The sequence below is a fragment of the Geotrypetes seraphini genome, chromosome 6 (assembly GCF_902459505.1).
Source record: "Geotrypetes seraphini chromosome 6, aGeoSer1.1, whole genome shotgun sequence".
Taxonomy (NCBI): Eukaryota; Metazoa; Chordata; class Amphibia; order Gymnophiona; family Dermophiidae; genus Geotrypetes; species Geotrypetes seraphini.
In genome coordinates this window covers 160,603,962-161,180,677 of record NC_047089.1, presented here as the reverse complement: position 1 = coordinate 161,180,677, position 576,716 = coordinate 160,603,962, and the positions used below count along the sequence as shown (strand labels likewise).

Genomic DNA, 576,716 nt, shown 5'->3' with positions numbered 1-576,716 from the left:
CAAAAAGGTGCCTGTCATGGAAGTGCATGTCCCAAAAAAACAGAAATGTCAATTGTAGCTGACGCAGAGCCAGACATGTTTTTAAAAACCCTATGTTACAAATTCTGTACAGATAGTATTTTAAAGGTGATGTTATAAGTGTGTGTGCTGGCTTCAGAAACTATTTAATCAGTGCTGGATAGTAACTATTTACAGCAACACTAGCTACTGTAATTAGTTACAGTTTAGGTAACTAATGATGTAACTACACTTCCCCCTCCGTATTCGTGGAGGTTCGGGGCAGAGCAGGCCCGCGAATATGAAAAAACTGTGAATAATATTCGGGCCGGTTCTGCCCCTAACCCCCGCTTCCCCCGGCTATTTTAAGCACTGAAAGCCACCCCCCACCCCCTTAAGCCTTACCTGGTGGTCTAGCAGGTTTTCAGGCAGGAGTGATCTTCCCATGCTCCTGCCCTGTGCAGATCGCTCACAGGAAATGGCTGCCTTGAGCTTCTGTAGTGTCTTGAGCCATTTCCTGTGAGCGATCTGCACAGGGCAAGAGCGTGGGAGGTCTCTTCTGCCCCGAAAACCCACTAGACCACCAGGTAAGGTTTAAGGGGGGGGGACCTACAGGGCTTAAAATAGCCCGAAAAATGAAAGTGATTTTTTTTGTTTAAAACCGCGACACGGAATTCATGAATATGGAGGGAGAAGTATAGTTACTTTTTGATAAGATCAACTAAATTAAGTAACTAGTTGCTTTATTTTAGCAACTACTAACAAAATTTACAAGTTACATTTGCGTTACTGTTTACATTGTATACAGAACAATTGACGACAAATTTTCATTCATGCTTTGCCTCGCTACAGTGCATAACAGTAACTACCCATGTACCGGCTATATGTGGTGACAGACAGCCAAACAGGCTCTACTGAACAGAAAGAATTGCTTCATAAAGGGCTGGTTCTGTTTTTGCATACTTAAAGGGACTAATTTACAAATTAATTTGCATGTATTGTTATTAGTAATAAAAAGGGTTTCTGAAGTGGCTAAGAGGTCCTAAACACTGGGGGGAGAACCCTGAAAGAGGAGGGGGAGTCTCCCCCTTCCAAAAGGAAGCCTACAAGATGGACTACTGTGAACATAAGACATTCTCATCCTAAGATAAAAAGGAGGCAGTGACAAAGATCTGTGGACTGGAAAAGCAACTTTTCAGATTCCTGGGAAACTGGGACTCTCTGGATGTCCCTTGAGGGGATGAATGCTAACTGCAGCCTAATCCTCAGTAAGCCCACAATGGAGAAAGTGATAATCACAATCACAGAAAGCTCATTTGAGCGTTCACTCAATTTTTTATGCTAGTAGGTTCAGACAGCAGAAATATCCATGTACATTGCAAACTTTGTCCACCAGCTTCTAAGCAGACCTACAGCTGTGCAACCAATACTACAGCAAATCTTTAAGAAGCACCTGCAAAATGTCTACTTGGCTGTGCATGATAAACTGCCTTCGTTGAAGAGATCAGCAATCTGTTCTTCATCAGATGCATCTGAATCCCTACCAAAGAAACAGCAAACTTTGGCTGCTTCATGGAGCAGAAAAAGGTCAATGATCTCATCACGAATTTTGTTATTGGGGACATGCAAGACTTCTCAGTGGTAGAATCACCAGAATTCATTCAGTTGGTTACTGGTCTTCAACCTTGAATTGCAAAGCTCTTACTGGACACACTGAGGACCAGTATCAGATGATCTTCAGAAAAGCTGTTACTTGTGACTAAAGGTGAAGAAACTGATTACTATGGCACTGGACACACTGCAGGCTGAAGACCAGTGTTTCATGGGAGTTCTGTCAATGATTTCTTCACTGCGTGCACATCTTACCTCTATCAGACCTTCGCTCAAATTTGCCAAACCGCTTGTTGATGCTCTAATGAATGGAATCATTAAACGCTTTGGTCCACTTGAAGCTAAGGATAATTTGATAGTAGCAAGTGTTTCACATCCACAATTCAAGCTGCACAGGATCCAATCAGATGCTGCCAGAACTCATGCCAAATACCTGCTGATGCATGCAATGCAGGCTCAGGCTGATGCTGCAAACACAACTCCTAATGCAGCACTCTCTTCCAGTGAATACAACAGCTTCTTCTGCTTCTATGAATCAACAAAAGGGACATCACTGTGCAGTCGGAATTAGACCTCTTCTTGAATGATGCTGCACGTGATATATCTAATCTCCAGCACTATCCAATTGTGAAGGAAATATTTATTCTGAAGAATATGAGCCTTCCATCAAGCGCACCAGTAGAGAGACTCTTCAGCATTGGCAGACAGATTCTTACACCATGCAGTAACAGTTTAATCAACGAGCATTATGAAATGCTTTTAATGCTCAGAGCCAATAAGAAACTCATTTGAAAATACAGTACTCGTTGTAATGTTCATATAGTCATATAGTTCATATAGTTATAATTAATAAAGTAACTATTAACTACCTAGTTATTTTTTTTAGTAACTAGTAAAGTAACTATTTATGTAGTTAACCATGATATCTTGATTCAAATATTCTCAGATATAGCAGGGGTAGGGAACTCCGGTCCTCGAGAGCCGTATTCCAGTCGGGTTTTCAGGATTTCCCCAATGAATATGCATGAGATCTATTTTCATGCACTGCTTTCAATGCATATTCATTGGGGAAATCCTGAAAACCCGACTGGAATACGGCTCTCGAGGACCAGAGTTCCCTACCCCTGAGATATAGGATTAGAAGAAAAAGTTCTAAAATACATTATGCTCATACGTGGTAAACTTTGAAGGCAACACATCTTCTGCATGGATACCAGACTGTGGTGTCCCACAGGACACTCCGTTGCCTCCGATTCTTTTTAATATTTATATGACTACATTAAAAAATTATAAATGAAGTCCTATCTGCTATGTTTGATTGAGCTTTCCTATCTGAATGGAATTTTTTTATTACTATATTATATTATTTTGTACACCGCTTTGTTCTTGTTTATTGTTTAAGTGGTATAGCAAGAATTTTAATAAACATAAACAAACTTATGCTGACAATGTCTTTATCCTGTTAGAAGTTGATTCAAATCTGAGTAACTTCACAGCCAATATAAATTCTTGCATTTCTAAATTACGATCTTGTTCATTTCAGGTTCAAATGAAGCTCAACGCAATAATTACTATGGTTTGGCCCGGATATTGGAAACTTGTCATCTACAGTCGCACTTAATTCCGGTGATATCCTGTATATTGAAACATTTTCCAGAGTACTGGGAGTCGTTTTAGATTCATCTCTCTCTCCTTTCAATGTCTAATAAATCATCTCATCAAAAAAATGTTTTTTTAGTCTTCGCATGTTAAGAAAAGTTTGTCAACTGTTTCATCAGTATCGTTTCGCAGTACTGGTTCAATCTATCATTTTGGCACAACTGGATTATTGTAACTCTATCTACAGTATGTGGGATTAAGTAAGGGAAATCAGAAATGGCTGCAGTTGATTCAAAACACTGCAGCCAGATTGATCTTTGGAAAAAAAAAAAAGTTTGATCATGTGTCACCTTTACTGAGGAAGCCACACTGGCTTCCTTTTTAAATGTTCCTGCATTGTTTAAAAAATCTTACATTGACTCTTTGTTCCTTTGATTTCTCTATCTCTAAACACCATGAGATCTTCAGGCACAAAAACAATTCATATATTTAAGCTCTCTTTTCCATCTTTAAAAGGAATATAGTTTGCTAGCAAAGTCTCCCATTCCTTCTCTTAATTAACTGTGATATGGAATGAATTACCTTTTCATATAAGATCTTGTCTATCCCTCCAGATCTTTTGCAAAATCTTTGAAAACTACTATGTTTCATTGCTTTTTAGGTGTTAATGGATTCTTTATTTGTAATCTAATTATGTAAACCGAATCGAGTTCTTAATCTTAGGAGATGATTCGGTATATAAATCTAAGATTTAGATTAGATTAGAACTATTTACATTTAGGGATCCTTTTATTAAGGTGCGCTAACTGATTTAGCGTTCACTAAAGATTAGCGCATGCTAAATGCTAAGATGCCCATAGGATATATAATGGATGCCTTAGCATTTAGCATGCGCTAATCTTTAGTGTGCGATACATTGGTTAGTACACCTTAATTAAAGAACCCCATAGTGAAGAGTAACTGAAATCAGTAGCTAGTTACTTTTTATCCCATATAACTAGTAATGGTAACTAGTTACTTTTTACAGTAACTAGCACAGCACTGTATTTAACAGTGATGTTATTTGTATGATGGAGAGGCTATAAACCGCACTGAATCCCTCTACTCTTCATTCATTGTACATGTCCTGTTTTTAAATTTTGTTCTAAACCACACTGAAGCCTAGCTGAAAACTTGCAATATAGAATAAAAATGTATGGTATGGTGGAGTATGGATGTGAGGAGAATGTGGTGCAGTGATTAGAGCTACAGCCTCAGCACCCTGGGGTTGTGGGTTCAAACCCATGCTGTTCCTTGTGACCTTGAGCAAGTCGCTTAATCCCGCCATTGCCCCAGGTACATTAGATAGATTGTGAGCCCACTGAGACAGACAGGGGAAAATGCTTGAGTACCTGAATAGATTCATGTAAACTGTTCTGAGCTCTCCTGGTAGAACAGTACAGAAAAATGTATAACGCCTTGATTTTAGCCCTTTCCTTATGATATACATGCTTAAACTTCTGGCAGAAAGTTTATACAATACTCCAAATTATCTTGCAATAGGCGCAAATGTTTTTTGCTTCATTCCCTTCCTCGGTGAACTGTCAATAAATGGGATTTGCTACATAGATACCCACCAATCCTTTTCAGAAACCTGTGATGTCATTAGTTGGGAGGGATGGAACACGTGTCCAAAATGAGGGGAGAAATTCACCATATAATACCAGGAGCCTGGCCAGGACTTAGTGATCATACTGGCTTCAGTTACATGACACTTCTAAACTACATTGTACCACTGTGATGTTTATTTTTTAAAGGCTGATAGTTTAACATATCCCCTGCTTGTGATCTCTTTTATAAAAGCATTCTATAAAGAGGCACCTATTAGGAGTCCATTTTGTAAAGAACAAAGGCACCCTCTGGAATGCATAAAAAGATTTGAAGTGGTCCAGAGGAAGGCAATGAAAATGGTAGGAGGTTAGCGCCAGAAGACGTATGAGGAGAGACTGGAAGCCCTGAATATGTATACCCTAGAGCAGGGGTGTCAAAGTTGGTCCTCAAGGGCCGCAATCTAGTCAGGTTTTCAGGGTTTCCCCAATGAATATGCATGACATCTATTGGCATATAATGAAAGCAGTGCATGCAAATAGATCTCATGCATATTCATTGAGGAAATCCTGAAAACCCGACTGGATTGCGGCCCTCGAGGAGGGACTTTGACACCCCTGCCCTAGAGGAAAGGAGGGACAGGGGAGATATGGTTCAGATGTTCAAATACTTGAATGGTATAAACGTAGAACAAAATCTATTCCAGAGAAAGGAAAATGGTAAAACCAGAGGGCATAATTTGAGGTTGAGGGGTGGTAGATTCAAGAGTAATGTTAGGAAATTCTTCTTTACAAAGAGGGTGGTTCATGCGTTGAATGTGCACCCGAATTCACCAAGAGCAACATCTATCACGAACTTGCAATGCTAAAAATAAACAATGCCATGGGGCCGGATAATCTACACCCCAGAGTACTTCGGGAATGATCAATGATGAACAATAGAAAGGAAAGAATCAATAGATATCAAGATATAGTGATCAAATAAGCATTTTATCAATTATTTGTAAAGTATTTCTTAAACAAGTATGTTTTCAGGGTTTTTCTAAAACAAGTCAATGAGGCAAGAGTTCTAATGTCTGGAGAAATGTCATTCCAGATCTTCACCATTGTAAAAGCAAAAGAATTCCCCCCTTGCAGAGATGCACTGCCACAACAACCATCACCTTGGTAAAGGTTCATGATACAGTTGCTAGGCCAAAGAGAAGAGTAGAGAATTGGAAATGCTTGTCCAGAATATAGAACCTCAAGAACTTTCTATGAGCCGGAAAGTTGGGAATATGCAAGTATACCTCTGCTAGATCCAGAAAGGCAAGGTATTCCCCTGGTGCCACCAAGGCAATGACCGACCACACTATTTCCATGCAGAAAAAGGGAGTGAAGTGCATTTTATAACCTGTGCCACTAGCAAATCTACTTTAGGTGTAGCAAACCACTGCTGAAACTCGGCATCCATTGGGAAGAGCTTAGCAATGGACTTACCTACCTCTAAGGGTCCCTCAGGAACATTCCAGTGATCTGTTAACATCTTAGTAATCTCTGGATGTGAGGGAAAACAGTCATTCTGTTCTTTGGTTCTGCTCATGAGCAAGTGCTTAGCTGTGGAGGCTTGAGGCAGCTCCAACTTTAACTTCTGGAGTGCCTCCACAATCAAAACTTGTAGGCCGGAGGGTTTGAATAACCTTTGCACCCTCAGATCCTCTCCAAGATCCAGTGCTGCCACCTGATTATGGTCATACCCTTCCAGTTAAGATGCTGAATCTCCCGGAGCTGAGAACCCTGAATGAGAAATTAAAGGCATGGACTCAGAACCTTCGTTCTCCAGAGTTTAGGTCCCCATAAAATCTGCATGGCTTCCTGGGGTAGACCCCGCATCTCTCACAAAAAATCTAAATCTAAACCTTGATCTATATACCGGATCATTCCCCCAAGGGACTCGAACCGGTTAACAAAAACATAATTCCTAAAGATCAATGATGAACAATAGAAAGGAAAGAATCAATAGATAGCAAGATATAGTGATCAAATAAGCATTTTATCAGTTATTTGTAAAGTATTTCTTAAACAAGTATGTTTTCAGGTTTTTTTTTAAACAAGTCAATGAGGCAAGAGTTCTAATGTCTGGAGGAATGTCATTCCAGATCTCCACCATTGTAAAAGCTAAAGAATGTGAAAGTCTACCTTAAGTTTGAATCCTGACGCTACCTCCGCCAAGACCCCCATGGGGTTAGGTCAGCTTTTGAAACCTAAAAAGACTTCATACATCAAATGTTTGAATTTGGAAACGGACCACTGTCCAGGTTGCCCAGATGGTCCTGTCAGGCTCTCCTGCACTGGCTTCTGGTGTTTGTCTATCAGCATGCAACTGTGCTTCATCAAGGATGCCAAGTCCGCTTTCTCTGGCTCTTACTGGAATTTCTGTCCAGAAAACACGCCCTCTGAGCACCTAAGCCACCAGAAACAGAAGGGGAGGTGAAGCCCAAAGCTCCCATCCCCTTCAAGTGTTGTGTTGTGCAATGGCCGCCTTCAGATAAGCATCTGACATGAATTCAAAGTATTTCCACCCGAGGAGTCCATTTGTACTGTTTTCTGTTGAAAATAAAGGGTATTAAGACAGATGGAGGCTTTTTAAAATAAAATTGGGAAATCCAAGATGGCTGTCACCTAAAATGGCCTGTGAAGCAAAGATACAAACACAAAAAATGCACGGAAGAGGTTTTGGGAAAAGGGGAACCTGATCCTTAACCTCATAGCCTTTCAAAAACAAATTTTACGGTCTTCCTCCTCCTCCTTCTCTCCCTCCCCCCCCCCCCCCTGATTTTCCCCATAGGCTGCAACAGCTTACTCACTGTGCCATGCTGCTATGCTGGAGCTGCATAGAGAAACCTCTGATCAGAGGTGAGAAAAGATTTCTGTCTGAGACAAGCCTGGAGTCCAACAGATGGCTTGCTTCTTCGGACTGTCGTCCAGTCCCTGTTGTGGGACTGTACCTCAAACCCCCACTAGAGCCACGCAGTGTCAGGGGGGGATAAACGCAGTCAGCCACGATCCTGGATAAACGGCTATGGGACCCACTCAGTCTGTGCACAGGTCCACTGTGGACAAAACCTTGGGCAATCCACTCAAGGCCACCTTGAGCTCTGAGAAATACTTATGCAGACTGGCCACACAGGAATCATGTGAGGCATGCGCCTGTGGGCTATAGACCTCAGCCCTGAGAGTCTATATCTTATCGCAGTCAATGATGCCCTGGGGTGATTAGGATGCTCTGCAGTACCAAAAGCCTCCAAATGGATAATAAAAATAATAATAATAATAATAATAAAGATTAAACGAGCAGAACAAACAGACTCCCTACTCCTTGCTCATAGAGAGTAAGTCTGAGTGGGTGGAGGTCATCCCAGAGTGTTGGGAGGTGGAGCATGAAAACAAACAGTGGGCTCTCTACAACCCTCACAGCTAATGGGGGTTTAACACGATGGTCAAGACTATCAGTCCTGTTGCACAAGAATTTCATTTCTGCAAATTGGCACTTAACAAAATAAGATACTCTTTTCAGCTACAGTGGCAAAATAACACTCAGAATTTAGGAAGTTGGTTGATTGTGCCGAGAACTTTTCAGCACCCCCTCGTAGAGTGAAGAGACATGAAAGGGAAAGAGTACCGGCATGGCAGTATCCCTTTTCCTTGGCAACCTGTTCTTCCACACAGGTGGCAGATCCCAAAAGCTAACAGCTGATATGCTTAACCTACATCCTGCACCAATTTTCTAAGAGATCAAATGTGCATTTGTACCTTCCTTTCATACAGGTATCTTTTTCACAGAAAATAATGGGATTGATTTTCAAAGGCACTTAGCCATTTAGCAGATGCTAGTAATCCAATTGGTGCCAGTAATAGGAATATTTAGCAAAAAAGATTTCCTAACTTTAACCAATTAGCTGTCTGATTAGTGGTCTGAATATGATTGCTAACCAGATAGCACTTTCAGGTGGGCATTGAAACTGGATATTCAGAAATAGCTAGTGGCCAGGTATTGGTGCTGATTATCGAATTTCATTTTAACTATAGTAGCTGGTGTTTTTCTCAAACACTGACCAACTTGGTTAAATATTGGGTAGAAAGTGCAATCAACACACGTCTGAATTTTGAACTCTAGGAGTGTAGTTCTGTCCCAGCACCATTAGATGACATCAGCCGCTTGTGTGCCTTTCATTCCTGCTGTCTGCAGAAAACATCTCTTACAGGTGAGCAATATTGCTGTATCCTCTATAATAAAATTCTGAGCGCGCATGCGTGTTCCCTGACAGCATGCTGTATCCCTCCTTGCCGAATTCCATTTTCAAATACGGAGGCAGGGAACACACCGGCGACTCCCCCCTCCCACCCTCACTCACTGTAAGGTCCACTGAGAGAGCGTGTGGGCCTCCCTGCTCTCCAGCTGCTCCAGGCATCGTTTTCCACCGAAGCGGCAGACCTCTCCACAGAAACCATGGAGCACTGTAAGGCTTGCTGCCGCCGCTGCTGCTTTTCTGTCTGCCCTCCTCTTCAAAGCAGCCTGCTGAGGATTGCGTCCGGCTGTAGTGAACCTCGCAGGCCGCTCTGCACCTCAGTAGGACGTTCCCTCTGTTGCACGGGATGCATCAGAGGGAGCGTGTTACCAACGTGCAGAGCAGCCTGCGAGGTTCGCTACAGCCGGCCGTGATCTTCAGCAGGTTGCATTGAAGAGGAGGGCAGACGCAAACGACCAGGAAGTTGGATACTGGACAGGGTGAGCAGGTAAGGGGTGCTGCTGGACAGGGGGAGCAGGGAAGAGGTGCTGCTAGAGAAGAGGGGGAGGTAAAAGGAAGGGAAAAGGCCTACTGATGGACAGGGGGAGAAGGGAAGAGGTGCTGTTAGACAGGGGGGATGTAAAAGGAAGGGAGATGGCCTACTGCTGGACAGGGGGAGCATGGAAGAGGTGCTGTTAGATGGGGGAGGTAAAACGAAGGGAGAAAGACTGCTACTGAAAAGGGGGGAGCAGTGAAGGGGTGCTGCTGGACAGGGGGAGACATAAAATGAAGGGAGAAGGGCTGCTGCTACATAGGGGGAGCAGGGAAGGGGTGCTGCTGGACACTGGGGAGTGAAAAGGAAGGGAAAAGGACTACTGCTGGACAGGGGGAGCAGGCAAGGGGTGGTGGTGGACAGCCGAGGAAAGAGAGAGACAGAAAGAAAGACAGACAGACAGAAAGCAGCCAAGGAGAGAGAAAGAAAGACACACACACATCTATTCTAGTACCCGTTAATGTAACGTGCTTAAAGACTAGTACATACATAAAATGCTGCTTATAAAATTGCCCTCGCACGTCCAAGTATGTGCTATAACTAGGGTTACCAAACGTACAGGTTTTGAAAAGCTTATTGCTCAGGTTGGGGGCAGAAGGGAATCTGTGCATGCACGGATGCAGCTCAGTGATATGGCAGGGAAGAAAGATGGACAGATGCTGGCGTAGAAGGGTGAAGAGAAGGAGAAACTGGAAATGGTGGAAACTATATGGGATAGGCCAAGGAGGAGGGAATGGGGGCAAATAAATGAATGATAGTGATTACAGGAAGGCTGGGGAAAGTATGAGATGGGGAATGGGAGAACTAGTGGGTGAAAGAAGATGATGGAAACGTAATAGGTATCCAAAAAGTAAGAAGGAATAGGGTTAGAAAAAGAATGAAATTTGAGTGGACAAAGAGGAAGAAAAAAAAAAAGGAGAGCACTAAACTGGAGAGATCAATATATTAGAGGCAGGTGCAGTAAGGAAATGGAGCAGGAGAGAAGAAAATGCAAATGGGCAGCAGCCACTTAAAAGAGAATTAGCAGAAGACAAACAGGAAAGCAGAAAAGTGAAAATGGAACCATCATGATGGAAAAATAAAATGTCCAGATAACAAAAGTAGAAAAAAACATTTTATTTTGAATGTTTTAAATGGAATATGTTAGCTATGGGAAATGTGCTTAGCGAATGTCCTTTGTTCACTAGAAAAGGAAATGCATATCTGGTTTTATTTCTCCAGTGTTGCAGTGCATGCCGGGGTCCCCAATTCAGTTTTTGTCTATATATTTTTTATATCTAAATGTGTGATCCCTGCAATTGGTGAAGGTTTGTCATTGTGATCTTTGCATCTGGTGAGGGTTTGTCATTGTGATTTTAATAGCAGGTGGGGAGATTGGGAGGGAGGAGAGGGAATTGGAGGGGGAGGGGCAGGGATCTTCTTTATATTCTGCCTAGGGCCCCAGCATGGCTAACACCAACCTTGACCCTTGTTGTAACAGGTGGTAATCCCCAAAACTTGCCTGCTGAGGACCTCTTTTGAAGGTGGCCAGAGCAGACAAAGGCAACATCTTTGAGCCACCAATAACTAAGCATGCATGAGGTGCCAGCATTGGTGGCCCAAGGAGTTGCTGCTGTCTTTCAAGCTTGGTAAAAGGGAGTTCTGGCCATTTTTGGAGGAAGTCTTCAACTAATTGAGCTTGGGGATCCTCATCAGCTAAAATATTTATATTTTGAGTTAGGAGGTGCTAGGGGAGAAGCAGGACAGAGAGCAAAGTTTGGGCTCAGGCCCACCCAAAATTGTCTGTCTGGCTATGCCACTGCATTAGATCACCAGGGCTCTTTAAGGAGCATCATTAGTGAGGAAGAAATTCTCCAGCAGTCTTTTTTTTTTTTTTTTGTAAGAAAATCCTTTTCAGGTAAAAATGGCAAAATATTTAATTCATACAACCTGCTGAGGTCTACATTTATTTGTATCCCCAAATAGCACAATTGATTTCCTGCCCAGTTGAGCATGGGGGAAATTTGGGGAAGAAAATTAAAACTGTGAGAATGGTAAGGGGATGAGGATGGAGAATGCAGGGATGGGATTACGAGGTACGCTTCGCTGTGGGGATGGGTAGAAACAGGAAAAAAAATATTTTGTGGCGGGGAGGGAATGGGGATGAATCTTTGTCCCCACTTCACTTTCCACTGCTGACACTATCACAGCACTGGCACAAGCTACTGTCTTAATAATTGCAGGAAACACAACAGTATGTGTAGGATCACTAGCTTTCCTAAATTTAATATATAAAATCAGCATTTTGGAAATAGAAATATCTGCACTTTTATGAGTGGGTGTAAAGCTAATTGCTGGATAGCATTGAATACTCCAGATTTAATCATACTATTTATGCATTCAGGGGCTGATTCTATAAACGGCAGCTAAATTGGCCAGCGCCTAAAAAATGGTGCCAGCTGTGCGTCAATGACACTTAAGTACCATTTACAGAATCACAGCTAGCGGCACTTTTTTAAAAAAACTTAGGCACCTGAAATGTAGGTGAGGGTTTTAAAAGCCTATATTTCAGGTGCCTACGTTTTTGGAAAATCACGCTTAGTGGTACCTGTCACACTCTGCCCATAGAAATGCCCACTTAGGCATTAGGCAGTACTAAGCGCCATTCAATAGGTGCCTATCTTTTATAGAATCATCCAATTTTTAAAAAATTTTTTTTACCAATTATTGAGCCTATTAAGGATATTTTGCCAATTAAGTTACAACTACTACTATTTATTATTTCTATAGCAATGAAAGGCGTACACAGAACTGTACATTTAACATACAATAGGCAGTCCCTGCTCAGAAGAGCTTACCATCTAATTTGTTAAACACCTAACTTTAGAGAATCTGGCCCTCAATTTTAACTAGCAAGACATTATCAATTAAAATCTGTATCTTATCAGCAGTTGATTTAATCTACTGCACCAACTTTTTGCTGCTTTTTGGAATTTTGGGTGATATCAGTCAATTGATTTTTCAAATGTTCCAAGTTCGTATTTTGAAGTTTTGTGACAGGGTCCACATGATGTTTTGTATAATCCCATTTCCATACACTCCATTTTTTTGCCTGAATTCCACTCCCCATTCATTCTTCCTATCAAATATATTCCAAAGATAACATCACCAGTTTCAAAGTACTTGAAAATGTTTCCAAGTCACACATGTGATAACCTGCTGTCAGGCTTGGCATATCAGTCTCGACTGAATGATCAGGCAACCATTCCTTCTAGAAGGTAAAGCTTTTTTTTTTTTTTAATGAACACCAAATTGTTCATCAGCAGCTTTGCATGTTAACATTTTTAATGGTAACACTTCCAAACTGAATGACACTTTTGTCACAAATAACAGTGATTATCCTTTGAACAAAGTGAAACTGATGTTACTTACTGTATGACCTGAAAGTTGAAAAAGAATTGTGTGGGCTGAGCATTGCTTTTTCTGATTTTCTTCAGCCAGGGCTGGAGAAGTGGAGTGATGTGACTGGCCATCCCTATGCAGCACTGCAAAATGCAGTGTTCATACAAGCATGCATGTACCTTAAAGGGAACTATGCATTCAAAGATTACAAAATATATACGTATATGTATGTTTCAGCCACATACATTTACATCAGTTTCTGATCTGGTACAAATGTATGCAGTCACATTTTAGTTGCAATGTTGGCGGTTTGTGTGTGCTGGTATTTTATAATGACATGTGGAGGGCATTTTTGAAAGAACATCCAAGTCAGAATAGAAATATCCAGTTCATTAGATCCAAAATGGGCATCAATCTCGCATGCATTTTCCAACAGGAAATATGTCATGATTTCCTGTTCAAAAATATGTGAGACGGCTGTCCGTGTGCTGAGGATGGAGGAGCCATTTTACAAATTGGAACATCCAACATATGAATGGCCAAAAAATCAGGGGCAAGGACGTCCGTCTGGCAGCGTTCTTAGAAGAATGGCCACACAGACCTCCCTGAAGAGCAGAGTGGCAGCCTAGTGGTTAGTACACTGGACTTTAAACCAAGACACCTAGGTTCAAATCCCACTTTAACTTTTTTATTTTGTAATTGTGACTAGAGAGTGATGCGGGAACAAAACTTCACCCCTGTCCCCTCACTGTCCCAATATTTTCACCCCATCCCCTCACTATACCTGCAGTGAACTGCATTTTTCATCCTCATCCCCACAGTTTTCATCCCCTCCCCATCCCCGCAGTCTTAATTTCCTTCCCTGTGTCTCCCCGCTCAAAGCAGAAACATGGTCTTATGTAATTTTGTGAGCCTAGGGCATTGCAAATAAAATTTTAAGCCTATATATTTAAACACTTGCAGGGTAGTTAGAAAGAATGCCATAGCATGCTTTACCTACTTATTCACATATGGTTTATAGCTATTCTAAATAAAATTCAGATACTGGATGTTTAGTGCAGCTTAAAAAGAATACCGTCCACCCTACCCCTACCCCCCTTATGAGTACTACTCTTTAAAAAAATGGGACAGTACTTCTGTTAATGATTGTTTTATGCATACAGTATGCACTCCAGGGCATTATGTAAATCAATTCAAAAAATAATCACCTTATTTCCACATAAATAAACAACCAAATACTTTTATGGCCACAGAGTGATTCTAGATTTCTAAGTGAATGCTCAGACCCATAACCAAACTCTAGTGAAAAGTCACGGAGTCAGTTATAATAGAGACCATCACAGCAAGTTCACTATCTCTGCCACCTGCTAATAACATACAAGGAAAAGATAGATAACTTATCTGAATGCAGGATGGCACTGCTGTTGCTCTTTCACTGCTCCGGGTACATATTTAAAGTACTAACACATTAGCAGGTGGCAGAGACAGTGAACTTGCTGTGATGGTCTCTATTATAACTGACTCCGTGACTTTTCACTAGAGTTTGGTTATGGGTCTGAGCATTCACTTAGAAATCTAGAGTCACTGTGTGGCCATAAAAGTATTTGGTTGTTTATTTATGTGGAAATAAGGTGATTATTTTTTGAATCATTATATGGTTATCACCTTTGAAGAAACAAAGTCCCTTATATTTTATGTATAAAAAAATCAAAACAATGTGCAGAAAAACAACATATTGAACAGAATAATATTTGCAATATCCTAGAAATATATGGGGATATTTAATATTTAGCTCTGTATAATGAGCTCCCTACAAGATGTCTGGCAACCAAAATAAGCCACTAGTCAAGGAGTAGAGCAGGATTGTACAAGAAATGACCATTAAAACAAGCCAGATCATATTTTGAACAAAATATCTCATTGCTCCTTTCATATTAACTCCAAGACTGAGACTAACAGTCTCAGCATAAGTTCACTTTCCATACAGGGCACCTCTACAGTTTGAAAATAGATGATCATGGAAGAAGCTGTTGGAGAACCACTAATAATGCTTTTTATAGCAGAGCTATCTCAGCTGTCTTTAAAATCTTTTTAAATGATCCAACAGTAAGGAAAATACTGCAGTATATATCATATACCTTATGGTAAAAAAAATTCTCTGCGTAGAAGAGAGAATCATTTGGAGGTGAAGGGGTTTTATTTTTTTTTTAATTCTGCATGTAGACAATGCACAGAAGGCGAATGAAATAACAGCATCCCTTTTGAAACATATAATGAAACCTTAGAAAAAGATCACTGCCTTTTCTCATTGTTGTCCTATTCTAAATACCAACGCTTTCTTTCACTGCTAAACTACATTGCATAGTCCTAAATTATTGTGCTTGTGGATGCTTCATATAATCCAAAGCAAAAAAACGGCATTAAAAATTTTTTAAAAACTTATCATAAATACAATTTTTATAGTTAATATGAAGTTTTCAGATCATGCCAACCACCAGCCAATTTATTCTTAGGCTTATTTCTCTTGTTGGCTTAAATCTCATCATCAGACATAAATTATAATTTTATAAAGTGCTCCGTGCAATTCATGTGCATAATTCATTTGTGAGAATCAATTCCAAAATTTAAATTAGTAAGTTAAAAACTTTGTACTTAGCTTTTAGTCATAGTTTTATCAGCTAAGGGGCTCATAAAACATCCAATTCGGCACTTGGACGAACATTTCTCAAAAACATCCAAGCGCCAATACTAAAAATGGGTTTTGGACGTATTTAAAAACGACCTAGGCCTTCATAGTGCCGCTCAACGTCCAAAACTAAATGGGGCGTTTTGGGAGGCGTGTCAAGAGCGGGAGTTGGGCGGAACGTGGGCCGGCTTAGACTTAGTCGTACAGCATGTATAACCAAAAGTTATACAGCCCACGATCGACGGAACTTGGAGGTTGTGACTTAGACCATGTAAAACATGGTCTAAGTCACAAAAAACACCTAAACTCACCAGATAAGCACTGTAAACACATAACACAGACCCCCCCCACACACTACCCCAGTGATCACCAACCCCCCCCCACCCCATAATAATTTTATTCACAACTTTAAATTTCAGCCTCCAGACCATCATCACCTGGCCGTCTGGAATAGGAAAGCCTAGTCGTCCAGCCCAGAGGCAGCTTAAGTCATCTTGTGGGTGAGTTAGGGACCCATAGAGAGGAGGACCCATGCCCATAAGCCCCTGTAATCACTGAATTGATACTTAAACATGTGCACTCCTCTATACACCCCCAAAACCCTTTTTTACTGGCATATAAGTGGCTCCTGCAGCCATAAGGGCTATTGGGGTGGTAGATAAGTGGGTCCAGGGGATTCTGGAGATGATTTGGGGGGCTCACCATCACCTATAAGGGAGCTGTAGTGAGGAGAAGCCATGGCAGCATTTTTGTGAAGTTCACAACAGTGCCCTGTAAGGAACCCCACTATTTAGGTGGCATGTCTGGGTGTGCAGTCCATCACTTTGCAAACCCCTCCCACATCCAACAGGGCTTGATCTAGGCGTTTTGGACTTGGACGGAAAGTTGGACGGAAATGTGGTATAAAGATGGACGATTTAGCGGCTTGGACGATCAGATCGGAAGGACGTATAATTAGACGATTTTCAAAAGTAAAAAAAAGTTTGAAGTATCTTTCGAAAATGTGTCTTAGGCTCTTTTTAACTTTGGACGACTTGCGAGATGGACGTAAACTGACTTAGACGTCCTTTTCGATTATGCCCCTCCACATCTTTAAACATTGGGTAGGACCTATGGGTTCAACATGTTTCGCCCGAAGGCTTTGTCAAGAACAAGTCCCCTATGAACAAAAAGCAAAGTGGTAAATGTCTCCATATATCTGCAAGATCATATTTTAAAACATTCATAACTGATCTTGACATAAAATTACCCCTTTCGTTTTGCTCCACAGCATCCCAACAAAGTATCTTCTATCTAAAGATGGCCGCGGCGTTCTTTGCTCTCGTTTAAATACATGAGTCACCAAGTGTGTATGCTTCATGGCACATCAATGACTGAGGCAATTAAAGCGTAGATGGGATCAACAAAAATTGTAAAAAGCATATTTATGAATTAATTTTCATTATAGCAAATAGGTAAAACCTGTGAAAAAGTTTTGGTTTTAGAGTTTTTTGTTAAATAGAGAATGCAATGTGTCTTTAATTCAGTGTTACATTTGACTTTTGCACCTGCTTATGGATGGCCCCCAAAAGTTAGGGTTATCATATGGCTCCATAAAAAAAGAGAGGATGGATTAAGATATCCAGGATTTACTTCCATTGGAAGTAAAACCTGGATATCTCAATCTGACCTCTTTTTTCTGGAGCCATATGGTAACCCTAACAGTGGTGATATTTGTTAAAATCATTTGTTTGAATGTTATCTTTAAATAGTGCAAAATGTGGAAATAGGTGTTAAAAAAAAAAGAAAATGTGGGGGTGATACATTTTCTTGGACTCGGGACTAGTACTTCCAGTAGGTGAACTCTTAGGCTAGCTAAGTGCTAATATTCAGTGGGAGATAGCTGGCTGTCTTAAGAACATAAGAATTGCCACTGCTGGGTCAGACCAGTGGTCCATCGTGCCCAGCAGACAATTCCAGTGGAGGCCTTACCTGCGTACGTTCTGGTTCAGCAGGAACTTGTCTAACTTTGTCTTGAATCCCTAGAGGGTGTTTTCCCCTATAACAGCCTCTGGAAGAGCGTTCCAGTTTTCCACCACTCTCTGGGTGAAGAAGAACTTCCTCACATTTGTACAGAATCTATCCCCTTTTAACTTTAGAGACTGCCTTCTCATTCTCCCTACCTTGGAGAGGGTGAACAACCTGACTTTATCTACTAAATCTATTCCCTTCAGTATCTTGAATGTTTCTATCATGTCCCCTCTCAATCTTCTCTTTTCAAGGGAGAAGAGGCCCAGTTTCTCTTATTTTTCACTGTACAGCAGCTCCTCCAGCCCCCTAACCATTTTAGTCACTCTTCTCTGGACCCTTTCGAGTACTACTATGTCCTTCTTCATGTATGGCGACCAGTATTAGACGCAGTATTCCAGGTGAGGGCGTTCCATGGCCCGGTACAGTGGCATGATAAACTTCTCTGTTCTGTTTGTGAACCCCTTCTTAATCATTCCTAGCATTCTGTTCACTGAATATTAGTGGTTAGTGGTTAAAATCTAGCCGGCTTTATAACGCGACATCTGCCAATTGTAAGCGCTGACATGCCAAGTGTAGTGGAAAAATCGAGCCACACAAATAGCTGGTCTATCTTTCACTGCTATAATTTAACTAGCCAGTGCTTAAAATCAACTTATCGGGCTAAGTATGAGTTGGCCAAACATAGATCAGAAACAGCCTGGCATTAAATATCCAGGCTCAGTGCTGACCACGGAAGTTAGCTGGCCTCCCTCCCATGGTCCCCTAGAGTTCCAAGATTCTGGAGGTGGCAAAAAGGTAGATATTATAAAGTTCCCTCCCTTCCCATATGCCCAGGGCCGGATTAAAGGGTAGGCAAGTGTCTCGGGCCCAAAAACATCAGGGGGACCCACCAGCATTAGGGGAAGGCAAAGAGGGCAGCTGTCCGGGCATCTCTTCCCCTTCCCCTCACCTTCATGGCAACCAGAGGGGCATTCACTAGTTGCATGCGAGCGGCTGCCACAAAGATTCTCCTCTGATGTGATCTTGCAATAACCGGAAGTTGCATCAAAGGAAGAGCTTCAGGGGAGCTGCATGCGTACAAATAATTTTAAAGGTGCTTTTCTTGAGTGACTGGAGATGTTCGTGAAAGACGGCGTGTAAATACAATGCGGGCAGCAGCGCAGTAGCTGCTCTTCCAGTGCAGCCTGTATTTCCCGGTGGGATAGTTCCTGTTCGGAATCTCATTCAAAGAGAGGAGGGACAGGTTTGCTGGAGTGTTGTCCGGGACTTTAGTTTCCGCCACGATGATGGCCGTGAGGGGGGGGGGTAGGGGGATTGCATGGGGTTCGGTCCAGCAGCCGCTTGATTCTTCTTGCTAGCAATTATGCCCACTAGGTGGGCAGAGCTTGCTGATGCCAGGAGGAGAGAGATGGAGTGTGCCAGGGATATTCGAGATCTAGTTACGACCTCTGCCCCATGCTCTCCACCATTACTCCACTACTTATGATAATGGCTTCCCCGAACTTCGTTTATAGAAAGCATCCGCGAAGGTGAGGGGAAAGGAGGGAGATGGCCCAATAACAGGAAGAGGTGCTTTAGGTGGAAGAGGTGGAAGGGGGGAGGTGAGAGAGGGGCACAGACACTGAATGAGGGGAGAAGTGAGAGAGGGGCACAGACGCTGAATGGAAGGGGGATGTGAGAGAGGGGCACAGCGCTGAATGGAAGTGTGGGGGTGAGAGGGGCACAGACGCTGAATGGAAGGGGGAAGGCATTGAATGGAATGTGGGATGAGAGAGGGGAACAGATGCTGGAAGGAGGTGAGGATGAGAAAGAAAAAAGGCACTTGCTGGATTGGGGGAAGAGGATAGAGTTAGATACTGGAAGAGGTGAGAGAAAGAGGTCGCAAACTATAGATAGGCACAATGAAAGAGGGAAATTGAGGACTCAATAGTAAGAAAGAATTTAGACAGAGGCAGAAAAATTGAGAAGGAAGACCAGGGAAGAAAAGGAGGAAGAGAGAGGAGAGAGAGATGCAAGAGCATGGGGGTACCAGATCTGAGGGGAAGAAAGATATATATATATATACATATATATATATATATATATATGCTAAAATCTGCTGGGAGGGATGGATGGAAGGGAAGAACACAGATGCCATATGTGACACGTATGTGAAACGTATGGTATGAAAGAATTATTAATATTGAGTGACACTGCCTAGGATCCATGATAGCTGTTACAGGGAAACACAAGTATTATGAGAACGAGCAAGGACTTTTCAGCACCTATTGAGCAAGTCATTGTCAGCTCAGGCAGGCTAATACATAACATTCCACAAGCATTCAGTTAACTCAATCCACAAGCATTCAGTTAGCACAATCCACAAGGAAGGGGATGGGAAATTAGCTCATGAGGCAAACACATACTAATTGATAAACATCCTCCCGACATTGGGATGGGAAATTAGTTCACGAGGCAGGCTAGGAGTATATTGATTGGTAAACATCCTCCCGGCATTCACTTAACTCAATCCACAAGGATAGGGGGATAAATACTGTTTCCCCTAGAAAGAAAAGCAGAGAGGACATTTCCACTACTGACAAGCTGTGTGATGATATTTTGTGAGTAAGCCTCCTGAACGTGGTCCTTCGACAGAATAATGATATAATAACCGGTAACGTATTAATTCAAACTCTGTACTTAATCAATGATTATGGCTAGAAATATTGTATATATGTAATATTATGGCTAGAAATATTGTATATATGTAATAAAACTTAATATGTATACTATTTTGATTTCCTGGCATTCTGTCCAGTGCGGAAAGTGACTGAAGGTATTTGGTAAGCCTTTTTAAATAGTAATACATTAATTGGCGTAGTCGGCAGGATTTCTCTAAAGAAAACCTGAGCGCTCTTGTGATACAGGAATGTTCAGGAAGAGAGAGAAATCCTCAAAAGAACCTACAGAGGTGCCCGGCTGGACCGAGGCACCGTATAATTTAATATCACAAGAACTAGCCAATAATCATGGATTAGCAGAGTCATGGGAAAAGGTTCTGGGAAGTGCAGAACTAATTGATCTTGTACAAGTTTAGAAAAATGCCCCGATAAATCGGGTGATGTCGTTTAGAAAAAAAAAAAAATGCCCCGATAATCGGGTGATGTAGTGGCTTTGGCTCAAAGGAGCCGGGTATTAACTTCTGCATACCGAATAGTGCACATTCGGTTATGCAAACAGCAGTTCAGGAACAAATTAAAGCAGAACGGGCGCAGGTGGAAATAGAGAGGCGTTGTCTTATGCTGGAATGTAGTGGTAAACTTTGAAGAGATAAGTTAGATCACTATCAAAAGATAGCTGAGGAATCTGCAGTTCATATTGCTGCCATAAAATATAAGAAAAGGCACGGAAAAGGCGCGGTCGAGTAAATAGGATGTTGGAGTAAAAGTTCCTTTGTTTGAAAGAGTAAACTGCAAAGGGAGGGATTTTCACCCCCACCTTTTTCCTCCTTCAATGCTAACACGTGAAAGTTCCTTTGTTTGAAAGAGTAAACTGCAAAGGGAGGGATTTTCACCCCCACCTTTTTCCTCCTTCAATGCTAACATGTGAATACTAGGCAGAGGGGAGGGGGAAGTGGGAGGAAAGAAAAAATAAAAAAATAAAATAAAGAGAGAGACAGCATGGGGTCTGTCTGCAATTCTACGAATGTTGCAAAAACAGGGATCGATATTTAAAATATGCTTAAATATTAACAAATTATGGATTTAAATGTAGGAATTTGTAATGAAATTAATAATGTAAGCAAGGAACCAAAGGGTTTATGGATAAAACTTTACCAGCCTTATGTTATTTAGAGTTCCGATCAGCCAATATAAGGTACTTGAAGTTAATTGAAAGTTGTTTTGCTGTTCAGGAAACAAAGAAAGTTTATTTAAGTTTGAAAGAGTTTCTGCAAGGTAGATCTATGCTGTTAAGAACAATGGAGGTAATTAAGGAACTGTTTGCCTGATATAGTCTGAATTTTTTTTCTTCAGCACTGTTAGCAGGCTAGCCGCGGACTTTTCAGCAGTCCGAAATAAGTTTTTAAGAACGATAAAAGAATATTGGAAATGTTATAAAATGTTAATGTATATTCCTGTAAGTAGGTTTCAGGTTTGTTTGGGGAACGTACCGAAACAAAATAAAAACCTGTGGACTCAATTTTGGAGATGCAGGATAAGGGAAAGAAGTCAGACTCTAAATTCAGCTTGAGGTACAGATAGAGCAAGATAGTAAATTACATGAGTTTGACATATTGACATACAAACTAAGAAAGGGCAGTTGGATTTATTAATTGAATAAATCCAACAAAAATACAAGGACCGGCAATGTCGGTAAAATTTTTAGGAATTCAGTGGAATAGAGGATATTAGGGAAATCACAGAGAAAGCAAAACGAAAAATATTAGATTTTCCCACTCCAAAGAATATACAAGGTAACTAGTAAAAAATATGAGTTTATGTGGGGAGAAGAACAGCAGGTTGCTTTTGAAAATGCTAAACAAGCCATACAGACCACTGTAGATTTGTGGCCCATGAGAGAGGGGGAAGTGGAATTACATATATATATTCCCTTCGAAAAACAACTTTTAGCATGTTATTGGGCGTTGGCTGAGACCGAACAGATTACTATTGCGGCCACAAATTCCAATTATGCAATGGGTAATGTCTGATCCCAAGTCAAATAGAGTAGGATATGCTCAGGAACAAAGTATTATTAAATGGAAATGGTACATTTCTCAAAGAGCTAAAATAGGTGAGCATGGGGTAGCTACTTTGCACGAAAAAAAAAAAAAATAGCTAATATTCCTAACGAAGAGCTGGAAATCATAAAGCCAGTATATGCTCATGAATCCCCAGTGAAATGGGGAGTGGAATATCTTTTTACTGACTCCTGGTCGGTCGCTAATGGTCTTGCTACATGGTTAATAGGGTGGAAGTCCCATAATTGGTTAACTGTGGGGTAAAGAATTGTGGCAAGACATAGAAAAAATTGTACAGGAGACAATAGTGTCAGTATTTCATGTAGATGCACATATGCCTGTTGATTCAATGGAACGATTGTTTAATTCCCAAGCAGATGCTGCAGCTACCATTTCTGTAATAACTACTAATGAAATTCCTAAGGTGGAAGAATGGTTGGAAGGTACAGCCATTTGGACACATCAGAAAAGTGGACATCTTGGAGAAAAAGCTACTTACAGGTGGGCTCAGGAATGAGAGATTCCTTTGACGATAGATGTGATCAAACATGTGATCGGAAAATGTCCGGTGTGTCAACATATCAAGAACGGGAAGTACCACATAAGGTAATGGGGCACATGGGCAGGGGGCGATTTGCCAGCCCAGATTTGGCAAATGGATTTCATAGGACCGTTACCCGAAAGTCGTAAATGTAAATATATGTGTACTGCTGTAGATTATTATTAGCATTCCCTTGTGCTTCTGCGTCACAATGGAGCACTCTAAGGACTTTAGACATGATTATTCAGTATTATGGTATGCCCTTACAAGTACAAACTGATAATGGATGGGAGGGCAGATAAAAGAATATGCTAAGGAAAATAATATTGAATGGGTATATCACATGCCCTATTATCCCCAGGCAGCGGGATTAATTGAAGATGAATGGACTTTTGAAAGAGGCCCTTAAAAAACTAACTACAGATGACAAATATGGGCAGTGGAGGGATAATGTAACCCCCAATTTGACGATTGGGAAACTGTCCATAGCCAAAATCTGGATTAGCAATCCTAAAGGACCTCCGGAACCAGCGGAGGTGATTGCAATCGGGAAAGATAAGGCACTCCTTGTAATGAAACAGGGAGTGGAAAAATGCCTCAGGAAAAATGTTATTTGAGAGAGTAATAATGTTTTCTGAAACTTACAGATATGCGTGTGCCTTGGAATCCTTGGAATATGGTATGGGGTAAGAGGCGCTGCCCCCGGGCGACGTATTACAATTAAAGAAGGGGTCGTTACGTCATGGAGATGGAAGCATTCTTCAATGAATCGGAAGCAAGATAACTTCACTTACAGCGCTAACTCCAGATGTATCATTGCAAATGTGACAACAAGAGACAGATTAAAAGCAATGAACACACTAGAAATGAGCAGATATGGAGGACCGTGTTTAATACAATGTAATGATACTCATGTGTAAATATGTAGTGTTACCCCTCATACTAGGGGAACCTCAGAAGCAATTTTTCTGGGCACCTAAATTTAATTTTAACATTTTGTGACTCCACATTGCAAGGGCGAATTTGTAAATTACAATCAATAATATATGATGTGTGTGAATGGACTATATTATTGAAATAGCACCACGCGTAATATGTGTGGTGACTAATGAGCCAATAATATAGTACCCTTTGCAGGATGCTTACACAATATGTCAACACTTTTTTGGCAGAATCAAACTTATGTTTGAACACCTGATATAGGATTTAGAACAAATGTATTCTGGGAGAACAACTTTTCCGTTCCAAATTGGGATTTAAAGTTGGGAAAGTTAAAAGCTATAATACTAGGATAAATCAGTCCATAAGGAATTTGAACGAAAGCATCACTAGATTAGTAATTATACTAACCATAATAATACTTGTTCTGTCCTTGTGGAATTGTTATGTGGTTTATGGACTATGCTGTAAACCAACTCGGACCACGATGGTATCCTATGGCAGTATCACTCAATAAGGACCGAATGTGACACGTATGTGAAACGTATGGTATGAAAGAATTATTAATATTGAGTGACACTGCCTAGGATCCATGATAGCTGTTACAGGGAAACACAAGTATTATGAGAACGAGCAAGGACTTTTCAGCACCTATTGAGCAAGTCATTGTCAGCTCAGGCAGGCTAATACATAACATTCCACAAGCATTCAGTTAACTCAATCCACAAGCATTCAGTTAGCACAATCCACAAGGAAGGGGATGGGAAATTAGCTCATGAGGCAAACACATACTAATTGATAAACATCCTCCCGACATTGGGATGGGAAATTAGTTCACGAGGCAGGCTAGGAGTATATTGATTGGTAAACATCCTCCCGGCATTCACTTAACTCAATCCACAAGGATAGGGGGATAAATACTGTTTCCCCTAGAAAGAAAAGCAGAGAGGACATTTCCACTACTGACAAGCTGTGTGATGATATTTTGTGAGTAAGCCTCCTGAACGTGGTCCTTCGACAGAATAATGATATAATAACCGGTAACGTATTAATTCAAACTCTGTACTTAATCAATGATTATGGCTAGAAATATTGTATATATGTAATATTATGGCTAGAAATATTGTATATATGTAATAAAACTTAATATGTATACTATTTTGATTTCCTGGCATTCTGTCCAGTGCGGAAAGTGACTGAAGGTATTTGGTAAGCCTTTTTAAATAGTAATACACCATACCATTGGGGAAGCGGAGAGAAGTAGATGGATACCAGACCGATGTGAGGTGGGGGGAGGGGGAGATGGAAGGGAGAAGCAGATAGTTTCTGGAAGAGGCATAGAAAGAGAGCAGATGCCATGTGGAAGAGGCAGAAAGAGGGCAGACAGGAAAGCAGAAACCAGACAACAAAGGTAGAAAAAAAATCTATTTGTTTTATTTCATCATTTATTAATAGAAAATGGAAATAAGGTGATCCTTTTTATTGGCCTAATTTTAATACTTTTTTTTTTTTTTTTTACTAATTCAGAGACCAAAACTCCCTTCCTTAGGTCAGGACAGGGATACTGTAACAACAGTATAGTTTACTGACCTGAAGAAAGAGGTTTTAACCTCTGAAAGCTAATTGAGAAATGTATTAGTCAAATAAAATGGCGGGCACTAAATTTTCTTCCTGCCATACCTCATGCCTCCTACCCAAATTCAAAATATAAATTGGTGGGCTTCCCAAAGCCCTGCCAGCTGAAGATCCCTTCCTCTAGGAAGGGGGGATTTGTTTAGAGATGTTTGGAGGCTGCATAGAAGAAAAACTGTACACTAGCACTGGCTTGCTAATCTTTGTTTTGAATTTTAAAAGAAAAGAAAAGAGAAATCAAGTGGAAATAAAGAAGTAAAAAAGAAGGGTAAATAAATGGGGACAGGGAGGGATGGGGAAGGGGGTTGGGTGGGGTAGGTGGGGCAAGGGGCCCAGTGGACTTGTGTGCCTAGGGGCCCTCGACGAATTAATCCTGCCCTGCATATGTCCATACTCATACTCCAGGCCTCTCAACTGCCTTGGTCACGGTCGGGTTTGTCCCAGCGTATCTGCTGCTAATATGGTTTTAAGCTCATAATCACTGGAGGTTCCTGAAGAAGGAGGTTTATCCGAAACTGAAGCTCAGTTGAACCATTTTTCCTTTGGTGTTTCTTTCCAAGCAGCGCAGTTTTATCTACCTTGGGCTTTTTGCCCAGAAGCGTCTCTGGGCATCCTGGTGCCCTCTGGATTTCTCATTGAGATAAGAAGTCCTGATTTTATCTGCTACAGGGCTGTGCAGTACCTCTGTCTCACAAAATGTGGAAACACAGCACTGTGAATATATACGTTTGTTATTATTTTGAGTGTTATTGCACGTACTTTTTCACTGGATTTGTATCACACATAAGAAGACTCTATGATGGTGTGGTGTACTGAGCGGTAGCCCGTACACGGGTTGAAGTACTGAACGTTAATTCGTTTGCTTGACTAATCAGTCCACACTGAGGTCTTTTTACACATAAAAATTTTAATTAAGATTTAATTCACTTTATTTCATGTTCCAGTGGCTGCGCTTCATATTTTGTCAGACACAGATATTATAGAACTTTTTTTTCTAGTAATTCAAGTGGTTGTTCTATTATAACGCAGGTTTTGTTAACTACGATAGACCATAATCATACTCCAGCACTTCTCTTCACATCTTAGGCCCTGTGGTCAGCAAAAAGAACAGTTTAATAGCTTCAGTTTCTTCTGCTATATGGGTCCAATCTCACAGTATGAGCCACAAGATTATGGGATCTTATTACTCATACTATGTGGCTGGCCAGGGCATGAATAAAAACTATTTGGGTTACAAGCTCGGATAGTTAAACAAAATCTGCAAAATTGTGGGGGTCATTAACTATTTGTAGGCCAGCTTGGGGTGGGATGTTAGTAGAAAATTGCGGATGTTAGTAAAGAATTGATGGTTATTCTGCCTTCTGGCACATCCAAATATATTTTTTCGAGTTGTACCAAATAGGAGTTTGACATCCCCAAATATCTCCCCAAACATTTTAATGATATTTTCTTTCCTGGAAACCTTACTAAAATGACTCCTGCCTCAACAACCGTCGACTATATTGTTTACAATTAAGTGAATTTTATATTGAAATGGAAATCCTTGACAAAAACACACGATGCCAATATTGACAGCTTTACTTAGTAATGGAAAAGAGAATAACTAGATATGTTTGTGTCCAGGATTTAGTTCACTTGATCCACCACTTGATCCATCTCTGCTACTCGTTTTCACACCTTGTCTCCTTCCTCCTTCTCTCCCTTCCTGTATAGACCTTTATTCTCCACTCATTTCCTCCTGCTGCTCCTATCTTCACTCATCTTATAGCTCTTGAAATGGGAGAAATTGTTGAGATCTAACTTGAACTTAGTGGAGTACAGGCAGGACCAAGTTAACTAGTGTACATGGGGCGGGACCGCGGCGCAGGAAGCAGCGCCCAAGCAGCTCAGGGATAGCTGACCTCGCAATCCTGCTGCTTGCTGCTTCACAGGTGGTGCAGGAAGGTCAGTGGGGCGAGCGGTCCTTCGGGGGTGTGGGGGGACTGAACGGCAAGGCCGGGAGCACCCCTTCAGGGCTGGTACCCGGGGCGGACCGCCCCTCCCGCCCCCCCCCCCTTGGTACGCCACTGCTTTCTCCTCTCCCTGCTCTTCCTTTACCACATCTTCAAGTTTCTCCTTATACTTAGGGGTCCTTTTATCAAGCTGCGGTAGGGGTTTAACGTGTGTTAAACAGCCTGCCGCGCTAGCCGCTAACGCCTGCATTGAGCAGGTGTTAGTTTTTTAGCCGGCAGCGGGGGTTAGCGCATGATGAAATGTCCAATGCGCTAACCCCGCTAGCGTAGCTTGATAAAAGAACCCCTTAATCTTATTCACATCCAAGACCCTCCCAAGGCCTTTCTTTCTCCTCTAATCCTTGCTCTTGATTTCTGGTGATTTTGGCTGTGACTGATAACCTGAGTTTGGCCCAGGAAGGGTCAAGCTTTCCAGGGATACCATTACCCTCACTGGTTTCTAGTGTCACTGAAAGTTGGCAGTGAGAGATTATGGACTGATCATTCAGTTCACCCTGAAGAAGCTAAAAGTGGAACATAGGCCTCTGTTAGTATAATCAAATTGATTGTATTTTTACAGATAAGTCACTTAATTTTTACAGATAAGTCACTACAGATAAGTCACTTAATTTTGATATGATTTAAATTGCATTGCACAGAGCTTGAATAGAAGTTGAGGAGGTTTTTTTTTTATATACTAATGAGGTGTTTGCTTATAATTCCTCTCATCACATATTATTTCAGTGAAAGTGAGGCTCTGAAGCTTTTTCCTCCTCTTCTGCTGCTATACTCTAGGCATTATATGAGATTTATTTTTTGCTTTGTTTTGGGTTTTTGGGGGTGGGGTCGCTATTCTTTAACAAGTCTGTACCTTAAATTTTGACATTCTGTATAATAGAAGAGTCTGTTTAAAAGAAAGTTTAAATGTCTCTATCACATCTACCCTCTCACACCTTTCTTCCAAAGTATATACTGTACATTGAGATCTTTAATCTGTTCCATAAACTTTATCATTTTTTTAATATTTATTTATAACAAATGCTTGATATGCAACTATTAAGTGCCAAAGGTGTAGCAAAGAGGTTTACAGGACATAAAATAGAGGGAGGGAGAGATTCTGAAGACAAAGGAAGGAAGAAGGGGAATGAAACAGAGATGATGGGTAAAAGAAAGGTGTAGAAAAGAAAGAAAGTTGAGGAGAAAAGGGAGAGAAAGAGAAAAAAAAGAGAGGACCACTGAAAACATGAGCCAGGTTTTATTTGAAAACATGGCTGCTTTTTTGAATTTTGGTAAAGAGGGTTCTAAGAGAATGTGGGGAAGAAAAAGGTTCCAGACAAGTGGATCTAAATAAGAGAATGTAGAGTCTCTATATTTATCTTGATGAAGACAAGAAGGTGGTGAAAGAAAAAGCAGGAAAGCCTAGAACAGGGGTAGGGAACTCCGGTCCTCAAGAGCCGTATTCCAGTTGGTTTTCAGGATTTCCCCAATGAATATGCATTGAAAGCAGTGCATGCAAATAGATCTCATGCATAATCATTGGGGAAATCCTGAAAACCCAACTGGAATACGGCTCTCGAGGACCGGAGTTCCCTACCCCTGGCCTAGAAGGATCAGAGAACATGGAGAATAAAGCAATAAGAGAATTTCTAAATCATGGTGTTTGTAAAATGAGCAGATCCAGGCAAAGCAACAGAAGAACCAGTGTTCCACCAACAAAGTCGAGAAACGAAAGCACAAAGTGGAGCACAAGTTTCCAGATGTCCAAGAAATATTATTTATTTATTTATCAAATAAAAACAAGTCAAAGCAGCCTCAGGATTTATATAAATACACACAGTGTCATTGATAGTACAACCTCACAAAAGTGAGATCCAGACCCAACACTGTCCGTATTTCGGCAAATACAGTGCCTTCATCAGGGGTCCTAAATCAATGGGCACAATTGGTATGGTACCTAAAACCTTAGAACAACTGTAGAGACATCTCAACAGTTGTTCTAAGGTTTTGGGTACCATACCAATTGTGTCCACCAATTTAAGACTTCTGATGAAGGCTGGCTGAGCTATTAAACCTGGTGCTGTGGCAGGAAGGCACCCAGAAGTGCACGGACATCAATGTGATGACATCACGTGCATGTGTGATGTCATCATGTTGACGTCCGTGCATGCACGGAGGCCTTCCGACTGGACCCTGAACCTGTCCCTTTGCCGTTGGGGGAGAAGAGGAGAGGTGCCAGCGAAGAGAAGAGTCGTCAGTGGCAGCTGACAGCCTACAGCCTACAGGACTTGTCTCTCACCATGTGTATCCGTGGCACACAGTTTGTGCTACACTGCACTAGAGGGTTTCAACATATCAATGAGTGCACCTATGTCGTTTTCCTGGGTTGTGTCTCCTAGTATGGATCCTTGCATCACGTAGCTATTGTTTGGGCTCCTCTTTCCTACATGCATCATGTTGCACTTGCTCACATTAAATATCAACTGCCATTTGGATGCTCAGTCTCTCAGTCTTGTAAGGTCCTCTTGCAATTGTTCACAATCTTCTTGTGATTTAACAACTTTGAATGACTATTTAATTGGCAAAATAATTACCTCGTTAGTTATTCCCATCTCTAGATGATTAATAAATATGTATAATAGCAGCAGCCCTAGCACAGACCCCTGAGGAATCCCACTATTTACCCTTTTCCATTGAGAATACTGACCATTTAATCTAACAAAATGATGTATATTTGCTTGATACACATAAGCATTCTTGGATGAGTTTTTTGGTTATAACTAGGGTAGAGTTGTGATGTATTCACATATTTTATAAATGCAATAGTACATGCTCGGAGTGCTCAGAGCAGATGCTAATTTATGCATGAATTTTTGATTAGTATTGGGGATAGATCTGGATGAATATTAAATAACGGCAAAATGGGAGTCTCTTCGGACTTTCTACCTAGACACCCTTTTCCTAAGGGCAATAAACAAGAGAGCATTTGAAAATAGAGGGCATAAGAAGGGGAAGAGTTAAGTTAGTTGTCAACCCAATTAGTGGTTACCTCATAGTTGGTCTGTTTTTTTGGGATATCCCCAATGAATATGCATGAAATACAAGGGGCCACTGAGAAGTTCTCCGCCCAACCAACAAAGTTGGGGGTAGACTTCATTGAGATACACTAGTCCAGCAATTTTCCACTTTTTTCATTCCGTATTTTTTCCAACAGAACAAAAAATGTACAAAATCGCTGGACTAAACGTATAGCCCTCGATGGAGAATACCAGGACTTTGTTGATTGGGCTGAGAACTTTTCAGCGGCCCCTCGTATATCTGCAGCGATTTGGATGAAAACTATCGAGTTAGATAATAAATCCCAATCATTAAGATAACCCTTCACCTACACATTTTTCATTGGATTTTATGACATAATAATTCTTTGCTACCTCAACGAACAGATCACACCTTGTAGATCATATTCTCTTTCACAGACATCATCGTGTGAAATAACAACCTTTCTATAATCAGCTGGTTATGGTGCAGCCTTTTATTACATAAAGAGAAAAACAAAAGATACTAAAGTTATCAGTTCTAAACAAATAGTTTAAATGATATCACGCAACCCAAATCTATTGCTTGCCGCTTTAATTTATGCTTGAAATACATCTCACAGAAAATTACACAAATACGAATTGATTAGTGCAGACAGCAAATGATGTTTGGCATATTTGAGGCCTGCTACATGCAGATAAGGTTTCAAGAGAGCAGATTGTCTATCAATTTCTCCAGGAACCACACCACTTTAATTACACAAAATGCTCACCAAAAATTCTTTTTAAGACTATGAATGATATTGGCTTCCCTTCTAGTTTACTGATGACTTTGTAACACCTCTTTATTCACATTATACCTTCACTCAGCTGGAAAATTTTAAAGCAGGGATTTAGGAAGAACATGGCTAACATATGCCTAACAAGGCTGATCTTATGATGGGGTTAATTCCCCTGTAGTTCAAGCAGAAGAATGCTATTTGGGGTTGTATTTTCCAAGACCTAGTTGACTAGTAGCAGGTTCTAAAACAGCAACCATCATGAGCATAAATTCAGAGCATTTCTGCTGTTCCAGGGCCAATTGAAGGGGTCCTATTGAACTTTAGCCTGGTTCCCTCCCCCCCCCCTCAATTAACACTAGCCCCAATCTGAGATTTTGATTGTTAAATGTCAAAAATCATGATTCTCCCCATACCCATCCCATAATGATCTTGTGAAAATGTATAATTGGACATCTTAAGATTTAAATATCAATCTGTGGGTCATCTTTAGATAGATCTATAGATATAGATTTAGTTTTAGTTTTTTGCCTTGAAAATTTAAAAATCTCACTATTTTTCAATCTAGGCGAGTTCCAAATAAAATGAACATAAATATAAAATACAAACTAAACCCATAATATCTATACATAAAGGGCTCCTTTTACTAAGGTGTGCTAGCGTTTTTAGCGCATGCAGGATATTACGGTGCGCTACCCGGCTAGAACTAAAGCCAGCTCAATGCTGGCGTTAGCGTCTAGCACACACGGCAATGTAGGGCGCGCTATTCCACGCATTAATGCCCTAATGCAGCTTCGTAAAAGGAGCCCAAAGTCTAACTCATATATTATATAACAAAAATAAAAGCAAATAACCCCTTTTGTACAAAACCGTAGCGCAGTTATTAGCGCCGGCCACATCAATAACAGCTCTGACACTCATAGGAATACTTTGAGCATTGGAGCTGTTACCACCGAGGCCAGCACCGGAAACCATGCTACAGTTTTGTAAAGGGGGGAGGGGGGATAAGTGCACTACTTAATAGTTCATCTACTTAATTTTCCAATACGTGGAAGGCCATTTTTAAACAGAATAATAAGTCTGATTTGAACGTTTCCAGCAAAATGTCCAATGTCAAGGGCTAAAAAATGGCTATCACGGCTTTAAACATCCAAATTCATATCCCCCCTCCCCTAGCTTTTACGAAAGTCACATTAGGCTTTTTTATCACTAGCCATGGCAGTATTACCTTCAACGCTTATAGTATTCCTACATTTGTTGCAGTTAAAACTACCGCAAGCCAGCGATAAAAAAGTCTAACGCAGCTTTGTAAAAGGGAGGGTATATTTTTTTAAAATCGTCTACGTAGATGTCTTGGCTGCCAGAACGTCTATATCTCCAGGATGTCTTTTTTTTTTTTTAATTCTTTATTGATTTTCCATACTTCAATAGTGCAACATTCAGATAAATTACATATAATTAGCTAACAAAAGCACATTCAAATTACAAATATACATAACCAAACCATTTTCACCCACCCAGTGATTATTCAAAGCAACACAGAAACATAAATTTTTCCAATATCCTTACCCTACCATTGTCTAAGTCCCACCCCAAAGTAGGCATTGTAAATTAGTGTATCTCAGATGTTTATACCTACTGTAATGCAACTATACTATTCTTTCCTATTACATCTTGTTTGTATTATCGCGACCATTTTGTGTATGTACTCTTGTAACCCCGTTCTGGGCTTTTTAGGAAGGATGGGCTAAATAAGTAAATTACTTAATCCCACCAGTGGTCATTTGCTCAGTTTGGGTACCTTTTTGGCACTTAGATGCTTTTAAACCAGGTCTAGCAGTCCAGGACATCTTGCAAAAGATTTGATTATAGCCACAAGACAGGCAAGTCTAAACCACCCCAAAACACACCAATAACATGCTCCTTTACTAGTTATTCATTCTACAGGGAAAATATCCCACAAAACATCTAACTTTTTTTTAAAGTGTGGTAGATTTTGCACGCAACGTACTTTAACACGAGAAGTTCAAAATTTATTTATTTAAAAAATTTCTATATTATTTTCTATCAAAACTGTTTACAAAATGGTTACATACATAAAATGTTAAAACAAATCAGGACAAGTAGAAACAGACAGAATTAGTTCTAACAACAGTCAATACTCAGAAAAATGCATCAGTTGCTGTGTTAAAATGCCCGTTATCATGTATTATATAGGTAAAGTTAGCACAGAGGCTCTTGGCGGGAGGGGGGGAAGAATTCTATAAATGGCACCCAAAACTCTGCACCGGAAAAAAATTGGCAGAAGCACTATTATATTCAAGTTTCAAGTTTATTATAAAATTTGATTAATCGCCTATTCCAAATTCTAAGCGATGTACAAATCGATAAAAATTACAGAGTTAGGGGAAACAAATACAACTAACAAAGGGACTAAATCTACTAAACATAATAAAAACCAACTTATACAAACATAATAAAACATAAGGAAAGGCAAGGAAAGAAATACACTCTAATTAATAAGAGAAAAAACAATTAAGGTTAAAAACAATAGGAAAGGGAAGGAAAAAACTCTCAAAAACTATAAAGATAAAAAAGAGAGCCATAAGCAATTCATTTAGTTATTGAATGCATCTTTAAAAAGAAAGCTCTTAAGTTTGTTCTTAAATTTTTCCAAATTCTTTTCCTCTCTTAATTAAATTGGAAGTGAATTCCATGTTTGAGGAGCTGTGATGGAAAAGATAGATTGCCGCCGTGTGTTAATAATTTTGAGAGAGGGAATGACCAATAAATGTTGGTCATTCGACCTCAGTAATCTGGATGAAGTATAAGGTATCAAGGCTTTATAAATAAAAGCTGGGGTTTTAAATATAAGAGATTTAAAGGTAAGCAAGCTTAATTTATACAATATACGATGTGCGACTGGAAGCCAATGTGCTATGTTAAGTTTAATAAGTTAAGTTTAATTGAAGCATTCTGGATGATCTGCAGATGCCTAATTTCCTTTTGAGCCATTCCCTTAAATAGGACATTGCAGTAGTCAATTTTTGAAATAACCATAGAATGAATTAGTATTAGGGTCCTCTGGGATGAATACCATTATAGATTAGAGCTTCAAGCTGATTCCCATGCCAAAAGTTGATGGCTGATATTTATGGCAGCTGAAACCTGGTGTAAATGCCAGTGCCCAAATCATCCACACTTGGCAATAAAGTTTCTACGATAATACACTGTTATCTCCAATATCTTTTCATAGGGTTATTGGCTTCAAGCTTGCTAATTTCCTTCTACTGTTTCATGAATAGGCTTCAGTGTTGACAGTGCTCAAAATTCTGTCATTGCACCGAGATTTAAACACCCACCTCCTCATTAGTCTTCATAGTTCTTTTTGCATATAAGCTCATAGCAAACAACGCTTTCAAAACCACTTAGATAAGTTATCAAGTTTAAATTCAACTTATCTCAATATGTCCATCGGCCAGGGGACAGTATCCAACATGTTTTGCCATATTGCTGGCTTTATCAAGGACTTCTCCTACGGATCAAAACAACGTTATTCTTGCTAATTTATCCTCTTTACACCATCATAATAATTCCATACATACTCTCACCTCTTCCGGTCACTTGCCACTTACTGCCCCAGCATTTCTGGACATAAAATGGCACCGGCAGCCTCCAGAAACTTACGTGAGATTTACTGACATCATTCCCCCAGAGAGCCTATCACAGACATTCTCAGTTAAAACAGTGATGTCCATTCGATCTCTAAATTGAGACCGAATGGGGTCACTTTATTAAGCATAAAGATCCAGTACTGTTCTCTAAAGTTAAGCAATTTCTCAAAATTATCACCCTCCCTCCCTACCCACTCCCTCCCTACTACATTGATAATTCTCCACCTTATATCCTCCACACAGTGGTTCGTATCCTTCCAATGTTATGTTAATGGGGCTTTTGCTATCTCACCCATTATCCGTGATTTATGTTCATTCAGTCTCAACTTGATCTGCCAGCTTGTGCGTCCCTTGTGCTGAGGGATGTCTCGGGGAGGGGGGAGTGTAGCGGCAGGAGGGAGTGGGCATCCCTCCTGCAGAGGGATATCTCAGTAGCGGCAGGAGGAATTGGGCAGTCAGGGGGGGGGGAGCTTGGGGGGCTCCGGCAGGAGAGAGTAGGCATCCCTCCTGCTGGCCAACTTTGTGGGGGGGGGGGACGGGTTCCCTGCCAGGGCCGCCAAACTGATTACAGCAGGGAAATTCCTTTGCCACAATCAACTTAGCAGCCGTATCTATTTGAAATGTAGATCAGCATTTTGCAGGCCTATATTTCAGGCAGCTATCACGGCTCTAGGGCTGCCTAAGCTCACCTAAGGCCACTTCTGGGTGAAACCACACCCATGCCTAGCCTTGGGCGTGCTTAGGCAGCTTTACATGTCTCTCTGGGCTCAAAAAAATGCCTACAATGTAGGCTACCTGCCTTGGGGCGTTATTTTTTTTTAAACATGCGTCCCAATTGGCTGGTTAGACAGTAGTAGGACGCTTACCACTGCCTAAAATCGGGATGCCATTTATAGAAATTTGCCCTTAAAACATGAAAATAGCCTAAATATTGCATAGAACGTGGTAGTGCGCTAGCAGTTACTATGCATTAAACTGTATGTTAAGTGCTTAAAACCCTTTACTAAAAGGGCCCCTGGGTCTCGTTGCATAAAAGGGGACTCGTGCTCAAATAACACGAGTTAGTAATAAAATAATATATCTTAATAATAGCCTGTGTTGATAACTATAAGTGGATAAAGCAGCAAGGGTATCATGTTAGTCAACTTTAAAGATAATAAATAGAAATAAAACAAAAGAAAAAATAATGCTGATGCTGATACCTTTTTTATTGGACTAAATACATTTTTGACAAGCTTATTAACTCAACTTTCTTTTACATCAATTATTTTCCTTTCCTTTTTTTTTTTTTGGGGGGGGGTTCTATTTATTACCTAAAAGTAGAAAAATGCTGGAAGCTAGTTTACTTGCCTAATTTTCAGATAGGGCTCCTTTTACTAAGGTGCGCTAGGGCTTAAACGGGAGGAATAGCACGCGCAACATTGCCGCGCACGCTAGACCTTAACGCCAGCATTGAGCTGGCATTAGTTCTAGCCGCGTAGCGTGCGGTAATATCCTGTGTGCGCTAAAAACACTAGCAACCTTAGTAAAAGGAGCCCATAGTCTTTCTATTGCTGATATAGTTTTAATTTCCTGTCATTTGAAGACATCAAATGAAACCTACAAAAACAGTAGTACAAGACAGACAAAAAAGAACCTGCGCGAAAAGCACTCTTTGGCTTTAACCTGATCCTTAAATGCACCCTTTAGAATCTTTTTATCCCACCAACACAGGAAAGAGCTTGCTTTGTCTTGTTGCCTTGTGTATGCATTTTAAATAGTAGGCCACGCCAGCTCGGTTCTCAACTTCCACTGCCAGACAGAAAGACGAAATTTCCCAGCCAGCACACAGAAAGTATTTCTGTTTTAACAAGTGATTCATACAAGTCACTGGGCACCTCAGGTAGCACAGTGCTGTGTTTTGTCTTGATTTCTTCACTGGGAAATCCAGATTATATGATAAATCTCTTGTTTTTCAGTGCCTCCCAGAGACACAGGGAGATAAAGTAACCTGCCGAGGGACATACATATCATCAGTAGCAAAGAGAGGTCTTGAAAGCATGTTTCAGAAACATGTGATGCTGTAGGATATTCCCTTCTGCCGATTCCTGCATCCCATTCCTCCAACCGACCAACGCAAGGAGACTGAGAGGGGACATGATCGAAACATTCAAAATACTGAAGGGAATAGACTTAGCAGATAAAGACAGATTGTTCACCCTCTCCAAGGTAGGGAGAACGAGAGGGCACTCTCTAAAGTTGAAAGGGGATAGATTCCGTACAAATGTAAGGAAGTTCTTCTTCACCCAGAGAGTGGTGGAAAACTGGAATGTTCTTCCGGAGGCTGTTATAGGGGAAAACACCCTCCTGGGATTCAAGACAAAGTTGGGCAAGTTCCTGCTAAACTGGAATGTACGCAGGTGAGGCTGGACTCATTTAGAGCACTGGTCTTTGACCTGGGGGCCACCGCGTGAGCGGACTGCTGGACACGATGGACCACTGGTCTGACCCAGCAGCGGCAATTCTTATGCTCTTATACCTCTTAAGGGTTTCCATGGTCTTTATAGACTATGGAGCAAATATTCATCTGATGAAGGTGTGCATGCTTTGTTTTTTGCTAGTGTTATACCCTGATATTCAATCCCAGGCCAAGTCCAGGTACCAGCATTGAATAACTGGGTATTTGCAGCTGGCTATCCCTTTTCAAGTTAAGCACAATATTTAGTTAATTTAATTAAATAAGTTAAATAGAAGATAGGTCTTGTTTGTCCAGTTAACTTATGCTGTTAAGTGCTAATTCCACCCCTAGACTGTCCTCAAAAATTGCCATCTTCAACTTTCATGGGCATTGCTGATATTCAGTTGTGTTATCTGGTTAAGTGCTGATGAATATCAAAGGAAAATACCATACAATTGATATAACCAGGCAGGAACTTCTCCTACCCAGTTAAATCACATTAAATATCAATTCTCCATCGTGGTATTGTTTCCCTGAAAATAAGGCAGTGTCTAATATTAATTTTGGGCCCAGAAAACACACAAGGTCTTATTTTCGGGGTAGGTCTTATTTTTTTCATGTACAATGATCATCTCTCCCTTCCTCTTCTTCTCCCCAATTCTTCCTCTTTCCTTTCTCTCCCCCACATGTGCAGCATCTTTCCTCTCCTCTCACCCATCCCCTTGTGCCTTCCCCCTGCAGCATTTTTCTATCCCTCCCTCCATCCCTCCCATCCCCCTGTGCAGCAGAATCCTTGCACTGTGCACAGCATCTTTCTATCCCTTCCTTCCATCCCCCTGTGCAACAGAACCCTTGCACTGTGCAAATAATATTTCTATCCCTCCCTCCCTCCCTCCCTTCCATCCCCTCATGCAGCAGAACCCTTGCCCAGCTTCTGTCCCTCCCTTCCGTGCAGCTGCAGCAGAACTCTTGAGCAGCCCCCTTGCCATGCAGCCGAACCCCCGCTGACTATTCCATCTTTCCATCTCTCCTTCCCATCCAAACCTCACCGACTGCAAGACATACATTCCTCCCTCCACAGAGCAGCGTGGGCAGCACTATAAACAGGCTGCTTCGCAGCCTTATCCCTCTAGGGCCTTCCGTGCACCGCGTTGCTGATGACATCATCTGTGATTCAGCAGAGGGAATGTCCCATTAGGAGAAGGCCACAAAGCAGCCTGTTTAGAGTGCTGTCAACGCTGCTCTGTAGAGGGAGGTAGTAGGTCTCTCGATTGGAGGATCGGCAGGGTTCGGACGGGAGGGAGAGATGAAAGAGTCAGCGGGGATTTGGCTGCACAGTGGAAGTGGAGGTGGGGGAGGGGGGAAGCGCTGCTACCAGCAAATCCAGGGACTAGGGTTTATTTTTGGGGTAGGACTTATATTAAGACCTACCCTGAAAATCATGCTAGGGGTCCTTTTACTAAGGCGTGCTAACCGATTTAGCGGGCGCTAAATGCTAAGGCGCCCATAGAATATAATGTGCATCTTAGCATTTAGCACACGCTAATCTATGGCACACACTAAATCGATTAGCGCACCTTAGTAAAATGACCCCATAATTATTTACAAAATTTGTACTCTGCCCTATCTTTTCCATTCTAGACAGATCACACTCAAACATACATAGTCCATTTCACATAAAATACATGTGAGCCAGCTGATATTGTGATACTAGTCTTTAAGCCCGTTACATTAACATGTGCTAGAATAAGAGTTTTTACCTCATGCAAAATTGGCAGTTCTTTAATAAGACATTAACTTTTTTCTGCAGCCCTCCAAGTACTATATTTCTTTTCTGCAGCCCTCACAGTTAAAGTTTAACATCGTTCTTTTCTCAAAACTGACACATTTCAATCACTGTATGGAAAATAAAATCATTTTCCCTACCTTTGTTGTCTGGTGACTTTATTTTTCTGTGCATTTAACTATGTTTCCAGGGCCTCCTGCATGCTTCTCCTTTGGTCCTCCTTCCCTCCCCCAACCAACATCTATCTCTCCCTCTCTCCATGAGTCCAACTTTTCACTCTCTGCCCTCTCCCCCTTCCCCAGAGTAATATTTCTCCTTCCCTCCTTTCTGCCCTCCCCATCCATCTCACCCTCTCCACGTCCAACACTTTCTGCCTCCTGCATACTTTCTCTCTCTCTCATTGCCTCTTCCCTCAGTGGCATCCCTCTTTCCCACCCACCCCAACCCAACATGCTCTCTCCCCATGTACCATCTCACCCTCACCTCGTGTGTAGAACCTTTCCCTCCCTTTCTGCCGGGTCCAGCAGCACCTCTTCTCCCTTCCTTTTACCTCCCCTGTCCAGTAGTACCCCTTCTCCCCTGTCCAGCAACACCTCTTCTCCCTTCCTTTTACCTCCCATGTCCAGCAGTACCCCTTCCCTGCTCCCCCTGTCTAGCAGTACCCCTTCTCCCATCCCTGCTCCCCCTATCCTGCATCCCCTAGCTTTAGTTTAGCTTTAGCCGCGGTTTCAGCAGGCAGCCTCAGGGCTTTTGCTAGGCCGACCCACCTCGCATCATCGAAGTGGGCCGGCCTAGCAAAGGCCCCCTGGCTGCTTGATGAAACCATAGCTAAAGCTAAACTAAAGCTAGCTGCTGCTGCTGGTCTGGGGGTGAAAAGAAGGGGAGTCCCAGGAGAAGGCAGGAAGTCAGCTGGCGTCGGCGATCGGGGTAGAAGGCAGGAAATCATCTGACGCCAGCACGGGTGATCAATGGCAGAAGGCGAGATTATTAAACCACCACATGAAACCGCAGTATGTGCATGCTCCTTCTACTACGCATGCGGCTGCATGGTAGCACAAAACACGGACGCACGGCGTTTCAAGTGTGCATGCGCGCTAAGGGCTTTATTATGATAGATTGTTGACATTGTGCATTGGATTTTCAAAAGACATTTGACAAAGTACCTCATGAAAGACTTCTGAGGAAATTAGAAAGTCATGGTATAGGAGGCAGTGTCCTTTTATAGATTAAGAACTGGTTGAAAGACAGAAAACAGTTTAAATGATCAATATTCTCAATGGGGAAGGGTAAATAGTGGGGTTCACCACGAAAATATACAGGAATAGTGGGGTTCCCCAGGGGTCTGTGCTAGGACTGCTGCTTTTTAATATATTTATCAATGATCTAGAGGTGGGAATAACTAGTGAGAATTCAATTTGCTTATGATACAAAGTTGTTCAAAGTTGTTAAATCGCAAGAGGATTGTGAAAAACTGCAAGAGGAACTTGAACTATAGCTACGTGATACAGGGTTCCAAGTTAGGAGTCACTGCTCAGGAAAAGGATCTAGGTTCCATCTTTGAGGATATGTTGAAGCCCTCAGCTCAATGTGTGGCGGTGGCTAAGAAAGAAAATAGATTATTAAGAACTAGTGTTTAAGCCCGTTACATTAACGAGTGCTAGTAAAGCCTCCTTCTCTCACATGTCCCCTATTTTCAGTCCCAGCTCCAAATCAATTTTACCCCCCCCAGCCCCCTTCTCCCCCGCCCAGTAGCACCTCTTCCCTGCTCCCCCTGTCCCTCTACCCTGCTCCCCGTCCCTCTTCCTTGCTCTCCCAGCCCAGTAGCACCTCTTCCCTGCTCCAGCAGCACCCCTTACCTGTTTCGTCGGTCCAGTATGCAGTGTTGTGAGCATTGCGGCTGGCTTTTGCAAACCTCATAGGCCGCTCTGCCCCTCAGAAGTACGTTCCCTCTGATGCGATCGCGTATGTCAGAGGAAACATTCTACTGAGGTGCTGTGCAGCCTGCGAAGTTTAGTAGAGCCGGCCACGATCCTCACTGGAGCAGCGCCTGACCCTCAGCAGCTCGAAGCCCTCCTCCCAGCAGCCACCACCAGCACTGCTGCACAAAGCCCTCCTCCCAGCAGCCGCCGCTGCACGAAGCCCTCCTCCCGGCAGCCGCCGCCAGCACCGCTCTACACCGCCTCCTCAGGCCGCCGAATATGGCCGGCTTCCTCCAGCGGTTGGTGAGTAAAGGCGGGAGGAGGGGAGTGGCCAGAATGTTCTAAAATGGAACATGGCCACGGATCACACACCACAGCGGCAGGGATCACGCTGTTTTCAAAGCACATGTGCCGGTAAGCTTATAAATGGAAAACAAAGATTTTATTTATTTAGTTAAAACATTTATAATCCACTTTAAACCAAAGCAGTTCACAATCAACATACATAACTTTGAGTACAAATAGGTTTAAAAAATCCACATAAAAAACAGAAAGGTAGTGATCAGAATTTGGACACCATATCTAACAGAAGAATGCTTATACAGAGATAGGATTTTAACAGTTTTCTAAACTGTAGCAAGTTTCCACAGAATCTTAGGGCTCCTTTTACTAAGGTGCTCTAACCACGCGCTAAACAAAAAATACTAATGCAAGCTCTATGGAGGCGTTAGTGTTTAGCACGCGTGGCATTGTAGTGCACGCTAAAACCGTTAGCGCACCTTAGTAAAAGGAGCCGTTAGAGTGCCTGAAAATGTTATAATGTGCGCAATTCTGGTTGCCATATTTCAAAAAAGATATAGCGGAATTAGAAAAGGTAGAGAGAAGGGTGACAAAAGTGATATAGGGGATGTAACGACTTCCTAATGAGGAAAGGCTGAAGCGGCATAGGCTCTTCAGCTTGAAGAAGAGATGGTTCAGGAGTGATATGATAGAGGTCTATAAAATACTGAGTGGAGTGGAAAGAATAGACATGAATCACTTCTTTACTCTTTCCAAAAATACTAGGACTAGCCATACTGGGACAGCTGTATTTTCTCCAGTTTGTTTTAAATCTGCTATTTCATAGTTTCATCGATGAAGCTACAAAATAGTAGATTTAAAACAAACTGGAGAAAATATTTCTTCACTCAATGTGTAATTAAACTCAGGAATTTGTTGCCAGAGAATGTGGTGAAATCAGTTAGCTTAGCAGGGTTTTAAAAAGGTTTGGATAATTTTCTAAAAGAAAAATTCATAGGCCATTATTGAAATGCTTGAGGAAATCCATTGTTTATTCTCAGGATAAACAGCATAAAATCTGTTTTACTACTTGGGATTTTGCTAGGTATTTGGGTCCTGGGTTTACCTCTGTTGGAAACAGGATACTGGGCTTGGTAGACCTTCAGTCTGTCCAAGTATGGCAATTGTTATGTTCTTAAAACCTATGCACATTTGAATATGTATTTCAGGACTATCCATGTTTGTTAAATGTGTTTGGATATTTAATAAAATTCAATAAGTGTGAAAACAGTCTTATTTGCATGTCGATTTATGAGGTTATAAATCTGCTTGAGGTGGCTTTTTATTGAATACCTTTTTTAGCTGTATGATCTGCTTTTTTTTCCTCTCTTTTTTAATCCAGCTTTTATGATGTTTTAAATTTGTTGTTTCTATGTGTTTTTTCTAGCTCTTGTTACACAGATTTTGTATTTTTTTGTGTTTTTGTCTTGTTTTGGCTTTTTTATTATGTATGGAATTTTGGAACCCACTTAGCATTGTTGGATTGGCAGGATATAAATATTTTTAATTAATTAATTAATTTAATTAACTACTTTTTTAAAAAAAAGTATTTGGAGCTATGTGTGAATACATATTCACAATATTTTTTCTCCTCTGCTCCATTTAAAATTTTTTTTCAAGAGTATACTGTTTCTCTTCAAAGTTTCCTCAGCACCAGAAAGCATGGATGGGCATTTTTTTTTTAGTTCAAAAATTTTATTGATTTTAATATACAAGAAGTACAAAAAGAGAAATGTTAACAAGGCAAGATACAGACAAGTTGTACAAAGGAAAAAGGAACATACAATAATATCCATGTAATACAACAAGCTGTTCCAAGCCTATTTAGAAGAAGAATATGGAGGGGCATTTTTGATAGGACGTCTTAAGTGTGACTTAAAATATCCAATGTTAGACATTCAAAATATCAAGTCATATTTGAAAAAATGTTAAGGAGGACAGAACAATTTGAAAATGAACTAAGTACATGCTTACAAAATCACAGTGTAAAATTTGTTCTCCTAGATGTCCAAGAGTATCAATTATATCACCCCCTAAAACGTATAAATTAGACATTCCATAAGTTTTGATTATATGACCTGCAAGATATCCAAAGTAGAAGTTCCTTTAAAATGTCCCTGATGATGTCATAAAGATACCGTGATAATGGGATGTTTCCGACATCCTGTAAGCTTATATATAGTCCTACATGTTGAATGACGATTCTTTAAGGGTGTAGTGAGGAGTTGTGTTGAGGATGGTGAGGTGGTTAGATAGTGAAAAAGAGACTGAGAGAGTATGAGAGTGGCAGCTAGAGAGACTATGAGAGAAAGAGAGAGTTAGAGACAGATGGCGAGAAAGGGTATGACAGAGTGTGTGAGTGAGAGAGTATGTGAGCAAGTGACTGTGTGAGTGAAAGAGGGAGTGATCGGGGAAATGCAGGAACTGAATTATTCCCCATGGGAGATGGAGACTCTTGTGGAACTTATCCTCCATTATAGAAGGCACCTTTTTGAGTAACATGACTGCAGCCCCCCGCAGTGTCTCCCTGAGGGCCTGGCGCTTGATCAGGAGCACACTCCAGAGGTGAGTGTCAGCCAGTGGCCTCCACTATCTAAGTCCTACACATAGGCATCCTATGTTCCTTAGGGCCATAGGAACTGTGAGGTGGCTTACATAATATCTATGGTCTCCTAGTATGAGAGATCTGAATGATGTCAACCCCCAATAGACCCTTCCCACAACTCTCCCTGCAAGCAGCCTGTCGCTATTTGTCGAAGTCAACACCAAAACAAAAAATAGGAACTTTGACTATTTCAGCCTTTGTACCAAAGCGGTGCTATTTGTCTAAGGCCATGTGTCTAAGGCTATTTGTCTAAGGCATATTACAAGTAACAATCATGTTTGTGAAGTCAAGAAGGTCCATCACCTGACCCCATTCTCCATCAACTTGTGTTTTGCAGGTGTTTCAGGATCCACGAGGATCTTGAGTCCATGAGGCACCTGTATAAGTGCGTGCAGAGGGAGAACCCGGGCCTGAACCAGTGTCTGAGATGGTGCATCAGCGCTCAACTTAACTACTCCCAACACAGTAACTTTACAACCTCCCTGGTACCCCATCATGTCCTAGATGTGATGTGTCTACCTCTTCTCTGCACCTACAACCCCCAGGACCTCAATGAGATGACATGGGAAGGATCAGAGGAGGGAGAAAAGCATAAATCCACCAATGCCCATCATTTTCAAAGGATACATTCTCCCCCACACTCATATATAGTTCAAGATGCAGCTGGGGGGAAAAAATAAAGACAGTCACCACCAACCCTGGGTATCAAACCCACAAACCTTGCCACTGCAACACCTCAGCCCAAACCACTATGCTACATAATCAGCTGACAGAAGGGAAAGGGATGAAGGGCAGGACAATGACAGAGGGCACTCACTATATCCCTGGCCCGTCAAATTGATAACCCCTGAAACCACACTCATTGCATACACCACAGTAAGCTCCACAGGTTGGAGGGCTGCCTTGCAAAACATATCTGAAAGTCCAAAACCAACAGCCCAGTACATATTCACAGCACAGGGCTTCCCCTAAAACCATTCTCTCTTTCCCTCCCTCTACCACAAAGAACCCCACATATATCCATATAGAAACATAGAAATAGACGGCAGATAAGGGCCACGGCCCATCTAGTCTGCCCACCCCAATGACCCTCCCCTACCTTTCTCTATGAATAGATCCCACGTGTCTATCCCATTTGGTCTTAAAATCAGGCACGCTGCTGGCCTCAATAACCTAATGTGGAAGACTATTCCAGCGATCAACCACCCTTTCAGTGAAAAAGAATTTCCTGGTGTCCCTGTGCAGTTTCCCGCTCCTGATTTTCCATGGATGCCTCCTTGTTGCCGCGGGACCCTTGAAAAAGAAGATATCTTCTTCCACCTCGATGCGGCCCATGAGATACTTGAATGTCTCGATCATGTCACCCCTCTCTCTGCGTTCCTCGAGTTAGTACAGCTGCAACTTATTCAGCTGTTCCTCGTACGGGAGATCCTTGAATCCCGAGACCATCCTGGTGGCCATTCTCTGGACCGACTCCAGTCTCAGCACATCCTTATGGTAATGCGGCCTCCAGAATTGCACACAGTATTCCAGGTGGGGCCTCACCATGGATCTATACAATAGCATAATGACTTCAGGCTTACGGCTGACGAAACTCCTGCATATGCAACCTATGATTTGCCTTGCCTTGGATGAAGCTTGCTCCACTTGATTGGCAGTCTTCATGTTCTCACTGACGATCACCCCTAAGTCTCGTTCTGCTTCAGTTCTTGTTAGGATCTCGCCATTAAGGGTGTAAGTCTTGCATGGATTTTGGCTGCCCAGGTGCATGACTTTGCATTTTTTGGCATTGAAGCTGAGTTGCCAGGACCTAGACCAGCACTCCAGTAGGAGTAGGTCGTGCATCATGTTGTCAGACACTGAATTTATGTCTGTTGTGCTTTTGCCCACTACATTGCTTAGTTTGGCGTAATCGGCGAATAATGTTATTTTACCTCGCAGCCCTTCTGCCAAGTCTCTTATAAAGATGTTGAATAGGATCAGGCCCAGGACCGAGCCCTGCGGCACTCCACTGATTACTTCCGTCATTTCGGAGGGGGTGCCATTCACCACTACCCTCTGAAGCCTACCTCCAAGCCAGTTCCCAACCCATTTCGTCAATATATCGCCCAATCCTATAGAACTCATCTTGCTCAGCAACCTGCAGTGTGGTACACTTTCGAATGCTTTACTGAAGTCCAGGTATACGATGTCCAGGGACTCCCCAACATCCAGCTTCCTCGTCACCCAGTCAAAAAAGCTGATCAGGTTGGATTGGCAGGATCTCCCCTTAGTAAATCCATGTTGACGGGGATCCTGTAGATTCTCTTCGTTCAGGATCGTATCCATTTGGCTTTTGATTAGAGTTTCCATTAGTTTGCACACTATTGATGTGAAACTCACCGGTCTGTATGTGTTCTTCCCCTCCTCATGTATCCCCAAAGGGCCTGCATTGTCAACCCAAACATTCTCAGCTGGCCAACAGCATGACTCCCATATATAGACTGGTAACCAAAGATCACATTCCCTACCCTCATACCACAACCATGACATTTAGGGCAACACTCAGGCAGTACCACAAGCTCCCCTGATTCGCTTCAGGCAGCATCAGAATATATATGATTCCTAGCATGCCTGCTCCCATAGCCCTGTCCACATAAAATGGTCCCATTTGTGCATCCGTGCATCACTGCTGAACCACTCTACTCTCTGTCACACACTACCAGGCCACCCATCAGGGTTCTATGCTGTGTCATCTCATTGGTGCCACCCCTTAGACCTGACTCCCAGGTGTCTGAAAACCCCCACACACCTGTGCCATTCCCTGCCTCCTGACCCTTAACAGCACTACTATGCAACCTATGTATGATGTGGTCACCCTAACTCTATGGTTCTATCACACACACAGGCCAAAGTCAGTAGGCTGACGAAGAGGGCCAGGAGGCTGAGGAGAGCCAGGAGGTGGGCAAGAAGCAAGAGGTGGTAGTTGACCAGAGGGCCTTGGAGGTGCCACACCAGGGCACAGTGGCACAGGAGGACCCATGGGCAGACATGCCACCCCTGGAAGGTAAAGAGGAGGAGGAGGAGAATGAGTTGGAGGAGCCTCAGAAGCTGCCTGCCCAGCCCCAAGGTCCTGTTGATGTACCAGGAGTCGCAAAGACACAGTCTGGTTCTAGACCAGATACTGATGGTCCTGAAGCAGCTGCTGCAGCTATTTCAGCAACCTAATTAAGAGACTGGCCAGAGGAGCACAACAGTGGGCAGACTGGACAGGTCAAGAGTCCATCGAGGTCCAGATCCTGTTTACAACTGTGGCCAATCCAGCCCACATGTAGCTAGTAACATACACATGACTAAAAAGGGCTGTGGCTCACTGGTTGAGCTGTTGCCTCTGCACCCAAAGATTGTGAGATCAAATCCCAGTGGTGCTTCTTGTGACCCTGGGCAAGTCACTTAATCCTCCAGTGCCCACTACTTTCAACGTCTGCTTTGAAATGCCAAAGCAACAAAAAGGCAGAATACAAGTCCCCATTCCTTTTCCTATCCTTCCCATATTCTGTAGACTTTACCAAGTGCATTTCATCAGGACATATGGATATATGTAGTGGGCATGCCAGAAGGAAGAGGTGGAAGTTGATCAGAGGGCCTTGGAGGTGCCACACCAGGGCACAGTGGCACAGGAGGACCCATGGGCAGACATGCCACCCCTGGAAGGTGAAGAGGAGGAGGAGAAGAATGAGTTGGAGGAGCCTTAGAAGCTGCCTGCCCAGCCCCAAGGCCCTGTTGATGTACCAGGAGTTGCAAGGACACGATCTGGTTCTAGACCAGATACTGATGGTCCTGAAGCAGCTGCTGCAGCTATTTCAGCAACTGATTAAAGACTGGTTAGAGGAGTACAACAGTGGGCAGACTGGACAGGTCAAGAGTCCAAGAGTTTAAGGTTACTGTGGTTTGCAATTGTTTGGGGAAAACATGTGTGTCCCGATCCTGTGACTACAGTAGAGAGATATAGATTTGCTGAACCTATGTTCCCCACAAAGGAAGGGTACCCTCCCTAAGTTATTAAATAGTGCTACATAGTACTGTAGCCTATCAGCAGGTCTGAAATCTCCCAGAAATAATAAAGGCAATTTGGTACCTCATGAAATGGAATGTGCTGAGGACTGAATAATTACTGACACATTGAGAAAATGCTCAATGAATAATGCCAGGCTAAAAGAGATAAACTATTTTTTAAGATCAGAAAGGAAATTATTCTTTGAACAGATTGGACACTGTTAAACACATTGTTTTAATTGGGCAGACCTGTGTGGATTTGATATCATTTTAGCTTTATGAAGCAATTTTTTTTCTATGCCTATTCTTGTATTACTCTTGTTAACAAGTATTCTAGCATGTCTATATTAATTTGTATTTCCTCAAAATGTGGAAGCATTATTATTATTATTTGAAAAGAGTAAAATATGAAAAAAGTAAAAAAAAAAATATTATTAATAAAAACTTGGAGTTTCAAAATTATTGACAGGGAGAAGTGCTCCTATATCCATTTTTATCCATTCATGTGTTTTTTAGTGACCTGGAACTGAGATTACAGAGCAGATCACTGAAACAGCATAGTGACCAAAGAGGAAGAGCAGTAACCATCGAGGACCATGGCCATGCAGCCAGCAGAATCATACATGAGGCCTTAGAAAATGTGCAAACAGCTATTTTCTAGATTTATGTAAAAAGGAGTACCTAAATGGGTCGCCACGTGTGCAGATCGCCGGACTAGATGGATCTCGGTCTGATCCGGTGAGGGCGTTTCTTATGTTCTTATGTGACAGAAAAGGCATGTTAAGAATGTTTATTAATCCAGACATGACAAGGTTATGTTGTGAAAAACAGGTTATCAACAGCACTTGTCAGGAGATATACATTACAACTGTTTCCAAGAATACAGAGAGCTGTGACTACTTTGACAGCACATGACATAACATGTGAAAGGTAGTACAAGCAGATACCACTTTCAATGAAATCAGTGGTCTCAAACTCACAGCCCACGGGCCGCATGCAGCCTGCCAGGTACTATTTTGAGGCCCTTGGTATTATAAATAATTCTGTATGGAAAACTTGTGCCTTAAGTGTCCAGCGGTCACTGTAACCTTACACAAGTGCTTTCCTGCGTATGTAAGTGATTGAGAGGTAGAGTCCAATCGCGTGGAGACGCAGGAAAGCGCTTGCGTGAGGTTATAGCAGTAAGAACATAAGCAGTGCCTCCGCCGGGTCAGACCATAGGTCCATCCTGCCCGGCAGTCCGCTCCCGCGGCGGCCCAAACAGGTCACGACCTGTCTGAATCACCAGAAGGGGCTCCCTTGCCACCTTGGTTTCTCATTGAAGTCCTATCTTCCCATCGAAGTCCTAACCCTCCGGTCTTGCACATGCACGACCTGTTGGGTTTCTATACTTATTACCTGGTTAGCTTTCTATACTTGTGTTACATCCCAGCTCCTCCCTCAGTATCCCACGATCCCTTTATCCCTCAGGAATCCGTCCAATCCCTGTTTGAATCCCTGTACCGTACTCTGCCTGATCACTTCCTCCGGTAGCGCATTCCAAGTGTCCACGACCCTTTGGGTGAAAAAAAACTTCCTTGCATTTGTTTTGAACCTATCTCCCTTCAGTTTCTCCGAATGCCCCCTCGTACTTGTTGTCCCCTTCAGTCTGAAGAATCTGTCCCTATCCACCCTCTCTATGCCCCTCATGATCTTGAAGGTCTCTATCATATCTCCCCTGAGCCTCCTTTTTTCCAGAGAGAAGAGCCCCAGCCTATCCAACCTCTCAGCGTATGGGCAGTGTTCCAGCCCTTTTACCAGTTTCGTTGCTCTCCTTTGGACTCTCTCAAGTACCGCCATGTCCTTCTTGAGGTACGGCAACCAATACTGAACGCAGTATTCCAGATGTGGACGCACCATCGCTCGATACAATGGCATGATGACTTCCTGCGTCCTGGTTGTTATGCCCCTCTTTATGATGCCCAGCATCCTGTTGGCTTTTTTCGAGGCTGCTGCGCACTGTGCAGATGGCTTCAGTGATGCATCCACCAGCACACCCAAGTCTCTCTCAAGTCTGCTGTCTCCCAACAATGCCCCCCCCCAATTTGTAGTTGAACAACGGGTTCTTTTTCCCTATATGCATGACCTTGCATTTTTCCACGTTAAAGCACATTTGCCATTTGTTTGCCCAGTCTTCCAGCTTGTCCAGGTCCCTTTGCAGGTCCTCACACTCCTCCCTGGACCTAACTCTGCCGCACAGTTTGGTATCGTCTGCAAATTTTATAACCTCGCACTTTGCCTCCTTTTCCAGGTCATTGATAAATATGTTGAAGAGTAACGGCCCCAGCACCGATCCCTGTGGCACACCGCTTGTGACTCCCCGCCAGTCAGAATATTGGCCCTTCACTCCGACCCTCTGCAGTCTACCCGACAACCAGTGCTTGATCCATCTGTGCACATCCCCTCCCACCCCGTGGTTCCACAGCTTCCTAAGCAGCCTTTCATGTGGCACCTTGTCGAAAGCCTTTTGAAAATCGAGGTAAATGATGTCTATGGGTTCCCCATTGTCCACCCGACTGCTTATTCCCTCAAAGAAGTACAGAAGGTTCGTTAGGCACGACCTTCCCTTACAGAATCCGTGCTGGCTTGTTCTCAGTAGGCCATTCCTCTCGATGTGCTCGCAAATGCTGTCCTTGATCATAGCTTCCACCATCTTCCCTATAATTGAAGTCAGGCTCACCGGCCTGTAGTTCCCGGGGTCACCCCTCGATCCCTTCTTGAAGATAGGTGTGACATTCGCCAATTTCCAGTCCTCTGGTACCTCACCAGTTTTCAAGGATAGGTTGCAAACATGCTGGATTGTGCCCACTATTTCTTATCTTAATTCCTTCAGAACCCTTGGGTGGATCCCGTCCGGGCCCGGTGATTTACCGCATTTTAACCTGTCTATCTGTTTGAGGACATCCTCCTTACTTACCTCTATGTGCTCCAATTTTTCGGCCTGTTCCCCACTCATGAGCTCCTCTGAGTCCGGTATATTAGATGTGTCTTCGCTCGTGAAAACCGATGAGAAGAACGTGTTGAACCTCTCAGCTACCTCATTATCCTCCTTAATCACTCCCTTCCTATCCCCATCGTCCAACGGCCCCACCTCCTCTCTCGCTGGTCGCTTCCCCTTTACGTAACTGAAGAATGCCTTGAAGTTTTTCGCCTCCCTGGCCAGCCCCTCTTCGTATTCCCCTTTCGCTTTTCTAACCTCTCGGTGGCATTCCTTTTTGGCATTTCCTGTGCGCCTGGTGATTTTCCTCCGTTGGGTCCTTTTTCCATCTCCGGAAGGATACTTTTTTGTCATTTATTGCCTTCTTTACTTCAGTTGACATCCAAACCGGATCCTTTGATCGCTTGTTCTTGCAACCTTTCCTGAAACTGGGGACGTACATTCTTTGTGCTTCCTGCAGGGTGTCCCTGAATAGGGTCCAGGTGCTTCCCATAGTCTCCATCCTAAAGATGTTTCTGAGCTTCCTCACCACCATTTCCCTCATAGCAACATAGTTCCCTTTCTTGAAGTTGAGCGCAGTTGTTGCGGTCCTCCTTACTATGGGTGTCCCCCTTTCTAATGTGAATCTGATCGCGTTGTGATCACTGTTGCCTAGTGGTCCTCCCACTTCTACCCCTCTTGCAGGCCCCCCTAATCCGTTTAGGATGAGGTCAAGAGTAGCACCCCCTCGCGTCAGTTCTTTGACTAGTTGCTCCATGAAGCAGTCCCTCACAGCTTCTACAAATCCTGTTTCCCTAGTGCAGTTGGAGTGACCCGGACTTCAGTCTATTCCCGGGTAGTTGAAGTCCCCCATCACTGTTACACTTCCAGTCCTGCATTCCTGTCTCAGTTCCGCTTCCAAGTCGTGTCCAACTCCTTCTGGCGTACCAGGTGGGCGATAGTACAGCCCCAGTTTTATGCCTGCACCCTTGTTTCCCGGCAATTTGACCCATAGCGATTCCAGCCCCTCTGCCTTCGTTGCCATATCCATCCCGACCGAATGGATAGAGTCCTTTATATATAGTGCTATGCATCCCCCTTCTTGTGGGTCCTGTCCCTCCTGTAGAGCTTGTACCCCGGCAGCGCCACATCCCATTGATTTTCCTCTGTCCACCAGGTTTCTGCAATTCCAATTATATCTAGGTCCTCCCCCTTGGCCACGACTTCTAGTTCACCCATCTTGGCCATGAGGCTTCTTGCATTTGCGTATAAGCACCGCAGGTCCCGTAGGTCCCGTCGTTTTTCCTCCACCTCTGCATTTACCTGGGCCGCCTGCCCTTGGATTTCGGGCAGTTCTCCCGTTCCCTGTGCTTCTGCTTTGCCCTCAGCCTTTACCCTCTTAGCTTTCAGCTTCCCCACATTCCCGCCACCCCACTTCCCCGCTTTTCCTCTGGGTTTTCTAGCCCTACCGGCCCCCTCCTGGGCTATCATCCCTTGAGCCTCTGTTTGATCCCCCTCGCCTTGTGGTACCTCTATATTGCCCTCAGCTTTCGCCCTCGTGCCACCCAGTCCCCCTGTGTCTCCATGCCCCTTAGTCTTCTCCCAGCAAGCTCCCTTTACCTGATGTTTCCCTCGCTGTCTGATCATAAGATCCTCCGGCAGGCAACGTTCCAGAACGAAGGTAACCATTGGAGGCAGTGCAGCTTGTGCCTGTGTCCGGTGCTGGAGGAGGTGAGAGCTGAAGGTGGTTGTGGATGCGACCACCGGACACTTAAGGCACAAGTTTTCCATAAAGAATCATTTTATAATACCGAGGGCCTCAAAATAGTTGGTCCAAAATCTTGTCTCTTGCAGTTGATACTTTGATAGTTTTTCACTTTCTGCATGTTGCACTGCTTTCAGCTCTGTATAGCTGAAATTATCAGAAGCAATTAGGGAAAGATTTATAAACTATATTACAACAATATGACTTATAGTTATAAGATTTATAAACTATATTACAACTATATCACAACTTCGCATGAGGTAAAACTCGTTATAGTTACTCATGCAAAGCTGTCATTTCTTTAATAGGACATTAACTATTTTTTCTGCAGTCCTCCAAGTACCTACAAATCCAAAATGTGGCCCTGCAAAGGGTTTGAGCTTGAGAGGAGACCTCTGAATTAAGTAATACAAACATGACCTGCTAGTCATCCAATTTTTTTAATAATCTCTCACTTAGATATCTTGACCTGTTCACCCAACCAAAGGACCTCTAACTTTTGAAGGCATTTTCAATCACAAAAACGTTCAAGTTCAAAACGTCCAAACTTAAACCATTTAGATGTGGGAGGGGCCAGCATTGTAACGGACAGGCCACACAGATATGCCAACAGAGCAGTATGGTATCATAGTGTCAAATGTTCATCTGCCCAAAAAACCACTATACCCACCTGTTTACAAATTCCATTAGCCCTTATTCCTCCAGGTGCCACATATGGCATTATAGTAGGGTTTTGGTGGGTTCACACTTTCCACTATAAATGTAGTGAATAGAGTGGGATATAGGCCTGGCTTCCCCTCTCTATGGTTCCCTATACCACTCACCAAATAACTCCACATACCTGCATGCTGCTCTACTAGGCTTCCCTATACCAGATGCTGCTGTTCTAGAGACCTCCCTGCTCTCCAGCTCCTCCAGGCATCGAGCGGCAGTCCTCCATCCAGTCCACCGATGCGGCTCTTCTGTCTGCTCTCCTCTTCAAAAAAACCTACTTAGGATAGAAACCAGGCAGTAGTGAACCTCAGCAGGCCGCTCTGCACCTTAGTAGCACGTTCCCTCTGACGCACCGGATCACGTCAGAGGGAACGTACTACTGAGGTGCTTAGTGCCTGTGAGGTTAGCTACAGCCGGCTGTGATCCTCAGCAGGCTTTTTTGAAGAGGAGGGCAGACATGAATGCACAGGAAAAGCAGGTAAGGGGTGCTGCTGGACAGGGGGAGCAGGGAAGAGGTACTGATGGACAGGGGGGAGGTAACAGGAAGGGAGGCCTACTGCTAGACAAGGGGAGCAGGAAAGAGGTGCTGGTGGACAGGGGGGGGAGTAAAAGGAAGGGATAAGGCCTATTGCTGGACAGAAGGAACAGGGAAGAAGTGCTGTTAGACAGGGGGGAGGAGGTAAAAGGAATGGAGAAGGCCTAATGCTGGACAGGGGGAGCAGGCAAGGGGTGGTGGTGGACAGCCAGGGAAAGAGAGAGACAGAAAGAAAGACAGACACACACGTCTATTCTAGCACCTGTTAATGTAACGGGCTTAAATACTAGAATGTAATATTTTCAAGCTAAAGACAGCACAACCTGTTGATTTCTCACAACATACACTTACAAATTGCATTTTAGAGCAAATTCTGTCTCCTAATTATAGGATAAAATGCATATCACATGGCATTACTTTAATATAGAGAAACAGAAATAAACTACTCGCCATACAGTATACAGGGATGTAGAAATAGTATAGAACACAGTGGCAGAAAAGAACAATAAGACCCATCTAGTCTGCCCACCTTCAGTCTTGCCGCAATATCATAGACTTCAGTTGATCGTTTACTTTCCCTTCATTTCTTAATAACCAGTGCTTATCCCATGCTTCTTGAATGCTGACACTGTTTCTGTCTCCACTACCTCCCCCAAGAGGCCACAGGGTTTTTTGGAAGGCTTTTTTTTTTTTTCTTTTTGCAAATTAACTTGTCTGATCCATCCCCAGCTACAGTATTAGTTCTTTCCTTTCTGCATTACCATTCTTTTGTTAGTGGCCAAACCCTGTCAATTATCAGTAAGCCTATCCACTATGAACAGAAGCAGGAGCTGTGATCATGTTCGGCTAAGATCAAGGATTAGTAAATCAGCATGGCACCAGATTGCAGACACCATTTAAACCCCAGATGCCTACAAGCTAACGAAGCTACAGTATATCTTGGCTAGGTATGGAGAACAGAATCCAATAGTCAGAGAGAGGCTTACGTTTATCGTTCTTGTTGTAGTCAATTACAAGTCTACTTAAATGGGAACTGATTTTATCAAAGTTGACCTGATCAAATACCAGCTCGTCAACATCAGCGTTCTACCTCCATTAATATCTTAACAAGTTCTTTCCATCACATTGCACTTATTTTATTACACCATGCTAAATTATAGAGGACAGGATTTCTTTTTATACAAGCAAACCAACTATTGGGTTTGGCTTCCAAGATCTAATGTAATAGCCAGACAGAATGTAATTGTATCTATTGGTTCACCTTTACACGGGTTACTTTACAGACTGTATGGTTTGCAGGAACTGCATGATTTGAACACAACAGGGCATATCAACTACATTGTATTTTTGTTTTGTCTATTTTTAAATCTATTAAAAAAAAAAGAGTATGTGAATGGTTTACAGTAATTTACAAAATGAATTTGTGATTTGCCTGGACTGCCCAAGAACCATTGTCCCTTTTCTTCATGTTACATAGGCAGGAGTGGGTTTCTTTCATCCCAGATCAAGTGACAATGGGGGAAGCTGGGTAGTTTGTGCCAGGTATAATACAGTCACAAAGGTCCTTGGGGACCTCGTTTCTCAGCTCGAGTGCCAGACTGAAAACAAATAGTATTATCAGAAAATGATCACAGAAAGCAAGCTTTACTCAAATAAAAACAGCCTTTATTAACCTTTCTTTGAAATGTTCTGAAAGCAAAGTCAAAGAATGATACCTACAGGTAAAATGTGCCTCTTTAAATGTCTTCAGTTAGAACAAAGAGCACAGCGTTCAAATGATAAACACTTTGTGAATGCAATGCTCCCTAGCATGCTAAATGTAAACCGAAAAATCTCAAAATTCCAGTGTTAGAAATTTTGAAAAACCATATTCATCCTTATACAGTATATGCATATGTGCCCTTAATTTTGTTTCTGTCTGTATGATTTTCAGATGAAAGATTTCACTGAATTTGTTTCTTTAAATTACAAGGCTAGGTCAAGTTAGAGCCATCCTATAAGGTCATCCCAGAGATGCTGAAAGGTAACTTTTCTATCTTTTCTGTAAGTGTTGTTCCATGAGTAGTATAGATGTCACTTCTGATAGATACTGGACTTTTGGCACATTGGAAGCAATTCTTTAATATAAGTGTAAGCATTTACACAATCATTATGCTTGTAAATGTTTTAGAATAAACATGTAAGTGTGACTGTGTAATGGGATCTGTTTATACCTTCTCAGTGCTATGCTTTACATGTATATACGAGAGGTGCTTGGGATTTAAAATTAGCTTTATTTAGCTCAAATCAATAGTAACACAGATCAGCAATCTTAATTAAGATCAGATTAAAGAAATATATATACATTTATAATCATTGTGTCTCAGTAAGATGGTATGTTTGATGTTTCCACACTGTCAACACTACGTATTTACTCAAGCCTATCCCTTGTTTAGTGAATGGGCTTGAACTTTGCTAGTTGCTGTCAGGCTAGCACTGCTCTAAAAACAGTCTGTTTTAAACACAATTTCACTTTAGCAGCATTTCTCACCTCTGCCCTGGAAGAGATTGTCATTCTCCCCCTTCCTGACAAAACATCCTTCTTCATGGCACATCTTTCTAGTCCCTCAGCTCTTTCTCACAGTCTCATTCTCCTTCTTCTCCTCCTCCTTCTCATTCTCCTTCTTCTTCTGTTTCTCCTTCTTCTCTTCTTCTTATGTCCAGGCGATTTCGAGGATAGGCTACGCTGCCGTGTGAAGACTGAAAGTTCATACCAGATAATCTTGCAGGGAAACCTGTAGCAGCAAGTATAAGATTAAGCTGAAGGAACAACTTCTTCCTAGCTTGAGGGGCCTAGGTTTCACCTTCTGACCACAAAAAGAAACTTCATTAAATTTAAAGTCATTTTTCAAAAGCAATGATTTTTCACTCTCAGATTTCAAAGAAGCAGCCAGAGTGGCTCTATTAACTATTAGGAATGGGCAGCCAAAAATATGAGGGGGTGCTGAAAAGTTCTCAGCCCAACCAAGAAGAGAACGACATGGATATGGTTCAATTAATGATCTAGAACAAAAACACTGTGGAGAGGATGATGTTCAAGATGCAGGCTTTTATTTAAAAATACAATCCAATAATCCACATGAAGAAATATCTAGGACCCAGAACATTGGGAACTATAGACCCAACACAGTCCGTGTTTCGATAAAACTGTCTTCTTTAGGGGTCCCTAAATTTGTGGATCAGAGGCTAAAAACAATCATAGGTGAAACTGTTAGGGCTCTAAGTGAATGGAATCAAACTGAGTAGGCGTCTTTAAAAAGAAATGTTTTTAGTTTACATTTGAATTTTTCAAGAGATCTTTCTTGTCTAAGATCTGATGGAAGGGTGTTCCATAACGTGGATGCATTTATGAAAATGTCTAACCTTGGAGTTAACGCAAAGGAGTGGAAAAGTACAAAGAAGACTGGTGAACTCAATGTATCTCACGAACACCCTTTATTTCTTCAATAAAACATTCAACAACTCGACATGTACATGTTTCGGCCCGAGGGGGCCTGCCTCAGGAGTCTCGTAAGTCTGTGTTGGAATAAAAGAGTTCACATCAGATAATCCATTCAATCTTGCATTGATAACGCTGTAAGAAAAATAAAACGCCACCATTCACAAATGCATTATATCAAAAATGTCCCTCTAGATGTGCAACTTTTTTTTTTTAAGGGAGCATATCAGAAGTGGAGAATGAGCATAGATGCACTAGACAGCTAGTACACTCCAACATACTGTTCTCTAACTGGTTGGTGCATTCATAAATTAATGCCTCCTAAATAATAGCTGGTCAATGCTCCCCCATCAATTTTTTTTTCAGTTTACATGCATTAACGCCGGCATTAGTGCAGAACCTGAAAGAGAAATGCTGGAAATTTCTTGAGTGTACTAGAAATGGATGTAGCATGCAAGAAAGTCCCACATTAGAATGTGCTAATCCCAGTCACTAGCACACTTTAATAGACATGCCTCCAAAGTTCTGATAATAATAATAATAATAATCATTTTATTTCTTATATACCGCCAAAGCCATAGTAGTTCGAGGCGGTTTACAACGAAGAAGGGCTGGGCAATCAGCGAAAATGGTACAATGTTACAATCAGATAAAATTAGGTGGTAGAGGAAAAAATGGTACAAACAGAAAGAAAGATGGGTACAATTATGGCAATGAAATGGTACAGTGAAGAAGGTCAAGACAATCTGCGTAAAGGACATAGAGAGATAGAGGGCCAGGGTGGGCATAGGGTCTTAGGGTATGAATCGGGTGAAAAGATTAGTTTTTAGTAGTTTCCTGAAGTTTAAGTAGGATGAAGAGCGTGAGATGATGTGGGCCAGCCAGTTATTGTGATGACCTGCTTGGAAGGCAATGATACAGTTAGACTATGAACTTTTGCTTTCCGAGCTGCATTTCTTTCTCTGCATCTCATCTTTTATACTTATTCTTTTTTTTTCATGAACAGAACCACCACCTCTTCTACTCTCCATTGTATGACTTCAATTATTATGCAATACCTGTGAGCTTTTGTTCTCTCAGGACAGAATATTCTGTTTATATTCCTCTACATTGTTAATGCCAAACTTAGAACTGCACAAAACTTTTACCACAACCTACCTGATCTCCCCAATCCATCTAGTGTTTGAAATGACCTTCGGTTCATTACTAGTTCACAGTGGCCATCTAATGGTGGTTGTATCTCCTGCTTACCCATGCCCTTCTGCCACTGTGCCTTGATAGACCTAGTTACATTAAAATGTTTCCTGGAACCTGTCAATAGGCCTTAATATGCTTCTCCGATGGCTTCAATAAATATGTTTGTTTTCACTTGGAGCCCTATCAGAATGGACATGCAATACACTACCAAGTTATACTCTTTAATTAATGGGTGTTATGACCCGAGAAAGAAAACATAGCATTCAAAATCTAGTGAAGAAATGAATTGAGCTAATTCAATATAGAGGTGTCACCTTATATATTTTATATGTCTCTTAGCCTTTGTTGCCATAGAGTTACAGCTATTAAGTCTGCTCTCTGTACCAGCTTCTAGTATAACAGCCAACCAGGAAGTAAAGCTGTATAGCTTGCACTGAGCTGCCCTTTCTTTGACCCATTAACTTGATAATACCTTAAACTCAACAAACAGAAACATAGTCTGTACTGTATTTTTACTGAAATTTGTTTAAAAAATAACCACTATCTAAAATATTGATTCTTCTTATTTTTGCATATATCATTTTGCCTTCCTGCCATTACAGTTTGGTCTATATTTTAGAAGCCTTCCCACATTTAAATAGCAGCAAATACATGAATAGATTAGACTACATATGTAATTCCATGTAATGTTATTTCAGAATGGGATCATTTACATGTGGTGATGCTCACCACATTTACCTTGGCAGGAGGCATGGGGTAGGGAGATGAATGATTTGGGGTATGCCTAACACATCTTACAAGGGGAATCCACCTCAATGTGAAAAACTAAAAAAATAAATAAATCTGAATTTATACCTGCCCAAAGGCATGCATTAGTATCTCTTTGAAGGACAGATGCAAAGGGTGAGCTCTGGCCTCCCAACCCCACAGCATCATCCCCAAGGCATTTTACCTCCAAACTCCACCAAAGGAACTGATCTCCCCTAAGCATCTGATCTCCCCATTCACAACCACTGAAGCATCTGATTCCCTCTTCCCGGCAAGAAGACCCTCCTAACCAACTTAGCATGATGACACCCTCATATGGTACGCCACTGGGGCAAGAAAAATACCCCATCCACTCTCACAAGATCTCCCACTATGTATACCTCTGGCAGGCCCCCTTCTAATGTATATCCCTCAATCTCTCTTCCTGACCTTGTTGGGAACTTTTTTTGGCAGTCTGAACCCTATTGATAATACTGCCAAAGTGGGTATTGCTCCTTCTTCCATTAGACCCCCAGTAATGCAAGGGAAAAGATCAGGGGTGGTGGAGATCAGGGTGGGGTGTCTTGGGTATTCCTCTTGCTCCAAGAGTGGCCAGGTGGGGATTGGGTTGGAGAAGAATCTTCTTGCTGAGATCAGATGCTTCAGGGTTTGTAAAGAGGGGGAGGGTTGGATGCTTTAGATGGGGGTTCATAGACAACGGCGCGAAAGACAAAAGCGTGTGCCGACAATTGAGCACAGTGCGGAGGTGCACGCCGCCAAAATTACAGTTTTTAGGGGCTCCGACGGGGGGTTTTGTTGGGGAACCCCCCCAGTTTACTTAATAGACATCGCGCCGGCGTTATGGGGGGTTTGGGGGGTTGTAACCCTCCACATTTTACTGTAAACTGAACTTTTTCCCTAAAAACAGGGAAAAAGTTAAGTTTTCAGTAAAATGGGGGGGGGGTTACAACCCCCCACACCTCCCACAACGTGGTGCGATGTCTATTAAGTAAAGTGGGGTTTTCCCCCCCACGCCCCCCCGTCGGAGCCCTAAAAACAGTAATTTAGAGCGGCGCACGCCTCCGCGCTGCGCTCAATTGTCTGGACGCGCCTTTGTCCCGGCACACTTTTGACCTGACACCTTAGATGGGTCTTTTCCCTTGAATAGGATTGTGGTAAAGGGGGTGTTTAGGGGAGAACTGGTACTGTTGGCTAGGGTTATATGGGAGCAGCAATTTTGAAAGGTTTCTCCCATTTATTTGTGGGGGAAATTTTTATGGGGTTTTCTCCCATGTGCAGCTTTTCAAAATCACTATTTGTGCAACACATGGAGAAGCCTACATATACAGTCCTGCACCTATTTTACAAGAGACTCTATGTATAACAGAGCCTCTTGTAAAATTCTATAAGAATGTTCCCTATCCTGGCCTGGATGTGTGAATTCCCCTCTCCTTATGCTTTCTAAAATCTGCCCTACACACACACACCCCACAACGGAACAGGATATACTAATTTCCCAAGGTAGAAAGGCAAGAGAAACAGCAAAGGCAACCTGAGGTGCTCAATTTCTTTATTATATCAATTAAGACTCGACACGTATAAGTTTCGGCCACAATGTAATTATAGTTTTGAAACCATTTTCTCATATATTTTGGGACTCTTTGTGGATTCCTTTCTGACTGCTGTTTTTTCTTGTATGTTCAAATAGCAAAACAAAGGGAAAAAAAACTGCAGATACGATGTACAAGGTGTAAAACTAATCTTTATTAAGAAACATTCAATACAGCACTTTCGTTTTCGCTGTCCGCAACCACTTCGTGCTGTTGCTGGATTAGAGGATTCACGCGCCTTTAAAGGCTTCATTTAGTTTGTCAGGTTCTCTGGATAGTCGCATCATAATCCGGACCCATGAGGAAGGAGTGTTTTCCGAAACACGGACCATGTAGGGTCCTGTGGACTCACACCTAAGAACCATTTTTATATATTTTAATTTATTTTTGAATGCTACATTGAATAATTCTTAATAAAGATTAGTTTTACACCGTGTATACCATATCTGCAGTTTTTTTCCTTTGTTTTGGTCTTTCGACTTGTAGCTGCAGTTAGTTTGGATATTGCTTTTTTGTTTATGCTCTGCATCACCAAATATGACATTCTAGTGTAATGTGTCTAGTAGTCCTGAACGCTAAGGTTATGCATCTGAACCCGCAAGTTGCTTGCAGAATGATATCATTCATATTTCAACTTCATCTCCTTCCCGGTGGGCTTGCTCCTGCTCCCTAATATATATAGTTTCAAGTTTCAGGTTTATTTAATTTTTTATATACTGTCTATCAGAAACGTCCAAACAGTTTACAATAAAATTGGATATCTAAAGAAACAAAAACATTAAGGACTTCTTTTACAAAGGTGCCTTAGGGCCTTAACGCGCAGAATAGCGCATGCTAAAATGCTGTGCGCGCTAGCCGCTACCGCCTCCTCTTGAGCAGGTGGTAGTTTTTCGGGTAGCGCATGCTATAGCACGTGCTAATCCAGTGCGTGCGCTAAAAAAACGCTAGCGCACCTTTGTAAAAGGAGCCCTAAGAGTTACAGGGAAGGTAATATTCAACCAACACGATACAGGAGGGCTAAAGGGAAAGAAATACAACGTAATATGTATATATATTTAGTTTCCTTTGGTCTCTTGGTTGGTTTCTAATTATAGGGAAAAAGTAAGTCTGTGATAGTCAAGAGGGCCAGTGAGAAGCTTGGAAGTAGGAGATATAATCAGTGGAGATTTTCTTTAGTCAGGAACAGCTGGAGATTTGATGAGAGTAATGCATAGTAGTATAAATGTAATGTGAGTCAAGGGATGAGTGGGTTGAGAGGCAGGGTCAGAGGGCCTAGGCTGGAGCAGGAATTACTTGTGAAGACTATCTTTTGAGGAGTTTGTCCTGGCATATAGCAGGCCTTTCATGCTTTAGAGCTCGGGGACAGAGAGCATCTCTGGCCTCTCACTCAGATATGGCAAGATTATTTAAAGGGGCTCTCAGGTTGCACCCTCCAGTGCATCTACCATTCCCTTCCTGGAACCTTAATACAGTTTTGCAAGATTGTCATATAGTTTGAAAGATCTCAGCCCTCTTAGGAGGCTTCCCTCTTAGATTTGACGGTCAAGACAGTGTTTTTGGTGGCGATTATGTCAGCGAGATGAATCTCGGAAATATAAGTTCTCTCTTGCAGGGAGCTGTTTCTTAAGATTATGGAAGCAGAGCTTTCCCTTGCAACATGGCTCTCTTCTTTCTACCAAAAGTAGTCTCTGCTTTTCATGTCAATCAGGAAATCCATTTGCCCACCTTTTGGCCTATGGGGTCGAAGGAAAAGGATAAAATATTGCATTTGCTAGAAGTCAGGAGAATGCTTCTTCGCTACCTCAAAATTACCAATGTATTTTGAGTTTCTGATCATCTTTTTGTTCTGACCAATCATTCTAAGAAAGGCAGGTCTGCATCCAAGGCCTCAATCTCCAGATTAAGATGGCAATTTCCTCCATGTATGTGGGATGTGGTAAGCAGCTGCCAATCGCATTGAACACTCCACCAGAGGCTACCTCATGGGCAGAAGCTTGGGCAGTCTCCCCCGTGGAGATTTGTACATGGTCTACTCTTCATACCTTTACCAGGTTCCAGTGGCGTACCTAGGGTACGTGGCACCCGGGGCCCATCATTTTTTGACACCCCCCCCCCCCCATCTATATGAAAAATATGATTTTTAGTACCAATCTACATATCGCACCACAAGAGTGTACCTAGGAAAAGGCTGCATCTTAAACATTGCAGTGAGCACTAGAACACCAACACATACATTGTAAAACTAAACAAGCCAGATCCCGCACAGTCAATTGGTCCTGTAGTCAATGCCAACTGAAAACTATGTCTTTTTCAGAACACACAGAACAGAGATACACCCTCGCCCAAAATGGAATAATCACAAACTAAAAATAGAAATATGTAGACAAAAGTTAAACTGATCCGCCAAGAAACCAGACCCTGGATACAATGCAACACCACAAAAAACAGTAACACATGTCCTCTAATACAGTGCAAAATATAAAGACAGTAGATGTAAATTTGAAAAAACTGATACATAACAATCACCACTTTATAAATTAACAAATAAAAATAAAACAAATAATGAGAAATAAAAAAATACCATTTTATTGGACTAATCCCCGTAAGCTCGGTCCCCATCCCCGCAAACCACCTGATTCCATCCACACAAGCCTTGAATTGTTTATATTAAAGTATAAAAAGAAACAATATTCTGTACAATTGTCAATTTATAAATCAGTGTCTTCTCCCCACTCTCTTCCCCATTTCCCTTCAGCATCCTCAGCCCACTCTCTCTCCACTTTCCTTCAGCGCACGCACATAAAAACAAGCAAGTAATTTTATATCATTTTCATTCTATTCATTCATAGAAATTAAAGTCTAGATAATGCCAGTCACATAACAAAACATGATTTTACAAAAATAATTCCCTGCAGTCAAGCCTGCAAGGATTACTAGATGTCTTTCAGCAGTTCCCCTCCCTCCCTCCCCCTTACCTTTGTGGCCAAGTCAAAATGATCTACCAACAATAAAATTTTAAAAACACAAAGCACGCTGTACGCAGAGAAAATGTTAATTATAATTTATATTCCGCGGGTTTTCAAAGAGGTCAAGGCAGATGACTTTATGCAATGTCACCTCAGTAACAACTATACAAAAATAGACAAATATTCCCCCTCCCTTTTTACTAAAATGCGATAGCGGTTTTTAGCATAGGGAGCTGCGCTGAATGCCCCATGCTGCTCTCGACGCTCATAGGCTCCCTGCGCTAAAAAACTCTATTGCGGTTTAGTAAAAGGGGGCCATAGTGCAAAATATAGACAGCAGATATAAATTTTCAAAACGGACACATTTTGATCACTAAGTTGAAAATAAAATCATTTTTCCTACTTTTTTGTCTGGTGATTTCATGAGTCTCTGGTCCTTCTTCTGGTCCTTCTTCTTTCTCTCTCCCCCTGGCTCCCCTCTTTATTTCTGCCTTTCTTTCTCTCTCCTCCTGGCCCCCCTCTTTCTTTCTGCCTTTCTTTCTCTCCCCTTGGTCCCCCTCTTTCTTTCTGCCTTTCTTTCTCTCTCCCCCTGGCCCTCCTCTTTCTTTCTGCCTTTCTTTCTCTCGCCCTTGACCCCCTCTTTATTTCTGCCTTTCTTTCTCTCCCCTTGGTCCCCCTCTTTCTTTCTGCCTTTCTTTCTCTCTCCCCCTGACCCCTCTTTATTTCTGCCTTTCTTTCTCTCTCCCCCTGCCCCCCTCTTTATTTTTTCCTTTCTTTCTCTCTCCCCCTAGCCCGCACAAAGCCATCGTGCCGATTTATCCACTTCCACGATTCTTTCCCTACCCTCACCCCCAAGCCAGCAGCCGATTTCTCCCTGCTCCTTCCCCGATGTCCTGAACTTCATCGGGCAGCAGCAGCATTCACAATTCACTGCTGTTGCCCGCTTCAGGCCTTCCTCTCTGTCGGGTCCTGTCTTCATGAAAACTGGAAGTAGGCAGGACCAGGCAGAGAACAAGGCCTGAAGCCGGCAACAGCAGCGAATTGTAAACGCTGCTGCTGCCCGAAAAAGGTAATGGAGCACCGAGGCAGTCCGCTTCCCCCCCCTCCCAGCCGAACCCCCGCTGACCCTCCTATCTCCCCCCCCCCCGTGAACCTTTCCGACCTTCCCAGCGAGAGCAGCAAACCTCCTTCGCGGCTTTCTCCTCCCTCTGCCGCGTTACTGATGACGTCATCAGTGATGCGGCAGAGGGAGGATAAAGCCGACGCTACTGGAGGGAGGTTTGCTGCTTTCGCTGGGAGGGTCGGAAAGGTTCACTTGGGGGGGGAGAGATAGGATGGTCAGCGGGGTTTCGGCTGGGAGGGGGGAGAAGCGGTCTGCCTTGGTGCTCCAAGGCCTGGCGCCATTACCTTTTTCGATAATGGCGCCGATGCTGCTTTCGCTGGGAGGGTAGGAGCGCGATAGGGACCGGGCCAGCTGTGCACCTCCCCCCCTAAGGCGGCACCCGGGATGGACCTCCCCCTCGCCCCCCTTGGTACGCTACTGCCCTGGGGAAACAGCCTGCAACAAGATCGCGCGATGCCAGAGATCTTTGCCTGCTTCGGCTGTTTCCTCCGCCGCGGTCCCGCCCCTCCTCTGACATCAGAGGAGGGGCAGGACCGTGGCGGAGGAAACAGTCGAAGCAGGCAAAGATCTCTGGCATCGCGATCTTGCTGCAGGCTGTTTCCAGACGCGACACCCGGCGCAGGGGGGGGAACTGGACCGGACCGGGAGCACCCCCTCAGGGCTTGGTACCCGGGGCGGACCTCCCCCCCCGCACCCCCCTTGGTACGCCACTGCCAGGTTCTATAGAGTAGATATGGCAGCCAGGTACATGCCACTTTTGGGCACTCAGTAGTAAAAGCAGACTCAGAAGTCTTGCCCTGGACTCAGGGGACTGCCTTGGTACATCTGTAGGGTTCAGGACTACTAGACACATTGCACTAGAAAAAAAAGGTTCTTACTTCAATAATCTTCTTTCATGTAGATGTGTCTAATAGTCCAGAAGCCCCGCCCTGTAAGGGGGTTTCACCTGCCTTTGGTCTCAATTTCAATCTGTGTCTGACTGTGAAGAATTTTTCTGTCTCTCAACTAAGCAGAAGCAAAAAAAGAAATATCAAGGCTAAGTTTCTTTGACTCACACATCCTGCTTCTTAGCAGGATGTGTAAGTAACTACAAGCCTCATAAATGTTACTGCCAGTTGCACACAGTTTTGTATAATTTTCATAATGTTATACTTGTTTCAAAGCAGAACAGAAGTATAGTGATGGAGAGTTGTCCCCATTGCCCTCCTTCTGGTGATATCTTCCATTACAGTGGTTCTTAATTGCTTTTGTACAAACTGATGGGGCAGGAACAAGCCTTCTGGGAAGGAGGTGGAGTTGAAAGATGAGTGATTCCATTCTGCAAGCAACTTGCGGGTTCAGATGTATAACTCTAGAATGCAGGACTACCGTATTTTCACGTAGATAACGCGCACCCGTGTAAAATGCGCACATGGGTATAGCGCGCGAAAAACACAAATTTATGTACTGAAATTTTTATATACCGCGCACACCCATATACCGCGCATGCTGCCCGACTCTCCTTTCGCTCGCCCCAACTCTTCTCTGGCCACCCCGACTCTCCTTTCTCCCGCCCCGACTCTCCTCTCCCCCTTGAAATCCTGTCCCCACCCTGAAAGCCTGATGCCCCCCCCCGACGTCCGATTCACCCCCCCTCCCCCCGCAGGACACGATCGGGGCAAGAGGGAGCTCAAGCCCTCTTGCCCCAGCCAACCGCGGCACCCCCGACACGATCGGGGCAAGAGGGAGCTCAAGCCCTCTTGCACCCCCGACTCCCCGACACGATCGGGGCAAAAGGGAGCCCAAGCCCTCTTGCCCCGCCGACTCCCCAACTCCCCGACAATATCGGGCCAGGAGGGAGCCCAAGTCCTCCTGGCCCTGGTGACCCCCCCCCCCCGCTAGTTGTTCGGGCCAGGAGGGAGCCCAAGTCCTCCTGGCCCTGGCGACCCCCCCCGCTAGTTGTTCGGGCTAGGAGGGAGCCCAAACCCTCCTGGCCACGGCGACCCCCTACCCCCACCCCGCACTACATTACGGGCAGGAGGGATCCCAGGCCCTCCTGCCCTCGACGCAAATCCCCCTCCCCCCAATGACCCCCCCCAAGAACCTCCGACCACCCCCCCAGCCGACCCGCGACCCCCCTGGCCGACCCCCACGACACCACCATCCCCCCTTCCCTGTACCTTAGTGTAGTTGGCTGGACAGACGGGAGCCAAACTCGCCTGTCCGGCAGGCAGCCAACGACGGAATGAGGCCGGATTGGCCCATCCGTCCCAAAGCTCCGCCTAATGGTGGGGCCTAAGGCGCCTGGGCCAATCAGAATAGGCCCGGGAGCCTTAGGTCCCTCCTGGGGGCGGGGCCTTGGGCACATGGTCGGGTTGGGTCCATGTGCCTCAGGCCCCGCCCCCAGGTGGGACCTAGGCTCCCGGGCCTATTCTGATTGGCCCAGGCGCCTTAGGCCCCACCATTAGGCGGAGCTTTGGGACGGATGGGCCAATCCGGCCTCATTCCGTCGTTGGCTGCCTGCCGGACAGGCGAGTTTGGCTCCCGTCTGTCCGGCCAACTACACTAAGGTACGGGGAAGGGGGGTGGGGGTGTCGTGGGGGTCGGCCAGGGGGTCGCGGGTCGGCTGGGGGGGTGGTCAGAGGTTCTTGGGGGGGGGCGGTCATTGGGGGGAGGGGGGTTTGCGTCGAGGGCAGGAGGGCCTGGGATCCCTCCTGCCCGTAATGTAGTGCGGGGTGGGGGTAGGGGGTTGCCGTGGCCAGGAGGGTTTGGGCTCCCTCCTGGCCCGAACAACTAGCGGGGGGGGTCGCCAGGGCCAGGAGGACTTGGGCTCCCTCCTGGCCCGATATTGTCGGGGAGTTGGGGAGTCGGGGGGGCAAGAGAGCTTGAGCTCCATCTTGCCCCGATCGTGTCAGGGGTGCCGCGGTTGGCTGGGGCAAGAGGGCTTGAGCTCCCTCTTGCCCCGATCGTGTCCTGCGGGGGGGAGGGGGGGTGAATCAGACGTCGGGGGGGGAACTATGTAAAAAAAATTTTGTACAACGCGCTCACGCGTATAACACGCAAGGGTATGCGCGGTACGTAAAAACCACGTATAACGCGCGCGTTATATGCGAGAAAATACGGTACTCGACACCTCTACAAGAAAGAAGATTATCGAGTTAAGAACCTAATCTTTCTTTTTAACAGGCTTTATTATAACAAAGAAAATTGATCAGAAATTTGAATAGAACTGATGTAATTTTTACTCTCACATTTTTGTGCCATGAGATCTGAAGTCCAAACTTCAGTGTATTCTTCATTCTCAATCTTGTCTTCCAAACGAAACCTGAGTGATTAAGGGCAGATTGTCTTTTTTTTCTCCTCTAGGAACAATACATGAATATTATCACAGCAAGCTGATAATTCAGGTATACAATACCTACTTCCCCCGCCCCCCCCTCCCAATACAAAAATGAACCTGTTATGTACCATGTGCCACAGCAGGAAGCAAATATTAATACAGAACAGAAATAGCCTCAGTGATCGTCCTACTGTCTCAATATTGAATTGCATATAGAGCTCTTTCTTGTAATATATTTTCTGCTCATTAAAGGTAGTTTTCTTTCTAAGAAAAGGGTCTAGGAATGTATTGAAAATCAATCCCTAAATACAAAGCTATGAGTCAAAGTTCTTTTTGCTTAACAAATTAGAAAATAAAAGCCCATTTATATATATTTTTTCTATTATTGATTTCAAGCAGATTGTCTATTCTCTAGGTATACATTTTTGTTCACAATAAGCTGGAATATTTATATTTTGCCAACTTCATTGTCACAAAATGCCATACTAATATTGTCTAAATTTCTATTTATTTGTGATATGCAACATTTCTACAGTGGGAATCCAATAAACATGTATAATCTTGTTGTGACAATGAGTAGGCACTTGCTAGCAACAAATAATCATTTTTAAGTAGTTCTTTAAAAATTTTGCAAAGATGTCAGTTTCCAAAATGGCTAAACAGTTACAAGAGCTACAAGGGTCAACTGAAAAGTTTCCAGCCTGACCAAGAAAGAGCAAGATTAGCATCACAATGATATAGCTGTCTGGCAGATAGCACTGACAAACATCTACGGCTAGATTTTCAAATTAGTCTGATGTCTAGTTTTGTTGTGTCAGCCTTTTAAAATTAACAACTGCTCCACTTGATAAAAAATGGACAAAACTGAGTATTGCGTCATGATAGAATTCCTTCATTTGAAGGGAAAATTGCCTACCAAAATTAAATCTGAGTTAGATGCAGTGTATGGTGATGCATCTCCTTTATTTTCAGCACTGAAATCACGGGCTGCATAGTTTAAACATGGCTGGCAAGCATTATTGATGAAGAACACTCCAGACATCCAAAAAACAACAATAACCCATGAAATAGTTGATGAAGTTCACCAAATGTGATGGAAGATCACCGATTGACCCTAAATGAGATAGCAGAGGCTGCTGGCATTTCATCAGAATGTGTACATACCATCCTACACGAATATTTAGGCATCAGGATGTTGAGTGTGCAATTGGTGCTGCATTTGTTAACCATGGACTAAAAATGAGTTTGATTGGACATTTCAAAAACATGTCTTGAGCGTTTTATACACAATGAGAATGATTTTTTGTGGTGTTTTGTGACTATGAATGAGACTAGGGTTCATAACTATACTCCTGAGACAAAACAATAATCCAAAAAATTGACTACAAGAGATGAACTGACTCTGACGAAAGTGAAAACGGCTCCATTGGCTGAGAAGGTGATGGCCAACATCTTTTGAGATTTCCATGGGATAATTTTTATTGACTATCTGGAAAAAGGAAAAAAAACCCATTAATGGTGAATACTATGGGGTCCTTTTATCAAGCCGTGCTAGCAGGGTTAGCGCATCGGACATTTCATCACGCACTAACCCCCGCAGCCGGCTAAAAAACTAACGCCTGCTCAATGAAGGCAGCTTGTGCGGCGGGCAGTTTAACGCGCGGTATTACGCGCATTAAACCCCCCCCTACCGCGGCTTGATAAAAGGACCCCTTTGTTGGCTTATTACAATGTCTAAGCACCAAAATCAAGATGAAACATCCTCATTTGGCCAAGAAGAAAGTTCTCTTCCACCAGGACAATACATTGGCTTATACATCAACAATCTCAATGGTGAAATTTCATGAATTGCAGTTCAAATTAATTCCCCATCCACCATCCACCGGATTTGGCCCTGTGCAACTTCTTTCTATTTCCAAGCCTGAAAAAATGGGTCTGGGAAGAAATTTTCTTTGGCTTCTGTAGTCATAGATACTGTAAATAGCTATTTTTCCAGTACAGACGTTTTATATTTTCATGAAAGCATGAAAGTCTAGAAAAACTATGGAGCAAATGTATTGAGTTAAAAGAAGACCACGTTGAAAATAAATTTCATCCCCCCCACCCAAAAAAATTGTTTTCTTGATTATGCCAGAAACTTTTCAATTTACCCTTTTATATGAAAATTGCCAACCCTATGTGCATTTGAAAGTATGTGCCTTGCTTCATTTATCATTTATTTAAACTTGATATACCACCTTAGTTGCAGCACAATTCAAAGCTGCCTTGTTTTCCTGCCTTAACTATCCTTTCTTTAGTTCTATGCTTCAGGCTGCATGTAGTACTTTTTACAAAGTGTACACGGAAACACTTTAGGATGAACTGTAGAACATAGGCCTCAATATGAGGCAGAAAACAGAGAAGAGTTTGTGTCCCCTAGTTTAATTCTAAAGGCCTTGGTTGCTAAAAATAAAAATAAAATAAAGGATTACTTCACTGGTAATTGTAGTATTGATTTTAAGATTTTACAATTCCATTTCGCCTCCCCATCATACATAACTAATGAGCTAGAACATGTTTAACAAGCTTAGTTCCAATATGGCCAAAGAAAGATTTGAAAACCAATGCCCACTGTCTATAAGAGGATTAAAGGCCACTTTGGACAGTTTGAACAAGGAGTCCTCTATCAGACAAATGTAACCATAAACCTGTCGGAATCCTCCCTACTAGAATGCATATACTGAAGCAAAAAAAAAAAAAACCCAAACATTTTTATTTAATAAATCTCTGATAAATAATGAGGGGAAATAAATATATACTATAATACTTTTTTTCATGTTCTTTATTTCCATTGGCACTTTAGCTTAGAATGTGAGCCCATTCAGGACAGAGAGGGAAGTTTCTAAGGAGATCATGATCAAAACGGAAATACGTCTAAAAACCGGCCTAAATTAGCACTTGGACGATCAGTAAAGCAAGTTGTCCAAGTGCCGATAATCAAACCAGGTTTTAGATGTATTTAGAAATGACTTAGGCCTCTTCAGTGCTGCTGTATGCCCAGAGCTAAAAGGGGTGTTTTAGGAGGAGTGGTGAGGGCGGGATTTGGGCGGGACATGGGCCGACTAAGACTTAGTCACACTGCAAGTATAACCGAAAGTTTAACGAGGCTGCCTAGACAGAACTTAAACGTAGCAACTTAGGCAAACGAAAACCAGGTCTAAGTGCCCAGAAGGTACCCAAAGTAAACAGATAACCATTGTATAGACAAAGTACAGAACCCCACACACTACCCCAGTAATCACTGACACCCCCTACACCGCCATAAAAATTGGAATAAAAACTGTACATATCTGCCTCCAGAATATTAGTACCTGGTATAGGAAAGCCTAGTAGAGCTGCACACAGGTGTCTTAAATAGCCTGGGGGGTGGGCCAGTGAACCATAGAGAGGATGGCCAGTCCCATAAGCCACTCTAACCCCTGCATTCATGGTGAAGCATATGCACCCCTCAAAACCCTACTGTACTGACATATAGGTGATACCTGCAGCCTTAAGGGCTATTGGGGTAGTAGACAGGTGGGTCTAGAAGGTTTTGGGAGTGATTTGGGGCGCTCACCATGACCTAAAAGGGAGTTGTGGTGAGAAGTTTATGTGGCACCTTTTGATGAAGTTCGCAGCACTGCCCTGTAAGTGCCCCACTACTGTGTTGCCATGTCTAGGTGTCCAGTGCATCATTTTGCTGGCCCCTCCCATGTCCAAAAGGTCTTTTTCTAGGTGTTTTGACTTGGACAAATTTTTGGATGAGAATGGGGTATAGGTGACTTAGCGGTCTGGGCGATCAAATGGCTGGATGTATAGTTAGATGATTCCCGGGGAAAAAAATATTTTGGACGTATTTTTGTAGAATAATAATAATAACAACTTTATTTTTATATAACGCAATACCACAAACAGTTTGGACGACTAGCGACTTAGGCCCAAAATGGACTTAGATGTTTCTTTTGATTATGCCCCTCCATGTGTCTTAACACAATGTAATTTATGTAAATTGTAATCCGCTTAGGTTTAAGCAGAATCGAAATTTTAAAAACAAATAAATAAATACTGTAGATAAATAGATAGCCACAGCACATTTTTAAATACGTTTTCATAAACCACCTTGTCATAACAACGGCATTCGCACCACTCCTTGCATGGCACTCTCCCAAACTTCAACTATGTCCATAAGTTAAATAAAACTCAATTACCATTTACGTGAGGCAACAATTTTGGTTGCAGCTTTATTTAATTAATTAGACATGCAACAATCCAACAACGAACCAACTCCCTTTCCCCTTCAATGGAAATAATTTGAGCCAATCTAGCCCCTCAGTATGTTTTGCAATTATAACCAGCCCATCCCCCATCATGTGGCTCGCAGTATCACAGAGCCCTGCACCTACCCATGGTGGTGACGTACACAAACAGTAAGAATTAATTTCCCCATTTTTCCCCATCTGCAATCCTCTTCTAACCAATACCAGTGTACTGACTTCTTCTTCCACATCACAAGCTGCGGCCAAATCATTCCCCACCCATACAACCCAGTCTCCCAATTCCCCCTCACCCTATAACAACCCCCAAATACTCCACAAAATCCACCTCTGACCTGATCTGGAAGGAAGGACCAGAAAAATCTCAGTTTCTCCATATGCCCTTCCTCTCTTTCCCGGCTGCCTAACCTACCTACAATGCCCACAGCCCGCCAGATCTTTTTTACCTCCCTCCCAACCATCATCCAATCCACTTGCCCTCAGACTACTCTGTCAATCATCTCCTTCCACCACCCTGTTACAATCCTCCTCTAACCAGTCTCCAATCCTACCGTCTTCCCTCTCAACCTCACTCCCCATTTCTAAACAAGCTGCCTCAGCCACTGTTATCTGTCCTCAGACTAGTGTTGAGAGTACCCTTAATTTTACAGGAATTTTTTTTACCAAAGAATGTGGTGAAATCAGTTAGCTCAGCCGGGTTTAAAAAGATTTGGATAATTTCCTAAAAGAGAAGTCCATAGGCCATTAATGAGATGGCAGTATTGAAGAAGCTCCTTCATTGGATCCAGGGAGGGATAATTTGTATTCTGTTTAGCACTTTCAATCATTCTGAAATGTTAGTAGCTATGGTGTGTGCATAGGTTTTGGTTTAATTGCTTGATATAGTACCTTTAAAATGAATGACAAGTTAGTTTGAAAATAATGAAAAACATTAAAGTATAACACAACTCCAAAAGAAAACAATACAAAAACTCATTGAGCTAAATTACGTACAATGCTCCAAGAAAAGCAGGGATGACAATAGCTTACTTATTAACAAATAACAGAAAATATTGCAAATATGGCAAATATATACCCCCATTAATAAAAACAGTAGTGCGGTTTTTTAGTTCTGGCCACGGTAGTAGCTCCGATGCTCATAGGAATTCTATGAGCGTCAGAGCTGTTATCACTGGGACTAGTGCAAAAAATCACACTACAGTTTTGTAAAAGGAGAGATAATTACAAATACCATAGATAGATAGATAGACACAAACATTTTCCTTCGTGCTATACATATAACAGTTTTGGTTTTTTTTTCAAATACCTATGGTCCATATACTATATGAGTAGTATTATACCATAAACATAAATACACTAAGGGGTTGATTCCATAATGGGGTCCCACGACAACAAGAGGGCATCCGTTGAAAATCAGGGGCGGGAAACTACGAGGTGACACCAGGAAATTCTTTTTCACTGAAAGAGTGGTTGATCGCTGGAATAGTCTTCCACTACAGGTGATTGAGGCCAGCAGCGTGCCTGATTTTAAGGCCAAATGGGATCGGCACATGGGATCTATTCACAGGGCAAAGGTAGGGGAGGGACATTAAGGTGGGCAGACTAGATGGGCCGTGGGCCCTTATCTGCCGTCTATTTCTATGTTTCTATGTTTCTATGTAATTTTAGGTGATAAGAAAATACTTTTTTGGAGTCTAATATATACAGTATAATGTATTGTGATTTTTGCGTACATAGATAAAAGGATAGATATATACTCATCTACACTAAAGGGCAAATTCTATAAAGTCCAGCTAAAGTTAGGCGTCTCCATCAGCTTGTCTAAGTGATGTAGGCACCTAACTTGATTAATAGTCTTAATCAGCGCCACTAATTGACACATAACACTTCAGAATTGACTAGAACTGACAGGCGCCTAACTTGGTGGTTCTATAAAAGTTAGTGCTTTGTCCAAAGTGCCTAACTATAAATGGGCGTGGTTAGGGGGAGGATTCTAGGGGTTTCTTTGAGTTATGCGCACGATTATACAATATGGTCTGATGTGCGCCCGACTTAGGCGCAGACATTTAGGCCAAGAAAACCCTGACATAAACACAGTGCGCCTAAAAATGAGGATGCCTAGTGACACATAACACTGCTTAGGCATCACTAAGGGCTCCTTTTATCAAGGCGCGCTACGGGGGGGTTAGCGCATCAGACATTTCATCACGCGCTAACCCCCGCGACAGCCTAAAATCCTAACGCCTCGTCAATGGAAGCGTTAGGTACTAGCGCGGCAGGCGGTTCAACGCGCGGTATTCCACGCGTTAAACCGCTACCACGCCTTTGTGAAAGGACCCCCAAGTGTGATTCTGTACAGCGTGCTCAGTTTTTATAGAATCGCACTTAATTTTACATTAGTTGGCCCTGATTTTTTAGGCAGTGTATATATAGAATAGAATATATAGCCCCTAAATTCACAATAACGAATACCTATTAGCAACCTGTACAGTTACTAAACAAGCCATGACCCTAGCACCTGGTAATTAAAATTGCTAATCACCAGCAATTATCTAGCAAATCTTTATAGCCAAGTGAAACAGTTTGACCCTTTGCCCGCTGAAAGAAGAATGTTTGCTGTCTATTGATAAGCACTTAGGCAAAGCTGTGTTCAGCTCTGATCCATTAAGTGGCTCCTAATAGGACAGACACAAAAGGGATTTGGCATCTGCGGTGGGTGCTCATCCACGAGAACAGGTCTGATTGCACAGGTGTTTGCAACCAAATAATGCAGCAAAGTTTGCAAGCAAAAAAAAAAGGTCCTTTTCTTTCATAGTGGACATCCAGTCGTTTTTAATGATCTAAAATTCCAAGTTTAGTTTCTCCCTTTTGTGTAAGTATTTAAATTGATATTGGAGGTAGATTGTATTTTCTTACAAAATGATTTTGATGCTTAAGGTGTTACAGAATATCTAATTCACACCGTGCAATATTCAATGTTTGTCTTTCACAAATATCGAATAACATCCACGAATCTAAAGTTCAAGTTCAAGTTCACTTTATTTTTGATGAATCGCCTATTTAAAACATTCTAAGCGATGTACAATTAAAAAAACAGATTATAAGAGAACATACAATCATATTAGTAATACATTAATAACAGCAAAATAAATATTTGTTAAATAATTACATAAAACAGAAAAGATCTCTATACATAATGTTAAAAACAAACATGAAAAGAGGGAAAGGGGGGAAACAAACATGAAAAGAGGGAAAGGGGGGAAAAAGTTACAAGTTTTTCTCTTAATGGAGGAAAAAACATATATTAGGGAAAAAAAACAAAGGAAGGGGAAAAAGGAAAAAAAAATAGTAAAAAAAAAAAAAAAGGTATCCTATCAATTTGATTTTTATTATTTAACATGGAGGGGCATTTTCAGTATGACATCTAAATAAAACCGTCACAAAATCTAGTAGAGAAAATGATCATTTTCAAGCCAGAATATTATCTTTTTTTTTTCTTTCAAAAATGACCATTTTCTAGATGTGATTGCCTTCAGTGCATCTATCTTTTTGAACCATTTAAAAAAAAAAAAAAAAGATCAAAATGATAAATGCATCCTTTATTACTTCAACATAGTTGTCTTTGTTTAAATTTTTTGTTTATTTTTATACATATCCGGGACGGGGTGGGGGGATATCTTCCTGGTTCATTTCTTGATTAAATTGTTGGATGGGAGGGGATGGATATTTATCTTCTGCATTGTTATTAATGGAATTTAAGTGCTTATTTTGTTATTAATGTCTGTATAATTTATGGCACTTTGTATTAGCTTTGAAAATGAATAAAGATTTAAAAAAAAAAGAAAAATGCACACAAAACCAATGAGACGTAAGAGGGGGAAGCATTCTTAGCAGATAGGTCACACAGACATCCCAGCAGAGCAGTGGGGCACCCTGGGGAGCACTGGAGTGAACTTCACATAAAAGGTCTCAGGTACACATCTCACCATAACCCCTTACATTGTATGGTGAGCTCTCCAAAACTCACCCAAAGTCTACTGAATCCAATTGTACTGTATATATCCCTAGTAGCCCTTATGCCTTAAGGTGTCACTTATATTTCAGTACATTTGGGGTTTGGTGAACTCACACTAGTACACCACAAGTGTACTAGTTAGAGCGGGATATGGGCCTGGGTCTCCTTCTCTGCAGACATAAGAACATAAGAATAGCCTTACTGGGTCAGACCAATGGTCCATCAAGCCCAGTAGCCCGTTCTCACGGTGGCCAATCCAGATCCCTAGTACCTGGCTAAAACCCAAAGAGTAGCAACATTCCAGCATCTCAAAGAATAGCAAGATTCCAGAACACCAATGAGAGCAACATTCTAGAGCTGAGATTGTGATGTCATAATGTCTCAGTCCACAGTGCCTCAGAGCCATCCTCATCAGTGATGTTACAATGCCTTCATTGTCCTATACTTTGCTTACATAAGAACATAAGAATAGCCTTACTGGGTCAGACCAATGGTCCATCAAGCCCAGTAGTCCGTTCTCCCGGTGGCCAATCCAGGTCACTAGCACCTGGCCAAAACCTAAGGTGTAGCAATATTCCGTGCTACCAATACAGGGCAAGCAGTGGCTTCCCCCATGTCTTTCTGACCACCACACTACTCCAGAGATCTGCTCGCTGCTTTAATAGGACTGGCCATAACATCTGAAGCTGTTATACAGGCTGGTATGTACTAAGAACATAAGAATTGCCATAATGGAACAGACTGAAGGTCCATCAAGCCCCGTATCCTGTTTCCAACAGTGCAACTCACATCCCAAGTACCTAGCTAAATCCCAAGTAATAAAATAGAATTTATGATGCTTATTCTAGAAATAAGCAGTGGATTTCCCCAAGCCATCTTAATAATGGCCTTTAGAAAATTATCCAAACTTTTTTTAAATCCTGCTAAGTTAACTGATTTCACCACATTCTCCGGCAATGAATTTTAGAGTTTAATTATATGTTGTGTGAAGAAATATTTTCTCTGGTCTGTTTTAAATCTACAACTTAGTAGATTCATTGCATGCCCCCTAGCCCTAGTATTTTTGGAAAGAGTAAAACAAGCAATTCACATCTACCCTTTCCACTCCACTCAGTGTTTTATAGACCTCTATCATATCACCCCTGAGCCATCTCTTCTCCAAGCTGTAGAGCCCTGGCCACTTTAGCCTCTTCTCATAGGGAAGTCATCCCATCCCTTTTATCATTTTTGTCACCCATCTCTGTACCTTTTCTAATTCCACTATATCTCTTTTGAGATATGGCAACCAGAACTGCACACAGTATTCAAGGTACAGCTGTACCATAGAGCGATACAAGAACATTATGACATTTTCATCTTTGTTTTCCATTCCTTTCCTGATAATTCCTAATATTCCTATTTTGATACACAGTCTCACAAGGTCGTCTTGCAATTTTTCACAATCCTCTTGTGATTTATCAACTTTGAACAACTTTGTGTCATCAGCAAATTTAATTATCTCACCAGTTATTCCCATCTCTAGATCATTGATAAATATGTTATAAAGTAACAGTTCAAGCAAAGAGCCCTGGGGGAACCCCACTATTTATCCTTCTCCATTGAGAATATTGACCATTTAAACCTACCCTCTGTTTTCTGTCTTTTAATCAGTTATCAATAATAATAATAATAATAATTTTATTCTTGTATACCGCCATACCCATAAAGTTCTAGGCGGTTCACATCCATTAATTAAGGTCCGTGATGACACACGGATTTACAAAATTTTGACAAAGTTACAGGCAATGAAGCGGGGGGGGTGGGGTGGGAACTCTTTGAAGAGATTAAGCAGAGGTAACGGTAATCCAGAAGGAAGGGTTGTAAGGTATGAGATAGCAAGAGAGAGATAAAGTCGGGGGAGGGGAGGAAGAGGGAGAGCTGAAGGAACGGGGTAGTGTGGGAAAGGGGAGAAAATAGGGGGCAAGGGGGATTAAAAGGCCTATTCGTGGAGAAGATGCATTTTAGGAAAGAGGAGAAGCAGGGGCAAGGGGGGATTATAAAACCTGTTCGCGGAAGAGGTGTGTTTTGAGAAGTTTTCTGAAACTAAGGTAAGAGGGGGGCCTCGAGTATCATTTATTAATCCATAACAGCACCTTACTTCCTATCCCATAACTTTCTAATTTCTTCAGAAGTCATTCATGAAGTACTTTGTCAAATTCCTTTTGAAAATCCAAATACACAATATCAGCTGGCTCACCTTTATCCACATGTTTATACAACTCTTCAAAGAAATATAGTAGATTGGTGAGGCGAGATTTCCCTTGACTAAATCCATGTTGGCTTTCTCTCATTAATCCATGTTTATGTATATATTCTATCATTTTGTTCTTTATAATAGTCTCTATCATTTTGCCTGGCACCGATGTCAGACTTATTGGTCTATTATTTCCCCAATCACCTCTGGAACCCTTTTTAAAAAATCGTTGTTATGTTGGCCACCCTCCAGTTTTCTAGTACTATGCTGGATTTTAATGAAAAATTACAAATTACTAACAAAAGCTCTGCAGGTTCATTTTTCAATTCTATCAGCACTCTGGGATGTATACCATCAGGCCCAGTGTGATTTGCTACTGTTCAGTTTGGCAAATTGACCCATTACATCATTCAGTGTTACAGAAATTCGTATGAGTTTCTCTGATTCATCAGAATTGAATACCATTTCATGTACCGGTAACTCCCCCACCTCTTTCTCAGTGAAGACCGAAACAAAGAATTCATTTAATCTCTCTGCTATGGCCTTGTCTTATCTGAGAGCCCCTTTTATCCCTGGTCATCTGGTGGTCCATATAATTCTCTTCTCGCTTTTAATATATATATATATAAAAAGTTTTTACTGTGTCTTTGCTTTTAGCGCAATCTTCTTTTCTTTTCTTTTTTTATTTATTTATTTATAAGTTTTAAATTTATACTATCAAGATAAACTTGTACAGAAAGATGATTCTAGAAAATAAAATTATCAAAAGAAAATTACACAAGCAATTAAAATAAGCTAAACATAAATCTTCTCAAGTCCTCAGATGGATCCAGGATGTAAATCAAATGCGAGTGCATCAAAAAGAAACAATCATTATAGAATCATAAGCTATCAGAGAGTAAAGGACCTCTAATCTATTTAGCACTCTCCTTCTCCAGTCGGGACAAGGACAGGAAGGTTGTCAGTTGGTGAGGATCAAAAAAGACATACTTCTGAGTTTTATAATGAACTAGCTGATGCCCCGGCGTTGCACGGGTATTTAATTATAGCAATAACACTGTAAATGGATTCAAATAAAGATACTTTATAGTGGTGAATGAAATTATTTTTTTACAGCTTAATAAAAAGTACAATATTCAAATTATAATGTGAAATATTTGACAAAATGAATACAATACAACTAACGCAAAACGTGATTATAAACAACATTTTTAGTTTCACCTCCAGGAGCAAGAACATATAAATTGTTGGGTGAACCCATCCTTGAGCAAGCAACATAGAGTTGTGGGCCGAGAGACCCCCAGAAAATATCACCCCAGGTAGTGAGGGAACTGCATACCAAGTTTCGTTCAAATCGGTCAAGCCGTTTTTGAATTACAGTGAGAATGGCAGCTTTTTACATTTTTTCCATTGACATGAATGGGTGAAATCTGATTTTCTGTTTGTAGCTCCTCCCACGTGTGCAGGTGGGCCGCGAGACCCCCAGAACATATCACCCCAGGTAGTGAGGGATCTGCATACCAAGTTTCGTTCAAATCGGTCAAGCCGTTTTTGAATTACTGTGAGAATGGCAGCTTTTTACATTTTTTCCATTGACATGAATGGGTGAAATCTGATTTTATGTTTGTAGCTCCGCCCACGTGTGCAGGCGGGCCGCGAGACCCCCAGAACATATCATCCCAGGTAGTGAGGGATCTACATACCAAGTTTCGTTCAAATCGGTCAAGTTGTTTTTGAATTACTGTGAGAATGGCAGCTTTTTACATTTTTTCCATTGACATGAATGGGTGAAATATGATGTTTTGTTTGTAGCTCCGCCCACGTGTGCAGGTGGGCCGCGAGACCCCCAGAACATATCACCCCAGGTAGTGAGGGATCTGCATACCAAGCTTCGTTCAAATCGGTCAAGCCGTTTTTGAATTACTGTGAGAATGGCAGCTTTTTACATTTTTTCCATTGACATGAATGGGTGATATCTGATTTTATGTTTGTAGCTCCGCCCACGTGTGCAGGTGGGCCGCGAGACCCCCAGAACATATCAGCCTAGGTAGTGAGGGATCTGCATACAAAGTTTCTTTCAAATCGGTCAAGCCGTTTTTGAATTACAGTGAGAATGGCAGCTTTTTACATTTTTTCCATTGACATGAATGGGTGAAATCTGATTTTCTGTTTGTAGCTCTGCCCACGTGTGCAGGTGGGCTGCGAGACCCCCAGAACATATCACCCCAGGTAGTGAGGGATCTGCATACCAAGTTTCGTTCAAATCGGTCAAGCCGTTTTTGAATTACTGTGAGAATGGCAGCTTTTTACGTTTTTTCCATTGACATGAATGGGTGAAATCTGATTTTCTGTTTGTAGCTCCATCCACGTGTGCAGGTGGGCCGCGAGACCCCCAGAACATATCACCCCAGGTAGTGAGGGATCTGCATACCAAGTTTCGTTCAAATCGGTCAAGCCGTTTTTGAATTACTGTGAGAATGGCAGCTTTTTACATTTTTTCCATTGACATGAATGGGTGAAATCTGATTTTATGTTTGTAGCTCCGCCCACGTGTGCAGGCGGGCCGCGAGACCCCCAGAACATATCATCCCAGGTAGTGAGGGATCTACATACCAAGTTTCGTTCAAATCGGTCAAGTTGTTTTTGAATTACTGTGAGAATGGCAGCTTTTTACATTTTTTCCATTGACATGAATGGGTGAAATATGATGTTTTGTTTGTAGCTCCGCCCACGTGTGCAGGTGGGCCGCGAGACCCCCAGAACATATCACCCCAGGTAGTGAGGGATCTGCATACCAAGCTTCGTTCAAATCGGTCAAGCCGTTTTTGAATTACTGTGAGAATGGCAGCTTTTTACATTTTTTCCATTGACATGAATGGGTGATATCTGATTTTATGTTTGTAGCTCCGCCCACGTGTGCAGGTGGGCCGCGAGACCCCCAGAACATATCAGCCTAGGTAGTGAGGGATCTGCATACAAAGTTTCTTTCAAATCGGTCAAGCCGTTTTTGAATTACAGTGAGAATGGCAGCTTTTTACATTTTTTCCATTGACATGAATGGGTGAAATCTGATTTTCTGTTTGTAGCTCTGCCCACGTGTGCAGGTGGGCCGCGAGACCCCCAGAACATATCACCCCAGGTAGTGAGGGATCTGCATACCAAGTTTCGTTCAAATCGGTCAAGCCGTTTTTGAATTACTGTGAGAATGGCAGCTTTTTACGTTTTTTCCATTGACATGAATGGGTGAAATCTGATTTTCTGTTTGTAGCTCCATCCACGTGTGCAGGTGGGCCGCGAGACCCCCAGAACATATCATCCCAGGTAGTGAGGGATCTGCATACCAAGTTTCGTTCAAATCGGTCAAGCCATTTTTGCGTGATCGCAGCACATACACACACACATACACACATACATACCTCCGATTTTATATATATAGATAGATTACGCATTTACAAGGATGTCTAAGGAAAAAAGTTGCCCCTAGGGCCAGAACACCAGGTTTTAACAAAAGAAATTCTCTTCTACGCTTTTGAGTCTCCCTTGCCAAATCTGGAAACATTTGTATCTTATAACCAAGAAATTCTTTTTGTCTATGTTTATAGAACATTCTCATTAACCAACTCTTGTCAGGGGTAAGTGCAAGCGTTAAAAGTAAAGTAGATGAAACAGACATTTCTCTATCAGATAATTCTAGTACAGCTGAGATGTTTATAGGGTCTTGATTTATTACTTGTTTGGCATCTCGAGTCTTAGTCATTAAATAATACACTTGCGTAATAGGTGGTAATGCAGACTCAGGTATTTCCAATATTTCTTGAAGATATCATTTCAACATATCTTTAGGAGTTACTGTAGAAACGTTTGGAAAGTTAATCAATCTTAAGTTATTATTCATAGAAAAGTTCTCCAAAGATTCAATTTTCCTTCTTAAATTTATATTATCTTTAATCAAAGTCTCTTGAAGTTTCTTTGATAATCCTATATCTTCTTGAAGATTATTCATTAAAGATTTAGAAACTTCTAAATCTTTTTTCAAGTTCCCTATTTCAGTATCATAATTCTTGATTTTCCCTTCTAATTGTTGGAATTGAGAATTAAAGGTCTTTCCCAAATTAGACATCAAATCCCAAAGGGATTCTAATGTAATTCCAGGGGGTTTTGAGGTAAGAAAGCTTGCAAATTTATTCCAAATTGCTCACCAAATGCAGTCTCTCCCTGTCGTTGTTCCGTCTGGACTGTTCTTGCTTCACCAGATGTTAAATCCTCACTTTCTAGGTTCAGGCTCCCATGAGAAAACTGAGAGCCTAAACTTCTGCTCTCCAGATCGAGTTCTCTGGCCTCAGAGGTAGAATGTCCTCCGTCTCCTGGCAACACTCCCTCCCTCGGAGAGCTAGTAATGTGGGGTTGTAGGGGTGGTGCTCTGGCGTCGGGGCTGAGCATTGTATCAAGCCCCAAAGAGGCCGCCTGCATCTCGCCTCGTTGCTGCGCCTCCAGCGGGGAATCTGCCGCCGACGCCGTGATGTCCTGCATCCGCCGCAGGAATTCGTCGATAGTGCCGACAGCTACTGGTCCGGAGCGCCGTGAGGCCCCAGCCGCGCTCCTGCCTCTTCGCTTCGGCATACTAAAAGGTAATATTTCTCATTGAAAAAAGTAGCAAGATAATTTATCGGCGAACTTCCTGGCATCCTCTCATCAAGCTCATGGAAGCGCCATCTTGGATCCTCTCAGCGCAATCTTCTTTTCAAAGTCTCTCTTTGCCTTCCTTATTAGCCCCTTGCATTTGACTTGACATTTCTCTTGCTGTTAACAATTATTTTCAGTTGGATCCTTCTTTCACTTTCTGAAGGATTCTCTTTTAGCTGTAATAGCTTCCTTCACCTCACTTGTTAACCATGCCGGCTGCCATTTGGTCTTCCTTCCTCCTTTTTTAATACAGGGAATATATCTATTCTGGGCTTTCAGGATGGTATTTTTTAATAACATCCACTCCCAATGTAAATTTTTGACCTTTGAAGCTGCTCCTCTTTTTCTACCATTCTCCTCATGTTTTCATAGTCTCCTTTTTTATAAGTTAAATGCTGTTGTATTGGATTTCCTGTGTGAATTTATTTCAGGGATTATATCAAATCAGATTATGTTATGATCACTGTTATCAAGCAGCCCCAGCACAATTACTTCCCACATCATGTGCTTCACTAAGAAATAGGTCTAGAATCGCTTCGTCTCTTGTTGGTTCCTGAACCAGCTGCTCCATAAAAAGTCCTTGATTTCATCAAGGAATTTTATCTCCCTAGCATTTCTTGATGTTACATTTCCCCAGTTAGTACTGGGTTAAAAATCACACATTATTATTGTGTTACCCAGTTTGTTGCCTCCTTAATTTCTGATAACATTTCAACATCTGTCTATTTATCCTGGTCAGGCAGATGGTAGTACATGCCTATCACTATCCTTTCTCCCTTCACACATGGAATTTCTACCTCTAGGGATTTCAAGGTGTGTTTCTGATCCTGTAGAATTTTCATTCCATTTGATTCAAGGCCCTCTTTAACATATAACACTAAGGGGCTCATAATCAAAAGAGAAAAACGTCCAAATACTAGCCTAAGTCGGCATTTGGACGAACATTTCCCAAATACGTCCAAGTGCCAATAATAAAAAATGGGTTTTGGATGTATTTCTAAATGACCTAGGTCTTCATAGTGCCGCTGAACGACCAAAGCTAAATGGGGTGTTTCGGGAGAAGTGTCGAAGGTGGGAGTTGGGCGGGACGTGGGCCGGCATAGACTTAGTCGTACAGCATGTATAACCGAAAGTTATATAGCTCACGATCGACGGAACTTGGACGTTGTGACTTAGACCATGTAAAACATGGTCTAAGTCACAAAAACCCACCTAAAGTCACCAGATAAGCACTGAAAACAATAACACAGACCCCCACACACTACCCCAGTGATCACCGACCCCCCCCACCCCCATAAAATATTAATCACATCTTTAAAATTCAGTCTCCAGACCATTATCACCTGGCCGCCTGGCATAGGAAAGCCTAGTCCAGCAAAGAGGCAGCTTAAGTCATCTTGGGGGTGGGTTAGGGACCCATTAGAGAGGAGGACCCATGCCCATAAGCCCATGTAATCACTGCATTGATATTGAAACATGTGCACTGCCCTATACACCCCCACAACCCTTTTTTACTGGCATGTAAGTGGCTCCTGCAGCTATTGGGGTGGTAGATAAGTGGGTCTAGGGGATTCTGGAGGTGGTTTTGGGGGCTCACTGTGACCTATAAGGGAGCTGTAGTGAGGAAAAGCTATGGCACTCTTTTTGTGAAGTTCACAGCAGTGCCCTGTAAGGTACCCCACTATTTAGATGGCATGTCTGGGTGTTCAGTCCATCACTTTGCAGACCCCTCCCATGTCCAACAGGGCTTGTACTAGGCATTTTTGACTTGGACAAAAAGTTGAATGGAAATGTGGTATAAAGATGGATGATTTAGCGGCTTGGATGATCAGATCGGCAGGACGTATAATTAGACGATTTTCGAAACCCAAAAAAATTTTGGACGTATTTTTCAAAAATGTGTCCTAGGCTGTTTTTTACTTTGGATGACTTGCGGCTTAGACGCAAATGGACTTAGACGTCCCTTTTGATTATGCCCCTCCACGCCTTCACCAATTAAAAACACCCTATCTCTGCGATATAGTTTGTACCCAGGGATGACAGTGTCCCATTGGTTATCTTCCTTCCAACAGGTGTCAGAGATGTCTATTATATCTATCTTTTCATTTAGTGCAATATATTCTAAATCTCCCATCTTGTTTCTTAGGCTTCTGACATTTGCATACAGACATTTCAAACAATGTTTGTCATATCTGTTTACAATTTTCTCAGCAGTTGGCATGGATAATTTGCAATCTTTCAAATCTGTATTTAAGGAAACCTGGTCTACTGGGGCCTGTATTGCAATCTCATTATCAGACTGTTCTGTCTTCCCTTTTATGATGACATATTTTAAAGATGCCTTGTTCTGAACCATGCTCTTTTGAGCAACTGTTGGTCTTCCCTCAGTTTCTAATTTAAAAGCTGCTCTATCTTCTTTTAAATGTTGATGCCAGCAGCCTGGTTCCACCCTAGTTAAGGTGGAGCCCTTTCCCAGTATGTCACCCAGTTCCTAACAAATCTAAAACCCTCCTCCCTGCACCATCATCTCATCCACGCATTGAGACTCTGGAGTTCTGCCTGACTCTTGGGTCCTTCGCATAAAACAGGGAGCACTTCTGAAAATGCTACCCAATAGGATCTGGATTTTAACTTCTTACCTAAGAGCCTAAATATGGCTTCCAGAACCTCCCTACCACATTTCCCTATGTCATTGGTACCCACATGTACCAAGACAGCAGACTCTTCCCTACCACTGTCTAAAATCTTATCTAGGTGACACATGAGGTTCACTACCTTTGCACAAGGCAGGCAAGTAACCAAGCAATCCTCACATCCACCAGTCACCCAACTATCTACATGCCTAATAATCGAATCTCCCACTATAACAGCCATCCTAACCCTTTCCTCCTGGGTGAGAGGACATTGCATCTCCTAGTGGGCAGGTGCTGGCTATAGGATCGCCTCCTACTTCACCAGGGTGACGCTATTATTTAAGAAGACCTTCCTCCGCCAAGGCAGCACAGAGGCTGCCACACTGGAAGTGGAACTTCTGTACAACATCCCTATAGGTCTTCTCTATGTACCTCCCTGTCTCTCTCAGCTCCTCTAAGTCTGCTACTCTAGCCTCAAGAGATTAGATCCGTTCCCTGAGTGCTTGGAACTCTTTGTACAGAGCACACACATAAGACTTCTCCACTAGGAGATAATCAAACATGTGACACTCAGTGCAAAAACCTGGATAGCCCCCATCTTGCTTGCTGGACTGCTGCCTGCTTCTTAATATAAGTGATTTCTTTGTTAAGTTGCTATGGGAGTTGGAATATGGGATATGATGCGGTATACAAACCTAAGGATTAGATTAGATTAGATTAGATATGTACACTAAGGTCCCCTAAGATTGCTAGTTATATGTTAGGCTATGATAATGTTTAATTTTTATTATTATTTTGTAATGTTGTAATTAGTAGGTTACCCTTCAAGGATTTCTTACACTATTTCTATCTAATTACTAGCTAATAGAGATTAGCTAATTACATTTTTAGCCATCTAAATGGTTCAAGGATCTATATATCAGGGATGGGGGTGAGCTAGGGAGAGTGGACGGGAATTAAACACTAAACAAAGACTTTCCTCAACTGCTTTCTGTGTCCTAATCTGATCTTATGTTCTGAAATGCAACCTAAAATACTAATCTAGACTAAGGGCTCCTTTTACGAAGCTGCGTTAGGGCATTAACGTGCAGAATAGCGCACGCCACATTGCCCCGCGCGCTAGACGCTAACGCCAGTATTGAGCTGGCGTTAGTTCTAGCCACGTAGCGAGCGGTAATATCCTGCATGTGCTAAAAACGGTAGCGCACCTTAGTAAAAGGAGCCCTAAATCTCATTCCATGGCTTTCAGTATCACCTCTGTTGACATCTCGCAGATCTCTCTCTGTACATCTGAAATCTCGACAGACATTCAATCATGGGTTTCAACCTGCTTGTCTGACACTGCTACTTGTTTGTTTGTTTTTTATTTTATTTATTGAATTTATAACATTTTTTACAAGAAAAAACTTCTTGCTAATGAAACACAGTAAAAGTAACATTTAGGGGTATAACCATTAGATAGAAAATAATGAAATCCTTCCTTAGACCATAACATTAGCATTCACACTTCATCATCTCCAGTCAATCTCTAATACCTTTACTATAATAAATCACAGACACTGCTTAACTGGAATAAATGTTTGGCCGCAGCTTTATTTATTTATAACTTCCAACTTTAAACATTTCAACAATTAATTTTTATATTGGTAACATTTCATCACAATAAAATCAGCTGGACCAGAAACCCCTCATTTCCCCACCCCACCCCCCATGAGCCATTCAGTGACAAAACTAGCTCATCCCCTCAGGCAACTCCTTGCCACTTCACCCCATAGCATGACTCATGGTATTGTCAGGTCACACCCCCCAACTCATGGTGGTCACACCCATGGGTAATTCCTTTATATCCCCCATCACATGTATTTAATTACCATTCCAGCCACATCAAACAATATCCCCCATTTTTTTTGCACACTTCTCTTTTCCCAGCAGCGACCACTCCACCCCCCACCACATTACCCCCCCTTTACTCTATCCCAAAAAAATGAGCCAACCCAGACCACCACAGGGAGGGAAACACTCTTTCCACCCCTCCTCTCTCACATCCACCCTCTCCCACACCAAAACCCAAAATGAATTAAACCGCCAAAACTTTTCCCTCAACATTCCACCATCTGCCCCCATTAACCAATCCCTATACTTCATCCAACTATCTCCCTTTCCTAACAACTATTTCCACCAATCCCGCACCTCTTCTATCTTTACTATCAATTCACCCTCCTCACCACCCCCACCCCCTCCTACCCATAACCTTTCCTTCTGCTCCTCGGTTCAGCTAATGTTATGACCCTGCCAGATGAATCCGGCAGGGCACTCCTAATATTACTTGGAGGAGGCCAAACAAAAAATATGAGGAAATTAAACTTTTCAATAAAGGGAAAAGAAAAAATACAATGCAATACTATCTTCTTTCATTGTCAGTTGCAACTTAAGCAATTTTCTTAAAGTCCAGAAAGGCCCTGGGGTGAAAAAGACATATTTAACTATGCATTTGCCCCCAAGGATCTTGTTTCCTGTCTCATTAAGAGAAAAAGTCTCCTTCTTTCCTAGGTTGAACGTGTCACATCTTGGTAGACCCAGATCCTTATGCCATAGAATAAATCTTTAGTATGCCGGAAATAAAGTTTCATTATAGCATTTAGATCCTGTTTAAAAATAAAGAGAGTCATTCTCCAAAGAACATGCATGCAAATGAGGTTGGCAGAGAGTAATTTGTAATTTGTAATTTATTTCTTATATACCGCTATATCCGTTAGGTTCTAAGCGGTTTACAGAAAATATACATTAAGATTAGAAATAAGAAAGGTACTTGAAAAATTCCCTTACTGTCCCGAAGGCTCACAATCTAACTAAAGTACCTGGAGGGTAATAGAGAAGTGAAAAGTAGAGTTAGAGGAAAAATAAAAATAAAAATAAAATAAACATAAAATAAAATAAAATAAAAGAGTAGCGAAAGTTCACTAAATTTGCATGTGCTCGTCCATGTTGGCACTAATGATACTGCTAGGTACCCCTGCAAACATATCAAAAGTGACTTTGTGGCTCTGGGAGAGAAGATGAAGCAGTCAGATGTGCAGGTGGTATTCTCGTCCATCCTCCCCATCGAGGGAAAGGGCCAGGTCAGAGAAACACGCATTCTGAAGATGAATGCATGGTAACGTGGATTGTGTCGTCAAGAGCGTTTTGGCTTCCAGGACCATGGGATGGTTTTCCAAGGGCTACTGAGCAGGGATAGCATACATCTATCAGTGGCAGGCTGGCTAATCTACTGAAGAGGGCTTTAAACTAGAAGTGATGGGGCAGGGTGAACAAAGCCCCCAGGTGAGTATAAGCCCTCAGGTAAGTAAATCACTGAATACCACTACATGAATGGGAAAAAGGGGCAATGTCTGGAAAGCAGTATGCTTGAAGTATGGGAAACAAGATTCTGAATCTTAGAAGCTGTAATGGAAGAAGATGAGTTGGATATGGTGGCAATCACAGAGACGTGGTTCATGGAGAACCATGACTGGGATGTAGTTATACCAGGCTATAATCTGTTCAGGAAAGACAGGGTAGGAAGAAAAGAAGGAGGGAGAAGTGTTATGTTAAAGATAAAATTAAAGTACACAATTGCAGGATCTGCAGGGCAAGGAAGAGGCACTGTGGATCAATTTGGAAAGAGGGGATGGTAAATATATTTACATTGGTGTGATATATAGGCCACCTTCACAGACAGAAGAAGTGGATAGAGATTTAATAGTAGACATTCAGAATACATTTTTAAAAGGGGACATTTTACTAATAGGTGATTTTAATGTCAGATGTATCCCTTTTGTGGGGTCTTCTAGAAGTAGGGATATCCTGGATACTCTACAAGAACTGTTCCAGGAGTTGGTAATGGAACCCAAGCAAGATGGGGTCATACTGGATTTAGTGCTTACAAACAGGGAAAGTGTTTCCGATGTTACAGAGGGTGATCAACTGGCATCCAGTGATCACCACATAGTATGGTTTAATAGTAAGACAGGTATAGAGAGGGCTCATTCAAAAGTAAAGGTTCTAAAGCAGCATCAGATAATAATAGTCATCAGGCTTAATGAGTCTTGGCAATCTCTCCTTAACGTCTTGGATTTTGGCACCAGGCAAACAACATATCTCCCAGGACATCATGTCTGGTCTGCAGAAGGATGCTTCTGTACTCCTCAGAAGGGAATTGCCAACCACCACTACCTTATGCCTTCTAGTGGTCATGGATCCAGCAATTTTTGAGATTTCAAGCTTTGGTCCTTCCTCTCCCTGGGATACTCTCATCTCCTTCATTTCCAGGTCAGCATACTGGTTCTTCAGTTCAAGAATAGGTGGAGTCACAGTAACAATCTTAGGGTTCCTTAATCTGAGTTTGTCTGTCTTCCCTCTTCTTCCCCACTGCTGGAAATATTTGATGCCTCATGAACCATTTAATTGATATACCTCTCATTCTCACAGATGCTTCTCAGTCTTACCACTCCTTCTTTCAGTTTCTTTACTTCCTTCATGAGGGATTCAAGCTGAAGACAGCTTGCACATGGAACCACTCCATCTGCCTGGGTAACATTTTCTGCACAGAGACAGAAGCTGTAACCTAAGCAGCAGCTTTGGTGACACAATATTTCCCACAATAAAGTAATGGTTAGAGAGGCTCTAAAGTCTCTTAACCCACTGACCTCAGAAATGCCTAGGGGTATGTTCATAAATCTTCAAAGAACATACAGACCAATAGCTGCACCCATAGTCGTCATAGGTCACTATATTCTTAGTTATTTTTATTTATTCAGTAGTTTATATAAATATTTATTTAATTATTTAAAGTATCAAAACAGTACTCATCTTTTGCTTTGTTTTCATCTACGCGGAGTGCCTACCCCCACCCGCGTAGATGAAAACAAAGCAAAAGATGAGTACTGTTTTGATACTTTAAATAATTAAATAAATATTTATATAAACTACTGAATAAATAAAAATAACTAAGAATATAGTGACCTATGACGACTATGGGTGCCGCTATTGGTCCGTATGTTCTTTGAAGATTTATGAACATACCCCTAGGCATTTCTGAGGTCAGTGGGTTAAGAGACTTTAGAGCCTCTCTAACCATTACTTTATTGTTTGAACTCTTAGAGGGGTGTCAAATATAAGAGCCTGATATAACAGATTTGTATTGACAATATTTCCCAGCCATACTGTGGGAAAATCCTACCAAAACAATGCCCTGCTCCTAGTTGGCTAAAGAGCCAAAAAAGCTCTACCTTGGGATAGGCAGCAGGGCATTAATCTCAAGGTTCACCTTTGGAGTCTAATCTATAAGACACTTCTCAGAATTCAGTCTCAGACTCAGAGGCTGAAACCAGCCAGAGGTCTCTCTTTAAGGAAAGCTTTTCAGTTAGGGTGAGAAAGCTTTTTAGTTAGGGTAACCCGCCAAAACGGTGACCAAAAAAAAAGGTCACTTTGAGATTGGGGACAAGGCCATTCACCGCCCCGTGGAGCAGTGAATGGTTAGCACGCACGGTGAATGAGCGTTCGATCCGTCAGCCCCCTCTCTCCCGTCGGCCTTTTCCTTCTCTTGTTGAAACTGGCGATTTCTATAAGGCTATGTGCTGTATTACAGCCGGAGCGTTGAAGTTGCATCACGTTGCCTGCTGGAAAAGTCTTCTCTGACGCAACTTCCCGTTTCCGGTTGCATCGGAGGAGACTTTTCTAGCAGGCAACCCCACGTGACTTCAAGGCTCCGGCTGTAATACAGCTGTAATATGTCACCCAACAATACTCCCTCCAAGGACCAGCTGGGTGCGTGCAACATTTTTTTTGTTGTTTGAACAATAAGTTCTATAAAAAGATTTTTTGTGTGATCAACTAGTTCTTAAAAAAAACCCAGATTTCCAAGTATTTTTGGGAGTGATGCTCCTAGAATATATGAATAATTGCTCATGCGCTCTGTTAGAAGAAATATAGCCGCCCAATATTCAGTGCTATTTGGCCAGCCAGGAGCTGTTCCTGGCTGACCAACTAGCACATAGCCCATTCCTCAAGCCTGATTATGTCATATTGCAGAACTTCGCAATCCCCCTGCGTCTTCACTATTCTGAATAACTTCATATCGTCTGCAAATTTAATCACCTCGCTCGTCGTACCTATGTCCAAATCATTTATAAAGATGTTGAAGGGCATGGGTCCAAGCACCGAGCCCTGCGGCACCCCACTGGTGATGCTCTTCCAGTCCGAGTATTGTCCATTTACCCCCACTCTCTGTTTCCTATGCTCCAGCCAGTTTTTAATCCACGTGAGTATTTCACCCTTGATTCCATGGTTCGCAATTTTCCGAAGTAGTCGTTCATACGGAACCTTGTCGAATACCTTCTGGAAGTCCAGATATACAATGTCGACCGGGTCGCCCTTGTCTATCTGCCTGTTCACTCCCTTGAAGAAGTGCAGCAAGTTTGTCAAACAAGATCTGCCTTTGTTGAAACCATGCTGGCTGGTCCTCATTAGATCGTGTCCGTCAAGGTGATCAATGATGCGGCCCTTTATCAGCGCCTCTACCATCTTGCTCTTGTTAAGTCTCATGATGGTTCTGTTGTGAAGTAGATGAAAGTTTTCACTTATAGATGATGGACTTTTTAAATGTATGAAGTCAGTAGATTTTGCCCATCTTTGCATTTTGAGTTGAGCACTTAGCAGTTGTTACTGATGTACCATAACAATATTCAACAGTTAGCTGTTTTTTCAATTTACACTGGCCAGGAAGTGAAGTCAGAGGAAGAGCTGATGCTGACGCGAGCAACAGGTTAGGGTTGCTGCTCACACTGAGAATGTTAAAGAGGTACTTGGGAAGGGGCATACACACGGTAATGGAGGGGTGGGGAAGGAGCGGGGGGATGAAGAGGAGGAAGGGTGCCGGCAGACCATCCCTCCCCCCTTTACTACGCCACTGCTCAGGGACACTGCTTCCTTAAACCTGAGCAGGAATACTCCAACTTCATTGCTGCCAGTGAGAGCTGGTGCTTCAATATTGTGTTTTCAATCACTAGGGACAGGCAGCATCCTACAAAGTTTGCTTGTCCCTCAGTATTGAAAATGTGGTAGTGAAAGAAGGAACAGTGCTCAGGGTTGCCTCTCAATCCCTATTCAAGGCAACATGTATATGAGGGGCCACTGAGAAGTTCTCAGCCCAACCAAAAACATTGGGGGAGTCTCCATCGAGAGCCATACTCAGTCCAACGAATGCTTAACTTCTTTCATTTGGTCGGAAAAATATGGAACGAAAAAAGTGGAAAATCACTGGGACAGTGGAGACTGTCCCAACTATGTTGGTTGGACTGAGAACTTTTCAGCAGCCCCTCATATGGCAAACTGAACATGAGTTTTATTCATAGTGAAATTAAGATGATAAATTGTTGGACTGTTTATACGGGCATCAAGCAGGGTAGTCTAAAACAACTACAGTTAAAACAAAACACGGCAGCTAAACTCATTTTCGGGAAAAGAAAGTACAACCATGTCTCTCCTTTGTTGAGAAAGCCTCATTGGCTCCCAGTTTGTTTTGGGATCCAGTTTGTGTGCATGTGTTATCTTTAAGTTTCTCTATGGAATATTTGACCCTTTAGTCCCCTTATATTGGAATACTTCTAGATCTTGCCACTCGAGGATTCCACAGAAATATAAACTATTGTTCCCCTCTTTTAGGGGAATTAAATCTGTCAGGAAGCTTAGCCATTCTTTTGCGTTCAAACTGGTAGAAACTTGGAACAGACTCCCTGACTCTGTTAGATTGATAGCTACAACAATTTTGTAAAGCCCTAAAAACTCTGTTGTTTACACAACAATGGCTTACCTACTAAACTGATGAATTGATAGCACGTTAACATTCTCTTATTCATGTTCGCATCTTTTTATGTATTCTGGTCTTAATTATTTGTTAGGAGATGACCCGGTACATAAACCGAAGACTAGACTAGGCTAGACTATTTTCATTTTATTTCTTCTTTAGGTAAATCTCATTGATTAATATATACTGTATATTGTTACCATGCATCAACAGGCCAGGCCGGGCCGGGCCCAAGGGAGAATAGCCGAGAGAGCCCAGAGCACACGGCACTGACCGAGCGAATTATCAGTTCTTAGCTGGAGTTGGTGGATCAAGTAAAATAAACACCCAGTTTGCTTCCAACTCAAAATACTTTATTCCACCACTAGCTGATGCCCCGGCATTGCACCGGTATTTAATTATAGCAATAACACTGTAAATGGATTCAAATAAAGATACTTTATAGTGGTGAATGAAATTATTTTTTTACAGCTTAATAAAAAGTACAATATTCAAATTATAATGTGAAATATTTGACAAAATGAATACAATACAACTAACGCAAAACGTGATTATAAACAACAATTTTAGTTTCACCTCCTGGAGCAAGAACATATAAATTCTTGGGTGAACCCACCCTTGAGCAAGCAACATAGAGTTGTGGGCCGCGAGACCCCCAGAACATATCACCCCAGGTAGTGAGGGATTTGCATACCAAGTTTCGTTCAAATCGGTCAAGCCGTTTTTGAATTATAGTGAAAATGGCAGCTTTTTACATTTTTTCCATTGACATGAATGGGTGAAATCTGATTTTCTGTTTGTAGCTCCGCCCATGTGTGCAGGTGGGCCGCGAGACCCCCAGAACATATCACCCCAGGTAGTGAGGAATCTGCATACCAAGTTTTGTTCAAATCGGTCAAGCCGTTTTTGAATTACTGTGAGAATGGCAGCTTTTTACATATTTTCCATTGACATGAATGGGTGAAATCTGATTTTCTGTTTGTAGCTCCGCCCACGTGTGCAGGTGGGCCGCGAGACCCCCAGAACATATCACCCCAGGTAGTGAGGGATCTGCATACCAAGTTTCGTTCAAATCGGTCAAGCCGTTTTTGCGTGATCGCGGCACATACACACACACATACATACCTCCGATTTTATATATATAGATAGATTGAGAGCATGCTTCAATAGTATCTTTAACATTACATGGGGTACACATAGGCAAAAAGGGAGCATATGACAGCACAGAGCCTTTTTCTATATGATGTATTCAGAGACATTCCTGAAAGTGGAAAAAAACAGAGCAGGGGCAAGAGTGGCTCTTACGTATGTGTTATATAAAACCTGCGCCTATATGCCTATTCTTACCGGCAGAGTCATGCACATAATTACACCTACCTCAGAGCATGTGTAAATACGTATGCCCACATTTCCCATGGCACAGAGTGGGGAGAGTGTGGTGCAGTGGTTAAAGCTATAGCCTCAGCACCCTGTTCTTGTGGGTTCAAACCCATGTTGCAAGTCACTTAATCCCCCATTGCCCCAGGCAGATAGATAGATTGTGAGCCTGCCATGATAGATAGGGAAAAATGTTTGAGTACCTTAATAAATTCATGTAAACCATTCTGAGCTCCCTTGGGAGAACAGTATAGAAAATTGAATAAATAAATAAATTATATAAAAACCTACAAAAGCATATGTAAAAATAGAAACCCCTATAAATAAAACTTTATTGAATGAAAAAAAAAATAGACACTCCTGAATTCTATAAAAAGCACTAGGGGCTCCTTTTATCAAGGTGAGCTACGGGGGTTAGCGCGTCGGACATTTCATCACACGCTAACCCCCGCGGCACGCCAAAAAACTAACACCTCATCAATGGAGGTGTTAGCAACTAGCGCAGCAGGCGGTTGAACGCGCGGTATTCCGCGCGTTAACCGCCTACTGCACCTCGATAAAAGGAGCCCTAAAATTTTGTATTGGTGCTAACTAGAATTAATTAAAATTTACGCCACTGCTCCCTCTGAGTGGGAGTCCTCCACTTACAGTCCTGCCAGTAGGGGGTGCTGTTTCATTGCTACATATTCAGTATTGATGCATAGGCAAGCTTTGCAGGACACCAAGAAACCTGCCTGACCCTAACTATATTAAACACAATACTGAAGCAGCACCCCTCACTGGCAGAAATGCAGTTGGAGGACTCCCACTCAGCTGAGAGAATAGTGATCCACGCCTAATGTAAGCATGAGGATTTAACATAAGGTCATAAGAATAGCCTTACTGGGTCAGACCAATAGTCCATCAAGCCCAGTAGCCCATTTCCACAGTGGCCAATCCAGGTCACTAGAACCTGGCCAAAACCCAAGGAGTAGCAGCATTCCATGCCACTGATCCGGGCAAGCAGTGGCTTCACCCATGTCTTTCTCAATAACAGACTATGGACTTTTCCTCCATTTCCGTTGGTATACTGTATAAGGCATAAGCATGGCTCCCAGCACTAAACACTGTTCTATAAATGGCACCTAACTCTGAATGCCATTCATAGAATTGCACTTAGTGCTACTTTTTTGGCACCAATGTTTTAGGCACTATTTATAGAATCTAGTCCTTTACATTCCTTGACATATTAGAAAATTACACTCTACATCTATATATAACTATTCATTTATCGTTCCCTTTCTCTTCCCCCCTCCCCCCCCCTTTTATGATGCCGCAATAGCATTTTTTTATCACCGGTCACAGTGGTAAAAGTTCCAACGCTCATAGGAATTCTATAAGCGTCAGAGCTTTTGCCGCCGCGGCTGGCGATAAAAATGCTAACACGGCTTCATTAAAAGGGGGGGGTTTATTTCTATTCCGCACTATTCAAAGTTCTAGTTCTTTCTCTGTATATCTCTAGATATAGATAGATAGGCACACATACACACTGATTCAGTAAACAGCCCTGCCAAAGTACCAATGATGTCTCTGTTGAAAGACCTTGTTTAATTAGCCATGTAATAAAGCAGCACTCAAAGAGCCTATTCCTACAAACTACAGCACAGCATCACTCCACCCCCACTTCTCAAAGAAGCCATGAATAGGAAGTCAGCCTCGGCAGTGCAAAGTGCAGCCACTTAGCTTTATACTTGGGTATATATAGTTATATACTGTATATGGAAAAAGATTAACAAAGAAATCTTTGGAAGATTAAAAAGATTTGTTTAAACAGAAGAACAACTTATCACAATAAGAATAGCAGTAGCTGTGCTTTTTTTGTCAATCTGTATCTTATTGAATGTACCACCATTGTAGAAGCTAATGTAAACCCCTCTAAATTGACTAAACAGTCATTAGTAGCGGTATAGAAGCTTTCAATGAACAATAAGACATGCTTCATGTTTGAAAACACACAAAAAAAATTATTCATGGCGTTTTAAAATAGTTGCAGCTTCTAAAATGATCTCAGGTGGCCAAAAGTCCAATAACTTCCCATAACAACAAACTTCTCTTTATCATGACAGGAGTTGCCATACAACTTATTTTGAAGAACTGGAAAAATTGGGACCGGTTAAATTATAATTTCTGGTGGAAATCTTTATGTCACATTTTTAAACTGGAACGTATGATTGCCATACAACTGGGACTTTATGGGAAATTTAAGGATGTTTGAGAACCATTGACAAAATTCTGTAAGGAGTGATTATTGATTTTGCCCTTCGATTATACACATGCTGACCCCACCCTCGTCTGCTACTACTGCTTGCCACCCGCCACTGCCACTCACTGCCCGCCCACCCATAAGCCTTCCCCTGATATCAATTCTGCTTGGCTGGCACAGACCTTCTCTCCGACGTCGGAGGGAAGGCTTGTGGGCCGGTGGCATGCAAGCGTTGCACGGGCCTGACCCTTCCCGGAGTTGCGGCAGCAGCGGGAGGTAATTAAATGGAGCGGGTGGGTGGTGGGTAGCAGCGGTGGACCAGGGGGAGGAGGAATCAGCAGCAGGTCAGCTTGGGGGCAGGAAGGCTTTGGCGTGGCTTTGGGGGAGGGAGGGAGGGGTGGGACAAAGGCTGGAAGGCAGTGAGGGGGACATATGAAGGAGGGAGGAGGCACTAACTTGGGACATAGGAAGGAGGGAGGGGGCACTAACATAGGACATAGGGAGGGAGGGAGCACTAATAGGACATAGGAAGGAGGGAGGAAGGGAATAGAAAGGGATAATTGTTGGGCCTGAGTATGTGAGTGAGAGGGAAAGAGATGATGCACATGGGGAAAGGAAGAGGAAAATTGGGCATAGAGAGGAGTGAGGTAGAGATGCATGGGGAATAGAAGGATGAGAGAGATGTTGGTTAAGGAATGGAATGAGGTCTGGAGAGAGAGAGAGAGAGAGAGAGAAACAAAGAAACAAAGATGCAACCAGAGACTTATGAAATCACCAGACAACAAAGGTAGGAGAAATGATCTTATTTTCAATTTCGTAATCATAATGATGCCCACTCCCTCCTGCCACCAAACCCCAACCCCCTCCCCACCCCCACTGTCTGCATTAGAAGGGATGCCCACTCCCTCCTACCATAAACCCTGAAACAATCCTCAGCAGGAGGGATGCCCAATCCCTCCTGCCAGCACTGCCCTAACATCCCTGACAGGAGGGATGCCCATGCCCTCCTGACGGCACCTCCCCCCACTCCCCCTAAAACCCTGATCCCCCACCCCCAAAAGTCCATCCAGCCCCCCATACCTTATTAAGCAATGCCGGCCAGTGGGATGTCTTCTCCCTCTGGCCAGCAGGCCTCCCTCTTCAGAATGGCAGGCCTTCCCTTTCCCAGTGCATCCTGGAATGCACTGGAGAGGTTCCTAAGGCCCTGATAGGCCCAGGCATCTAGGCCAACCAGAGTCTTAGGTCTACTTCCCAGTGTATTATGGGACACACTGGAAGTGGCCTGACTTGATTGGTCAGATACCTAAAGCCACTCCCATGGAGGGGTGGGGGTGGGGGTTTCATGCGGTGCTGGCAGGAGGGCATGGGCATCCATCCTGCCGGGGATGTTGCAGGGGGTGCCGGCAGGAGAGAGTGGGCATCCTTCCTTTCAGGGATTGGTTTTGTGTTTGTGGCAGGAGGGAATGGGCATCCCTCCTGCCATGGATAGCATAGGGGATTTGGGAGTGACAGTAACTTGCAGTGGGGTTCGGGGATTCTCTGCCATGGCTGCCGAGCTGATCATGGCAGGGAGATTTCCTTGCTGCAATCAGTTTAGCGGTCATGTCTATTTGAAATGTAGGCCAGCATTTTGCTGACCTTCATTTCAGGTGCCCATCTCTAGGGAGATACCTAGGTCCACTTAAGCTCACCTAAGGCCACTTCCAGATGAAACCACGCCCACGCCCATCCGTGGGCAAGCTTAAGAATCCCTAGGCACCTCCCTGAACCCCCAACAGACACCTACCGTGTAGGCGGCCTGCCTCTGGGTTGTTTGTTTTTTGTTAAAAAACGTGTATCCCGATTAGCTGCTTAGACAGCGATAGGACACCTACTGCCACCTACAATCGGGATGCCATTTATAGAATTTGGCCCTTAGATCTTGTTGTATTCCTGTGAATGTGCTGTTGATAGACTGGGAGACAGATGGTAAACTCTGATAATGAGTTGAGGTTGGGGAGGAAATGAAACTGGTGGGACTTGCAGTGCTAACCGTTACATTTCTTTTACCCATATGTCTTACCTGTATGTGCACCATCTGAGATTCTTTTCTTTTCTTTTTTTTAATCTTTATTGATTTTCAAACTTCAATAGCGCAATACAAATGGTAAATCAGAAAAACTGCACAAAACACACTATTCACTATACAATTATTACATTAAACAATCATTTTCTCCCATCCTCATCTTCATTCTTAATATAATAATACATATGATGTAATTACAAATTATAAATAAATAATTTAACTATTCAAAATACATTTCCCTCCCCTCACCCCCCCCCCCCCACCCTCCCTGGATGTGTAAGGAAATATAATGATAAAGAAAGAAATATGACCCATATTATAATGCAATAAAATTAGTCAATGGACTCCATACATCATTAAAGAACATAAGCAATGCCTCCGCTGGGTCAGACCTGAGGTCCATCGTGCCCAGCAGTCCGCTCACGCGGCGGCCCAACAGGTCCAGGACCTGTGCAGTAATCCTCTATCTATACCCCTCTATCCCCTTTTCCAGCAGGAAATTGTCCAATCCTTTCTTGAACCCCAGTACCTATTACATCCTCTGGAAGCACATTCCAGGTGTCCACCACACATTGGGTAAAGAAGAACTTCCTAGCATTTGTTTTGACTCTGTCCCCTTTCAACTTTTCTGAATGCCCTTTTGTTCTTTTATTTTTTGAAAGTTTGAAGAATCTGTCTCTCTGTACTCTTTCTATGCCCTTCATGATCTTGTAAGTCTCTATCATATCCCCTTTAAGTCTCCTCTTCTCCAGGGAAAAGAGATCCAGTTTCTCAAATCTCTCAGGGTATGAAAGGTTTTCCATCCCTTTTATCAGATGTGTCGCTCTCCTCTGAACCCTCTCGAGTAACGCCATCATCCTTTCATACTTATATGTGGTATGCACATCTACCCACCAAAAAGTTAAATTGATCCTATCATGATTTTTCCAATTCTGTGTAATCAATTGAACAGCTATTCCCGTCCTAATCATTTAAACACAGCCTCACCAGTTGTATTCACAACCTACCATGCTTTAATTTCTTTTATGAGGAAGTGCTGAAGAGTTCTCAGCCCAACCAAGAAGAGAATGACATGGATATGGTTCAATCAGTGATCTGAAACATTGTCAAAAAACTGATAATTTTGTTTCTGCAAACTGGCACTTAATGAAATAAGATAACACTCTTTTCAGCTACAGTAGCAAAATAACCCTCTTGTATATAGACTTGGCAATTTGTGCAGAGTTGAGCACGCCCAATCATTTTGAAAAGTTGGCTCCTATGATTGATATGCCATCTTTCTGTGATAACAAAGTGGTTCATGTATTGTTATATAAAGCTCAAAGCTTTCCGAAAAGAAATCAAAACCCTACTATTCAAAAAATTCACCCAGATGACCTAACCCCCCTTCCATTCCCCCATGCTATTCTCCCCTCTCCCTCTCCCTACCTGTAATATCCCCCTAAGACTCAGCAATGTAACCAGCATCCACTCTGCAACCTTCTCATATATTTCCAACTCCTTCTGACGCTCCCCTCATTTTTCCACTTTGTAACCTCACCTCAAAATTGAATTAGCTATCAGAGCCATTAATTGTAATCTTCTTCCTGGAAATGTCCAGTTATCTTTTGATGTAATCCGCTTAGAACTGCAAGGTACAGGCGGAATAGAAGTCAGTAATGTAATATAATGTAATTTATTTTGTACCTGGAATAATGGAGGGTTAAATAACTTGCACAGAGTTACAAGGAGCGACAGTGGGAATCAAACCCACTTTCATTGGTTTTCAGACCTCCGCACTAACCACTTGGATCCAAATTTTTGTAAACTAATTTTCTACAAAAACTACAAAATTTGCATGCAACTCAACTTTCACTGTGCATAGTAAAATGCAAATATATTATATCCAGCGAATTTCATATTAAATAACAACCATTAATCGAACTAATTCATCAGTCTTGCAATTAAACACTGCAATTTGAAACTCTTCCAAACTCCACTTCAAATCATTTGCCAACTATGTTTAGGAAAATCTGTGTTACATTTTGCTCCAATACAACATGTTTAAAAGGTAAAATGTTTGCAAATTTATTATGCAAGCCATCTGTATGAGATTATAGTTCTACTGTTGAATATTTACCATCAGTTTGCTTTATAACTTTTTGGCATACTTAGTGTTAGATTAAATCTTTTGATGATATTCCATTCCAGGAAAAATACCAGAGAATGCTATTTTAGATAGATTGTTTTATCCCATTTTGGTTATATTAATTGGGCAGCCCTTCAATCTTATTCTTATGATTTGGCTTGCATGCTGGGTTAAGTGAAAGTTTCACCAAATTCAGACTGTCGGAATGTACCCTCCCTCCTCCCCAGGTTTTAATGAAAAAAATATGAGTCTTATCTAATACCTTTTCTCTCTGCTATTTAAAAGGTATCCAACAAAAAATATACTTATTTATTTATTCCATTTTATATACTATCCTTCCAGAGGAGTTCAGAACAGTTTACATGAACTTATTCAGGTACTCAAGCATTTTTCCCTCTCTGTCCTGGTGGGCTCACTGTCTAATGTACCTGGAGCAAAGGAGGAAGGGATTAAGTGACTTACCCGGGGTCACAAGGTGCAGCATGGGTTTTAACCCACAACCTCAGGGTGCTGAGGCTATAGCCTTAACCACTGCGCCACACTCTCAATATCTCACAAAATGACCACAAACTGCTAAATACACGCAACAAGCAGAAAATAATATTAAATATTGAACTAAAGCCAGTACTGGGCAGACTTGCCCGGTCTGTGTCTGTGTATGGCCGTTTGGTGTGGGATGGGCTGGGGAGGACTTCAGTGGCTGGGAGGGTGTAGATGGGCTGGAGTAAGTCTTAACAGAGATTTCGGCAGTTGGAACCCAAGCACAGTACCGGGTAGAGCTTTGGATTCTTGCCCAGAAATAGCTAAGAAAAAAATAAAAAAATGTAAATTGAATCAGGTTGGGCAGACTGGATGGACCATTCGGGTCTTTATCTGCTGTCATCTACTATGTTACTATTTATCAGAGAAGCACCTCACACTTTTTGCCCTCTGGTTCAGGTTGGTTTTAAATGGGGTTTATCAGCTGCATTTGATTTTCTAATATCCACACCATTACAGAGAGGAATGGGGTGGCAGCCATGTTAGTCCACTCTTAAAGATAATGAGCTCCTTTTACAATGGCGCGCTAGTGGTTTTCATGCATGCTTAGTGCACGCTAAAATGCCACGCATTTCAGCTAGCGCGCGCTTTTCTTGTGCGTGCGCTAAAAACGCTAGCTGACCTTAGTAAAAAGAGCCCAATATGTAGAAATGAAACAAAACAAAAAGAATCCAAATGATACTTTTTTTTATTGAACTAACTACCAGAGCATAGTTAGATCTGAAGTAGAGAATGACACAGTGACAAAATTCATCACCGTTCCCGTCCCCGCGGATAACCGTGGGAAATAATCCCATGTCATCTTCTAGTGTCTATTTCAACCTCAGTCCTTCTACACCAGCATTCTTCAAAGCAAAGCATGCGGGTCAGTGGTTGTGGCCATTCATACTCTGATTCTTATGTGAGCCAAGGATAATGAAGCCATTGTGGCATCACTGATGTGATTGGCTCTTAGGCACTGGTGGAATGAGGCATTATGACATCACAATATCTGCTCTGGATACCAGAGACTGTCATTCTGTAGTGTCTGTTTCAACCTCGGTCCTTCTACACCAGCATTCTTCAAAGCAAAGCTTGTGGGTCAGTAGTTGTGGCCATTCATACTCTGATTCTTATGTGAGCCAAGGATAATGAAGCCATTGTGGCATCACTGATGTGATTGGCTCTTAGGCACTGGTGGAATGAGGCATTATGACATCACAATATCTGCTCTGGATACCAGAGACTGTCATTCTGTAGTGTCTGTTTCAACCTCGGTCCTTCTACACCAGCATTCTTCAAAGCAAAGCTTGTGGGTCAGTAGTTGTGGCCATTCATACTCTGATTCTTATGTGAGCCAAGGATAATGAAGCCATTGTGGCATCACTGATGTGATTGGCTCTTAGGCACTGGTGGAATGAGGCATTATGACATCACAATATCTGCTCTGGATACCAGAGACTGGCATTCTGTAGTGTCTGTTTCAACCTCGGTCCTTCTACACCAGCATTATTCAAAGCAAAGCTTGCGGGTCAGTTGTTGTGGCCATTCATACTCTGATTCTTCCCTCTCTCTTTAAAGAATGACATGAAGATGGTTTCCAGTGGTTATCCGCGGGGACGGGAATGGTGATGAATTTTGTCACCGTGTCATTCTCTAATCTGAAGGATTACCTTGAAAGCTAATCTATCCATGCTGTAGTTAGTCCAATAGAAAAGGTAACACTCGGATTCTTTTATTTCTTTTTATTTCTGTATGCCAGTAAACAAATCTGTCAAAAGTTCAAAACTCATTTTGTCAGAAATGATTGTGTATTAGTAGCTTCAAGCCAATGGACAGAATTACTTTTGAAAGGCTTTCAATGAGTGATGATTTCATTATCAAAATGTTACATAAATCACAAAAATGCAACATTAACCTTTCTGTTAGGGTTGCCAACATCATGCAAAACTAAATAACCTTTCTTATACTCTGCCTCATGATATACTTAACCTTCTTTCATAGAGAAGGCTATTAGTGATCAGTACAAAAGTATGAGAGTTAGATAACTCGCAATTTAAAAAAAAAAACCAATTTAAGTCAGTTACTGCTGAAACGATTTTTTATATATATATAAAACTAATTGAATATATTTGTAACTTTCTTAAAGAGCTCTAAAAATGATGATCAATAAGCAAGAAAAATAACAATTAGGATAAAAATAATAAGAGTTTTCCAAGCAGGATTGTCCATCTATTAAGGATTTTAACGTAAAGGAAAATGTGTTTCCTTGAAACTGGCCTCTCTCCTCCGAGACTTTCTCTCACCAAGGCATGGGGCACAGCGCCCTCCGCAGGCCAAGCCACCACATTTCATCAATCAGACACCAAGAACGAAAAAAATCACTTTGAACACTGAGGCGGGGGAGCTGGAGGCAATTACTTGTGTACGATAGCAGTAAATATGAAACCGCGTGTACCTCCTCTATGAAGCATGGAATCAGAGGTATATTGTTAGTGAGGGAGATGAATGGAACAGGAGATAACCTTGGCAAATTAGGCATATGTTTAGTATTAAGCTTTGTCAGTTACCAGGCTATAAATTACTGCCATATTGTTAACTCCCAAAAACTCATCTAATGAATTGAATGACAATGGTGGTTTAATGCAGGGTGCAACAGTTTAACCCTTTAAGACTTTAATTGCTGTGGCATATATTTTTTATATACAATGTACGAGCTTTCTAAAATAAAAATAAAAAAAGTTTCTTTAGAACAATGCATCTGTGTCTATTTCAACAAGTGAAAAGACCTTTCAGGCATTTTAATAATATGTAAATAATTCACAATCTCTTAACACAACTGAAAATATACTTTCCATAATATATATTGTTTCACCATGTTCTTTCTTTTAGTTATCCTGTGTTGTGATTAGCAAAAAGTTAGCCACAATATTGTTAAACATATGCATTATTCAGTGAAGGGAGGGATAATGAAATTCGTAATTGTTCTACTGAGTTTGGCATCAATCTTGGATTTCTGTTAAATAAGTTCTCCCTATAAAACACAATGAACAGAAATCCAAGATTGATGCCAAACTCAGTAAAAATAATAATTTTAAAATGGTAGTGGGGTTCTTAGAATCAGAAAATAATATTAAATATTGAACTAAGGCCAGTATTGGGCAGACTTGCACGGTCTGTGTCTGTATAGGGCCTTTTGGTGGAGGATGGGCTGGAGAGGGATTCAATGGCTGGGAGGGTGTAGATGGGCTGGAGTAGGTTTTGACGGAGATTTCGGCAGTTGGAACCCAAGCACAGTACCGGGTAGAGCTTTGAAAACTAACAGTTCTAAAAACACAGCATTCTGCTGTCATTTCAAAGCTGTGTGCGCTTTTGGGAAGCTAAAAAACATGTTTTCCTTTCTCTGCTTCTGTTGTGTTGCGTAGCAATTGTCCAATAGTTCAACGTTTTAAAAGAACAAATCACATATTTACTGAGCTTTAGGACCGATTTAAAAAAAAAATCCTATCAATCCTCTTAGATCTGGTTGTTTTGAGCGTTTGTGATCAGATACCAAGAAACATCTGAGGAATTCTGATCTTGAATCCCAAACCCGAGGCAAAATTATTTCCAGTCCGCAATAAACTCCTGACCTTGTCTGATTGTTCTTGTGGCACTTTCTGGCTCCACACGAGTCTGAGCATGGCCTTTCCTATTTCCCCTGCCATTTCGGAGGAGCTCCGAAAGGGGAAAGTTGCACTAGGCAAGCACTCTGTGTGCTTAGCCCAGGAAGGAAAATGAAGCTTGGCAAATAAAACAAAAAACAAAACCCACAGTTAAAAAGAAAATGGGGACAGAAGCAGACATAAAATAGGTAAGAGATGGAGTTTGGGATCAGGGAAGTCAGTCTCACACATATAGGGATCTAGTGATTGCACAATGATTTTTTATTTTTATATTTTTTACTTATTTTGCATTAAGAATTACTGCATAAAAATCCTGCGATAGAAATACTTTTTACTGCAGAGATATTCTTTACAAGAGAAAAAGAATTGCAACCATGAAAGTAGGAATGTAAATTAAATTTTAGCCTTAATTTTTGTAAACTAATGAGGCAGAATAATGTGCAAAATGTAAACAATATGCTCGTGTTCACAGATCATTAAATTTAGCACACAGAGTCTACGCATCAAATTGTTACCCCTCAAAAAAAATTTAAAAAAAGAAACATCATTATTTTTTATTATTGTCTGCTGTAGACTGTTAAAATCTGAATAAGGTGCCCTCCAATGCACACAGGTAAAATATTTTTTTTTAGGCCACCATGGAACCTTTTGGACCACAGGGGCAGTATTTCTGTGTATTCAGAGCAACTACTGAGGGACAAATTCAGAGAGAGAATTTTAGAGAATGTGGGAGACAGTGATAAAAAGTGAGAGCAGAGACCGACAGAGATGAGAGCAGGATCTGCAGACCTGGAGGAATTTCAATCTCTGTGACTTATCATAAGTCCTTTCAAACCAGTATGTTACAATGGTTATCTTACAAGAGGTGCAGAAACTGCAGATATGGATGGGGGGGGTCCTTTTACTAAACTGCGCTGAAATTTTCAGTTACCATGGCTTAATGGATGACTTTAGCGTTTGGAAGCTGCAAATTTAACATGGCAGCTATCTGGGGTGGTCCCACCATTTTCCGTTCCAGGTCATGCATTAACATTCACATTAATGTATGGTATTTACTCCTGGGTAATGCAGCAGCACTTACCCCCAGATTATGTAAAGGGTGCTCAAATATCTGCGTTCAAATTTGGGGGTGATTCAGAAAAGCACGCACAACCTGATTAATGAGCCAATCAACTTTTTTTTTTTTTTCAAATCTTTATTGATTTTCAAACGTTAACAGTGCAATATAATTAATTTAAACATAAACACTACACAGAACCCACTTTAAATTTACAAATAATTCAGAAAACAATCATTTTCTCCCCCTCTTCCCCCATAACTAATACAAGAAGAAGTACATATTTAATTTCAATAATATAGATAATTTAGTATAGCAAACCTGAATACATTCTCCTCCCCCCACACACCCAACCTGGATGTGTAAGGAAATCTAATAAAAGGAAAAGTACATGACATTTATTGTGATTCAATAAATGCAGTCAATGGACTCCACACCATTTTAAATGCGTTACTACATCCCAAACATTCCGCGTTCATTATTTCATACTTGTAACTGGAACACAAGTTTGCCCACCAGAAAGTGTAATTCAGTCGATCATAACTTTTCCAGTTACTTGTAATCATCTGGATGGCTATTCCTGTCATTATCAAGAAAAGCCGGCTTTTATGTCTATCCAAAGAAGGTTTAATATGTAATAGAGTACCACAAATTATGGCTTCATATGTCATTGGTATCAATGACTCAAGTACAACATTGATTTATCCCCATATTGACTTTCAAAAATTAAGTATCAGTGGACAATAATACAATAGATGGTCCAAAGTCCCTATATCAATATGACAATGCCAGCATCTATTAGACTTAGAACTGTCTATCTTTTGTAAATGAACTGGGGTCCAAAAAATCCTATGTAACAAGAAAAAACAAGTTTGTCTCATAGATGCTGATGCTATACATTTTAACCTCCAAGTCCAAATTCGTGGCCATCGAGATGCAGAAATATACTGTTTTATCTCGATACTCCAAATGACTCTAAGACTATTTTTTGTTTTTTTTATTCAAAATTTCCAAAATTAATGTATACCACCGGGCGACCTGATTAACATTAATAATTGGACACTAACAAATTATTGACATTAATTGCCACCGATTAGAGGTTACACACTATGCTTTAAGCCTGGGCACACAAATCACTAGCACAGAACTCAAAAGGCAGCATGTCCTTGGGGGGAGGGGGGTGCAATGGACAGGTCAGGGACCTTCTGAAAAGATGACGTTTTATGTGAGCAAGTGCCAAGTGATGCATGTGGGAAAGAGGAACCCGAACTACAGCTACGTGATGCTGGGTTCTATGGGCTAGATTCACAAAGCAAACCAATCGGTTTGCGACCAGATTTCCCTCGGGCCCCATTCACTAACCTCTCCTGCGATCCACTTCGAATCCGTGCATGCAAATGAGGTGAAACGCATGCAAAGTAGGCAGGGACGCGATTCACAACACAAAATTGCACATCCGACTGGGCTGGCCGATCAACTGAAGAACCGATTGCTGGGGACCAGTCGAAAACGTCTTTCCAACTCTGGAAGCCCTGCTCTCTGCTCTGCTCGCCGCCCTCTCTTGCCTGCTCTCCCTGAATCTTTCCTTTTGGCTAAGTCTTAATAATAATACAGTGGTGCCTCGCATAACGAACGCCTCGCACAGCGAACGCTGCACACAACGAACTTCATGTCTTGATTCATACAACGAACTTCGTTTCACACAACGAAGTCGCCCGAGCTGCGTTACTCACTGCGCTTAACTGCCCTCTCTCACAGCCCTTCGCCTGGCTCCCTGTGCAGTGGCGGACCGTCGGCTCGCCTCCTTTTATGGAGGGGCCCGGCGCCTACTGCTGATGCGTTGGGGGGGGCGGAGCTACTCTCGCCGCTTCCCCGATGCTAGAAAAAAAAAAAAAAAGAAAAGTTAAGTCCCAGTTTTTGCCGCTGAGACTCTGCCCTCTCTCACTGTATACAGTTGTCCTTTTAAGATAAACTCAATATTTTTTATATATCATGGCTTCTAAAAAAAGCAGGAAGGTGATTTCTGTTGAAATGAAACGGGAAATAATTAGAAGGAGTGAATGTGGGGTAAAACAGTGTGACCTCGTCAAAGAGTTTGGCCTCAGCAAGACCACCATTTTCACCATTTTGACAAATTTATCTTTTTTTATGTCATCTTAGCATATTTTATGCTACAGAACGAATTATTTTTTTTAACATGTATTGTTATGGGAAAACGCGTTTCACATAACGAACTTTTCGCATAACAAACTTGCTCCTGGAACGAATTAAGTTCGTTGTGTGAGGCACCACTGTATTGTCATTTATAGCTAAAGAGACATATGATCAAAAAACTATTTTATTTTACTTTTGTTGATTACGATAAACATACCGAGGGCCTCAAAACAGTACGTGGCGGGCTGTGAGTTTAAGACCACTGTTGTTGAGGATACATTGAAACCCTCAGCTCAGTGTGTGGCAGTGGCTAAGAAAGCAAATAGCATGTTAGGAATTATCAGAAAAGGAATGGAAAACAAAGATGAAAATGCTCTTATATCGCTCTATGGTTCTCCAAGGGAAGCTCAGAACAATTTACATGAATTTATTCAGCATTTTTCCTTGACTGTCCCAGTGGGCTCACAATCTATATAATGTACCTGGGGCAATGGGGGGAGTAAGTGACTTGCCAGGGTCACAAGGAGCAGCATGGGTTTGAACCCACAACCCCAGGGTGCTGAGGCTGTAGCTTTAACCACTGCACCACACTCTCCCCTATTTGGTTGATTCCTTCATCCAGTGCAATTTTTGTACCACACCAGCTGAAGAGCGGCCAGTACAACAGTTCAAAGGCTTAGGTATAATGGGATATATGTTCTGAATTAAATATCTCTAGAGGGTAATTCTATAAAGGACTTTTCATTTGTAAATGCTCTCAAATCATACCTCTTTGATAAATTTCTCTAACCCCTTCCCTCCCGGCCAAACTACCAAACTCTAATCATCTCCCCTCCTTTTCCTGTCCCTCATTGTAATTGAAAACTAGTTACCAATACACTTGACAGTTACTCTTTGTATCTTCGCTGTATATGTACAGTCTCTTCCTCTGTAAACCGCTTTGAACTTTTTGTGGTATAGCGGTATACAAAAATAAAGTTATTATTATTATTATTATTATTAAAATGAATATTGCAGTATGGGATACATGCATACAAGTTTGCACTATGTCAAGAAGGCGTGCAGAATAGGAGTCAACACCACGAATCAAGCTCAGGCAAACAAACAGTGGAGATGTCCAAAGAAAACAGGTGTGCTGATATGTTAAACGACTCTGCTTTATTCACTCAATGACTCGACATGTACGTGTTTTGGCCCAATTGGCCTGCATCAGGAGTCTTGTGCTTAGCAGAAACACTGATGAAATTTATTGAAGCAACATCTAGGCCCATTTCATATGACAAAAGTGTGTGAGCTCATAAGGCTCTCTGGCACGATTAGAAGAGTTAGCATTCACAGCTTGAGTACCTGAATAAATTCATGTAAACCAGGGATCTCAAAGTTCCTCCTTGAGGGCCGCAATCCAGTTGGGTTTTCAGGATTTCCCCAATGAATATGCATTGAAAGCAGTGCATGCACATAGATCTCATGCATATTCATTGGGGAAATCCTGAAAACCCGACTGGATTGCGGCCCTCAAGGAGGGACTTTGAGACCCCTGATGTAAACCGTTCTAAGCTCCCTTGGGAGAACAATACAGAAAATTGAATTAAAAAAAATAATAATAATAAAGTTCTGTCCAGGATGTCTTAGAAAAGGTTTGATTATTGCCGCAAGATGTCCATGTTAAGCCTTCCCCCCACCAAAAAAAAACATGCCCATAACATACCTCCCAGCACACCCCCTGGAACTCTGGATGCACAGAGAAACATCTCGCTAGATGTCCGAGAAAAATATTTTAATTATCGGCACTTGGATGTCTCAGCAATTAGGACGTCCAAGTGCCGATTTAGGCAGTTTTTTTGGACATTTTAGTTTTTTGATTATGAGCCCCATAGGTTTTTGTTTGTTTGTTTATTTATCTCCCACCCTTATCCAGGACGAGTAACACTTTTACATACAAAATAATACATTACATTTAACATACAGATCACATCAACACAACCATCACTCTTATCAAAATACACACATACATACAAAATTTAAAAATGCAAGTAACATACAAATTGCTTCAACAGCAAGCATCGGTATACATCAGAATATAAAAATGCTTATGATATACAAGTTACTCAGAATGTTTACTCATCTGTCTCCTCCTTCATCTCTGGTCTCTAGGCCTCTATGGATGTTTTCCATTTTCCAGTGATGGGAAATTAAGAAATTTGGAGTTAGGGGGCCTCCTCTACCTTGCAATAGGAGGAATTTTAATTAAACTAAAAGAAATGAGCTAGGCTGTGACAACTTTCTTATTCTATTATGTTTATTTGTAGTGTTCCCTCGGTCGTTCGCGGTTGGCGGTTCGCGGTCCCGGTCATTTGCGGTATTTTCTGACTGCAAAAGGCCAACAAGGAGAGGACAGCTGGAGAGGCAGGAGAGAGCAGCTGGAGCGCCGGCGAGTGCAGGAAATCACTCGCTGTATGCTCCGACCGCCTCTTCCTGCACTAAGTCGGGCCTCACCAATCAGGAGCTGCTTTGACACGCAGCTCCTGATTGGTAAGGCCCGACAGTGCAGGAAGAGACGGTCGGAGCATACAGCAAGTGATTTCCTGCACTCGCCGGCGCTCCCGCTGCCCTCTGCAGTCTCCCCCATGAAAAACCGTATTCACGGTTTTTCAAGATTTGCAGGGGTTCCTGGAACAGAACCCCCGCGAATATTGGGGGAGTACTGTATATGTATTATTGATGATTACATCTAAGGACTCCTTTTACTAAGCTGCGATAGGGGTTTTAGCATGCGCTAGACGCTAACGCCAGCATTGAGCTGGCGTTAGTTATAGCCGCATAGCGCGGGCAATTCTACACGCGCTAAAAAACGCTATCGCAGCTTAGTATAAGGAGCCCTAAGCTTTCTGTTTTTGCTGTTATTTACTCAACACCATGTAACAATAAAGTTTGAAAAAATACAGTTTTTATATTATAAATGATCACCAGAAGATAGGCGGCTGTAGGCACCATACTGCTGCCTAACTTAATTGGTTTAATTGCCTTTAAGCATCAGAGTGAGCTCTGACTTCTTTCAAATTTCAACTGAACTGGCCTGTTTTCCTATATTATAAATGATCACCAGAAGATAGGCGTGGAACTATCATTATGGAATACCAGTGCAAGTCGACAGTTTTGTGTGCCTAACCTTAGGCACATGCCTTTACGCCATGTCAAAGGCTGGTATAAGGGCTCCTGCCTAAACTTTGGCAGTCAGGCGCATAAGCTCCGATTCTGAAAGCGGCACCAGAAGATAGGCGGCTGTAGGCACCCTACGGCTGCCTAACTTAATTGGTTTAATTGCCTTTACGTGACATGGTATTTGATCATATCATATAAAAGCAATTAAAATCACATTAGAAATAAAAAGTGCCTGCCAGCACCTCCATTTCAGGTGTCAGAATCTCATCTACGGAGATGCCTACCGGCGCCTAAAGTTTGTCTTGATATGCAGATACTGTATTTTATTTTCTTCTGTAGGTTTTGTAGGTTTATTATTTTTAGTAAGTCTTACCCCTCCCCCTCCCTTTTACAAAACATAGCACGTTTTTTAGCGCCTGCCACAGCGTTATCAGCTCCAACGCTCATAGGAATTCTGTGAGCATCGGAGCTGTTACTGCCGCGGCCAGTGCTAAAAACCGCACTATGGTTTTGTAAAAAGAGGTGGGGAAGGGTTCAATTTGTGATGTAACTTTATTAGTGTTTTAATGTTTGTGTATTCATGTACAGCTTCTGTGTGTTTTTTTGCAGCCTGCATAGATTTTTGGATATGTAAGATATAAATCTTTTTAATTAAATAAATAAATGTAGGCGGTCAAAACTCCTGGCTACATTTCTGCCGCCTATATTTGATCTGGCTGAGATTCTGCAGCCGACGCCACTGCTTGATTGACATGCAACTGGCACAGGTTTTGGAAGCACCAGCTATTACTGGTGCCAGTTGCAGAATGCAGCCCATAATGCCTTGAATTCTGTAACTTACGCACCAATCTCTTAGGCGTTTCCCTAAGGGGTAGGGAACTCCGATCCTCGAAAGCCGTATTCCAGTCGGGTTTTCATGATTTCCCCAAAGAATATGCATTGAAAGCAGTGCATGCAAATAGATCTCATGCATATTCATTGGGGAAATCCTGAAAACCCGACTGGAATACGGCTCTCGAGGACCGGAGTTCCCTACCCCTGGTCTACGGCATCCTAGAAGCTGCATACAATGCAATGGCCTGCATGGAATGGAATAATTTGTGCACACATATTTGTGCACAAGACATACATTTGGGCCACATGTTTATAGAATCTAATGGCACTGTATGAGGAAAGTGCCGGAGCGGTCGGTGAAGACTTTTAGCAGCATTAAAAACCCCAGGTATGAGCCCAGTGAGATATCTAAAGCAGTGGTTCCCAACCCTGTCCTGGAGGAACACCAGGCCAATTGGGTTTTCAGGCTAGCCCTAATGAATATGCATGAAGCAAATTTGCATGCCTATCACTTCCATCATATGCAAATCTCTCTCATGCATATTCATTAGGGCTAGCCTGAAAACCCGATTGGCCTGGTGTTCCTCCAGGACAGGGTTGGGAATCACTGATCTAGAGCATCGAGATTAAACAGTATATTTCTGGATCTCGTTGGCCATGAATTTGGTCTTGGAGGTTGAAATGTACAGCGTCAGCATCTATGAGGCAAACATGGTTATTTTTATTACATAGGATTTTTTGGACCCCAGTTCATTTGCAAAAATTAGATTGTTCCAAATCTAATAGATGCTGGCACTGTCATGCTTTTATAGGGACTTTAGATCATCTGTTATTTTTTTGTCCACTGATATTTAGTTTCTGGAAGTCAATTTGGGGACAAATAAATATTGTTTTAGAATTGGATATTCCCTTAACATACGAAGCCATAATTTGTGGCATTATGATAAATTTAAAAGCCGAATTTTCTTAATTTTAACTGGAATAGCTGTACAATTGATCATGAAAAATTGGAAAAGCTGTGATAGATTAAACTATACATTCTGGTGGACAAATGTATGTAATACATACAAATATGAGAGAATGAACGCAGAATGTCTGGGGTCCAGTGTTTTATTTAACAAAATATGGAGTCCATTGGCTCTATTTGCTGCTTCACATTAAGGGTTTATGTATTATTCTCTGAGTTTTTTCATTACACATCCGGGATGGGGGAAGAGGGGGAAGGGAGGGAGAAGTAGTGGAAAAATGGAAATTAAATTCATATCAACGTAATAAAGATGTTTTCTATTATTATTAATAAATGATAGAAAGGTGGGAGGGTAAAGTTATGGTTCTATATACTTATTGTAGGAAATGGTGTATTCTCTGTGATATTCTTCTATATTCAATTACACTGTTGTAATTTTAAAAATAATAAAATTTTTACACACACAAAAAAAATCATTTATCCAAGTTGGAGTCACTCCTTTCCCAATAATTGCTGCTGGATATCGAGAGCCATTTTTTAAATATTGGATGATAAGAAGGTGCTGTGATGTTTTAAACATAGTAATGTTTTATGTTTTAGGATACCTGTGTTCTATGTGAACCTCTCTGAAATGTAATGAAGTTGGTGCTATATGAAATAGAAACACTTTAAATATATAAATAAAAAAGAAACACATTACAACACATATAAAACAACCTAGTTTTGTGTTTCGTGGCTAATCTGGGCACCACAAACTACAGACCGTAAATTGGATCAGAGAAATTGGAAAAATCAGTCGTCGAGGGTTTCAGAAATAAGTAATAATATTTTCTATCTAAGCTGGAAGCTTTCAGGCAACAAGTAGAGGGGTCTCAAGCATCAACATGACATGGAGGTGGTCCCAGGAAATGAGCACAAGTTCCAATAATGGCTCTAACAGCAGAATTTCAGGGGAGCTTCAATATGATCTTGGCCCCCATGAAGCTAAGAGCCATCGTAATGAGTGCTGATCATGGTTAAGGCATGAAAGTGTGTTTCAGCATCAGCATGAGAGAAGAGTGCTTGCGAAATGGGATATTTTTCTAGAATGGGAGAAAGTAGATGTCACAGTAGTATGGTATGCTTTTTCTCAAAGCTTAAATTCAAGTCCATAGACATGCCAAGCACTCGTATAAAGTTTGCAAAATTCTCTATTCCGCACTGTTCTGATAAGGGCTGGTTTTTATTCTTTTTGATAAGTGAATTTAATTTTAAGAAAAATGGAATATGCGCCGTCCTTTCAAATGTTTCCCCATTCTGTATCAAGGAAGGAAATGGAAAAAGACCAGGTAAAGCAGATAAACTCGCTTAAGAAATAATCGTAAAAGCAGAGCATGCATGCCAGATATGGGGCCTGCCTTACAAATGAACTGCAAGAAATTTCCCACACAGCTAAAATTGAGAATGCCAGGCATCCTTAAGTAAAAGAAAGGTGGCATGCAAGGGAAAAGCTAGCAAGAAATTGTGAACTGATAATGGAGATATTTTTTGGAAAGTACAGCTAGTTAATGTGAACTTAATTCCAATATGAAACTGCACAGAGATGTCAATTCCAAAATATTATACATAAGAAGCGGAACCCTGCTTTTTTTGGGTGGGGGGCCCAGGAGCTGTGCCCTAGCACACGACCTCTCAGCAGCTCCTGAGTCCCCCACCCACCTCCTCCCAGCGCTATAGTTTTAAATCTTCAGCAGCCGCCATGCAGCATCTACGAGCACATCTACCCCCAGAACTACGGTAGAATGAAGCATTCCAGGGTAAGCCTGCTGTTTGATGCTAAATGCCAGCTCCCCAAAAATTTAAAACCATAACACCGGGAGATGGTAGGGAGGGCGGGCAACAACTGGCAACTGAAAATTTGGGGGGGAAGTCATGGCCCCTGTGGCCTCCCCCCATTCCGACGCCTATGTTATAGATCAGATGCAAAATAAGGCTAGTTTGTGTGTGAGAATCCACTATTAGACACCGAGGGCCCGATTCTATATAGGCTGCTTAAAAAATCGGCACTGACTAGAGTGGCACTAAGAGTGATTCTATAAAAATTAGGTACACTATAGAGAATCACACTTAGCGTTGCCTAAGAGACGTTTGATGTCGCTAGGCATCCTAACTTTAAGCGCACCGTATTTATGCCAGGGTTTTCTTCATTTAAATACCTGCACCTAAGTTATACTCCTAATTCAAAAAGAGGCGCCGATCTTGAAAACACGCCCATGATCTTCCCCTGACCACTCCCACTTTTAGGTGGGCACTTTTGGGGAAAGTCTAAGGGCTCCTTATACAAAGGTGCGCTAGCTGCTACCGCCTCCTTTTAAGCAGGCGGTAGTTTTTCGGCTAGCGTGCGTGTGCCAAAAACACTAGCGCACTTTCGTAAAAGGAGCCCTAAAACCGATGCCTAAACTTAGGCCCTTTATGCCATTCCCCAACACCAATGGCCGAATGCCTTGGCCCGCGGCAAAGAAATTCTGATGGTATGGGGCAGGAACAATGTCCTCACTGCTGATGGGTGTATCAGCATCTTCCTCCAGCTCCACTGCTTCCATCGGGAATTCTATGAGTGTTGGAGCATTTACCTTGCCAGCCCGTGGTAAAAACCTCTACCACAGCTTCATAAAAACCAGCGTATATTTGTTTCCCTTCAATTTGTATGTTTGACAATAAATGTTGATATTCCATTTTTGCCTCATTTAGGAAACAAACTTACATAAGAACATAAGAAGTTGCCTCCACTGGGTTAGACCAGAGGTCCATCGCGCCCAGCGGTCCGCTCCCACGGCAGTCCATCAGGTCTATGACCTGTAAAGTGGTTCCTGACCATTTCTATAACCTATCTCTGTTTCTATCTGTACCCCTCAATCCCCTTATCCTTTAGGAACCTATCTAAACCTTCCTTGAACCCCTGTACTGTGCTCTGGCCTATCACAACCTCTGGAAGCGTGTTCCATGTGTCCACCACCCTCTGGGTAAAAAAGAACTTCCTAGCGTTTGTTCTAAACCTGTCCCCTTTCAATTTCTCCGAGTGACCCCTAGTACTTGTGGTTCCCCACAGTCTGAAAAATCTGTCCCTGTCTACCTTCTCTATGCCCTTCAGAATTTTGAAGGTTTCTATCATGTCTCCTCTTCTCTAGGGAGAACAGCCCCAGCATTATCAACCTGTCAGCGTATGAAAAGTTTTCCATACCTTTTATCAGTTTAGTCGCTCTTCTCTGGACCCCCTCAAGTACTGCCATGTCCTTCTTGAGGTACGGCGACCAGTACTGGACACAGTACTCCAGGTGCGGGCGCACCATTGCACGATACAGCGGTATGATGACTTCCTTCATCCTGGTTGTGATACCCTTTTTAATGATACCCAACATTCTGTTCGCTTTCTTTGAGGCTATCGCACACTGTGCCGATGCTTTCAATGTTGTGTCCACCATCACTCCCCAGGTCTCTTTCAAGGTTGCTCACCCCTAGCAATGATCCCCCCCATTTTGTAGCTGAACATTGGGTTCTTTTTCCCTACATGCATAACCTTGCATTTCTCTATGTTAAAACTCATTTGCCACTTTTTTGCCCACTCTTCCAGTCTCGTTAGGTCCCTTTGTAGGTCTTCGCAGTCTTCCATGGTTCTAACCCTGCCGCAGAGTTTGGTGTCATCAGCAAATTTAATAACCTCACATTTTGTCCCCGTCTCCAGGTCGTTAATAAATATATTGAACAGGAGCAATTCCAGCACTGATCCCTGCGGAACTCCGCTCATGACCCATTGCCAGTCTGAGTAATGGCCCTTTACTCCAACCCTCTGTTTCCTGCCTGCCAGCCAGTGTTTGATCCATCGGTGGACATCCCCTTGCACCCCGTGCTTTAAAAAGGAAAAAAAAGCAAATATAAGAGGATTTGCAGGTATGTATCAAGTTGATTTCTGAAAAAAAATTTTTACAATTTAAACTACTATGGTTCTTTAGTTATTATAATTTTCAGTCTGTGTAATAATTCATTTCAAACCTATTTACTTTTCACTGGGAACCTCTCTCCAGTGAATGAACACAAGAATATCAGAACTTCATCTTATGTTGGCACAGATATTCTTTTCTATTCCACTTAAAAGACAAAAGAGAAGAAAAGGAAAATTATACAGAATATGGAGAGGCCAGAAGAAAAAGAGAAGCTCAAAGAGCCAAGAGCAGTAAGTCACAAACAGCTCAGTAAATAACAGTGCAATTTTCCCAGCTAATACAATGGGTTTTTTTAACACCTGAATTCTTTCACATGCCTGATTAAACACTAACAACATAAGCCGTAAAGAAAGATTATAAGTTGTAATATGTCTTTCGGAGTAACAGCATATTAACCACTGTTTGCATACTTCTCAAACTGTATTCCTTTAATTCTTTTCATTTAGAAAACATAAATGTCTGTTTTAAAACAGCTGATTACGTGCATTTCACTAAATTATGGGTCTGGAAGTTTGTTTTGATAATTGAACTAAACTGATTTTTATTTCAATTCAACTTTGTAATCATTCCCACCACCACAAAGAAGAGCCTTATGAACCCAATAACCTGCAGAAATATCCCATCATTTCAAGTATCCATAATAAGCATTCAAGCGTCAGTTAACGGATTACCCATTATTGTCCCTGTATAACTGCTTAGAAACTGGATTGTTCTATGCATTTGGGCATTGAAAATGAGGTTCTGTAAATAGACAAGGAGAATCATCCAAGTTTCAAGTCCAATCACCCCCACCTCGTTTAGAAAATAGGTTTATGAAAAGTTGAGGGAAAAGAACAGTAACTCTTTCCTTTTGATTTTGGCTTAGAAACCACATGAGAATTATAGGCAGTGCCAGAAAATACGAATTACTTGGCAACAGAAATTCCATTTTTCAACTCAGGTTGTTTAAAGAGCAATCTACTTTAAGTAAAAGGGCTAGCTATGGATTTTTCCAAATAGTCACTCCTCTTGTTTCATGATAGGGGTGTACATTATGTTTGTTTTTTTACTTTATAAAAAAATGTATAAGTTTATTCATTTGTACCCCACCTACGACCAAGCAACTTACAGTCACATACATACATAATACACAATGTAAAAATTCATAATAATACAATATTCACATAGTACATCACAACACATTAGAGGCTCCTTTTACGAAGCCGCACTAGCGGGTTTAACGCGTGCGACTTTTCATCACGCGCTACCCCTACACTGGCCGCAAAACTACCGCCTGCTCAAGAGGAGGCGGTAGCGGCTAGCACATCCGGCGGTTTAGCGCGCGCTATTACGCACGTTAAACCGCTAATGCGCCTTCGTAAAAGGAGCCCTAGAGCTTCTGTTGGTTAAGTCATTTTTTTCATTTTAGGGTATGCTATCCACCAGTGTGCCTATTGATAAAAAGGATACACTGTTAAGGTTAGGATGAACTACTGAGCAGTAAGGTATACTGCTTGAGTAATTTGGGCCAGATACAGTAAATGATGCCAAAATTTAGGTGCCATTATGATACATATTAAAATAGAATTCTGTAAAGGGTGCTCCGACAGAGGCCAAGATTCTTTATAAGGCTCCGATATAGGCGGCACGTATCAGTTATGTGATGGTGCCGTAAAGAGAATCGCGCCTTCGGGAAAGATAGGTGCCAGAAATATAGGCCAGGATTGTCTAGGCCTAAATTTCTGGCGCCTATCTTTGCTGTGAATCGCACCTATGTAGGTGCTTTATGGTATTAGCCACGCCTACAGTGGTGTTAGGTGACCTAAAGCACGTATGGAGGTATCTATTTTTTAGGTGCCTTGAAACTAAGTTAAAAACATGTTTACACAGCTAATTTTACTGAGCTTGGGTGATACCAGTGCCTAAAAAAAATGAGTGCTGGTTAGAGAATCCAGGCCAGAGTGCCCTCTACAAAATAGTAGCTTGGCAGGCTTCCCATGCTGAATTTTGCAAATGAGCACATACACCTTCCAAAAGGTTGTGTAAATGCTTGTGCCCAACTGATGCCAATTGGGTGTGCAAATCCACATATTCAGAAACAAAAAGGCTTGTGGAGAGTTGATGTCCGAGATGAAGGCTTTATTAAAACAAATAGATAATCCACATAAAAATGCCTAGGGCCTGAACCACTGGAAACATATGGACCCAACATGGTCTGTGTTTCGACACTACAGTAGACCCTCACGAATTCACAGTTCTCGGTATTTTCTGACCGCCTCTTCTGGTCAGAAAATACCACAAATGGCTGACCAATAGAAAAACAACTTTCCCCCTTCTTTGCCTGGTAAAGAAAAGAACAACTAGCCCTCTCCCGCTCTTCCATTTTGACCTCTTTTGTTGCAACTGATATCTGGTGTCCTGCGTACAGGCTGCCTTTTCAACAACAAAGCGAGGTGGGGGAGGATTTGTGCAGAGACGATGGAGTGTAAGGAAGCTCGCTTCTGCTAGCGTTCAAGTCTGCGCTCAGCTCTCCTTCAGACTAGGCAAACTCTCTGCAGTCCACCTTAAGAGCAGCTCCTGGACCGGAACCCCCGTGAATTTCGGGGGAGTACTGTATTGTCTTCCTCAGGGATCCCTGTAGGTCCTATAAGCAGGCTTGTGGATTAAATAATAAAATTGATAATTCCTGCACCTTTCACTAAACTGCTGAAGAGCTTTTTATGGCGGGCCGGCAAGGTAAATGTTCTAACGCTCATTCAGTTCTTAAGGAGAAAAAGATCTCAGTCAAAAATGGCTCGAGTCTGACAGATTGCTGTCCTGTGTGAGCTTACTTCTATCATTGATCAGGAAAAGCTCTACTGTTTTGGGGTTTTGGTGCAATAATTACCATATTTTTCGCTCCATAAGATGCACTTTTTTTCCCCAAAAACGTGGGTGGAAATAAGGGTGCATCTTATGGAGCAAATATAACAACACCCCCTCACCATATAAAATGCCTGCCCCTCTTGACAGGATTGGGTTACCGCCGTTGTCCACCGCAGTTCTCCAAGTGCTGTTCGGCTCCACTTTTACTTTCGCTGCTCAGCTCCGCCTCCCCCCGGCTGCTCTGGCACTGAGCTGCTGGTGAACTGCAGCCACCGGCGACTGAGCCGCGTCCCCGCCAATCTCCCTGGCTAGGCAGCATATGTGTAAGTGCTGCAAAAGCCTTCTCTCGTCTCCCTGTCACTAGGGTAAGTTGCAAGGGGAGAAGAAAAACTTATGGGGCTCCTTTTACTAAGCTGCGATAGTGGTTTTAGCATGCGCTTAGCGCACGCAGAATTGCTGCACACGCTAGACACTAATGCCAGCATTGAGCTGGCATTAATTTTTCTGCGTAGCACGGGGGTTTGCACGTGCTAATATTCTGTGCGCGCTAAAAATGCTAGCGCACCTTAGTAAAAAGAGCCCATGGTGCCTCTCTCCCCCCACTCCTCAGTTACTTGAATGATGCTCCATGCTGCATTTCACTTTACTTTGACAACATGCATATTGTTTATTAACTTTTGCCTTTGTCCGCTTTAGTTTTGATTTGTAGAGTGAGTTTGTGTTGTAAATATGCTTTTCTTTTTCTGGGCTATGATCGGTGCTCCTACAGAAATATCGAACTTAAGATTATCGGATGCTTCCTTTTTGCTTTAAGACACCAAAGTGAAAGGCTTTGGTGATGGGGAGAGAAGAGGTGTTGCTGTAAAGAGCACAAGTGATCTGTCTGAGATACAGTAGGTTATCACATTTTTCAGTACATCTTAATACTTAATTACCCTGTACTCTAAATTATGCAAAGTTTTCTAGAAGAAAGTTAGAACAGGCTTTAAACACCTGCACTGCTAAATGGTTGATTTTTTTTTTTAATATAATGAATGTAGGACATTATCCAACAGTTTTACAATACTCAGTTCTATTGGAGGGGCCCTTTCTGCCTGCCCTGTGCCCTGTCCCAGCCTACCACTAGACCACCAGAGGGGGGACAAGGTACATGGCAGGGCGGTGGGACAGGGTACACCATTTGGTTCAGAATTTTTTTTCATGGTTTTTCCTCCTCTACAGGTAGGTGCATCTTATGGTCAGGTGTGTCTTATAGAGCGAAAAATATAGTAATTCAAATTCCAAGCTTCCACATTGAGCCTTAATATAACAAATAATAAAAATTGTACAACCAAGTGTCCATATCAACTCCTGGGATTCACTATGCTTCCAAGCTACTACAAAAATGCAAATAAGCACTTATAAGTTATATAGGGCCCCTTTTACAAAGTGGCGGTGGTGAGTCCCAGTGCAGCAAATGCGACACAGCCTACTCAATTCCTATGGGCTTGGTCGCATTTGCTGCACTGAGAATTACTACCGCGACTTTGTAAAAGGTGCCCATAATTTGATGACTTGTGTTGTTTTAATGTTGTATTTTAAAGTTGCATTTAATGAGGGGGGGGGGGTTTGCTGTTTAATTCCAATGTACTGTATTTTTGAATAAACCAAATGTAGGAGAGGACCAGTGAAATTCCAGCCAGAGTGTATATAAAAACTCTTTTATTCAAAAGACTCCAAGAGTTGAGAAAACCCAGCATGGACCATGTTTTGGTGGAACGATGCCTACCTCAGGAGTCGCATTAGTACTGGCCAATGCTGATAATGAGAAAAATATTTTCGTGCAAAAAATCACTTCTGGCAACAAGGCACTGTAAAGAATGAATGGCAACTGACGTTTTGGTTGTTTTTCCTGCATTTTATTTTTAATCCCAGTTAATATGAAGCCCATCTTTTCAGAATAGGCTCTTCCTTCCCCAAAACTAAATTCATCTTTCCTGCACCATTGTCTTGTCCATGCATTGAGATTCTAGGGCTCTGCCTGCCTCTTGGGTCTTGCACATGGAACAGTGATAGATCTTTAATTATTTAAAGTATCTAGGGGAGTAGAGATACCTAAACATAAATAAAAGGCCTTAAGATTATTTGGTGTATTCTATGCTTATATTTTGAGTTTGCTTCTTACTGAATTTCAAATTGCTTAGGATAAATCACTTGCTGATGAACATACCCTGTGGTAACAAATTTCCCTCTTGTCTTCTTAATTGGGATAGTTGATTAAAAATTAAGAGATGTGCCTTTAAAAAAAAAAACTTTAGTTTTTTTTTTTTTTAAGTTCAGTATGTTTTATTGAAAATTTTGCATAACACAAAATAAAACCATACTAATACACAACAAGAGATTTTTAGTTTTTAATACCCACAAAAAGTGCAATACAATTTACATACAAATATTAATAATCAAATAAGCACTTATAAACAATCAGAATCTATACAAAAGATAAAAATTCCCTCCCCCATCCATCATTACCATCAGGAATAATACAAAAACAAAAGATATACCCCCCCTCCGGCTTCCACCCCCCCTGGATGTGTGGGTGCAATACAATGGAAAATAAAGATAAAGAGATGTGCCTTGAGAGGGTAGGAAAGAAGATTAAACTAAGGCCAAAGAAATGTAGACCTGACAAGCTATCTAATATCTTCTTTGTACTGTTCTAAGGTTAGAATAGTTGAAATTAAACTAAGGCCAAAGAAATTTAAACCTGATAAGCAGTACATTTTCCTTGTATGACAGAATTTAAGTGTTCCACCTCACCTCAGTCGCAGAATTTAAGTGTTCACTTACTCACTATCCATTAACTTTATCCACTTAAATAGACCACATAAACAGCTGGCCTTTTATGGAACTGCTGTTAATTCAGCCCTACTCTCCCTAGTTACAGCTTGAGTATCTACCTACCGTGTTATAGTGAGCTACACTATTGTGGCCTATGCATAAGTAAATGCTTGTATCTTACATAGAGGATGCATAGTAGTCCTAATGATTCCCAGCTGCTCCCACAAATGAGACTATTTGGCTCCCCATCTAGAAGTGCCCTAGTCATTTCTTATGCTTGCTGCTGATTCATTGTGGCCTCTTGCTCCCTGTTCTAGCCAAAACGAGTTGCATTCCTTAATTCTGTCCTAATTCCTGGCTCTTGTTCATGTGTATCATGCTTCTGTTCCTGAATCCTGCTTTTATAGCTGGGTCTCGGTCTTGTTCCGGACTACCAGTTGAAGATCACCAAAGTCTTATTGGTCACCTGATCTCAAGGGTTCAACCTGTAAGGCACAATGGCTGCTGACATTAGAAGAATCTCTGCTTGTAACTTGGCTTCTGGCAGCTTTCTGTATTCTCACCTTTACCTATAAAAAGATTCTATGTACTATAACCTGCTAGTTAACCATCACACTCCTAACATGACCATATACTGTATCTTATCCATCTAAATAATGGACTGCATATTCAGTAGTCTGACTTAAATAGATGATTTGGTTGAAAACGTGCTGAACGATGACCAGATTAAGTCATCCAGATATCTTTAGGCAGATTAAAATGCTGAATATAGAAACAGAGAAAAAGATGGCAGATAAAGACCAAATGGCCTATCCAGTTGGTCCATCTATACTGCTGGCCCTTATCTTTTTAAGGTTGCTTTTATATCTTAAACTTAATAGCCTTATGATTCAAACCGTGTTTTCTGTAATAAATACATTTCCTGATATCTCTTGTCTTGTTTGTGCCCTAACTGTAAGCTTCCCTGAGAAGGGCCGCTCTCTCTCTCTCTCTTATGTGCATTAATACAGTACATAATGTGTACTGTATATTTTAGTAGTACTATAGAAAGAATAATAAGCAATAACTGATTGTTCTAGGTTAGCAATGAAAATTAACATACCCTAAGGGAGGAATCACTGTCTGTATTAGAACATTAAGTAAGACTTGGTAAGAGGGCTGAAGCAAACACAATACCTTTGTTGATTCAGGTAGATTGCTCAGTACAATTTCAATTAATTAGGCTCTAACTGGGGTATTCTATAAATGGTGCCCTATTTAAGCACAGCTAAGCACCCTAATTACGACCATCTAGTGACAGCTACGTTTGGGATCTGCAATAATCTTAATTTTTTTAATTGGCTTAATCAGCGTGGTTTTCAGCCAATCCCCCCCCAAAAAAAAAAAAAAATTAAGCAAATTAAGAGTTTGGTGTAAAACTCTTAGGACACCTAAGTAGAGGTGTCATCCGATGCCTAGGGATGCCTAATGATGCCTATTCTACAAAATAGGTGTGGTTATGGATGGAGAATAGGTTTGGTTGACTTAGGCATCGTTAGGCATCTGACATAGGCACTGCCAAATTAGGCAAGTAAAAAGCTGGCCTAATGGAGCACTGCTTATGTCTATGACACCTAGCAATGCCTAAGTCCATTTAGGTACCGCTAGGTGTGATTTTATAAATGGTGCTGATTTTTTTGATTGACAGTCACACCAAGCAGCGCCATTTATAGAATCTGGCCCTGAAAGGATTTCTCTATCAGAAACCTGAGAATAACTTTAACAAAAGTCACCAAGGGAAAGGAAAACTTGACATAGTTAAAGGAATACAAAAAAAACATGTTTGTGACTCCCAGAAAAAAATTCAGTGACCGACAGAATAAGAAATGCTGATTGGGCTGGATTCTCTAAACAGTGCCATTATCGGCGGCCACTTAGAAAAGCAACACCAATTGCAGGTCAATCATACTACAGCACCGTTTGGTGCATCGCAGCCACATTGAAAGTAGGCACTAGAAATGTAGGCCAGGGTTTTAAAGGCCTACTTTTTCGGCGCCTACTTTCAATGGGAATCCCAACCATAGAGGCGCCTACTGGTGCCTATGTCCACTTCCAGGGTAAACCACCCCTACTTTGCCTCTATGGACAAGAGTTGGACGCTGTCGTTTGTAGGCGCTTGCAAGTGCCTACATTTTTTAAAATTAGATTTTAATTGGTTTTCAATGATGAGATCAATTATTGCACCATTTATCACCAATTAAAACAATTCAGTTAGGCGGCAGTAGAGCACCTACCGCCACCTAACTTTCGGCACAGTTTTTTTGTTTTGTTTTTTTAGTTCAAATGTTTTATTGATTTTAGACAAAAGGTAAAAACAGAGAAATATACAAATGGTAACTAAGACATGATACAGTCTAGTCGTGTAATCTATATATATAAAATCGGAGGTATGTATGTGTGTATGTATGTGTGTGTGTATGTGCCGCGATCACGCAAAAACGGCTTGACCGATTTGAACGAAACTTGGTATGCAGATCCCTCACTACCTGGGGTGATATGTTCTGGGGGTCTCGCGGCCCACCTGGGCGGAGCTACAAACATAAAATCAGATTTCACCCATTCATGTCAATGGAAAAAATGTAAAAAGCTGCCATTCTCACAGTAATTCAAAAACGGCTTGACCGATTTGAACAAAATTTGGTATGCAGATCCCTCACTACCTGGGGTGATATGTTCTGGGGGTCTCGCGGCCCACCTGCACACGTGGGCGGAGCTACAAACAGAAAATCGGATTTCACCCATTCATGTCAATGGAAAAAATGTAAAAAGCTGCCATTCTCACTGTAATTCAAAAACGGCTTGACCGATTTGAACGAAACTTGGTATGCAGATCCCTCACTACCTGGGGTGATATGTTCTGGGGGTCTCGCGGCCCACCTGCACACGTGGGCGGAGCTACAAACAGAAAATCAGATTTCACCCATTCATGTCAATGGAAAAAATGTAAAAAGCTGCCATTCTCACAGTAATTCAAAAACGGCTTGACCGATTTGAACGAAACTTGGTATGCAGATCCCTCACTACCTGAGGTGATATGTTCTGGGGGTCTCGCGGCCCACAACTCTATGTTGCTTGCTCAAGGGTGGGTTCACCCAAGAATTTATATGTTCTTGCTCCAGGAGGTGAAACTAAAATTGTTGTTTATAATCACGTTTTGCGTTAGTTGTATTGTATTCATTTTGTCAAATATTTCACATTATAATTTGAATATTGTACTTTTTATTAAGCTGTAAAAAAATAATTTCATTCACCACTATAAAGTATCTTTATTTGAATCCATTTACAGTGTTATTGCTTTAATTAAATACCCGTGCAATGCCGGGGCATCAGCTAGTCAATAATAATACACATGTATAGAACAATAATCCTGACACAATACAACCGATTGAACCATGTCAAACTTGTGTTACAAAACCAGCACAAAATTTTGCTGCAATATGTATGCAAGGTACATGAGAAAGAGAGAGAGGAAGGTCCCAATGAGCACCACAAAAGGGCATCAACTATGTACAATCATGTAAGATACATCAGTATATATTTTACATTGTTGGAAAGACCTATCCAAGATAGAATACATTGTATGGTGGAGTACAGTCTGTACCACTACCAAATTTGAAAGTGTTATCGCTGAGAAACGTAACTCTACATAAGAACATAAGAATTGCCGCTGCTGGGTCAGACCAGTGGTCCATCGCGCCCAGCAGTCCGCTTCCGCGGCGGCCCCCAGGTCAAAGACCAGTGCCCTAACTGAGACCAGCCCTACCTGCGTACATTCCGTATCAGAAGGAACTTGTCTAACTTTGTCTTGAATCCCTGGAGGGTGTTTTCCCCTATAACAGCCTCCGGAAGAGCGTTTCAGTTTTCCACCACTCTGGGTGAAGAAGAACTTCCTTACATTTGTACAGAATCTATCTCCTTTTAACTTTAGAGTGCCCTCTCATTCTCTCTACCTTGGAGAGGGTGAACAACCTGTCTTTATCTACTAAGTCTAATCCCTTCAGTATCTTAAATATTTCTATCATGTCCCCTCTCAGTCTCCTTTTTTCAAGGGAAAAGAGGCCCAGTTTCTCTAATCTCTCGTTGTATGGCATCTCCTCTAAAGTATGGAGATCTGTCAAACATTCGGCACAGTTTTGAGAATTTGGCCCATTGTGTATAAGGCTCCTCTTTATATGCATCTTCTCCTTCCTATCATGTATTTTCTTTCTTTTAATGGCTATGTATGTTTTTCTTCCCCTTGTAGCCAGGCATCGCTGTATCTTTTCCATTCAGCCATGAGAAACAAAACTCTTACTTTGATGAGATTTTCCTGATCAACAATGACTTATATTAAAAGAGAGTGTGACACAGTGGCTAAAGCTACAACCTCAGCATCCTGAGGTTGTGGGTTCAAACTCACGCTGCTCCTTGTGACCCTGGGCAAGTCACTTAATTCCCCCATTGCCCCAGGTACATTAGATAAATTGTGAGTCCACCAGAACATACAGGGAAAATGATTGAGTACCTGAATAAATTCATATAAACCGTTCTGAGCTCCCTTGGGAGAACGGTAAAGAAAATTGAATAAATAAATAAATATGACTGAAGGTGTTCATTCAGATTAGTAAAAGCAAAGGTTTTATTAAGCAAAAAAAATTGTAATACACAAAATAGCAAACAGTCCATTTTGTTTAAAACCTTTGGAATAGCTTCAACTTATCTTTCTTGGCTTGAACTATATTTTCAATTTAAACATCCCACAGGATGTACAACTTTTTTGTGTAAAGCCATATAATAGATTCATCAGATGAAAAGGATGACAGGCTTTTGGATCTTCCCTTCCTGTTGATGATTAATGAGATGTTTTAGAGGGATTATCTGTTTTATTTTGTGTTTTTTTATACTTATTTTACAATATTGTTCTAAAGATTTTATGATTGTTTTCTTTTATTTAGGCTGTACGGATGTGTGTGTGGTCTTGGATGAGTGGGCTTTCCTATTATTTTTAGTTCTTTCCTATCTACAGTTTTGTTTTTGGGTTTTTTATTTTAGAATTTTCAATAAATGTTTACAAAAGAAACATAACAGAAAAGGACCTAGGTGTACTGATAGATAGGACCCTGAAGGCATCGGCACAATGCTCTGCAGTGGCAAAGAAAGCAAATAGAATGTTAGGCATGATAAAGAAAGGAATCACGAGTAGATCGGAGAAAGTTATAATGCCGCTTTATAGATCAATGGTCAGACCACACTTGGAATACTGTGTCCAATATTGATCTCCCAACCTAAAGAAGGATATAAAACTGCTGGAGAGGGTGCAGAGACGAGCAACGAAGCTAATAAAAGATATGGAGAACTTGGAATACGAGGAACAACTTAAGAGACTGGGATTGTTCTCCCTTGAAAACAGGAGACTGCGAGGGGATATGATCGAGACTTTCAAAATACTGAAAGGAATCGACAAAATAGAGCAGGGAAAAAAATTATTTGCAATGGCCAATGTGACACGGACAAGAGGACATGGACTGAAGCTAAGGGGGGACAAGTCCAGGACAAATATAAGGAAGTTCTGCTTCACGCAACGAGTGATGGACAACTGGAATGCCCTCCCAGAGGAGGTTATTGCGGAATCCACCATTCTAGGATTTAAAAGCAAACTAGATGCACATCTCCTTACGAGAGGCATAGAGAGATATGGGTGACTAAAATTACGCCAGGTGTACACCTGGCTGGGCCTCCACCTGTGCGGATCGCCAGATTTGATGGACCGAAGGTCTGATCCGGAGATGGCAGTACTTATGTTCTTATATGAAAATCACAAAAGACAAAACATTTTTTTTACATAGAATCATCAATCTAAGAAATTCCATCTAGCCCTCAATAACTGGAGAGGAGTACATTTATACAGGTAAAAGAAAAGACATGAAAAACAAAAGGAAAGAAAAGAAATTCTTTCCTAAACTCTATATGCATCTATTCAATTATTACTCCTCAATAGAAATCAGCTATCTCAATCCAAAAAAAATGAAAACCCCTACTTTTGATCAAGAAATTGTGTTAACTGGATAGGATCCCAAAAGATTTGATTTTAATTTGGAAAACACTACATTCTTGGATAAAGTTAAGCAGAATAGCAAACTTAGGCCCTTTTTTATTAAGCCATGATTTCTAGCACTTCAACGCTGCTCCGAAGCTCATAGGAATTTTTATAAGCATTGGAGCAACATCAGAGCATTTAGCATTTTAGGCCACGGTATAAACCTTTACCTTGGCTTAGTAAAATGGGAGGATGGGGGAGTAATACATAATAATAGTCTCATGGCCTATTTTTTAAATCTTTCCTGAAAGAAAACATGTTTTCCTACCTCGTTAGTTAGCCCTGGGGCATGGATTTCTCTCTACTGCTGCTTCAAAATATGAAATTCTGCTGAGATTATTGTTTGCTTATCATTAATTTTCGTATCCTTTGCTTTAGCCTTAAGATCTACTTACCATTTTTCTTCTCTTCCTTTTTATTTTTGCTAGCGTTTGGCTCTCTACTTTTAGATCCTGGGACTTGACTTTAGAGGAAGAGGGGTGTTTCCCCAGGAATCGCAAGATTGTATTTTCTGCAGCGTGATTGGGGACAGATGAATGCTATATAAATGTAGCAATAATAATAAGCCAGCCTAAGTCGGTGTCATGGCAGTTAGAAATGCAGAAAATAACATGAAATTAGACCTTTTTGAGACATGGCATGAAATTTGCATTTTCACAATGAAATTTGCCTTTTTACCATGAGTCATGGGAATTAGCATGTAATTTTCTTTCTCTAGCTATACCAGGATCCTGGAACAAAACATATCTCCTGGCGTATTTCTTCCTAAAGTACACTTTCATTCTTGACCTGCAAGATTTCCTGTGGTTCTTCCCATTCTAGATAAAATAAAACATACCAAACAAAGGACCAGATGTAGTAAGCATTTTCCCTCAGGCACAAAATCCACCCGAAAACCCCACCATAGATGCTACTTCAGTGTATCCAATTTGAATATTTTAGGCCTGTCCTGGATTTCTGACAATCCTATTATTATTACATTATTACATTATTTTTATTTTTTATTTCGTTCAAAAATGAGTTGCATTTGGGTACAGTAGGTATTTCCCTGTCCCCAGCAGGTCTGCAACCCAACTTTGTACCTCAGACAAAGGGGCGTTAAGTAATTTGCCCAAGACCACGAAGATTGTCAGTGAGATTCAGACCCGCTACGCTAAACACTAGGTTATTCCTTCACTCCATATGATGGGACTGCAGCACTGATTTCAGTGGGTGGAATGCCAAACCTCACTGCACTGAGGATGTGAACTGAAAACCAGGACTGACCTTTAAATAGGGTTACCAGATTTTCCATTCGGAAAATCCAGACCCCTTAGAGCTAGTCCCTAGGCCTACCCAGTTTCACCCATCCCCACCCCATCACACCCCCGCCCCCAAAAAATAAATAAAAGTTCCACATTGGCTTTCACACCTGTTCAATGGTCAGCTTCATTACTCAATTGCTGACATTTACACATGAATGTTTGTAATATGACAAACCTCTGTTGAAACTTATATGAAAAGGCTGATTGCTTCCTTAGAAATCTGGTCAATAAAGTTAGAATTGTTTCTAAGGTATTTGGCTGTTTGTCTTTCAAATCCAACATCTAGTTTAATTGAGTGTTCATAATGTTTGGAAAGCACTTCTTTTTTGTTTTTTCATAAGACCTCAGAACCACCATCCTCCGTTCCACCAAAGTGTATATACGGGGAGTTACAAATGGTGAAATCCTCACCGGTCTCTTCAAAGTTTTAAATAACATGCATTTCTTAGTGTATTACTACTTAACTTAGTAATGGTGAAATCTTGTTTTTCATGCGGACTGAACGGTAAGACCCTACATGTTTCACTTTTTTTTAATCTCGGGGAAAGTTCAGTATTATATTAGAACTTCTTGCAGTTTTTTCAACAGATTCTAATTTCAATCGTATCCCATTCAGAGCTCTCATTACAGATTATATTATTTTTACTTGGTCATTGTTTGATTGAAAGCTGTAGTTTTGCTGGATTAAGTTTTAAGATCCATTAATTCAGTTTCACAGTTCCCAAATATGTCTGCCAAAGTATTCACTTGTTTTGGCAAAATTTGAACTGTATGGAGTATTGTTTTTGCCAAATCAAAAATAACAAACCAGGTAGTATCTAATGACATATTACCGTATTTTCGCGGATATAACGCGCGCGTTATACGCGTTTTTACCTACCGCGCATACCCCTCGCGCGTTATATGCCTGAGCGCGGTATACAAAAGTTTTTAAACATAGTTCCCACCCCGCCCGACGCCCGATTCACCCCCCCAGCAGGACCGCTCGCACCCCCACCCCGAACGACCGCTCGCACGCGCTCCCACCCGCACCCGCATCCACGATCGGAGCAAGAGGGAGCCCAAGCCCTCTTGCCCGGCCGACTCCCCGACGTCCGATACATCCCCCCCCGGCAGGACCACTCGCACCCCCACCCCGAAGGACCGCCGACTTCCCGACAATATCGGGCCAGAAGGGAGCCCAAACCCTCCTGGCCACGGCGACCCCCTAACCCCACCCCGCACTACATTACGGGCAGGAGGGATCCCAGGCCCTCCTGCCCTCGACGCAAACCCCCCTCCCCCCCAACGACCGCCCCCCCCAAGAACCTCCGACCGCCCCCCCAGCCGACCCGCGACCCCCACGACCCCCCCACCCCCCTTCCCCGTACCTTTGGTAGTTGGCCGGACAGACGGGAGCCAAACCCGCCTGTCCGGCAGGCAGCCAACGAAGGAATGAGGCCGGATTGGCCCATCCGTCCTAAAGCTCCGCCTACTGGTGGGGCCTAAGGCGCGTGGGCCAATCAGAATAGGCCCTGGAGCCTTAGGTCCCACCTGGGGGCGCGGCTTGAGGCACATGGGCCCAACCCGACCATGTGCCTCAGGCCGCGCCCCCAGGTGGGACCTAAGGCTCCAGGGCCTATTCTGATTGGCCCACGCGCCTTAGGCCCCACCAGTAGGCGGAGCTTTAGGACGGATGGGCCAATCCGGCCTCATTCCTTCGTTGACTGCCTGCCGGACAGGCGGGTTTGGCTCCCGTCTGTCCGGCCAACTACCAAAGGTACGGGGAAGGGGGGTGGGGGGGTCGTGGGGGTCGCGGGTCGGCTGGGGGGGCGGTCGGAGGTTCTTGGGGGGGGCGGTCGTTGGGGGGGGAGGGGGGTTTGCGTCGACGGCAGGAGGGCCTGGGATCCCTCCTGCCCGTAATGTAGTGCGGGGTGGGGTTAGGGGGTCGCCGTGGCCAGGAGGGTTTGGGCTCCCTCCTGGCCCGATATTGTTGGGGAGTCGGCGGTCCTTCGGGGTGGGGGTGCGAGTGGTCCTGCCGGGGGAGGGGATGTATCGGACGTCGGGGGGGGCATCAGGCTTTCAGGATGGGGACAGACCTTCAAGGGGGGACAGGACTTCAAGGGGGGACAGTGCACGGAAAGTCAGGGGGGGTGAACGGAGAGTCGGGACAGCGCACGGAAAGTCAGGGCAGTGCACGGAAGTCAGGGGGGTGAACGGAGAGTCGGGACAGCGCACGGAAAGTCAGGGCAGTGCACGGAAGTCAGGGGGGGTGAACGGAGAGTCGGGACAGCGCACGGAAAGTCAGGGCGGGCGAAAGGAGCGTCGGGCATCATGCGCGGTATACCCGTGAGCGCGGTATACAAAAGTTTTTGTACATATCATCGTGATTTCTGCGCGCTATACCCGTGTGCGCGTTTTACACGGGTGCGCGTTATATCCGTGAAAATACGGTAGTATGCTTATTAACAAAAGATATTGGAAGAGCAGCAGGAAGGTCCTCTCTTGAAATCCTTCCCACCACCTTCACTTCTTTGGTGTCAACAGAGTCTCAGGTAGCACCCCTCTCAACTGGCTGTTGATTCTCCTCAGCTACTAGCTGTTCTGGGTAGATACTCAACTCTGAGGGAAACTGACTCAGTAGTTCTCAATCTGTGTGTCTCTCGGGAAGAAGCCTGCAATCTCGGGCATGAGAGTCCGCTAGTGAGCTAGGCGCACATGGCTGGGTTTAATGATGGTTCATTCCCTGGGAATCCAAACTCCTCTCCATCTCAAGCAATTCCCAACGGAACATCTCCTTACAGATTCAAACTTTCAGGCTCTCCTCAGATCACAAAACTATTAATTGGCCCGGTAACAGTCACCTGAACCTGTCAGTTTGTTTGCTTGCCTTTCTGGTTCCCCGTCTCAACAGAGACAGGTAGGAACTGTGTCTGCCTAACAGCTATTTGCGACAGCCATCTTGGACCCCTAGTGAGTCTCAATGCACCTGATATTCGGCTGGCAGCAGGCAGCGCTTGTGCTGTCCACCACCAGCATTAAACCTACCATAGATATTTAATACCAGGTCATTTCCAGTGACCTGCATTGAATATCTGGGATTTTCTTTTTAACCTATAAAAAAGTTAACTGGTTATGCCAATATTCAGATCTAACCACTTAACATTTTAGTGATTACAGATAGATCAGTTATTTGTGCGGTCCTACTTGACCTCTATACTTATCCAGGTAGGCGCTGAATATCGGCACCTAAATGAATAAGTCACACAATATACATTAGGGGATATTCAGCAGATTACCAGTTATCACCCACTGAATATCTGTAGTTAGGCAGTAAAACCCTATTTTACCAGCCAGGAGATGGTGCATAGCGGAAACTCTGTAATTCCATATCTTGTGTTTGCAAATTTGGGTTCTCAACATTTTAGTATTAAGGGGGTAAGTGTTTAATAACCTTTAATAGAAGGGCCCCTTAAGCATTCTTTGAAAACTAAAATATTTGCCCAACCATTTTGAGGGGTTTTTTTTTGTTGCTGCTGTTTACATTTAACTTTTATTTATTTATTTTGCTAGTCTTGGGGGCCCTTATGCTAAACTATATTACAATTTTCTGTTACCAAGGCTTAATGCTTCAAATATAATGGGGCATTCCCAGTATTTTCTGTTAAAGGTCATACATTAGCAACCAGATTAATTTGCAGTGCCTGCTCCTAGTTAATGGCAGAAACACTTAGGGGCTGATTCTATAAACTGACGTTCCAAATGTAGGCAGCGGTAGGCATCCTAGCACTGTCTAGCAGCCAACTGGGATGCACATATGTTTTTTATACCCTGAGGCAGGATGCCTTCACTGTAGATGTTTGTCACCGTTGAGGGAGACATGTCAGAATAGTTAAGCTTGCCCAAGGCTGGGCATGGGCATGGGCATGGTTTCACCCGGAAGTGGCCTTGGGCAAGAGATGCCTGAAATGTAGGCCAGCAAAATACTGGCCTACATTTCAAACGCAGCCGCTGAGCTGATCACAACAAGGGAATCCCCCTGCTGAGATCAGCTCAGTGGCTGTAGCAGGGAACCCCTCCCCCCATGAAGTCCCCAGGTAGGAGGGACATCCATTCCCTCCTGCTGGGGGACTTTGTTGGGGGTCAGCAGTTCCAGCAGAAGGGATGCCCACTCCCTCCTAGTGCTGCCTGATTCAGGAAAAAAAATTTTGGTTTGATTTGATTCAGCCTATTGAATTGATTTTTCGATTCGATTTTCCTGCCCAATTGGGTGGTTTTTTTTAAACATCCTGAAGGGTTTATTTTATAGCCTCTTCACCCCTTTTATAGCCTCTTTACCCCCTTTGCCCTCTCCTACCCACACTGGTCCTGTGGTGTAAACAAAATAAACAAACAAAAAATACTTTTCCTCTCTCTTTTAAATCCTAGCTCACGTTCGCGGTCTAACACCAGCTCTGGAAGGATACACATTTCAAATCTGACATATTGTAATCACAAAACAGAAAATAAAATTATTTTTCCTACTTTTGTTGTCTGGTCATTTTTCAAATCATGTTGGTCCCAGGCTCTGGTTGTCTTCTGATCAGGCTCTCCTTCTTTCTTCTTTCTCCATGCTAAACATCCATCTTCCATCTCTGTCCTCCCCTTCTGTTTCCTTTTCCTCCCCCGGAAGTCTGGCATCTTTCCTTTTTTTCATCTCCATCCCCCCAACATCCACAGAGCCATCATCTCTCCTTTTCTCAACTACCCTTTCATCCAGCATCTCTCTTCTGTGTCCCTGTCCCTATTCTCCTCTCCAGTAGTGTCTCCCTTGTGTCCCTGTTCCTATGCTCTCTCCATGCCCAGCATCTTATCTCTGTTTCATGTCTCTCTCCATATCCAGCTTCTTCTTTCTCTCTTCCTTATCTCCTGTATCCCCTTCCCCAAGTACAGGCTTTCAACCACTATCTCTCCTGCCATCCTGCACCCTGCCCACCTACTTTGGAGCAATATCAGTCCCTCTTGTACCCTCCCCCTTGTGGTACATAAGAACATAAGAATTGCCGCTGCTGGGTCAGACCAGTGGTCCCTCGTGCCCAGCAGTCCGCTCACGCGGCGGCCCTCTGGTCAAAGACCAGCGCCCTAACTGAGATTAGCCCTACCTGTATACGTTCTGGCTCAGCAAGAACTTGTCTAACTTTGTCTTGAATCCCTAGAGGGTGTTTTCCCCTATGGCAGACTCTGGAAGAATATTCCAATTTTCTACCACTCTCTGGGTGAAAAAGAACTTCTTTACGTTCGTACGGAATCTATCCCCTTTCAAATTTAGAGTGCATTTCTCTCTCCCTCTCTCCATTAGTCCAGCAACTCTCCTCTGCTTTCCTCCCCCTCTTTTTGGTTTGGTCTCTCTCTTCCCTTCACTTCACCCCAGGTCTGGCTTCTCCCCTCCCCTCTCTTACTCCTTCCTCTTCCTCCCTCCGCAAAGGCACTCTTCCTCTTCCTCCCTTTGCACAGGCCTGCCTCCCCGCTGTGAAAGCCTGCTCCCCCCGTGAAGGCACTCTTCCTCCTCCTCCCTCTACACAGGCTTGCCTCCCTGCCGCAAAGGCCTGCTCTCCCCTTGAAGGCCTGCTCCCCCCCCCCCCGCCGCGAAGGTCTGCTTCCCCCGCAAGCCTGCATGTTCCCCCAGCTTCCCCACTTTTACCTTAAGCTAATACGGCATCCTGCAGGATCACTAGTGTTATAGCGATCCCTGCAGCTGCCTTCATCCTCAGTGGCACATTCTCGCTGCCATGATCCTGACTCTGACGTCAGAGAAGGGGTGGGACTGTAGCAGAGATAACATGCTGCTGAGGATGACGGCAGCTGCAGTGATTGCTATAGCAGCAGCGATCCTGCAGTCTGCCGTTTTAGCTTAAGGTAAGAGAAGGGAAGCAGGGGGAACATGCAGGCCTTTCCGACTGACCCTCCCCCCTCAAGCAGGAGCGGCAGTGGACGGCCAGCAAGAGGCAGTGCTACTGCTCCTACTTTAGGAAGGCACGGGGTGAAGGTCGGTCATCAAATTGGGAGGCCAATTATTTTTTTTTTAATTGAATCGATTCGAATCGATTCACCTGATTTGAATTGTGAATTGGGCAGTACTACTCCCTCCTGCCAGAACCCCCCCCCCCCCCGTGAAGTCCCCTTGCAGGAGGGATGCCCACTTTCTTTTGCCAGAGCAGCCAACACCCCCCAATTGGTGACAGCCCCCTCCAAAATCCCCCAGATCCTCACACAAAGCTCCAAACCTTTGGGCCCCCGACTCCCTACCCCCATAACTGTGGTATAAAGTCCAGTCAGAGTGATGTTTACAACTTCTGGCCAGCAGGCCCACCACTCCAAAATGATGGCCTTCCTGTTCCCATTGCATTCTGGGATGCACCAGGGAGAGGGCCTAAGGCCTTGATTGGCTCAGATGCCTAAGGCCTTTCCAGAGGTTCCAGGAGGGAGTGGGTATCTCTCCTGATGGAGGACTTTGGGGGGGGGAGTTCCCTGCCATAGCCACTCAGCAAGGGTATCTTCCCCCAATCAAGTGAGCTGGCAGGACTCCCCAAATCTGTAGCTCCCATAGTGTTGAACGTCTCCCCTCTCTCTGACCCTTCTCTTCTGTATCCCTATCTCGCCCTCCCCTCCCCCTAGACCAGCAGCTCTCCCTCTCTCTTACCAGCATTTGCTTCCCCAGCAGATGCTGACTGGATCGGAGCGCAGCCTTTAGTATCTGCGCATGATCTAAGGCTTGCCATCGCCTGTCCTCTCTCAGACTCTCAGAGAGGGCAGGAGATGGCAAGCTTTTGAGCATGCGCAGATGCTCGAGGCCCAAGTCTGATCCAATTAGCATATAACTTTGTCAGCATATGCAGGGGAAGTGAAGAGCTGATTATTGGATGATCAGGGGTGGGGGAGGCAATAAATGTTGACTGCTGTGGCAGTGGCGTCAGCATGGAGAGGAGGTTCAGAAAGCTAAGTGGGCATAGTGAGAACTACTTTTCATACAGTCCTATGTGGTCACTTAGCTAAGTGGGCACTGGCTGTGAATATTGCTGGCACCCACATAACTGACAGCTCTTCCCCAATTCCTCCCCTGTAATGTCCTCTCCTGCCCAGTTTTAGGTTGGTTGTTTAGTGCCAATGTTCAGACAAGCAAAAGAAGAACACCTCGCTTTGGCAACAGACAGAGCAACAGAAAGCAAGGGAGATGTCCTTTCAACCAATGACAAAGTCTTTATTCGAAAATATGGTCCCAACAAGGATAACTTTTCCATATGTGGACAATGCCTCAGGGGACACATAACAATGCAAGCAAATGGTCACAGACTGTGAGCAAGGTAAAAACTCTGTGTGCAGCAAAGAAAAACTCATGAGAATGCTCTGAGTTTTTCTTTGCCGCACATAGAGTTTTTACCTCGCACACAGTCTTTGTGACCATTTGCTTGCATTGTTATGTGTCCCCTGAGGCATTGTCCACATATGGAAAAGTTATCCTTGTTGGGACCATATTTTCGAATAAAGACTTAGTCATTGGTTGAAAGGACGCCCTTTCCCTGAGGAAGGCGTCCATACGCCGAAACAGGGATCCTTGTTGGGAGCATAGTTTTGAATAAAGACTTTGTCATTGGTTGACAGGACATCTTCCATGCCTTCAGTTGTAGTGCCTAAGTTCAGCAGTCCAGTTAAGTGCCACTGAATATCAGCCAATAGCTGGTTGAGTGTGATTTAAGCAGACGGGAGGCTCTTCTGCCCATTTAAATCACTTCATTGACCTCTCAATATATATTTATTTATTTTTAAATTTTGTAGACCACTTACATCTAAGCGGTTTCCATAAAAGCAACCATAATATTCAAACAGGCATCACATATCATAGATTATGACCATTATGGCAAAAATTAACATTTCACTATACAAAGCTAGTAATATATCACCATCATAAATTCAGGCCCTTCCCTTCCTTGTCTTTCACACAATCAAGTCTAATCTAATAATTCATTTCTATACCGCATAACCAAAAAGTTCAATATGGTTTACATAAATGGCTCTTACTATAAGCATAACAGTAGAACAGTGCATGTCACAATAGCATAATATTGTAAAAATACAATATCAGAGACAGTTCTCATTTTCTTCCCATTTCACATGATCTTATTCTTCCCAACTTCATGAAATGAGGTCAATTTCCTGCCATCATGTATTACATAAAGGCATCCACAAATGATTGTGTTTTTCAACATTTTCTTAAAGTTGAAGCAATCCATACAAAGCTTCAAAGTTTCAGGGAGGGAATTCTAAAGCATTACTCCAGCTATAGAAAGCATAGATGCTCTTGATCTTGCATAATGGATTATATCATCCTTCTCAGGAATCAACTTCATCCTTCCCTCAGAGGTTAGGAGGACAAAGTAGGAAAACGAGAAGGGGAAGAAGTAGATACAGGTGTACTATCTTATCCGAATTTCTCAAAAACCAAAATGCTTCAAAAACAGACCTTTTTTTCCCAAGGAGGTCATTTGTATAAAAAAGATCACATTGCCCCAAAAAACATTAGGTTCCCTTGTGCGTAACAGTGAGAAGCAGAAAATGAACAATATTTGACCACAAAATGGTCACAAAATGAACCCTATATTGTAGTTCCTTCCTATTTCTCCTACTGTAAACCACGTCGAGCTCTACGAACGTGGAGATGATGTGGTATACAAACCTAAGGATTAGATTAGATTAGATTTGTCAATTAGTATTGATAATTTGTACAATACTTTCACTATGCTCCTGATTCCTAATCTTCCAAAATTTGGAAAGTTCCAAAATTCAAAATATGACTGACCAAGGATTTTGGACAAGAGATTGTGTACCTGCAATAAATATAGGGCAGATAAATGGAACAAAAAAGCTTAGGATATTCTAAAAACCAATTAGCTGAGGGGTCATGAGAACAAATTTAGAGTCTACTGTCCTATAGCTAATTCAACCCAGGGCTTAAAAATTGTTAAAGACATTTGTGTTCTGTAGCATGGGGGTTTAAATTTTTTTCTTATTTAAATCATTACCTTTCATGTTTGCTGAGTTGCATGTTGACAGCTGGCAACTCCTGTGCATGCCTGAGATTCAGACAGATGAGAGAAAGGACCCCTACGATCCATATACAGGAAGTTAGACTTACATTGTGCTCCTTTCATCCTTCATGCCTGGGCTTTTCTATCCCCTTTTGTACTTGCCCTAAACATTATTTCCAAAGACGTGCTATAGCGGAACCTCCTGCTACTCATAATCATATTCTACAGTAGAATAAGTACAAGTGATCCGCTCCAGCTAGTTCCAGCCCATCTTGAACTCTGGCCAAAAAGTTAACAGTGGAACAATTTTGCATAGTAACGTATTGTACCTACATAATGTACTGCAACTGATAATTATGTGTACAAGTCTCAGTATGCAAAGATCCCTCATTTGCATAGATCAGACAGCAAGTGGGAGTTGGAAGGGAGCATTTCAAGCTTGCATACATAAAACTATTTTTTTTTTAATTGAATACTTAACACAGAGTGAAAAATTCAAAGGAAAATAACAAAACTAATCATATGCAAATGTTTAAAAGTGCTATCTTGGAGAGAAGCATGGAATTTGTTTAGACAGTTTTTCTTCTATCTCAGAGTGCCCAAATGTCTAGCAGATCTTTTATATATGTGCACTGAAATTGCATCTCAGTACGTGAATTTTGCACTCCTAAACATCATGGTAGGTTCATGCTGTATCATCTGTTTTCTGGGACTAACAGGACGAACATGTGAAAACAGGAATGAGACAAATTACCTTTGTAGCAATAAGGAAAGCATTAGGCCCATCAACTATAGCTGGATTATACAGATGAAAGTAAAATCTGTTACATTTTACTACTAGCATGCTGACTAGGGATGGACTGTCATGTATAATGAAATGTTGTTCACTGATAAAAGTATGCACTTTTCTTAAAGAGTACATTCTATATCAGTGCCTCGCAAACTTTGTGAAGCCATGGCACACTAAACGTGGTGACCGTGGCTCGAGAGCATCTGGAAGTGCATGGACGTCGACATTATGATGTCATGCGCATGCATGACATCATCGCATCGGCATCCATGCAGGTGCAAAGGCCCTCCAGATGGGGCCTTGAGCTGCCAGTGGAGGGGGGGGTGCTGGAAGGGAAGAGGCACAGAAAGAAGGACAGGCGCTGGCATCAGTTGACTCCCTACAGAATGCGCTTCTCGCTGCAAGAGGCACGATCTGTAAGTCTCCTCCTCCCCGGCGCCTCACGGCACACCTGGAACCTTGGAAGCTGATTACCTGGAAGTCGGGGACCCCCTGCCCTGTTTGTTCCCTTCTTCTCCTGTCATTTATTCAATTACCAATCATCAATCTGGTAGGCACGTACTTTCTTCATAAATATTGCTTTTCATCAATCAAACTTTTATTCAGTCTATTTAGATCTAACTGCACTTCATTTACCCCACTCCTTTTTATGAAACAATGTTAGCATTTTTTGTATTGTTGGCCGCGGCGGTAAAAGTTCCAACGCTCATAGGATTTCTATGAGAGTCGGAGCTTTTACCACCACTGCCAGCGATAAAAAAATGCTAAAGCGGCTTCATAAAAGGGGGGAGGGGATCAGTCTTTTTAAACATGACTTCTTTTGTAAATATGCAGTACTGTGAATAACAACACTTATCTTAATCATCCCTACGGAGCACCCCCTTTTCACTTTGCGGCTTTTACAGGAGAATAAAGAGGCGCTGCATTTATCATTGTATTTGTACAGAATTGCAAAAAACGAATGTCCCCCTGTAAACTTATTTAGTCATTCCCAACAGAAAGAAAATTAAACTTTTGTCAATTAGTCACCAGTCTAATCTGAGATTGGAGCACTCATGTTTAGATTTTACAAACAATTTCTGGATCCAGCCTGGTCCAACTTTAATGTAAAAAAAAAAAAAAAGGGATTTTTCCACTGGTCCATCACTGAATAAAATCTCAAGATAGATTCTACAAGCTGATCTGAAGGAATCCAAAGGTGAATCTACAGCAATCCCCCCCCCCAAAAAAAAAAAAAACCAAAGAAAATCTGAAATGGATACAAAATAATCTAATGCAATCTGAATTGTATTTTCCAAACAACTGGAGCATATTTCTAAGATTATACACAAAAAGGGCATATGCAGGCACTAATTTAAGGAAAAGGGGCATTTAAGTGTATGAATAAGATCACAAATTGGTATTTATGTGCCTATATGCTTGGTGCTGGTCTATAAAATTGACACACTAGTCGCATGGCATGCAGCAGCAAATGGGCTATACCAATGAGCAGAACATAGGTATATCTTGGGTGTTGTGCCTAAGAATGTGTATACCTTATAGAATAGTATCAGATGTGTGCCTGTCTTATAGCATAGTACCCGTTTATGCCTGATGTAAGCTGTTGTGCCTAAGTTTTGGCACACTAAACCAGTGTTGCACTACTATTCATTAAGGGTTAAGGGTGCTTTAAAGCTGTTGCGGAATTGGCACCAAGCGCACTTTTATGCTGCACCTGCATTTTGAGGGCCATTTATGATAGGGCATCTAATTCTGACTTTGGACATTTCCCACAAAATGTCCAAAGTCAGAGGTGGAGAAATAGTCATTTTTGAACGGAACGTCCAAATAACTTTTTCCACAAAATCCCCAAATTGGACGTCTTGGCCGCCAAAACATATAGGCCGCCAGGATGTCTAACTTTATTAGACGTTTTCAACCAAATAAAAGTCCAAATAGGCAACAGATGTGGGAGGGGCCAGCATTGTAATGGACTGGCCACATAGACATCCCAATAGAGCCTTAGAGGGCACTGCTGTGAACTTCACATAACCCCCTTCTAGTGTGATCCCTCCCAAACTCCTCAAAAACCTACTATACCCACCTGTCTCCTACCCCAATAGCTATTATGGCTGCAGGTGGCACTTATGACAGTATAGTATGATTTTGGTGGACTCATACCCCCTCCCCCCAAAAAAAAAGAATAGAAAAGTACATACCTATCTGTAGAACAGCAGCATCTGGTATGGGAAAGGTTAGTAGAGCATCACCCAAGTGTCTTAAGTAGCTTGGTGGAGGACCCAGGTCCATAAGACACTTTAACAACTAAATTTATAATGGAAAATGTAAATCCACTAAAACTCATCAAAATCCTACTATACTGCCATATAAGTGCCACCTATAGCTGTAAAGGCTATTGGGGTGGGAGACAGGTGCATATAGTAGGTTGGGTTTTTTTTGGGGGGGTGGAGGGATCACCATAAATAATAAGGGGGTTATGGTGAAATGTATATCTGGCACCGGTTCACAGGCCCCCCCTTCCCCCGTTCTATTGGGATATCTATGTGGCCAGTCCATTGCAATGCTGGCCTATCCCATGCCCAAATGATCTAGATTTGGATGTTTTCAACTTGAATGTTTCTGTGGCCTCACACTTTCCACCATGAATGTAGTGTTTAGAGTGTCATATGGGCCTGAGTCCTCCTCTCTATGGCTCATTAGCCTACCCAGCAAGAGCTCATGTATTGTAGCACCGTAACTGGAGCTCTGAAGCTCATGTACTATAACATCATTATAGAAGCTCATGCATAGAAACACTATTGTAGAAGCTGATGTAAACCACTCTGAATTGACTAACCAGTCATTAGTAATGGTATAGAAGATTTCAATAAACAGTAAACTTAGATGCTTCTAAAACAGGTCTAGCTTGGAACATCTAAGTTCTATCCAGGATGTCCAGCAAAAGGTTTGATTATTGCCACAAAATGTCCAAGTCTATCCTGGCCCACAGCCCACCCAAATCTTGCCTAAAACTTGCCTCTGGGCATGTGGACACCTATATCAAAGTGGTAGGTGCCTACCAGCTAAATAATTTTTTATCATTTTTAATTGGATTTTCATGGCACTTTCAATTATCAGCACCAATTAATACAATTAAAAAATTAAGTTAGGCACATTGTTTATAGAATCAGGGCCTGTGTTCATACAGTAATTGTCTTTAATGGCCATGTGCTAATTGCAACATTAGTGCATGGCCAGTAATACAAAAAATGGAAAACTGACCATTTACTGCTTCAATAAAAATAGTCTTAGCACGTAGGAAAGACTCATATAAGTGCTTACTAAGGCCACTTTTCTACCACTGCTTAGTAAAAGGACCCTTTTATGATTAACTCTTATTTCAAAAGTGTTTGCTCTATTTGCAAAAAGGTTGTACGCTTTCAGGAAGAGTATGTTCTTGTTCAAAATAGGGTGCACTCTTCAACAGAGAGTGCACTATTATCAGCGATTTAAAAAAAAACAAACCAAAAACAACCCATACACATTCTCTTTTCTCTGCTTTTTTTCAGGTTTTAATGACCTGCAACAACATGGGATACTCATATCTCATTTACACGAATACAGGATGTCCGATGCAGTACTTGGAGGAGCCCCCCAGGAAAGAGACTTGGGAGTACTGGTCAAAAAGTCAATGAAGCCGTGTGTGCAATGCGCAGCTGCGGCAAAAAGGGCGAACAGAATGCAAGGAATGATTAAGAAGGGGATCACGAACAGATCAGAGAAGGTTATCATGCCGCTGCACCGGGCCATGGTACGCCCTCACCTGGAATACTGCATCCAGCACTGATCGCCGTACATGAAGAAGGACACGGTACTACTTGAGAGGGTCCAGAGAAGAGCAACTAAAATGGTTAAGGGACTGGAGGAGTTGCCATACAGTGAGAGATTAGAGAACTGGGCCTCTTGTCCCTTGAAAAGAGGAGACTGAGAGGGGACATAATCGAAACATTCAAGATAACGAAGGGAATAGACTTAGTAGATAAAGACAGGTTGTTCACCCTCTCCAAGGTACAGAGAACGAGAGGGCACTCTAAAGTTAAAAGGGGATAGATTCCGTACAAACATATGGAAGTTCTTCTTCACCCAGAGAGTGGTAGAAAACTGAAACGCTCTTCTGGAGTCTGTCATAGGGGAAAACACCCTCCAGGGATTCAAGACAAGTTCCTGTTGAAACAGAACGTACGCAGATAAGGTTAGACTGTGAGCGGACTGCAGGGCACGATGGACCACTGTCTGACCCAGCAGCGGCAATTCTTATGTTCTTATGTACATTTCCAGTGTTGTTGCAAGCAACGGCTCATTCCTAAAAAAAACACTATAGACCAGCACTGCAAATACTAAGCATCTGTTTGGCATCCTTTGCATCCAAGCCATTTCCCAGAATCAATGTGGACTCTTTTGTGATTATTATATCCTTCCTTGTACCTGTAGCAACCCCTCCAAAATGGACCATTGCATCTCACTTTCAGATAGATATTCCTTACAGTTTAAAGTCTTAAAAATATCTCCTTCTGCAAAAGACAGTTTACTGCTAGGCAGCTGTGGACTTCAAGGACTTGGAAAACTTTTTTAAAAATTATTTAAAAGATATCTTTTTTTGTAAGATGAAGTGTGGGACTTGAATTTTAGGTTTATGATTGAGTGCTGGTTCGTTTATTCGCTTCTTACCGCATGTGATTGCTGTGTTGTGATTGTATTGTTATGATTATAATTATGTATGTGTTTGTTGTGACCTGCTTTGTACAAAGCGGGATACAAATAAATACATTTTAAACTATTTGATCATAAAGGAGATTTGCAGAGGACTGAACTCTTCCCTTTCTGAGAAAACACGGAACGTTCCCACTCCCAAAAATGGTTAAAGAAATACAGCATTCAGCTTACTGTCCGCTGAAAAAAGTGAGAAGCTGGAGAACCTCTTCAGAGAGTAGGTTACACCTCTTCCCTGAAGGCTGCTTCAACTCCACCTATAGATCGAGTCTTATAACTCTAGAAAACTCCTCTCATAAGGATGAATTATGCAAATGAACTTTGCACACGATTAGTAAGGGCATAGAGGCCCTTATCTACACCTAACAAGCTATAAAAGGAAGAGAGAATATAATCTATGCTAGTTAGAAGTAGTGTTCTCACTATTTAACTATGGCAAACCTGTGAAAGGATTAATAGGATTTGCTATCAAAATTTTGCTGTGCAGTATTGACATTTTAAAAAATTCTTATTAATCAGCCTGATCTTTTTGTAATCTTGCATATTTTCCTTGTTGTGTATTAAAGATTGTTAATGTCAGAAATGCTGGGGTGTTCAATTAGCTCAATACAGGTAGGCTACTGAATCCTGATACATTTGGCCCAATATCTGCGGCAAAAATAAATTTTGCTGGCTGAGTTGCATGATAGGATTGAGTCCAAGAGCAGGCCTGTTTCCCAAAAGACCGAGGTCTAGCGGGAGCCAAAAAATGACAATGAAAATGTGGTGGTGAGAGATGGTTGCAGTGATCTGTCATTTAGAAATGTGAAAAGCACACTTAATCACTGTAATTATAGGTCAGTTCAAACAGGATTCGTGCCACTGCAAACATATTATTCTGTTGATTTGAGTGTACAACAGGATTTTCTGATATGGCAAATTGAGTTACAGGGAGAAAAATTATCAAAGCGTTTTTAATGGGTGAACAGTTTTTTACCTGTATAAAAATGCCCTTGAAAATTGCCCATCCCCTTCTGTGGGGTACAAGTTCCACACCAGTCATAACATGGGAAATTTTACACACCAACAAAAAGCTGAAACATTGGGGGAGGTGAGAAATCAGGATTGTTCATTTTGTGAGCCCCATGCTTATTTCAATTCATATATTTGCACCTGCTTCAAAGCATGATTAGTTGTATGTGGCCAAACATGAGTCTGATTCTTAAAAGATGAATGCAAAGGAAGTTCCATGTGGTTTTACATTTAGCAATGGACTAGCTTGCCACCAGGAATAATATCGCCATAGGCCTACAAATCCATTAATAACATAAACCATTACTCTGTTAAAGGAAAAGTATAGAAATATAGAAAAATGAAGGCAGATAAAGACCATACGGCCTATCTAGTCTGCCTAAACATGCCATCTGTTATCTCTTCCTCTCCCTTAGAGATCCAACGTACTTGTCCCAATCTTTCTTGAATTCAGATACACTTTCTGGGGGAAATTCTATAAATAGCATCTAGGTTAGACACCGCTAGGCAGGACCAGCACTAGGTGGGGGGTGGGGGGACAAACAGGGCAGCTGCCCTGGGTCCCACAGTTCCAGAGGGCCCTGTGACCTGTCACCTTTTCCCCAGCACATCTGACATACAATAGGTGGGCTATAGCTTTCCTCTCACTCACTAAATTTACCTCAATCGCTGCCGGCAGAGATACGGCAGCAATTGAAAGAAGCTGCCTTGGGGCCTCAGTCTTCCTCCTGATGCGTCCTACCATCTCAGATGCAACTTCCTATTCCACATAGGCGGGACGCATCAGGGGGAAGACTGAGACTCCAGGGTAGTCCTTTCAGTCGCTGCAGGCCCCAGCATCTCTAAAACTGGCCCTGCCGCTAGGTGCTCTAAACGGAGACACCTAGCATCACCTAACTGAATTCTGAGCAAAACTTCAGTTGGTTTAATTGGCATGGTAATTGATCACACTATTAAAAACCAATTTTTTATTTTTTTTTAATCTTTATTGATTTTTAAACTTTGAAGTGCAATACAATTAGTTAATCATGAACATTGTATGAAATGCACTATTAACTATACAATTAATACATTAAATAGACATTTTCATCCAGTCTCGACGTAATTATTAATGCAGTACTACCAATGATGCAATTACAATATTGTGATTAAATTATTAAACTTCTCAAAGTACATTTCCCTCCCTCCCTGGATGTGTAAGGATATCTCATATAAAAGAAAAAAGAAAGTAACCAATTTTTAGGGATTCCTAAGTCAAGATACCTACTTGAAAAGTAAGCAAGGTTAGGGGCAGAGAATAGGCATGACTGACGTATGTGTTGCTAAGTGTCTCTGTTAAGTGCCAGTAAATTAAGCCCAGAAAACCCTGGCCTAATGTAACAGCACTTACCACTATGACACCATTTATAGAATCAAGTCCTTTGTCTCCACCACCTCCACAAGAAGGCCACTCCACACATTCACCACCTTTCCATGAAAAAGTATTTTCTGCGGTTAATTCTGGAAATCTTTTATGCCTCATGAAGTATTTCATCAATGTACCTCTCATTCTCATGGATTCTTTTCAGCCTTGCTACCTCCTCTCTCAGTTCCTTCACTTCTTTCATGAGGGATTCAAGCTGAAGACAACTTTTGCACATTGAACCAGCCCCTCCTCATGGATAACATTTTCTGTCTGCACAGAGGCAGAAGCTGTAATTATGGCAACAGCTCTGGTGACACAATTTTTTCCTGCCATACTTGGTTGCAGAAGTGCTCACACCTAAAGAAAGAAAAGAGAACAGAAAAAACCCTACTAAAACAATATCTTCTTCCTAATTAGCTGAAGAGCCTGTAAATCAAAAGATAAGCCTTGAGCTGGGTAGGAGCTGGGTTGAGTGGGAGGGAATTAATCACTAGACAGACTTTCCTCAACTGCTATCTGTTCTCTAAACTGATATTATCTTATGCTCTAAAAATGCAACCTAAAATATTAATCTAGATGTTAAAACATTTTTTCATATAAAACCCTAAAAATTGATATTTAAGCTGCATATACTCGCTCCATAATTCTATAAAAAGCACCAAAAATTGTGTGTACAATGTAATTGAATAACAATCTAATTAGTCCTGATAACTGTCATATTAACAAGCAATTATTGGTGTTAATTAGAATCAATTAAGGGTTGCATGAGTAAATTTTACATGTGAATCAATAAAGAGCCACGAAAATAAGCAGGGAATGGGCAGATTGAGAGTGTTCCTTTAAATTGCATGTGTAATTACAAAATTAGGGCTTGTGCATATAAATTTAATTGTATTTCCCAGATGTAAGTGCTAGTCTATAAATTGTGCCTAACTTTAAAAGCGATTCAACAGTCCTGATACCTTTGACATCAACTTCCTGTTTTGGAGGGATTAGGACCAGCAGAACTGGCAGCTGAATTCATAGAGATTTCTGCCCCTTGTCTGCTTTCTTGTTATAGACACTGCTGATCTCAGGAAGCAGCAGTAGATGGAGGGGGTGAACATAAGATGCTAGAAATAGATAGAGGAGGGTAAAGAAGAGACCTTGGATAAAAGGGGAAGATTGGAGATAGAGAAAAAATGTTGGATGGAATAGGGGAGAGAGAAGTGAGATGCTGGACAAAAAGGAGAGAGAAATAGATGTTGGATGAAAGAAAGAAGAGGGAGAGAGAGGAGCTGCTGGATTTAATGGGAGAGAGAAGAGGAGATGATTGAAAGAAAGAGAGTGTGAGTGAGGAGATAGTGGATCAAAGAGAAGTGAGAGTAGAAATGCAAGATGAAGGAGAGAATAAAAAGAAAGAAGAAATAGAAGAGGCTGGAGAAAGAGTAGGGCGATGCTGGATGGAAGAGGGGAGAAAGGTGAGAAAAATAATATATCTACTGTACCTGAATGTACATCATTTGCAGGCAGTACATAGGAAATAAAATTTTAAAAAATAAATATAAAAAATATTATAGATGGAGGGGAGAGAGGGGAGATGGATGAAAGAGGAGAGAGGGGGAGAGATGAAAGAGGAGACAGGGGAAGTGCTGGATGGAAGAGGGAGGAAGAAGTGAGATACTAGATAGAAGAGGGAGAGAGAGGAGAGTTAATGAAAGATTAAGGAATGAAGAGGAAAGGAAAGGGGCAGGGTGAGGAAATGAGATGGAAATCAGTAAAGAATGACACAGGGACAGAACCTCAGGAAACCATCCCCGTGTCATTCTTTAAGGAGAGAAGAATCAGAGTATGAAAGCACAGCCACTGACCCTCAAGCCTTGTATTGAAGAATGCTGGTGTAGAACAACTGAGGTTGAGACAGACACTAAAGAATGGCATGGGATGGTTTCCCGCGGTTATTTGCTAGACACTAAAAGAGAAAAGTTGAAAACTGAAACATAAGAATGAATGAAATTGGACATAGAGGCAGAAAAATAAATGGAAGAAAGCTGAAAGGAAAAGATCAATGTTAGAGATGTAGTGAAGAAGAAAAGAGGAGACGAAAAATGACTAATTGACAGGAAATCCTGATAAAAGGATTAAGGGAAGACAGAGGAAAGCAGAAACTGGGACTAACACAATTAGAAAACATAACTGGCCAAATAACACAGGTAGAAATTTTTTTTTAAAATCAAATTAGGATAGCCGTGTTGTTATCTAAAGATTAATAAATAAAAATAAAACAAAAAATGGGGGTTGGGAAGGTGGTACTTTTCTATTAGACTAATAACATTTTTTATTAACTTCTGGTTGCAAAACCTCCTTTCTCATTTTAGGGGAGTACTGTATACCATAACAGTTGTATACTGTCCTGACCTGAAAAAGGAGGTTGTTACTTATTCTATACTTGGTGAGGGTTTATCTGTGTTCTACTACATGTGAGAAAGAGTCTAGGTATTCTGTTAGCACTAAGGACGTAATTCTATAACTTGGCTCCTCAAATTAGGTAGAACAATGGGGTGCAATGAGTACAAATTCTATGACACTGGGGGCTCCTTTTACTAAGCTGCATTAGGACATTAACGCGCAGAATATCCCTGCGCGCTAGACGTTAACACCAGCTTTGAGCTGGCGTTAGTTCTAGCCATATAGCGCGGGTTTAGCGTGCGCTAAAAAAGCTATCACAGCTTAGTAAAAGGAGCCCTTAGGTGCACCTAAGACTTTCCAGAATACTAGCATAAACCTGCTTCGGTGTGCCAGATTTTAGGGGCAATTACTTATACTAAATCAATGACTGGTGTGAGGGGATGCCTGAGCCCACCATGCTATGTAAACAAAGCTTTAGCCATCATTTGGTGCCATGCCCCCCTTACAATTACATTCCGTAGCACTTACAATATATGCTTCTTTATTAGAATAGATCAGAGAGCATTTTGGCGTGTATCTGTCAATTAGGGTGGTACTTACTGCGTGTGTTCATTTATAGACTTGCCTTCAAAATGGCTGTGTAGGATTGATCTGTACTAATTCCCCATGTTTAGTTTTCCAAAAGTTGTATTGATAAGCTGCAGTGATTGCATTGCCAGATATCACATATGCACTTAGGGCCTGTTTTACGAAGCCACGCTAGCAGCTGCAGCGCGGTAATGGCCCCAGAGACCATAGAGATTTAAAGGGATTCGGGGCTGTTGCCGTGCGGCTTTGTGAAACAGGCCCTAACTGTGCTACCTGCCAATGCACGTGCCAGGTGATAAGTGTCTGTCCTGTCCGATACAATGCAGGACAGATCTTGGTTGCGATTTCAACACATTCTACCCAGGTTTTGCACTTACCACAAATTAGGTGGTTACACCTAATACATGGTAAATGCAAAAACGTATAGAACTTTAGGAAAGAGGCTCTTAGGTGTCTTACCTATTTAAAAATTCCCTCAATATTACTTGGTTTTGTTTTTTCCTTTTTTTTTTTTTTATCCCAATGAGCAGGATGATTATTATTTTACACTTTCAATGAATGCTGATGTTTTAAAACTACAAGAGTGGTTCTTTTTATTATGATCTGTATCCGAATATACTGTCCCCTGTGTCTATTTTTATTGTACTGTGATGCAATGCTTTGAACAGTTTTAATAGAAAGGTAATTGATAAATATCTGAATGAAATCAAAATCAATAAGTAGGGGGCGGCCTAAGAAAAAGAAGCTGAAATATTCAAATTACTTACCAAAGGAAAATATTTCAGGTTTAAAAGCTGAGAAAGAGAAGAAACTCTTCTCCTGGAAACTGTATAGAGAGAATATTTTAGCTCACGTAGAGGAGAGGGAAATCTTGATTACGGTAGTTCACTGAGCAATTTCAGTCTGCACAATATTAGTTAAACCCAGGATGAACTGAACCAAAAATTGCTCATCACTCTACACTCTTTAGCTCACCTAAGGCAAACAATGGTTTCCTTTTCCATCTTGTGCTTCTCCTCTTCTATCGGCTTAATTAAGAAGCTTTTCAATGGAAATAAATTGTAAATGCAAGCTCTGTTGCTTTTCTGTTTTCTCAGGCTATAATTGTTCTTGGTTTCTATAAAAGACAAGACTAGCGTAGAAAATCACTTTCTTCTACTAAAAGAAAAGTTATTTACAAATATTTCGAGCAGTAGAATGGAATCGGGCTGGGAAATGAGGTAGTCACTTTCGGAGCATTATGTGCAAAGATAGATATTTGACTGCTGTTGGAACACCAAGGTCAATAATTTTTTCTTACATTGGATCATGAGATTTTATTCGGATCAGTGATAAGAAAATGTGAGCCCAAAATTTAATAAAGAAATATCATTGCACAATATGCATGAAAATAACTCTATATGCATGAGAGAAGAGACCGTGGGATGTGTGCTGGCGTCCTGCAGTAAATTTGCCATGTTAAAAAAATATATTTTTTATTATCCTTGAAGGGGGCATGTAAGGGTGGAGAGTGGACTTGACAGCACTAATCAGTTAGTGCCTGAGGCATAGCCATGTGCTAATTGATTAGCATGGAAGTCCTTAGGGCCAGATTCTATAAACAGGGCCAAGCTCGGCACGGTTCTTAATAAAAAAAAAAACCCAGCATCATTTATAGAAACACACCTAGCAGTGCCTAAATGGACTAAGGCATCGCTAGTCATCCTAGACATAGGCATAGTTTTTTACTCACCTAATTTGTCAGTGCCTATGTCAGATGCCTAATTATGCCTGTCAACCACGCCTATTCTCCGCCCATAACCACATTTATTTTTTAACATAGGTGTCGTTCTGCATCCTTACGCATGGGAGGACACCTCCACTTAGGTGTTGCTAGGCATCCTAAGAGTTCGGTGCTGAACTCTTACATTTTTTAATTAACGGGGATTTTTGATTGGCTGAAAACTGGCGTGGTCAGTTACCACACCGATTAAGCCAATTAAAAAATAACAATTAGGCGTGGATCCCGAACTTAGACATCACTAGGCGGCTGCAGTCAGAGCACCTAGTGGCAACTAAAAAGGGCACCATTTATAGAATATGGCCGTTACTGCATACAAAGTAGATGGTAGTAGGGGCTCATGCAGTAAGTTTTTAGAACGCTTCCGTAAAGAAATTAGGCGCCTGCAACTTATCCAAAATCCCTCTATCAGACTCATATAGAAAGCAAAGAAATTTGACCATGTTTCACCACTTCACAAAAAATCTCATTGGCTTCCGGTGGCACATCGAATAACCTACGAGATATGTCTACTAAGCCATATATCGATATTTTATAAATCTCCTTCCTTTATTGACAGAGTCTTAATACCCTATGCCCCCACCCGATCACTTTGATCTAATGATCAACATTTGCTGGTTGTTCTCTCTCTCAAATCCATTAACACACGTAGACAATATATTTTTTCAGTTGTCGCTCTACAATTGTGGAACTCCCTCCCAATACACATAAGGAAAGAACATCTCATCGATAGTTTTAAAAGCAAGTTAAAATGCTTTCTTTTTAAAGATGCTTTTGAGTGTTAGCTTTTTATAGTTAGGTCACACTTAACTCCAGTCTTTGATCTTTTTTTTTTTTTAATCCCTCCATATTGTTATATCCTTTACTCATCACATTTATTATCATACATTGTATTTCTTCCTCCACTTCCCTTTCGGTCCTTTTTATGCTATGTGTTTGTCTATGTTATTTGTACTGACTCCTTGTATATGTTGATGTATTATTTTATTTTTTTTAGACTTGTTCATCGCTTTGTATTAAGATTAAGCGATTCATCAAAGTTTAAATAAAATTTGAAAACTTGAATACAGAAAATGGAAAATGTGCCACTTTCTGGCTGCAGCACAAGTGAGCTTAGCGTGTTGAAAAAAACTCTGTAAGGGATGTGCTAAGGCCACCTTTGCCGAGGGTATCGTAAAAGGGCCCCTAATGTTTCTTGCTTTTTCTATTATATGGTCCAACTATATCAGCAACTTTGCAAGCATTATTTATTGAAGAAATGTTCCTTGTATGATTGGTGAAATTGCACACTACTTTTCTTTCAAAGTCTGATCTTTGACAAACATGCTAAACAAATACTTCTCTGTGTTCATGGAAGAAAAAACTTGAGTAGGACTGATATTGTCTGGCAAAGCTACACAGGAAAATGGAGTAGATTCTGCGTCGTTCAAGGAGGAAAGTGTTTATGAACAACTTGAAAAACTGAAGGTGGACAAATTGATGGGACTGGATGGGATCCATCCCAGGATGCTGAGGGAGCTCTGAGAGGTTCTGGTGGGTCCTATTAAAGATTTGTCCAACAAATCTCTGGAGAAAGGAGTGGTTCCTGGTGACTGGAGAAGAGCGGATGTGGTCCCTATTCACAAAAGTGGTCACAGGGATGAAGCGGGAAACTACAGGCCGGTAAGCCTCACTTCGGTTATTGGAAAAATAATGGAAGTGTTGCTGAAAGAAAGGATAGTGAACTTCCTAGAATCTAATGGGTTACAGGATCCGAGGCAACATGACTTTACTAAAGGGAAATCTTGTCAAAAAAACCTGATTGAATTTTTTGATTGGTTGATCAGAGAGCTGGATCGAGGACATATGCTAGATGTAATTTACTTAGATTTCAGCAAAGCCTTTGACATGGTTCCTCATAGGAGGTTCTTGAACGAATTTGAAGGGCTGAAGTTAGGAACCAAAGTGGAGAACTGGATTAGAAACTGGTTGACAGACAGAAGCCAGAGGGTGGTAGTTAATGGAAGTCGCTCAGAGGAAAGAAAGGTGAGTAGTGGAGTCCCTCAGGGTTCGATGCCCCGATGGCAGCAGGCTCACTTGTTGACGCTACCCAAAGATTTAAAATGAGAGCAGCAATTTGGGGGGGGGCCTTAGCACCTGTGGCCACCTCCGTTCCGATGCTGCACTAGAGATTTTTAGCGCTCGGCGGGTGGTAAATGCTCCAATGCTCATATAATTCCTATGAGTTTTAGAGCATTTACCTCACTGGTCCATGCTAAAAATCTCTAGCACAGCTGGATAAAAGGGCAGATAAGTTAGGCGTGCTGATTTAGGCACCTAACTTCAGGTGCCATTTATAGAATCTGGGCTATCATGTTAAAACAGGTCCATGTGGGGCATCTGTGACTTCCCTAAATTATTCATTACTCTATTGGGACTTATAATAAATCTTCAAATCCAATGAACTTCTGGGTCATATGTCATCCCTTCCTTTGGTTGCTACCCTTCACTCTTTTTCTTTCTGCTCCCTGTGGTGAATTTTCCTCCTGTTTATTCATTGGGTTTGAAAAGGAGCCTGGTTCACCCTCTCCAAGGTAGGGAGAACGAAAGGGCACTCTCTAAAATTGAAAGGGGATAGATTCCGTAAGAACGTAAGGAAATTCTTCTTCACCCAGAGAGTGGTAGAAAACTGGAACGCTCTTCCAGAGTCTGTCATAGGGGAAAACACCCTCCAGGGATTCAAGACAAAGTTGGACAAGTTCCTGGTGAACAAGACCGTACGCTGGTAGAAACATAGAAACATAGAAAGATGACGGCAGAAAAGGGCTACAGCCCATCAAGTCTGCCCACTCTACTGACCCACCCCATTAAGTCTGAGTGCTGATGACTTAGTTCCTTAGCTCGACCTTCGTAGGGATCACACGTGGATGTCCCATTTATTCTTAAAGTCGAGCACGCTGGTGGCCTTGATCACCTGCACCGGAAGTTTGTTCCAATGATCCACCACCCTTTCCGTGAAGAAGTACTGCCTGGTATCACCAATAAATTTCCCTCCTCTGAGTTTAAGCGGGTGCCCCCTTGTGACCGAGGGTCCCTTGGGAACGAATATGTCGTCTTCCAGCTCGACACGACCTGTGACGTATTTAAATGTCTCAATCATATCACCCCTTTCCCTGCGTTCCTCTAGAGTATAGAGCTGCAATTTGCCCAGTCTTTCTTCGTATGAGAGACCCTTGAGTCCGGAGACAATTCTAGTGGCCATCCGCTGGACCGACTCGGCTCGAAGCACATCTTTACGGTAATGTGGCCTCCAGAATTGCACACAGTATTCCAGATGAGGTTTCACCATGGCTCTGTAAAGTGGCATTATGACTTCAGGTTTGCGGCTGACGAAGCTTCTCTTGATACATCCCATCATTTGCCTTGCCTTGGATGAGGCCTTCTCTACTTGTTTGGCAGCCTTCATGTCTGCACTGATGATTACTCCCAAGTCCCATTCTTCTGAAGTCCTAGCTAGTGTTTCTCCATTCAAGGTGTATGTTCTGCATGAATTTCTGCTGCCGAGATGCATGACCTTACACTTCTTAGCGTTGAAGCCCAGCTGCCATGTCGAGGACCAGTTTTCCAAAGTGATCAGATCCTGCTTCATACTATCCTTGAGATTGCTTTCACTTACTGTATTACACAGTTTGGCGTCGTCGGCGAACAGTGCTACTTTACCCTGAAGCCCCCGGGTCAAGTCCCTTATGAATATATTGAAAAGGGATGGTTCCAGGACTGATCCCTGCAGCACTCCGCTAGTCACCTCCGATGTCTCAGAGAGGGTGCCGTTGACCACCACCCTCTGAAGTCTTCCACTCAGCCAATCATTGACCCATCCAGTTAGTTTCTCACCCAACCCCATCGATTTCATCTTGTTTAATAGTCTACGGTGCGGGACACTGTCAAAAGCTTTACTGAAATCCAAGTACACTATGTCCAGAGACTCTCCCGAGTCTAGCTTTCCTGTCACCCAGTCAAAGAAGCTGATGAGATTGGATTGGCATGACCTGCCCCTAGTGAATCCATGTTGACAGGGATCCCTCAGATTTCCCTCATCCAATATCGTGTCTAATTTTCCTTTAAGTAGAGTTTCCATGAGTTTACACACTATTGATGTGAGACTCACTGGCCTGTAATTCGCAGCCTCTGTTCTGCAACCCTTTTTGTGCAGAGGAACAACGTTGGCTGTTTTCCAGTCCAGGGGGACTCTCCCTGTACTTAGGGAGAGATTGAAGAGCACGGCTAACGGTTGCGCCAGAACATCGCATAGCTCTCTGAGCACTCTTGGATGCAAATTGTCTGGTCCCATGGCTTTGTTCACCTTGAGTCTTGACAGTTCTCTGTAAACATCAGCTGGTGTGAACTCAAAGTTCTGAAATGGGTCTTCCATGCTTTGCTTTGCTTCCAGCCGTGGCCCGTGCCCTGGTGCCTCGCAGGTGAAGACTGAACAGAAGTAATCATTCAGCAGTTTGGCCTTATCGGAATCTGTTTCCACATAGTTCCCTTCTGGCATTCTAAGGCGTACTATCCCGTTTGCATTCTTTTTCCTGTCGCTAATGTACCTGAAGAAGGATTTGTCCCCTTTCTTAATGTTCTTCGCTAGAGTTTCTTCCATTCGAAGTTTGGCCTCCCTGACTGCTGTTTTGACCGCTGCAGACTTTGTCCTGTATTCAATGTTTGCTTCTTGTTCCCCCGTGCATTTGTATACGAGAAATGCTCTTTTCTTCTCTTTGACGAAGTACGAGACCTCATCAGTGAACCATTGGGGTTTCTTTTTTCTTTGCTGTTTGGTTACCGATTTTATGTAGCGTTTAGTTGCCTCATGAAGGGTCAATTTCAAGGTTGACCACATAGTTTCCACATTATCAGTTACTTCTTGAACCTGCAGCGTCTGATGGATGAAATCGCCCATGCGTGCAAAGTCAGTGCCTCAGAAATTGAGTACTCTTGTTTTTGTTTGTGACCTAGGGAAGCCTTTCTTAAGGTTAAACCATATCATGTTATGGTCACTGGTGGCTAGCTTTTCTCCCACCGAGACCTCCGAGACACTTTCCCCGTTCGTAAGTACCAGGTCCAGGATGGCCTGGGCCCTAGTGGGCTCTAGTACCATTTGTTTGAGCCTTACTCCCTTCATGGACGTTAATATCCTCCTGCTATCACAAGTTGTCGCTGAGAGTGTGTTCCAGTTTACATCAGGCATGTTGAAGTCTCCCAACAGAACGACGTCCCCCCATAAGGTGATATTCTCAATGTCTTCAATTAATTCTGCGTCCTTGTCCTCCGATTGCCTTGTAGGTCTGTATACCACACCAAGGTACAAGCTTTTTTCTCTGCCTCTGGCCAGGTTTACCCAGATGGATTCCCCAGTATACTTGACATCTGTGATCCTGGTTGTCTTGATGTTCTCTTTGATGTAAAGTGCTACCCCTCCTCCTAACTTACCTTCTCTGTCTTGTCGAAGCAGGTTGTATCCTGGTATAGTTATATCCCACCCATGAGAGTCTGTGAACCATGTTTCGGATACTGCTACTACATCCAGGTCTGCATTAACTATTTCTGTTTCTAGTTCTAGAAATTTATTCCCTAGGCTATGTGCGTTAACATACATAGCTCTCCACTCTTTCTGTTTACTAGGCTCCTGTAGTGAGCCATCCATTTGAATTAAAGTGTCACCTAGTGATTGTTTTGCAATAAGGGTACTTCCTTAGACTTAGAAGCGGAGTTTTGGTTCGCCCCATCAGGATTGTTACTTACTGCTCCGGTGTAAAAGTGGGTACCCACCCCCGACTTACCTAGTTTAAAGCCCTTCGAAGTAGGCGGGCTAGCCTGTGTCCGAAGACATTCTTACCTCTGTTGGTCAGGTGGAGTCCGTCTGGTCCCTGTAGTCCCTGTAGTGCCTCTCCGTGATTCAGGAATCCGAAGTTCATTTCCCGGCACCATCGTTGTAGCCACTCATTCGTCTTCAGGATACGTTCGTCCCTGTCCCTTCCTCTGCCCCTAACAGGAAGAATTGGTAGGGCTAGTCCCAGTTAGGGCGCTGGTCTTTGACCAGAGGGCCGCTGTGTGTGCGGACTGCTGGGCATGATGGACCACTGGTCTGATCCAGCAGCGGCAATTCTTATGTTCTTATGTTCTCTAATTTCATTGAATATTGAATCTATTCCATAGGCTTCACAGTCTCTGGTTTGAACTAACTAGGTTTGAACAAAGTCAAGTGTGTATCTTCCATTATGAGATTAGCGAGAATATATTCCACAATACGGTAAATTGAGATGCAATTGCAAAGTGTGCAGATCGTGCGCGCTAATTAGGAAAAGCCTGCTAGACCCATACGCACAAGGATTCTGCAGTAAGGATGGCTTCACTGTGCGCATGTTCAGAGAAAATGATAGTGCCAGAACACATCTGCACATGAACTAGAATGTTGTTCTGGGCATAAATATTGGCCTCACAAAAATTTCTTGCACATAAAATTTTTGTGAGATTTGCATTTATGAACAGAACAACACGAGCAGATGTGTGTTGGTAATTTTGTTTTCTTTCAGACACGCACAGTAATGCCACCGTTTCCTAGTTTGCACAGCTGCTACTTCTGTCTTTTAAAGTTGCAGGTATAGATGGGCTTAAAAAAAAAAATAAAAACAGGCAGTAAATCTCCAAAACTGACATTAAGGGCTCCTTTTACAAAGCCGCAGTAGCGGTTTTATCGCATGCAGCTTTTTAGCATGCGCTAACCCCCGCGCTAGCCGAAAAACTACTGCCTGCTCAAGAGGAGGCGGTAGCAGCTCGCGCAGCTTGAAAAAATAGCGCACGCTATTACGCGTGTTAAACTGTTAACGCGGCTTTGTAAAAGGAGCCCTAAATCTTCTCAACTAACACCCCCTTTTACAAAACCATAGCGTGGTTTTTAGAGCCCGTCATGGCAGTAACAGCTCTGACGCTCATAGGAATTCTAGGAGCGTCTGAGCTGTTACCAGCGCGGCCAGCGCTCAAAACCCCACTACGGTTTTTAGAAAGGGGGCGGGGAGGGTAAGTCTTCTGCTCTGTACAGATCCGATGGTGAATTTCTTACATTGTATACTTACAAGGGGCCACTGAAAAGTTCTCAGCCCAACCAACAAAGTTGCAGCACTCCGTAAAGGGCTATACATTTAGCCCGGTGATTTTCCACTTTTCTCATTCCATATTTTTCCGACAGAACGGAAAAAAGTGGAAATTCGCTGGACTAAGTGTAGAGCCCTTGATGGAGACTGCCCCAACTTTGTTGGATGGGCCGAGAACTTTTCAGCAGCCCCTTGTATTAAAATCTCCTGCTTACTTCTGTGCATTGTGCAGGAATACTTAATGGCCCCCATTATCATGTATTTTAATGTACTGTGCACCCATGTTTGCCAAGCAAGTTAACTGCTTTGGTGAACCTCTTTCTGCATCGTGTGGCCAGAAAAGTGCACACGTCTCTTGTTAACCACATAGTTCTGCCTGCAGTAGCTTTCTGCATCAGTTCCAAGGCGTTCCAAGCAAGATTTGAAATCTCCACCCCACAATTCTTGCAGTTCTAAGAGTCACCCCCCCCCCCCCCAAAAAAAAAAAAAAAAAAGGAAAACCTTCTATGCAGGCTTTTTATTTAAACATCATGTTGTGAACAGCACTAAGCAAGAGGGCTTCCTTATTGACTGCAAAACTCTATTCAGGATAATCTCCCTACCGTCAGTCAAAAAAAAGCTATTAATTTTCCTTCGCTTGCTTTTCCCCGATTATATGTACATGTAACTGTGTACTTAACATCTGCTTAAATCAGCAACTTAAAGGCTCCTACAGAGATTAATGAGGAATTCACAAACTTTAAATGATGCACAGTGAAGGTTTTCAGAATAAAAAGTTCTGAGTCTTAATTGGTTATTACAGTCTGCCAAAAATTGCGTTTCCCTCTCTCGCAGTTCCCCAAACTCTTGTTTATTCTGTCACCCCTAACTGTGCAGCTTTCCTCTCTGCTTATCATATGAGCAAAGGGGCTCAGCGGCAGAAGGAGTGAGATCTACCAAATTTCAGGCAAGAACTCCAAATGGGGCTACCTCAACAACCAAAGACCATGAGTATGAAAAGATGCTTTGTGGCCTGCAAGTGGAGATATTGAGACACTTGGTTTAGAAATTTGTTTTGGAAAAAAAATTAAAGCAGAAAAAGAAAAGGAATGTTTTGTTTGGGTTTTATGGTTTGTTTTTTTTGCTGGGTTTTGATTATAGCATGTATCATTTGCAAATAACATATACTGAAAGAAAATAAAAAAAGAATTACAATTTAAAAATAGAACCCCCCCCCCCTGAATGCAGGAACCAAGATGACATCAGACTGATTCAGAATACAGCTGTTCGCCTCATTTTTGGATTTAAAAAAATGGGAGCACATTACTCCTTATTATCAAAAACTTCATTGGTTACCGGTAGAGTCCAGAGTTCTGTTTAAATTCTTTAGTATCTGTTACAAAGCAGTTTTCGGTATGTTACCAGACTATCTTGCTCCTCATTTTCTCTTGAATCATTCTAACAAGAGTACATGTAGGATTAACATGTTTAACTATCCCTCTATTAAATCCTATCAATACAAGAAGTTTCTTGAGAGAACTTTCGCTTTCCAGGCCGCTAAGGGCTCCTTTTATCAAGGCACGCTTCGAGGGCTAGCGCGTCGGACATTTCATCACGCGCTAACCCCCGTGGCAGCCTACAATCCTAACGCCTCGTCAATGGAGGCGTTAGGTACTAGCACGGCAGGTGGTTTAACGCACAGTGTTCCGCGCATTAAATCGCTAACGCGCCTTTGTAAAAGGACCCCTAAATTGAATACGGGGCTTGGAAAAACTATGTTAGAGGCTACTTCTTAGTTTGATTTCAGAAAACTGCTAAAGACCCATCTGTTTGATAAGTTGACACCTGAATACGTTCCGTGTTTTTATATAAAATCTTCTGTTTTAACTGATCTACTCCAATTTTATTTGCTTATTTTATCTCTTATGTTTATTCCTATTCAAATTGTATGTATTAATTGTCCTTGTTGTAAACTGCTTCAAACTTTTTGGTATAGCGGTATATAAAAAATAAATTATTATTATTATCTTAGTAGGACATGCAGACAGATGCTCCTTACCTCTTGTTTTCTGCCCTCTCTTCAGTTTCTTTTACATATTGAGCAATGGGCAAGCAAAGTAGATGGGCAAGCTCACCCCAAAGCAAGACACTCCCCTTCAACAAGGCAGGGTGTCATTACTTTCTATGGACAGCCTCTGTCCATGGATTATTTTATTTTTTCAGATTATACTTTGCTGTTAAGTTTATCTTTTGTTTTAATGTTAATATTAGTATGTTCTGTGTATACCATTGACCATTCCTTACTGCTTAAAAGATTGCAATCCAAAGGTATTGCTGGAACATCTCTGCAATGGTTTACTTCCTACTTTCAAAATTGGAATTACAAAGCCGGGTCAATAATGTCACTTCTTTGACCATAACTCGAACCTACAGAGTCCCACAGGGTTCCATTCTTTCTCCCCTCCTTTTCAGTATCTTCATGAGTCCACTACTCACCTTGGCACAATCCATAGGCTTTACTATTTTCACGTATGCTGATGTTATTCAATTGCTTCACCCCCTAAACTCTAATGCACTTGAAGAAACAGTAGAAATCAACAATAAAATTAATAAAATTAGCTTTTGTCTTCCACAAAACAAACTTTTCCTGAACATTTCTAAATACCAAGGGCGTATTTTTCTCTACCTTTCCAAAAGTAACTCTGAACCAGCCGATCAGTATTGATTCAGCCTGCAAGAGACAGCGCTGCTGATCCTGCTTTGGGGGCGAGAGGGGAGGGTCAGACAATGAATCGGGAGGCCGATTTTTTTTGTTTTTGAATCGATTCGAATTGATTCACCTGAATTAGTGAATCAATTTGAATTGTGAATCGGGCAGCACTAGTACAAACTTCTATCATGGCTTAGTAAAAAAGGGGGGGGGGTTAGGGAACATGGCTGGCACGAGTGTAGGCTTATTGCATATTCATTCAGGATGATATATTCCAAAGTTTATTGAAATTGGTTGTTTAGACAGAATTATGCAGAAAGAAACGCTTTGTGTGGTTTGTTTGTGGTTTTTAACTAAAGTATAGATAAGAGGAGAAGTATCGAGGTGAGCTACTATTAGTGTAACTTCTGTGGGTTAAAAATATTTTTCATGTCCGAGGCCTTTGCTACGTATGAGACCTGGTGTCTGTGGAGGGAGTGCCTCGTTCTTTCCAGGACCTGCAGGCGGCGGGTTCCTTGGAGGATAGAGATTGTTTAAATTTGTTTAAATGTTATTTTAAACCTTGTTCAACGCTTTGTAGTTTCGAAAAAGCGTTTAATCAAAAATCTGAATAAACAATAAACAATTGGCTCTTTTACTGCCAGGTATCTCACTAACTTCAATCTTTAGACGCTGCTACTTTGTACAAAGACATGCGGATGTGGTATGCGAGACCTTGACTCAGGTCAGTTTATCTTTCCATCGAGTTAGTTTGGGTAGCTTCAATATACCTTGGGACTATGAGGTGGTGGCAGCAGTATGGAACCAGGATCTCTCCCCTTCTGAACAGGTTACGGGGGATGGAGCTTGTCTTCTTATGAAGCATCTTCCTCGGCTGACTCGTACCATTGTGCTGCAGGAGCAGCAGTTCAAGTTTCTTTTACGGCTGCATGTGTCTCCTTACTGGGCCTTTGTCTCTGGATATGCCTCTCATGCCCGGTGTCCTAAGTGCCAGTCCACCCCCTGCCGGATTGCTTCACATATTTTGGTCTTGTGACCGCATTCAAACATTTTGGTCTTTTGTAGCACTGTACTTGCAGTCTGTTTTACGCAAGCAGATTCCTTTGAGGGCTCTTTTCTCAGGCTGTTCATCTGGGTTTGTCTAGAGGGGGAAATTTGTTACTGCAAAAAGCCTCCTTACTGGCTAGGAAATGTATTCTTTTCTGGTGGCATCAAGTTGAGATGCCCACCATTACTCAGTAGAGAAATGAAACGTTCACTTGGTTAAAATTTGAATATTTGGATGTCCAACGGGGTGGTCCTGATCCATGGAGGAAATTTAGGAGAATCTGGGCTTCCGTTTGGGAAGGACTGTCCCATAGAGCTAGAAGTTCGCTTTTGAACTTTTGACACTGGAGTGCAGGGGTGGGGGGTGGAGTAAGGGGTTCGAGGGGGGGTACTTGGTGAGGGGTTTGGATCTTTTAGGTCTTCGTGAATGATTAACATGAAAGACCTTACTGGTTCTGCTATTTTCTTCTTGTTTGCTGTTGTTGTGTTGTATGTATTTCCAGAAAATTTAATAAATTTTTTTTTTTTCCTGAGGCTGAGAGGGATCTGGTCTCATGAGGACATTAATTGCTGTAGAATTGTGAGAGGCATATTAGCACAGAAATGCATGTGTCTGCTGGTTGCCCTGGTAACCAGGATAAACATTCTGGTGACTGCTGTTGCTTTTCTTTGTCAGTTAGGTGGGATAGTTTCTGCTGGGTAGCTATGTAGTTTTCTTGTTCCTGAGGGAGAATATTTTACTGGTAACAAATTTTACTGATAACTTTTGTGAAATGAAAAGTGTGCGACTGAAAACAGTTTAATAATTGGAGTTTGCAAGGTGTTTAGCTCCTAGTGAGTGTTTGAAACCAGGGTGTTTGTTTGTTTTCAAGCTGACCTTTAAATAGAGTGCTTGGCTGATTTAAAAAAAAATAGTAAGATTGTTGGCTATAGTACTACTAAGGTATATACTTTAACTAATTGGCTTTAAAAAAAAAGAAAAGGTAACTCAGTCTGAAGCCAATTTGTGAAATTCACTTTAAAAAGTGAATGAAGATTTCTGAGTGGAAACATCTGAATCTTTTTGGAAACTCTAGTTACATCAGTACTTGAAAGATAACAGATGGTATTTAACCTCTATAATCCTAAATTCTTTTTTTTTAACATGTTTATTAGGACAATAGGCAACCAAACAGCATGTACAGAGGGCAATGCATCATAACAATCCTGAAAACAAATACTTTTGCAAGAAGTAACAGCCACCCTCTTTATCATTATGACTGGGATAGCCATGCAAATGATTACCAAGAACTGGAAAAATTGGGACAGACTTAATTTTTCCTTTTGGTGGGAAACTTTATGTTTCTGTTATAAATATGAAAAAATGAATTCAGAAATATCGTGTCATAATAAACTATTTAAATTAACATGGGGGTCCATTGATGAATTTTGTTAACTCTGATTAGTTGGATTATGCCTTTATTTCCTATTTGATTTGCACATCCAGGGAGGGGAGTAATATATTTTGTTGTATTCATTGATCGATTGTAAGTGCTGTCTATAACGTTAATTGTATGTATATATTTAATGCACTGTTCTCGAATTGAAAATTAATAAAGATTTATTAAAAAAAAAAAGTAACAGCCACAAGCAAAAAGGCAGCACATAAGCAAAATGGCAAATTCAAAAGAATACTTTTTAATTATTTAAAATAATAAAGAATTTAAGTTTATATATATATAAGTAGTAAGAAGTTAAAATAGTTGGTAATAATCCAGTTAGTAGATATACTGAAGTACCAACATAGTACATTTTTTGAACTCCTACAAGAATAGGAAATTCAAAAGAATGACAAAATAGCAGAGATAATAAACTTATGAAGACAAGCTTTCTAGCAGCCCCTGTTCAATTTTTGATAGTAGGACAGTTAGAATCCCCAAACGATTTGGCACAGTCATCCATCCCTAGCACACAATGCACACTGGCCACACAACACATACATTCACATATACACACACACACACACTCTCCGCCGAGGGACACCACCCTCTCCGAGTAGGTGAGCTTGAAACTCAAAACTGTGCAAACAACATCAACAAAGAGAACACTAGACCAGCAGTGAAGGGAGAGAAATCCAACAAGGATTCCAAGATCAGTGATATAGGGGGGAGGGCCTTCATGACAAAGCATAGGGCCATAATGTGGGGGGGGGGGGCAGGTAGCAAGGGTTGGAGTGGCAAGGTCAGTGCAAGGTAGTCAGTATGCTAGACCCAAAAATACAAACAGTAAAATACGAACAATGATAATCAAGCATTATTGTCCAAGAACTGCTACCATAAAGCACAATAAGATTTCCACGTGTCCTGTGGATGAGACGAGTAAGTGTCCAACTCATATCGTGCTTGCTGTTTCATCAGGGCAATCCACATAAATAAGGTGGAGCCTCCTCAGAGACCCAGTATTTCAAAATGAGTTTTTTCCCCAAGAGGATAGCATGCAGAACAAATTTCTGTGAAGGCAGGACCAAACCATGTTGTGTCAGGTCCTGGAGATCCCCCAACAATAAAGCAGGGCCATTCCAGGGCACAGCCTCCTGCAGCAACCCAGCCAAGCAGCTTTGTACAGAGTCCCAGAGAGTCAAGTGTGAACAGTCAAAAAAGGAGTGTAGAAAAGTACCCCTCTGGTTTTTACATTTGGTACACGTGTCAGTAGGCCACAGCCCCACAATGTGCCCGCGAGCGCAGGTAAGATATGTTCTATGCAGAATTTTGTATTGTGTCTCTTGCAGGGTCACCGCTTTCACATGGAGGTAGAGTGTTTGAAAGAGGAGATGTAAATCATGTATGGAAACCTCCCACCCCAGTTCAGTGGACCACTCCCACATCAAAGAGAACAAACACCCCTCCCCGGAACAGTCTCTGCCCTTCCCATACCGTGTAGAAATCTTGTTAGCCAGAATGGGGGTGGAAAGAAAAATCAGATCCAGTTTGCCATAGGCCCACTATTTCCCGTGTTCGCGTTCTAGGGAGTGGTAGTAGTGATGAATTTGAAGATAGGTGGAAGTTTGAGTGGAAGGTAAATGCGAGGCAGCCTGCACTTGTGCGAAAGAAAGGAACTGTCCCCCACCTAGAGTCAAGGCAGCTCCCAAAGTCGTGTCGCGTCCCATGCACCCCAACAGTCCCGCTAGCCCCCCCACACCCGGAACAAAATCCGGGTTGCGAAGGAGGGAGAGAAAAGGGGATACAAAGGGTAGCTTTCCTTGTCTCAGCCGCCACCAGTGCCAGGCTCTACAAAATGGGACAAGGAACAAAAATGCAGGAATGCGGGGTCCCTCACTCCCCCACCCCCCGGACTTATGGATAACATATGAAAAGAACCAGGGTCATCAAGCAAAGCTAGAGGGGAGTAATGACTGGAAGATACCAGTGGTTCATGTATCCAGCGTAGGAGTACTGCAACATTGTAAATGCGGAGGGCAGCTAGGCCAAGACCACCTCTAGCCCTACTCTGGGTCAGTTTAAGAGCACTAATATGGGCCACTTTGCCCACCCAAATGAAAGAGCAAATAATAGAGTGATAAGAGTGCTCATCACTGCGCGTTATCCAAACTGGGATGGTTTGCAGTGGCTAGAGCAGTTTCGGAAACAGCACCATTTTCATTAATGCTACCCGACCCATCAAGGAGAGGGGGAGCGAGCGCCATTTAAGGCATAAGGTTTTAATTTTCCCTATAGTGGCAGTAATGTTTGCTGCATATAGTTTTCTTGGGTCCCGGTAAAGCATGTTGCCTAAATATTTTAACTTCCCAGGTGCTATGCTAATACCCAACCCCGCACCCAGGTTTCAGGTTTATTTAAAAATTTGATATATCGCCTTATTAAAAATTCAAAGCGGTTTTACATAATATAAAAACAAAGTATAATAAGAACGTACATTAAAAACAAATTACAAACAATGCTACAAACAATCAAACGCACTGACAAACATTAACTTACCGATAAAAGATGGAGAAGGGCAGAAATACAATTTGTATAAAGAGAAAGAGAGGGGAAGAGGGAACAAGACAAAAGGAAGGGACTCTGCGGTAAGGGGGGCCAACCAAAAGAGTCTCCATCTTGTCAAAGTTAATTCTGAGACCCCAAAAATTTGACCTAGAACCTAATATGAGACATTAATGTTGGAACGATCCGATCAGTATGCTTAACATATAAGAGCATGTCGTTGGTGAACATACTGATGCCAAACTCCTGGCTACTTGTTCCGCCACTTATTTCTGTCAAATGGGATGATCAGTGACACTCAGAAAAGCACACAGACAATATAAAGCATAAACAATAACACTTTATTATACATATATAAGAATTAAATAGCATCACCGTATCTCAGGCAAACACTCTTCCTTCACAATTGGGAATCCCTCAATAGATAGGTGAGTAGACATGGGAGACTGCCCCTTTAGACATCTTTTAATCCTGTTCCTGGAGACGTCTTGGATTCTGATGTTAGGAGCAGAATCCCGTCCTTATAAGCTGCTCAGTTCAAAAGCATAAACAGCTGGTCCTGCTATTAGTAAAACAGCTGGTCCTGCTCTTTTGTTCTCTGTTTTGACAACACCTAGGTCAAGGAGGTGTTAAATCAGTTTCCCATCTGGCGTTACTATTCTTTTGATGTTATCAAGGAGGTGTTTGCAGAGACTGGGTTCCCATGAGACTGGTTTCACTGTCCCTTTGATGCTGTTTGGGCAACTCCTAGGTCGAAAAGGTCAAGAAAACAGATACTTGTTGTGGAAACCTTTGATGTTGTCTTGGCAACACCCAGGTCAAGGAGGTCAAGATAGCAGATACTTGTTGAAACCGCAGGTGCTGGTCTTTTGTTCTGTGTTTTGACAACACCCAGGTCAGGATGTCAGAAGGAGGTGTTGCAGAAAACCGGCTTCTCATCTGGTTTCACTCTCCCTTTGATGTTGTTTGGGCAACACTTAGGTCAAAGAGGTCAGATAAGCAGACTTGAGGAGACATATCACGTAATTTCAGTTACCCCCCTTGCCATAGGCATAACACTACCCATGCGTAGCCTCACCAACGCTGGGTCCTGAGGAATATGTATGGCCAGAGGCTCCAGGGAGAGAAGACAGAGAAGCAGTGAAAGGGGGCAACCCTGTCTCGTGCCTCTCCCCAGAGGGAAGGAGTCAGACACCCCTCCATTTACCAAGAGCTGAGAGTGGGGGTTATGATATAGGGCAGACAGCCAATCAATGAAATCACCCCAGATGCCGAAACGCTACAAAGTTCCAAAAATATGGGTCCAAGAGACCATATCGAAAGCTTTCTCAACATCCAGGCTAGTGATAAGCACCCGGTCGGCTGTGACATGAGGGGACTGCAACACCGCAAGGACCTTCAGAAGATTCATTGAGACGTGTCTGCCCGGTACAAATCCCACTTGATCCTCATGTATGAGGTAGGGGAGGAAGCCATTAAGACGTGATGCAAGGATGCTGGCCAAGAGCTTGATATCTTGATTGAGAAGGGATAAGGGCCTGTAAGACCCGAGGGCATCGAGTGGTTGGCCCAGTTTGGGAAGGATGATGATGTGAGCCCTATTATGGGTGTCCCCCCGGGGGAGTAGCAGTGTGCAGTCCCATAAAATAAGCCTGCAGGGATAGTAAGGCCAAGGGGTCCAGAAATTTGTAGAACTCAAGGCCCAGCCCATCAGGGCCCAGTGTCTTAGCCAGTTTAAGTTTTTTGATGACCAGCTGTAGTTCCTCGCCTGTGATGGGACCATTAAGAAGTGCTTGTTGTTCTTCGGATAGCCAAGGTAGAGCAATATGATGGAAAAACTCCTCACTAGCAGCAGTTTCAAAAGGTTGGGCGGAATATAATTCTGTATAGAAATTCACAAACTGCTGTGTGATAGCCTGGTGAGTAGAATGCGTCGCACCCTGTTTATCCTTAGTGTCGAGCTTTGTGTGGGCGCACTAAATTGGCTAGCAGGCGGCCCCATTTTATCGCCCCAGTAATGAAGATTATATTTATAGCAGTATATATTATGACTCGCCCTCTGATCTAAGAGGATGTTAATTTTTAGACTTGAGAATACTCATAGCCTGTTTGGTGGCAGCATCGAGATGGGAAATATGAAGGTTCCGTAATGTGGCTAGGTCCCGAGACAGGGAAAGTAATTTTCCATCGCAATGTTTTTCAGGGATGCAGAATAAGCAAAGATATGCCCCCGCATGACCATCTTTGCAGCTTCCCAATATATAACAGGACCCACATCCTCCACTGAATTGGTTTGCACAAAGTCATCCCATTTCTTTCTAAAATAATCGTGAAAATTGGCATCCTTATTTAGATGGGGGGACATGCACCAAATCCTATCCCCTGTCTGGGAGCTGAACCGTAAACTAAGGTCCAAGAGAGCATGATCGTAAACTAGGGGTGCGGTGATATGAGCGCCAGTCATGTAGGGGAAAAGAGAAGCAGAGATCAGAATATAGTCAATGTGGGAGTAAGTTGAGTGAGGATGGGAGTAAAATGAAAAATCAAGCTCGGCCGGGTGCATAGTTTACCAGGAATCTAAGAGGCCCAGTTCCTTTAAAAGAAAATTCACCCCTCTAGTGAAATGACCCCTTGTCACGGGTTTAGCAGGCTTGTTGTCCCATTGAGGGTGGGCTACCAGATTGAAATCCCCACCTAAGATTAGTAGATGAGGGGAAAGCGAAGCCAGATGAGGAGGAAAGGAAAGCATGAGAGTAAGTATTGGGGGCATAGATATTGCAAAAGACCAAGGGTTTACCCCCAAAGTTCCCCAATCAGAACTATGAACCGCCCATTAGAATCCGCTATTTGTCTATGAATGTGTAAGGGTATGTTTTGTGGATAAGTATGGCCACCCCCACATTTTCTTGTTGTAAAAGAGGTGTAACCCACCTGGCCCACCCACTCCCTGCGAAGTTTAGTATGTTCTAGGGGCATCAAGTGGGTCTCCTATAAGAATGTTATGTCAGTGCGTTCCCTTTTAAGATAGGGTAACAGTTTTGAACGCTTAATGGGGGAGTGTATCCGATCTACGTTGAGAGATTTTATATTCAATTGAGTCATAGCATGTGAACAGTACCAAGAAATGGAAGCCAGACATATACTGAATAACAAGGCAAGGATGGGGCGTCCCAGCCACATTCCACCCACAGCAATACACTCAGATAAAGGAAAATAAGAAGATAAAAAAGAAGATAAAGGAAAAAGATAGGCCACAGCTCGTGGCATCCCCCCCGGCAGAGAGAAACAAACAGACATATCCAGCACATCACACCACACACACCAAGTGTACCGTTCTCCCCCCCGCCCCCCACCCCTCACCCATTCAAACCTTATTTCCTGTTGCAGCATGGGAAAGTCCCTGCTAAACCCAACCCCAAAACAGTGCAAACAGGCAGCTCAGGGCCAGGCCATAGCAGGTAGGAACCTAACCCTGCAAATGCAAAGCCCAAAAGATCTGCAGCCCCTGGCAATTAAAGCCAGGGTCAGGCCATTCAGCCATAGAAACATAGAAATAGATGGCAGATAAGGGCCAAGGCCCATCCAGTCTACCCACCCTAATGACCCTCCCCTACCTTTACCTTGTGAACAGATCCCACGTGTCGATCCCATTTGGCCTTAAAATCAGGCATGCAGCTGGCCTCAATCACCTGAAGTGGAAGACTATTCCAGCGATCAACTACCCTTTCAGTAAAAAAGAACTTCCTGGTGTCACCTCGCAGTTTCCCGCCCCTGATTTTCTACGGATGCCGAGGGACCCTTGAAAAAGAAGACTTCTTCCTCTGCCTCGATGCGGCCCGTGAGATATTTGAACATCTCGATCATGTCTCCCCTTTCTCTGCGCTCCTCGAGCAAGTATAGCTGTAATTTTTCTAACCGTTCCTTGTACGGGAGATCCTTGAGTCCCGAGACCATCTGGGTGGCCATTCTCTGGACCGACTCCATCCTCAGCACATCCTTGCGATAATGCGGCCTTCAGAATTGCACACAGTATTCCAGGTGGAGCCTCACCATGGATCTATACAATGGCATAATGACCTCCGGCTTACGGCTGACGAAACCCCTGCGTATGCAACCCATGATTTGTCTTGCCTTGGATGAAGCTTTCTCCACTTGATTGGCAGCCTTCATGTCCTCACTGACGATCACCCCTAAATCTCGCTCTGCTACCGTTCTTGTTAGGATCTCACCATTAAGGGTATAAGTCCTGCATGGATTTTGGCTACCCAGGTGCATAACTTTGCATTTTTTGGCATTGAAACTGAGTTGCCAGGTCCTAGACCAGCGCTCCAGTAGGAGTAGATCGTGCATCATGTTGTCGGGCATTGAGTTTTTGTCCGTTGTGCTTTTGCCCACTACATTGCTTAGCTTGGCGTCATCGGCGAATAATGTTATTTTACCTCGGAGCCCCTCTGCCAAGTCACTTATGAAGATGTTGAATAGGATCAGGCCCAAGACCGAGCCTTGGGGTACTCCACTGATCACCTCCGTCATTTCAGAGGGGGTGCCATTCACCATTACCCTTTGAAGCCTACCTCCAAGCCAGTTCCCAACCCATTTTGTCAATGTCTCGCCCAATCCTATAGAACTCATCTTGCTTAGCAATCTGCGGTGTGGTACGCTATCGAATGCTTTGCTAAAGTCCAGGTATACGATGTCCAGGGACTCCCCAACATCTAGCTTCCTCGTCACCCAGTCAAAGAAGCTGATCAGGTTGGATTGGCAGGATCTCCCCTTAGTAAATCCTTGTTGACGGGGATCCCGTAGATTCTCCTCATTAAGGATCGTGTCTAATTGGTGTTTGATTAGGGTTTCCATTAGTTTGCTCACTATTGATGTGAGACTCACCGGTCTGTAGTTTGCTGCCTCTATTTTTGAGCCTTTCTTGTGGAGTGGAATGACATTAGCCGTCCTCCAGTCCAATGGGACGCTGCCTGTACTAAGGGAGAAGTTGAAGAGCGCGGGCAGTGGTTCCGCCAAGACATCACTCAACTCCCTGAGCACCCTGGGGTGTAGGTTGTCAGGCCCCATAGCCTTGTTAACCTTGAGCCTTGACAGTTCACCGTAGACACTGCTGGGTGTAAACTTGAAATTACTAAATGGGTCAGCCGAGTTAACCCTTGTCTGTAGCTGAGGGCCTTGCCCCGGCGCTTCTCGGGTGAAGACTGAACAGAAATATTCATTTAAAAGTTGTGCCTTTTCTGAGTCCTTTTCCACATATTCTCTGTCTGGTTTCCTAAGACGTACTATCCCTGCCGAGTTTTTACTTCTGTCACTGATGTACCTGAAGAATGATTTATCTCCCTTCTGGATGTTCTTTGCTAGAGACTCCTCTATGTGGAAATTAGCCTCCCTGACTGCAGTTTTGATGGCTTTTGACTTGGTCAGGTATTCTGCTCTAGAGTCTTGTTTCCCTGATTGTTTGTAAGAGATTAATGCTTTTTTCTTCTCCTTGATGAGGTCTGAGATCTCCACAGTGAACCACTGCGGCTTATTGTTCCTACGCCGTTTACTTACTAATTTAACATAGCGGTTTGTCGCTTCCTGTATGGTGGCTTTCAGAGTCGACCACATTTCTTCTATGCTATCGGTTTCTGCTTGGCTTTGTAGCACCTGGTGAACAAATTCGCTCATGTTTTGGAAGTTTGTGTCCTTGAATTTGAGGACCTTGGTCAGTGTGGTGGATTTAGTGAAGCCTTTCCTAAGATTGAACCATATCATGTTGTGGTCGCTGAAGGCCAGTGTGTCTCCCACCGAGACTTCTGTGACACTTTCCCCATTGGTAAGTAATAGGTCCAGTATTGCCTGATCCCTTGTTGGGTCCAACACCAGTTGCCTCAGATGTGCTCCCCTCAAAGAGTTCAATAGCCTCCTACTGCTGCCGGAAGCAGCGGTAAGTGTGTCCCAATCCACATCAGGCATGTTGAAGTCACCTAACAATACTGTGTCCCCACGCAAGGTGATATTCTCTATATCTCTGATTAAATCCATATCTAGGTCATCCTGTTGTCTTGGGGGTCTGTAAATTACACCAAGATACAGGCATTTGTCCTTCCCTCTGGCCAAATTAACCCAAAGAGATTCCCCAGTGTACTGGACGTCTGTGATTCTTGTGACCTTAATGTCATCTTTTGTATATAATGCTACACCTCCTCCCATTCTGCCCTCCCTGTCCCGGCAAAGAAAGTTATAACCCGGTATGACCATGTCCCACCCATGGGAGTCCATGAGCCAGGTCTCAGATATAGCCACCACATCCAAGTCGGCATTCCTTATTTCTGTTTCCAGTTCCAGGATCTTGTTACCCAAACTGTGTGCATTAACGTACATAGCCCTCCATGTGTTTTTATTATGTCTCGTTTGAGCTACTTGGACACTATTAGCATTATGCTCATATTTTGTATTCTCCCTAGACTCAGAACTATATCGTGTACCTAAACCGGACTCCCCAGATCCAGAACTACAGTGTGTACCTATCCCAAATATGGAAGGGTGTGTATCTTGTGGGGGTGTTCCCGCGTGGGCTACTTGAACTCCTTTGGTACAATATGCAATGTGTGTACCCCCTCTGGACTCAGGATTACAATGTGTACTGCCCATAGTCCCGGAATTACAATGTGGCCCAGAATTATAATGTAAACCTACCCCAGCCTCGAAAGTGTGTATACTCTCCCCTGACCTAGAATTTCGGTGACCATTTACCTCAGCCTCAAACAGAATTGGCAATTTAGCTCATCAGGTTGCTTGTTTGTGCCCGTACCCTCCCCCGACTTACCTAGTTTAAAGCCCTGTGAAGTAGGCAGTGTTCAAGGACGCAGAATGGAATAAGAATGTATAACACGCAGCACAACATAGTGAGGAGCAGGCCTCGAGTTGTCCCAGAAACAAAAAGACAGTGGAACAATTAGTCAAGGCAGGTTACCAACGACCCACCAAGGGGTGGGGGAGAACAGGAACAAGGACTAACAGGCCTGTGAAACTCAGTAGGGCAAGTCCCCATAGGCCCCGCACATCAGGGGCACATGGCATGCCAAGCAGGGTGCGGCTTGAAAAGACCATCCAAAGTCCAGATAGCAGAAGACTTGAAAATAGGAACCCATGGCACTTCTAGTTCAGCGGACCTGTAGGGCAGCAAAGCCAAAAGGAGAGGCTATGGTGCAACAAAAGAGTGGCAACTCCTGCAAGGCAGCTGTGGGTAAGGAGATGCCCCGATGCACAAACAAGTTTGAGCAGAAAGTAAAGGTGAAAAACATCAGAGTGTGCCACACATGTCTCCAAAAGCGGGCCTTCTGTGGTCCACCGACAAAGGAGCCGGAAAGTGGTAGAATCTCTCCCAACATCATCATAAGATCCAGTAAAGTCAGAGAGGAGAGAACCAGCTCACCTGAGGCCTGGTGCAGGGCAGAATCAAGAAGCACGGTGATCCTCAGGTACCGAAGCTGGGAGAGTTTTAATGAACCCCTCCAATTCAGCAGGGGTGTTGTAGAAGGCAGTGGTGTTGTTGTAGGTCACACGGGCCCGAGCGGGATACAGTAGAGAGAAGCGGATGTTGCGCTTCAACAATTCATTGCAGTGGGGTGCCATGGCTCTACGCCGGAAGCAGACCTGGGGTGAGAAGTCCTGGAAAATCAGCACCTTATTGCCCTTCAATTGTAGATTGAGGTCTTTCCCCCGGCGATAGTGGGCCAGTATGCGTTCTTTAAGGGCATAGTTGAGGAATCTGTCTATGATCAGCCTAGGCCACAGGTCCTTATCAGGCTGAGTTCCCAAGCGTTCAATGGAAAAAGGCGCCAAAGGTTCAGGAAGTACGATGGCCTTAGGCAGCCAAACCTCCAGCCACTGGCGAAGGTCAACATCCCTGATGGTGCTGGGGATCCCCACAAGCTGCAGGTTGTTGCACCGGCCCCTGTTCTCATGATCCTCAAGGCGCTCTGCCATAGATTTTTTAGTAGACTCCAAGGTGCAGAAACGTTCTTCAAAATTGGCCGCGGTATCTTCTTGATGGGCTATCCAATCCTCAGCACGCTGAAGCCGGCCAGTCCAAGCTCTCTTTAATACGTTCCATGAAGGTATGGATGGTGGCCAGTTTATCCTCCATTACCAGCGTGAGGGATCAGGTGAGTTCTTGGACTGCGGCCGCTTCCAGCATAAAGACAGGTGCCTCGTGCGTTTCTGCCATTTTGCCGTCCTGCGCCCACTGTTTGTCCTTCTCAGTTCAAGCCAAATTTGCTGCCATCTACACGCTCGCGTTCAGAAGAGAAGTTATGCTCTGTGTTCAGAAAAGTGAGGGCTACAGAGTCCACGTTTGCTGGTGCAGCGCCAATGGGTTGTTAGCAGGTTAATTAAGCAAGATGTGTCGGCGAGGCCCAGAGCTGCTCAGAGGCACGTCTGTTCAGCTTCCCTGCATCATGTGCCCCCTGAATTCTTTTTAAGTCTGGAAGAACCTGTGTTCATGAATGTGATGGGCTAGTTTAGGGCTCTCTAATTAACTGGGGGGGGGCAGGAGGTTAGCTAGAAAGAAAAGTAAATCACACTATCTATTAAGAACCTGTTTGGTTAAATATCTAGGGTTTGCTTTATTGATTTGGTACAGATAGGGTAGTAGGTACATATATATCCTGAGAGAGCTACAATCAAGAGTGTTGGTATCTTATGAAAAAGAAGTGAAAACAGAAGATTCAAGAGAGTTAACCAACATACTTACCTGCTTACTTGACTGATGAAATGGTCAACTCCTCGATATCTGTAAGAAAAGATATTTAAGAAAAGAATCAAACTTAAATGTTACAAAAACAATTTTAATTTTTTAACTAAACTAATATATAGAGTAACAAAATCATATACTTATCTGATTTTATATTTCATAAAAAGTGACTTCTCTCAGTTGTGACTACTGTATAAGGGAACAACAAACTGACTTTGTTTAATAACATATGGCCCAGTGTGAGAGCTAGGTCACATTAAGATGCATTACTTTACCACCGGTTGTGCTATTTTTGCATAGGGTTCCGTTGTATGCAATGAGACAATGTGGCAAGATAACCTGTCTTAACAGTGGCCCATGTTGATAAGTTCTTCCCTAAATAAAATTTTTTTTAAATTAAATCACCTAAAAAAATAGACAGTTTTTTGCCTACCAATTCCTAATTCTCACTAGCTGCTAAATTATAGAGTTCAAGTATTTGTCACTGTGAAATATAACTATGACCCTGAGGGCCTGATTCTATAGATGGGGTCTTGGTTAGGCATCACTAGGTGCCCTAAGCATGGACACCTAACTAAAATCTGTGTGCAACTTGTTTTTTAATGGATTAAATGGTGGGGTAATTGATCATGCCATTACAAACACATTAACAAACAATTTTCTAAATTGTCAATTTAGGTTGCATGCAGATATAAGCTCGGTGCCTAGTGATGCCTGTTGAGGTGCCTTTTGGCGGCTAACAATGCCTAACTGAAAAGTAAGCATAGTTGGGGGAGGAGAATAGGCATGGTTGCCTTAGAGGTCACTAGGCGCCAGAGTTAGGCACTGGTAAATTAGGCCTTGTAAAACCTGGCTTAATCTACTAGCACCTAGCTATAGGATGCCTAGCAATGCCTAAGCATGCCTAGGTGCTGCTAGGTGTGATTCTATTAATGGCGCCTAGTGGTTGACAAGATAGGTGCAGCTAGGCACCATTTATAGAATCAGGCCCTAAGGCCCAAATTCTGTAACCGACGCCTAATGTTAGGCACCTATTTTGGAAGCGCAGGGCTCGGTGCTTGGACCTGTGCTCTTCAACATCTTCATAAATGATCTGGACATAGGTACGACGAGCGAGGTAATAAAATATGCAGACAAAACAAAGTTATTCAGAGTAGTGAAGATGCAGGGGGATTGCGAAGATCTACAACATGACATAATCAAGCTCGAGAAATGGGCTGCGACATGGCAGATGAGGTTCAACGTGGACAAGTGTAAAGTGATGCATGTTGGTAACAAAAATCTCATGCACAAATACAGGATGTCCAGGGTAGTACTTGGAGAGACCTCCCAGGAAAGAGACTTGGGAGTTCTGATCGACAAGTCAATGAAGCCATCTGCGCAATGTACAGCGACAGCGAAAAGGGCGAACAGAATGCTAGGAATGATAAAAAAGGAGATCACAAAAAGATTGGAGAAGGTTATCATGCCGATGTACTGGGCCATGGTGAGCCCTCACCTGGAGTACTGCGTACAGCACTGGTCGCCGTACATGAAGAAGGACACGGTACTACTCGAAAGAGTCCAGAGAAGAGCGACCAAGATGGTTAAGGGGTTGGAGGAGTTGCCGTACAGCGAAAGATTAAAAAAACTGGGCCTCTTCTCCCTCGAACAAAGGAGATTGAGAGGGGATATGATCGAAACATTCAAGGTACTGAAGGGGATAGACTTAGTAACATAACATAGTAACATAGTAGATGATGGCAGATAAAGACCCGAATGGTCCATCTAGTCTGCCCAACCTGTAGATAAGGACAGGCTGTTCACCCTCTCCAAGGTAGGGAGAACGAGAGGGCACTCTCTAAAGTTGAAAGGGGATAGATTCCGTACAAACGTAAGGAATTTCTTCTTCACCCAGAGACTGATAGAAAACTGGAACGCTCTTCCGGAGTCTGTCACAGGGGAAAACACCCTCCAGGGTTTCAAGACAAAGTTGGACAAGTTACTGCTGAACAAGGACGTACGCTGGTAGGGCTAGTGTCAGTTAGGGCGCTGGTCTTTGACCAGAGGGTCGCCATGTGAGCGGACTGCTGGGCATGATGGAATTCTTATGTTCTTATGTTATCTAAATTGAATAACAAGCTCAATTGAGTTTTTTAATCAGCAATAATTTAAACTTAGGCACCTATCAAGAAAGAGCAATTCTGTAACAAGGCACATCTAAAACTTTAGGCGGCCCTCAAAAAAATAGGCACTATGCATGTTAGTCGTGAGCATGGCTTCGTGGTAGGCGCTTTGTAACAGAATCACTGCTCGTAAGTGTGCATAAGCACTCGCAAGGCCGCCTAACTTTTAGTTGTGCCTAGAGCTGGCCTATTTATTGGGCACCTCCAAAATAGGTGCCGCTCAGAATGATTCACTAAACAGCACCCAATTTTACTTGAATCGCGCTGAACGGTGCCTATTTCGGCACCTAACTTTTGGGCGTTTCTTATAGACTTTGCCCCTAAGTCTTTTTCAGAAGACTTTTATTAGTACCTAAGAAGGAATGAGGGTTGATATTTGTACATTATGGTTTGTTTTAATTTGCCAAAAGTATTTTGTCACCATTTTACTCTAATTTTTACTGCTTGGTTTTGATATGTACCTGTCGTTTGTTTATTAATTTGTTTGTGTGTACATCGTCATCCGTATAGATTGACGTGATATGCGGGATAAAAGTTTTTTAAATAAATAAATAAAATAAGTCAACAAGTCTACATGCATGTGGAAAGAGCAGTTTGAGCTTGTGAGGTAAGAGTCAATGGATACAAAAAGAGATTGAAAGGGAGTAGAAACTTACGGCCTATTTTTACAAAGCCACGCTAGCGGCTGCTCTGCGCTAATGGTCCTGAAGCCCTTTAGAGAATTAAAGGGCTTCGGGGCTGTTTCCGCGCAGCTTTGTAAAAGAGGCCATTAGACTGAGATTTTTAAAAACATCATATTTTAGATAATATTCCTTCTACTTCAGATATGAAAAGCAGACAACTTTTGTAAATTTTTTACAATAAGGGAAGGCTACTTTTCAGGCATTGCATGAGAAAGTACTAGAAGCAAGATTACTATGATTAGCATTCCTATTTTTCTAGAAACATTAAACATGTTTGTAAAGTAAACAAAGGAAATATCTAGGTCAAACGTGCTTGAACCTAGAGCAGGGATAAATACATTTGAGTCTGAATGTTTCAAGAGGGGACCAAAGAAACAAATGTATTTGTGTGAAATACAAGGGAGGGGGTGCTGAAAAGTTCTCAGCCTAACAAAGAAGAGAATGATGTGGATATGGTTCAATCAATGATCTGAAACAATGTCAAAAAAGAGAATTTCGTTTCTGCAGATTGGCACTTCATTAAATAAGATAACACTCTTTTCAGCTACAGTGGCAAAGTAATGCTCAGAATTTAGGAAGTTGGTTGGTTGGGCTCAGAACTTCTCAGCACCCTTTTCTAGTGTTCTTGAAAAGCATGAAGGGCATTCATGAGGCCATTATGGTTCCTCTTCTTGTATATCCCAAATATCTTTTTATTTTTTTGACATACATCTCTTACAATATCAGTTATTTGGCAAACCACCTTTGTGGGAATGGAGAGGGATACAAGATCTCTATACATTATAATATAATGAATATATCTCACTATTTGCCATATTGAAACCAAAATGCATTAGAATTAGTTATGCCCGTTATGTTTTCAGGTAAGAAATAATATAAGCCAAAATTAAGTTGGATTGGGTATGTCACAAAGATGCCAGATACATAGCTATTTTTGCAAAGGAGTCGTTTGCATAGTTGCATGCAAAGCAAAGGCATTATCATCCTGTTTTGCAGCGTTGCCCTGAAGATGTTCAATTGACAGCTCCACAGCACATGGACTGGCACAGATGAGGGAAGATAAAAGAATCTGATTAAACTTTATTAAAACAACCTGTTTGTATAGTAAACATTGCAGGTCAGTCTATTCCTTGCTGACTCCCCAACTGTTCAAGCACAAAACCTGTTCAGGTTAGTGCCTTACATTTCATCCTCCCCTGCTGGTACTCTCCAAATCCAGAACTCTTGGTTCCCATGGAAACTGCCTCCTACTGTCCTTGGCTGTCCTCACCCACAAGTTATAGAAGACCAGCCCCGCTTTTTTCCTGAATGCATTTATGAAGACTTACTTTCTCCCACCACCGTGCAGTTGATAATTCAGGTCTTGTTCTGAAAGTAATAATTTCCATTGCCACCTGAAAAACTAATTTCTTTTTTCTTCAGCCCCACTCCAAAAAGGTTAAAACTGTTATATATCTCATGACATTATTGTCTGCATAAATTAATGAAAGTCAGTGCTGAAAATATGATGAACATTTTAGCTATGAGCTTTTTATTTTGTTATGAAAACTGACATAGTTCAATTTCATAGAAACGTTTAAAACCAACATAGGATTCTCAAGGTTCAGAAGCTATGTGAATCTCAAGAAAAATCTGAGTTCTTAAGGCAAGGACACACTGAAGTGTTCTCTTCAATTAATGTCACACATATGAGTGCCTTGTAAAATTCATCATACTCTTGTACATTTTTTCATATTCTGCTGTCTAAAAATACAGCTCACAATGCATCAAAGTAGAATATTCTTTCACTGATCATCATAATATGCTCTTTCAAGATGAAAGAAAAATTATAGAAATTCAAACAGCAATTAAAAATAAGCAACCAAAAAATGTCTTGATTGTATGTCTTTGCACCCTTTTTGCTAGCAAACCTAAATTAGCTCCATTGCCAAAAATTGCCTTAAAAAGTCCCATAATAAGTTAAATTGAGCCCACCTGTGTCCAATCACAGTAGCTGAACTCATTCAAATACTCCTAGAGGAAGGATCAAGCTGTTTCTATTGTATGACGTAAATTTGAAGCAAAGGTATAATATGCCAAATGTGGAACTGTTGAAAGATCTCTGGAATAAAGCTATTTAGAGGTGCAGATAGAGAGAAGGCTATAAAAAAGGTGATTGGAGACAATTCTGTAAAAGGCACCCAATGGGGCACTATGAAAGAAGTGCTAAACTCCATGTTACTGATTAGTATTTTATAAGGGTATATAGGTGGTTATATGCCATTATAGAATAAAAGGAGGTATGTTGAGGATGAAGGATCTTCAGATTGCTAATTGGGTAACATAACTCAAACTGGCTGCAAATCTCAGTGATCCAACTAAAAATATCTTTTCATATCTTTCTTAGGGCTCCTTTTATCAAGCCCCGCTAGCGGGGTTAACGCGTGCGACTTTTCATCACTGTTAACCCCTGCGAAGGCCAAAAACTACCACCTGCTCAAGAGGAAGCGGTAGCAGCTGGCACAGCCAGCGGTTTAGCACGCGCTATTACACGTGTTAAACCGCTATTTTTAATTTTTAATTTAACTTTTCATTTTATCTTTTTGGGATATGGTATAAGAAAGTATTAAACTTATCTTGCGCCACCTCTTCCGATGTGAGCCCCGTTTCAGTACCTTCATCAGGGAATGAGGTGTGATTACATGCTTATGCTAACCATAAGGTTTCCTATCAGCTATACTTTTTTAAATTTCAAACTTCCAGCCTAGTCAAATGGACATCCCCATAAGGCTCACATATGCCAATTTGTCTAGATCTCATTGGATGTATGAAATTTTGACAATTAAGGGCGCCTTTCACAAAGCCACAGTAGCGATTCCCCTGCAGCAAATGCGCCAAAGCCTATTCAATTCCTATGAACTTCAATGCATTTGCTAAGGGAGAATCGCTACTATGGCTTTGTAAAAGGGGCCCTAAATTACTAAGATGTACATTTATTAAAACTTATTTTTTTATTTATTTATTTATTTATCATATTTTAACATTATCATTTGTACAAATAATAATGAAGAAAGGAAATTTACAGAAAAAGAACAGAAAAGATAATTTATAAACTCCAAAGATTATATCACTGATTCCTCAAGTTCACATAATGAGAGAGAACATCCAGGTATTAGCTAAACATAACATTCAAAATAATCATGATCATAAAGATCAAACATTATGGTGCTTTATACATCAAAACTCCAAATATTAATTCACGTGGTGGCTAACTAGCTTCATATTGTTGTAAAAATTGTTCCAACTGAATAGAGTCCCAATAAACATAGTCATTATCTTTAAATTTGATTAAGCATTTACAAGGAAACTTCAAATAAAATGTAGCCCCTAAAGCCAACACCCTTGATTTCAAAGCTAAAAATGATTTCCTTCTCAATTGTGTTGCTTGGGCCACATCTGGAAATATCAATACATTATCTCCACAAAATTTTGTTTGCTTATTCTGAAAATAAGCTTTCATAATTAAAGATTTATCTATCTCTCTTGTACACGTTATTAAGAGTGTAGATCTAGTTTGAATTATATCTTGTGAATCCTCTAGGAAACCAGTTAAATCAAAATCAATTTGTTCTAACTGATCTACACCCAATTCTGCAGGAACTTTTTTCCTCTGAGGGATATAATATAGATTTGCAAGAGGTAAATTCTCTATGTCAGCCATCCCCAATACTTCTTTAAAATATTTCTTAACCAATATTTCTGGAGACAACAATTTAGTTTTTGGGAAATTAACTAAACGTAAATTTTTTGCCCTCTGTAAATTTTCCATTTTCTCGAATTTCATATGAGTGATATGAGAATCTTTAACAGCTATTGAAGATACTGCTTGCAATGTGACCACATGAGACTCTGTTGCTCTAATAGATTTTTCCATAATCCTCAGATCTGAATCAACATTTTCAAACTTATCAATCATTTTATCTTTGGGACATTGCTGTGAACAAGGCTGCCCTGTGAACTTCTAAAAGCTAAGTTACTCAGCATTTCATATTCTGCTCCTTTCACTGGTTTTCAGCATTATATCTGCTTAATTTCTCTTCTCCTCCCTGTTTCTTACTAAAAAAAAATATTTAAAAAAAACACAAAAAAATAAACCCTTCTCTTTCCTCTGTTAAATCTTATTTCCTCTTCCTCTTCATAGGAAAAAGGGTAAGACTTTGTTAACTCTAATTAAATCCTGGTGCCTGTGGCTCAGGGTGACTAAAGTAGGGAAAATCCTGTTATAAATCCTGTGTTTTAGGGTAGCACTGATAGAACCTGCATTTTTGTTTAAAATACTGTGTTTTAGGTGGTATAGAGCCTATATTTCTGTCTTACTAGTATTCAGCCATTGTTTTCTGCTGATTAGGTGGAGAAGGGAGGGGCTGTGTTTTACTTCTAAGGTTAATTGCATTATCTTTGGGACATTGCTGTGAACAAGGCTGACCTGTGAACTTCTAAAAGCTAAGTTACTTAGCATTTCATATTCTGCTCTTTTCACTGATTTTCAGCATTATATCTGCTTAATTTCTCTTCTCCTCCCTGTTTCTTACTAAAAAAATATAAAAAAAATACAAAAAAATAAACCCTTCTCTTTCCTCTGTTAAATCTTATTTCCTCTTTCCCTTTCCCTTCATAGGAATAAGGGTAAGACTTATAGTCCCACCAACCCCAGGGACCACTATTCATATATAGAGACCCATATAATCAGGACTACTCAAATCAAGTCACTTCACAACCAATCAAGATGACCTTTATTCTATGCAATCACTGTGGTGCTTTAATTCCAAGACATACTATTTGGAGGCTTAAGGCTTGCCCCGTCTGTCTTCAACTTGCCAGTTGAGCTCTGCAAACTTAAACAGGAATTGAATACAATTAAAGCAGCTTCCATCACTCCACAAAATCATACCAACTTACCACCTCTACCTCAAAGAATAAAACAGCCCAGGAATAAATGGGTCACAGTAGGCTCAGGAAGACTGTGACATGTAACACAGAAACATCCACCTTCACTAACATTACCTCTACAGAATTCCTTCGCTCCACTAGTGCACTGCAATACTCAGGAAAACAGAAGGGAGGTGGGACTGGAACCAATGAAGGTAACTCAAGAGAACAAGCGCACCCTAAGTACAAATAAAAAAGCCAAAAACAGAAAACTATTACTGTTGGGGGATTCCATCATCAGAGGCATTAACCTTGGAACACAGGGCGAGGAGACCAAAATAGTGAAATGTCTTCCAGGATCCTCAGCTACCAGGAGTTCAGGGCAAATACTGACTATAATTAAGGAAGAAACTAAGGATTTTAACACTGATGTTGTATCCATCTGGGAACAAATGACCTGGCCAACAGCTCCACACTTGCAGCACAGAAAGCTTTTCGGGAGCTTGGTGAGGGCGTGAAACCTTTTGTAAAGACTTTAGCTTTTTCTGAAATACTGCCTGCATATGAAAAGGGAGAGCAAAGATCGAAAAACACAGAGGACTTTAATAGATGGCTCAGAGCCTGGTGTCATCAAGAAGGCTTCAGGTACATAGGAGGATGGGGAAATACATGGAAGGACAAGAAGCTGTATTGCACTGATGGGCTACATATTACTACAGCAGGAAAAAGAAAGCTTGCAGAGAAATTTAGACAATATTTTTCTAGGCATATAAACTAGAAGGTGGGGGTGGTGTATGTACGAAGGACAATTATAGAGACCACCCCAGGCAAAAGAAAAGATGTGATAGTAGTAAAGGCTGCAACATAAGCAATATCAGCAACTCATTTCTTAGTATTGCAACGGAAAGTGAAACGATACAAAAATCCATACGAAAAAGGAGATTATCGCTGAAAAATAGCTGGAAAGCGATGACCACAAATGCTCGCAGTCTAAGCAACAAAGTTCATGATCTGCAAGCCCTGATATTAAAGGCAGATCTAGATATTGTTGCTATCACAGAGACATGGTTCAGTGAATCACATGGATGGGATGCAAACATACCGGGATATAATCTTTTTAGGAAGGACAGAGATGGTCATAAAGGTGGAGGAGTAGCTCTCTATGTAAAGATCAATATCCAAGTGACCGAAATGCAAGGGACCTGGGGAGAGGAAGAAGTGATATGGATTGCTCTGAAAAGAGAAGATGGAACTTCTATCTACGTGGGTGTAGTCTACAGACCTCCGACTCAATCGCAGCAAATTGATAAGGATCTGATTGTGGATATCCAAAAGTTTGGAAGGAAAGAGGAGGTTCTGCTGTTGGGAGATTTCAACCTGCCGGATGCGGACTGGAATGTTCCGTCTGCGGAATCGGAAAGAAGTAGGGAGATTGTGGATGCCTTTCAAGAGGCTCTGCTCAGACAAATGGTGACGGAACCCACAAGGGAAAAAGCGATATTGGATCTGGTCCTCACAAATGGAGAGAGTATCTCTAATTTTCGAGTGGGTGCTCACCTGGGTAGTAGCGATCATCAAACGGTTTGGTTTGATATAACGGCTAAAGTGGAAAGCGGCCGCACGATACTTAAAGTCCTAGATTTCAAACGTACGGACTTTAATGCAATGGGAAAGTACCTGAAGAAAGAGCTGATAGGATGGAAGGACATAAGAGAAGTGGAAAGACAGTGGTCTAAGCTGAAAGGAGCGATAAAAATGGCTACGGACCTTTATGTGAAGAAAATCAATAAAAACAAGAGAAAAAGGAAGCCGATATGGTTCTCCAACCTAGTGGCTGAGAAAATAAAGGCGAAAAAGTTGGCGTTCATGAAATATAAAAAAACCCAAGAAGAGGAGAGCAGAAAGGACTACAGGGTGAAACTGAAAGAAGCCAAGAGAGAGATACGTTTGGCGAAGGCACAGGCGGAAGAACAAATGGCTAAAAATGTAAAAAAGGGAGATAAAAATTTTTTCAGATATATTAGTGAAAGGAGGAAGATAAAAAATGGAATTGCTAGGCTAAAAGATGCTGGGAACAAATATGTGGAGAGTGATGAGGAGAAAGCAAATGTGGTAAACAAATACTTCTGTTCTGTGTTCACAGAAGAAAATCCTGGAGAAGAACCGAGATTGTCTGGCAAAGTTACACGAGAAAATGGAGTAGATTCTGCGCCGTTCACGGAGGAGGGTGTTTATGAGCAACTTGAAAAACTGAAGGTGGACAAAGCGATGGGACCAGACGGGATCCATCCCAGGATACTAAGGGAGCTCAGAGAGGTTCTGGCGAGTCCTATTAAAGACTTGTTCAACAAATCTCTGGAGACGGGAGTGATTCCTGGGGATTGGAGGAGAGCGGATGTGGTCCTTATTCATAAAAGTGGTCACAGGGATGAAGCAGGAAACTACAGGCTGGTGAGCCTCACTTCAGTTGTTGGAAAAATAATGGAAGTGTTGCTGAAAGAAAGAATAGTGTACTTCCTTGAATCTAATGGGTTACAGGATCAGAGGCAACATGGCTTTACAAAAGGTAAATCGTGCCAAACGAACCTGATTGAATTTTTTGATTGGGTGACCAGAGAGCTGGATCGAGGACATATGCTAGATGTAATTTACTTGGATTTCAGCAAAGCCTTTGATACAGTTCCTCATAGGAAGCTGTTGAACAAACTTGAAGGGCTGAAGTTAGGACACAAAGTGGTGAACTGGGTCAGAAACTGGCTGTCGGACAGACGCCAGAGGGTGGTGGTTAATGGAAGTCGCTCGAAGGAAGGAAAGGTGACTAGTGGAGTCCCTCAGGGTTCGGTGCTGGGGCCAATCCTGTTCAATATGTATGTGAGTGACATTGCTGAAGGGTTAGAAGGAAAAGTGTGCCTTTTTGCAGATGATACCAAGATTTGTAACAGAGTAGACACCGAAGAGGGAGTGGAAAATATGAAAAAGGATCTGCAAAAGTTAGAGGAATGGTCTAATGCCTGGCAACTAAAATTCAATGCAAAGAAATGCAGAGTAATGCATTTGGGGATTAATAATAGGAAGGAACCGTATATGCTGGGAGGAGAGAAGCTGATATGCACGGACGGGGAGAGGGACCTTGGGGTGATAGTGTCCGAAGATCTAAAGGCGAAAAAACAGTGTGACAAGGCAGTGGCTGCTGCCAGAAGGATGCTGGGCTGTATAAAGAGAGGCGTAGTCAGTAGAAGGAAGAAGGTGTTGATGCCCCTGTACAGGTCATTGGTGAGGCCCCACTTGGAGTATTGTGTTCAGTTTTGGAGACCGCATCTGGCGAAAGACATAAGAAGACTTGAGGCGGTCCAGAGGAGGGCGACGAAAATGATAGGAGGCTTGCGCCAGAAGACGTATGAGGAGAGACTGGAAGCTCTGAATATGTATACCCTAGAGGAAAGGAGAGACAGGGGAGATATGATTCAGACGTTCAAATACTTGAAGGGTATTAACGTAGAACAAAATATTTTCCAGAGAAAGGAAAATGGTAAAACCAGAGGACATAATTTGAGGTTGAGGGGTGGTAGATTCAGGGGCAATGTTAGGAAATTCTACTTTATGGAGAGGGTAGTGGATGCCTGGAATGCGCTCCCGAGAGAGGTGGTGGAGAGTAAAACTGTGACTGAGTTCAAAGAAGCGTGGGATGAACACAGAAGATTTAGAATCAGAAAATAATATTAAATATTGAACTAGGCCAGTTACTGGGCAGATTTGCACGGTCTGTGTCTATGTATGGCCGTTTGGTGGAGGATGGGCAGGGGAGGGCTTCAATGGCTGGGAGGGTATAGATGGGCTGGAGTAAGTCTTAACAGAGATTTTGGCAGTTGGAACCAAAGCACAGTACCGGGTAAAGCTTTGGATTCTTGCCCAGAAATAGCTAAGAAGAAAAAAAAAAAAAAAAAAATTTAAATTAAATCAGGTTGGGCAGACTGGATGGACCATTCGGGTCTTTATCTGCCGTCATCTACTATGTTACTATGTTACTATGTTACTTCCTGTGAAAATTTAACATTCTGTGTCACCACTGACTTTAACAACCCCTCCATTCTAATATTGATTTGCCATAAATCTTTTAAGGTAACTTCATGAGGTTCTACCTGGGAGTCTCTTGCAAGTAAAGCCTCATCTTGAAAAGATAAGGCTTTTGGTATCACCCCATATACTAATGAGGACGGTACCTGTTGCTCTGAGACTCCCTCCAGTTGAAAACTGGAGCCAATCTTGGGCTCCAGTACAACAGAAATATTGGGTGGAGGCGATGGAGTTCCCCTGGAGGACTAAGAGACGCCCCTGAAAGCGAATCTGCTCCCTGGCTGTGGCCTAAGACACAGATAGAAACCAGGTGTCTATCTATGGGGCCTGGCAATATGGGCATAGATACTTTAGCTTTCCCTTTTCTTTTCCCCATAGTATCAAATATTTAATACATACAGTTTCCTCCCATGTCTCCCAGTGCCTCCAAGGGGCTCCCAAGGGGCAGGGAAAGCCCCTTAGGGCACACCCCTTTGGCCACGCCCCTTTGGCCATGCCCTGCGGCTATGTGCCGCAGTCGCGGCATCCCTTTCACTCGCGGGAAGAGGACCCGCATGACGTCAGGGCATCTGTCTCTATGGATGCCCGCAGAGATTCGGCTCCCAACGCTCCAGCTCAAGTTGGTAGAGAGCGCTGCAGTCATGGGCAGTAACAGGTCCTCACAAGGTAACACCTCTATTTCCTGTGTCTCTCTGGGGTTCTGCAGTCGCGGCGTCCCTTTCACTCGCAGGAAGAGGACCCGCATGACATCATGGCATCTGTCTCTATGGATACCCGCAGAGATTCGGCTCCCAATGCTCCAGCTCAAGTTGGTAGAGAGCGCTGCAGTCCTGGGCAATAACAGGTCCTCACAAGGTAACACCTCTATTTCCTGTGTCTCTCTGGGGTTCTGCAGTCACGGCGTCCCTTTCACTCGTGGGAAGAGGACCCGCGTGACGTCAGGGCGTCTGTCTCTATGGATGCCCGCGGAGATTCGGCTCCCAACGCTCCAGCTCAAGTTGGTAGAGAGCGCTGCAGTCCTGGGCAGTAACAGGTCCTCACATGGTAACACCTCTATTTCCTGTGTCTCTCTGGGGTTCTGCAGTCGCGGCGTCCCTTTCACTCGTGGGAAGAGGACCCGCATGACGTCAGGGCGTCTATCTCTATGGATGCCCTCAGAGATTCGGCTCCCAACGCTCCAGCTCAAGTTGGTAGAGAGCGCTGCAGTCCTGGGCAGTAACAGATCCTCACAAGGTAACACCTCTATTTCCTGTGTCTCTCTGGTTCTGCAGTCGCGGCGTCCCTTTCACTCGCAGGAAGAGGACCCGCGTGACATCAGGGCGTCTGTCTCTATGGATGCCTGCAGAGATTCGGCTCCCAACGCTCCAGCTCAAGTTGGTAGAGAGTGCTGCAGTCCTGAGCAGTAACAGGTCCTCACAAGATAACACCTCTATTTCCTGTGTCTCTCTGGGATTCTGCAGTCGCGGCGTCCCTTTCATTCGCGGGAAGAGGACCCGCGTGACGTCAGGGCGTCTGTCTCTATGGATGCCCGCAGAGATTCGGCTCCCAACGCTCCAGCTCAAGTTGGTAGAGAGCACTGCAGTCCTGGGCAGTAACAGGTCCTCACAATGTAACACCTCTATTTCCTGTGTCTCTCCCTAAAACTTCTAATTTTTTAAATCCATTTAACATAAAATGCAGGTATGAATCTCATAATGAATAAGTTGGAGCAATTTAGAGTATTAACTCATACATCAGAAAGTCTATTCACAACTTTACCAGTTTCTAATTTACAATAAAATGTCCAATAAAGAGGAGGCAGATAGAAATGTGAGGAACAGATATCACAGAAAATTCAAACTGACAAGGCAAACAAAGTCAGCTCCAAGCCTGGCAAACAGAACCTGAAAATTCAGGTGGAATGTCTTTCTTCCTGAAAGAACTATCAATCAGCCAAGCTTCATGAAATATTTTTTTACTGATGTTTGGTATCTGGCAAATCAGTCATAGGCCACTCCCAGTGCATCCCAGGAGGCACCAGGAAGGAGGCCTAAGGTCCTGACTGGCCCAGGTGCCTAAGGCCCCTCCTATGGATTGGCCACCGTGGGAACAAGCTACTGGGCTTGATGGACCATTGGTCTGACCCAGTGAGGCTATTCTTATGTTCTTATCTGGGCCAATCAGGGCTTTAGGCCCCCTCCCCTATGTATCTCAGGATGCACCATGAAGGGGAAGGTCTGCCCTTTTGAAAGAGGTGGGCCTGCTGGCAGGAGGGACTGGGCATCCCTCTTGCTGGTCTTCTTCAAAAGGTATAGGGAGGTTCGGGGGTGGTGTCGGGGGGCAGTGAGGTGTTGGGAATATCAGGGTGGGGTAGTGGGGGTTCAAGAGTGTTGGGGTGGGGAATTTGGTGTGTCAGGAGTATTTGGGGTATCAGAGGTTTGGGGTGGGGTGCCAGGGGATTGAAGGGGCCCAGTGACAGGAAGGAATGGGCATCCTTCCTGCCAATTGGAAGTGGGGAGGGTGGGGTGTTAGGCAGGAGGGAGTGGGCATCCTTCCTGCCGATTGAATGTGAGGAGGGTGGGGATGTTAGGCAGGTGGGAGTGGGCAACCTTCCTGCCGAAGGGATGTAAGGGGGTGGGGGTGTCAGGGGTGTTAGGCAGGAGGTATTGGACATCCCTCCTGTCAATTGTATCTGGGGGATTGTGTCGGGGGATTGAGGAGTACTAGACAGGAGGGAGTGGGCTTCCCTCCTGATGATTGCTGATGTTCTGGGAGATCCTCTGTCACACCCAGCTCAGCTCAGCTGATTGTGGCAGGGGTATTTTCCCCCTGATCAGCTGAGCCAGCAGGATGCCCTGAAGCCACAGTTTTGGGAAGTCCTGCTGGGTCAGCTGATCATGGATTTCTGTGCCACGATCAGCTGATGGTAGGGGATCCCTCGGCAAAGATAGGCAGCTGAGCCACCTATCTTTGTGATCAAGTAGGCTTGATTCTCTAACGACGCCAGTTGACCTGGGCATCGGTTAAAGAATTGGGGGGGGGGGGAGTACAGCGTCTGTTCTTTCAGGTAGATGCAATTCTGTATAGAATGCCATTACGTGATTCTCAGCTGCTTCATAGGCAGCCGCCTAGACTGGTGTCCTATATAGAATCAGGCCAATAGTTTTCATCCTGGTATAGAGCCAATGCATTGTTCAAGGTTATTTAAATTTGTTCTTATTTCTCATTTTCATGGTATAAACAGCTTTTCATGGCCAAATCATTGCTACTGCTAGGTCATTCTCTTCAGTTTACACATACAGTATACATACATGGTTATGTAAAGCATTTCATAGTTTGTTTTATGCAATCTGTTCCATATAATTTTTGGTATATTGCCTCAGCGTGTGTCCAGCATTTTATATATCGGGCTCTACTGCTATTCTCCAGTTTTACATTTTTATCTTAATTGACATATTTATTTGGTCGGTCATCTCATTTTACTGCTTCCTTTCACTGGTCATTTATTAATTAGATTCTCTTTTCAGTTATTGAGATGCATAATTTTTAAATGTAACTTATTTTTATTATATTCCATTCACTTTTATTATATTCCGTTTGGTATTGGTTTTAGGACCACATATACATTCTATAATTCATCACAGATATTTCAGTTCAGTTATTTTTATTGATTATTACCAAAGGTCTATATAAAATTATGTGATGCTTACTTTAGCTTGCCTCATGTTAAATATAAGTTTAATATTGATGACAATTTTCATTATAAAAATATGTACATGTAGCAATCTGTATTAATTTTGTTTGGTTCAATTTTAAATGTATTTTCTCTAGTTTGACCATTCATCGTCATTTTATTACTATTTCATTATCTTTATTTGTTTGTTTTTAATGTATGGGGGTTTTTTAATGCATGTGTTTTGTGGTATGATTATACAGTAAATGGATTTTACTTAAATGCTTTAGACTCCTGATGCAGGCCTAGGGGTTGAAACATGTGTCGAGTTGATTCTATGCCAATAAACCTTTTCATTGAACGCCAATAAGACAACGTGTGCCTTTGTCTCCTCCGCTGTGCTTTGGTTGCCTTTTTCTGTGGTGGACTTATCTTCTGTTTTGCTTCTTCTTAGATTCCGGACATAGATATCCCATTTCTCACCTTGACATCCTATGCAAAATCTGCTTCACATAAACCAATCAGATCCTATTCCATATGATTGGCGATACTACTCTGAACATGGTGCTCACCGGGAATTCTGAAGAGCCACATGAAGAATTTAAAATACAGCGCAGTAAAATACTAAATAAAAAAAAAATGTTACTATTTGCTCTGTTCTTTCGCATTGTATACAGACAGAGCAGTTTTCTTTTACAAAATGTAAAGATAAATCATAAGTGTGACCTTATTTTGCAATTAAAAAGCATTTCAAGCCAATATACATATTAATGAATAGAGAATAATAGGACTCATCAATTTGTTCTCGGTTCTCTTTCCAAAAGATGACATTTTCTAAAGTCGCACTAAAATAATAATTGATGCTTTAAGCAAACTGAACAGTAGACGCAAAGTGAATCTTTTGTACGATACAAAAAGTAATTATGATACACAGAGCTGCTAACAAAAGATCAACCTTGTGTGCGTCCAGACACCTTGGCAGCCCAAAGAAGTACATCATAATTACCATATAACCATCTTTGTAATTGCATAAAATGTGTTTATGTTATTGCAGTAGGCAAACACCTTAATACTCTATAATTAAGGACTATTTTTCGGCAAAAACATTTTTTTTCACTATGCTATGATGGTACACCTGAATGAAACAGTGTCCCTTCATTAATTAAGAAGGATGGGCTTGGACAGCCCCATAACCAATGCTTTCACTAATAAAGGAGACAGGGAAGTAGGGGGGACAACCTGCCGGCTGTGGAAGCAGTGTCATACATTGAAATATAAGGAGACCTGGATCTGATTCTCAGATCTAAGGAATGGGAATGCTGTGAAGTTTCAACAGCTCTCCTGCCACAAGGGGAGAAGGCAACCAAAGACATAGCGTGCTCTTAGAATTACAGGGTTCGAAGTGACAATTTTCAATATTTTTAACTCCGATGACTTCCGGGTTCTATCTGGCATGTAGATGTTACAACACTCACAAGGATTTATTGCAACTTAACCATTCCTTCATTTCAGAAGAAATGACATGGTTCTATGTACAGAAATTAGTCTATACATGGGATTACAAGGTTCTAACTGCGAGCCAACAGCATTGCGATGTTTTGTACAGTTAGAACCATGTAATTCTAAGGTCACGAGTAACAGAGAGAGTCATGATCTATGGTTTCCTACTGAGGAATGTCACTTTAATGACTGGTCACGAAATGAAGATACTGAGGAATACATATTGGGTGAAATCTCTGAATAGTTAAGTGTGAAAGCTCATATGACCATATTTCTAGCAAGAGAAAACTACTAGGACAAACATTTTTCCCCCCCTAGAGAAGATTAATATCCATTCAACTTAGGATCTGCTTTGTTTCTATGGAAATATATTAAGGTGGTTATTTAGCAATGGCATTTATTTTTCTTTGCTTAGCAACATGATTACATGTAAAAATGCAAAGTACGGTATATGAAGCGTGAAATACTGTAGGGTCATGAAATGGTTAACTGTTGTTTAAAATATTGCTCTGGTCTACATAGCTGAAGAAAGTGTACAATCTATTGACTTCATCTGCTTAAAATGTATGTCCCTACCTTACCACATTGTAAGCTGAATAGATAAGAGTTTGAGCCATGATGTACCCTGCCCTTCTGTACATTTAACTGTAAGAGTTAGATAAGTGTCCTGCTAGTGACCTGCTAGTGTGAGCTTAGAACCAATGAGTGTTAAGAAAAGTAACATGTGAAAAGCTTTTTCTAGAATTCAGTTGTATAGCCAGAAAAATGAATAAATATCTCTGTAACTTCCTGGTTTCGGCACTTCTGAGCCAGCTTGGAGCTCAGGGGTCCAGCATGCATGCTGTGAATAAACTCTTGTACTTTCTTCACGCCTCTGACTTTGTGTGTCCAAGTGACCTTTCATTTGGCTTCCGAACAGGGACTTGAAGGTCTCTTGACCACTGGTTACTCGATTGGTCACTTGTTTCTGGTCCTACGGCTTATGTGTCTGCTTAGCCGGCTGCCTTCCTTTTGGGAGGTTGGCAGACCTCAGGACGTTGGACCGCTTCAACTGACTTATCTAGTCTCAGTTTAAAGTACAAGAATCTGTATCTGTATCTGTACCTTAAGTGGCCACTATCTGGTAAGTGGGGATTGATCATCCCTATCCTGTCTCTCGTCTCCTGCCTAGTAAGCCACGTGATCTGTCGCTGAAAAGTTGTGGGGGAAGGATTCTAGGAACTGTTATTTTCTGGTTGAGTAACTGAACTGAAATCTGTTGTGTTTTGTGTGTTTGAGAGTGTCTGAGACGTCCTTGAGGACGAAGCGAATGTGGACCTGTTAGTACTGCGTTTCCCTAGTCCAGAGATGGGCAGGGCCAGGAATTCAGGGAACTGTTTTTGTCCTCCATTGCACACCTACCTGTGGGGATCCTTTGATATGTTAGCTAATTTTAATAAGGGATTTGTCTCTGATTACACTTAACAAATCAACCCTTATTTGTCTGTGCCAGTTAGAATGGCCGATATTTGGTGTGGGCTGGCCCCCTCTGGCTCCCTGGAAGAGGACATAACCCGTCAGGTTTTTATGCATTCTTTTGCTGTCAGTTCCTCTTCCAGTCAGCCAATTTTTGCATTCCAATGGGAAAACCCTTCCACTGGACAAACCTCCTAAGTAACCTGGACTCGTCTACCCCAGGGCTTTAAAAATAGCCCCACTCTATTCAGCACCACCCTTGCTTCAGATCTTGCCAAATTCTTCCCTTCATCTGATTCCCAAGTCCTGCAGTATCCCGGGTTTTTTTTATGAGTTCTGCTGTCCAAATGTATTAGTGAAGTTTAAACTGTCAGTTGTTTAAAGCAGGAGAGGGGAATACCCCTCCTCCTCCTTTTGTGATAAGGGCCATGAAGTGTTTAGCACTTCAAATGCAGTTTCTCCTGAAACAGATAAGTGGTTTTGCATTTGAAGTTTTTGGCTATGTTATAAAATGTTTATATATATATATTTAGAAATGTATGTAAACGAAAAATATGATTTCTGGAACTTATATTCCATGCTAAAAAGAAGTTCTTTGTCTAAATTTAGAAGTTATTTGTCTAAATTAAAAAATTCTGAAAAGGACTACATCTGTAATTTGATCTCTTTGATCTTTAAGCAACTCTCTCTCCTTTGTGAAATTCTGTAGGAAGGGGGAGTAAGTCTCTACTGAGACCCATGTTGATTGTAAAAACAAAAAAAGAAAAAAAAAATGAACAATGTTTAAACTTGTGAGTACAGTAAAACTTTGGTTTGGGAGCATAATTTGTTCTAGAAGCATGCTTGTAGTCCAGGGCACTCGTGTACAAACATATACATACTTGTATTGCAAGCCCTTGCTCGTTTGGAACAGTCACTGCATTTCTGCAGCGTCATATAGAGAGGAACCATTGGCTCAGTTGTGAAAATGTGATGCTTCTATACTGTATGTATGTGTATTGCAAGACGTTGCTGGTATAGCAAGTTAAAATTTAATCATTGCTTGTCTTATAGAACACTTGCAAACCAAGTTATTTGCAATCCAAAGTTTTACTGTATATTCCAATCTTTATTTTGTATTTCTGTTTATAAAAATGTAAGTTTAGGTATAACAATGTAATTTTTAGGAATGCTTTTGTATTGAAGTAAATATTTTTGCCAGTCAGCTGATAGTGAAGGGACTGCTGCTTTAGAGAGCGCTTGTGTCAGACTACCCTGCTTAGTGGGTGGATCCAGAACTGCATTTAGATTAATTTTATAAGTCAGCTCTTTGGGGTAGGAACCTGATATAGAAAAGGGATTGAGAACAATTCTTATGTGTTAGTAGACATCTTAAGTTCAATTATTTTGTACCTTCTCTAATCTTTTGTAAACCACATAGCACTTCACGGTATTGCGGTATATAAACTGTTATTATTATTATTTATCTTAGTCTTTCAGATAGTGGGTCTGCCTTTTAAATTTTCCTGTGGCCATATTTACATTGATTTCAAATATGCCTTCCTTGTGTCACCTACCTTGGCTTTCAAATCTCCCAGGGTACCAGGTCCCTTCCTACACCCGTGTCCAGGCTTCTGTAGTCTCCCTGTCCCTGATAACTGCAAGGCTCTGAGCACCTTTCTCAGTATTGCAGGATACTGTCCCATCTGGATCCCTGATTTCTCTCCTATTGCCCACCCTCTGTATGATGCCTCCAAAACTTCTGACTCAGGCCCCTGCCTTCTGGCCCTTCTGCCCAAGAAACTGAGCTGTATGCCCTCACTTCTGCCCTGCGCCACTCTGCCTCTCAGTCTTGCAACATCTACACTGACTCCAAATATACTTTCTTTAACTTGCATTCCCATAGGGCCATCTGGAAATATCGAGGTTTCATTACAGCCTCTGGCCGCCTGATCCATCATGCTCCCCTCATTCTTGACCTTCTTGAGGCCGTACAAATACCCTCACATGTTTCTGTTATGCACTGCCATGCTTACAGACGCGTGACGGACCTTGTCTCTCGTGGCAATGCCCTTGCCGACCACACAGTCCGAGCTGCCAGTCTCTGCCCCCTCTTTCGGCTCCTCTGTACACCATCATTCTTTTTCTGGATTCCCTTACACCCCAGTACACTTCTCAGGAACAGACTTGGGCATGCACTATTTTGGGCCAGTCTGTCCTGAAAGGGGGGTGGATACAAAATGCGCCAATTCAAGTGCCAATCCAGACCCACACACTGATACTTCAAACACAAGCACATCACCCTCATAGTTATTCCTCAACACCTGGCCCTCACGATTGTCAAAAGATACTATGATCTAGCACTCTGGAGAACCAGCTATGAAAATGACTCTCAAGAGACATTTCTTTATCAATCACCTTGATCAGCTAGTCCAGAATATGGTCCAACAGTGTGTTGTCGGTTCTAGAATAAAATTCCCAATCAGATGACTGCCACCTCTTGGATACCAACCTATTGGAACATATCCAATGCAGGTTCTGTCTGTAGACTTTACCCACATGCCCATTTCCCGTTCCCTCAGTCACTTCCTAGTCTTCACAGACACCCTGACAAGATGGGTCAAAGCCTTCCTTACTTGCACTGAACGCGCCAGAGACGTAACCAAACACCTCCTGAATAATTCCGTGCTTTGATCTCCCTGTTTCTATAGGCAGTTACAACGGCCCTGCTTTCATTGCCGATGTTGTCCAACAAATTGCTCAGGCCCTCCAAATTGAATAGAAATTATATGCTGCTTACTATCCTGAGAGCTCTGGTCAGGTCGAAAGAATAAACAGAACTCTTAAGACCCTTCTCATGAAACGAATTGAAGAAACTAATCTGCCCTGGCCTGTCCTGTTGCCTTCTGTTCTTTTCAGATCAGGTGTACCTTGTCTGGACTGTCCCCGTTTCAGCTCATATTTGGCCACCACCCATTATGAATCCAGACCCTGGTTCCTTTGCTACTCTGGGATCAGATATCCTCCAGAGTCAGGTCCAATCTTTAGCTAAAGCCCTTCAAGAGCTCCATAAATGGATCCTGGAAAGGGCCCCATTACCGATAGCTACACAAGTCCATGGGTATGTCCCTGGAAATACAGTATGGCTAAAACTTGGAAGTCAGACCCCCTGAAACCTAGGTGGATAGGTCCTTTTACTGTCCTAATTTCTTCTCTTACAGTTGTCAAGGTGTCCGGACATGAAACTTGGTTCCACTACAATACGGATCTTCAGCTGAAGCTTTCTAAGACCTCAAAAGTTCTGAATATTTACCACTGTACTTAGCAGGTGTTCTGAATATAATTCTTTATAAGTGTTTGAGTTTAATTGACTGCCTGTGGTTCACCACTGCCTTTAGCAAGTGTCTTGAGTATAACTGTTTGAAGTTTTCTAAGTTGTGCCTGAAAGAAAAATGAGCTTCCTATGTTAGTATATATATATCTGATATTTGTGTTGCCCTTACTTATGCTTCTTTCTTCTGTATTTCTTTCCTATTGTACTTAACAAGTGCAGCCCCTTTTGCCTGATGTTTGTTTGCATGAAGGAGTTAAGTATAGAAAGTGTCAAACATCAGAGAGTATTTTCTGTTTCCAACCTACTGGTGATGAAGTTTAAAAGTGGACGGAAATCTGCATTTATAATGTTGAGGGTCCACTTATCAATTAGACTCTTATTGTAGACCCAACTCGCCTGGTGTCTTTGTATTGTGATACATGTGTGTTATTTGATGTTTCTCAAGGTCATGGTACTACCCCTAATACAGTTTTGTGTGGCTCCCTAGATTAACTGTGTTATTATACCAAATGTGCTAAGTATATATGTCTGTATAACCTGATGCCTTTAAGAACTGCCCCTATGAGGAAACCTTCACTAATGGTGGAGCCTGTCCTTTATGAGAAAGTGTCTTGTGGGCCACCTACAATAACCCACACAAATATCCCCCTAATACCCCGTCTGCCTCCCTTACTTTAGATCCTAGCTCCGGCCCCTTGTGTACTACTGGCTACTGTAATCCCATGGTTTTCACTCTCACTGACCCATATAACTGAAATGCCAATGTCCAAGTCCAGAGACTGCATGGCATTGTATATTGATGGTAAAAGGTGAGACCCAGGTACTGTTGTATATGTCCAAATTGTATCCCACTCATGTGCTTCTGTCCATCACTCTGTGGTGTTTCCCCAGTTTTATGAAATTATGAAAGTAGATACTAATATCCTGTAATCACTAGAAATCTGTTTATACAGTTTGCTGAAACTATAGGTCAGACTCTTAATGTTAGCAATTATTTTGCATGAGGAGGGACTGGTATGGGAGAACAGTGGCTATGGGAGGCAATGCAGCTGGACATGTTAAACCTGACTTCACAGACCCTCACTTTTACGTCAGGTCCACGACCTTCACGATGGGCCTTGCGAACCTCCATTGTTGCTTCCCACTGTCTTCAGCGTCCTTCAGACACTGCTTAATGGAACTTCCTATGAATGATGGTCAGCTCCTGATAGTTGATACTGGCTCTGTGATCTGTTTGCCTACTCTTGGTTGCCTGCTAACTGGACTGGTACATGTGTACTTTGCATGATCCATCCCAGCTTCTTCCTGTTACCGCTAGCCGATGGTGCACACCTGGGAGCCCCTGTATTCAACACCAGGGGTCGCCAAAAGTGGTCTACTTCCTCCAATTCCCTTAAAATAGGTGAATGGGGTGATGACTGTCCTGCAGAATAGATCATTGCTGCTTATGGACCTGCCACATGGACCGAGGATGACATCTGGGGCTATCGGACCCCAATCTATATGCTGAACTGCATTATTCGTCTACAAGCTGTATTCAAACTGATAACTAATGAGACCACCTGAGCTCTGAGTATCATTGTCAGAGCGAATGCTAAAATGCACTGCTATTTCTCAGAACTGCCTAGCTCTAGACAAAAGGTGGTGTCTGTGGTAAATTCAACCTCTTCAACTGCTACCTTGAACTTGAGTAAAATGATTGCGGACGATGTGGATCGTATCACCAAACTGGCTCATGTTCCTGACCAGACCTGGCGTGACCTTACTGCAGACTGGATCTCTGGTACCTTCAGCTCCTGGTTGCCCTCTGGTTCAGCACTGAATATCATCTTGCTGGTTGCCGCCCTGTCTTCTCTGCTCCTTTGCTGCCTGCCCTGTGTGGTCCCCATAGCCATAAAGCTGCTCCACTGAACTATGGACTCTGCTGTCAACCGTTCCACTGCTGCATTGGCCCTTGCCCTCTCCCAGTATCTTCCCTTACCCACTGGGAACCCCGACTTTCCTGACCCCTAACTTTATTTTGTCAGGCTTGGCTCCTTAGGTATGCCAGCCTGAAAGGGGGGAATGTAGGGTCATGAAATGGTTAACTGTTGTTTAAAATATTGCTCTGGTCTACATAGCTGAAGAAAGTGTACAATCTATTGACTTCATCTGCTTAAAATGTATGTCCCTACCTTACCACATTGTAAGCTGAATAGATAAGAGTTTGAGCCATGCCCTTCTGTACATTTAACTGTAAGAGTTAGATAAGTGTCCTGCTAGTGTGAGCTTAGAACCAATGAGTTTTAAGAAAAGTAACATGTGAAAAGCTTTTTCTAGAATTCAGTTGTATAGCCAGAAAAATGAATAAATATCTCTGTAACTTCCTGGTTTTGGCACTTCTGAGCCAGCTTGGAGCTCAGGGGTCCAGCATGCATGCTGTGAATAAACTCTTGTACTTTCTTCACGCCTCTGACTTTGTGTGTCCAAGTGACCTTTCAATACGAAGGGCTGTTGAAATGTTCTCAGCCCAACCAAGAGAATGATGTGGAGCCATGAAACTTACGAGTTATTTCACACTTTTCTTGACACTTTTTGTTTCAATGATACGAAATGAAACGAAAGTGTCATGAAAAGTGTGGAATAACTTGTAAGTTTCATAGCTCCACATCGTTTTCATCTTGGTTGGGCTGAGAACTTTTCAGCGGCCCCTCGGTACGTTTTTCATTCCCTGCAACTTTAGAGATTTCATGTCATCTTATCTTGACTTTCTCAGCACCTTCCACTGTACTTGATACTGTAGCATAATTTTTCCAAATGTAAGACTCCTTTAAAAGCATAGCCTTACCAGCAGGTCTTTAAAGTAGGTAGCTAGAACGAAGAGATATGTTAGCATGCCCATAGGCTTGTTGATGGGCTTTTCTCTGTCATTGAGTTTGTTGTGTTTAATTCTACATTTTAAATTCCTTTTTGTAAATTGCCTCGATGGGCTTTGTACTCAAAGTATGGTCAAGCAAGTTTTTATAAATAATATAAATAAATATCACAGAGAGGGGTTTCAAATGTGGTAGATACCATTCAATGCAATCCATAGAGCAATCATCCATGTAACCACAGACATTGACAAGTCAATGATAGCAAACTATTCTAAATATATTCCTATGCATTGAGCAGATGAGTTTATAGGAAAAGTCATTGGTTTATTCTAGCTACTGGAATAAACTTTGTTTTCGATAGATGCAAGTGTATTGAGGTTTGGGTGATCTTTAGAACATAATTTTTTTTGCTTCCTTGGAGCACATTATTGATGATTTGTTGTCTGTGGTCCATTAGAAATCAAACAAGAAAATTTCACCAAATGAGTTCACAGTAGAACGGAGACAACCAAAAACAAAGCAAAACCATGGAGGTGATAATCTTGACAAGCAGTTTATTGTGAAAAGTATTCACAGATAAAAGCGATGCATATACTTTTTTTTTTTTTCTGATGGTTCGCATGTCTTTATTTTGCTTTACAGACTCATTCAAACCCAGTATCTACAGTGTTTCATTATTTATTAACAAAGTTCTCTAATACTTCATAGCATTAAAAAAATTATCTGTTTCATTGTAACATAGTAAATGACAGCAGATAAACACGACACAGTCCATTTAGTCTGCCCAGAAAAGCAGCGAGAGTTCTAACTGTGATTCCATGCGGATTACTCTCCCTTTTTCCTTTTTTTTAATCTTTATTAATTTTCCATTCGAAATTACAGTGCAATAAAATATATATACAATTGACTTCAAGACAGCACTTACAATCGATCAAAGATGTAACATAGTAACATACATAGTAACATAGTAGATGACGGCAGATAAAGACCCGAATGGTCCATCCAATCTGCCCAACCTGATTCAATTTAAATTTTTTTTTTTTTTTCTTCTTAGCTATTTCTGGGCAAGAATCCAAAGCTTTACCCGGTACTGTGCTTGGGTTCCAACTGCTGAAATCTCTGTTAAGACTTACTCCAGCCCATCTACACCCTCCCAGCCATTGAAGCCCTCCCCTGCCCATCCTCCACCAAACGGCCATACACAGACACAGACCGTGAAAGTCTGCCCAGTAACTGGCCTAGTTCAATATTTAATACTATTTTCTGATTCTAAATCTTCTGTGTTCATCCCACGCTTCTTTGAACTCAGTCACAGTTTTACTCTCCACCACCTCTCTCGGGAGTGCATTTCAGGCATCCACCACCCTCTCCGTAAAGTAGAATTTCCTAACATTGCCCCTGAATCTACCACCCCTCAACCTCAAATTATGTCCTCTGGTTTTACCATTTTCCTTTCTCTGGAAAAGATTTTGTTCTACGTTAATACCCTTTAAGTATTTGAACGTCTGAATCATATCTCCCCTGTCTCTCCTTTCCTCTAGGGTATACATATTCAGGGCTTCCAGTCTCTCCTCATATGTCTTCTGGCGCAAGCCTCCTATCATTTTTGTCACCCTCCTCTGGACCGCCTCAAGTCTTCTTACGTCTTTCGCCAGATACGGTCTCCAAAACTGAACACAATAGTCCAAGTGGGGACTCACCAATGATCTGTACAGGGGCATCAACACCTTCTTCCTTCTACTGACTACGCCTCTCTTTATACAGCCCAGAATCCTTCTGGCAGCAGCCACTGCCTTGTCACACTGTTTTTTCGCCTTTAGATCTTCGAACACTATCACCCCAAGGTCCCTCTCCCCGTCTGTGCATATCAGCTTCTCTCCTCCCAGCATATACGGTTCCTTCCTATTATTAATCCCCAAATGCATTACTCTGCATTTCTTTGCATTGAATTTTAGTTGCCAGGCATTAGACCATTCCTCTAACTTTTGCAGATCCTTTTTCATATTCTCCACTCCCTCTTCGGTGTCTACTCTGTTACAAATCTTGGTATCATCTGCAAAAAGGCACACTTTTCCTTCTAACCCTTCAGCAATGTCACTTACATACATATTGAACAGGATTGGCCCCAGCACCGAACCCTGAGGGACTCCACTAGTCACCTTTCCTTCCTTCGAGCGACTTCCATTAACCACCACCCTCTGGCGTCTGTCCGACAGCCAGTTTCTGACCCAGTTCACCACTTTGTGTCCTAACTTCAGCCCTTCAAGTTTGTTCAACAGCCTCCTATGAGGAACTGTATCAAAGGCTTTGCTGAAATCCAAGTAAATTACATCTAGCATATGTCCTCGATCCAGCTCTCTGATCACCCAATCAAAAAATTCAATCAGGTTCGTTTGGCACGATTTACCTTTTGTAAAGCCATGTTGCCTCGGATCCTGTAACCCATTAGATTCAAGGAAATACACTATCCTTTCTTTCAGCAACACTTCCATTATTTTTCCAACAACTGAAGTGAGGCTCACCGGCCTGTAGTTTCCTGCTTCATCCCTGTGACCACTTTTATGAATAGGGACCACATCCGCTCTCCTCCAATCCCCAGGAATCACTCCCGTCTCCAGAGATTTGTTGAACAAGTCTTTAATAGGACTCGCCAGAACCTCTCTGAGCTCCCTTAGTATCCTGGGATGGATCCCGTCTGGTCCCATCGCTTTGTCCACCTTCAGTTTTTCAAGTTGCTCATAAACACCCTCCTCCGTGAACGGCGCAGAATCTACTCCATTTTCTCGTGTAACTTTGCCAGACAATCTCGGTCCTTCTCCAGGATTTTCTTCTGTGAACACAGAACAGAAGTATTTGTTTAGCACATTTGCTTTCTCCTCATCACTCTCCACATATTTGTTTCCAGCATCTTTTAGCCTAGCAATTCCATTTTTTATCTTCCTCCTTTCACTAATATATCTGAAAAAATTTTTATCTCCCTTTTTACATTTTTAGCCATTTGTTCTTCCGCCTGTGCCTTCGCCAAACGTATCTCTCTCTTGGCTTCTTTCAGTTTCACCCTGTAGTCCTTTCTGCTCTCCTCTTCTTGGGTTTTTTATATTTCATGAACGCCAACTCTTTCGCCTTTATTTTCTCAGCCACTAGGTTGGAGAACCATATCGGCTTCCTTTTTCTCTTGTTTTTATTGATTTTCTTCACATAAAGGTCCGTAGCCATTTTTATCGCTCCTTTCAGCTTAGACCACTGTCTTTCCACTTCTCTTATGTCCTCCCATCCTAACAGCTCTTTCTTCAGGTACTTTCCCATTGCATTAAAGTCCGTACGTTTGAAATCTAGGACTTTAAGTATCGTGCGACCGCTCTCCACTTTAGCCGTTATATCAAACCAAACCGTTTGATGATCGCTACTACCCAGGTGAGCACCCACTCGAATATTAGAGATACTCTCTCCATTTGTGAGGACCAGATCCAATATCGCTTTTTCCCTTGTGGGTTCCGTCACCATTTGTCTGAGCAGAGCCTCTTGAAAGGCATCCACAATCTCCCTACTTCTTTCCGATTCCGCAGACGGAACATTCCAGTCTGCATCCGGCAGATTGAAATCTCCCAACAGCAGAACCTCCTCCCTTAAAATAGGTGAATGGGGTGATGATTGTCCTGCAGAATAGATCATTGCTGCTTATGGACTGCCACATGGACCGAGGATGACATCTGGGGCTATCGGACCCCAATCTATATGCTGAACTGCATTATTCGTCTACAAGCTGTATTCAAACTGATACAAAACATTCCCCCCACCCTAATTCAAAAACAAAAACAAAGTGCATTATTACATACATACAATTAAATCATAAACAGCACTTTCCTGTGATCAATTAATACAACAAAATATAATACCCCCTCCCTCCCTCCCACCCACCCACCCTCTCTGGATGTGCAAATCAAATATGAAATAATGGGATATCCAGCTAATCAGTGTTAACAAAATTTGTCAATGGACTCCACATTAATTTAAATAGCTTATTATTATACAATATTTCTGCATTCATTTATTCATATTTATAGCATAAACATAAAGAATCCCACCAAAAGGAGAAATTAAGTCTATTCCAATTTTTCCAGTTCTTGGTAACCATTTGCATAGCTATCCCAGTCATTATGGCAAATAGGCTGCTTTTATATCTAGCTTAGGTGACAGCAATGTACCACAGATAACCACCTCATAAGATAACGAAATCGAAGACTCCAGATGAATCAAATTGATTTGTCTCCATATTTATTTCCAAAAGTTGAGTATCAAAGGACAATAGAACAACAAATGATCCAGTGTCCCTATTTCAAGATGACAGTGCCAGCATCTATTCGATGCATATACTTGACAAATCCAATAGTCCACAGTATCATATCTGTGGTATGGACCTGACACGGTCTGTGTTTTGGTATGAAACAACCTTGTTCTGGGGGTCCTATGAAAATATGTATGTAAGTATATGAATGTACTGTGTGATATGTGAAATAAAGGTGTGGTGCTCTGGTGAGACACGAAAACAAATGGTGGGATCTGAAAAATAAGTTATAAGTGAATGTGTATGCAAAACAAATGGCCAATCAGGGACTTCCTTAGGCTCCTTCCTAAAGAAGTCCCTGATTGGCTCAGGGACTTCCTTAGGCTCCTTCCTAAGGAAGTCTCTGATTGACTCAGGCATCTCAAGCCCCTCCCAAAGGAGGAACATGAGGTGTCTGAGCCAATCAGAGCTCTGATGTACTGGGGAGGAGCCTAAGGCCCAGTGGCATAGCTGGCTGGGCAGAGGAGCAGGAGCAAGAGGTGTTTGCAGTACCTCCTGCTCTTAACAGAAGGTAAGGACAGTGGAGGGGATGGGGCACTACAGTGGCAGGAGTGAATGGGCATCCCTCCTGTCATTTTTTTGGGGGGAGCGGGTGGGCAGGCAGGAGACTTCTTGGCAGGAGTGAGTGTGCATCCCTTCTGCCGGTTTTTTCAGGGGAGCGGGTGGGCCGGCTGGAGTCTTCGTGGCAAGAGGAAGTGGGCATCCCTTCTGCTATTCATTCCAGGTAAATCCTGATAGACATTTTTCTGATATCATTTCTATATTTATCTCTGTCCTTCATACAGCACTCTGTACTCTGGTGTCTGGGGTGGTGTCTGGGGTGGTGGCCCCCCCTCGCCGCCTTCTTCTTCCCCCAGCTCCGCTCCTTTTCTGCCCTCATCTGCCATGTGCACACACCCCTTCCCTTCCCCTGCACCTGTTTAGCTTCCATGGTGCGAGCAGCATCTCCAACTTGCTACCCACGCCGGCATTGACTCTCCCTCTAACGTTGTTCCGGAAATAACATCAGAGGGGAGCTTTGAGGCTGGTGCAAGCAGCAGGTTGGAGCTGCTATTCACACCAGCAAACAGCTTGAGGTACGGTGAGGGGGAAGTGAAGGCGTACGAATGGTGAGGGAGGAGTGGGAAAGTGCAGGGGGAGGCGGAAGAGAGGAGAGGTTCTGGCACCCCCACTATAGTGGCACCCTGGGTGGTCCACCCCCCACCCTCCTCTTAATACACCACTGATTCAGTAATCACTATTTTGGAAAACTTTTCTTAAATGTGTGCAAGACTTGATTTTTTAACCATAGATATTGAATCCTTGTATATTAAAATCCCAAAGGATGCTGCCATACCGAAAGGAGGCAATTCTATAACTGGGCATCAAAGTTAAGCACCTAGATGCAGCATGTTGAGTGCAAATTCTATAATGGTGCCCAGATTATGTTAGAGAATACTAGTATACATCAACATCTTGTACCTACATTTAGGTGTGCCCACTCATGGGCGCCGGAACGAAGGAGGCCACAGGGGCCATGGCTTTCCCAAAGATTGGCGGTCACTGGTTGGTTATGGCTCCCACCCACCCAACCCCTCCTGGCGCTGTTCTTTTAAATCTCTGGGTAGCCACCACCCAGCACCAATGAGCAGGCCTGCCCCGGAACCCTTCATTCTACTTCTGGGGGCAGGCCTGCTCATTGACGCTGTGCGATGGCTGCTCAAAGATTTAAAAGCATAGCGCCGGGAGGAGACGGGTGAGGGAGTCAGGAGCTGGTGAGAGGCTGTGCCACAGGATTCTGCTGGCTAGGGCAGACCTTTTGGGCCCCTCCAAACAAAACAGAGTTCTGCCTATTCTCTCTTTAGAACATAACTTCTGTGTAAGATGGAGCCACACCCTTGCTTTGCCCCCAGTGTACACTAGCTTACATTTACATATTAAGAGTTCCTTTTACAAAGCCACACTAGCAATTCCAGCACAGGAAATGCAATTAAGCCATAGGAATCGAATGGGCTTTGTCACATTTGCCATGTCAGAATCACTACCGTAGCTTTGCAAAAGGAAGCTGAAGCGAGTTGCATTCATCAGTTGTAGAAAACTGAGTGGCACTCAACTAGCACTTACATGCAAACATGTAGCATTCATGTGCTTAAGAGATATTATTCTGCAATGTTACCGCATAAATGACATTTATACTGTATTTGGGCGCTATTAGTTATAGGATTAGGGAGATAGTGTGTAAAACATAAAATCTTCAGGAGGCTCCACCAAGAATTCTTACTGTTTTTCTGTGTGATTTGGCTTCACTGGCCTTGAAAAATGTTCATCTCATTTGATGTGAATTATTGTCTGTAAATTCCAGAGCTATGATGGAGGCCATTGCAGCAGAGCAGCCCTGGAATGGTGGTGTAATAGATGATACTTAATTTTTGACATGTTTCATTTCATATCATTGAAATGAAAAGTGTGGAATAACTTGTAAGTTTCATGGCTCCACATCATTCTCTTCTTGGCTGGGCTGAGAACTTTTCAGCGGCCCCTCGTATTGTTGTGATGTCATAATCCATCAATGCCTAAGAGCCAACTTCAACAGTGATGTCACAATAGCTTGGTTTCCCTATACATTTGCCCATTTACTAGATGCATGTGCCACACTGAAACAAAAAAGTGACAGGAAAAGTGTACATTTCATGGCTCCACATCATTCTCTTCTTGGCTGGACTGAGAACTTTTCAGCAGCCCCTCGTATATGCATACTTATTTGTTTTATTATTTTCTCTGGCTAGCAGCCTCTCACTGGTTTTGCCACACATGTACCCACAAGAAGATTGTCTCTCTTAATTTTTCCTATGTTAGTTGGCAATGCTTTGTGACTACCAACTATTGGGACACTACTTTAAGGTTCAATAGTACCTGTGGAATTACATGCACAGTAATCTCACTTACATTGGAAAAACCACTCATGCAAATAATACAAAAGTAAAATCTTGACAGCAGAAAAGACAGTACTAAAATAAACTTATCTTAGTAACTCACTCATGAAGCTCTGGACTAACCATTAAGCAAAATAATCATATGCTTAGGGCACCACAGAGTTTTCCCCCCCTAACTATTGAGACTAACTTTTTCACTGCCATCTACCTCACCCATTATCCAAACAAAAATGAGAAAATTATGACTTTGTATTGCTCCATGGTGTGACCGCAATTCAAATACTATATGTAATTCTGCACAGCAGAATAAGAAAAGGTACAGAGAAGGGCACCTGAAATGATAAAGGGGATGAGATGACTTCCCTATGAAGAAATATTAAAGAGGCTAGGGCTCTTCAGCTTGGAGAAGAGATGGTTGAAGTCTATAAAATACTGAGTGAAATGGAACAAGTAGATGTGAATTACCTGTTTATTCTTTCCAAATATACAAGAACTAGGGGCACACAGTTAAGCTACTAAGTAGACATTTAAAACAAATTGGAGAAAATATTTCTTCATGCAACATGTAATTAAACTCTGGAATTTGTTGCCAGAGAATGTAGTAAAAGCAGTTAGCTTAGCTGGCTTTAAAAAAGGCTTGGATAAACTTAAAAGAGTAAAAATGGAAGGTGGGGTTAAATTCCCTAGCTTTTATGACTACCACACAGCGATGATTTTGCGTCAAAGCTCACAATGGATATTAAGTTTAAGTTCTGCTGATGATCCTTCCTGGATGTCATTGGAATGCACATCTGATGTTTCCCAAGGAACTTTTTATTCCACCTTTACAGAACCTACCGGTATCCCGATCAGCGAACATAAGAACATAACATAAGAACATAAGAAGCGCCATCTCCGGATCAGACCTTCGGTCCATCAAGTCCGGCGATCCGCACACGCGGAGGCCCCGCCAGGTATACACCTGGTTTATTTATAGCCACCATATCTTTATATGCCTTTCTCAAGGAGATATGCATCTAGTTTGCTTTTGAAGCCTGGGACTGTCGATTCCGCAATAATCTCCCCTGGGAGAGTATTCCAGATGTCCACCACTCTCTGTGTGAAGCAGAACTTCCTGACATTAGTCCTGAACTTGTCCCCCCTTAGCTTCATTTCATGTCCTCTTGTCCGTGTCAAATTGGACAATGTAAATAATCTTCTCTGCTCTATTTTGTCGATTCCTTTCAGTATTTTAAAGGTCTCGATCATATCCCCCCGCAGTCTCCTTTTCTCAAGGGAGAACAATCCCAGTGTTTTAAGTCGATCCTCATATACCAGTTTCTCCATACCCTTCACTAGTTTAGTTGCTCGTCTCTGCACCCTCTCCAGCAGTTTTATATCCTTCTTTAGGTAGGGAGACCAATGTTGGACACAGTATTCCAAGTGAGGTCTGACCATTGCCCTATAAAGCGGCATTATTACTTTCTCCGATCTACTCGAGATTCCTTTCTTTATCATGCCCAACATTCTATTTGCCTTCTTTGCCGCTGCCGCGCATTGTGCCGACGGCTTCAGGGTCCTATCTATCAGTACACCCAGGTCTCTTTCTTGTTCACTTTTTCCCAGAGTTGCACCTGTCATTTTGTACTCGTATTCCTTATTCTTACTGCCTAAATGCATTACCTTGCATTTCTCCACGTTGAACCTCATTTGCCATTTCTCCGCCCATTTTTCTAACCGACACAAATCGCTCTGGAGTTCCTCACTATCCTCCTGCGATCTGATTGCCCGGCAGAGTTTTGTGTCGTCTGCAAACTTGATGATCTCACTGGATGTTCCGTTTTCCAAGTCATTGATATAAATATTAAAAAGGATCGGCCCAAGTACCGAGCCCTGGGGTACACCACTAGTCACTTTCTCCCAGTCAGAGAACTTCCCATTTATGCCCACTCTCTGCTTTCGGTTTTCCAGCCATTTGCCTATCCATCTTTGTATATCTCCCTCTATGCCATGGCTTTGTAGTTTCCTGAGAAGTCTTTCGTGTGGAACTTTGTCGAACGCTTTCTGGAAATCCAAGTATATTATGTCCACCGGCTTTCCACTATCAATTTGCTCGTTCACGGTCTCAAAGAATTGGAGTAAATTCGTCAAACACGATTTCCCTTTCCTGAATCCATGTTGACTGGGTTTCATCAAGTCGTGTGTGTCCAAGTGCTGAACTATGCTATCCTTGATCAGTGATTCAATCATCTTGCCGGGGACAGACGTAAGACTCACAGGTCTATAGTTGCCCGGTTCTCCTCTCGATCCTTTTTTGAAAATTGGTGTGACGTTTGCTTTCTTCCAGTCGTCTGGTATCTGTCCAGTTCTGATTGACAGGTTTGCAAGTTTTTGCAATAACTCTCCGATTTCAACCTTCAATTCCTTCAAGACTCTCGGGTGAATTTCATCCGGTCCAGGGGATTTGTCACTTTTAAGTTTGTCGATCTGGTAGTATATCTGATCCAAGTTCACTTCAACCGGTTCGGTCTTCCAAACAAGCTATCAGATTACTAGATAAGTTGATGGAAGTGAAGTGGTCTGACACCTCCTATGTCTACATATGGAATAACTCTAAAATTAAAATTCAAGGCAAAGTCGTCAATTGGCCTTCTTGGAAAAGGGCTGGCATAGCCTTTTTAGCTCACTTGTACTCCGATACTTCTTGGATTCCTTTTGAGAAAATATGTAATGATTATAATATTCCTTCTTCACATCATTATAGATGGTTACAGCTTTGCCATGCCATCAAAGCAGGATATAATCTGAAAGATATTAAAGACGCTAAACCTTCTATTTTGGGGCTTCTTGAGCAAATAACAATTAAACCCAAAGGTCAAAATGCTGCATGGTACTCTTTACTTCTAAAAATCCGATATGATACGTCCTTAGGTATCTGGGATGTATGGTCGATCGACTCCGGTGTAACACTACCTCATAATTTGCGCCCCAAAATATGGAAAGAAGTGAATACTGCTTTACATTCATCTTCTATTCTTCAATCAATGTACTTTTTCTTGCATAGAGCGTTTTGGACCCCATATAAGTTGTCCAAACTACCCAACTCAGAGACGAAAAGCTGCTGGTCATGTAATAAAGATCGAGGAACCCTTGATCACATGATATTTACTTGCCCACCTATTAAAACGTTCTGGTCTCAAATATGGGTAACAATATCCAAGATTGTAGGCATAAGTGAACCAATTACTTTAGCTATACTACTCTACGGTAGATATGGATTACAAATACCTTTGGATGATTCTCTCGCCAAACTATTCAGATGTTTAACTCTGATTGCCATTAAGCTCATAATTACTAATTGGAAACAGGCTGATAATCTGTCTTATGCTTTGTGGTGGAATACAGTCTGTTTGTACATGAGATACGAGAGAATATTCGCTGAAAAACATGGTTCAATTGTTTCACATGATACTGTCTGGCTTCCCTTAACATTGTATTGTAAGGTACCGACTACCGATGTTTAAACTGACATCATTGATATATTATACTGTGTTTTCCATTCGCCTGTATTGGATTCTTGACTGACATATGTTTGTTTACCACGATTGTTTTGACAATTCTCTTCTCACTGACTTATTATTGTGCATTATGACTTAGCTATGTATTCTTCTTTTGTTTACTTTGTACTTTAAAACAATAAATATATTGAACTTAAAAAAAAAAAAAGGCTTGGATATTTTCCTAAAATAAAACTAATAAGCTATTACTTAGTAAGATGGACTTGGGGGAAAAAAAATAACTGTTTATTGCTAGGATGAGCAGCATAAAATCTGTTTTACTTTTTGGGATCTTGTTGTTAGAACAGATCTTGCCCCAAACATCCAAAGTGTATCCTGGACGTTTTCTAAAAGGTTTGATGACTGCTGAACATCCAAATCATAAGTCTGCCCTAGTCCCAGTGGCATAGCTAGGAAGGTTGATGCCCAGCATTCCTGCACCATGCGCCCCCACCCCCTTTCTTCCCTGCTGTTTGAGTGCCCCATGTACCTCTTGTCACAATCCAGTTTTCGAGTACTTTGTTAATTGATATAGAAACATAGAAATGTAGAAACGTGATGGCTGATAAAGACCAAATGACCCATCCAGTCTGCACATCCGCAGTAACCATTATCTCTTCCTCTCTCTAAGAGATCCTATGTGCCTAACCCAGGCTTTCTTGAAATCAGAAACAGTCTTTATCTCCACCACCTCTTCCAGGAGACTCTTCCACGCTTCTACCACCCTTTCTGTAAAAAAGTATTTCCTTAGATTACTCCGGAGTCTATCGCCTCTTAACTTCATCCTATGCCCTCTCATTCCAGAGCTTTCTTTCAAATGAAAGAGACTCAGCTCATGCGCATTTACATCATATAGGTATTTAAACATTTTGACTATATCTCCCCTCTCCCGCCTTTCCTCCAAAGTATACAGATTGAGATCTTTCCATACGCCTTATGATGAAGACCATGCACCAAATTAGTATAAGAATAAAACAAAACAATAAGCTGCAGATACCAAAATATACATAATAATATGCAAAATATAGTGTAGTTAATATACAAAGTAAAGTTAATTGGGATTTACATAAGTCCTTATATATTTATCAAGAGGGGGGTCCAAATTTTTATGAATCTGGCTATGTTATTTTGTTTGAATGTTATTATTTCCTCATACTTTCTGATGACACAAAGATGATTCCACCATTCATAAAAAATTAAGCCTAGAATTGTCTTTCCAATTGGAAATATATGATGGTTAGCTAAGCCAATCATGAAATCAAATATTTTTTATATAACGGTGGTATTGATATATATGGATTAGAGGAATGCAATATGATTGATTTATATGACATGGGCAACTCATTAATATTCATGTTTAAAATTGAGCAGATTTTGGTCCAAATGTCTGACCAGTAAACTTGTAAGTTAGGGCATTCATATAAGAGGTGTATTAGAGTCCCAGGTTGCTGTTGGCATGATCAACAGAGCTCTGAATTTGCATGTAACACTTTAGCAGGGGTCCAGTAAGCTTTATGCATAATGAAAAATGTAGACTGGCATATGGATGTTGACATAGTAGGTCTAGCTAAGAATGCCCAGAAGGATTTCCAATCTATTACTCTTGGATTTTCATTTAGATTTGTTGCCTGCATATTATCGAAGAAAATATCTTATTCTCCGTCACACTCTCTTAAGATTTTATATAGTTTTGATGCTCTTTTGTTTCCTGATAATAAAGGGCCTATAGGCTTTGAGAAATTAGTTAGACCAGAGTCCTTATACTTAGGCAATAAAGACTTAAGTGGATCCAAGATTCTCTGCCATAAATTGGTATCTATATTGTGATAATCTAGAATATGTTCAAGTTCACCTATAGAAATTAGTCCCCCCATTGCTGGTAAGATGTGAGAGAGTCCAAATATCTTTTGATTGACATATTTTTCTTAATTCGGCCGGAATTTTGATATCAGTAGAACTGTTGAACCATAGAGGAACATGCTTCCTCTCAAATAGTTCTTCATTAATAGCTCTATGAAATGTAGAAATGCCAATGGCAGTAGCTTTAAGTAATCTTAAAGTGGCCTTAAAAGGATATTTGTCCATAAATGGTAGCAAACATAGAGGGATTAGAGATACAGCTTATTCCTTCCTTATAAATCGAAGTTCTGGCTGCTGAACTGGAGAAAGAGATGTTCAGCTGGAAGGGCTTTGTTTATAAATTTTTATCAACACAACTAATATACTACTTTATCCTGAAGCAAAAAAAAAAAAATAGAATTTTTTTTCCTACCTTTGTTGCCTGGTTTCCGCTTTCCTCATGTTCTCATTCAATTCCTTCCATCCTCTCTCTCTTCTCTCTGCGTCTTCCATTTGCTCTGTTACTGTGCCTCTCCCTTTCCCCCCATTCCAAATTGGTCTGGCACCCATCTTCTTCCCTCTGCTTCCCCCGTAGTCTGGCATCTCTGTCTTCTTCCCTGCCAGCGTCTTCTCCCCACTCTCTCTTCCCCATTTCCCTTCAGCATCTTCTCCCCACTCTCTCCTCTCCATTTCCCTTCAGTGTCCTTCTTCCCCCATCTTCCCCATGTCCTGTCAGCGTCCTTCTCCCCCCTCTGTCTTCCCCATGTACAGCGTCCTTCTCCCCCCTCTGTCTTCCCTCTATCCTTTCAGCGTCCTTCTCCCCCTCTGTCTTCCCCATATGTTTCAGCGTCCTTCTCCCCCCTCTATCTTCCCCATGTGCTTTCAGTGTCCTTCTCCCCTCTCTGTTTTACCCATTTCCCTTAAGCGTCTTTTCCTCTCCACACTACCTTTCCTCCCTTTCTCCCTCCCTGCCCCTTACCTTCGTGGCGCTTCCCCCCCAACCAGTCGATCGACCGACAACAGACCCGGTCCAACAAACCTCCCTGCCCTATGGCCGCGAGTCTAAATTACCTTCTTACAGCAACCGGAGCATTGTAGTTGCATATGGCTGCCGTAAAGGTCGTCTCTGATGCAACTTCCGGTATTCAAATAACCGGCACTCTCAACCAACCGGCAAAAAAATTGTCTCCCACACTCCTAAGACAATGGCCAAAGTGGTGCTCCTGACCTAATAACCTCCCCTCCCTCCCTCCAGCCTCAGAGGTATCAACAGCTACCACAAATAGCCCTCCCGCTCTCCAGCTCCCGAAGCATCACGGCAGCCACAAATCTCCCTCGGAAGTGATAAGGCAGAGGAAAGGCCCTGCTGGGGCTGTCCAGAAGCTGTCTATTTACCAGCGCTTCTTCTGCTCGCCGGCTGCCGCTACTGCATCTGGTGAATGACTGAGGGAGGGAGGGGGTTGTCAGGACTGGCTGTGCTGCTTCGGGAATGAAGTTAGGGAGGGAGGGGGCTGTCAGGACTAGCTTTACTGCTTTGGCAACAGAGGGAGGGAAGGGGTTGTCAGGAATGGCTCTGCTGCTTCAGGTAAGGGAGAGAGGGAGTGGGGGGAGAAAATGGAAGAGAAAGAAGGGAAGATGCTGGACCTACAAGTGGGGATATGAGGATGACAGAGTGAGGTGGGAAGGGAGACACAACTATTTTTACATTAACTCTCAAATAACCAGAAACTACAGTTATCTGACATCCACCAATCTCCATGGGTGCTGGATAACTGAGATTCTACTGTATATAGAATGCACTGAACAGCTTCTCCCTTGATGACAGTTCCTATTTGGCATTCTAAATATTTCCTGCTTATTTGACCTCAAGAAGCCAAAATGAAGATGGGTGATTAAGACCATAATAAAGAGGTTGATGGAAGATACTAGAGAAGCACTGTGAGGAGAACTGTAATATTACTGGAAAAGTGAAATGAGTCTTTCTGTTCTGATAAATGGTTGTTCCTCCCCAGTGCCATCTCTATGTAAGGTAATATTGTTTAATCAAACACAAGAGAGTGATACTTCATCTGTGTTGATTTGGTAAATTGTATTGACATAGCAAGCTTTTGTAACCTTCCTTCTGCTCTAAAGCACTTGATATCTATTATTTCATTGGGTTTTGTTCACATAAATGCATTTTGAGTGCACAGATGAAAGAGCAAATATTTTCCTTTGATTATGGTAATTTGTTTGCTTTCTTAGACTACTAACATATTTCCAGTATTGGGTATACAGTAATATTATATTTCTCTAGATCATATTCCATACATCATAATATCAAAATATACTAGTCAAAAAGGATAGTGCAGATGTGCAAATTCAGAGAACTTAAGAACATAAGCATTGCCATAATGGGACAAACCAAAGGTCCATCAAACCCAGTCTCCTCTTTCCAACATTGGCCAATTCAGGTCACAAGTACCTGGCAAAATCCCAAACAAGTAAAAAGATCCCAAAAGAGAGCTGAACTGAAACACTGGTTAATATACTACATGATTGCATTTAACATTATCCAGATGAATCTTGAAAACATAAGATGAACCATGCCAAATCATACCAAGATCCACTGAGCTCAGTGGTCTGTCTCTGACAATGGCCAATCCAGTTCATTAGTACCTAGCAGATCCCTCCCCCCACAAAAAAAAAAATTAGATCAGATTTCTCATAGCTCATTTCCAGAGATGAGTAATGGCTTTCCCAAATTTACTTGGCTAAAATGTTTTTATGGATTTTTCCTCCAGGAAATTCTACAAACCTCTTTTGAGCCTTGTTTCTTGCTCACCTTGAAAAAGATTTGACAGCTTAATTAGTGTTGCATTGAGAAAATACAGTGACGGGACATAAGAGCGCGAGACAAACACGCGCCGACATTTCAGAGCGGACAATTGAGCGCAAGACTTTAGCGTGCCGCTCTAAAATCTTATTTTAAAGGACTCCGATGGGGGGTGGGGTGGAACTCCCCCACATTATACAGAACTTTACTTAATACTGTTCACGCTGCCATGTTGGGGGTGTAACCCCCTACATTATACAGAACTTTTTACATTTTTGCAGGGAAAAGTTGTTTTCTGTATAATGGGGGGGGGGAGGGGTTTACAACCCCTAATTTTACTAATAAATTATGCCCTATTGGAAACCATAGAAAGGCCAACCTAGACACTACCAGGTCTACCCTCCTATGATTTCCAATAGGGCATAATTTATTAGTAAAATTAGGAGTTTTGTATGTCTTTCCTGAGATTTTTTTGGGGGGTTACAACCCCCCAAAACTACCCCCAAATGCAGCACCAATACTATTAAGTAAAGTGTGGGGGTTCCCCCACACCCCGTTAGAGCCCTTTAAAATAAGCTTTTAGAGCAGAGCGCTGAAGTCTTGCGCTCAATTGTCCGCTCTCAAATGTCAGCGCACGTTTGTCTCACGCGCTTATGACTGTGAACCCATAGCAGTAGACCAGTGGGAGGTACATTGCAGTAATCCAGACTTGGATGAGGGTCTTGGCAGCATGCTCAGAAAGGAAAAGATGGATTTTAGCAATATTATAAAGAAAAAAATCACAAGTTTTGGCAGTCTGCTGGATATGAGAGGAGGAGAGCGATGAGTCAAAGATGACCCTGAGGTTGTGAGTCAACAAGACAGAGAGGATGAGGGTGTATTCCAATGCTATAGAGAATGGGGGAAGGGGAGAGGTAGGTTTAGGAGGAAAGATAAGGAGTTCATTCTTGGCCATGTTTAATGTTAGATGGTGGTGAGACATTCAGGTAGCAATGTCAGAGAGGCGGGCCTGGATTCCCGTAGATCTTTCAGGTGTGGAGAAGTAGATTTGTGAGTCATCAGCATAGATGTGGTACTGGAACCTGTGGGATGAAATTAGAGCACCGAGAGAAGTGTAGATGAAGAAAAGAGGTCCCAGGACAGATCCCCGAGGTACACCGACTGATAACAGGAAGAATCTCCAGAGCTTATGCTAAAGGTGCGACAGAAAAGATAGGAAGAAAACCATGAAATAACAGAGCCCTGAAACCCAAGTGAGGAGTGTTTATATGAGTAGGAGTTATCTATGGTGTCAAATATTACAGATAGATCAAGGAGTATGAGGATGGAGTAAAGCCCTTTGGATTTGGCCAGGAGCAGGTCATTGGAGACTAGCAAGGGTGGTTTCCGCAGATTGAAGGGGGCAGAAGCCTGATTAAAGGGGGTCAAGGATAGCTCAAGACGAAAGGAAGTCAAGGGAACGGCGGTGGACAGCTCATTCTAGTAGTATGGATAAGAAGGGGAGAAGTGAGATAGGGCAATAATTGGAGGAGCATGTAGCAAGTGATGGCTTTTTCAGAAGCGATGTAACTAGACTTATAACTACATTTTGTACTCCTGGCAGAATTTTGTGCAACTGCGCAGCGCAGAATTCCTCACACTGAGTAGATAGAAACAGGGAAATATGAAGGGGGGAAAAGAAGCCTGAAGAGAGAGCAGGGACTTGGGTAGACTAGGAGGGAGGCTACGTAGATATCCAAGGTCTGATAAGTGGTTACAGTTGCCCCGATTGTTCTTCAACACATGCCATTCTACTCATACTGTCCAAAGGCATTCCTGAGAGTCTATAGAAGGAAATAATGCACAGGAAAATGGCAGCCTTACGTATTTTGCTTTACTTCCAAAGGCAAAGATACCCTCAGAAAAAGCAAATGCAAATTTCTGTGAATACCATTTTTACAGGACAAAAGTCAAACAAAAACATATGCTTAGGTTTGCTTATATTACTGGTGTGAATCCTGGGTGTATAATTTACCTACAGAGTTTGTACCAATGTGGGCAGTTTGATCATTATTATTAATTATCACATTTACAAGTTTTCAGCTCCTTTCTGTACCTCTGGCACACCTAGTGCTTGGATACCATAGACCTTTATTTGTAATGCCTAGGGTTCATTATTATCCTCAGCTTAGTCATCATGGTGACAAACCTCATCTAAGAGGCACAGTCAGATCGTGATTTCCATCAACGTTCAGTACAAGCGTGCTCTAAAACCAACAAGTAGGCATTATTCGCAGTAACTCTCTCTTAGGGTCTATGAGTGTTGCCTCAGTTATACTGTATTCCTGGTCCCAGCAGTTCTGAGGAGCAGAATCTAATCCTGGAATTCAAGTTTGTAAGAAACCATTGATTAGTTACTTATTTATTCTGGATTTTGCTCCCACCTTTCCAGTAGTTCAACGTGACTTACATTCAAGTACAATCAGAGCCTTGCAGAAAATCAGAAGCCCAGGTCAGGAGTACAAATTAAAACACTCCTGAGTCCTAGAACTCCTAATTTAAGAACCCCCCCCCAAAAAAAAAAACCTCACATATAAAAGCAGTGGAGGCAGATTTTTAGAATTAAGGAAAAATCCAGTAGCTGAAGTACTTTGGTATTCAGTTTTGTTAAAAAAATATTAAACATTTTTTTCTACTTAAGGGGTGGGGGAGCTATGGATGGAAAAATCAAGGTTAAGTTCTTGTTTTAGGATAATTTTTTAAAAAGTAGAGGATGCTGCATGCTGCACTATTGTGTCATGAATGACCTGCACTGATGGCAAATTTGTACACGGTTACTTGAATAACTCCTCTAGGAAAAGTTTTTAAAAACACATTTTGTTTCCAAATGTGGGGCAAACGGCCCAGCTATCGTCCCCCACCCCAATAGATATTTCCCTATCTCCAGACGGCTCAAGAGTTTATTAATAATAATAATAATTTTATTTCTTAAATACCTTGAAACTGCAAGGGAACTCACTTATCCAAGGTGATAACTATTATCAAACTCTTTCACTAATCACCTTATTCCTTTATATGAAACAATGTTAACTTAAATCAACTAACAGCTGATGTTGTTTAGTGAACACTCAGACCCACAGCTAAGGTCCCAGTGAAAAAATCACAGAGCAGCTGTATAAGAGACCATCATAGTTGTTCACAGTCTCACCCACCATACAAAGACTAAATAACATGAAATCAAATAAAACAACAAACCAACTCAGCTTTGAATGATGTGGGTAGTTAACATAACTGCTCCGGGCTCCTCCTTTATTCATATTACTGCATGCACATACACTGCCGACCCCCCAACCTAGGTTTCACCCGCTGGCTTCTTCAGGAGGGGTGCTAGAAATACAAAATAACTAGAATCAACACTAGACACATCAGCTTACTCTACCTTCTAAATATACTATTAAACTCTTCAAATACTCATTACAAACATTCACTCTACGACTTACCGGGACAGACACTCCATACTGCACACAGACACGCTACTGACAACGGATTGCACACCAGCAGGCCACGCCTTATATACACACCCCCTTCAAAATCGTAACAACCAACGTCAAGACAGGGAGGCACTCCCCCTACAGTTGGAACCACTCAATTTCGTTGTTTAACCCTACAGGGGCCAAGGTATACCACTGAAAAATAATGTAATGTAATTTATTTTGTAATGTAATTTATTTCTTATATACCGCTACATCCGTTAAGTTCTAAGCGGTTTACAGAAAATATACATTAAAATTATAAGTAAGAAAGGTACTTAGAAATTCCCTTACTGTCCCGAAGGCTCACAATCTAACTAAAGTACCTAGAGAGTAATAAAGAAGTGAAAAGTAGAGATAGAGGAAAAATAAGAAAATAAACATTCTAACAAGACTGTATTGAACTAAGTACTTTGGAAGGTAGAAGAGAGGAGAGAAAGGAATATATGCAGAAGGAGGAACCGTTGAACAAAAGAATTCTGGAAAAATTTAAATGATAGAAATAGAACAAAACAAAAACAAGTGGCAAAACAATGAATAAGATTAAAAATAATTCATAAACTGGAAAAAAAGAAAAATAAAACATTGTCTTCAATCCACGGTTTCAGCTTCGGTGATGAAGTGGAGCAAGTAAGTTTTGGAGGAATGATGACGTTCCCAGAGAAAAGACTTCTTCAGGGAAGAGGTTTGGTTGATAGTCCCAGGATGCCCACATCTCCTCCTCTGCGATGGTCTCCTCCATGCAATCCTCCCCACGACACACTGCCCGTGCTCCAGCCGCTACCCTGAACGGCTGCTCCAAGGAGACTGCCCTAGATGAGGCCTGTGGTGACTGTTAGAGTTCCTCTTCTGCGGAAAAGCTGCCCGGTGCTGATTTTGGTGTGTGTTGGTGCCGCAGGAGCTGGGGCTGACAGGGAACCCCCTGCTTTGCTGTTGCTGCGTTCCCCACAGCGCACGGACTGTGCGACACCGGCAAGAAACTTTGGAGAACTTTGGAGACGCTGGGATTTCGGGGCAGAAGCCCTCAGACTCCGGGCCGGGCAAGCGCCAAACATACCAACATGTTTCACTATGAATAGCTTTATCAAGGATAACCTCTGCATCTTCTGCCAGCCTGACAACAATTTCCATTACAGTCAGGAAATCTTCCTCATTATTGCTGAAATCCCGCAGAACATCCAGAAGACCCCGGGCAATAATCTGCCTATTGAATATATTATCACTAAATGCATATTTTTCCAGTCGAGCAAGTGGCATCAGATTATCTTGTCCAGGAATGTCCAGGAATGCTGTTATCCTCATGGTTTCACAATCTGGTTCATAGTCTTCAAACCCAAAGTCATCCAGGTCATCTTGCAAATCGACGAAATAGAGAGGGATGTCACCCGCCATCTTGGAGGTGACCTCCAATAAACTTCTGCTTCAAATACAGCAGATATTGAGTAACATTTCCTGTTTCTCTGTGGGCACGCACTAATACAGTGTACTTCAAATCCTCTATCAAGTGCTGCTGCTCGAGCCAATGGCTCACCAGAGGAGCCGATACCCGTTTACATCTGATATTACTCAAATGCTCGGCGATGCGGATTTTGACTGCCCGCCGAGTGTGCCCTATGTAATATAGCCCACAGGGGCATATAATACAGTACACTACTGCTGGAGATAAATAATTAGTGCCGGTTCTTAAATAAAATTTCCTACCTCCTGATTGAGGAATTAACACTTGGTCAGTGTTGAGGACATGAGAGCAATATACACATTGATGGCAACATACATGAGGACCCCCTCTAATCTGCTGGGAGGGATCACGGTGTTTAAGAATTTGACCCAAATTGCGACCCCGAGTGTAAGCAAACAAGGGAATTTCCTTCATGCTCTCATGTACCTGCAACACTGACCAATGCTTTAGAATGATTTGTCTAATCTGTTGACTCCGACTGGAGTAAGGAAGTACGCATACCAAGGCCCCACTTTTCTCTTTTTCTTGAGGATGGAATAACCACTCCTGCCGACAATTGCGGGCTCTTTTCCATGCCAATCTTACTATCCTGGAAGGATAGCCCCGCTCTATGAACTTTCTGTATAATAGCGTGGCCTGCTGGTGGAAATCCCGTTCGTCAGAGCAGATCCTCGTGATCATATGGATTATACACGTGGATACGTATATCCATGGATGAACAAGAAAGTTAACATTCGGAAAAGCCGGCAAACAGGAAAGAAGATGCTGTTCAAGTTATCTACAGTGGGTCCTCTTCTGATACAGAGGACAATTTAATTTCTAAAGGAAAAAGTGCAGCTAAGTCAGTAGAATCTCAGCCTTTATTATCGGATTCTTTTTTACAGTTACCAATTCAATTACCAGCGGAGGCGACGGAAATAGTGGATCTGGTGGTGAGACCCAAGGTCAATCGGTCCAAGAAATCAACTCGCAAATGAACACAGGAGTGTTCAATCTATCTTCGCGAGTACTCACCAGGGCTGAGGAGGATCTACTGGCCAAAGGACTTTCATTTGTACCCTTTAATAAATATGACGCCTTTCAAACTCGAGCGTCTTTATATAGGTTCTTTCGGGTACTACGGTTAAAAACTTTTTTTGCTGATAAGTCACCTGCATTAGATCCTTTAGAATCATTGAGAGGAATGAAGTCAAAGTCTAAGTGGATTCCTCCTGGAGCACCAGACAGCTCCGTGGCAGCTTTTGAAAAAGCAGTATTACGGGATGTTGAATTTTCTGAGATTTTACATTTAAAATGTGGCTCCAATTTATCTTTGCAGCAGTTTAGCATGTTACGGTCATTGCATCAGGATCCTACTATCATTATCCAGCGCGCTGATAAAGGCGGCGGGATAGTGATACAGGATCATGATCAATACTGTGCAGAAGCTTTAAGGCAGTTGTTAGATGTGAGTTTTTATAGGGAGATTGATACTGATCCCACTAAAGATATCAAGAACGCAATTGATGCTGTATCACATACAGCTTGTCAAGCTGAAGTCATCAAATGTTTGAATGTGGAATTCCCCGAAACTCCCTATATATACTTCATCCCCAAAATCCATAAGTCCCTCACGCACCCCCGGGCCGTCCGATTGTGGCGGGCATTGGTTCTGTGTTGGAGCCGCTTTCTCGGCTCATTGACAGTTTTATTTGTGAACATGTGTGTACTTCTCAGTCTTATGTACGTGATTCCTCTCACTTTCTCCAAAGTTTACAGGAGAGTGAAGGTCAAGACTGTAGATTGTTAGTTACTGCAGATGTTTCTGCATTGTACACCAATGTGCCACAATCGGCGGCTCTGACAATCATTAGGCAGGTAGTGAATAAATCCAGTGTTTCAGTACAAAAGAAGGCGTGGCCTGCTGGTGTGCAATCCGTTGTCAGTAGCGTTTCTGTGTGCAGTATGGAGTGTCTGTCCTGGTAAGTCGTAGAGTGAATGTTTGTAATGAGTATTTGAAGAGTTTAATAGTATATTTAGAAGGTAGAGTAAGCTGATGTGTCTAGTGTTGATTCTAGTTATTTTGTATTTCTAGCACCCCTCCTGAAGAAGCCAGCGGGTGAAACCTAGGTTGGGGGGTCAGCAGTGTATGTGCATGTGCATGCAGTAATATGAATAAAGGAGGAGCCCGGAGCAGTTATGTTAACTACCCACATCATTCAAAGCTAAGTTGGTTTGTTGTTTTATTTGATTTCAAGTTATTTAGTCTTTGTATGGTGGGTGAGACTGTGAACAACTATGATGGTCTCTTATACAGCTGCTCCGTGATTTTTTCACTGGGACCTTAGCTGTGGGTCTGAGTGTTCACTAAAGAACATCAGCTGTTAGTTGATTTAAGTTAACATTGTTTCATATAAAGGAATAAGGTGATTAGTGAAAGAATTTCTTAAATATCGCCAAAGCCATGGAAGTTCTAGGCAGTTTACAGTAAGAAGAGCTGGACAATCAGCGATTTAGTTACAATGAAGAATCAATGAATACAAGTACAAAGAATGCAAATACAATAAGAAAAAGCTGGACAATCAGCGACAAGGTTACAATGTAGAAGCAATGAATATCAGTGTACAGAATAGGAGAGATGGTGAACGGACAAAATTCTTAGGTAACAAATCAGTTGAACAGTTTCGTTTTTACTAATTTTCTAAAACTAAAATAGGATGAGGAGTGGGTGATGTTTCCCAGCCAATCGTTCAGTTTGCCTGCCTGGAAAGCTAGAGTTCTGTCCAGGAATCTTTTGTAACGGCAGGCCTTTATTGTTGGGTGGGTAAATATGTGGATTCTGTGTGTGGGCCTGGTAATATAACCCAGATTACAGTGGGAAACCAGGTATGAAGGGGCCAAACCAAAGATTGATTTGAAGCAGAGACAAGAAAATTTAAACAAAACTCTTGCTTCGAGGGGCAGCCAGTGGAGTTTTTGATAATTGTGACTTATGTGTTCCCATTTTTTTTAACCAAAAATCAGGCATACTGCCGAATTTTGAATAATTCGGAGTCTGTGAAGGGTTTTCTTGAAAGTTCCCAAATAGATGTTGCAATAGTCCAGTATGCATAGAATATAAGATTGCACCAGTAAACGGAATGATGCTGCATCAAAGTATTTTCTGATGGTTCTTAGTTTCCATAATGTCGAGAAGCATTTTTTAATCAATAAATCCGTGTGAGTGTCCACTGTACCCATTGCATTAACCATTTTGGTCAGTGCTTCTCTGTCCTCTCCTGGAGAGACACCTAACCGGTTGGGTTTTCAAGTTTTCAGGGGATTAGCACAATGAATATGCATGCAAACTTATAGTATCCAAATCTACTTCATTTACACATCAGACATTATAGTTTTCCCAACTGTGTACCATTTCTGGTTTTGGAAGCATTTCATGCAGCAATTATTTATGTGAATAGTGCAGTTTACCTGCAATAAGTGTGATTTTTCTGGCCATTTTCAATGTAAGCCTCCATATCTCAATACTTGGACCTTTTTGAAGGTGTGCACTTGTATACCACATTTTCTTGGTACTGATACATATGCAATTACATGCAGTCTCATATTAAAGCAGGTTTATAAATCATCACAATGTCAGCCTTAGTTACAACATATGGATCCCACATTTTCTTTATTAGCTTGGTTAGTACCCTTGGACTTGTTTTGAAGGTGCAGCATTGTACACCATGTTCTCACAGGAAAAAGAGATGCCTTAGAGTTAGTCAAGGTCTGAACCAACATCCAAATCCTCGTCAAACAAGACACCCGAAAAGGAAATTTTGTAACATTAGCCTTAGATGCCGTGTCCACCAACCAAGCCCGGAGCCACAGGGCGGACGAGCGGCCACACCGAGAGCCATGGACTTGGCCGAAGTTTGCAACAGATCATACATGGCATCCGAGAGATAAGAAGCCCCATCTCAATCTTAGCCACCTCCTGATCCACCAAGGACCAGTCATTAGATTCCAGGTCAAGGACATGCTCGGAACACAGAAAACAAGCCCAAGCCACCAGACCACCACACATTGCCACTTGGACTACCATCCACATCAAAACTCTGCTTAAGAAGAGACTCTAACCTATGCTCCTCAGAGTCCCACAAAGCCAACCTAACCCTCTACTGGCACTGTATGCCAATGCGCAATAGCCGAAACCACTGCATCCACCACCGGCGACTTCAAGGTATCCCTATCCCCCTCCAGTATGGGATACAGGTGGGCCATAGACCACGCAAAATGAAAAGGGATTTTCAGCACCTTCCATTGCGCAAGCACAATATCCAGAATATCTTGATGCATAGGAAAAGAGCAGGAGGCCAAGCAGATTCCCTGAAGCAGGAGGATCCACCACACCCGGGGGCTCCTTTGCGTCCTCCTCAAAATGCAAAACAGAGAATAAGCTCCTGGAGCTCTTCCTGCTGAAAAATGTGCACCACAGACGCATCCTCACCAGCTAGCGGTTCTGAAAAACAGCAGCCAGTGGCAACCATCCCCTGAAAGGACCCTGAAAGTCCACCAAGGGGTCCAAGTTCTCATCAAGCAAAAACATCTCCCCAAACAAAAAAAATCATCGTCCCAAGAAACCCTTGGCCACTTGGACGAAACTGGGGGGGTGGACTGGGTCGAAACCAGTGCTGAGGGGGGCTGTCCAGGGGTGGACGCAGAACGTGAAATTCCCCCCCCCTTGAAAAACCCGAGATCCCCGGGGAGGAAGCAGAACCCATGGCCACCTGAAGATAAGCCTTGCACAAGGCTAAAACAAAATCAGGGTGGCCAGCGCACTGCGAATACAGGCTGGCCACATCAATTTCGTGACTGGAGCACAATGAGCACTTTTGCCCTTTAAAAGTGCTCATTGCATAATATGTGACCAAGCTAAAAAAAAAGCATTGGTTAGCAATCAAAAGACAATTAAAGTCAATTGAAGGCTTCCCTTCAGACTGGCACTGCCTCAGGATTTTTTTTTAAACTTTATTTAAACAGACTCCACGGCTATCTAAGCCATATGCCTTGCTGGTATTGGTGGCAAGGCTTACAGCTGAGGCACCTCTACAGAAAAATTTTAGGGAGGTGGGGGAAATGGGGGGGAAGGACTCAACCCATGAAGTGTGATACCTCTGAGGTTGGATGGACCCCTGAAAGGGTCCCCCCAAGCTCAGTCCGGCACCAGAGATGAGGACCAGAAGGCTACTATACAAATTCCAATAGCCCTACTCTAAACCAAGGAAGACTGCACAAGCTTACCACCTCCACCTGCTGGAGACTGAGAGCAGACTTAGTGTACTTTGGACTGCACAGCCCACTTATACTACAGCCAAAAATTTATGTCTCAGTCTCCACCTGCTGGTCATGGTGAGCTATTACCCATCAGTGAGCTGTGCCGGTCTGGAGAGACACTTAAGAATATGCCTTCTGCCAGTGCTAAAACCATGCTACTCATCATGCCTTGCTTGTCATATTCAAATGCCTTGGTTTTGTCAGTGGACCTGCATTGCATCCCCCCTAAATCTGTGTGAAGAGGAACAATGCCAGCTGGATGATCTTTTTTCCTCAAGCCTGTTAACATCTTCATTCTGGTCCAGCAACTCTGAGCCACCAAGGTCTGACAATGAGCTCTCCATCCAGAAAGGTTCACAACCCATGCCTGCATCCAGATGGCATATATCTAGCCACTATCACAGCTCAATCTGAGATGGAAGCTGCTTCTAGAAGTTCTTTTGAATCCCAAACAGATGATGTATCATCCTTTGCCTTCTTAACCTCAAGGCACTGAGACAATTGTCTTCAGGCAAAGATGATGATCCTGTTTTAACTGCAAGGCTCACATTTTCTTATCTCCTCTGCAAGTGAATGCCACAAAGATGTCTGAAATATAAATTCAAGGGCAAAACCATGGTGAATATCTAATAGACTGTGAGCCCACTAGGCACAGAGAAAGTAACCTGCATATAATAAACATAAACTGCTTTGATTGTACCTCAGAAAGGCAGCATATCAAATTCATTACCCTTTAATATCCCCTGGCCCCTGGCCTCAGAAGTTCTGGGCCCATTCTTGGAAGAACCAACTCAGGCACCCTTAAGGAATGAACCAGCCACACTTCATTACAAAGCCTGAGCGCCACTGGAAGATCTAGAATCCCCATCTCTTGCCTTCCTGAAGCCCCCAACAAGCTGGAAACACCCTTTCTGCCTGTTCCCCTGAAGGGCATTTTGTCTCCCATTCTTTTCCTTCCAAGACTTCTTGAAGCAAGGGTATGCTGTGCCCACTCTGATCACAACCTATGGCTTGTCCACTGGTAAGCACCAAGGCTTCCTCTTCAAGGTCGACTTGCTTTTCCAGTTCCTTCTCAAAGAAGATATTTCTGTTGAACTGCACCTAACAAGGTTCTTGGAGGACAGATTAGTTGAAAACACAATAAAAAAGAAACCTTAGTGTTGCACTTGAAAATGGGAAAACCACAGCAAGTGCATGAAAAAGGGGGGTTAATAGTAGCTACCAAGTTTATTATAAACATCAAACATAAAACATAAAGGCAATAAAAACAAATGTTACAAATAATATTGATTAAAAATCATAAAATCCAAATAGTCTCTGATAAGTAGAGGTTCATAAGGCAAATAATCATGGCTGGTGTTTAGGATGTGACCAACAGGTAGCAAAACATTGCTGGTCTGAAAGGTGATAGTGCCTGTGTTTGCTAAATGGTTCTGGGGTGCAGAAAGCTAAATGCAAAAGTGCTCTGGGGTGGTATAAGGCACAGATATAGGTGAGACTCTACAAGGACTGTGTTTTGGCATATGAGAAAGCCTTCATCAGGGGTCCATAGTGAGGTCAGAAACATACGCAGAACACCTTTAGTTGGTAAAATGCCATGGAAATCTAGTAAAGGCCTTTAGTGCTTATCACTTAGGCACAGTATATCAGAGCACTGCAAATTAAACACTTGCCGTCCGACGCTGAAAGTTTGTCGAAGGACACCAAAACTAAGCCAGGAGCTGAGTAGACCAATGTCTAAGCCACAGCAACCTTTAAGCTGTGACCATGGTCACTTTGGAGCTATGACAATAGTCACAACATTTCTGGATAAAATGCAGATAACGTTGTACAATGCATCAGCCACAAAGGCAGCCCCTGCTTCCAACTGGGCTGCATTGGAACACTGGGAACTGCTAAATCCAATGTGTAAGAGCCCAAGCCACATGATGAGACATGGATAAGGAACTAAATATGTGCTTCAGAGCATCCACTTTCTGGCTTGCAGGTCCTGGAGTATTGCTCTTCCATTGGAATCATTGTACACCGTGTATAGCTGCCATCACCAAAGCACCCACCTGGGTAACAGAGGCACCCAGAGAATCTTTATATACTGGGAAACCCTACCTTGGAGCTTTACACGTTGCCAAGTTCATCTGCCATATTGTCTGAAGTGGAAAAGCCCTGGAAGTTTATTCAACCTTTGCAAAATCGAGTCATCCATTCCTTCTTCATGATCTGCAACAGTTCTATGACCTGGACAAAATAACAGAGCAGGTTCTTTTTCTAGAAGATGCTCAAGTTATCTTCATCTGTTGGAGAGAGCTCCTCTTTCTCCCCATTCTCTTTACTCATGGCATTTAGCTCTTCTCGTAGTGAATTCCTAGGGGACCTTGAGTTGAACAGAGGGCCTTCAAACTACAGGAATTCCCTGGTCAGCCTGGCTGTCTCTGGAGTCATCATCCCCAGGACCTCCTACTTCAAGAGAGGAGGAGGGGAACTGGAATTGGAAGAGAGACCTCCCCTTCACTTCAACAAAAACAGGCAGCCTGAAATAAGGAAAAGCACCACCCAGACCTTTGCTAGGACCCCCAGACCCAAGATCTGATCTCAAGGAATGACCCTGACCCATAGGAGATTCCCCCAATTCCAAAAGGCACAGAAGAGGAAGGTAAATAGCCTGGAAGTACAACAGATTAAACATATGAACCCTGCAAAATTGCTACTTCTGCCCCATGCTTTGTTCCTGGTTAACAAAAAAACAGCAGCCTCAGATTCTGTTGACACTTTCTCTAAAGCTCTGTAAGGGTTGAACTAGCCAAACTGGCTAACTCTTCTGATGCTCCCATTAGAGAAAGGAAAGAGCAAGCTTGAATCTGAGCACCCCCAACAGAACTGCTCCTCTCTTGCGGATCTAACATGCCTCTAGGAGATTTCCCCCACTGCCACAGCTAGATCAACCATTACATTAGTGACTTTTATTCCACCATTACCTTGCGGTTCAAGGCGAATGACATAAGAGGTTATCTGGCCAATTCTACTTCAGAGATCCTTCCACACCAAGGCCTTAGCTTTTTTTATCTTTAATCTTTATTCACTTCTAATAGCTTCCGAGTAGGTCATTTCCACTCAGCAAAGAGATGAGTGGACGGGCAAAGAAGGCAGGGAACCCAGTCCCAGGACAAAAGGCTGACACAGCTTCAAAAAGAAGAGTTCCATATCCTGTTCTGCCCACTTTTCACTAGGGAGAAATCAGTCCACCAAACATTACCCTGGAATCAGAGGAATCCAGTTACACTAGTCCAACACATGTTCACCTTCTTCTGGAGAAAGAAAATAATGGAAAGGATACACCTACACCACTTGTTTTACTAGGAGTAGGTACTGAGAAAGGGTTGCAGTTCTTCGTCTCCATTTGCTGGCAAGAAAGCATAAAACCCATGTCTGGTCTAGTCTAGCTGGATGACAAGGAATTTAATTTTTTTTTTTTTTGGAAAGAGTAGGACTTGCAAGAAAGACTTTCTTCCCTGAAGAATGCACCCCCCATGCCACCTTATGTAGCCTTCTCACTTTGCTAGATCACCCTCCAGATACAACCTTCTCTTCCCATCCCCACCCTCATAACGCCCTCTCCCTCCTTCAGTTTCCCTTTGATTCATCTCTCATCACTGGATCAGATGACCTCTTGCTTCTAATCTATTGATTAATAACAGGGAAAGAGAAAAGGGAAAGGATCTGATATACAGAACTGCCTTTCTGTGCTACAAAGCAATTTGCATATAACTTATTTTGGGGCAATTGAGGGTTAAGTGACTTACTCAGAGTCACAAGGAGCTACAATGAGAATCAAACCCAGTTCCCCTGGCTCTCAAGCCACTGCACTAACCATTAGGCTACTCTTCCTGGACTATAATTAATTATAGGGGGATATGCATGTATTTAGTTTGCTTGGTAATTATTTTTGAGCCTCAGTGGGATTTCAACTGGGATTCTCAGTTTCTTAGCCTAATGCTCTATTAAGGTTCGCTATTAAGGTATGCTAATGGTATGTTCCCCAAACATGGATCAACTACTCCACTTCCTGTTAGCAGTAGCAGAAGTGCACCTTTGCAGTCTCTCAGCAAGAGGTTTCTCCCTCCCTTCTTGCTCCACAGCTCAGGCATCTGCCTGAGATAAGTAAGCAAGCCTATTTTTCAAACTTGAATATAAAAATAGAAGTTAAGGGAACCTCAGGTGGTTGAAAACAAAGAAAGCTCAAAGAAATAGTAGAAAAGTGCTAGTCAAAAAGAAAATAAATTCTAATTTTAAATGATCTAAAAATCAGACTCATTTCTAATCATGAATTCCAAAGGTTAGGATGTGTAGTCTAGTGCTGCCAGATTCAGGAAAAAATATTTCAATTTGATTCAGCCTATTGAATCGATTTTTCAATTCGATTTTCCTGCACAATTGGGTGTTTATTTCCAAACATCCAGGTGAGTTTATTTTATAGCCTCTTCACCCTCTCCTTGTGCTGTGGTGTAAACAAAATAAACAAAAAAGACTTTTCCTCTCTTTGTTAAATCCTAGCTCAGCTCTGACAGGATACAAATTTCAAATCTGACACATTATAATCACAAGACAGAATTTTTTTTTTGTTGTTGTTGTCTGGTCATTTTTCAAATCATGTTGGTCCCAGGCTCTGCAACAAACGTCTTCTGATAACTTGCTTGCCAGGGTCTCTTGCCCAGATCCACCATCTCTCCTTTTCTCTCAACTACCCTGTCATCCAGCATCTCTCCCTCCTTCCCCACCAGCTCTCCCTTTCTCTTTCTAACTACCCTCCTATCCAGTATCTCTATCCCCCCCCCACCATCTCTTGTGTCCAACTTCTCTTCCTTTCTGTTCCTTCCCTCCCTAAATCCCATTGTCCACCATCTCTCTCCCTCTCCTGTTTTTACATCCTTATTTCTTCTATCCTTCCCCCCATCTCCCCTCTCCATGATCTCCCCCAAGTCCATCTCCCCCCTCCACCAAGTTCATTTTTCCCATCTATCTTCTCCCCATCTCTCCTCCAGTCCACCAACTCCCCATCTCCCCTCCCCCTCCATCTACTTTTTTTTATGGTACACAAAATATTTATTGTGGTGTAGCACAAGCACAATTATTAAAGATTTTAGACAGAAAAGAAAAAGGCTTTACACTATCTCTCTAAGGCACATAAATGTGAGACCCATCGGAGTGGCTGGGACAAAGACATTTTCTTGTTAGAGTTAGCCAGTGTGCCACTCTCTTGCCGCCACCCCACTGGAACTTCCCAATCCCACCCAACCTGTGACACCCCCTCTCCAGATCCCCCTACATCAGTAGACCTCCCCAAACCTGTAGACCCCCTGGCACTCCTAAGTCCCCACCACCACCACACCTTTCCCAAGAGTCTGGCAGGGTTGCATCTGGGAAGAGGTCTGCTAGTGGCGGTAGCGATCCACTCCTGCCACCACTCCTTGCGTATTCTCTCCACTGCGGCCAGCCCTCAGTGAAAACTTCCTGTTTCCACTTGGGTGGCCGAATGGAGAGAAGACGCCCGGAGTAGCGGCAGGGTAGTGAATTGAATTCGCTACTGCTGCTTTTGCTTGGCCAGGGAGGAGAGGAGAAATACTTGCGGCTGGGAAGGAGAGAGTCTTGCTGCCACCGATCAGCACCAGAGACCCGTTCGGGCTTTCCCTCTGCCACCAGAGTCCTTGCTTTGATGTAACATCCGGTTTTGCAAAACCGGAAGTTACACCAGAAGCAAGGACTCCGATTCAAATCGATTCACCTAAAGTGAATTGGAGAATTGATTCGAATCGCGAATTGGGCAGCACTAGTGTAGACAGACACATGCAACAGTATTTTTTCCCTCCCCTTGGACAGCAGGCAGATATTCTCACATAGGGGTTTGATGTCATCCACAGAGCTCGGCACAGACAGTATGAAAAGTAAATTGTCACCTTAAGTTTTAAGAAACTTTGCGACTGCTCGCACCATGCATACGCGACTGCCTTCCTGCCTGCTGAGGCTCGCGGCACCTCAGTTACCTTAGCAAACTAAGAAGCCAACCAGGGGGAGGTGGGAGGGTTGTGAGAATATCTGTCTGCTGTCCCCGGATAACACCTGTTATGGTAAGTAACCGTGCTTTATCTTAAGACAAGCAGGCAACATATTCTCACATATGGGACTCCCTAGCTTACTACAGAGGGATGGAGGGAGAGCTGGCGTTTAAGAAAATAAATTTTGTAAAACTGCTTGGCCGAAGCACCTGTCTCATCTGGAATATAATTACAGACAGTAGTGAGACGTGAACGTGTGAACTGAGGACCAAGTAGCTGCTTTGCAGATTTCATCAATGGACATGGAACGCAAGAATGCAACTGAAGCTGTCATAGCTCGGACTTTATGTGCTGTTACATGACCTCCGAGCTGCAGCCCAGCGTGAACATAGCAGAAGGAAATACAGACCGCAAGACATGTGAAAATAGTTCTCTTAGTTACTGGGCAGCCCAATCTGTTGGGATCAAAGGAGATGAACAGTTGAGGAGATATCCTGTGAGACGGAGTCCTTTGTAAGTAATAAGCTAATGCTCATTTGCAGTTCAAGGTATGAGGACCTGTTCCTCCAGGGTGAGAAAACTGGAAAGTACAATCAATTGATTTAAATGAAATTCCATAACCACTTTCGGCAAGAATTTTGGATGGGTGTGGAGAAGAACCTTATCATGGTGAAACACTGTAAAAGTTGGTCCGCTATTAATACTTGAAGCTTACTCACTCAACATGTAGAAGTGATAGTGATTAGAAATATCACTTTTCAAGTGAGATATTTAAGATGAGGAGAAGAAATTGGTTCAAATGGAGGTTTCATCAATCTGGAGAGAACCACATTAAGATCCCAAACCACTGGAGGCAGTTTAAGAGGAGGTTTGATGTTAAAAAGACCTTTCATAAATCTGGAAACCAGAGGATGAACTGCAAGTGATTTATTGTTGACTTGAACATGAAAAGCACTGATAGCACTAAGGTGAACTCTGACTGAAATGGTTTTAAGACCTGAGTTGGATAAGTGTAAAAGGCATTCCAACACTAAAGCAATGGAGGAGGAAGAAGCATCTTGATGATGAAGATCACACCACGCTGAAAATCGTGTCCATTTTTGTTGGTAACACTGCTGTATAGAAGGTTTTCTGGATGCTTCTAACATGAGCATGACTAAATCGGAGAGATCAGCTTCTGGGGAAGTCAGACAGAGATATCAACCTGTCAGGTGCAAGGACTGCAGATTGGGATGTAAAAGAGATCCTTGACTTTGAGTTAGAAGAGATGGAAAGATCTGTAGGGTTATCAGATCTTTGACCTTGAGCTGAAATAGAAGGGAGTACTATGATTGTCTGGGCCACCGAAGGGCAATTAGGATCATTGTAGCTGATTCTTGCTTGAGCTTGACCAGTGTTTTGAGAATGAGATGAATCAGAGGGAAAGCATAAAGGAACTTGCCTGTCCAATCCAGGAGGTAGGCAACTGCCTCCAGATGATGAGAAATTAAGGCAGTTTGTGATTGCTGGGGGATGCAAATAGGTCTATCTGAGGAGACCCTCAAAGAGAAAATATATGATGCAAGACTTTGGAGTGAAGCATCCACTCATGCGGTCGAAGATTATCTGCTGAGTTTGTAGTCAAGTGTATTTTGTGCTCCTTGAACATAGACAGCGTTGAGATATATATTTCGAGCAATTGCCCAAATCCAAATCTTCTCGGCTTCCTGGCAGAGAGTCCAGGAACCCGTCCCTCCTTGCTTATTTATGTAATACATTGTGACTTGATTGTCCATAAGGACAAGGATGATGTGATTAGATATAGTATGTTGAAAAGTCTTCAGAGCATTGCAAATCACTCTGAGTTCCAAGAGGTTTATGTGGATCTTCTATTCTTGTGCAGACCAGTGACCTTGCATTCAAAGACTGTCCAGGCCAGCTCCTTAAGCATACATGGATGAGTCTGTGGTCAGGACTTTCTGATGTGCAGGTGTTTAAAACAGCAGCCCTTTGGAAAGATTTGACAAATTCATCCACCACTGAAGAGATTGACGAAGCAATGATGTGATTGTAATGCTCTGTGAGAATGGATCGAAAGCTTGAGATCATTGAGACACCAGAGACCACTGAGCTGTTCTGAGATGAAGTCTTGCAAAGGGGGTAACGTGGACCATAGATACCATATAGCCTAATAGTCTCATCATTTGTCTGGCTGAGATGGACGGAAGATGGTATGCTTGACTGCACAACTGAATTAGGTTGTCCTGTCTTGGTTGAGATAGGAATGCCCTGTGTTGAACAGTATCAAGTAGGGCTCCGATGAACTGTAGAGTTTGCGAGGGTTGAAATTAAGATTTTGGAAAGTTGACTTTGAACCCTAATTGTTAAATAAACAGGATTGTTGACTGTGTTGCTGAAAGCACCCCCTGAGGAGAGGTGTCTTTTATGAGCCAGTCATCGCGATAAGGATCCCTTAAAGCTGCTGCCACTACTACAAGGCATATGGTGAGCACTCTTGGAGAGAAGGCCAAGCTGAATGGCAGAACTTTGTATTGAAAGTGTTGAAGGGCAATTAAAAATTTCAGAAACTTTCTGTAAGTCGGATGAATTGGTACATGGGTGTAAGCTTCTTTTAGATCTAGAGAGCATAGCCAATTGTTTTGATCCAATAATGGGTATACAGTTCCTAGGGATAATATTCAAAACTTTTCTTTGACTAGGAACTTGTTTAGGTCTCGAAGCTCAAGAATTGGATGTAGACCTCCCATCTTCTTTGAGATGAGAAAATACCTGGAGTAGAACCCCTGATTTCTCTGAAAGGGGGGTGGGGTCAACCTCTATGTCACTTAGGTAAAGCAGAGCCTCTGTTTCCTGAAAAAGAAACAAATTCTGCTGTGGGTTGAAAGAGGTCTCTCTTAGAGGATGATCTGGAGGAACGGGTGAGAACATGACGAGAGTAACCCTCCTTGATTACTTTAAGAACCTACAAATCAGTTGTTATCAGAGTCCAACTTTAATGGTAGATTTGTAGACAACCTCTGATTGGATGAGAGAGAGGCCGAGTTAGGGGAATAGCAGCTACTCTTGATAAGTGCGTCAAAAAGACTGAGTAGGCTTTTGAGGAGCTGCTGCCTGAGCTTTCTGAGACCACTGTTGCTTTTGTTTCTTTTGTGGTTGCAGTCTAGGAACAAAAGGTTTAGTAGTATAACGCCTTTGAAAGGAATAAGAAGGTTTTGTTGACTGTCTTGAAATCGAAGGCTTAGGCTTTGTTCTAACCAAAGAATTCAAACTCGTTTCATGCAGTTAATTTTTGTATAGCTGCCTCGATGGAATCACCAAAAAGCTCATCTCCTAACCATGGAATACTGACTAACCAGTCCTGGAGAGTGATATCCCTATCAGAAACTCTTAGCCAAGCTAGACATCTCATAGCCACTGACATAACTGATGCTCTAGATCAATGGTTCCCAACCCTGTCCTGGAGGACCACCTGGCCAATCAGGTTTTCAGGCTAGCCCTAATGAATATGCATGAGAGAGATTTCCATATAACGGAAGTGACAGGCATGTAAATCTGCTCCATGCATATTCATTAGGGTTAGCCCGAAAACCCGACTGGCCTGGTGGTCCTCCAGGACAGGGTTGGGAACCACTGCTCTAGATGACATCTCAAAAACATCTTAGGCTGACCTTGCTATACACTGTTTAGACTTTGAGAGAGTTTGCACAATCTGTTGATATTGTGCAAGGTGCTGTGAAGGAATATACTGGTCAAAGTTAGGCAGTTGTCTTACCAGTTGCTTTAAATAGGTATCGCCCAAATATGTCCATCGTATGGCCCTCACATCATGGAGGTGTCAAGGCATAAACTTTTGCATTGGAAGATTTTTTAAGGGTTGATTCCACCAGTAATGATTGATGTTGTAGCTGTGGCTTATTAAACCCTGGACAAGAAATGATTCTGTATAAGGAATCAAGTTTTCTTGGAGCCACTGTAATTGTTAAATAATAATAATAACTTTATTCTTCTATAACGCCATAGTCAGATGACTTCTAGGCAGTTCACATTGAAGAGGGCTGGACAATCAGCAAATTACAGAATGCAAATAGTGAAGGTACAATATATTACATAAGAAATAGACAGAAGGAAAATATAAATTTAGTATGGCTTCTGTTTAGGAGATGAATCTGTCAAACAGTACAGTTTTAATTACTTTCCAAAAGGTGCCGTAGGTCAACGTGCTTGAAACATGAAAGACCTGACCAGGTTTTGAAAAGTGTTTCTTTAAGAATGTCATGTAATGGTAACTTGAGGAGTTCTTAGGGAGGTTCAACATAGTCTAAGGCCTCCAAGTTAAGACCTCCAGGTACTCCGCAGTGTGACCATTGTCAGCTTCCAATTTGACAGATAGAGCTTTGCTTAGCTGTCTAATGTATCTAGTAAAATAAAGTCTCTGAAGGAGATTTTCCTCTAGGAGGCATTTTCTGTGGCAACTGTTCCAAAGGAATGCCATAAGACTCAGGTGCAGATAAAGTAGGTGAACAGTCTGAGTCAAAACATAAGTCTGAATCACATAGAAGGCTTGGAGATACTATATGATGAAGAAAATGATGTCTACGAGAAGATTTTCAATGTCTTTAGTACCAATATCATGAAGATGAGGAAGAAGACCGATGAGTGTCCCTCTTACGTTTCAAAGCATGAGATTCATGTGATGAGGAGCAATGGTATTCTGATCCTGAAAAAGAGTGTTGGTGCTTCAAAGTAGAGAAGCGATACTTCGAAGAGGAGCATTGGTGAGACAAGCAAGAGCATTGATGTGAATGATGGTGTCTCACAGGAGATTCCCGAGGAGTTCAATGCTCCAATGGATAGCTGACAGCAGTACCTTGAGGCCTTATAATGCTATTCTCAAGCTGGTCTGGTACCAGGAAGTCGAAGCTAGCACCGGCATACAGTGCAATTTGAATATATTACCGAGCTCCCTCTGTAAGAACTCATCAAGTTTCTCCCTGAAAGAAGGCACTTGTACCGATGGCTCAATAGCTAGTACCATTGGTGCAGCAGGTTGTCTCAGAATAGGTGACCTCGATGAGGATGCACACCATTTAGGAAAGACAACCTGCGAAGCTGGAGAGTGGTAGCATCGTTGTTTGGTCTGCGATGATTGTTTGGAAGTGGGTGGCTTCTTAGCTGGCTTCCCCGATGCTGGAATTTCTTGTGATGTCGATGCTGGAGTTTTGGATGTCAATGCTTGTAAAGATTTGGCAATATCCATGGTTGCGCCAAATAACTGCTATGACGAGTTTTAAGAGAGTAGGACTTTAAAGTTGAACAGCAAGAACAAGTTTCAATTTTGTATTCAGAACACCATTTATGAGGGTCTGTAGCCGAAACAGACCACTGATACTTACCACACCTTTTAAAACCAACAAAAATCTCAACATAGATGGAAAAAAGACTTCAGCAATATTAAATGTAATTGTCACTGAAATGTATGAGGAAAACAAGAAAAAACATGCAAAAGTGGGAAGGCAAACAGACTGAACAGAGTTCAGCCAAATAGTACTTCTTCGCTCTGCAGAAAACGAAGAACTAAGGTGCTGCGAGCCTCAGCGGGCAGAAAGGCAGTCAGACATGCGTGGTGCGGGCCATTGCGAAGTTTCTTAAAACTTAAGGTGACAGTTTACTTTTTATACTGTCCATGCCGGGCTCCATGGATAATGTCACCCCCATATGTGAGAATATGCTGCCTGCTTGTCCTAGGATAATGATTTTTAAAATGCTGCAGAATATATGGGACAAGAAAATATTTTGAAAGATAATTATATTTTTATTTATCAAAGCTCTTTACTTGTAACATAACAAATAGCATACTTAAATGTCTTGATATCATCCCTTTACAAAAAAAAAAAAAAGAGCAAAAAAAATTTACTCTAAATATCTTGAAGTAAATATTTATTTACAATGGAAAAATAGACAAAAGAAATTAAATAAACAGTCTTCATTATTCAAAACAACTCTATCCCAAAGCATCAGAATTCTGAACACAACATACTTTACTTTTATCTGTATTTACATATGTTTTAATTTGAGTTTGGATATTTTAACTTCCATTTTATCTATGCTATAAATAGGTTTACATTTTTTTGTACAATAGTTCTAGGATAAGTGACCACATAGAAAAATAGCTAGTATGTAAACATTTAAGCAATAAAAATGAAATAAAAATTTACATAAAGTTAACAAGATATAAAGATTTTAACGTAAATGCATCAACACCATTGAAAATCATTGATAAAATGCTTCTGTATAGAGCTGAAGGACATATAGCTTGGATTGAGATGGACAAATATGATTTTTCTTTTGGTGTGTGTGTGTGTGGGGAGGGGCAGAAAACAAATCATTTCTTATCAAAACCAGCTTCAGGTCTAGGTGTTTGGTTGGTTTTTTTTGTAAGTTACTACAAATTTAAGATTGGAGAATGTAGTAGAATTCCAAAGAAAGATGTAAAATAAAGGTATTTTAAATCAAAATCCAGCACAACAAAATTTAATTTGGATGTTTTAAAAGTATAGCCAGAGTCTGATGTATAAGAAAAATCTGATCTTCTATTCAGCAGAAGAGACATAGGTTGATGTATCAAGCAATTGTCTATAGAAATGGTAATTGCAGTCCAGCATACCACGTCGTTTTAGCATTTAGCAACTTACTGCCTCAACCAACAATGAATTTAAATTTCAAAGATTCACATATGGGAGCTACGTCTTCCTCTAGTGCCTAAGGACACACGAAGCCTTGGCTCTCTTGCTTTGTAGTGCTCATTAAAGTCCAACCTAAAGCTAAGGAATCGAAGGCTTTCATCAGAACTGGTCGTCAACAAGATCAGAAATTGTTGTACAATACCCTAGATGGTAAAAAACAAAACACATTGTTATCTAATACAGATTCTGACTGAAGACAAGATTGTAAGTTCTAGTACAGCTATGTCTTAAGAGTGTGACTCTCAGTCTTCAAAACTATATGCCCTGTAAAAGAAAAAGCAAAGATGGATCCATGGAGACAACACAGTAAGCTAGAAGAGAGATTTAAAAAAAGAAAAAAAGAAAATATGCAAGTTGAAAAGCTCCCGCATGTAAGGAGTAAATTGCAATTAAAACTACCAAGAATTATATTTCCTTTTATCTCTGATCTTTACCTTTCTTTTTTGTATAAGTCTTTTTGACACCACAGAAGTCCCTTCTTCAAATATTTACTTTAAAGCAGTAATAGAACATATATGCTGAATATGGAAACAAAGGCAGTGCCTGGATGAATATACTGAGACTTAGGGGGTCTTTTACTAGGGCGCACTAGCCATTTTAGCGTGCGCTAAATGTTTATGTTTATTAAAAACTTTATATACCGCATAACGGCCTAAAAGGATCCAAGCGGTTTGCAATGCATATATCACATTCATCAGGAAAAGAACTCCATTAAAAATAGAAAAGGAAAACATTAAGAACAAAAGTTAAAAAATATATATTATTTTTTTCTTCATAAATATTATAACAAACCACAGCTCAATAAGAACCATTCTAACGGCAAAACAATAAAACACTCAAATCTCAATGAACCATAATTTATACATACAGCTCAAAATTCTCCATTGCATAATCAATCATTACATAAACCACAGATCACAGTCCCAAACTCTATTCTAAGTTTAAAAAGCCAATTTTAAAAAATGTGCTTTTAAATGTCTTTTAAAATTTATATAGGATTCTTCTTTTCTCAAGTCTATGGGCAGGTTATTCCATAACCGCAGAACTAAATAAAATAATGCACAATCTCTAGTTGACACAAGATGTGCCTTCGAAATGTGAGGAACGACTACCCTATTATAATTCAGAGATCATAAAAGACACTTTGGGGCGTAGAATAACACCAGGTTAGAAAGATATGAATGAAGGCTGTAGCTGAAATAATGCTCTATGTGCCAACATTAGGATTTTAAATTTGATCTTAAATTTCATTGGTAACCAATGGAATTTTAAATACAAGGTGTCACGTGATCACGAATATATGCCTGGCCTAATAATCTAATTGCAGTATTCTGCACTGTTTGTAAGCGCTTAAACTGTCCTGACCCAATGCCTGCATATACTAAATTACCATAATCTAACTTTGATAATTTAAAGGCATGAATTAATGTGTGCAGTGATTTCTCATCCAAGAAATCTTGAATGGCTTTAAGCTGTCTTAATCCCCCAAAACCTTTAGCAACCACGGTTGAAACCTGCTCCTGAAAATTTAGAAGACAGTCGATTATAATCCCCAAATACCTGAAACTATTTACTAGTTTTATACTACAATTATTTAAAGAAAGATCTAGATGAGGTGTTGCTTTATCTCCTGAGATACAACACGCTATTGTCTTAAACATATTTAGAACCAATTTATGTTCACTCAGCCATTCTTCTATTCTGTTTAAGCCAGCTATATTCTATGGATGCGTTAGCATTTAGCACACGCTAAATTGGCTAGCGTGCCTTAGTAAAATGACCCCTTAATACTTTGTCCAGATGGGTGAAGCAGTGGTGCCTGGAAGGGAAATAGCAAGGACTTCCCACCTATGCATATCATATTAATGAATGCCTCCAGAAAGAAGTCAGCCAGCAATCTACATGCGACAGTCAAATCAGTTTAATTTTTACTATTTTGCTGCTCCAAATTCAAATGAATTCCCCCTTGTGTTAAAATGGGAATTCCGAAGGAAAGACTGAAAAACATTTCTGAATTATTGTATAGTGATCCAATAAAATCTAGCACAAACTGAAAAGAATCCAGTTGAAAATGCAACCATTTGTGAACAAATATTATTACAGATTATCACCTGATAGAAATGAGTGAGTATTCTCAGCTGAGAACATGTTTTTGGTATGGATTCTTGAAACTCCCGAATCCTTTTGTTTTCCTCCTCTTCTTCTGCTGTTGTAACACCCCACTGCCCCTGCAGAAAACAACCAATTATCCACGCCTATAATTACAATTGTACCCTTTTCATGTAATAAAAGACAAAAACCTGAACTTATCATGACAATTCCCTGCTTATTAATTACTTTCTTCTGTTTCTATCTCCATTACAGAAGTGATAAAACCCCCCCACTCACATTCAGATACATAAAATGCTGCTTTGTCTTACCAGCAGTTCAGTCAGTGCAATGCGCCTATTATATGCCTCCTACAGAGGAAACAAGACACCCATCAAGCACCCATGCCCCAAATATGCCTCCCTTTAATATGAAGGAAACTACTGTTCCAATTACATATGGTACAAGACCTACAATTGCATCCCTTTTTCTATCACATCTAATTGTCTTGTTACTAGTATTACATGCCCATCAAACATGACAGGAATATTATGTGAAAAGCTCTAACCACTGCAGGCAAGTAAGGTTTTTTTTGTTTGCTTCACTCAACAAAACACAACACAAACATTTGTTCATATTATCTATAAAAACATTTTAAAGGAATAAGCATGAATAAACGCTGCTGAATACATTTTCTCAACTAATAAGCAAATCAAATGTCTGCAATCTGTCACTTGGCTCAAGTAACTGCAACCTGTCATGTATTGCAAATTATACCTCCAATTCTCTCTGTTTCTTTCTTTCTTCAAACTCCAACCTCAACTGTAGTTCTTCCAGTGCAGTTCTATACATGGTGTCCTGTGCATTTTGAAACTCAATGATTTGATCAAAAACAGCACGGAGTTGGTTTAACATTGCCTAAATAAATAAACAAGAGTAAACTACATCTATTGGTTTCTACTTTTTCAACATTTAACAGCAATGCAGTTCAGGGAGCAATACCATCAAGTTAATTTTACAAACACTTTCATATATTGCTAAGAAACAAAAGTGCTACTTCTTTAAACATAAATGCTTCACAAAATCATTTCCTTAGATAATATTTTCAAAAGAAAACCACTGGACCAAATGCTAATTTGGTTTGGTCTTAGAAAGCATATACCATAATATACCATACAAAGCATATATCATATTTAAGGCTCCTTTTTACTAAGGTGCGCTAGTGTTTTTAGCGCACACAGGATATTACTGCGTGCTACGCAGCTAGAACTAATGCCAGCTCAATGCTGGCGTTAGCGTCTAGCGTGCACGGCAATGTAGTGCGCTTTATTCCGCGCATTAATGCCCTAACGCAGCTTCGTAAAAGGAGTCCTTAATGTTTCTACTGACTGAACATTTTGGCAGCAGGGCCAGACTTAGCAATTGCAGGGCCCTATGCAGACCAGTTCAATGAGGGCCCCCTTCCTACCTTGCCCCATCTTCTTCCCAGCCCTAACCTCCCCTAGTCACCTGTTGACAAGTTTTAGGTTTTTTTTTTTTTTTGTTCAATAGTTTTTTTTGAAGATTTTACAAACAAACACAACGCGTTAAGAAAACCAGAAAATACATGAATATCATCAGCTTGCAGGAATAATAAGCAGGTGAAAAAGTACATGGCATGTTGCATAACAATATAACATATATGACATGTTGCATAATAAAAGAAACAGGAAAAACCAGGCTCAATGGTAAGACAATATTTTAGACCATACTTTATGGAAAGATGAAAAAGTGCTCATCCTTTCTGCTTCTGCTTTTTCGTATTTAGCAAACAAACAGACAGTATTCCACCATTCATTATAGTTCAGGGAGAAGTCTTTACAGTGGGACAATATAGTTTTAAAAGCAATCAGTAAAAAGGCCTTAAGTAGTCGCACACTGTATTTATCCAGTATTGCACTTGAAGCTATTCCCCCGAACATTATCAGAGAATAGAAGAGGTTGTCAGTAATGGGAAGTATGTTACCTATCGTGTACCAGATATCCGACCAGTAATGTTGAAGGAGTTTACAACGGAACAGCATATGATCAAGTGTACCTATATTTTCATTACAAGACCAACATAAATTGGAAGTAGATGAAGAGACCTTAGAAAGTTTGTATAGAGTCCAATAAGCTCTATGGTAAAGAAACAGAGTCAATTGTTTAGTTGTCGCGGATTGTAGTGAGCTAGCAGAGCTGAGCCAGAGGTCCCTCCATTCAGTTGCATTAAGGTCAAAGGATGTGTCTCTAGACCAGATGTCATAACATGCATAAGGAGGTGCATATTTTGATTTCTTGAGGAGCTTATACCAGACCGAGGCTTTGCCCTTGTTCGAGCTGAAGAGCGCACACCATTGAAGTATTGAAGGAGTAGCTGCAGATAAGGAGACTCTAGTCATAAGGGATTGAAGGCAATGGTGTAACTGGTGCCATTGGAAGAATTGGGTAGAGGGGAGATGAAATTTGGTTATAAGTGAAGCAAAGTCTGTTAATTTATTGTCTTGTAGTAAATGAGTAAGAGACCAAATACTAGCCTTAATCCATGTTTTCCATTCTATGTGCTGCCCCTGTATCTTCACCTGAGGATTATGCCATATCGGCATCAGATAAGTAGAATTCCATTTACTTTCTGAAACGCTGTCTATTTCTAGTAAGGCGGATCTAGTCGAGTGTATGATAACATTGTCAACTTTAATGCTGGTGGTAGGCAAAAAAGTTGAATAATATAATCGATCCTTCTCTACCAATTTGTGTTCCAATTTTAGCCAGGTGGGATAGGTCTGACGATTGGGTTCCTAAAGCCACCGAGAGCCTTGTTTAGCCAAGAAGGCTATGTGATAATCGTACATACTAGGAAAGTTTACACCTCCATTTTCTCTTGAACATTTCAATTTCTTCAGTGCTAATCAGGGGACTTTATTATTTCATAGAAACTGTGATAGTTTAGATTCAATCTTGGTGTACGTTGTAGAGGGAAGTAAAAAAGGAAGCAAGGATAGGAGATAAGTTATCTTCGGCAATATCACCATTTTAATTGAGTCCAGATGACCCCACCAAGAAAGTTTCAGCGGGGACCCATTGCTTAGTTAAAACTTTGATTATTTGGAATATTCGGTCAATGTTATAATTCTGTATTTCTTCAATATCAGTGCCAAAAAAACCTCCTAAGTATCTCAGTTTAGTTGGAGTATATTTGAAATTGTACTGAGTGAGAATGTCACTACAGGGAAAGTTGTTAAGCAGCATAACCTCAGTTTTTGAGATATTGAGTTTGTAATCAGAGATCTGAGCATATTGTTTGATTGTTTGTAAGATGTATGGAATAGAGTTAAGTGAAGCATATATTAAAACATCATCTGTGTGTGCAGAGAGTTTGAACAACAGTTCATCTAACTGGAGATCATAGATGTTCGGGTTGTGTCTTATGGCAATCAACAAAGGTTCCAATGCCAAATTAAACAGTAAAGGTGATAATGGACATCCTTGTCTGGTACCCCTTGATGGCCTTAAGGGGGCAGAGAATACATCATTAATTCGGAGTTTAGAAGATGGATTTGAATAAAGTACTCCCACCATTTTGATAAACACTTCAGGGATGCCAAACCATTTCATTGCTTTGAAAAGAAAGGCCCATTCAACACGGTCGAACGCCTTTTCCGCATCAAGAGCCATTGCGACCATAGGCTCCTGGCAGTGCTGAGCTTGAAGGATAACATGAGTAAAAAGTCTTGTGTTGTCATTTGGTACTCTACCTATCATGAAACCGTTTTGATCCGTATTAATAATATTGGAGAGAACAGAATTCAGTCTCATTGCAAGGAGTTTAGCATAGATTTTGGTGTCCACATTTATTAAGGAGAGCGGTCTGTAGTTGTGCACTTGCAGGGAATCTTTATCAGGTTTAAGCAGTATGATGGTTAAGGCTTCAGTGAAAGAACCAGATGCTGTTCCAGAGATGGACAGATGGGAAAAATAGTCCGTTAGGAAAGGGAGGATGGCATCCCGAAAAGTGACATAGAATTCCATTGTAAGACCATCAAAACTAGGTGATTTCTGCTTGGCCATAGCAAGAAGAGCTTCTTCTACTTGAGATAGTGAGATTGGTACAGATAAAATCCAAATTTCCTCCTCGTTAAGCACTGGATGAGGTAAGTCCTGGAGAAATGAATTGAAGAGTTCTGCATTAGGAGTTTCAGAGATGTATAAGTCTTTGTAGAAAGCGTGGAAATGTGAGCAAATGTCCTTTGTGTTTAGTAACAACTTTCTAGAAGCGTCCTTGATCGTTGGTATCGTGGTCTTTTCAGAACATAGTTTTAAGTAAGTAGCTAGGTGATGACCACATTTGTTCATCGATGAGTAATAATAAGCAGATTTCAGAAAGAGTTCTTTTGAGGCTGTAGAGCTAAGAAGGTTATATTCATATCTCAATTTATGCAGTTTAGTTCAAATACTCAGATTATTCAAGTCCGCTAGGTGTAAACGTTCATTTTTCTCGATTTTTTGCTCTAAGAGGCGAAGAGACAATTTATCAGTTTTGTTTTTAGTCGATACATAGGCAATGATAGTACCCCTTATGTATGACTTGAATGCATCCCATGTACATTGCCATGAGGTGTCTTCAACTTTGTTATTGATGAAAAATTCTTTGATATTTTTATTGGTATACTCAATAAATGTTGAATCGAACAGAAAAGTTGAATCTCCATAGCCTCTGAGTGCATGATGAGCCCATCCTTTTAAAGGTGATCAATATCGCAGCATGATCAGAAATTGTAATAGGATTGATTTCTGCAGACTCAACCTGTGCAGATAGAGAGTAACTAGTCAAAAAATAGTCAATTCTGGAGTATGAGGCATGTGGGGGTGAATAGAAGGTAAACATGGTTTCTTTTTGATGTAGAAGTCTCCATGCATCAATGAGTTTCATTTGGCACATTAGGTCTTGAATATACTCTGCCAGGATTTAGTCTTGCGGTATTTAACTTGTGACTTTCTGTCTATATTCGGATCTAATATCTGATTAAAGTCCCCATCTAAAACACAGGGAGTATTGCCGAGGAAGGATATCAGGTCAGTTATAGCAACAAAAAAACTTGGGTCATCTACGTTTGGAGCGTAGATATTGATCACAGTGAGAAGTGAGGATTCAATTGATAAATCTACTTTAATCCACCTGCCCATGGTGTCTGTAGAATGAGACAATATCTTAATATCTGATATACGTCTGATGAGAGTAAGGACACCATTCTTCTTTGCTATCGCTGGTGAAAAAAGGGGCGGGTAAGCCCATTTGGGAGATATTTTGAGAGATTCAGTTGCAGTTAGATGTGTTTCTTGATAGAAAACAACAACAGGACAGCACTGGTCTGTGTATTTTAGAATTTTGCTTCGTTTGATGGGGTTGTTGAACCCTTTTACATTCATAGAAAAACATGTTACAGACATATCAACAAGCACAATAGATATAACATTTGAAATAGCATATCAGCTGTATGTAAGAGAGAGGTAGGCTTAATGCAGTATACCCACTTGGTGCAGAAAGGCAGATCACCAATAAAGCATCCAGCAGAAGAGACATAGTGAGGTGATAGTAGCACAAGATGAACAGGTGATAAGAAACTCACACATGAATTGCAGGAATGCGCTGATATGGTCTAAGGGCTAACAGCTGATATAACCAGGTCAGCAACAAAAAACCTTGTAGATGAGCTTTGGTAAGCAAGGACAGATATTGTGATTTATAATGCCACCTAACATGTATTACCTGCAGCAGCATGTTAAAACCAACATATGTGATTAAGAATATGAATTGTAGATAAGGAGAAGACCTTATTATATAAGTTCAAGCATATAACATATGATTGCAATAATACAGATGCAACCTGGTCAAAATATAGTAAGATAGAACCAGAAATATCACTTATGTTCAGCATTGAAAGCCCCCAGGAGCACAGTGGGAGGAGAAAAATAATAAAAGAAAAAATAAAAAGATAAAAGGAACATGCCAGAAATAGACAAGTGTTCCTGCAAGCAACGAAAAAACATTAGGAAGAAAAACCAACAACACCCTAAGGGTTAGTAAGCAGAGGAGAAGAACGCAATGAGAGCAGGGCAACCAGCTAACAAATGATTATTTAAAAATAACACCTTCAGATAAGGTAAATACAGTGTAAACACTAATGAAAGGTATTTAGTGGAAAACAATATGCTCTTTTCAGGAATTAACCTAGCAACAGATTAGAAGTGAAACGCAGTTGTAACAGAGCATTATTACCACCCAATGCAGCGTAATTCAGTTCAGGTCTTATCAATGGCTGTAGGGATCACAGATTCTATGAAATCAGCCAGGTCAGCAGGATTGAAGTAGTCCTTAGTGGTATTGTGCGTGACCCATATGCGTGCAGGGTATAGCATGCCAAATTTAGTGCCCATGGCTAACAGTTTGGGCCTGTAGGAAAGGAGTTGTTTTCTTTTCTTTGCAGATTCCTTGGAGAGGTCTGGGACGAATAAAAGTTTGTTTCCTTCATAGAGAATTGGGGAATGAAGTTTCGCCCTTTGCATTATTAGTTGTACTTGTTGTTGATGCAGTAACATGATGACAATAGGCCTTGGATATTTATTGTGCCTCACCACGTGTTGCGGAACCCTAAACACTGTATCGAAATCCACCTTTGTATCTACCGGTAGTTTAAGGATTTGTGGAAGTAGTACCGCCAGAAAATCTGAGATATCATAAGCTTCACAACCCTCAGGGAGGACAAGGAGGCAGAAGCTTTTACGTTTTGCGCGGTTGATCAAATCCTCAAGCGCGTGTTCAAGATGGGAGATGTGCAGCGTTTGTTTGTGGAGAAGCTTTAATGAGTCTTCCGATGACTGCATTCTGGTTTCCAGAGTATCTGTGCGTTGTTTCACATCGAGGAGTTCCTCTTTAAAGTTGGTAAGATAGTCTCTCATCTCGGAAATTTCTTGCTTGGTGTCAATTAACAGTTCCCGAATTGAGCATAGTTCCTCCATTATGGAGGCCGATGATGTTTCGTCGATCTTGCCATCCGAAGTCTTTAGTGGAGAAGAGGGTTCGGCGCTCTTCCATTTGTTAGGTTTAGCAGAAGACATTTTGCAGAGCAATACAGAGTAAGATATTACACAAGTTGTTTGATTTTACCGGTGCCAATGTTTGAGATTTGTTATAAAGTTGCTGGAGCTCGTTCCTCACGCGCCCATACCTGACGATGCTCACTAGCGTCCCTGACAAGTTTTTTTTAAGTATTAAAAAATTATTTATGAAATTTCAAATAGAAACAATCAAGAAAAACTTGTACAAATAAACTGATTCAAACAAGCATAATGTTATAATAGAAAACCTAGTATTATGAAAATAGCCTGAAATTATGCAGTTTAAGTCCTCTATAATTAGGAGTTCCAATTTTCATAACAAAAGATGATAAAAGACAAAATATGAATTAATTAAGAAAAGATTCAGTATGTAGACAGAGTACTTTAAAATTTCTCTATTACTGTAACCCACCAGTCTGGAGAGGCAACACCAGAGAAACCTTAGTAGCCAAAAAAGATGTCAACTACATAGGTTTCCAAGAGACATATTTCACAACATATTTACAGATAGCAAAATTTTCCCTACATCAGCTGGAGCAAGCCAAAGAGTATCTAGAGAAACCTCAGCAAGTCTGGTAGAGAGTAATATCCCTGAAAAATTGCAGATAGACTATCTTAAACCTAGTCCTACTGTCATTCACTCCTTGGTCAGGAGAACTCAAGGCCTCAGGCAGGGTCAAGGCTCAATGTTATCTCTGACCCATCTGACTATTCCAATGTTTATGTCTCAAATAGCAAGTGGACCATAGTTCTTTGGGATTTGGCGTAGAGAACGATTCAGGGAAAAGATTTGTCCCCATCCCCATGAGCTCTGTCCCCAGCAGCATCCATGCATGCCTCAAACAGGTATGATTTTGTATACTTGTCTATTTATTAACGTATAAGAGGGAACAACATTCTTAACAGCTGTGAAGCACCCAACCCCTCTACTCAGCTGTTCTTTTGACCTTCACTCCCTCTAACCAAAGCTGACAGCGGACCATCTTTTGTGACCTATCATACCTTTGATCCCATGACCTGTGGTGCATTTTTCCAGTTCCAGATGCAATGTCAGCAGACAAGGTTATAATTGACAAATACATGCCTCTTGCTAATTAGCACTGCATTGTTAACTGTCAGACTAGTTATAATTGTGACAGCAATGGTGCAAGTTCTCTTCTTGTTTTATTTTTATTATTATATTTTATGATTACTGTATGCAATTTTCATTCATTCATAAATGGCAGAAAGACATTCATTGCAATTGTAATGGGTTGGACGACAGCAATAACAAAGACTATTACGTGTACTGTCTGCCTGCGCTAGTCACTGTTCCAAAATCATTTGATCAGCTTATATTTGTACCCCTCAAACATGATTGAAGTAGCCTCAACAGTTTCAGGATACACACTACTGTGTTGTGACATAATTATGTGTTGAGCATTGAATGCGCTGAAGTGTCTCTCACATTCAGTTGAAGACACTGGAATTACTAGAGTCATCTAGTGATGTCCGATAACAACAGAATGTCTTGCAACAGAGACCCCACCACTTCAGCAGGTTAAAGTGAGGTCGAAGTGGGTACCCTTCTCTCTCAATCTCTCATTTCCTCGTCAACTCTCTGTTCCAGTGTGAGCCTGGATACTTGGCTCGTGTTACTGACACTATATATATACAATAAACACAAGATGCATATGTAAGCATATGTAAGTCTATATGATGTGCATTTATCTGCTATTTTTTCTCTAGTCCTTGCAAATCAAAACAAAAGTGACTGAAAATGATTATGGTACCTTGTTTATGAACTTCATCATCATGTGAATGGATCAACCTTTAGCTTCTTACATAAAGGTTCCAGTGCCGAACTCAAATTGACATCTGTAACATATTCTGCAGAAGCTGAGCCTGCTTCAGTAACATCATTGGCAATTGAGTTGGTGGATTAAATGGCTAGCATGTGAAGGGAACATAAGAACATAAGAATAGTCCTACTGGGTCAGACCAATGGTCCATCAAGCCCAGCAGCCCGTTCTCAAGGTGGCCAATCCAGATCATCAGTACCTGGTCAAAACCCAAGGTGCAGCAACATTTCACAAGGCAAGCAGTGGCCTCCCCCATGTCTCTCAAATAACAGACTATGGACTTTTCCTCCAGGAACTTGTCCAAACCTTTCTTAAAACCAGCTATGCTATCCGCTCTTACCACATCCTCTGGCAACACGTTCCAGAGCTTAACTATTCTCTGAGTGAAAAAAAAAATAAAGTATTTCCCTGTAACTTTGAGTGTCCCTTTGTAATTGATCCACTTGTATCCATTCTAATCCATTCAGGATTTTGTAGAATTAAATCATATCTCCCCTCAGCCGTCTCTTTTTCAAGCTGAAGAGCCCTAAGCATTTTAGTCTTTCCTCATACGAGAGAAGTTGCATCCTCTTTACCATCTTGGTCGCTCTTCACTTGTTCTAAGAATCCTTGGCAATCCTTTAGGTCTTTCACAAAACTAAATCCTCTCAAAGTTGGATTAAGATGTGTTGCCAAAAAGTGCAGCATGGTCAAACTGTTCCAGTATTTCTCTGTTAATGCTGCTAGAAATTCTTTAATCACATCGCTGTTGGAACAATGTGGTTGCCAAGCTGTGGCAATGAATTTTGCAAAATGAGAATATTGGCATATTCAAGAATATCGAATAATGGAGGAAAATGTCCATGAAGGACACCATGTCCTTTAAAAGGTCGCTATCAATTTGGGAAATCAAGTGCTCCTTTTTTTCTGTCTCTTAGCAGCGGAATCAGTGCATCATGACTCTCCAAAATTTATGAAAACATTACGAAAGCCACGCTATGGCCTTGTTTCTCCCCCCATGTTTAAGGCTTTTTGGCAAGTTGGACTGCTTGTCTGATGCCAGGTTTGCATATTTGACCAATTCATGGGAATAGTTGTCCAGCTGGCATACGTTGGGGCTCATGGACATGACTTTCTTCCAGGCTGTGACAATGAAAGTATTTAGCCGGTGACATGAGCAATCTACATGAGCTCTTGCAGCAGTTGCAACTATAACATTTGATCTTTGTCGGTCGTGCATAGCGTATTATCCAAATTCAATCCAAGTTCTGCAAGAGTAATGTCAGTTAAAGTTCTTTGCTGTGTGTTTCTCTGGAAAATACTCACATTGAACCAGTGAATTTTGAAGCTAAGTTTTACTATCTTAAGCCATAAATATAAGATGTTAAGCTTATAGCCCGTTTGGCTATTATAAACTCAATGGTGACTATTGCTATCATTCTGACACTGTATTGAACAATGCGATAATTGGGTGGTGAGGCGGCACATTCGCCTTCATGTCTCTGAGCATAAGCTTCAATAACAGTCAAATAAGATTTGTTGAAATTTTTCTGTAAAGGTACATAGAGTGAATATTCAATAATAGTTGACACTCTTTGGCCATGGCTGGACCAGAGTATCTAGATCCGCACTTCCGGGCCTGGACCTTAGACTGAAGAAAATGGCTTGGAGATTGTCTATTTCCACTATATGTGCTGCTGAAAGAGTCTGAAGATGAAACTCCACCAACCTGAACAGTAAGCAAGCTTTCAGACTCAGCTGCACACTCTTGGTGCCTCCATAGTGACTGACATACACTACCACTGTAGCATTAGCTGAGAAGACTCAAACTGCTTGTCTCTCCAGACTCTTCACAAATGTAATTAAACTCTGGAATTCATTGCTGGAGAATGTGGTGAAATCAGTTAGTTTTGCAGGATTTAAAAAAGGTGTGGATAATTTCCTATAAGAGACGTCCATAGGCCATTATTGAGATGGCCATTATTGAGTTGGCTCGGGGAAATCCATTACTTATTTCGAGGATGATTAGCAGCATAAAATCTGTTTTTCTACTTGGGATCTAGCTTGGTACTTGGGACCTGGGTTGGCCACTGTTGGAAACAGAATGCAGGACTTGATGGACCTTCAGTCTGTCCCAGTACAGTAATTCTTATGTTCTTATGAAACAGAGCTCTCATTATCCCAGTCCTTCTTCAACTAAACCTCCCCGTCCTGCGCATGGCACCGTTGCTAGGGAATTGCGTTCTTAGGGGGGAAATCCCCTGCAATCAGCATGGTCACGATCCCAGAGGGTTCTATGCAGCCCTTATTAATCATGTAAGCTTCACTAAACTAAACCTTGAATTTATAGACCGTGTCATCTTTATAAAAATAAAGCTCGACTCGGTTTACAGTATGAGATGTTAAAGGGAGAGAACAATAAAGCGGGAAAATTTACAATTTGGTATAATAACCAAGTTTTTAAATGTTTATGAAAGATTTGAAGGGAGCCAAGTTCTTTCAGGTACATAGGGATATTATTCCATAATTCAGTTAGTTTAAAGGAAAGAGACTTCCCCAGTTTACTAGTAGAAACTGTGCCTTTCAAAGATGGAAAAGATAATTTTAGTTTTTGCATAGTTCTAAGCAGTCCATATTTTTTTGGAGTTTCAAGACAGAGGAATTAAAAAAGGACAAATGCCGAATAAGATTTTAAAAAAGAGACATGCACATTTAGAATGCATTCTGGGGAATATTGGAAGCCAGTGTAGTTTAGTGAGGAGAGGCGATACATGCTCAAATTTACCTTTACCAAAAATCAGCCTAGCTGCAGTATTTTGGATTCAAACATCATACTGAGGAATTTCAGGGGGAACCCCTGTCCAGGATATCCAGATGGCCCCCTGCGGAAACTCCCAAGCTCCTTTTTGGGGTTTTGCAGCAGCAGCATGGCTGCGCTTCACTGGGGTCGAACTTGCAGCTTCCTGGCTCAGTCCTGGACTTTTTTCCTGGTCCTTCAACCACCCAGGCACTAACACCCACTGAGGGACTAAGGGAGGCTAAGCCAGTGGCTCATGGCACATGGGACAATGATGATCCTCAGAAGGCCATCCAGTGTAAATCTGGCATGAATCCAAAGTATAATGGCCTGAGGCGTCCATACGCTTGTTTTTGAGTAAAGTTGAGGTGTTTTGAGACAGATAGAGGCTTTTAGTTTCAAATTGGAAAATCCAAAATGGCTGCTGTGGCAGCAAATTTAGCATCAAAAACAACCTGGGGAGCTAAGCTAGGGTTCAAAAACCAGTGATTTGGGGATTTTAGAGGTGGGGGACCCTGGCTCTAACCCCAGAACCCCAAAAATTCTACTTTTAAAGACCCACCATACCCCAATTTTATATAAGAGGCTGTCAGCCTGTTACTCAATGTGCCATGCTGTCTGTTGTTTGTAGTGAAGCTGCAGACAGCTTACAGGGAGAACACTCTGCCTCAAACAAGCCTGGGATCTGGACTGCATGTCTTTTCAGACTGCCTCTCGGAGTCTTCAACCCCCCCACTGGAATCTCATACGCGAAGTTGAGGGTAGGAAAACAATTGGCACCTATCCTGGAAAAACCACCACAGAGTCACTCAGCCTGCGCTCAAGTTCACTGTGTACAGAACCTGGGGCGAACCTTGCTCCCAAGGGACCAGTCCCTGAGTTCCCAGATTGTTAGTGCAGGCTGTACAAGTAGGTGCACTGTAGAGCAGTCTGCCCCTTAGATGCAGACCTCCAACCTGAGAGTCAATGCTCTCCTGCAGTTAGAGATGTCCCACAACAGGGATCCTTCTGCAGCACTGAAAAGCCAAATTTAAACAAAAAATAAACATGAGCAGAAAAGACTGCCCACCTACCATCTTGCTTGTAGAGAGATAACTAAGGAATTGGAGGATAGCCTAGAGGGATGGGAGATAGAACAAAGGATTATTAGAGGCTCCCTACAAGAATTCTCACGAGAAGGGGTTGACTAACTGAAGATTCAGGAATAAAGTGTCTGTCGCACTAAAAAATAAGATTAACAATGGTATTCCCAAGTGTAGGAAATGTCTTGCATTAACAGTGCTATAGAAATAAGGCACTAGGTGATTATTGATATAGCACTGGTTGAAAAAAAAGAACAAAAAGGGGATATGATGGGAAGAACAGAGATTATTAAACTACTAGTCTGCCCGTTACATTAACGGGTGCTAGAGTAGATGTCTGTCTGTCTGGTTTTTTTTTTCTTTGTCTCTCTCTCCTTGGATGCTGCCTGTCTGTCTGTCATTTTTTCTGTCTGTGTCTCTCCCTATGCCCTTAGTGCCCTCAGTGCCTCCTTCCCATGTCCTTAGTGCCCCCAGTGCCTCCGCACTGTGTCCTTAGTGCCCCAGTGCCTCCGTACTGTGTCCTTAGTGCCCCCAGTGCCTCCTTTCTATATCATTAGTGCCCCTAGTGCCTCCTTCCCGTGTCCCCATCACTATCTTCCAGACTTTGTCCCCCCCCCCCCAGCCTGTCTGCCTGCCTCCCATCCCTCGGAGGAGCATATTTCCATTAAAAAAACCCCACCCCCCTAAAGCCAGCCTGCCTGCCTCCTTCCCATCCCTCTGAGCATATTTCCATTTAAACCCCCCTACACCCCCCCCCCGAAGCCAGCCTGCCTGCCTCCTTCCCATCAGAGCAGCATGTTTAAATTTACCCCCCCCCACGAAGCCAGCCTGCCTGCCTCCTTCCCATGTTTCCATTTAACACCCCCCCTCCCCGAAACCCCTGTTGACTCTCCCACCGCTAAACGGCCGACAAACCTCCCGGCTCCAGCAGCATCCGAGGCACAGTAAACACACTGCTTCGGGCCTTCTACTGCCCTAATTTCCTCTGCCGCGTCTCTGATGATGTCATCAGGGACGCTGCAGAGGTAATCAGGCCAGTAGAAGGACGCGAAGCAGCATGTTTACTGTGCCTGGACGCTGCTGGAGCCGAGAGGTTTGTTCGTTTGGCGGTGGGAGTTGCGGATGGGAGGGTCAACGGGGGTTTCGGGTGTGCTGGTAGGGTTGGCACCGGGGGGGGGGGGGGGGAGTCGCGGCGTGTTACCTGCTGTGAGTTAGGCCGGAGTCGGGAAGCCCGCTGCAAGAGAAAGAGAGAGATACATGGTAAGCGCGCATGCGCACTCTTGTAGCCACAGCCCGATAGATCAGGACTCAGGGAACACGGGCTAAGAGTGCGCATGCGCGCTTAGCATTTTATTATTATAGATAGATTCAACTACTCTATAATCAGTAGGGGGCTTAAGGTTTAGGGGGGTAAAGCTCCGAGATCTCCAGGAGGAGTTCTAAGAGTTTCCAACTCCCCTTTCTGTTGGTTCTAGAGTAGGGGGTTTATACTTTGGGGAATTTCGAGAGGAGGGGGGGGTTGTGGAGGGTTAGGTAAGAGGAGCTGGGATGGGAGAGATCATTTTCTGTGCCTTGTTTCCTGACCTAGCTTGTAAAATTCTGTTTATGATTATTCAGACCGTGATGAAATCGATGTACAATCAAACCTCGGTTTGCAAGTAACCCGGTTTGCGAGTGTTTTGCAAGACGAGCAAAACATTCTCGCAAATCTTGTCTCGGGGGGTAAGTTTGAAGTTGTTCACCGGGGGGGCCTGTGTGAGCGGGGGGGGGGAGCGATGCCGGTTCTCAGGGGGGGGGAACATATCAAGCGAGTTTCCCTTAGTTCCTATGGGGAAACTCGCTTTGATATACGAGTATTTCGGTTTATGAGCATGCTTCTGGAACTAATTATGCTCGTAAACCAAGGTTCCACTGTATAGTGATTATCATACATCTTTGTGCTGTCAAGACTAAAAACAAGCTCCCACGTACGTTTACCTCGACCTTGAAGAAAAGTTTCCTTGTTGAAACATGCATGTCGGGAGGGGTGAAAAAAGAACTGATCACTACTAAGCTAAGTGAAGGTCTTCTATTAACAACATTAGAGAGAAAGACTCATAAATTTAAAAAGTCTAAAAGATAAAAATGAAAAAAATATATAAATACAAATACTTCCTTTAGTAGCTTTACTTTTTATAAACTTCAATAAAGATTGGACTCACGAAGAGTTTAGCAACCGGCAGTCTTATGCCTGGATGCAGTCCGAAAGTCCATACAATCAAAGAATGAATACTGCTTAGAGATTGAGTATACACAATGTGATATGTGCTGCAGGTGAAGAAGTCACTATAGAGTTACATTAAAGACCCAATTTTATATATTTATGTCATTATTGTGGGACATGACCCTGTTATGCTGTTGTATTTTCTTTGTCAGAATGGTTTGCTGTGGATATTATTGCTCGAATGTAACGCTTCTTACAATAGATTTGATCATGAAGGGAGAAATGAAAAGGTTGGGTAGGAGTTAAAAACAGCATCAGCAGTTGATCGTATAGTATGATGGAAATATCGGACCACTGTACTCTTGTAACTCTGGATGTGTATTGCATTTTGTTTCCAATAAAAACAGATTAATCATAAACTACTCTACTGCTCTATTGATTAATTTAACAAAAAATGCACACACAACCTTTATAACTTGATTTTCACTCAGCTATTGCTCCCTTTCCAGGACTACTAATTTATTGCTTCCTTTAAAGAATATAGGGCTTCCATAAATAAGAAAACAGGAGATAAAATGTGACTTATGGATACTGAGTTGTGCTAAGACAACAAAACTGATGAGTTATGCTAGAATAAATGCAAACGGCTTACTCTGGAATCATTATCCAATAGACAGCGTGAGATAATAGTATCCAAGAACACTTCATGAGCTGCAATGATATGATCTAGATCTTGTGCCTGCTGTACCTTGTTCCAAAGCTCATCCCATGAGCATTCAAGCACCTAGAAGAAACAAGAAGTCAGAATTATTTCTGGTGTATGATTCAAAAATGAGGGCTCTTTTACTTCAGAATTTAGCCGGTTTTACTTTCCTTTTTTAATCAAGGATTGTATCTGCTCTTTAAGTGTATAAATTATTCGATTAATACATACCTCAAATGTGATATAATACTGCATCTGGTGAATGAAATGAACCATTTCTGAAGCCAGGACATGACACTGATGAAGCACCCCAGAGAGTTCTGGAAAAAAATTGAAAAATTAAACATAAAAGATCTGAATAGAAAACCTGACACAATAAGTTTCTAAGAAATAAAAAATTTTAAACCCTCCCTATGACAATTCTGGTTTCAATAAGAATTTATTGCCTGCAAACATATCACAAAAGACCTTACTTTAAAGATTTTATGTGCAATGTAAACAGAGCACTTAATCAACTAGTGTTACATGATCAGCAAAACATAGGAGTCCCAAGAATGTGAGATAAAAGTGAAGCTCAGAGACTTGAATGCAATATTTAGATATGAAAATCTTACACCTTGATAGCTTCATGTCTTCAACACTGGCTCTCTGTTCAGAGAGGTGTCTCAATTACTCTGTCTACTGAGCATGAAACATTTACCGACCCCAGCTATTTGAAGACAAAAGTGACATTTCTTTAAAGAGCTGCAAACTGACCTTGCAACTGAAGAGAAATAGGAACCTTTGAACTCTTCCTTACCCTACTTCAGAGTATGCCTTTTCTACTTCATGAGATTTAAAAAAAAAACCCAAAACAAAAAAAAAAAAAAACTTTCAAAAGGTGTGAAGGTCTACCTATAAGTAGCTGTTGTTCTTTGCCCATTATTTCTGCTCAATCAATGTATCGCAAACTGTGTGCCTAAGATTTCAGGTGTGCCACGAGACGCTGGGGAGGAGAAGTGTCGGTGCCAGCTGACTGTCTAAGTGCCTCTCGCAACGAGAGGCACATCCTATAGGCAATCAGCTGGCGCCAGCACAACTCCTTCTCTCAGTGCATCTTCCCTGTCGGTAGCTCCAAGTCCGTCAGTAGCTCCAAGTCTGTCTGGAGAGCCTACGTGCATATGTGGACATCGACGCGATGACATCACGCATGCGTGTGATGCCATCACATTGATGTCCGCACACTTTCAGATGCCTCGAGCCACGGCCACTATGTTTAGTGTACTGCGGCTCGAAAAAGTTTGCAAGACACAGTACTAAAAAAATACAGCATGTTCTTAATACACCTCATGGGTCAATACAAGATTATTATTAAAATGAATGATTAGTTCAAAAGCTTTTTAAAACTCATATTTGACACTCTTTTACAATATTGATAAGAAAAAAAGTGTGATATGTATTTGAGTAGCCCAACACATTTACCTTTTTTATCTGATCTGTTTTGGAATGTAAAATTCTTTTACTAGAATGAGTATTTTAAGGAATTATAAAGATGCATTTTTTTGTTTGCAAGTTATAATATATCATAAACTCATAGGCCTAGTTATCTGCTGTTCATTGTGCATATATACAGATACATAAGCAAATTCTTTATAACAGTTGGGAATGTTTCTATTAAATTTCTTTTTAAAAGTTTTTTGTGTGTTAAGAGGATTTAATTTTACTCCATGTCTAAATGTGAACTTAATTTCTAGAAGTACATGACACAAACTTCTCAGTAGCAGAGGCTGTGAAGAGATAGCCAAAGAGACCCATGTACACTGTTATTGGATACCCTAAAAAGTACAATCACACAAAAAACCTCACACTCAACAGAGAGGAGGGGATGGGGGAATCAAAGAAAACTCACTGAAAAAAAGAAATTGGCAGCATAATCTAGTAGGAAAAACAATCCAGTATCCAGATGAACAGAAGAAAGTTTATTATCATAATATCTATTGTGGTATCTAAAGCAGTCAATCAATACAAAGTCATTCAATATAGTTAGTAATATAGCAAATCATCCAATGTAGTCGATAGTAGACAAATAGGGAGGACCTAGCACGATCCATGTTTTGGCAACCTGCCTTGTCAAGAGACAGTAGAAAGCAAATGTACCAATGGAATCATGTGCAAAGTGTGAACTGGCCATCTAGGCAAGAGCATATTCAAGTACTATATTATTAGTGGATCTACTACATTAATACAGGTAAATATAAATTCAAAATATGGCCAAAACATTAATCCTGTATAAAAGAGGAAAACTTCAAATAATTGACTATTACCTGGTAAAAACTTCACTAAATCTCAACTACTGGGTGGGGAGGAGGGGGAAACCTTGTTTTTCAAGTAACTCCATAGGTTCTGGTTCTCGGAGCAATGACAAAAACAAGTTATATTAGAAATGACGCACATGCCACCCAGTAAACTACAAATAATATTAATGGCTCATGCAAAAACTCTTAAAAAAATCATTTTTTAAAAGTATGAAGGTGAAAACCAATCATTCATAAAGGTAGAAGCAACAATACAGAGAACTTAGAAAACAATAGTTGCTCAGAAGTGAAACATAAAACTATATTTTGACTAACTGTTATGTCACCCTAAATTTATTTTGCTAATATGGCTGCTTTACTCATGGCATTCAAATCTAATTTAGTCTCGAAAGGAAAAAAGAACCCTCTGGTTACTCTTGATAGCATCGATTATACATAAAAGAAACCTAATCTTGAAACTGTATGACTGTTTGCAATTCTCTGCTGCCCTCCAAAGGCAATTTGGGAAAATTTCAGCTACTAAGAACAAGCTAACCAGAGAGACAATGCAGAAAGCGTTACACTAGAGCCCTGTACTAAAGCTCAGTGCAGATTTTCCAAAGGCACGTGTAAAAAATATAATTTGCACCCGATGCTGTAAGCAAATAGTATGCAAAACATATACACTAATAAGAACTGCCATCTCCGGATCAGACCTTAGGTCCATCAAGTCCGGCGATCTGCTCACGCGGAGGCCCAGCCAGGTGTAACCTGGCAAAAACTTAGTCACCCGTATCCTTCTATGCATCTTTCGAGGCGATGTGCATTTAACTTGCCCTTAAATCCTAGAACGGTAGGTTCCACAGAAACCTCCACCGGGAGAGCGTTCCAGATGTCCACCACCCGCTGCGTGAAGCAGAACTTCCTGGCATTTGTCCTGGGCTTGTCCCTCCTCAGCTTCAGTCCATGACCTCTTGTTCTGGTCACATTTGACATCGTAAATAACTTTTTATCCTGTTCTATCTTATCGATTCCTTTTATTATTTTAAAAGTCTCAATCAGATCCCCTCGCAGTCTCCTCTTCTCAAGGGAGAATAGTCCCAATTTTTTAAGTCGTTCTTTGTAGTTCAAGTTCTCCATACCTTTATCTAGCTTCGTTGCTCGCCTCTGCACCCTCTCCAGCAGTTTTATATCCTTCTTTAGGTAGGGAGACCAGTGTTGGACACAGTACTCCAAATGTGGTCTGACCATTGCTCTATAAAGCTGCATTATGACCCTCTCCGATCTACTTGTGATTCCCTTCTTTATCACGTCCAACATTCTATTTGCTCTCTTTGCCGCTGCCGCGCATTGTGCCGACGGTTTCAGGGTCCTATCTATCAGTACCCCCAGGTCCTTTTCTTGTTCGCTCTTACCCAGAGTTGCACCTGACATTCTATACTCGTGCTCCTTGTTCTTTCTATAGGAGAGCACAGAAAAGGTATGCTTACATGGATCTGCACTACGTAGTGACAGCTGAACCTAAGCTCAAAAAAATTGAACTGGCATCTGGAATTGCTTGAGAATTCATCTATACATGTAGGAAATGAAATGCTGTGCATAATTTTTTTTTTTTTACAAAAACAATATTTATATGTGGAACAGCTTTCCAGCATATGCATAGCTATATGTGCATGAGATTCTGAGTCCTAATACAATTTTTAAAATAGTCTGGTTTTCTTCCTGTCCATTATCTTAACAAAATTAAAGTAATTATAATTTAACAGTTTATGAACCATCACCCTATACCAATGGAAGGCAAACTCATTAGTCAAAAGAGCCAAAATCAGCAGTACAACGATTAAGATTTTTTTTGAGAGCCATACCCCGTATGCGCTACGAAGGCTACGTCAACCCGACTGACACCCTGCTTGCCCGCACATAATCGAATTCGATTCGTGGCAGAGCCTAGAAAATGTCATGGGGAAAAAAATTTGTCTCCGTCAGCTCGGTCCCCGTCCCCGCAAACCATTTGATCACATCCACACAAGCCTCAAATAGTTTTATACTGAACTTATTATATTAAAGTATACAAAGAAACAATATTCTGTACAATTGTCAATTTATAAATCAGTGTCTTCTCCCCACTCTCTCTTCCCCATTTCACTTCAGCGTCCTCAGCCCACTCTCTCCCCACTTCCCTTCAGCGCACGCAAATTTATATCATTTTCATTCTATTCATTCATAGAAATTAAAGTCTAAATAATGCCAGTCACATAACAAAACATGATTTTACAAAAATAATACCCTGCACAGTCAAGCCTGCAAGGATTACTAGATGTCTTTCAGCAGATCCCCTCCCTCCCTCCCCCTTATTACCTTCGTGGCCAAGTTAAAATGATCTACCACAATAAAATTTTTTTAAAAAACACAAAGCACACTGTACGCAGAGAAAATGTTAATTATCATTTATACTCCACGGGTTTTCAAAGAGGTCAAGGCAGATGACTTTATGCAATGTCACCTCAGTAACAACTATACAAAAATAGACAAATATATCCCCTCCCTTTTATACTAAACCGCGATAATGGTTTTTAGTGCAGGGAGCTGCGCTAACTGTCCTGCACTGCTCTTGATGCTCATAGGCTCCATGCGCTAAAAAACGCTATTACGGTTTAGTAAAAGGGGGCCATAGTGCAAAATATAGACAGCAGATATAAATTCTCAAAATGGACACATTTTGATCACTAAATTGAAAATAAAATAATTTTTCCTACCTTTGTTGTCTGGTGATTTCATGAGTCTCTGGTTGCACTTTCTTCTTCTAACTGTGCATCCAATATTTCTTCCCTTCTTTCAGCCTCCTGTATGCTTCCTCTCCTCCAGACCTCATTCCCTCCCCAAACTTTTTCTTTCTTTCACCCTGCCCCCTTCTTTCTTTCTCTCTCCATGCCCCCTTTCTTTCTGTATGTCTGTCTTTCTTTCTCTCTGTGCCCCATTTCTTTCTTTCTCCATGCCCCCTTTCTTTCTGTCTGTCTCCCTTCTTTCTTTCTTTCTGTCTGTCTCCTTTCTTTCTGTCTCCCTATCTCCCCCTTTCTTTCTTTCTCCCTCCCTGTCCTCCCCCAAGCCACCGCTGCCGGGGAATAGGCTGCCACTGCCGCCATCTATTAAAGACATCATTGTCCCCATTCTTCAGACTGTGTCGTTTGTTTGTATGGAAGGGAAGCAGCCATGATATAATAGGTGGTAAGAGGTGGATGGCCAGTGATACAGGTGAGGGCTAATGAATCAGCAATAAGGATGCATAGTTTCTGACATAGGGAAGTGAAATGAATTCACATAGTGGTTAAGAGGGTTCAGTTTAAGACCCAAGCCACCCACTACTCATAATAACCTTGGACAAGTCATTTAGAGGCTTAAAGACTCTCTTTTCTATAGGAAAAATGCTAAGTAAAGGCCTCAGAATAGAATAGACTGTACACTCACTTGGGCAAGGAAATAACCTGTCATTAAAACAGCTCACCTTTAGCTTGGCTGTGACTGTCAGGTCTACAAAACAGACTTTCTCAATGGCACATGCATAGTGTTGCATGTCTAATTGAAAAGGTGAATCCAAAACTGAAGTCCTTTTTTTTTTAATCCGTCAGTAAAAGTAGTCTGTTTATAAAAATCTCTCCCTGCTTCCCTGCTGAAGCGCAGGGCCGTCCAACTCTCGCCACCCGACGTCAATTCTAATGTCGGAGAGGAAGTTCCGGGCCAGCCAGGCAGCGATTGGTTGGCCCAGAATTTCCTCTACGTCAGAATTGACGTTGGGTGGCGAGAGTTGGTCGGCCTTGCGCTTCAGCTGGGAAGCAGGGAGAACTCGGCGGCGGTCTTTTCCCAGATGGCAGCAGTGGCAGCCTGTTCCCCAATGGCGGTGGCTTTGGGGAGGGCAGTGAGGAAGGGAAGCAGGTTGGGCACAAGTCGTGAGCCGCACTCAAGTGGCTAAAGAGCCGCATGCAGCTCGCGAGCCACAGTTTGCCGACCATTGCCCTATACAAAACTTAGGCTCCACCCTGCATATGGACACTGTGTGCCTGATTCTGTATAGGACACTGGTCTCAGTGGTAGCCTAAGACACAGCTGAGAATCGCGTGTCAATCATGCATCAGCATCTCATAGAGAATCGCGTCTACCTTAAGGTACAGATGCCTTACCCTGTGATTCTCTCACTAGCACCGTTAAGAGAATTACGCCTGCCTGATCGCAAAGATAGGCAAGCTCAGCCGCCTATGCTTGCCGAGGTATGCATTGTCATCAGCTGATCACAGCATGGGAATCCCCAATCAGCTGAGCTAGGAGGGGGAAATTCCCCTGCTGCGATCAGCTGTGGACCCCCAAAACCCCTCTGAGATCGGCAGGAGAGATACCCACTCCCTCTTGCCTGACACCCAACACCCCCCCAGAGATCAGCTGAGCTGGGAGGAGGGGGAATTCCCCTGCTATGAACAGATCAGCGGGCCCCCAACACCCCCCCCTGAGATCGGCAGGAGAGATACCTACTCCCTCTTGCCTGACACTCCCCCACATTCCCTTCCTGAAATCGGCAGGAGAGATGCCCACTACCTCCTGCCTGACAACCCCTCCCCCCCAAAAAAAAAAACCTCCCTGAGATCAGCAGGAGGGATGCTCACTTCCTCCTGCCACTGAGCCCCCTCAAACCCCCGACATACCTGAACCCAAAGCATCCCACCCTGACACACTCCAGATGATCAGTTGCCTTAGGATATAGGAATACAGCTGAACCTCATTCCTACCAGAATTCAAAAATTATGACCAACAGACTTTCCAGACAAAATTCCAAATTGTGACCAACAGACCTCAATTTCCAGCATACTTTGAAGAAAGCCACAGCACAATGGCTGAAACATCAGTTCCATTTATTTAGACACAACAAAACTTGGACAGCTGCAACAATCATGATCTATTGCATATTTTTAAATCAAGTCTTACGTCATGTGCAAGTAGCTAAGAAATAATACTTTGAAAAACTCATTAACAAAGAGCCCAGCCAAAAAGTTATTTCATATAGTTTTGCATTTGACTTCCTCAGACTCTAATGCAGTCCTCACTGCAATGTCTTCAGTTACTTTCTTGGCTATTTTTCTATTAAAATCAGCCAACTTAGGGACATGTTTTCATCAGATGATACTACAGCAGCAGTAGATTCTGATTATCAAGAACCTTCATCTGTTATATCTCCATCTACTTTACTGGTATCTAAATGGCACTCATTCTCACTACCTGACCTTACTACAATCAACCTCTATTCAATCTATGAGAAACACAACTTCTTTAGATCCAGTTCCATTATCTTGGTTTATTCTTCAACCCATGATTTACCGTCTCCTTATTCTTTAGATGATTCTTTAGATGGGAAGCGACTGCAGGGACGACTACCGGAATACCGAAGCTGCCATCACAAGTTAACTTGGGGTGAGTGAGAATAGCAACTTAACACTAACTAGAAATCTAACTACTAAGGCCCTCAAAAGTACCAACAAACCCTACAACAACCACTCTCTACCACTCACACAATGGATACAAGTACACCCAAACTCATCTTCGCCCTACTACTGCTTTCCCTCTTCACAGATAAATGGAAAACAGCAGGATACCACACACAGTCAATCCCAATCATCACAGTACCACACAAACCCTTCCTACAAACCAGGAAACTCCAAACCCCAAGAACCTTAATCCTCTGTTCATCATTCAGCCATACAAGCATACCCTCAATCTGGGGAAAAAGACATACAACAAATGCCAAGACAAGCTCACAAAGACTACAGACATCACAAAAAATACTCACAAATATAGCTCCTACCCCTATCCCTCTCACAAAAATCACATCAATAGCATGCTCATACCTAAATATAAGATCGGTAAGCCCAAAGACAGAACTAATCAAAGACTGGCTAATTAAAGACGACCTAGGATGTCTCTTCCTTGCTGAAACCTGGCTCACAGCAGACACAGACCCTCACATTATTGAAATTTGTCCAAACGGATACAAAATTGAATTAGTATGCCGAGACAACAGAAGAGGAGGGCTAGCAATCATAGTAAAAAACAACTTCAACATCAAAGTCCTAGCCAAGCACTCCACACCTCACTTAGACCTACTAGCCTGCCAACTTTCAGATAACACACTTACAGGAAATCTAAACTGCCTTCTATGCTACATCACCCCAGGAAAATGGAACACCACTAAACAAGAACTAGAAGAGTTCATCCTCCAGAACTCTCTTTCCTCTACAAATAATCTGATCCTCGGAGATTTAAACCTCCACCTAGAAGACCACACCTCCAAACAAGTAGTAGAAATTCTATCATACCTCAATACCCTATCGTACCAGATCCTCAACCCAGAACCAACACACGAAAAAGGTCATCAACTCGATATTGCAGCATACTCATCCCCTAATCTCAACACACAACATATCAAAATCACCAACGGCGCCTGGCAGCCCACCCTATGGTCGGACCACTATAAATATAACTTCACCATCAACTGGGAGCATAATAAAAATAAACCCACTCCTCCCAAAACAAGCATTATGTTCAGACAGAAAATCGATCCCACCACATTCTGGAGAGCAGTGGATCCTGCAATAGATTCCAGCAACCCTAGTGAATTCATAAATACCTGGCGGTCTCTCAGCGAATCGACCTTGAACAAACTAGCACCACTAAAATCAAAAAATAAAATATGTAGACAATCAGACAAATGGTTTGACACAGAACTCCTACATCTAAAAAGGAAATGTAGACAACTAGAAAGGGCATGGAAAAAACAGAAACAAGATAACACCAAAACAGAATGGAAAATCCAAATCAAGCAATACAAAATCAAACTGAAGGAAAAACGAAAAGACTATTACTCCAATCTCATTGGCACCGACAAACCAGACACAAAAAAACTTTTCAACCTAGTAAGAAACCTCACCGATACCAAACCATGCCTAGCCACCCAGGGAAACCTAACACCAACAGCCTCTCAACTAGCAGATCACTTCAAAAATAAAATCATCACAATCAGAACAACATTCAATAACTCACAAAACAACATAGAAGATATTCTAATAAAACCCACAACAGATGAAGCCATCTCAGCAGACAGGTCCTGGACCAACTTCCCTACAACCCAGTGGTCAGAACTGGACAGGCTCTATAAAAAATACTGCAAGTCCTCATGCGACCTGAACAACTGCCCATCATACCTACTAGCAACAGCTTCCACCAACTTCAAAGCTAGCTACACGTTGTGGTTGCAAACCACACTCAGGGAAGGCCAGTTCCCACCAGACCTTGGAGAAATCATAATAACCCCTATACTGAAAGACCCCAAAGGTCTAATAAATAACCCGTCAAATTACAGGCCAATCGCTTCTATCCCTACATACGTCAAAATAATAGAAGGTCTAGTGGCACAACAACTATCCATGTACCTAGAAGCCCACAACATCCTACATCCATCCCAATCTGGATTCAGAACTAACCACAGTACAGAAACTCTTCTGGTATCTTTACTAGATATAGCCCGAAGACACCTCAGCCAAGGAAACAGATTGCTAATCATCCAACTTGATCTCTCAGCGGCTTTCGATCTAGTGGACCATTCCATACTTCTCCAGATTCTAGACGCAATAGGAATCTCAGGTAAAGTGCACAACTGGTTCCAAGGCTTCCTTAAAACAAGAACATATAGAGTCAAGTCAAAAGAAATTCTATCAGAACCTTGGTCTAACCCCTGCGGAGTGCCACAAGGCTCTCCCCTCTCTCCCACACTTTTCAACCTATTCATTGCTTCCCTAGGCAGCACCCTAGATGCCCTAAACATAACTCATTCAGCTATGCGGACGACATAACCATCCTCCTTCCATTCGACATCCACGACCCCATCTCCACAGGACGCCTGAAAACTACAATGGAAACAGTAGAAAAATGGATGACAAATCATAAGTTGAAGCTGAACATGGACAAAACTAAATTCCTACTACTAGAGAAGGACAAAAAACCATCCCTAACAGAACTGGAAGTAAACTCAATCAAGTACCCAATACAGAGTTCCCTCAAAATCCTGGGAATACAACTAGACAGATGCTGCACTATGCAAACACAAATCCATAAAATCATCCAAAAAGCATTCTTCACAATGCGAAATCTGAGAAAAATAAGAAAATTCTTTAATAAAGACCAATTCAGTATCATTGTCCAATCCCTCGTGCTAAGTATGGTAGACTACTGCAACAGCCTTTACCTACCTTGCCCAATCAACACAATAAAAAAACTACAGACCGTCCAGAACACAGCCCTCAGACTCATATACTCACTCAGCAAATACAACCACATTACCAAAGCATACTTAGAATCTCACTGGCTACCAATAAAAGCAAGAACACAATTCAAACTCTACTGTCTCCTATTCAAAGTAACCCACGGCGCGGCACCCAGCTACCTAAACAACCGTTTTCACTACTATCTCTTATCCAGAAGAAGGAGAACACAGAACATTTTCACCTACCCTCCTCTCAATGGTACTCGACGTAAGAAACTTTATGACAACCTACTAGGGACACAGGCAGCTAATATTGACTCCGACATCTCAAAATTATTGATCGAAATTACAGACATAAAAGAGTTCCGAAAAGAAATAAAAACACTACTGTTCAAAAAATATCTCCCATCAATCTAAACCGCCATCTAATGAGTTCCCAATCAATTCCTTTGGGAATAGAATCTCTTTATCCAACCCAAACTAAATACCCCTACTGTCCATATCATCAACATTAATTAACCAACATCATGCAATCATCAAAACAATAAATACACCTCCGCTTATAGGCATATGATGCTATTCTCCACCCGAAGAAACTTGATTCAGCTCATGTAACATCTTTTGTAATCTAGAATATATTGTAATTCTTTATTCTCCACCAGTTGTAAATTGACTCAGTTGCTATGTTACATCTTCTGTAATATTGAATGTATTGTAACTCTTCACTGTTACTTGTAATCTACTCTTCTCCTGTAATGTAATTCTACTGGAAATGCCCAGATATCATCTTTATTGTAATCCGCCTAGAACCGCAAGGCACTGGCGGAATAGAAATCCTTAATATAATGTAATGATTACACAAAGTCTAGCAAGTATACATTTTCTAACTGATTGGAAAAAGGATACAACTTGACCCATTCTTAAGAAGTCCTCTTTTGATCCATCCTTATTAGCTAGTTATCTGTCAGTTTCTAATATTTGTTTTTTATCAAAAGTACTAGAAAAAATAGTTTTCAATCAATTCCTTTCTCATGTCAATCAGGTTTTCGTTCTGATTATAGTACAGAAACCACTATCACATGATTTTGTAGCAAAATTTGTTCTGTTAAGACAGTGGGGACAGTGTTCCTGTAGTTTCTCTTGATCTTTTCTGCTGTCTTTGCTTTAGTTGATTAAGGAGATTAAGGACAGTTCTAGTCAGCCCAATTGGTTTTCTTCATATCTAAAACAGGTCTTTTATTGTGCATACTCCTACTCAAACATCAGTGTTCTATCATTTGTCATGGTGTTCCACAAGGATCCATCCTTTCCCCAATGCTTTTTAATATTTTCCTTAGATCATTAGCAACACTAGTTCAGGATTTTAAACATTAAAGCTCATTATTACACTGATGATGTTCTACTGATTTTTCATACTTTGCTGCTATCTCCAAACCACTGGTATATATTTTTTCCCTTGCATGTTTTTTGGCTATCTCCAAACCCTACATCCAAATTTATCCAAATCAGCTTCTTGGCTCAGTTCTCATAAGTTTGTGCTTAATCAAGAGAAAAATAATTCTTTCTGGTTTATCTGTTTCTTCCCCCTCTCCCCCCCTCAATCTCTTATTCCTTTATTAATTTGGCATTCCCATTCATTCAACAGACTCTTTTTGTCAGACAAATCTGATTAATTTCTTTGACAGATGACCAGAGAGGTGAATCAAGGGAGAGTGCTAAATGCGGAGCATTTAGATTTTAGCAAAGTCATTGACACAGTTTCACAGACACCTAATAAACTGAGTGCTCTTGGTATGGGCCCTAAAGTGACTAACTGGGCTAGAAACTGGTTGAATAGAAAACAACAGAGAATAGTAGTAGATGGAGCTTACTCTGAGGAAAAGGATGTCACAAGTGGTGTGCTGCAAGGTTTGGTTTCCTGGGCTGCTTCTTTTAACATTTTTGTAAGTGATATTGCTGAAGCATTGTCAGGTAAGGTTTGCCTGTTTGAGGACGATACCAAAAATCTACGATAGGGCAGATATCCTTCATGTTATGGATAATATGAAGGACTTAGCAAAGCATGGGAAATGGTCCAGAATTTGGCAGTTAAGATTTAATGCTAAAAAAGGTAGGATAATGTAAAAACTCAAAGGAACACTACAGTTTAGGGGGTGAAGAACTTTTCTGCACAAAGAGCGGGGTTTGGGTGTGATTGTATGTGATGATTTTAAGGTGGCCAAACAGATAGAAAAGGTGATGGCAAAAGTGGGTGCACAGGAAGAGGAACAGCCAATAGGAGATGATGTTGCCCCTGTATAAGAATCTCATGAAACTTCATTTAATATATGGAGTATAATTTTGTACACCGTACTGTCAAAAAAAATATAAACAGAATGAAGGAGAGGGGGTGCAGATGTTTAAATAGCTAACACAAAAAACAGGAACCACATAAAAATATGTGCAATCAAACATGGAGAGAAAAAGTTTAACTATGAGCTGACTTCTACCTATTTCGGATATATTTACACATTTGAATGAAAGTTTTCACTGTGAGATCTAGTAAGATTTTGTACAATTCAGTGCCCAGGCCATCTAGTCCATGTGTCTTAGTCAATTTTAATCATATTATAACCATTTGGACTTCACATCCAGTGGCTCTAGTTGGCCTTGAGATGAGGGAATCTCCAGTGAGCTAAAAAATTCATAACAGAACTCTGCAGAAAAAGAACCCCTGTCATACAAGTACTCATAGAAATGCAGAAATTGGTCTTGAATATCAGATGCTGAGGTGTACATTACACCAGCAGCCACTTTAATCTTTTCAATAAAGCTTTTGGCTGATCTTTGTTTTACCAATGATGTCAGCAGCTTATTGTTTTTTGCTTATTGTTACCCAACTGGAGTAAATTATACTTTTATAGTTTTATACTGTAAAAGGCCCTTTGATCTAGTAAGGTCAGCAACTGTTTTTTTAATGACAAAGTAGTCCGTGTGAGTTTGTTCTAAAGGGGTCTGAATTCAATTTCAAGCCTGTTTTGAGTTTGGATAATAACTCTATTGTGCCTTTATCTTTTTTCTTGTTGAGCTCTATGGTAAAGGTGATGATTTTACCTCTTATTACCACTTTAGCTGTCTCCCAAAATAGGTCCCACATCCTTCATATTGTTTTCATTTAAATAATCAAGCCAGGCCTGGTGGAGATAAATATGAAAATCTCCACTTTGATAGAGAGATGGGTTCATGCATATTGTGGGAGAGAGTGGGCATCCATCTTGCCAAGGATCTTCAGCAGAGGGAGTGAGGATTGGGGCTGTAATGTTCATGTGGGGGGGAGGGTGTCGGTCAGGATTGTTATGCCTACACAGATGACATTCTAATAGTCCAGTACTATGCAGTAGCACATCTATCGCATGATTTTTCCAATCTGCAGGCATGTCTTAAATCTATGTGCCTTTGGTTCACTAAGCACAACCTGATCCTTAACCAAGGTAAAACCATAGCCTGATGGCTGACTGGCTGCTCCATCCATCCCATAGCAGTACCAGTATTATATGAGTCAATAGTCAAAGTAGTGGAATCCTTCAAATATCTTGGTATTGTCCTCGATAGAATCCTCTCTTTTCACAATCATATTTCTAAGTCTCTCCAGCTTGGTTTCCTAGCATTACATTGTCAACGCCATCTGAAAAACTACTCAGTTCATCAGCATTGCATACTTTGGTTCATGCATTTATCATCTCACATTTGGATTATTGTAATGTCATATATACAAGTTTATCCCAAACAGAATTAAAACACTAACCCTATATAACATTGCTTATCGGTTGCTTTGCAACACAGGTCAATTTGACCACTGCACTCCCATTCTCAAATCACTTCACTGGTTACCAGTTGACTTTTGATCCCAAAATAAGACAGTATGTCTCACTCACAAAGTGCTTCATCAAGGTCTTCCTCCTATAACTCTCAAACCTAATCTCTGCATATACTCCAGCTCATACTTACCGCTTTCTGGGTGTCAACAGATTGATCCTTCCCCTTTCATCCTGAGTGTACTATGAATCAACCAGACACTCAACATTCTTTTTCCTTAGTCCCAAATTATGGAATGATTTATGACATTCAATCAGGAGTCTTACTATATTCCCAGCCTTTAAAAAGGCCTTTAAATCATACATTTTTGAATTGGCTCTCTCTTGAGCTTCCTCAAGGACTACTGCGTGGAACTCTGCAGATCGAGAAATTGGTTATTTGTTTTGTTCTGTGTGTGAGAGCGAGCACGACTGTTGAGTGATGTCTTATTCTGTCCTATTTTGAAAATTAGCGTTCCTTTCTGCCTCTTTGATTTTTAGATTGTACACTGCCTTGAACTTTGGAAATGCAGTTTAGGAAGTTTCTTTTATAAATAAAAATAAATAAATAAATTATCAACATTCACACCAAGATCATTTCCTTAGTAGTGACTCTTAAAATGAAACCCAGCAATGTGTATCTATAGTTTGAAATTTTCTTCTTTGTATGCATTACTTTATATTTGTCCATGTGCAATTTCATCAGTTAGATAATTTATCCCCCAGCCTCAAAAGTTGTGTAATTTCTCACAATCCACTAGCAATTTAACATTTTTGAATAATTGTCACCTGAAAATCTGATCTCCTCATGCTTCATTCCTTTTTCCAGAATAGATCCCATAGGCATTCCACTATTTATGTTCCTTGATTTAGAAAACTGACCATTTAGCCATACTTTCTTATTTTAACCAGCTTCTAATCCATAATAAGACATTGCCTCCTGCCCTATAGCCTGTTTAATTTCCTGAGAAGTTATCTCATGAAGGCCTCCATTAAACACCTTCTGAAAACCTAGATACACTATGAGGCTCATAAACAAAACTTGAATATACAATGTATTTAAAAACCTGCTCAGGTCGGCACTTGGACGACCTAAAAGATAGGCCATCCAAGTGCCGATAATCAAACCTATTTTTTGGATGTATCCAGGGATTTTTTAGACCTTTGAATGCTGCTAAAAGGAGTGTATCTGGAGGAGTGGTTAGGGTGGGATGTGGGCGGGATGGGAGCCGGCCTATACTCAGTCATCCTGCAGGGATAATCGAAGGTTTGACGAGACTTCCTGTATGGAACTTATATGTTGTGACTTAGACAATGTAAAAACAGGTATAAGTGCCCAAAAGATATCCAAAGTTACCAAATAACCACTGCAGAGACAAAGTAAAAACCCACACACACTTCCCCAATGTTCACTGACCCCCTCACATTCCCACAAACATCAGCATAAAAACGTACATACCCGTCTCCAGAACATCAGCACCTAGTATAGGAAAGCCTAGTAGAGCTGCACACATGTCTCTTCTTAAATAGCCTGGGAGGTGGGCTAGTGAACCATATAGAGAAAGACCCAGGCCCATTCCACCAACCTCTCCCCCAAAAAATAAACCCTACTGTACTGCCATATAGGTGGCACCTGAAGCACAAGGGCTATTGGGGTTCTAAACAAGTGGGTATAGTATGTTTTGGGGGTGCTCACTATATCATATAAGGGTGTCCTGGTGAGATATTTATGTGGCACCCTTTTTGTGAAGTTCACAGCAGTGCCCTGTAAGGTGTCCCACTGCTCTGTTGCCATGTCTGGGTGGCCAGTCCATTACAATGCTGGCCCCTCCTAAATCCAAATGTTCTTGTTCTGGGCGTTTGGAACTTAAGACAAATTTTTGGTCATAAATGTGGTAATAAAGGTAGATGTACTGGCAATATGGACGATCAATGGCCTGGACATCCAGATAGACAATTTCGAAAAAAAATAAAATTATATATATATATATATATATTCATTCTAGATTTATTTTTTGAGAAAGGCCATTTTATTACTGCCAACTTTGGGCATCTAGCGCCATATGTCCAAATTGGACTTAGACGTTTCTTTTGATTATGCCCCTCTATGTCAGCTTGCACAAGCTTAGATACATGTTAGATCCCTTCCAAAAACTTCTGACAGATTGGTAAGGCAAGACTCCCCTCTGTAAATCCACATTTGGTCTACCCCAGTGGTTCCCAAACCTGTCCTGGGGGACCCCCAGCTAGTCAGGTTTTCAAGATATCCCTAATGAATATGCATGAGAGAGATATGCATACCTGTCACTTCCATTATATGCAAATCTCTCTCATGCATATTCATTAGGGATATCTTGAAAACCTGACTGGCTGGGGGTCCCCCAGGACAGGTTTGGGAACCACTGGTCTACCCCATCGTTGTGTCTATCTAAATGCTCAGTCTGGTCAGCACTGACATCAGGCTCTCTGATCTATAATTTCATGTATCCCTTTGTAAGAATTGGCTGTATAATGGCCATTTTCTAAATCTCACATACCATAGATAATTTTAATGATAAGGTATAGATTCCTGCAGGCCTGCAATTTCATTTTTGAGTTATTTCAGAACCCTACAATATAGACCTCCAAACCCAGGTTTTTGGCAACACTTAACGTCATTTGCTCTATTGAAGCTTCCAGATTCAATGATTCACTTCAATTTCTTCAAATCATCATCATCAAAGACTGTTTTTAGCACTGGTATCTTCCCAACATATTCCACAGTAAAGACAAAAACAAAGAATTAATTTAGTGTCCCCACTATGGACTTATTGTTCCTGATCCCTCCTTTAAACTCTTGGCTAAGAAATGGTTCAAGTGACTCCACAGGTTTCATTGTACTTGAAAAGGTTTTCATTTGAGCACTCACCTCTAGGGCAAGATTTTTTTCAAATTCGGTTTTGGTCTACCATATTGGAAGATTATGTTCTTACTTGATAATCTTTCCAATAGAGCACAGAGTCCTGAATCTGTGAGTAGTGCATCTTCACCCATAAGAAATACAGAAGGCATCATTTACATTTTCAACTCTGCCTCACTGCATCACCAGACACTGCCCTTTCTCCTCAGTTTGTCCCAAAGCAGAGATAACCTCTGAAAGAGAAATAACAAGGAGGGGCACCACAGGACATTCAGCAATAAGGCAGAGAGTCCAGGCAGCAATGATGCAGGTGAACTGGTATTATACCAATGGTACAGAACCTTAACTGAGTTCTCCTGTAAATCTGACTCCATGGAAGTAGTATATACTGTAGCCCCCAAGTGCCGAAACCAGTCCTTCAATAAATACATAGACTTCAGACAAGTCCTGCAAAAAGATTGGATCCCGCAATACCAAATCCTTAATACTCTTATTAATTAAATAACACTTTAACTAAATGAAGGCATAATGATGTTGCTGAGGTAGGGAATGTGAGACAAACAATCACAATACATCAGATCGTCATCCTCACAGAACTGCTCCAAATGCACCAAGCCCTGTAACAATGATAAGGATCTGGAAGCAACCCCAGAGTATTATATTTATTTATTTTTACATTCCCTCCTCCCCAAAGAGCTTAGAAAGGGTTACAGTTTACATTCATAGTCCTGCAAGATAGGGTTTATGGTATAGTGTGTTGCAATATATCATATAGGGAGATGGGTTCATGCACATCTTGGGATATTGGATTACTTACTGATGCTGGTGAAGGGTTGAGGAAATGTCTAGGCAAAAAGATAGGTTTTTACACCTTTCCTAAAGTTAAGAAGTATTTAAAGGGCTCTGATGAGGCGGTAGACTGTTCCAGAGATTTGGTAAGAAATGGGAATAGGATCGTTTCCAGGCAGTCTGGAGTTGGAGGGAGTGTCCTGATGATGTATGTAGGCGTATTTCAGCTTGGAAGCTTAACATTCTCTTTGGGGTGTAGAGAGGAAGTTTGTCTGAGAAGTATATGGGTGTCATGTTGTAGAGAGGCCAACACTAGGCCTTTGAAAATGCAGCATTTGGTTATGGGCAGCCAGTGGGCTGATATCAGTGATGGAGAAACTGGGTTATGGGCTTGTAGGTTTTTCAGCAGTCTTATTGCTGCATTTTAAAAACTCACTTTTCTTGTTTGGTGTTTTTTTGCTGTAAGACTGTTGAATAAAGCATTGCAGTAATCCAGGCGTGTAAGGACAAAGGCCTAGAGTAGTTGGGTGAAGTCTTGTTCCATGAAGTACTGTATTTTTCGTTCAATAAGATACACTTTTTCCACCCCCAAAAAGTGTGTAAAAATGTAGGTGCATCTTATGGAGTCAATATACCTTTTTTTTATTCCAGCGGTCCAGCGCTGTTATCGGTATCGACAGGAGCTTTCCGTCCTCCTACTCCTCTCTCGCTGGACAGCTGCCTCCGAGTTCTTATCTCTTGGCAGAGCGGCGCACAAGACAGGCACGAGTTTTTCGTGCAGCTGCCTGGCCCTGTGCTACTCCGTGAATGGCTGCCGTCAGTTCTGCCCCCACCGATGACAGCCCTCCCTGATGAACCCCGATGAATGTGGCACCAGGAATACCCCCCACAGTAATGAAAATTGGCAAGAAAGATGCCCATTCCCCTCCTGCCATGCCACCCCCTTCTCGCGTGAGAACAAAATGGCAGTAAGGATACCCACTCCCTCTTGCCATGCCAACCACCCCCTGTGACAGTGAAACAGCTGCCACTGAAGACCCACCCCCGCACTAGGAGCCCCCTAAACACCTACCCTCCCCCCCCAAAAAAAAGACAGGTGTGATGCCCACTCCCACCTGTCACCAGAGGTTCCCCAAAACTCCCCCGTACCTTTTAAGGAAGTTGGGAGCAGAAAGGATGCTCAGTCCCTCCTACTCAGAGGCCCACCAGTCCAAAATGCTGGGCCTTTCCTCCTCAGTACATCATGATTCATGGGGAGGGGCCTAAGGCCCTGATTGGCTCAGGCGCCTCCCAAGGGGAGGGGCCTTAGGCATCAGAGCCAATCATGGCCTTAGGCTCCTCCTAAATCACCCCTAGAATCCTTTTTCTTAAGCTGGTTTGCATTAGCCACCTTCCAAACTTCAGGTGCTGTAGACAATAACCATAAACTCATACAACTCTTAATGCCAGCAAGAAGAGTGGTACATGGTTTATATATTAACTAGAAACACACTTGTTTTCTGTTACAGGCAATTACTATCACTATGACCCACACAATACTTTTCTAAGAATACATTCCAGATACTGTATGCAGATTCAAAAAGCCAAAAGAGTGTGCCTTATTCAATCAAGTTTATCTTTCAATGGGAACAAAATGTAGAATGTTCCTTTCAATAAGGCCTGATAGATTTATTATTTATTTACTACTGAGACAATTTATGTGAATTAGTATAATAATTCATGATTAGCTCTTGTACATGAGACTCTCTTAGGATGTTTTACATAAGACATAAAATAAGCAGTGATTCGGAGGAGCTTACCCAAGATGGCGGCCTGAGGCTTCAGCGGAGACGCCATCGTGCTATTGATGAAAAATTTTTCCTTGACAGATGGTAAAAAGAAAGTCCAAAGTTCGGGTTTTCCTGGACGGATCTGTTCTGCCAATGGGCCCGATGGATGCCTTCGTGGACTGCGGCACAAGAACGCTACAATCGGAGGTTTCCCTGGCTAGAGAGAACACCCTTCCTTCGAGGGTGTTACTCTGTCCTCCGAAGAGCAAAATCTGCCTAGCTGTCCTGGTGCATCAGAGGAATTGTTTTTGGATGTCCCGGGCCGGGGTACCCTCTTGCTGGCCTCTCGGAGCGGGAGGACCGGCTCTGAAAGAGGGCAGGAGGAGCAACTATTATCTGAGTAGTCAGCGGCAAGAAGACTACAGCAAACTCATCTAGATTTCTTCATAGCTGAAGCGGCTCAGATGCATTGGGAGCTGCAGGGAACTCTTGTACAGGGATTGTTCCCTTACAGAGGCCCAAGGTCTTCACAAATGAATCGATTTGGGATGCTATTTTGAATATGCAAACTTCTCTTGGTAATCAAATTCAGCAGCTGTCTACTCGGTGTACCACTGTGCTTTCAGAGAACCTGGAACTCAAAACCAAGGAAACGAGTTTGGAGAATAAATCGAGTGACTTTGATATTAGGATAAAAACTTTGGAAGTACAAGCTCTTACTTGGGCCAAGAAGGACAGTGCTAGCTTGCACTTTAAACAAGAAATGATGGAAAACTCTATTAGGAGATGTAATTTTCCTAAAGTCCAACCTATATATGCCTTGGCAATGTTTAAAAGATATTTGACTGAAATTCTGAAAGTTTCAGAAACCTCATACTCACCTCTATCTAAAATATATTACCTTCCAATGAAAACTAAATTGCAAAATTCCAACCAGCAGATAGTTTGGACTTGACTAATTTCTTGGAGAGGTCGGTTACTGAGGTTCGAGTCTCAGCAACATTAATTGTTCAGTTTGCTATTGATTCTGATAGGGAATGGATGCTTAAGATGTTTTTTTTAAATATAAAGATGTTCCCTTTTTGACTAATATTACACAAATGTATCCAGATGTCTCTCATTCTACCCAGAAGAGAAGGACACAATTTCTCATTTTGAGACCCCAGGCAGTTCAATTAGGGGCAACTTTTGTACTCAGATATCACTGCAAGTACGTTTGGACATATAAAGATAATAGATATGTTTTCTTTGAACCGCAGCAGTTGTCTAAGTTTATTTCAGATAGAGAGCAATTAGTACCTTCTATATGAGTTTTGCTGTTTTCAACAGCTCAGTAAGGATTAGTTCATGTGCACCCAGGTCCCCATTTTAGTTCTTCTTGATATATTTCCTAGGTTTATTTCAGTTTATCTTCAGCTACCTCCTCGAGAGACTAACTATATTCTGTAATAAGGTGATACTTCTTAAACAATTTGTAGTTCTATTTTCATTTTACACTGTATTTTTTCTTTTTTGACTTGTAAAGATTGTCAAAGTTGAAACTTATAAATACAGAATTAAAAAATAAGCTGCTAAACCGTAAATTAAATGTATTTCTTATACAAACTATATCTTTCAGATAAATGAATATATATCAATTCAGAAAAATATATGAGCTGTAAATAAAACAAAGATACTTATTTGTAGCAAGTGCTCTCCAAGGACAGCAGGCATATGTTGTGGGTGACGTCATCCATGAAACTTAGTAAGGATACTACCAACTGCAATGTCATTTTAAATCTTTAGGCAGTACCCATACCACATGCGTGCTGGTGCCTTCCCGCCTGACAATCAGTTCATGAGACCATCAGTTCAGTAACAAAGTTAAGAAGCCAACTAGGGAAGGTGAGCGGTTTGTGAGAATATATGTCTGCTGTCCTTGGAGAATACCTGCTACAGGTAACTATCTTTGCTTTCTCCAAGGACAAGCAGGCATACCATTTTCACATGTGGGACTCCCCAAGCTGCCAGGATTAGGACTCTGGTTGAGGATAATGGATATCTAAATTTGAGCCTGGTGAAACCCAAGAGTTGGAGGGAAAGTTGGTGCTCAGGAAGTAAAAGGATTCTGCAGAACTGCTTGTCCAAACTGACTGTCTTTCCTTGAGTTTTGTTCTAAACAGTAGTGAGAAGTAAAGGTATGAATAGAGGGCCAAATAGCTGCCTTGCAGATGGCCTCAATAGATGCACTACAGAAATGAGCTACCACAGCAGCCATAGCTTGGACATTGTAGACTGTTACGTGGACCTGAAGTGTCTGCCCAGCCTGAGCATACATGAAGGAGATATAGCCACTAGACAAGTGGAGATGGTTCTCTTGGTAATAGGAACTCCAAGTCTGTTGGGATCAAAAGCCACTAAATGTTGGGAGGATCCTGAGGTTTAGTCTGGGCCAGATAGTATGCCAGAGCACGTTTGCAGTCCAAGGAAAGTGTGGAAATGGGAAAGTGTGGCGTAATTTGTGGGTTCAAACTCATGCTGCTCCTTGTGACCTTGGCAAGCTACTTAATCCCCCCATTGCCCCAGGTGCATTAGACAGATTGTGAGCCTGCAAGGGACAGACAGGGAAAACTGTTTGAGTACCTGAATAAATTCATGTTCTGAGCTCCCCTGGGAGAACGGTATAGAAAATTGAATGAATAAACAAATAAATAAAGGTGTGAAAAGATGCTTCCCAGAATGGAATGTAGCTATGGAAAGAAAACAGGCAGAACTATGGATTGGTTGAGGTGGAATTCAGAGACAACTCTGGGCAGGAATTTTGGATTATTTCAAAGCACTACTCTGTTGTTATAGAATCTTGTATAGGGAAGATCTGAAACAAGAGCTTGAAGTCCACTCACAATGTGTGCAGAGGTGAGGGCAATGAGGAAAACAACATTCCATGTGAGAAGTTTGAGAAAGCAAGATGCAAGCAGCTCAAAGGGAGACTTCATAAGAGCACATAGTTCTATGTGAGGCTTGATAGGTGGTTTCATGTGGAATAGGTTTTTGGCATCCAGAAGTTTTGCCCCCCAACTTTTTGCTCCTGTAATTTTCACATACATATTTTGCTCCTGGATCTTTCGCTCCCAACATTCACTGCTGTACTAAATTGTAATATCATAATCATTACTGACCCAGCATTGACCTCTCATTTTATGAATGAATGTTCATCTGAACATGCCATTTTGACCAATTCATAATAAGGCCACGATAAAATTTTATTTTTCATCAAAAAGTAAAAAATACATAGTAAACACAAAACAATCAAGTAAAAAAGCGCAAACAGCACAATAATTAAAATGAGCCAGTACTAAAAAAAAATCACAGAAGTGCAAATTAAGTAAAATATATAGTTTACTAAACAGTCAAAAATATAGATTACTAAACAGTGACAGCTGGCGCAAGCTTGGCAAAACGCCTTACCAGAGTTACAGATAAGTCTATATCTAATTTATTATTAATTGAAAAATTTTCATGCTAAACAATTTTGAAGTTATAGAGAAGGTACTATGTTATACCTCTATTTATATCATCATGGATTGTTTTGACTTTGAAGATTGAATGACTGGTCTATTGCTATATTGAAATTGAGTTATATCAACAAAACCTGCCTAAATTAAGTACACCAGTTTAGCATATTGAACCTCTTTATATAGCATTTCATGTGATCAAAAACTTGCAAAATGAGAAGTCAATGCTGGGTCAGTAAACACAGGTTACAATGACATATTCAAATGAACAAACACTTTCAAATGGGAGGTAGATGCTGGGTCAGGTGAACAGCCTCCCATTTGAAATTGAATGTTCATTTGAATATGCCAGAGTAACCTGTGCACAAAGATTTATGATTTTTCAGTGCTGGCTCATTTTGACTTTTTACCTGAATCTCTTGTTATTTTGACTTTTTACCTGAACTGATGGCATGCTGAGCTGTTTGCGATGATGAAGCCTTGGATCAACCAGTCATCTAGGTAAGGAAATATATAAAAGCACCCCATGCCAACACTATCACTAGACATTTTCTGAAGACATGAGGGGCCGAATTCAGTCCAAAGGGCAACACTTTATATTGGAAATATTGAGATCCACTGCGAAAATGAAGATACTTTCAGTGATCAGGTAGAATGGATAAATGAGAGTAGGCCTCTTTGAGATCTAGAGAACAAAGCTAATTGCCTTTTTCCAGCAGGGGTATTAGGGTTCCCAGAGAGTCCATGTGAAACTTCTCCTTCAGCAAGTATTTGTTTAGGCCCCAGAGGTCTAGAATAGGCTGAAGGCCTCCGGTCTTTTTTTGATATTAAGAAATACTTCAAGTAGAACCCCTGGCCCCTTTCCTGCAGAGGAATAGGTTCTTTTTTTGTAATAATTTTTATTAAGGTATCACAGGAGAACAGTAATGTTTAATATGATGTCTGGAAGCAAAAGGAGCATAAGAGTAATAATAATAATAAAGGCTAATACAGACAAAACTGCTGTCCTAGAGTCAAAAGTTTCAAATGAATAAAAATATCGAGGTTCACAACACAGTCTGGTCACATTAACAAGCACTAAGCAGGATATCTGTGGTATGTCTATAATCAGGAACCTAGTATCCCTAGTATCCTTCCAAAATGTAACAAGCTAAGCAGTGCAATTACAACAGTCCAATAAACAACAGAGTGCAATTCTCTCTTCAAGAAGGTAGAGTCTCCATTGCATTCTCCCTGAAACCTTATTTTCCATAAACCCTTAACTGTCCCCCATGCCCTGCATGCACCTCCACTAGGGGAAGTGTACCTCATTCACCAAGTCTCACACACATCCAACCATCCACACATGCATCCATACTCCCCTGTACCCTCCCCCCTTTCCCCCTCAACCTCAATTAATGGGAAACCAATGAAAGTTGTAAACATGTGTTCCAAAGAGCAATATAGCACAAGATGTCAGGGATTGTAGTGTGCTTGTACTAGCTAATTTCAAAGCAAACCTCCTCTTGCATCCTAAGGTCCCAGCTGGAGGGTGGTACCTCCCCCTCATGGATCCAGTATTGCAATATGGTCTTCCAGACCAGGAAAAATGCCATATAGATAAACCTTCTCTGAGGCAAGGAAAGGCCCTGATCCTCCAGAAGGGTCTGTTCTCCTAGTAATTAAGTTCTTATAGTCCAGTGGTCTCAAACTCAAACCCTTTGCAGGGCCACATTTTGGATTTGTCGGTGCTTGGAGGGCCTCAGAAAAAAATAGTTAATGTTTTATTAAAGAAATGACAATTCTGCATGAGGTAAAACTCTTTATAGTTTATAAATCTTTCCTTTTGGCTAAGTCTTAATAATAATATTGTCATTTATAGCTAAAGAGACATATGATAAAGAAACTGTTTTATTGTACTTTTGTGATTATGATAAACATACTGAGGGCCTCAAAATAGTACCTGGCGGGCCGCATGTGGCCCCCGGGCCGCAAGTTTGAGACCACTGTTATAGTCCTATTCTATGGATCTTGTAAGGTGAGTTCAATACAAAGAAAGCAGTGATTCCACACTTTCAATTTGGGGCATTCTAGAAAGGTATGAAGGAAAGTGCCAGCTGCTTGTTTGCATTTAAAACAGGTATTCTCCCCCCACAAGTGCATCTTCGTGCCCCCTGCTCTAATGATGCAGGCCCTATATAAGATTTTAAACTGGGTCTTCTGTAGTGCCACCAGACGTGACAAAGTCGTACAAAGTCCAGAAAAGGCCTAAGTAGGTGTCAGCAGTATAACTCGCATTCAGCTCATTGTTCCATTTATCTCTAAGAGACTTAATATCTGTCCGGGACACTGAGGACTATAGGATACCATACCACATGGAGAAAGAGTTCAAAGAAGTTGGCAGCATATGTAAGTATGTGTCCAGAAGTCCGCAATAGTACTGCCCGATTCAGGAAAAAAAAAATTTTGATTCGATTCAGCCTATTGAATTGATTTTTCGATTTGATTCGATTTTCCTGCACAATTGGATGTTTTTTTCAAAAATCCTGGTGGGCATATTTTATAGTCTCTTCACCCTCTTTGCCCTCTCCTACCCACACTGGCACTGTGGTGTAAACAAAATAAACAAACAAAAAAGACTTTTCCTCTCTCTGTTAAATCCTAGCTCACATTTGCAGTCTAACACCAGCTCTGACAGGATACACATTTCAAATCTGACATATTGTAATCACAAAACAGAAAATACACTTATTTTTTCTACCTTTTGTTGTCTGATTCTTATTCAAATCATGTTGGTTCCAGGCTCTGGTTTCTGTTTGTCTTCTGATAACTCACTTGCCAGGGTCTCCTGCCCATTTGTCATTTTTTTTTTCTCTATGCTAACCATCCATCTTTGTCCTCCCCTTCCCTCCCCCAAAGGTCTGACATCTTTCCTTTTTTTCGTCTCCATCCCTGCAGCTGCAGGGATAGACCCCACCATCCCCAGATCCACCATCTCTCCTTTTCTTAACCACCCTTCCATCCAGCATCTCTCCCTCCTTCCCCACCATCCCAGGGGTCCACCATCTCTCCCTTTCTCTTTCCAAATACCCTCCTATCCAGTATCTCTATCCCCCCTTTACACCATCCCTTGTGTCCAACTTCTCTCCCTTTCTATTCCTTCCCAACCTCCCTCTTCTGTTTTTAGATCCATTATTGCTTCCCTCCCTCTCTCCCCCCCAGTCCGGTATATGCACGTCTCTTTGAACCCTCTCTTCCCTCCCTCCGTGTACTTCTACACCAGGGCCCCCCTCCCCCCGAAGGCCTGCATGTTCCCCTAAAGGCCTGGTGTCCCCTCAGAGGCCTGGTTCCCCCCCCCCAGCCTTCCGCTCTTACCCATTCAGATACCGGTAATTACAGCAGCCTGCAGAGATGATCGCTGGTGCTGTATGAATCCTTGCAGGCTGCTGTCATCCTAAGGATCACATTCAATCTGGCACGGTCCCACCCCTCCTCTGAAGTCAGGGGCTGGATCATGGCAAATTGAACATGCTCCTGAGGATGATGGCAGCCTGCAAGGATTGCTATAGTGCCGGCGATCCTCTCTGCAGGCTGCCGTAATTACCAGTATCTGAGCGGCTAAGAGCAGGAGGTAAGGGCAGAGGGAGGGGCTGCAGCACTTCCCAACTGACCCTCCCTCCTTGCCCCCTAAAGCAGGAGTGGCAGCGGCAGTGGACAGCCAGCAAATGGTAGCATTGCCACTCCTGCTTTAGGGGGCGAGGGGGGAGAGTTGGTAACCGAATCGGCGAGGCCAATATTTTTTTAAAAATCAAATCGATTTGAATCGATTCACCCAATTTGAATCGGAAATCAGGCAGCACTAGTCCGAAGTGCCACGATTCTCCATATTTTTCTTGTAAAGTGGAATAGTAGTGCCTGGCCTGCATATATGCTAAGAAATGTTTGTTGGGAACTGCCTATGCTTCTTTAAAATAAGAGAAAGTGTGAAAGGCGTAGGTGTCTGGCATTACCATATTGTGAAGTGCAATCAACCCATTCCAGGGAGAAATCTGGATTTCCCACCAGTTGTAAAAACGGGGGAGGCCAAATGCATTTTACCCTGTGCCTTTCGCCACCATTTCCATAAGGGGCAGCGGAAGATCTTTCCATACTACACACAAACTTCTGATTTTCTCAATTTGGTCCAAAATATTGCATTGATACATAACCCTAGGATTAACATGAAGATATATCCCAGGTACCTCATGGGCTTCCATGCTGGAGGAATAGGCAGAGTAGCATACCAGGGTTCCACCTTCCCATCAACCAAGAGTAACAACTCAGATTTCTCGCAATTTACCCAAAGGCCCAAAATAGTATCAAAATCTTGAACTAACTGCAGGTAAATCGGAGCCTTGTCCAAAAAAGCAAAATATCATCAGCGAAGAGAGTAAGCCGCATTCAGCAGCCCCAATTCTTATCCCTCTTAGGTCCTTGCTGCACAGGATCTTAATAGCCAGAGGTTCTATAGCCAGCAAGAAGAGGAATGGAGACAGAGGGCACCCCTGTCTCATACTCCTGCATAGGTCGAATTAATCTGTTAGCCTGCCATTGATCAGAAGTGTAGGGGTGATTCCTTCCTCACACTTAAGGTTAGGCCTCTTTCACTAATGTCAAGAAGCATGAACTATCTTCTGCAAGAAAAATCATCTTTGCTGCCTGCCAGATGCATTCTGGGTATGTTACAAGAACTATGTGTCTAGCCAAGGACATCTGACTATGGATACATGCTTCGCTCCTGAGAAATCTGGAGGAGCTAGGAGCTGCTATGATCTATATGTTTCTGTTTTTATCTACTGATGTGCCTCTCAAGGCTTCGGGACAGAAAAGGCTATTGATTCATGTTCTGCTGCTGGATTGGTTCTGGAGGGGTCATCTGACGAAAACTAAGGAGAAGGTGTCTAATTAAGAATTAGTCTATGCTGGGATGTAAGGGAGCTTGGATCTTAGCATAGGTTTCTCTACACACCGCGATATAATAAAAACTGATGAAATTACCTCTTGTGACCGGTTCTCAGTGGAGAGTGAAGAACAAAGAACTGCCTCTTCAAACAGATCTTGTTTTCCATCACATAAGGAACTTTAGCAGATATATCTTATAGCTCGCTCCAGTGACAAACTGCCTTATCTGACTCTAAGGAATTTTCTCATCTGCTACACTAAAGAAAACAGACAAATTCCAACTCCCTGTTCTGAAGAAGCCTAACTGGAAGGGTGAGAAAGGAATTATTTACTTTATCAGCTGGGCTAGATAAGATTCTATTGGTTTTGGGAGAGGAAAGTTAAGTTCTCGTGGTGATAAGTTATTTTTAGATTGTTGCTACAATCAGGACTTATTATTATAAGGAATTATACCTAGTGCGTAAGAATTAATTATATTTACTCATTTATTTAGGGATTATTGTGTAATAATTATGTACTGAGATATATGTATGTATTCAGATATATTGTGAACAAATAATTAGTGATTATTTACTGCTGGCTTGTGAATTATATTTTTCTATTTCTATAATAAAATATTTCATATAGCTTTGGTCTGGCAAAATACAGAATCCTTGGATGTATTTATGGTGTATCCTAGATACGAGGTATGCGAATGACTGGTTTATGTAGCACTCATTAGTTATACCCATAAATCTACCTACAGATGTCTAGCCTGGGGTCATGAATAGAGACCAGAGATCCAGTGAATAAAATTCCCGTGGAGCCCGTACTCCGACAAGACCCAGAACAGGTATTGCCATGATATATTATCAAAGGCTTTTTCAATATCTAGTCCAGCAATAACTGATGTTTCTCCCTTGCCTTTGTTTTCATGAATGGAAACCATGGCTTTAATAAGATTTATGGAGGAATATCTATTTGGGACAAACCCCACTTAGTCAGATCCAATGATCGAGGGCAGGAATTGATTCAATCGGGAAGCCATAACGGCAAACAATAATTTGGCATCCTGGTTCAGAAGGATATTAGTCTATATGATCCTAACTGAAAAGGATCCTTCCCCGGTTTGGGAAGTAGCATATGTGTCAGGTTATGTCATGTCAAAGAGGTGTGGTGCCCAATGACAGGGTCTGAAAAAAAGTACTCAATATGCCAGCAATGAGGTCAGCCATGATCCTATAGTATTCTGGCCCGAACCCATAGGGCCCCAGGGACTTAGCAAATTTTAATTTCTTTATTCCCTGCCGGATTTCCATCAGTAGAATTGGAGCATTTACGGCATCGATTTGAACAGAGGTGAATTTTGGTAGAGATAATCCCTGAAAAAATTTGTCCCTAACTGAAAGGCAGAACTGCCGGCAGGCATATATATTTTTATAGTATTTTACAAACTGCTCCCGGATCTTGAACTTCTTGGTGGTTATTTTTAATGAGCCTGATAACCTGTTTTTTTTCGATATGGCAAAACTAAATTGGTCAACAGTTTGCCTGCCTTGCCACCCCATTGATATCATTTAAATTTCTGAAAATAGATGTCTTGCCACACCCTCTGGTCTAAGATACTAGGGACCTGGATTGGCCACCATGAGAACAGGCTACTGGGCTTGATAGACCATTGGTGTGACCCAGTAAGGCTATTTTTATGATTTGTTGTATAGTATAATCATTCAAATGAGATCTATGTGTACCCTGCAGGGACTTCAGTTGAGTGGAAAGATCTATACGTGCTGCACTCTGTTGCCTATATTTGCTAGCTACAAATTTAATAATATGCCCTCTCAAGACCGCCTTGGAAGCTTCCCAAAACACATCAGGCCCAACATCCGGAGTATCATTATGTTGAACCAATGGGTGTGAATATATTTATGAAATTCTATATCATAATACATGCGGGGGGTGGAGGGGGTGGGGGGGGGAACATCCAAGCCTTCTCCTTGGCATCCGCAGTGATCCCCAGAACTAGGGTCACTACTGAATGATCTAATAATGGGGGTTCCTCTATTATCGTCTCCTCTACTTGGGGAAATAAAGACATCAGGAGATATCTAAGTGGGTATATGTTTTATGTGAGTTAGAGTAGAAGATGTATTCTTTTTCAAATGGATGACGGGTTCTCCATATGTCCACTACCTCTACATGCTGACACAAAAAGTTCACTCCTTTTTGTAAGTGATCCCTAGGGACTGGCTTGGCGGGAAAACAGTCCAAACTTGGGTCCGCTGTGATGTTAAAATCTTCCCCTAGAATGAGTTGATACGAGGGGTACTGAGTGATAATGCTCAGTAAACTAGAGTAAAATTTGTGGTTATAAATATTGGGTGCATATGCATTACATAGCATTATGCTAAACTAAACTAAACCTTAAGTTTATATACCGCATCATCTCCACGGATGTGGAGCTCGGCACGATTTACAAGAACTTAAAATATAGGAAGAGAAGGGATAAAAAGGTTTACATGAACTTATATATAGAAGAGAAGAGTAAGGGGGGATAGAATTACATTTTAGTGAAAAGCCAGGTTTTCAGTTGCTTGTGGAATAATTGGAGGGAGCCCAGGTTCCGCAGCGGGGTAGTAAGGTCGTTCCGAAGACCTGTGATTCTGAAGAGAAGGGATTTTCCCAGTTTGCCTGCATAGCGAATACCGTGTAGAGAGGGGAAGGATAGTTTTTACCTTTGGGCGGGTCTGGTAGAGTCAGGACTCGAGGAGTTATAAGATAGTGGGATTAAGGGAGGAAGGATGCAGTGAATGATCTTAAAAGCCAGGCAGGAGCATTTGAATGGATTCTGGAAATCACTGGGAGCCAGTGAAGTCTGGCTAGGAGTGGGGAGACATGGTCAGACTTGCGTTTTGCAAAGATCAACTTGGCTGCAGTATTCTGGATTAGCTGGAGTCTTTGAAGACTTTTTTGATAGGCTTAAGTAGATGGTATTACAGTAGTCTAGTTTGGAGAGGATGATGGATTGGACAAGGACGGCGAAATGTTGTTGGTGAAAATAGGATCTTACTTTCCTCAGCATGTGGAGGCTGAAAAAGCATGATTTAGTCAAGGAGTTGAGGTTGTCATTGAGGGAGAGAGAAGAATCGATAATGATGCCAAGGACCTTGCTTGAGAACTCAAGCTGCAGTGCAGCGCCTGAGGGTAGTGCGAAGAGGATAGGCAGGTGTTCTAATTTTGGGCCGAGCCAGAGTAATTTTGTTTTTGATTCATTCAATTTCATCTGTACTGAGAAGGACCAGGAATGGAGTCTCATTATGCAAGCTGTAATGTTCTCGTGGAGGTTGGTGAGGTTCTGGTCTGTCTCAAGGAGGACAAGGATGTCATTAGCGTATGTGTAGATTGTTTCAAGGGGGGATAATTGGAGGAGTTTCAGGGAAGGCATATAGATGTTAAAGAGAATAGGGGATGGGGTGATCCCTGAGGGACACCGCAAGATGGTGTCCATTTGTGTTGACAGTGTAGGAGCGAGAGCATAGGAAGTTTGAGAACCACTTTAGGACAGTAGAGTCAATTCCTATCTCGGAAAGTTGATAAAGTAGTATGTCGTGGTGGACAACAACGAAAGCTGCAGAGAGATCGAATTGTAATAAACCCCCAGAGTTCACCCAGCATGAGGGCATAACATTCTTCTTTATCCTGAATTAGCTTGTGAAGACAGAAGCGCAATTGTTTATGCACTAGAATGGCAACCCCTCTTTGCAGCCCATTGTATGCAGAGTAGCCCAGGTCACCTATCCATTCCCTGCATAATTTCTCATGTTCGGTGGAATTTAAGTGGATTTCCTGCAGATATGAAACATCTATTTGTTGCTTCTTGAGCCACATGAGAATTTTCTTACGTTTAATCGGGGAATGGATACATCTATGTTGAAGGTGGCCACATTCAATTTAACCTTAAAACTTAGTGAGGAATGAACCATATGGTGATAAAGCGTAGTAAAGGAAAAATATCTACAAGGCGACAAACCCCCAAATAGGTCTGTCCGTCCCTCCACTACCAGCACATTCAGCTTTCCAATCTTGGGTCTCCCATATAGTCCCTGTCTATAGAACCACCCCATCTCCCATCCCTAACCAAGCATACCAAACCACACATACACCAATACACCTCCCTGCCCTACCCCCCCCTCCTCCCCAATTCTCCCCACCTTCTACTTCTCCGGTCCTTCCATGCACCACCCCATTTCTCCCATCTTTCAAGCCTATCAGTGTTCCCCCCCTCCCCTCAGCCATAGTACAAATATGGTCCAGAACATGAAAGGTGCCCCATGGAAGAGGGGAATAGAGAAATAGAGATCATAGCTGCAAATCAGTATAGAACTAAAGATAGAAACATGATAGCAGATAAAGTCCAAATGGCCCATCTAGTGTGCCCATCCGCAGTAACTATTATCTCTTTCTCTCTCCAAGAGATCACACGTGCCTATCCCAGGACCTTTTGAATTCAGACACAGTCTCTGTCTCCACCATCTCTTCTGAGAGACTGTTCTATGCATCTACCACCCTTTCTGTAAAAAAGTATTTCCTTAAATTACTCCAGAGCCTATCACCTCTTAACTTCATCCTATGCCCTCTCATTACAGAGCTTCCTTTCAAATTAAAGAGACTCAACTCATGCACATTTACATTACTTAGGTATTTAAACGTCTTTTTATCATATCTCCCCTCTCCTGCCTTTCCTCCAAAGTATACAGATTGAGATCTAAGTCTGTCCCCATATGCCTTATGATGAAGACCACATACCATTTTAGTAGCCTTCCTCTGGATCAACTCCATCCTTTTTATATCTTTTTGAAGGTGGAGCCTCCAGAATTGAACACAATATTCTAAATGAGGTCTCACCAAAGTCTTATACAGGGGCATCAATACCTCCTTTTTCCTACTGGCCATACTTATCCCTAAGCAACCTAGCATCCTTTTAGCTTTTACTGTCACCTTTTCAACCTGTTTGGCCACCCTAAGATCATCACATACAATCACACCCAAGTTCCACTCTTCACCCCCTAATCTGTACTGTTCCCTCGGGTTTTTGCAGCCCAAATGTATGACCTTGCATTTTTTAGCATTAAATTTTAGCTGCCAAATATCAGACCATTCTTCAAGCTTTGCCAGGTCTTTCTTCATGTTATTCACACCATCCGGCGTGTCTACTCCACTGCAGATTTTGGTATCATATGCAAAGAGGCAAATCTTACCCGACAACCCTTCAGCAATATCATTTATAAAAATATTAAAAAGAACAGGCCCAAGAACAGAACCTTGAGGCACACAACTGGGAACATCCCTTTCCTCAGAGCGATCTCCATTGATCACTACCCTCTGTCGCCTTCCACTCAACCAGTTCTTGATCCAGCTCTTGATCCACTTTGGGACTCATCCCGAGGGCACTCAGTTTATTTATTAGAAATCTGTGTGGAACACTGTCAAAGGTTTTGCTAAAATCTAAACACACCACATCTAACGCACATCCTCTATCCAATTCTCTGGTTACCCAGTCAAAGACATTGATCAGATTTGTCTGACAAGACCTACCTCTAGTGAATCCATGTTGCCTCCGGTCCTGTAATCCACATTCCAGAAACTTGACAATTTTCTGTTTTAAAAGTGTTTCCATTAATTTGCTTAGCACAGAAGTCAGACTTAATGACCTGTATTTCCTTACTTCTTCCTTACTTCCACTTTTGTGGAGAGTGACCACATCCTACCTTCGCCAGTCCTCTGGTACCACTCCTGACTCTAGAGACTCATTGAAAAGGTCAGTCAGTGGAGCTACCAGAACTTCCCTAAGTTCTTTCAGCACCCTAGGATGTACACCATCCAGCCCATCGCTTTATCTACCTTTATTTTAGCTAGCTCTTCACAAACCCAACCCTCTGAAAATCAATCAGGGTTTATTACTCTTCCATCCCTAATCACATTTGTCTTCTGTGGTCCTGCTCCCAGCGCTTCAGCCGTGAACACAGAACAGAAATATCTGTTAAGAAATTCGGCCTTTTCTTTATCAGCTTCTATATATTCCTCCCCTTCACCTTTGAGTCTCACAATGCCTCTTTTGCATTTCTTTCTATCACTAATATAGCTTACCGTGTCAGCTAAAGTCTGACCACATTTGTTCTGAAGCAGCCCTTCCTCTACTGAAAGTAACAGATGATGAAAACAAGTCTTATACCAAGCTCTCAACTTTGCTGACTCCCATTCCCTGATCATGAAAATATCACTAGGGCACCAACAAGTCCAGTGCCCCGGAGTCACCCCTGAGCCGGTACAGCAATATTCTCAGGCTGTACTGTGGCCCTCCTGGGGTCTGCTGAACCAGCTGCTATGGTGGGGTATCTAGCAGACAGATCATGCAGGCTATCTGCACGCTGTGGCCCCCCCAATCTCAAAACTCAAAAGCAGGAGACATCAGAGTACTCCACGAACCTGGGCCAGCTCGGGGTAAGGGAGTTGGTAAAATAGGTCCTCATGTTGCGTTCCCACAGCAGTTGCTCTGCCGATTGCAGGAAGGGAGGAAGGGCAGCAAAAACTCAAGTCCCGAGTTCTCAGTGACAGTAGAAAGAGATACAAAGATTTGGCAAATAAATGTAGGCAGTGGCGTACCAAGGGGGGGCGGGGGGGGGGATGCGCCCCAGGTGCCAGCCCTGAGGGGGTGCTCCCGGCCTTGCCGTTCAGTCCCTCTCACCCCCGAAGGACCGCTCGCTCCACACCACCTGTGAAGCAGGATCGCGACGTCAGCGATCCCTGAGCTGCTTGGGCGCTGCTTCCTGCGCCGCGGTCCTGCCCCTCCTCTGACGTCAGAGGAGGGACGGGACCGTGGCGCAGGAAGCAGCACCTAAGCAGCGCAGAGATTGCTGACGTCGCGATCCTGCTGCGGCTGATTCATAGGTGGTGCGGGGAGGCCAGGGGGGCAAGCGGTCCTTCGGGGTGGGTCGGGCCATCAGGCCTTCAGGGTGGGGCGGGCGGGCAGGCAGGCTTTCAAGGGTGAGGGGGGACAGGCAGGCAGGCAGGCCTTCAAGGGGGGGGACAGGACTTCGGGGGGGGGGTGTGCAGACCTTCAAGGGGTGCAGGCCTTCAAGGGGGAGGGACAGGCCTTCAAGGGGGGGGGCAGGCAGGCCTTCAAGGGGGGACAGGCCTTCAAGGGGGGTGCAGGTCTTCGGGGGGGTGCAGGCCTTCAAGGGGGGGACAGGCCTTCAAGGGGGGGACAGGCAGGCAGGCCTTCAAGGGGGGACAGGCCTTCAAGGGGGTGACAGGCCTTCAAGGGGGGGACAGGCCTTCGGGGGGGTGCAGGCCTTCGGGGGGGTGCAGACCTTCAAGGGGGGGACAGGCCTTCGAGGGGGGTGCAGACCTTCAAGGGGGTGCAGGCCTTCAAGGGGGGGACAGGCCTACAAGGGGGTGGGACAGGCCTTCAAGGGGGGTGCAGGCCTTCAAGGGGGGACAGGCAGACCTTTAAGGGGGGACAGGCCTTTGGGGGGGACCCTGGTTTAGAAGTACATGGAGGGAAGGGGGTGTTCAAAGAGACGTGCATATGCCAAACTTTGGGGGGGGGGGGGAAGAAATAATGGGTCTGAAAATAGAGGAGAGGGAGAGAGATGATGGACCATGGGATTTAGGGAGGGAAGGAACAGAAAGGGAGAGAAATTGGACACAAGGGATGGTGTGGAGGAGGAATAGAGATACTGGATAGGAGGGTAATTAGAAAAAGAAAGGGAGAGATGGTGGACTCTGTGGTGGTGGGGAAGGAGGGAGAGATGCCGGATGAAAGGGTAGTTAAGAAAAGGTGGATCTGTGGAGGGAGATGAAAAAAAGGAAAGATACCAGACTTCCTGGGAAGGGAAGGGAAATGGAAAGGGAGGACAGAGTTGGCAGATGGATGGTTAGCATGCAGAAAGAAGGAGACCCTGGCAAGCAAGTTATCAGAAGAAAACCAGAGCCTTGGACCAACAAGATTTGAAATATAACCAGACAACAAAAGATAGAAAAATTAATTTTATTTTCTGTTTTGTGATTATAATATGTCAGATTTGAAATGTGTATTCTGCCAGAGCTGGTGTTGGACTGCAAACATGAGCTAGGATTTAACAGAGAGAGGAAAAGTCCTTTTTGTTTCTTTATTTTATTTACACCACAGCGCCAGTGTGGTTAGGAGAAGCCAAAGGGGGTGAAAAAGCTATAAAACCCACCAGGAGTTTTGAAAAAAAATCACCCAACTGGGCAGGAAAATCGAATTGAAAAACCAATTCAATAGGCTGAATCGAATCAAAATTTTTTTTCCTGAATCTGGCAGCATTAGTTTGCGCTACTGTCTTAGACTTTAGGACCTGGGATTGGGGAGAGATGGCATCCTCAGTACTTTATAATGCAAGTGAAACGAGGATTTGGTCAGACTTTTGAAGGGTCTGCAGAAAAAAAATATTGTATAGGCCGGGGACATGAGACAGCAGGAAATGGGAATTTTTCTTCCTTCTATTTTTGTGAATGGAAAGGCTGAAGATGTCAGAGAGTTCAGTTAAAATATGTGCTTTATAAGAAAATATAATAATGTAATTTATAAAGTTTATAGCATAGCTGGCCTACCCAGTGAGGTGTTCCTAGTGGTGATGGTGGCAGCGTGTCAATGTGTTGAGAGGAAGAGGTGGTCTGGGAAATTCTGCTGAGCAAACTCCGGGCCCATTTCCACCCCCCAGTTAGTCCACTCCACTCAACTGGTTCACACACTGAGTGGGTCTTTGGGTGTTGTTTTGGGATCTCTTCCAGTGGTTTATCAATATCTCCTTCTGGTCCAAGGAAGGAAACTTTGTTATCCTTAGCATTGACCTACAGAATATGTTTGTAACAGCGCTGCTTGTGTGGCATTAGGCTATGTAGTGATCGAAAGAAAAAACAGACCTTTGCACATTTTTGCACTATATGGTGGGTGTATGAGGAGATTCACATTTCCTACACAGCTAAGTCCATGTGAAGTTACCTTGTGCTGTATTTGACATCTAGCAAGGTCTCTGTTTGAAAGGAAAGATCTAAACTTAAAAATGAAGTGGCCAGAAGTTATGGTAAAAGCAGATAGTGTAGCTGGTTTTAAGAAAGATTTGGACAAATTCCTGGAGGAAAAGTCCATAATCTGTTATTAAGACATGGGGGAAGAGTCTGCTTGCCCTGGATCGGTAGCATGGAATGTTGCTACTCTTTGGGTTTTGACCAGGTATTAGTGTCCTGGATTGGCTACCATGAGAATGGGCTACTGGGCATGATGGACCATTGGTCTGACCCAGTTAGGCTATTCTTATGTTATGTTCTCATCTGTAGGGGCCTTTGTTTTCACTTCTTATTTTAATGCATTTTTTTTCTGGGAACTTATCAGTGTTTTTTATAATAGGAACAAAAATGGAAGAGAATTAATGTGTGTGGGATGAGGGGGTAACTAATTTCTTCAGCTAAATAATTCAATCCACTTCAAACAGACATAGGAGAACTCACGCACCATTCACACACCCTCCAACCAAAAACGTCAAAAGAAAAAAACTGTTCGACAACCTCTTAGCCATTCGAGCTGCAACATTCGACCCCCAACTCTACAACCAATTGACATCGACCACAGACTGCAAAACCTTCAAAAAGAAATAAAAAATCCTTCTATTCAAAAAACACATAAAACCGAACTAACACAATCAACTGTCCCAAGCATCACCTGCAACTTCTGATGTCATGACAATTCAGACATAATTTATGTTATGTTATGTTTGGAATATAAGAAAATTTTCACTGCCTGTTTCTATTCTGACCATTTATTCCGTTTCATGGTCATTACAAAAAATATTTTTTTACATTGGGGGGGGGGGTGTCAAAAAATGATGGGCCCCGGGTGCCACATACCCTAGGTACGCCACTGAATGTAGGCCTCACATCTCCCAACCGGTCCTCCACTAGGGATCACTGAAGTCTAGCCAAGAAGTCCTTGAGCTCGTCTGGCATCTTGAAAAACAACATGCGATTCTCATGGGAGATCTTGTACTTTCTCTGGGTATTGTAAAGGAAACTTGACCTTCTTTTGAAACAGCTGTGTGCAATACGAGGCCCAGGCTCTCCATTGCTCCGAGATCTTTGCAGAGTACTCCTGGAACAGGAGAACCTGGTGGCCATTATGCAGGAGGTCTCTCTTGTTTTTATAAAGATTCAAAAGTTTGTGCTTATCTGCACAATTCAGGATCCCAGCCATCACCGGTCTTGGATGATACTCTTCCGCCTTGAAGACGCCCATGCGGTGAACTCACTCCACTCGCAGGGGTAGTTCAGCCTTGTCCACTCCCAGTTCTGCTGGCAGACATGTGGAGACTAAATCCCAAAACTCTTTCTCTTGCAGGGTTTCAGGAAGCCCAATCAAGCAAATATTATTTCTGCAGCTCCTGTTCTCCTGATCTGGCTTCGAGTCTCCTGCACTTCTCTTCCATCACTCTCAACATGGCTTCTAGGCCTCCCGTCCGGTCTTTGTGGGTCAAGATACGTTCCTCTACATGCTGTATTCAGGAAGCCTGCCATGCCAGCATGTCTTTAATCTAATCTGATCTTCCATTTGTGAGTCGCACAAACTTATACAAGATCAAGGCGACAATGCCATCCACCGATGATTGGAACTTGGTCAGCCAGTCTAGTAAGGCTGCAAGATGCTTTTTAAGCTCAAGAATGGCTTCTTCTTGTATTGTGATCACAGGGACACATCGGAGAGGCAGGTGTGTTTGGTGACACCATCTTGGGAAGCATAGTGTAGCTGCCAGCAGCTGGGTCTGATCGCTGTTACTTCCCCCTACAAATTAAAGTAATCTGGCATGATGTGGCAATGCAAAATCAGGTAAAAATGGTGGTTAAATTAAGCTGGAGTGGGAGAGACAAGGAAGCACGTCTGGTCAGCCTCAGTGCATCACATGACCCCAGAGGAACAAGTTATATTGTGTTTAGCCATAGAAGGGCTGAGAATTATTGGTGAAGGAGGGTCTTCTGGAGGGAACTGAAAGGAGACTCTTTTGGTGGGTGGATTGGAGATGTTCTGATCAAGAGTAAGGTATAGCCCCGAGTAAAAGCTTGAAGCACTCACTAATCTGTTGATGGAAGTAGAATAATTTGCCTCCGATGAAGAAATTGGGAGGAAGAAGCAGGGAATTGCCGGCAACACTTTCTAAAAAAAGTCAAAAGGAGGACTGATGTTTTGCATTGAGTCATTGTTGTCTTGCATAGGGTCATTGAGCAGGAGGCCTAGATGATGATAAAGATGGCAAATAGTAATGCCATTTGATGTTATAGTAATATGAACATCCGGATAAGGCAGAATATCTTCTAGACGATGAAGAAGATTGAGAGGTGTGTGGTTTAGATAAAATGGTTATAGTGTCTGTGTGCTTTTTGATTTTATCTGCCACTTCCTTAATTTTGTCCCCAAACAGGTCATCACCCTTACATTGGAAAGGCATTCTTGAACTGAAATTTCTAGATCAGAGATTCTAAAGACAGACCAATTACCACTGCAGATGTTCGGGAAGAAAAATCACATGCATCAAAAGTTTCTCTCGACATATACATATCTCAAGTTCTTAGATAATTATTGAAACTGTTTTAGTTTATCTGGAGGGAGGAATTCCTCAAACTCTGATAGTTGTGTAAGTAAGGATTTAAAATAAATGGACATATAGAATTAGTAGCCGTTATTCTATTGATGAGCACAGATAATTGGAAAATGTGTTTGCCAAAAGAATCCAATGTCCTGGCGTCTCTGCCTGGAGATGTATAGTGCTGCGTATATCTATCAGAGCTATATAAATGTTGAAAAGCAGGAGGAGGAGTAGCAGAAGCATGTGAGCTGTATGATCATTTGAGGGCACATTCACAACTAATGAATGATATTGAAGTTGAGTTCTGTCAAAGCCTGGACACTTTTGAACTCTATACATTGTGTCTTTCTTTTTAAATGCTACCAGAACTGACAGGGGATTCTCTCAGTTCTTGAGTAAAGTTTCTTTCATGACCCTATGCAAAGGTACCTTAATGCAGAGGTTCTCAACATGTGGTACGTTTACCCCAGGGGATATGCGCACCATTGTCAGGGGCTATGTGGCGCCGGTGCTGTATGTCTCCCAACTTCCTTCTGTTGTCACGTATCTCCCACCTTCCACCCCCCTTCCCCGACCAGCAGCGGCAGCGCACTGTGTGCTTTTAAGCTGCCACTAGCGTTAGTTTAGCCGGCAATTCCATCAGGCAGCCTTGGCCCGCCTCCGATGAAAGAGGAAGTTGCATCTTCGGAGGTGGGCCAGCCTAGCAAAGGTCCCAAGGCTGCCTGATGGAACCATGGCTAAACTAACGCTAACAGCAGCTGCGTGGGCAAGTTAAAAGCATACAGTGAGCTGTCATTAGGGAGAGGAGAAATACTGCTGAGCCGGCGATTCCATCAGGCAGCCTTGGGCCATTGCTAGGCCGGCCCACCTCCGATGATGCAATTCCTTTTTTCCGTCAGAGGTGGACCAGTCTAGCAAAGGCCCGAGGCTGCCTGATGGAATTGTTGGCTCAAAAGTACCTCTCCCTAGTGGCAGCTCACTGTGTGTTTTTAACTTCCCCACACAGCTGCCACTAGCGTTAGTTTAGCCGCGGTTCCATCAGGCAGCCTCAGGACCTTTGCTAGGTCGTCTCACCTCTGACAAAAGAGCATGTTGCATCATCGGAGGTGGGTCAACCTAGCAAAGGCCCCGAGGTTGCCTGATGGAATCGCAGCTAAACTAACGCTAGCAGCTGTGTGAGAAAGTTAAAAGCACACAATAAGCTGCTGCTAGAAAGAGGAAAGGTACTGCTGGACAGGCAGAAGAGGTACTGCTGGATATGGGGAAGGGAAAAGAGGTACTGCTGGACATGGGGAGAAGGAGAGATGCTGCTGGACAAGGGGGAGAAAAAGGAAAGGGAGAAGAGGTGTTGCTGGAACTGGCAGAAGAGGAGGGGAAGGGAAAGGTGCTGCTGGACTTGAAGGAGAAGGGGAGGGAAAGGAAAGGTGCTGCATGCTGAAGGGGAGGGTGAGATGGTGCATGGGGAGAGAGCATATTAGTTATGAGTTGGGTGTGGGGAGGGAAGGAAGGAAAATTGTTGCAGGATGAGTGAGAGTGATGAGCGAGGGAGAAATAGTGCATGGGGAAAGAGCATATTGTGGGTGGGGTTGGGGAGAGATGTACTGGGTGTGGGAAGGAGAGATGTCACACTTGAGGGAAGGGGCAAGGAGAAAGATAGTACAGGAGGCAGATAGTGTTGGAGACAGAGATATGGATGGGGAGGGCAGAGAGGAGGGAAGGAGAAATGTCACACTCAGAGGAAGGGGAGAGGGCAGAGAGAAAAAGTTGGACTCATGGAGAGAGAGAGAGAGAGATGTTGGTTGGGGGAGGGAAGGCAGAGAGAAAGAAATGTTGGATTGGTGGAAAGGAGGGAGACATGATGGATGTGGCAGTAGAGGGAGTGGGAGAGATGCACCCTGGATCTCTTTCCCCACTCCCTTTGCAGCGAAGGAGGGAATGAGAAAAGGACAGTGAGAGAGAGGGAGACATGATGCCAATGGGAGTGGAGGAGAGAGGAAGAAAAGTTGGCCTCATGGAGGGACAGAGAGAGAGATGTTGGTTAGGGAAGGGAATGAGGTTCAGAGGAGAAGCGTGCAGGAGGCAGAAAGAAAGAAATATTGGATGCACAGTCAGAAGGAAGTCCAACCAAAGACTCATGAAATCACCAGACAACAAAGGTAGGAAAAATGATTTTATTTTCAATTTAGTGATCAAAATAAGTCAGTATTGAGAATATATATATGCTGTCTATATTTTAAACTATATTTGTCCATTTTTCTTTAGTTGTTACTGAGGCAACATTGAACATAAGAATTGCTGCTGCTGGGTCAGACCAATGGTCCATCGTGCCCAGCAGTCTGCTCCCGCGGCGGCCCTTAGGTCAAAGACCAGTGCCCTTACTGAGTCTAGCCTTATCTGCGTACGATCTGGTTCAGCAGGAACTTGTCTTGCATATTTTAAGGTCATCTACCTTGACCTCTTTGAAAAAAAAAAATGAATATAAACGATAGTTTAACATTGTCTCTGCGTACAGTGTGCTTTGTGTTAATTTTGTGGTTAACATATGTATTAATAAGATTATATTGTGTGTATATGAAAAATGGACGGAAGAAATTGCATTACAATTAGTACTATCATTAAGGGGTGGGGATACTCAAATTATAATTGTTAGACTTAGGGGGTACTTGGCTTGAAGAAGTTTAGAAACTCTGCCTTAATGCATTCAATTTTGAGGCATGCCTATTAGGAGACATCAGCTGGATGGAATGAGAGCATTCCTTGATGCATCGATGCTGTCTGTGTTTGGGAGGACATAGTGCCATAACTAAAAGGGGAAGAATGTTTGTGCTTCTTAGCTTTCTTACACGCCGCATCCCTTGATGTGCGAAGCACAGATGAAGAGGAAGTAGAGTCCTGTCCCTTTAAAAAGTCCAATGCTCTGGATGCGGTGTCAATGCACTTGTTTGTTTATTCATATATATTCCGCCCTTCACCAGGACGGGTTACAAACTTTTATACAAAAACTATAACATTATATCAAACATTACATACACCATCAACAATACATACTCCCACAACACAAAAAACTCCCACTTGGTGTCAAGTCATAGGAAACTGGGTATTGGGTTCTGAGTCCCCTCCCATACTTAATGTCAATGCTGGCGCAGTACCAAAAAGTTTTTCAAACTGACGTTTTTGGGCTTTCGGTGACCTCTTTTCCATACAGAGACAGGGATCACAGTGAATGCCCCAATGTTCAGGACCAGACACTAGACACGCCAATTGTATGGGTCAGAGCCTGAAGTGGTCCGAAGGAATCGAAAACATTTCTTAAAGCCATTCAGTATCCTCTTTGACATGGAAGGGAGAATGGCTGATGGTAACTCAAAGGGCTCAATGGCTCAGTGAAGTTAAGTAATTAGGATGCCAAAAATAGTGATGAAAATAGTGCTTGGAGTGGCCTGAATGCCCAAAACAATAAAAATTTACAAAAATGAAACAAAGTTGGGTAAAATATTAGAATACTAGTCTTTAAGCCCGTTACATTAACAGGTGCTAGAATGTGTGTCTGTCTTTCTTTCTTTCTTTCTTTCTCTCTCCTTGACCGCTTTCTGTCTGTCTGTCTTTCTTTCTGTCTCTCTCTCTCTCCTTGGCCACTGTCTGTCTGTCTTTCTTTCTCTCTCTCTCTCCTTGTCTGCTGTCTGTTTTTTCTTTCTTTCAATCTCTCTCCCTGGCCCCCTGTCCTTCTGTGTATGTCTTTCACTCCCACCTACCTGTCTTTCAGTGTGTCAGTCTGTCAATGTCCTATCTGTTTTTTTCTTTCAATCTCTCTCCCTGTCAATTATCGTGCCCAATCCTACCGTTTTTTTAAATCATGCGTTGTGTTGGGAAGGGCAACCGGCACAGAGTAACCGCTGCTGGATTAGGTTAAACCGCCACTTGAAGCAAATCGTCATGAACGCATGCTCCGCACGCTTTAGAATTTCTCTACCGGCCACGGATCCATGAAAATAGAAGTGCGCATGCGTGCTAAGGGTATTATTATATAGGACAATAAAAACAATATGAGGAAAATATTGAAAAATAAGTATGGGATTTAAGCACAAAAAAAGAAGACAAAAGTTTGACGCACAGAAAAGGAAACTGAAGACACAGCTTCTCAGCTTCACAGAAAAAAGAACTGATGGTCTCGCGAGCCAACACTGGATGGGAAGGCACAGGCACACGTGCAGTATGGGCATTGCCTAAAGACTTAAGATGATAGTACGCTTGGTATTGTTTATACTAGGTTCCATGGCTAACTTCATCTACATGTAAGAATATTATGCTTGCCTGTCCTTCAAAAATATAAAGTTTTTGGAGAAAAATACATTTCACTTTATTTCTTACCTGGCATACTTTTAAGTAGTTTTGAGTTACACATATGCCCTTTCCATATATCAGTAAGGATATATTCCATGCGTTTCGCCCGCCACAAGAAGTTAAATACCCTGAGGTAATGGCTCATGCATTCTCTAGTAAATACCTATAAAATACAATTAAATATAGTCAAAATGACAAAAGTAATTTTAAATAATTGCTCTTCTCATACATCATTTCTTATTCAAAAAGTGTTTTTCCCCCCTTTATGTACAGATATATAAGATTATTTATTGAATAAGGCCTTTAGGATTAATTACATTAATTTTTTTTCCTATGTACACTTAGGCCAGGATTCTGTATTGGGCCTACATCCGCCCAAACTAAACCCGATTCTGTAACCGACGTCCATGTTGCAGACGTCAGTTACAGAATCGGGTTACTTTAGACGCGGCCACTATATTTAATCGCGGCAAGGGAACTCCCTGCCACGATTAGTACAGCGGCCACAGCTACAGCCGCCAGTCTGCCCTCTCTCCCCCCCCGACCATCGCAGGAGGGTGCTCGACCCCTTCTGCCCACAGAACGCCACGATCGCCGGCATGAAGGTGCTCAACCTATCCTGCTGCCAGACCCCCCCCAATGACCCCCCCAATCAAAATACTCCAAAAGCCCCTTCCCAGACCCCCCCCAATGAAACCCTCCACCCCAGAACCCCCACCCTCAGGCTTACCCGCAAGTTGGCCAGACGGGTCCTCGCACCGTCCGGTCAGCAAGCCTGCCTCTGTCCAAAATGAGGCGAGCTCGCCCCTCCCCTGCCCAACCCATAGGATCCTAGGGCCTGATTGGCCCAGGCGTCTAAGGTCCCTTCTATGGTAAATTGAGCACCTTCCTGGCTGGCAATCGTGGGTTCTGTGGTCAGGAGGGGTTGGGCACCCTTCTGCCGCAATCATCGGGGGTGGGGTCTACCGGCAGGCAGGGTTGAGCACCTGCCTGCCGGCAATCGTGGGTTCTGTGGGCAGGAGGGGTTGGGCACCCTCCTGCCGCAATCATCGGCCTATATTGTAAGCATCTCCCGCTCTACTAGGGAGATGTGTAGGGCCGCCTAGGTTCACCTAAGGCTACTGCCTAGCCTTAGGCGAGCTTAGGTGGGCTTGCGGGCCTCCCTAGATTCCCAAAGACGCCTTCAATATAGGTGGCCTGCCTGGGGAGCATTTTTTTTAAGAAAACGTACCTCCCAATTGGCTGATAAGACAGCTGTAGGATGCCTACAGCTGCCTACAATCAGGACGCACTTTACAGAATTGAGGCCAAAGAGGGCAATTCTACAAGTAAGCACTTCCATTTAGCTGCCTTCATTCTGCCCAGAGAGAGTCTATTCTATAATGGCACCCAGATTCCATTACAGAATACCAGTGTAACCTGGTACCGGCATGCCATACATTTACACACCTGCAGTTACACCAGCCATAGACCTGGCATAAATACAGTTATATAAATGCAGAAGGGATACGCTTTTCTTACAGTAATCTGTAAGTATTGCACAGCAGTCTCAGCCATTTTCCTGCCCATTCTCCATCCAATTGTACAGGTATACCTTCTTGCAAAAATGCACTATACCACTTACATATACATTACAGAATAGTGCTTATAGTGTTCTGCTGGCACTTTCATGGGTAAATGTACACTTAAGGCAAGAAAAAGCAGGAATCACCTCCACAAGTGAATAGCAAACAAACAAACAGTGGATATGTCTAAAAACACAAGTGTGCTTATTTATTTTAAAACTCTGCTTTATTTGTGTGATGACTCGACACGTATGTTTCGACCCCAATGGCCTTTCTCAGGAGTCTACAAATTATTGGCACACAAAATATTAAAAGCAAGTTAAAAAATATTTAAATGACAATTTACATACATATCTATAAAAACATACCAATAAAAACACAACCATATTCATATTCTATATCTAAAATATTCTATAAATAAAAATGAAAACCTGGACTAACAAAAGACGGAAAATGATGTGTATACACATTGATAGAAACATCCTTCATATTGACAGGAAACAAACAAAGTAGTATACAGATAGGCAAGTAAACGACTAAGTATGGACAGTATTTTGAGTATACATTCATTTTGATATATTTATAATACACATAGATGACACAATAAACCATAAGGGGTATATCAAAATAGACTAAAAAGTTGTATAAATCAAATTAAAAGAGAAAATAAATGATCAAACTGATCATGACCTTAAAAAGATAAAACATGTAGAGCATTGATTTGTTAGTATCAGAACACATTTGGAACGTAGTGCTATGTGATACAGACATCAGATGCTCCAGCTACAGAGACACTAAGCTTTTATTGGATAACACAGTTGGAGCACAATATCATGTGTAACTGACATCAGACACACAAGCTACACAGACTCTATAAGTTCAATAGAGAGGTAGCTGCCGTGCTTTCACTTTCTAGAAATTGCAGAGTTCACAAACTCAAATTAACTCCAAACAGGTATGTGTGTTTTTATTTCTTGACACCAAGAGGTATAAGCAGTGCTAATCCTAAGCGTTCCACATTTTTGTATTTACGATAGTTGAAAAGGATTGTGATCATTCATGCTTTTCTATTTCAAAGTACAATTTAGTAAAATATGATCATGGGAATTATATACTGCCTCGGGTAATGAGTTTTAAAAATGCATTTTCAGGTGCCGTTGCTAATTAACAATAACCTTATTGTTTATGGTTGTTTAATTGATGTGTCTTTCACAATACATCAATGTTTATTTTACCACTGCACCTGTGCTTGTTTCACCCTGAGTCCGTGGGATCCGGTCAGGCTCTCAATTATGTGATATTTCACGCACTGCTCTTTCATGCACTTTTTCAGCGCTTTTCATGTTTGGTAGCATAGCATTTGTAAATCTCTTCTATCATAGATCAGTTATGTTTGTATATTTCTTTTTATCATTGATTGACTGTCAGATTGTGGTTTAAAAATGATACACTAGATGACATTTTTATCCAAGTGATCCAATAGTTGTTATAATGCTTTTGGGCACAGCCAGTATTGAGGTGGTCCAAGTGATTGGAAGTAATTATGTGATTGAAAATGAAATACAGTCATGTGGAAAAATTAGGACACCCCGTGAAATTTTCAGTTCTTTCTTAAGAAATGTTCAAATATTGATGTCAAATCTCTTTTTTTTAATTTTATTTCTCTGGAAAAGAAAGTGATGTGATTTCAGGTAAACAACAAAATTTTTCTTGATTTACTCATGAAACAAAAGATATTCACAAAAATGTGTTTTCTGAGGAATAAATTAGGACACCCCCATATATCCTCCCACTTAAAGTGGCTCAAATCACACACAGGTGTATCACATCAGGTGCACATGCTTAGAGCTTCGTTACTCAGCATTTTAAAGGAGGTTTGCTCTACTTAAAACCTCAGACATTTAGTTTGGTGTGCTCATGACTGCTGAGAGTGAACACCATGGTGAGATCAAAAGAGCTGTCTGAGGCCTTCAGAAATAAGACTGTAGGATTGCCAACATGCCCAGGTCTGGCCATCCAAGTAAACTGACCCCCAGAGCAGACCGCAAGATACAAAATTAAGTCTCCAAAACCCCTAAAATGTCATCATGGGACCTACAGCAGGCACTTGTTATTGTTGTTGTGACAGTGCATGCCTTTACAATCAGAAAGAGACTGCACAAATTTAACTTGCATGGGAGGTGTGCAAGGAGGAAACCTTTGCTCTCTAAGAGAAACATCAAAGCCAGACTGAAGTTTGCCATAGAGAACGTAGACAAACACCAGGACTTCTGGAATAGTATGGACAGATGAGTCTAAAATTGAATTATTTGGACACCAGAAAAGAGGACATGTTTGGCATACACCAAATACAGCATTCCAGGAAAAGAACCTCATACCAACTGTGAAACATGGAGGTGGAAGTGTCATGGTTTGAGTATGCTTTGCTACAGCAGGACCTGGCCAGCTCACTATCATAGACTCCACCATGAATTCTACTGTGTATCAGAGGGTGCTTGAGGAATATGTGAGACCATCTGTAAGAAAATTAAAGCTGAAGCGGAACTGGACCCTGCAACATGATAATGACCCAAAACATACCAGTAAATCCACCACGGACTGGCTGAAAACAACAAAATGGAGAGTCCTGGAGTGGTCGAATCAAAGTCCTAGTCCTGATCTTAATCCCATTGAGATGCTGTGGGGTGATTTGAAATGGGCTCTACATGCAAGAAACCCCTCAAACATCTGACACCTGAAAGAATTTTGCACTGAGAAGTGGGCCAAACTTTCCTAAGACCGATGTCAGAGATTGGTAGATGGCTTCAAGAAGCATCTCACTGCAGTTATTTCAGTCAAAGCTATTAGAATGTAGGGTGTCTTAATTTATTCCTCAGTTAGAACACACATTTTTGTGGATATCTTTTGTTTCATGAGTAAATCAAGGAAACTTTTTGCTGTTTACCTGCAATTACATCACTTTCTTTTCCAGAGATAAATTTTTTTAAAAATTGTCATCAATATGTGAACATTTCTTAAGAAAGAACTGAATATTTCATGGGGTGTCCTAATTTTTTCACACGACTGTATATGGATCATATTTGTTCTTCTTGATGTTTACAGTGCCTTTTGTGATGATGTTCTAATCTGTGATACATTTCACTCTGCAAAATACATTGTGTTAACAATAAGGTATGTTTCTGATACAACTAAGTATGGACAGTATGTTGAGAATACAGTCATATTGATAAGAAATATATCTATCTATATGTATACACACTAGTATTTTAGCCCGTTACATTAACGGGTGCTAGAATATATGTCTGTCTGTCTTTATTTCTGTCTCTCTCTCCCGCTGTCTTTCTGTCTGTCTCTCTCCCTGGCCCCCTTTATCTGTCTGTCTTTCTGTGTCTTTCTTCTTTTATTTCTGTCTCCCTTCCTCCCACTTTCTGTTTTTCTTTCTATCTATCTGTCTATCCACAGCAGCAGCATTCCCTCCCCCTCCATTTCCCTCCCCCCACACTACTTCCCTATGCAGCAGCAGCGTTTCCCCTACCACCCCTTTCCCTTCCCTTGGTCTGGCCGGCTCCCTTAGTCCCTTACCGCGCCCCCCCCCCTCCCTTCCCGCGGTCCCGACAAACCTGCCGATTCCAGCACCGTCTGCAGCACTCTACACACACTGCTTCGGGGCCTTCTGCCCTGATTTACTCTGCCACGTCCCTGATGACATCATCAGAGACGCTGCAGAGCAAATCAGTGCATGTATATATATATATATATATATATATATATATATATATATATATATATATATATATATATATATATATACACACACACACACTCACACATAGGTGACATAATATATATATAGGTGACACTATAGTGTCACCTATATATAATATATATATATATATATATATATATAGGTGACACTAACAAATGCTCTACATGTTTTCTCTTTTTAATGTCATGATCGGTTTGATCATTTATTTTCTCTTTTAATTTGATTTATACACATGATTTTAGTCGATTTTGATATATCCGTTATGGTTTATTGTGTCACCTATATATATATTATGTCACCTATGTGTGAGTGTGTGTGTGTGTGTATATATATATATATATATATATATATATATATATATATACATGCACTGATTTGCTCTGCAGCGTCTCTGATGATGTCATCAGGGACGTGGCAGAGTAAATCAGGGCAGAAGGCCCCGAAGCAGTGTGTGTAGAGTGCTGCAGACGGTGCTGGAATCGGCAGGTTTGTCGGGACCGCGGGAAGGGAGGGGGGGGGGCGCGGTAAGGGACTAAGGGAGCCGGCCAGACCAAGGGAAGGGAAAGGGGTGGTAGGGGAAACGCTGCTGCTGCATAGGGAAGTAGTGTGGGGGGAGGGAAATGGAGGGGGAGGGAATGCTGCTGCTGTGGATAGACAGATAGATAGAAAGAAAAACAGAAAGTGGGAGGAAGGGAGACAGAAATAAAAGAAGAAAGACACAGAAAGACAGACAGATAAAGGGGGCCAGGGAGAGAGACAGACAGAAAGACAGCGGGAGAGAGAGACAGAAATAAAGACAGACAGACATATATTCTAGCACCCGTTAATGTAACGGGCTAAAATACTAGTGTGTATACATATAGATAGATATATTTCTTATCAATATGACTGTATTCTCAACATACTGTCCATACTTAGTTGTATACTTGCCTATCTATATACAACTTTGTTTAAGTTTCCTGTCAATATGAAGGATGTTTCTATCAATATGTATACAAATAGTTTTCCATCTTTTGTTGGTCTAGGTTTTCATTTTTATATATAGAATATTTTTATGGTTGTGGTTTTATTGATGTTTTTTATTGATATGTATGTAAATTATTATTTATATATTTTTTAACATGTTTTTATTATTTTGTGTGTCAATAATTTGTAGAATCCTGAGGCAGGCCATTTGGGCCAAAACACCTGCATGTCGAGTCATCGCACAAATAAAGCAGAGTTTTTAAATAAACAAGCACACTTGTGTTTTTGGACATCTCCACTGTTTGCTCATTTGTTTTTTAAATGTATACTTATGAATAAGTGCTGATATTCTAAACATTTACACCAATGTTTCCTTAAGGAATGGCCTAGTGCATGCAAATTTTTTTTCAAGTGAGCAACAATTTAACCCCCCCCCCCAACAATATTTGATCCCAGTATTAGCAATGTATTTCTGCATATAGCACAAAAAAACAGCACACATATGGTAACTGATTTAGTTTAATTAATTTTTTATAATTTATTTTGTTTGAAAGTTGGATTGTATTTTTGTGAGCAACTATGTAAAAATGTATAAGTGATCTCTCATATGCTCTGCTTATAGGAAATATAAATTTACACATGTAATGGGTGCGTTAAGCATGAGTGTTAAGTTATAGAATTTCTCTTTGCATGGGGAAAATAGTTAAAAGCACCATTTTAATAATAATAATATTGATTATAAAGTGCCTCCCATACTAAATGTTTCCAAAACAACTCAAAATGTAATATTTATTTTAAAAAATGCAGACACTTGTTAGATAAAATGTGTGGTACCAATTTTGTTGCCAGATCCTTAAGACCAATTGTAAAGAATAGTAATGAGAAGGGAAAAGACTATTATTATTTATTTATAAATTTTTATATCATTCATGCAACAGACAATCAAAATGGATTACAACCTTCAAATACTACTTTCAAATTATTACTCAGTTATAATTCAGTAAACTGAGGCTCTGAAAGATTAAGGGGGAAGGTGGTCATTTACTAACAGCTTATGCAAATACTGCAATAGGCCCTGCCATAGACAATGAGTATTACTAGCACTAGCTCATGGTGTCAAATGACTTTCCAGGTTCAGTCAGATTCAGTAGGAATAGAAGCCTCAAAAATCTTCTGGCTAAAAGGGAAGATTAGGTTCTTACTTCGATAATCTTTCCAGTATAAAGGAACATGAGTCTTGGGTTATTCACCATTACCTGTGAGTTGTGCAGAAGGAATCAACCACAGCTTTTCAACTCTGCCTCCTTGAAGTCAGTGGGCAGTGCCCCATTCCTCAGTTCATACCAAAACAGGTGATCATCCCTAAAAGAGGAGAAATAACAATGAGAGCATGGGGAGCTCCCCAAAAAATCAAGACAATGAATTACACTCCAAGAACTTTAATGAAAATAAGGTGGAACCATCAATAACATTTATACAGCTGTTATATTCTCTCCGATGAACTTTGCCACAGCGAGCTATTGCATCAGTTATTGTACTTGCTTGACAGATGAATAAACCTCATCTTTATGCTCTCTTGGCTACTCCAAGGCAAGCATTTAGAGAAACATATACATATCTGAAGCAGTAAGCAGGCTAAACTGATATCCAATCCAATCCAATATCTTATATACCGGGACATTCCCAAAGGGGACTCAAACCGGTTAACAAAATTTAGCTCAAAAGAACATAGGAAAACAATAATTGGACAGGAAGATCGTCTATTACAATCCATTATTTGTCAGCTAAAAATTCATTAAACAGATACGTCTTCAAAGTTTTTCCTAAAACATGTCAAAGAGGAGAGGAGTCTAATTTCTAAAGGGAGGTCATTCCAGATTTTTACCAAAGCAAATGCCATAGAGCAGGGCTGCCCAAGTCCGGTCCTCAAGAAATACGGGCAGGCCAGGTTTTCAAGATATCCATAATGAATATGTATGAGAGAGATTTGCCTGCACTGCCTTCTTGGTATACAAATCTCTCATATGCATGTTCATTGTGGATATCCTGAAAACCAGTAGATCAGACCGGACTTGGGCAGTCCTGCCATAGAGTATGAAAGCCTACCTAAAGTTTGAATACCTCTAATAGAAGGGAATATTAATTTAAATTTATGTATTCCTCTAGTAGAAGGAGGTTGAGAATTAAAAGAAAGGGTAAGTAATGGGGAAAAGATCCCATATAGACTTTTAAAAACAGCATTAGCACTTTTGAACTGAATCCTCCAATATACCGGGAGCCAATGCAGTGCCCTCGGTAATAGAGTAACATGATCGTATCTACTCTTACTGAAAATCAATTTGGCAGATGGATAAGCTGTAACCTCTTTAAGTTACACTTACTTAAACTGATGTAAAGAAAATTTTCATAGTCCAAGACAGGCATCATGTTCCTTTATCTTGGAAAGATTATTGAGGTAAGAACTAGAGAATGGCATGGGGAAAAATTTGTCCTCGTTCCCGCAGGAACTCAATTTCCCCGTCCCCGCAAGTTTTTTTGCTGTCCCGGTAAGCTCTGCCTTAACCAGCACAAACCTCAAACACTTATGATATTAAAGTGTTTGAGGCTTGTGCAGATGAGGATGGAGCTTGCAGGAATGGGGCAGGGACAGGAAAAGAACTCGCGAGGATGGGATGGGAATATGAGTCCCCGCAGGGACGGGGAAAAATTTGACCTTGTGTCATTCTCTAATCTTCCCTTCCAGTGCAAAAGGAAAATGAGTCTTGACCAGTGGGATGTACCAAAGCTGTCCCCCAAGTCTAGGGCAGGGCAGGGCAGATGAGCCTGCTGCTAGCACCAAGTACCAAAACGTGGTGCCCATTTGTGTTGTCACATCCACTCTGTAAAGCTATGTGAAAAAATGGAGAGTGGATCATATAGCTGCCCTACAAATTTCCTCAGGTGGGATTCTGCCTATGAAGCAACCACACTTCTAGTGGAATGTGCCTTCAAGGATATTAGTGGTTTTACCACAGTTAATGTATGCAAATGAAATAGCCATGCAGATCCATTTGGGAATAGAAACCTCAGATGCTGGCTTTTCCCATCTTTCAGGACTGGTGAGCACAAAAAGATGCTCTAAAATATGAAAATTATTTATCACCTCAAGAAAACAGAGAACTCTCCTCATGTCTAATAACTCCAAATCTTTATCCCTTTTCTTTACACCTACAGTCTGGAATGCAGGCAGTTGGACTTATGCGCCACACTGCTTGTTTCAAGCCATTTTTGTTTTTCTGCTCAAAGACATGTACATTACTTTTAGTTCATACTTTTATCTGTGTACCCTACATCATCTAGACCCCTGAGGAAGGTGGTTTCACCGAAACACAGACCGTGTAGGGTCCAGTAGGACAATCACACATGTATTACAAACTCAGACTTTTATTTGTATTTTTAAGTTTTTATTGTGAATAGCGAATAATAAATCATCTTTCAGAACATCCACATCCACATGTTTTTATCATTGGACTTACACCTTTGGCATTCGTAAATCTGAGGAACGGCTCTCTGCATGACAGAGTATAAACTCTTAAACCTTTCTTGCTGAGGCTACTACTACCAGGAAGACTGACTTGGTCAAATCCATCAGCGATGCCTCTTCTAAGGGCTTCTATGGGGCTTTACTGAGGGCCCATAGCATAATGGTAAGATGCAACCTCTCCCTTTAGAAACCTGGACACAACCGAAGAGAAGTCAAAGACTCTTTTTCCACTTGAGCACTAAAGCATGAGAGGTTTGCTACCTGTACCTTGAGGGAGCAAACTGCTAAGGCCTTTTTGAGACCATCCTGAAGAAAACAACAGGACTGCAGAAATTGGAGTCCTAAAAGGCTCAACTTTCTGATCTGCACACCAGCGTTGAAGTCTTCCAAACCTTAGTAGAGGCTGTGACTGTAGCTAGCTGCTTAGATCACAGGAAGGTAGCTATTAATCCCTTGAAATATCCTCTCTTTAGAGTTGTGTGCTCAAGAGCCATGCCGGAAGCACAAATTGTTCTGGATTCTCCAGGGTAACTGGACTCTGAGGTAGCAATGCTAGGTGAATATGCAGTCTGAGGAATTTGTCCTGCTGTAGCCGAATCAGAACTACATACCATGGATGATGCGGCTAATTCAGTGCCCGAGACACTTAAAGTTCAGTTCTTGAGCCACCCCAAAATCTCCCATAGACAGTAATAGACTGTACTCACAAAAATGTTTGGTGTTGTGTCTGCAACAGCTCGTACTGCAGCAGGACAACAGGAGAAGATTTCTGCCTCAGCAAGAATATATCATCCTCCAGCTACTTGTCTCTTCGATTTGTCTTTTAGACAAGCTTGGAAATCCTGAAACAATCGACCCCCCATCATGCTTCTTCAGACGGGGAACACAGCCGGCACCCACTACAGCCCTCTGGAATAACACAGGGCCACTCAGCCAGCGCTAAAGCATCTGATGAATCTGGGGTGAGCTGAGCTTCCAGGAGAACATGCTTCGAGCTATCCTCAATTTTAGTGCAGGCTGGCTAGGTAGGTTTACTGCGAAAGGGTTGTACCCTCAGCTACATCCTCTGAATCAGAGACTGTTTATCTTCTCCCAGGCAGAGCTGTCCCAGGAATCCTGGGAACCTCTGGAGCACTGTGAAGCCTCGAACTTCAGATTAAAACCCGAACATAATAAATCCACTGAAGAGCAGAAGAAAAAATCCTTCTCAACTCGCCTTGCAGAAGGGAAAACTGAGGAGATGGGGCACTGCCTACTGACACAAGGAGGCAGAGCTGAAAAGCTGTGGATGATTCCTTCTGCAAAACTCACGGGTAAAGGTGAATAACCTGCTGGTCAAGACTTATGTTCCTTTTACATTGGAATCAATATTGTTAAATAAAAGGAAATCTTGTACACATAAAATTAGATGGTCCCTAACGATAAAATACACTGTCAGAAATACTGCAACTCAAGCACACATGAGTGTTCTGCAAACAAGAATACTTCAGATGATCACCATCTCAGCTGCAGGCATTTTGTGTAACAGAAAATGAAGTGCTTTAAAAAATATATTGATCTGAGTCACTCAGTCATATCTAAGGTTGAACCTGGGAAAACCTACTTTCAATGAAAACATCTATTGCCTGTTTACAAGCAGATAAGTGATAACACTGAATTGATTTCTCTTTGCCATATCTTTAACACTCAAATACATTTATAAATACACACAACTGCAACAGGTAGTCATCAAAATAAAAGTACTGTGCTTAATGTGCCATGCTTTTTTAAGGCAGTCTGATAAATTAATTTAGATTCAAAATGTACAGTAACAGAAAATGAAAATTGTTTTCAATAAAATCTTTGTCATTTTTAATAAGTAGAAAGATTAAGTTAGTGTGGCTAAATTGTTGATGCATGAGCTGGGCATCATAAGAGATGAAAGCCAGATTAGAAACCAATAAATTAAATTAAAGTACATATTGAAAATTATCAAAGCCCAAAAGAATGAATTATATAATGCACACTATATCTATTTGTAGAAGAAGCAGTCTTTTTTCTGTTCAAACTTTGACTATTTAATATCTTCGTAAGGACACACCACTATCCTTTACTTGTGGTAAAAGCATTTTGAATAATAGTGCTATTATTTTCTCATCAGTTCTAATGAACTCTACATATCATTTTTTTTAAACAGTACAAAACTACTATTGACCTGAAATACATTTTACAGTTCCTTGCAAATTATCCCAAATTAGTTGCTACCATCTATGAATAAAGGAATATAATGAACAAGCCATTTAATAAGTAAATGCTTGAATCTCCAAAGGAACAGAGGAATTATTTTTAATAAAGAACCAGACCATTTTAGCACTCATTAATAATTTACAGAAATTGAGAATTTGACTGAAGTGCTAATATAGGGGTCCTTTTATTAAGGCGCGCCAGCCATTTTAGCGTGCAAGCTAAACGCTAATGCATCCGTTTGCCTGGAATAGGCTGCCTGAATCAATACGTCATGCTCCATCCCTGGCAGTATTCAAATCCAAGCTAAAAGCCCACTTTTTTGAAACTGTTTTCAACTCTTAATTCCCACTCAGATACCTATACCCACTGTATCATTTCCTCTACCATAATCTCCCCAACCCTGTAATTTCCTGTCTAAATTAGATTGTTAGCTGTTCTGAGCAGGGACTGTCTATTGCAGGGGTGCCCAATACGTCGATCGCGATCGACAGGTCGCTCACTCAGGCGACCCCAGTCGATCGCAGAGCGGGTTCCCTTTCCTTCTCTTTTTTTCCCCTCCTGACTAGCCCACTCCTGAATTCTGCTGCTGCCGCCATTACTCAACATTTAAAAAAAAACCGGCTTGAAGAACTTATGCTCTGGGGGCTAACGTGTGCATGTACCGGCTTCCCTTCTCTTCCCTCTGAAACCGGAAGTTATGGCGGGGGGGGGGGGGGGGGAGAGAGAAGGGAAGCGGACACGCACATGTTAGAGCCCCGTTCGCGGGCTAAAGCGGGAGACAGGTCAGTTAAGCTTGCGATTTGCTCTTATTGCTGCCAGGTCCTGCCTACTTTCTGTTTCCTCAAAGGCAGGACCCGGCAGCATTTTTTTCCAATAGGTCGATCTTGGGCCATCAGCCTTCCTCTCCCCGACGTCAATTCTGCTGTCGGAGAGGAAGTTCTGGCCAACAGAACTTCCTCTCCGACAGCAGAATTAACGTCGGGGAGAGGAATGCTGGTGGGCCCGAAGCAGAGAGAGCTTGGCTGGCGGCCTGTTATCCGATGGCAGTGGCAGTGGCTTGGGGGAGGGCAGGGAGGGAGAAAGAGGGCAGGCAGGGAGACAGAAGGAAAGAAAAGAAACAGAAAAAAAGAAAGGGGCCATGAAGAGAGAAAGAAAGAGAGGGCAGGGAGAGAGGAAGAAAATGTTGTTGGGGGGGGGGGGAATGAGGTCAGGAGGAGAGGAAGCATACAGGCTAAAAGAAGGGAAGAAAGATTGGATGCACAGTCAGAAGAAGAAAGTGCAACCAGAGACTCATGAAATCACCAGACAAGGTAGGAAAAATGATTTTATTTTAAATTTAGTGATCAAAATGTATCTGAATTTATATCTGCTGTCTATGTTTTACACTGTGGTCCCCTTTTACTAAACCGCAATAGAGGTTTTTAGCGCAGGGAGCCTATGAGCGTCGAGAGCAGCACTGGGCATTCAGCGCAGCTCCCTGCGCTAAAAACTGCTATCGTGGTTTAGTAAAAATGGAGGTGGGTATTTGTCTGTTTTTGTATGGTTGTTAGTGAGGTGACAGTGCATAGAGTCATCTGCTTTGACCTCTTTGAAAAACCCTGGAATAGGAATGATGATTAACATTTTCTATGCGTATAGTGTGCTTTGTGGTTTTTTTTTAATTTTATTGTTGGTAGATCATTTTGACTTGATCATTTTAAAAGTAGCTCGCAAGCCCAAAAAGTGTGGGCACCCCTGGTCTATTGTATGTTAAAATGTATAGCACTGCGTACATCTTTTCAACGCTATAGAAATAATAAATAGTAGCACACGCTAAAATGGCTGGTGCACCTTGGTAAAAGGACCCCACAGTAAACACATCCTCAATGCCAAGTGATCTTTTCAATCAAAGTCCTTAGGCTAAAGGGGGATCATTAGAAATTGCTAATATATTTTGTCGCAATGTAATAAAATTATCTGCAGTAGCATACAGTATGCTACATGACCTTACCGTTGCAATTGGTCCATCAACATGATAGTCAAGACTAAAGACATCCCATCCAGTGTCTCCCGGTGATACCTAGGTAAGAAGAGCACTGTACTTATCCACAATCATAAACATAAAACAACAGTAATAGTCAAACACATGATTTTTGTAGCATAAATCCACATACTATTAAAAAAAAAAAACTTTCAGAAAATTTTCTATGAAAAAATTATCAATCACAGGAACGACAACCTCCTTGCCACTATCATTCAAACATGCTCCAAAGGTTTTTAGCTTTCTCTGCAAAAATATACATATACTAGTTTACTTAAATGTGCTCTTTCATACTGTGTGTGCAGGTTTATAAAACTCTAAGACCCAAAATAAAGAATATATATTTTAATTAATGGTGTATAATCTTGCATTTTATATTAGACATAGGGAAGAGGAAGGCTGACGTACGGAGAGGTGGATTTTTTTTTTTTGCTTGTACATACTTCAGTTGTAAGTGGTATAAAAAATAGTATTCACTCACCTATCTGAATCATAAATCTGAGACTTTCCTATTGGAATGTACAGGTAAGAATCTTCTAAATCTACAGAATACAAAAAAAGATCACCTGCCTAAGAGCTTATGCTATTATCAGTAAAGATTGTATCTTAAAATTCTTTTTCAATTTAGCAGTTTCTAGCACAATAGAAACTGGTCTCTTTTTTGGCCATCGTGTAATTATCTTTCATTTGAAAATGCCAATTTTTCTATAGGGTTTTTTTTTTGTTAAGCTTGCAACTGAACCCAGCCATCATGGATAAAGAAGTGAGGCAGCAAATACATTCCATAGTTTGCAGCATGACAGGAAATACTTCAGTTAAATATCTACTTTCACACTATTCTGTTTGCTACATAATCTCTGGATCAGCTTTATATAACAATAATCATTCATTGTTCTGCTCAAATAGGCTCTATTTCTGCCTAAAAATGATCCCAAAATCATTTAGCTCACATAAGGATATTTGGCAATTCAGTTGACTATGGTCTAAAGTGCTTGAATAATCCTAGATATGTGCTACTTCTTACCTGATAGACTTCATTACTTAAGAGATGAGTTATTGAATGGTGTCATTAAGTGGCAAGATCTTAGCCTAGTGATTTCCAAACTGAGTTAAATTAGATTGTAGAATCTGTTTGTATATATGTTTGCATAAATTGAAGGTTTCTCAGCATATGAAGAAATATTTTAGGGATTTTGCTATCACTGTCCAAACCTATCCTCCCCCCCCCCCGCCCCTCACATTTGAGAAACAGAACAGAAACTGTATTGATGAAGCAAACCACAAATCTCCCAAATCTTTACATCTATACTATTTCAATTGTTGACTAATTTATCATACATGGGTTCAAACCAATCTGTAGAAACTTTTATATCAAAGGCTAAAAAAAAGTAATCACAGAGAAGATTATTTAACTTCTGACAAAGTGGACTATTTTTCCATGAAAGTTCATGCCTCAACAAATTGGTTAGTCTGTAAGATGTCATCAACCTCTTTTATCAACTTGTTACCCTATAAACAGATTTAGTACTCAGGAGATGAACCTTTACTCCAAAAACTCTAGAAAAATATGCTCACTGTACTTACTCTTCTCTAATTTACTGCCCTTTATTTTTAACTATTACAGAACCCTTGGCAGTAGGGGAGGCTATGGTTAGAAAGTCTGCCACCTTACAATAAGGAATAGGCCAATTACTACCGTGTTTTCCCCAAAATAAGACTTACCCCGAAAATAAACCCTAGCATGATTTTCAGGGTAGGTCTTAATATAAGCCCTGCCCCCGAAATAAGCCCTAGTCGCCAGCAGCTGCACTTTCCACCCTCCCGCTCCCGACCCTTCCATCTCTCCCTCCCATCTGAACCCCGATCGCGAGACCAAAATACCTAGTAACAAGCGGCAGCATCGGCAGCACAGGCTGCATCGTGGCCTTCTCATGCCCAGGTGTTCCTCTGCCACATCACTAATAATGTCATCAGCAACGCGGCACGGAATGTCTAGGCAGGTATTTTGGTCTTGTGGGCGGGGTTCGGATGGGAGGGAGAGATGAAAGGGTCAGCGGGGTGTGTGTGCAGCAGCAGGGGGATGGGAGAGGTAGAAACATGCTGCATGGGGGGATGGGAGGAAGGGAGGGATAGAAGCTGCAAGGGTTCTGTTGCACAAGGGTAGGGATAGAAGCTGCAAGGGTTCTGCTGCATAGGGGGTTGGGAGGGAGGGATAGAAAGATACTGCACAAGGGGATGGGTGAGAGGGAGGAAAAATGCTGCACATGTGGGGGAGAGAAAGGAAATAAGAAGAATTGGGGTGGAGGAGAGGAAGGGAGAGATGATCATTGTACATGAAAAAAATAAGACCTTCCCAAAAATAAGACCTAGTACCATATTTGGGCCCAAAATTAATATAAAACAGTGTCTTATTTGGGTATAATCTCTCAATATAAGTCAAAGTCACTGCTGTACATTGCTACAAAATAAGATACAAGATCTGTACAGTCCATACAGTCTGCCCAATAAAGAGGCCAGAGCTGAATCTAGTACTCTCCACAGGTTCCATTGCTTCATGATTTAACACTTGTATACTTAATCTCTGTCTCTATCAATTTTAGTTATGAAATCACTGGGGTAATAATAGTTAGAAACTAGTGGAAGTCAGAAAATGCTAGAATCCAGAAAAATCAAACTGACCTCACATTCAAGTTAGTAACCTAACCATAGGATTGTAACCACAAATTTCAAAGTCACTCAGAGATATGAAACTCTTCAAGGGGGGACCGCACCCCCCTAGTGGTGAACCAGAGTTTACTTTCCAGTCATTGCAACAGTTTCAATGCTGGTTACGCTCCAAGGTTGATTAAACAAAAAAATAAATAAATAAAGATTGTTACAGTCTTTCATCTATCAATTTTAGAGCAGACTGTAGACTGTAGAAGTCTGTCTGTCTGTAGAAGTCTGTCTGTCTTTTTTTTTTTTTAATCTTTATTCATTTTTAAACTTATAATAGGTATGATAACATATCCATACAAATAATCATAAATATATCACTTAATAATCAACAATGATACATATAATATTCTCTTATATATTTAGTTATGCAGATGATTTTACGATCATCATCCCATTCGTTAATTCTATCTCTGAAACTATTCCTAAAGATTCAGAAGCCATAAACGTGATGGAGCACTGGATGACAACCTTTAGGCTCAAACTTAATTCAGAAAAGACAACTTTCTTCGTTGTTTCGCCGCTTGACACCAAATCACCACTATGTATCAATAATCTTAATTACCCTATCCAACCTACCATAAAGATACTAGGTGTAACTTTGGTCAGTGCCTAACCATGAGAGACCAGGTGGACTCCTTGATCAGAAAGGGATTTTTCACTCTCTGAAAACTCAGATCCATTAAAGCTTTATTTCGATACAGCGGCATTCAGAACCCTAGTCCAATCCCTTGTACTGAGTCTACTTGACTACTGTAACATCGCCTATTCAGCGTTTACAATTGATGCAAAATGCAGCGGTCAAACTGATCTTTGGGCTGAGGAAGTTTGACCACGTGACACCCTACTACTGGCAGCTGCATTGGCTGCCAATGGAGGCTCGCGTAAAGTTTAAATTTGCCTGCTTCTGCTTCAAAGCACTACACGGACTTGCCCCTTAATATATAACTGACCTTTTCGTCTTCTCAGCCAACAGACACAAGAGAAGCTCACATTCCAACTTCGTTTCCCCCCAGTGAGAGGTTGTAAACTGAAAAAAACACCATGAACATCTTCTCTCGCACCAAGCAGCATCATGGGGTAAAGACCTAGAACAATTGCTTTCACCCACTACTTATGAGGAATTTAGGAAACGTCTGAAAACACACCTGTTCCTAAAGTATCTAGACAACTGATCCTCTCTTCTCTCTCCCCTCTATAGCGATTAACTTGTTCTATTGATCACTCTCTCCTCAAAAATGGATTTCCTGTCCTATTAACCCTCTTTCTTCCTCCCCTCTTAAAGTCAATCAATTTGTACCTTTGCTTAATCTTTGTAAACCACATAGAACTTCACGGTATTGCGGTATATAAGCTGTTATTATTATTATTATTATCTCCTCCCCCTCCCCACCCTTATCTATCATATAATCAATACTTATAAAACATATAACAATAAAAATACCCTCCCTCCCACCCCATAATTGAACTTGCTGTCAAAGTCCAATCTAACCTTGATCCTGATCTATTTTTGCCATTTACGGGACCCAGACTATAGAAGTCTGACCAGCATTGGTCATACTTCCCAACTTCTGAAATTGTCATCAAAATTCACGCCATAAAGTTATTTATTTTTTGCATTAATTTAATTCCATCCTTTTTCCATAAAAGCAAAAATTAAAATAACCTCATAGCTGGAGTGAGGTTTGATGGCAGATTCAGAGGTTGGGAAGTATGACCAATGCCGGGCAGACTTCTACAATATGGATCCTGTAAATGGGCAATAAGGCTGCAGTGGACTTCATAGAAACATGACAGCAGATAAAGGCCAAATGGCCCATCCAGTCTGCCCATCCACAGTAACCATTATCTCTTTCTCTCTCTGAGAGATCCCATGTGCCTATCCTACGCCCTCTTGAATTCAGACACAGTCTCTGTTTCCACCACCATTTCCAGGAGACTGTTCCACGCATCTACCACCCATTTAGTAAAAAAAGATTTCCTCAGATTACTCTGGAGCCTTTTACCTCTTAACTTCATCCTATGCCTTCTCATTGCTGAGTTTCCTTTCAAATGAAAGAAGACTCGACTCATGCACATTTATATTACGTAGGCATTTAAACGTCTCTATCATATCTCCCCTCTCTCGCCTTTCCTCCAAAGTATACAGATTGAGATCTTTAAGTCTGTCCCCATATGTCTTATCACGAAGACCACACACCATTTTAGTAGCCTTCCTCTGGACCTTCGATGGAGTTTTGTTTCTTTATTCACTACAGTTTATAAAATAGGCATTTTGTAGTTGAAAGTCTGTCCTATACTAAAAGACACCCAACTCTAACCAATACTTCTAATAAATAAATTAGAGAAGTTCTTTCATGTCTCTGGAGACATATCTGTATCAATTCACTATGACACAGTTGTACAGGAGCAAAAATTTCTACACTCTCCCTTCATATTTAAGTTCTGGAGAGCACAGAAGTGAAAGTTTGTTAACTTACATCTATAGCTGCACTACCATCATCCCAAACACAATCCTATTGGATGACATGAAACTGCATTACTTACTTAGATTATTTTTACCAATGGAGATTCCTAGCACAAACAGCTGCTCCGCTCACAGTCCTAATGCAATAATGGATGCAACACACTTGGGTCACAACTACCAAACATAATTTTGCAACGGACAGCAACCCAATAGCCATAGAGTATGCATATAAAAACTAAAGTTCTTACAGCAGCCTTTCTGTTGACTTTAGTAGTCAACTATCAGCTGAACATAGAAGTGCTTTGAGAGGGAAGAATAACCCAAATCATAAATACCAGAAGTTGGGGTCCACCTTAGGGGTCAGTGCCCAAGAAAAAGATCTAGGTGCCCCATGTGCGGCAGCGGCCAAAAAAAGCAAACAAGATGCCAGGAATTAGGGATGGTAAATAGTGTCTTTGTATCGCTCTATGGTGCGACCTCACCTTGAGTACTGTATTCACTTCTGGTCACCATATCTTAAAAAAAGATAAAGTGGAGTTAGAAAAAGTTCAAAGAAGAGCGACTAAAAATGATAAAGGGGATGGAACTCCTCTTGTATGAGGAAAGACTAAAGAAGTTAAAGCTCTTCATCTTGGAAAAGAGATTGCTGAAGGGAGATATGATTGACGTTTGCAAAATCCTGAGAGGTATAGAACAGTTACAAGTGGATTTATTTTTTTACTCCATCAAAAATTACAAAGACTGGGGTGGGGGTGGGGGGGGACATTCAAAAGTTACAGGGGAATACTTTTAAAACCAACAGGAGGAAATATTTTTTTCAGAGAATAGTTAAGCTCTGGAACACGTTGCCAGAGGATGTGGTAACAGTGGTTAACATAGCTGGTTTTAAAAAAGGTTTGGACAAGTTCTTGGAGGAAAAGTCCATAGTCTGCTATTAAGAAAGACATAGGGGAAACAACTGCTTGCTCTGGGATCGGTAGCATGAAATGTTGTTACTATATGTGTGTTTTGCAAGGTACTTATGTCCTGGCTTGGCCACTGTAGAAACAGGATACTAGGCTAGATGGACCATTGGTCTGATCCAATATGGCTATTCTTTTGTTTTTCTTAAAAACTTTCAAAACAAACAAGCCCAAATGCCAAACTGTGGTAAGCCTAAGATGGAAGATCCCAGAAACACATCCTGTAAGAGGGCACAAAGCAATAGGAGCTAAAAGGAAACAGCAGAGCAAGACCATGTGGCAAGGAGAAAAAAATGAGGATGGTCATAAACCTTACAAAGTCACTGCTGTTTTATCCTTTCTCGTTCTCTTTTCTTGACTTCATTGTAGTTCACACCCTTCTCCCTTTTGTATCTCGTTTGACTATTTTGTCTTTGTAATTAAGTTACTTTTGTTGATTATTTTATAACATGTAATCCCCTTTTATTTTTATTACTTGAAACTTGTCTTTTCATTTACTATAGTTTATAAGATAAGCAGAACGAAATATTGCAAGACCAAATATTTAATCCTGTAGTACCAGGTTACATCCTAGAAATCTAGATTGGGGTGAAGGGGTAGGGTGGAAGGACATAAGAACAAGATCCAAATAAAAGTGTACTGAAAAATTAAGTGCAACATTCACAATATCGTAAACATTCAACATCTTTTAAAAATGTATTATCAAATTTTCAAATTCAAAACCATTGTAAATCAAGGTATTCCCAAACCTGTCCTGGGGAAGCATACAGCTAGTCATGTTTTCTCAAAATCCACATGAATATGCATGAGATTAATTTGCATTCACTGGAAACCCACTGGAAACTAATTTGTTAATGTAACAACATTTAATTTTCTCAAAAGCAACTACGATAAAATGAGGAAAATGGTTAAAAAGAAGCTAAAAGGATCTGTGGCAAAGCTCAGAAGTATAAACCAGGCATGGATGTTGTTTAAAAATACCATCGTGGCAGCCCAGACCAGATGTATTCCATGTATTAAAAAAGGTGGAAAGATGAGAAAATGAGACCCGGCATGGTTAAAATGTGAAGTGAAAGAGACTATTACAGCCAAGAAAGCATCTTTTAAAGATGGCAAGTTAGATGCAAAACATTGATGATGAAAGCTAAACAAGAATATGAAGAACTTGCTAAAGAGGCAAAAACTCATAGTAACAATTTTTTAAGGTATATCAAAAGCAGAAAACTTGTGAGGGAATCCGTGAGACTGTTGGATAATCAAGGAGAAAAGGTGCGCTCAGGGAGGATAAGGCTGTAGCGGAGAGACTAAATTAATTTTTTGCTTTGGTCTTTACAGAAGATGCAATAAATCATCCAGAACCAGAAATGGTTTTCAAGGGTGATGAGGTAGAGGAATTGAAAGAAATCTTGGTGAACCTGGAAGACATACTAAGACAAATTGAAAGGTTAAAGAGTGCAAAATCACCTGGACCGGGTGTTGAAAGAACTCAAACATGAAATTGCTGATCTGTTGTTAGTGATCTGTAACCTGTCGCTAAAATTGTCTATAGTACCTGAAGACTGGAATTGGCCAATGTTAAGCCAATTTTTTAAAAGGGTTTCAGGGGAGATCCAAGGAATTACAGACTGGTAAGCCTAACCATAGAGCAGGGCAAAATAGTGGAAACAATTCTAAAAAATAAAATTGTGAAACATGAAGACAACCATGATTTAATGAGACAGAGTCAGCATGGGTTCAGCTGAGGGAGGTCTTGCCTCACCAATTTGCTTGACATCTTTGAAGGTGTGAATAAACATGTGGATAAAGGCGAGCTGGTTGATGAAGTGTATCTAGATTTCCAGAAAGCTTTTTATAAAGTTCCTCATGAGAGGCTCCTGAGAAAACTAAAGAATCATGGGATAAGAGGCAATGTTCAATTGTGGATTAAGAATTGGTTATCAGACAGAAAACAAAAAGTAGGGTTAAATGGCCATTTTTCTCAATGAAGGAAGATAAATAGTGGTATGCCGCAGGGATCTGTGCTGGGACCAGTGCTATTTAACTTATTTATAAATGATCTGGAGATTGGAACTACGAGTGAGGTGATTTGCAGATGACACTAAACTGTTCAAAGTTGTTAAAACACATGCAGACTGTAAAAAGCTGCAGGAATACCTTAGGAAATTGGAAGACTGGGCGTCCAAATGGCAGATGAAATTTAATGTGGATAAATGCGAAGTAGTGCACATTGGTAAGAATAACACAAATCACTATCAGATGCTCGGGGTCCACCTTGGGCATCAGCGCTCCAGAAAAAGATCTGGGTGTCATTGTGGACAATACGCTGAAACCTTCCGCCCAATATGCAGCAGCGGCCAAGAAAGCAAACAAGATGCTAGGAATTATTTTAAAAAGGGATGGTAGACAAAACTAAGAATGTTATAATGCCTTTGTATCACTCAACAGTGCAACCTCACTTTGAGTATTGCATTCAGTTTTGGTCTCCTTATCTCAAAAAAGATAGCGGCAGTAAAAAAGGTTCAAATAAGAGTGACCAAAATGATAAAGAGGATTGAACTCCTCTCATATGAGAAAAGACTAAAGAGGTTAGGGCTCTTCAGCTTGGAAAAGAGAGCTAAGGGGAGCTATGATTGAAGTCTACAAAATCCTGAGTGGTGTAGAGCAGGTACAAGTGGATCGATTTTTTACTACATCGAGATTTACAAATATTAGAGGACATTTGGTGAAGTTACAGAGTAATACTTTAAAATCAATAGGAGGAAATATTTTTTCACTCAGAGAAAAGTTAAGGTCTGGAATGCGTTCCCAGAGGATCTGGTAAGAGTGGTTAATGTAGCTGGTTTTTAAAAAGGTTTGGATAAGTTCCTGGAGGAAAAGTCAATAAACTGCTGTTGAGACAGACATGGGAGAAGCCACCACTTGCCCTGGATCAGTGGCAAGGAATGCTGCTACTATTTGAGTTTTTGCAAGGTACTTGTGACTTGGATTGGCCTCTGTGAAGACAAGAAACTGGGCTAGATGGACCATTGGTATGATCCAGTAAGGCTATTTTATGTTCTTATATCAAACAAATTCATTATAGATAACCAGAAAGCTTAACTGGCTAAAGAGCTCCAAGTTCAGGTATGAAAGTCCCATTTTAAGTAATATAGAACGGGTATACAATTAGGAATTACATGACCCAAATACCCCACTTAGTTGCACAAACCTTTTTATGCAAAATAAATTTCTTTACATATTACACATCACTGTTGAAACCTTACAATAGATTATATCAAGAGACCTGCAAAGAAACTTTGGATTTTAACCATGAACACACCTCGATGATTTAGTAAACTGGTGTTAGAACTTTCCTTTGAAAATCTTTAAATTGCATCCTATTCTAGAAGAATACACCTGTGATTAATATACTAAAAAATAAAATGAAGGAATATATTTCTGTTTACAAATAAGTTGCTTTTTACACATATTTATGGAAATGTATTTATTCCATTATAGGTAACAACACCAAATAATCTTTTTTTTAAAAAGATGTTATTAGATCATTTTAAGTTTCATTTTATTATTTAATTCTATCATATTAATAATGGAGAAATATCACTCTACTACATCTTTGATCTAAGGTCCACCATGTGAGCGGACTGCTGGGCACAATGGACCACTGGTCTGACCCAGCAGTGGCAATTCTTATGTTCTTATAATGCACGCTGGCATAAAAATGTAAAACTGTTATATTACTTAATTATGTACAAACAATTTAGATGGTAAACATGGTTTCCTTAGACTACATAGATTTGTATTTCAAAGGTTTCTCAACCTGATCCATTTAAAACAGTCGCACACAGATTTAAATTCTAACGGGTTTTTCAACTTTGTCTACTGTTACCTGGTTTGTGTTTTTGCGTACCAGTTATATGTATACAAAAACTACCTCTATTGAACTTTCTGTATTCTTTTTGAAAAACTGTTATCACTTAATAATAGATATTATATTAACACTAGTATTTAAGCCCGTTACATTAACGGGTGCTAGAATATATGGCTGGCTGTCTTTCTTTATTTATGTCTCTCTCCCTGCTCCTGTCTCTTTCTTCCTTTCTTTCTGTCTCTCTCCCTCCTGCAATTTTTCTCTCTCTCTCCCTGGCACCCTTTGTCTGTCTGTCTGTCTCTCTTTGGTCCCCTGTCTGTCTTTCTTTCTGTCTGTCTCTCTCCCTAGCCTCCTTTGTCTGTCTGTATTTCTTTCTGTGTCTCCCCCCCCCCGCCCACCCCACTTTCCTTTGCAGAAGCAGCAGCGGTATTTCCCTTCCCCTCCAGATCCCTGTGAAGTAGTAGCAGCATTTCCCCCCCACCCACCCCCCATTCCCTTCTCTTCCCCCACCACCACTTTCCTTTGCATAAGCAGCAGCGGTATTTCCCTTCCCCTCCAGGTCCCTGCTGAGTAGTAGAAGTATTTTCCCCCACCCCCCATTCCCTTCTCTTACCGTGAGCTGCCCTGCTCCGTTCAGCCCCTCCCCCTTCCCTTCCCGCGTGCTGGCCTGCTGCTGCTGAAGGTTTTTTTCGGCGACTCCTCCTGTTAAAATTCTAATCCTGTTAAAACTCCCCCCCCCTTCCCACAACCGCTCCTGTTCAAAGCGGCCTGCTGAGGTTCGCGGCCGGCTGTAACGAACCTCGCAGGCCGCTCTCCAACTCGGTAGCATGTTCCCTCTGACGCAATCGCGTCAGAGGGAACGTGCTACCATGTGGAGAGCAGCCTGAGAGGTTCGCTACAGCCGGCCGCGAACCTCAGCAGGCCGCTTTGAACAGGAGCGGTAGCGGCTGTTGCGGGAGGATGGGGGGGGAGTCGTTGGTCCTACAGGCCGCTGTGAACAGGAGCGGCGGCAGGACCATGAGGCGGGAGTGAGCTGTTCGGCTTCCCCTATCTGGGGAAACTGCCGTGCCGAGGAGAGCCGGGAGTGAGTTTTTCGACTTCCCCTATTTGGGGAAACCGCCGTGCCGAACTCAGCTGCACGTCGGGAGTGAGTTGTTCGACTTCCCCTATCTGGGGAAACCGCCGTGCCGAACTCAGCTGCACGTGGGGCCGTAGTAAGCGCGGGGCATGCTGCACTCTTGGCGGCCACGGACATACGGATCATGGAAGCACGCCGATAAGAATGCGCATGCGCCGCCTACGGTTTTATTATATAGATATGCTCAGTACTGTGTAGCCCCACTAAGGATCAAAATACTTTATAGCAAGACCCACCACCCAATCATTGCATATGTGTTAGAAATATGCTAATTTGTGTTTTCAACCACCAAAATGTCTAAATGATGACTAATAAATACTTATCGCTATTGCTTGAGTCAATGCATTCATAGGTCTAATCTAATCTAATCCTTAGGTTTGTATACCGCATCTTCTCCACGTTCGTAGAGCTCGGCACGGTTTACACGAGATGAAATAGGAAGGAACTACAATAACGGGTTAGGGGTCGAAGCATGAAGAATAATTAGAGGATTTGGGATGCCAGATAAGAAGAGTTTATGAGGACTTGGGATACCAAAGTTGGAGAGAGACTTACATTTTTGAGAAAAGCCAGGTTTTCAGATGTTTGCGGAAAACTTGGAGAGAGCTCAAGTTCTGAAGAGGGGAGGTAAGGTTGTTCCAGAGCTCAGTGATTTTGAAGGGGAGGGAGGTCCCTAGCTTTCCTGTATGGGAAATGCCTTTTAGCGAGGGGAAGGATAGTTTTAATTTGTAGGAGGGTCTGGTGGTATTAGGGTTTGAAGAATTCCAAGAAAGAGGGATAAAGGGAGGGATGATACCATGTAGGATCTTGAAAGCTAGACAGGCGCATTTAAAGTGGACCCCGGCGATTATCGGAAGCCAATGAAGTTTGGACAGGAGCGAAGAGACATGATCAAATTTACTTTTAGCGAAGATGAGCTTGGCTGCGGCATTCTGAATCCGCTGAAATCTCTGAAAGTTTTTCTTAGTTAGGCTTAAGTAGATACAGTTGCAGTAGTCTAATCTGGAAAGGATGATGGATTGGACAAGGAGGGTAAAATGGTTTTGATGGAAGCAGGATCTAACTTTCCTCAGCATATGAAGGCTGAAAAAGCATTTTTTTACCAAGGATTGGAGGTGGTCGTTGAAGGACAATGTGGAATCAATGATGACGCCCAGAACATTGCTCGAGAACTCAAGCTGCAGAGTGGAGCCAGAGTCCCGATACGGACAACATTTCAGAATCTTTTTCAAGGAACCGAAAAAAGCAGGTTAAGTGTGTGTACTATATGCGTATTTCTTGTGCTATGCATGAAAAGATAGTAAAGTTATTTCAGTTCTTTCACTGGGTCTGCTGCAAATAGAGACAAAATTTGTATGAGTCGATCAAAACTAAACGAACAGAACTCTTAAACTCTTAACTGGCAGTATACAGTAGGTATCTGTCATTTAGGCTTCAGACTATGTATCTTCTTACCACTCAACAAGCTTTAACTGGCGAAAAAAGCCATCAAGGCATTTTAAAAGCTGAAATACATAACGGCGTAAACAATGTGATGAGGTATAGAATGATGACAGCTGCCAATGATGAGCTGCCAAAATCTGTGATCACAAAAACGCTAGCCATTCAATCTCATTATTCAATCTCCCGGAGCAAGGGTATACCATAAGATTCTGCTGCTGGACATATCTGAATTAAACTAGTGAAAATATTCCCTTTTAGGTGAATTAGGGAGTGAACATCGAGAAGAGCACCAACTATGTGGTGAGCTATAGGTCGATAATCTAACCCAGGAGAGAGTTCCTCTGCTGATGGCGACACATGCACTGAATGGGTCCATGCTGACCCTGATGCTCAACATCAAGGAGTGCGTGTCCTTGTCCTCAATCGACACCTCAGTGTATCATCAGGCTGGGCTGAGGAAGGCATAGATGCCTTTAAAGTCTGTGTAGCCCCAAAAGCTCTTGTTGGAGCATAGTCTGGATCTCCTCCTGGAGAGTTGGCATCTGCACCATAAGAGACATTGTTATGGAAACAGTCTGCGGTGATTGCTGTATGAGCACTGGAGACCTTGATGTCAAGGCATGCTTGGGAGGAGTCATGATCTGCAGTGATGGAGAGTGGTCCACAGTGTGTCAATGCTTACTATGCATTGAGGAGGACTTCTGGGATGACACTATGCCAGGCGTAGAAGGGAAGGAATATTTATGCTTCTTAACTTTCTTACATGATGTCTCCCCAAATGAATGAGACATGGAGGAAGATGATGTTGAGCCCTATCTCTGAAGGCAGATGGTCAATGCTATCTACTTGGTGTTGGTACAAGCAGTGTCAATACCGATGTCGGTTCTGGTGTAGCCTGTGTGTCAGGTCTCAAATCTCCTACCATGCTCAATAATGGCCTTCCAAAAAGCAGTGAAGACCTTCCTCTTCAACTGAGCTGCCACCAACAATCAGACTCCTCCATATTCCCTTCTTCCAATGATCACCTTGTTTTGCAACCAGCCTTTTCTTAATTTACTGTGACTTCCTTTAATCTACTGTGAATATCATTCTGCAATCATCTATGTGCCTATGACCTCGAAATGTCTTTGAAATGTATTGTGAGTGTCCTGTTCTGAACTCCCGGGAGAACAGGATAGAAATCGAAGTAAATAAATAAATGTCAAACAAAACATTTTTTTACACTGGAATTGTCAGATTTTCATTGTTCTCTTTTGCATATGGAGACAGAGGGCACAGCGAATATCCCAACGATCAGGACCTACTACTATTTATCACTTATATAGCGTTAAAAGGCATACTCAGCGCTGTACATACTGACTTTTAATGGATGGTCCCTGCTGAGAAGAGCTTACAGTGTAACTTGGACAGACAGACATGACAAATAGGGTTATAGCCATAGAAGCTGGCTTCCCTCTGCAGGCAAGACCTGCCAAGACAAACAGATGGTCAGAGAAGCGAAACTCGTTGGTGACCTCCAGATATTGAAATAAACTTCTGCGCACATCCAAGGACCGCAAAATCCAGTTCTGTTCCCACGAACCAGAGGAAGCAAAAGCAGGAAGCCGGACTTCTTGATTCACATGGAAAGTGGAAACTACTTTCGGAAGAAAGGAAGGAATAGTATGCAGCATCACCACGGAATACGGAATCCGCAGAAAAGGAACCCTGCAGGAGAGGGCCTGCAGCTCCGAAACCCTGCGGGCTGAGAAAACAGCCACCAGGAAGACTGTCTTTAGCATGAGATCCATCAGAGGCACCTGCCCTAGAGGCACATACTGAGGGTAAGCAAGAGAACGAAGAACCAGATTAAGGTTCCAATTTGGACAGGGAGAGTGCAAGAGAGGCCTGAGCTGCAAGGCTCCCCATAGAAAACGAACCACATCTGGATTGACTGCTATTGAGCCCACAAAAGCTGTTGAAGATTTCCTGAAATTTACAGGTGTGATAAGTGTCACAGATGATATGAAAACTGAGTTTGTGAATAAATTAAAACTAAGTGATTATATATTAAAATTTGGGAACTCAGATGAGAGATCCAGTGAAAAAGTCTGAGGCATTGTAATCACAGATTGAAAAGTTTAAATTGCTGTATTTGCACTTTAGTTGTGCTAAGGAAGTTCAGAAGTTGACTTTGTGACTTTTAAGACATAGGCAAATTTATGTACCATTGTTCATAAGGTTCTCAGAGGAACAGGAAACTTGGGGGTTTTACAGAAAGAATCTGTTCCTTATAGATTAGAACATACAATGCTAATTGGGAGGTCATACAGAAGTTAGGATGTATGTGTCTGCAGGATGCAGGCCTTTTACTGACATGATTGGTGTCTTAAAAGGTCAGAGATCAAAAGTGATTTAGAAGTTGTATGGAGAAAAAGTGAAACACTGCCACCTGCTGGATTTAAAAACTTAGCATTAGAATGGAATTAACATTAAATTAAGGATTTAAATGTAAAATTGACGTAAGGGGTTCTTGTAAGGAAGTCATGTGATCAACTGTGCCATTGTATTCTTAAGCATGATAATTACTATAAATGATGTCACATAGGGTATAAATCTGTTTGTCCTTGCTTTCTTCCCTTTGGAGAGCACTGAAATTGTGATAGCATGTATTGGCTCTCCCCAATACATAGGAGAACTATTAATAAAATAGGAGAACTATTAATAAAACCTATTTGCTTATTATGGCTTTTCTCATATCTGTTATTTGAATTCACAGAACGGAGTCTCTAGCCCAATCATGTAGGAGAGAGAATCAATTCTGGCAATTCTTTTGGCCCGCTATTCAAGTCTTGCAGCCTGGCTTGAACAAAGCCCAGCAATGTATACCTAGAGCAAAGCTACTACTAGATCTTTCTTCAGGCCATCTTGCAGAAACTGCAGGATCCTAGGAATCAATGGAAAAGAAGGGTCCACCGGCCTAAGAGTGCACCAGACCAGGTTAACACTTCCAAGCCTTCGTATAGGCCGCCACTGTGAATGTCCACTTGCTGTGAAGCAATGTGGCAGTCACCACTGAAGAATAGACCCGACTAGTCAAAGCCGCGCGCTCAAGAGCCATGCCATAAGACCAAAGCAGTCCAGATCTTGCATCGCAATTGGACCTGCTGGTTCCAAACCATGTCGGCATACTATGACTGCTTTGGCTAATCGGGTGCCACTAGAATCACCAGACCCTCGTGGGCCGCTGTGCACCTCAACAGATGCCCTATCATGGGCCACAGAGGGAAGACATAAAGAAGCCCTCCTGGGGCCAGGGCTGAACCAGAGCGTCCAGGATTTTGCTTCCGGCCTCTCGTTGACGACTGAAGAAATGATAGGCTTTCTTGTTGGCTGCTGTCACCATGAGGTTGAAAGTGGGACACCCCCAATGATCCACTATGCAAACGAATGCTCTTCAAGAGAGTGACCACTCTCCAGGGTCCAGTGTCTGACAACTGAGAAAGTATGCTTGGAGGTTGTCCACTCCTGCCACGTGTGACACAGACAGCGCCATGAGATGTCTCTCCGCCCACCAAAAGAGCAGCTGAGCCTCCAAGATTAACGTAAGCCACAAACGATGACGGAGACGATTCTCGGAGAAGGACCAGCTGAATTGCTCGCAGTTCCAGGCAATTGATTGGCCACTTGCGCTGTGAGGGCGCCCACCGACCCTGAACAGGGACAGACATGCACACTGCTCCCCATCTTTGAGACTTGCATCTGTCAATAAGATCACCCAGTTCGAGACCTGGAGCAAAAGACCCTGGCAGAAAGGACGCTAGACTGTTACGCACCACCATCATCCAGGGCAGTGTCAGGATCAAGACGCAGCTTGGAGTGGCATGCCCGAGCTACGAAAAAGGAGACCATCTCTGCTTTGACCGCAGCTGCGGCCGAATCAAACAGACACTTAAGGATAAAATCCACGCCTTGGTCCTGGACATCCTTCAGGACCACACACCCCCAATTGTTAGAAAGAGATATACATCACCGAAGAATCCACCTTTGGAGAAGTAAAGCTCTTGCTAAAGCCATCCACTATGGGATAAAGCCATGCTATGGCTTGAGCACATTTCAAGGGACCCTCAGAAGTCTCCCAGATATCTGAAAAATCCAGACAACATCAGGATGATCAGGAAAAGAGGCATATTGTGGCCTCTGGTCACTCATAAGGGAACATTCAGCAAAGACTGGCTGTTCCATCTGTAGCTTCAATTCCTGCAGGGAATCAGAGATTAAATCCACAAGGTATGCGAGTTTGAAGAACCTGCGCACAGTGGGGTCCTCCCTCAAATCACAGGCTCCGTACCGGCCTGGATCCTGGAGATCTACCAAATTCGCCATGTCCATGGCTGAAACAGCTGCTCATGAAAGCAGAGGAATGGAAAAAGTATCTAGCACAACTGTGGGCTGGTACACTCACAAGATAAGAAAAAAAAGATCCTGGTCCCTTGGAGCAGGGGTCCCTGTAACCAGCACAGAAGCCGGTAGAAGAGATACAAGCAGAAACTTTTTTAACTAAGTATGCCTGATAAAGCATGTGCACAAATTCTGGGGGAAAACTATCCTTTGCGACGAGTGCCAACTTCTGCACCTCAGATTTGAGGTTTTTCGCTTACGGTTCACCAAAATGCTGCCAGCGCATTACCCAGGGCCCCCTGACACTAATTTTGCGGGAGTCGGGGCATAAAGAGCTTGAAGATCTTCCCAGGAGGTCAAATGTACCGCATTTGAGCAAATCCCACCCCCCTCGCGGGCCGAAGTGCACATTGAACATGGCTATGCACCTGACAGCCATTCACCACAAATAAGGCATGAATCCATTCAATCTTGCCCTGGGAAGGTCAACTATGTGGTTTTCTTTCAAAAATGAAGCTGGCAAGTATGAAAAATAACTTTGAAATCAAATCTGGAAAACTCCAAAATGGCCACTGAGGCCCTGTTTGATTAAAAAATGGCCCCGGAAAACCACAGAGAATCCTCAAAAAACAAAGATTTTAGGATTTTAGGGGTGGGGGGGGGGGCATATGACATGTAGGGAAACCACCTAATAAAACCCTTTTTTAAAGACACCGCCCCCCCACCCCAAAATCTCTGATTCAAGCTGTTAGCTTGCTCTCACATAACCATGTGCTCACAGGAGAAACTGAAATCTTTTACTCACTGTGCTGAATGAGAGAAACTCTATGCAGCTGAACAGCTTGCAGGGAAATCCTTTGCCTCAGTGAATTGGAAATCTGAATTTCAAATCTTCTGACTGCCCCACCAGCCTGATCACCACAGCCGGAGACCTCCGCCACCCATGGACCTGCCGCGCAAACGCCTGGCAGAGGGATGCAATCTGGCTCAGATTCCAGTCGCGCCTCCATGGAACAGTCTCAGCCTGCGCTACGCCCACCAGCGAACGAACCTGGAGTGAGCTAGCTCCCAAGGGAAAGGTCCTGGAGCCCCGGGCAGGCTGTCCAGGGGGGCTTACTGCTGAGCAGGGAACCCCCCCCCCCAGAAGCAGATGTTCTTCAACAGTCTGCAATCTCCCGTAGTCAAGGATGTTCCCGCAGAGAAACCTCCACATCACGAGGGGGAAAACCATGAACAAATACTGAAAGATCACAAAATAAAACATGAGCAGAAAAGATGAGCTCCTACAGCCTGGCTTTGTAGGAAGAAAAGACTGGTGAGCATGCTCAAACAGGAGGTATGTAAGGGGGGGGGAAGCCTCTGAAGTTCTGAGGCTTCCTACAGACCCTGGCGGGTGGAGGGAAATAACCCACTGGTCCCGGAATAAAGTAGGATTATACAAGAAGCTGTGAATATTTCAGAATATAACTTTTAGAGATATATTGAATAATCTAAAAGAAACAAACTTTCCATGAAATTCTTTAAGTCAAGTCACTTCTGAAGTGACTTGCTGAACAAAGACAATATTGCTAATTTAAGCTGCAATAAAAGAAACTCGTGTCCAAAAACTGGAATAGTTCAGATACCTCTAGAAGTCTGACATCCAGTCGTTTGAGGATCTCAGGATTGTCAAACTGTGCATTGGTCGCTCTCACAGCTGTTTCAAGGATTCCAGTTAGATTATGCTGATACAATGTGGTAGCTGGTCGAACAAGCTCTGGCCTGGAAGACAAGAATTAAACTCTTTTTTGGCAATATCTCTACAATGTAAAACTTACATCCATGAAATCTGTTTGATTATATAACATATCAAAGAATTGCCAAAATATATATGATATACACTTGATATTGAGTTGTTGATGGACATATTAATCCACCTCTAAGACTTTTACAAAGGCGCGCTAGGGCCTTAACGCGCGGAATAGCATGTGCCACTACCGCCTCCCTTTGAGCATTTTTGGCTAATCCGGTGCGTGCGGTAAAACCCATAGCGCACCTTCGTAAAAGAGCCCTTAGAGTGGATTTCATTTTATATTTAAATATCAAAAAAGGCCATTTGCAATAATATGTGTATGAAACATTTTAAAGCCATTTACCTGGTAAATATGCCCAGCAATAAACTATTCTGCCCATCTAAAAAGTCGGCTCCACTTTCCATAGCATTCATTGACGGGAGCTACGATACATCAGGGAGGCATAAGGTCTAGAAACAAACAGCCATCAATTTTTGCCCAAATTCTAGGTAGAAACTCTGCAAGTACTTTTGACCTGTATACTTGTCAGAATTTTTCTTTTTTTATTCCAATATTTTTAATAGTTATTTTGAAAAATAAATTAATCACATAGTTCCCTTTTGAACATTTGCTCAAAGGTTCACTGGTAAAAAAATATCCATATTCTTTGCAACTGCAAAGGCTAATCTAAACTGCCATCTGAATGTTATTAGTTATGAACAGAAAAAAACAATAAAAAGGTAATGTAGCTCCATAACACACGATTACGGTAAATATGTTAATGCTCTATAATACTTTTGATAGATATAAGATGTACTGTTTTTTTAAAGTTTTGCATGTTGACCGTAAACTGCTTAGTTTTCTAAGCAGTATATAATTTTTTTTAAAATTCTTTATTAATTTTCACATCACATTCAAAAGTGAATTAAATTATACACAACAAATTATCATAGACAGCACTTATATTTAATCAATATCAATACAAAACATATTTCCCCCTCCTTTTCATTATATCCAATCAACAAGAATACCCAATATATTCCCCCCTCCCTCCCTCCCTGGATGTGTGTGCAAATAAGGAAACAATAAAAACAATACACAACTACTCGGAGTTAACAAAATTAGTTAATGGGCCCCATACTAATTTTAAAAAATTATAATGACCTAATATAACTGAAGTGATACAGTTAGTTCACCCTTTATACCTTGTATCCAGGCTCATTAATCCCTTGCTAACCACCAACCACCAGTTAAGCTAAGTATTCAATTTATACAAAATATTCTTTAAAACTATTTATTGTTTTAAAAAAAACAACAAAACAAATTAGAAATTGATACACACCATATATTGACCCAATGACGATTAGGTGCGTAAAGCCAGAAGATATGATAATGTGATCTTCTGGTGGCGTCTCTGAGGGTTTAAAGACTGACATTGAAACCTTTTTTGGATACAAGGTATAAAGGGTGAACTAACTGTATCACCTTGGATAAATCAGTGGTATTCTCTTCCTTGTAAAAAACTTTTTCTTGTTATATATCAGCCAGATACATCAATCTAATATAACTGAATTCATTTTTTCAAATTTATAACATAAACATAAAGACTCCCACCAAAAGGAAAAGTTAAGCCTGCACCGGAAGCCTTCTCTCTGACGTCGCAACGTCAGAGGGAATGCTTCTAGATGAGGTGTGGGATGCGCGAGGAGCCACTGCACGTGGCTCAGTGCACACTATGGCTGAGAGGGGGAGGGAACCAGCCACAAGGTAACACTGGGGGCATCAGACCGTGAGCCGTATAAAACGACCAGGTGGGTCGGATGTGGCCTGCAGGCCTTGAGTTTGACACCTGTGGTCTAGAAGGAAAGTAGTTGAATAATAGCTCATTAAAAACTTGGGAATCAAAATATATACATTTGACCCAAGTAAAATAAGGAACGGAGAAATGAGCCATGATAGATGTGGTTCCTAGCATAACTGTCACATCAAACACGAGTACCTAAGAAGGTGACAGGAAAACCAAAGTAGCAAATCCATGTCATTGAATGTCTGTACACTCTTACATTCATTACCCCAAGAAATCGAATAAATTACTCCTGAGCCAGTGGCATCAACTGAAGATAAGGGGATACTATAGAGTTGAGAGACCCAACTAAACGAAAAGAGGCAATTTGCCTGCAGAGTTAAGGTGCTGAATAGAATCTTCTTAAGAAGCACTAGAAATACTTCTAGAAAAGTGGTCACCCCTGGTAAAAAAAAAAATCTCGCAACCGAGTACCCACCAGAACCAAGGGAGGCGCCGGCAAAGAGTCAGTGGGTGGGCCAGACGGCCGAGGGATTGGCAGAGGAATCATGCCCCTCCCAATAAAAAGTACTGCATGCGCTGAAAACAATGACCCAAGGAAGACCAAGAGGGTGGGAAGGAAGCAGCTCCTCAACCAGAGCGATATCTGCGGAACTCATGCAGACGCCCCCGAGAGTGCCACCCAAAGCAGCCGGACGAGCATGGTCTTCAAGCAGATGGGGCACTTTAGAGTCCATCAAGGTCTGAACCAACTTGTCCAAATCCTCTCCAAACAAAAAGGACCCCCGAAAGGGAAATTTTGTTTGTTTAGTCTTAGATATCGCATCAGCCGCCCAAGCACGAATCCACAAGGTACAACGCATGGACACTCTTGAGAGACATGAATTTGGCACATGTCCGCAACAAGTCATACAAGGCATCCGAAAGATAAGAGGCAGCCATCTCATTGTTCACCACCTCCTGATCCACCAAGGACCAATCATCAGACTCACAATCAAGGACACGTTCAGCCCACCGAAACACAGCCCGAGCCACAAGACCCCTACAAATGACCACCTGGACCCCTAAGGCAGAAACATAAAAATTCTGCTAAAGAAGGGCCTCCAACTTACGCTCCTCAGAGTCCTGTAAGGCAGAACCGTCCTCTAGGGGTACAGTATGCCGCTTAGCAATAGCTGAGACAGCACAGTTACTTACCGTAACAGGTGTTATCCAGGGACAGCAGACAGATATTCTTACATGTGGGTGACGTCATCCACGGAGCCCGGATACGGACAGCTTCACGAGCAGACTTGCTTGTAGAACCATAGAAAGTTTACGACTGCCGCACAGCGCATGCACGAGTGCCTTCCCACCCAGTGCAGGGCGCACCTCTCCTCAGTTCAGATAGCTAGCAGAGAAGCCAACCAGGGGAGGTGAGTGGGTTGTGAGTGACCTCCAAGCTAACCAAAAAGGGATGGTAGGAGTATTGGCAATTCAGGAGAATAAATTTTGTAAAACTGCCTGGCTGAAATGGCCATCCCGTCTGGAAAAAGTATCCAGACAATAATGAGAAGTGAATGTATAAACTGAGGACCAAATGGCAGCTTTGCAGATTTCCTCAATCTGAGAAAAGCCATTGATGCCGCCATGGCTCTGACTTTGTGGGCTGTGACTCGACTCTGTAGATGCAGTCCAGCCTGAGCATAGCAGAAAGAGATGCAAGCAGCTAACCAGTTGGAGATGGTGCGCTTGGAAATCAGATGTCCCAACTTGTTTGGATTGAAAGAGACAAAAAGTTGAGGTGCAGATCTATGTGGTTGAGCGCGTTACAAGTAGAAAGTCAAAGCACGCTTACAGTCCAGAATATGAAGAGCTGATTCTCCAGGGTGAGAATGAGGCTTTGGGAAAAACACTGGAAGTACAATGGATTGATTGAGATGAAATTCTGAAACCACTTTAGGTAAGAATTTAGGATGAGTACAGAGGACCACCTTGTCATGATGGAATACTGTGAAAGGTGGGTCTGCAACTACAGCTTGTAGCTCACTGACCCTGTAAGCAGACGTGAGAGCAATGGGAAAAAACACTTTCCAAGTGAGATATTTAAGATGAACCAAATCCATTGGTTCGAAAGGAGGTTTCATCAATTGAGCAAGAACAGCATTGAGATCCCAAACCACTTGAGGCGGTTTGAGAGGTGGTTTAAGCAGAGGGTCCACCACACGCGGGGTCTCCTGCGTCTCCTCCTCAAAACTTAACACCGAGGAGACTTGAAGATTCAGCTCTGGGAGCTTGTCCCACCGAAAAATGCGCACCACGGACGCATCCTCACCAGAAGATGGAGCCGCAGAGAGCCCACTACCAGAATCCGTCTCCCCGAGAGATCCTGGAGGTCTCTCCAAGGGTCCAGGTCTTCATCCATTGAAAACTGTTCCTCAGAAAAAAAAATCTTCATCCCAAGCCACCCGAGGCCGCTTGGACGAGGAAGGAGGGACGTGACTGGTGCTGAGGGGGACTAAACCGGAGTGGACACAGAAGGACACCCCCCCCCCAGATCCCCAGGGCGGATGCAGGACCCGCAGCCACTTGAAAGTAAGCCTTGCATAAGGCAAAAATAAAATCAAGGGAATAACCCCCTGGTGACCCAATGGGACCCACTGGCAAAGCAGAGGGCCCACTAGAAACCTGCCCCTGTCTTTCCAACACAGGGGGAAGGTCACCTGAGGCTGCAGACAAAATGGAGGTACTTCCCGCCAAAAATGGATAGGTTCCCGCAGTAAACAACTCCTCCGAGGCCTGTAGCAGCTGGGAAGCCGGAACTGTACCAGCCGCTAAAGCAGGCAAGCTGGCAGCAGCAAAAAGGGAACCTCCAGCAACATCGGCGGTAAGGGAATCATTTTTACCCTGACCAGCGGCGGCTGGGGAAATCCTTCCGTGGATGGCGAAGGAATCCCAGGCATCCCCGCTGTCAACTGCCGGTTCGCGAAGCACTCGTGAAGGAGAAGCCTAGAGGCCGGCACCAATTGCCGATGAGGCTTCCCCTTTGCGGCGGCCTGCACAGCGCTTACACAGGTCAGCCACGAGTGCTTTGTATCTGGAGCACAGTGAGCATTTTCTACTGGTGAATGTACTCATTGCGCAATACGTGACCTAGACTGTAGAACAAAAAGTACAATTACTCAGCACTGAAGAGATTCTTCAGACCGGCACTGCCTCAGGATTTTTTTTTTTTTTTAACAAAACAGACTCCACTGGCTCTCAAAGCTGTATGCCTTGCCTGTATTGGTGGCAAGGCTTACAGATGAGGCACCTCTACAAAATTTTGGGGAGGTGGAGGAAGGATGGGGAGGTGAGGGTCCCAGCACTAGACCCAACGGGTGTGACATAGAGAGTTGCACGGGGATAGAAATCCCACCCATCCCCGCCAGGATCCTCTCCGTCCCCACCCGTCTCCGCAAGGAATTACCTCCATCCCTGCCCGTCCCCATAAAAAGCAGCAATTACTTCTGACAAGATCATCAATTCCACAGTTTCTTTTGTGTTTGCACTGTTGTTTTCCTTGTGGAATCTCTTTGGTGGAACCCTTTTTTTGTTTTCTGTTCAAGTAATTAACTTATAAACCCCCTCTTTTACTACGGCTGACGTGTCCATTATATTATATGGAAGAACCCTGCTTCCAAAGCTTTCCATTCCCCGTGGGAGTCCCATTGGCTAGAGGGGGGTCCCCATGGGAGTCCCGTGGGCCAGACGGTAGTCCCTGTGGGAGTCCCGTGGATTAGGGGGGATTCCCGTGGGACCCGCCGGATTCCCGCGACCCCATTCCCGTGCAGACCTTTAGTGTGACACCCCCAAGGTCAGACGGACCCCCAAACAGGGCCCTTCCAAGCTCAGTCCGGCACCAGAACAGAGACCAGGAGCCATAAACAAATTCCAACAGCCCTAACAAGGGGAAACGGGTACAGCTCCCCATAATCCACCTGCTTGGAGACTGAAAAGACTGTTAGATAGAGGGAGGGACAGCTATTAAGTACTATAACCAAAAGTCTGGTCTTAGTGTCCACCTGCTGGTCATGATGAGCTATTACCCATCAGTAAAACTGTACCGGTCTAGAGAGTATTGACAAAGAACTAATGTATAGAGTGAAGACAGAAGTTTTGGTAAAAATGAAAGAATACAAATTGAACATTTTGTTTTTGCATAGATTTTTTTTTTTATTGTAATTTTCAAAATTATACATTATACAAAAGTACAAGAATGGAATTTATAAACAGAAAAAAGAAAGGAAATAAACTACTATTGTAGTAATACTAAAAACAACCAATAATTTCCATCAAGCCCACATTAAGGGAGATTACTTACCGGTAATTTAAACAGAAAAATTTACAAACATAATAAGAAAAATTTTGTAGTAATATACTTCAAGTAAATATTATTTGCAAAAAATCAAAATTCTCTCCTATAGATTATAAGACAATGGGACTGTTTTACAAAGTTGCACTAGCGGCTGCTGAGCGGTAACGGCCTCGAAGCCCATAGAGATTTAAAGGGCTTCTGGGTTGTTGCCACGCAGCTTTGTGAAACAGGTCCAATAGGAAGAAAAAATATTTCTCAGGCAATAAATATTTAAACTCAAAAATAATTTGCTGATAAGTTATGTTTGCAAGGACTAAAATCTTTACGGGTAAAATTGGAAAGCACCAAAACACTGGGAATCTAAGGTGATCAAATATACATGGAGAAAAAAATCCCTATCAAATAGGGTGATAAGAGTAGCATTATAGTGTAAAATAAAGATTTGCACATTAATCACGATTAATGCCACAATTAAAACATTATAAGTCACAATAAAAAAATTAAATCATGACTAATAATTAATTGTGTTGCATAGTGTTTCTCTCTTTTCTCCCTCTCACTTTTCCCTATGCACAGTCCAGCATTTCTCCCTTCCCTGACCAAAGTTCCATAAGCTCTCTCAAATCCCCCTTGGGTGTATCTTAAAACCAAGTCTTTGACTTAGTGGTGTTAGTGGCAGGGATGCTCATACACTAACTGTGGCCTTCAGCAGGGCTTTTCCTTTGACTGATCCTGCCCTTTCTGACTCAATTTCCTGTTTTCTCTAGGGTATGACAGGTCAGAGGGAAAGCCCCAAGGCAGGCCGAATGCAACCTATATCGCTGTTGCTGCTGGGCTGAGGACTTGATTTTAAGATATACTGGAAGGGGGGAATGGGTGGGGGAGGGAATTGAGAGAGCTTATGGAACCATGGTCAGGACAGGGACGCAAAGGAGAGATGCCGGACCATGCACACCTATGCTATGACCAGAGCAGGTATTTTTTTACCTGCGAAGGGGAAATGGATAATTTGCAGGTAAATAGCTGTCAATCTGAGTATAAAGCTTTGAAAATTGTGAGGGCAATATTTAAAGCTATTTTTGTACATAAAACAACGCTTTATGTGCAGAGATGGGCACAAGCCACTTACACATCCTGTAATTAGACTCACACTATATATAGTCTCCTAAAAGCAGTGCAGTGAGCACTAACAGAGACTGGTACGCACTCATTTGCAAAGGTACCAGTTTCTAGTCGTCTTAATCAAAGAGCTTAAGCAGACCTCCAAACTTGCAGCCACAATTTCTTTTATGTATAAAATTTACTAAAGTTATAGTTTACTGGATTTTTGAGTATTATTTATTCCTTGAAAGGATGAAAACACGAAGTGGGAGAAATTTTAAGCATGAAGATTTTGAATGCTAACTACTAAAGTTAGCTGGCAAATATTTTAAATTTCTACCCCTGTCTTCCCCCCTTCCACGGACTTCTGCTTATACCCCTGCTTTTAATTATCTGATTAATCATGCCATTAATCACAATGAAAATTTTTGATCAAAAAATGCAGTCCTGGGAAAATAGTAACAAACCAATTTCTAAAGCTGCTTTTCCCCTCAACAAGGTACCCTCAGATATTTGAAAAAAAGTTAGCATACTTGAAATTTTCCCAATTCCAATAACTAAGAGGTCCTTTTACTAAGGTGCGCTACCAAATAAATATGCATTAAGTGATAGGCAGTCCAAAGGTAAACAATAGGCTGTGCAGCATTCAGAGTGCACTAAATCCATTTGCGTACCTTATTAAAATGGCCCCTAAAGTAAGTTTTCAAGCATATTAACAGCTCTAAAATGTGGATTCCTATGAAGACCAAATTTTGCATGTGTATTCATAATTATAGTCAAAGTTCTCTTACTTAAGCAAGTCCATCAAGTGCCGTATAAAATCTCCTTGACCCAGAAGTAAGTAGCGTCTCATAGCATGCATGTGCTCTAGTAAATTGTAATTCTTATTGAGAATATTCAGTAGGTATTTGCTGGTTTCAAAATAAGCAGAGTCAATTTTTCCTTGAAAGGCATTTTCTAAATCTGTGAACAAGTCTGCAACTGAAAGATAAAGAGGGAAAATATATTTAGAAAAAGCCAGGATGTAGACAAGCATAGATATATTAATGTAGATACTCATCTAAACGCTTTGCAGAAGAAAATCATGTAATTAATCAATCAGGCTAACACACTTAGGGCTCCTTTTACGAAGGTGCGCTAGTGTTTTCAGTGCATGCTAGCCGAAAAACTACTGCCTGCTCAAGAGGAGGCGGTAGCGGCTAGCACGTGCGGCATTTTAGTGCGCGCTATTCCGCGCGTTAATGCCCTAACGTGCCTTCGTAAAAGGAGCCCTTAGTCCAAGAGTGGTGATTATCATAACACAAACTGAAAACAAAATACATTAGGTTCGCTGGTAGGATCTTTCTGTCCACTTCAATCAATTCACTATAAACAGATTTTTTTTCTCTGGCAGCAAGAGGACTAAGGGCTAGATTCTCAAAACTTCACATTAAAAACCGATGGGCCACTGTCACAGCCGTTATTGTAATGATTTCAAAAAGACAAATCATTCTCCAAAAAAATGTATATGTAAATGAGGATGGCGGTGAGTAACGAAGGTTCGCTAAATTTGCATGTGCACATCATTAATGAAAGAATAAATGCACATGCTGAGGGGAGATCCCCTGTGCTGCTGTCTCTGTCACACTGAAAGCAGGTGCTGAGGACCTGTAGCAGTTCAAATAGGCATTCCACACAAGACTCACAAAATACAGGGGGAGGAAGCCTTGTACTGGGGGTCTCGAGGACACCAGCAGGAACCCCCTGCCAGTCATCCTGGGCTCTGCGGCCACCACAATCTGCGTTGGCCAATGCATCTTCGGAAACCTTATACTGTTGTTTGTAACTTCCTGGAAATGTCCAGCTATCTTACACTGTAATCCGCTTAGAACTGCGAGGTACAGGTACATTACATAGTAATGTAATGTAATGGAAGGTGCCTCTTAAATTACCCCAGACTTGTAGGACTCAGACAAAGGCTGAGACAAAGGCTCCCACCCCTTCCCCATACATGGGACATGAATGTTCCTTGGCTGGCCATCCAGCACAAACCTGGCATAATATAGGAGTAGGAAGGCCTGAGGGGTCCACCCCTTTCAATTTTAAGTAAAATCAAGGGATTTTGAGGCAGATGGAGACTTTCGAAAAAAAAGGTTGTTTAAAATCCAAGATGGCCAGAGCCAGTAAAAAGGCCCATGTGGACATCCCAGAAATTAAAAAAATGTAAGGAAAGGGGCTTCAGAGGTGGGAGATCTAGGCTCTGGCTCAGAAATCTATAAAATTTACTTCTGGTGACCCCCACTTCATAGGCTTAATCACTGTGCCATGTGCCTGCCTGCTTCTGCTCAGGAATGCAGTTGGGATAAATGGAAAAGAACTCTGCCTCACAGGTTCGCCAGACAAACTTGGTCTTTGGGCTGCCAGTCGAACCGAAGTCAAACTGAGCCTCAACTCCCATAAAACCTTGTGCCTTGATAGGGAAGATGACCACGCAGCCAGCCCACTATTAATCCTGTTCAAAGCCAGGAAGAACTAAACAAAGTAGGGTAAATATATTCAATTACTGATATTCAATTCATTAAAATGCTATTCCAAGAATACCATAACATAAAAATTAAATATTTAATTTATTGATTTCTTTAATTCAATTCATATCCTAAAAACTAACAAAATTTATTTCATCTACATTTAAAAGTGTAAAGTGCTACTAATAACAAAATCATAGGCTGGGAAAAGCTACATGTACTATCTAAAACTTTAAAGTAGAGTCCATCAATCAATCTTCAAGGTTCTTAATGATGTTAAATTTTGAAGCCATTCAGGCCCAATGAAGCTTACTTAACTTGATGAGTCAATTAAAGTCCCAATATCTCCTTGAGTAGTAATCTGTAGGCTTCACCAGGCCAGTTGTTCCTTATATTAATGATCCAATTAGAAATGCTTAATCAGTTCTGAGGTTCTCTCTTCTTAATCCTTAAAGTTTTCCAGTTTTAATTACTATATTGTTCAATCAGCATAAGCCTCCAACTCCAACTGAGTTTCAGTTGAGTCCATCATCAGGGAGGTTGAAGATATATAAGTACTGAAATTACTTCTGATACAGATCTCCGGCTGAGCGTTCCTGCATTGGCTTTTTTAATGCCGTAGATAGACTGTAGACTTCCCTGTTCAAGTGGATTGTTCATTATTGAATGTTTATCAACTATTTAGACCACTTGGTAGACTATATTTATAGATCTAAAAGATATCATCATAAAAGGGAAGACAGAGCATCCCAATAGCAAGATTGCAATACAGGCCACAGTAGACCAGGTTTCCTTAAATACAGAGCAGGCTGATTTGAAAGATTGCAAATTATCCATGCCAACTGCTGAGCAAATTGTAAATTGATATGGCACACCAAAACCCAAAACAAGGAAAATGTGAAAGAGATATTCCTTATGTAGGTGTTTATTCAATTCAAACAAGTAGATAAAAAAATACATAAAAATATACTTCAATCATAGAAACATAGAAGATGACAGCAGAAAAGGGCCATAGCCCATCAAGTCTGCCCACTCAAACGACCCCACCCCCTTGAATTTACCCCCCTAGAGATACCACATGTCTACCCCCTTTCTATTTTTACCCCCTAGAGATCCCACATGTGTATCCCATTTCTTTTTAAAATCATGCACGCTGCTGGCCTGAATCACCTGAATTGGAAGTTCATTCCAACGATCGACCACCCTTTCGATGAAGAAGAACTTCCTGGTGTCGCCATGAAATTTCCCACCTCTGATTTTCAGCAGATGCCCCCTTGTGGCCGAGGGACCCTTAAGAAAGAAGATATCACCTCCACCTCAATACGGCCCGTGATATATTTAAACGTCTCTATCATGTCTCCTCTCTCTCTACGTTCCTCGAGTGAGTATAGCTGCAACTTATTCAGCCGACTCAACTCTCAGCACATCTTTTTGGTAATGTGGTCTCCAGAATTGTACACAATACTCCAGATGAGGCCTCACCATGGATCTGTACAACGGCATTATAACTTTGGGCTTTCGGCTGATAAAACTTCTACGGATACAACCCATCATTTGTCTTGCCTTTGATGAAGCCTTCTCCACTTGATTGGCAGCCTTCATGTCTTCGCTAATGATCACCCCCAAATCACGTTCCGCCTTGGTCCTAACTAAGGTCTCACCATTAATGATCCAATTAGAAATGCTTAATCAGTTCTGAGGTTCTCTCTTCTTAATCCTTAAAGTTTTCCAGTTTTAATTACATAGTTTTAAAACATAGAAACAAGATGGCAAATAAAGGCCAAATGGCCTATCCAGTCTGCCCATCCGCAGTAACCATTATCTCTTCCTCTCTCTAAGAGATCCCACATGTCTATCCTATACTTTCTTGAATTCAGACACAGTCTCTATCTTCACCACCTTCTCCGGGAGACCATTCCACGCATTCATCACCCTTTCTGTAAAAAAGTGTTTCCTTAAATTACTCCTGAGCCTACCATCTCTCGACTTCATCCTATAACCTCTAATTCCAGATCTTTCTTTGAAATGAAAGAGACTCAACTAATGTGCATTTACGCCATGTAGGTATCTAAACGTTTCTATCATATCTCCTCTTTCCCGCCTTTCCTCCAAAGTATACATATTGAGATCTTTAAGTCTGTCCCCATACTCCTTTTGACGAAGACTACACACCATTTAGTAGTCTTCTTCTGGACCGATTCCATTTTTTTAAATATGTTTTTAAAGGTGTGGCCTCCAGAATGGTACACAATAATCTAAATGAGGTCTCACCAAACCTCATTACAAGGGCATTTACAAGGGCATCAGTACTTCCTTTTCCCTACTGGCCAAACCTCTTCTTATGCACCATAACATCCGTCTAGCTTTTGCTATCACCTTTTCAACCTGTCTGGCCACCATAAGATCATCACATACAATCACACCCAAGCCCCACTCTTCTGTCATGCACATAAGTTCTTCATTCCCTAAACTGTACTGTTCCTTCAGGTTTTTGCAGTCAAAATGCATGACCGTGCATTTATTAGCATTAAATTTTAGCTGCCACATTTCAGACCATTCTTCAAGCTTTGCTAGGTCTTTCTTCATGTTATTCACACTATCCGGGGTGTCTACTCTATTGCAGATTTTAGTATCATCTGCAAAGAGACAAATCTTACCTGCAAGCCCTTCAGCAATATCACTTATAAAAATATTAAAAAGAACAGGCTCAAGAACAGAACCTTGAGACACACCACTGGTAACATCCCTTTCCTCAGAGCAATCTCCATTGACCACTATTAGACGTCTGTGTGGAACACTGTTGAAGCCATTGCTAAAATCTAAATACACCACATCTAGTGCACTCCCTCTATCCAATTCTCTAGTCACCTAGTCAAAGAAATTGATCAGATTTGTCTGACAAGACCTACCTCTAGTGAATCCACATTACCTCTGGTTCTGTAATCCACCAGATTCCAGAAACTTTACCATTCTCTGTTTTAAAAGCATTTCTATTAATTTGCTTACTTCTTCCTTACTTCCACTTTTGTGGAGAGGGATCATATCTGCCCTTCTCCAGTCCTCCGGTACCACTCCCATCTAGAGAAGCAATGAAAAGGTCAGTCAGCAGAGCCACCAGAACTTTCCTAAGTTCCTTCAGCACCCTTGGATGTACACCATCTGGCCCCATCGCTTTGTCTTCCTTTAATTTAGCTAACTCCTCACGAACACAATCCTCTGAAAATTATCAGGGTCTACCACTATTCCATCCCTATTCTTATTTGTCTTCTGCACTCCCGCTCCCAGTGCTTCAGCCGTGAACACAGAACAGAAATATTTGTTAAACAATTTAGCCTTTTCTTTATCAGTTTCTACATATTTCTCCCCTTCACTGTTGAGTCTCACAACGCCACTTTTGCACTTCTTCCTATCACTGATATATCTAAAAAATGTTTTGTCTCCCCGCTTTACCGTGCCAGCTTTGTTTTTTCTTCCGTTTGCATCTTTGCTTTCCTGACTACATGACCAACCTCTCTTAACTTTCTAGATATTTTGGGCTGTCTTCCTCTTTCTGCGATTTTTTTTGTAGTTTATGAAAGCTAAACTTTTTTCCTTTCCTTCTCAGCTACTACTTTGAGAACCAAAGCAACCTTCTTTTCCTCACTTGCCTCACAAAAAGGTCTGCCACCTTTAACTCCTTTCAGTTTTGCCCACTGCATTTCTATTCCTTCTAGATGTTCCCATCCAGACAATTCCTTGACATAATCCCCCATCCATACAAAGTTCATTTTTTTAGAAGTCTAGAACCTTAACTTTTGAATAAGACCTCTCTATACCCGTCTCAATATTAAACCGCTGCTCCTCAAATTCATCACCCTTTTCATGAAGTAATATTTCTTAGGTTACTCCTGTGTTTGTTCCCTTTCACTTCGTACCATGCTCCCTCAATCCTGAACTTCCTTTCAACTGAGAAAGACTCGCCCCTCTGTGCATTTATGGCATGGAGATATTTAAATGTCTCTCAAGAATACAAGTTGCAATAACAAAATATAAATTCAATCAACAATCAAACTGTTATTAGCCAAGTGGTGGGGATACTCCATGAAAAAACATTTATACTCAGTGGAGAAAAAGCCTCAACTATCAACAATGTACGGACGGCAACCCGGTGAGTTTTTAAGCCAGTCCTGCTCTGAATCATAAGCAAAAAACTCCACTACTTTTCAAATGTAGTTTTTCAAAACAGGAACAAAACCACCACTGTGCACAGAGAACCAAGAAAAATAATAAAAAACAGTTCACTTATCTTCATAGATGTCACTAGGAATGTAACATGTTCCTTACAGCGAGTAGATCTAACAAGGCTCTTGTTTCGCCAATCAATGACTGCGTCAGGGACATTCACATTCTCTCCTGCTCCATGAATTTCCCTGACGCAGCCATTGATTGGCAAAACAAGAGCCTTGTTAGATCTACTCACAGTAAGGAACATGATACGTTCCTGGTGACATTTACGAAGATAAGTGAACTGTTTTTTGTTCTTTTTTTTGGTTCCCTGTGCACAGTGGTGGTTTTGTTCCCATTTTGAAAAACTACGTTTGAAAAGTTGTGGAGTTTTTTTGCTTATGATACAGATCAGGACTGGCTTAAAAACTCATCGAGTTGCCGTCCGTACATTGTTGATAGTTGAGGCTTTTTCTCCACTGAGTATAAATGGTTTTTCATGGGGCATCCCCACCACTTGGCTAATAACAGTTTGATTGTTGATTGAATTTAAATGTCTCTATCATATCTCTAAGTATGCATATTGAGATCTTTAAGTCTCTTACCATATGCTTTAAATGACTACTGACCATTTCAGTAGCCACTCTCTGTATTGACTCCACCCTGTTTATATATTTTTGAAGGTACAGTCTTCAGAACTGTACATAGTACTCTAAATGAGGTCTTACCAAAGAATTATACAGCGTCATTATCATCTCCTTTTTCTTGCTAACCACTCCTCTTCCTATGTACTCAAGCATCCTTCTGATTTTCATCATCACCTTTTCTACCTATTTGGCTACCTTAAGAGCCTCATGTACAATCACACCTAAGTCCCGCTCCTCTTTTCTGTGCAAAAGTACTTCACCCCCTGAACTGTACTGCTCCCTGGATACAAGCTATAGGAAATAGCTGGGCACTGTTTGAGACAAGATGCTGGGCTCAACAGACTGTGGCCTGATTCAGCATGGCTCTTATGTTCAATTAGCCAACAGCAAGGTTTTGTTTTCCTTTAACCCATGTGGCATTTCTAGATTACATCCCCTACACTCAATAATGAGATGTATGATCTTATGAAACTAATACCTGTCAGCGAACTTATTGTTCAGATTTAGAAAATCTTCAAAATAGTCTTTTGTAAATAATTGGCTAGTTTAAACAATATACTGAATTTAAAGAAAAATAACATGAACAGAAAAGACAAGCTTCTACTGTCTAACTTGCAGAAAAACAACTGAGGATTTGGAAGACAGGCCAGAGGTAAGAGAGGAGGAGCAAAAGTATGCAAATGAAGCTTCCTACAAAAGTTCTCACAAGAAGGGATTGACAACCTGAAGGTTCAGGAATAGATACAAACGTGCAGTCTCCATATTTTCTAAAGCAAACACAACTAAAAAATACAGATAAAGTACACACATGGTTTCAAGGATTCCTACAATCCAGAACTTACAGAGTAAAGTTGAACAAAGAAAATTCAGAACCATGGTCCAACCCCTGCGGCGTACCCCAAGGATCTTCACTTTCCAACTCTCTTCAATCTCTACATTGCATCCCTCGGAACCTGCCTGGACAATTTAGGCTTAACCTCCTATAGCTATTTAGACGACATCACCATTCTCCTTCATTTTGACCAACCAACGTCCTCCATGACAGACATGCTACACAGGACAATTGAAGCAGTAGCAACATGGATGAAAAATCACAAACTGAAACTGATCCCAGACAAGACAAAATTCATTCTCCTCGAAAATAATAAAACCCCACCCACAACAAATCTAGTAATAAACTCAATCACATACCCCATACAACTTCTAGTTATGACGAAAGACAGATGCTGTACTACTATGCAACCACAAATCAACAAAATAATACAAAAATCATTCGCGGTCATGAGAAACTTGAAGCAAGTTCAAAAATTATTCGACAGAACACAATTCCAGCTCTTGGTCCAGTCCCAAGTCCTAGGTCTTCTAGACCAGTGTTTTTCAACCTTTTTACACACGTGGACCGGCAGAAATAAAATAATTATTTTGTGGACCGGCAAACTACTAGGACTAAAATTTTAAAACCCCGTTTCTGCCCCATCGGTCACCTCAGTAACTATAGAAAAATAGACAAATATAGTGCAAAATATAGACAGCAGATATAAATTCTCAAAACTGACATGTTTTGATCACTAAATTGAAAATAAAATCATTTTCCCTACCTTTGCTGTCTGGTGATTTCATGAGTCTCCGGTTGCGTTTCTTTCTGTCTGTGTATCCTTTCTTTCATTTCTTTCTTTCTGCAATCAGGCCCAAGAATTGTCCCTTTCTATTCCCTCCCTCTTTCCTTCCTATGTCCTTAGTGCCCCCCGGTGCCTCCTACCCATGTCCTTAGTGCCCCCAGTGCCTCATTCTCATGTCCTTAGTGCCCCCAGAGCTTCCTTCCCATGTCTTTAGTGCCCACAGTGCCTCCTTCCCATGTCCTTAGTGCTCCCAGTGCCTCATTCCCATGTCCTTAGTGCCCCCAGTGCTTCCTTCCCATGTCTTTAGTGCCCACAGTGCCTCCTTCCCATGTCCTTATTGCCCCTTCCTATGTCTTTAGTGCCCCCAGTGCCTCCTTCCCATGTCTTTAGTGCCCCCAGTGCCTCCTTCCCATGTCCTTAGTGCCCCTTCCTATGGCTTTAGTGCCCCCAGTGCCTCCTTCCCATGTTTTTAGTGCCCCCAGTGCCTCCTTCCCATGTCCTTAGTGCCCCTTCCTATGGCTTTAGTGCCCCCAGTGCCTCCTTCCCATGTCTTTAGTGCCCCAGTGCCTCCTTCCCATGTCCTTAGTGCCCCTTCCTGTCTTTAGTGCCCCCAGTGCCTCCTTCCCATGTCTTTAGTGCCCCTTCCTGTCTTTAGTGCCCCCAGTGCCTCCTTCCCATGTCCTTAGTGCCCCTTCCTGTCTTTAGTGCCCCCAGTGCCTCCTTCCCATGTCCTTAGTGCCCCCAGTGCCTTCCACACTTTGTCCCACCCCCACCCCAGAAGCCAGCCTGCCTGCCTGTATCCCTCCCTCCCTGGCCAAAGCCAACCTGCTTGCCTGCCTACCTCCTTCCCTCCCTGCCGTGCAAAAAAAAAACAACAACAACAAAAAAACCTCCCTCCTTCCTTTCCCCGGGTCGGCTGCTATCTTACCACCCTGCTGCTGCTACTGCTAAAGCCGACAGGAAGTATTCTTTCTAACGTCAATTCTGATGTCGGAGAGGACATTCTGGGCCAGCCAGGCAGCAATTGGCTGGCCCAGAACGTCCTCTCCAACGTCAGAATTGACGTTTGAAAGACGACTTCCTGTCGGCTTTAGCAGCAGCAGCAATCTTGCCGGCCCTGTGCAGACCAGCAGAAATTTCCTGCGGACTGGCACTGGTCTGCAGACCGGCGGTTGAAGAACAGTGTTCTAGACTACTGCAACATGCTCTATCTCCCCTGCCCTGCAATCATGATAAAACAACTACAAACAGTTCAAAACACAGCGCTAAGACTTATCTATTCACTGAGGAAACAAGACCATATCACGGCAGCATACCTCAACTCACACTGGCTCCCAATACAAGCAAGAGTACAATTCAAATTCTACTGCCTACTATTTAAAACCTTAAATGGAGGCAGCCCAACCTACCTAAACTACCGCCTTATCTAAACTACCTCAACCAGACATAGGAGATCCCACAAACTGTTCCCAATCAGAGACGTCAAACGAAAAAAACTGTACAATGGCCTTCCAGCCATACAAGCAGCAAAACTGGACTACCAACTCTCCAATTTCCTGCTAACGACTCCAGACTACAAAGCGTTCAGAAAAGAAATAAAAACCATGCTATTCAAGAAATCCTTGAAGACAAACTAACACCACAAGACTCATCCCAATTTCTCTGAAGCAACCACCTCTTCTCTTCAATTCCTCTGGAAATGGCCAGATAACTTCTTTTATAATCCGCCTTGAACTGCAAGGTATTGGCGGAATAGAAATCAGTAATGTAATGTAAAACAAGTAAAGCTTATCTAGACCCATCCTCCCCTTCCAGCTCTCGTCCTATAGCAAATATTTCTCTCCTGACCAAAATGCTCGAGACTATTATATCGACTCAGCTCTCATCTTACTTAATAATAATAATAATAATGTTTTTTTATATACCGCAGGACCGTGAAGTTCTATGCGGTTTACAAAGATTAAAAGATGGTACAAATTGAATGAACTTAACAGAGGTGAAAGATAGTGGTTAACAGTTCAAGGGAAGGGTCAGCTGTCTAGATACTTCAGGAACAGATATGTTTTTGGCGTTTCCTAAATTCCCCATAAGTGGAAGGCGTAGAGAGATTCGCCATTCTATTACCTTGCCAATATGGCTTCAGACCCAATTTCAGCACTGAATCCCTGCTGGCCTCTTTAATCTCAAAGATTCAACAACTTCAATTTTGTTTTAAGTTTGCTATCCTACTACAATTCGTTCTATCTGCGGCCTTTGATGTTGTCCACCATGATATCCTAATTTACCAACTTTCTGAGATAGGCATTGATTCCACAGTCTTATACTAGTTCTCGAAATTTTTACAATCCCGCTCTTACACTGTTAACATGAATGGAACCATGTCTTCTCCTTGGAGACCGCTATGTGGTGTTCCCCAGGAATCACCCCTGTCCCTTCTTCTTTTCAACATTTATATGTCTTCTTTGAAATTCTTCCATCTATCTCCCTTTGAAACTCTATTTACATATGCAGATGACATCTTTGTCCTTCTTGAGATAGATTCGAACCTCACTGAAAATATAACAGCTTGCATAACGAAACTCCAATCCTGGGCCCTCTCTGAATGAGTCCAAAACAAAACTACTCTGGCTTGGTCCAAAATTAGATCAGTTACCCACGCTCATTCCACTACTTTCTGGTCCCACATTGCAGATCGAATTCTCAAGCAAAGTTTTGGGCATCATTATTGACTCTATACTTTCATTTAATGATCATCTCAACTCTCTGGTAAAAAAATGTTTTTTAATCTTCAAATGTTGAGGAAAGTGAGATCCTGCTTCTGCCAACAATATTTTGCTATCCTTGTACAATCAATCATTCTTTCCAGACTGGACTATTGTAATTCCATCTAAGTCTAACCAAGAAAAATCTTCAAAGACTTCAGCGGATCCAGAACACTGCGGCTAGGTTGATCTTCGCAAAAAGCAAATTCGATCATGTTTCCCCGTTTCTGTCAAACTTCACTGGCTTCCGGTGATTTCTCGGATTCACTTTAAATGTACCTGACTAATTTTCAAGATCCTACATGGAATTCTTCCTCCCCTAATCCCACTATCCTGGAATTCTTCGAGACTTGACACTACCAGATCCGCCCACATACTCAAACTATCTTTCCCCTCATTAAAAGGTGTCATGTATGCAAGTAAATTAGGGAAATCCCTTTTCTTCAAATTCACTGAGCTTTGGAATAACCTCCCTGCCCCTCTGCAGAACCTAGGCTCATTCCAATTATTCCGAAAGCATCTGAAAACCTGGCTTTTCTCCAAAACGTAAAGCTGTCTATTTAAAATGTAAAGCTAGCTATCCTCTTCTTAACCTCTAATTTCTTATTATGTCCTTCCCTCATTTATTGAATTACCTGTAAACCGTGTCGAGCTCTATCTTTATGGAGATGATGCAGTATACAAGCTTAAGGTTTAGTTTAGTTTAGTTTAGAACAAAACACACAAGTTCCTGAGTAGTAAGTAGCTTTTATTCTGATATAACTTACCATCCTTTGGCGATTCAGCAGACTTGGTCACAGCTATCATTTTAGCAGTGGGAGTTTGGTCATGGCAAACCTGATGTAAGAAGTTTATAGATTTTCCAATTAGAAGGACCTAAGGAAATATCAGATCATCAAGACATGCTGTTACACTTATAAATGGCAACTATGCACAACTCCCAAAATAACTACAGTTCTCTCAAAAAGATTAGGACCCAAATGCACAAAAATAATTGTTAAAACCATGTGAGTCACTGTGGGGACGATTAATTGTCCAATATGAAAACGGCGATCGATGTTCAAACCACTTTGCATGCAAATTAGTTTTGCAGAGGTCTGCCGTAATTCCACCCCATCAGTCATTGGAAAAGTGACTGACACATGCGCAGAGCTGACAGGAGAAGTCCGAACAGCTGAGCAGCAGGGAAAGCCCTGAGGCAGCCTCCTGCTGCTAAGCTGTTTAGAGCTTCTTTCTTTTGGTTTTTTTTTTTTAAATGGGCACAGATGTGTATGTGTTACACAGGCACAATATCTATCCCCCCCCCAAAAAAAAGTTGTGCCATCCCCCCTGACAATGCTGCCCCCCCCCCAGAAAAAAAGAGAGGCAGGAAGGATGCCCTCTCCCTCCTGCCTTGGCCAGGTCAAATTGGTTTAGCGGCAATCATTAGATACATGGTGACTTTAGTGCATCCAGGCCTAGGTATCTATCAACAGACATTCAATAGGAAATGTACTAGAAGATGTTTTTTTCACAGAAATGCAACCTACTGAAATGTTAAGTAATTCTCCACCCTCAGTATATTACCCAGATAATGAAGCCACTTATTTCTACATACAAGACAGATCTGCTGCATTTTAAATTTATATTTAGAGGCCCTTTTCCTAAAGCTTGCTGCTTTTTGACGCCAAAAGCTGACACCGCTCTTTGAAAATGCCTTGGCGATTTTTAAGAATCCACCGGAGGGCTCATTTCAATGTTAGAGAGCACATTTGCATGCCCTTGTCGGAGACTGCTATAAACCTCGCTAAAGACAGAGATAATCCGTTGCTAAAATGCATGCAGGTTAAACCACCGGAAAACAGTTTAGCAATGGCGTTACAGTTTTGAGAATCTCGCCCTCAGTAATTAGTGTGCACTAAGCTTTTTTAAAAGGGCCCCTTTGTGTTTTTAAAGTAATCAGCAATAACCAGCATAAAATTTAGCCCTTGTAATGTACCTTCCTGGACTGATCCATGGTAATAAAAGAAGGGATCATTGATTTCCTCAGAGTATATTTGTCATGCCACAGTCTGTCCGTCTTCACTGTAGGATCAGAAGCTACAAAAAACTGGAGAGAAAATATAGCTTTGAAAATCTGAAAATTTGGTGTCCAGATGTATTTATATTCAAAATAATAAAATGTCTTTCACTCCATCCAAGGGCCTTAGTTTTCCTCTTTTCTTTAGATTTTTCTTACCACAATCTTTCTTCCTAACAAAGAAAACCTCTTATATAAAATCTCCTTATCAAAGAGTGAAAAAAAAAGCATTCACAAATCTGTTTCAGTCTTAGAAACATGATGGCAGATAAAGGCCAAATGGCCCATCCAGTCGGCCCATCTGCTGTAATTACTATCTCTTCTTCTCTCTAAGAGATCCCACATGCCAACCCCATGCTTTCTTGAACTGATACAGTCTCTGTCTCCACCACCTCTTCTGGGAGAAAGTTTCACGCATCTAACACCCTTTCAATAAAAAAGTATTTCCTTGGATTACTCCTGAGCCTATCACCTATTAACTTTCATCCTATGCCCTCTCGTTCCAGAGTTTCCAGAGCTGTTGTACTGCTATAAACACACTAAGCTGGAACTCCAATTAGAATAATAATAGATAAGCAAGCCAAGGTTCAAAGCATATTATGTATTCACCAGCAGATGCAAACACACAACTTGCCATTACACTTCTCCCTCCGGATTAGCGGAGGATAGGGGCAGAGCCGGACTGCGAATGGTGAAATACCGCAAATATCTTCTGGTCCGGCTCTAACCCACTCCCGCCTCCCTCCTCCCCGGCATCTCGGCCTTACCTGGTGGTCTAGCGGGCTTTCGGGGCAGGAGTGATCTTCCTACGTTCCTGCCCCGTGCAGATCGCCAATAGGAAATAGCTGCCATGAGTTCCCGTAGTCTCTCGAGACTACGACGGGAACTCCCCACAGCCATTTCCTATTGGCAATCTACACGGGGCAGGAGTGTAGGAAGATCGCTCCTGCCCCGAAAGCCCGCTAGACCACCAGGTAAGGCCGGGACGCCGGGGGGAAGGCTAAACTGTGGGGTTTTTTTCTTTTTTCCCCCTCCCCAAAAAATCGCGAATATGCGAAATCGCGATTGCCGAAACCGCAAATGGGGAGGGGGAAGTGTACAGATATTCTTAGGTTATACAACCCCATTACCCACATAATCCACTAAACAGCCAGATATCCATTTTAAAAAGAACCAGGTTAAAAAAAGAGCAGAGGTAACACCAGACATAAGCGTCAGAAAGGTTGGGGGGGGGGGGCATGCCCCTCCTCCAGAGCAGGGGTGGTCCTACCTTCATTTGTAGCCTAAAGGACATCGTTGGTAGCAACCAGTCGCATATGCTGCCCTGTTGTCAGCACCAGCGTCTTCTCAATACTGTGGCCTAACTTCTCTGATGTAACCTCCATTTCATCAGAGGCGGACCTGCAGTAGAGAAGAAACACCAATGGCAGCGGCAGGGTAGTATATGTGATTGGCTGTCATTGCCGACATCCTTTGGGCCACAAATGAAGGTAGATGGTGAATCAGGGTAGAGAAAAGTCAGGGCAGAGAGAGCATAAGGACACAGAGAAGGAGAGATTGACTGGGGGGGAGGGACGGAAGTGAAGAGAGCGAGAGAAAGAAACTGTGCAGAAGGCATTAAGTGTTGGACTCAAGAAGAGAGGAGAGATGTTAGATGGGGAGGGCAGAAAGAAGGAGAAATGTCACAATCAGTAGAAGGGGGAGAGTACAGAGAATGAAAGGGAGAGATGTTGGTTGGGAATGAAGACTGGAGGAGGGAATGAAGACTGGAGGAGAGGAAGCATGCAGAAGACAGAGAGAAAAAAATGTTGGACTGGTAGAAGGAGAAATGTTGGATTGAGAGGAGGCCAGAAAGGAGGAAGGGAGGGGAGAAGTGGGGGGAATTTGTATGCTTGATCCCTCTTTACTGTTGACCTCTGACACAGTCCAGAGTAGGCAAAACATGGCCAAGTCAGGTATTTGCTAATAAAAAGATTCAAGATTTTCATGGTGTGATCTACACATTTTTGTGTGTATCATCTGTGCTTTTGCTGTGTGTTGCTGTCCAAAAAAAGTATTCATACTTTATCTAACCCAGCTCTGAAAGTACATTAGTGAAAGATAATATGAATGAAAACCAAGAAGAAATTAGGTTCTTACCTGCTTAATTTCTTTCTTTTAGACTCTCCAGACCAGCACTGTTCACTGATGGGTAATAGCTCACCATGACCAGCAGGTAGAGACTGAGACAAAACTTTTGGCTGTAATACAAGTAGATATGCTTCCCCCATATATTGAGTCTGCCAAATAGCCAAGCAGAACTAAGAAGTAACAACACTCCCAACAGGAGTAACAACTAAAATAGAACAAGACTGTTGGAAATTGAATAGAAAAAAGCCCCTTCAGCAAAACGTCCCCATAGCTCGACAGCTTCGCCATAGCTGCTGTTCTTGTTTAATCTCCCCGATCGTAGAAAAATACTAGAACCCGGAGAAAAAAAAAATCACTCTTCACATGAAACTCATAAGAACAAGACAGACAGACAGGGTGGGGACTGTACCAGTCTGGAGAGTCTAAAAAAAAGAAAATTAACAGGTAAGAACCTAATTTCTTCTTCTTTAGCACCTCTCCAGACCAGCACAGTTCACTGATGGGACGTACTAAAACAGTACCCATCATGGGTGGGACCCCTGGAGGGCTGCCACCAGAACATAGAAACATAGAAGATGACGGCAGATAAGGGCCATAGCCCATCAGGTCTGCCCACTCTACTGACCCACCCCCAAGTCTACTATCCTAGGGATCCCACTCCTGGTGACAGGTTCCCTTGGCTTAACCCTCTAAGGGATCCCACATGGGCATCCCATTTGCTCTTAAATTCTTGCACGCTGTTTGCCTCGATCACCTGCACCGGGAGCTCGTTCCAAGGATCAACCACTCTCTCGGTGAAGAAATATTTCCTGATGTCGCCATGAAATTTCCCGCCCCTGAGTTTGAGCGGATGCCCTCTTGTGGCTGAGGGTCCTTTGAGAAAGAGAATCTCTTCTTCCATCTCGATACGGCCGGTAATATACTTAAACGTCTCGATCATGTCTCCTCTCTCCCTACGTTCCTCGAGTGAGTACAGCTGCAAATTTTTCAGCCTTTCCTCGTACGATAGGTCCTTGAGCCCCGAGACCATCCTGGTGGCCATCCGTTGCACCGACTCTACTCTCAGCACATCTTTTCGGTAGTGTGGCCTCCAGATTTGCACACAGTATTCCAAATGAGTTCACCATGGTTCTGTATAATGGCATTATGACTTCAGGCTTCCGGCTGACGAAACTCCTGCGGATGCAACCTAACAACTGTTTTGCCTTAGATGAAGCCTTCTCCACATGATCAGTAGTTTTCATGTCTGCGCTGATGATCACTCCCAAGTCTCGTTCTGTTGAAGTTCTAGCTAAGGACTCACCATTCAAGGTGTAAGTTCTGCACGGATTTCTGCTGCCGAGGTGCATGATCTTGCATTTCTTAGCATTGAAGTCTAACTGCCAGGTCGAGGACCAAAGCTCCAACAAATGTAGGTTCTGTGTCATACTATCGGGTGAATTGCCGTCTCTCACTATATTGCATAGTTTGGCGTCGTCAGCGAATAACGTTACCTTACCTTGAAGCCCCTGAGTTAGGTCCCATATGAATATGTTGAAAAGGAGCGGGCCCAAGACTGAGCCCTGCGGTACTCCACTGGTCACCTCCGATGTTTTAGAGAGGGTACCGTTAACTACCACCCTCTGCCGGGAAATGAACTTCGGATTCCTGAACCATGGAGAGGCGTTGCAAGGACTTCAGTGACCAGACAGACTCCATCTGACCAGCAGGGGTAAACGTCTTTTGACACCGACTAGCTCGCCTGCTTCATAGGGCTTTACACTAGGTAAGTCAGGGGAGGGTACCCACTCAGATACAAGTGCAGTAAGGAACAATCCTGACGAGGTGAGTCGAAACTCCGATTCTAAGTCCAAAGTAAGTGCCCCCATTGCAAACAATTCTCTAGGAGTCACACTACCCCAGGTGGGAAACTCCCCACAGGGACTTAGCAATCACGGGGTATGGAGGGCTATGTATGTTAATGCACACAGTTTAGGCAATAAAATTCTAGAATTAGAGACCGAAATAATGAATGCCGACCTTGACATGGTGGCAATATCTGAAACTTGGTTCACAGACTCTCATGGGTGGGATATGGCTATACCGGGATACAACTTATTTCGTCAGGACAGAGAGGGAAAGTCAGGGGGAGGGGTGGCACTATACATTAAGGAAGACATCAAAACTACCAGAATCACAGATGTCAAGTACACCGGGGAATCTCTCTGGGTGAACCTGGCCAGAGGCAGGGAAAAATGCCTGTATCCTGGCGTAGTATATTGACCTCCAAGACAACTGGAAGACAAAGACTCCGAATTAATTGAAGACATAGAGAATATCACTCTACGGGGAGACGCTGTTCTGATAGGGGACTTCAACATGCCTGACACAGATTGGAACTCATATTTAGCAACAACCAGCGGCAGCAGGAGACTGTTAACATCCATAAAGGGAGCACGACTCAAACAAATGGTATTGGAACCCACTAGGGCCCAGGCGATCCTGGACCTGGTACTCACCAACGGGGATAGCGTCTCGAAGGTCTTGGTAGGAGATACGCTAGCCTCCAGCGACCACAACATGGTGTGGTTCTACCTCAGGAAAGGTTTCCCTAGATCAAACACGAAAACAAAAGTACTCAACTTCCGAGGCACTGACTTCGAACGCATGGGAGATTTCATCCACTGGACACTGCAGAACCAAGCTACGACCGATGATGTGGAAGCTATGTGGTCATCCCTGAAATCTACCATACATGAAGCGACAAGCCTCTACATTAAATCAGTACACAAACGGCGGAGAAACAACAAACCCCAATGGTACTCCGCAGAAATCTCGCATCTCGTCAAGGAGAAGAAAAAAGCATTTATTTCCTACAAACGAACGGAGACTAGGGAAGCTAAACTAGAACATAGGGTGAGGTCTGCAGAAGTCAAAACGGCAGTCAGGGAGGCCAAACTTCGAGTGGAAGAGACTCTGGCAAAGAACATGAAGAAAGGGGACAAATCCTTCTTCAGGTATATTAGTGATAGGAAAAAGAACACAGACGGGATAGTACGCCTTAGAAAACCAGATGGGAACTGCGCAGAATCAGATTCTGATAAAGCAGAACTACTGAATGAATACTTCTGCTCGGTCTTCACCTGCGAGGCACCGGGGCACGGTCCGTAGTTGCAGACAAGGCCCAGCGTGGAAGACCCATTTCAGAATTTCGAGTTCACACCTGGCGATGTCTACTACGAACTGGCAAAACTCAAGGTGAACAAAGCCATGGGACCGGACAATCTACACCCCAGGGTGCTCAGTGAGCTGCGTGTTGTCCTGGCAAAACCGCTATCAGGACTCTTCAATCTCGCTCTAAGTTCGGGGAGAATCCCCATAGACTGGAAAACAGCTAACATCGTTCCACTGCACAAAATGGGTTGCAGGGCAGAGGCTGCAAACTACAGACCGGTGAGTCTCACATCAATAGTATGCAAACTCATGGAAACACTAATCAAACGTAAATTAGACGCAATCTTGGATGAGTAGAATCTACAGGATCCCAGTCAACACGGATTCACCAAGGGTAGGTCCTGCCAATCCAATCTCATCAGCTTCTTTGACTGGGTAACAAAAGTTAGACTTGGGAGAATCCGTGGACGTCGTATACAAACACGCTCAGCGAATACCGCGTCCCAACGCACCTGAACGACCACATGGTAGTGTCACACAAATAAATGCAGAGAAGTCCAAACTGCAGCTTTACAGATATCCACTGGAGGCACAAGCAAAGACTCAGCCCAAGAAGCTGCCTGACCCTGAGTGGAATGAGCCTTGAGAAATTCCGGAACAGGCTTCTTCTGAAGAAGGTATGGGGAAGCGATAGTCTCCTTGATCCAGCACGCAATGGTAGCCTTGGAAGCGCCGTCCCCCTTACAAGGACCCGCTAAGAGGACAAAAAGATGATCCAACTTCTGGAACTCCTGGGTCCACTGAACATAAGAGCGGAGGACCTGACAGACATCCAGCTTACGAACCATCTCTGCTCCAAATAGCACTCTCAACCTCCCAAGACCGGGAGGACCACAGACTGATTGACATTAAGTAGAAAATAAGGAACAGGCAGCAGCACAATCCGCTCCCTAGAAAACTCCAGGAAGGGAGGCCTACAAGAGAAAGCCTGCAGCTCAGAAACATGTCTCGCAGAAGTAATGGCCACCAGGAAAACCAAGTTGAGAATAAGGTCCTTCAACGAGTAGGAATCCAGGGAAGGGGGCACAAGCATGGACAGAACCAGATTGAGATCCCAAGCAGGAACCGAAGGTCGTACTGGAGGCCAAAGCAATTTGGCCACCCTCAAAAAGCGGACCACGTCCGGATAAGAAGTTAAACGCTTAACCTGCAGCAAAACGCAGACAAAACCGCAAGTTGAAGCCAGAGAGAAGACCAAACCAGACCATCCTGCAAGAACTCCAAGATATGAGGCAAAGAGGCGCGAAAGAAAGTCAATTCATGCGCAGCACTCCACACCTCAAAAATACGTCAAACATGCACATAAGCTCGAGAAGTGGAAAACCTCCGGGACCCCAAGATAGTGAAGATCACTTTATCTAAATAACCTTTCTTACCTAGGCGTTCCCTCTCAAGAGCCAAGCCGTAAGACAAAAGGGATCTGGATCAAACGTTGGAATGGGGCCCTGAGTCTGAAGATCGGGTGAGAAGGGCAGCGGAAGAGGATCTGCCATGAGATGATGAATCAGATCTGTACCTGGGTCAGTCCATGGGCGCCTGAGCCCCATTCCATTTCTATAAAGTTGTCATGGTATCGTGATTTTTTATTTTATGTACAGCTTCCTCAATTGTTTCCCCATCATGGGCACCTGGGCAAGTCTGGAGCCACCAGGATCACATGGCCGGGGTGCCGAGCAATGTGAAGAACTCTGCCCACCATCGGCCATGGAGAAAACACATACAGGAGGCCTCTGCCAGCCAAGACTGTACCAGAGCATCCAGCCCCTCGATTTGAACATCCCGGCGCCGACTGAAGAACCAGGACGCTTTGGCGTTGACACTCATGGCCATCAGGTTTAGGACCAGGTGACCCCAAGTCTGCATAATCAACTTGAAGGATGAGGGACTGAGACACCATTCTCCAGGATCTAACATAGAAACATAGAGTATGACGGCAGAAAAGGTCCATAGCCCATCAAGTCTGCCCACTCCAATGATCCACCCCCCTGACTTTACTCCCCTAGAGATCCCACGTGAATATCCCATTTTCTCTTAAAATCTAACACGCTATTGGCCTCAATCACCTGCAGAGGTAGACTGTTCCAATGATCGACCATGAAACTTCCCTCCCCTGATTTTCAGCAGATGCCCTCTGGTGGTCGAGGGTCCTATAGGACAGAAGATATCATCTTCCACCTCGATATGGCCCGTAACATACTTAAACGTCTCAATCATGTCTCCCCTCTCTCTTTGTTCCTCAAGTGAGTACAGCTGCAATTTATTTAGCTTTTCTTCATACGTGAGATCCCTGAGCCCCGAGACCATCTTGGTGGCCATTCGCTGAACCGACTCAATTCGCAGCACATCTTTCCGGTAGTGTGGTCTCCAGAATTGAACACAATACTCCAAATGAGATCTCACCATGGATCTGTACAGCGGCATTATCACTTCAGGTCTTCTGATGACAAAACCCCTGCGGATACAACCCATCATTTGCCTTGCCTTGGAGGAAGCCTTCTCCACTTGATTGGCAGCCTTCATGTCATCACTAATGATCACCCCTAAATCACGTTCCGCCGTAGTCCTAGCCAAGGTCTCGCCATTTAGTGTGTAAGTTCTGCATGGATTTCTTTTACTCAGGTGCATTACTTTACACTTTTTAGCATTGAAACTGAGCTGCCAAGTCGATGACCACTGTTCCAGTAGCAGTAGGTCCTGTGTCATATTATCAGGCAAAATGCTTTTGCCTACTATGTTGCATAGTTTGGCATAGTTTGCCTACTATGTTGAATAGTCGGCAAACAAAGATACTTTTCCTCTAAGACCTTGGGTCATATCTCCTATGAATAAATTAAATAGAATCGGGCCCAAGACCGAGCCCTGTGGCACTCCACTGGTCACGTCTGACGTTTTGGAGGGGGTACCGTTTACCACTACCTTTTGAAGTCTACCGCTTAGCCAATCCCTAACCCATGCAGTTAGTGTGTCCCCTAATCCCAGTGATTTCAGCTTGTTCAATAACCTGCAGTATGGGACGCTATCAAAAGCTTTGCTGAAGTCCAAATATATTACGTCCAGAGACTCCCCGGCATCCAGTTGTCTAGTTACCCAGTCAAAGAAGCCAATCAGATTAGATTGGCAGGACCTGCCCTTGGTAAATCCGTGTTGGTGGGGATCACATAGGTTTTCTTCGTCCAGGAATGTGTCAAGTTTCTGTTTGATCAGTGTTTCCATGAGCTTGTTCACTATGGATGTGAGACTCACTGGTCTGTAATTTGCCGTCTCTGTCCTGCAGCCTTTTTTGTGAAGTGGAATAACGTTAGCTGTTTTCCAGTCCAAGGGGACTCTTCCGGTGCGTAGGGAAAGATTGAAGAGTACAGCTAAAGGTTCCGCCAGGACTTCGCTCAACTCTCTGAGCACCCTGGGGTGTAGGTTATCTGGTCACATGGTTTTGTTTACTTGGAGTCTTGAAAGTTCGCAGTAGACGCTGCTGGGCGTAAACTCGAAATCTTGAAACGGGTCATTCTGGTTGTCTCTTGTCCGTAACTGTGGACCGGCTCCCGGCGCTTCACAGGTGAAGACTGAGCAGACGTATTCGTTTAGTAGTTCTGCCTTGGTAGAATCTGATTCTGCATAGTTTCCGTCCGATTGCCTAAGGCGTTCTATCCCATCTTTGTTTCTTTTCCTTTCACTAATATACCTGAAGAAGGATTAATCCCCTTTCTTAATGTTCCGTGCTAGATCTTCTTCCGTTCGGAGTTTGGCCTCTCTGATTGCCTTTTTGACTGCTCTAGATCTGACCAGATAGCCTTCTTTCGCCTCCTGCTTCCCGAAATGTTTGTAGGCAATAAATGCTTCTTTTTTCTTTTTAATGAGGTTCGAAATTTTGGTGCTGAACCACTGGGGTCTTTTGTTTCTCCGGCGCTTGCTAACTGTTTTTATGTAGCGGTTTGTAGCTTCGTGCAGGGTGGATTTCAGAATTGACCACATAGTCTCCACATTGTCAGTTTCTGCTTGGTTGTGCAGCTCCCGATGGACAAAATCTCCCATGCGGTCAAAGTCTGTGCCTCTAAAGTTGAGGATCCTCGTCGCTGTGTTTGATCTAAAGAAACCTTTCTTGAGGTTGAGCCATACCATGTTATGGTCACTGGAGGCCAGCGTATCTCCTACTGAAACCTCCGAGACGCTGTCTCCGTTGGTGAGTATCAGGTCCAGAATTGCCTGGTCCCTGGTGGGCTCTAATACCATTTGTTTGAATCGTGCACCCTTTATGAAGGTTAATATTCTTCTGCTGCCACATGTAGTTGCAGAGAGTGTGTTCCAATCTGCATCGGGCATGTTGAAGTCCCCTAGCACGTGAAGACTGACGAAGTCCACCTTGACATTCTCCACTCCTGCTACGTGGGAAGCCGAGATGTCCAGAAGATGAGTCTCTGCCCAAACTATGAGCACAGCTGCTTCCTGCACCACCAGATGACTCCTGGTTCCCCCTAACGATTGACATAGGCCACTGCCGTGGCATTGTCTGAGAGAACCCTAACAGACTTGCCCGTCAACAGTGGCTGGAACACTATCAAAGCTAATCGGATGGCTCTGGTCTCCAGAACATTGATCAATCAAGATGCCTGCTCCGGCACCAGCTGCCCTGAGCCAAGCGACTGAGACACTAAGTTCCCTAGCTGAGGAGATTGGCGTCCATGAGAAGCAAGTTCCACTGAGGCTGATCCAGACTCACTCCCTGCACCAGACTGGAAGAAAGGAGCCACCAACAGAGACAGCAACGAACTAACCCCTGCAGAGGAACAGGAGAGTCCATATCGTGCAACTGGGGTGACCACCGCTGCAGCCGAGCATACTGAAGCAGGCGTATGTGAACCCAGGCCCTCCGAACCACATCCAGGGAAGCCGCCATCGATCCCAAAACCTGGAGAAAATCCTGTGCCCGAGGACACCAGGAAGCCATCAGAATCTGAATCTGCAATACAACTTGACCACTCGGGCCTCTGGCAGGAAGACCTTCCCCAAGCTGGTGTCAGAGAGAGCCCCGAAGTACCCTAGGTGCTGAGACGGAACCAACTGGCTCTTGGACAGGTTGACTACTCACCCCAGTGACTGCCAGCACTCCACAACCCGAGCCGTAACTCAGAGCTCTCCTGAAAGGACTTTGCTCGGATCAACTAGTCGTCCAGATAGGGATGAACCAGAATGCCCTCTTTGCACAAGGCCGCCGCCATGACCACCATAATCTTGGTGAACGTCCATGGAGCCGTAGCCAGGCCAAAAGGAAGTGCACAAAACTGATAGTGCCGTCCCAAGATCACAAAGCGAAGGAACCGCTGATAGGAAACGCAAATTGGAACATGCAATAAGCCTCAAGCAGATCGAGAGGTCATAAATTCTCCCAGCAGAACTGCTAGAATGACAGATCTCATGGTCTCCATGCAAAAGGATGGAAATCGGAGAGACCTGTTAGAAACATAGAAACATAGAAAATGACGGCAGAAAAGGGCCACGGCCTGTCCAGTCTGCCCACACTAGTGACCCACCCCCTAACTTCCTCCATGAAGAGATCCCACATGCCAATCACATATTTTCTTAAAATCTGGCACGCTGCTGGCCTCAATTACCTGTAGTGGAAGATTATTCCAGCGATCAACCACCCTTTCGGTGAAGAAATATTTTCTGGTGTCGCCATGAAATTTCCCACCCCTGATTTTCAGTGGATGCCCTCTTGTTGCCGTGGGTCCTTTAAGAAAGAAGATATTTTCTTCCACTTCGATATGACCCGTGATATATTTGAACGTCTCAATCATGTCTCCCCTTTCTCTGCGTTCCTCGAGTGAGTAAAGCTGCAACTTACCCAGCCATTCCTCATACGGGAGATCCTTGAGTCCTGAGATCATCCTGGTGGCCATTCGCTGAACCGACTCAATTCTCTGCACATCCTTTTGGTAATGTGGTCTCCAGAATTGTATACAGTATTCCAGATGGGGTCTCACCATGGATCTGTACAACGTCATCATGACCTCAGGCCTACGGCTGATGAAACTTCTAGGATACAATCCATGATTTGTCTAGCCTTGGATGAAGCCTTCTCCACTTGATTGGCAGTCTTCATGTCTTCGCTAATGATCACTCCCAAGTCTCGTTCTGCTACAGTCCATGCTAGGATCTCATCATTTAGGGTGTAAATCCTGCATGGATGTTTGCTGCCTAGGTGCATGACCTTGCATTTTTTGGCATTGAAACTTAGTTGCCAAGTCTTTGACCAATGTTTGACCAGTGTTTGACCAGTAGGAATAGGTCTTGCTTCATACTATCGGGCATTCCAGTCCAACGGGACTCTTCCTGTACTTAGGGAAAGATTGAAGAGCGCGGATAACGGTTCCGCCAGGACGTCACTCAACTCTCTGAGCACCCTTGGATGTAGTTTGTCTGGTCCCATAGTTTTGTTCACCTTAAGTCTCGATAGCTCATAATAGACGCTGCTGGGTGTAAACTCGAAATTTTGAAACGGGTCTTCCGAGTTCTCCCTTGTCTGCAGCTGAGGGCCGTATCACGGCGCCTTGCAAGTGAAGACTGTTGACCTCTTTCAGATCCAAGATGGGCCAAAAAGTCCCCTCCTTCTTGGGCACCTTGAAGTAAATAGAATACCGACTGGTGGAACACTCCTGAGGAGGCACTGGAACTACAGCTTTGAGATCGAGCAGCCTTTGAAGCATCTGGCATAAGGCTCGCTTCTTCCATGTCACCTGGCAAGGAAAAGCGAGAAAGTGATCTGGCAATGCGTGGGAAAACTCCAAAGCATAATTGTCCTGAATCACCTCCAGGACACACTGATCTGTTGTGATCTTGGCCCACCCCCTGTAAAAACCTCATAACGAGGCGCCCACGGCAACAGGGGAGGCGCCTGCAAGGAGTCATTGGGTGGGGTGGACGGTGGGAGAACTGGCGGAGGGATTATGCCCCCCTACCCCCCAAAGGACTGCATGCACTGAAAGAAACGGAGGCAAGAAAAGAAGCTGCCCCTTGACCAGGATGATATCTGCGGAAATCACACAAATGCCCCCGAACAACGCCACCCCATGCAGGCGGACGGGCATGGTCTTCAGGACGATGGGGCACCTTAGAGAATAAGCTCTTCCTACTGAAAGATGTGCATCACCAAAGCATCCTTGCCAGCAGGCAGAACCAAAAAAACCTCCGCCAGCGGCATTCGTCCCACTGATAGGATCCTGGAGATCCACCAAGGGGTCCAGGTCCTCAGGCGAGAAATGCTCCCCATCTATAAAATCATCGTCCCAAGAGACCCTCGGCCACTTGGATGAAAGAGGAGGAGACGAGGGGAGTGCTGTAGTGGACACAGAGAGAATAAAATCCCCCGAAACCCCTGGGGCGGAAGCAGGACCTCCGGCCACCTGACGATAAGCCTTGCACAAGCCTAAAGCAAAATCAGGGGGAAAAAACCCTGGCGGACCAATGGTACTCACTACCAAAGCAGTGGACCCAGCAGAAACCTGACCCTGTATCTCCAATACAGGGGGAAGGTTACCGGAGGCTGCAGACAAAATGGAAGTGCTTCCCATCAAAATCAGAGCAAAGCCCACTGAGAAAAAAGCCCCCGAGGCCTGTAGCGACTGAGAAACCTGAACCGCCACAGCCTCTAAAGTAGGTAAGCTGGCAGCAGCAGTAAGGGAGTCCCCAGCAGCTTCGGCGGTAAGGGAAACCTTATTTCCCTGACCATCGATGGCTGAGGAAATCACTGTGGGGCGGCGGGGGAAGTCTGGGCTTCCCCACTGTCAGCTGCCAGCATGCGAAGTACTCACGAAGGGGAACCCTGCTTGCCAGCACCAAAGCAGACGAGGATTCCCCTTTGCGGCGGCCTGCACACCATGAGCACAGGCTGGCCGAAGCTACCTTGCGCCTAGAGCACAATAAACACTTTTTCCCTTTAAAAGTGCTCATTGCGCAATACAAAACCTAGCTGAAAGAAAGGTGCCGGTTAAGAATAAAAACACAAGTAGAGGGAATAGAGGGCTCCCTTCAGACCAGCACTGCCTCAAGATTTTTTTTTTTTCAGAACAAATTCCACTGGTTCTCTAATCCATATGCCTTGCTGGTATCGTTGGCAAGGCTTACAGTTGAGTTACAGTTGAGTTGGGGAGTGGAGGAAATGGGGGGAAGGACTCAACTTGTGACCCGTAGAGTGTGACACCCTTGAAGTCGGATGGACCCCTGAAAGGCTCCCCCAAGCTCATTCTGGCACCAAATGGAGACAAGAACTGAGGAATAGTGGCTCGTGGCCAGTGGGGGGGGCGATGTCTATGGGACAGTAATGGAATGGACGTCAAGACATGATAGTGCAGTATTTTTGTGGAGTTTTTCTACAAAAGCGCCTGCTTTTCGTATGATTCTGGATAACTCTAGTTAGATACAAGCATATGTGTTAGTTAAGGCCACACCCAATAGAAGCGTACGAAAAGTTGGTGAATAAAAATCTGAATATGGATGTAGCCAGGCCAGAAAAACATACTACAGATTAATATTAAGGAAAAGCATAATAATATTCTTTTTATGTACTTTGCTATTAAGCTAGATCATAGAGGAAATCAGGATATACATGAACTCCATCTCTGTTTTTCTATGTCTTCTGCTTGGCTTTACTCCATTTTGTGTTCAGCCTATATCCCTAGACTTTGTTTAGGTTTTTCCCACTTTTAGTCTCGTGGTTCTAATTGATACCAGATGTGCCTTAGGCTGGTTAGGAAGAGCATATTAGATTACGTATCCCAAACTGAGATATAACCTGCGTTAAATATGAATGAAATACATGGTATGGATGGATGTATGGAAGGGGCCCCGACCGAACGGACGAATGAATGGATTTATGAAAGATATATATGAAAGAATTTGTACTTAAAGTGAAATGTTTTATATAAGGAACACTAATGAAAAATCCTAAGGTAACATCTGGAAATAATTAGAGTCAGAAACTGCTGTACCAGTTTCCAGCATAGGAAAGGGGGCATTGGTAGCCCACACTTAGGACTGTGTAGGTGTAACATGAAACTGTCAGTTGTTCAAAACAGAAGGAGGGAGTACCCCTCCTCCAGGATAAGGCTGAGAACATTTCAGCAGCTTACCTGATACATAGACAAACTGTCTGAAATAAGTTTTAAGAAGGACAAAAAAGAATATTGAATATGTTATAAAATGTTTATGTATATTCAGAAATGAATGTAAACAAAAAATTATGATTTCTGGAACTTTATTCCATGTTAAAAAGAAGGTCTTTGTCTAAATTTAAGTACAACCTCTCTTAGTGGATTGGCTGACAGCCAATGATGTCAAACTGGACTGAAGGTATATATTGGGGAGCTTCTAAGTATTGGGTTGAGATCATTATCAGAAGGCCAGCATTTTGGCAACTATAACGACCTCCCGCTAACGCAACTAGCCTTTTGAGTTCCATGATGGAAAAATAAAAGCAATAATTATTTTGGTAAACCTTGCATTATGCGTCATTTACATGTTTTTGTTATTTTGCACACCTTGAGTGAAAGCTAGCAGTTTAATTGGCAACTGCAGCTTTATGAGTGCGCTGGTGTCTAATTACCCATGCTCGGAACATAAGTAGTGCCTCTCCTGGGTCAGACCTAGGGTCCATCGTGCCCAGCAGTCCGCTCACGCAGCGGCCCAACAGGTCCAGGACCTGTGTAGAAATCCTTTATCTATACCCCTCTATCCCCCTTTCCTTCAGAAAATTATCCAATCCCTTCTTGAACCCCAGTACCTATCCTATCATGCCCTCTTGAAGCGCATTCCAGGTGTCCACCACCCATTGGGTGAAAACGAACTTCCTAGCATTGGTCTTGAATCTGTCCCCTTTCAATTTTTCCAAATGCCCTCTCGTTTTTGAAGTTTTCAAGAGTTTGAAGAATCTGTCCCTCTCCACTTTCTCTGTGCCCTTCATGATCTTATAGGTCTCAAATCATATCCCCTCTAAGTCTCCTCTTCTCCAATGAAAAGAGCCCCAGTTTCTCCAATCTTTCAGTGTATGAAAAGTTTTCCATACCTTTTATCAAACGTGTCGCTCTCTTCTAGGAAGCTGTGGAACCACGGGGTGGAAGGGGACGTACACAGATGGGTCAAACACTGGTTGGCAGGCAGAAGGCAGAGGGTCGGAGTAAAGGGTCACTACTCGGGCTGGAGGAGGGTCACGAGCGGCGTTTCACAGTGGTCGGTACTCGGACCGCTGCCGTTCAATGTATTTATTAATGACCTGGAAACGGGGACGAAGTGTGAAGTTATAAAATTTGCGGATGATACTAAACTCTGTAGCAGGGTTAGAACTGCGGAAGAGTGTGAGGACCTACAAAGGGACCTAAACAAACTGGAGGAGTGGGCGAATAAATGGCAGATGAACTTCAATGTGGGGAAATGCAAGGTCATGCATTTAGGGAAAAAGAACCCGATGTTCACTACCAAATGGGGGGGTTAGTATTAGAGGGAAGTAACCTTGAAAGAGATTTGGGTGTGCTGGTGGACACAACATTGAAGCCATCGGCACAATGCGCAGCAGCCTCGAAGAAGGCAAACAGAATGTTGGGTATTATTAAGAAGGGTATTACAACCAGAACGAAAGAAGTCATCCTGCCGTTGTATCGGGCAATGGTGCGCCCGCACCTGGAGTATTGTGTCCAGTATTGGTCACCGTACCTTAAGAAGATTATGACAATACTTGAGAGGGTCCAGAGGAGAGCGACACGAATGATTAAGGGCATGGCAATCCTTTCGTACACTGAAAGATTGGAGAGACTGGGGCTCTTCTCCCTGAAAAAGCAGACTCAGAGGAGACATGATAGAGAACTACAAGATCATGAAGGGCATAGAGAGAGTAGAGAGGGACAGATTCTTCAAACTTTCAGAACATAAAAGAATAAGAGGGCATTCGGAAAAGTTGAAAAGGGACAGATTCAAAATGAACGCTAGGAAGTTTTTCTTTACCCAGCGTGTGGTGGACACCAGGAATGCGCTTCCAGAGGGCGTAATAGGGCAGAGCAAAGTACTGGGATTCAAGAAAGGATTGGACAATTTCCTGCTGGAAAAAGGGATAGAGGGGTATAGATAGAGGATTACTGCACAGGTCCTGGACCTGTTGGGCCGCCGCGTGAGCAGACTGCTGGGCACGATGGATCTCAGGTCTGACCCAGCAGAGGCATTGCTTATGTTCTTATGTTCTGGACCCTCTCGAGTATCGTCATATCCTTTTTAAGGTACAGTGACCAATATTGGACGCAGTACTCCAAATGCGGACGCACCATTGCCCGATACAACGGCAGGATAACTTCTTTCGTTCTGGTTGTAATACCTTTCTTGATTATACCTAGCATTTTATTTGCCTTCTTAGCAGCCGCTGCACAATGTGCTGACAGCTTCATTTTCTCATCCACCATTACCCCCAAGTCCCTTTCTTGGGTACTCTCACCCAATAATAGCCCTCCCATCGTATAGCTGTGCTTCGGGTTTCTGTTTCCTACATGCAAGACTTTACATTTCTCTATATTAAACTTCATCTGCCATCTCATCGCCCACTTTTCTAGTTTGTTCAAGTCCCTTTGTAAATCTTCGCAGTCCTCTTTAGTCCTAGCCCCACTAAATAGTTTGGTGTCGTCTGCGAATGTTATTATTTCGCACTTCGTCCCCGTTTCTAGATCATTTATAAATACATTGAATACCAGTGGTCCGAGAACCGATCCCTGCGAAACACTACTCGTGACCCTCCTCCAGTCCGAGTAACAGCCCTTCACTCCTACCCTCTGCTTCCTACCCGCCTACCAATTCCTGATCCATCTATGTACGTCTCCTTCCACCCCATGGTTCTTCAGTTTACGAAGTAGGCGTTCATGGGGTACCTTGTCAAAGGCTTTCTGGAAATCTAAGTATATGATGTCTATGGGGTCCCCTTTGTCCATCCGCTTGTTAATTCCTTTGAAGAAGTGCAATAAGTTCGTTAGGCACGATCTTCTCTTGCAGAAGCATGTCTTCCCAGCAATTTTCCCTCTTAGTATTTTCGCTGGATACCTTCTTCCGAATCATCGACACTTGGTCAACTGTGGGCTTTCCCCTTCTTCTTAGTTTAAAGTCTGTTCTATTCCTTTCTTGACATTGTTTGCTAGAAGACTAGTTCCCTCCGTGCTCAGGTGCAGTCCGTCTCTCCTGAAGAGCTTGCTCTTGCCCCAAAACGTTGTCCAGTTCCTCACAAAGTGGAGCTCCTCTTCCTCACACTATCTCCTCATCCATGCATTTATTGATTGTAGTTCCGTCTGTCTCTTCACATCTACCCTCGGTACTGGTAGGATCTCTGAAAAAGCTATCTTCTGAGTCCTCACATCTTCAACTTCCTTCCCAGAATCTTGAACTGTTCTATCAATGTACTTCTTCTGTAGTCTCTCCTGCTGACATCATTTGTCCCGATATGGATCATTACTGTAGTCTCTTCCGTCTGCTCCTTCCAGGATCTTTCCAATTTTGTCTACGATGTCCTTTGTTCTCGCTTCTGGGAGACAGGTCACTAGTCGATCCTCTCTCCCACCTGCTATGTGGCTGTCTACTTGCCTTAGGATTGAGTCTCCCACTAGGATCACAGACATTCCTTTCTTCAGTTTTCGTTCCGGTTGCAGGTCTATGTCCTCGGAGTGCTTCGCTGCTTCTTCTTCTGGGCATCGCCTAGCCCTTTCCTCCTCCTCCTGCGGGATTCCTCTGTGGGTTTCTTTCCTGGAGCCATCTTTCTCTTGTTCTGCCTTCCACATTGGTGTAACCTCATCTTTCCTCTGATGTTCGTGTTCTTCCACCCTCAGATTTTCGGGATCTTCCACCCTCCTCCTGTAGGCCTCCTCAATGAATTCCTCGAGTTCACTGACTTCTTCCTCAATGTCTCTCTCTCATGCAGTCCTCAGCTGTCTTGATTGGGTCTTCTATGATGTAAAGTCCTTCCAATTTCTGTATCTTGTCCTTCAGTTGCCTGACTTCCTTCTTCAAGCTTTTCAGCTCCTGACACCGACCGCATACATAGGACTGCCTTCCTGAGGGGAGGTAGTCATATATATGACAGACTGTGCAGAACACTGGAAAGCTCATCTTCTGGATTCCCTCTGCTTCCATAGCTCTTCGCCTTGTTGGAGTACTCTTCTTTTATTTCACTGGTTCTTTTTATTTGTGCGAGTGTGTGCATTCTTCTGTGCCTGCTGCTTGCTACTTCCTTGTTCTCTAGTTATATGTTTTGCCCTGTATCCACTTCTAATGTGTCGCATTTGTCTAGTGCTGAGTAGTGGTGTTCTGTGCTGGCTGGTATTTCTAACTTTAAGTTAGCAGTTTGCGTGTGTCCTGCTGTTGTTACATATGTAAGTGCCCTCTGTGTCTGCTTTTATGCACTTATTGAGTTTTTTTTTTGCTGTGCTGATTGTTGGCTTCCTTACCTTGTTGCCCTTCCTTGGTGTAGTGACTCTGCTCTTCTTGAGGCCCTTCGCAAAGGCGCTCTCGCTGTGTGCCGAACGGCTGCGTGCCGTTGGCTCCTCCCCTTTCATGGGGGAGTTTGGCTGCGGTGTGCTGGTGATGTCGGAGGGGTGGGCAGAGTTATCTCTCGCCTCTGCCTCTCTCCATGTCCTGGCTGCTTCCCTCTCTGCTTTATCTGCTCTCCGTTCCTCTCACCATGTGCTACAGACTCCGCTCAGCCACCTCCTGACTCCCTTCGGCTGTCTCCGGTGCTGTTTCCAGGTCACTAAACGATTTCCAACAGCCCTACACTAACCAAGGGAAGACTGGCAACAGTTTACCATAATGCTGGAGACTGAGAACAGAATGAATACGAGGGATGTTCAAAAAGTATCAGACCTTTATTCATAAAAAAAAATACTCATATTCAGATACAACAATCTTATACTAATCTCCTTCAAAGTAGTCCCCTTAGGTTTCCACACTTCTTCCAATGGTTCTGCCACTGTCGGAAGCAGTGCTGGAACGCCTCTTTTGAGATTGCTTGCAACAGCTCCATTGCATTCTGCATGATGTCTTCTCTTGACTGAAATCTGGTCCTTTTCAGGGGCATTTTCAGCTTGGGGAAAAGCCAGAAGTCACACGAAGCCACGTTGGGAGAGTAAGGAGCCTGAGGAATCACAGGTGTGTTGTGTTTGGCCAGGAAACTCCATATCAAATGTGAAGAATGGGCAGATGCATAATCGTGATGAAGCTGCCAAATGCCTGCTGCCCGCAGGTCCGGCCGTTTGCGTCTCACAGCGTTATGAAGGCGACGCAGAACCTCCTGGTAATACCACTTGGTGATTCGACGATCCTGCATCACCAGGGTCCTCATTTGGTCAATGCCGATCTCATTTCTGGATGTTGAGGGCCTAAGATCATAAGAACATAAGCAGTGCCTCCGCCGGGTCAGACCATAGGTCCATCCTGCCCGGCAGTCCGCTCCCGCGGCGGCCCAAACAGGTCACGACCTGTCTGAATCACCAGAAGGGGCTCCCTTGCCACCTTGGTTTCTCATTGAAGTCCTATCTTCCCATCGAAGTCCTAACCCTCTGGTCTTGCGCATGCACGACCTGGTTGGGTTTCTATACTTATTACCTGGTTAGCTTTCTATACTTGTGTTACATCCCAGCTCCTCCCTCAGTATCCCACGATCCCTTTATCCCTCAGGAATTCGTCCAATCCCTGTTTGAATCCCTGTACCGTACTCTGCCTGATCACTTCCTCCGGTAGCGCATTCCAAGTGTCCACGACCCTTTGCGTGAAAAAAAACTTCCTTGCATTTGTTTTGAACCTATCTCCCTTCAGTTTCTCCGAATGCCCCCTCGTACCTGTTGTCCCCTTCAGCCTGAAGAATCTGTCCCTATCCACCCTCTCTATGCCCCTCATGATCTTGAAGGTCTCTATCATATCTCCCCTGAGCCTCCTTTTTTCCAGAGAGAAGAGCCCCAGCCTATCCAACCTCTCAGCGTATGGGCAGTGTTCCAGCCCTCTTACCAGTTTCGTTGCTCTCCTTTGGACTCTCTCAAGTACTGCCATGTCCTTCTTGAGGTACGGCGACCAATATTGAACGCAGTATTCCAGATGTGGACGCACCATCGCTCGATACAATGGCATGATGACTTCCCGTGTCCTGGTTGTTATGCCCCTCTTTATGATGCCCAGCATCCTGTTGGCTTTCTTCGAGGCTGCTGCGCACTGTGCAGATGGCTTCAATGATTCATCCACCATCACACCCAAGTCTCTCTCAAGACTGCTGTCTCCCAACAATGCCCCCCCCAATTTGTAGTTGAACAATGGGTTCTTTTTCCCTATATGCATGACCTTGCATTTTTCCACGTTAAAGCGCATTTGCCATTTGTTTGCCCAGTCTTCCAGTTTGTCCAGGTCCCTTTGTAGGTCCTCACACTCCTCCATGGACCTAACTCTGCCGCACAGTTTAGTATCGTCTGCAAATTTTATAACCTCGCACTTTGCCTCCTTTTCCAGGTCATTGATAAATATGTTGAAGAGTAACGGCCCCAGCACCGATCCCTGTGGCACACCGCTCGTGACTCCCCGCCAGTCAGAATATTGTCCCTTTACTCCGACCCTCTGCAGTCTACCCGACAACCAGTGCTCGATCCATCTGTGCACATCCCCTCCCACCCCGTGGTTCCACAGCTTCCTAAGCAGCCTTTCATGTGGCACCTTGTCGAAAGCCTTTTGAAAATCGAGGTAAATGATGTCTATAGGTTCCCCATTGTCCACCCGACTGCTTATTCCCTCAAAGAAGTACAGAAGGTTCGTTAAGCATGCTTCCATGTGCAGCCATCTCTGAAGCAGTTGTACCATTTCTTTATCTGTTGAATCTTGCGGATCGTCAAGCTTGGGAGTCGCCAAGATTTACACAAAATGTAATGCAGTAGCGTTGTTCAACTTTTTCTGTAATTTTGTCAAAAATGAAAATTGGACAGCGCTCACTTACACTTCCTCACTCATCAGCGGTCTGTAGACAGGAAAAAATTCAAGCATGCGCATTAGGGTCACCTACATACATGCACCAAACCACGCCTCCCTAGCTTTATTTGTTTACGCAAGAAAAATTAAGGTCTGATAATTTTTGAACAGCCCTCGTATATTAGGGAGTAGCATAGCTATTTGTATTACAGCCAAAAGTTTTGTCTCAGTCTCGACCTGCTGGTCATGGTGAGCTATTACTCATCAGTGAACTGTGCTGGTCTGGAGAGGTGCTAAAGAAGCATTTTTAAACCTATGCTCATCAGGCCTCTGGAATGTACTGACCCCCCAAAAGCCTAAATTTTTCCTGGTTCCTCCCAGACATTTGAGTGGGAGAGAAAAGGTGCTCCTTCACCCCTTCCTACTCCCGGTTCTCTTATTTCCATATGGTTGAGAAAAGACAATATTTTTTGTGTACAGATGAATAAAGCAAAGAAAAAAAGCTTAAATAACTACTCATAAAAAATTATATATTTATATTATAAAGTGATTAAACAGTATGTTAATCTGAGCTCTCATTCAATGGTTGCCATAAAATTTGTACTGAAATCTGCCCAGAAAATCTAGATTTTATCAAATTATACATCACACATTTCAGCTCATTTGCTATGCTCTTGTGATTGCAAGTAATGAAAAATTAGTCAACCACTCACTTCATGGTATACATCCTCTAGTTCTCCATCATAAATCCAGCGGTAAAGGAAATTCAGGATTGGATGTGACACAAGGCCAAGAATATGTTGTACCAGGGATCTCATGTAAGGATCTCCTGTTTTAGTATAAGCATGAACTGCAGATGCTAGCTCTCCACCCTTTCTGCCTACAAAACACATAAGATAATATTTATGGAACATATCTCTAAAGTCCTCAAATATCAATCTCATCATTTTTTGCTCAAAAGTTACTAAGGTACTCACTTGTCTGGCTATCTCTTCAATTATTGTTACTAATATCAAGCTTTTCCATGCTTTTACTTAAAAAAAGGCAATTTGAGCCTATGGAAACATCTATAAAATGAAAATAAAAGCATACTAATGAATCTTTCTATTCTGTTATGCTCAGGAGAAAAAACAACACAAAAGAATATTCCTCTTTAAAAACACTCTGAAGATGTCATAAAATCACCTTAACAAAAACTGTGGATACAGATGTTCTGGAGATAATTTATTAAACACTGGCATATAAAACCATGAAAATTCAATTTAAAAAGTACAATGATAAAAAATACTGCGATAAAAATCCAACTGGACCCTACATGGTCCGTGTTTCGGCGAACACGCCTTCTTCAGGGGTCCAGTGGTTTGCAAACTCACATATAAAGAATTGGACTGAAAACAGTCTATTGTCTTTAAACATGTGAGCAAAGAGCACAAAAATGCATTACAACAAATGCATTTTTTTGCTATTTCAGCTTGTCTGCGGTGTTCTTTGCTCATATGTTTAAAAACAATAGACTGTTTTTAATCCAATTCTTTATATGTGAGTTTGCAAACCATTGGACCCCTGAGGAAGGCGTGTTCGCCGAAACACGGACCATGTAGGGTCCGGTTGGATTTTTATCACAGTATTTTTTATCATTGTACTTTTTAAATTGAATTTTCATGGTTTTATATGCCAGTGTTTAATAAATTATCTCCAGAACATCTGTATCCACAGTTTTTGTTTTCATCGATGGATTGTTTTCACTATGGATCATTGGATCTCCCCATTTTTCTTTGCTGTGCTGCATAAAATCACCTTACAAACAAAAATAAACTTGAAAAAATTGATGTTTTATTACAACAAATATTTTTAGTAAATCTAGGTATTTCTTTATTTTGTTTTAAATCAAAAGATGGCATTCTTAATCTACCAGCTTGGTTTATGTTTCCAGTTTTTAAGTACCTATCCCAATTCAGGCTCCAGATGGCATATAAAATCAAAATAAATAATGCAAAGTCAATCAGAGGATTTAGTCACACAGAATACATTGGCAAGGGACCATTCATACTGTAATGAAGTAAGAGAATGAAACTGAGTTTCTGAAACTCAGTGACCATAAATTAATGATGGCAATGAGATGAAATATGATGGCAAACATATATAAATGATTGTTGTTCTAATGGAAGATTAGGTTTATACCTTCGATAATCTTCTTTCTGTTAGTCCTTGCAGGATTCCATATGCTAGGTGTTCAATCCTAACCAACAATCACATCTTTTCTGAACACATGCTGCACTCCCTCTAGTGTTAGAATCAGTTCAGTCCCAAAGCCAAGTACAGTGGTGCCTCACACAACGAACTTAATTGGTTCCAGGAGCAAGTTTGTTATGCGAAAAGTTCGTTATGTGAAACGCGTTTTCCCATAACAATACATGTTAAAAAAAATAATTCGTTCTGTAGCATAAAATATGCTAAGATGACATAAAAAAAGATAAATTTTTTGTTATTATTTTTATTTAGATACATCTAAAAACATACCGTATTTGCCGGCGTATAAGACGACTTTTCAGTACCTTAAAATCCTCCCCAAAGTCGGGGGTCGTCTTATACGCCGGGTACTGTTTACATGCCCTTACTTTACATGCCCTAACATCTCCTTCTTTACCTCCTTACGGTGCTTACGGTAAGTCCTCCTGGCCCTGGCGACCCCCCCCCCCCCTAGTTGTTCGGGCCAGGAGGGAGCCTAAATCCTCCTGGCCACGGCGACCCCCTAACCCCACCCCGCACTACATTACGGGCAGGAGGGATCCCAGGCCCTCCTGCCCTCGACGCAAACCCCCCTCCCCCCAACGACCGCCCCCCCCAAGAACCTCCGACCGCCCCCCCAGCCGACCCGCGACCCCCCTGGCCGACCCCCACGACACCCCCACCCCCCTTCCCCGTACCTTTCTGTAGTTGGCCGGACAGACGGGAGCCAAACCCGCCTGTCCGGCAGGCAGCCAACGACGGAATGAGGTCGGATTGGCCCATCCGTCCCAAAGCTCCGCCTACTGGTGGGGCCTAAGGCGCCTGGGCCAATCAGAATAGGCCCGGGAGCCTTAGGTCCCTCCTGGGGGCAGGGCCTGAGGCACATGGTCGGGTTGGGCCCATGTGCCTCAGGCCCCGCCCCCAGGAGGGACCTAAGGCTCCCGGGCCTATTCTGATTGGCCCAGGCGCCTTAGGCCCCACCAGTAGGCGGAGCTTTGGGACGGATGGGCCAATCCGGCCTCATTCCGTCGTTGGCTGCCTGCCGGACAGGCGGGTTTGGCTCCCGTCTGTCCGGCCAACTACAGAAAGGTACGGGGAAGGGGGGTGGGGGTCGGCCAGGGGGGTCGCGGGTCGGCTGGGGGGGCGGGCGGAGGTTCTTGGGGGGGGCGGTCGTTGGGGGGAGGGGGGTTTGCGTCGAGGGCAGGAGGGCCTGGGATCCCTCCTGCCCGTAATGTAGTGCAGGGTGGGGTTAGGGAGTCGCCGTGGCCAGGAGGACTTGGGCTCCCTCCTGGCCCGATATTTTGTGGGGAGTTGGGGAATCGGCGGGGCAAGAGGGCTTGGGCTCCTTTTTGCCCCGATCGTGTCGGGGAGTCGGGGGGGCAAGAGGGAGCCAGGCGGAGAGAGGGCAGTTAAGCGCAGTGCCTGCGCGGAAGGATGCAGCTCGGGCGACTTCGTTGTGTGAAACGAAGTTCGTTGTACGGATCAAGACATAAAGTTCGTTGTGCGCAGCGTTCGCTGTGCGAGGCGTCCGTTATGCGAGGCACCACTGTATATAACTGCAAACTCCAGGACAAGGGAGTACAGAATCAGTTCAGTCCCAAAGCCAAGTACATAACTGCAAACTCCAGGACAAAGGAGTACTCCCCATCAACATAAGTAACTCATGAACTGGTTTGATTTACAAAATATTAACAAGTAATAGACAGGCACATAGGCAACTCAGAAAAAACATTGAGGAACAATGTATCACTAACCTGATGTGTGCAGCGAGCACCCCAAGAAAGGCTTTTGGTAATGTGTATACTCACAGAAACTCACCACAGGATCTGGCAACTGGCTAGACAATCTTCAAGCCTGCAATAAGAGTAACCGAGGCAGAAAGGAGCAGGCTACTCCAAACAACTGAGTGAATACAGAGAAGATGGGTCATATGGAATCCTCCAGGGACTAACAGAAAGATTATCGAAGATATAGAACTAATCTTCCATTCTTTTACATCCCTTCCAGTTTCCATACGCTAGGTGATGTAACAAAGCCACAGTAGCTAGGGAGGGACAGAAGAGCCTACCCACAAAACTGAGGTCTCGAAAAAACGGCATCAGAATGTGCCGCCACATCCATTCGGTAAAACCAGGTAAAAGTATGAAGAGAGGACCAACTAGCCACCCTGCAAATTTCATCAGTAAGAATCATGCGAGATACTGCCCACGACACAGCCACATTTCTTGTCAAAGAGTGCTGTAACCAAAATCGACAGCTGCGTGCCATGGGTGATGTAAGTCGCAGAAATGGTCCTTCAAATCTATCGAGCGATCAAGGACTTGGACACCGGCCTACCATGCTGAAGTGTAGCAGTGAGAACAAAAAAGTGATCAGACAGCTCAGAACACAATTCATCCTTTCCAAATAAAGGAACAAGATCTAATTTGCGGAAGATCTGATCTTTGCACTCCGAACCTGTCGTATAAAATGCGGGCAACCTAACCTCCTGATTGACTCGGAAAGCCAAGAGCACTGTACACAAGAAGGAAGGTACAGTACAGAGGAAACACACGCATCTGTAATATGGAAAACAGGCTCTCTGCACGAACTATCAGAAACTCCAAAATACACCATGCTGAGACAACGGTGACCAGAAAAAACGTCGTGAACATCCAGTCCAGAAGAAATACATCCTATAGTGTTTCAAAGGAAGCCTCATCAAAGCCCTGAAAATAATGTCAAGAGTCCAAGAAAGGAAAGGAAGAGGCAAGGCAGGACACGGACAAAGTGTCCCCCTCATACACTTGATCAGATCTGAAAGAGTAGTAAGTGAACTAGCTCCTCTACACGCTCGAAAACACGTAAAGCCTGCAACCTAAACTTTCAGGGAGGCCACTGCCAGACTTCTCACTAAACCCTCCTGAAGGAAAACCAGGATTACCTAACTGCTTTGGCTCTACCTAATTCCTAACAACCCCCCCCCCCCTGAGAAAATCCTACCAGGCTTTGTCAGAAGAAGCCAAAGTAGATGGTACTTTGAGCACAAAAGAGTCGAGATAACTACCTCCAAATAACTGCTCATCATCAAGGCTGACTGCTCAAGAGTCATGCTGTAAGACCAAACACCAAGGGTTCTCCATGGACACCGGTCCCTGATGGAGAAGATATTGATGAAAAAGGAACCGGAGCTTCACGTCCTGCTAAAGATATATGAGAACCGCATACCATGGGCAGTGAGGCCAATCTGGAGCCACTATAGAAACATAGAAACAAGCAGCAGAAAAGGGCTATAGCCCACCAAGTCTGCCCATTCCAAGTATCCCCTCCCCTGAATTTACTCCCTTAAAGATCCCACGTGAGTATCCCATTTTCTCTTAAAATCCGTCACGCTGCTGGCCTTTATCACCTGGAGTGGGAGTCTGTTCCAATGATCCACTACTCTTTCGGTGAAGAAGTACTTCCTGGAGTCGCCATGAAACTTCCCTCCCCTGATCTTCAGCGGATGCCCTCTGGTGGTCGAGGGTCCCATGAGCCAGAAGATATCATCTTCTGACTCGATGCGTCCCGTGATGTACTTATATGTTTCAATCATATCTCCCCGTTCTCTTCTTTCCTCAAGTGAGTACAGCCGCAATTTTTTAAATCTTTCTTCATACATGAGATCCTTGAGCCCCAAGACCATCCTGGTGGCCGTTCACTGAACCGACTCGATCCTCAGCACATCCTCAGCACATCCTCAGTGTGGTCTCCAAAACTGAACACAGTACTCCAAGTGAGGCCTCACCATGGCTCTGTACAACGGCATCATAACTTCAGGTCTCCTGCTGACAAAACCTCTGCGGATACACCCCATCATTTGTCTTGCCCTGGAGGAAGCCTTCTTCACTTGATTGGCAACCTTCATGTCCTCACTAATGATCACCCCTAGGTCGCGTTCCGCCGTGGTCCTAACCAAGGTCTCACCATTTAGTACATAAGTTCTACGTGGGTTGTCACTTACCCAGGTGCATTATCTTGCATTTTTTAGCATTGAAGCCTAGCTGCCAAGTAGTTGACCATTGTTCCAGCAACAGTAGGCATCAATCCGGGATGTCGCTACCCGACGGATGACTCGACCAACCAGAGGCCTTGGAGGAACCCGTGAGCCAGCCAGGACCAAACCAAGGCAACCAGCCCAAGCATCCGTGCTGTTTGTCAACCGAAAAGTGCCTGGCCTTCAAGAACTGCCGAAGCCAAGAAGATCCACCAGGTCTAATCCCAGCTCTTCTAAGAGCAGATGGAACAACTCCAGTGAGAGGAACATGCTCCTGAGATCAGGAACTGTTGGCCGAGGAAGACTGCCAGAACATTGTCAATTCCAGCCCCATGGGACACCGAGAAAGACAGAAGAAATTCTTCCGCCCAGTGGGTCGTCAATCTTTCTGGCCCAAGAGAGAGTGCACTAGAACTCTCTCGTGAAGTACATACGCCACTGCTATGGCTTCAAATAAAACTATTGACGAAGGTTCTAAAGTATTGTGTACAGTATTCAAATTTCTAGTAATGTTATCAATTAGTAGTTGACTATTAACAATATATTGAATGAGTAGAAATTTGCAACACAGAGGTGTCAATATTGTATGCTATGATTGGTTTTGAAAAAAAATTTTTGTATTATGCAGAGCTCCTTTATGAACCCTTGAAAAAGCCCTTTTGGGCAAAACGGGTCCCATCGGGGCATGCTCGAGACACTGCATTAAAAGGATAAGTAAAAAAGAAACATGTACTGTTGTTTAGTCTTTATTTTTGAATAATAATAGAAAGAAATACAACAGTAAGCAAACAAGCTACATTTAATGAGGTGGCAATTAGATGAGCCAAAGCGGGACATTCACAAATATTCTGTGTACTTATGGCTTTGAAGGCTCTCTTGCCATCCTGTAATTGAACCTGAACCAGTGAGGTGTGTGATTGCTGTGGGTGTTTCCAGTTTGCCTCACTCTTTCATCTTCTGCATCCTTTTAGTGTTTACTAAGAAACACACGACCCCATCTGGAGACGAAGAGAAGCTCTAGAAAAATCAGGGACTGGGAGGACGCTCTGTGTCTCTTCCTGAACTTCCCCATGCCTGCAGCAGAGACACTACCATCCCCACCATGCCTCCGTACACCCAACAAGATGGAGCCCGGAGCACCGGCTGTCCCAGGAAGGGTAGACATGGACCCCCTATTGGCGGAAAACCACCTCAACTACAATCACTTTGAAGAAAGTGTAGGAGCCATCATGAGGCCAAGAGGCAGAGCTGCGAACTGGAAATGCTGTTGCAGAATATGGAAACGCAGAAACCTGCGATGCTCTGGGCAAAATGAAATATAGAGGTAAACTTCTGGGAGATCCAGGAACCTCAGAATACCTGGAATCAGAACCATGGTAACCGAGGCGTAGCTCTGGGAATGTCTCTAGGAGGAAAAATCTGAACATCCCTGACACCTGCAGGAGGAATGAAGAGAACTACGATCCCCTCCCAAAGGCCAGTTAAACTGGTTCACAAGAAGCAACATAGGGCAGCGTCAACCACACCTGAGAAGAGGTTAACATGACCTATACCGACATGAATCCGGCCCTTGAAAGGACAGCCGCTGAAGGATATCTTCAAAGCAGCGTCCTCATCCAAAAACAGATCCAAAGAGTTCGGTGCTCAGACTCTGCACCAGCAGAATATGTACTAAGACTCGAATGAGATCATAAAGGTTGCCCGGCACTGCAGCCACACCAACTCACAACACCAGAGGATGAAGTGTGCAGGCCAGAATGACAGGCACGCACCATAAATGAAGTGGCCACCACCATTCGGCTACCTGTAGATGCTAGAAAAGAATATTTTGTATCATAACAACCTGAGAACCCTGAACTTCATCCCCCATCACTAGGGAGGACTGCTGCTGGAAAACCTGTGCCATGGCAGAATCCATCTCAGGCTGTTCAGACCAGCCAAAAAGCAGGATTCAGGAAATAAAGCATAGACATAGCTTTAGCAGATCAAAAAAGCTATCTGGGGATCGCATTGTTCTGAAATCAGACCCCGGACCTGTGGCCGGAATGGAAAAGACACAGGAGAATGGACCAGGGCCAAAGCCTGGAAAGTGGAAAATGCAAATGGAGCACTTTCAGAACATCATAAAGAGGCGAACAGAAACCCATTGAAAATGCAAAGAAGGAACCGCACCTCCAAATCTGGACACTCAGGGAGGTCAAGGAGACCAGTCTCAGCAAAGACATCAGCTGGATCCAAATTAAAAACAGTGCCAGGAGACAGGTCTCAGCAAAGGCATCAGCTGGATCCAAATTAAATTCAGTGCCAGGAGTTAGAAGAAACAGAAAATCTGCATGGCAACTATTACAATCGAAATCTGGCACAGCCAGACAAGTGAGCTCCAAAAGAGAAGCTTCGACATAGATGCCATAAACTGGAAAAAAAACTCACCCCAATGCGCCTACTAGCTGCGTCACACGAGCGGGGTCTGAGGATACGTTGTTCAGAGAAACCAACTAAAATCCGGTGAAAAGGCTCACTCTGCAACCATGTTGAGGTACATGTGGCGCATCAAAAGAGTCCCCAGACTCGGAACGCAGGCGATGCACCAGACTCCAGAATAGCCCCTGGGTGACTTTCTTTGCAAGGCACCAACCCAGGCCTGCTCCCCAGCCCAAGAGGTAATGGAGGAGGTCAAGTCAGAAACTCCCTCACTCTCCCCCGGCGCATTGTAGCATGAGTTTCAAAATCGCCCATCCGGTGCAATCAATGTCCACAGTCAATAGACTAGGGGCTGGGGAGTCTATCCCAATCAATGCTGAGTCAAATTGAGAGTTTTTTGAGGCAGAATTTAAAGTTAGAAAAATATGTCGATTTTAAAATCCAAGATGGCCGCCATCATGAATTTGCACCAAAAACGGCAAAATAAATAAATTCCAAAAATAAAAAAATAGTGATTTGGGGGTCTGGGGAGGTGGGTGACCTGAATCCTACCCTCAGAAACTGTGAAAAATGGAGTTTAAAGCAAATTACAAGCCACCCTTGAAGTTCCCAAAGGAAATAATGGAGGTACTCACAGTCTCTGCAGTGCCTTTACCTGTCAATGTTTTTAAAGCAGCTCAGTGGAGAAAAGGACTTTCTGCCCCAGAAACAGCTCCAAATCCACTGGAATTGAAGATTTTCAGACTGCCAGATGGCCAGAGACCAACTACACCCTCCGCCCCCATGGATCCTCTGCCATGCAGTTGGGGGTGGGAAAAGCAGCCTATACCGGATGGGTTTCTCTCCAGAAGCACACAGCCTTTGCTAGTGACCAGCAAACTCCATAGGAAGGGATCCTAGGTACTTCCAGAAGGTAGCACACAGCAGGCTGGATCCACAGATCCACAGATTTTCTCCGACAGCGGACCACCGTGGAGAGTTCTCAAGGCACCGAAGCCACCACGATACAAAGTTTAAGCAAACTTTTAAGTAAAAAAATAAGAAACAGAAACAGAGACTTTTGCTTGGACCGCTTGCAGAAACTGAATCGATTCTAACACTAGGGGAAGTGCAGCATGTGTTCAGAATAGAGAGCTGCACGGGAGCGGGAACGACGGGAATCCTGCGGGACTCGCAGGTTCCCCCTTTAGGTTGCGGGGATCCCGTGGGGATGCCCCCTCGGGTTGTGGGGATCTCGTGTGGACGCCCCCTCGGGTCGCAAGGATCCCGTTGGGACCCCCTTCGTCTCGCCGCGAGATTCGTCTTCATTTTTTTTACCTGACGTCGGAGGGAGGGCTTAAGCAAAACCCTCCCTCCCTCCGACGTCAGCAAAGACATCGGGGAAGATTTCCGGTCGGCTATGTGTGCTGCTGCAGGGCAGGCAGGAAACAGAAGACGAGCCTCGCGGTGCCAGTTATCTCTCAAAGCTCCATTTGGATGAGAAAGTTGCTGATAAGGTTGTGACAGATGAGGGCTGGACACAAACGTAGGAGGCAAACGCAGGACACAGAAGGGGTCGAATGTGGGAGGCAAATGCGGGACAGAAGGTCGAACATGGGAGGCAAACGCGGAATATAAAAAGGGGGGAGGGAGTGCGTTTTTGGACACAAGGCATGAACTTGGGAGAGAGGATGGAGGAAGGGAGGGAAAGAGATGCTGAGGTGGGGAGAGAATGCTTTTTTGGACACAGAAAGCATGAACTTGGGAGAGAGGAAGGGAGGGAAAGATATGCTGAGGTGGGGGAGGGAATGCGTTTTTGGACACAAGGCATGAACTTGGGAGAGAGTAAGGGAAGGAAAGAGATGCTGAGGTGGGGGAGGGATTGTGTTTTTGGACACAGAAGGCATGAACTTGGCAGAGAGGAAGGGAAGGAAAGAGATGCTGAGGTGGGGGAGGGAATGCGTTTTTGGACCCAGAAGGCATGAACTTGGGAGAGAGGAATGGAGGGAAAGAGATGCTGAGGTGGGGGAGGGAATGCGTTTTTGGACACAGAAGGCATGAACTTGGGAGAGAGGAAGGGAGGGAAAGAGATGGTTGTGTATACAGGAAATGGAAGAAAGGAGAATTTTTGGTCATAGGGAGGGAGTGAGGTACAAATGAGAGGGAGAAATATTGTGGTGGAAAGGGAACAGTGGGACAGATTGAAATGGATGCAAGAGGGAGGAATGTTGGACATAGTGGTGAAGGGAATGGAGGGAGAGATTTGGCATGGTGCTGGAGAGGGGTGATAGAAGGAGAAATGTTGGGCATGGGGCTGATGGGCAGGGGCGAAAGATGAGAAAGGGATAAATGCTAGACCATGGTAGGAGGAACCAATGGACAGCAACAGAAGAATTTACAGAAGATGGGAAAGCAGAAAAAAGAAACTGGGACCAACTTTATGGAAAAATAAGTCTCCAGACAACAAAGGTAAAAAAACGGAATTTATTGACTAAAATATGTTAGCTTTGAGAAATGTATATAGCAGATGTCTTTTTATTGTGTTCAAAAGAAAAGGAAATGCATTTCTGATTTTATTTCTACAGTGTTGAAGTACTTGCTGACCCTTGCTGTGATTGGTGGGGATTCCCAAGCACCGCCAGCAGAGGACCTCCTCTAGAGATGGCCAGAACTCCCCTCCACCAAGCACAGCAGTCGCTGGCAACATCCATGAGCCACTGAGGTGCCAGCATCTGTGACTCAGGGACGCTATTGCTACCTGCCAAGCTTGGCAAAAGGGACCTCTGGCCAACTGCAAAGGAAGTCCTCAGCTGACAGCTTGGGGGTTCTCATCAGCTGAATATTTATATTTTATATTTACATTAGAGGCTCTGGTAGAAACCGTTTACAGATTATGTATTCTTCCCAATTAATATTTCCAAATTAATAAAGTGTCTTTGTTTATTTGTAAATGGGTCTCTAACAGAGCCTTTAATTCAGTAGCATAATTAAATGAAATAACTATTTCTGAAGTTTCTAGGGATGGGCAGGGACGGAGGGGATTCCTCGCGGGGAAGGGTTGGGACGGATGGGATTTCTGTCCCAACGCAACTCTCTAGTTCAGAAAAGATGTAGATTTCTGCAACACCCGGACTGCAGTTTGGGATTGAACACCTAGTGAATACTGCTACATTATTATTCCTAGAAGACTACAATCTCTCATCTAAATAACATCTGACCTTTCTTAAAACTTGTGTCTGAGACCTATTCAGCAGTTATTCAATACGATATTGTACTACAAACCTTGACAGTGGTCAACAAGAGCTGCAAGTGTCTTCAGTCTAATTTTAGGATCATATGTCCATACTAGGAGACGACGCAGTGTCAAACTGCTCTCAAGACCCAAATTTACACCTTGGTCATCTTCAAGCTGTAACTGATCATATTTAAAAACATGAAAAATTTGATTGCATTTTCAAAATAGACATTAACGTTTAATTGCTTACTTATAGCAGATATTCTCCAAGGACAGCAGGATATTATCACTCATACCTAAACAAAGTTCTCAAAGCTGTCAGAACTTTCTTGAGTGGTGAATTGCACATGTGTGGGGCTTATCGCATCTGTATTACTCTATGAGGTCGCCTCAATTTTTCTTTATTTTACGTTTATGGTTAGTTTATTTATAATCCGCCTTTTACAAGGCGAAATATAACAACACACACATAATAGAACTTCACAAACATTTCAAACATCTTACAAAAAAATTAAAATATACATAACATTCAACATAAAATAAAAATAAAATACCAGCCTGACAAATAATAACAGCACCAATCGCTTGCCATATACCAAAAATCTATCTCAAGCAACCTAATATAACTCAGGTTTTCAACAGAAAACATCTCATACTGTATATTTCATACAACAAAACAGATGTCTTTTAAACAATTTCTTAAAGGCATCCAAATTTTTTTGATGTTTAATGTAAGACGGGAGCCTATGCCATTCTTCTGGACCACAACATGAAAATGCCACTCTCACAGCCTGCAGGCTCAACTCTTCTTTTTTTTTTAGTTCAAGCAATTTTTATTAAACATTTTACCATACAAGGCAGCAATTCAAACAAACAAATGACATCATGGTACAAGAGATGAGCAGATGCAATGCACAAAATGAACAGACTTGTTATAAAATAGTAACACCATGAGGAACACAAGTACAATATCTCTGGGCGCAGTTAATGGAGTACCCTGGCAAATGGCTGAAATAGTAGAAACTCGTTTTTTCCTCAAGTAAGTAGATATAGTACTCATCCTGCTCTATTTTTCCCTTCAAAATACATAGCACAAACTTTATATAAGAGGACTCCAGTTCATTCGGCCAAAATGGTATTGAACTGATATTTTAATTTATGCAATTTAGTTAGCGCCTCCCTATCTGGATAAAGAATATAAATATCTTCTAATAGTTTGATTTGGCACTCTATATCCAATAACTGCTGTCTACGCAATTTATTCTTCCTTGCTGAGAAACAAATGATTTCCCCACACAAATGCGTTTTGAAGGCATCCCACACTATATGAAATTATACCTGGCCATCATCATTTATAGCAAAATAATCATGACACCATTTGGAGATGCTAGCTGTAAATTCAGGATCTGCCCAAGAGAGAAGAATTTAATCTCTACGAGTTATTGGCGTTAGTGGACTGCTGACACAGAAAGGTGATAGAAACTGCGGAATGATCAGAAATGTGTAGGGGTTCTATAGTACCAACCGTAACTGATTGTAGTAACAGTGAAGAAACAAAAATATAGTCCAAGCGCATGTAAGAGTTATAAGGGTGGGAATGAAATGTGTAATCAAGCGTAGAGGGATACTGCAAACACAATACATCATGAAGACCTAAAGCTTTAGCAGAATTGCACCAGTCAGTGAGAGCGAGATTGTCTATATGCTGCTAAGGAATTCCTATCTAAAACAATATCCTATTGTTTTTTTCCCTTACAGGTCTTCTGTACTATTTTTAAACTTGTATTTCTTTTCCTATTCCCTTCCTCTTGTATCATTTGTTTTGTCTTGTTAGTTATATTTATATTGTCTGTTTCCCTTTGATTATTGTAACTCATGATTTTAATGTTTTCTACATCGCTTAGAATTTGGAATAAGTGATTAATCAAATAATTAATAAACTTGGAAACTTGATATTAAAATCTCCTCCTACAATTAAATGATCAGATTTAGTCTGTGCAATTTTGGAGGACAGGTCAGTTAAAAATTTAGGTTCATCTACATTGGGACAGTAGACATTCAAGAAAGTATACTTCTGTGAAGCAATTAACAACGTCACTTGAACCCATCTGCCATTGGAGTCAGCAGAATGTGAAACTACTGAATATTGAAAGTGTTTAGAGAGTAAAACTGTAACTCCACGCTTTTTCCCAACTGATTGTGAAAAAAACAATCTTTGACCCAATCCCTGTAAAGTTTCATTGCCTCTTTACTAGTAAGATGAGTAAGAGGAATACAACAGCAGCTTTGAGATGAATATAACAACAACTTTTTCCGCTTAATGGAACTGCTGATGCCTTGCACATTTAGAGAGACTAATATATTGTGGCCGGGCCGGGCCCCAGGTGAGTGGGCAAACCCGGCTCGGACCACAGGTAAGATTTATTTGTGCGCCTTTTATATGGTGGGTGGAAGGAAAACCCAGACACTGGATTTCTTAACCAAAACTTAACCGGGTTTATTAAGGCAAAAGAAAAAAGTCCCAAAATAAACAATTGCTTCTCCTGGGCATTGATTATGCAGTTCCTTCTCACTTAAGTCCGGTGCACTTTCTCTGTGCCTCAGTCCAGGGACTGGACAGTCCTTGTCCACAAAAAGGATAAATCAAAATCAAATATGCTTTTCAGTCCCTTCAATGTCCAATATTCTCCCTTCTCAGGGTAGCTGGCTTCTATTAACCACAGTTCTTGACAGCACGGTTGAGTACTGCAGGTTTCAGCCTTCCTTTCAAATATCTTTCCAGTCAGAGAGAAAAAGAAAAGTCTTCTCTCCCACTATTTCCCCCTTTAGCACTTTGTCCCCTTTTAGGACGCTCACAGCCCTGCCTTTCAGGCTGTGTGGAGCAAGCCTCCCTTTACCAAGGCCTCCAGACCCACCCAATATGCCCCTGACGTCCTTCAGCTTTAGTTCTTTGGGGACGGGGTGCAATGAGGTTTAAAGGAACACTGTTTTAATTAGGCACTGCTGCTTTATTCTCCTGTAGCCTCACTCTAGCTCAGGTTTCTTTGGCAGAGAATTGTCTCATTACTGGGAGGAAGAAAACAACCACACACTGCTCAATTATATGTCCATGTCTTCCTCCAGCACACTTTCTCCTGGGTCAGCGTCACTGTACATGTCCCATTCTGTATCCCTGGGACTGGAGGTTTCCATTAAGACCTCCACTTCCTGCTTTACCTCCCATCCCCCTCTCTGAGTGCTGGGGAGCTTTTCTGAACAGTTTTCTTCATCATCATCATAAACTTCCAGCCCTTCACCCCCCAAGGCTTAGTTGGAAAGTTACTGTACCTCCCTGGAGTTTGACTTTCTTTCCTTGCTGCCTGGCCTCATGAAAACCCTCTTTCCTGGTGGAGAGGAGAGGTTTGGCAACTGCTCTCCCAGTGTGGTGCTCTGTTTTCACAATTGGGATCAGCTGTGTCCCCCTGATCTCTCTCCAGTCTTGCTACTTGAGGCTTACGAGCCTGCAGACCACGGTGGCTGACTCCACCCCCTTCTGGGTTGGTTTCACATTTCTCCCTAGCTCTGGGAAAGGAGTAACAGGGGATAGGCTCTGTTTTCTGTACCCTCCCTGCCTGAATTCCTGGCTGTGACATCACCTATCTTTTCTCCCATCTCTCTGGCTGTACTGAACTAGTGCTTTTAGCAGGGTGTACAGGCTTCATTTTAGGGATTGCAGGTTTAAGGGCAGTACTTTTGACTGGGCTAGCAGTCTTTTTAACAGTGACAGGAGCTTCCCTGTCACAATACAATCACTCATGAGGGTAGACATGCAGTATAATAAAACAGAAAGAAAATAAGGAGCAAATTAAGATGTGCTCCAAAAAGCTACACTGAGACAGACAAGCCCATTCATATCAGCCACATTCATACCAGAACAAAAAAACTCCCAACCCCAACCCATCCCCATACAAACTCTCTAAACCTTCCGGCCAAATAAAGGACCGTGAGAACCCTGAAAGATTTGAATCCCCCCAAACCAGTATCATGCTGCTAAACAAAAAACTGATATATGAAACTGACTCCCCACATAACTGTGACTGAAGAACCAACACTAAACAGTAGTAAATATGCTGACTATCACAAAGGCTAAACTATATTATCAGCAAAACATGGAAAGTCCTGGAAAGATAGCTCTTCGCTAGACATTCGAAGCAAACTTTCTTGTTCTTCAATGAAATGTAATAGGATCTTAGGATCCGTATATGTCTTGGTTTGGTTTTGAAAGGTGATCTTCATCCATGCTGGAGCAAGAAGGCCATAGCGTGCCTCCATGGCCTTCAGCCTCGGTCTCAGGGCCAAAACGTCCCGGTGCTTTTGAGCCGTTTCTTTAGCGAAATCCGGCACAATATAGACATAAAATCTTGTGCAAGTCCTTCATTTTAGACAAAATAGAGGCCACCTGTAGATAACGAAGAACTTTTAACACCAGAGCACGTGGACGTTGCGATGAGAAAGAAGCGTGAGCAAGCACTCGATGAGCTCGCTTGAGCTCAAAAGGTCTGTCGAAGGTAAGATTTTTAGGCAGCCAAGCTTCCAAGAACACGACAGGATCTTTCCCTTCTGCTGTTTCAGGAAGCCCCATGATTCGAAGGTTGTTTTGTCGACTTCTATTCCCGCTATCTTCCAGCACTGCCTCTAAGGGCTAGATTCACTAAGCATGTACTGATCATGTACCGATTAGTTTGTGAACCCTTTGCGACCCGCTTTTCCTCTGACCCGATTCACTAACCTCATGGCTGATCCAATTCCAATCCACGCATGCAAATGAGAGGAAACGGCATGCAAAGTAGATAGAACGCGATTCACTAACAAAATTCAAGCACACCGACTGGACTGGCCGATCCAAGCAGAAGCGACTGCTGAGGACCAGTTGGTGACGTCCTTGCCGACTGTCCTGCTCTCTGCCACCCTGAAATCCCAGCCCTGCAGCCCTGAAATTCCAGTAGAAAAAATAAAATAAAAAACATCAAAAGTGCCCTGCCCTCTGCCACCTCTGCTCTCTGCTACTATCCATATGACCGCTCCTTCCTCAGATACAAGCTTAAATTCTCAGAAGACAAGAAAAGATCTACATGAAGGTAACTCACGTTTGAGATAGGTGAAAGGCATGAACTAATCCAGCAACATAAATTGCTGCACACAAGATCTTCGCTACTCTGCCAGCATAAACTATTCTAGTCATTAGACTTCCTTTCCTCTAAATCTTCCTTGCATCAATAATGATACAAAAATTGGACAGGCTAAATTAGTTTTACAGTTGTTATGTTTCTAGGCTTAGCACACATTCTCCTTTAAATAATACAGTGTTAAAACAGGTTTAACAAAATTAGATGCTTCAACCATCAAGAGGAAAAAAAGCAAGCCCCAGGGTTCATGGTTTTCCCCTGCAAAAAGCACAGCACAATGCAAAACTCATTCTAGGCTCACACCCTTGCAAAGAACCCAAAGCTAACTGCCAGCTAGTGTTCCCAAAATGATCCGTGCACAGGATTAGAACAGTACCAGAGGCAAGAAGGGGAAGGAAGGCAGAAAGGTACATGGAGGAGTCGGGGTGAGTAAAAAAAAAAAAAAAGAAAACAAAAAAAAAACGGACAGCAAACACATGCGCAGACCATCTACAGGCAAAGTAGATGGTCTGCACATGCGTCGGGATTCCTACACAGCAATCCATGTCGTCGGATGGGACGTGCCTCCGATCGCCCCCATTTGCATGAAGATAGTTGGTAAATCGGTCAGCCTGCCTCCAATCGGACACGGATCGGAAGGTTAGTAAATCTAGCCCTAAGAGTAGTAGGACTCTATAGTCCATTTTCTGCTGCATGGCAACATCGTCTACCAGGTGACCCTTATGCTCCAAAGCTTGAAGACAAGTAATTGACCCTCCACCTCTGCCATATCATCCACCGGTAGTTTCCTGCCATCATCCTTAACTGGAGGAAGATTGGGTTTCAGTCTTTTCGCATCCAAAGTCGCCACAAAAGCTGTCTCCATCTTGCCCGGCTTCAGTTGAGGCTTGGCTATAGCAGATGTAACTACGAGCAGAGCGATATATAGTCAGTTAATATCAGATATTACTGTCTGGTCTGGGGAGCTAACGATTCAAACCTCCATCTTACTTAGGCTCTCTAGTTCCCTTCCCCCCTCAACTCTTTTCTTGATGGAATCGCTAGGTCATATTGTGTTGCAGAGCACAGCTTTTGCAACCCAAGTAAGGAAATACACTGTCCATCAGATATCACGGTGCACACCCTTGTATGCTCAGGTAAACCAGTGGTAATAGTTTATACTTAATTCTGAACTCAATTTTAAGCCAATAAAGCCTAATAATCTTTTTGTTACATGTTCATTTTTCTGGTGCCGGAATAACACCCTGATAACGGAATTTTGTGCTATCTGTAAAGCTTTTAACACTACCCCCAGAACACCTAACAGAAGCACATTATAATAATCAAATACAGACAACACTAGCATCTGGAGTATACTTTTGAAATCCCCCATGACACATAATGGTACAGCTTACTTACTAAGTGCATTTCGTAGTACACCCTTTTGATCAAACTTGACACATGCTGCCTAAATGTTAGATGTGAATCCAGAACAACGCCAAGATAATGAAATTCTGAGGACAACTGAACAACAGTGTCCAGTATCCTCAAAGAGAGGTGATCTCACTGCAGATGTTCTTGCCAAATGTATCACCTTAGTCTTTTGCACATTTAACATTAGCTTATTCTCACACATCCAAGTACTTTACCTTAACTAAAACAGAATCCAACTTCTGTTGAGTTAAGGCCAACAACCCTTCCATAGGAAGAAAAAGCAGCAAATCATCTGCATATATCCTGTACAATACATCCAAATCACGCAATAGCGTGCATAATGGTACAAGATATATGTTGAATAATATTGCCGATAATGAAGAGCCTTGGGGAACTCCTGTCTGAATTATCTTTTGCACAGATCTTTGCCCATTAACATATATTTCCTGTCTTCGGTCAGTTAGAAAGGATTGAAATCACAAATAAACCACCCCCTGCACCCCACAGGAACTTAGTCACTGCACTAGGACACTGTGATCTTAAGTGTCGAAGGCCACCGAAATGTCTAAAGACACCATGATATATCTCTTATCAAATTCCTATCGTATCTCATCAATCAACTACACTAACAGAGTTTCCGTACTATGGACAGGATTCATTAAATCTCCAAACCGTGCATGATCCGTTTCCGTTTGCATGCTGGCCGACAAATCCCCTGATAAATCACCCTAAACTTCAAATTTTTTACCAATATCAACATTAATCCCCCTCCCCCATGATCCCCAACATTGCCAGTACCACTCATACTCCCCAGGAATGCACTCATTCGCAATCACAACATGCTTCTCTTCTAACCAAGACTCTGTCACCCCTAAGAGGTCCATCTCATGTTCATCAATCATATTCCTAATCAATAAAGACTTTGTTTTTACTGACCACACATTGACTAAGCCAACCCTCATCACCTCCTCCTTTCCATAACATTTGTCTGAATATTTTGAAGCCAACATACCCTATCAGTATTACGCCTAACCCCCCCTACCCCCCCACACACAAATTGCCATACCTCCCTCGAACCATTACTAATGGGATTGTTGTAATTTTAATTAGTTGCAGAACCTTAACCAGAAGTTCACAACAATGCCCCAAACAAAGGAGCAAACTAAGGAGATCCTTAGTCACGCTCCTTTGTCGACGAGACTGTGTCAATGCGCCCCCTCCGGAGCGCAGCGCCTCTGGCGTTGTCACTCCACTTTTAACCCACGCACTCCCGATGATGTCACTGCTGGGCAGGGCCAGCACTTGTTTAGCAGGCAGCATTTGTAAGGAGCAAACGGGCAACGTAAAGCACAATTCAGGTCTTTCTTTGGAAAATGACTCCTCTCTCACAGGTGCCTCTTTCAGAGAGTCAGTCTAGTTGCATGTCACAATTGTCACTCCACTTTTAACCCATGCGCTCCCGATGACGTCACCAGTGGGCAAGGCCAGCACTTGTTCAGCAGGCAGCGTTAGTAAGGAGAAAATAAGCAAAGGTAAAGCACATTTCAGGTCTTTCTCTGGAATATGACTCCTCTCTCACAGGTGCCTCTCTCACTGAATCAGTCAAGTTGCTCATCACAGTTATCACTCCACTTCTGATTACATTTAAGAACATAAGATCTGCCGCTGCTGAGTCAGACCAGTGGTCAATCGTGCCCAGCAGTCTAAACTTACTTGTGTATGTTCTGTTCCAGTAGGAACTTATCCAACCTTGTCTTGAATCCCTGAAACGTGCTTTCCCCTAGAATGGCTTCTGGAAGAGCGTTCCAGGTTTCTACCACTCTCTGAGTGAAGAAGAACTTCCTTAAATTTGTACGGAATCTTTTCCCTTCTAACTTTAGCGAGTGTGCTCTCATTCTCTTCACCTTGGAGAGGGTGAACAATCTCTCTTGCTCTACTAAGTCAATTCCCTTCAATATCTTGAATGTTTCGATCATGTCCCCTCTCAGTCTTCTCTTTTCATGGGAGAAGAGGCCCAGTTTCTCTAGCCTCTCATTGTATAGCAACTCCCCTGTCCCTTAACCATTTTTGTCGCTCTTCGCTGGACCCTTTCGAGTAGTACTATGTCCTTTTTCATGTACGGCGACCAGTGTTGGACGCAGTATTCCAGGTGGGAGCATACCATGGCCCGGAATAACAGCATGATAACCTTTTCAGATCTGATTGTGATCCCCTTCTTAATCATTCCTAGCATTCTGTTCACCCTTTTCGCCGCCATCACACATTGCGTGGACGGTTTCAGTGTCTTGTCTACAAATACTCCCCAAGTCTCTTTCCTGGGGGCTTTTACCAAGTATAGCACCAGACATCCAGTATTCATGCATATGATTTTTGTTACCGACATGCATCACCTTGCACTTATCCACGTTAAATCTCATTTTCTATTTCACGGCCTCGAGCGTATTTATGTCTCTTTGTAGGTCTTCACAATCTTTCTGTGTCCTCACTACTCTGAATAACTTTGTATTGTCCACAAATTTAATAACCTCACTCGTCGTGCCAATTTCTAAGTTGTTTATAAATATGTTGATGAGCACAGGCCCAAGCACCAGACCCTGCGGCACTCCACTTGTGATGCTTTTCAAGTCCGAGTATTGTCCATTCACCCCCCACTCTCTGTTTCCTATCCGCAAACCAATTTTAATCCATGTGAGTATATCACCTTTGATTCCATGACTCTCAATTTTTTGAAGTAGAAGTTCATGCGGAACCTTGTCAAACGCCTTCTGAAAATCTAAATAGACGATGTCGACCAGGTCACCCTTGTCTATCTGCCCATTTACTCCTTCGAAGAAGTGCAGTAAGTTTGTCAAGCAAGATCTTCCTTTGCTAAAGCTGTGCTGGCTGGTCCTCATCAGTTTGTGTCCGTCAAGGTGATCAATGATGCAGTCCTTTATCAGCGTCTCTACCATCTTTCCCGGTACTGAAGTCAGACTCACCAGTATGTAGTTTCCCAGATCTCCCTTTGAACCTTTCTTGAAGATCGGCGTAACATTCACTCCTTTTCAGTCTTCCGGAATCTTTCCTGATTTGATCGACAGATTTGCTATTAGTTGGAGCAGTTCAGCTATAACCCCTTTCAGTTCCTTGATTACCCTCGGGTGGATGCCGTCCGGTTCCAGGGATTTATCATGTTTAAGCCTATCAATCAGTCTCCTCTAGACTGACCGTCGTCCCTGTCAGTTTCCTGTTTTCATTTCCTGTGTATAGCCTGTCAGCTTTCGGTATATTGGATATATCCTCTTCGGTAAATACGATGCAAAAAAAACACATTCAGTTTGTCAGCGATGGCTTTGTCCTACTTTAGAACTCCCTTTATTCTCTGGTCATCTAACGGCCCCACCACTTCCTTTGCGAGTTGTTTCCCTTTAATGCAGTGGTTCCCAAACCTGTCCTGGGGGACTCCCAGCCAGTCAGGTTTTCAAGATATCCCTAATGAATATGCATGAGAGAGATTTGCATATAATGGAAGTGACAGGTATGCAAATCTCTCTCGTGCATATTCATTAGGGATATCTTGAAAACCTGACTGGCTGGGGGTCCCCCAGGACAGGTTTGGGAACCACTGCTTTAATGTATCGAAAGAACGGCTTAAAGTTTTTGGCTTCCTTGGCTATTTTTTCTTCGTAGTCTCTTTTGGCCACTCTTAACACCTTATGGCACTTGCTTTGATGTTGTTTGTGCTTTTTCCAGTTTTCTTCCGTTTTTGTCCTTTTCCATTCCTTAAACGAAGTCTTCTTGTCTCTGATTGCTTCTTCACTGCTACAGTGAGCCACGCCAGTTCCTTATGCTTCTTCCTCTTGGAACCCTTGTTGATAAGCGGTATATATAAATTTTGAATCTCTGTGACTGTGTCCTTAGAAAGGGACCATGCTTGCTCTAGCGTATTTACAGTGCTTATCCTCTTCTTAATCTTCTTCCTCACCGTGACTCTCATCCCTCCGTAGTTCCCTTTACGGAAGTTCAGTGCCATGGCCGTTGTTCTGGACCGATTTTTTGTTCCTGTGTCTAGGTTTAAGCGGAACATGTTGTGATCACTGTTTCCCAGCGTCCCTTCTACTTCTATACCCTGTGCCGGTCCCCATAGTCCATTTAGAACTAAGTCTAGAATTTCATTTCCTCTCGTATTTTCCATGACAAGTTGTTCCAGGAAGTAATCGCCTACAGCATCCAGGAACTTGGTCTCTCTACTGCAGCTGGAGTTGCCTAGGTTCCAATCTATCCCCAGATAATTGAAGTCGCCCATGATAACTGCGTTGCCTCTCTTGCACTCGTGTTTAATCTTGTCCGTCATTTCTTCATCAGTCTCTTCGGTCTGCCCTGGGGGTCGGTAGTAGATGCCGATCTTCATATCCATTCCATTTGTTCCCGGTATTTCGGCCCATAGAGACTCTACCTTATTGTTCGATTCTGATGTGTTCTCTCTGGTAGACTCAATTCCCTTCTTTTATGTATAGTGCAATACACCAACCTTTCTGTCCTACTCTGTCTCTGCGGTATAGGTCCCAAATATGTCTCAAAGCAAGATAAAATCAAAATTCACTATACTGAAGATGGCCAACAGAACAGGATATTGTGCAGAGCTCTCAAGATGATCATTGAGCAGGTTTATGGGTTCAGCACAGTTACGTGAAAAAGAAAAGATGCACAAGCATTACGTCCCAGTTCAACAGAGATGACTCCCCAACCTGGAAGAGCTGGTAGTTGTGAGAGAAATTAGGAGCTGCTGAAGGGGCTGCCCTGGATGAAAGGGCAGCTGGAGCTGGAATGGAAGATTAGGTTTATACCTTCGATAATCTGCTTTATTAGTCCTTGTAGGATTCTATACGCTAGGTGTTCAATCCCAACCCATAATCTAGGAGTTGCAGAAATCCACAAACTTTCCTGAGCTCCAACCCCCTTAGACTAAGAATTAGCAAACATATCTAGTTAAGTCTCAAAGCCAAGCAACATACCTGAACAAATTCATGACAAGGGAATACGGGGGAGGATCCACAGCAACATAGGACGCATAGTGGATAGAACAACCACCTAAGCACCCTGAGGTTGTGGGTTCAAATCCTGCACTGCTCCTTGTGGCCCTGGGTAAGTCACTCAATCCTCCACTGCCCCAGGTACATTACATAGATTGTGAGCCCACCAGGACAGATAGGGAAAATGCTTGAGTACCTGATTGTAAACAACTTAGATAACTTTGATAAGCGGTATATAAACACCTACATCCATAATTCCTGAACTGGTTTGCTCTGAAAAATATTAAGAATCAATAAACATGCACAAAGGCAACTCAGAAAAAACATTGAGGAACAATATAGAACTATCCTGCTGTGTGCAACAGGCACCCCAAGAAAGGCCTTCAGTAATGCATATACTCACAGAAAACACTCCCGACAGGATCTGTCAATGGCTGGTAAGCATTCAAGACTGTAAGGAGAATCATCAAGGCAGAAAGAAGCAAGCTATTCTAAACAACTGAGTGTACACAGAGAGGGCGGGTCATATGGAATCCTACAGGGTTTAACAGAAAGAAGATTATCGAAGGTATAAACCTAATCTTACATTCTGTTATGTCCCTTCTGGATTCCATATGCTAGGTGACATACCAAAGCAATGGTAACATCTAAGGAGGGACAGATGAGCCTGCCCTCAACACAGAGGTCCCCAAAAACACGACATCAGATTGAGCCGCCACATTCACTAGGTAAAAAATGGGTAAAAGTATGAAGAGTGAACCAAGTAGCTGCCCTGCAAAGTTCATCAGGATGAATGGCGTGATACTCTGCCCATGGTGCAGCCACACTTCCAGTCAAGAGAAAGGGCGGGATCGCCGGAAGAGGAAGCAGCGCAGACGCAGGGATCACAGAAGGGCCGGGACCGCAGGAAGAGGAAGCATTTCAGAGCAGGGCTCACAGAAGGCCCAGGACCGCCGGCAGAGGAAGCAGCAGGAGAACGGTAGGAGCTTCTCCATGATGATGGGGGGGGTGGGGAGGCTGTGGGGGTGCGAGCGGTCCTTCGGGGTGGGGGTGCAAGCGGTCCTGCGGGGGAGGGGGTGATTCGGACATCGGGGGGGGGGGTGCGAGCGGTCCTGCAGGGTGAATAGGACATCCGGGGGGGTGGTGCGAGTGGTCCTGCGGGGTGAATCGGACGTCGGGGGGGGGGCATCAGGCTTTCAGGGTGGGAACAGGACTTCAAGGGGGAGAGGAGAGTCGGGGCGGGCGAAAGGAGAGTCGGGGCGGGCCAGAGGAGAGTCGGGAGGCAACGGGAGAGTCGGGGGGGGGGGGGCATGCGCGGTATACGGGTGTGCGCGGTATATAAAAATTTATTTACATAAATTACAGTTTCCTGCGCGCTATACCCGTGTGCACATTTTACACGGGTGCGCGGTATATGAGTGAAAATACGGTAATAGATAAAGACAGGTTGTTCACCCTCTCCAAGGTAGGAAGAACAAGAGGGCACTCTCTAAAGTTAAAAGGGGATAGATTCTGTACAAACTTAAGGAAGTTCTTCTTTACCCAGAGAATGGTGGAAAACTGGAACGCTCTTCCGGAAGTTGTTTTAGGGGAAAACACCCTCCAGGGATTCAAGACAAGGTTGGACAAGTTCCTGCTGAACTGGAACGTACGCAGGTAGGGTTGATCTCAGTTAGGGCTCTGGTCTTTGACCTGGGGGCCGCTGTGGGAGCAGAATGCTGGGCGTGATGGACCACTGGTCTGACCCAGCAGTGGCAATTCTTATGTTCTTATGCACGAACGAGTCTGAAGCACCGAAAAACGCCATCACGAGACAACGGCGACCAGAAAAACAGTCTGCTAAACCTGTTTTGAGGCCCGCCTGAAGAAAAAGCAGGACCACTGAAAAGGGAGCCTTCTCAGGTTCTATATAATTCTTAGCACACCACTGCTGGAAAACCTTCCAGGCTTTGGCATAAGATGCCATAGTAGAGGGTTTCATCAAGCGCAAAAAAGTTGAGAGAACTACATAAGAAAAACTGCACTTCATCAAAGCTGAGTGCTCAAGAGCCATGATGTAAGACTAAAATACCATGGGTTGTCTACAGGCATTGGCCCTTGACTGAGAAGATATCGAGGAAAAGAGGGCCGGAGACTCTCGCCGCACGAAAGACAGTTGAGATCCACATACCATGGGCAATGAGGCCAGTCTGAAGCTACTAGAATCAACAGGCCGGGATGCATTGCTATCCGGCGGAGAACCCGACCAAAAGAGGTCACAGAAGGAACATCATACAGGAGCTCTTGAGCCAGCAAGAGCCAAACCAAAGCATCCAGCCCTAGCTTCCTCGCTGTTCATCAACCGAAAAAGTGCCCGGCCTTTGGGTTCTTTGTTGAAGCCAACAAGTCCCTCTGAGGCTGACCCCAGCACTGTACAATCAAATGGAACGCCTCCTGCAAGAGGGACCATGCTCCTGGGTCCAGGATCTGTCAGCTGAGGCAGTCTTCCTGAACATTGTCAACACCGACCACATGGGCAACCGAGAAAGACACTGGGTGCTTCCACCCAGTGGAATGAATATGATCCCTCTGGCCCAAGAGAGAGAGCATTTGAGCCCCCTCGTAATGTACTTATGCCACCATTGTACATATGCCACCACTGTGCAATGTGGAGAAACTTGCACCGCTGGTCCTTTCAGAAAGGGCTGGAGAGCAAGTAGTGCCAGTCGAATTGCCCGAAGCTCCAGATGAGTGATCAACGTTTCAGACCAGGAGTCCACTGCCCCTAAATGGAGAGTGAGCCCGCAACCCAACAGGCTGGCATCCATCATACGAGCTATCCACTTTGAAATCCAAAGAAGCCAGCCCTGGCAGAGAGCCTCCCCTGAAGCCACCAGCTCAAGTTGCTGCTAGCTGGCACCGCCCAGGGGAGCGGCATCTGAAGGGAAGAACTCTGCAGAGACCACTGAGATCCCATAACCTGCAGATAAAGCCAAGCTGAAGAAGAGAATAGCAACTAAAATGGTTAAGGGGCTGGAGGAGTTACCATACAGTGAGAGATTAGAGAAACTGGGCCTGTTCTCCCTTGAAAAGAAGAGACTGAGAGGGGACATGATAGAAACATTCAAGATAATGAAGGAAATAGACTTAGTAGATAAAGACAGGTTGTTCACCCTCTCCAAGGTATAGAGAATGGGAGGGCACTCTCTAAAGTTAAAAGGGGATAGATTCTGTACAAACGTAAGGAAGTTCTTCTTCACCCAGAGGGTGGTAGAAAACTGGAACGCTCTTCCGGAGGTTGTTATAGGTGAAAACACCCTCCAAGGATTCAAGACAAAGTTAGACAAGTTCCTGCTGAACCAGAAAGTACACAGGTAAGGCTAGACTCAGTAATGACACTGGTCTTTGACCTAAGGGCCGCCTCAGGAGCGGACTGCTGGGCACAATGGACCTCTGGTCTGACCCGGCAGCGGCAATTCTTATCTGCTTATGTTCTTATGCTAGTGCTTACTACAGCTTTGGGCCCACATAACTAAATTTGAAGAGTCCAGACTGAACTAACTTTTTTATGACCATTCTTACAAGATTTGCTCACATATTTGTCCAGGTTACTGTGACAGATTTATATTTTCTCCAGTCTAGGCTCCATTGGATGATATCATCCACTTATGAGGACTAAATATCCAAAAGTAAATTTGCTGCTAATGCTTAAAATCTTTTAGTAATAAATACATAATTGCATCCCAGCTTAACTAAGGCAAAAGGAAGATACCTTGTATGTCAAAACAAAATAAATATGCTTTTTAAAGTTTAATGTTACAAAAGCCAAACATTCGGGTCTTTATCTGCCGTCATCTACTATGTTATGTTACTATGTATGTTAAAAGGGAAGAAACACTTACCTGAGAGTGCAAAACAGAGAGAAGCCGATAATACTCTTTGAGTTCTTGGTGTAGGGCAGCACAAAAGCTCTAGAGAGAAAATAAAACAATGTATTAGTATAATCCAAGTACAATAACAGCTATCTTATAATTAAAAAAAGGGGCTTTATAACAAACCAAAAACTCAAAATCTAAACATTTCAAAGTCAGTGGAACCTCGGTTTGCGAGTAACACGGTTTGTGAGTGTTTTGCAGAACGAGCAAAATACTCAGCAAACTTTTGTCTCGCAAACCGAGCACTGCCCCGATAAACGAGCACTTACAGCTGCAGGAAGTGCCGCTTCAGGGGGATTTCTCTTCCGTCGGCCGGCCAGCCTTCCACTACGGGTGCCTTCCGCATGTTGGAGAGCATCTATCTGAGCCCATGCAGCCGAATGCCGTCTCACCTACACGTTCCATATGATCACGCACAACGTCAATCATCAACGTTGTGCGTGATCATACGGAACGTGCAGGTAGGACGGCACTCGGCTGCGTGAGCTCAGATAGAGGCTCTCCAACATGCGGAAGGCACCTGGAGTGGAAGGCTGAACAGCAGATGGAAGAGGAATCCCCCTGTAGTGGCGCTGTGTGGGCTCAGGGGTTCTTTAGCAGCTGGCACACAGACGGGGCATCCCCCCGAAGCGGCACTGTGGGGTTCTTCAGTGGCTGGCGGACGAAGGAGGCGTTACTAGAGACCCGGCACCCGACAGGTACAGACCCTTGGGCCACTCCTCGCCACTTCCTCGGCACCTTTTGGGTTCTGGAACGAATTGTCAGCGTTGCCATCATGCCTATGGGGAAAGTTGTTTTGATATACGAGTACTTTGGATTGAGAGCATACTTCTGGAACGAATTATGCTCGTAAACCAAGGTACCACTGTACTTATTTTGTGCAGGACTAGGGATATTTTGGGGCTCATTTTCAAAACACTTAAGAAACACAAAGAACCATAGACACCTATTATACTTTGTGCATCTAAGTGCTTTGAAAATGAGCCCTTTTATTTTTTTTTTTTAAGTCAAATCATTTTATTGAAAAATATAAAACAACAGAAGAACAAACAAAAGAACAAACAAACAAACAAAAAAAAAGCAAAGGCAGTAGCAGAGCAAAGCATCCAGGGGGTGATACAGATCATAACAGTACAGAGAAGTGTAATACATATGTAATTATACAGTTCAAGTAGTGCAGTCACAGTATTTCTGCAATGGAGACCATATACCATGAAAAGACCCTTGGGAGCCTCTACACTCTGCCAATCGTAATTCATACTTATAGCACAAAAGTACCATATTCCACCATTGATTCGTAGGTACTGAGGCTTTGTGTTTCCAATGGAGGAGCACAGTCTTTATAGCCAACCCCAGGAGAATGTCATAGAGAACAGAATATGATTGAGAGAGTGGAGATAAAGAGAGGATCTGACCTACTATATCTCCCACTTCAGTCCAGAATGTTGAAACAAAAGGACAATCGAAAAGCATATGCTGGAAAGTTCCCAGATGGGTCTCGCATCGCCAGCAGCTATTGGATGATGTCGGGGAGACTCGTTGATGTTTAATAGGAGTCCACAACGATTTATGAAGAACAAAAAACAATGATTGTCTGAGAGACGCTGAATGCAGGGGTCTGTTGCAATGGCTCCACACCTGAGTCCATTGTTGCTCTGAGACAGGACATTGAAGATCGTGGGCCCACTGCCGTTGGACTGGTAGAAGATCGTCAGGGTCAGCACCTTGTATAACATCATAAATCCTAGACATCAGATGAGGTTTAGTACTCCAGGAGGACAGCAGAGTAGACATAAGAAAAGAGCCCCTTTGCAAACGCTCTAGAGTAGGGCCAAAAGCCGCATGCATACTGTGACACAGTTGAAGATATCTATAGGCCTGATGAGAAGGTAGGTTATATTTGAGTTGCAACTGAGTAAAAGACATCAAAGCATGGTTGGTCAGAATGTCCCGTATATACCATATACCAACATTGATCCATGATGGCCAATGCACCATATGTGAGCTAATAGTGATGTTAGGGTTACCCCACAGTGAGGAATGGACAGTGGTAAATATCTGATGTTTTAGGGTACGACCCAATTCAAGAATCGCCTGTTGGGTGGTATGTAGTACCTCCCAATTGTTGAAGCAGGGAACTGTTTTGGAATAACAGGCTTCAAGTAATTTGAATGGCATTGCTAGTGCCCTTTTCAACATGCCCCAATAAGGCATAGTAGCACAGGTAGGAGGCAAAAACCATATACTGGCACCCCTCAGAATCGCTGCTATAGCATATCGTTTATACTGAGGAAAGTTTACCACTCCTTGAGACCATGGTTTCTTAAGGGTAGACAACGCAATGCGGGATGGCTTTCCAGACCATAAGAATTGAGTCATGATCCGGTCTATCTGTTTAAACAAGGTGGGAGGTAGAGGCAAGGGCAACATTTGAAGCACATAAAGTATTTGGGGGGTCAACATCATTCGAATGGTCTCCAGCCTACCCCACCAGGTTAAATGCAGAGGGGACCACTGGTGACATAGTGTTTGAAGTTTGGAGAGCAGGAGTTTAACGTTATGAGCCACCGTATCTTGCCAGGTATTACAAAACTAAATTCCTAAGTATTTAATGGTTGTGAAACACCAGGTGAGGCCATATAGTGCAATCATATCCTGTGTACAATAAACATTCAAAGGCAGCACTTCAGTCTTATCCCAATTAATGATATAGCCGGAAAAGCGCCCAAATCTGGAAAGAAGACCAAGAATTGCCGGGAGGGAATCAACTGGGTTGGATACATATAAGAGCACATCATCATCGAAAGCCGACAGACGTACCTCAGTAGGACCCACCAGTATACCTGTGATGGCAGGATCAGAATCAAGTCTACGCAGCAAAGGTTCCAGGGCCAGATTGAATAGGAGAGGGGACAATGGACATCCCTGCCTAGTTCCCCTAAATAGGGAAAAATAAGGAGATAAATATCCTTCCACATTCAATCTGGCCCTAGGATTAGCATAAAGTATATGAATCATATCTGTGAAGTCCTGTCCCAACTGGAACCACCTTAAAGTATAGAATAAGTATTTCCACTCCACATAGTCGAAGACTTTTTCTGCGTCTAGTGACATCACGCATGTCGGAGTGGAAACATTACGGGCCGCCTGCAGGACATGACAGAAAACTCTAGAATTATCCGCTGTCAGTCGACCTTTTACAAAACCACATTGAGTAGGATGGATAAGTAAAGGGAGAACTTTAGCAAGTCTGTCTGCAAGAAGTTTCGCATAGATTTTACAATCATAATTGAGTAATGATATGGGTCTATAATTTTTCGGGAGCATGGGTCACGTCCAGGTTTGGGAAATACTACTATATCTGCTTCAATAAAAGTGCCTCCACTAGTAGCATTAGCCAAGAAATCTGAATATAATGCAAATAATTTGGGGAGAATAATCTTCCAAAAGACCTTGTAAAAACCCAGGGATAGTCCATCTCCCCCCGGCGCCTTACCTGATTTCAAACCATCAATGGCCTCACCTATCTCTAGTTCAGTGATTGGAGTATTAAGGTTATCCAGCAACGTAGATGGCAATATAGGAGGGGTCATACCTTTGAAGAAATCATCAAAGTCAGCTTCAGTGGGATCCGGTCCCCGAGGTGTATGTGCTCATAAAAGGATTTGAAATGATTGGCTATTTCATTAGGATCTGTGATGATAGATCCAGCTGGTTTAAGAGCTTTAATGTGCCCAGCTCTCTTTTTCTGTTTGAGGTAATTAGCCAGCAACGTCCCCGCTTTATTACGATGCTCATAATAAAGAGCCCCTTCATGTACCAGTAAGACCCCAGCTCGTTTGGAAAGGATGGAGTTATACTGAAATTTAAGCTTGCGTAACCGAATCAAAACTGGAGTGGATGGAGATAAATGATACTCTGTCTCTAGCAATTTTATTTGAGTTTCTAAGTCAGTAAGCTCACGTTTTCTTTTTTTATTTAGATGTGCCGAGTAAGCTATGATTCTCCCTCTCAGATAAGCTTTATACGCATCCCAAACAGTTTGAAATGCCAACTCCTGGGTATCATTATGTGTGAAGTATTCTGCCGTCCATTCTTCAACCTGATGTATAAATTCTTTATCCGCTAGTAGAGCAGTATTCAGATGCCAGGTAGGCGTAGGTGACGGAGGAGCAGACAGAGAAAAAGAGACAAAAACCGCTGAGTGATCAGTGAGAGGGCAAGAGATAATAGAAGTGGAACGTACAGATGACAAGAGAGATTAAGACAGAAGGAAGTAATCCAACCTCATGGCAGAAGCATGAGGTGCGGACCAAAAAGTATATTCAAGACCTTTCGGGTGGTAGAGACGCCAGACATCAATCAGTCCATATGAGTGGATAAGGTGTGTTAATATCGGTAACGTAGGAGGAGGACGATAAGATGATTGGGATCTACGATCAACATGAGCGTCAAGAACTATATTCCAATCTCCCCCCATGATAAAGTAATCAGTGGATATAACGGCCAATTCTTTAGCTAAAGTTCTAAAAAAGTCAGTATTAGGGATGTTTGGGCCATAAACTGTAAAGAAGGTATATCGGAGAGCATTAATTTCCAGTGTAACTGTGATCCATCGACCCTGCGAGTCATGGGAAGAGTGCACAATAGAATAATTAAGATGTTTGGATAATAATATAGCCACCCCTTCCTTAGATTTCACTGCGGGAGAGAAGAAGCACTGAGAGACCCAGTCACGTTTTAATTTAGCTGACTCAATCGAATTCAATTTAGTTTCTTGCAGAAAGACTACCTGAGCTAAATGATGTTTACAATACATAAGTGCCCTTTTTCTCTTGATAGGGTGATTTAGACCTCTAATGTTCAGAGATAACACATTACAGAAAGCCATCAGGAACTGTTAGGGAAACAATGACAAAAGGAAAAATGAAACTGCGCGAGTGTACATGACACCCTGTACTGTACAAATAATACCAGATCATAACTGCCTTGCTCTGTAAACAAAAGAAACAAACCCCACACACACACTCATGCATACACCCCCCCCCACCCTCCCTACAATCATCCAAACTCCCCCCATCCCGCAAGACAGGAGCCTTGCAATCAGCCCGCTCAACCGGCGCCCCAAGGGCCTGCGGAGGGGGAGAGGCACCACAACATGGAGGCCTCGAGCCAACTCCCTCCCCCACCAACCCCGCATAAAGAACATGGTTGAAACACAAAACCTGTGACGGAGAAAACATATCACTCATATTCAACATTAATGCATAGTAGTATTAGTAACCCCTAAAGAGGAGCGAACAGAGGAATATAGTCACGTTTCCATGCGAAGTAATGCTTCTTGCTCCTTGAGAAAATGCTCCACATCATCCGGCACGGTATAAGTTTTAGTTTTGTTTTGAAATGTAATTTTGAAGCGGGCCGGCGATAGGAGACCAAATCGGGCTTCCAAAGCCCTGAGACGAGGACGTAAAGCAAGAAATCTTCGCCGCTTGTCGGCTGTAGCTTTTGTAAAATCCGCCGATATGTAGATGGTCTGGCCTTGCCACTCAATCTTATGAAGCGATCGCATTTTTTCCAGGATCGCCGCCACGTGGGGAAAGCGAAGCAGCTTCATCACTATCGGTCTCGCTCTCTGAGAACCGTTTTGTGACTTCATTGGCACCCTATGAGCTCTCTCCACCTCCAAAGGCCTGGTAAACGTAAGGGAAAGCACTTTGGGAAGCCATTCTTCGAGAAACTTGCAGGCATCTGAGCCCTCAATACCCTCATTCAAGCCACTGATACGCAGGTTCTGACGACGCCCACGATTGCCCAGATCTTCCATTTGGGCTTCCAGGGCATGTATGGCTTTCCGATCTGTTTTTTGATTCGTGGTGACTTCATCTATTAATTGAGTTTTTCGTTCCAGCGCAATCATTTTAGAGTCCATTGCCAAAATCTTTTCGGTAAGATTCATAATCTCATATTTAATATCTTTAATGTCATCCTTACTTTCTGACATCATATTGGAGATCTGCCGCAATTGATCTGAAATTGTTTGCTCTGGATCAACATGTGGCCTGCTCGACTCGTTTTTCGTGGGCGTCGGGGGATCCTGTTTTTGTCGTTTGGCTCCCGAAGTGCCGGCAAAGGCAGCCTCAATCTTACCCTGCTTGGGGAGAGGCATCGCAGACGCGCAAAGAATCGGCAGTTTGTGCTGATGTAAAGAGTGATATGTTTATAATAGCGGAGTTAGTGGCGGGAGCTCGTGACTCAAGCCTCCATCTTGATCGGGCTCTCTAGCGCCCCTCATGAGCCCTTTTATTATACAATTGTATTAATTCATTAATTTTCTACTTTAAAAAAAAATCTAATTTCTACTAGGTGCAAAACAAACTTCAATAAAAATAGAACACCTTTCATTGAAAAGTTAGCTCTGCAAACTCCCAACTAGCATATTTAGCTTTCCTACAATGAAGCAAGAATATTTTTTTAAGATGGGTCTAGTTGGGAAGCTATACAAAAGTAATGTAAGCAGATGAAGGAATCTTCAAAGGCTAGACAGTCAAACCTATATACAATATTTTAAATTAACCCCCCCCCTCTTCTACAAAGCCATGCTAGCGGCTGCCGCATAGTAACGGCCCCGAAGCCTATAGAGATTTAAAGGGCTTTGGGGTTATTGCCGCACGGCTTTGTAGAAGTGGGGTAAGTTTTGCTAATAGGTGATTTTAACATGCCGGATATTAATCGGGGTATCCCTATTAAGGGTCTTCTAGAAGTAAGGAGGTTCAGGATTCTCTACAAGGAGAACTGTTCCAGTAGTTGGTAAAAGAACCCACGGGGAATGGGATCATACCAGACTTAGTGCTTACAAACAAGGAAAGTGTTTCTGATGTTATAGTGGGTGATCATCTTGCAAACAGTAATCACTGCATGGTATGGTTTAATATTAAAATGGGTATAGAAAGGGCTCATTCAAAAGCAAAGGTTCTAGACTTTCTAAAACTAACTATGTTCGGATGGGGGTTTACGTCAAGGAATTGTTGTCTGGATGGGAACTTCTGGAAGGAGTGGAAATGCGGTGGGCAAAACTGAAAGGAGCTATTGTAAAGTCTAAAATTCTTCTTGTGAGGAAAAGAAGTCCGTTTTGGTTCTCATAAGTAGTAGCTGAGAAGGTAAGGAATAAGAGGTTAGCTTTCATAAACTACAAAAGATCGCAGAAAGAGGAAGACAGCCAAAAATATCTGGAAAAGTTAAGAGAGGATGGTCGTGAAGTCAGGAAAGCAAAGATGCAAATGGAAGAAAAATAGATGACACAGTAAAACGGGCAGACAAGACATTTTTTAGATTTATTAGTGATATGAAGAAGTGCAAAAGTGGCATTGTGAGACTCAAAGGTGAAGGGGAGGAATATGTAGAAGCTGATAAAGAAAAGGCCGAATTGCTTAATAAATATTTCTGTTCTGTGTTCACAGTTGAAGCTCCGGGAGCGGGACTGAAGAAGACAAACATGAATAGTGATGGAGGACTAATAGACCCTGATCGATTTTCAGAGGATTGTGTTCGTGAGGACCAAGCCAAAATAAAGGTAGACAAAGCGATGGGGCCAGATGGTGTACATCCGAGAGTACAGAAAGAACTTAGGGAAGTTCTGGTAGCTCCGCTGACTGACCTTTTCAACAAGTCTCTAGAGTTGGGAGTGGTAAAGGAGGACTGGAGAAGGGCAGATGTGGTCCCTCTCCACAAAAATGGAAGTAAGGAAGAAGTAGGGAATTACAGGCCGGTAAGTCTGACTTCTGTGGTAAGCAAATTAATGGAAATGCTTTTAAAACAAAGAATGGTCTAGTTACTGGAATCCTGTGGCTTACAGGCCCAGAGGCAACATAGATTCACTAGAGGTAGGTCTTGTCTGACAAATCTGATCAATTTCTTTGACTGGGTGACCAGAGAATTGAATAGAGGATGTGCGCTACATGTGGTGTATTTAGATTTTAGCAAAGCCTTTGTCAGTGTTCCACACAGATGTCCAATAAATAAACTGAGTGCCCTTGGGATGGGTCCCAAAGTGATGGGCTGGGTCAAGAACTGGTTGAGTGGAAGGCAACAGAGGATAGTGATCAATGGAGATCGCTCTGAGGAAAGGTATGTTACCAGTGGTGTGCCTCAAGGTTCTATTCTTGGGTCCAAAAGGAAACCAAAAGGAGCACAAAGAACACCAAAGGGAGTGTCACCGTGTGGTTAGGAAAGCTAAAAGAGAATATGAGGAGAGACTGGCGGGGGAAGCAACAAACTTCAAATCGTTCTTCAGATATGTGAAGGGGAAGCAACCGGCAAGGGAGGAAGTGGGGCCATTGGATGATGGAGACAAAAAAGGAGTGGTAAAGGAGGAAAAAGAGATAGCTGACAAGTTAATTAAGTTCTTCATGTCAGTCTTCACAAGGGAGGACACATCCAATATTCCGGAACCGGAGGACATCGTAAATGGGGATCGGGATGAAAAGCTGGTCCAAATAGAGGTAAGCCAAGAGGATGTACTCAGGCAGATAGACAGACTAAAGAGCGACAAATCGCCAGGTCCGGACGACATTCACCCAAGGGTACTCAAGGAACTAAGGAACAAAATAGCAGAGCCACTTCACCAAATATGTAACTTATCCTTAAAAACTGGAGAGATCCCGGAGGACTGGAAAATAGCAAATGTCACGCCCATCTTCAAGAAGGGTTCAAGGGGGGACCCGGGAAACTACAGGCCGGTGAGCTTGACCTCGGTCCCGGGAAAGATGATGGAAGCAATGATTAAGGACAGCATCTGTGAACACATAGAAAACAATGGACAGCTAAAGTCGAGTCAGCACGGCTTCTGCAAGGGTAGGTCATGCCTCACAAACTTATTGTACTTCTTTGAGGGGGTAAACAGCCAGGTGGATAAAGGGGAATCCATTGACATCATTTACCTTGACTTTCAAAAAGCCTTCGACAAGGTAGAAACATAGAAACATAGAAGGTGACGGCAGATAAGGGCCAAGGCCCATCAAGTCTGCCCACATCAATGACCCTCCCCTACCTCCCTTTGCGAAGAGATCCCACCTTTCGATCCCATTTAGCTTTAAAATCAGGCACACTGCTGGCCTCAATCACTTGCCTCGGAAGACCATTCCATCGATCCACCACCCTCTCGGTGAAGAAGAATTTCCTGATGTCGCCATGTAATGTCCCTCCCCTGATTTTCCAAGGATGCCCTCGTGTTGACGTGGGTTCCTTGAAGAAGAAGATATCCTCCCCCACCTCGATACGGCGCGTGAGGTACTTGAATGTCTCGATCATGTCCCCCCTCTCCCTGCGTTCCTCAAGGGAGTAGAGCTGCAGTTTATTCAGCCGTTCCTCATATGGGAGATCCCTGAGCCCCGTGACCATCCGTGTGGCCATTCGCTGGACCGACTCAAGTCTCAGCACATCTTTGCGGTAATGTGGTCTCCAGAATTGTACACAGTATTCCAGATGGGGTCTCACCATGGACCTATATAATGGCATTATGACTTCGGGCTTACGGCTAACGAAACTCCTTCGTATGCAACCCATGATTTGTCTGGCTTTAGATGAAGCTTTCTCCACCTGAGTTGCAGTCTTCATGTCCTCGCTGATGATTACCCCTAAGTCTCGTTCCGCTACAGTTCTCTCTAGGATCTCACCATTAAGAGTGTAAGTCTTACATGGATTTTTGTTGCCAAGGTGCATGACCTTGCATTTTTTGGCATTGAAGTTTAGTTGCCAGGTCCTGGACCAATTCTCCAGTAGGAGGAGGTCGTGTGCCATACTATCGGTCTTGGATTTGTTGTCAGGTCCTGTTGTGTTCTTGTCCACTATATTGCATAATTTGGCATCATCGGCGAATAACGTTAATTTACCCTGAAGCCCTTCAGCCAAGTCCCTTATGAAGATGTTGAACAAGATTGGGCCCAAGACCGAGCCCTGCGGCACTCCACTTAACACCTCTGTCGTTTCGGAGGGGGAGCCATTCACCACCACCCTCTGAAGTCTACCTCCTAGCCAGTCCCCCACCCATGTAGTCAAGGTATCTCCCAAACCTATAGAGCTCATCTTGCTCAACAACCTGCGGTGTGGTACGCTATCGAATGCTTTGCTGAAATCTAAGTACACGACGTCCAGGGACTCCCCAATATCCAGCTTCCTCGTCACCCAGTCAAAGAAGCTGATCAGGTTGGATTGACAGGACCTCCCCTTTGTAAACCCATGTTGACGGGGATCTCGCAGATTCCCCTCGTTAAGGACCGCATCCAATTGGTGTTTGATTAGAGTTTCCATTAGTTTGCTTACTATTGATGTGAGACTCACTGGTCTGTAGTTCGTAGCTTCCATCCTACTTCCTTTTTTGTGGAGTGGAATGACATTAGCCGTTTTCCAGTCTAGCGGGACTTTTCCTTTGCTAAGGGAGAGATTGAAGAGTGTTGATAGTGGTTTCGCCAAGGTGTCTTTTAACTCTCTGAGTACTCTGGGGTGTATGTTGTCTGGCCCCATGGCTTTGTGAACCTTGAGTTTGGATAGTTCACTGTAGACACTATTGGGCGTTATCTCGAAGCTGCAAAAAGGGTCTATCGAGCTATCCCCTGTTGGTAGTTGAGGGCCGGATCCCTGTGCCTCACGGGTGAAAACTGAGCAAAAGTATTCATTTAACAGTTTAGCCTTCTCGGAGTCCGATTCTACATAGTTCCCGTCCGGTTTCCTAAGGCGTACTATCCCTCCTGTGTTCCTGTTTCTATCACTAATATACCTAAAGAATGCTTTATCGCCCTTTTTGATATTCTTTGCTAGATTCTCCTCCACCTGCAATTTGGCCTCTCTGACTGCTGTTTTGACGGTTCTTGACTTGGCCAGATAGTCTTCTCTGGAGCCCTGCTTCCCTGAATGTTTGAAGGAGATGAATGCTCTCTTCTTCTCTTTTATGAGGTTGGAGACCTCCGTAGAGAACCACTGCGGTTTGTTTTTTCTTCGTCGTTTACTTACAGATTTAATAAATCTGTTTGTTGCTTCGTGTATGGTAGTTTTCAGCGTTGACCACAATTCCTCTACATTATCAGTCTCTGCTTGGTTTTGCAGCGACTGATGGATGAATTCCCCCATGTCCTCGAAGTTGGTGTCCTTGAAGCTGAGGACCTTAGTTAATGTGTTGGGTTTGGTGAAACCTTTTCTGAGGTTAAACCATACCATGTTGTGGTCGCTGGATGACAGCGTGTCTCCCACAGAGACATCTGTGACACTTTCTCCGTTGGTAAGTATCAGGTCCAGAATCGCCTGATCCCTAGTTGGCTCCAAAACCATTTGCTTGAGTCTTGCTCCCTTTATAGAGTTTAATAGCCTTTTGCTGCTGCCGGTCGCAGAGGAAAGTGTGTTCCAATTCACGTCAGGCATATTGAAGTCCCCCATCAACACCGTGTCCCCACGCAAGGTGATATTCTCTATGTCCTCGATTAATTCCATATCAAGGTCTTCCTGTTGCCTTGGAGGTCTGTATACTATGCCAAGGTACAGGCATTTGTCCTTTCCCCTGGCCATATTTACCCAAAGGGATTCCCCTGTGTACCTAACATCTGTGATTCTGGTAACTTTGATGTCATCTCTGGCATATAGTGCTACCCCTCCTCCCATTTTGCCCTCCCTGTCTTGGCGGAACAAATTGTAACCCGGTATGACCATGTCCCACCTGTGGGAGTCCGTAAGCCAGGTTTCGGATATTGCCACCACATCTAGGTCGGCGCCCCTCATTTCCGTCTCCAATTCCAGAATCTTCTTGCCCAAACTGTGGGCATTGACGTACATAGCCTTCCAAATCCTAGGTTTGTTATGGCTATCTAGTGATCTTCCCGCACGAAAGACTGCTTAAAAAGCTGTGGAAACACGGGGTGCAAGGGGAGGTCCACCGATGGATCAAAAACTGGCTGGCAGGCAGGAAACAGAGGATTGGAGTATAGGGCCATTACTCAGATTGGCAATGGGTTACGAGCGGAGTTCCGCAGGGGTCGGTGCTGGGACCGCTCCTGTTCAATATATTTATTAATGACCTGGAGGCGGGAACAAATTGCGAAGTTATTAAATTTGCAGATGACACCAAACTCTACCGCAGGGTTGAAACCATGGAAGACTGCGAAGATCTGCAAAGAGACCTAACGACGCTAGAAGAATGGGCCAAAAAGTGGCAAATGAGCTTTAACTTAGGGAAATGCAAGGTCATGCATGTAGGGAAAAAGAACCCGATGTTCAGCTACAAAATGGGGGGATCACTGCTAGGGGTAAGTAACCTTGAAAGAGACCTGGGAGTGATGGTAGACACAACTTTGAAGGCGTCGGCACAGTGCGCCACAGCCTCAAGAAAAGCAAACAAAATGTTGGGTATCATTAAGAAGGGTATCACGACCAGGACGAAGGAGGTCATCCTGCCACTGTATCATGCAATGGTGTGCCCGCATCTGGAGTACTGTGTCCAGTACTGGTCGCCGTACCTCAGAAAGGACATGGCGGTACTTGAGGGAGTCCAGAGAAGAGCAACTAAACTGATAAGGGGTATGGAAAACCTCTCGTATACTGACAAAGCTGGGGCTGTTCTCCCTGGAAAAGCGGAGACTTAGAGGAGACATGATAGAAACCTTCAAGATCCTGAAGGGTATAGAAAAGGTAGACAGGGACAGATTTTTCAAATTATGGGGAACCACAAGTACAAGGGGGCACTCGGAGAAATTAAAAGGGGACAGGTTTAGAACAAATGCCAGAAAGTTCTTTTTCACCCAGAGGGTGGTGGATACATGGAACGCGCTTCCGGAGGCTGTGATAGGCCGGAGCACGTTACAAGGCTTCAAAGAAGGTTTGGATAGGTTCCTAGAGGATAAAGGAATTGAGGGGTACAGATAGGAATAGAGGTAGGTCATAGGGATAGTCTGGGACCACTGCTCAGGCAATGGGCCTGATGGGCCGCCACGGGAGCGGACCGCTAGGAGAGATGGACCTCTGGTCTGCCTCAGCGGAGGCAACTTCTTATGTTCTTATGTCTGTTCTTTTTAACGTTTTTATAAGCGATATTGCTTTAGGGTTGTCGGGTAAGATTTGCCTTTTTGCGGATGATACCAAAATCTGCAATAGAGTAGACACGCCAGATGGTGTGAATAACATGAAGAAAGACCTAGCGAAGCTTGAAGAATGGTCTGAAATTTGGCAGCTAAAATTTAATGTTAAGAAATGTAAGGTCATGCATTTGGGCTGCAAAAACCAGAGGGAGTGGTACAGTTTAGGGGGTGAAAAACTTATGTGCACAACAGAAGAGCGGGACTTGGGTTTGATTGTATGTGATGATCTTATGGTGGCCAAACAGGTTGAAAAGGTGATGGCGAAAGCTAGAAGAATGCTAGGTTACATAGGGAGAGGTATGAAAAAGGAGGTATTGATGCCCCTGTATAAGACTTTGGTGAGACCTCATTTAGAATACTGTGCACAATTCTGGAGGCCACACCTTCAAAAAGATATAACAAGGATGGAGTCAGTCCGGAGGAAGGCTACTAAAATGGTGTGTGGTCTTCGTGATAAGGCGTATGGGGACAGACTTAAAGATCTCAATCTGCATACTTTGTAGGAAAGGCAGGAGAGGGGAGATATGATAGAGATATTTAAATACCTAAGAAATGTAAATGCACATGAGTCGAGTTTTTTCATTTGAAAGGAAACTGCAATGAGAGGGCTTAGGATGAAGTTAATAAATATCCCGTCAAACCTGTTTCAGTTCAAGACGGTGTACAGTAAGGTAGAGATACAGAGACAAAATAGAGATACCCTGTGGTTATTGCGGGTAGTGATAGAGGTGGGGAGAGTAGTGGTGTAGCAGAGGGTATTGGGGGCAGCGGGGAGACAGGGATTGGCTCTGGAGTAATCTAAGGAAATACTTTTTTTTACAGAAAGGGTGGTAGATGCATGGAACAGTCTCCCAGAAAAGGTCATGGAGTCAGAGACTGTGTCTGAATTCAAAAGGGCCTGAGATAGGCACGTAGGATCTCTCAGAGAGAGAAAGAGATAATGGTTACTGCAGATGGGCAGACTAAATTGGCCATTTGGCCTTTATCTGCTATCATGTTTCTATTTTTCTAAGTAAATATGGAAATCATTAAGAATGTGAGACTAATATTTATCCATTAGAAACAAGGAAAAAACTAGGAAGAGAAAGGTGATAGAGTAGACCTCAACTGCAAGAATATGCACAGTGATATATAAAGTGGCAAATAGCATGGGTGCCATGCACTAAGCATCTGCCCCGTGCGGTAAATGCAAGGTAGCTGTTGGACAGGCCTTTTGACCAACACTGCAGCCTTTCTGGTTGGGAAATGAACTAGTATAGTAGATCTACAATAACAAAGATATTTATATTCTAGAATTACCTTCTAGGTTCAATGTGGATTACAGCAAGGGAACCAGTAAAAATTAAGCTGGGAAGCTACAAAGTAAAATTTCATCAAAATTCTGTTCCTTGGGGGAGCTAGGGAGCCCAAACAAGATGGAGGTCTGAGACATGAGCTCCCATCCTCAGTCACTGAGCCGTACTGAATGGGAGTGCACTTTGGTGCTGCTGCTCTCAGTTGAGCGGCTTCCTGAATGGCTCCTGCAAATGAACCATTCAGGAAGCCACTTAGTGCTGACTAGCAGCGCTACAGCATGCTCCCACTCGGTACCGCTCAGCAGCTAAAGCCGGAACTCGTGGCAGCAACCGACTAGGTTAGCAGTGGGGCAGGAGAGCAGAAAGCTCGCTCCTGCCCACTACACCTCTGGACAGCCAGGGATTCCAGCGGCAGAAGATGTACGATGGATAGGGCAGTGAGGAGGGGACAGGGTGGAGAATCTGGGAGGGAGGGAGGGAAAAGGGCTGTGTGCAGTGCCTGACAGAGGAAGGTGGTAAGGAGGCTGTGTGCAGTGCCTTGGAGGGAGGGGGCTGGGTGCAGAGCCTGACAAGAGATGGGAGGGAAGGGGGCTGGGTGCAGGGTGCAAATCCGCCTGACTTATATTCCAGTCAACCATCTTTTCTTTTTTAGGGGGAAAATTGAGTGTCTCAACTTATATTTGAGTAATTTAGCTCACAGGCTGGGCACTTTGTAATGGCAGTATAAGGAAATACATGAGATAACCTCCAATCAGAAACTGGATCGCAGGGCCCTCCAAGGGCTTGAAATGCAACTCGAAGACTTTGGCAACTGGTGCTGCAGAAATAACATTCGAATACTTAGTCTCTAAGAAAGTATGTAAGGGAGCAATCCATGCACAAATTTGAATTCTGGCTCCCCAGTGCTCTAACCTTGTCTTTTGAATGACCCTTAGAAGTGGAACTTGTGCACTGAGTCCCAGCAGAAGCAGCTCCCAGCAATACCAAACCTCAACCAATTGTTTTGAAAATATTAAGATATTTTCAAGTGGCTGCTAAACTGAAAAGAATGAAATCCATCTAGAAAATCTGCTGCTAAGGTCAGAATACAGTACTCCCCTGATTTTCGCGGGGGTTCCGTTCCAGGAACCCCCCGCGAATCTTGAAAAACCGCAAATATAGTTTTTAGTGGGGGAGACAGAAGAGAGCAGCCGGAGCGGCCACATCAGCTGTTTACAGTGCAGGAATTCTGCAGATCTGAGGCCCTATCAGTCGACATAGAATAAAGCACTGCATTAACGTCGCACCGGCAAGGAGCGGAGCCAGGCCGCTGCCAGCAAGGCTGGGATCCCCTTTTGCCCCCCTGCACTTCGAGCGCCCTTCGGCAAGCAAATAGTGACGTACCCCAAACCACCAGTGCTGTGACCTTCAGTTTCATGAGCCTGGCAGACGCGGGGATAGGCAGCGACATAGTCCTCTTCAGCCCGAAATCCAGTAGTTGAATAGGTGTTTTTAGTGGGGGAGACAGGAGAGGGCAGCTGGAGCGCCGGCGAGGGTAGGAAATCAATCGCAGTATGCTCCAACTGCCTCTTCCTGCACTAAAATCGGGCCCCACCAATCAGGAGCTGCGTGTCAAATCATGGTATTCAGTTGTCTAGCTAAGCACACTCTTTGTATTTATATTTCTTACCTAAAAGATTTGATCAGATAGTTTCAAATAGATGGTGCTCATTGTATTTATTTTACTTTAGATCTTATTATATAGGCTGATGGGGATGCGAGTTCTTTCTCCTCTATCTTAAGGCAGTGATATTACCCCCTGGAAGCCAGATGTACAATAATGCAATAGTCCAGAGTACTCAGGACAAAGGACTGAACTAATAATCTGAATGATTTGTCGTCAAAATATGATCTGATCACTCAGTTACCAAAGCATGAAGAAACATTTTTTCACCAATACATCAACTTGATTAATCATAGATAGATTCATATCCAAATGAACCTTAATATTTTGATGATAGATACAATACATAGTAACATAGTAGATGACGGCAGATAAAGATCCGAATGGTCCATCCAATCTGCCCAACCTGATTCAATTTAAATTTTTTATTTTTTCTTCTTAGCTATTTCTGGGCAAGAATCCAAAGCTCTACCCAGTACTGTGCTTGGGTTTCAACTGCCGAAATTTCTGTCAAAACCTATTCCAGGCCATCTACACCCTCCCAACCATTGAAGCCCTCTCTAGCCCATCCTCCACCATACACAGACACAGACTGTGCAAGTCTGCCCAGTAACTGGCCTAGTTCAATATTTAATATTATTTTCTGATTCTAAATCTTCTGTGTTCATCCCACGCTTCTTTGAACTCAGTCACAGTTTTACTCTCCACCACCTCTCTCGGGAGCGCATTCCAGGCATCCACTACCCTCTCCGTAAAGTAGAATTTCCTAACATTGCCCCTGAATCTACCACCCCTCAACCTCAAATTATGTCCTCTGGTTTTACCATTTTCCTTTCTCTGGAAAAGATTTTGTACTACGTTAATACCCTTCAAGTATTTGAACGTCCGAATCATATCTCCCCTGTCTCTCCTTTCCTCTAGGGTATACATATTCAGGGCTTCCAGTCTCTCCTCATACGTCTTCTGGCGCAAGCCTCCTATCATTTTTGTCGCCCTCCTCAAGTCTTCTTACGTCTTTCGCCAGATACGGTCTCCAAAACTGAATACAATACTCCAAGTGGGGCCTCACCAATGACCTGTACAGGGGCATCAACACCTTCTTCCTTCTACTGACTACGCCTCTCTTTATAGTCTGTAATTTGATGTAAGAGTAACAGATTCTTTTTTATTTTTAATTATTGGAGTAAGAATTCTATACCCTTTATCTGTGGGAAATTCTCCATTGCTGAGCATGTGACTCAGCTATTCAAACAATTAAGATAATGGTGATGTTTTTTAAGACAGTTGGGGTCATGTAACCTGCTTGTGTCTGTTCTGCAAAAACCCTCAACCCATTTCCATACATTCCCTTCCAATACCATCCAGCAAGCCTAAAAGTGACATAGTTTACCAAATCATATGATGCTGATAGATCCAGTTGCATTGGCAACACCCCAACATTCCTATCAAGATAACCCCAAATATAAACAAAACTGCCAGAAGGGAACAAAATCCTGATTAATAAGGATCTAATAAATAAAAATAACAACATAAGAATTGCCATACTGGGACAGACCGAAGGGTTATCAAGCCCAGTAACCTGTTTCCAACAGTGGCCAACTCAGGTCCCAAGTACCTAGCTAGATCCCAAGTAGTAAAACAGATTGTATGCTGCTTTTCCCAAAAATAAGCAGTGGATTTCCCAAAACCATATCAATAATGGCCTATGGACATCTCTTTTAGGAAATTACCAAGCCTTTCTTAAACCCTGGTAAACTAGCTGATTTCACCATATTCTCCAGTAACAAATGCCAGAATTTAATTACACGTTGTGTGAAGAAACATTTTCTTTGCTTTGTTTTAAATATACTACTTAGTAGCTTCATTGCATGCCCCCTAGTCCTTGTATTTCTGAAAAGAGTGAACAAGTGATTCACATCTATCCTTTTCACTCCACTGAGTAATTTATAGAACTCCTGAGCCGTCTTCTCTAAACTGAAGAACCCTAGCTGTTTTAGCCTCTCCTCATAGGGAAGTTGTCCCAACCCTTTTATCATTTTTGTCGCCCTTCTCTGTACCTTTTCTAATTTTGCTATATCTTGTTTGAAATACAGCGACCCAAACTGCACATGGTATTCAAGTTGCAGAGCAATACAAGGGCATTATTACTATTTCATCTTTGTTTTCCATTCCATTCCTGATAATTCCTAACATTCTATTTGCTTTCTTAGCTGCCGCTACACACTAAGCTGAGGGTTTCAACATATCCTCAAGAATGACACATAGATCCTTTTCCTGGGCAGTGACTCCTAACATAGAACCCAGCATTACGTAGCTATAGTTTGGGTTCCTCTTTCCCACATGCCTCACTTTGCACTTGCTCACATTAAACATCATCTGCCATTTTGACACCCAGTCTTCCAGTCTCACAAGGTCCTCTTGCAATTTTTCACAATCCTCTTGTGATTTAACAATTTTTAACAACTTAGGGCACCTTTAACTAAGGTGCGCTAAAACGCATAGCGCACCTTAGTGAAACAGGGGGTTAGTGTCATCAGCAAATTTAATTATCTCACTAATTATTCCCATCTCTAGATCATTGATAAATATGTTAAAAAGCAGCGATCCCAGAACAGACCTCTGGGAACCCCACTATTTAAAAATAAACAAAATTTTCCACAGCAAAAAAAGTAATCAAACACAATAACCAAAAATAGCTGTGAATAATAAATCTAAAGCCAAATGACCCAATGCATCAACAAAGAAGGAAAAGCCTCAGAACCCCACTGGGGAGAAAAATCTTCCTCAGACTAGAAAGGGCAAAATCGCTACATCTGCATATAAACCTCCATTATGTGCACATACAGTTAATACCATACTCATTTTGCACTCTATTTCAAATTTTATACGTTTAAATTACGTGTAATTTAAAAGTATTTAATTTGAAATAGAGTGCAAAATGAGTGCAGAATTAACTGTTTGTGCACACAATGGAGGTTTTTATGCTGATGATGTGATTTTGCCCTTTCTAGTCTGAGGAAGGTTTTTGAACCCTACAATTTACCATTCTCCATTGATATTATTGACCATTTAAACCTACTCTGTTTTCTGTCTTTTTTATCAGTCCTTAATCCATAGTAGGACATTACCTCCAATCTCATGACTTTCTAATTTCTTCAGATGTCTTTCATGATGTACTTTGTCAAGTGCCTTTTGAAAATCCAAATATACAATATCAACCAGTTCACCTTTATCCACATGTTCATTCTCCCCCTTCAAAGAAATGCAGTAGATTGTTGAGGAAAGATTTCCCTTGACTAAATCCATGTTGGCTTTCTCTCATTAATCCATTCAAACATATACCGTATTTTCTGTCATTTTATTCTTTATACTAGTCTCCTACCATTTTACTCAGCACTGACGTCAGACTCACTGGTCTATAATTTCCTGGATCACCTCTAGAACCCTTTATAAAAATTGGCATCATGTTGTCCACCCTCCAGTCTTTTGGTACTACGCTGGATTTTAAAGAAAAATTACAAATTACTAATAGCTTTGCAAATTCATTTTTCAATTCTATCAGCATTCTGGAATGCATACCATCTGATCCAGGCAATTTGCTACTGTTCAATTTGTCAAATTGACCCATTACATCATCCACTGTTACAGAGATTTTTATGAGTTTCTCTGATTCATCAGAACTGAATACCATTTTCTGGCACCAGCAACTCCCCCTCATCTTCCTCAGTGAAGAATGAAGCAAAGAATTCATTTAATCTCTCTGCTATGGCCTTGCCTTCTCTGCAGGTTCCTTTTATCCCTCGGTCATCTAGCAGTCCAACCGATTCTTTTCCCAGCTTCTTGTTTTTAATACAGCTAAAAAGTTTTTACTGTGTGATTTTGCTTCCAGCACAATCTTTTTCAAGGTCTCTCTTCACCTTCCTTATTAGCACCTTGCGTTTGACTTGACATTCCTTGCGCTGTTCAATTATTTTCGGTCAGATCCTTCTTCCACTTTCTGCAGGATTCTCTTTTAGCTCCAATAGTTTCCTTCATTTCACTTGCTAACCAAGCTGGCTGCCATTTGGTCTTCCTTCCTCCTTTTTTAATAAATGAAATATATCTAGTTTGGGTTCTAGCATGGTATTTTTAAATAACATCCACGTCTGATGTATATTTTTGACCTCTGCAGCTGCACCTCTATGTTTCTTTTTTATCATTCTCTTCACGTTATCATAGTCTCCTTTCTTAAATTTATGTGCTACTGTATTAGATTTTCTGTTTAAACTTATTTCAGGGATTATATCAAATTTGACCATGTTATGATCACTATTATCAAGTGGCCCCAGGTTCATGGGCCAGTCTGAAGCCTGGTTGTATGCAGACTTCTTTCCCTGGAATTTTTTTGTTTTTGGGGGGAGGGGGGATTGTTTTGCAATTTTAACATGGACAATGTACATGTTTTAGCCTGAAGGCTGGACTGTGCGCTTGCTTACTGTACTTTGCCTTGAAAGGTTTACCCTTATGCTCACTCCTAAAGGAGCTTGTGCCCTTGGAGTGGTTTTGGTTTTTTCCCCCATGGTTGGAAGTGTTTTTCCTTTGGACTGTGTAAGCTGAAATAGTTTTCTTTTGAATGAGCTTAACTGTATGTACAATGCCAGGCTGTTTTGTTTCTACCCTGGACTCTCATCTGTTACTGTGCAACTGTGTTTTGGGTACTTTTTTTTTTAGGACTGCACCGTATTTAAAATACTGTTTGAGGTTTGAAGTGTAAAGTTGTCAGCTGTCCTCTGTTGTTCCTGAAATGTTGAAAGATTAAAGCTGTTTCTTCTGAAATCCTGCTGAGCTACTCAATCTGAAGAGGCCTGCTCTGTCTATTGCCTGAGGTTTCTGTTCTGCTGCTTCTCTGATGTCAGATCTTGGCAACCCGCCTTCTGGTGCAGCACCCTGGGTGTGAGTGTGTGCATGGCCTGCATTAACAAGATTAGTCTATCACAGTAGAGCAGGGGTGCCCACACTTTTTTGGCTTGTGAGTTACTTTTAAAATGACCAAGTCAAAATGATCTGCCAACAATAAAATTTCAAACAACACAAAGAACACTGTACGCAGAGAAAAGGTTAATTAACATTTATATTCGGGTTTTTTTCAAAGAGGTCAAGGTAGATGACTTTAAAATATGCAATGTCATCTCAGTAACAACTATACAAAAATAGACAAATATACCCCCCTCCCCTTTAACTAAACTGCGATAGTGGTTTTTAGCGCAGGGAGCTGTGCTGAATACCCTGTGCTGCTCCCAATGCTTATAGGCTCCCTGCGCTAAAAACCACTATTGTGGTTTAGTAAAAGGGGGTCATAGTGCAAAATATAGACAGCAGATATAAATTCGGACACATTTTGGTCACTAAATTTAAAATAAAATTATTTTTCCTACCTTAGCTGTTTGGTGATTTCATGAGTCTCTAGTTGCACTTCCTTCTGACTGTAAATCCAATCTTTCTTTATGCCTCCTGCATGCTTCCTCTCCTCCAGATCTCATTCCATTCCCCAACCAACATCTCTCTCTGTCCCTCCATGAGTCCAACTTTTTCTCTCTCCCTGCCCCCCTTTTCTTTCTTTCTCTCTCCCTGCCCCCCTTTTCTTTCTTTCTCTCTCCCTGCCCCCTTTCTTTTTTTCTTTCTCTCTCTCTGCCCCCATTCTTTCTCTTTCTCTCTCTCTTCCTGCCCTCTTTCTTTTATTCTTTGTCTTTCTTTCTCTCTCCCTAGCCCCACTTTCTTTTTTTCTCTCTCTCTCCCTGCCCCCCCAAGCCACCGCCGCCAATTTCTCCCTGCTTCCCTGACGCTAGGTCAGGCGCGTACAAGTGCCGGGCCCATAGCCTTCCGCCCCCTCCCCCCCGACATCAATTCTGACATCGGAGAGGAAGTTCCGGGCTAGCCAGGCAGCAATTGGCTGGCCCAGAACTTCTTCTCTCTGATGTGAGAATTGATGTCGGGGGGGGGGGGGGGGTGAAGGCTGTGGGCCCGGCGCTTGTATACGCCTGGCCTGGCGTCAGGGAAGCAGGGAGAACAGAACGCAAAGGTAACACAAGTCTATCGCGGAACCCAGGATGGGCTCCGCGATCGACTCGCGTTGCCTTTGTGATCTACTGGTCGATCGCGATTGACCTTTTGGGCACCCCTGCAGTAGAGAATGACATGGGGTCAAATTTTTCCCTATCCCCGCAGAAACTCATTTTCCCGTCCCTTCGAGTTCTTTTCCTGTCCCTGCCCCATTCCTGCAAGCTCCATCCTCATCTGCACAAGCCTCAAACACTTTTAAATCATAAGTGTTCGAGGCTTATATGGTTAAGGCAGAGCTTGCAGAAATGGGGCAGGGGTAGCGATAAAACTCAATGGGACGGGATGAGGAAATTGAGTTCCTGCGGGGTCGGGGACAAATTTGTCCCCGTGTCATTCTCTATCTGTTAAATTAAGTGTTTTATGCTTGAAAAGGTTGTAAAACTGCTGTAGAACAAAGAACCAATGAGATTTTCTGTGTTTTTATTTTGTAATCTTCCCACAGTTTTTTTTAGAGGGCAATCCTACTCAGACAAGCATGTTAAAAAAAAAAATAAATCACAAGTAGCCTTACCTGCCCAACAAGTCCAAATGCATGATCCAGGCTTCGCTGATCTGTATACTTCCTTATCTTATTATGTAGCCAGCCAAGTTCAGCTAATCTACTTGTAGTATCTTTCAAAGATTTTGACATGGCAATCTGAAAGGAAAGCAAAAACCTATGTACTGTGCATTAAATCATTTGCTACTGCGCAATTTTTGAAGTCAAATAACCCATGAGTTTAGGGATAAGATTAACTATAACACAGATGGCACAACACCTATGCTAAACCAGCCAAAGCACTAACATATGTAAATTGTTCTAGTAGATTGCAAAGTGCTGAATCTTAAAATATAGAAAACATGATAGACAAAAATAAACTTTAAATAAACTCTGTTTTCCCTGGTTAAATTTAAGAAAATGGGAAGCCTGATGAGCATAAGTTAAATTTATACAGGCATATCAGCTTAGCCTATTATGGGTCTAATTAGTTTGGGGGTTTTTAATAGACACATGTCGAAGTCCAAAGAGGTGCCTTTTAAAGCCTATTTTACAAAGAATTCATAGGCACCTATGTCAGTTTTTATACAACAGAAAATCAATACCAACCCTAATAGTGTGCAAATGCTGACATCTGCTCTGAAGCTAGTATAAGTGTGTGGGTGTTCTTGTGCATTTTATAAAATACATGCACACATTTCAGATGCTTCCCAAAGATACATTAAGGCCCTGATTCTGTATAGGACGCCCAGGAGAGGTGTCCTATACAGAATCGGTCCTACACTAAACCCCGATTCTGTAACCGACGTACAAATGCCGGTTAGAGAATCGGGTTAAATTAGACACAGTCGCTACACTTATCGCTGCAAGGGATCTCTCCCTGCTGCAATAAGTATAGCGGCCGAGGCCATCTGTCCCATCGCCGGCAGGAGGATGCCCAACTCCTCCTGTCGGAACCCCGAACCCCCCTCCCCCCCAAACTGGTAATCGCTGACAGGAGGATGCCCAACTCCTCCTGTCGGAACCCCGAACCCTGGACCCCTCCTCCCCCCCAAACTGGTTATCACCGACAGGAGGATGCCCAACTCCTCCTGTCGGAACCCTGAACCCCTCCTCCCCCCCAAACTGGTTATCACCGACAGGAGGATGCCCAACTCCTCCTGTCGGAACTCCGAACCCCGGACCCCCCTCTTCCCCAAACTGGTAATCGCCGGTAGGAGGATGCCCAACTCCTCCTGCTGGAAAGCCCGACAACCCCCCCCCCCCACCCCCAACTAATCTCCCTCCCCCAACTAACCTTTAAATGTTGGTCGGCTGGACGGGTCTTGCTGCCGTCCAGCCGACAGGCCCGCCTCTTGGAAATGAGACGGGCCCGCCCCTTCCCGGCCCATCCCCGCTAAATCTAAGGCCTGATTGCCCCAGGCTCTAGAAGCCTGGACCAATCAGGCCTTAGGCATAACAGGTCCGCCCATCCCCACTAATCCTAAGGCCTGATTGGCCCAGATGCCTAGCCTGGCTCCCTTGCCCAGTTGATCGTTCCGTTCAAAGCCGCGGGTGATGGCTCCTCGCGAGATCCACGCTTGCGTCAGAAGCCTCTCTGATGTTGTGATGTCAGAGAGGCTTCCGATGCAGGAGTGGATAGCACGAGGAGCTGCCACCTATGGCTTTGAACAGAACGATCGACTGAGCAAGGGAGCCAGCCAGACACGCTGCTGCTCCACAAGGAAGGGAAGGGGGAAGAGAAATGCTGGTGTGGATGGCGCGAGGAGCTGCCGCCGGCCGCAGCTTTGACCGGAATAATCAACTGCAGCAAGGGAGCAGTTGATCATCGCTTCCAGACCACGGGCTGCAAAATAGCACCTGGAGGGCCGCATGCGGCCCACGAGTTTGAGACCGCTGATCTAAACTAAGGGCTCCTTTTACTAAGGTGCACTAGAGTTTTTAGCGTGCACTGCGCACAAACCACGTGTTAAACAAAAAAATACTAACACAAGCTCTAGCGTCTAGCATGCGCAGCATTGTAGCATGCGCTAAAACCGCTAGTGCACCTTAGTAAAGGAGCCCAAAATGTAAAAATCCCTATGTTTTATACGGGATCCGGAAGGTTCGCCCCCCACATTTCGCCCCCCACATTTCGCCCCCCACATTTCGCCCCCCGACACATTTCGCCCCCACACATTTCGCCCCCACACATTTCGCCCCCCGGATGTTTCGCCCCCACACATTTCGCCCCCACACATTTCGCCCCCACATTTCGCCCCCACACATTTCGCCCCCGACTCGGAGCGCAAATCCTTACCTCGGAGCGCAAATCAGTCCAGCTACTGTTGTGAGTGCGAGAGAAGACAGCGTCCCGCGTCCCGCGAGAGCTGTGCGCGAGCGAAGCCAAGGGGGGGAGGGAGTTGTGTGGGGGCGTAGGGACTCCCGCGAGACAGCGGAAAGGGATGAAGGGGCATCGGGGCTTGGGCCGAAAGGGAACATGAGCTGAGCGAAGCCAAGGGGGGGTGCGAAGCCAAGGGGGGGAGGGAGTTGTGAGCGCGAGAGAAGCCAAGGGGTATCGAAGCCTGGTGATGAAGGGGGATCGGGCCCAAGCTCAGAGGGAGACAGCGGAAAGGGATGAAGGGGGATCGGGGATTGGGAGAGACAGCGGAAAGAGATGAAGGGGGATCGAGGGGGGGTAGGGAGTCGAAGCCTGGGGATGAAGGGGGATCGGGCCCAAGGCCAGAGCGAGACAGCGGAAAGGGATGAAGGGGGATCGGGGCTTGGGCCGAAAGGGAACATGAGCTGAGCGAGGCCAAGGGGGGGTAGGGAGTCGAAGCCTGGGGATGAAGGGGGATCGGGCCCAAGGCCAGATCGAGACAGCGGAAAGGGATGAAGGGGGATCGGGGCTTGGGCCGAAAGGGAACATGAGCTGAGCGAAGCCAAGGGGGGGTAGGGAGTCGAAGCCTGGGGATGAAGGGGGATCGGGCCCAAGGCCAGAGCGAGACAGCGTCCCGCGAGCGTACGCCGCCTCCGACGAGCCGCAGGTCTGCCGAAAGGGAACATGATATTATCCCGCTGGAGCGCGCTGATAAGTGCAGCAAGGCCTGAAGTAGGGGAAAACGCTCAGGGGCGAAAGGTGCGTGGGCGAAATGTATGTATAGTCGCCAGTGCTAAATTCGGCCAATCTGGCGCCAATGACTTTGCAAAATTCACCAGAGCTTCTATAAATATGACATGTTCTTGCCTCTTGGTCATTTAGTCCTTTCGATTTCCTGATTAACTGATCTGTGTAGTGATTTATTTTGTTATGGAATCAGTTCTTTCAAAGCGTGGCAAGAAGAAGCTAGTTTACGAAAATCATATTTATGTATTCTCTAAACGAACAGCAGATGACAGACATGCTATTTGGGTATGCGAAAAGCGGTCAAGGTGTAAAGGACGCGTTTGGACTGAAGGAATTGATGGCGAAGTTGTGAAAATCGTAAATATACATAATCATGCAGCACAGGCAGCAAGGCCTGAAGTAGTTCGATTAATCAATGAAGTTACTTCCAGGGCAAGGTCGACACAGGAGACGCCACAGCAGATTCTTAGTGAGGTCATTTCAGGCAGCCATGCAAACGTTGGAGCGCTTCTGCCTAGAAAAGATTCGCTAAAGAGATCAATTCGATCGTCAAGACAAGTCAAGGGTATGCCGCGGCTGCCTCAAACCGTTGATCAACTCGTCATCCCGCCAGAATTTCAGGAGATCATTATGAATGGCGTCCAACAGCAATTTCTTTTGTGGGACTCGGGTAAACTTTTCTTTTCAAGCTATTAGCATTATGTACTCGTACATGTAGGCGTTATTTGCTCGCATTTTATATCACTTTGTGGCACATAAAATGGCCCAAAATTTCTTAATTTATTAGAATTGATCAAACAAGTATGTCTTAGTTTTCTAAGCCGTTTTAAGCGTTATCTTGAATTATTGTTGCTATATAATCTTCCACATGTAATTTTACTAAATTACTTGGTACAATTTTAGTAGAATTTGTGAAACATTCCATTAACGTAATAGCTCAAAAAAATGAAGGAAAAAATTTTTTTTTGTATTTTGGAATTTTTTGATGCCAGCGAATAGAGCTCGTCGAAAAATGTTGTTTTTTCTGCACCCCTGACTATTTCTGACCCTTTTTTGGACTTTGAAAAGCCCATGTATGTACCGTCCCAACTGAGGGGTTTCCTCCATCCACCGCCTAAATTTATGCCTAAATTATTTTTATTTTTATTCAGGGACTGGAACCAGCCGAATATTGATATTTGGAACGAGGGATAATCTCCACTCGTTGGCACAGAGCAGTGAATGGTTCGCTGATGGCACGTTTTCTACTGCACCAGCTTTGTTCGAGCAGCTTTATACGATCCATGCAGTTCACGGTGGTGTCATCATTCCAGCATTGTACGCGCTGTTGCCGAACAAGACCCGAACAACCTATCGACAGATGCTGCAGCAGCTTAAGAATATGCAGCCAGGTCTCCAACCGAAGCAGTTGATGACCGATTTTGAACAAGCTGCAATTCAAGCGTTTGAAATCGAGTTTCCTAACATGGAGAAAACAGGCTGCTTCTTCCACTTGTCGCAGTCAATATGGCGAAGAGTTCAGAATGAAGGATTGAAAGTGCGCTACCAAAATGACCACGAATTTGCACAGTGGATCCGCATGATACCAGCTCTTGCTTTTCTGCCTCCGGCCAGTGTTGTGCAATCATTTGAAGAGCTGCTGGAAGATCCCAAATTTCCAGAAGAAGCACTACCCATTGCCAACTATTTCGAGGACACCTACATTGGTCGAATGAACCGAAGAGGACGCCAGAATCCATTGTTTCCAGTTGTGTTTTGGAATGTTCATCAACGAACGTTGAAAGGCCAACATCGGACGAATAATGACGTCGAGGGCTGGCATCGCAGCTTTCAAGAAACCTGCGGCTCACTTTTCCCCAATATATACCGCTTCATCAACTGCTTGAAAAGACAGCAAGGACTTCACAATTTTGAAATCACGCAGATTATAGCAGGCAATCCTGTCAATGCGCGAAACAAGAAATACGCGGCTATTTCTGCAAGAATTCTGCGTATTGTGGAGGACTTGGACAATCGAAATTTGATCGACTATCTCAGAGGAATAGCATACAATTTTGAATTTTGATTGACGTTCACTGTATTTCATTTTACTTGTTATTTGACTGTGTTGTGTTTGGACTGTTATTTCATTTGACAGGTTAGTTTTTGTTCACTTTATCACTGTATTTCATTTTACTTGTTATTTGAATGTTATTTGACTGTTTTGTTTAGCACAGTAAAAAATTAAAAAAATAAATCCTATTTTAGCCCAGCCTCTTGTTTCCAATGTGTTTCCAACAGTGGCCAATCCAGGTCATGCCCAATATATTCTCTCTGCAAATGGTGTGCACTCTTCACAGGGAGCGCATATTCTTCATGGTGCATAAAAGATTACCCAGCCTGCAGAGAGGATCACCGGTGCTGTAGCGTTCCTTGCAGGTTGCCATCAGCCTCCGCAGCACGTTTTCTCTGCTGCGGTCCCACCCCTCCTTTGACATCAGGGGCGGGAACGTACTAGTACAGACTGCGGCCTCAAAATAGTACCTGGTGGGCCGCATGTGGCCTCCAAGCCGTGAGTTTGAGACCACTGGGTTAGAGCCTTCAAGAAAGCAGTCCGCAGTTTCCCGTGATAGATGCTAATCCTGAAGGATTGGCTCTTATCAGACTGTTGCTCTTTAGTTTCTGGTGGTGGGTTGTGGGTGTGATATGGCTACTTACTACTGCTGAACTTGTTAGCTAGTCACATCCCTTACTGATAAGCAGACTAGATAGACTTTATCTGCCTTCATTTTTTTTGTTTCTATGTTGTAACCAAATAATTTACACTTTCCAAGCTTTTAATGGCGCACTCCAGATATTAAGCGTAGAAGTACAGCTCTACAGTTGTGGATATGATGCGGTATACAAACTTAAGGTTTGGTTTAGTTTAGTTTAGGATATAGAAATAGGTGTGTTCCCTATTCCCACATTATCTGTTGCTTAAGAATTGTTCAAAAATATTTTGACCTGCCAGTGTTAATTTACTTGTTCAGTCTTTAGTGTTATCACAGCTAGACTGTTGTAATCCAGTTTATGTAATCATTGGTTCCTTGAAATTTTTGAAACACAGGCTGCAGTTAGTACAGAATGCAGCTGTCAAACTGATTTATTTTATATTTAAACATGATAACCACTTTTTAGAGCTTTGCTGGCTTTCTGTTTTATGATAAGAGTTTATTTTGAAGGATCTTCATTTGAGCTCACAAGGCATTGCAGGGTAATTTACCAGAATATATGCAAATTTATTTTCAGTGATTAACTGGAAACATTATGCATGGTCTTGGAAACCAGGTATTATTAACTTTTCCATCAGCTAGACATTTGTAGTCTAGGAAGCAGTTTAATTTGTCTAGTTCTTCTTTTGTTACCCACATTGAACTGTATGGGCATATATGGGCTAGAAGATTTGGATGTAATGTACTAGAGAGCTGAATGAGGTGGGAAATCAATTGGTAGGGTGATAACCCAACAAAAAAATCAATAAGGGAAATGGAGGAGCATGAACAGCTTGGCCCTCCAAAGCAAACCTACCCCCCCTTGGCTTCGCTCAGCTCATGTTCCCTTTCAGCCCAAGCCCCGATGCCCCTTCATCCCTTTCCGCTGTCTCGCGGGAGTCCCTACGCCCCCACACAACTCCCTCCCCCCCTTGGCTTCGCTCGCGCACAGCTCTCGCGGGACGCGGGACGCTGTCTCGCTTTGGCCAAGCCTCGATCTTGGCCAAGCCTCGATCCCCCTTGGCTTCTCTCGCACTCACAACAGTAGCTGGACTGATTTGCGCTCCGAGGTAAGGATTTGCGCTCCGAGATGGGGGCGAAATGTGGGGGGGCGAAATGTGGGGGCGAAATGTGGGGGGGGCGAAATGTGTGGGGGCGAAACATCCGGGGGGCGAAATGTGTGGGGGCGAAATGTGTGGGGGCGAAACATCCGGGGGGCGAAATGTGCGGGGGCGAAATGTGGGGGGCGAAATGTGGGGGGCGAAATGTGGGGGGCGAAACTTCCGTGAACCGTTTTATACAGGGCAGAAAGCAGAGTGTTTTTGGTGGAAATTTCAGACATCTGAATCCCTAAACTTGTAGGGGTATCTGTAAATTTTTATGATACATAAATAAAAAATTAAAAGAAAGAGATTTATGCTAAGATGTTGGCAAGTTCTAATAAAATGAAAACACTTTTGTCTATATCAGCAAGTTCTAATACTAATATGGATGAAACTTTTTTACCATTGGCTGAAAGCTTTGTGTCTTGATACTCTTCAAAACTCATTAACTACTGATACCTCTTTGTTAAACATAGATTCTTTTGAGATTACCGTATTTTCACGTAGATAACGCGCACCCGTGTAAAACGCGCACACGGGTATAGCGCGCAAAAAACACAAATCTATGTACAGAAATTTTTATATACCGCGCATGCTGCCCGACTCTCCCGTCGCCGCCCGACTCTCCTTTCGCCCGCCCCGACTCTCCTCTGGCCACCCCGACTCTCCTTTCGCCCGCCCCGACTCTCCTCTCCCCCTTGAAGTCCTGTCCCCACCCTGAAAGCCTGATGCCCCCCCCCGACGTCCGATTCACCCCCCCCGCAGGACCGCTCGCACCCCCACCGCGAAGGACCGCTCGCAGGCACCCGCACCCCGAAGGACCGCTTTCACGCACTCCCACCCGCACCCGCACCCCCACCCTGAAGGACCGCTCGCACCCCCACAGGCTCCCGACCCCCCCCCCCCATCATGTAGAAGCTCCTACCGGTGTCCTGCTGCTTCCTCTTGGCGGTCCCGACTCCCCGACACGATCGGGGCAAGAGGGAGCTCAATCCCTCTTGCCCCAGCCAACCGCGGCACCCCCGACACGATCTGGGCAAGAGGGAGCTCAAGCCCTCTTTCCCCCCCGACTCCCCAACACGATCGGGGCAAGAGGGAGCTCAAGCCTTCTTGCCCCAGCCAACCGCGGCACCCCCGACACGATCGGGGCAAGAGGGAGCTCAAGCCCTCTTGCCCCCCCGACTCCCCGACAAGATCGGGGCAAAAGGGAGCCCAAGCCCTCTTGCCCCGCCGACTCCCCAACTTCCCGACAATATAGGGCCAGGAGGGAGCCCAAGTCCTCCTGGCCCTGGCGACCCCCCCCCCCCCCCCGCTAGTTGTTCGGGCCAGGAGGGAGCCCAAACCCTCCTGGCCACGCGACCCCCTACCCCCACCCCGCACTACATTACGGGCAGGAGGGATCCCAGGCCCTCCTGCCCTCGACGCAAACCCCCCTCCCAACGATCGCCCCCCCAAGAACCTCCGACCGCCCCCCCAGCCGACCCACGACCCCCCTGGCCGACCCCCACGACCCCCCACCCCCCTTCCCCGTACCTTTGTGTAGTTGGCCGGACAGACGGGAGCCAAACCCGCCTGTCCGGCAGGCAGCCAACGACGGAATGAGACCGGATTGGCCCATCCGTCCCAAAGCTCCGCCTACTGGTGGGGCCTAAGGCGCCTGGGCCAATCAGAATAGGCCCGGGAGCCTTAGGTCCCTCCTGGAGGCGGGGCCTTGGACACATGGTCGGGTTGGGCCCATGTGCCTCAGGCCCCGCCCCCAGGTGGGACCTAAGACTCCCAGGCCTATTCTGATTGGCCCAGGCGCCTTAGGCCCCACCAGTAGGCGGAGCTTTGGGACGGATGGGCCAATCCGGCCTCATTCCGTTGTTGGCTGCCTGCCGGACAGGCGAGTTTGACTCCCGTCTGTCCGGCCAACTACACAAAGGTACGGGGAAGGGGGGTGGGGGGGTCGTGGGGGTCGGCCAGGGGGGTCGCGGGTCGGCTGGGGAGGGCGGTCAGAGGTTCTTGGGGGGGCCGTCGTTGGGGGGAGGGGGGTTTGCATCGAGGGCAGGAGGGCCTGGGATCCCTCCTGCCCGTAATGTAGTGCAGGGTGGGGGTAGGGGGTCGCCGTGGCCAGGAGGGTTTGGGCTCCCTCCTGGCCCGAACAACTAGCGGGGGGGGGGGGGTCGCCAGAGCCAGGAGAACTTGGGCTCCCTCCTGGCCCGATATTGTTGGTGAGTTGGGGAGTCGGCAGGGCAAGAGGGCTTGGGCTCCCTTTTGCCCCGATCGTGTCGGGGGTGCCGCGGTTGGCTGGGGCAAGAGGGCTTGAGCTCCCTCTTGCCCCGATCGTGTCGGGTGTGCCGCGGTTGGCCGAGGCAAGAGGGCTTGAGCTCCCTCTTGCCCCGATCGTGTCGGGTGTCGGGACTGCCAAGAGGAAGCAGCAGGGCACCGGTAGGAGCTTCTACATGATGGGGGGGGGGGGGCGGGAGGCTGTGGGGGTGCGGGTGTGGGTGGGAGTGCGTGCGAGCGGTCCTTCGGGGTGGGGGTGCGTGCGAGCGGTCCTTCGGGGTGGGGGTGCGAGCGGTCCTGCGGGAGGTGAATCGGACGTCGGGGGGGAACTATGTAAAAAAAAATTTTTACAACGCGCTCACGTGTATAACGTGCGAGGTTATGCGCGGTACGTAAAAACCATGTATAACGCGCACGTTATATGCGAGAAAATACGGTAGTTCTAATTTAGGGATAGCAATATGGTCTTCCTTTACCATTTCCTCTTTAACATAGTTTTTCAAAATTATTTCGCAATTATATCTTACAACATCACTTTCAGACTCACCTCCTTCTAGCTGGCTGAGGTTTGATAGACATGGTTTAATGCCCGCTGTGTGTCTGTCTTTCTTTCTTTCTGTCTCTCCCCCCTGTCCAGCAGCACCCCTTCCCTGCTCTCCCTGTCCAGCAGTAGCCCTTCTCCCTTCCTTTTACCTCCCCCCTGACCAGCATCACCCCTTCCCTGCTCCCCCTGTCCAGCAGTAGCCCTTCTCTCTTCCTTTTACCTCCCCCCTGTCCAGTAGCACCCCTTCCTGCTCACCCCTTAGCTTTTCATTGGGTATTGCTCCTTCTTCTTGGAAAACTGCCAACGAGTCTCCAATTCCTAAAAATTCTTCTAGCAATGGATACCTTCCTGAAAATTTTCATCCAATAATCTAATCTTAGTATTATCTCAAAAAATTACAGAAAAGATTGTTTTTGATCAACTTTTTAATTTTATTGATAAAAAATTAGTTTTGTAACCTGACAAACTGGTTTTAGAACACATCACTGTAGAGAAACTACTGTTATAGCTTTAAATAGCGAATTGCATTAATGCCTTGATGCTGGTAAAATTGTTTTGTTATCTGCCTTGATTTTTCAGATGCATTTGATTTGGTTTATCATTCATTATTTATTTCTCAGTTAACATCTATAGGTATTTCTGGAGCAGCATTAACTTGGTTTAAATTGTTTCTCACAGACAAAGGTTAGAAGGGAAGAAGACAGAGATGCCAGACTATGGGGGAAGCGGAGGGAAGAAGATGGATGCTAGACCAATGGGTGGAGGAGGAGGTGGAGGGAGAGATGGAAGGGAGAGGCACAGTAACAGACAGGGCCGGATTTAGATGAAAAGAGGCCCTAGACTATTCCACTTATGAGGCCCTTTCACCTCCCATTTTTAAGTTTGTAAATTACATGAGAGATAATAAAATACATCATTACTGTGATATATGAGAGGAGCAGATTCATAACGAATGCAAGGAAGTTCTTCTTCACTCAGCGGGTGGTAGACACCTGGAACGCGCTTCCCGGAGAGGTGATAAGCCAGAGTACAATTCTGGGGTTCAAAAAGGGACTGGATGACTTCCTGGAAGCGAAGGGAATAACAGGGTACAGATAGAGGTTTACCTTACAGGACACTGAGCAAATAGGGTATGGACATTTTAGGTTAGGTAGGGAACACTTTCAGGTCATGGAGCTGGAAGGCCGCCGTGGGAGCGGACTGCCGGGCACGATGGACCCCTGATCTGACCCAGCAGAGGCAATGCTTATGTTCTTATATCAATATGTTAAATGAAACATGTTGTTATTGGTACTAACCTTTATAAAAAATGTGACACGGATAATAAATAAAAAAAAGTCGAGAACACTTATTTGGACATTTATTCTCAGCACCATATATAGTACTTGTAACAATAACTAATCAAACATAACACACAACATTGCCCCTTCCTATGTCCATAGTGCCCCCAGTGTGTCCTTCCTCACCTCACCCCCCCCTCCGATGCCCGCCCACCTGCCTCCCATCCCCCTTCCATTGAACACTCCCCCATGTCATCTTGCCTGCCTGCCTTCCATTAAACCCCCCCCCCCCCCCCCCTCCGATGCCAGCCTGCCTGCCTCCCATCCCCCTTCCACTGAAACCCCCTACCCCACCCCACCTCCGATGCCAGTTTGGGCCGCCCTGATCTGACGGATCCACGTTTTGCCTCTCTCCCTGTGGGGCTGGGCTTTGCCCAGATGTTTCCAGACTGACGTCTTTCCCTCCCCAATCCTCCTCCCAGGACGAGAAAAAGAAAGAGAGAAGCTGAGTCGGCGCCCCGTTGCAGCCGGAGCCGGTTCCAATCCCGAAGCGTAGAATTTCTCCTTATTTTCGGTTCAGTGTTTTAGTGTTCAGTGTTTTTAGAATAGTGTAATTTTAATTTTGCTAACAATTTGAATGTAGGCCCCTCTTGATCTTGAGGCCCTAGGCTAAAGCCTAGTTAGCCTATAGGAAAATCCGGCCTTGGTAACAGAGCATATTGAAGAGGCAGAGAGAAGGCAGACAGTGGATGGAAGGAATTGAATGAGGAGAAGATGAGGAAAGCAGAAACCAGACAGTATATTAGTTGTGTTGATAAACATTTCTAAACAAAGCCCAGCCAGCTGAACATCTCTTTCTCTAGTTCAGCAGCCAGAACTTTGATTTATAAAATGACAATTGTACAGAATATTGTTTCTTTTATATTTTAATAAAATAAGTTCAGTTTAAAAATTTTTGAGGCTTGTGTGGATGGAACCAGATGGTTTGCGGGGACCGGGACAAAGCTCACAGGGACGGAACAGGAACGGGGGACGAACTTGCGGGGACGGGAACGAGCTCACGGGGCAGAGATGGGGACAAATTTTTTCCCTGTGTCATTCTCTATTTCTATATTTCCAGAAAGCTTTTGACAAAGTTTCTCGTGAGAGACTCCTGAGTAAATAAAAGTCATGGGAGGAGGAGCTGAGAGAGGATCTGCTAAGGGGAATTAAAATTCCATTGGAATATCTTGCCTGCTAACATTCAAACTTGGGAAAAGTTGCCTTTCAGTTAACAATAAGTGCCTGATTAAAAGATGATTTATCCAGTGTTGCTGACATCACGTTACTTTAGAAGCACAGCTAACAAATAAATAGCTAACCCAGATCTCAATTGTTCTTGTTCTGAGGAGGAGTTGAGAAAGGATCTGCTAAAGGGAAGAAAAATTCCATTGGAATATCTTTCCTGCTTGCATTCAAACTTGGGAAAAGGTAAAACTTAGGCTTCAGTAGGCTATTTCATTGTTCTTCTCTTTTTTAGTTCAATACTCTGTTTTTTCAGCAAAGTCAGTTTAGGCAATAGTGTAGCCTTTAGAGCCTCTATTAGGGTATATAAAGTGTTTAGTCTAGATTAGTATTTTAGGTTGCATTTCAAGGCATTAGATGAGATTAAGGCACAGATAGCAGTAGAGGAAAGTCTTGATTAGTGTTTAACTCCCTCCCACCCTCGGCATGATCTCTGATTTATAGTTCCTTCAACAAATTAGAAGGCTACAAACAATTAGATTGTAATTAGCTCTTAAGAGATTGTCTGAGAAATCCTTAGAGGGTAACCTACCAATTACAACATTGAAAAATAATACTATAATTTAAACATTACCATAACCTAACATATAACTAGCAATCTAAGGGGAACTTAGAATACATATTCCAACTTCCATAGCAACTTAAGAAAGAAATAATCAATATTAAGATGCAGGCAGCAGTCGAGCAGCAAAATGAGGGCTATCCAGTCTTTTGCACTGTCACATGTTTGATTATTTTCCGGTTGGTGAGAGGTCTTTTGTGTGTGCTCAGTGTAAAGAGTTCCTAGCACTCAGGGAACAAGTCCGATTTCTTGAGGCTAGAGTAGCAGATTTGGAGGAGCTAAGGGAGACATAGAGATACATAGAGGAGACCTAAAGGGACGTTCTAGAAAAGTCACCAAAATTATATAAAGGATGAGAAAGAACATATATTCATTTCAAAAAATACCCTTCTCAAATGTCTTTTCAATTTTCTTAGTTCAAGTTATCCAGAGGTGTAAATCCACTATGAATAGCTCCTGAACTTAAATCATTTTTAAAAACACATACAACACAGGGGGATCTGAGGCTCAGCCCCTTTGACAGTAACTAAAAAGGATTTAAGTTCAGGAGCTATTCATAGTGGATTTACACCTCTGGATAACTTGGACTAAAAAAACTGAAATGACATTTGAGAAGGGTATTTTTTTGAAACGTTCTAGAAAAGTCCCACCTCCAGTCTGGCAGGTTTTGTGCTGCCTCTGAGGAAGGAAGTCTTCTTAAAAGAGAGCAGCACCCTGATGAAGTAAGAGGCAACCCTGTAGCCAGAACCTGCCCACAAGAGGATGCAATGTCCTTTTGCACCAAGGATGTCTCTCCATTGGCTTCTGCCCAAGAAGAAAGAGTTAGGACAGCCGTTATAGTGGGAGATTCAATCATTAGGCATGTAGATAGCTAGGTGGCTGGTGGACGTGAGGATCACTTGGTTATTTGTCTGCCTCGTGCAAAGGTGGAAGAACTCACGTGTCACTTAGGTAAGATATTAGACAGTGCTGGGGAGGGGCCTGTTGTCTTGGTGCATGTGGGTACCAATGACATTGGGAAATGTGGAAAGGAGGTTCTAGAAGCCAAATTTAGGCTCTTAGGTAGGGAGTTAAAATCCAGAACCTCTAGGGTAGCATTTTCAGAGGTGCTCCTTGTTCCACACATGGGTCCCAAAAGACAGGCAGAGCTCTGGAGAGGCATGGGAGGCAGGGAGGAGGGTTTTAGATTTATTAGGAACCTGGCGACATACTGGGGAAGGGGGAGCCCAGGCTGCCAGCATCAACATTTAAAAAGAAGATAGAGCAGCTTTTAAACTAGAAACTGGGGAAAGGCTGATAGTCGTTAAAAAAGAGCATGGTTCAATAAAAGATATCATCATGAAAAAGAAGACAGAGCATCCTGACATTGCAATACAGGCTACATCCTGAAATTGTAATACAGGCCACAATAGACCAGGTTCCTTAAATTCAGAGCAGGCTAATTTTAAACATTTCAAATTATCTATGCCAACTGCTGAGCAAATTGTAAATAGATATGACAAACACTGTTTGAAATGTCTGTATGCAAACGCCAGAAGCCTAAGAAACAAAATGGAAGAGTTCAAGTTTAAAGTTTATTAAAAGTTTGTTATACCGCCTAGTTGGGTTTCAAGGTGGTTTACAATGATAAAAAGATTTAAAAAAAGAAAGAAAAAGAAAGAAAAAGGAAAGCATAAAATAATATATTGCTCTAAATCAGGGGTAGGAAACTCCGGTCCTCGAGAGCCATATTCCAGTCTGGTTTTCAGGATTTCCCCAATGAATATGCACGAGATCTATTTGCATGCACTGCTTTCAATGCATATTCATTGAAGAAATCCTGAAAACCCAACTGGAAAACGGCTCTCGAGGACTGGAGTTCCCTACCCCTGCTCTAAATGAAACATAATAAGCATCTCTGAAACCTGGTGAAAAGAAGACAACCACTGGGACACTGTCATACTGGGGTACTTATATTGTAGTGATAGGGTGGATCAAATTGATGGAGGCTTAGCATTATGTTACGGAGGGCATTGAATCAAATGGATTAAAAATTCTACAGGAGCAGAAACACACCTTGGAATCCCTATGGGCAGATAAAGGGGAAAAGGATAGTGGTAAGAGTGTACTACCGTCTGCATGACCAGGATGAACGGACAGATGTTGAAATGTTATCAGAAATTAGGGAGGCTAACAAACTAGATAACACAGTAATAATGGGCGATTTCAACTACGATATTGACTTGGTAAATGTATCATCAGAGCATTCTAGGGAGATAAAATTCCTTGATGAAATCAAGAACTACTTTATGGAGCAGCTGGACCAGGAACTGACAAGAGGTGAAGCAATTCTAGATCTAATTCTTAGTGAAGCGCATGAATTAGTGAGGGAGGTAATGGTGCTGGGGCCGCTTGATAACAGTGATCATAACATAATCAGATTTGATATACTCACTAGAATAAGTTTACACAGGAAACTGGAATAAGTTTACACAGAAAACAGCACTTAACTTTAAAAAAGGACACTATGACAACATGAGGAGAATGGTAAAAAAGAAACTTAAAGGTGCAGCTGCAAAGGTCAAAACTATACATCAGGCATGGATGCTATTTAAAAAGAGGATCCTGGAAGCCCAAACTAGATATATTAAACTAGATATATTCCATGTATTAAAAAAGGAGGAAGGAAGACCAAATGGCAGCCAGCATGGTTAGCAAGTGAGGAGAAGGAAGCTATTAGAGCTAAAAGAGAATCCTGCAGAAAGTGGAAGAAGGATCAGACTGAAAATAATTGTAAACAATGCAAGGAATGTCAAGTCAAATGCAAGGGCTAATAAGGAAGGCGAAGAAAGATCTTGAATAGAAGATTGCACTCGAAGCAAAAACAGTAAAAACTTTTTTAGGTATATTAAAAGCAAGAAGCTGGGAAGAGAATCGGTTGGACCACTAGATAACCAAGGGATAAAAGGGGCTCTCAGGAAAGAAAAGGCCATAGCGGAGACATTAAAGGAATTCTTTGCCTCGGTCTTCAACAAGGAAAATGTGGGGGAGTTACCGATGCCAGAAAATGTATTCAATTCTGATTCATCAGAGAAACTCAATCAAATCTCTGTAACACTGGATGTTATAATGGGTCAATTTGACAAACTAAACAGTAGCAAATCCCCTGGACCGGATGGTATACATCCCAGAGTGCTGATAGAATTGAAAAATTGACTTGCAGAGCTATTGTTAGTAATTTGTAATTTTTCTTTAAAATCCAGCATAGTACCAGAAAACTGGAGGCTGGCCAACATGTCGCCTGCTTTAAAAAAGAGTTCCAGCGATGATCATGAAATGATACAACAGCCCACATAACCAGAGATCCAAACGTCAAACGGTAATTGGAACCGTTCCCTTTGGTCTGATCACTACACATACCCTTTGAAATCAATTGGTCTAGCAACAAATGCATTCCAACTACTCAACAAACAACTCACAAATCACACAAACATATAGATCCCACCACATTCTGGACAAAAACAGATATCATAATCCAACACTACACACCCAAAGTCTTCATCTCACAATGGAACCACCTAAGTACTGTAACCCTAAACGAACTAGCCCCAGAAAAGCTCAAAACCAAAATCCATAGAAAATCAGACAAGTGGTTCGACAACGAACTACTCCAACTCAAAAGACAATGCAGACAACTAGAAAGAAAATGGAGAAAAAACAGCCAAAAATCCACAAAAACAGCATGGATAGCAAAAAAACGAAAATATAAACAAGAACTGAAAGAAAAAAGAAAGACAAACTACTCAAAACAAATAGAAGGACCCCAAGACACAAAAAAGCTATTCCAGCTGCTAAAAGTTCTCACGGACACCACACCCTACATAGCTTACAGCAACCCCACCCCTCCTTCAGCCACATACTTCAAAAACAAGATTGCAAACATCAGAGCCATGTTCAACGGACCCCCTCACATATCGAGACCTCATTTCCCCCCACAGAAAAAGAACCAATTCTAGCAGATAGAACTTGGTCCCATTTTTCACCCTTACAATGGTCAGACTTCAACAATCTATATAATAAATACAGCCACGCAGCCTGTGACCTCAATCATTGCCCCCCATACCTACTGAAAACCTCAAGTACATTATTCCATTCCCTGCTTCTACAATGGATACAATCTTTACTATTAGAGGGTCATTTCCCACAAGAACTCAGCAAAATCATCATAACTCCGATATTAAAAGACCCCAAAGGAGCAACGGACCAACCATCCAACTACAGACCCGTAGCGTCAATCCCACTGTACGTCAAGCTGATGGAAGGCCTTGTAGCCAAAACCTTAACCTCAAACCTAGACAAACACAATCTACTCCACCCCACACAGTCAGGCTTCAGAGCCAACCACAGCATGGAGACCCTACTAGGAACACTAATAGATACTGCCAGACAATACCTATCTACAGGCAAGAAAATCTTGCTCATACAATTAGACCTTTCTGCAGCCTTCGACCTGGTTGATCACGGCATTCTCATACAAACTCTAGACTCCATTGGAATCTCATACAAGGTACTTTCATGGTTCAAAGGCTTCCTACAATCCAGAACCTACAAGGTTAAAACAAAGCAAGAAAAATTAGAACCCTGGTTCAACCCCTGCGGAGTACCCAGGGATCACCCTTGTCATCTACACTATTCAATATATACATAGCCTCCCTCAGCTTCTACCTAGACAAACATGGCATAACCTCATACAGCTATGCAGATGACATCACTATCCTCCTCCCCTTCGACCACCCTGAACCCGCCATGACAAGCACAATACACAGAACTCTCAAAACAGTAACAACATGGATGACAGAGCACAAACTAAAACTTAACCCTGACAAAACAAACTTCATCCTCCTAGAAAACAATAAAACTCCTACCTTAACAAATCTAGTAATAAACTTGATCTCATACCCTATTCAACCCACACTAAAACTTCTGGGAGTACTAATTGACAGAGGCTGTATCATGCAACCACAGATCAGCAAGGTAATAAAAGCATCATTCGTGACCATGAGAATAAGACAAATCTGAAAATTCTTCAACAGGAAACAATTCCTACTATTAGTACAATCCCTTATCCTTGGACTAATAAACTACTGCAACATACTTTACCTCCCATGTACAGCGACCATGATAAAACAATTACAAACTATACAAAATACAGCCCTAAGACTCCTCTACTCATTGAAAAAATATGACCACATCACAGAAGCATACCATGACTCTCACTGGCTCCCAATACAGGCAAGAGTACACTTCAAATTCTACTGCCTACTATTCAAAGCCATTAACAGAGAAAGCCCAACCTACTGGAATAACCGACTAACTCAATCCTCCTCATCCAGGCACAGGAGAACCCACTCACTTTTCACACACCCACCATCCAAAAATGTCAAACGAAAAAAACTATATGACAACCTAAACTGGACAGACAAATCACCATTCTGTTGTCATCGACCACAGACTACAAAACCTTCAAGAAAGATACTAAAACCCTGCTCTTCAAGAAATACATAAAACCTATCTAACACGACCAGTTCCTACCTAAACATGACCAGTTCCTACTTCAACCCCACTTCTAATTACCCAACTAATGCTAAAATGCCTCTATTTATCCATCACTTACCACCTTAAGATCTTGACAACTCTTTGGTAATTCTTAGTAACTCTTATGACATCTCTTATGCTATTCCTGTAAATTTTTATGTAAACTTTTTATGTAATCTCTGAAAACTTTTATGTAATTCGCCTTGAACCGCAAGGTATTGGCAGAATAGAAATCACTAATGTAATGTAATATAATTACCAGTGAGTCTGAAAGAAGAAAATTACTGAACATAGTCATAAGCATGGATTAATGAGAGAAAGCAACATGGTTTTAGTCAAGGGAAATCTTGCCTCACCAATCTACTGCATTTCTTTGAAGGGGTGAATGAACATGTGGATGATGGTGAACCGGTAGATATTGTTGTATATTTGGACTTTCAAAAGGAATTTGACAAAGTCATGGGATAGGAGGTAATGTACTTTTACGGACTGAGAACTGGTTGAATGACAGAAAACAGAGAGTGAGTTTAAATGGTCAATATTCTCAATGGAGAAGGGTAAATAGTGGGATTCCCCAGGAGTCTGTGCTGGAACTGCTGCCTTTTAACATATTTCTCAACGATCTAGAGATGGGAATAACTAGTGAGATAATTAAATCTGCTTATGATATTAAGCTGTTTAAAGTTGTTAAATTGCAAGAGGACTGTGAAAAATTGCAAGAGGACCTTGTGAGACTGGAAGACTGGGTGTCAAAATGGCAGATGTTTAATATGAGCAAATGCAAAGAGATGCATGTGGGGAAGAGAAACCCAAACTATGTAATGTTGGGTTCTGTGTTAGGAGTCACTGCCCAGGAAAAGGATCTAGGTGTCATTGTTGAGCATACATTGAAACCCTGAGCTCAATGTGCGGCGTCAGATAAGAAAGCAAATAGAATGTTAGGAATTATCAGGAAAGGAATGGAAAACAAAGATGAAAATGTTATAATGCCCTTGTATCGTTCTATGGTATAGCTGCACCTCAAATACTGTGTACAGTTCTGGTCACTGTACCTAAAAAAAGATATAGTGAAATTAGAAAAGGTACAGAGAAGGTGACAACAATGATAAAAGGGGATGGGACGACTTCCCTATGAGAGGCTAAAGCGGCTTGTGCTCTTTAGCTTGGAGAAGAGACGGCTTAGGAATGATATGATAGAGGTCTATAAAATAATGAGTGGAGTGGAAAGAGTTGATGTGAATATCGTGCATCCTACACCACATATTGCATGGAAACTCAGCTGTTCCCCTTATCCAGATATTCTCAATGGCCTGGCCCACACATCCAGAAGAATTCTTAACAAAATACAGCTAAACAAAATACAGCATATTCTGGTCTTGTAAGTTAGATTTGGGTTCTCTTGAGCATATGTTATTTCTCTGCCCTCTAATACAAAACTATTGGGAAAGTATATGTACCACTGTAGCTAATGTCTTATCCATTCAAACTAATATTGATCATTCCCAAATTCTATTTGGTTGCACAGACGAGTCTATGTCCTTATCCTAAACTAAACTAAACTAAAGCTTAACTTTGTATACAGAGTCATCATTCTGAGAAGGCTGGACTCGGTTTACAGCAATTAAATAAACAGGGAATGATTTACAAATGATAAATAGAAGATAACAGTAAAATTTCAAAAGAATTAATTTTCAAAATGTTTGGTAAATAGAGTAGTTTTTAAAGATTTACGGAAAAATTGAAACGAACTGAAACTCCTTAAAAAAAGGGGTAAGCTCTTTCGCATACTGTGTACTCTTGCTTTTACAAAATGTCTTACATAACTAGAAAAACTTATCAAACACAGATCATAACACATGGTGGAATACCTTATACCCAACGCCTAAGTATGAAAAGGCTAATGCAGAGAAGTCTGGTACTCTCTCATCACATCAACATATATGGTAACCTTTAGTTCTTTGGTATATACAAGATTCTGATAATTGCAAAGTATCCGCTATAATAAAATCCTTAGTGCGCATGCGCACTTCAATCTCCATGCAGCCGTGATCCGTGGCTCTGTGCCCCCGCATGCACAGTAGGAGCCTGCGGCGATTTGCGACACATGCGGCAGTTTCCCCAGCAACGTTCCTGCCCCAATCTCTGACGCCGGCTGACTTTCTGCCTTCTGACTACGCTGCCGGGACGCCTCTTCTTCTCACCCCTGGACAAGCAGCGGCAGCAGCCGCGGGGCATTTGCTAGGCCAGCCCACTTTGATAATGCGAGGCAGGCCGGCTTAGCAAAAGTCCCAAGGTTGCCCGGCCTAGTGGATGCTGGACAGGGAGCAGGGAAGGGAGAAGGGGTACTACTGGACAGAGGGGAGGTAAAAATAAGGGAGAAGGGGTATTGCTGTACAGGGGGAGCAGGGAACGGGTGCTGCTGAACAGGGGGAAGGTAAAAGGAAGGGAGAAGGGCTACTGCTGGACAGGGGGAGCAGGAAGGGGTGCTACTGGACAGAGGGGAGGTAAAAGGAATGGAGAAAGGCTACTGCTGGACAGGGGGAGTAGGGAAGGAGTGCTGCTGGACAGGGGGAGGTAAAAGGAAGGGAGAAGGGCTACTGCTGGACAGGGGGAGCAGGAAGGGATGCTACTGGACAGGGAGGAGGTAAAAGGAAGAGAGAAGGGCTACTGCTGGACAGGGCGAGCAGAGAAGGGGTGCTGCTGGTCAGGGGGGAGGTAAAAGGAAGGGAGAAGGGCTACTGATGGTCAGGGGGAGGTAAAAGAAAGGGAGAAGGGCTACTGCTGGATAGGGGGAGCAGGGAAGAGGTGCTGCTGGACAGGGGGGGAGACAGAAAGAAAGAAAGACAGACAGACTGACTGACAGGCAGGCAGGGAGAGAGACAGAAAGAAAAAAAGACAGACAGGGAGTAGGGAGAGAGACTGGAAGAAAGATAGACAGGGGGCCAGGGAGTGAGACAGAAAGAAGGACAGACAGAAAGAAAGAAAGGGGCAAGAGAGAGAAAGAAAGACAGACAGAAAGAAATACAGACATACAGAAAGAAAGAAAGAAATGCCTGTCTACACATCTATTCTAGAACCCGTTAATGTAACGGGCTAAAAAACTAGTTAGTATATATTTATTGTTCTTGTACAATATACTGCATCCATCTATGTCGTTCATTTGTAAATGATGTATCTACTACTGTGGTTGTTGTTAATCAGCCATACTTTATGCAATTGTTTATCTGTAGTAATATATTGTTCTCTTATTCTAAAACAATAAAACTTTTTGAACTTAAAAAAAAAAAAGAACCTTCACTTCAGGCGAATCTTCAACTCCATTTAAAACAAACCAGAGAAAATGTTTCTTCACACAACGTGTAATTAAACTATGGAATTCATTGCCGGATAATGTGGTGAAATCAGTTAAATTAGGTGGGGGTTTTAAAAAAGTTTTGATAATTTCCTAAAATAGAAGTCCATAAGTCATTATTGAGATGGCTTGGAGAAATCAACTGCTTATTCCTAGGATAAGCAGCATAGAATGTTTTGCTACTTGGGATCTAGCTAGGTACTTGGGACCTGGGTTGGCCACTGTTGGAAAACAGTATACTGAGCTTGATGGACCATTGGTCTGTCCCAGTATAGCAATTCTTATGTTCTTATGAATTGTGAAAGGAAGAATAGAACTGAAGGGAATGTAAGCTGGGGGAAGGAGCATGGGCTGTGATAGAAAGAGAAGTGATGGTCTGAAGAAAAAAAAACAGATGAGGACTGGGAGAGGAACTGAGTGGGATTCAAAAAGGAGGTGGCTGATTGAGGAGAATGGCTGAGAAAAATAGTACTGAGAAGAGAGATCAGGTTGAAGGGAAGAAGCACTAAGGAGTAAAGAAAGGGATGGAAGTGGCAGGAGGGGTGAGACTAGAAAGGAAAAAAATAAGTTCTCTCTTCGCCTTCCTTATTAGTGCCTTGCATTTGACTTGGCATTCCTTGTGTTGTTTACAATTATTTTCAGTTGGATCCTTCTTCCACTTTCTGAAGGATACTCTTTTAGCTCTAATAGTTTCCTTCATCTCACTCATTAACCACGCCGGCTGCCATTTGGTCTTTATTTTATTTATTTATTTAAAATAATTTATAACCCACCTATCCACAAATCTAGGCGAGGAACAAAAATACATACACAATAAAAACAAATAATAGCATTACAAGCAGAATATAAAAGCAAAAAACAAGAATTACCATAATTTGCAGCATAAAACATGCTCAATAAAAACAAACACAAATCAGTATAACCAGCAGAAAAAATTCAAACATTCTCAGACCTTACTCCAAAAAAGTGCTCATACAGCTGAGTCTTCACCCCATTCCTAAAATGTAAAAGCACATTGGATTGGCACAAAAATAACATTAGAGCATTCCAAAGCATTGGACCCTGGACTGAAAGCATTGACTTCCGGTTACTCAGAAGGTGCACTACAGCCAATGATGCAGGTTACTAGTCAAAGCGGGCCGGACATTGGCGCCGACAATCCTGCCCCAACATATGCATGCCACCGTTTCCGCCGCTTTCAGGCCTTCCTCTTTGCACTCTAAGGAGGGATGGGGGGGAACCTCCCCACTTCAATTACAACTCCTCGCGCTCCCGCTGCGGGGGGAGTATGGGAGCGGAACCCCCCCCCACCCGCCACCCACCACTACACTGAAAACTTTAAAGACCGAAAACAGGAAGGAGAACGGGAGCGTGAGGAGTTTTAAGTGTAGTGGGGGGGGTTTCCCACCACACACACACACACCATCAGATCGCAAACAGAAAGGCCACAAACTGGCGCACATTTGTCCTGTGCACAAATGTCGAGGCGGGATTGTCGGCATCCCAATGTCCTGCGCACTTTCAACGGTGTACCGTGATGTAACTTCCAAAAAAATTTTGTCTGAGGAACGCAACTCACATGACGGATGATACCACTGTAACAAAGTACAGATGCTCTGACAAGGGAGTTCTCAGTTAATTCTTCAGATCCTAAAATTACATTGGTTGAAATTAGATACTGTATTTTGAATGGACAGCTAGACTGAAGCACTTTAAAGATCAAACAGAGAACTTTAAACTCCACCCGCAAAACAAATGGCAACCAATGAAGCTCACAAAGTATTGGAGTGATGTGATCATTCTTCGAGGCACGGTGCAGAATTTTGAGCTAGCTATAACGCTCGTACAACAAACCCAAATAAATGGAACTACAATAATCAAGTAGAGGGGTAATCAATAACGTGACAAAAGAAAGAAAATTATAAGAACATAAAAACATAAGAACTGCCGCTGCTGGGTCAGACCAGTTGTCCATCATGCCTAGCAATCCGCTCATGCAGTGGCCCTTAGGTCAAAGACCAATGCCCTATTTGAGACTAGAATTACCTGCGTACGTTCTGGTTCAGCAAGAACTTGTCTAACTTTGTCTTGAATCCTTGGAGGGTGCATTCCAGATTTCTACCACTCTCTGGGTGAAGAAGATCTTCCTTACGTTTGTACGGAATCTATCCCCTTTTAACTTTAGAGAGTGTCCTCTCGTTCTCTCTACCTTGGAGAGGGTGAACAACCTGCCTTCATCTACTATGTCTATTCCCTTCATTATCTTGAATGTTTTGATCATGTTCCCTCTCATTCTCCTCTTTTCAAGGGAGAAGAGGCCCAGTTTCTCTAATCTCTCACTGTACGGCAACTCCTCCAGCCCCTTCACCATTTTAGTTACTCTTCTCTAGACCCTTTTGAGTAGTGCAATGTCCTTCTTCATGTACGGTGACCAGTGCTGGATGCAGTATTCCAGGTGGGGGCGTACCATGGCCCGGTACAGCGGCATGAAAACATTCTCCGATCTGTTTGTGATTCCCTTCTTAATCATTCCTAGCATTCTGTTCACCCTTTTCACCGCCGCCGTGCATTGCGCGGACGGCTTCGTTGACTTGTCTACCAGTACTCCCAAGTCTCTTTCCTGGGGGTCTCTCCAAGTACCGCACTGGACATCTTGTATTCGTGTATAAGATTTTTGTTACCGACATGCATCGCCTTGCACTTATCCATGTTAAACCTCATTTGCCATGTCATAGCCCATTCCTCGAGGGTGTTTATGTCACATTGTAGGTCTTTGCAATCCTTCACTACTCTGAATAACTTTGTATCGTCTGAAAATTTAATCACCTCACTCATACCAATTTCCAGGTCGTTTATAAGTATGTTGAAGAGAACAGGCCCGAGCACCAAACCCTGCGGCACTCCACTCGTGATGCTTTTCCAGTCTGAGTATTGTCCATTTACCCCCCACTCTCTGTTTCCTATCCGCTAACCAATTTTTTATCCATGTATTTCACCCTCAATTCCATGGCTCGCAATTTTTCAAAGCAGTCGTTCAAGTGGGATCTTGTCAAACACCTTTTGAAAATCCAGAATATACAATGTCGATTTGGTCACCCTTGTCTATCTGCCTGTTTACTCTCTCGAAGAAGTGCAGTAAATTTGTCAAGCAAGATCTTCCTTTGCTACAGCTGTGCTGGCTGGTCCTCATCAGATTGTGTCCATCAAGGTGATCAATGATGCGGTCCTTTATCAGCACTTCTACCAGGAAGATAGTCACATAACCTTCATACCAAATGCAGCTTAAAAAACACCAGAAATTATCTTCTTAATCTGAGCCTTCAAGGACAAAGCGGAAACAAAAACAACTCCCAAATACCTACACTGCCCCTGTCTTCTTGTTTATAAATGCGGTATATCAAGACCTAAATAAATTTGAAACTTCTTTCCTCCTTTTTTAATACATGGAATATATCTATTCTGTGCTTCCAGGATGGAATTTTTAAATAAAATCCACACCTGACATATATTTTTGACCTTTGCAGTTGCACCGTTAAGTTTCTTTTTTACCATTCTCCTCATGTTATCTTAGTCTCCTTTTTTAAAGTTAAGTGCTTTGTATTGGATTTCCTGTGTAAACGTATTCCAGGGATTATGTCAAATCTGATCATGTTATGATCTCTGTTATCAAGTGGCCCCAGACCCATTACCTCCCTCACCATTGCATGCGCTCTACTAAACACTAGATCTAGAATTGCTTCACCTCTTGTCAGTTCCTGATCCAGCTGCTCCATAAAGCAATCCTTGATTTCATCATGGATTTTATCTCCTCAGCATGTCCTGATGATATATTTATCAAGTCAATATTGGGGTAGTTGAAATCGCCCATTATTACTGTGTTACCCAGTTTGTTAGCCTCCCTAATTTCTGATAACATTTCAGCATCTGTCCATTGATCCTGGTCAGGCAGTCTATAGTACATTCCTATCACCATCCTTTTCCCCTTTACACATGGAATTTCTACCCATAGGGATTCCAAGGTGTGTTTCTGCTCTTGTAGAATTTTGAGTCTGTTCGAATCAAGGCTCTCCTGTACAAGTATTTACTTGATGATAATACTGAAAATTTAATAAATAATAATTAAAATAAATACGATGTATTTATAATTGTTGTTATAAAAGGCCAAGGCACATATGTCAACTAAATCAGCTTGCCATTGTGCATCTGTGCCTGACACAATCATTTTGTTTCTTTTAAAACTGACCCTCGCAGGTCTGTGTAACTTTTAAGCATCTTGGCGTGCGACCAATCCTGCAATACTTTTTCTGATGATTGTTTCATTGTTCTTTTTTGCAGCTTGAAGTAGAGAGTTTATGCCTTCAAACCTTCCTGTTGCTTTCAGGTCATAATAAATACTCTTCAATAAAGTTTCCTTCATACTTATCACAAAACTGCTAACTTCTCTCTAAAAATTAGGTCTTAAAGCTTCTGTCTTTTAACAGGGGTAACCTGTTACTGCTTCCAGTAATGACTGTATACACTGGTAGCAGCCACTTGCATTTCTGGGCTCACTTTATTTTTCTACTGTCATTCTGTTAGGTGTTTTTTTTACTTGGTTTAACACAGGGGTAACATTTTTCTGTTCTGTTTTATTTGACTTGCTTGCTGTTAACAGTCACTTGCATTTCCAGTGTCAGACAAAACCCGTTTCCGCAGACATCATCAGAAAAGTGCTTTTCCAGGGTCAGACAGCCCAATTCTGCTAACGTCAACAGAAAAGTGTTTTTCCAGGATCAGACAACCCATTTCCCTTCATGTTATCAGAAAGTGATAGGGGTCATTTCCAGCAAAATAGAAGGGGCATTACTTTGGGGGAGTGGGCAGTAAGTGGAGCTTGGGTGGAGCTATCACCATTCATTCCTATGGAAGAGGGGTGTGTGGGTGGGGTGGTATGGGTGGGAATCCAGTCCATGGGAGAATCATTTGAAGGGAGTCTGTTTGTGGGGACCACTGAGACATCAATGTGTTTTGGAGAGGACACATGTGAGCCTTCACCCAAGGAATCACATCCATAGCGGCTGCTATGGAGCTTAGTACTTGAAGATAGTGCCACACAGATAGAACTAGTTTGGCCATCATGTTCGTTATCCGAGTGCACAGCTTCTGTCTGCATTCTTCTGAAAGATAAACCTGGCTTTCTGCCATGTTGAACAATATTCCTAGGTAATGGGACAGAACCAGTTGGCTATTTCTAAAATTCTCTATCCAGTCCAAGCTCTACAAGATCCAGACCACCTGAGCCATTGCTTGTCTCCTTCCGATAACGACGAAGTTCTGATTAGCCAATCATCCAGATATGGATGCATTTGCAATCCTGCCCTGCGGAGAGGAGCTGTTACCACCAATAACACCTTGGTGAATGTGCGGAATGCTGTTTGCCAACACAAAGGGAAGCTCCAAGAACTGATAATGTCTTTCCAGCAAATGGAATTTGAAGAATCTCCTGTGTTCCAGAAAACTGAAAATGAACAGGTAGGCTTCTGTCTAGGGAAGCTAGAAATTCCTCTAGAGCCACTGCTGCAATGACTGACTGCACTGTTTCCATGTGAAAGCATGGAATCTTCAGGGCCTCGTTGAGATGTGTAAGACCCAGAATGGGTCTCCTGTCCTCTGAGAATTTCTTGGGCACTATGGAGTATCTGTCCAAGCCAAATTCTTCTGGTGACACTTGCTTTATGTTCTGAATTTTGCTAAGACTCTGCACTGGCTTTTCTGGGCGCCCCACTGGGGAGTCCAGAAACTAGGGAATGGGCGAACTTGAGGTTGTACTATCTCTGAATGATCTCCAGCACCCAGTAGTCTGACAAGATCTGCTCTCAGACCTCCACATATGTCGAGAGCCTTCCTCCTATTCTCAGGGGAAAGACTTCGACCCTGGCATCATTGCACCTTCTTGGAAGTTGAAGAGGACCGGAGGCTTGGCTTTGCATAGGTCCTGTGAATCTCTGTTTTGATCCCTGACAGGATCTCTGAGATGAGGCTCCTCCTGAGTATTATTGAAACACCTGGAATTTTGAAAATTAGACTGCCCAGAACCTCTAGAGCAGGGCTGCCCAAGTCCGGTCCTCGAGATCTACTGGCAGGTCAGGTTTTCAGGATATCCACAATGAATATGCATGAGAGAGAGATTTGTATACCAAGAAGGCAGTGCAGGCAAATCGCTCTCATGCATATTCATTGTGGCTATCCTGAAAACCTGGCCTGCCAGTAGATCTCGAGGACCAGACTTGGGTAGCCCTGCTCTAGAGGTTCAGTCTGCTGTACGGCAGAGATTATGGCCGGTGATCTACCATATTAGCCATCAGATGTCCAGATCCTTTCCAAACAACATCTGTCCCTTGAAAGGAATTCTGCTGAGAGTAGCCTTGGAGGTGGACTATCCCACCCATTGCCTGATCCAGAGCATTCTGCGGGCTAAAACGGAATAAGCTGAGACTTTGCACATGACTTTGATAATGTCATAGAGACCACTGGCCATATAATCCACCCCTGCTGGCATAAGCTGGGTCAAAGGCTCGTCCTCTGCCAGGGTGAGCCTACGCATCTTGGTATGACAAGCTTGTGCTTCAAAAGAGGCTGCTGCAGCTATTTTGATTCCTAAGGCCAAAGCTTTGAACTGGTTTTTTTAGGACCACATCCACTCTTCAATCCTGTGTATTCTTTAATACTATGCCTCCTTCACTTGGCAGGGATATGCACTTGGTTACCTGAGTAACCAAAACCACCTTAGGCTGAGTGAACATCTATTGACACTCCTGTACCATAGGATACATCCTAGACATTGTTTCGGCTACCTTTAAAGAGACCTCCAGAGCTCTTTAAAGGTAGCCAGTGCTCCGTGACTAAAACACTCATATCAGGATACCATAGAAAAGATGGGAGCTGCACTCCCACGCTGCTCAGGATAGAACACTGAGTGGAAGGGGCCTGCTGGGAGTCTAACTGTAACTCCCGCAGGGAGTCAATAAGAGCTCTGATAGCACCAAAGGCTTGACCAGCCAATGTACTATGGGATCCTCCCCTTGTTCAAGGGCCACCACTGCTTCCTGCGTACTTGCTCGTTTGTGACCCTATATTTTCCAGCAGGGAAGACTCGCTCTGTGATAACAATGGCATACAGACTGATCCCTCACCCTCTGAGTCCTTGTCAGAAAGGTCCACAGGATCCTGGTCAACTGCTTCCAATAACCCTGAAGTGCCCTGGGACTCCAAGCCCCTTGTGTAGCCCTGGCTTGCTGCCAGCCATCATATGAAGGTCCCACCTATCCAAATAAGCTCTCAACCTCGAATTAATAAATTCAGGAGAAAAGACTAACTAGGCATCACTGGGTCCCCTTTAGGTAACTCCACCTTATGTCTTTTGGGTTCCTTGCTCTTATGCTTAGGTATGCTACTGTTCCAGGACTCCAGGATGGATTTTTTTCTCGGTAGACAGGCCCGCCAGTGGTTCCTCAGCCCTAGAAACTAAAGTGGAGGCTAAGCCCAATGTTCCCGCCTACCCTTCATGTGCTGTGTGACACATGGAACAAAAGTACTCTTCTCACAACCATCCAACACAAAACTGGCATGAATTAGAGTCAAAAAAGCCTAAGGACTCCATCCCTGACAGGTTTGAGGCAAATCAAGGTGATTTGAAGGATCTGGAGAACTTTGAAAAAAAAAAAAATTGGGAAATCCATGATGACTACCACAGCAGCATTTTGGCACCAAAAAACGGCTTAAATATTGGCTTAACTAAAAGTTTTACAAAACTCAGAAACAGGATTTTAGAGGTGGGGAATCCTACAGGATGTGGCAGAAACCTTAAAAAACAGGTGTTTCAGACCCACCTACACCCCCGATTTTTCCCATTGGCTATAATAGTCTTACACTGTGACATGTGCTCTGAAGGTACAGCAGCCTGCCTCAGGTCTAAGTAGCAGCTGGATCTGGGAGAAGAATCCCTGCCTATATCAGCCAGTCTTCCAAATGCTGAGATCTTCGGGCTGCCAGTCGGACTGATGTTGGACTGATCCTCTAGCTCTGCAGAACCGTGCATGAAAAAGGGAGGGGGCAAAATTGCCGCTGGCGCCCTGAAGAACCGTGCTGAGCCCCACTAGCTGCTCTCAAGCCCCTGTGATTCAATATGCGAGCTAAGCTACTAGGGATACAAACCCCGAGCTCTACAAAGTTTTCTGCAGGATGGCCAAACAAGTCCTCAAGGAATTAACCTGCCAGCTGCAGACTCAAGTCTGTTTCTTCTCTATACAGGCAGAGTTCCCCCCCACCAGGGAGCTCTGGTGCACTGAAAGCTGCAAAAACTGCAAAAAAAAAAAAAAAAACATAAAAGAAATATACAAAGCAGATCAGAAAGACACCTTCCAGCTCATGTTCAGAAAGACAAACTAAAAGGGGCAGCAGAGCACTCTGGAGAAGGAGTTGAAAACCTGCACGACTCACTAACATGGGGAGAATACCCTACTGTCCAGAATGACACCTACTGCACTAAAAATATCTTGATTATAGTTAATGAAGGCCTCAAGATGTACAAATGCCTGGACTGCTAAAAATATGACAAATTATTAGGTTTTATAGTTTAGGAATAAAATTATCAATCACCTACCTTTCCATCTACTTTATAACAGTTTTCAGAATTGCACATTTTGATACATTTGCCATCAATTCCTTGGAAGACATACAACACGTCTCTGACAAGGGAGTTCTCAGTTAATTCTTCAGATCCTAAAATTACATTGGTTGAAATTAGATACTGTATTTTGAATGCACTTTACCATCTTTATTATGTTGTTTAGACTTTGTGGAGAATCAGATCACACATTAAAAAGGGAAGTACTATCAACTACAAAACTGCTCTCCATTTCCAGACTTTCAGGTATATGTGACTTTTCAGAGGCCTCATCCAACAAATATTTAACATTGAAAAAGCAATAAAATGGCAGCTTTCTGAGCTTCCCATAGCTCTGAATTACCAAAGCACAGTGCAGATAGTAACGAGAAGCGCTGAGTAGGAACAGGCAGACTTATGGATAAAGCACACCGACATGCTAATTTGTTTTGGTCCCTTGCTAAAATTATGGAAATGGCCAATAAAAGTGATGCCCATTTCGAAAGTAATAATTGCCTGCCAAGGGTAAGAAGATACCATATTGCTGCACAAGATTTCTCTATTTTCTTAATCAACTATTATTTATATGGCACATTAAGAGTAGTTGGCAATACTGACAATTCCTAAAACAGTGGGACTACATAAAAGTCATTATCAAATCTGGGAAAACTACACAAAAATTTTATCCTTTGTGATTGCATAAGTTTTTATATAGCCAGACAGAACAATTTCCAATATAAAATTGAAATCTCTAAAATATAATTTAATGTAAAGAGTTCTGTATTTTATCAGATTTCCAACTGATCGAGCTCTAAAGTTTAGAGAATGGTGTAAAGTAAAACTTGTGTACTGAACATTAATGGGGATCGAATATCTTTAAGTGTAATAGTGTAGTCGTTAGTCTATGTCAGAGCTAACAGTTTTAATGCTCTAACAGATTGGAGGAAACTCTCAGATCCCCGTTTGCCGCCAGCTATTCTGACTCAGCCTGCAAACCTGAAAGGGACAGTCTTCATTAGTTAAAAAAACCTCCAACCTCTAATTTAATGTCTTAAGCTGTCTTCAATCTTAATTCTAGACAGTTTATAAATTATTAAATTATATTTTAAGGAGTACTCAGCAGAAGTACTTAGCTTTCATGCTAGAGTGTTGAATGCTCAATGTTCACTAATCAGCTGTCCATTGCCGACAATGGTTCCCGCGTTTTGCTGTGCTGCGTCAGGGCATTGGATAGGATATCAAATTTTAGTCGGCAGTTACTTCTCTCTGCCAACTAAAATTTGTTCGATATCTTGTCCAATGCGCTGATGTAGCAGAGCCTTATCTCCTCCCCCTTGTATCCGGGATACAGAGGGAGCCTAAGGGAGTCCCCGATTTGCTCAGATGCCTGACCCCACCCAAGGGGAGGGGCTTGAGGCATCTGAGCCAATGAGGGCCTTAGGCAGATGATGCATGCGGAGGAGCCTAAGGTCTACACTGCAGACAGCGGTGGCCGGCGGAGGAGCAGGAGGACCCCTCCTGCTCCCAACTAAAGGTAACAGGGAGGGGGGCCGAGGGAGGGCAGTCTCCACTGGCAGGAGTAGGTATCCCTCCTGCCATTTGTTGGCATCGGCGGCAGCAGGCATTTAGTGGCAGGAGGAAGTGAGCATCCCTCCTGCCATATTTAATAGTTCATCGGCGGTGTCGGACAGGGGTGTATGGTAGCAGGAGGGAGTGGACATCCCTCCTGTCATATTTAATAATGCTGCGGCGGCAGTGGGGTGGCATCTGGTTGCAGGAAAGAGTGGGCATCCTTCCTGCCATAAGTTTGGCGGCAGCAGGGGCATTCTTTTTGGTTCAGGGAGGGAAGGAGAGAGGGTTTTGTCGTGGGTCGTTGGGGAGGGCATTTCATTTTTTGTTTTATTGGGCAGATATTTTGCGTATGTAATACACACAAAAATCTGTGCCATTAAAAATTTTTTTTAAATAAACAAACCCAGCAGACCTGTAACAGTCGAGTTTTAGGATCATAAAGCCCGATGCAAAATAGCCAAGCAAATGTTAGTGAATTAATCGCTTGGCTATTTTGCAAGGGGTTTTAAAATTTGCATGGCCGGATCAGAAAATGGGTGATCAAGGGGAAAAACATGCAGTGGCCCTTTTGTGAATCGGGCCGGCTAGCAGCAATTGTTTTGTGACAGTTTAGCGACGATTGCTGACTTTAGTGAATCGGGGCCTGAGTCCCTAAAGATAGCATGCAAAACTTCTCTTTGAATAGTTATTTGTTTAGGTCTTGGCGATCGAGAATTGGAATTACAAAATACCTGGAGTAGACCCGCTGATGGGGGAACTATTTTTATGACATTTAGTTGAAGCATAGTTTCAATTTCCTGAAGAAGAAGGGACGTCTGCTGAGATGTAAAAGACAACTCACTTGGAGGGTTGCTTGGTTATGAAATTGAGCAAGAAGCCCTCCTTGATGACTTTGAGAAACCAAGTGTCCATTGAGATAAGAGTCCAACGCTGATGAAACAATTACAGACAGTCTCCGATAAGATGAGGAAGAGGTTGAAGAGGAGGGATCTTGGTCATAACGGTGGAACAGGTATGGTCCCTACTGAAAAATACTATCACGGAAGCACAAAGCCTCTACATTCTGCGAATGTCCAAAGTAAAGAAAACCAAAGGCAAAAGAGAGCCGGCGTGGCTTACCAAAGAGGTGAAGGAAGCCATAAATGAAAAGAAGGACTCCTTTAAGACGTGGAAACGCACAAAAACATCCGAAGCTTGAACAAACATAGAGATGATCAGAAAAAAATGTCACAAGGTGGTTAGGGTTGCCAAAAAGGTCTACGAGGAGAAAATAGCGCAAGAGGCCAAAAATTTCAAGCCCTTTTTTAGATACGTAAAAGGGAAAAAACCCGCACGGGAGGCAGTGGGACTGCTGGACGACCTGGGAGGAAAAGGGTGTGTCAAGTATGACAAACAAATTGCAGACAGACTGATTTCCTTCTTTGCATCTGTCTTTACAAAGGAAGACACCGCAGCAATACCTGACACAGTGAAAGTGTTCAAGGGAGTCGTACAGGACAGCCTCACCACAGTTGAAGTGAACTTGGACCAGATTTACCACCAGATCGACAAACTTAAAAGTGACAAATCTCCTGGACTGGACAGAATTCATCTGAGAGTACTGAAAGAACTGAAATTTGAAATCGGAGAATTATTGCAAAAACTTGCCAACCTGTCAATCAAAACAGGACAGATACCTGACGACTGGAAGATAGCGAACGTCACGCCGATATTTAAAAAAGGATCGAGAGGAGTGCCACGCAACTACAGACCTGTAAGTCTCACGTCTGTCCCTGGAAAGATGGTTGAGGAGCTGATCAAAAATAGCGTAGTCCGGCACCTAGACACACACGACCTGATGAGAGCCAGTCAACATGGCTTCAGGAAAGGGAAATCATGTTTGACGAACCTACTTCAATTTTTTGAGACAGTGAACAGACAAATTGATAGTGGAGAACCGGTGGATATTGTATACTTGGACTTTCAGAAAGCGTTCGACAAGGTTCCACATGTAAGACTTCTCAGGAAATTACAAGGCCATGGAATAGAGGGAGATATACTAAGATGGATAGGCAAATGGCTAGAGAACAGAAAACAGAGAGTGGGCATAAATGGGAAGTTCTCAGAATGGGAAAAAGTGACTAGTGGTGTACCCCAGGGCTCAGTACTTGGACCCATCTTACTTAATATTTTCATAAATGACCTGGAAGAAGGAACATCCAGTGAAATCATCAAGTTTGCAGATGACACAAAACAATGCCGGGCAATCAGATCGCAGAAGGACAGCGAGGAACTCCAGAGCAACTTGAATCAATTGGAGAAGTGGGCAGATAAATGGCAGATGAATTTTAATATGGAAAAATGCAAAGTGATGCATTTAGGCAGAAAAAATAAAGATCACAAGTATAGTATGTCAGGTGTAACTCTGGGAAAGACCGAACAGGAAAAGGACCTGGGTGTACTGATAGATAGGACCCTGAAACCGTCGGCGCAATGTGCGGCAGCAACGAAGAAAGCAAATAGAATGCTAGGCATGATAAAGAAGGGAATTACGAGTAGATCAGAGAAAGTTATAATACTGCTCTACAGAGCCATGGTCAGACCGCACCTGGAATACTGCGTCCAGCACTGGTCTCCATACCTAAAGAAGGATATAAAACTGCTAGAGAGGGTGCAGAGACAAGCAACGAAGCTAGTGAAAGGTATGGAGAACCTGGACTACGAGGAACGACTTAGGAGACTGGGGTTGGTCTCCCTTGAGAAGAGGAAACTTCGAGGGGATCTGATTGAGACTTTCAAAATACTGAAAGGATTCAACAAAATGGAGCAGGGAAAGCAGTTATTTACAATGTCCAGTGTGACACGGACAAGAGGACATAGACTGAAGCTGAGGGGGGACAGGTCCAGGACAAATATCAGGAAGTTCTGTTTCACGCAGCAAGTGATGGACACCTGGAATGCTCTCCCAGTGGAAGTAATTGCAGAATCCACCGTTCTAGGATTTAAGGGTAAACTAAATGCACTTCTTCTTAAGAGTGGCATAGAGTGATACAGGTAAGGGTAAATTAGATGCACATCATCCTTGAGAAGCATACAGTGATATGGGGACTAAAACTATGCTAGGGTACACCTGGTGGGGCCTCCGCGTGTGCGGATCACCGGACTTGATGGACCCAGGGTCTGATCTGGAGATGGCAATTCTTATGTTATGTTCTCTAAAAGCACATCAAAAAGACTGAGCTGATTTTTGCAGGGCAGAAGGCTATGACTTTTGAGGCCTCTGTTATTTCTACCTCTTCTGTGGTGGAGGTTTATAAGAGGATGCTGGATACTTCCTTTTGAAGGAATAAGAAATAGACTTTGCAGCAGACTTAGACTGTTGACTCTTAGCTTTAGATCTGTTTAAAGAGTTCCAGTTTTGCTGATGCCAAGTAAGCTTTTGAGTAACCGCCTCTATTTGATTACCAAAGAGTTCTTCATCCATACATGGGATGTTGGCTAAGCAATCTTGGAGATTAATGTCCATGTCGGAAACTTGCAGCCAAGCAAGATGCTTCATAGCCACAGTCATAGCCAAAGCTCTAGATGTTAGCTCAAATGCATCAAATGCAGTTCTTGCCATATACTTCCTGCTTTGTAGGATATTGTGAACCATGTTCTGAAAATCCACTAGATCAGAGGTGCCCATACTTTTTGGGCTTGCGAGCTACTTTTAAAATGACTAAGTCAAAATGATCTACCAACAATAAAATTTTAAAAAACACAAAGCACACTGTACGCAGAGAAAATGTTAATTATCATTTATATTCCGGGGAGGAGGGGGGTGGTTCAAAGAGATCAAGGTAGATGACTTTATGCAATATCACCTCAGTAACAACTATACAAAAATAGACAAATATACCCCCTCCCTTTTTACTAAACCACGATAGCGGTTTTTAGCGCAGGGAGCTGCACTGAATGCCCTGCACTGCTCTCAATGCTCATAGGCTCCCTGCGCTAAAAACCGCTATTGCGGTTTAGTAAAAGGGGGCCATAGTGAAAAATATATACAGCAGATATAAATTCTCAAAACTGCTAAATTTTGATCACTAAATTGAAAATAAAATCATTTTTCCTACCTTTGTTGTCTGGTCATTATTCAAATCATTTTGGTCCCAGGCTCTGGTTGTCTTCTGATAACTCGCTTGCCAGGGTCTCCTGCCCATTTGTTGTTTTCTTCTTTTTCCGTGCTAACCATCCGTCTTCCATCTCTTTCCTCCCTTTCCATTTCCCTTCCCTTCCCCAGAAGTCTGGCATCTTTCCTTTTTTTGTCTCCATCCACAGATCCACCTTTTCTCAACTATCCTTTCATCCAGCATCTTTCCCTCCTTCCCCACCACCCCAGGGTCCACCATCTCTCCCTTTCTTTTCCCAACTACCCTCCTATCCAGTATCTCTATCCCCCCTCCACACAATCCCTTGTGTCCAACTTCTTCCCTTTCTGTTCCTTCCTTCCCTAAATCCCATTGTCCACCATCTCTCTCCCTCTCCTCTGTTTTTAAACCCATTATTTCTTCTCCCCAAAGTCCGGCATATGCATGTCTCTTTGAACCCACCTGCCCTCCTGAATGCCTGCACCCCCTCTGAACTGGAACATACGCAGGTAGGGCTGGTTCAGTTAGGGCATTGGTCTTTGACCTAGGGGCCACCACAAGAGCAGACTGCTGTGCACGATGGACCACTGGTCTGACTCAGCAGCTGCAATTCTTATGTCTTTATTCCCAACCTTGGCTCTTACCACAACAGGCAATGCACCGCTTCTGTCTCCTGTAGTAGGGCGCTAAGCTCCACCCCCCGCCAACCTTCTAACCCCGCCCTGCCAGCACTCTGATTGGCCGGCGTTCTTCAAGAGGCTGTTTAATTACATGCTAGTCAGGAGGGGAAAAAAGATAAGGGAATTATGAATGGCCAGCGTACTCCACAAGGCGGATTAATTGCAAGCCTATGGGAGACTTTTACAGGTTGTAAGACCTATTCCTGCATTTTGCTGGATTTGCTGAAGTCACGGGCTTGTACAAACTAGTTTCAGTTCAGATGCTAATGTATGGCATGTGAGTATGTAGATTTCTTGCTGTGAAGTTTCTCAAGGACACCAACCAGTGCTGGAAAGACAATGAGCTATTTGACAGTGCTGAAAGCAAATGCAAGTCAGCAGGACACTCCATCCAGGAACCTAAGAACTGATAAAGTGATGCCAGGCCAATGCACTGATACTGATGTACCCGTGTGAAGAATGGAAACTTCAAGAAGAAAGTTCCAGAAGCTATGCCTGTCCAGGACCCCCCAGGGAAGAATGGAGGCATGGACTAGGAGAGGGTTAGATAGGCAGCTTGTCTGCTCCAATAGGGTGATACATATTCACAGCCAGGGGAATGGTCTAAGACAAAGACACTTTCTGTATAAAACCCCCATGCTTTGGCAGAGTTTCTTTAGAGAAGCTGTGCCATACTTACAGAAATATGCTGGCACAATTTCTCTCTATTGTACATGTCCAAACTGATTTATTTCTGATTTGCCAAATGCTGCTATAATACTTGTTACTAGAATAAAAAGTTATTTGCTTTGGAATATACAATGTAATCTTGTGGATTTTATTTTTGTTATTTTTTCCTTCACGACAGATCCCCAGGTAGGTAAAGTAAGCAGCCTTTTAATTCAAGGGGAAAAAAAGAGAAGGGAAACCGCATGGCTCCGTGATTGACTCGGGTTGCCTGAGCAATCGAAGTATTGGTCACCCCTGCTCTAGATGATCCGAAGGAAAATGTTGCTCAAACTCAGGTAAGTGCCGTAAAAGGATATGTAGAAGTTATAATTTAGAACTCTGTTGGCCAACACAGAATTTTGATAAATGTGATGACCAAATTTATCCATAGTCTTCCCTTCCCATCCTGGTGGTGCTGAGGCATAAACCCTGGAGTAGAGAATGACACGGGGACAAACAGGAACTCAATTTCCCCATCCCATCCCCATGAGTTTTATCACTGTCCCTGTCCTTGCCCCATTCTGTAAACTCTGTCTTAATTGAACAAGCCTCAAACACTTATGATTTTAAAGTGTTTGAAGCTTATGCAGATGAGGACAGAGCTTGCAGGAATGGGGCAGGGGCAGGAAGAGAACTTTCCGGGATGGGAAAATAAGCTCCCGAAGGGATGGGGAAAAGTTTATCCGCCCTACCCTGGAGCTGTTGGATTTTTTAAGGGTTGATTCTACAAGCAAGGGCTAATGTTGGAGTTGTGGCTTATCAAACCCCAGACAGGATATTATTCTGTAGTGGGAAATCAATATTTTGTGGAGCTATAGTGACAGAAAAAGGAGTCTCCCAATTTTTGAAGAGCGCGTCCTTGAAGAGACCATGTAAGGGCAACTTTAGTAGCTCCTTAGGAGGTTTATCAAAATCTAAAGCATCCAGTAGTTCGTCTGTGGGTTCAATGTCAGCCTCCAACTTGACAGGGAGAGCCTTTCCCAACTGTCTAATATATTTAGTAAAGGAAAGTCCTTCAGGTGGAGACCTTCTTCTAGGAGAAGGAGGAGACAGATCTGAAGGAAGTCCATAAGATTCAGGAGCTGATAAAGTAGGCTCACATTCAGAATCAGTCATAAGGTTGGTACTGATCCGATGAGGATGATGAAGAGGAACAACACGAAGATCTTCTATATCTGGAAATATAAGAGTGAGAGTGACGATGCTTCAATGAAGAACTTTGATGGTATGATGAAGAGCATCAGTGTTTTGATGGTAAACCTCGGTGCTTCAATGATGATCTTTGAGATTTCAATGCAGATCGACGATGCCTCAAAGAGGAGGAACGGTGCCTCAATAGAGAGTGTTGTTGTCTACTGGAGGAGCACCAATAAGAAGCAGAGCAGCGCGTCAGTGTAGACCTGGAATCAGTACCTGAGGCCTCAAAATGCTATACTTAAGCTTGGTCGGTACTGAGAGAGTTGATGCAATTTGTAGAGTGCAATTTGAATATGTCGCCGATCTCCCTCCAGAAAACTCATTGAGTTGTTACTTGAAAATTTGAACCGGTACCCTTTGGTCAATAGCTGGTACCATCAGTGCGGCAGGGTATCAAGGGGTGGGTGACCTCAAAGAGGATGCACACCCTGTCGGAGAGATAGCCTGCACTGGAGGAGAACGTTGGCCTCAGTGATTGGCCTGCATCGAGGAACTCAATGCTTTAGAGGCCTGCAACACTTGCTGGAATAGGATGGCTTCTGAGCAGGCTTCCCCGATCCTGGAATAACTTCCGATGCCAATGCTGATGATGCCGGTGTCAAAGTCTCGGAATGACTCGCAGAGTTCACGGCTGAGCCAAAGATCTTCCTTTGTTGGATGTGTCAAGTTTTCAACAAGCATTTCTGCAGTGTGGAACAACGTATATAAGAGTCTACCCAATATTCAGGACCCAAACATTGCAAACACCAACTATGCAGGTCAGTGATGGAAATAGGGCACCCATACCGACAGCACTTCTTAAATCCACTCAATAATTTCAATATGGACGTCAAAATCTCGGCGGCAAGGTTAAACTCAATTTTGGTGACAGAAAAGCACAGTTACTTACCGTAACAGGTGTTATCCAGGGACAGCAGGCATATATTCTCACATGTGGGTGACGTCATCTACGGAGCCCCAGCGCGGACAGCTTTTCAAGCAAACTTGATTGAAGTTTCAAGTTTGCTATGCTGCACCACGCATGTGCATGCCTTCTTGCCCACTAGAGGGCGCATCCCCACCTCGTGGTCCTCAGTTCCATAGCCAACAAAGAAGCCATCCCCGGGGAGGAGGGCGGGTTGTGAGAATATATGCCTGCTGTCCCTGGATAACACCTGTTACGGTAAGTAACTGTGCTTTATCCCAGGACAAGCAGGCATGATATTCTCACATGTGGGTGACCTCCAAGCCAACCAAAAAAGGGTAGGTGGGAGGATGGCAATTTAGGAAAACAGATTACGCAAAACTGACTGGCCAAACCGGCCGTCACTCCTGGATAACGTATCCAGGCAGTAGTGGGAGGTGAAAGTATGAACCGAAGACCAAGTGGCAGCCTTGCAGATATCCTTCACCGGAGTAGACCGGAGGAACGCCACAGAAGCTGCCATCGCTCGGACCTTATGTCCCGTGACCCGACCGTGAAGCGCGAGACCAGCCTGAGCGTAGCAAAAAGAAATACAAGCAGCCAACCAGTTGGACAAGGTGCGCTTGGAAACAAGACGTCCCAACCGATTAGGATCAAAGGACAAAAATAATTGAGGAACCTTCCGATGAGACTTGGTGCGTTGAAGATAAAAGGCCAACGCTCTCTTACAGTCAAGCGTGTGAAGCGCCGCCTCCCCAGGATGAGAGTGGGGCTTCGGAAAAAACACCGGAAGAACAATGGACTGATTGAGGTGGAAATCAGACACAACCTTAGGTAAAAATTTAGGATGGGTGCGAAGAACCACCTTGTCATGATGAAACACAGTAAAGGGCTGGTCCGCAACCAAAGCCTGCAGCTCGCTAATCCGACGAGCGGACATGAGTGCAAGCAAAAAGATCACCTTCCAAGTGAGAAACATAAGATGAGATTTGTCAATAGGCTCGAAGGGAGGCTTCATCAGTTGAGCCAAAACCACATTAAGATCCCAAACTACAGGAGGAGGTTTCAAAGGAGAATTAACATTCATTAGACCCCTCATGAAACGAATCACCAAAGGATGAAGAGAGAGAGATCGACCCTCGAGATGCCGATGGAAAGCAGCAATCGCACTGAGATGCACCCTAATGGAAGTCGTCTTCAGCCCAGACTTGGACAAATGCAACAAATATTCCAGAACCGAAGACACCGGAACCGAACTCGGATCCAGATGATTCGAGGAACACCAGGAAGAAAATCTGGTCCACTTCTGAGAATAACAAAGCCTAGTCGAGACCTTGCGCGAGGCTTCCAGAACCTCCCTCACAGACTGAGAAACCTGTAAAGTCATGGGGAAAGGAACCAAGCCGTCAGATGTAAAGACTGAAGATTGGGATGCAACAGCGAACCCCGACTCTGAGACAGCAGAGAGGGAAAAACAGGCAGAAGCAGAGGCTCCCTGACACTGAGTTGAAGGAGCAAGGAGAACCAGTGCTGACGAGACCAACGAGGCACAATGAGAATCATAGTGGCTCTGGACGACTTGAGATGAACCAACGTCCTCAAGATCAGAGGGAAAGGAGGAAACGCATAAAGGAACCTCCCTCCCCAGTCGAGAAGAAAGGCATTGGCCTCGAGATGGTCCGGGGAGTACATCCGAGAACAATAGAGGGGCAGTTTGTGAGTCTCCGGGGAGGCAAACAGATCCACCTGAGGAGTCCCCCAGCGGCCGAAGACCTCGCGCAGAACTCGGGAGTTTAGCGACCACTCGTGCGGCTGGAGAAGACGACTGAGTTTGTCGGCCAGACAATTCTTCTCTCCCTGAATGTAAACCGCCCGCAGGAAGATGTTCTGGGAGACCGCCCATTCCCAAAGGCGCAGGGCTAACCGGCACAGGGACCAAGAGCCCGTTCCCCCTTGTTTGTTCACATAATACATGGCCACCTGGTTGTCCGTCTGCACAAGGACTACCTGATCGTGCAGCAGGTGGCAGAACGCTCGAGCAGCCAGAAAAATGGCACGAAGTTCTAAAACATTGATGTGACAACTCTAGTCCTCTGCCGACCATAGACCTTGAGTCCGCAGACCGTCCAGATGAGCTCCCCACGCGTACTCCGAAGAGTCCGTGGTCAGGACCTTGCGATGCGGAGGAACGAGAAAGAGCAAACCCCCGGAAAGATTGGAAGAGTTGGTCCACCAACGGAGCGAGCGTCTCAAGGAAGGAGTCACAGTTATAGGGGAGGAGACTGGGTCCCGATCCTGACGCCACTGGGAGGCCAAGGTCCACTGAGGAAGCCTCAGGTGCAAACGGGCGAACGGAGTGACATGGACCGTCGACGCCATGTGGCCGAGCAGAACCATCATGCGCTGTGCCGAAACTGAGGGCAGCAACGAAACCTGGCGACTCAATCGAAGCAGGACCTCCAACCGTGGCGGGGGGAGGAACGAACGGAGGCGAACCGTGTCCAGCACGGCCCCGATAAACTGAAGGGATTGAGCTGGGCACAACTGAGACTTGGGGAAGTTCACTTTGAACCCCAGACGTTGAAGGAAGATGATAGTCTGTTGGGTCGCTGAAATAACCCCTTCCTTGGAGGACGCCTTGATCAGCCAATCGTTCAGGTAGGGAAACACCTGCAGCCCCCGAGATCTCAGGGCTGCCGCGACCACCACCATACACTTCGTGAAGACTCGAGGGGACGAAGCCAGTCCAAAGGGGAGGACCCGATACTGGAGGTGCAACTCCCCCACCTGGAACCTGAGGAACTTGCGGAAGGCGGTATGCACCGGAACATGAGTATATGTTTCCTTCAGGTCCAGGGAGCACATCCAGTCCCCCGATTCTAACAGAGGGTACAGGACTGGAAGGGACAACATACGGAACTTCTCCCGGACAAGGAACTTGTTGAGCCTCCGGAGGTCCAGAATGGGGCGTAAGTCCCCTGTCTTCTTCGGGACCAAAAAGTAACGGGAGTAAAACCCCCGTCCCCTTTGGTTCGGGGGCACGGGCTCCACCGCCCGAAGGCTCAATAAGGACCTGGCTTCCGACAGGAGAAGAGGAAGCTGGTCTCGACAGTCAGGAGAAGCCCCCGGCGGATGTTCTGGCGGCATGGCTAAGAAGTTTAGCGAGTAACCCTCGGAGATGATCCGGAGCACCCAAGCGTCCGACGTGATCTCGGCCCAGGCTGGAAGAAAGGCCTGCAATCGGCCCCCGATAGGAAGGGGGTCCTTTGACAGTGCGGAGGGGGCCCGCCCCCAACCGCGCATCACGTCAAAAAGACGGAGCCGGTTTAGACGCCCCTTGCGCCTGAGGCTTTGGTTGGGACGCTCTGCCCTGCTGAGGGGGACGCCGGGGCAGAGGCCTCGAGAAAGCCGGCGTCGACTTCTGCGGGTATCGCCGCGGAGGAGGCCTAAACGGCTTCTGCGGCGGGGCCCGGGGTTTAGGACGGACCAATGAGGCGATAGAGCGCTCATGTTCAGACAAGCGTTTGGTCGCCGCCTCCAAGGACTCATCGAACAACTCGGAGCCCACACATGGAAGATTGGCCAGACGTTCTTGCAAGTTCGGGTCCATATCCAGGGTACGAAGCCATGCGAGACGGCGCATCGCCACCGCAAAGGCGGATACACGAGAGGCCAACTCAAATGCATCGTAAACTGCGTGAAAAAGGTAGAGACGCAGCTGAGAAAAATTGGCCATAAAGGTACCAAAATCCCCCTTATGGGAATCCGGCATGACCCCATAATACCTGGGCAACGCCTTCACCATCTGCCTTAAATAGGATGAGAAGGTGAATGCGTAATTAAGGACCCTGGCAGCCATCATGGAGTTGGAATAGAGGCGACGACCAAACTTGTCCAGGGTCCGTCCCTCCCGCCCGGGGGGGGGACCGCAGCAGAGACCCTAGAAGGCTGAGACTTCTTCAACGCCGACTCCACCCGCAACGATTGGTGGGACAACTGTGCTTTGTCGAAGCCTTTGCAAGGGACCGTACGGTACTTCGACTCCATCTTTGATGGAACCGCTGTGACTGTAAGAGGGGAGTCCAAGTTTCTCAGGAAGGTCTGATGTAGAACCTTGTTGATAGGCAGATGAGGAGTCTCCCTTGGGGGAGAGGGCAAATCCTGCTCCTCCAAAAATTCCTTCGTGTATTGAGAGCCTGACATAAGGTCAAGGTCCAAAGCCCTCCCCATCTCAAGCACAAATCTGGAAAAGGAGGAGGGCTTCGAAGGCGGAGAGGGAGATCGAGAAGCCCGCGTCGCCCAAAAAAGAAGGGGGAAGCCTCACGGGAGTAACGACCCCGAACCCCAAGAAGCCGCACCCAGCGACCTCGACGGGGTCGGGGACCGCCCATGCCCCGAGGAACCCCTGCGGGAAGTCCCTGGGGTATGAGGCACCGAGGCATGCCCCTTCCGTCTCGGCGAAGAGTCCCTTGAAAACTCCACCTCGGAGGAACGGAAAAGCCTCGGATTATCGAGGCGGAGCTCGGAGACCCGCAGGGTCTCAGCCTCGGTCAGCGAGGAGCGACCGCGGCGTCGAGGAGAGCCCCGTTGACGTTTGGGCTTCCTCGGCCGATGCTTCGCCCGAGGCCAACCCGAGGGAGAGGAGCCCCGGGAGGACCTCGACGAGGAAGAAGAGGAAGAAATCCTCCGAACCCTCCGCACCTTGTCCCGAGGCCGCACGCTCCGCTCAGGCTGGTCAACCGAGGTCGAGGGCAAGGTCGGAGTCGAGGCCGAAGCCACCCCGGGGGCCGAAGTCGAGGGTACCGAGACCGAGGCCGCCGAAGCCGTTGCTGACGAGGCCGAAGACGGCTGGAGGTGCGCGAGGGCACCGGACAGTTCCGAGGCAATGAGCGCACGGAGCAAGTCTTGAAAGACGGGAACCCCCATCATAGTCGGCAGATCCTGGGCCGGCGGGTGCTCCCTCAAGGGCGACCTCGGTCTCGAGTATTCCCGCGGGGCACCCGACTTCGACGCTCGGGGCGGGGCCGAGGACGGCCCACCCGCCCCCGTCGATGAGCCCGAGGATGGCTTCTTCGAGGCTGGAAGAGAAGAAGGAAGTGAGGACTTACCCACCGTCGACTTCGGGGTCGAGGACTCCGGCTTCGACGAAGCAGGCTGTCAGGGCGAGGTCGAGGGCGTCGAGGCCGAGGTCAAGGCCGGGGCCAAAGCCGAGGCCGATGTCGAGGCCTTCCCCGCCGCGGGGTCGACAGCGAAGAGCTCCGCCATCCGAGCGCGACGGCGGCGGAGAGCTCTCGGCTGAAAAGTAGAGCACCGAGTGCAGGAGTCGGTCGGGTGCTCAGGACCCAGACAAAGTAAGCACCACCGGTGGGGATCGGTGATGGAAAGCAGCCGATCGCACCGGATGCACTTTTTAAAACCCGTCAAGGGACGGGACATGGGCCCAAAAACCGGCCGGGAACGAACAAGGTCCTGCGGCCGCGGCTACCGGGAGCCCCCGGAGCCGAACGAAAAAGGTTATTATTTATTTTTTTTTTTACGAAAAAAGACACACGAACAAAATAAAAACACAAATTAAGCACAGCGACCGAGAAAAAACCACTCGGCCGCGGTGTCAGAAGGCAAATTAGAAGAGCACAAATTCAACAGGGCTTCTGGCTCCAAGTTTCCAAGTTTCCAAGTTTAATTCAATTTTGATTAATCGCTTTTTCTTAATTCAAAGCGATGTACATTAAAAACTACATTAAAACATAGTATTACATTGAGAAAAGTTGACTAAACTTAAGACAAAAAATGACAATACTAGAAACATAAGGAAAAGAGAAGGCAAGAAGTTACAATATAAAATAAAGAAGGGAATCACATTTAGGGAAGGAACATGAGGAAAGGGTGAAGCTTGGTCCTGAAATTGATTTATGATGAAATTAATAATTAATTTAAGAAGGCATCATTGAATAGAAAGGTTTTCAGGTTACTTTTGAATTTCTCAAGATTGACTTCTTGTCTCAAGTGATAAGGTAAGGAATTCCAGGTTTGGGGAGCAGTGACGGAAAAGATATATTGGCGTCTTGTATTTATGATTTTAAGAGATGGAATTGACAGTAGATGTTGATCGGTAGATCTTAATGTTCTATTCGCAGTGTAAGGAATTAATGATTTATATATAAAAGCCGGAGTTTTGAGAGAAAGAGATTTGAAAGTAAGCAAGCTGAGTTTGTAAATGATTCTGTGAGTAACAGGAAGCCAGTGGACTTCCTTAAGAAGTGGAGTGACATGATCGAATTTTTTGGCTTTAAAGATAAGCTTGACCGAAGTATTCTGTATAATCTGTAAACGTTTGATTTCTTTTTGAGCTATGCCTTTAAAGAGTGCGTTACAGTAATCTATCCTGGATATAATGAGAGAGTGGATAAGAATATTAAGTGAATTATTGTTAAGGAATTGTGAAACAGAACGAATTTGACGAAGTCTAAAGAAAGATGACTTAATGATATTGCTGATGTGGTTATGAAAGGAAAGTTTACGGTCAAAAATGACACCTAATATTTTAATATTATCTACCTCTTGTATAGGATGATCCTTGATGATAATAGGAAATTTGAGCTTTGGGTTATCTTTCCAAGGAAAGAGTAATATATTAGTCTTATTGATGTTTAATGCGAGTCTATTGTTGTTTAGCCAAAGATGTATTTTTTCTAATTTTGCATTGATCTCAGAAGTATCTGAAGGATTATCAATATCAATAGGGTGTAAAAGTTGTATGTCGTCAGCGTAAGCGAAGACATTAAAGCCTATTGATTGGCATAAGGTAAGAAGGGGGGCAAGAAATATATTAAATAATAGTGGAGACAGTATGGAGCCTTGGGGGACGCCATTAGTTCCGCTGAAAAAACTGAACTGAGGACCATGAGGTGGGGATGCGCCCTCTAGTGGGCAAGAAGGCATGCACATGCGTGGTGCAGCATAGCAAACTTGAAACTTCAATCAAGTTTGCTTGAAAAGCTGTCCGCGCTGGGGCTCCGTAGATGACGTCACCCACATGTGAGAATATCATGCCTGCTTGTCCTGGGATAAAAGAAAAGCCCGCTGAGGGAGGAAAACAAGGAAAAAGAACAACAAAATGATTATTATGTTTTTAAACGAATATAAAATAAGAAAGAGAGAATGTGAAAAGAACTTGGCAAAAGCCAAGAAAAAATGACACCGACGGGAAGGCAACAATCACATTGGACAGAGCCCAGTAAAAAGCACTTCTTCACTCCGTGGAAAACATAAAACTGTACTGTGAGCCGGCATTGGGTAGGAAGGCACTCATCCATGCGCGGAGCAGGTAGTCACAAAGTTTCGAAAAACTTAAAGTGGCAATACACAATGTATATTTGTGGATGAAAGCAGAAACAGAGAATAATTTTCATAATAATAACCTGTGGTTTATAAACTTCTCATAGGTATATGCAGTAACACCTAGGGCGGGGGTTGGCAACCCGCGGCTCCAGAGCCGCATGCGGCTCTTTTTCACCTTTGCCGCGGCTCCGGTAGTGTGTCACGCAGGCCGGACCAATCAGCAAGCAAGGCTTTCATCTGTGTACGTGCTGAGCTCACTGCTCAGCATGGCTATTTCCCGCCGCGACGCCGGACTTGTAAGCTGCATGCCTGCATCGCCAGAATTTAGGTAGGCTGTTTTCATCCCCGTGGGAGTCTCTCTCGTGCGCTATGGCTCCAAGTCAGGGGTGCCCAACTCAGCAGCAGCGATCGACACAAGTTCTGACGTCGGGGCCTACCCTCTGCGAGTCCCGCTTGTTTCAACTTCTTTTTCCACAAAGGCGAGACTCGTAGAGGGAAGGCCTCGATGTCGGCAGCTTGTCTTGATCACCGCTGCTGACGAGTTGCTGAAGAGAGCCGCGGAGCAGGGGGGTGTTGCCAGGTGCAGGTAGAAGGGAGAGGGCCAGATGCAGGACTCGTGGGTGAGGGAGGAGAAGAGAGAGAGAAAGAGAGAGGGGAGGGAAACAAAAGGAAATATTTCATACTGGGCTGGGCCGGAGTGGAGGGAGGATGGAAAGATTCTAGCTACAGGGTGCAGTAACAAAGGAAAAGGGGGGAAAGCTGAAAATGGAGATAGTGACACAAAGAAGAGAAAGGGTAAGCAGGACCTACTGAATAAGGATAGAGATACAGAGGGGACATGAAGAGGAGGTGAAATAGAGACATAGAAGTAATGCTGAAAAAGTGGGGGGGGGGATAAAGACATTGAAAGGGCAAATGGTGAACATGGGGTAAAGACAAGGACAGAGACAAATGAAGATTCTGAAAAAGTGGTGAGATAGGGATATAGTGAGATGGACACAAAGAAGGGTGATGCTGGAAAATAGGTGGAATGGTAATTCTGACAAACACAGAAGGGAAATGCTGGATCAAGGAGAGATGGGGCTCAGGCTGGATGGAATGAGGAGAAATGCCTTGTTGGCCCGGAACTTCCTCTCCTACGTCAGAATTGACGTCAGGGAGCGGAATGCTGGTCAGCGCGACGCTTCTGCAGGGAAAGCTTGCGACGGCGGTGGCTTGGGGGCTATTCCCCGATGGCGGTGGCAGCAAACCGAGTGGCTTGGGGGAGGGCACGGAGAAAGAAAGAAAGGGGGCAGACAGAGACAGAAAGAAGGGGGAACAGGGAGACAGAAAGAAAAAGTTGGGGGAGAGAATGAGGTCTGGAGGAGAGGAAACATACAGGAGGTTGAAAGAAAGGAAGAAAGATTGGATGCACAGTCAGAAGAAGAAAGTGCAACCAGAGACTCATGAAATCACCAAACAGCAAAGGTAGGAAAAATGATTTTATTTTCAATTTAGTGATCCTGTATATAGCATTAAGATAAGAAACAATATATGCAGTGTTAGATTTGTTTTATAATGGTTTTGCGGCTCCAAGTTTTTTTTTCTTTTCGAAAACGGGTCCAAGTGGCTCTTTATGTCTTAAAGGTTGCAGACCCCTGACCTAGGGAAATGTTAAAGAGATATTTCTTGGAAGTCTTGATGATACCTGAAGAGTCAGTTCCCCCTTTTGCACAAGTTTATTACTTGCCAGCTAAAGTGCAACAAGATCAGCAAGTTGCAGAACAAGGCAAAGATGTATATACATTAGCCATTTTGGAGGCTTCTGATAAAGAAATCGCCAAACCTTCTACTTTATTGGCATCTGTGGCACTTTTGCCAGATAAAACATGGATCCTGAAATTATTCTTTAAAAAATAGACAAATAATTTTTAGGACTTAGAATTCAAATATTTCCCAATGTGGCCTGCAAGACCCAAAAGCAGAGACGTCAATTTTTACTTCTGAAATCTGGAGTCACTTTGATTGGAGGAACTTTTTTCCTAAGATATCCATGTCAATGCATAGTAAAATATCGTTCTGTAAAATATGTGTTTTTTGAACCTTCACAGTTGATATTTTTCCTATTTATGAAATGCCTCGAGGAAGAAAGTATGTAGAGCTCATATTAATAGAATATATCTATCTTGTGGCTTGAATCAATTTGCTTTTTCCTTTTTCTTTGTATTTTGAATGTTCTAGAAGTTCTTTGTAATCTTGGATCCTAATATTTTGGACTTAAAAAGGATAAATCAATATTTCTTTATGATGATTTATTTCTTTAAAAGTATTGTGATTTTTTCTATTCTTTTTGTACAAGATGTAATGTTTGATAAATAATGGAAACTTGACAAAAAAAAAGTGGCAATACATTTTTACCACTGTCCGTACCGAGCTCCATGGATGACTTCACCCACATGTGAGAATATGTAGTCTTGCTTGTAATAGGACAGTGTTTCTCAACTTCTTCAAGCCAAGTAACCCCTAAGTCTAACAAATATCCAAATACTCCCGCCTAAACTCCACCCCAGACCCTACCCCATAATAATAGTAATTGTAATGCAATTTCTTCCATTCATTTTTCATATACATACAATATTAAAAAACATAAAGCATACTGTACGCAAAGAAAATGTTAATTATCATTTATATTCATTTTTTTCAAAGAAGTCAAGGCAGATGACTTTAAAATATGCAATGTCACCTCAGGAACAGCTACAAAAAAATAGGCAAATATCGTGCAAAATATAGACAGCAGATATAAATTCTCAAAACTGACACTTTTTGATCACTAAATTGAAAATAAAATCATTTTCCCTACCTTTGTTATCTGATGATTTTATTAGTTTCTGGTTGCACTTCCTTCTGACTTTAAGAACCACTGCTCTACCCAGATGCTGAAAGACTCCTCTGCCTTGCTGAGAGAAGCAGTGGCTATGGGGAACACCAATGTCAACTTGAGCCATGATCAGCATCAGGCACCACCTCCTCCGGGTTTGGAGCGCCACTCCAAAGGACAACAGGCTTTCAAGTTTCAATTTTATTAGGTTTTTATGTACCACCTATCAAGGTTATCTAAGCAGTTTTACAATCAAGTACTCGAGTATTTTTCCCCTCTCTGTCCCAGTGGTTCCCAACCCTGTCCTTTGGAATATCATGTTGATAAAAAGATTGGAGAGGAGAGCCCTTGGCAGAAGGGAGCACCCAGATTATCTTACAGGGAGGAGGAAGCTCCAGTTCAAATGCCATTGCGCATGGAACATTTGCCTAAGATACTATTGCATGAAACCTTAATAAACTCTTTGAAGTCTTTTCAGCTCTTGGCTAAACCAGAGAACGTATCGCTAGAGACTGTTTGGGATGCTCTGAGCTCTCTGCATGCAGCAGTTTCTGCTTTAACAAATGCTGTGGTGACTTTTAGCTCAACTGTTGTGAAAACTGATGATGCCTTAACAACTATTTAGAATTAAGTTCTAAAAATCACCTCAGAACATGCTGAGTCACAGAATGTGCGAGCTGCCCTGATTAAGGATAAAGCTTTTATTAACAGACAAATAGAGAATTTGGGAAATGCTATGAGATTTTTGAACTTTCTCAAACATCCAATTTTTTCAGCTGGTCATCTCTTGAAAAATTATTTTGAGGAAGTTGTACTTCTTCCTAAGAAAGCTGTTCCACCAACTACAAAGGCTTATTATATTCCAAGTATTAAAATCTCTGTTGAACAAGATAAAAATAAGGGAGCAGTCCAAACTCTCACAGTAGAAGATATCTCAGGACAGTTTAGACTTAACAGCATTTCTGGAAAAATCAGATTCAGAAACTGTGATTCATAGAACCTTATTGGTGACTTTTGTATTTCCCCAGGATTGAGATCATATCCTGAAGGTATATTTTTGCATTAGACAAAAGTTATTTTTGGATCAAAAGATTTGGATATTTCCTGAATTGATGAAGAGTGCATAGGAATATAGAAAGAAATTTCTTCAATTGAGGCAACAAGTGGTTTCACTTGGTGCCAAATTCGTTTTGCAATTTCCTTGTAAATGTTGTGCAACTTATCAGACACACAGATTTATCTTTTATGAGCCAAAACAGTTGAAAATGTTCATTTCAGCAAAGAGTACAGAGCTTCCTGCTTTTAGTAGAGAAGTGGTATAACTTGATTAAACGTTGTCTAACTCAAGTAATGCTTTGATATTTTTTCTTCTTTGTAACCTCAGCTTCAAGGTAGTACCGTATTTTCACGCATATAACGCGCGCGTTATATGCGTTTTTACCTACCGCGCATACCCCTCGCGCGTTATATGCGTGAGCGCGGTATACAAAAGTTTTTAAACATAGTTCCCACCCCGCCCGACGCCCGATTCACCCCCCCAGCAGGACCGCTCGCACCCCCACCCCGAACGACCGCTCGCACGCGCTCCCACCCGCACCCGCACCCGCATCCACGATCGGAGCAAGAGGGAGCCCAAGCCCTCTTGCCCGGCCGACTCCCCGACGTCCGATACATCCCCCCCCCGGCAGGACCACTCGCACCCCCACCCCGAAGGACCGCCGACTTCCCGACAATATCGGGCCAGAAGGGAGCCCAAACCCTCCTGGCCACGGCGACCCACTAACCCCACCCCGCACTACATTACGGGCAGGAGAGATCCCAGGCCCTCCTGCCCTCGACGCAAACACCCCTCCCCCCAACGACCGCCCCCCCAAGAACCTCCGACCGCCCCCCCAGCCGACCTGCGACCCCCCTGGCGACCCCCACGACCCCCCACCCACCTTCCCCGTACCTTTGGTAGTTGGCCGGACAGACGGGAGCCAAACCCGCCTGTCCGGCAGGCAGCCAACGAAGGAATGAGGCCGGATTGGCCCATCCGTCCTAAAGCTCTGCCTACTGGTGGGGCCTAAGGCGCGTGGGCCAATCAGAATAGGCCCTGGAGCCTTAGGTCCCACCTGGGGGCGCGGCCTGAGGCACATGGGCCCAACCCGACCATGTGCCTCAGGCCGCGCCCCCAGGTGGGACCTAAGGCTCCAGGGCCTATTCTGATTGGCCCACGCGCCTTAGGCCCCACCAGTAGGCGGAGCTTTAGGACGGATGGGCCAATCCGGCCTCATTCCTTCGTTGGCTGCCTGCCGGACAGGCGGGTTTGGCTCCCGTCTGTCCGGCCAACTACCAAAGGTACGGGGAAGGGGGGTGGGGGGGGTCGTGGGGGTCGGCCAGGGGGGTCGCGGGTCGGCTGGGGGGGCGGTCGGAGGTTCTTGGGGGGGGCGGTCGTTGGGGGGGAGGGGGGTTTGCGTCGAGGGCAGGAGGGCCTGGGATCCCTCCTGCCCGTAATGTAGTGCGGGGTGGGGTTAGGGGGTCGCCGTGGCCAGGAGGGTTTGGGCTCCCTTCTGGCCCAACTACACAAAGGTACGGGGAAGGCGGGTGGGGGTGTCGTGGGGGTCGGCCAGGGGGGTCGCGGGTCGGCTGGGGGACGGGTGGAGGTTCTTGGGGGGGGGCGGTCGTTGGGGGGGGGGGGTTTGCGTCGAGGGCAGGAGGGCCTGGGATCCCTCCTGCCCGTAATGTAGTGCGGGGTGGGGTTAGGGGGTCGCCGTGGCCAGGAGGGTTTGGGCTCCCTCCTGGCCCGATATTGTTGGGGAGTCGGCTGCCCTTCGGGGTGGGGGTGCGAGTGGTCCTGCCCGGGGGGGGGGGATGTATCGGACATCGGGGGGGGCATCAGGCTTTCAGGATGGGGACAGACCTTCAAGGGGGGACAGGACTTCAAGGGGGGACAGTGCACGGAAAGTCAGGGGGGGTGAACGGAGAGTCGGGACAGCGCACGGAAAGTCAGGGCAGTGCACGGAAGTCGGGGGGGTGAACGGAGAGTCGGGACAGCGCACGGAAAGTCAGGGCAGTGCACGGAAGTCAGGGGGGGTGAACGGAGAGTCGGGACAGCGCACGGAAAGTCAGGGCAGTGCACGGAAGTCAGGGGGGGTGAACGGAGAGTCGGGACAGCGCACGGAAAGTCAGGGCAGTGCACGGAAGTCAGGGGGGGTGAACGGAGAGTCGGGACAGCACACGGAAAGTCAGGGCAGTGCACGGAAGTCAGGGGGGGTGAACGGAGAGTCGGGACAGCGCACGGAAAGTCAGGGCGGACGAAAGGAGCGTCGGGCATCATGCGCGGTATACCCGTGAGCGCGGTATACAAAAGTTTTTGTACATATCATCGTGATTTCTGCGCGCTATACCCGTGTGCGCGTTTTACACGGGTGCGCGTTATTTGCGTGAAAATACGGTATTTTCCTTTGGATTACCCCTCCCTTTTTTTGTGGACTGATAATGCACTAATATATTTCCTTTATAATTGGTGCCTTGTTTGAGAATTGAGCTCTCTTTATTGCTGAAATGTGCTTTTCTTTTTCATGTGGAAACTTTAGGATTAAATGCAACAAAAAAAAATTGTGGGGGAATGAGTTGGTTTATTGACAAAAATCTCCAAAAGTCAGACCGAAAAATAACTTTTGAGTCCAATTTTGAATTCAAGAAAAGTGGGCTTTGATCTTAGATATGAGGGGAAAAGCACAGTGAGATTCCAACTGCAGCTATGAATGATTGGCAAACCCTATTCTATAATAATCCAGATTACACAAGTTCCAGCATACTATTATTAGCTATATAAATTAAATGTTTTATGATTTCTTAAAAACAGGCTTATCAAGACATCTTTTCCTCACCACTAGTATCTCCCTCTCGTCTTGTCCGTAGCATATTACGTGTGTGTATGTTTGGATAAACTTTTGAGGTAGATGTTTGTAAAGCAGTCTGGCCAGTATTCAAAGTCCATGCAAGACGTGACCCCAACTGCTGCCGAAGCGAGTCTCCCATTGCAAGGTTTTGACAGGATTGTCTGAAACAAGAAGAAAATAAATACCTTTATAGTGGTTAGTAGAAAACAACCCATTTAACTATACCATATCATTTGATACTGCCATCTGAAAGGTCACAGGGTCCTTACTCAAACTAAACTAAACCTTAGGTTTGTATACCGCGCCATCTCCGCAAGTGCAGAGCTCGGCACGGTTTACAGAAGTTAAGAGGAAAGGAACTACAATGAAGGGATATAGGAGAGGGACTGAGAAGATAGAGAGGGACAGGGTACTAGAGAACGGGAGGTGATTAGATTTTTGAAAAGAACCAAGTTTTCAAGTGTTTGCGGAAGGATTGGAAGGAGCTAGAATTTCTGAGCGGGGATGAGAGGTTGTTCCAGAGTTCTGTGGTTCTAAAGGGGAGGGATGTACCAAGTTTTCCTGCGCAAGATATACCTTTTATAGAGGGGAAAGATAGTTTCAGTTTTTGGGAGGGTCTAGCGGAGTTTGGGTTTGAGGAATTCCAAAAGAGTGGGATAACGGGAGGAAGGACGCCATGTAGAATCTTGAAGGCTATGCAGGCACATTTATAGAGGACTCTGGAGTATACTGGGAGCCAGTGAAGCTTGGAGAGGAGTGGGGAGACGTGATCGAACTTGCCTTTTGCGAAAATAAGCTTGGCCGCGGCGTTCTGAATTAGCTGAAGTCTATGGAGGTTTCTCTTAGTTAGGCTTATATAGATGGAGTTGCAGTAGTCCAGTCTAGAGAGGATGGTGGATTGAACGAGGACGGCGAAATGAGAATGATGAAAGCAGGATCTCACTTTCCTCAACATATGGAGGCTAAAGAAGCATATTTTTTTACCAGGGAGTTGAGGTGATCATTGAAGGAGAGCGAGGAGTCTATGACGATGCCTAGGACTTTGCTTGAAAACTCAAGCTGAAGAGTGGGGCCGGAAGATAGTGGGATAGAGGTGGGTAAATGATCTAAAATTGGGCTGAGCCAAAGTAGTTTTGTTTTGGACTCATTCAGTTTCATTTGTACAGATTGGGCCCAGGATTGGAGGTTCATTATACATGTGGATATGTTCTCAGCAAGGTTAGAGAGGTTCAATTCGGTCTCGAGGAGAATGAGGATGTCATCAGCGTAGGAGTAGAGAGTTTCAAAACAAGAAAATGCAAACAGAACCAATAGAGCTTTCTTTACAGGACATTAATATACATGGCTTCAGCTCGCACATATGTACTTGATTCAGAAGAAAAGTCATAATTCTCATGCCCCCCTTGAATGACAGTATGGAGTAATTTTATAACATAGTGCCCTGGGCTAGTGCTAGTTTATTAAGATGAATAGGCACTTACTCATCTTTATAAAATATTAGCATGTGTGGCACAGAACGTGGCTTGAATGAAGGTACAATCACTTACACCTGCTCAAGAGCTGGTGGAAATAAGGAGTGTAATACATTAAAATATTTAATAACCTATATGTATATGTGCCAATTCCACCAATGCTCTGCCTCTTTGCACATCCACCAGCACAGTATTCATTATCATACTTTATACCACTCAGTATTTTACAAGATATCATTTGCACACAAATATGGCCACAAACCTGCAGGAATGACTTAATAATTTTGTTTATATTCCACCTAACACCTGGACAGATCACAATCTACATACATAATTAAAATATATTAACGAACAATAATAAACAAGCATACATAAAACAAATGAAGAACTCACAAGCTAGCTGCAATGACTCTTTAATCTCCCTTCCAACCCCATGATTCCTCCCCTCCCAGGCCTACCGAGGTACCTAGTGGATTAACAGGGTTTTTTGTGGCGGGAGCACGGCCCACTCTCTCCTGCCTCCTCGCGGCTGCCTTCTAAAATGGCTGCTGCAACCTCTCGCAGCAGCTCACAGTGCTACAGGAAATGCCACGGAGGCAGGAGCAAGAGGGCTGCACTCCTGCCACAAATACCCCCACTAGACTACTAAGTACCTCGGTAGGCCCGGGAGGGGAGGGAATAGTGGGGCTTAAAGGGAGATTAACGGGTCGGGGCCTGGAGAGCGTTTCCATCAGGAAGCCTCAGGGCTTTTGCTAGGTCAGCCGACTCAGAGGAAAGAAGAAATTGCATTATCAGAGACAGGTTGCTAGCAAAGGCCCCAAGGCTGCCTGATGGAATCACTAAAGTAACGCTAGTGGCAGCTGTGTGGGGAAGTTAAGAGCACAGTGAGCTGCCGCTGCCAGTACAGGAGGGTTGGGGAGAGAAGACGATGGTGGCAAAATATGATGGCAGACAGAGGGTGGGAGACTTACAGCACCGTGCCATGTACCCCCTGACAATGATGCGTGCTAAGGACCTCTGGTCTAGATCCTCGCTTCTGGGCTCAAATCTTCAACTGAAGAACCTGTCTGCTTTTTTGTTTTTCATCGTCACCATGAAGTTGAATTGAAGACGACTCCAGCACTGAACAATGGCCTGAAATGCTGTAGTCAGCACAACTATTGTGGCCGCCATGTACCCCAGGACTTGAAGGTAGTCCTACACCGGTAATTTACAATCCTACCCAGACCCTCTAGGATTCTGATCACCTGATTCACTGTGCATCGACCTTCAGACAACAAGGGGCCCTGATCAGCCAGCCATCCAGATAAGGATGAACTTGCAGTACCATCACTTTGGTGAAGGTGCGATGAACTCTTGACAGGCTAAAGAGTAAAGCTGAAAATTGATAATGATTTTGCAGAACATGAAATCTGAGAAACTTTCTGTGGGCCGGGAAAATAGGAATATGTAAATAGGCCTCTGTCAGATCTAGAGAGGCTAGGAACTTTTATAAACAGGATCGCTAAAAATCCAAGATGGCCGCCATCAAGATTTTCACACCTAAAAACACTAAAATAACTGACTTACTAAAGTCAAAAATTCGTGAATTTAGGATTTTTGAGGAGGAGGAACATAGGGAGCAAGCAGCAACCCTCAAAAACCTGATTTTTAGACAATTCCCAATTCACCTCAGAGGCTGTAACAGCCTTACTCACTGTGACCTGTGCTGCAGCCTGCCTTAGCTCTTTACAGTAGCTGGAAAGAAGAAGAATCAGTGCCTCATGCTGAAAACTCCTCTTCAATGCTGATCTTCGGGCTGCTAGCCAGACATGGCATCTGACCGCACCCCAACCTCTACAGTCCAACAGATGCATTATCAGAAGGGTGAGGCGAAAAATGCAGCTGGCCCCTGTGAGAGACCACTGAGCCTCCTACAGATGCCAAACAGCCTATGCTCATACCCCTACTTAGCAGTAGGTGAGAAGGTAAGCAGGGATAGCCCCGAGCTCCAAAAGTACTTTTGCAGGCTAGCTAACAGCTACCATTAGGGATCGGCCTGTCAGCTACAGAGAAGAGCGACTAAGATGGTTAAGGGGCTGGAGGAGTTGCTGTACAGCGAAAGATTAGAGAAACTGGGCCTCTTCCCCCTCGAACAGAGGAGACAGAGGGGACATGATCGAAACATTCAAGGTACTCAAGGGAATAGACTTAGTAGATAAGGACAGGTTGCTCACCCTCTCCAAGGTAGGGAGAACGAGAGGGCACTCTCTAAAATTGAAAGGGTATAGATTCCATACAAACATAAGGAAGTTCTTCTTCACCCAGAGAGTGGTAGAAAACTGGAACTCTCTTCCAGAGTCTGTTATAGGGGAAAACACCCTCCAGGGATTCAAGACAAAGTTAGACAAGTTCCTGCTGAACCAGAACGTATCCAGGTAGGACTAGTCTCAGTTAGGGCGCTGGTCTTTGACCAGAGGGCCGCCACGTGAGCAGACTGCTGGGCGTAATGGACCACTGGTCTGACCCAGCAGCGGCAATTCTTATGTTCTCTACACAAGCAGAGCTGACATTAAAGGTGAGAAGCTCCGAGCACTTATAAACACCAAATAAAAATCATAACATCAAATAAAGTAAGAAAAGGAGAAAGCAGAATAAAAACACTCTTTCCAGCTCACATGCATAAGGGAAAAACTGCAGGTGGCAATGTGAGCTCCTGGTGTAAGAGGGTCACAGAAAAAATCCAAAGTAGAGTCCTTCTGCATATGGCTCACAGCCATGGGGAGATAATCTGCCTGTCCAAAATGACACACCTATTAAACTGGAATAATTTTTAGCATGTGGTGTGTGCTCACTAACCTGGAAATTACTGCAGGATGCCTTAGCACACCCCCATGGTAAACCCTTTTAAGCTCTGGTAAGCACACGCTAGTGCTTACTAAAGCTTGGCAAAAGGACCCCCTAGATTGGTATTCCTTCAATGCAGACGATGGATTTTTTTTTTCAACAGCAACTGGGCACCAACCCATAATCTGGTACAAAAATATTTGCTGTAATTATTTCCACAGTAGATCATTAAATAAATATGTACACATATAAAACAATTTTTTAAAAATCTAACAAAATATTCTGATGTATGTATAATATATGAAAGAATGAAAACACTAAATTTTATTTCTAGACATTCATGGAGACAGAAATAGGCTTATTTTTGTGGAGATATTCTTTAAGCTGCAATTTTATTTCCTTTTGAATAGGTATGCAACTAAAAATGAAATTTATAAAACAGATGAAAATACAAAAAAATTAAAATTAGTACTAGCAGATATAACTATTGTGGAAATAAATCAAATCATTACTATATGATATATATAATTGTGTATTTTACTAGGCAATATTAAGTGGTTGCTAAATTCACAGGAACTCTTGAGGCTCTATGATAGACTTGCAGTTAAGTGCTGAAAATTGAATATTTTAATAATTAAAGATATGTATTTAAATGGATTAGTTGAACTTGCATGATCCCCAGGAATCAACAGTGAATGCATGTCAAATCTTGAGGCATTCTTTTGTCCTCTCCTCATGTCTTTTTCTTCTGATGGGGATTTGGAACAAATTAGCAAAATCATTCTTAAGTTCTGTGTTACAAAATGATTTTCTGACTTCTGTTAATCATTTAAAAAATTCTGAAGGCTCCCCTCAGTTAAACTGAAATATATTTCAGAACTTTTCTCTAATATCACTTGAAAATCAGGCACATATCTGTGAAAATACATACTTAAATTGCTCAGTCCATACTCTTCAGCTCTGGAAATTAAACATGATGAACAGAGTCAAGGCAACATCTACAGTTGCCAATAATAAAACTGAAGCTGGGTCATGCTATCAAAATAGAAGCTACTCTTTAAACACTTTATTTATGCCTTTATCCAACACACTACCGTATTTTCGCGGATATAACGCGCACCGTTGTAAAACGCGCACAGGGGTATAGCGCGCATAAATCACGAAGATATGTAAAAAAACTTTTCTATACCGCGCTCAGGCATATAACGCGCATGCTGCCCGACTCTCCTCTGGCCACCCCGACTCTCCTTTCGCTCTTCCCGACTCTCCTCTGGCCACCCCGACTCTCCTTTCGCCCTCCCCGACTCTCCTCTGGTTGCCCCGACTCACCCTGACTTTCGGTGCACTGCCCCGCCTCTCCGTGCGCTGTCCCGACTCTCGTTCACCTGCCCTGACTTTCCGTGCACTGCCCCGCCTCTCCGTGCGCTGTCCCGACTCTCGTTCACCTGCCCTGACTTTCCGTGCACTGCCCCGCCTCTCCGTGCGCTGTCCCGACTCTCGTTCACCTGCCTTGACTTTCGGTGCACTGCCCCGCCTCTCCGTGCCTGTCCCCCTTGAAGTCCTGTCCCCCCTTGAAGGTCTGCCTGTCCCCCCTTGAAGTCCTGTCCCCCTTGAAGGTCTGCCTGTCCCCCTTGAAGATCTGCCTGTCCCCCCTTGAAGTCCTGTCCCCATCCTGAAAGCCTGATGCCCCCCCTCGACGTCCGATTCTTCTCCCCCCTCGGCAGGACCACTCGCACCCCCACCCCGAAGGACCGCAGACTCCCCGACAATATTGGGCCAGGAGGGAGCCCAAACCCTCCTGGCCACGGCGACCCCCTAACCCCACCCCGCACTACATTACGGGCAGGAGGGATCCCAGGCCCTCCTGCCCTCGACGCAAACCCCCCTCCCCCCCAGCCGACCCGCGACCCCCCTGGCCGACCCCCACGACCCCCCCCACCCCCCTTCCCCGTACCTTTGGAAGTTGGCCGGACAGACGGGAGCCAAACCCGCCTGTCCGGCAGGCAGCCAACGAAGGGATGAGGCCGGATTGGCCCATCCGTCCTAAAGCTCCGCCTACTGGTGGGGCCTAAGGCGCGTGGGCCAATCAGAATAGGCCCTGGAGCCTTAGGTCCCACCTGGGGGCGCGGCCTGAGGCACATGGGCCAAACCCGAGCATGTGTCTCAGGCCGCGCCCCCAGGTGGGACCTAAGGCTCCAGGGCCTATTCTGATTGGCCCACGCGACTTAGGCCCCACCAGTAGGCGGAGCTTTAGGACGGATGGGCCAATCCGGCCTCATTCCTTCGTTGGCTGCCTGCCGGACAGGCGGGTTTGGCTCCCGTCTGTCCGGCCAACTTCCAAAGGTACGGGGAAGGGGGGTGGGGGGGTCGTGGGGGTCGGCCAGGGGGGTCGCGGGTCGGCTGGGGGGGAGGGGGGTTTGCGTCGAGGGCAGGAGGGCCTGGGATCCCTCCTGCCCGTAATGTAGTGCGGGGTGGGGTTAGGGGGTCGCCGTGGCCAGGAGGGTTTGGGCTCCCTCCTGGCCCGATATTGTTGGGGAGTCGGCGGTCCTTCGGGGTGAGGGTGCGAGTGGTCCTGCCGGGGGGGGGATGGATCGGACGTCGGGGAGTCGGCCGGGCAAGAGGGCTTGGGCTCCCTCTTGCTCCGATCGTGGATGCGGGTGCGGGTGGGAGCGCGTGCGAGCGGTCGTTCGGGGTGGGGGTGCGAGCGGTCCTGCTGGGGGGGTGAATCGGGCGTCGGGCGGGGTGGGAACTGTTTAAAAACTTTTGTATACCGCGCTCAGGCATATAACGCGCGAGGGGTATGCGCGGTACGTAAAAACCACGTATAACGCGCGCGTTATATCCGCGAAAATACGGTAATTACCTACTCAGTGTTAAAAAAATGGGAAAGAAAGAAAGAAAATCAATTTGCACCATTATCCTTATAAAAGCATCCATTTCTTTACTGAAAGGTCCCAGTTATCACATACCTAATTACATGTACAAAGTGAAACGAGTTTCGATTAACAAAAGGATGATACTAAATTAGGTCATTCATTTTTAAAGCACAAGTATTTCTAATGGTCTCTTTTATACCTCTCTTGATAATTCCAGAAAGTTCCTCTCTCTAAGAGAACAAACTATATTAAAGATTTAAAATTTTTAATGATAGAGATTTTAGTACAGTGGTACCTTGGTTTGCAAGCATAATTCGTTCCAGAAACATGCTTGTATCTCAAAGCAAATTTCCCCATAGGAAAAATAATTCAGATGATTCATTCCACAACCCCAAAACTTTAATATAAAATATACTGTACATACTTGTATTGCAAGATCTCGCTCACTACACTCCCGCAGCGTATTGAGATTAGGTGGGAACTCAGGGAATTGGGTAGGACTATTTAGACTTTGAGCCAAATGGGATGGAAATGGGCACTGACAGAGTGAGTAGAGGTTCAGGGACTGTGCAACAGTAAAGGCAAGGCCGGGATGTATTAGGCTAAGGTATATTGTACTGCGGGTAAATTGTGTGCGTACACTGTGCGTGCTTGTATTATGCTCAATTGCCGCATTCAGCAGCGTTCAGCAATGCAAAACACGCATGTGCATACTGTGATGACATGGCGCGTGTCGAGTGCTTGTATTGCAAGACAACGCTCATTTAGCGAGTTAAAAATTAAGAAAATGATTTGCTCGTCTTGCAAAACACTCGCAAACCACGTTACTCACTATCCATGGTTTGACTGTATATCTCATTCTGAATGGAGTAAACCAAACTACTACACTGAGCACATAATTGCATCTAAACAATATAAGGAAATATTAGGTTCTTACCTCGATAATCTTCTTTCTAGCAGACATACACTCTATTCCTGAACCTGTGGGTAGTCAACCTCTTCTCGTGAGAACTCTTGTAGGGAGCTTTAGTTGCATTCTTTTTGTATCTCCTCCTTTACCTTTGGGCTGTTCTCCAGCAACTCAGTGTGGAACAAAGCCCTCTGCCAGCCCTGGAGAGGAAATGGAAGAGGGAGGGGTACGGACACTCTTCCCAAGAAACATGTCTGTTCTGCTTATATCATCAAACATATAACATATATCCAAATGCAAACAATTGCAATACATAAGGTAAAAAACAAACAAGTCACCAAATTGAGCACAACCTGCACTAAGAGTTTGGGAGATTTGCATAGATACCCCCTGGATACTTCAATGCAACAGCCACTGTCTCTAATCTTGTCAAGGCTGAACCAAAAAAAAATAAGATGTCTGAATTTTCAGATTTATTGAGGCAGGAAACAGGCAAATTCACAACTGACAGGGAGGGCTTCAGGAATAGAGTGTATGTCTACTAGAAAGAAGATTATTGAGGTAAGAACCTAATCTTTCCTTCTACTATAACAGGCATTCTATTCCTGAACCTGTGGGATGTAACAGAGCAGTCCCTCAAGCTTATGGTGGGACAGATGAGCTTGCCACCAGAATAAAACATCCAGATGTGGAGTTTTGTTTGCCTGCCCCATCCACTCTGTAAAACTTTGTGAACGTATGCAGAGACGATCAAGTTGCAGCTCTACATATCTCTTCTGGTGAAACCGAAGAAGATTCTGTCTATGAGGAAGCAATGCTTCTTGTGGAATGCACCCTCACAGATATGGGTTGACACTTTCCACTTCTGATACAGGTGGGAAAAAATGGCCATACAGATCCATTTTGAAATCATTGCATTTGATGCTGTCTGACCTTTATGGGCCACCCGCCTTCACAAACAGATGATCAGCCAATCAAAATTCATTTGCAACTTCTAAATACCGCAGTAAGAGTCTGAGCACATCCAATGATTTTAACACCAGCTCATCTTTTCTTGAACTAGAGGGTGTGAAGGCAGGCAAGCGTACTTCCTGATTGATGTGAAACAATAATCCTAAGAAAAGGAACTCTGCAGGGCTAGGCTTGAAGTTCTGACACTCTCCAGGAGGAGGTGATTGCCACCAAAAACACCATCTTGATGGCAAGATCCATCAAGGAAGCTTAATCCAGAGGCTCACAGGGAGGACTTGCAAGTACCTGGAGAACCAAATTGAGATTCCACATCAAAAAAGGCCATCGCACTAGAGGGCAGAGCCATAATGTGGATTTCACAAATCTGCCTACATCTGGTTATGCAGCAAGGGTACTTTTGTTGATCCTAGGTCCAAAGCAGGAGAGCCCAGCTATCTGAACTCTCAGGGAGCCAAATGCTAGGCTCTTTTCTAGACTTTCCTGGAGAAAGATGAGTATCACAGAGACTGAAGCCAAGCTCAGGTCTTTGTTCCTCTGAGTGCACCACGTTTGGAAATACTTCCAGGCCTTCATGAACACTGGTACAGTCAACTTTTTGCTACATCTCAGATTGGTGTAGACCACTCCATCCGAGTAATCTTTGCATGCTAGCATTGTGCGTTCAAAAGATATGCCATAACACCAAAGCATTTCAGATCCTGAAGGGCAATTGAGCCCTGGGTGAGTAGCCAGGGATGGCAGGGAAGTTTGAGACTTTGATCCTGTTTCAGACAGACCAGATCTGCATACCATGGGTGTCTCGGTCACTCTGGCACCACTAGAATCACCCTTCCCTGGTACGTCATGATCCAGCGCAGTTAAACTAGACATCGAACTTATTGCAAAGTGGGTCAGAAATGCTTGAGAGGATATTCCAGAAAGCACAGTTACTTACCGTAACAGGTGTTATCCTGGGACAGCAAGCACAAATGATATCTCACAAATGGGTGACGTCATCCATGGAGCCCCGGCACGGACAGCGAAAAGTATAGCATCACTTTAAGTTTTAGCAAACTTTTTAGACTGACCACACTGCAAATGCGCAAGTGCCTTCCTCCCCGACGCCAGCTCACGAGGTCATCAGTCCAATGCTCAAACGAAGAAGCCAACTAGAGGTGGTGGGCAGGTTGTGAGAATAGCTGCCTGCTGTCCCAGGATAACACCTGTTACAGTAAGTAACTGCTTTATCCTTAGACAAGCAGGCAGCATATTCTCACAAATGGGACTCCCTAGCTCAAATAAAAGGGATGGAGGAAGAGTTGGGTTCCAAGAACTCAGAAAAACTCAAGTTGCCTCGTAAACTTATACCTAATATCTGATGTGAGATCGCTGAGGCAAAGGAAGCAACCTAATGGACAAATGAAGAAAGGAACCCTATGTTTCACTAGCAGCAAATGGAAAAATCCGATAAAACCTAAATGTATGAAAGTTGAAAGATAATAAACGATCTCCTAGAGTCAGTTGAATCTAAATATATGCGATGGATATGCCAAAAAAGATTCAAGAATCAAATAAGAGATGCTACTAGCTAATGTATCTATACAGAGCAGTCGACCCAACAAACAGTTGAAATCAGTCTTATTCTTGAGTAGATAAGAATGAAAAGGGAAAGGAATTTCATAATCAAATAAAAGCAGGATTTTCTTGAAAAGAATTATTATAGAGAAGCCGATGCTATGGAATATAAAATCAGAATGACATAGTGGCTTACTGAGAAGAAAAACAACCTCCTGATAAAATATTTGTAATATTATTATTCTGTAAGATCTCATGAAGGTCTGAAAAAGTAACTTAATAAGCCTTAAAACAAGATAATCAGTGTTTCAATATATGCAACCTGACTGTGTATTTTGTTTGATTGCATTTATAACCATGCCTACCAATTTATTGTTCACTTACAGCTTATATTGTGGTTTTTGCTTTTTGATGTATTGTACGATTCTTTCAAATTCAATAAAAGCTTGAACTGGAAAAAAAAAAACCCAGCAAGGGGAAGCATATTATGAAAACAATATGCCAGTAAGATGAAATCCCTCAAAGATTTAACATGAAAAATGATAATGGACTTGTGTAATATCCATGTAAAAAACAAAAGTTGGTTAATTGGTTTTGAGTGCTGATTTTTGTTTGGTTTTTTTAAGTCTCCACAAGAGGAGCTTAGTAAGGATAGACCACCCGGAAATGGCTCATTAGAAACTGGGGAATCAAAATATATAAAATGTTATCCAAGTAAAATAAGGAACGGAGAATGAGCTATGATAGATGTGGTCCAACTTTATGGAACGCCATGCCACCACAACTTTGCCTTGAAAATTCACTTGACAAATTCAAGACTAAACTAAAAATGTTCTTATTCCAAAATGCATACCATAGCGTCTAAATATTTCCTTTCCAACAGCTAGCAGTATAAACACAAACCGCTTCTAAGAAGCGATCCTCATTCTTGATGTTTTCTCCCCCCTCTCTTTCCTTTAATTCATTTGTTTTTAATTATGTAATTATTAACTTTCCCCTCCCCCTTTCCCCTCGAGCTCATGTTCATATTTGTATAATTTGTCTATTTAAAGTTCAAATTTCACCCCCCCTACAAAAATTTATTTTAACCTTTCATTTTTAGCTTTGTAAACCGGCCAGGTGCACGTCGATGGTCGGTATATTAAAATTAATTATACTTGAAACTTTGAACAACATTTTTCCCATCCTCACACGGGCAAACAATTTTTTGTACGCCATTGCACTACTTCTTTCATAATGTATATGTTGATCTGCCCTTGTCCTAAGATAGGGCAGACATCATGATGTCTGAAAATTAGGATAACTGAACATAAGTCGTCTCCGTTTAAATAAATTACAAGCCCCCATTGTAGCACATTGTCTAGAACATAGTCCGACCTTTAAAGATCTTAGATGCTGTACAATTGATCACATTCCTGAATCAATACGCAATAGAACACAAGTGTTTATTACGACGTGAGTTATTTTGGAACCATATCCTCAACACTGAAGAGCCAATTGGTCTTAACGTCCGGATGGATTGGAATCAAATGCCCTAACTTTGAAAAACAGTTTTTTCACCCTTTGTAATGCATTTTTGTATTTTCGCTCCGTTTTTGCATCGGAGCGGGACTTATTTGACCTTTACTGCCATTGGCTGATTCTCTCTGATGTCAGGGATTTATTTGGTGTGGTTTCCCGCAGCCATGTTTGGGAGGCCGCATAGAAGCAGAGGGATTTTGAATAGTTGGGTAAGCCAGCAGCAGGAAAGATTTATGTTTTTGTTTTCATTTTCTTACTGTTACAGTCTTTGAGCTGGGCTTTTGCACTGTTCACAGGAGCCAACACATCCTGAAGCAGCCGTTTCCAGCAAAACGCTGGACACTGCGTCGATGTGACACTTGCTTTACATACCTACCATTGTGTGGGATAAGTATACGTGTTTATTCGAATGAAGTTAGGAAATAGTTGAGAGTGCATCAAGTATTCAATTTGTGTTTTCCCTGCATTGCTTAAGGCTTATAACATCTCCCAATGTAAAAGGTTTTTTATGCCTATGATGAGATTTACCCCCGAGAATTTTCCCACATTTGTTTAACTCAAGAAGGTGTTGGGGGGGGGGGTCTCTGAGGCTTTTTCCTTTACATCCCTTCACATTGGCTTGGCTAAGATGTCTGTGAAGCCCTCGCACTGACCGGGTGCCTGTTATTTATATCCACTTTATCCTCTTTTTCTTTGGAGTGTGTTTAGTATTCTACTGTCCTTCCACACTCGTGTTTGTTGATCTAGTCCCTAATATAAGTGCCCAATGAAATACTACGAAGGTGAAAGGAAAATCAAAGTAATAAACTCGTGTCAGTGAACTCCTGTACCCTCTTACTTTATATCGAAGAGGAAACATGAATAACCTGAGTTTAGCCATGCGGTACCCTCCCTCCTCCCCAAGAAAACAAATAATTTACTCCTGAGCCAGTGGCATCAACTGAAGGTAAGGAAATACCGTAGAGTTGAGGCAAAGAGGCAATATGCCTGCAAAGTTAAGGTGCTGAATAGAATCTTCTTAGAAAAAAGGTCACCAACAGCAGAATGATAACTTCAATGTATTCTCGTGAGGAAAAAACCTCAATGCTTTCTTTCTCTCTTTTTTTTTTTTTTTAGGAAAAAACGCAATGTTGCACAGAGAAGTACACAATTTAGAAAAACAAATGAGAAATAAAATTGCTAGTTTAAAGCTAATTCTAGAGGACCAGCAAGAACCAACATACTCATCATAAAAACCTGTGTGTGAATTTTGAGACGTACAACCCAGAGAAAATGTGCACTCAAATCCACTGAAGGAAATATGAGTAGGAAGAAAAGCATACCATAACCTTTCCTATAGAAATATAGAAACATAATGGTAAAAAAAGTCAACAGACCAACCATTCGGCCCCTCCAACAGTAGTCCTGAACTCTTCTTATCTTAGTAAAAGCAAGTGGTAAAATAACTCTGAGACAATTAAAAAATGGTTGTTGTAGAAAGGTCAGCAACCAAGAAAAATCTATTTTTTTTTCAGGTAACTTAAAAAGATTCCAATAGTGAATCAAAAGTACAGGCTTTTGGAACCACCATGTAAGACTTTTGAGTTAGAGAATGACAGGGGGGAAAAAATTTGTCCCCGCGAGTTCGCCCCCCATCACCGTGAGTTTGGTCCCCGTCAGCATCCCATCCCGTGAGCTCGGTCCCCGTCACCGCCCCGTCAAATCTAGAAAGACGATTGTTCTTTAAGTAGAAGGAGTTAACCAAAGTGGATGGGATTGGGGAAGGGAGGTGGGGAGGTAAGGAGAAAAGGCAGGGGATAGGGGTTCAAATATTCTTAATCTATCCTCTTTCCCAGCGTCTTCTTCCCACTCTCTCTTCCCACCATTTCTCAGCATCTTCTCCCCACTGTCTCTTCCCCATTTCCTAGCGTCTTCTCCTTACTCTCTCTTCCGCGTTTCTCAGTGTCTTCTCCCCTCTCTTTCTTCCCTAGTTCCCTTCAGGCTGCTTCAGCGTCTTCTCCTCTCCATCCCCCCCCCCAGGACCCTTCGCACAGTCCAGCAGCTCCCTCCCGCCGGCCGGCTGTGCATCTCCATCCCTCCCTTCCCCTTCTCTTTGTGGCGATTTCTAAAAGGCTATGCATTGTATTGCAGCCGGAGCCTTGAAGTTGCGTTGCGTTGGCTGCTGGAAAAGTTTCCTCCGATGCAACCGGAAACAGGAAGTTGCGTCAGAGGAGACTTCAAGGCTCCGGCTGCAATATAACGCTTAGCCTTATAGAAATCGCTACGAAGAGAAAGTAAGGGAAAGGGAGGGAGGGAGATGCACGGCCGGCGGGAGAGAGGGGGCTGCCAGATTGTGCGCTCGTTCACCGCACGTGCTCACTCTTTTAACTGTGGAGACAAGACCATTCACCATTCAGTGAATGGCCTTGTCCCCGTACTCGCGGTGACCTTTTTTTGGGGCACTGTTTCAGCATCGTGTCATTCTCTATTTTGAGTCTTTGAATGAGAAACAGAGAAATTCAAAAGAGGAATGAGTCTTATGTGACTATATTGTGTAAGCAGGAATATACTATTGGTAAGAGAAATTAAAAGGAGGTGACCTAGGAGTAGTCTAGAGCAGTGTTTCTCAACTTCTTCAAGCCAAGTACCCCCTAAGCCTAACAAATACCAACTGAGTACCTCTGCCCAAGCTCCGCCCCAGACCAACCCCCATAATAATAGTACTTTTTTTAAAATTCAAATATTTTTATTAAGTTTATAAACAAAGTGTACAATTATTGAATAAGACATAGAACAAATCAACATTGCAAATCATGCAGATTGTGTGTATTAAATATATATAACAGATGTATAAGACTACTACACGTCTTATCAATAAACATTAAGCCTGCCTGCATACAAGCATATAAGAGAACTTCCAACAAGCATCACTTAATAATTATGACAAGAGAAAATGATCAGTATAATGTCGTAATAATAATAATAATTTTATTTTTATATACCGCCTAACCAAAAAATGGTTCTAGGCGATTTACAACAAATAACCACGTCATACAGTAGAGAATAATTTTAAAAGAAAAAACAATTCAAAACAAAATACAATAAATAAGAATTGGTCCTACAGTAGAAAATATGATTTAAAAGAAAAATGCAGTTTAAAAGAATGGTTCTAAGCAGATTACAACAAATAAGAACCAACCATACAGCAATGTTACTTACCGTAACAGTTGTTATCCAGGGACAGCAGGCAGCTATTCTCACTAATGGGTGACTTGATCCAACAGAGCCCTGATGAAGACGCTTCTTTGAAGAAAACTCAAAGTTTCGAGTCGTCCGCAGTGCGCATGCGCGAGTGCCTTCCCGCCCAATGCACTGGGCGTGTCTCCTCAGTTCAGCTAGCTAGCAGAGAAGCCAACCCAGGGGAGGTGGTTGGGACGTGAGAATAGCTGCCTGCTGTCCCTGGATAACAACTGTTACGGTAAATAACATTGCTTTATCGCAGGACAAGCAGGCAGGTATTCTCACTAATGGGTGACCTCCAAGCTAACCAGAATGGGATGGTGGGAGAGTTGGCAACTTAGGAGAATAAATTTTGAAATACTGTTTGGCCAAACTGTCCATCCCGTCTGGAGAAAGTATCCAAACAATAGTGTGAAGTGAAGGTATGAACCGAAGCCCAAGTGGCAGCTTTACAAATCTCCTCAATCGGTGTTGATCTGAGGAAAGTTACAGAAGCTGCCATCGCTCTGACCTTATGGGCTGTGATTTTTCTGTCAAGGGTCAATCCAGCATGGGCATAGCAGAATGAGATGCAAGCCGCCATCCAGTTGGAGATGGTGTGCTTAGAAATAGGACATCACAACTTGTTCGGATCGAAGGAGATGAAAAGTTGAAGAGCAGTTCTGTGAGGTTTGGTGCGTTCTAGGTAGAAGGCTAAAGCACGCTTGCAGTCCAGAGTATGCAGGGCAGATTCTCCAGGGTGAGAATGTGGCTTTGGAAAGAACACTGGAAGCACAATGGATTGGTTGAGATGAAATTCTGAGACAACTTTGGGAAGGAATTTCGGATGCGTGCGGAGAACCACCTTGTCATGATGGAATACTGTAAAAGGCGGTTCCGCAACCAAGGCTTGTAGCTCACTGACTCTTCGGGCAGAGGTGAGGCCAATGAGAAGCACCACTTTCCAAGTGAGATACTTGAGGTGAGCCTTGTGAAGAGGTTCAAATGGAGGCTTCATAAGTTGTGAAAGAACAATATTGAGGTCCCAAACCACTGGAGGCGACATGGAACAGTCCTTTCATGAATCTGGAAACCACAGGATGAGTGGTAGAGGTTTCCCTTGAAGAGGCTGATGGAAAGCAGCAATTGCACTGAGATGGACTCGTATCGAGGAAGAGTTGAGGCCAGAATGAGACAGGTGCAAAAGATAGTCCAAAACCGAAGACAAGGAGGAATGTTGAGGCTCCTGGCATTGGGAAATACACCAAACAGAGAATCTAGCCCATTTTTGGTGGTAGCATTGCCTAGTAGCTGGCTTCCGTGAAGCTTCCAGGACGTCCCTCACAGGTTGAGAAAACTGTAGGGGGGTTACGTCGAGAGGAACCAAGCTGTCAGGTGTAGAGACTGCAGGCTGGGGTGAAGCAGAGATCCCTGATGCTGTGTAAGCAGAGATGGAAAAACTGGTAGAAAGTATGGTTCCCTGCTGCTGAGTTGAAGTAGAAGGGAGTACCAAGGTTGTCTGGGCCACCATGGAGCAATCAGGATCATGGTGGCATGGTCTGACTTCAGCTTGACCAGGGTCTTTTGAATGAGAGGAAATGGAGGAAACGCTTATAGGAAGCGATTCGTCCAGTCCAGGAGGAATGCATCTGCCTCGAGACGCTGAGGGGTGTAGATTCTGGAGCAATTTGAAGTTGTGGGGGGGCTGCAAAGAGGTCTATCTGAGGCGTTCCCCACAGAGAGAAGATGTGGTGAAGGGGCGTGGAGTTGAGATCCCATTTGTGAGGTTGGAGAAGGCGGCTCAAGCTGTCTGCTAAGGCATTGTCTGCTCCCTGAATGTAGACCGCTCTGAAGAAGGTGTTGTTGCGAGTTGCCCAATCCCACACCTTCAAAGCTTCCGGCAGAGGGAGGTCGATCCTGTGCCTCCCTGCTTGTTCACGTAGTACATGGCGACCTGGTTGTCTGTGCGGATGAGGACAACCTGGTCACGAAGGAGATGTTGAAAGGTCTGGAGGGCGTTGAAGATCGCCCTGAGCTCCAGGAGATTGATGTGGCACTGGCGGTCCATGCTGGTCCAGTGGCCCTGGGTACGGAGGCCATCTAGGTGATCCCCCCAAGCATAAGTCGACGAGTTGGTCGTGAGGACTTTCTGATGACAGGGTGTGTGGAATAACAAGCCTCTGGATAGATTGGAGGAGAGCATCCACCAGCGAAGAGACTGTTGTAGAGCAGGAGTGACCCTGATGAGGCGAGTCAGAGGGTCGGACGTCTGGGACCACTGGGACACCAGGGTCCATTGGGGAATCCTGCGGTGAAGTCTGGCAAGCGGAATCACGTGAACTGTAGAGGCCATGTAGCCTAGAAGGACTATCATCTGTCTCGCTGAGATGGACGGGCGAGAGGACACCGAGTGGCAAAGGTGAAGAAGAGCATCTCTGCGTGGGGGAGGGAGGAACGCTCTGAGTTGGGTAGTATCCAGAATCGCTCCAATGAAGGGCAGAGTCTGGGAAGGTTGCAGATGGGATTTGGGGAAGTTGATCTCGAATCCCAGTTGCAGTAACCAAATTGTCTTCTGGATCGCGAGAGCGGCTCCCTGAGATGTGGAATCCTTGATGAGCCAGTCGTCCAGGTAAGGAAACACCTGGGGGCCATGGTTCCTGAGTGCTGCGGCCACCACAACCAGGCATTTGGTGAAGACTCTGGGTGACGAGGTCAGGCCGAAGGGGAGCACTCGGTATTGGAGATGAAGGTGTCCCACCCTGAATCTGAGATATTGACGGGAGGCTGGATGAATTGGAATGTGAGTGTAGGCCTCCTTGAGATCCAGCGAGCATAACCAGTCGTTCTGCTCGAGGAGGGGGTACAGTGATGCCAGGGTCAGGTCAGCATGCAAAACTTTTCTTTGACCAGATATTTGTTGAGTACCCTGAGGTCCAAAATGGGTCGCAGGTCGCCCGTCTTCTTCGGAACAAGGAAGTATCGGGAGTAAAACCCCTTGTTCTAGGGGACCGGTTCGACAGCCCCCAGCTGTAACAAGGCCTGAGCTTCCTGAAGAAGAGCGGTCTGGGTCAAGTTGGAAGGATACTCTCTTGGAGGGTGCTCCGGAGGAGCTTGGTGGAACTGAAGGGAGTATCCTTCTTTTATGATGGAGAGAACCCAGAGGTCTGTGGTGATAGTCGTCCATCGGTGGTAAAAATGATGGAGGCGACCTCCGATGTATGGATTTACTGAGAAAGGGAGGACGATGGAGGATATGTCCTCTTTGAGACAGTCAAAAGGGCTGGGGAGCCTTAGGCGCAGCCGGTGGTTGAGGCTTATGCTGGTGTTTCTGCGGGTGCTGTCTTTTCACAGGCTGTCTGCTGGGGGGAGCCTGTTTTGGAGGATAACGGCGCTGGTATACCAACGGTGGGCGTGGCTGGCGAGGAGGAGCAGGCCTGGGCTTCGGACGTAAGATGGACTAGAAGGATTGCTCATGTTCCCATAGCTTCTTGGTCACCGCCTCGATTGACTCGTCGAAAAGATTGGTGCTAACGCAGGGAACGTTTGCGAGCCTGTCCTGGAGGTTGGGGTCCATGTCGATGGTCCTCAGCCATGCCAGCTGGCGCATGGCCACTGAACATGCTGTTGCCCGAGCCGCGAGCTCAAAGGCATCGTACGAGGACTGCATCAACAGTACCCAGAGCTGGGACAGCGAGGCCAACTGGTACTCGAAATGTGCCCTCATGTCCACGTAGGGCATAAACTTCTGGAATACCGATAGAAGGAACTCCAAGTATGTTGTGAAGTGGAAGTTGTAGCTCAGAACTCTCGAGGCCATCATGGAGTTCTGGTAAACTCTCCTGCCGAATCGGTCCATGGTTTTCCCTTCTCTGCCAGGTGGGACGGCGGCGTAGACCTGGGAGGGATGGGATCGCTTCAATGATGACTCCACCAACAGGGACTGGTGGGAGAGTTGAGAGCTGTCGAACCCTTTACGATGGACCATGCGGTACCTGGTGTCCAGTTTACTCGGGACCGCGGAGATAGAGTAAGGTGTCTCGAGGCATCGAGCGAAGGTCTGGTCCAGAAGCTTGTGCAACGGAAGCATAAGGGACTCAGCGGGTGGTTGAGGGAGGCGCATAGTCTCCAGGTATTCCTTTGAGAATTTGGAACCCGTATCCAGTGGGATGTCCATGTCCTCAGCCATCTGCCGAAGGAACGAGGAGAAGGACAGTTGGTCTGCCGTTGCCTGGCTTCGTGATGGGCTCGATGAGGTTGAGGTTTCCGGATCCGCTGGGGACAGGGATCGAGATGGTGAGATAGATCCCATTGTTTCCTCGAGTTCTGGCATCGTTGGAGGTGAATACTCCAGGTATGCTTGCTTCTGCCGAGGCGAGGCATGCCTGGATGAGTGTCTCGAGGAATGCCTCGATCGGTGTCGAGAGATTGGCCTTGATGGACGGGGCGAGGCAGGCTTCGTTGAGGCCCCCAGGTAGTGGATGGGGCTGGAAGCGGTCGATCGAAGCAGGGGTTGCTGCCATAGAGGTTCGAACCCCGTCGGGGTGATCGGCTCCAACGGAGGCACTCGCAAAGACTCTGCTCCTTGCATTGAATGATTTGGCTCCAAAGGTGGCATGGGCAAAGACTCTGCTTCTTGCAATGAATGCATTGTTGCCAGACCGGAAACTCACAGAGTCTCTGCTCCCTGTTGAGAGTGTATTCCCCACTGAGGCACTGGAGGCGGCTCGACCTCACGGGAGGCCTCTGCGTGCTCAGGCTGGATTTGGGAGAGAAGCTGAGGCCCCATCGTGGTAAAGAGCTCGATGAAATGCTTCTGTAACATGGTCTGGAACGAGGCCGGCAAGGATGGATCCACATCTGAAATGGGACCACCTGCGCTGGCCTCACGTTCCCTCGGAGCATTGTGTGAGTGCTTGGACTTCGAGGCCTTGGGCACTTTCAACACTACTGGGGGAATGGACTGCTGGGCTACTTGACCTGAGGAGGTTGAGGAAGGCATCGCAGTAGGCACTGGAGTCTGAGCCGGAACAAACGAGGCGGGCTTGATGAGACTCGACGCCGCAGAGCTGGAAGGCTGTGGAGTTGCGGATGATGTCGAGGGTGCGGGTCCCTTTGAAGTCGACGGATCCGTCGAGGATTCCATGAAGAGCGATTCCCACAGGACGCAACGGCGCTTGAAAGCACATGCAGTGAGTGTGGAGCAAAGCCGGCACGTCATCCCACTCCACAAAAAGGGCTGCAGGACAGAGACAGCAAACTACAGACCAGTGAGTCTCACGTCTATAGTGAGCAAGCTCATGGAAACACTGATCAAACGGAATCTTGACACAATCCTAGACGAGGAAAACCTACATGATCCCCACCAATACGGATTCACCCAGGGCAGATCCTGCCAATCTAATCTAATTAGCTTTTTTGGCTGGGTTACTAGACAACTGGATGCCGGAGAGTCACTGGACGTAGTATATTTGGACTTCAGTAAAACTTTTGATAGCGTCCCACACCGAAGGTTATTGAACAAGCTGAAATCGATAGGATTAGGGGACACTCTAACTACATGGGTTGGGGATTGGCTGAGCGGTAGACTTCAGAGGATGATGGTAAATGGTACCCCATCCAAAACGTCAGACGTGATCAGTGGAGTGCCGCAGGGCTCAGTCTTGGGCCCAATTCTATTCAACTTATTCATACTATACTGTCTACTCTTCAAAGTAATTAACGGTACTGCACCCACCTACCTAAATGACCGCCTAAACCGTAACCTTCCAACCAGAACAAGAAGAAAACTGACATCATTCACATACCCACCACTCAAGGGTACTCACCGCAAAAAGCTTTATGATAGCCTCCTGGCAACACATGCTGCAAAACTCGAACCGTCCATCACCAGATTGTTAACCACAACATCAGACCTCAAGACATTCCGTAAAGAAATCAAAACACTGCTGTTCAAAAAGCATATACAATCTACCTAACCTCCCTCACCCCATCCCCCAAGAAACCAAAACACTGCCGTCCAAAACATCTTCCGATGTTATTAAGTCTTTACTATCATTCTGTTATTAAGTCTCTATCCTCAAACTGTATTCTCTATTGTCATGTACCATCCTGGAAATGTCCAGTTCTCTTCTTATGTAATCCGCTTTGAACCGCAAGGTACAAGCGGAATAAAAATCACTAATGTAATGTAATGTAATGTAATAAGAGATATGACCCAAGGACTTAGAGGAAGGGTATCACTGTTCGCTGACGACGCCAAACTTTGCAACATAGTAGGTAAAAGCATTTTGCCTGATAATATGACACAGGACCTACTGCTGCTGGAACGGTGGTCAGCAACTTGGCAGCTAAGCTTCAATGCTAAAAAGTGTAAGGTAATGCACCTAGGTAAGAGAAACCCGCGCAGAACTTACGTACTAAATGGTGAGACCTTGGCCAGGACCACGACGGAACGTGATCTAGGGGTGATCATTAGTGATGACATGAAGGCTGCCAATCAAGTGGAGAAGGCTTCCTCCAGGGCAAGGCAAATGATGGGTTGTATCCGTAGAGGTTTTGTCAGCAGGAGACCTGAAGTCATGATGCCGCTGTACAGGTCCATGATGAGACCTCATTTGGAGTATTGTGTTCAATTCTGGAGACCACACTACCGGAAGGATGTGCTGAGAATCGAGTCGGTTCAGCGAATGGCCACTAGGATGGTCTTGGGGGCTCAAGGATCTCACAAAAGGAAGAAAGGCTGAATAAATTGCAGCTGTACTCACTTGAGGAACGAAGAGAGAGGGGAGACATGATTGAAACGTTTAAGTACATCACGGGCCGTATCGAGTCGGAAGATGATATCTTCTGTCTCATGGGACCCTCGATCACCAGAGGGCATCCGCTGAAAATCAGGGGAGGGAAGTTTCATAGCGACTCCAGAAAGTACTTCTTCACTGAAAGAGTGGTGGATCATTGGAACAAACTCCCACTGCAGGTGATTGAGGCCAGCAGCGTGTTAGATTTTAAGAGAAAATGGGATATTCACATGGGAGTGAAATCGGGGGGGGGCGCGTATTTGGAATGGGCAGACTTGGTGGGCTACAGCCCTTTTCTGCCGTCATTTTCTATGTTTCTATAATTTCGGGATGTGTTCAGGCCCGAGACACTGAACACAGCGTCGATGAGGGTCCGTTAGCGAAATCGCGTGCTGGCACTTGTCACACTTTTTAAAACCGGTGATAGGCCGGGACATAGGCCGAAAAAGCTCCGCCGCAAGATCGAAGCCGCGGGGCTGCGGCCACGTGGCCTGCCCGGTCGAACAGTACGAAGAAATTTTTATTTTTTTTAAACAATAAAACACGATGAAAATCAGCGATTACGATCAATTAAAATCAAAACCGCGGACTTAGAAGGCACAAGCGAAGGAACTTTGCACAGAGAGTCAAAGACGGACTTCTCAGCTCCGCGGAAAAGTAAGAACTGAGGAGACATGCTCGGTGCATCGGGCGGGAAGGCACTCGCGCATGCGTGGTGTGGGCGACTCGAAACTTCGAGTTTTCTTCAAAGAAGCATCCGCATCGGGGCTCCGTTGGATCACGTCACCCATTAGTGAGAATACATGCCTGCTTGTCCTGGGATAAAGTAAAAATACAATTTAAAAGAAGATACATTGCATGATAGAAGCATAGAATTATTAAACGAAACAACCAGTTAGGATACAAATTTTTCAAACATTTGGGTCTTCAATAGTTTTCTAAAATCAAGATAAGAAGAGGATCCTAGCATAATTTTACCGAACCAATCATTTAATTTGACAGCTTGAAAATACAGAGTTCTCTCCAGAAATCTTTTGTAACAACATAATTTAGCAGAAGGAAATGTAAAACAGACAAATTGTACTAATTGTAACGCAATTTCTTCCATCCATTTTTCATATGCACACAATATAATCTTATTAATACATAATGATAACTACAAAATTAAAAAAATACAACGCACACTGTACGCAGAGAAATGTTAAATATCATTTTTATTCAGGGTTTTTTTTCAGAGGTCAAGGCAAATGACTTTAAAATATGCAACCAGTAACAACTATAGAAAAATAGACAAATATAAAGCAAAATATAGACACCAGATATAAATTCACAAAACTGACACATTTTGATCACTAAATTGAAAATAAAATTATATTTCCTAACTTTGTTATCTGGTGATTTCATGAGTCTCTGGTTGAATTTCCTTCTGATTATGCATCCAATATCTCTTTCTTTCTGCCTCCTGCACGCTTCCTCTCCTCCAGACCCCCCATTCCCTTCTACAACCAACATCTCTCTCTCTCTCTGTCCCTCCATGAGTCCAACTTTTCTTCCTCTCTCCTCCACCCCTATTGGCAATGAGTCTCCCTCTCTCTCTCTTACTGTCCATCTGTCTTGAGAGATCCAGGCATCTCTCCCACTCCCTCTACTGCCACATCCAACATTTCTCCCTTTCTCATCCCCGGATCATAAGCAGCATTTTTCACCACTGCCAACCAGCCTCATGTCCATTTCTCCTTCTACTCACCGCTCTCCAGCACAATGCCACATCTCTCCCTCCATCACTGTGTCCAACATTCTTCCCCCTTGCATCCCCTTCAATCTGCCCTCTCCACCACCATATCCAGCATTTCTTCCTCTCATCCTCTTCCTCATGCATCTCTAACTCTCTCTCCTCTCTCTCTATATGCCCAATTTTCCTTTTTTCCATTCTCCATGTGCACCATCTCTCATTCACCCACTGATGCCCATCAGTTCTCCCTTTCTATTCCCTCCCTTCTGTGTCCCACATTCATGCCCCTTCCTTCAGTGTCGAGTTTGTGTCCCCTCCCTGCCTTCCAGCTTTGTCCCAAAATTAAGTTGCATACCGGGGATCCCTGCCTGCCCCTGCCACACTCCCCACCCTTTAAGTTGCATGCCGGGGATCCCTGCCTGCCCCACCCACCCACCCTCCCCCACCCAAAGCCAACCCATCCACAGAAACACAGGCATTGACGGGGATCCCTGCCTGTCCGCCAGCACACACCCCTTCCTCTCCCAAAGCCAACCTGTCCACAGAAGACACAGGCGTCACCATGGATCTCTTCCTATTCACTAGTGCTGCCCGATTCAGGGGAAAAAATTTCAATTTGATTTGATTTAGTCTATTGAATCGATTTTTCGATTTGATTCAGCCTATTGAATTGATTTTTCGTTTCAATTCAATTTTGCTGCCCAATTCGGTGTTTTTTTCAAACAAACTGGTGGGTTTATTTTATAGCCTCTTCATCCCCTTTGCCCTCTCCTACTCACATCGGCGCTGTGGTGTAAACAAAATAACCAAACAAAAAAGATTTTCCTCTCTCTGTTAAATCCTAGCTCACGTTCGCGGTCTAACACAAGCTCTGGCAGGATACACATTTCAAATCTGACATATTGTAATCACAAAGCAGAAAATAAAATTATTTTTTCTATCTTTTGTTGTCTGATTATTATTCAAATTATGTTGGTCCTTCTTTCTTCTTTCTCTGTGCTAACCTTCATCTCTGTCCTCTCCTTTCATTTCCCTCCCTCCCCCCGAGGTCTAACATCCTTTTTTTTTTTTGTCTCCATCCCCGCAGCTGCAGTAATGGATCCCACCATCCCCAGATCCACTATCTTTCCTTTTCTCAACTACCCTTTCATCCTGCATCTTTCCCTCCTTCCCCACCATCTCAGGGTCCACCAGCTTTCCCTTTCTCTTCCCAACTACCCTCCTATCCAGTATCTCTATCCCCTACCCCACTCCACACCATCACTTGTGTCCAACTTCTCTCCAGTACGGTATATGCACGTCTCTTTGAAACCCCTTCCCACCCTCCCTCCATGTACTTCTACACCAGGGCCCCCCTCCCCTGAAGGCCTGTCCCCCCTCAAAAGGCCTGCATGTTCCCCCAGCTTCCCCCTGGCCTCCTGAGGTTTCAGCTAATTACCGCAGCCTGCTGAGAGGATCTTCGGTGCTGTAGTGATCCTTGCAGGCTGCCTTCGGCCTCCGTAGCATGTTCCTTCTGCCGCAGTCCCGCCCCTCTTCTGATATCAGGGGCAGGATCGTGGCAGAGGAAACTTGCTGCTGAGGATGATGGCAGCCTGTAAGAATCGCTACAGCACTGGTGATCCTCTCTGTAGGCTGCGGTAATTTAGGTAAGAGCGGGAGGCCAGGAGGGGAAGCCGGAGGACACTATAGAACTTCCCAACTGCCCCTCCCCCTCACCCCCTAAAGCAGGAGCATCAGCAGCAGTGGAAAGCCAGCAAGAGGCAGAACTGTCGCTCCTGCTTTAGGAGACCTGAAGGCACGGGGGTGGGGTTAGTCACCAAATCGGGAGGACAATTTTATTTTTAACAAATTGAATCAGTGAATCAATTTGAATAGGGTAGCACTACCGCCCAGCCCCTGCTGGGAATCTCTTCCTCTCTACCTGCCTGCTGGCCCACTCCCAAAGTCGACCCTGTTACTTTATTGGAGCCGGACTCGCTCCATCCTCCCCCAGCAGCAACTCTATGCAGGGACAGTGCGCGCTGCACGTGGATGGCCTACAAGCCTTCCCTCTGAAGTCGGAGAGAAGATTCCAGGTGAGCTACGCAGCAGCGTGTGATTCACTGCACACGCCGTCCATAGGAAGATAAGTACAAAACTGCTGGAAATTAAGAAACTTGAGATCACTCACACAAGGTGCAGAACTAAACTAAACTAAACTAAACCTTAAGTTTATATACCGCATCATCTCCACAAAAGTGGAGCTCGACACGGTTTACAAGAATTAATATAGAAAGGAACAGTGATGGAGATGAAAAATACCACTTTCCAAGTAAAATAGTTAAGATGAATACAAAACACTGGCTCAAATGAAGGTTTTATAAGACTGATGAGAAGAACATTAATATCCCAAACCACCGGAGGCAGTTGAAGAGGTGGGTTGATATTGAAAAGTCCTTTCTTAAACCATGAAACAAGAGGATGCTCAGTAAGAGATTTATTGTGAACCTGAACATTTTTTAAGTGCAGACAGACGACAAGGCTCCAATGATGTTTGATGCTCTGATGAAGTTGATCGCCAATGTTGGGATTGGGAACAATATCCTCTGGATACAGACAGATGCTCCAAAGATGAACGGCAACGATGACTTGAAGAATAGAAGCTGAAATGGAACCGACACTGGAATCTATGTCCCGCACCGATACTTAAGACTGAGCAGGTATCAATGGTATCACAGGGATATCCTGCACCGATACCCAAGACTGAGCTGGTAGCAATGGTGCTACAGGGTGTCAAGGGGTAGAATACCTCAACAAAGATGTACACCCAAGAGGAGACATAACCTGCATAGGAAACATAGGTAGTGATGTGGAGTTAATCCTCGATTATGTATCCCAGAGAGGGACCACCAATGTAGACACCATAGTATTAAAGAGAAACTGCTACATGCAAGGCAATAATGCATATAGGATCGATCATTGATGCTATGATGTAAGAAGAATCTGGTGAAAGTACTATCGTTGAATATGCTACGCTTAGCATGGCTCGGTACTGATGCAGATTGATGTATAAAGAGGAGGCTCTGTACTTCAACTAATAACCTGCACCGATGTTCATCAATGAAGAGGCGGCACCATGACCATGCAACATCACATGGTATCGAAGGTGTCACAGGCTTCGAAGCATGAGTGCCTGAAATGGTGATGCGCTTCAGAAACGATAACCTGTATCACTCAGAAACCATGCATCAAATGCTTCATATTCGGCCTGAACAAATGGGACCACATCACTCCTTTCTACCACCAACTGCATTGGCTGCCTTTCGAATCCAGAGTCTTCTTCAAATTCGCCTGCTTCTGCTACAAAACAGCTTTTGGCCTTTTACCTAGTTACCTCAATCAACATTTCACTCTGAATCTCACCAACAAAAACTCCCGCAGAATCCAGTTGTTCGTCTTCCCCTCCATAAAATTATGTCACCTCAAAAGATTCCTTGACAAAACCTTTGCTTACCAGGCGGCTAAGCTGAACCCTTGGCTAGCCCAATTGATACTCGAGGCCCCTACCTACCTTAGCTTCATAAAACTACTCAAAACGCACCTTTTCCGCGAACAGGTCCTATAATCCCTTTCCACCTGCAACTACCCCTTCCCCACTCTCACACTGCTCCTACTGCTCTCCCCCTTCCTCCTCCCCCTATACTTGGTCTCCTCTCTCATTTTCTCTTACCTTCCATCCCTACCTTCGATGCTGCTTGTACTTTTGATAAAACTCTGTTAAAGCGTCCCCACGCTCCCTTCTTCGTTGCTTGTAACTTTGTCAAAATTTTGTAAATCCGTGTGTCATCGCGGATCTTAATTAACGGATGTGAACCGCCTAGAACTTCTTGGGTATGGCGGTATACAAGAATAAATTATTATTATTATTATTATTAATGCTTAATTGGCAGGGTAGTATCCACTGCAATGCATCTGTGTTAACGTGGTTACATTACATTACATTAGGGATTTCTATTCCGCCTATACTTTGCAGTTCAAGGCGGATTACAAAAAGAGTTGACTGGACATTTCCAGTGAAGATACATCGAGTTTTGGGTTTTTTTTTACAACAGAGGAGAGATAGCTGGATAGATTCCGAAGGAACTTACAAATTGGAAAGTAAATTGACAATGAATAACTGTGCGATATAACAAATAGATTACAGTTAGAGTAAGATTACAATATATTTCAGGGATCTGTTTACTTGGTAGGTGTTTTGGGGAGGAAGAGGTATTCTATGTGGGGGTTTTAGGGGAGAATTTATCTGGGAGTATGGGGATGGGGGGTTAAGATATTTGGATGAATTTTTTTGAAAAGCAAGGTTTTGATTTCTTTTCAGAATGTTTGTTGGTTAAAATATTGACACCGAAAGTCATGCATCAACCGGAGTCGATGCTAATATGCTACCAAAGCACTGAGAAGGAAGTATCTATGTCACTGCGCTACATCTGCATCGACATGGTTAAAAGATCAGTACAGAAGGCATGCGTCAAATAGACTCAATGCTAATATGCCACCAATGAAGGTATGGAATAAACATCAGTACAGAAAGGTATACATCAACCGGAGTCGATGCTAATATGCCACTGATGCAAGTAGATGGAGGTATTGATGTCTACCGGTACCGGCAAGTCCCAGTCACTGAAGTCCTATTCCAAACCTATATGTCAAAAGAAAGAAACAAAAGAAAAAAAAAAAAAAAAACTTTGGCATTAGTTAATAGTGTTTATCTTCTGGCAATCTATAGCTCCAGAGTCAAATACAGTCAAAGAGGGCGAGTCGTGGTAGAGTAGAAACAAGGCTGAAAATCCATCGACGATCACCTAAGTAAGTAAGGATGGAATTGTGAAGGCTGTTGAACTTTGAACGAAGTTTGAAGAAAGTCCAAGTTACTTTTTCTTTTACTTTACTTTACTTATTTTCAAAAGAAGAGACAAGTATAGAGAGAAGAACTTGAAAAATTGAAAAAGTTTATTATAAACCAAAAGCGGTAAGACAACTTGATGGAGAAACAAGAGATATGTCTTCTTCACTCCGCAGAAAATGAAAAACTGATGGTATTGGGTGAGAAAGCACTTGCGCATGTGCGGTGCAGGCAATCTAAAAAGCGTACTAAAGATTAAAGTGATACTATACTTTTTACTGTCTGTGCCGGGGCTCCATGGATGACATCACCCATTTATGAGAATATGCTGCCTGCTTGTCTAAGGATAAAATATGGTTCAATATGCTTTCATAAAATGTGGTTTAAGCAATGCCATTGATGGTAGTGAAGATGATGTGCTTTATGAGAATAGCAGCAATGATGATAACGACAATGTCTATGCTGATAACATCACAGAAGCTGACTTCCACTGTCTGTTTGAGAATTCTGATGATGAGAAACCCTGCTCTGAAGGATTTTAAATCATTTTTAATGACTGAAAGCTACATTGTGAAGTTAATAAATATGCTAAAACTTGGGGAAGGGGGGATTATGGTGGAAGGATTGTTTATCTAAAAAGATATTGTTTAAACTGCTGTTATTGTACTTGTGTGGTTTTGCGCTAATTACACTAATAAAAATATTTAAAGTTTTAAAAATTGTGTTAATATGGCAAGGATGTCTAGTCTTTGTAGACTGGCTAACCAGATTACCCAAATTTCTAATCTCTGTTTATATTCAAGTCAACCTTTTTCCTCAATTTTGGGGAAAAGGTCACCTCAGTTTATTTTCAGATGGGTTTATATTAGAGTATACTGAATACAATAAAGGAGTTTTTATGTTCTCTTATTGTCCCGAGTATATAAACTGGTTGGCTTATTTTCATAATATGTTATTTGAAGGTCTGTACTGCAGTGTCCTACCAAGAAAACCAGATAAGACAAGAGCAGAGAGAAGTGAAGTACCTACCTTGAGTCCCACAAAAAAGAATTTTAAAGGAGTGCTCCAGGTGTAAATACTTTGAATTCCAAGTCCATCCATTCAACTACTTTGTCTTCAACAATGATTTTTGCTTGATTTTCTTATGGACTGAAAATATTTCATTTATGGAAGTCACAAATAAATGTGTCTTATTTAAACATACCCACTGGTACCCACAACTTTTGGTCTTTTATTTTCCCTACAGCTTAGCCTTTAAACTTACCTTCCCCTATCCACCAGAATCCTGTTATCTATATGTGGCCCTGGGTTGTAGTTTTTTCATGCTCTCCCCAAGCAAAGCAAAAGTCACCAACCCCCCTTTTCCATTCCTGCATAGAACCTCAGGAGGAGGCTTGCCCCCTAGTGAAAGGAAGAACTTACAAATTTCAAAAGAAAACAAACTACTTAGATTTGTTTTAAGTACTGTAATATAATTATTTTGTAAATAGGAGAAATTTTCATTTGTGTACACACTGCATATTGGCTTAGCATAAGGCAAAATGTTGTAACACAATACAAACAAGCTTTCTGTGAGGCCATTAGTACTAAATATTTACAGCAAGATAGAAATATGAGAAGGCTGGTTACATAGCTGAATATGAGGTATGTTCATGATAAATAAACAGTTTTATTATTTGATCTAATTATACTATTGATTCTTAGTATGAATATGCTTATCCTGATGCCAACCAGTTGTTTCCTCTCACAAAGGAGGATCGTTCTTATTGTTAGTATTACAGGAACCACCTAATTAAACTTTTTTTGTTGTTTTCTCTTCATTGTTTTACAGATTTTATATTTGTACTATTAAAAAAAGCAGGCAGCTTGTGTATACCGCTGTATACTATATATTTACTGATGTATATGCAAGGTTTTACTATACAGTAAACACCCTTTATCCAGATTTTCATTATCCAGAAACTCCCAATATACAAAAAATGAAGTACACCAACAGATTGCATCAATTTAGGGTCCACAAACACAAGTGTGGAAGGACAATATAATACTAAATGCAACTCCCTTCTACTCAAAAACACACTCCAAAGAAGTGGATAAAGTGGAAATAGAAACCAAAATCCCTTTCAGAGCAAAGGCTTCAAAAACATCTTAGACAAACCAATGTGAAAGGGTATAAAGGAAAAAGCCTCAGAGCCTCCCCCCCCCCCCACACACACACACACACATTTTGCTGGAAACATCTGCTTCAGGATGTGCTGGCTCCTATGTGGCACTTGCTCTATATACCTACCATTGTGTGGGATAAGTATAAACATGTTTTTTCTTCTTCATGATTATTTGAATGAAGTTAGTATGCAGCTAAGAATGCTCAAATATTAAATCTATGTTTTCCCTGCATTGCTTAAGGCTTGTAACATCTCCCAATGTAAAAGGTTTTTTATGCCTATGACGAGATTCACCAATAGAGAATTTTCCCATCATTTGTTTCACCCAAGCAGGTGTTTGTGTGTGTGTGTGTGTGTGTGTGGAGGGGGGGGGGCTCTGAGGCATTTTCCTTTATACGCCTTCACATTGGTTTAGCTAAGATGTTTTTGAACCCTTATCTCTGACAGGGATTTTGCTTTTCATTTCCACTTTATCCTCTTCTTCTTTGGAATGTGTTTCTGAGTAGAGGGGAGTTGTATTTAGTATCAACTTAAGGTCCACCAGTACCCCTGTGGACTAATCTACATTCACACTGTCCAGTACACCGTCTCTCCTGTCTCTAATTTATCCATAAGTCTGACCAAAGAAAAAAAAAACTAAAGCAGCCTAGCACTTTTATAAAGCAGATTGGCTGCAGATGGGGATAGGAGGTGACATTAGACCCAACCATTCTGGATAAAAGGTGCTCCACTGTACTATAATAAGAGACAACAAGAAAAATAAAGAATCAATAATTTACCCTGGAAAGAAAGTCTGTGGTGTAGGTGTTGGTCCATTCAAGGCATACATGCTAATACTGCTGATCCCGCTGGTTCCCATACTACCGGAGGCCTGAGTTGACTGAGTATTTCTGTCCTGGTAATTTAGTTGCAGGCTCTGAGGCCTAGCATAGTAGTAAGGAGTAGAATGGGCATCACGAGGCAAAGCCTGAGCGAAGAGTGTTGCATAACTTGACACCTTTAAATTTAAAAATATATTTTATTTAAAATTTTTGCATCGTCTTAACATTAATTATGCCCGTCATGTCTTCTTCAGTGTTTGCATAGCTAAACCTTACCTTTTTACCTTATACAAATACACACAGTGAAGTTATATATTAACTACAGAGATCAATCCACAAAACAAAGGCTTCGGTCATACCAATTCAAATCATAAAATTTCAAGAACTGTAAGAATGCAGACACTGCCATACAGGACATGGAAAAGATAAAATAAACACAAAACCATCATGTCTCCTTTTATTTTTGGATAGCATTGGTTCAACTGTTAAGTGGGAAAATCCTCCCAATAAAGGGATTAAAAGGAGATTATGATGTCTAAGACTCTACATATAACAATAAAAACAATTCTATAAGTATTAGAAATCTAATATTTCTCAGTCTTCAGTATTGTACTCTCTTATAAACAATCATTCTCATTAATACATAGACAAAATCATATTTATTGTAGCTGAGAAAGGATATAACACTTTGAATACTAAAAGAGACAGATTGCTTTCTTTATTGCACTGTATTTATTATTCATAAATTTGCAAATTTAGAAGTATTTAAATTTGTAGATTGCTTATAAGTATAATGATTATTTCAGTATAAATAGGAAGAACCACACTATTAAAAAATTAAGGGGTTAGGGTCTCGGCATACAGTACCTTGAGTGCGACAAAAATCTATATGTGTATTCCTCATTTTACAAAGAGAACACATATGTTTGGGAAAAAATTCCTACTTAGGCCTCCTTTTACGAAACTGCGATAGCAGTTTCTAGTGCGGGGAGCCGCGCTGAATGGCCCACGCTGCTCCCGACACTCATTGAGTTCCTATGAGCGTCAGGAGCAGTGCGGGCCATTCAGCGCGGCTCCCCACACTCAAAACAGCTATCGTAGTTTCATAAAAGAGGGGATAAGTTTTACACAAACTTAAAGGAACACAAAATTTTAAAAAGTGCTTATTTATGCCAGGGCTTTACATGAGGGATTAAAGGAAAAATTCCCCATAATCTCCCATTTCCACTTCCGGAAGGAAGCAAAATAAAAACTGCAGTCTCCTTACTTAATTGGCTGCATTTACACATCTAAATTTGTAAAACTTGATAGCTACATGTGAAGGCAGCATCACTATGTGGAAGATGCAAAATCACAGCTTCCATTTGTAGTACTGCCACTACTAAAGTGGAAATTATTGGGTTTGTGCTGCTTGATTTTTCATTGTGCTCATTTGTAAAACAGCTTCTTCTGCTGTACGTGCTAGCAAATACACATGCACTCCTGCATGTCATTATAAGTATTTTGCAAAAGGCTCGGTATTCAGCAGGACATTTTGCTGGAAATGAGCACATCCCAACCTGAATTCTGATCTCAGTATTCTAGGACATGGTTTTCAAGGAGTTTGAACTGGTGTTCATACTAGCATAGCTCCAGGACAGGATAATGAGCAGCACAGTCATATGGTACCAAAAGGCAGAAGTTATCCTGGGGAGAGTACTACAATTGGTTTCACCAGAGCAAGGGGTAGGAGAATTACAAACTGAAGGGTGCAGATTTGTGGAGAAAAGCATGGAGGCAAAAAAAGACAAAGTGGGCAACAAATTCTCAACCCAGTCCTCATGATACACCCAGTCAGTCACATTTTCATGAAATTCACAATGCCCGAGAGAAAATTTGTCTGCACTACCTTCACTGTATGTCAGTCTCTCTCATGCATATTCATTCTGGAGAGCTTAAAAACCCATAGGGTAACATAGTAAATGACAGTCTGTCACATTGAGAATCTTCCTGTTTTTTACTACCCTGAATAGATATGCATACAAATTCTCATGCATAAACCAACATGCGCTCTCTCTGCTTCCTCTAAATCTATTCCAAGCACGTTCAGACTTGCAACAGTGCTTGCTTCCTGCACTCTCATTTTAGGCAGGGCTATTCTGAGGGCTGTGCAAGCACTTTGACCACAAAAAGCATAAGAGATGGGGACATTAAAATTGCTCCCCATCCATTACCTCCTTTGCCATAGCCACAATGCTACAGGGCACAATTCCAGTTTGGAACTCTCCTGACTTTGTCATCTAAATTTTGAATCTTATAAAGGCTGATAATTTAATTACCAGGTCTCCTTGCAGGCCTGATTATACTTTGTAATAATTCACATAGTTACCAAAATTAGAGAAGCTATTGCCCAAAACATTTAGCCTCCCCATATGGAATTGTTGAAGGATACAATAACAGAACAAAACTCGCTTGATAAGTGTTGTTAGGCTGGAAAGCTGTATGGGACCTACCCCTTCCTCATTCTTTTTTTTTTTGGGGGGGGGGTTTGAGCCCACCACAGTTATTTACCGTAACAAGTGTTATACGGAGACAGCAGGCACATATTCTCACATATGGGTGATGCCATCCACGGAGCCTGGTACGGATAGTATGACAAGTGAACTATCACTTTTAAGATTTAAGAAACTTCGCGACTGCCTGTGACACGCATGTGCGACTGCCTTCCTGCACGCTGAGGCTCGCAGTACCTCGGTTTCATAAGCAAGCTAAAAAGCTAACCAGCGAAGGTGGGAGGGATGTGAGAATATCTGCCTTCTGTCTCCAGATGAGTAACTGTGCTTTATCCCAGGACAAGCAGGCAGCATATTCTCACATATGGGACTCCCTAGCTTACTGCAATGGCAGAGGAACGCAGTCTGGCTCCAATCCCAGGTGCGCCTCCATGGAACCACGCAGCCTGCGATCGACCCACTTGCAAACGAACCTGGGGTGAGCTAGATCCCAAAGGAATGGTCCCTGAGCCCAGATCTGATGTGCAGGCTGTCCAGAGGGCTTACTTACAAGCAGGGAACCCTGCAGAAAGCAATGTTACTTACCGTAACAGTTGTTATCCAGGGACAGTAGGCAGCTATTCTCACTAGTGGGTGATGTCATCCGACAGAGCCCCGATATGGACATTTTGCAAGCATGTCTTGCTTGAAGAAACTCAGAAGTTTCGAGATGCCCGCACCGCGCATGCGCCAGTGCCTTCCCGCCCGATGGTCCGGGCGTGTCTCCTCAGTTCAGGTAGCTAGCAGAGAAGCCAACCCAGAGGAGGTGGGTGGGACGTGAGAATAGCTGCCTGCTGTCCCTGGATAACAACTGTTACGGTAAGTAACACTGCTTTATCCCAGGACAAGCAGGCAGGTATTCTCACTAGTGGGTGACCTCCAAGCTAACCTCAATGGGATGGTGGAAGAGTTGGCAATTTAGGAGAATAAATTTTGTAACACTGTTTGGCCAAACTGTCCATCCCTTCTGGAGAAAGTATCCAGACAATATTGAGAGGTGAATGTATGAACCGAGGACCAAGTGGCAGCCTTACAAATCTCCTCAATCGGTGTCGATCTGAGGAAGGCTACAGAGGCTGCCATTGCTCTGACCTTATGGGCGGTGACCTTACAGGGAAGGGGTAATCCCGCCTGGGCATAGCAGAAAGAGATACAAGTTGCCATCCAGTTGGAGATGGTGCGCTTTGATACAGGTCGTCCCAACTTGTTTGGATCAAAGGAGACGAATAGTTGAGGAGCAGTTCTGTGTGGTTTGGTGCGATCCAAGTAGAAAGCCAAAGCACGTTTACAGTCCAGAGTGTGAAGAGCTGATTCTCCAGGATGAGAATGAGGCTTTGGAAAAAACACCGGAAGTACAATGGATTGGTTGAGATGAAATTCAGAGACCACTTTAGGTAGGAATTTTGGATGAGTGCGGAGGACCACCTTGTCATGATGGAAGACTGTGAAAGGCGGGTCCACCACCAAGGCCTGAAGCTCACTGACCCTGCGAGCAGACGTGAGGGCCACAAGAAAAACCACTTTCCAAGTGAGAAACTTTAGTGGAGCCTTGTTGAGAGGCTCAAAAGGAGGTTTCATAAGCTGAGAAAGGACAACATTGAGATCCCAAACCACTGGAGGAGGTTTGAGAGGAGGATTGACATGAAAAAGTCCTTTCATAAATCTGGAAACCACAGGATGAGCAGAAAGAGGTTTCCCTTGTAGAGGCTGATGGAAAGCCGCAATAGCACTCAGGTGGACTCGTATAGATGTAGACTTGAGACCAGACTGGGACAGGTGTAAAAGATAGTCCAATACAGAGGATAGGGAGGCTCGCTGAGGCTCCTTAGAATTGGAAACACACCAGGAAGAAAATCTAGTCCATTTTTGGGAGTAGCACTGACGAGTAGCAGGCTTCCTGGAAGCCTCCAAGACATCCCTCACTGCCTGGGAAAACTGGTGAGGAGTTACGTTGAGAGGAACCAAGCTGTCAGGTGGAGAGACTGCAGATTGGGATGAAGCAGAGATCCCTGATGCTGAGTAAGCAGTGAAGGAAACACTGGAAGAAGGCATGGCTCCCTGCTGCTGAGTTGTAGTAGAAGGGAGAACCAAGGCTGTCTGGGCCACCGAAGAGCGATCAGAATCATGGTGGCATGGTCGGACTTCAGCTTGACCAGAGTCTTTTGAATGAGAGGAAAGGGAGGAAACGCATACAGAAAGCGATTCCCCCAATCCAGCAGAAAGGCATCCGCTTCGAGACGATGAGGAGCGTAGATCCTGGAGCAGAATTGAGGCAGCTTGAAGTTGTGGGGAGCCGCAAAGAGGTCTATTTGAGGCGTCCCCCACTGTGCAAAGATCTGATGAAGGGGCTTGGAATGGAGTGTCCATTCGTGAGGCTGGAGAAGACGACTCAGGTTGTCCGCCAAGACATTTTCCTTCCCCTGAATGTAGACAGCTTTGAGGAAGGCATTGTGGCAAACCGCCCAATCCCAGACCCTGAGAGCTTCCTGGCAGAGGGAGGCCGAGCCCGTGCCTCCCTGCTTATTGACATAGTACATGGCGACTTGGTTGTCTGTGCGAATGAGGACCACCATGTCGTGAAGCAGATGTTGAAAAGCTTGAAGAGCATTGTAGATGGCCCTGAGCTCCAGAAGATTGATCTGATGGAGTCTGTCCGCACCGGTCCAGAATCCCTGAGTGCGAAGCAAATCCAGATGTGCTCCCCAGGCATAGGTCTAGGAATCGGTCGTGAGAACCTTCTGGTGGGGAGGAGAATGAAACAGCAAACCTCTGGATAGATTCGAAGAGGTCATCCACCAAAGTAGAGACTGCCGAAGAGCAGGAGTGACGGTGATGTGTCGAGTCAACGGATCAGACACCTGACTCCACTGAGATGCCAGGGTTCACTGAGGAATTCTGAAATGGAGTCTGGCCAACGGTGTCACATGAACTGTAGAGGCCATGTGGCCCAGGAGGACCATCATGTGTCTCGCCGAGATGGACTGGCGAGAAGATAGACTGGCAGAGATGAAGAAGAGCCTCCATGCGCTGAGGAGGGAGAAATGCTCTGAGACGTATGGTATCCAGGATCGCCCCGATGAAGGGAAGCGACTGCGTAGGGTGCAGATGAGACTTGGGAAAGTTGATCTCGAATCCCAAACTTTGCAGGAACAGAATCGTGGACAAGGTCGCCAAGATGACCTCCGAGGCCGAAGGAGCCTTGATGAGCCAGTCGTCGAGGTAGGGAAATACCTGAAGACCCTTGTTCCGGAGAGCCGCAGCTACCACTACCAGACACTTCGTGAAGACCCTGGGAGACGAGGACAGACTGAATGGAAGCACTCGATACTGCAGATGTCCCACCCGAAATCTGAGAAATTTGCGAGAGGCCGGATGAATGGGAATGTGAGTGTAGGCCTCCTTGAGATCCAGAGAGCATAACCAGTCATTCTGCTCGAGGAGGGGGTAGAGAGAAGCAAGGGTCAGCATGCGAAACCTCTCTTTGACTAGGAATTTGTTGAGGACCCTGAGGTCCAAAATGGGTCGCAGGTCGCCCGTTTTCTTCGGAACAAGGAAGTACCGGGAGTAAAACCCCTGGTTCAGTTGGTCCGTCGGGACCGGTTCGACGGCCCAAAGCCGGAGCAAAGCCTGAACTTCCTGAAGAAGAAGGGCAGTCTGAGTCAAGTTGGAAGGATACTCTCTTGGAGGGTGGTCCGGAGGAACCCGATGGAACTGAAGAGAGTATCCTTCCATGATGATAGTAAGGACCCAGCGGTCGGTGGTTACGGCCTCCCAACTATGATAAAACTGATGGAGGCGCCCTCCGATGGGAAAAACAGGGGGAGGCAGAACGAGACTGGTTATGCCCTCGACGAGACAGTCAAAAAGGCTGAGGAGCCTTAGGGACAGCAGACGCCTGGGACTTTTGCTGAGCCTTCTGGGGGGGCTGCCGCTTCGCAGGTTGCCTTGCAGGTGGAGCTTGCCTCGGCTGATAACGCCGCTGATAGATCAATGGCGGTCGAGAGGGTCGAGACTGCTGAGGCTTAGGCTTCGGCCTAAGAATGGACTGGAAGGACTTTTCATGATCAGACAATTTCTTCGTGACTGTCTCGATGGATTTGTCGAAAAGATCCGCCCCAGCACACTGGATGTTCGCCAGGCAGTCCTGAAGATTTGGGTCCATGTCAATTGTCCGCAACCAGGCCAACCGGCGCATCGCCACAGAGCAGGCCGCTGCTCTGGCCGAGAGCTCGAAAGCATCATAGGCCGATTGCATCAACTGAAGACGAAGCTGGGACAGCGAAGCAACCACTTCCTCAAACTCAAATCGAGCCTGGGACTCGATGTATGGCGTGAACTTTCGAAGCACAGGTAGAAAAAATTCCAAATAGGTGGCAAAGTGGAAATTATAATTCAGGACTCGAGATGTCATCATAGCATTCTGATAGATGCGTCGTCCAAACTTATCCATGGTTCTGCCCTCGCGGCCCGGAGGCACCGAAGCATATACTTGGCCTGGATGAGATCGCTTGAGCGAGGATTCGACCAAGAGGGACTGATGAGAAAGCTGAGGTCCCTCGAAGCCCTTATGATGCACCGTGCGGTACCGAACATCCAACTTTCCAGGGACCGCAGGGATAGAGTAAGGAGACTCAAAGCACCTCATGAAGGTCTGATCGAGGAGCTTTTGCAAGGGTAGACGTAAGGACTCGGCCGGAGGACAAGGCAAGTGCATGGTATCGAGATACTCCTTTGAGTATCGAGACCCTGCATCGAGAGTAATGTCCATGTCATCCGCCATTTGTCTGAGAAATGAGGAAAAGGACAGCTGGTCCGCCAGCGCCGGTCTTCGAGAAGGACTAGAAGAAGTCGAGGCTTTGGGTTCCACCGAGGCCTGCGAACAACAGGGCAAATAAAAAACCTCAGGGTCCTCGAACTCCGGCCCCGGAGGAGGAGACCCAGCCGAAGCAGAATATCCCATCCGGGGCAACTTCTTCTGAGGCGAGACTGTCGAGTGTCGAGAGGAATGCCTCGAAGAATGCCTGGATCGATGCCCCTCTCGATGCCTGGACGGGGATCGAGCCCGTCTGTGAGAATACTGGTCCCCAGAAGCCTCCAAGGAGCAGATAGGACCCGACGTTGTCGATCGAAGAGGTGGAAGATTCGGTGCCTCCCCAGAAGCCGCCCAGGCTTGATAGGGGGTCCGGAAGAACTCGTCCTGCCCCCTGCTATGCCCAGAACTGGGAGGCCTCGAAGGTGGACGCCACACTGTGTCATGGGGCAGAGTAATAGGCTCCAAGGGAGGTAGTTCACCAAGGGAGGCTTTTCTCGAGAGAATCGGTTCCAAGGGAGGCATCTCTCCAGGAGGTGCCTTCCTCGAAGGAATCGGCTCCAAGGGAGGCATGTAACCAACCGAGGACCGCCTCGATGAGCCGGACACCGCCCGCCGCTCCTCCACGCCGAGCAACGAGGTCAAGCAGCGCGGAGGAGGAGGAGGGGGCGGTCCGCCCCTCGGGACCGGAACCGGGAGGTCACCCTGGATCGAGGCAATCAGCCGGGGACCCATGGTGTGCATGAGTTTCACAAACTGAGCCTCCAGAAGGGACTTCAACGAAGCCGATATGGAGAGATCCGCACCAAACGGGGGCCCTTCCGCACGGTCTCCGCGTTCTTTCGGTGCAGCGTGCTTCTGCTTGCCAGCCTTCGGCACTTTAAGCACCACCGGTGGAACCATGGGGGTCGGTCCCTGTTCCGAGGAGACAGAGGAAGGCACCAGCGCCGAGGATGAGGCCGAAACCGGCGTGAACGAGGCAGGTTTCAGAAGGCCCGAAGCAGCCAGGGAGGCAGAGGGCTTTGTCGACGAAGTCGAAGCACCAGTCGATATCGAAGCTGTAGGATCCAACGAAGCTTCCATCTTGAACATGGACTCCCACAGCAGGCTGCGGCGCTTAAACGCTCGCGCCGTCAAAGTGGAGCAAGGCCGGCACGATTTCGGAAAATGATCCGGACCCAGACACTGGAGGCAGCGTCGATGTGGGTCCGTGAGTGAAATCGCGCGCTGGCACTTGCTACACTTTTTAAAACCGGTGATCGGCCGGGACATAGGCCGGAAAAGCTCCGCCGCAAGGTCGAAGGCGCGGGGCCCCAGCCATGCGGCCGACCCGGTGTCGGAAGAAAAATTTTTTTTTTTTTTTTTTTTAAAAAGAAATCAATGAAAGAAACAAACGCACGGGAGAGCCAAAAGAACCCAACCCGTGGCAATATAGAAGGCAAAAAACAGATTCAATGGGCGCAGACTTGAAGTTGAACTTCTCAGCTCCGCGGAAGATAAAGAACTGAGGAGACATGCCCGGACCATCGGGCGGGAAGGCACTGGCGCATGCGCGGTGCGGGCATCTCGAAACTTCTGAGTCTCTTCAAGAAAGACATGCTTGTGAGACGTCCGTATCGGGGCTCTGTCGGATGACATCACCCACTAGTGAGAATTCATGCCTGCTTGTCCTGGGATAAACAGACTTTTCCCAAAGGTCTGCAATTTCCCGGAGTCAGAGCTGTCCCTGCAGGGAACCTCTGCTGCACGAGTATGAAAAAACGCAAACGCAAAGACTGAAATTACACGAACTAATTCACGAGCAGAAAAGGCAAGCTCCTATAGCCTGGCTTATAGGAAGAAAGATTGATGATGAAGTATGGTAGGGAGGGGTTTAAGTATCTGAAATTTGAGGCTTCCCCTAGCCCCTAGTAAACAACAACTTGCCGGGTCTAGTTCAAAAAGAAAGCCATAGTTCAGTGAAGAAATAGCACTACTACACAGACAACTACGATTTCTTGAATGTGGCTGGAGACGTCATCGATCTCTCTCAGATTACATCAACTGTGGAAAACCACGCAATACAAACTTTCCATACAAAACGCAAAAGCAACCTATTACTCCAAATACATCTCCATGCGTAATTCATCTGCCCTCTATTCAGTGGCGTACCTAGGGTATGTGGCACCCGGGGCCCATCATTTTTTGACACCCCCCCCCACCCATGTAAAAAAATATTTTTTGTAATGACCATGAAACGGAATAAATGGTCAGAATAGAAACAGGCAGTGAAAATTTTCTTATATTCCAAACATAACATAAATTATGTCTGAATTGTCATGACATCAGAAGTACATATGGAGTAGTTGCAGGTGATGCTTGGGACAGTTCTGATTGTGTTAGTTCGGCTTTATGTGTTTTTTGAATAGAAGGGTTTTTATTTCTTTTTGAAGGTTTTGCAGTCTGTGGTCGATGTCAATTGGTTGTAGAGTTGGGGGTCGAGTGTTGCAGCTCGAATGGGTAGGAGGTTGTCAAACAGTTTTTTTCTTTTGACGTTTTTGGTTGGAGGGTGTGTGAATGGTGCATGAGTTCTCCTATGTCTGTTTGAAGTGATTGAATTATTTAGCTGAAGAAATTAGTTACCCCCTCATCCAACACACATTAATTCTCTTCCATTTTTGTTCCCATTATAAAAAACACTGATAAGTTCCCAGAAAAAAAATACATTAAAATAAGAAGTGAAAACAAAGGCCCTTACAGATGAGAACATAACATAAGAATAGCCTAACTGGGTCAGACCAATGGTCCATCATGCCCAGTAGCCCATTCTCATGGTAGCCAATCCAGGACACTAATACCTGGTCAAAACCCAAAGAGTAGCAACATTCCATGCTACCGATCCAGGGCAAGCAGACTCTTCCCCCATGTCTTAATAACAGATTATGGACTTTTCCTCCAGGAATTTGTCCAAATCTTTCTTAAAACCAGCTACACTATCTGCTTTTACCATAACTTCTGGCCATTTCATTTTTAAGTTTAGATCTTTCCTTTCAAACAGAGACCTTGCTAGATGTCAAATACAGCACAAGGTAACTTCACATGGACTTAGCTGTGCAGGAAATGTGAATCTCCATATAGTGCAAAAATGCATCTCCATATAGTGCAAAAATGTGCAAAGGTCTGTTTTTTTCTTTCGATCACTACATAGCCTAATGCCACACAAGCAGCGCTGTTACAAACATATTCTGTAGGTCAATGCTAAGGATAACAAAGTTTCCTTCCTTGGACCAGAAGGAGATATTGATAAACCACTGGAAGAGATCCCAAAACAACACCCAAAGACCCACTCAGTGTGTGAACCAGTTGAGTGGAGTGGACTAACTGGGGGGTGGAAATGGGCCCGGAGTTTGCTCAGCAGAATTTCCCAGACCACCTCTTCCTCTCAACACATTGACATGCTGCCACCATCACCACTAGGAACACCTCACTGGGTAGGCCAGCTATGCTATAAACTTTATAAAACACATTATTATATTTTCTTATAAAGCACATATTTTAACTGAACTCTCTGACATCCTCAGCCTTTCCATTCACAAAAATAGAAGGAAGAAAAGTTCCCATTTCCTGCTGTCTCATGTCCCCGGCCTATACAATATTTTTTTTCTGCAGACCCTTCAAAAGTCTGACCAAATCCTCATTTCACTTGCATTATAAAGTACTGAGGATGCCATCTCTCCCCAATCCCAGGTCCTAAAGTCTAAGACAGTAGCGCAAACTAATGCTGCCAGATTCAGGAAAAAAAATTTTGATTCAATTCAGCCTATTGAATTGGTTTTTCAATTTGATTTTCCTGCCCAGTTGGGTGATTTTTTTCAAAACTCCCGGTGGGTTTTATAGCTTTTTCACCCCCCTTTGGCTTCTCCTAACCACACTGGCGCTGTGGTGTAAATAAAATAAAGAAACAAAAAGAACTTTTCCTCTCTCTGTTAAATCCTAGCTCACGTTTGCAGTCCAACACCAGCTCTGGCAGGATACACATTTCAAATCTGACAAATTATAATCACAAAACAGAAAATAAAATTAATTTTTCTACCTTTTGTTGTCTGGTTATATTTCAAATCTTGTTGGTCCAAGGCTCTGGTTTTCTTCTGATAACTTGCTTACCAGGGTCTCCTTCTTTCTGCATGCTAACCATCCATCTGCCAACTCTGTCCTCCCTTTCCATTTCCCTTCCCTTCCCAGGAAGTCTGGTATCTTTCCTTTTTTTCATCTCCCTCCACAGATCCACCTTTTCTTAACTATCCTTTCATCCGGCATCTCTCCCTCCTTCCCTACCACCCCAGAGTCCACCATCTCTCCCTTTCTTTTCCTAATTACCCTCCTATCCAGTATCTCAATCCCTCCTCCACACCATCCCTTGTGTCCAATTTCTCTCCCTTTCTGTTCCTTCCCTCCCTAAATCCCATGGTCCATCATCTCTCTCCCTCTCCTCTATTTTCAGACCCATTATTTCTTCCCCCCCCAAAGTTTGGCATATGCATGTCTCTTTGAACACCCCCTTCCCTCCGTGTACTTCTAAACCAGGGTCACCCCCAAAGGCCTGTCCCCCCTTAAAGGTCTGCCTGTCCCCCCCCGAAGGCCTGCACCCCCCCAAAGGCCTGCACCCCCCCGAAGGCCTGCACCCCCCCGAAGGCCTGTCCCCCCCCTTGAAGGCCTGTCCCCCCCTTGAAGGCCTGTCCCACCCCCTTGTAGCTTGTTCCCCCCCTTGTAGCTTGTCCCCCCCTTGTAGCTTGTCCCCCCCCTTGTAGGCCTGTCCCCCCTTGAAGGCCTGCCTGCCTGTCCCCCCCTTGAAGGTCTGCACCCCCCCCGAAGGCCTGTCCCTCACTTGAAGGTCTGCACCCCCCGAAGGCCTGCACACCCCCAAGGCCTGCACCTCCCTTGAAGGCCTGTCCCCCCTGAAGGCCTGTCCCCCCCCTTGAAGGCCTGTCCCACCCCCTTGTAGCTTGTCCTCCCCCTTGAAGGCCTGTCCCCCCTTGAAGGCCTGTCCCCCCTTGAAGGCCTGTCTGCCTGTCCCCCCCTTGAAGGCCTGCACCCCCTTGAAGGTCTGCACCCCCCCCCCGAAGGCCTGCCCCCCCCCCCCCGAAGGCCTGCACCCCCCCCGAAGGCCTGCACCCCCCCTTGTAGGCCTTCCTGCCTTTCCCCCCCTTGAAGGTCTTTCCCCCCTTTGAAGGCCTGCACCCCCCCAAAGGCCTGCACCCCCCCCAAAGGCCTGCACCCCCCTTGAAGACCTGTCCCACCCCTTGTAGGCCTGCCCCCCCTTGAAGGCCTGCCTTCCCCCCCCTTGAAGGCCTGTCCCTCCCCCTTGAAGGTCTGCCCCCCCCCCGAAGGTCTGCACCCCCCCCTAAGGCCTGTCCCCCCCCTTTAAGGTCTGCACCCTCCTGAAGGCCTGCACCCCCCCTTGAAGGCCTGTCCCCCCCTTGAAGGCCTGTCCCACCCCCTTGTAGCTTGTCCTCCCCCTTGTAGGCCTGTCCCCCCTTGAAGGCCTGTCCCCCCTTGAAGGCCTGCCTGCCTGTCCCCCCCTTGAAGGCCTGTCCCACCCCCTTGTAGCTTGTCCTCCCCCTTGTAGGCCTGTCCCCCCTTGAAGGCCTGTCTGCCTGTCCCCCCCCTTGAAGGCCTGCACCCCCTTGAAGGTCTGCACCCCCCCAAAGGCCTTCCTGCCTTTCCCGCCCTTGAAGGCCTGTCCCCCCCTTGAAGGCCTGCACCCCCCCCAAAGGCCTGCACCCCCCCCCCGAAGGCCTGCACCCACCCCCCGAAGGCCTGTCCCACCCCCCGAAGGCCTGTCTCACCCCTTGTAGGCCTGTCCCCCCCCCTTGAAGGCCTGCCTTCCCCCCCCTTGAAGGCCTGTCCCTCCCCCTTGAAGGTCTGCACCCCCCCCCGAAGGCCTGTCCCCCCCCTTGAAGGCCTGCCTGCCTGTCCCCCCCCTTGAAGGCCTGCACCCCCTTGAAGGTCTGCACCCCCCCCCGAAGGCCTGCACCCCCCGAAGGCCTGTCCCCCCCCCCTTGTAGGCCTGCCTGCCTTTCCCCCCTTGAAGGCCTGTCCCCCCCCTTGAAGGCCTGCACCCCCTTGAAGGTCTGCACCCCCCCAAAGGCCTACACCCCCCCCCAAAGACCTGCACCCCCCTTGAAGGCCTGTCCCACCCCTTGTAGGCCTGTCCCCCCTTTTGAAGGCCTGTCCCTCCACCTTGAAGGCCTGCACCCCTTGAAGGCCTGCCTGCCTATCCCCCCCTCACCCTTGAAAGCCTGCCTGCCTGCCCGTCCGCCCCACCCTGAAGGCCAGATGCCCCGACCCACCCCGAAGGACCGCTCACCCCCCTGGCCTCCCCGCACCACCTATGAAGCAGCCGCAGCAGGATCGCGACGTCAGTGATCTCTGCGCTGCTTAGGCACTGCTTCCTGCGCCATGGTCCCGTCCCTCCTCTGACGTCAGAGGAGGGGCGGGACCGCGGCGCAGGAAGCAGCGTCAAAGCAGCTCAGGGATCGCTGACGTCGCGATCCTGCTTCACAGGTGGTGCAGGAAGGTCAGTGGGGCGAGCGGTCCTTCGGGGGTAGGGGGGACTGAACGGCAAGGCCGGGAGCACCCCCTCAGGGCTGGTACGCCCCCCCGCCCCACCCGTGGTACGCCACTGCCTCTATTCAATTGTCTGCTCTCTAACTTCCCAGGCCTGATCAAGCTCTTCTCAGTTGGCTAAACCAATATCCCAAGACTTAGCATCTTTTTTTGATGATAAAATCAAAAAAATCAGGTTCGCAACTCCTTAAAACAATTCCAATCTCCACTTATACCTGCTTCCCTAGATGCTCTAACTCATCTTCCATTCAGCTCTTTATCTGCTTTTAATATCTCAACATCTGAAGATATCAGATTATCCAAAAAAAGAACACCTCAACTAAACCATCAGATTCTATTACTCCCCTTACCAGCAAAAAAACTTTGTATTATTTGGCCCTTTTATTCAAGAAATGATCAGCACAAGCTAGAGAACTGCACGGGAACAGGGACGATGGGGATCCTGCGGGTTCCCCCTTCGGGTTGCGGGGATCCCATGGGGACGCCCCCTAGGGTCACGGGGATCCTGCGGGGTTCCGATGCATTCGAGCTGCGAGGCTCGTCTTCTTTTCCCTACCTGCCCTGCAGCAGCACACAGCCGACCGGAAATCTTCCACGATGTCAGCGCTGATGTCGGAGGAAGGGCTTAAGCAAAGCCCTCCCTCCCTCCAACGTCAGCGCTGACATCGGGAAGACTTCCGGTCGGCTGTGTGCTGTGGCAGGGCAGGTAGGGAAAAGAATAGCAACCGAGCTTTCCAAAAAACAGGGGCTGCTTGACTTTCTTTTTTTTTTTTTTTTCTCTCTCTCTCTCTCTCTCTCTTTGATTCTTCCTTATTAGCAAATAGGAAAAGAGGAGCCAGGGGAGAGGTGATCGCAAAAAGTAATCCACCTTCGAGGGAAGCAAAAGCAAGGTAGAAGAAGGGGACAGAGTTCTCTTACTTGGAATAGACAACATTTTTCTTATTTCAGATGCTAGGGACCGTTTGCAGCCAGGGAAGCAGATGCGTGCAGAGTATTTTCAGAGCTAAACTGGTTTACTATGACCGGAAATATATAGTGTACATGCTTTAAAATAAGAAACCAATGCTCCAAACTCAAAGTAAAATTTTTTTTTTTTTTTTAAATAAGAAACTAAGGTAGTTAATTCTAAATAGACAGTTATTATAGCATCTGCGGATTGTTTATGAGAAATAGTTGTTTCTGAAAAGGGTGTTCTGGATGGCTATGGTATGTCTGGTGTGGGGGGGTATGCCTGTGTATGTTTGTGGAGTGTGTGGGGAGGGTGGGTGTGGGAGTGGGATGAGGTACCGAGGGCATTGTGGTTGGTAGCACATACTCAATCTGCAGCGGAGTTTAGCTGGGCATCCAGATAATCTGTGGTTATGGCTGATTTGAAAGTGACTACGCTTAATGTGGAAGGAGTCAAGTCTCCCATTAAGCATTCACAGATATTGACTCATCTCAGGAAGCTGCGTACTGATATAGCATATTTGTAAGAGACCCACCTTTCTCAGATCGAGCATGCCAAGCTGCTGAGGGGTTGGGTGGGGGAAGTCTACTCTTCTACTCTCAGTGGGAGGCAAAGGGGTGTTGCCATCTTAATACATAAGAGATTGCCGTTTACTCTACATCAGTGGTCGGCAAACCACGGCTCGCAAACCGCATGCGGCTCTTTATCCACTTGACTGCGGCTCGCGGCTCAGCTTCAACCGCTGGTCCGCAGAAATTTTCTGCTGGTCCACAGAGTCAGCACCTCCATCGGGCCCAAGAGATTGTTCAGTAGCCGCTGGTCTTCGGTGCGATCAATGCGGCATCTTTGGGCTGGCTCCCTGAGTGCTGCAGTGCACAAAGCCATGGGAAAAGGCTTCTACCTGCGGCCTGCGCCTGACCCAGAAGCCTTCTCTCTGACGTCGCAAAGTCAAAGGGAAGGCTTCCAGATGAGGTGTGGGAAGCGCGCGAGGAGCCACTTCCCACAGCTTTGTGCAATGCAGCACTCAGGGAGCCAGCCCGAAGTCCCTGCGTTGATCGCACCATGGACCAGCCTGAAGCTAACACCGGGGGCAGGCCAGAAAGCAAGACACATGGAGGGAGAGAGAACAACGGTAGAGGAAATGCTTTTATTTAGTGATTTTGCATCTGCTGTCTGTTCAGGAAGAAATGCATTTGTTTGGTTTTCTCTGGGGGTTGTACTGCTTGAAGAGTCTTGCATCTTAGGGTTTGTTTGAATATTAGTACTTTTAGTTTTTGGTCCTGAATTTGCATGGGGTTATCTGTTTTCTGGTAGAAATGAATGTTGAAATGCATACAGTGCTTTCTGTATTTTAATTTTGTGGTCAACCATTATGTGTTGTTAATACGATTATATTGTATGTGTGTACATATGAAAAATGGATGGAAAAAATGGTCGGCCCGGCACTTCAGCATCCTCTTTACGGGGAAGGGAAGCAGGGAGAGCTCAGAACTTGGCGGCGGACTGTTCCCCGATTGCAGCAGCAGTGGCAGCCTGTTCCCTGGCGGTGGCGGCCTGTTCCCCAATGGCGGCGGCTTGGAGGAGAGCAGGGAGAAAGAAAGAAATGGGGGCAGGGTGAAAGAAAGAAAAAGTTGGGGGAGGGAATGAAGTCTGGGCCAACTTTATGGAAAAATAAGTCTCCAGACAACAAAGGTAAAAAACAGAATTTATTGACTAAAATATGTTAGCTTTGTGAAATGTATATAGCAGATGTCTTTGTATTGTGTTCAAAAGAAAAGGAAATGCATTTCTGGTTTTATTTCTACAGTGTTGAAGTACTTGCTGACCCTTGCTGTGACTGGTGGGAATCCCCAAGCACCGCCAGCAGAGGACCTCCTCTAGAGACGGCCAGAACTCCCCTCCACCAAGCACAGCAGTCGCTGGCAACATCCATGAGCCACTGAGGTGCCAACATCTGTGACTCAGGGACGCTACTGCTGCCTGCCAAGCTTGGCAAAAGGGACCCCCAGCCAACTGCAAAGGAAGTCCTCAGCTGACAGCTTGGGGGTTCTCATCAGCTGAGTATTTAAATTTTATATTTACATTAGAGGCTCTGGTAGAAACCCGTTTACAAAGTATGTATTCTTCCCAATTAATATTTCCAAATTAATAAAGTCTCTTTGCTTATTTGTAAATGGGTTATTTGTAAAAGGTTTTACAAGAGCCTTTAATTCAGTAGCATAATTAAATGAAATAACTATTTCTGAAGTTTATAGGGACAGGCGGGGACAGAGGGGATTCCTCGCGGGGACAGGTGGGGATGGAGGGGATTCCTCGCGGGGACGGGTGGGATTTCTGTCCCCATGCAACTCTCTAGCACAAGCCTCAAAACAGGAACAATCCCAATATCATAGAAACTGGAAATAGTATACCCCAAACTCAAATCCACAAACTTACTGGAAGATCAAAGTTCAAATTATCGCCATATAGCTAATCTTCCTTTCGTATCCAAAATTACAGAAAAAATAGTATTCAATCAGCCCTCCATTTTCCTTGAAAATACAAATGCGTTCCACCCAAACCAAATGGGTTTTTGTCAATATTACTCAATGGAACTTTCTTTAATTGGATTAGCCACGGCCATTCACTATTACAGGGACCATAGGAATTCTGTTTTATTAATCTCTTTAGATCTTACACCCGCTTTCAACACTGTCAAGCACAGCCTTCTCTTAAACAGACTCCAATCTACAGGTGTTATGGGTATAGATCTAAATTGGTACTCTTCCTACTTTCAGAACCGCAAATTTAAAGTACACTTTAACAACTCTACATCGTCTAGCATCTCTCAGCAATATGGCATCTCCCAAGGCTCCATACTTTCACCACTACTATTTAATATATTTCTAGTTCCTCTGCTTACACTTGCTCAATCAATAGAATTTACCTGCTTTGCTTACACGGATGACATACAATTACTTCACCCCCTCAACCCAAGCAATAAAAACGAGATCTTAGAAATCAACACTAAACTGATTAAAATTAGTTAATGGCTTCGTCAGAACATGTTAGCATTGAATGTCAACAAAACAAAAAGCGTAATGTTCCCAGCCTCAGATTCGGTGCTTCTAGCCCTTCCCATCTGCATAGACTCCATCCCAGTTCAGATGGACACAAAGGCTAAAATACTAGGAGTCATTTTGGATCAAAACTTTACCTTCCACAAGAAAATCAGTTGTGGTTAGTAAAAGCACAGTTACTTACAATAGCAGGTGTTATCCAGGGACAGTAGGCAGATATTCTCACTCATGGATGACATCACCGATGGAGCCCTGGTACGGACCACTTTAAAAGTGCATCGCCACTTTAAGACTTTAGAAAGTTCACGATAGCCCAAACCACACATGCGCGAGTGCCTTCCCACCTGACGCAGGGTACGTGTCTCCTCAGTTAAGATAAGCTAGCTAAGAAGCCAACCAGGCTTGGGTGGGTTGTGAGAATATCTGCCTGCTGTCCCTGGATAACACCTGTTACGGTAAGTAACTGTTGCTTTATCCCAGGACAAGCAGGCAGCATATTCTCACACATGGGTGACCTCCAAGCTAACCAGAATGGGATGGTGGGAGGGTTAGAAACATAGAAACATAGAAAAAGACGGCAGAAAAGGGCTATAGCCCACCAAGTCTGCCCATTCCAAATACCCGCCCTCTGGTTTCACTCCCCTAGGGATCCCCTGTGAATATCCCATCTTCTCTTAAAGTCCGACACGCTGATGGCCTCAATCACCTGCAGTGGGAGTTTGTTTCAATGATCCACCACTCTTTCAGTGAAGAAGTATTTTCTGGAGTCGCTATGGAACTTCCCTCCCCTGATTTTCAGCGGATGCCCCCTGGTGGTCGAGGGTCCCATGAGGTAGAAGATATCTTCTTCCGACTCGATACGGCCCGTGATGTACTTAAATGTTTCAATCATATCACCCCTCTCTCTTCGTTCCTCAAGTGAGTACAGCCTCAGTTTATTCAGTCTTTCTTCATACGTGGCCTTGAATCTGATGACCAATGGAGGAGCAGAGAGAGGTTGTCTCTCAATTGCATGGGAAAAAAGTGAAACAAGTCACAAAGCAGTTACATACCGTAACAGGTGTTATCCAGGGACAGCAGGCAGCTATTCCCAACTTATGGGTGACATCATCCACGGAGCCCAGATGCGGACAACTTCGCAAGCAGACTTGCTTGAAGAATTTTTAGAAAGTTCACAAGTGTCTCCCGCCCGACGCAGGAGAAGCCAATCAGGGGAGGTGGGTGGGTTGTGAGAATAGCTGCCTGCTATCCCTGGATAACACCTGTTATGGTAAGTAACTGTGCTTTATCCCAGGACAAGTAGGCAGCTTATTCTCACATGTGGATGACCTCCAAGCTAACCAAATGGGATGGTGGGAGAGTTGGCAATTCAGGAGAATAAATTTTGTAACACTGCCTGGCCAAAATGGCCATCCCATCTGGAAAAAGCATCCAGACAATAATGAGAGGTGAAAGTATGAACTGAGGACCAAATGGCAGCTTTACAGATTTCCTCAATAGGAGTAGATCTAAGGAAAGCTACTGGTGCCGCCATGGCTCTGACTTTATGGGCTGTGACTCGACCCTGTAGATGCAGTCCAGCCTGAGCATAGCAGAAAGAGATGCAAGTCGCTAACCAGACCAGAACGCAGAGGATAGTGATTGAAATGTGTCAGTTTTGAGAAAGGAAAGATATTAAACTTTAAATGTGAGGGCTGCAGAAAAAATAGGGTACTTGGAGGGCCGCAGAAAAAATAGTTAATGACAAATTTTGCTTAAGGTAAAACTCCTTATAGCTTATAAATCTTTCCTTTAACTGTTAAAGGAAAGATTTATAAACTATAAAGGAGTTTTACCTCATGCAAAGATTAACATTAACTACTTTTTTTGCGCCCCTCCAAGTACCTACAAATCCAAAATGTGGCCCCACTAAGGGTCTGAGTTTGAGACCACTGCTCTAGAAGCATGTGAAAAGGTAGAACAGTACTGGGAAAGATTCTAGGCGACAAAGGAGAAATTTCACACCATTCCAACTGTCAAGGAAGTGGGATGTGGATGATGAAGGAGACATCAAAAAGAAAAAAACGAACTCACAGTTGATAATGATAACAACATAGTGAGATTGGTGTCCTGGAGACATCGAAATGAGAGATGATATTCACAAGAGGTCAGCATGAAAGAAACTCAGCCATCAGGTGAAATGAGTGCAGGCTGAAAGAGAAAATGTTCATGCTAGTGACAAAGCAGAGTAGACAAAAATGGAAAAGGTATTTGCTCCCTGGCGCTAAGAAAAAGAAGAAGGGAGAACCAATGTTAGGTGAGCCATCCAGAAGCTAAGAGAAGCATGGTGGCTAAGTGTTGTTGTAGATTGAAGAAAAACAGCAACAGGAAAAGAGTGGATGAAACGCAAAGAAAGAAACCTGCTTGTCCGATCTATAAAAATGCTTGTCATTCAGACAATGCAACGAGCATAGACTGAAGCAAAATGGGGGCGGCTTAAAGTTGGTGCGAGTCACGAAGAAGCCCACCCATGAAGAGCCACATTAAACTGAAAAGTATGGAAAGCTGCAAAGCTAGGAGTCCATTGGTGAAGCCAAATAAGTATGCTGAATTTGCCTGAGAGGGAATTCTGCTCCCTTGGAAAAAAAGCAGATATAAGCACATAAGCATTGCCTCTGCCGAGTCAGACCATAGGTACATCATGCCCAGCAGTCCGCTCACGTGGCGGCCCCTCAGGTCAATGATCTGTAAGTGATCTATTACTGTATAGTAACCCTCTAATTGTATCCCTCAATCCCCTTTTCCCTCAGGAACTTGTCCAATCCCAAAGTTGTACTCTGCTCTACCACTCCTCTGGAAGCGCATTCCAGGTGTCCACCACCCTCTGAGTGAAGAAGAACTTCCTAGCATTTGTTCTGAACTTATCTCCCTTCAATTTTTTTGAGTGCCCTCTAGTTTTTGTTGCCCCCACCAGTCTGAAGAATCTGTCCCTCTCTACCTTCTCTATACCCTTCATGATCTTATAAGTTTCTATTATATCCCCTCTAAGTCTCCGCTTTTCCAGGGAAAAGAGCCCCAGCTTCTCCAGCCTCTCAGCATATGAAAGGTTTTCCATGCCCTTTATCATTTTTGCAGACAATCAGACAGATAATGAGGCAAGCAATTGTCCAAAGCCAAATTTGTTTTGAGCTTTTTGACATAACTGGAGAGACCCTGCTGCTCCATGTGTTTATGGAGTATAAGGGTAGCTGATTGCCAGGACTCAAGAAACGTTGAAAAAACATTAAGAGAAAAAAGGAACACTGTAAGGTGATATGAAAAAATGCACTCCTTGAAGGAGTAAAGTCCTTGGTTTAGAAGGACATCCAGTTGCAGTTCCCTGGTATAAGGGGATGAATTGATAACATCACCCCTTGAAAAGGAGGAAAGTGCATAAAAGAGAGACCTTCCAAGAGAAGGTCATACAGCATGTAAGCAACTGCTCAATAGAGGATTATATAAAAAGACACCATTGCGAAAAAGCAAGGGTATACTGAGAAATATGAAGACAGAGTCTTGCTCGAAGTGTCCATGTTACATGGAAGTCATGTAGCCTGAGAAACCTTCAAGTGCCGTGCAGAAAAAATTCAAATTTGAAACATGTGGATACAGTGGCAAAGAATAGCAAGTTCAGAAGAAGAAATGCTCTCAGTAGAGAAGAGGTCAAAGATTGAAAACTTTGGTAGAGTCATCGCCTAAATTAAAGTATAATAGGCATATTGAAAAAGAAAATCCGAAAACAACAAGAACAGAGTGTTGGAGCCAAAAAACGCAAGCACTCCTTCTCAATATTGAAAAAGATTAGAGGACGTAAGAAGGTGACTGCGCTAGGTGACTGAAAAGTGCACATACAGGAAGCCCAAAGAAATGATAGAAAATAACAGGTTTCCCTGAAACCCAAAACTCGGGAGAAGCAAAAACTACTGCACCTGAGTATGAACACAACAACAGCACTGAAAGGTATGAAAACCAATGAAGTGGGAAGGAGGAAAAAACTCCAGACTCCCAGAACTCAAGGTCAAGAACCGGATAGCGGCAGAAAGGCAAAAGGTCCCAAAGCCAAAAGGCTAAAGGGCCCAAAACTGAAAAGAGGGCAATAGAGGGGAAAAAATACAGAAAGACCCCTCAAGACAGTAATAGATAGAAAAATGCTGCGACCAAAAAAACAGAAGAAAAAATATCCTAAAAAGAATTGAGCGGCCTCCTCCTCCCTTACAGCCACTCCCAAACCTCCGGCATGAAGTATAAAGGGATGTAGGGAACTGAGGGATAGTCTGGATGCTCTCAAGCAGACACCCTCAAACATTAGTGGAACAGTGGAAAGCAGCGAGGAACAAATACACGTGGTTGATCCTGTATTGCAGCAAAAACAAGGAGAGAGCTGGAGTGACAGGAAAACTAACTGATAGGCTCTCCACCCTTGTTAGTTCCCACCAGCCAGAAAAAGTCAATGTTCATTGATGCTACTGGTAGCAGTAAGATGGAAGTACTGAAAAGGTAGAGTTAAGCAGCAGAAGACAATACTGTGTATAGTAGGAATGTCAACACTTCGTCCATAGCAACACCGAAAAGAAAATCTTAATTGTGAGAGATGTGCTCCAAAGGAACAGGTCAAAAAGGCTGAGAAGACTGATGCGAGATGAATGCCGTCTTCACTAGCAGGTGTACAGACACTAGAGCCTGAAGACTTCTTCAAGGTATATTGTCACTAGAGATTCATAAAAAAGTTGAGGCATATCAAACGCAGGGTGGGTTAGGGGGACCCTTTCATTCTACTATTCTCTGTTTATTTACCCTTTGTACTATGGCAGAGCTTGATATACCTATTATCCAATTGATTCGTATGGTGGTTGCTAGTGCAAATTGTTTGAACGTAAAATTGTTTTGGTCAGAAGTTTGAGAACGCAAGTCTAACATATTATCACCTTCCATTCCCTTGACAAAGGCCATAGTGATTTTCATTCTATGGTTTTCCTACCTTAATGACATTGGAACAGGAAATTACTGGATATTTTAATGTCAACTGCATTGAAAACCATCATGGTAGATAATAGTAAAATTAATATGTAATTTTGCAGAACTCAAGTCTGTCTGATTTATAAATATGAGTCTGTATTAGCTGAAAAGTTTAATGAGATTTGGAGGTCTGTCACCAAATTTTGTAGAATATTCCATCTACCTAATATTCTATAATAGTGATGCATTTGCAGAATATTATTGCTATTTATTTGTCAAGCTGCTGTTTATGTTGCTTGTTGTTTGAATGATTTACCTTTCTTGAGTTTGTTATACTATGATTAAAATTTCAGTAAAGAATATTGGAACTAAACAAATATCTTATTGTATACTGGATCGGTAAACCACTTAATTTCTAGTATATCACATATAGGGCTCCTTTTACTAAGGTGCACTAGCATTTTTAGCACACGCTAAACGAAAAATACTAATGCAAGCTCTATGGAGGCGTTAGTGTTTAGCGCTTGCGAGATTGTAGAGCGCGCTTAAGGAGCCCATAAAGTCAACCATTAAGGCCCCTTTTTATAAAGCTATGTTAAGGTTTTTAACTCGGGTTGCTGCGATAATAGCTCAAACGCTCATAGGAATTCTATGTGCATCGGAGCTTTTACCGTAGCGGTCTGTGATAAAAAGTCCTAACATAGCTTGGATAAAAGGGGGCCTAAATTATTAAAAGAACTAAAAAAGTATTTCTTTATAAAATAATTTTTCTCGTCTTCCAAAGTCTCAGAAGACTACAGATATTTAAAGGTTTATATGATTATTTTTCTGAATGAACATTTACAAAAAAAAAAAAAAAGATGAAAGATACGGAACACTAAGGCCCTGATTCTGTATAGGACGCCCAGGAGAGGTGTCCTATACAGAATCGGTCCTACACTAAACCCCGATTCTGTAACCGGCGTCCACGGTACAGACGCCGGTTAGAGAATCGGGTTAAATTAGACACAGTCGCTACACTTATCGCTGCAAGGGATCTTTCCCTGCTGCAATAAGTATAGCGGCCGCGGCCGCCTATCCCATCACCGGCAGGAGGATGCCCAACTCCTCCTGTCGTAACCCCGAACCCCCCTTCCCCCCAAACTGGTAATCGCCGACAGGAGGATGCCCAACTCCTCCTGTCAGAACCCAGAACCCCCCTCCCCCCCACCCCCCCAAACTGGTAATCGCCGACAGGAGGATGCCAAACTCCTCCTGTCGGAACCCGAACCCCCCCTCCCTCGTGGAAATGAGACGGGCCCGCCCCTTCCCGGCCCATCCCCGCTAAATCTAAGGCCTGATTGGCCCAGGCTCTAGAAGCCTGGGCCAATCATACCTTAGGATTAGTGGGGATGGGCGGACCCGCTATGCCTAAGGCCTGATTGGTCCAGGCTTCTAGAGCCTGGGCCAATCAGGCCTTAGATTTAGCGGGGATGGGCCAGGAAGGGGCGGGCCCATCTCATTTCCACGAGGCGGGCCTGTCGTCTGGACGGCAGCAAGACCCGTCCAGCCGACCAACATTTAAAGGTTAGTTGGTGAGGGAGATTAGTTGGGGGGGGAGGTGGGGGTCGTCGGGCTTTCCGGCAGGAGGAGTTGGGCATCCTCCTGCCGGCGATTACGAGTTGGGGGGGTTCCGGGGGATTCCGGCAGGAGGAGTTGGGCATCCTCCTGCCGGCGATTACCAGTTTGGTGGGGTGGGGGGGAGGGGGGGGTTCGGGGTTCCGACAGGAGGAGTTGGGCATCCTCCTGTCGGCGATTACCAGTTTTGGGGGGAGGGGGGTTCCGACAGGAGGAGTTGGGCATCCTCCTGCCGGCGATGGGACAGGCGGCCTCTATACTTATTGCAGCAGGGAGATCCCTTGCCGCGATCAGTATAGCGGCCGCGTCTACTTACAATGTAGACCAGCATTTTGCTGGCCTACATTTTAAGCATCTCTTCCTCTACTAGGGAGATGCGTAGGGCCGCCTAGGTTCGCCTAAGGCCCTTAGGCGAGCTTAGGCGTCTTGCGGGCCTCCTTAGGCTCCTGGAGGCGCCTTCAATATAGGCGGCCTGCCTGGGGTGCATTTTTTTAAAAAACGTGCATCCCGATTAGCTGATTAGATAGCTGTAGGACGCCTACAGCTGCCTAAAATCGGGACACACTTTGTAGAATCAGGGCCTAAGTCTGTAACAGGCTTCTATTATAGAATTCTTATGTTCTCAGTGGCAATTCTTAAGTTCTTATAAGACAAAGTTAGGCAAGTTCCTGCTGAACCGGAACATACGCAAGTAGGGCTAGTCTCAGTTAGTAATAATAATAATAATAACAGTTTATATACCGCAATACCGTTAAGTTCTATGCGGTTTACAATAGATTAAGCAAGGTACAAATTGATTGAATTTAAGAGGGGGGAAGAGGAGAGCTAATAGGACCGGAAATGCGTTGTTGAGGAGAAAGAGATTAATAGGACAGAGGAATCACTATGGAGGAGAAAGAAGATGAGTGGGTCAGTTGTCTAGATACTTTAGGAACAGTTGAGTTTTTAGACGTTTTCTGAATTCCTCATAAGTAGTGGGCGAAAGCAGTTAGGGTGCTGGTCTTTGACCAGAGGGCCGCCGCGTGAGCGGACTGCTGGGCACGATGGACCACTGGTCTGACCCAGCAGCAGCAATTCTTAGGAAAGAGTAAAAAATACTGAAAACTTCAATAGATGGCTAAAAGCCTGGTGTCATCAAGAAGACTTTGGGTACATAGGAGGATAGAGCAATACATGGAAAAACAAGAGACTGCATTGTAATGATGGGCTGCACCTTACCATAGCAGGAAAAAGAATCCTGGCTGAAAAATTCAGGCAATATGTTTCTAGGCATTTAAACTAGAAGGTAGGAGTGGCGTATATACAGAGGTTACTTCCGTTGGCCACCCCCAGCAAAAGACAAGATTTGATGATGATAAAGATAGTCAGGGTCTGAGTTTGGCTGAAGAAGAAGGAGTGGTGACTGCTGAGTGCTGGTCACAGAGTTGTTCGATGGTCCAGTCTGTTCTACTTGGCATAATGATGTTTGTCATTGAGGTGTCCTGTATGCTACATGCAATTTTATATTTTGATGTATTTTAGGGTTTGGCCAGTTGTTTGGCCTTACATGTTGTTCATCCTTGATGCGACGTGTATGTCATATGCAATTTGATTTTTATATGTAAGGGTGTAACATGTTTTATAGTGTGTTTTTGATGTGATTTTATGATAAATGTTATGTCTGATTTTGTATGTTATCATGTAACTCGCCCTGGATAAGGGCAGGTGATAAACAAACAAACAAACAATGAAAACAACAATATTAGCAATTCACTTCCTAGAAATGCAACAGGAAATGAGGTGAAATTAAAAATTATATAAAAAATGAGATTGTTGAGGAATAGTAGCTGGAAAGCAATGACCAGAAAGGCCCACAGTCCAAGCAACAAAAATCAGGATCTGCATGCCCTTTTGTTAGAGGCAGACTTGGATATTGTTGCTATCACAGAGATATGGTTCAGTGATTCCCATGGATGGGACACCAACATATCAGGCTATAATTCTTTTAGGAAGGACAGAAATGGTCAAAAAGGTGGCATAGCAGCTCTCTATGTAAAGACAGATACCAAAGCGACTGAAATGCAGAGGGCCTGAGGAAAGGAGAAAGCAATATGGATAATTTTGAAAAGAGAAGATGGAACTATCCACTTGGGTGTTGTCTACAGACCTCTGACTCAATCATAGCAAATTGACAAAGATCTGATTACGGATATACAAAAGTTGTAAAAGAAAGGGGAGGTGCTGTTGCTGGGAGATTTCAACCTGTGGATGTGGACTGGAAAGTTCTGTCTAGGGAGACTGTGGATGCCTTTTAAAGGGGTCTGCTCAGACAAATGGTGAAGGAACCCATGAGGGAAAAAGCGATACTGGATCTGGTGCTCACAAATGGAAAAAGTGTCTCTAATGTCCAAGTGAGGGTCCACCTGGGAAGTAGTGATCATCATATTGTTTGGTTCGATATAGCAGCCAAAGTGGAGGATGAACACACAAAACTCAAAATCCTAGATTTACAATGTACGGACTTTAGTAGCTTGGAGAGTACCTGAAGAGGGAGCTGATGGGATGGGAAGATATAAGAGAAGTAGAAAAACAGTGGTCCAAGTTGAAAAGTGTAATAAAAACAGCTACTGATACTTATGTGAAGAAAATAAGTTAAATTAAGAGAAAAAGGAAACCGATATGGTTCTCCAAACTAGTGGCGGAAAAAATAAAGGTAAAAGAATTGGCATTCGTGAAATATTTAAAAAAACTAAGAAGAGGAGTACAGAAAGGAATATTGGATGAAAATGAAAGAAGTCAAGAGAGAGATACATCTGGCGGAAGAGCAAATGGCTAAAAATATAAAAAAGGGAGACAAAAATTTTTTCAGGTATCTATATATTAGTGAAAGGAGAAAGACAAAAAATGGAATTACGAGACTGAAAAATGATATGAACTGCTATGTGGAGAGTGATGAGGACAAAGCAAACATGCTAAACAAATACTTCTGTTCAGTATTCGCAGAAGAAAAACATGGAGAAGGACCGCAATTGGTTAGCAAAATAACACCTGAGAATGAGGAGGATACCGCACCATTCACAGAAGAAAGTGTTTATGAACAACTTAAAAAAAATTGAAGGTGGGAAAAGCTTTGGGTCTCATAATAAAAAAAAAAAAAAAAAACGTCTAAAAAGTGGCCTAAATGGCTACTTGGACGATCAAAAAGCCTGATCGTCCAAGTACCCATAATCAAAGCTGGTTTTAGACGTATCTATGATCACCATGATCACCAACCCCCCTGACATTGGGTCAAGAGGGAGCCCAAGCCCTCTTGCCCTGCGGCACCCCCAACACTATCGGGGCAGGAGGGAGCCCAAGCCGTCCTGCCCCGCGATCCCCAAACTGCCTCCCCCTCCCCCCCCCCCGCCAAATCCGATCCATCCAGGAGGGAGCCCAAGCCCTCCTGGCCACTCGACTCCCCACCCCCTACAAGATCGGGCAGGAGGGAGCCCAACGCCTCCTGCCCAGGCGGATCCCTTACCCCCCACCCCCACTAAATAGGGGCAGGAGGGATCCCAGGCACTCCTGCCCTCGACTCACCCCTCCCCCATGACCGCCCCCCTGAACCCCCGATCAGCCCCCCTGCCAACCCACAACCCCCCCCGCTGATCCCACAACCCCCCACCCCCAATCCCCCCCCCCATACCTGGACGTTGGCCGAACGGACGGGTGCCAAGCCCGCCCGTCCGGCAGGCCAGCCAGCGAAGGAATGGGGCCAGATTGGCCCAAACAGCTCAAACCACGCCCACAGGTGGGGCCTGAGACGCCTGGGCCAAACAGAATAGGCCCGTGAGCCTTAGGCTCCTCCTGTGGGCGGGGCCTTAAGCACTTGTTTTGGACGTTTGTGGCTTAGGCTTTTTTTAGGTTGATTATATAGTATGTTTAGATGTAGTGGTGGTCTGGGAGTATAAACAGCTGAACGTAGAGGCAGGCCATTATCAAAAAACACCTCCTTTTGGATGTTTTTTTTGATAATGGACATTTTCCCTGCTTCTACTTTCAACATTTAAGGCCTTAGGTCAAAAGGGGACTTAGACATTTTTTTTTTATTATGCCCCTCCACAGGACCAGACGGGATCCATCCCAGGATATTGAGGGAGCTCTGAGAGCTTCTAGCAGGTCCTCTTAAAGATTTGTTCAATAAATCTTTAGAGATGGGAGAGGTTCCGGGGGACTGGAGAAGAGTAGATGTGGTCCCTCTTCACAAAAGTGGTTGCAGAGATGAAGCGGGAAACTACAGGCAGGTAAGCTTCACTTGTTATTGTAAAAATAATGGAAACGTTGCTGAAGAAGGATAGTGAAATTCTTAAAATCTAATGGATTACAAGATCCAAGGCAACATGGGTTTACTAAAGGTAAATCGTGCCAAATGAATCTGACTGAGTTCTTTGACTGGGTGACCAGAGAATTGGATCAAAGATGTGCACTAGATGTAATTTACTTAAATTTCAGCAAAGCCTTTGACACGGTTCCTCAAAGGAGGCTCTTAAATAAACTCCATGGGCTGAAGTTAGGGTCCAAAGTGGTGAACTGGATTAGAAAATGTTTGACGGACAGATGCCAGAGGTTAGTGGTAAATAGAATTGCTCAAGGAGGGTCAGGTGACTAGTGGAGTGCCTCAAGGATCAGTGCTGGGACCGATTATGTTCAATATGTTTATGAGTGACATTGTTGAAGGGTTAGAAGGTAAAGTTAGCCTTTTTGTGGATGATTCCAAGTTTTGTAACAGAGTAGACACCTCGGAGGGAGTGGAAAATATGAAAAAGGATCTGTAAAAGTTAGAAGAATGGTCTAACATCTGGCAACTAAGATTCAATGTGAAGAAGTGCAGAGTGATGCATTTGGGGGATAGAAATCCGAGGGAACCGTATGTGCTGGGAGGTGAGAGGCTGATACACTGACAGAGAGAGGAACCTTGGGGTAACTGTGTCTGAGGATCTAAAGGCATCTAAACAGTGTGATAAGGCGGTGGCTGTAGTCAGAAGGATGCTAGGCTGTATAGAAAGAGGAATAACCAGCAGAAGAAGGGAGGTATTGATGCCCCTATATAGATCATTAGTAAGGCTGCACTTGGAGTATTGTGTTCAGTTTTGGAGGCCATATCTGATGAAGGATATAAAAAGACCTGAAGCGGTCCAGAGGAAGGTGACGAAAATGGTAAGGGGTTTGAACAAAAAGAAGTATGAGAAGAGACTGGAAGACTTAAATATGTATACTTTGGAGGAGAGGAGGGACAGGAGAGATATGATAGAGAAGTTTAAATACTTGAAAGGAATTAATATAGAACCAAATCTTTTCAGAGAAGAGAAAATGGTAAAACTAAAGGGCATAATTTGAGATTGCAGGGAAGAAGGAGCAAAATTAGGAAATTCTTTTTCAGGGAGAGGGTGATAGATGCCTGGATTGCCTTCTCGAGGTAAGTGGTGGAGAGGAAAATGGTGATGGAATTCAAAAAAGCGTGGGATAAACATAGAGGATCTCTAATTAGAAAATGAAGGATATAAATTAAAAAGCTAAGGCCGGTACTGGAAAGACTTGCATGGTCTGTGCTCCATATTTGGTGATTTGGTGTAGGGTGGGCTGGGGAAGGTATCAATGGGAACTCCACTAACTTGGAACATAAGGATGCTACTAGCCAGACTTTATGGTAAATATCCTGCAAACTGGATGGTTGGATAGGCTGGAGTGAGCTTGGATGGCAACTTCAGCATTTGGAACCTAGGACAATATCAGGTGGACTTTACAGTCTATGACCCAGAAATATCAAAGAAGAGACAAGTTAGTTTAATCATGTATTTTAATGGGCAGACTGGATGGACCATTCAGGTCTTTATCTGCCATCATTTACTATGTTACTATATTTTTTGTGAAAAACATTTCTACCTTGTTTGGTGGTTTACGGGGATCTTCACTAAGGCTCAGCAAGAGGTAGAGTATTGACCATCTATTCTTCAGAACACCCTGAAGAAGAAAAAGTTAGCAAGAGTTATCCAGTAAACAAACAACAGCTTAAAAATTATGGTATCAACATAACCAAATGGAACAAAATCATAAAATCCTCTTCTTTTGGCTTTTGTTTATTCATGACAATACTTTGTGATGACATACTTCTCCAAAATTGATATTTTACAATAATTTTCAGTCATCCTCTGCCAAGCTTGAACAAATATATAAAGGATTTTATGTAGAAAATTCAGAACTGTAAGAAAAATGTTATGTCAGTCCAACTAGAAAAAAGAAAACATATTACTGTAATCCATCTTTTGTCTCACTTTACTTCACTTTGAACCGAGATTAACAACATCTAAAGTTACTGAACAGATAATAATAATAATAATAATAACTTTATTCTTGTATCCCGCAATACCATGGAAGTTCAATGCGGTTAACAATAGAAGAGACTGTACATTTACAGCGATGATACATATTACAGTGTTATTACATTTACAAAGATGTTACATAAATAGCAGTAATAAAAAGGCATATACTAAAGAAGAGACTGTACGTATACAGCGATGTTCCATGTTAAAGCGGTGGTACATTTACAGTGATGTTAAATATGAGGCTATGAAAAGGCAGGGCAATTAGATAAAACAGAGCTTGAGAAAGAGAGGCCATAGTGGCTTGGGAGGGGGGCGTAGTCAGAGGGAATGGAGGCATGTCGAGGTCAGGAGGGTGCAGGGAAGGGGGGAAGGCAGCGTTAGCGGAATTTGTCGAAGAGGTAGGTTTTTAGTGACTTCCTGAACAGGTGGTAGGGTGGAGAGTTGGAGATGATGGCGGTAAGGCAATTGTTCCATTTGCCCGCTTGGAATGCTAGGGTTCTATCAGTGAATCTCTTGTAGAGGCAGCCTTTTAGGGAGGGAAAGGTGAATAGGTGGGCGTTTCGTGTGCGAGAGGGGCCTGCTATTTCAAGGTGCTCAGACAAGTAGATTGGGGAAGATCCTGTTAGAGTTTTGAAACAGAGGCAGGCGAACTTAAAGATGATCCTTGCCTCTACTGGGAGCCAATGGAGTTTGGTGTAGTAGGGGCTAACATGGTCGTATTTTTTGAGATCATAGATGAGGCGGACGGCCGCATTTTGGACTGTTCTAAGACGTTTGATGGTATTTTTATAGGATCCCATAGCAATCCAAATAGAGACAGCGGCGCCTGGTGTGGTGGTGCCCAGCATCACCATGCCGTGCATTCCCCCACTCTTCACCACTACAGTCACAACCCCCATACACACCATATTCCTTCCCTTCCGCATGCGCCTCCCCCCCCCCACACCACCACCAGTGTACCTTCCAGATGATAGCTGGCAGTGAGCAGCATCTCTAACCTCACACCAGCCTCAGCTCTCCTTCTCACATCACACTGTGTGTTTTTCTATACTTTTTGAAATGGATGATTCTCTCTTTCCTATCATTAGAGTTCTCCTTTTTAACTCATTTTAGATTTGTTTTATATTTATTAAAATTTTATATACCACCTAGCTTATTCATATCAAAGCAGTTTCATAGTAAACTGCCTTGATTTATCCTTTAGAAACGGCAACATGTTAAATTTGATCAACGATCATAGGTTTCACAAAAATAAAAACTAACTTGTACCTGTGATTGAAGTTTTCTGTGGAGTTCTGAAAATAATGCAGCATCAGCTTCCCTTCTCTGTCGTACAACTGAAATGAGAAAATGTTTATTAAGCAACCGTGCTCAGCTCTTCTGCACCACATGGCAACATTAATACTTGCTCCTAATATTACTGCAGGATTCTTACATAATATGTAATCTTTAAATAAAAGACTTCCCATGTCATAAATAATGCACACTATTTTTTTTTAACGTTTATTTTTTTTTTTTTCAAGTATTTCTTTACAATCCTTCAATATAGTCTCCCTGCTTTGCAATGACCAAGTCCCAACATCCCGGAAGCTTCATAATTCCATCCAAGACACCGTTTTTGTTCAGTTGCTGAATGCCTCAGGTAACAGCGGAAGAAATCTCTTCCAGAGATTCAAAACGATATCTATGCATAGGTTGTTTCAACTTTGGAAAAAGGTCGAAGTCTGGTGGACTCATGTCTGGACTGTAGGGAGCATGAGGTAACACCTCCCAGCCATATTCACGTAGTTTTTCAATGACAACATTCCCTATGTGCGGACAAGCATTGTCGTGAAGAATGAGTGGCCTAGCCAAGAGTAACTGAGGTCGGGTTTTGTGCATTTTTCTGATGACGGTGGAATCCCTGTGGTTTCAGAAAGTTCCTTGCATGTCGCATGACGATCTTGTTCAAGAGCATCACCCATGAGTTTCACACATTGTTCATCGGTTGTTGATTTCGGCCTTACTGGTCTAGCATCATCACCTATGCTCACATGATCACTCTGAAAACTAGTTGCCCACTGAGAAACTGTACTACGGTCCACTGTTAATTCACCACAGACTTCATGGAATGCACTTTGGATTTATGTCGGGTTTTTGCCACGTAGAGTTTCAATCTTAATGTACGACCTCTGATCGTCAACAGACACAGTACCCGAGACACCTGCAGCCTCCATTTCCCATACTTATCATAGCCACACTATGTACACTACAGAGCTCCTAAGCACACGTTCTGCTGCTTCAAGCACTGAAGTAAAAGTGAAACAAGGTTTACTGCAATTGCATCAACCACTCCCCAAAGTTGCCAACCTGTGCATTATTTATGAAATGACCCTTGTATACTATTGTGGTGTGCTCAATGCTCCAACATATAGGTCATGAGAGGATTATACCAATGCAAAAACTGCTGTGGCAAGGAATCATCACCAAGGTTCCTTCAATAACCTGCTACAATGTTGCAACATGGGAACTAACTATTTTTCATGTATCACTTTGGTTGAGGAAGTTATCCATGGTATTCGTACTTGGTGTTCAAATTGCTGTTGTATTAATAAATAAAGCACAGTTATTTACCGTTAACAGTTGTTATCCAGGGACAGCAGGCAGATATTCTCAACATGTGGGTGACGTCATCCATGGAGCCCCTTAGCAGACAGCCTCGCAAGCAGACTTGCTTGAAGAACTTTCAAAAAGTTTGCGAGTGCTACACCGTGCATGCGCGAGTGCCTTCCCGCCAAATGTAGGTTGTGTGTCTCCTGTGAGGTACCTCAGTTCAGACAGCTAGCTAAGAAGCCAACCAGGGGAGGCAGGTTGGTTGTGAGAATATCTGCCTGCTGTCTCTGGATAACAACTGTTACGGCAAGTAACTGTGCTTTATCCCAAGACAAGCAGGCAGCATATTCTCAACATGTGGGTGACCTTCAAGCTAACCAGAATGGGATGGTGGGAGTGTTGGCAATTTAGGAGAATAAATGTTGTAAAACTGCTTGGCCAAAATGGCCATCCCGTCTGGAGAAAGTATCCAGGCAACAATGAGAGGTGGAGATGACCTCCTATGGGGAGGAGAGAGGACTGATGGATGAAGATGGACATTATGTTCAGATTTAGATTGTCAAAAAGACCTTGCAGGCTTAGTTACAGCAGGAGTCTGGGATTTTTGCTGACACTGCTGCTGTGGTTGTTTCCTAGGTGGAGGCCTGGAGAAAGCCGGAGTAGATTTCTGTGGATAATGACATGGAGGTGGCCGATAAGGCTTAGAAGCTGGAGGCTTAGCTATAGGTCAAATCAAAGAGGCAAAGGACCGCTCATGCTCTGACAGACGCTTGGTGGCAGCCTCAATGAAGTCGTAAAACAACTCATTACCTTGGCAAGGTATATTGGCTAGATGATCTTGCAAGTTAGGATCCATGCCCACAATGTGTAGCCAAGCCAGACGTCGCACTGCCACAGAAAAAGCAGTGCTCGAGATGACATTTCAAATGCATCATAAGTCACTTGAAGCATGAAGAGACGTATTTGTGATAGAGTAGGGTGGGGTTGTTGAAACTCAGGCAACCGGTGCTCAGGTAAATCAGAGAAGAAGTAGGGCATGGTCTTTATGCAGTACTTCAGATAAGATGTGAACATGAAGTTGTAATTCAAAATCCTGTTTGCCATCATGGAATTTTGATACAGACAGCGTCCAAATTTATCCATCATTCATCCTTCTCTGCCTGGAGGGACTGCAGCTTAAACCTTGGTGGGATTAGATTTTTTTGAGAGATGATTCTACCACCAAGGATTGGTGAGACAATTGCAGCTTCTCAAACCCTTTACAAGGAACAGTACGGTAATGAAATTCCATTTTTGAGGGAATATTCGGAATTGAATAAGGAGTTTCGAGATTTCTCAGAAAAGTTTGATTCAAAACAGGATTCATGGGAAGTTTCATGGTGTCCTTTGGCGGATGTGGCCAAATATTCAGGAGTATACTTAGACTCAGATTGAAGATCAACTTGAAGAGCCTTACTCATGTCAAAGATGAATCTTGAAAAAGATGTGGATTTTGAAAATGAAGAGCCCTCAGGAGAAGTGGAGCGAGACTGAGGCGTTGCTGAATAAGAAGAAGCCTCCCTGGAGTATTGGGAAGGGACGTCTGTATCCAACATAAGAGTCACAGAAAAAGCTCTCTCTCCCTCTGGAACCAGCCTGGATCAAGCTGCAATAACTCTTCTTCTCCCTGGATCACCATGCTGCTTCACTAGGCTGTGCGGCCTCTTCTCCACTGTAAGGACATTTCCATCGTAAGTAACTTTTTGAATCCAGATAAATTGATCCTTCTGCTTTAGCAACATTTGTCTTGTGTAATAGTATTATCTTTGCTTAACGGCCTATCTGTAACTGCTTTACCTGCTTGATTTTAATGCTTTAAAATAAATTTTCAGTTTGCTTATAAATGTTCCGAGTCTGGATGGGAACATCTGGAAGGAGTGGGAATGCAGTAGGCAAAACTGAAAGGAGCGATTGTAAGGGCGACAAACCTTTTTGTGAGACGTAAAAGTAAGAGGAAAATAAGGCCGCTTTGGTTCTCAAAAGTATTCGCTGAGAAGGTAAGGAATAAAAGATTAGCTTTCATAAACTACAGAAGAGAGGGTGATTATGTAGTTATGAAAGCAAAGATGCAAATGGAAGAAAAAATAACTGACATGGTTAACGGGGAGATGAGACTTTTTAAATATATTAATGATAGGAAGAAGTGCAAAAGTGGCATTGTGAGACTCAAAGATGAAGGGGAGGAATATGCAGAAGCTGATAAAGAAAAGGCCAAATTGCTTAACAAATATTTCCGTCTGTGTTCACAGCTGAAGTGGGACCACAGAAGACAAACATGAATAGGGATGGAGGAATAATAGACCCTGATCGATTTTCAGAGAGTGGTATTCGTGAGGACATAGCTAAAATAAAGGTAGACAAAGCGATGGGGCCGGATGGTGTACATCCAAGGGTGCTGAAAGAACTTACGGAAGTTCTGGTAGCTCCGCTGACTGACCTTTTTAACGAATCTCTAGAGTCAGAAGTTGTACCGGAGGACTGGAGAAGGGCAGATGTGATCCCTCTCCACAAAAGTGGAAGTAAGGAAGAAGTAGGGAATTACAGGCCAGTAAGCATGACTTCTGTGGTAAGCAAATTAATGGAAACAGAGAATGGTCAAGTTTCTGGGATCCTTTGGATTACAGGACTGGAGGCAATAGGGATTCACTAGAGGTAGGTCTTGTCAGACAAAACTGATCAATTTCTTTGAGTGGGTGACCAGAGAATTGGATAGAGGATGCGTGCTAGATGTGTTGTATTTAGATTTTAGCAAAGCCTTTCAGTGTTCCACACAAGTCTAATAAATAAACTGAGTGCCCTCGGAATGGATCCCAAAGTGATGGGCTGGGTCAAGAACTGGTTGAACGGAAGGCGACAAGAGGGTAGTGATCAATGGAGATCGCTCTAAGGAAAGGGATGCTACCAGTGGTGTGCCTCAAGGTTCTATTCTTGGGCCTGTTCTTTTTAACATTTTTATAAACAATATTGCTGAAAGGATGTCAGGTAAGATTTGCCTCTTTGCAGATGATACCAAAATCTGTAATAGAGTAGACACCCCGGATGGTGTGAATAACATGGAGAAATACCTGGTGAAGCTTGAAGAATGATCTGAAATTTGGCAGCTAAAATTTAATGCTAAGAATGACCTTGCATTTCTTAGCATTAAATTTGGGCTGCAAAAACCCAAGGGAACTGTAGTTTAGGGGGGTGAAGATCTTATGTGCATGACAGAAAAGCGGGACTTGGGTGTGATTATATGTGATGATCTTAAGGTGGCCAACAGGTTGAAAATGTGATGGTGAAAGCTAGAAGGATGCTAGGTTGCATTGGGACAAGTATGGCCAGTAGGAAAAAGGATGTATTGATGCCTCTGTATAAGACTTTGGCGAGACCTCATTTAGAATATTGTGTACAATTCTGGAGGCTGCACCTTCAAAAAAATATAAAAAAAGATAGAGTCGGTCCAGAGGAAGGCTACTAAAATGGTATATGGTCTTCGTCATAAGGCGTATGGGGACAGACTTAAAGATCTCTAGCAGTGGGTACCTAAAGATCTCAATATGTATACTTTGGAGGAAAGGTGGGAGAGAGGAGATATTATAGAGACGTTTAAATACCTATGAAATGTAAATGTGCATAAGTCGAGTCTCTTTCATTTGAAAGGAAACTCTGCAATAAGAGGGCATAGGATGAAGTTAAGAAGTGATAGGCTCTGGAAAGAGTTGTAGCTGCATGGAATAGTCTCCTGGAAGAGGTGGTAGAGACAGACTGTGTCTGAATTTACGAGGGCCTGGGATAGGCATGTGGGATCTTTCGGAGAGAGAAAGAGAAAATGGTTGCTGCGGATGGGCAAACTAGATGGGCCATTTGGCCTTTATCTGTCATCCTTCATTTTCCTTCCGAAACAAGAAACAATTGGAATTGTTGAAGACTAGCCCCTGATTTAGCCTACCCTACATAAAGGCCAAAATTGAAGATAAGTCTGCCCACCAGGAAGGCACTCCATGCTTCAAACACCAGTACTTGAGCACTCACTGAACATGGACATATGTCACAGACATGGAACTCTTGCAGGCCTTCAAAGACTACAAATAACAGACACAAAGTAACTCTTACACCTCAACTGGTGCCTTTTAAAAGGATCAAGCAGTGAGGAAAAAGGGACCTGGATATTCCATGAGAACAGGCTCTTGTCTCAGAAGACCAGGAATCCTCAGCAATTACAACAGACCTCTATCAACAACTGAATCAGGTCAACAAGGCTACCCTGGAACACTCAAAATAGTCAGAAACAAATGCCTTATAATTCTTCAAAATACCCAGCCAATCAAAAGCTATATGCTGCACCACAGTGGGAAAAAAAACATCAATCTCAACCACTCCTGTCTGTGGTTGAAGAACTGGGGAGACTTGGAGCCCAGACAAGCTGCAGAGTTACAGCAGCGGCGGGGATATTTAAATGGAGCAAGCGGATGTTGGCAGGGAGGAATCGGCTATCAGCCCGCATACCCCCTAGGGCAGTTTTCTTCAACCGCCGGTCCACAGAAAATTCCTGCCGGTCTGCGCAGGGCCGGCGAGATCGGATTGGGGCCATCAGCGTCTGGGCTGCAACGGCGATGGGCGACATCGGCACTGGGCGGAAGTATGCTGCATCAAAGTATTTTCTGATGGATCTGAGTTTCCAAAGTACCGAAAAGCATTTTAACCACAATCACTAAATCTGTGTGAAGCATTTAGATGAGCTGGGAGGGATTTGAGTTGATAGAAGCTACAATGACAGGATGGTTAGGATAGGCTGGAGAGGATTTTGATGGCAACTCTAGCAGTGGGTACCTAAAGACAGTACCAGGCGGACTTCTATGATCTATTGCCCAGAAATATGATCTATTGCCCAGAAATATTCAAAAAAAGATAATTTAAACATAACATATAACGAGTGTGTCTTGGGCAGACTGGATGAACCGTTCAGGTCTTTATCTGTTATCATTTACTATATTAGCTTATTGCAAGCATGAAAAAATAAAAACTGAAAGGGGCAGCATACACAACTGAGGAAGGAGGAGGAGCTGAACACTGTGACTGATACCTTCTGCAAAGCATGCAGGTTTAGATTCACTACCCACTTGTCCAGAATGATAAGTGGGTAGTGCTTTAAGGGAAAGTCACATCTTGAAAATAGCACTTGACTACTAAAGATATTTAAGTTGTATACTTTGTTTTAAATAGTTTATTGATGAAGATTTTGTTTTGAGATTGACAATTTTCCTGGACACCATTATAAATTACGTAGATTGCAGTAACATGTACTTTAAACTTATACCACATATTAACTCACCTTAATATATCTGACTGTAATTAAAATTAAAACTGTGATGGTGGAGGACTACATAATTAGAAGAAACTCTTAAAGAGAGTAATATGAATCCACCAAATATCAGTTTATATCAAAGGATGGATATACGACTGTTTTGTTGAAAGCATATCTGCAGTCCTGAAATTTACTAGTATGCAAGAGGATTCCAAACTTGCCAACTGAGTTTTGTACATTGCACTACATATTAAAAATAATATTCAGTACTTTGTCATCTACTTGTGAATATTTAGAAATTTAGGAAACCTGTTTATTAAAATGCAATAAGCTAATGCATGAGTATGTGCTAATTTGCATGCTAAATGCATATTTGTTATGGGGTGGGAAATGGGCAGGTTATGTGTGTGGACTGCACACTGAAGTTAGCACAGGTACACTTTCTACCTCTAAAACAGGAAATGATCATTGTATATGCAATTAGCACAGTTGCGCTTAACAGACTAAAGAAATTTTGTGCAATAACTATATGAGGAGTAGGTGAGAATTCGAAAGTTGTGCGGGGAGAGAAATTAAACCCGTCCCCACTGGAATCAAATCTGTCCCCACAAGTAATCTCTGCCGTCCCTGCCCATCTCATGCTACTGAATTAAAGGTTCTGGTAGAGACCCATTTACAAATAAGCAAAAAGACACTTTATTAATTTGGGAAAATATTAATTGAGAATAATACATACTTTGTAAATGAATCTCAGTCAGAGGCTCTAATGTAAATATAAAATATAAATACTTCAGCTGATGAGGACACTCAAGTTATGTCAGCCGAGGACTTCCTCTGAAGATAGCCAGGGGTCCCTTTTGCCAAGTTTGGCAGGCAGCAATAGCATCCCTGAGTCAAAGATGCTGTCACCTCAGTGGTTTAGGGATGCTGTCAGCGACTGCTACACTTGGTGAAGGGAAGGTCTGGCCACCTTTGGGGGAGGTTCTCAGCTGGCGGTGCTAGAGGATCCTCACCAGACACAGCAAGGGTCAGCAAGTACTTCAACACTGGAGAAATAAAACCAGAAATGCATTTCCTTTTTTGTTGATGGGTCAGAGGGAAGATTTCCGGGTCAGTCAAGGCTGGTAGCATGGAGGAGTGAAGGAATGCTGCCAGCGGCCTTAAATGAGCGAAGGAGTGTGGCTGTATAGGACCCGACGCTGGAGCAAGGTACCACACTCGTGGGATCCCCAACAAAGCAGACCCATCCCCACGGGCCTGGAGGGGATCTCCGCAGGATCCACAGGATTCCCATTGTCCCCATTCCCGTGCAGCTCTCCAGTGAGAACACCCCCCAATAGTTAGTGCATGGCCTTTGCATTTACTGCATACTAAATTTTTTGTTTAATGCACTTTAACTGCAAATTTTTACCACACTTTAGTAAACCAGCCCCTTAGTTATAAACAGTTTTCCCTCAACTCAATTTTTTCAGATTTGTTCCAAGAGGGGTTGAATATATCAACACCCTTTTTGCTGGAAAAAGAAAAAGAAAGCATACATTCTTTCTTGATTTTTTCAGCTACAAGAAACTCATCTCGTTCAACAGTAGGTGCAAAGTTGCTTCCGATAACTCTTACAGCATACTGAAACTGCTGGGCTACATCAGCTGTAAAACAAAACAAAAAATATGGAATTAGTTGTAAGTAATTATTCCCCTCCCCCCTTTATCAAACTACAGTAGAGGTTTCTAGCACTGGCCGATGCAGTAAATGCTCCGACCCTCATAGAATTCCTATGAGTGGCGGAGCACTTACTTTGCTGGCCTGTGCTAAAAACCTCTAGCACAGCTTGATAAAAGGAAGAATATGTTCCTTAAGATAACCATCCATATTTTTATTCCCTATGGTCTTACTAGTTATGCAGAAATAATGTCTTGCCTGATAATTTTCTTTCCTTTAGTCCTACCAGGTCAGTCCAGGCCAATGGGTTATGGCTACCTAACAACGGAAGAAGATAGAGAAAAATACTCATACTTCTAAGTAATTTATCCCTTACGAGTATCATGCAGCCTGGAATGTTCATTATTTCAACTAGGCAAGCCTTGGTGGTCCTGACAGCTATAGCAAACACTGAAAACTCACAAGTCATTAAAACCACTTGGTGTTAGCTGCAACATGCAGTGAGATTCATATGCACCTAAAAATACATTATTGAACCAAGTCAGGAGATGTTGCCTGAGCCATAATATGAAGTGTGGCTCCAACTCAACTGACATACAGATATTTCACTGAGTAAAGAAATATGTGGTAAATCAGGGGTGCCCAAATGGTCGATCGTGATCGACCAGTAGATCGCAAAGGCAACGCGAGTCGATCGCGTTGTCTTTGCGATCTTTTTCTTCCTGCCTCCCCAAGCCAGGCCAGGCACGTACAAGCGCCGGACCCATAAGACTTCACCTCTGATGTCGGAGAGGAAGTTCTGGGCCAGCCAATCGCTGCCTGGCTTGCCTGGAACTTCCTCTCCGATATTAGAATTGACTTCGAAGGTGAAGTCTTGTGGGACCGGCGCTTGTACGCACCAGGCCTGACTCAGGAAAGCAGGAAGAAATTGGGGTGGTGCTTGGGGGGGCAGGGGGCGAGAGAAAGAAAGATAGGCAGGCTGGGGGAGAGAAAAAGAAAGGCAGAAATAAAGAGGGGGCAGGAGGAGAGAGAAAGAAAGAGACAGAAAGAAAAGGGGTGGGGGCAGAAAGAAAGAAATATTGGATTTACAGAAGAAGGAAGTGCAACCAGAGACTCATGAAATCACCAGATAAAAAGGTAGGAAAAATGATTTTATTTTCAATTTAGTGATCAAAATGTGTCCGTTTTGAGAATTTATATCTGCTGTCTATATTTTGCACTATGGCCCCCTTTCACTAAACCACTAAATACCGCTATCGCAGTTTAGTAAAAGGGGAGGGGGTATATTTGTCTATTTTTGTATAGTTGTTACTGAGGTGACATTGCATATTTTAAAGTCATTTGCCTTGACCTCTGAAAAATCCCCCGAATACAAATGATAATTAACATTTTCTCTGCGTACAGTGTGCTTTTTAAAATTTTATTGTTGGTAGATCATTTTGTCTTGGTCATTTTAAAAGTAGCTCGCAAACCAAAAAAGTGTGGGCACCCCTTTGGTAAATGATTCAGTAAGCTGAAGAGACATTCACACCTAAATGTAGAACCTTAGAGAAAACAACATAGGGAGGGTTTCTGGTCTGGTAGAATTAAAAGAAAGAAAATTATCAGGTAAGAATATTTCCTTTCTTTTTCATTCATAACAGACCAATTCAGATCAATGGAATGTAGCAAAGCAGTCTCCCAAGTACAGAAGGACTACCAGAGAAGAATCAGAAAGAGAAGAAATGACATAAACACAAGAACTAATCCAAAAAATTATGATAAGATCTCCTGAAAGTAAATATTCAAGGTCAGGAAAGCCTGAAGAAGGGAAGAGAAAGCTAATAGCAAGAGCAGATGAACAGGAAAATAAGATAAGGGAAGTTCAATAAACACTGTTTAGCTATTACCACAAGAGGGATAACCAGCAAGCCTATGAGAGGAAAAAGGACAGAATGGCACAGAAGGCTACAAATTAACTTGATGAGGGAAAAAGAGCAGCAAAAAATTGTCCCAAATTCATGTACCATGAAAGCAGATAATATCTACAGCCTAAGAGTTGCAAGAATGATCCGCCTATGCTCCTATCCTGTGTAGTCTCTCTCCTCAAAATAGCTGATGCATGTTTACCATGTATACTTAAATATAAACTGAGATTTTAGGGTCAAAAAGATGATCCAAAAATGGGGGGTCTCATTTTATATTTCAGTCTACTACCGTAGTTTAAAAAATATATCAAAATTTAAGTCTACCGGGCTGTGGGGAATAGAGACTCGACATGCGAGGCAGATAGCCGACTCCTCTCGGTGGTGTCCGCTGACTCCTCACTCTCCCCTCTTCCTGGGAGACGGCAAACAGCATGGAGGACTGTCGCACCCGCCGCTGGGAGGAATCAGCTGACTGCCTCGCATGTCGGGCCTGCCCCTGACCTGCAACTCCTTTGGAAGAAGCAAAGGATAAAAGGTGATGGGGAAAGGTCAAAGACAGAGAGATGAGGTGTTGGATGGGTTTATATTGGAGTCTCTCATGTGAGAATATGCTGCTTGCTTGTCCTGGAATAAAGCACAGTTAACTTACCTGTAACAGGTGTTATCCAAGGACAGCAGACAGATATTCTCACATGTAGGTGATATCATCCACGGAGTCTGGTAATAAGAGTACAAAAGTGTATTGTCACTTTAAAAGTCTCGAGGCTGCCCATACCGTGCATGCGCAAGTGCCTTCCCGCATGACATCAGCTCGCGGGACCGTCAGTTCAGTAAAGTATACACCTGACTGCATTCTGAAAGATCAAATGTTACTTGACATACTACCACCAAATGAAAGAAACACTCATCAGAAATTAGATGCACGTGGGCAGAATACCAAACTCAAAAACTGTTCTCTAAAAAGGCTAGGTTAAACATGGGTATTTATAAATTCTTAATTGGTACTTTCAAAAACCTATTATCCTCCAAGTAGATTTTTATCTTGCAAAGAATAAACAACGTTCAGATCATCTTTAGCACAGATCCATGTACTGCAGAACAAAAATGGACCACAGGAAAAGATTGTGGAGCAAGGAAAACTAAAGGGAGAAGGTATGGAAGTGGAAGTAAATTAATGAAAATGCTTTTAAAACAGAGAATAGTGATGTTTCTGGAATTCAGTTAATTACAGGACCCAAGGCAACATGGATTCCCTAGAGGCAAGTCTTGTCAGATAAATCTGATCAATTTCTTTGACTGGATGACCAAAGAATTGTATAGAAGAAGTGTGCTAGATATGAAGTATTTCAATTTTATCAAAGCTTTTGACAACGTTCCACACAAATGTCTAATAAATAAACTGACTGCCCTTGGTATGGGCCCCAAAGTGATGGACTGGGTCAGGAACTGGCTCAGTGGAAGGCGACAGAGGATAGTAGTCAATGGAGATCGCTCTGAGGAAAGGGATGTTACCAGTGGTGTGCCTCAGGGCCTGTTCTTTTTAACATTTTTGTAAGCAATATTGCTGTCACATAAGATTTGCCTCTTTGCAGAATTTGGCAGCTAAGATCTAATGCTAAGAAATGCAAGATCATGCATTTAGGCTGCATAAACCCGAGGGACCAATACAGTTTAGGGGATGAAGAACTTTTGGGCATGAAAAAGGGGAGTGACTTGGGTGTGACAGTATGTGATGATCCTAAGATGGCCAAATAGGTTGACAAGGCGAAAGCTAGAAGGATGTTGGGTACATAGGGTGAGGTATGGCCAGTAGGAAAAAGGAGGTATTGATGCCCCTGTGTAAGACTCTGGTGAGACCTCATATAGTATACGATCCTGGAGACTGCACCTTCAAAAAAAGATACAAACAGGATGAAGTCGGCCTAGAGAAAAGCTACTAAAATGGTTGGTGGTCTTCATCATAAGACGTATGGGGACAAAGATCTCAATATGTATACTTTGGAAAAATGGCTGGAGAGGGAGATATGATAGAGACATTTAAATACCTAAGTGGCATAAATGTGCACGAGGCGAGTCTCTTTCATTTGAAAGGAAGCATCAGAATGAGAAAGGAAAAGTCCATAGTCTGTTATTAAGACATGGAGGAAGCCTCTGCTTGCCCTGGATCAGTAGCATAGAATGTTGCTACTCTTTGGGTTTTGACCAGGTATTAGTGACCTAGATTGGCCACCGTGAGAATGGGCTACTGGGCTTGATGGACCATTGGTCTGACCCAGTAAGGCTATTCTTATGTTCTTAAGATAAGAGGAAATACTTTTTTACAGAAAGGGTTGTAGGTGCGTGAAATAGGCCCCTAGTAGAGGTGGTGGAGACAAAGACTAGTGTCAGAGTTCAAAAAAGCATGAGACAGACACGTGAGATCTCTTAGAGGAGGAAATAGTGGATGCTGTGGATGGACAGACTGGATGGGCCATTTGGCCTTTATCTGCCATTATGTTTTTATGTTTCTATTTAGCAGTAATGGAGAAAGTAAAAAATAATGAAGACAAAAAGAAATCCAAAGTAAATTAAAGCTAACTGCAGAAAATAAAGTCCAAAAAATTCAGGTAAAATAATAAGAGCACAGAATTTTTATCCAAGTTCTAGCACAACTTATGCAGGCAGCCAATAGAAGAAATAATTTTGTAAACCACATAGTTATTATGCGGTATATAAATTTTTAAATAAATAAAAAAAAATAAGTCAAGAAGCACAAAAAGGGTAATCTGCTGCCTTTTTCACCTAGATGCAATCCTGTCAATAGCACAGAAGTCAGGAAATTGTCTGTCTAGGGCATTCAACCTGTGATCCACAAGTCAAATGCAAACCAATTGATCTTGAAATACAACCCAGTGTGCCCTAGAAGGCATGGTTCATCAAGAACCATGACCAGGATATAATTATACCAGGCTATAATCTGTCCAAGAAAGACAGTCTAAGAAGAAAGAGAAGGAGTGGCATTATATGTTAAAGATAATATTAAGCTACACAATAGCAGGATCTACAAGATTGCCTCATTAACCCTCAAATCTGACTTTTCTAGACCCCCCCCAACCCCCACCCCGATTTTCCGCATAAGGAATAATGGGCTGTACTCACTGTGGCTTCTACTTTGCCTGTCTGTCAGTTTTGCTGCAGCCTGTCTGAAGAAAAGGACTTTCTGCCACAAATTCTGCTAGACATTGTCTCCACTTAAAATCTTCAGGCTGCCAGTAGGAACAGACATTGACCAAATACTCTACTCCCAGAAAATTGTGCACATGACAGCAGAGGGGGGAGAGGAACACACAAAGGGTTGTTACACAGGGACCCCACAGCCTGAGATCAAGCCTCTGATAAATCAGCAGGCGAGCAAGCTCCCAGAAGAACGGATCCCGAGCTCTCGAGTATCACAAAGCAGGCTGGCTCAACAGATACTCCTAGAGATTGGCCTGCGATCAGCAAACCGTCCTTGTGGGTCTGTGTCCTTTCCCAGGTGGAGTAGCCCCAAGAAGGGGTCCTTCAGGCACCAAAGCCACGCAACAAAAATGAGAAAAACTACCTGAAAATAATAAAAATAAGCAGAGCAGATCAAAACGCACTAGTTTGCTTACAGAAGGAAAACCTGAAGGAGGAACTATACTCCACCAGTTAAGGGAGGAGCTGAAAGATGTGAGCGACATCCTTCTGCAGCAGTTAGCTACTATAGGAGGACTACAGCTACAATACAGAATCTTAGGTCTTTGCAGCAGAAAGTACCATTAATTGTAGAAGAATGCTGTGCATGTCTTAAATCAGGCACTACTACTTTCTTTTCCTCATTAATCTACGTGTATGTATACCACTTGTTTAAAGTAGGCGGGCATTTTACAATTCAAACTTTGGAAAAGCAAACAATACTTTGGGCTAGATTCACTAAGCAAACCGATTGTGTACCTATCGGTTTGCGAGCCCTTTGCGACCCGATTCACTAACCTCACTTCCAATCCGCTCAGCACTCAATCCGATTCTTGCATACAAATGAGGGGAAACGGCATGCAAAGTAGGAAAGGCCTTGATTCACTAAACAATTTAAGGCACACCAACTGGGCTGGCCAATCTAAAACCAAGCGACTGCTGAGGACCAGACGCTCACTGAAATCCCAGCCCTGCAGCCCTGAAAAAACTGCTCTGTCACCCTGCCTGCCTGTGTGTTCATGCAGCAAGCCTGCCTCTCCGTCCGCATCGTACTCTATGGAACACCCAGTGCTGTGGCTTCTCCCTTCCTCCTCCTGCTTTGTGTGCACACGCAGTTAAGAGGGGAAAAAAAGCAGTGGTGTATGAGGCAGTATGAGCTCCCAGCCATCATTGGCCGTTTCACCTCTCTGGGACTGAGCTTCTCACTAGCAGCTTATTTCATAAAGCGCCTTCCAAAGCACATTCTTGAGAGCCTCTCTAAGAAATATCTGGAGACTTGTCATCAGTAAAAACTTTGCCCAGAAAAATGGAAGTTTGAGTCTAAAGAAAGAAGCAGGCAGCATTGAGGTCAGCACAGGGAAGGAGAGGAGAAAAATACACTTTTAACCAAAACGCCATTCTTTTCCAAGTCATTGGGCTCTCTCCTGCTCTCTCACACTGAGAGGAGAGAAACCAACTCTGCTCAACTTGGAAAATGGCCAGGCTTTCAAATCCTAGAGTTATTTCAGTATTTGAAATTCACACAGTTAATAATACAGCAACGCTGTATCTGTTGCCAACAACAGCTGAAACGAAGGATGAGACAAAAGTGCCACACCGACACGTCGCAGTGCAGCCCCGCTTTCTCACGGTTAAAACACTGGAGGCAAGAAGGGGAAGGGAGGCAAGAAGGGACAAAGGAAGAGGTAAAGCGCATAAGGCCGGGCCGGGGCTGGGCTGCTTAGGCAGGTTCCCTGAACTTCTTATGTTCTGGGAGTGACAGGCTGACACACAGCGTGCAGAGTGAGGGGAGAAGGCTAGAAAAGGAAGGCACATGCGTTGCAATCGCTCAACAACGATCCGTGGGCGTGCTGCCGACCAGATCGTTTAAATGCAGGAACTGTTGTGAATCAGCCGCTCAGCAAGACTCAGCCACGGATCGCACGCAGATCACCCAAAAAAATGAGGTTAGTGAATCTAGGCTTTTATACTGTATTCAAAATTTTACAGGTAGCCAGTGCAGTTTACATGTGTAAGCAATATACGTATGTAAATGCCACTGATTATAAATGTAGATGCACAAGGAGTCCAAGCTAAATTGCAAAGTGATCATGCAAATAAGCATGTCACACAAAAAATTGCACACACTACCTGGAAAATGTTCAAAAAATGCTAAATCTCAGGCATTTTATGCTATTTGCAAAAGTGTGCGCTGAATGAAAAAGCCAATTTATGGTAGTTTGTTATTTTTCACTCAAAATACACTTTTGCAAAGTCACTTTGTGGTAGTAAACTTTCATTTTAAATTCATTTCATGTGAAAGTTTATATAAATTTGGCATTAGCTGCCGCAATGCAAAATCAAGTAAAGTAGTTCATTAATGTCTAAAAATGTGGAAACAGTTTTGCAGGCTGTAGTTATATTTTCCACAAGAGCTGGGGTAAAAAGCAGCCTTCACATTAGCAATTCAGAAAAAAACTGAAAGCCCATTAGACTCCTCAACTAGAGGGATATAAATTTCTTGATAGCCCAGTGGACCTGAAGCCCCCTTTGCCAGTCCTGACATGAGTCTAGCATGCAAAAGAACACCTCCCAGCACCAAGTGTCCTATGGTGCTTGCCTACTCTTAGCAGTAGTCTTGTGTTACTATAGGCAGGGGTTAGTGAGAAAAACAAGAATGATGACCTGATTTCATGATCCTGGTGTGGTGAATATATCATAGTAGTATAAAATATCTTGATTTCACTAAAATCATAACATAACACTAAAAACATAACAATTACAACTCCTTGCTGTCACAGAATATGGTGGAGAATGGCCTGAACTGTTAACACACTGAAGGAATTACAATATGCCATGAGATTATCAAGCTACCTACTATTAGTGTTTTAAATATAACAAACCCAGTTCAGCCTAACCAGTAAGAGGACTAAAGCGTCTGTACTAGAGATCAAAACTGCTTAAAAAGTACTCTACTAGTCCGCTGATATCCCCCCATTCTTTCCTGTTCTTTCTGTCTAGAAATGCTAAGCACACTAATAGTGAAACAGGAAAAGCTATGATCTACTTTGAGACAAGTACCTCACAACAATAGTAGGCAGAAGACTAAGGGGGTCTTTTACTAAGGCATGATAGCCATATTAGCGCACGCTAAATGCTAACATGCCCACTATATTCTATGGACGCGTTAGCATATAGCGCATGCTAAATTGGCTAGCACGCCTTAGTAAAAGACCCCCTAAGGTGGTGGTGGGGGAAGGGAGAGATCTTCATCCAATTTGTGCACTCATTCTACTGTAGTTCTACCTTCATTGGTACCAGAAGCAGCTAAAGGCCCCAGGTCGCACCTGCCTCAGTCTCAACACAGGCTTAGTACCACCCGCTTCTTTGTTGTTTTGGTTTATTTTTTAAACACTGATTATATAAAGCATACAGTTTTCTTATAGAATCACTCTCTCCCTCCCTAGCACATGAAACATTTAAAACTAATTCATAAAAACAAAGATACCGGATCATGGCCAGAGTTTCCCAGACACCAGCAGGGTTTTCATTTAAATGAATGTCTATTTTTAAATATCCATTCCTTGCAAAACTTAAAACTAAGGTTTTTTTTACTAAGGCGTGCTAGCTGATTTAGCATGCGCTAAATATTAGCACGTGTTAAATGCTAACGCACCCATTATATTCTATGGACGCATTAGCATTTAGCACTAGTAAAAGATCCCCTATGTTTCATAAATAATTTTCTCATCTACAAAGAACCTGGATATCAGTCCTGAGTTTGACAGCACTCCTGGCACAACTGTAGTACTAAATTCAAATGGGGAGGGAGTAAGTTAAACATGTATTGGAAAAACTTTTCCCCATCTACAAAGCCAGATGCTTGGCACTTCAGTGATGGTAATGTTTATGTGTGTCCACCCCAAATGGATTTGGGAATGAGCAGCTCCCCCCCCCCCCCCCTCCGGTAAACCCTACAGTTACATTTCTTGTTTCCACTGACAGTGGGCATATACCCTCAGGTTAAAGGCTCGTGCATTTCACAGATGTGGAGTACGGGCCTGCCTCCTTTTACCTTCGGTTTTGCCCAAGATCCGGCAGCAAAGGGTCTGCAACAGAACATTCGGTGACTTCTGGTCCGGGGCCGCCATTCCGGAGCTTGTGAGCGGCTCCCAACAGCCGAGCTCGAGCTCCGGACGGCGACAGGAAGATGCGTCTTTCCACCACCGCCACTGATGCTTCTCAACTCCAAACGGTCAGCAACTCGTAGCTAAAGCCCGCCGAAAACGCCGGGGAGCGCCCACAATGCCTCGCTCTGCTCCTGTCCTTCTATCGGCAGAACCGTCTCTCAACGTCTTTCTCTCCACTTCTAGTTCCGGGGAAGAATGCGTCCGGCCTTATGTCTGATTCTGTCGATTCCTAAGCGGGTTCAACTTCTGAGTCGTGAAGAACTCGCAATTCATTTTCGAAGGCGGACTGAGTAGCGGTTTGAATGTAATGCTTTTATATTGTTGTTATTGTATTTTGTTTTACTTCAGTCTGTCAAAAAACAAATGCAGTTTATTAGCTAAGGCAGTGGTTCCCAACCCTATCCTGGTGGACCACCAGGCCAATCGGGTTTTCAGGATAGTCCTAATGAATATGCATGGAGCAGATTTGCATGCCTGTCACTTCCATTATATGCAAATCTCTCTCGTGCATATTTATTAAGGCTAGTTTGAAAACCCGATTGCCCAGTGGGAACCACTGAGCTAAGGGGCATTTCATTCTCCTAGGACAGGGGTAGGTAATTCCAGTCCTTGAGAGCCGGAGCCAGGTCAGGTTTTCAGGATATCCACAATGAATATGTATGAGATGGATTTGTATGCACTGCCTCCTTGAGATGGAAATCTATCTCATGCATATTTATTGTGAAAATCCTCAAAACCTGACTTGGCTCTAGTTCTCGAGGACTGGAATTGCCTACCACTGGCTAGGACATCATCCACGGACTTTACCAAGTTTACTGACGCGGCAGAGAGAAGGCTCCGGTAGGGCCGGCCACAAACAGCCTGTTCACAGCGCTGCATCTCTGCCGCCGCTACTGCTGTTCTGGGAGGCCCGCTGGTATGTCGGATCTCACAGAATAGGGAGGTAGGGGGGGTGTTGGAGAGAGGCCAGATCTGCTCCTAAAAAGTTACGGTAAACACTTAAAATTTTATTTTTGCTTTTAATTGATATGCAAGAAATTTAATTCAGTAATTTAACAACCAATCATGCTGAGATCCTAAAAATTATACCAATCTGCACAATTTATAGGAAATTTTAAAAGCTCATTATATATGGACACTTTAGACCTGGGACCGCCCAGAGCAAGTCAGCTTTTCAGGATCGCCACATTAATTTTTAACAACTTGCTGCTTTTACTTGCTTCGGGACTTCCTCGCTGCCGGGTCCTACCTACTTTCTGTTTCTGTGAAGGCAGGACCCGGCAACAAGTAAGGCCCGAAGCAAGCAAAAGCAGCAAGTTGTAAGCTTCCCTCCCTCGCTGACCTACAGAAGATGGAGGGAAGCGACTCTGCTGACGGGTGTGTGAGATGGGAGGGATGGGAAGAGAAATGCTGCTGCTGCACCAAAGTGGGGGAGGGGGAAGAGAAATGCTGCTGCTGCTGCTGCACCCAATGGGGGAGGAGGGGGAAGAAAAATGCTGCTGCACCCAATTGGGGGGAAGAGAAATGCTGCTGCTGCACCCAGTGGGGGGAGGGAGGGGGGAGAGAAATGTTGCTGCTGCTGCAGCCAATTTTTTGTTGGGGAGGAAGAGAAATGCTTCTGCTGCACCCAATTGGGGAGGAGGAAGAGAAGTGCTGCTGCCACTGCACCCAATTGGGGAGGGGAAGGGGAAGAGAAGTGCTGCTGCTGCACCCAATTGGGGAGAAGGAAAACCAGAGAAGGGAGAGGAGAGGAAAGAGATGCCAAGACCATGGGAGGAAGGGAAAGGAAAGGAGCTACCAGACCATTGAGGGGGAGGGAGAGATGTCAGGGCATATGGGGGAGGAGACAGATGCCAGACCAGGTGAAAGGAAGGAAGGACAGAAAGGAAGGAGAAGCGATGCCAGATAATGGAATGGGAGGGGGAGATGGAAGGAGAGGAGAGAGATGCCAGGGCAAGGGGGGAGGGAAGGGAAACTAAGGAGACATAAAATGTCATACCAGAGGGAAAGAAAGGAGAAGAGGTACCAGAGAAGGAGGGAGAGATAGGAGAGGAGAGAGATGCCAGGGCATGGGGGGAGAGAAGGGAAGGAGATAGAGATGCCAGACCATGGGGTGGAGTGGGAAGGAAGGAAGAAAAGGAGAAGAGAGAAGTGCCAGAGCATAGGGAAGGGGGTGGAGACAAAAAAATGGAGAGGAGATGAAGCTGAAATGAATCATGTATAAAGGGGAGAAAGAGCACAGGATATACAGTTTATTGAAGAGACATAGAAAAAGGGAAGATGCCATATGGAAGAGAGAGAGGGTGGACACTGGATGTAAAAGGCAGAGAGAGGGTGGGCAGTAGATGGAAGGGTAGAGAGAGAGAGAGGGCAGAGGCTGGGTGGAAGGGGTAAAGAGAGAGGACAGATGTTGCATGGAAGGGAGAGAGGACAAATAGAGAATGAAGAGAAGATGATTAAAGCAGAAATGACAAAAGGTAGAAAATTTTTTTGTTGTTGTTGCTTTACGTAGGATCAAGTAGTATTGTAACTGTATTGATTAAAGTTTATAAATAGGAAATGGAAATAAGGCAATTTTTGGGGGACTAAACCACTTTCCTTTGGACAGGATACCATAACAGCAGTAAACTGTATTGTCTTGAAGAAAGATTTGGCCTCTGAAAGCTAATTGAAAAATGGATTAGTCCAATAAAATGGTATTTTCTTATTTCTCATTTGTTTTATTTCTATTTGTTAATTTGAAAAGTGGTGATTGATATGTAGCAGTTTTTTAAAAATTTACATCTACTGTCTTTATATTTTGCACAGTATTAGGGGATGTGTCACTGTTTCTGTGGCGTTGCATTGTATGCAGAGCCTGATTTCTTAGTTCAGTATAACTTTTGTCTACATATTTCTATATTTAGTTTGTGATTATTCCATATTGGACGAGGGTGTATCTGTGTTCTGTGTGTATGAAAAGGGCATGGTTTTCTTTTAGCATCGACTGTACAGGATTAATTGACTGTGCAGGACCTGGCTTGTTTAGTTTTACAATGCGTGTGTTGGTGTTCTAGTGCTCACTGCAGTGTTTAAGAAGCTGCCTTTTCCTAGGTGCACCCTTGTTGTGTAATAGAGAATGACACGGGGAAAAAATCTGTCCCCGTCACCGGCCCACCATCCTCTGCACCGCCCCGTCACCGCCGTTCCCTTCACCGCCCCGTCACCGTCACCGCCATCCCTTTCACCGCCCCGTCACCGCCACTGCCATCCCATTCACCGCCCCGTCACCGTCCCCGCTGCATCCATATAAGCCTTAGTACTGTAATATTTAGCTTATTCCTTTCTTATAAATCAAAGTTCCTGCTGCTGAACTAGAGAAAGAGATGTTCAGCTGGCAGGGCTTTGTTTATAAATTTTTATCAACACAACTAATATACTATTTTATCCTAAAGCAAAAAATAAATAAATAAATATAATTTTTTTTTTCTACCTTTGTTGTCTGGTTTCTGCTTTCCACATCTTCTCATTGAATTCCTTCCATCCACTGTGTGTCTTCTCTCTGCGTCTTCCATTTGCTGTTACTGTGCCTCTCCCTTAACCCCCCCCCCCCCCAATTGGTCTAGCACCCATCTTCTTCCCTCCGCTCCCGCATAGTCTGGCATCTGTCTTCTTCCCACTCTGTCTTCCACATTTCCCTTGGGGGTCTGTTCCTCTCCACCCTCCTTCAATGTCTGTTCTATTCCTTTCCACCACCACCCTTCCCTCCCTCCTTTACCATCTGTTCCTTTCTACTACCCTTCAGCTCCTCTTGCGTGGCCTATCTACCTTCCTTCCTCTTATTTTCATGGCACGTTACAATGTAATTTGTGCAAGCCACTGGAGCCTGCAAGCTCGGTCCCTGTCCCATCCCCACAAACCATCTCGCTTCTGTGCTCCTATTTTCTCCATTTCTAATATCTCCCCTATGTATCTGTCATTGCCCCCCCTGTGTCCATATACCATCCCCATGGCATGTCCCCTTTATGTCTCTGTCCCTATGCCCCATGCACATAATTTCCCCTCTTTCTGTTACCTTCCTGTGTCCAGATTTCCCCTATCTTCCTCTTCCATACCAATGTGTCTCTTCTTTTCAACCCCATCTAGCTTTTTTCCCTCTTTCTTCCCCCCCCCCCCCCCCCCCCCCCGCTTCTAGCATCTGGCTCACCTGCCAGTCCTTCCCTTTCTTTCCTGCTGTGGGTTTTTCTTTCCGACTTCATCCCCTTGGCCCAGAATCCTTTTCCCTTTCACTCCCTCCTTCCAATTTGAGCCGGGAACACTAGCGATCGCACGTTCCCCGCAGCCACTACCTGCCTGCCCAATCGATCCTAGTGTTTAGCCAGCTCTCTCCCTTCTCCTCACCTTAGTTTATAGGTTTTCTTTTTCGGCGACCTGCACGCTTTCCCAAAGAGCCGCACACGCGCGGCTGCTCAGTGTTCAATCTTCTGCTCTGCTGCAACTTCCTGTTTCCAGTTGCGTCAGAGCAGAAGATCGAAACTGAGCAGCAGCGGGTGCGCGGCTCTCTGATAGCGTGCGGGTCGCCGAAAAAGAAAATCTACAAACTAAGGTGAGGAGAAGGGAGAGAGCTGGCTAAACACTAGAATCGATTGGGCAGGCGGGTGTGAGCTGCGGGGACCGCGCGATCCTTCATGCCTCACTGTGGGGACAAGACCATTCACCGCCCCGCGGGCGGTGAATGGCCTTGTCCCCGTCGCCGCAGCGACTGCTAGTTTTCTTCCCCGTTTTCGGCGGGTGACCCGCGGCTAAAATGCGGTGGCCGCGGGTAAACCGCCACCGTGTCATTCTCTATTGTGTAACTCATGGATTATTACTAAAAATAACTTTTTTATATAGAGGAGGAGGTTGTTAAAAAATGATCAGCACTGGCTGTCATATATACTAGGTACGTATCAAGTATGTAACTGTTACACATATTATAATACGCATGTAACTGTATCCCGTTTTATATTATGTATGTAATTCTGTAACCTATTCTGAGCTCTTCTGGGAGGATGGGCTATAAAACCAAATAAGTAAACACAGATGGGATTTTCCAGGGAAACAAATTTGATAATTTTTGCTGTATTTAGTCAAACAGTTCATAGGTTCCTGATCTAGGCAGACATATCAGTAAAGTCTTATGTTCTTATGTAAACTCACACTCAAGGAAGAGAGTTTTTTTGTTTTTAATTTAGTTTAAGTCATGTTTAGGCAAAAGAGAAAGAAAGAAGAATTAAAGACAGATTAAATAAGAAGATACCAAGAAAGCTGGAAGAAAGTGCATAGAAGGAAAAAAGGTTTGAGACTACTAAAGCGACTTAAATTTTTAAAAAAGCCACTAGTCTGTTGTCTGTGCTCTGACACTGACAAAGAAAACTGTAAGACTTGCAAGTTGACTGTATTTAGTGTAAGAGAAAAGTTACATTTGTTACTACCGTGTTTCCCCCAAAATAAGACACTGTCTTATATTAATTTTGGAACCAAAAAAGGCACTAGGTCTTATTTTTGGGGTAGGTCTTATTTTTTTCATGTACAATGATCATCTCTCCCTTCCTCTCCTCCACCCAAATTCTTCCTATTTCCTTTCTCTCCCCCACATGTGCAGCATCTTTCCTTCCCTCTCACCCATCCTCTTGTGCAGTATCTTTTTTTTATTCCAGGACAAGCAGGCAGCCTATTCTCACATATGGGTGACGTCATCAGCTGAGCCCAGATGCAGAAGCTCGCAAGCAGACTTGCTTGAAGAAACTAGAAGTTTTGAGTCGACCGCACCGCACATGCGTGAGTGCATCTCTTCAGTTCTCAGTTTTCCGCGGAGCCAAGAAGCCTGTCTTTGACTCTGCATTTAACTTTGTTACTTCATGCCTTCTCTACACCGCGGTTTGTGTTTTTTTCTTCACGAATCGCAGTTTTTTTCCTTTTTCTTTCTTTTATTTATTTATTTTTTTAAAAAATTTAATTTCTTCCGTGCGGCTGCCAGGGCAGGCCGCTCGGCCGCAGCCCAGGGGCTTTGATTTTGCGGTGGCTGTTTTTCCTCCTATATCCTGGCCAGCAACACGCTTCAAGAAGTGTAGCCAGTGCCAGCGTGTGATTTCCCTCACGGACCCATACCGTTGGTGCCTCAAGTGCCTTGGGCCGGATCATCAACCGAAGTCGTGCGAGCACTGTGCTACTCTTCAACCTCGAGCCCTTAAACGTCGTCATCTTTTGGTGGAGAAGCTCTTCGGGATGGATTCTTCTTCCGATCATTTGACGTTGAAAGCGACCTTGGTCTTACCTTCAACCGAGACTCCTCCTGCTTCTACTGCTTCCACCTCGAGCCTCATCAGACCTTCATCGTTTGCAGTGGCTCTCTCCTCGACAACGTCTGCTGTATCTTCCCCTGTATCCTCAGGTCAGATAGCTCAGCAGAAAGTTCCAGCGGTGTTGCTTAAGATGCCTAGGACTTCCAAATCGAAGCACATTTACACTGCCTTGGTGGAACCTCCAGCCAAAGCAGGTGGTCCAGATGCGGATCCATCCTTGCCGGCTTCTTTCCAGACCATGTTGGAGAAGCAATTCATTCAGTTCCTTATTAATATGGGACTGAAGCTTCTTCCTTTATCCAGCCTGGGCATTCTGCAGACTCCCGCGAGGTCGAGCCGCTTCCTTTGCCTCAGTCTGAGCTTGCACACTCTTTGCAAGGAGCAGAGTCTCTGTGAGTGTCTGGTCTAGCATCTAAGCACATAAAGCAAGGAGCAGAATCTTTGCAAGTGTCTCGGCAAGAATTCTCACACTCTATACAAGGAGCAGAGTTTTTGGGAGTGCATCGAGGTTCCTCCACCAAGCCTCTGGAGCTTCGATCTACAGCCTCCAGTCCTATCCATGCTTTGGTGGCATCGGCTGCTTCTGTCTCCAAGGCAAAGTCTCCTTGATCTTCGAGATCTGCTTCCAAGTAACATTCTCACCGATGATCGAGGCCCTCATCGAGGCATACTTCCAGGCATAGTTCTTCTAAAGAACGTCCCTCTTCAACTAAGCCTCGATCTACTCCTACTTTGACTAGACTGCCGACTCCTCGATCGAGGTCTCCACTTCCACACCTCGAGGATGCAGCAGTTTCGATTGCTTCATCCAAGTCTCCATATTCTTTTGATGCCTTTTTTCCTGCCGAAGCTTCATCTTCGTCCCAGGCTGACTTGACGACCTCAAGTCCTTCTTGAGGCAAAGCATTGGCGGATCAACTATCTTTTTCATCTTTTCTTCGTCAGATGGCTGTTGACTTGGATCTTCAATTAGATGCTGGTTCCAAATACTCTAAGAAGTATCTCGAAGTCATGCATCTACCTCAACCTCCGGCAGAGTCACTTAAGCTTCCTCTTCACAAGCTTTTGTCTCAGACTTTTGCCAGATGCCTGGAGACTCCTTATACCATTCCAGCTGTTCCAGGCAAATTGGACTCTAGGTATAAAACTCTCCATCGCAAAGGGTTTGACAACTCACAGTTATCTCATCAATCCCTCCTTATAGAGTCATCCTTAAAGAGGTCCCATCCTTCCAAGGTTTATGCCACCGTTCCTCCTGGAAGGGAAGGGAAAACTATGGACAAATTCGCATCTATCAAAATTCTATGATGTCCTCTAAAGTCCTTAATTATAATTTTCATTTTATTACTTATTTTGAGTTCCTCATAACTCTTTTACCTAAATTTTTGAGTTATTTGGATCCTCAAAAACACTTTGAATTTCAAGAAGTCATTGCTTTTCTATCACAGCTCAGATTACATCTCCTTAAGTCGTCTTATGATGCCTTCGAGTTGTCTGCCCGGGCGGCTGCTTGCTCCGTAGCAATGCGTCACCTTGCCTGGCTTTGTACCATTGACATGGACCCTAATCTTCAGGACTGCTTGGCTAATATTCCTTGTGTAGGCAATGACCTCTTTGATGAATCTATCGAGGCAGCCACCAATAAGTTGTCTGAACATGAAAAATCTTTTGCTTCTATTGTCAGACCTAAGCCCAAGCCAACTCCTGCCAAGTCTACACGTCCTCCTCCCATTTACCAGAGGCATTTTGCTCCAAGGGCGGCTCCTTATACTCGCCCCCCTCCTAAGAAACAGCAGCCTCAGAAGCAACAAAAATCTCAACCTTCTGCTGCACCTAAGGCTTCACAGCCTTTTGACTGTTTACAACAGAGCATAACCTCCATCATTCTATCTCTGACTTCTCTTCCCCCTATCTCCATCATTTTTACCACCGATGGATGACAATTACATCCGACCTCTGGGTGCTGACCATCATCAGTGAAGGGTACTCTCTTCATTTCACTCAGGTTCCACCAGAGCTCCCTCCAAGAGAGTATCCTTCCCAGACCACCCTTCTTCTTCAGGAAGCTGAAGCTCTGCTTCGTCTCCATGCCATCGAACCAGTTCCTTTGGAACAGCAGAACAGGGGTTTTTACTCCCGTTACTTCCTTGTTCCGAAGAAGACGGGCAATCTGCGAGCCATTCTGGATCTCAGGGCTCTCAACAAATTTTTGGTCAAAGAAAAATTTCAAATGTTGTCCCTGGAATCCCTTCATCCCCTTCTCGAGCAGAACGACTGGTTATGCTCTCTGGATCTCAAGGAGGCCTACACTCATATTCCCATTGGCCTCCCGCCAATATCTCAGATTTCAGGTGGGGAATCTGCATTATCAATACAGAGTGCTGCCCTTCGGCCTGGCTTCATCTCCCAGAATGTTCACCAAGTGCCTGGTAGTGGTAGCAGCAGCTCTAAGGAACCATGGTCTTCAGGTTTTTCCCTACCTCGACGACTGGCTCATCAAAGATTCAACATCTCAGGGGTTATTGTAGTGACCCAACGGACTACCTGGTTCTTACAAAGTTTGGGATTTGAAATCAACATTCCCAAATCCCAACTTCAGCCCTCACAGAATCTAAAATTTGCTGTTCTGGACACTGTCCGACTCAGAGCATTCCTCCCACAACAATGTCTGGAAGCTCTTCTTCAACTCTGTCATACAGTGTCTTCCCGCTTTTCCATCTCAGTGAGACACATGATGGTTCTCCTGGGTCACATGGCCTCCATGGTACACGTGACTCCTTTTGCACCTCAGAATTCCTCAGTGGACCCTGGCATCTCAATGGACGCAGGTTTGCGACCCCCTTTCTCGACACATAACAGTCACTCCTTCATTGAAGCAGTCTCTCTGTTGGTGAATGCTCTCTTCCCAATCTCTCCAGAGGCTTGCTTTTTCAAACGTCCCCCCATCAGAAGGTCCTCACGATAGATTCTTCGACCTACGCTTTGGGCGCTCATCTCGATGGTCTCCGTACATAAGGCCACTGGACCAGTACGGATCGTCAGTGTCATACCAATCTGTTGGAACTCAGAGCGATTCTCAAGGCTCTCAATGCTTTTCAACATCTTCTTCACGACCAGGTAATCCTCATTCGGACGGACAACCAAGTCACCATTTATTATGTCAACAAACGGGGAGGGACGGAATCTGCCTCCCTTTGTCAAGAAGCTCTGAAGGTTTGGGATTGGGTAATCTGCCACAATGCCTTTTTCAAAGCTGTCTACATACAAGGAGCGAAGAATTGCTTGGCAGACAACTTGAGTTGTCTTCTGCAACCACATGAATGGACACTCCATTCCTCGCCTCTTCATCACATTTTTTCACAGTGGGGAACGCCTCAGATAGACCTCTTTGCAATTCCCCACAACCACAAACTGCCTCAGTTCTACTCCAGGATATACTCTCCTCATCGCCTTTTCTTCTGGAATGGGTGAATCTCTTCCTTTATGCATTCCCTCTCATTTTCAAGACTCTGGTCAAGTTGAAGAACGATCATGCCACCATGATTCTGATTGCTCCTCCGTGGCCAAGACAACCTTGGTACTCCCTTCTACTTCAACTCAGCAGCAGGGAACCATACCTTCTACCAGTTTTTCCATCTCTGCTTACACAGAGTCAAGGGTTTCTCCTTCATCCCAACCTGCAGTCTCTACACCTGACAGCTTGGTACCTCTCAACATGACTCCTCTTCAGTTTTCTCAATCTGTAAGAGACGTTTTAAAGGCTTCTAGGAAACTACCACTAGACAATGCTATCACCAAAAATGGACTAGATTTTCTACATGGTGTTTTTCTCATGATAAGGAGCCTCAACATTCCTCCTTATCTTCTGTTTTGGATTACCTTATCCACTTCTGGCCTCAAGTCTACATCGGTCCGAGTCTATCTCAGTGCAATTGCGGCTTTCCATCAACCTATTGAAGGGGAACCCTTCTCTGTTCATCCGGTGGTTTCCAGATTCATGAAAGGACTTTTCAATCTCAAACCTCCTCCTGTGGTTTGGGACCTCAATGTTGTCCTTGCTCAGCTGATGAAGTCTCCATTTGAACCAATTGACAAGGCTCATCTGAAGTATCTCACTTGGAAAGTGATTTTTCTCATCGCCCTCACTTCTGCTCGATGAGTCAGTGAGCTGCAAGCTTTAGTTGCTGATCCACCTTTCACGGTGTTTCATCATGACAAAAGTGGTCCTACGTACTCATCCAAAATTCCTCCCTAAAGTGGTATCGGAATTTCATCTCAACCAATCTATTGTTCTACCAGTGTTCTTTCCAAAGCCTCATTCTCATCCTGGAGAAGTAGCTCTTTATATTCTGGACTGTAAACGTGCTTTGGCCTTCTATCTGGAACGCACCAAACCACACAGAACTGCTCCTCAACTTTTTGTCTCTTTTGATCCAAATAAGTTGGGACATCTTATCTCTAAGCATACCATCTCCAACTGGATGGCTGCTTGTATCTCATTCTGCTATGCCTAGGCTGGATTACCCCTACACAGTAGAGCCACAGCCCATAAAGTCAGAGCAATGGCAGCTTCCGTAGCTTTCCTCAGATCTACACCTATTGAAGAGATTTGCAAGGCTGCTACTTGGTCCTCGGTTCGTACTTTCACGTCTCATTATTGTCTGGATACTTTCTCCAGATGGGATGGACAGTTTGGCTAAACAGTATTACAAAATTTATTCTCCTAAATTGCCAACACTTCCACCATCCCATTCTGGTTAGCTTGGAGGTCACCCATATGTGAGAATAGGCTGCCTGCTTGTCCTGGGATAAAGCACAGTTATTTACCATAACAGGTGTTATCCAGGGACAGCAGACAACTATTCTCACAACCCACCCACCTCCCCTGGTTGGCTTCTCTGCTAGCTATCTGAACTGATGAGACGCGCCCTACGCTGGGTGGGAAGGTACTTGCGCATGCGCGGTGTGGTCGACTCGAAACTTCTAGTTTCTTCAAGCAAGTCTGCTTGTGAGCTTCTGCATCCGGGCTCCGCTGATGACTTCACCCATATGTGAGAATAGCTGCCTGCTGTCCCTGGATAACACCTGTTACGGTAAGTAACTGTGCTCTCCCTCCCTCCCATCCCTTGTGCAGTAGAACCCTTGCAGCTTCTATCCCTCCCTCCCATCCCTTCTGCAGCAGAACCCTTGCAGCTTCTATCCCTTCCTCCCATCCCTTATGAAACAACCCTTGCAGCTATTTCTCTCTCCCTCCCTCCCTTCCTTACACCCACCGATACCCTACACCCTTCCCCCAACATCTCCTCACATCCCCCGACAACCCCCATAACGTCAGATTACAAATTGGCAGGAGGGAAGCCCATTCCCTCCTACCTACAGGGCCATGTGCTCAGAATGATGGGTCTTCTCCCTCCCAATGCATTTTGGGATGGGCCTAAGACCACTGGGGCATGATTTACGCTGGAAGTGGCCTTAGGCAGCCATAGCCATGATTTTACAAATGGAGCTGGTGCATCATTGAGACAACTTGGCAGCCATTTCTTACGTGGCCACCGATGCTGGCGCTGTTTATAGAATCTGACCCTCAGTGACTTGCCCACAGTCACAAGAAGCAGTGCAGGGTTTGAATTTACAACCTCAGGGTGATGAATATTCTATTACTTAAATGCACAACTGCAAGACATACCCTTTGCAGCTGTACACTATAACACTAATGTGCTATGTTTATAGAATAGTGCCTAAGAGCAGTTACACCTGTAACTGCAAATCAGTGCCAATTAACACCAGTTATGGGCTATTATTAGTACTGAAAGCCAATTAGCTCCTGATTTAATTAAATACTTGCATCAGGTGCATAACTGGAACTATTCTATAGCCTGCTAGTTGCAAAATTGTATACATAACTTTATAGAATGAGGGGTAAATGTGTAAATTCCACAGAAGCCTTCTAAGTGCAAGAGCAATTATTTTTTTTTTTTTATTGAGTAGATGAAATGTGGTCTTTCTAATTTATTGAGACACGCTATGTAGAACAGTAGTGCTGAGGCTTCATACGACTAGTTGGTAGAAATGTGGGCAGGGCTGTAGCTAACTATGTGTGGGGTAGAACAAAGAGCAGACCAAACGAGTATATGGAGCAAAAAGAAATTTAATGTAACATGTACGTGAGGTGGCCACATTTCGCCCGAGGGATGCGTCAGAGGCAAAACTAGAGAGGAAAAACAGACAACAAGCTTCATTCTAGTGTAACAACTTACCAAACAATCCAGAGTATTTTTAAACACAAAGAATACACTTCTCACTGGTACAAAAATTCAGCAAGCAGTAGTTGAAGGAGCATTGCAGATCTGCCTCTCTTATGTCCCTCTGGCCATGCAGCTGCACAGGGTGCAAGGGAGACAGAGGCACCAAAATTGTACCCTTTCCATTGGACTCCCATGCTTGGCTGTGATGCCACGAAAGGGTGTATTTCTGAGTCACTATTCTCCTGAATGTGTTTTTATAACGATTTACATATACTGGTTCTCTATATATACATCAGCCATAATAAGGCGGGTATGCAAAATTAAACTTCTGCAAAACCACTAGAAAAACTACAGCACACTCACTTGCATTATTGCAAGTCACAAATGTTTTTATTACTCACTCCATTGGATTAAAAATGTAACATAAGCCCTACATAGTCAGTAGGTAAATGCATCAAAGCTGATGTGTTTGATGGAGGAAGCATCAGGGTTTACCTCTGATCCATCTCTCAGCTATTTTTGAAAGCTCATATTGCATTTTTAATCTAAAGATGTATGTAATAGATACTTTTCTGATATCATTTAATGCAAGGGAGAGTGCTAGCTTTTTTTTTATTTCATGGTGATTTCATACCAGTTTGTTTTACTGAGTGTATTCCTATACTAATCTGAATAGTATGGGGTAATAGGTAATTTTATAAAGTATTTTCTGTGTAAAAAGCAAAAACTGCTGGAAGGATGCATAGGTGCATTAAGAGAGGAATGGCCAGCACGAAAAAGGAGGTGATGAGCTCTGAGTAAGGGCTAGATTCACTAACCTTCCTGCTCCGTGGGCGATCCAATCTGATCCTTGGCCAGCTGACTGATCCACAACGCGTCCTCATGAAAATGGTGGCGATCGGAGGCATGCCCCACACCGATGACATGGATTGCTGCAGAGCGATCCTGACACATGTGCAGACCATCTTCTTTGCCTGTAGATGTCTGCGCGTGCGCTTCCTTTTTTTATTTTTTTACTTTTTTTTACTCGTGAGCCTGTGGTTTTAACACAAAGGTTCAAAGTGGGTTAAAACCCCGGGCTCACGCAACAGAGCAGGAGAGGCAGGCAGGTTGGCAGAGAAGCAGGAAAGTCGCTTCTTCTTGATTGGCCAGCCCAGTCGGTGTTCCTGAATTTTGTTTAGTGAATCGAGGGCCTTCCTACTTTGCATGTCGTTTCCCCTCATTTGCATTAGATTGAGTGTGGGAGGAAGGTTAGTGAATCGGGTCGGAGTCGCAAAGTGGTCAGGACACGATCGGTGGGTTTAGTGAATCTAGCCCTAAGTCAGCTATCTCCTACTGAATATTAGTGGTTAGCCAGCTTAGAGTTATTTAGCTGGCCAGGAGCCATGCCCAGCCAGCTAAATAGCATTGAATATTGGGTGAATAAAGGAGATGGAGTAAGTTCAGCGAGCAGCTACTAAAATGGTCAGTAGTCTTCACCATAAAAGTGTATGGGGACAGATCTCAACATGTATAAACTGGAAGATAAACAAGAGAGGGAGATATGATTGAGGCATTTAAATAACTCCATTGTATAAATGCAGAGGAGGCACGTTTCTTTCGACTGAAAGAAAACTCTTGGGAATGAGGTGGCATAAAAAGAAGGTGAAAGGGGATATTCTCAGGAGAGGGGAAAAACATCTTATACTCATAATGGAACTTAGTAAAATGAATAATTACTGAAGTGTTGATTTAGCATTGCCTCAAAAATGAATGTGACTGTTGGGCAGACTGGATAGACCACACAAGTCTTTATGTGCTACCATTTACTATGTTACTATAT

At 43.4% G+C, this 576,716-nt stretch overlaps 1 protein-coding gene across 2 annotated transcripts; it reads right to left on the bottom strand.

Moving 5' to 3' along the window:
• Nucleotides 1-239,507: 239,507 nt before the first annotated feature.
• On the bottom strand, nucleotides 239,508-562,767 carry TUBGCP3 (tubulin gamma complex associated protein 3). Of its 2 annotated transcripts, none has more exons than XM_033948055.1 (22): nucleotides 562,212-562,767; nucleotides 552,935-553,042; nucleotides 544,748-544,815; nucleotides 543,039-543,116; nucleotides 512,550-512,767; nucleotides 480,854-481,026; nucleotides 457,605-457,723; nucleotides 427,192-427,317; nucleotides 404,473-404,541; nucleotides 389,049-389,181; nucleotides 377,836-378,002; nucleotides 355,745-355,855; nucleotides 354,534-354,603; nucleotides 342,823-343,012; nucleotides 334,644-334,779; nucleotides 316,016-316,084; nucleotides 302,007-302,142; nucleotides 257,958-258,046; nucleotides 257,676-257,807; nucleotides 242,765-242,905; nucleotides 242,011-242,127; nucleotides 239,508-240,042 (listed from the first exon to the last, which is right to left on the bottom strand). In XM_033948055.1, the coding sequence occupies exons 1-22, from the start codon at nucleotides 562,285-562,287 to the stop codon at nucleotides 239,884-239,886; spliced, it is 2,685 nt and encodes an 894-aa protein (XP_033803946.1). In that variant the 5' UTR covers nucleotides 562,288-562,767; the 3' UTR covers nucleotides 239,508-239,883. The 2 variants fall into 2 exon arrangements, with proteins under 2 accessions (XP_033803946.1, XP_033803944.1); XM_033948053.1 differs by having other exon boundaries at nucleotides 354,534-354,642; nucleotides 562,212-562,766.
• Nucleotides 562,768-576,716: the final 13,949 nt, after the last annotated feature.

What these genes read in the sequence shown, in the direction of transcription:
- TUBGCP3 (XM_033948053.1), bottom strand. Translation starts at nt 562,287, where the DNA reads ATGGCGGCCCCGGACCAGAAGTCACCGAATGTTCTGTTGCAGACCCTT. An exon ending in TAGAGGATGTATACCATGAA is followed by an intron (nt 355,856 to 377,835) that starts GTGAGTGGTTGA and finishes TTTTCTCTCCAG; the next exon opens with TTTTTTGTAGCTTCTGATCC. An exon ending in TGCTGAATCGCCAAAGGATG is followed by an intron (nt 343,013 to 354,533) that starts GTAAGTTATATC and finishes TTTATCTTTCAG; the next exon opens with TTGCAGACTTGTTCACAGAT.